The 509,112-nt window shown below is 40.9% G+C and overlaps 2 protein-coding genes across 9 annotated transcripts; one reads left to right on the top strand and one right to left on the bottom strand.

The window, feature by feature from the left end:
• Positions 1-43,776: 43,776 nt before the first annotated feature.
• On the top strand, positions 43,777-147,503 carry KIAA1324L (KIAA1324-like ortholog). Its single transcript, XM_014964196.1, has 22 exons — positions 43,777-44,128; positions 97,449-97,569; positions 112,573-112,768; positions 113,362-113,509; positions 116,064-116,150; positions 118,494-118,599; positions 119,248-119,400; positions 120,751-120,839; positions 124,228-124,408; positions 125,162-125,290; positions 126,258-126,348; positions 127,472-127,574; positions 128,925-129,062; positions 129,330-129,593; positions 130,510-130,683; positions 132,168-132,357; positions 136,298-136,394; positions 137,617-137,718; positions 139,870-139,996; positions 140,763-140,941; positions 141,942-142,107; positions 145,411-147,503. The coding sequence occupies exons 1-22, from the start codon at positions 44,006-44,008 to the stop codon at positions 145,468-145,470; spliced, it is 3,024 nt and encodes a 1,007-aa protein (XP_014819682.1). The 5' UTR covers positions 43,777-44,005; the 3' UTR covers positions 145,471-147,503.
• A 5,619-nt stretch (positions 147,504-153,122) lies between these two features.
• On the bottom strand, positions 153,123-265,573 carry GRM3 (glutamate receptor, metabotropic 3). 8 transcript variants are annotated; one of them, XM_014964035.1, is made up of 8 exons: positions 264,857-265,573; positions 224,048-224,156; positions 220,265-220,324; positions 200,803-201,406; positions 187,479-188,334; positions 165,487-166,553; positions 158,982-159,156; positions 153,123-153,673 (listed from the first exon to the last, which is right to left on the bottom strand). In XM_014964035.1, exons 4-8 carry the CDS (start codon positions 201,298-201,300, stop codon positions 153,600-153,602), a joined length of 2,670 nt encoding a protein of 889 aa, XP_014819521.1. In that variant the 5' UTR covers positions 201,301-201,406; positions 220,265-220,324; positions 224,048-224,156; positions 264,857-265,573; the 3' UTR covers positions 153,123-153,599. The 8 variants fall into 8 exon arrangements, with proteins under 8 accessions (XP_014819521.1, XP_014819520.1, XP_014819524.1 ...); XM_014964034.1 differs by having other exon boundaries at positions 224,058-224,156; XM_014964038.1 differs by lacking the exon at positions 264,857-265,573 and adding an exon at positions 264,002-264,298 and having other exon boundaries at positions 224,058-224,156.
• Positions 265,574-509,112: the final 243,539 nt, after the last annotated feature.

The following is a 509,112-nucleotide window of genomic DNA, read 5'->3' as shown; positions in this document are numbered from 1 at the left end:
GGCGGAGGCGGTGGTGGCGGCGGGGCGCGGCGCGGCGCAGCCCGCCGGAAGGGCCCGCCGCCCGCCTGGGGGCCGTCGCTTCCGCCCCGCCGGCCGCGCCACAAAGCTCACGGAGCCGGGGCCGCCGCGGCGGCGGCGCCACAAAGCGCACGGGTCCTCGGGCGCCGGGGGAAGGCGGGAAGAGCCCCCCTACCCCCTCCCCGCCCCGCTGATCGGCCCTGAGGAGAAAGGCCGCTTTCCAGCCGCGCTCCCTTCGTGCCTCGCTCGTCGTTGCCCTCTTGCCTGACGACCTGAAGGAAAAAAAAAATCAAAAACAAAACAAAACCCCACAAAAAATGGTGTTATTATCAAAAATGAGAATTGAAAACGAGAATAAACAAGCGCCTGCTGGTGTGCCGCTGGTGGTGCTCGCCGCCTCACGGTGTGGGTGCCCTGAGCCCCCTCACAGACACACTGGGTAGATGAGGGCAGGAGGGAGAGCGGAATCCCCTGCCCACGATTTTATGTGTAAAAACCTCATTAAATGTAATGAGTCATAGAATGGTTTAGGTTAAAAGGGACCTTAAAAGCCATCTAGTTCCAACCCCCCTCCCACCAGACCAGGTTGCTCAAAGCCCCATCCAGCCTGGCCTTGAACACCTCCAGGGATGGGGCAGCCACAGCTTCTCTGGGCAACCTGTGCCAGTGTCTCACCACCAAGGAATTTCTTCCTTAAAATCTAATCTGAATCTCCCCTCTTTCTGTTTAAAACCATTACACCTCATCCTGTCACTCCACTCCCCGATAAAGAGTCCCTGCCCATAGAATCATAGAATCGTTCAGATTGGAAGAGACCCTTGGGATCATCGAGTCCAACCCGCCACTCTCCCCTTTCCCTGCCCTCCCAAAGGAGCCGAGGTTTGCTGATTTCCAAGTTTCTCCCTTTATTTTCCCTCTCTCCTTCCCGAATTTCTTCCTGCGCAGCGCTGCCGGCGCCCGGCGGCACCCCGGGGAAGGCGGGGACACAGCGGCCCAGGCCCCGGGGGACAGATCCGACGGCAGGCAGCGGCCCTGCCCCAGCCCCCGGCACTGCCCCCGGAAAAAAAAATCAAAAACAAAACAAAACCCCACAAAAAATGGTGTTATTATCAAAAATGAGAATTGAAAACGAGAATAAACAAGCGCCTGCTGGTGTGCCGCTGGTGGTGCTCGCCGCCTCACGGTGTGGGTGCCCTGAGCCCCCTCACAGACACACTGGGTAGATGAGGGCAGGAGGGAGAGCGGAATCCCCTGCCCACGATTTTATGTGTAAAAACCTCATTAAATGTAATGAGTCATAGAATGGTTTAGGTTAAAAGGGACCTTAAAAGCCATCTAGTTCCAACCCCCCTCCCACCAGACCAGGTTGCTCAAAGCCCCATCCAGCCTGGCCTTGAACACCTCCAGGGATGGGGCAGCCACAGCTTCTCTGGGCAACCTGTGCCAGTGTCTCACCACCAAGGAATTTCTTCCTTAAAATCTAATCTGAATCTCCCCTCTTTCTGTTTAAAACCATTACACCTCATCCTGTCACTCCACTCCCCGATAAAGAGTCCCTGCCCATAGAATCATAGAATCGTTCAGATTGGAAGAGACCCTTGGGATCATCGAGTCCAACCATCTACCCTACTCTACAAAGTCCTCCCCTACACCATATCCCTCAGTACCGCATCTAAACGTCCCTTAAACACATCCAGGAATGGTGACTCAACCACCTCCTATTCCAATGCCCGACCACTCTCTCTGTGAAAAATTCCTTCCTAATGTTCAGTCTAAACCTACCCTGTTGGAGCTTGAATCCGTTCCCTCTCGTTCTGTTGTTAATTACCTGTGAGAAGACACCAGCACCAGCCTCTCTACAGTGTCTTTTCAAGTAGTTGTAGAGAGTGATCTCTACATCTACATCTCTCCTTGTAGGCTCTTTTAGGTACTGGAAGGGGCTCTAAGGTCTCCCTGGAGCCTTCTCCTGGCTGTACAACCCCAACTCTCTCAGTCTGTCTTCATAGGGGTTTTTATCAGAAAGCCCCTTTTTGGCTACTTCCCTTATTGTGGTGGACCTCCATCTGTGTCCTCCCCCACATCTCAAGAGCTTTAAAATGTACCCATGTCCTCTGTAAACAGCTTTTCTGCAAACCTTCCTACAGGCTGTAGGCATCCCAAAGCCTCGGGAGAGTCTTGCAGGATCTGTTTGCCAGGCAGGATTCAGTTATCCTGAACATCTGGTGCCTTTTAATAACTTAAAACCTCAAAAGTGTTGAAGATGTCTGCAAAGGACTAGTCGGCATGACCAGGGGGAGCCTTGTCTGCTTCTGAAACAGCAACTGGAGAGAAGCAAGGCAGGACAGATGCTGCATCTGCTCTAGGATATCTTAAATTGGGCTAAATGGCTATGCTTAGGCGACTGTGTCTTACCCATAAGATTTCAGGCTCCTCTGGTTGCCCTGAGCATGCTACACCTTGGAGATACTGGGGTGAACTGGGTCCCCCCTGCATGACTCTTCCTAGGGAGTTTCTGTGGAAGGGAGTGTAGCAAAGTTCGGTTTTGCCGTCTCTTATTCTGGATTAAAACATAGCGATGAGGTAAAACTGGGCATTGGCACTCGTAAAACAAAGGTTTTCAGCTGGGATGTGGAAGCAGAGGGGCTGAGATGGAAATTGGAGACAAGGCAGGGTGGGGAGGAGACGTTGCACATGAAATGATGGTGGTGAGAGAATGGAGATGAAATGCATGGCTGGGACAAGGAGAAGGCAGCGGGGATAAGGAGCTGGAAGCAGGATCTATAGCATCTGTTTTGTTCGAAGCACACTTAAATTAACTCTAGTGTCTGTGTCTTGGTCTTTCCAGACATCAAACCTTGGGGGATCTCAAATTCCATGTCCAGTAGTTGACTTCCAGGGAAAAATTTAAGTGCCCAGTGTCCTTAGGCACTCCTTGGCCAAAGTAGAAGTACAATTTTTTCAGCAAATGAAGCGGGGACCCTACATTTGCCTTTTTTGAAGTACATCTCTGTTTTGCTTTTTTTTTTTTTTTTTCCCCAGGCAGTTGTGGTTTTGCTTTTAAATAACAGGCTATCACTTAGTTGAGCTGTACCAGAATACATAATCAGGAGCCTGAGTTCAGACTGTACAGGAAGCAATAATTCTGACATTTCATATATATCTTCACCATGTGAAAATTTCTACAAGGACCTCATGTAGTAAGCAGCAAACATGAAGAAGACTCCTTCCACACCGAGCTTGTTTTCTCCATATGTTATCCCCCCAGTTAGGAGCTTCTTTCATGCTGGGTATAAAGTCTTTCTCCTTATTGTCTTTTTATCTTACTTATCCAGATGTACCTTGTAGAAAACAATATTTTTACTGCAAAATCTTGTACCTCCTTTTACATAGTGGTGGTGGTCTGGGATGTGTCATAGCGAGATAGGATGGTGACAATCTGCTGCTGCCAGATCCTGCGACAGCACTTTGTGAACTGGGGCACTGGGAACTGTATGTCACCCTCCTGTGCCTTAGTCACATGTGTGCAGGACTTTGTGCACAGTTTTGCGATTATGACCTCTCTTTGTGCCCGTTCCCCATTTGTATAATGGGAATAACATCACTTTTCTGACAGATCCATGATGTAACTATAATCAGGAACATTTACTTTCTATCAGATTCAAGTTACATGTACAAAAAGCGATGACTGGGATACTCTGTTGTTTTACGAACAGGATGAAATCTTGCTCTGTTAATGGATAATGGACTCTTGTTCTGTGAAGCAAATTATATTCATGGATCCTGAGTTATTAAGGGAACAATTAAATATATATATACCTACTTAACTTGATGAAAGAATCACACACAGAGTTTGCTATGGACCTAACAATCCCTTTTTTTAACGTAGCAGTTAGTTTTTTACCCGTCCATACAGCTTTCTTCCAGAGGACCTATATTCCTGGTAGCCACCAGGTGTCTCTACTGCAATGTGTTTTGGACCCACCAGTTGCATCCCAGAGATGAAACTATTTTCCCTTCGCTGCAATGAAGTTAAAGCTAAATTAGCATTGCTCTGTAGGTACACTGAGTTCACTCCTCGTCAGGCATTAGGGGAAAAGTGAGACTGTGGCACTGCTTGATAAGAAGAAGATGTGAGATGGAGGATCATCAACATGCTGATGACTCACCATAAATCCCGAAGGCAAAGCGTAAACTTAATAATCCTAAATCTGATTAGATGGACGGTGACAGGAAGTGTAGAAGACTGAAAGCATGGTATACATCCTTTTTCTTAATAGAATAAAAAAGTTTCTCCAAGGTTCAAATGAAGAAAAGCAAAAAGTAGAAGTTAGAGAAATCCTTGAATTATACGTATTAAGCACTGGGAGATGGGTAGGGTGGATGATGTACAAGACAACAAGCAGTGTGGCTGGCCTTAGGAGCTGGCTCTTGAACTGACCTGTATGGTGTAAACATGAAGTAGGTGACAGAGAGGACCAGTAGTTGATGTAGGAAACTCTGGAGCAGATTTTGATGCAGCTGGAAGAGAAAATCCTAGATCTTGGTTGTATTATCAAATCCCTGGGCTGGGGTATGACCACATTGCTCACTGCCTTCTGCCTTTTGGCATCACGGGTGACGTGCAGCTGAGGCACCAGGGCAGTAAAGGCTGGTGGAGCAGTTGCAGGGCTGGGCAGGGAGCAGGGATGAACCCACACAGAGATCTCCCTGATGTCAAGTCAGAGCAATTACCAGAGAGGCAGGAGATATTTTGCACGACTCTTTTATTTCTGTCTTTCTCTCTCATGTTAACTGGCTGGGATCAGCATGCCTAAAACCTACATGGATTGCTTTAAACGTTGACGTCCTGCAGCTCCCAGCAGGCAGTCCAAACTGCTACTGCTTCAGCTCAACCTAACCACTTAGGGCACCCCTGACTGGGAAGTCTTTTAGGCTCCTAACTTTAGTTTTCCCAGGGATACGCGAAGTATTTTTGTTCTGAGATGGACAACCACCTCCCATCCTCAGCTCTGCTTGTTGTCTTTGTATCTCCACACTCCCTCCTGACCAAGATGCACTTTCAGACAAGCGTTTGGAGTGGAGCTGCTCCTTTCATTTGGTGTGGAGAGCACCAACATCCCAGTAGGTCAGCCCTCTCCTGTAGTGGACAGGTACAGGACCATTCCCTGGAGATTCAGAGGACCTAGTTGTTGTGGGAAAGAGAGTCTTGAATTTGGAGGAGCTTTTACTTATATTTAATTTATTACCAGTTAGCACCAACTTCTGATCACTGATTTGGGTATCAAAAAACCCCATGAACAATCAAACACTTAATTAAATGCATTTTCTCCCCCTTCTGAGACTCAGCTTCCCTTTGGTGCCTGGTGGGTTTATGCTTAGGCCATCCCAGGACATTTGGTAAAGTCACAGTGCAGCAGGCTCTTACTGGGTGTGTAATGGTTTCTTTCTGCTGCTTTTTGCTTCTTAATGATGCTCCTCTGCTCTAGCCTGGGTCACTGATGGGCTGCAAGTGCAGAGTGTCCCTTGGGAGCGCACCCTTTTGGCATGGAGCATCTCCTTCCAGGAGCACATCACCAGCCACACATCTCCTCCACTGTCTCCCCCTTCGCCTGTCTCTTTACATGTCTCTCCTCTTTTTGCCTCTCTGCCTAAAATCTGTCTGAGCAGGGGCTCCCCACTCTCTCCTGACTGAGTGGTGTTTTGGCACACAAAGGCTCATTTTCAGTGGTTTCAGAGCCAGCTGGAGCTCCTGTGAGTGGCCATAGCCTCCTTCCATGGTGGGCACCTGCAGACCCCGGCTGCTCAAACCCTGCCCCGTTGTGCCTCCTGCTTCTGAGACAAGATGGACTTTCCACTCCCTGTGCTGCAGAAAGGATGGGAATTTCAAGGTTTTGGCTTCTGGAAGTTTGTGTTATACATGAAATGATTAAATGCAGAAGGAACTACCAATTTCATTTGACTGGATCTCATCAGGGAGATCTTCGGTTGTATGTTACTGGCAGCAGAAGGAGCCTTGGTGCTTACAGAGGAATAAAAATGGTCCTTCAGCTCTACCTCGGTATGTAAGATGTGCCTTGCTTAGTGCAGTCCTGGTGCATTGGTCCTAGTTCAGACCCTGTACTGGTTTACTTCTCTTGTCTGTGGTTTCATGGAAAGATGCTGTCACAAATTGTGCCTTTGTCGCCAGCTTGTTGCAATCCCCAGTTCTGGAGGTTCTCCTCCTTTGCCTGCATGTATTTACCCGTTGTGCTCCCTCTGTCCCTTTGAGCTGGTAGAGCTGGAACACTGATTTGACCCACCAAAGTCCACTGCTCTAATTCCATCCACTCCCAGTCGCACTGGCGGGGATCAGGGAGCTGAGCAGCAGTTCGGGGTTTGCATTCCAAAAACACATCTTCATGTCAGTCATAATAACTTTGCTCCAAGAAAAATGCAAGTCTGCAGAGGAGAGCTGGACTGTCTCCTGCGGATTATCCCCTGGCTAAGCCTTTGTACGTGCATTTTTCCATCCTTTCCCCAGGAACTGTATCTTGCTGTTGCAGGCACGGAGATGTTACTCTCTAGGGCAGGGAATTCCGGAGTGGAGGTAGCAGTTGGCACAACCTGGAGGGAACAAACCCCGAGGGAAAGACACCTCTCCTCACTGCACCACCCTGCAAACAGTCTGATTCCTGTTTGTTTATGGGATTATTCATATTTACATAGATTGCTATCTGTATAGATATGTGTCTAATTACATATGGGTATAGCAAATGTATTCACGTATTTATAGAAAAATATATTTTTATGTATATAAAAAAAATCTAGTATTTATATAACACTTGTTCATTCATATGCTCACAGTTTGGTAGGTGCTGGCTCTGGAGGATTGCTCAGGCTCTGAAGAGCTGCCATGAAAGAGGGAGGTGCCAGAGAAGGAGTAACAGCACAGTGTGAGCTTGTGTGGCTTCTCCACTGCAGAGTGAATCTCCTGTAAGAAAAATTATTGCCCTTGGGGGTTGGCCTCAGAAAAATCCCATGGAGAGGTGGTGGAGTCTCCATGTCTGGAGACGTTCAAAACATGTGCCTGTGCAACCTGCTCTAGGTGGACCTGCTCTGGCAGGGGGATTGGACTAAATGATCTCTGAAGGTCCCTTCCAACCCCATATCATTCTGTGATTCGGTCAGTGGTCACTCATTTTGAGACCTTGTCTTTGGTGACAATGTCTCATATATTTCCTCACTTGCACCTGAGTGAGGCTGTGATGGACTGACTCACCTTGAAAGCCTCTAGTGATAGGTTTTGAGCGCTTGTTGTGTTACCCTCTGCCAGAGTCCTGGAAAACAGAGAATGTCAACGTATTCAGGAGCCTCAATACAGTCTGTGGAGCTGAGAAGGAGGGCATTTTCCTTTCTTTTTTTCCCGAAACCTCTACTGAGACACCTAAATTACGATCACAGCCAGTCTAGGCTGCATGGGCAAGCACGCTTACCAGATGGGTTGCCATCTAGAAGCGCCCAGTGCTCCGCACAGACTGGGCCACAGCAGTAGCTGTCCCACTGAGCCTAACCTGAGACTGGCAATGTTTGTGTTGATACAGCTAAACATGAAGAAGAAAAAGGAACAGTGAGAAGAGGATGAGAAGAGGGCAGAGACAGTGAGAAGAGGGCAAGCTGCCATCAAGGTCTACGTGGGTCTGAGCTGCTTGTGGCTTTGGGATGATAGTGAGTACAGCAGGAAAGGAGCTGGGCAATTCACAGGATCCGTAAAGGATTTGGTGGCTGGAGGGGATATCCAGAGGAACGGGAAGGATGGGTGTATGGACAGTAGAAGAGGAGAAGGAAAGAGCCTTTACAGCCTCGCTGGCAGAAGAGAAGGGAGAGAAGAGGACAGAGCAGATGGGAGGAGCAGATGGATCCCGGTTGGGAAGCGGCTTACTGTGTGCCGCCAAAATGGAAGGCGCTGATGGCAGGGGGAGGCATGAGGAGAGGGTGGCAACGTTTAGTTGCTGCCGCAGGAGGGACAGAGAGAAGCGGGCAGGTGGTTCCTGCGTGGCATCACACACGGGTTGCGTGGGCAGGGGCTGTGGGTGGGCAGGGGAGCAGCAGCTGTGCCAGGGAGGAAGAGATAACACAGGGGACAAGAGCTGGTTCCTTGGTCTATGTTACCCATAAGATTCCAGTGATTGGAGCCGTGTGGTCATGGTCTTGAACTCTCCGAGGAGCTGTGGGAGGAGAGGGATGTGTTCCACCTGGGAAAAATGCATCCTGTTTTGGAGCTGCAGGTTGATTTAGCTTTTGTGTAGGTTCAGCGTTTAGGCGGTGTTTGCCAAGTGCTGGTTACCATGAAAGCAATGACAAAGCTCCCGTGCATTTGTAGGGGACAAAGTGTTTTCTTCAGGCAAAATGTACCATTTTTCATGTAATTCTACTCTCTGCTGGCAGGTGGTGCTGCGATATACCCAGGAACTGGGAACCAGCTTCTTCAGCTCAGAGGGGATGTCAGCAAGTGGCATCTACTTTTTGTTTTCATTCTGGTTTGTTCCTAAATTTGTTTTACTACAAAATGAAATTCTTCTCCTCTCCGTTGTTCTGCTTCCAACTTCAGCTATGTAAGCAGGTCGGCCAGTTTTATTTTTGTCTCTTTGGATTAACACAGGGCTGGCAGGCGGAACTCAACTCCAAACCTAAATCTTTCCCTTGGAAGAAAAGCTATTCACAGCATTATTTCTCTCAATGTAGGATTTTCTGGTGTTTAGAAAACCTGCCTTTTGGGCCTATGCTGGTCTTGCAGCCTCCCTTTAATGGTAGCCTGCAGTTTCTGTCAGCAGATACACCAGAGACACAACCTAAATAACCTCGAGGGTCACTTCTGCCCTAGTTTTTAATGATTCTTTTTATTTTATCTCACTTGCTTGATACTGTGGCTCATTGCTGATTGTTTTTCTTGCAATGTACAGTGTGATTAAAAGTTTCTCTCAGTAGTTTCTTTCTGGGAAACAACAAAAAACAACCCCAAACAGTTTTCTATTGAAAAAAAAAAGAATATTTGGTGGAATTAGTGAAAGGTGTGATAAGCCTATTTAATCTCTAAATTTAAAGGTCTAAAAAGCTGCCAAAAGCCAGTGATAGACCTCATCAGCTTTCTAAAACTGCTGTCCAAAAGGTGCTTAAACTCTTCAGATTTGTCTCCTTGCTTTGCTTGAGAGGTCCCTGGAGCTCTGCATCCATATCTTTGGAGAGCAGCTGAAAATGCCAGAGCTGAAGGCCAGAAACACCAAGAAAAGGAAATGCCTATTCCAGCATCCAGCACTCTTGGAGCCAAACAAGGATTTCTGTCACAAGCCTCAGATTTCTCCAGTGAGGGTGTAATGTAAAAGCCTCACACAGTACACAGAGCTGGGTGTGACACCCTTATTTTGTCCTGCCCAGCTGAGCATCAGGATTCCTACCCTGGGCTCTGTGTAAGAACAAGCCTTCACCATCCCTGCCAGAATGCAGCACGATTGAAGTGATCTGGGTTAAGAAAAATGTCCAAAAAATAGGTATTTTTTGTTGTCTTTCTGCTTTGCCCTGGATCTTTTCAGTGACCCCATTTTCATCACAAAGCCACAGAGCTGTTATAAAGCCTCGGGAGAGGGCTGCAGGACGTATAAGCAGAAGTGGTTGCAGGAGGACTACCTTAGAAAGCTCTTTAGATGACTTCACTGTTGAGGAGAACACCCTCGTGGACCTATGCCCCATGTTGGGGAGGAGCCTGGACACAAGCCCACCAACTCCTGGGACAGGGATTGTACCAACAGTTCTCATGCAAAAAGAAGTGAGCACTGGTGCTCCTCTCATGTTCTTCCCGTTTAATAAGAAACCAGTCCGTTAGAGACCTGTTCTGTGGTGATGGCCAGGTGGATGGGTCCTCTTAGGATGTAGGTGCCTAACACTTCCTGTGCGTTCCTCACAATGAAGAAGAGGGGACAGAGGCTAATTTAGACAGACAAGATCATCCTCCAGAAATGTCCAGAGGCACTTTTTCTCTCTCCTCTGACATCTTGATAAATGTCCTTACATCAGAAGGACCAAAGAGAGGCCTCTGAAGTATAAGCATATGTGGTCCTCAGGTAGCAGTTTTCATAGTCAACAATTCATAAGTAACATCAACGACAGTCCAGTCCTGCATGAGCGAGTTCTTCAGATGCATTGATCTGGCTGATTGCAATTCCACCTGAAGTCCCAAAGAATGGAGGATTCTGTGCCTAGGTTTGTACCCAGTGCCCAGTTTCAGTGGTGATTTGAAGTGTCCGTGTCCCTCATCTGGAGTTCCCTCATACGTTCAGAGCAAGGCTCAGCCACGCCAAGAGCTCTGTGGGGTGGAGTTCTGTGCCTGTATGTTGAGTACGAGTGCAAAGAATTCTTCTCCTGGAAAATTCATTGCAGGGTAGGGCTTGAAACCCGAGTCACAATCGATCTCTTTCTTCCTACTAGAGATTTGAAAAAACTGATGAGAATAATCTTCAGAAGCAATCAAAGCAGTTAATCAAATTTGGCAATTTGCAGGGCAGTGGCCGTGATAACACTGCCCATTTCCCAAAGTGACAAAGTGATATGTTTCTGGACATTAGAGAGCCCTGCATTTCCATGCAATTTAGCAGAAATATTTCACATTCTAATCGGATTTCCTAGGCTAGAGAAAAAGTGACTAAATGAGTTGATAATACTGCTTGGCAGCTGTCAAGCGACTTCTCGCCATCCAGAGAGAAAGCGGAAGAACATAAGTTGTGAACTCCTGCAACTTAAATTAGAGGATGAAAGAAATAGAAGGGGTTTAAGTTGGAAATGAGATCATGCATTATGCCCTTTGGACAGCATGTAATCTGGCTAATGGCATCAAGGAGCTATATAAATAACTTCATTAAAATGAACTTGTTTCGAATGAGCTAAATAAATCAGACTCATTTGTCAAAGAGCTGGGATGAAATAATCAGGTTAATTTAAAGCTGCTCGCTGGGGGCACGATTCCTGAATTTGTTCCACCATCAGTAGCTTCAGTCGCCAGTGGGAGCCCTGAGCCCAGCATGGAAATGCAGATGGGGCTTCCACATCTGCATTTTGGGGAGCCCCTCTCTTGAGCCTGTGGCACAGTCTGCAGAGTCCCACAGCAGAAAGTGACAGTGGCAGGCTGAGAGAGCTGGGGTTGTTCAGCCTGGAGAAGAGGAGGCTGAGGGGAGACCTTATTGCTCTCTACAACTACCTGAAAGGAGGGTGTAGAGAGGTGGGGGTCGGTCTCTTCTCTCAAGTCACAGGTGACAGGACAAGAGGAAATGGCCTCAAGTTGCGCCAGGGGAGGTTCAGGCTGGATATTAGGAAAAATTTTTTCACTGAAAGGGTTATCAGGCATTGGAATGGGCTGCCCAGGGAGGTGGTTGAGGCACCATCCCTGGAGGTGTTCAAAAGACGGGTTGATGAAGTGCTGGGAGGTATGGTTTAGTGATGATGCTCCTTGTTTGTTGTGTGGGTGTCTATTTTTAGACGGTCTCTTCCAACCCAAACCATTCTATGATTCTGTGTGTTCCAGGGCATTTAAAGGATGGTTCAAGACCCACCAGGTCTAAGTCCTTCACTGGTTGTTGTGTGTGGTTCAACACCTTAGTCTGCACTCTGCTGTCTGCTTTCAGCCTCTGAATTAAAGGTGAAAAATGAATTTTCTGGAAAACTAATTGGTTTTGGTACCTATCCCTGCTTCGGTGGGAGGGTCTACATGATGCAGCAGGTCTTCTCCCCATGCTTACTTCAATGCTTTGTGTCTATATTTTCCCTGTTTTCATCAATCCCTTTGCTTTAGCAGTTTCAGCAGAAGTCAGAAAGATAAATTCAGTTCTTCAGGCTACAGATGGACTTGCTCCTCTGTGGTCCCAACAACTGTCACCTCTCTAGGCATGAATAATTACCTGCTGTACACCCCACTGCAGTGAAATCAGTTGGGCTGTGCAGATTTAGAACAACTAAGGATGTGACTCTGGAGAGTGAGTGAGTAGGAAAATTGTCCTGGTCCAGATGCAGGATATCTGTCGGTCTGTCTCTTCTGGTTTACTGCAAAGCTCAGTTCTGAGTTGCTTGGATTGTGCTCTGGTGGAGCAGGAACTGCCCGTTATACCATCACCATGCACTGTACAACCTTTACCATATCACCAGTTTTCCTCTGTTGCATTTTGGATGCTTTTCTTCTACATAGCGGAGGGAAAGGATGAGGACATTTAGTGGAAAATGAGTTTACAATCAGCACTTACAGACAGCCACATTTCAAAAAGGAGCGAGAAATTGATTCTTCACGTTTGTATCTGCCAGGATCAGAGTTGGGGGTACAGCACATTGTGCTTTTATGCGGCGAATCTGCTCTGAAGTGTTTGTAGCCGACAGCTATGGATTTATCAAATGAGAAACTGGACCATGAATTCAACTTTCAGCAGTAAAAAGCCTTTCAGCTGTTTATTACATCTTGGTCCTGCCCTTTGGTTGTGCTCCAGCAGTAATCCCCCAGCTCCGGTAAAGGCTTGTGCAAATGACTCCAGCCCACAAGAGAAGTTTGCTGAACATGAGCCAGCAGTGTGCCCAGGTGGCCAAGAAAGCCAACAGCATCCTGGCCTGTATCAGGAACAGCGTGGCGAGTAGGGCCCGAGAGGTGATTGTCCCCCTGTACTCGGCACTGGTGAGGCCTCACCTCGAGTACTGTGTCCAGTTTTGGGCCCCCTACCATAGAAAAGACATTGAGGTGCTGGAGCGGGTCCAGAGAAGGGCGACAAAGATGGTGAGGGGTCTGGAGAATAAGTCTTATGAGGAGAGGCTGAGGGAACTGGGGTTATTCAGCCTGGAGAAGAGGAGGCTGAGGGGAGACCTTATTGCTCTCTACAACTACCTGAAAGGAGGGTGTAGAGAGGTGGGGGTCGGTCTCTTTTCTCAAGTCACAGGCGACAGGACAAGAGGAAATGGCCTCAAGTTGTGCCAGGGGAGGTTCAGGCTGGATATTAGGAAAAATTTTTTCACTGAAAGGGTTATCAGGCATTGGAATGGGCTGCCCAGGGAGGTGGTTGAGGCACCATCCCTGGAGGTGTTCAAAAGACGGGTTGATGAAGTGCTGGGAGGTATGGTTTAGTGATGATGCTCCTTGTTTGTTGTGTGGGTGTCTATTTTTGTCAGTTAGGTTGACGGTTGGACAAGATGATCTTTAAGGTCCCTTCCAACCTAGAAGATTCTGTGATTCTGTGATTCTGTGATTCTTGTTCCCAGGGAGCTGATTTATCCAGCTTGGCTGCTGAGAGCAACCTCTAGCCGTGGAGATGAAACCAACTTTAGGGATCTGTTCACCAAAGATATGGTGGATACTCCAACTTCACTCCTTCCTTCTGTCTCGATCAGCTGGGTGATGTACTGCCCGAGGACTGTCCTCATCACGGGTTATCCTCCAGCTCCCAGCCCAGTCTGTACCTGTAGATGTGCTTCCCTGTGGGGCACGCTGACTCCATAGGGTTTGGGTTGGTTTTTAAGCTTAGTGTTGTGTGTTTTTAGTCATTTGGGAACTCCTGTGGTTATGGTGAAAGGTGTGCAGTCACCACCCACCTCTTGGTGGGGTCAGCTTACAAACAAGTGCTGGGCAGAAGCTAAAATGCCTTCCCAGGGTCATGGCAAGGACTCACAGCTCCTAATCTGAGAGGCTGCAGGATTCAGCTCACAACCAGCCCCAAAAGGGATCAAACTAGCAGATCCTAGTCTTTTTTATCAGGATTTTTTCACTGGCTGAGATTCCCTTTCCCCTCCCAAGTCCCAGATACAGGGCAGCTTTCTCTGGGAGGCAGTAATAAACACGTAGGCTCACCTAGGGCAGACTCAGCTGCAGCCCTCCTGCAAGTCACATTGATATCAAATGGCAGCCATATGTGTGGGGCCAGAGGCTACGCCGCTGCGGCACGTTTGATGTGATGCAGAATGATGTGCTAATCCGTTAGTAAATGTCAGCACGCTGTCTGCAGTGGAAATCGAATCACATCCGAGCAGAAAACTTCGCTTCAACTATGAAAATGATTTGGGTTATTATGAGTTTCTTCATTGCGATAATTTTGATAGTGGCAGTTTCTCTCTATAGGACCGAAACACATTTTTCTCTCACTTTTACGAGCAGAAAGGAGTGATCCTCTTAGGGATTTCAATGCATCTGGAAGATCTTTTCATTATATGACTGTGGGGTTTTTTTTTTCATGCCAGGTGGGTCATATCCTCCTGATTTATACTGCAGTAAATCGGAATTTATCCCACCTGGCTGGCTCTAGTCAGAATCCGTCCAGTATTTTTCAACGTATTTTTGGTTTAAATTGGTTTAACTTGATGGAGTTAGCCAGTAGGACCACTCTTTTAGTAAGAGTGAAGCGAGCAGGATTTACATTTCAGATATCAGGCTCATACCATCAGCTCATTTGTAAAAGCTTTCTAACCATCTTGAGCCAACCAGAATTAAAATAAAGCACAAAATATTACACTTGTGAACATATGGCTGCTTTCCTGTATTGTAGCAGTGACTGCTGTACTGCAACCTGCATCCTGGTACCCATTATAATTTCTCTTTTCATCTGCTCACTTATTTTTGAGGCAAATTTCTTCTCAAATTAAATCAGCACAGATCTTTACCTATGGTGTGTGGCGGCTGGCAGGGCACCTCTCAGTGCAACTCGTTATCGGGAAGGAGCAGGACACAGGAGAAGGAGATGCTGGTGATGGCAGAGGTCACTCGGTGACAATAAGGAATTTGGAAGGGACATTTCAGCTAGAAGCAGAAGCTGTATTTCCATTTCCTTCTCTCACTAAATCAAAAATGTTTCTGAAACTCAGAAACACGGCCTTTTCAAACATTGATAGCAAGGCAAAGCTACCAGCAGAAAATGAATTAAGGCATTGCATCGTTAAAAAAAAACAGTTTTAACCATCAGTCTCACGAACAGAAAAGACACCTGGCCTGCCTCTAACAGAAGAGCCTGAGTTATATGGGTAGGAAATTCTGTTTTATCTCTGCAGCTGATGAGGCATGCCACTGGTGATCAGAAAAATCTATGTTCAGGGGGAAAAAAGGCATCTCTGCTTACAGAAATAGCAGGGAGATAAAATTACAAAATCACTTTTTTTTTCCCCCCTCGAGGGAACAAGGTGCCAATTAAAATATTCTGTCATCAATCAGCTAGTTTGGAAAGAAAGTCTAAAGTCATCAATGTTAAGATCGTAGTCCCAAGATCCACTTCTTGCGTGGTGTTCTCGCGTGAGCATCCGTATGAGCAGGAGGAAACGTGCATTCAACGTCTGCAGGATCAAAGCTACCAGCAGAAAATGAATTAAGGCATTACATCGTTAAAAAAACCCAGTTTTAGCCATCAGTCTCATGAAAGCTACCAGCAGAAAATGAATTAAGGCATTGCATCGTTAAAAAAAAACAGTTTTAACCATCAGTCTCACAGACAGAAAAGACACCTGGCCTGCCTCTAACAGAAGAGCCTGAGTTATATGGGTAGGAAATTCTGTTTTATCTCTGCAGCTGATGAGGCATGCCACTGGTGATCAGAAAAATCTATGTTCAGGGGGAAAAAAGGCATCTCTGCTTACAGAAATAGCAGGGAGATAAAATTACAAAATCACTTTTTTTTTCCCCCCTCGAGGGAACAAGGTGCCAATTAAAATATTCTGTCATCAATCAGCTAGTTTGGAAAGAAAGTCTAAAGTCATCAATGTTAAGATCGTAGTCCCAAGATCCATCCCAAGATCCACTTCTTGCGTGTTCTTCTTGTATGAGCATCCATATGAGCAGGAGGAAACATGCATCCAACGTCTGCAGGATCGTCACCTTATTCAGCACAGTCCTGCTGAGAAATTAAAAACATCAGCCCTCACGATTTCCTGAGTGTAATTACTTAAGTAATTAAGTAATCTTAACTTCAGTCACAACTGGTTCTATGAATTTACATCAGGAACATACAAGTTGGGAGACAACGCTATGTGATTTTTATAATCGCTATTTAGGTATTTAGAGCCTTTTTCAGAATTGCATATGAGCAGGAGGAAACATGCATCCAACGTCTGCAGGATCGTCACCTTATTCAGCACAGTCCTGCTGAGAAATTAAAAACATCAGCCCTCACGATTTCCTGAGTGTAATTACTTAAGTAATTAAGTAATCTTAACTTCAGTCACAACTGGTTCTATGAATTTACATCAGGAACATACAAGTTGGGAAGACAACGCTATGTGATTTTTATAATCGCTATTTAGGTATTTAGAGCCTTTTTCAGAATGGCTGAAATCCAGGGAGTCACGGAATTTAAAAAGCCTGAATCTGAGGTCCTTGCACAAGTGTTGCAAATCCCTTTTTGGACTTTTCTTTTGCTGAAATCCAGGGAGTCACGGAATTTAAAGATCCTGAATCTGAGGTCCTTGCACAAGTCTTGCAAATCCTTTTTAGGCTTTTCTTCATATGGGTAGGAAATTCTGTTTTATCTCTGCAGCTGATGAGGCATGCCACCGGTGATCAGAAAAATCTATGTTCAGGGGGAAAAAAGGCATCTCTGCTTACAGAAATAGCAGGGAGAGAAAATTACAAAATCACTTTTTTTTTTCCCCCTCGAGGGAACAAAGTGCCAATTAAAATATTCTGTCATCAATCAGCTAGTTTGGAAAGAAAGTCTAAAGTCATCAATGTTAAGATCGTAGTCCCAAGATCCATCCCAAGATCCACTTCTTGCGTGTTCTTCTTGTATGAGCATCCATATGAGCAGGAGGAAACATGCATCCAACGTCTGCAGGATCGTCACCTTATTCAGCACAGTCCTGCTGAGAAATTAAAAACATCAGCCCTCACGATTTCCTGAGTGTAATTACTTAAGTAATTAAGTAATCTTAACTTCAGTCACAACTGGTTCTATGAATTTACATCAGGAACATACAAGTTGGGAAGACAACGCTATGTGATTTTTATAATCGCTATTTAGGTATTTAGAGCCTTTTTCAGAATGGCTGAAATCCAGGGAGTCACGGAATTTAAAAAGCCTGAATCTGAGGTCCTTGCACAAGTGTTGCAAATCCCTTTTTGGACTTTTCTTTGCAAATCCCCTGCTGAGAAATATTGTCAGCTTTGGCAAAGAGAAATATTTGCCATGTATAATACCAGAAACACTGACAGCTATGGCAAACAGCCCTATGATTAGAAAGCTCAGCAACTCCTAATTCTTTTGGAAAGAAAAAAACAACAAACAGTTCTGGTTACATATTTGAAAAAATTCTTGATAAATACCCAACCCAAATGCATGGTGGAAAGAATGTCAATTGTAACGCCAGCCGATTCAGGTATTTCATAGCACCTCAGCCCTCTTGAAAAGATAGCTTTTAATAATTCATGTATCCCCAAAGTGTGTATTAGACGTCACACACAGTTGTGAAGAGTAAATGGGAAGACAGGGAAACAGAGCCAGGAGAAGTACATTCCAGTTGACAGCAAATATTGAACTTTCTCATTCAATAAAAGGACAAATACATCCTGTTGATATATATGCAGCGATGTGGCTGAAATCAGTGATTTAATTGTTGTTTGGGTTTTGTTGTTTTGGGGGTTTTTTATTGTTTTTTTTTTCTTTTCTGTGCTGTGCCTTTAATCTGGGAGCTGTTTGTTGCCTGCTGCGGCAGCAGCTGTGAGTCAGGCCAGTTCTGCTTTCAGGTCTGATGCAGGATGCTGCGTACTGACTCCTGGCTTCTTCCTCCCTCTTTCCCTTCCTAATGATGGTTTGACCACAGAAGCCCTCCTAATTGACGTTAGAGAAGATCTAGCCTTTTCTATCCTGCTCTTTCAGGCTGATGGAATTGCCTTAGCTCTAAGGCACTGTTCGTCGGTAGCAAGAAAGTCAGACTCCAGCATTAAAAAGTAGGTTTCAGGTGCAGATTTCCAGTGTGCTTCAAACTCGGCTCTGAATATTTCCTGTATTTGAAGCTGCTCATATTTGAAGTAGCTGAGAGGCAGCAAAGGCCACTTGTAGAGATTATATCCACACGCAGCCTTCTTTCCAGTTTTGGTAGCGCTCAGAGGAAGGGATTTAGATGTGGGCCCCTGTCAAAATTCAGTAGGATAAGTTGTTTGCCCTGAGCACTGTGTGAAATCGTGTGAAATCCCTCTGGCTCTGTGACCTTCATGGAGCGTGCCAGTCAAATTCAGTTTTTTCTACGCAGCTATTTTTTAACCTCGCAGCGTGTATTAGCTCCATGATGTGCACAAAGAGTTGAGAGAGATGTGTGTACAGCGCTTGAAGAAATAACAAAGGCATGATGTATTTTCCCCAGAAATCATTTCTATGCAACCTCATTACATTGGTTATTCTCCAAAAAATTGCAAAGAGAATTAACTCCTTAGCAAATTAACAAAAATATCTATTTTGTGCTTTGGTAATAGGAAAAAGATGAGTCAAGTTTATCACAAGGAGAAAAAAAGCCTGAAAAAACATTTCACCAGCAGCATATATTCTGTTTGCTCATTGCAGGTAATCATTACTTTTTGGTTCAAAGAGCTTTGTGTAAATGCATTTCATCCTGCATCTGTATATAGGAAGTCCCTGACTACTGTAAATATATGGAAGGACACATGGTACAGTGGTAGGGTGACCCACAGAGCAGGGAGCTGGGAGTTCTGTCTCTCACTGAGCTTCTATGGACTTATGCCTTTTCCTGGTCGAAATTTAGAACCACTCAATTTTCAATTCACCGTTTTTTTCCAAAAATTAGGCTTTTTCTCCCTTATGCCTTTTCCTGGTCGAAATTTAGAACTACTCAATTTTCAATTCACCGTTTTTCCAAAAATTAGGGTTTTTCTTTAAAACAGTTGTTGATAAAACCATTATTGGTAACAATATTTGGATTTGATCACCAATAGAAAAGAGGTTTTAAGTTCTATTTTCAATAGGAAAACCTGAACAAAAATATCCTTTAAAAAATATATTACTGTTTTTCTTTCTCTAAAAAGGAAAAGTCTGAGCTGTCCTTTTATAATACATTGGGCTCTGGGGCATCATCTGTAACACAGCTGTTCTCGTGGTGTGACATATCCCAGTTTGGGCTCCTGTACAGGTTTTCACAGTTTCATAACATGGTTATAGCAGAGTTTAGTTCCACTCAAAGGTGCAAGACCAATTTTAAATGCCAATCCAAGCGCTACCACATTCTATTGTGCTTTATCACCTTATTCCCTCTCTCTCTCATCATCATGAGCCTGGCAGGTTTTCCATTTCTGAGTTAAGGAGAACATTATTTACTGTCTCAAAGTGCCATGAAGTATGATTAAGGTTGATAGGATATCCCCAAACTATATAATTGGCGAACATTTGTATTCATTTGTTTCTTGAGTTTGAAATTGTCTCTTTGATTTTGCCTTCTAACACGGACACTTAGGTAGCTGTTGCCAGCTTGAGATCATTTCCAGGGCTCAGTGACAGGTGGGTTACTGTGTGGAGGTTGCTCAGCCATTTGCCCATCACAGTTTGGGAGCCACAGCCCTCATTTGAGCACGGGAAGCTGGAGAAGAGCCTCTTTACCTCCGGCTGCCTTTGCCTCTCAGTTTCAAAAGTAAAATTTCCCTGTGGCAGAGAACACAGGAAAAAAAAATAAATGGAGTAGGTGTGTGAAAGCAGCAGGATTGAATCCTGACCCAGGGTGGTGACCTGGACCTCAGCCTTCCTCCTGAGTCCCCCAGGCACCACGGCTGCTGGCTCCCTGCTGCAATCCTTAGTCTCTCCTCAGAGATCTTTTCCGCTTTGTCTAATCAATTAAATAATCCTTAGGTCAGTCAGAGGATTTCTCTGCCTTGGAAGTTGCCTCTTTCAAGATGGTTTGGACTCAGGGGTGCATTCCCCCAGCCCGAGTGAATGCATTTAATACAAGGTTCTTGCCTATTCCGTTGCTGTTTGTTTTTTTCCTCTACCTTTCCACACATGAGCTTGCTCCATGGTGCAGAAAGCAAACTGACAATAGTCCCCAAATGTCACATGATGGAAAAAATATTTCCTGGCCATCTGTGTTCAGGTTACTGCACTGGCAAAGAAAGAAATGAATAATGGGATAAACTGTTTATAGAGCTATTAGGGCAATTTTGGCATTTTTTTTTTCCTTACGATAAGCATAAAATCTGATTATTATTACTTGCAGCTATCTGAGGGCTAATACTTTTCCTGGGAGCTGAGAGTCTGGATCACTGTTGACATCCGTGTGGCTCAGCATCCTGCCCCCGGCGTGTCTGCACAGCTGCATCCGAAATCTCCCACAACCAGATGGGGAAGGATCCAACTCCAGCAGTGACCTCACCTTCCCTAGATTTTGACCTGCTATGGATGAATGTCCTCGGTATCTGTGTAACTGCCGAGTCTCTTCCCTATTCATCACTGCTTGGATACCAGTGTGAGTTCTGTTTGTTTCCAGGGGCTCTGTATACTTTAGTGATTACAGATGTAATATTTTCTATTACTTTTACAACTGCTTCCCTAGATCCAAAGTGTCAAACCCAAGACCAGAACCCCCTTGTGTCACCCACCACACAAAGAAAGAATAAAACAATGGTTTTGCTCCAAAGAGTTTACAATCTGTTTATCAGCAAAGAGATGGCAGGAGGATGCGAATCAGCAGATTGGGGAATGCTACGAACCAGGAAGTTTGGGCAGGAGGATCAGCAGCAATTTCTGTCTCCCAGGTGTGTTTCCATTGCCAATTTGTTTGGAGGCACCGCTCTTGCAGATGCTGGGATCTGAGGGACTGCTGGGCTGGGAAAGGGTTCATGGAATTGTAGAATCATAGAATGCTTTGGGTTGGAAGGGAACTTAAAGATCATCTAGTTCCAACCCATCAGGCTGCTCAAAGCCCCATCCAGCCTGGCCTTGAACACCTCCAGGGATGGGGCATCCACAGCTTCTCCGGGCAACCTGTGGCACTGTCTCACCACCCTCACAGTAAAGAATTTCTTTCTAGTATCTAATCTAAATCTCCCCTCTTCCAGTTTAAAACTGTTATCTCTTGTCCTTTCACTACGCTTCCTGACAGAGTCCCTCTCTGCATTACTGACAGAGTCAAGCTTGCTTTTTTTTAATGTCCTTTTGAACCAAACCGTGTTGTTAAAAAACCAAGATTTGACCTTTGCTTTCACTTTATTAGCATCCACAGTTCCAGCCTGTTGTTTATGACCATTACCTGAAATTCATATTTGTTGAGCCAGCTGCTGTTTGCTTTGGCTCTTGTTTGCTCTTTTGCTGTTATAGTTGCAGTGGAGGTTTTATCAACTTCCCCTTTCCACAGTGCTCAGGGAGAGGTGCAGAGAGAAAGAATTTCTCAGTTTATGAAGTGGATGTAGGCAAACAAGTCCCCATTAACATACAGTATCCAGTGTGCTGAAAACAACCTTTGCTGGCAGGCTTCGCTCCTGGAGGGGTGAATGCTGTGCTGAGTATCATCTTCTGCTCAATGAGAGTTTACAAATTAGATTTTCAGGCCTCATGTGCCTTTCGTTAGTGATATCATTTGGCATTGGAACCTACTTTCAGCAGTTTCACAAAATTAGGTTTTAGCTACAAGGGTCCATTGTTGCCTCTAACTTAACTCACCTCTTGTGTAGCACAAACCTCCGAATCCCACTTAGTAATTTCTACACAGAGTGAGAAATTCTGTTTCAGCTGGAGCAGACCTTGCAGAATAATATCTGCCCACAATTTAAAGATTTCTGGTAATATACGACCCACACAACCTGACACATGTTGTTCCATGACTCACCTTTCCTGTCACCTTTCTATGCCTTATCTTATTTTTAATTTGAAATTATTTAGCAACAGCTTCCAGCTGGAACTGATTCTCATGATGTCTTTTCTGGGGGAAGAAACCACCTAGAATCCAAAATACATTTCTCATACAGGCTGTGAACAGGGCACCCCTGAACAAAGCACTTTTTAACCTTCTTTGAATAACTGGAGAAAAAGAGGTATCTTTTCCCTCTTGCTGTGACCTGTGCTTTCCAGACTTATTTAGATTAATTACTTGCCTAGTTTTTTTTTCAGTTGCAGATAGGTTGGGGGTCTTAGATGCCTGCATTTTGGTTCCACTATTTCACAACCTCAGGAAGTATCTGTCTATGACTGAGCTGACAGTCTCACCCCATAAATGTTCTGTGGAAAGGTACAAACCATTATATATACATCTTTTATAGCCATGGAGAATCTGGGACACTGCAGCTCCCATGTGTTGAACAGAATTGTTATCATCTTGATTAAGGAAGTAATCTCCATGCTGAATCAGAATTGGCTTGAAGAGCTGTGATTTCAGGAGCTGCAGAAAGCCACTCCTTTTTTGTTAGAGTTCTGTTAATTGTATATGGAGAAGTCATCAGGAATATCCTTGCTGGAGTGTAAATGAACATTTCCATTTTCTTCGACAGGTCTGAAGGGACCTTCAAGGATCTCTTTTTGCACCAAGCAGCCCATGGTTTGACTCAGGAACTTCCTCCAAAATGCAGATTTTCTAGAACATGTTAAGTTAATACATTTGTCAAGTGAATAAATAGTTAATAGCTAAACACTTCAATGTGCTGTCAATGTAGGCTTTCAGAAAAGCATTAGTCAAGAAAAAGAAATGGGAAACAAGCAGCCACAAAGCCTCTTTAGTGCTTTGTTTATACCCTGCTAATTTCTGCCCTGACAGTTTTTCCTGCACAGTTGCCTGTTTCTTTTACCAGTCACAGGGAATCCTGACCCTGCCCAGTCCTACCTGCTGGCTGAAGGACAGTGATCTGGTTCATTTCCAGGACACATATCCAGCAAGGGATTTCCATCAAAAGTACTAAGTCTTTTCTCGTGAATCTGGAGCAAAGATGGTGTTCAGCTCCTGCAAGCTGCCTTTGTGGTAATGCATCATCTTCTTTCAACTTTCAAACTTTTAGGCATTAAAAAATGCTTTCCTGGCCCACAATACCTCTGCTTGCTGATGAGAGTTAATGACATGATTCTGCTCCTCCTCTTCTTTTCTCTTCTCTTCTCTTCTCTTCTCTTCTCTTCTCTTCTCTTCTCTTCTCTTCTCTTCTCTTCTCTTCTCTTCTCTTCTCTTCTCTTCTCTTCTCTTCTCTTCTCTTCTCTTCTCTTCTCGGGAGGTAATTACATGTTTACTCCCTCTTCAGCCTCTGGGATTGATACCCAAACCAGCTCTGCAAAGACAATAAGAGGCATCATAACAGCGTGGAGTTTGAGGAGATTCTCCTGCTGAATCAACGCAACGTGACGTGGCCTGGGCTTGACTTGGCCAAGCCGCGCTGTGGCTGCAAGAGCAGCAGGGCTGGGTTCAGGGGAGGGAGATGGGCTCAGTCCACAGCAGCAAAGGTAGCCAGATTGGCACTCTTATTGCTAGGAGACAAAATAGCTCAATTCCCTGTCAAACCCTCAAGTGAATGCTCGCTTATTGTCCAGGTATTTAGGACAGTATTAGCAATTTAGGAGGAAATAAAGGGATGAAGGAGGGGGAGGGAAGGAAGGGGAAAGGAAAAGGCAGGTTTGTGTTTGAACCTGATCTTTGAGTACAAGGCATCTGGATCCTGCAAAAGCCCTGACATACCCAAAGGGGCAACACTGAATAAATGGAAGAAAACTCTGAGTGGGCTTAAACTACTTGTGTTTAAGTTTCATGGGCGTTTTAATGACATTGGGATGTTTTACAGGGCCAAAATATTAATAAAAACTCAGTATCTAGCCTTCAGAAAATCATGGAGAACCTGAGCTGACATGAAAAGCATCTGTGATACCTCAGCTCTGTAAAAGGATATCTGAGATTTAAAAATCATCCCTAAATAAAAGCACAGGGGCTTGTTTCACCATTGTATTATTTTAATTTTTAATGAGGAAGTTTCCAGTATAATAAATGTAATCACACTTAATTAAGACTACATAAGAACAAGATGGGAACAGGAGAGTTTCTTCGGGACGGTTGCACCAGAGGGTCACTTTCAGCCTTGTGCATCTCCACTACAGGCAACAGGATTGCGGCAGAGCTGCCCTCGAGGAGGCTGCAGGTTGTCTGTGGAGCCAGCCCCCAGCTGCAGATCACATCTGCAAAGGGCTGAATCACCCAGCTCACATCATCAATACTCCCAGAGCAAAGATGGGCATAGAACGGCTTTGTCAACAGATGCTCCCTCTACACACATCAGCTTTGGTACCAAAGAGAAATCCCAAGCCTGGTGTGACGCGATATCAAGCCTCGTGTTCAGCTTTGTGCTTTATTCCCAGAGGAGAATAAGGAAAATAAGAATAATTTCTGGAGCACAAGTCTTATGAGGAGAGGCTGAGGGAACTGGGGCTATTCAGCCTGGAGAAGAGGAGGCTGAGGGGAGACCTTATTGCTCTCTACAACTACCTGAAAGGAGGGTGTAGAGAGGTGGGGGCCGGTCTCTTTTCTCAAGTCACAGGTGACAGGACAAGAGGAAATGGCCTCAAGTTGCGCCAGGGGAGGTTCAGGCTGGATATTAGGAAAAATTTTTTCACTGAAAGGGTTATCAGGCATTGGAATGGGCTGCCCAGGGAGGTGGTTGAGGCACCATCCCTGGAGGTGTTCAAAAGACAGGTGGATGTAGTGCTGGGAGGTATGGTTTAGTGATGGTGATGCTTTTTGTTTGTTGTGTGGTTGTCTATTTTTGTCAGAGTTAGGTTGACGGTTGGACAAGATGATCTTTAAGGTCCCTTCCAACCTAGAAGATTCTGTGATTCTGAGAAAATGGCTTTATTTTGCCAAAGCCGGGGGGAGCTTGCCCAGCCGGGAGTGCCAGAAGGACACCTGAGGAAGCCAGAGATGGGAATTCAGCTCTGCCTACTCCCAAACTCTGATTCCTCTGGACACCCAAAAGGAAAGATAAAAAGAAATGAGGAACTGGAGAGAGAGTTCCCCTCTAACCTTTCCTCTCTCTCCTATCAAAGCTTTCACCTGTGCCTTTCTTAGCAACACGCTCTGCATACTTTGAGTTTCACTACCCGATGGTGCTCTTCTGAATTCCCATAGGCAGTTCCATCGAGTGCCTTAAAGCTGGGCAATCATTAAAATGAAAAAGAAATTGGTTATTTCTGTCCAAACTTTACCAGAAATTTAGCATCCTACAAATTATAATTGCAAACCATCACCATGAATATTCATCTATTTAAAAAAAAAAAAAAAAAAAAAAAGAAAAGAAAAAAGGTGATGTGAATGATTTATTAGATTCCGGGCAGATTTGGAAGCAATTCTGCAGCCGGCGCAAATGAACAGAGTGAGTTTGTCTTCATGAGGCTACAGTCATTTACAGACTGAAATAACCTCAGCAATTTCTGTTTGTTCCCTGAGGCTTTTAGAGGAAGGTGTTTGCTGTTTCGGGAAACCCGAAGGTATATTTCACAGGAATTAAAGATGACATTCTTAAAAATTTCCTCGTGATTACGTCTGATCAGCTTATTTATCTTGGCGAAGGTACAGGCTTTTTCGGTCCAGGCGCCCGGGTTCACTGACACACACACCTCGTGTAATTTTTCATGTACAAACTAGCTGCAAAGTGGGCAATACTGAGAGAGTGCCAAGTGTACAAATTAAATGAGAAATACACAAAGAACTGGAATAAACCTAGTCTGGTCTAATCGGTGATATTTTGATATCTACGTATTAAACGCAGCAGCAGCTGGATGGTTCAGAAAGTGGGATTTTTCGGCTTTTGCTAGCTTATGAGCATCCTATGAGTGACTATGACTGAAAATTCCTGTATTTGGGGTGGAAATGGTACTGGAGAGGAGATCTGAAGGTAGGAGCTGGGCATCTCGTTTCCATTGTGATCTAAAGGAGTGGCCGTTTCTTCCTCATCGCGCACATCCTGCATAGGCAAAGGGGCAGGTCTGCTGATGTCTTCGAGGATTTGAAATGTACTCGTATCCATATGCTTTTAAAAAAGCTCAGTCTGAATAATCTGAAAGTCATCTGATTTCAATTATTGCTTAATATAGGTTAACAAATCCTAGGAAAAACCATATGGCATTTGCTTTTCACTGTAACTCATCTAGAAAATGAATTTAATTTAGCTTTTCCTTAACCAAGTAAAGGGAATAAATTGTATTAACTGCTCTTTCCCTTTAAAAGGTTTATTTGTCCCGGAGTTGTGTAGGCATGAATGTTTGATTTTAACTCCTTATTTTCCAGACAAAACCAGAAAAAAAATTACAGAAAAATATATGAAATCTGAATAATCCCCAGGTTTTGGGAACCTGGTATTTTAGTAACGTGTTTTCTGAAGCCCTTTTGAATGTCAGATAATAAAGACTGATGTAATCAAAATTTACATAATTTACTGAAGAAAAAAACCTGTTTTCAACAATAATAGAAAGGAATTAATTGTTTTTACAGAAAGGGACAGGGACTTTGACAGCTTCTACATTACATTGCACTTTTTGATATGTTTTGATGTATACTGGAAAACACATGAACACGTATAAGTCTTACAGGTTTTACTGAGTGTTTTTCACAGGGCAGAAATGTACCTTGCCAGTAGATTTGAGATAAACAAGTTTACAAAGAATGTGTGCCATGACTTGCTCTGCAATACTTTTTGGTATTTTGCAATTTTTTTTTTAGCTTTTTGGTCCATTGGTCTTTTCTTTTTGGAGTATGAGTAATGGATTTTATCACTGTTTTGTCTCTCGTTTCCATAGGAATCTTAGGGAACAGCAAACATTTTTGCCATAATGCAGACCCTAAGTCAAATCCATCCATACTAAACCACCAGTCTCAACTGCAGTCACTCCTCCAGGAACTGACCACGCTGTCAGAGTTTCTGATGCTCTCCCCTGGATCCTTCACCATCCCTGCCCACGTAAGAACACCCATTGACCACTCTTAGCTACCCCAACCCACCCCATGTTTCACAAGCTTTGAAAGCTTTCTGTGACCTCTGTGACCACCAGAGATGACCATGAAGAACTGACCATGGAATATTTAAATATAAGGAAAATCTGTGGTTTGCCTATGAAAAGGCTATTCCTCCTCACCAGAAAGGTCAAGGCAATCTGCTTGTTTCTATCCCTCTCTCTTTAGACCCAACCTGTACTACTGTGTTCAGCTCTGGCGGTGATGAGAGAGCAGAGGTTGTTTAGTCTAGAAAAGAGAAGACACTGGGGAGACCTTAGAGGAGCCTTCTGGGGGGCTTAGAGGGGGCCTACAGGAAAGATGGGGAAGGACTTTATATCAGACAGTATAGTGATAGGACGAGGGGCAACAGTTCTTAACTGAAAGAGGAGAGATTTAGATTAGATATAAGGGAAAAAATTCTTTATTTTGAGGGTGGTGAGACACTGGAACAGGTTGCCCAGAGAAGCTGTGGATGCCCCATCCCTGGAGGTGTTCAAGGCCAGGCTGGATGGGGCTTTGAGCAACCTGGTCTGGTGGGAGGTGTCCCTGCCCAGGGCAGGGGGGTTGGAACTAGATGGTCTTTAAGGTCCCTTCCAGCCCAAACCATTCTGATTCTATGACTCTGTATGCCTGCCCACACCATATAGAGACTTCCCATCTTGAAGTTCTATAGAAGCTTGGACACCTCCAATAAGACTTCAGTTGTTTTACAGAAGGGCAAGGTTGGGCTGTAACACCAGCCCAAAGGCAATAGCATGTGCTGGTGATGCTCGGGAGGGAAAGCTTCACCCAAAACAAGGTCCTGTTGAGTCTTTACCTAAGGACCGTTTCTTCTTAAAGTGGCTCCTCTTCCCTGGCTTTGCCTTTGCTGGTGTCAGCCCTGACAGTGTGACCCTGCCTTGGCTCCTTCTTGCAGCTCTCTCAGCCCGTTGGTATCTGAAGCTGCCTCACTTCTAATTCAGATCCTTCATGGTGGACTGCCTTACCCTCCTATGTCTGATTGAGTCTTCTTCCAGCTTTTGGAGACAATCCTTAGTGTGTCTGGTGTCCGGACCTGGCTTAAAGCAATGCCAGGTTTTGTTCTCCGTTCCCCATACCAAGTCCTACCACTGCTGAAGAAATCCCTGCAAGGCCACAGCAGTGCCTCTGCAGTCAAGCATAGCCATTTAGTTTGAAATGGATGAAATTGTATATGAGGTTCCTAACCTTTTTTTTTTTTTTTTGGGTTAGAGAGGCATCTTTCTGCCATTTTAACTTTCTACTCAATCTTCATTTTGTGGGGTATTCATTTTGCAATCTTACTATGTTGGACTGTTCACAGTCTATAGGAAGAGACTTTTAAATGCTCCTTAAATAGATGATTCAGAGTAAGAGCTGTTTCGTACAGTCTGACCCAAATCTGATGTTTATAACTGCATGCACTCTGAGTACATGTCAGGGTTTTCTTCTGTGCTTATAACAAACTCATCAAATTTGTGGGGAAGTCTTTTTTTTATTGTTCTCAGAGAGTGAAATATTGTTTTTTCTTTCTCAGTCTCCATGGGAAGGAGCTGAGAAGCAATTTTGGAGCTGACAACATTTTGCAAGGCTGGTCTGGAATACTAATTCAAAACTCTTAAAGTCACATTAAACATCTGATCAAAGTGTTTTGGGTTCCATTATCATGGATTTCTTAAATAGAAACAGATGGTATTTTACGGTGTGAAAGCACTGAGATTTCTTTCCGTTCGGTTTTATCTAGGGGGAATACTATGCATATGAATTCTTATGTAATTCCTAAAGAAAAAAACCCCAAGAAATAAAAACCTAGCTTGATTCACAGAACTCTTCCTAATGAGTCAACTTGCCCATCTCTGTATCACACTTTATTGTACCTCCTAAAACAGAACTTGGAAGCCCCTGATTTCCAGTGATTAAAACACTGGCACGTAAACAGGTTTCATGCGATTTCTATCTTTTGGTTCATCAATATTCCTCTTCCAATAAAATTTGAGCAGGAAATCGTGACTGTCTTTAAGCATCACTATAGACAGGGCTTAGCTAGGAAGCAAATCCCAGTTAGCAGGGTCACACTGAAGTCCTTTCTCTTATAACTTTAATAATAATGAAAATGACATCCAAATGTAAAGCTCTGCCCATGCAATCAGCTGGCTGGGAAGGGCCCTAAGATCAATGTTTCTGTATTTGTCTCCTGAAAACCATAGTCTTTTATCAAACAAATACAAGCAGGACGTTGCTCCCTCCCCATCAGCTTTGCTTCTGCTTTATTTATTCTTTGCCCCAGAATTGCAACTCAATAGCTGGGTGAATCTGTGCGTTTTGCCTCTATTTTATTTTATGAAGAAATGTTGTTACTAAACTCCAGGGTTACGGTGAAGACTAAGAGACTAGTTTGTGCTATTTTCTGTCCCGAGCTGCTCTCTGAGGCAGTCCAGGGCAGTTCTGCATCACAGCAGATCTGAGAGGTGATTCTCCTAATGATGTGATTAAAGGCAGAACTTCTTTAGGTGACAAAAGTGAATTCTCAGGGGATGATTTTATGAATTAAGCAGGTAGGACTGGTTCTGTAAGCCAGGATTTGGCCTGTCTGGTCTAAATCACAATGAATATAGGCTGCCCAGGGAGGGGGTTGAGTCACCATCCCTGGCTGTGTTTAAGAACCGTTTAGATGTGGTGCTGGGGGATATGGTGTAGGGGAGAACTTTAGAGTAGGGTAGATGGTTGGACTCGATGATCCCGAGGGTCTCTTCCAGCCTAGATGATTCTGTGATTCTGTGAAAACTGAATATATATTTTTTTCTTTGCTGCATGGAATAATAAGGACTTCAGGAGTGTCAGACTATTACCATGACTGATGTAAAGTGAATCCTGGCTCTCGGCGCTCTCCCTTTCTATGAATTTTGCATCGAGGTTAAGAAAGATAATGATCTTCATAAAAGCTGCTCCCCGAGTCACCGCACGAGGCCAGGAGTTTCAGTGCCTGGAATGTGGATGAGGTATCTGCTGCCCTGGAGATTGCTTCCAGACCTGTGTTTCTAAGATTAGCAAGGGCTCTGCTTTCGGTTATCCTGCATAATGGTATCACGTCAACGGGGCATGATAGTTCAATATAAATTGTACATGATAGCTTTGCATTTCTGTTCAAAAAACCAGACCCTGCTTCCTGGCCAAAAATCCAAGTGCTGTTAAAACTTGTAAAGCATTTAAAATTCAGTTATATGGTGGGGAAAGATGTAGGTTTTCGTAGTCTTGGAGAATGAGGAATTCCACCTGGAGCTGGACTCGGGGCAGTTCAGCTGCTCCAACATTACCCTGCTGTGACTTGTGAACCCTGGTTTGGGGAAATAACCTCGTGTTTGGACACAATCTTGGTGAAAACAACAGTCTTGATATGGGTTTAGTCATTTAAGTACTTTGTAGGAGCTTTTTAGGGTCACATTTAATCCTTATTGTGACAAGTGGAAATATTCTGAGCAAAATGAGTGATTTTTAATTATCCTCTGAAACTAGCACTAGGTTGGGATGCCCCTGAGCAAGTCTATATCTACAACACAGACACCTGCATTTCAACAAGCTGCCTCGACCATTCTAGCCAGCAGAGAGAAATAGGTATCTATTGGGCATCATTCATCCTATTTTAGTGCAGATGTCTGAAATAAGCCATGTGAATCCAAATGCGCAGCAGATGGCTCTGAAATGTTTGATATTCTGGCTGCTCCACCTTAAAAATCAGAGAGAGCTTTAGCCTATTTTTAGCAAATCAGTGTAACGGGACAAAATCCTTCAATAACTCAATGCATAACAGTCATCCCGCAATCTTTTTCAATCAAAAAACTGCGGTTGGTACAAAACATTCCTATTCTTAGCTCACTTACTAAATACGTGGTGTAAACTCAATGCTACAATTGCATGGGGACCCCACGATCTCTCCCCTCATAGCCTTGGTGAATATTCCAGCAGCTTGGGTTAACACTTGCTGGTGAGAGTCCCTTCTCCATAAACTCAGTTGCCAGCTTCGCAGCAGCTCTGCAGTTGCCAGCTTTGGGGACTCCTGACGACACCGCTTCAGGATGTTTGGCAGAGCAAGCTGGCTTTGTTTTAATATTGCTCTTCCACGGGTGACACTCCGCCAAGAATTTTTTGAATCTCTGAAATGATTAAGGAAGCTTTAAGGTGAGAGTAAAATGAGCATCTCTTACTAAAATGCAAAATAAGAGCTCAGTAATTAGATTTAGAGTGACGTCTCGAAAGATAAATGATAATATACCTTATGGTTACCCCTGCGCTGACAATGGGATGCCTGAAAACCAGGTGGTGATTCTATTACAGATGGAGAAGGTCTGGTCAGGTGGCCTGATCCACACTCGCAGTCTATTAGCACAAAAACTCAAGTGTGTTGGGTGACAAAAAATGGAACCAGACTTCACAGTCCCTGTGAGCTCTCTGTGCTATGTTAAACCTTCGCAATTTGGGGAGGTTTTGACCTCGTTGTACCTCTGCTGCCTCCAGATGACTAGCTTTTGGTCAATATAAGAAGGACATGGACCTGATGGAGAGGGTCCAGAGGAGGGCCACAAGGATGATCAGGGGGATGGAGCACCTCTGCTACAAGGACAGGCTGAGGGAGCTGGGGTTGTTCAGGCTGGAGAAGAGGAGGCTCTGAGGACACCTAATAGCAGCCTTCCAGTACCTGAAGGGGGCCTACAGGAAGGCTGGGGAAAGCATGTTTAGAAAGGTCTGCAGTGACAGGACGAGGGGCAATGGCTTCAAGCTGGAGGGGAACAGATTTAGATTGGAGATTAGGAGAGGGTTCTTTACTGTGAGGGTGGTGGAGCACTGGAACAGGTTGCCCAGGGAGGTGGTTGAGGCCCCATCCCTGAAGATATTCAAGGTGAGGCTCTACGAGGCCCTGGGCAACCCGGTCTAGTTGGGGGTGTCCCTGCTGACTGCGGGGAGGTCGGACTAGATGACCTTTGGAGGTCCCTTCTGGCCTGGGCAATTCTATGATTCTATGATTCTATGATATGATACTTTATTTGTGAAGTCCCAGTCACCTGTGTTTGCTGGAGACACGCAAAGGGGCACCCATGGAGAGTAGCCATTTGGGAAGCTGGATCTTCATGTAGGTGCCCATGTTGAGAGGACAGCTTAAAATAGCCCAGCTGCAACTGGAGCAGGGTGAAGCACCCGATCCATCTTACACAAGTGCCAACAAAACAGGCTGAGAGAGCTGGGGTTGTTCAGCCTGGAGAAGAGAAGGCTCTGGGGAGACGTTACAGTGGCCTTCAATTGTCTGAAAGGGGCTACAGGAAAGATGGGGAGGGACTTTTTACAAGGGCATGTAGTGATAGGACAAGGGGTAATGGCTTCAAACTGGAAGAGGGTAGATTTAGATTAGACACGATGAAGAAATTCTTTCCTGTGAGGGTGGTGAGACACCAGAACAGGTTGCCCAGGGAAGAATCACAGAATCACAGAATTGTGGTGGTTGGAAGGGACCTCAGAGATCATCGAGTCCAACCACAAAAAAACAAACAAACAAACAAAAAAAAAAAAACCCAAAACCAAAAACCACACCACCCACCACCTAAACACACAACAACAACCAAACCAAAAAACCATCACCCACCCACTCAGCAGCCCACGACAAACCAATAATCTTGGGCACTAGAGCATGCCCTGAAGAAACATGTCTACACGTTTCTTAAATACCTCCAGGGATGGTGACTCCACCACCTCCCTGGGCAGCCCATTCCAATGCCTGACAACCCTTTCAGTAAAGAAATGTTTCCTAATATCTAACCTGAACTTCCCCTGGTGTAACTTGAAGCCATTGCCCCTTGTCCTGACATCTGTAACTTGGGAGAAGAGACTGACCCCCGCCTCTCTACAGCTTCCTTTCAGGTGCTTGTACAGAGCTATAAGGTCGCCCCTCAGTCTCCTCTTCCCCAGACTGAACAACCCCAGCTCCCTCAGCCTCTCCTCGTAAGACTTGTGCTCCAGACCCCTCACCAGCTTCGTTGCCCTTCTCTGGACCTGCTCCAGCACCTCAATGTCCCTCTTGTGGTAATGTCCCTCTTGTGGTGAGGGAAGCTGTGCATGTCCCATCCCTGGAGGTGTTCAAGGCCAGGCTGGATGGAGCTTTGAGCAATGGCAGGGGGGTTGAAACTCAATGATTTCTAAGGTCTCTTCCAACCCAAACCATTCTAAGATTCTGTGAAAATGCCTATATTTTACCTCACCATCAGGGACACAAGCATGTGGTTGGTTTTCCTTGTTTTTTTCCAAATGGGGTTGAATTTTTTCCTGTGATTTCCTGGGGAGATGAAAAGTAAAGTACTTGACAGCATAAGCCAGCTGCCCTGGCTAGACAGGGAAGTGTTGTATTATGAAAGAAATTATAGTTTACTCATTTGATATTTTTGACGTACGACTTCTTTGTGGTTTGGCTTCATGAGTTTTTGTCTTTGTTGGCATCATGCTCAGCAAATAAATTAAAGACCTATCGTCATCAGCCTTAGGCATTAATGGATTACCTATAGAACAGCAGCCTGCACATTCAGCTGGCCAGCTCATCTCCTCTGCCCGCTGGTGTAGGGGTGACGTCTGTCTCTGTTCAGCTGCTGGTGACACAGCGGGAAGAGGGCTGAGTCACCTCTGCTGTCCCTGCTGCTTAAAGTGTCTCTGCCTGCCGGGCTGTCTGGAGCATTTTGGGGGTCAGCTGGGTTACCTCTGTTTGGCCGCTTCAGTCACCAGAAATATACATACGTATACGTTATATATTACATATATACACTTTAATTGAATATAAATATAAAATAAATATACGTATATTTCATTAACGCTGAAGTCTAGCTGGGAATATGCTGGGAAATAACAATAATCAGTCTGCAGGTTTTGTCCCCGCATGTGGGAAAATGACAGAGAAGTGAGTTGTCCAGCTATGACAAGAACACCTAGTTATTACGATGGGTGAGCTGAGTACAACCTCTCATCAGCTTTCCAAAAGGCCTGTAGTATTTTCATTACCTTGATAAATATCAAGGGTCACTTTGCGTCTTAAAACAGAGATTGCTTCGACAAGGCTTTTAACTTCAGGCTGACATTTTACCTTACATCCACGGTAAAGCACGCTTTTAGAGATTAATTCAAACACACTATTCTCTTTGCAAGGTTAATTTCAAATTCACTCAGGCTGATCTCTTGCGTGTCTGTGGGTTTGTAATGGCGTTAATGTTTGTATTTTTTAAAGCCAGGGGTACTAAAGGCTCACCTTGCCCTCACCTTCACTATTTCTGGGAAATATCTAGGGATGAGTTAATGCAAAGCCTCACAAAGGGGCTTAAAAAAATCTTTCCAGCACTCAGCAGGTAATGAAATATAGGTAGAATGGAGGCAGAGCTCTGCCATCTTGGAATGGCAATGGAATGGCGATGTGTTGGCTGCTTTGGTCCCATCCTGAGATGCTTGGTCCTCCTCTAGAGCCCTGTGGAGCATGTGCCAGGACCAGGATCCCTGTGGGTCATCCTGTATCTCCCCTTGGGCAGATCTAGGCTGGAATGAGTACCAGTGAACCAAGACCAAGCAGGCAAGTGCTCCAGTATGAGCATCTGTGGTTCTATAGAAGCTTGGATCAAGGAGACTTACACTCCAACTTCTTTTGCTAGATACTACACTTTTTTGGCCATAATCTGCTGGCAGATAAACCCCTCCTGTCCTTTTGTAAGTCCTTCTCATCCAAGCATCTCAAAGGCTGAAAAAATAACCGATTTACAGAGAAAGAATTGAAATAAAGAAGTATAAAGTGGCTTCCCACAGTTGACTCTGGAGAGGAAAACTCATAAAAGCATCGTTCATCTCTTGAGTCTATTGAAATCTCACCTTGTGCCTTTAACTAGAGCCTAAGTAAGGTGTAGTTTCAGGTTGGTGTTCTGCAAAAGGATAAATTTTACCTGGAATGAGTCAGTGGCAGTGATGGGAGAGGAAAACATGTCCCTGAAGTTTTACCCACCAGACACAGCTCTCTTGCAGGGACTCATCCTCAATGTGCTGCTCTACATCTCATATTCAGTGGGGCTGGTACATGAGATGAATCTCTATTGAGAAAGCAGGGTTAAAAATGAACCGGAGTCCCTCACAGACTTCTAATTCAAAATATTTTTTTTTCAAGTCAGTTGTAGGGAAAGGGGGCATTGGGAAAGACGGTGGGGAAGATGCATCTTTGGATGAGGTAATAAACTAAGCAGCAGTTTAAAAAGGGGAGAAAAATCAGACACCAAGAAAAGTGGTAAAGAGGAAAGCAAATCCATAAGGGAGGAATTAATAAAGCATCAAAATTACATTTACAAGTATTTCACTTAGCTTAGTGCCACTTGACCACTAGTATGTTAATATGGTAAGCTATTTATAGTGCAATAGATCACTTCACCCCTTAAATAGCAAATTTACATTTGTGTATTTTGAAGGCTGTGAGGTGTTACCAAATTTAGAGGTGCTGACAGCGCAATCGGTGTTTTGTGGAGCAAATCAAACTGAGACTTTGTGTCAAAACAACATCATCCTGAGGGAGCTGGAGAAGTAAACATGTGCAGCCAAAGGTGTATTCCCCATTTGAGTACTGCCTTATTCCCTGTGAGCATAACAGTTTATACTCCTAAAGACACCATAACACTCTTTAATCTATAGGGCTCAGAGCTTAAGAGATAATTCACCCCAAAACCATGTGTGGAGCATCCAGGGAGGACTCTGAGGCATCTCCTGAAGGGGGGATGGGACTGTTGTTCCCTCCTCCTGCAGAAAACCAGGTGAACCCCAGCAACCCTCCAGATCTGTGCATCCTTTCCCTTGGACGAGTGGTCCTCCCTCTTGGAAAGGGGTGAAAGCCCCCAAGCTGGGGGGCTGCTCCTCTGCTGGGTTTGGCCCCAAACCTCCTTCTTTCCCTGAAAATCAATAGAGGGAGCTGGGTTTAATGAATGAAAAAGCATGGGAGTTTTGGGAGAGGAAGGCTGGAAGTTCAGCAAGACAGACAAAGAGTTTATGCAATCTTTATTTTTGAGCCCGTGGGCATCAGCCTGCGGCACCTGAATGGTGGCAGAAATTGTTGTCAGAAATTAAACATAACTGAGCCCAACTTGCTGGGTAAATACTCTGTGACTCATACAGAGCTGAGCAACAGAAAACCCCAACGGCAACTGTCGCAGTGTTAGGACAAAATAACTTCTCAAATACATGATGCGTGTGACAGTTAGATGTGCTCATCTAATTGCAATAACCAACAGAGAGGAGAAGAAGTCGTTAGGAAGGTTTTGCATTAGTGCACACGTTTGATGGTATTTATTGCTTCCGGGACTGGTGATGATGGAGGTGAAAGCCTCCCAGATGCTGAGAGAGCTTCTAACGGCACTGTGCATTTGAAGCTTTCCCTGTCATAGCTGCCAAACCATCTAACACCACATGCTCTGCTTTAACTTGGGTAGATCCTTGCCTGCAGGAGCATTAAGAGTCGGGTGCAACATGCATGGCTATAGCCTCATTCCAGCTGAAGCTCTACAAACATAGTTGAGACTTTAGGTTGACTTGGAGGTCAGCCTGCCAGGATAGATCAGGCTGCCTGGTCAAGGCATCACCTTGGAGTCACCTTGAAAATACCTATTTCAGTCATGTGCTGGTGTAGGGTCATCACAATTTCACACCCACATACGTGAGATCAGAGTCAGTCTTCTCACATGATAAATTACAACTCTGCCTTCCTCTAGAATGACTTTGTAACAATCTCTGACATTTAGTTGGGTGCTTTTTGTTTGGAAAAACTGGGGTTTGAAAATTTACAAAGGCTCTCCCGGGAGCAGAAAATCAATACTGTTGCTAATACTGAGTTACAATTGTTTGTGGCCATTGTGTGTGTGAACACTATTGGCAGTGTCAGCTCAGTTAATTTTGCTACCAACCATAGCAACCATATGGTAATAAAATACGTTACACCTACAAAAGTTCCTGTTTATCAAACAGGTGGGACTTGCAAAGCGTTTTAATGATGGCTCAATAAGGTTCCTACCAATTTCCCTGGGAGAGTCTGGCATTGCTTTCTTTGAAGCTTTTGAAGAGTGAGATCTTGTCATTGATTCAGGGGAAGCCGAAAGACCTTTGAGAAGACCCTTGAAAATGCAGCCCTTTAATGACAAAAGCCTTCATCAAGATCAAGCTGGTCAATAGAAGATATGAGCCCTTTTTCCTTCCGGGGAACACTATCATAGTCATAGAATGGTTTGGGTTGGAAGGGACCTTTAAAGGTCATCTAGCCCAACTACGCAAAAGCCTTGTGACATTTTGATTTTTATTTTTCTGGAGAAGCAAGATGCTTCTGGTGAGGTGGATGGGAGAGGGAATTATCTGTACCACTCCATGGGATGGTGGCCCTGGACATTTTGGTGATGGTGCGAGGGACAAATGGTGTCTGGAGAAGCTGGGTAATGTGGGGACCCTTTGTGCAGGGATTCAGCACTGTGTGGAGGCTGCTCAGCCTCCTGCTCTTTCCCAGAGGTGAGGATGTGCATCTATAGAGCCCTTGCTAACGTACAGTGAGTGTGATCAGCCTTAATATGCCCGGCATCGCTATAGAAATGAATATAGGATTAACCCAAATAACCTGTCTTTACTGCAGAAAGCTATTTGTTCAGTGTCATTCATCCTAACTCGGCTCACACACCAAACCACACAGCCGGAGCGTATAGATTTTAGCTTTCTAATAGCTTGCACTTAGTGCTCTATTAATAGAGCTCCGTTACTTTTCAGATTGCTCCCCCGGCCTCCCCCAGCCGGCGTGTCCTCTTTGGACGTGCCCATGTCACGATGGGTCCCCGAGAGCCATCTAACGAGGCTGGGTTTTGCACGCCAAGTCAAGAGAGTCATCATTACTCAACACGCTCCTGCTACCCAATACCAGATAAATGGGCCCGCTGGGAAAAGGCATCTGTGGATGAATGGCTAAGGAACTCTAATAACAACAGCAAAAGGCTTCGGATGCGGATCCTGCTGTCTGTCATCACTTATCTTGGAAATATTTACCACTGCTCTTCCTCCTTGCTCAAAACAAACACGCCGATTTTAACGCAGTGATCGCCGCTTTTTATTTTGTATGCACCAGGGGGAAAAAAAATAATCAGCTGGCCTGTACATTTTAAAACTGAAAATGAATATTTTCCTCTTAGTCTGAAAAGCAGAGAAGGGGCTGTGAAATCATGTGGCGATCTCAAAAGTGGAGAAATTCTTCTTTTGTGGATGAATGTCTTGTGATTCAGATTCAAGCAAGGCAGCTTAGCTCTCTGACCCCTTTTCTCCAGGTCCATAGATTGAAACGGTGCAGGAGCGCTTTGGGTCTTGTATGTCTAACCTTTACATTGTATGTATTCAAGGAGCTCCTCCCGTGCCAAACCACGAACAAGATTTACAGGAAAATTCAGCTAAAGTCCCAGTGAGAGAAAGGATGAACAAAGAGATCACAACTGGAAGGCTCGCAGAAGCTTAAAGGGGAACCAAAAGATGAAGTTTGCTAGGAAAGCAAAATACCGGCACTCTAAACATCTCCAGGGAGAAAATACTGCATTCAGAAAGAAGGATATTAAGAAAGGAGGGAAAGGGATAAATGCTGAGCATTACACATAGGAGTGAGAATTGTGAAAAGGCAGTACAAGCTGATCCTGGCTTTTCCCTTTGCCAAGAAGCCTTTTTCTGGAGGTTTGCAGGTGTGGGTTTATATAAGGAGGCTACAGCTACCTAATGAGCCTGTACAACCCAGATCATGTAGCCCAACAAACACTGCCCCAGGTCCGTTTCACTGTCCTGTGCTCTGGTTTGGATGGAAATGGGGCTGTAGAGTGTGGTGTATAGACCAGTCAGACATTCCACTTAATATGCCCCTAAAGCTGGAGGACACAAACCTCGTCTAAAGAGGACACTAGGCAGTAGAAAATTACTTAGGGTGGGCTTCATTTGACCACGTGTGTCTATATCTGAGCTACCTCTGCAGTTAATGGAGAGAAAAGACATTCAGCTCCTCCTAAAATAGGTGATTAAAACATGTCTGGTGAGTGCTACTTTCAGCTCTGGACACTTTGGGGTACCCTTTAAAACATGTATCTGATGTGTTTATAAATTCTTTTTTAGGAGAGGGTGAATGGTACTCCCAAAGTACCCCAAGCTGTGGGTGAGAAAGTTAAGAGAGATGAATCCCAGCATCTGGCTTTTCCGTGGGCTGCAGGAGAAGCTTAGAGAGGATCCCACTGCTTCTCTTTTCTTGTAGTGACTGTGACTGCTTGGCCCCTGCCCTGACACATCAGCTTTCTCAGCATGGTTCTCCAGACTATCCTAGGATAGACTCGTGATGGTCCTTGAATAACTTGAAAATAAAAGCGTTGTCTAAGTAGGTCAGAGCAGAAAGAGAGGCACAGGTACAGAACATTCATTTACTATTTCTACGTATCTCGAATTTCCAAAGAGCTTGAAGAGTCTGGGAATCCAAAAGTAAGAATGTGCGTATGAGCAAGAGCATCTGAAGGCTCTCTGGAACTGCACTTAGCAAAGCACCAGGATGACACAACGTCTTGAAAGAACGTTAATTTTAATCCCAGATAAAGTATACCCTGGTGGAGAGTGCACAGATGACCAGGTTATGTGGGAAAATATATGGTCCATAAGAAAAAGGAGACGCCTGAGCAAAACACACTGTGGTAGAGCCCACAGATGGATGTGTTAGCAAATTAAAAGGACATGTTACCTTCTGTGGGAAAACCAGTTACCCTTGTAGAGGGATCGTGTCATTTAACCACGTGGAGAGTCACTAGTGTTAGAAAACGAGTTCCAGCAAAGAAACTCCATAAAATTGCTTTATATTGATTACCTTTTCCAAAAGGGTCAGTGCAAAGCAGGCAAGGTCTTCCAGGAGTTTTCATCAGGAACAGGCAGAGCGAAAAAGAGTTAATGGTTTTATGTACCCTGTGATGTATTCCCACGCAAGCCAATGTCAGCCTACAGGCCTGACTAATCCCAAGTGTAGTTACTAATTGCTGTCATCCAAACAGTAGCTGGCAGCCATTTAATTCTCCCTTTTGCTTGGTGTCATTAACATTAGCGACATATGGTTGCTTCCCTGCCACGGCTGAACGGCTACTGGAGAAACCTCTGGCTTGAGCTCTGCAAACATGAACGTCCATGATTAACTTCAAACATCTCACAGATGTCGGGAAGAAGCGTTTACAGACCTGGATCCTAAATGCTTGGAAGCTGTTGGGTTTTTCTGGGCACAGCTTACACTTTTAAGGGCATCTTTAACTTAAACCAGATTAATGGAGAGGTGCAATAAAACGCAGGAAATTCTGGAGATGTGGCTTGAGACACATCTCACAGTTGTTGCAGCATAAATTATTACTTACTACTTCGCTGTCTTCCTTTCTTTTTCTTTTGTACTTTAATGTAGCAGAGCAGGGCAATTGCTTTTAAATCAGATTGCATGATTCTTCTGAATTACTTTCCTACCCTCTCACTTGAATCAAAATATTAGGTCAAGATTTCAGATACAGATCTCAAACCTCCCAGAGTAACTGACTGCCATCTGCTTTTACTACATTTAAAAGTCCTTCAACACCACTGCCTTAAATACAGGTGTTACCCCTTTTTTGGTGTGAATTCCATGATGCTTTTCACATCCAGCACTGCTTTTCTTTACCCCATTTGTTCATGTCTATCTAAGCTGATTAATTTTTTAAATGGTACACTTTTTTTTTTTTTTTTTTTTTTCTGCTGGCCTCATGCTTACTATGCACAGCAAAATTTTTGCCGTGCTGCCTTCAGGTAAGATTTGCAGGATTTAGTATCACAGGTATTTCAGATCCTGTTCAAATTGCACAGCAACCAAAGTGACAACGTTGCTATTAAAGCCTGAGAAATTTCTGGACCTTCTGTCATTTGGAAACATAAAGCAAGAGAGAGAAAAAATAAAAATCACAGATCTTAGTGATTTTTCTTGCCAGGATGACAGCAAATCCCACAGAGGACAGTAAATAATTTTTGTTAACATAAAGTGAGGACAATGAGTATCTACCCTTTTAGTTGTAAATTGAGTTCTTCCCATTCTGAGATTTAAAATTAAATAATTTAGTGAGACAAAAGGGTGACAGAGCTGCTGACAGAGCACTGTCTGGTACCCTCTTTTCTGGCGCATCTCTGTGCTGTACAGGAGCTCTGCTCACTTTAACTGACTCCTGCTGTTGCTGTGTTAGTGGCCCCACTGCTTTCTGGAGAGTCCCTGGGAATCAGTAGGACTTTAGGGGCAGAAATCCACCTCTTGCAGAAAGCAGAGCAGCCCCCAGCAGGTCTGCTTCCCACCCTGGATTTTTATTCAAGGCCAACAGCTGCAGCAAGAAGCGCACTTTTCTGGAAGTTGACCTTGTACCCATTTTCCTTGTATGAAAGACGTGCTAAATCCAACCAATATAATTTTTTTTTTCTCCACGTATTTTCAGGGTGAATCCCTTGCTGTGAATCCCTGCAGCTTTGTGTGTTTGATTTTAGCAAATGTAAAGAGAACCGCTGCTCCAGCTGAAATCAGTGTTCCTCAAACATTGGATTTTAGCCCACAGCTAAGGTGAGCAATGAGTCCTTGGGACCGACTTTGTGACCCACCTGGTCCAGGAGCACAAAACATAAAGCAGCATCTCAGTTTCTATCCCGTTCTCTGCTTTTTCTGGAAAAGATTATTTGACTTTTTCTTGTAGCTGTTTACACAAGCTGCTTCATTTGGCACCCTGGTGAGGGATGGGGACCAACGGTGGAAGAACCAAGAACCCATTTTCCTTCCTTCATATAAAAGCAGAGCAAGGAGAACAAAGGGAAATTTCAAATTTGTCCTCCTTTAGCGGGCCATCACAGAGCTCCCTCCAGATTGCTCCAGCAAGGCCCTGAAATGACATAAAAATGAGTGAATTCAACCATTTTTGTGTTAGCGATGACACCAGCTGGGGGACGGCGAGAGGGGTTACGTGATTCGCGCAAAGATCTGACTCTGCCTTCAGATTCCTCATCTCTTTTCAAGAGATGAATAAAGGCTGAGTCAAACCTTTGTCACGGTGAGCAGGAACGGCAGGGAAATTGCCAAAAAAAAATAGTCACTCAACAAATTATAAGTCAAAAAAAAAAGAAAAGGTCTATGTATTGGAGTTTGAAAGGGTAGATCAATAGGGACAGGAACATACTGTGCTGGTGATGAGGAGCACTGTGTCTCTGCTGGGGTTTGCTGGTTAGATAAGAGGAGGCAGAAAGGAGGGAAGAGGCAGGAGGGAGCAGGGAAGTGAGCAGCTTTGGCAGCGATGCCCGGGTGGCAGAGGAGCATCTGATGCCAGGGTGGCAGAGGATCATCCAGTGCCAGGATGACAGAGGACCATCCATGCCTCAGGCAGTAAAACACTTCATTAGGAATAAGCAGCCGGGCATCACTGGGGAAGGGGAGAGGAAAGGGGACTGAAAGGCAACCCCTGAGGGAGGAAACTGCCCAATTCTGGGGATGCATTTGGGTCAGGCCAGGAATAAGCAGCTTTCCCCATCCCCCAGAGGAGGGTGGCTGGCATGTCCTGCGAGGAGGCCAGTGGTCCAAAGCATGTCCCACCTGAATCAGGAACAGTGTGGTGAGTAGGGCCCGAGAGGTGATTGTCCCCCTGTACTCGGCACTGGTGAGGCCTCACCTTGAGTACTGTGTCCAGTTTTGGGCCCCCTACCATAAAAAAGACATTGAGGTGCTGGAGCGGGTCCAGAGAAGGGCGACAAAGCTGGTGAGGGGCCTGGAGAATAAGTCTTATGAGGAGAGGCTGAGGGAGCTGGGGTTATTCAGCCTGGAGAAAAGGAGGCTGAGGGGAGACCTTATTGCTCTCTCCAACTACCTGAAAGGAGGGTGTAGAGAGATGGGGAGCGGTCTCTTTTCTCAAGTCACAGGCGACAGGACGAGAGGAAATGGCCTCAAGTTGCGCCAGGGGAGGTTCAGGCTGGATATTAGGAGAAATTTTTTCACTGAAAGGGTTCTCAGCCATTGGAATGGGCTGCCCAGGGAGGTGGTTGAGGCACCATCCCTGGAGGTGTTCAAAAGACAGGTTGATGTAGTGCTGGGAGGTATGGTTTAGTGATGATGCTCCTTGTTTGTTGTGTGGGTGTCTATTTTTGTCAGTCAGGTTGACAGTTGGACGAGATGATCTTTAAGGTCCCTTCCAACCTAGAAGATTCTGTGATTCTGTGAAGTGGGGACACGGCCATCCTTGGTGCAAGTGGAGCAAGGGAGATCATAGACTCATAGAATGGTTAGAGTTGGAAGGGACCTTAAAGATCATCTAGTTCCACCCCCACTGCCCTGGGCAGGGACACCTCCCACCAGAGCAGGCTGCTCAAAGCCCCATCCAGCCTGGCCATACAAGCCCCCCCACATCGCCTGGCGCTGCCATCCCCCAGGATGGGGGGCTGCGGGGCCGGCAGCCAAGCGGGGGACGAAGGGGGCTGCGGGACGGCGTAGGGGGTGGGCGATTTCACACCTCCCCGGTGCTACTCCCACCCCGGAGCCTTTCGGAACGGCGAGAGCCCGACCTCCCCCAGCAGGGCCGGGACCCCCGGGGGATGCTTGAAGGATTTCACCCCCTGGTGCCTCTCTCCCCCTTTTGGGACCGGGGGTACCCCTGGGAGGGTGCTGCCTTCCTCCCGCTTGCCACGTCGGGGCTGGACGAGCCCTGGCAGCATGCGCCTGCGCTGCCTTCTTCCTCCTCCTTCCTCCTCCTCCTCCTCCCGGCCCCTCCTCCCGGCTTTGGCGGTGCCGGCTGCCGGGAGCAGGCGGCCGGCGGGGCCGCTGCCGTCCGTGCCAGCCCCCGGGGGTTATGCCCGGCTGCAGGGGGGGCGCAGGGCCAGGGGCAGCCCGACCCGGGGAGGTCTCCGGTAGGGACGAGGGACGGTGATCTTACCCCCCTCTCCGTCTCCCCACCGCCCCCCCGGGTGCGGCGCGGGGGGAAAAGGGTTGCGCGGTTGCTCCCGCGGCGGGGGCGGGAGGATGAAGATGATGATGAGGATGCGGAGGAGCGGAGCGGAGCGGGGGTACCGGAGCAGCGCCTGGGTGTGCTGTTGGCTGCTGGGCTGGCAGGCGGCCGCCCTGCAGCTGCCGCCCTGCGAAGAGGTGAGATTTTTTCTCCTCCTTTTGGGTTTTTCCCCCATCCCTTGCGGTGCCGGGGAGCTGGGGGTGGAGGGGGGTGGGATGCACCGGCTCGGTGGAGGGTGGCACCCCGGGAGAGGGGTGTTGTTGGTTGTTGCTGCTCTCCCCCCCCTCTCCCAGGGCTGTTCGTGGGACCGTAGAGGGGTCCGAACCCCCCCACCCCGGCATCACGCGTGGAGCCGTCGGTCGCGACTCCCCCCCCATCCCCTCCCCGCCCCGGTTGTTGCTGTTCCCTCCGGTGCGTGGAAATATCACAGCCCCCCCCTCCATCCTTCCCCCCGCCTCTTTCCAAACGAGAGGGACTCGGCTGGCCTTGCTGCTGTTCTAAATACCGGGTTAAATCAGTGCGAAATCGGGAGAGTGATGGGGGGGGTGGGTGTGTGGAGCTCTCTCGACCACCCCCACCCCCCCAACCCCGTGTCAGCCGAGCGTGTGACACGGGGAGAGAAACTTTCTGCCTCTCTCCTTCTGTAAAAACCCGAAACATGGGTGTCTCGGGAGCGGGGACCGCTCTGCGGGGCTGCGCAGGATGCGGGGGTCCAGGCTGCCCGACAGGGATGCCCAGCCCCAGGTGGCCCAGAAGGAGCCCAGATTGAGGGGACCAAGGCTAAACCTCAGCTCCAGGGTTTCCATCCTCTCTCCTACACGCAGGGAGGTCCTCCCTGCTCATTTTAAAGAGCAAGCGGGTTGTTTGCTGTGTTTTAAATCCGGGTGTGGGGATGAGGAGGCTGGGTGCCCCCTTCCCAAACAGAGCTCGGTGGCTGGGGCACTGCTCTGCCAAGCAGAAACCTGCAAGGGGGTTGACGGCGGTCAGTCCCCTTTCTCCTCCCTCTCCGAGGATGCTCCGGGAGCAGAGCTTCCTCACCTCTCCTGCAGCAGTTGCACTGTTTAGCAAGAAATAATCTGTATATCCTCAGGCTGTGTTGGGGGGTCAGAGCGCTCAGCTGGAGAAGGGTCTCCTGGGGGCTATTGCAGTGTGGGACATCCTTGGCTGGGGGTCCAAAAGCCCATGTCTCCTCCCGCTGGTGAAAGAGGGCATCCCTGGCCTGGGGAATATTCCCTCTTTGCCGATTGAATCTACTTTTTGTCTCCCAGGTAGCAGAGCCTCAAGTGGGAGAGCTTGGTGTTAGTCTAGTGTGGGAAATCTTGCAGTAGGGGGACGTGTGGGATACCCAAATCGGTGGCTGTTCTGGGCATGTTTCTCCTAAATGTTGGTCATCCTCAGAGAGGGGGAATTATGTAGCCACCTGCGTTGAATTACCTGTCTCCCTTTTCAGCCTAGTGAAGGGAAAACAGGCCCTTCTAGAGCTGATCTCATCCTAAAATCGTTGCTTAAAAAAACCAAACCTCTGCAAATGCTTAAAGGTGGCGGCTGAATCTCAGCAGAGGTACCAAAGGCACAGAGCTGGTATTTTGGGCATTGCCTACTGGGCTTTAGTTGTGCAAATTCTGTCCCGAGCCCCACTTCTGTGCCCCTTTGGATCTGGACCTGGGTACTTTTCCTGTGTTTTCAGGAGGATGGATAATGTTGTTTTTCTTTAGTTGGACTTGAATACTCTTTGAGATGGAGAGATCCCTCACTCACATGGTTAAAAAGCTGTACGTAACTTGTGCTGGTGTGTGTGTGCATCCACCCAACCATATGTCCCAGGGAATATAATTACAAACATGTCTGGATAAAGAGGGGGAAAAAAAATAAAGCTTGCAAAGAAACAGGGTAGCAGATCAGTTGATTTACAAAAAGGAAGAACAAAAGTTAATAGGTCATGTGAAACATGGCTAATACCTGGCTGTTACGCGTCGGTCTCAAAACTTTGCCATTTGCCCTAATTAAGCCTATTTGGAGCGATCTGGGTGTATCGCCATCAAAATCTCAACAGCTGCCGTTGTGATTGACTCTGGTTTGGGCAGACTCAGACAGGGCTGAAGCCTCCCAATGAGCCAGCACAGCCCGTTAGAGGGTATTGCAGTCCTTTGAAGACTTGGTAAAGGTCTTATTGTTTTATACCCAAGAGGCTTGAGAAGCACAAGCCTCAATGCACTGACAGGTAGTTCATTTTGAACCTACAGGGGATCTTTCCTTTAGATGCACTTTTTTTTTTTTTTTTTCCCCTCCTCCTTCTTTGACAGCTTGTTTTTCTGTTTCCTCGCTGTTATGAGAAATAGGAATTATCTGCCAGTTTGTGAGATTTCTGTGCTGGTACAGCATTTGGAGCAGTGGGATCTCTGGCTGCGCCTGAGGCTCTGTGGTGCTCTGATTATATAGATAGTGAAAATAATAATGTATAGCAATGTCACTTTGCAGAAACCTTTTTGTCATTGGTTTTTTTTTTTTTTTTTCATCAGGGACTGTAGCAGTTCAGCACGTTGGGTTTAGGAAAGGTGTGTTTGTGCTGCAAGCCAAATGTACAAGGAGCTGGAATAAATGTTCCTGTGAGTTTTTGGAGTAAATTGATACAACCATAAGCTTCTGGCATAATAGTGTTCAGTCCGGGCTGGGATGTCCATTCACATCCTGAGCTTTTGCTGAGCTCTGTGATGCCAGCAGCTTGGGTGAAGGTGAGTCAAGTGCATCTCCAAGAGATGGAAGGAGGCTCAGCTCAGATGGCCAGGGTACCCCAGGGTGCAGAAGCTGGGGAGACCCCCTGCTGTACCCTGTGCTTCTGGTGACTTGGTAGCTCAGGTTAGGGCAGTGGTAGAACAACAGCTGCTCAGTGAACTCTTCCTGCCTGTGCCAATGATGAACAGCATCCTAATGTAAATATTTCACGTGTTGCATAAATGACTTTACATGGAGTTGACGACACCTGTTGTTTTTCACTGGCACTAAACACACATTCAGCTATTATGTTGGAAAAAATGAACGTTCATGCCCATCCCTCTGCCACTGCAGGGAGCATCTTTATTACATCTTCTTTTCCAGTGTTTGGTGCTTTTTCTAAACTTTCCAACTGAATGAGTCTTCTTTGGCTTCCCCTTAGAGATTGGCCCAAATCGGAACAGATTTTGCTTTTAGGACATTTTAACTGATACTCAGCCCAAATGGATCTTCTCTTCATTTCATCATTCCTTTCCCTCTGTTGTTTTTGCAACAAAAATAATACAATATCACTGAGTGACTCTTCTCCTACTTCCCATTCAGCCAAATTGTTGGCAAAGAGAGATACGGAGCATCCGAGCTGCCGGCAAAAATGTTTTCTTACATATACCCTGTTTGACTCTCAGTTACTATGCAGATTGACAGCAAACACGTGTGGTTTTGATATGGATAATAAACGTGATTCTGCTCCATTGGGTGGTTTAGCTGCTGTTTCAGTAGGCAGGTAAACCAAGTATAGAATTATGAAGTGATTAAGTGAATGCAAAGGGTATATAAGGGAAAGAGGGTTTGTACTAGTATGCTGGAATACGTCTGGAAAAGATAAAAATGATACAAAAATTGATTTGGACAACGAAAAAAGTCTTTTATAAAATCTCTGGCAAGACAAAGCCAAGGAAGTCTTAAGGAGGGAGGGGAAGCATGAACTTGAAACTAGGTCAAGTACAGTATAAAGTGTTAAGTATGTTGAAATAATATCAATTTTCATGATGAGAAAAGGTTAAAAAAGTGGGGTGCATCTAATATTGTAAGTATATTAGTGTATTAAATTGAGGTACTAGGTACTAAGCTAGGCAACCTAAGCAAGGCAAAGTCCTGTCTTTCCGTGTAAAGGACGGAGAGGAGATATGTGTCAGTCCTGGGTGGATGTTCTATGACAAAGCTAGATGAAAGTCAGCATGCCTGTCACCAAATATACATGTCAGGAATAACAAGGATGTCTGCCTGTGGGAATCTGAGTCTCTGAAACACTCCTGTGTTGTCAGTGACCTGTACCTGCTTGGGACAAGGACTGGGGTCATTGTAGGTGGCTCTGTGGAGGAGACAGCCCGTAAGCTCATGGTGAAATAAGTTGGGTGGATGTCAGTGACCTGTACCTGCTTGGGACAAGGATTGGGGTCATTGTAGGTGGCTCTTTGGAGGAGACAGCCCATATGCTCATGGTGAAATAAGTTGGGCGGATGATAAGAAAAAAAGAAAAAGGAGGATAAAGGGTGTAAGTGTGTCTTTGTGCCTTATCATTAGTACCCAGGAATGGCGAATGCTGTGTTTTTTCTAGAACTGGTTAACAAGCATACAGCAATCGCAGCAGAGGGTGGTGTGGCCTAAGTAAGAAGGCTGTGTTTTTTCTAGAACTGGTTAACAAGCATAACAGCAATCACAGCAGAGGGTGGTGTGGTCTAAGTAAGAAAGGAATAACTTGAGGGAGGAAGAGAAAGAAGAACATGCATTAATGCACGGGGTAGAGAAAATTAATGAGATGTGGATCTTTAGGATAAGGTAGAAATAAAAAGGCTTTCTGTGCACTTGCAAGGCTAAATGTTATCACTGTTAAAAGGCAATAGGTTTTTATTCTCGTGCAACTGTAAACAAGCTCTGAGAGTTCTTGATCTCAGGGATTCATTTAGTCTCTGCTGGCCTTAAAATCTCTGAAAGGATTAACTCATTGCTAAACATTTAGGAAGGAGTTCTCCTTCTAAGTCTGTTCCCTCTCTCTGTCCCTTATTGGTATCCTTGTCCCTTTCTCTGAAGCATCTTCATTGGCTATTTTGGCAACAAAGCAGGAGCTGTCTGTATCAGCTGCTGGGGTGATCTGGTGTTGCATTCCTCTATTTCTAAACTCCCTGAAAGATCTTAGATTCTTAATTTATGATCAGTTCACAGTCAGCAGAAGAGGCTGTGGCAAGATTCCTAGACAGCTCGTATTATTTTTATCACCTCTTGCTGCACAGGCTTGTGTCTTTGAGGTGAAAAGAGAAATCTACAGCTTCCATTTGCCACAGTGATGGAGGGTCATAAAGATGAGAAAAGAGGAGCAAAATCTGTGCTATAAAACTGCAGACAATAAAGTCGAATGGAGTGGAAACAGGTGCCCAAAAGGTGAGAAGACAGATGCCGAGACACAGGTACCGCAGCAGAAAGCATCACCGCTGCAGCACATAGGCAGACCAAGGCAGGGGGTGGGGGGAAGCACAGGGGAAACCAGTGAGGTGCCAGGATTTCAAACCTGGGCAGGAGGACAGATGCTGGCACAAAAAAAGGGAAAGTGAGCTGTGGTCGTAATGATTCAAGAGCAAGAAAATTAGGCACAGTGGAAAGTGCTGTAACAGACCATAAATCCGAAAGAGTAGTAGACATTAAGCCAACACAAGATTGCATTTCTTCCACCATCAAACACCATTTGATCATGCAGGATGAGTATTTATCATCTATTCAAAAGCCTGTCGTTTTTTTATCTTTTTTTTTTTTTTTTTTTTTTCCCCCCTCTTTGTTCCTTATAGCTTGTGTAGATTTAGAGAGGGTGAGGGAGGACAGGAGCTCTGTGGGGATTCCTCACACAACCCTGCATGGCACAGGTAGGGACCCTCAGCGAGCTGGGTGGTGGGATGGGTGTGCACAGTGATTTGGGTTGTCAGCTGCCTCTTTTGGGCCACGTTTTCCACCGGCTGTTGGTTGGGAAAGCTTTAGCAGGACTGGGCATTGCTCTACCGTGGCCGATGACCTGAAATGCTGGAATAGTTTGAAGGGAAAGCCTCGCTTGTGAGTCTGACCCCGTGCTCAGTGAAGGCATCAACCTGGCTCCCATCGACTGCTGCAATGGTGGGACAGAGCCTGGGGTTATCAGGGCTTGCAGGGCTCTCTCTGTGGGCAACGGGAAGGTGCCATCAGAGCTGGCTTCCCCCAAATCATGTGTGTAAGTCGCTATGGGGACTTGCTGAAGAAGGCAGTAAGTAGAGAAAAATAAATAAACTGGAGAACAGGTGAGGGGTGGTAACAAGAAAGGCAGCCTTGAGCCCCCCGTGCTTGAGAAGGGAAAGAAACAGTGCTCAGAAACAGGTCAGCAAACAGGTCCCATGTATCTCCCAGACACTGTTCAAGGTCTTTCTAGACCTTGCAAAGGTCCTGTGCTGGTATCCAGCACGGCTGTGTCCGTTCTAACTATTACAGCTAGGAAAAGTGTGTCCCTCCCACTCCCCTTGGTAATATTTTAGCTGTTACCCCAGACCTGAGATTCTGTTCAGGTTTTGGTTGCTGATAGTGGAAACATTTTGGCTTTCAGTCTTTTGAAAGAGAAAAATCTCCATCTTTGAAGAAGAGGAATAGTTAAAACCCCTTTTCTTGACAACTTCCTTTAAAAAAAACCAAAACAAACCCAAAACATTTAAATTACAAAACATTAGCCAAATCTAATAATGACCTTATCATTGTGGCACTCACATTTATAAGTAGTGCAAGACAGTAATCGCTGTGCACCTGGGACAAGGGCTCAACAGCTGATTTAGGATGATCTAAGATGACATGTGGAGCCGAGCTGCTGGCTCCCCTGCCTTGGTCCTGATGATCCTGTCACTGTGTGCTGAGTCAGAGCAGATGCTGATTCGGCTGAAAACTAACCTGCCAAAAAGAAAAGAAAAAAAGAAAAAAAAGAGGAAAAAAAAAAAAAAAAAGGAAAAGGGTGAGAGTTTATCTGGGTGGATGACAGAGATGACTCAGTGTTTGGTCTCTGGGGGCTGGAAGTAATGCAGGAGGATTTGGGACTCACCAGGCACAAGGCTGGTCCCCTCTCATTTTAGTTCTAGAACATAAAATTTTGGTTGGATAGAGCTAGCCTGGGTTTACACTGAGATAATGGCAAAAGGGTTGTATTTGCCCATCGTTCTTCCTATGACGTAGGAGGAAGAAACTGAGAGATGTGTTTGTGTGTGTGTTAAAGGTGTGAAATAACTGGATTGTTGCTCTCCATCGTGAAGGTCTGTGCTCTGGCATCAGAGGTGCAAGTGCCCTCTCTGCAAGGAAAAGGGTATTTGCTGGCTGTAAGATATGCTTTCAATGAAAAAAAAAATCAGATGATGGGCTATTCTCAACTTGAAAATTTCTTTGACAGAATATTTACTGCTACAGAGAGGGAAAAATCACTCCTCCCATTTTCCCTTGCTGATATGGCAAAAACCTCTCCTATCTGATAGTTTTTTATGGTCAAGAAACACAACAAGTAACAGAGATGGTTTATGGTGATAGTTGAAGATTATTGGAAAGTACTTACAAAAAATAATAGGAATTCAACTATTCATTGGTAAAATGCTGGCAAGATCAATTTTCGTTTGTTTAGACTTCATTCCACCTTAGAGGTGTGAATATTTTACATGTATAATCCACAGAAAAGTGGCTCAGGGTGTTTGGGATTGGTTAAAAGGATATTCTTATCCTGCTGAGTACAGGAGCATCAGGAGAGGAGATTCATGTAAAGAGAGGAAACCAGTCCAGGATGACACTGGCCAGATCCTTGGCCCTCTTTTAGTTACCAGGGTAGACATAGCCAGAAGAGCTATTTTCTATATAATAATTGCCAATACTGCTAATAGTTAGCAATGCTAATCTTATAATCCAATTTGATGAAAAAACCCTGCTTAGGGCAAAGGGTGAACTTTCCCTCTAAGGTTGGAACTGACCTGAGCAGAAGTATTTTTGATGTAATGAATATGGTCAGAAAATTGAAATGCATCAGATAACTGAGCTAGAGGAAGGAGCAATGGGGAATGCAAAACCTGAAGATGCCATTAACATAATTGCTGCTGGCTTGATGAAGTACAGCATACATGTAATAATAGATAAATCAGTGCCTAAATAGATGAGACTGGCCCAGAAAGCTAAAATGCACTGAGGTGGTGTCTCATAGCCGCAAATTCAAGGGTAAAGGTGATTCAGACCTCAGCTGTTGACTCTTAAAGTGTTAATTTCCTGTAGCATTTCTTGCGGCGTGTGAAATCCTTCTGGTTTTGTACTTACTCTCTGAAGTTTCTCAAAGGAAGATCTTCACACGGGCCAGCCATGTTTTATACACATGTAGGGGTGGTGCCACAGCTTTTGGGAGACGTACATCAGAAATGGATGACTTCTGGCTTTTATGTCCATGGCTCCCTCCTGCTGGCAGGTCAACAGTGCTGATCAAATGCTGCTTGTTGCTGGTTAGCTGCTTTTTATCTCTGGCTCTGTGGTTCCTTAAAGCAAATGAAGAAAAAGAAAGATTTCCCGAGACGCTTCTTTTCTTCTCTCTTTTGTTTGGTCTTATTTAATCCAATTTTTAAAAAATTCAGTCTTCTCTTGAAGGGAAAGAAACAGGGGCTCTGACCAGACTCCTTTACAGCGGGATTTACGCTTGCATGGAGGGAATAGGAGCTGATGTGCATCTTGGGGATGCTGCTCAGTAGAATTGGAGTGGAGAAATGAATCAGCTCTTCACGCCACACCTTTCTTGGCAATCACCTGCCCTGCGGAGCTGCTGATGAGCAGCTTGTCTTGCCCAGTGATGAATGTCAAGTGTCCTGGCTAGTAAGGTAATGGCTGTCTCCCCTAAAGCTGCTCAAGTAACGGCTGAAACCACGCCAACTGTCTCCTCTTCCAGAAGACCAGACAGGATGATTCTGTTAATTAATGCCTGTTCTTCATGCTGAATATAGGATTCACCAGGACTCTAAATTCTCCCTTTTTTTTTTGGCTGGAAGCCCACTGTGCTCTGTGTTAGCCCCCACGTGACAAGAGGCTGGGGTTTCAGGGGCGTTGCTCAATCCTGCACCAGAGCAACACGTGAGTGCCAAAGCATCCTTTTAGGGATGCACGGAGCAGGTATCACAAATAGTTCAGCGCTGGGCCCTGCGCTGCTACTGAAATAGCTGGGATCGATGAGCAGATCCCATTCACCCTGGCTGAGAGGAGCCATAATGTAAAAAAGAATCAATTCCCTTGGCTTTTTGTTTTGCAATATTTTTAACTGCATTTAAAGCCAACCCTACTTAAATGTTTGCTGGCTTCTCTGAAGAGTCATCACTTTTTAGTTCCAGCTTTTAAATTAAAAAAAAGAAAAAAAAGCAAGCTGATTTGCAGCATTGGCCATTGCGATACTGACCTGCTAATCACTTGAACTGCTTTGCTAAACGAGGGAAAAGATTTCCTTAAAGCCTCATCATGTGGTTATTCAGGAGTTGTGGCTTTCACTGAAAAAGCAGGGAAAATAAAAGGTAAGTCAGGTCCTCGGTATTGCAGAGAAGAGTTGGAAAATGTGAGCCTTGAAAAGCCAAAATCTGGAAAGTTAAATGAACTGGAGCTAAAGGTTGCATCGTGTTTTAAGGTCCTGTAGCACTTAAATTTAAGTTGTATGAATTTGATGAGGTGGAAGCAATGATGCCTGACTCGAGGTTTTGGGAGGTTTTATGTGACTCTTACTGAAAGAACAATTTGATTAACAAACTTTGCCGTTATTCAGCTTTAGCATTTACACAGTAAATAGTCTGATGGGGAGACCAGGTGGCACCTCACTGGGCACCACATATTCTGGAAATAAAAGTAACTTATTGGGGTGATATCTTGCTTTCATAGGCAGTCTCTAGCCTGCTAAACGTGACCAGCCTAAAGAGCTCTGGTCCTCAAGCTGTCCAGATCACCCCAAGGTTTTTTAGCATGCTCCCTGGCATTGATTTGCCCATGAAAGCTGGCACGAGATGGGAGATTGTAGCAGAAGCTGTGGATGAACTCCTACGGTAGTCTTCCAGTTAGACAATAAGGATGAGCGGAGGCAGTTTTGTCATGGGATAACTATAACTGGGTACAGTTACCATGTAAGAGGGCGTGTAGCACCCTCATATTTCTTCAGGACAGCAGAATATCAGTATGAATTGAAAACTTGCTCCAGTGGTCCATGCATAGTCCGAGCATGAGGTCCTGGAGTTGTGGAAGTAGCCAAACACAGGGCAGAACCAGCATTTCATACCATGAAAAAGATTTATCTCGCTTTTAACTCTAAAGTGAGGCAGCTGGTCTGACCTAAATGCCTAGTTGTCAAGACAGAGGCAATCACCCTTCGAGACTAATTTTTCCAATCCTGAAAGGATGGTGTGATTTTTCTGCTGATAGTGCTCATCTTTTTCCACCTGCTACAGAGGGCCTCCGGCTTACGTCAGGTAGATGTTCAACTTTTAGTTATCTCAAGCAAAATAAAATGAACCTGGACCCATCGGTGGAATTAATCTCCACTGTAACTTAATTACATTAGCTGTTACACGAGCTATGAGGTTGCTCTGCAGCACTCTGGAAGGGGTGAAGGTGTTCTGATAAGGCAGTGGTGGAGCTAGGTCTCTGCAATGACCTAATTGCACAGGAGAAAGGACCTAAATCTTTGCCTCTGAACTGCTGAATTAAAATGGAAACGCAGCAGGAGCACAGCCTCGGTCCTGAGTTCTGGAGAGCTATTTGTGAGTACAGGGTTTTATTGTTTTGCCTTGTAGCAGCTTCCTACCAAAAGCGCGTTATCACACAGCAGAGTCCCTTCCTATCCGGGGAATAATTAACACTAAGCTCATGCCAATGTAAATTTCTGCCTATGATATATGCAGGATTAAACCTAACATGTAAGCTTGCATGTAATGATCAGCTTGTAATTTATCACAACTGTTTGTCAAATAGGCTAGCCCTTAGAATCATAGAATGGTTTGGGTTGGAAGAGACCTTAAAGACCAACCCCCCTGCCATGGGCAGGGACACCTCCCACCAGACCAGGTTGCTCAAAGCCCCATCCAGCCTGGCCTTGAACCCCTCCAGGGATGGGGCAGCCACAGCTTCTCTGGGCAACCTGTTCCAGTACTTAAATTGAATTAAATTGAATTTCCCCATGCAAAAAAGTGGGTGTTCAATTTATGATTGCCTACAGTGTGCACGATTACAGGCTGAGTGCATTACCCAGGCTGGAAAAACAGCTAAGGGTGCATTTCTTTTCTTCATGTTGTAGACTGGATCATATCTGGTGGGTGCCATCAATAGCAAGGGACAGCTCAGGAACAGGAGCAAAACTCTCATCTCTTCCCTGTCCTGCCTGTCCCCCTCTCCACAGGCTGACGAGTCAGTGCTGATTGATTTGACTGATACAGCCGGTGTGATAATGCATTACCTTGCCCCTTGAAGAGGGTTTAATGGTGCTGCAGCCAAAGCTCTGACTGCTGTCACCCCCGGCTCATACCTCAACCCAGCTGTGGTCCTATGCGAGAGGGAAGTTTGTAGCTCCGGGCACCATCTGGCTGCTAGAAATGCTAACAAATTTGGATTTGTAGCTGCCTGAAAAGTATCCTTAGCCCTATGGGTAAATCTGGGCTTCAGAAGAAGTGTGCACGGAGCAGATCTTGGCTAGACCTTGCCACTGGAGATCATTTTGACTGGTGCTAGGGGTGTGAATACAGCTAAGAGTCTGGGAGCTGAACGCAGCTGATGGACGAGTCAAATCTAAGATGTATTTTCTCCATCATTTGCTTAGCTCAGGCCGCCTTGGGCTGCTAGCTTGTCCTTGGTTTTATTTATTAGTTATTCTTGCAGTGGAAATGGACTCTGTGGGCTTGGAGGCAACCCAAGAGGGCAATATTGGATGAAGCTTCCTCATAAGAATATACAGTTACATATTTTTCTTGTCAGGCTGTGATTTAAGATCGTGCTTTGTTCAGTGACCAGGGTTATTTCAGACACATAACACAGTTAATCACTCACAAAGGGCATGGTCCTATCCTGAGACAAGTGGTTGCAAGTCAGGCAGAAGTTCCTTGGCTAAACCTCACAAATGTGACCTCCCTCCGATGTTACAGGTGTTATCAGTCTCTTTTTAGTCTCTTTTTTTTTTTTTTCCCCTGTAATGGAATATTCACTAAAAAATTCAGCATTCCCAAAGTTGAGTATCGATGAAGACTCAGTTCCAAGTTGTAAAAAAAATGTCTTATTTGCTATGGGTTGCTTTTTTTTCCCCCCTTGTTTGAAAATATTGAGCCATCTGGTAAGCAAACAAATAAAATGCTGTGTGATATTGGCAGCAAAACATACACTGAAAAACAACTAATGGGAAAAGGAAACAGTTCACAGCCTCTCTCTAGTCTGGTGGGTTTTGGTTTTGTATTTTTTTACCCCACTCAGGAAGACTCCTGAGTTCAATTTGTATTTGCAAAAAGTAGAATATTGTCATGATTTTCATATAAATAAAGATTCATTACATTATGTCCTTTCCCAGCTGTACCTAAAACTCAGCCTCTGAGGGTGTCTGGGTCTGAAAGGGAGAAGCTGAGTGCAGAAGTGGGCCAGACCCATCCATCCCCATGGCTTGAGTGAGGAACAAACCAAGAGCATGTGGACCTGGGTCACTGGTGATGAGGAAATGAGGGCTGGGCTCTTCACAGCTCTATCCTGCTCCTTCCCTGTCCGAGCCAAAGAGCTAGTCGAGGATTTTTCATATAGTAACATCTCTCTAGAGAGAAAAGGAAACGCGGAGCAAACGCATTCGGTAGGAAATTGTAGAGGAGGTGACAGGGCAGAAAAATGATACAAGATCAGATGGGCGAGCATCACCCAGACTTCCCTCTAATAACAGGGTTGTTCCTTTCCTAATATTTTTCTGCTGCCTGGTGCTGTATGACAGGCTCACACGCCTAATGGAAACTGATAGCCGACAGCAGAGGGGCAGGAATGGAAGCTCTGCAAAACGCTCCTGCATGTGCCTGGTTTTAAGCACATGAATTATTCCACTGAAGTTTCAAAACCAATGCCTTACTTAAGATGAAGTTCATACTTAAATATTTTTAAGCACATGAATTATTCCACTGAAGTTCGAAAACCAATGCCTTAAGATGAAGTTCATACTTAAATACGGTGCTGGATTAAGGTCAGGGAATTCTGTGGACTGCAGGGTCGATACTGTGATGTAACTGAGATATATTATTGAATTTAAAGCTTTTACTTCCAGAAAACCGAAGATTTTCCTTTAGGTGTAGTTTGAAAAAAAATGCATTGACCGGTGTTCTTTAAAGATATTTAAGTGTTAAGTCAGTTTGCTGCTCATTTCACACTGTCTTTTATGTGTTTTCATAAAAGTTCTTCTTTTGTTCTGTGTGAATTCCGTGGACTTTTTAAGGCTAACTGATGATGTCCTTTTATATGCTTTTTAGATTTTAATTGATGTAGCAGATTGGACAGGATGCTTCTGTGGGACTCTGCTGCTGGAGAGGAAATGCAATGAAATGGGCCACGTTGATTCCTCAGATGATTAGATCTGGCCATAGTTCAGGTCCTCACTGGATTAAAGCGGACAGCTGGTAAAATTGTATTACCCTTATGCTGTTCCACATGAATGTGCCAGGAGCCCTGTGAGGAGGAGATGGGCGGTTTGGTGATAGTTTGTGAACTGGATCCTTGAAGATGTATTTTCTCTATGGATACCGTAATAACTGCAGAAGTTACGTTTGGCTCAGAGCAGTGGCTCGGGGAGGTAGTGGCCTTATGGAAGGAGATGCACAGGCTCTAGGATGCACTTGCACATGCCTGGAAATGTTTATGTAGCGCTTAACGGTTCACTCAGATTGGATGAGCCTCGTAGATAAATATACTATAATATTTACCTTAACGTTTGCTCCATCTGTCTCATATTTTTAAGTACATAGATAAATATACTATAATATTTACCTTAACGCTTGCTCCATCTGTCTCTTTTTTTTTAAAGTACACAGATATATGTTTTCCACTGAAATTATCAGCTCAGTTTCTCATCTGAGGTAAATTATTTTGCCCTCCTCAGCTGTTTCGTAGTTCTAGTTTGTTGACTCTGCACCATCTCAGGAGCACCAGAAGTGAGGTTTTTGCTGTGTCCTTTATTTTGGGAATATAAAAAAGGACCCAAATTTAGCATCTTGTCTTACACTGGCTAAAGAAAGGATGTGACAAGGCATGACAAGAAGTGGGTTTGCTTGGCTGGTGCTTAAGGAACCACTGAAATTGGGCACAGCATTAGTGTAGGGGTTCAGGAGTGCAGGAGATGGAAATAAAAAGGAAAAAGTTGTCTTGGAAGATGGAAAGCTGAGTGCCCAAGGGAATCCTGGGGAAAACTTGTACATCTGTTGAGTGGGGGCAACATGGGGGCCAAGATCTGCTCACCTGCCTTGAAGCAGTTGACTCATCTGGTTGCTGTCCATCTCACATCTGGAAGCTCCTGATGACCTTGACTCTTTCACAAACAAAAACTCAGCAATTTTCCCTGTGGCTTTAATGCATCTGTTGGGATGCTGAAGGTACCTTAGATAATTGCGTTCTTGGGATTTGCTTCTGGGCTATTAAGTAGTTATAACCTGAACTCTTTTGTGCAGATTGCCTTCTGAATAGGCAACAGTCATCAACATCTATACTCAAAAAAATAGAAGCTTCTCTTTTCATTTACGAGTCTTAAGCCTTGAATAGCTGGGAATAAAACATCAAGGTTGAAAAGGAGGAGGAATGAATAAAATCCAAGATATTAAAAGTTATAATTAGAACTCTGATCAACTTGGATACTGTCAGGCCTTCTCAACTGTAATAACTGTGTAGCTCTGAATAAAAAGCCTAACCATATTTGCAGTGAAATCTTGTTCTTGGAGAATGTTTTGGCTTATTACAAAGTGCCAGCGTGTGTGAATTAGAGTATGCTGTACTGAGATCCTGTGGGTGGCTTTAGCTAGTGTCCATATGCACACGATGTTTGCATAAGATGTGCGGTATAGTTGATGTTTGTGAATTAATAGACACTGAAATTTACCCTCCTGAAAACAAAAGCTGGTTTGTGTGTATGGAAGTGACTCCGGGCAAATAGTTCTCTGCCAATCTGTCTGGATGCTGCTCTGTTAGGGTGGTAGAGAGTAGGAGAGGGGCACCAGGCCAGCTGGGGACCCTCTGTCGTGGTGACACCATGGCACATGGGCTGTGCCTGAGCACCTGGTGTCTAGGAGCACTTTGGGGAACATCTTCCACTGCTACCCAGAGCTTTCCTTGCCACAGGGAAGACAGATGACTGTCATCACGTGGGTGGTCTTGGAAAGCCCTTCAGTAGTCATCATGGACATCACCTGCAGCTCTTGGATAGAGTGGGATGTGAAAACTCCTCTTGAATGTGGTGTGGGGAGTCAATGTGTCATCAGCTTCTCTGCAAGGCTGCTTATTTGCTTGGTGCTCTGACTGTTGAACACCAAACAACAAAACATGAGGATTGAGGGAGTTTTCTCCTTTATGGTTTTGTAGGTAGAAATTTATGACAGTGGGAAAGGGAAAATACTATCCAATCAAAAGTGTGAGGCACTATGCCTCTTTTTACCTTTTTTTTAAAAATTCATATAAAACAGTGAATAGAGGGTAGATCCCTAGTAGTTAACAAAGAGAGTACTTAAGCTATGGATAGGATGCTTAAATATTGGTAGTTAAAGAGCTGTAGCCCATCGATTCTACTTTTGATGGGCCTTTATGGGATTGTGAATATTGGTATTAAACCTGACAATTTATCCTGAAGCCTAACATCTCTGTTAAAGCTCCATCTTTCAAGCTCGGTGGCTTCAATATTGCAGGTTTAAGCCATGGGAGCCAACTTCAGAGAGGCATGCAAGGGATTGGTCTTTTTGGATTGAGGTGAAGATGTGCCCACTGCCACTGTGACCTTGTTCTCTGCCACAAACTTGCACATGCAGTGACCTGAAAAACTCTTGTCACAAAGAATAACAAGTGAAAAATTCATTGTTTTGAAATACTGAATATTGAAATCAGGCTTTCTGCTTTGGAATAGATAACCTCAGAAAAAGGCATTATTATTGAAAAGCCTGGAAGCAGTGGTATGTGATAACTCCTGGAAAGGTTGATTATTGCTGTGCAGGAGCAAAGTGATATGAGGCAGTAGGGTAGCGTGAAATAATCACAGACGTGCGGCCACAGGCAGTGAAAGTATCACTGAAGATGTTTAGTGATGTAGCAAGTGGTGTGTTTGTTTATTAAACTTAAAATATTATTTCATCTGCATTGAAATGCTTGTATTGAGTGAGACTCTTAGGAAAAAAAAAACCAAACAACACAAAACCAGCCCTTCGTTCGTGGGTAACCCTTAAATTGTAAGAAATTCTTGTCATGTATAATAAAGAACAGTTGTCATGTATAGATTGGTGGTAATAAAAGTCATTCTTATTTTTACAGCCAAGTAGACATAGTTTGTCAATATAAGAGGAAAATGATAAAACCTCATAGAAAGCTTATTGCAGTTAATGGAAAAATATTCACTTTATGAAACTGGATCAAACCTGTCCATATATTACTGCTTGGTGACTAAAAGACGGGATGACTCAATAACATTAGGACAACAAAGATAAATATATTTATAAACATCCTTTACCACCATGTTCTTCACTTCAGTTTTTTCTTTAATCTGACTGGTTTTGTGAGAAGATTTAGGAGCTCACTGAAAAAAAAAAAAATGGTTTCCTGATCACCCTTGTCTAAATTTTTTTTGAGAAAAAGTAGAGATTTGCAGGTGAATTTGTTAGGTTTTGAGACTGAACAGTTAAAAACCCCTCAACCCAAACCTCAAATCTCTGGGTCCTCCTGAATGCCGGGAGAGCCTGGCAGTCTGGATGGATGCCTGGGTCAAAGGAGGGTTCTCTGTTTCTGTTGACACTTGCCATGATTTAAATCTTAATTTCTGTATTATTAGGCTCTGCTACAGGCTGTGTAGGAAACTGAGCTGTCATAGAAGGGAATTACTGAGGAGCAGGGGATCCTCCCTCCAAAATGTGGAGTCCGACTGGGTGGACATGCCTCGTTGCAGCCCCTGCTTCTGAAGGCTGGGCTCAGGTCTAAACATGAACATAACTTCATGTTCAAGCTTGCCCACTTTCTAGGATTTGTTGTAACTTGCTCTTTGCTCTGTGAAGCTTTATATAGAGCGGTGGTCTTTAGGGTAGTCAGTCTTGTGTTTCATTACCCCGTTCAGCAGTCTCGTGAGAAAGAGACATGATGGCTACAGTACAAGAAAGGGGAGTGATGTGATAACAGGAATCATTAGGATTTTTGCTTTGGTTGTGGAGTTAACTTCAGCCTGCATAAATGACATTGAAGAGGTCCTTGAGAAGAACAGTTGGTCAATTGAGATGAAACCACAACTTTACTGGGTAATTAAGGTGTGAAGAAAGCTTTTAAAGCAGTGTTTGAAAGGGTCAACCACTTCTGCCCATTCACAATGTAATGGTCAGGTTTCCTTTTAAAGAAAACCCCAGTCTGAATTAACATGTGCCAACAGCATGTTGTTTTAGAATCTGAGTTGTTTGGCTTCTTTTACTGTGTGAAATGGATGAGATTCATCTCTCTGAGCAGTGCTTCTCCAGTGGAGAACACTGCCATCTCCAACCTGCATCCCACCCTATCTTGTACTAAGTCCACCCTCCACATAATCTTGTTGACCACACAAGAAGTCCCACCATGTAGATGGCTGAAATTGGATGCGGAGGATCCATCCCTCTTCTGCCAATGTTTGTCCAGCAGTGACGGTGGACAGTGGCAGAGTTAGAGAGCTGGGGAAGGTGTGTCTTGGAGGTGTATGAGGGGTGTGATGGGTGGACACTGTGAATACATTCAAGAGCATGCTTTGACTCCTGGAAAGCCAAAACTGAAACTTGGTGCAGTGTGAATGGACATCAGGCTTGCCCTCTGTCTCTGTCCTCTCTCTGGGTGGTGGAGTTGCCATCCTGTGTTGAAGGATTTAGTATTTGCTTTCCAAGAGCCCTGATGCCAGTGACTTCCACTGACACACTCCTGGGAAGAAAACCCAGAAGTGAGAGGGACTTAGCCTGAGTGAATTCATTTTCATAGAGGTTAATTTTCGAGAGGGAAGGCTCTGAACTCTCCTTTGGGCTCTTTTAATATTTGTAGAGCTTTATGAGGATGAAAGGCTGTGCAAGAGCTCAGTGTTACAGTTCAGAGAGACAGAAGATGACATGCTGCTACCCTGTAGTAAGCCAATGTTCCGCTGACAAGTCTATTATGAGTAAGGTCTGTCTGTGGCTTACTGCATTCAGCATCTTTTTTACACAGGCTAAAGTGTTTTAAATAATTCTGTGGGAGAGCTGTGACAGAATGATCACACCAATTTCTTTGCTTTGCACCAAAGACAATGCTGGTGTCAAAGTAACTGACCTCCTCCAAAGCAGTTGTTATTGAAGGCCAGAAATGATAAAATCTGGCCTTAAAATCAAATCCAATGTGGTGTTTTCACCGCAAAACCCTTTGAGAAAGGCCGTAGGGATCAGAAAAGCAAGACCCCAAGAGGTGTAAGCATTATATCTGGATCAGTGTGTATTAGAAATACATAGGGTTGGTGCTGGGGATCCTGGAGGGCAAAGTGGCTCATAGCAACGTCAGCAAAGGTTAACAAATTATTAGATGTGGCCCAGGGTTTGGAAAGAACAATAATTAAATGCCTTGTGAAACCCTGACAGATGGGAACCTCATATACCTGGCAGGAGCAGGGGCTGCAGAGAACAGGGAAGTGGGGATGGATAATGCTGCCCATCGCAGCATTTGAACTGCTCCCTTCTTCTGGAGAGTGTCTGGCCAGAGGATGGCTGGGCTGGTTTTTGCACCAAAATTATATAAATGTATATTATGAACTAAATTACATTATATAATAGTATATATATTCAATTACCGGGCAGCTCCTTATGTTTTCCTGCTTGTAAATTTTCTCTGTATTCATGCAATGAATACTGTTGCATTATATATTCAATTACCGGGCAGCTCCTTATGCTTTCCTGCTTGTATATTTTCTTTGTATTCATGCAATGAATGCTGTTGCATCCAAGGCACTAGTTATTGTAGATGGGCTTGTGACAAGCTTAGGGCTTGCTGGCTGCAGCTGTACTGGCTGGAAAGGGCATCTCCATCTCTCTGCCAGCCCATGGAATCATAGAATGGTTTGGGTTGGAAGAGACCTTAGAAATCATTGAGTTGCCAACCCCCCTGCCATGGGCAGGGACACCTCCCACCAGACCAGGTTGCTCAAAGCCCCATCCAGCCTGGCCTTGAACCCCTCCAGGGATGGGGCAGCCACAGCTTCTCTGGGCAACCTGTTCCAGTGTCTCACCACCCTCAGAGGGAAGAATTTCTTCCTAATATCTGATCTAAATCTGCCCTCTTTCAGTTTAAAACCATTACCCCTTGTCCTACCGCTATACTCCCTGATAAAGAATCCCTCCCCATCTTTCCTGTAGGCCCTCTTCAGGTACTGGAAGGCTACTATAAGGTCTTCTTGGAGCCTTCTCTTCTCCAGGCTGAGCAACACCAATGCTCTCATCGTGTCCTCACAGCAGAGGTACTCCAGTCTCTGATCATCTTTATGGCCTCTTCTGGACTTGCTTCAACAGCTTCATGTCCTTCTTACACTGGGGGACCCAGAGCTTGGTGGACGCAGTCCTCCAAGTGGGGTCTCACCAGAGCAGAATCACCTCCCACAACCTGCTGGCCACACTGCTGGGGATGCAGTGTCTTGAGTCCTGGGGAGATGGAATGGGAAGGGTTTAACAGAGAATTTGATGCTGGTCTGATTTAGTTTCCATTGAAATGGGTGGACTTTTTGCTGCTGATTGAAATGAGAGTGGACTTAGACTAGTCTCTGGAAGCCTTATCCTTGCTTTTTCATCTGTTGTTTTGGTGTGTCCTTAAGGTTTACCAAAATTGTATCATGAAAGTCTGCACCCAGGTGAGAGCCTGTGTTGGAGCTATAAAACTAGGCCTTAGAGATGGGGTTCTCTGGTGACAATGTGACTGAGCACTGCATTCCCCAGAGTACTGGAGCTGCCTGCACCCAACAAACAGATAGAAGCCAAAAGGTACAGGCAAAGATGGTCAGCTTTTGGCTTGTAGGTCTAAACCAAGCATCTTAGGGCAAGTTTGCATGATTCCTGTTGAAATATTACTGTGTTATTTTTTCATTTGGTCAACCCCCTGAACTTCTATCCTGATCCTGTCAATTTTTAAGACCAATTCTAATTTCTATCAGGTTTTATCTATTTTCAATTCAAATAGATTTTTCATTTTAACCTTCAGAGTAAGGAAAATAAACCCAAATGGAGTTGCTAGGAAAATCCTGAACAACTGAAGCTTCTTCAGAACTTTGGCCTTAGTTACATTTCCCTGTGCAGTTGTTTTTTAGCTCCAGCAGTGGAAGTGTCCCCATGATTAACATTGACCCCAGTGCTGGACCCTGATGGGTGGTGTCTCCTCACAGCTCTCCCCACCATCCTGGACACTGTGCTGTGGTTGTTGCCTGTCTGCGGATGTGTTGTGTCGTGGAGGAGCAGTTTTGTGCCAGCCCCTCTTGATCCCCAAGGCTTAGGCAGCCCCATCACTGTGTGAGGGTGGTTAAACAACGCACATGAGGGTTTGTGTGCTGGAGGCAACCTAAATATTTCGCTTGGATGGAAGATGTTTGGAGTATCTCCTGTAAAATAATCCCAGTGTTCTCTGAGCCCTCCAGCTAAGGGGAGAGGTAGTAACTTTGTACCTCACACCTCCTCATTAGGAGATTAATTAGCCGTGCTTTTAAAGATATGTCTTGAGGCCTTAATGCCTCTAATTATTATGACCTCACTGTTTTATCTTGAATGTTTCACCTCTAGAATCGGGCAGCACTTTGCCGCCTTTGGGCAATTTCAGCGTCAAAACTGTTATTTTCACTCAACGTTATGGCCTGATATAATTTCTTCCTCCAATTCTACAAAAGAGGAAAATTGGCATCTCGGTTTCTCAGCCTCCTACGCAGGGTAGCACAGTATTTGCCTTTTATTCCCAGAGTAGCAGAGTGAGTTAGCAGTGGTAAAATCTGGTCCTGTTCTCTGTTCACGGAGAAGTAATAAAAACAAATGATAGAGGAAATTGTTTCCTCATTTGTTGTTATTTTGCCTTTAGGATAAAATGATGTGCTACTGAAACTGGAGACTTAACAGTGGCTCGTTCTCTCTCCATTATTAGATGTTGCCTTTTGAATCAATCTCTAGGTCTTTGAGGTAATTATTTGGAGGAGGTATGAAGGTACATACGTGTTCCCTCCCTTCCCCAATGCTAGCATAGCCTGTGAGGAGGGAAAGGACTTACACAAAGTCCACTATAAATGCTGACCCTGTCTGAGTAAGTTAAGAAGGAGCTGGAATTACTGATAGGAGTTTTGGACTCCGTAATCCGAACAAGAATGAACATTCAGATAAGAAGTGCTTTGGATGCTTAGTGAATCCATTCACTATGAATCCATAGTGAAATTTTAATTATGCCCTTTTGTCACTAAGCCTAAATTGCTACCTTAACAACTTTCCGATCAGTAAGGCTAGATGAAATGGTGTTAAATAATGTTAACAGTTTATTACCAACATTTCGTAGGAACAAGGCTGCTCCCTCTTAATTTCCCGACAGAAGCACACTGTCATTTTCTGCTTTGCTCCATCTCCCACTGATGCCACTGGGAAGGTGCTCACCCACCGGAGCAGGGAACCGTGGGCAGGTGGCTGCAGCCACAGTGGGCACCTGAGCCGCTGTCGTGATTTCCAGAGCAGCAGGGCTATTTCAGACCATCAAATGTCCAACTCCCAACACTATCAGGAGAGTTGGGCTCTGCATCTCAATTTTTTTTTTTTTTTAATTATAGGTGCATGGTTTAGGTTTGGCAGCTATTCCCTGACTGTATTGGGTAATGGATGAGGGTGAAACCTGCATTACTGGCTGGAAGTTAAGCAGCTTATAAATAATTGTGCCTTCCTTCGGAGTTATCCATGTTTCCAACAGCGAGGCACAGCACAGTATGCTGCAGCCCTTAACCGCGGGCATATCAGGATATTAACAAAGATATGTGTGTGTATAGACTTGTATCTTGTAATACCTGTGTCCTGTGAAAAAGGGTGTTAAAAGGGTATGGTTTTAAGGTATTAGAGATGCAGAGATTTACGTGGGAGGCCCAGTGGTTCTCTCAAAGCCACACAACAGCTCAAGCTGGTGGCAGGAGGAGGCTCAGGAGCTGTAAGCCATGTTCCTAGTGTTTGCTCTAAACACTAAAAAACATGCCTTTTCCTAACGCAAAGCCAAAGCCTAGTCTGTGTTGTGAAATCTCCAGGAGAGTGAAACTCAGGTTGTTTATAAGCCAGTTACCCTCAACCCTCCCAGACATTTAATAGAGAGTCACCGTCCTGACTCGCTCTTCTATACCATTATGAGTAATCAAGCTGATGAAATGATGGAAATATCTCTGATTACTTATAGCAGTTTCCTGTGTTCAGGGAAAAACATACAACTAATGTGCAACTTCAGGTGATTACCAAAACAACCTACAGCCTGAAGAGTAACAGCATTCATTCTTAGATGTATGAATACATCATACTTACTCATCACAGGACTCCTCAGGAAGAAAAAGAAAAGCATACAATTAGGTGGGATATTGGAGAAAAGTGGGTGGAAAATGAGTCAATGACTCTAGTTGTTATGGTACCCAGATGTGCATGTTGTGGACAGGTCTAGTACTTTCATTTGGATACACACTCATGAGTAATTCCTTATTCTCTTCTGCCATGCAGAAAAGAGCATCTGCGCTCTCATTTATTATTTATCTATGAGCAACGTTTTTCATTTAACTAGAAATGTCAAGGTAAAATGATCTTTTCTGGGAATAGAAATGGCTCTTGTATGTAAAGGGTAATGTGTACTTGGAAAAAGTTAATACATTTTAATTAGTGAAAATAATGTTAAAACCAGCGTGCTGAACCAAACTTTGAAGAAATTGTATTTTGGAGGAGATGATAAAATTTGATAAAAATCCCCATTTTTTTTGGTCAACCTAAGTGGTCATTTATTGGTAATTGAAGAGCATTCTTTTTATGTGGTGTGGTATCGTATCATCCCTGTGTGTTATAAAGTGCTTTAATTGTGGATGCATATGAAGTTTAATGTGTAGAAAGAGATGTGCTGCTACATCATGTTTATGCTTTGCACTTGCCCCTGTCTCACATTTGATTTTATCCCAGTTTGCTGCATTGATGACTATTCATAATTAAATTTTCAGCAGCAAATTAAATTTCTGAATGGATGAGGGGTGGAGCATGTTCTGCCTGCTTCTTCTTGGTGGTATTGCAGAGAGAAGCAAGGCAGTGGGCAAAAAATGTCAAATGTCTCTAGTAGGAGTCATTGAGGAGGGAAACATGGAGTGGGTAAGGATTAGTCTTGCCAGTCCAACAGACCTTAAGAAAAACACTCCCGAATTCATGGAAAAGGTGTCTGTCTCTTTGTCCATTCCCTTTCTCCAGGCAGCATGGCTCTGGGAGTGTGGATGCTGAATATTTAGTTCCATGACAGAAGTACTGGAGCAGGGCACTAACAACAGGGATGCAGCTTTTAGAGCTGAACGTCATTTGGGGACTGTATCACTTGAGGAAGGATCTGCCCACTCATATTAATCTGGGGATGCTCAAACCCACTTGTGCCAGAGAGAGACCTTACCACAGGGCTTCCCATTTTTTTTACATGGCCAAAGGGCAGTCCACAGCTTTGAGGTTGTCAATCTTTGCTAGAGAACTCAGTTTCACCATCGGTAAATCTTTTAACAATTTAAAAAAGGGAGCAGCTGTAGTAAGATTAATATGTTTGAAAGCATCAGTTGATGAGAAATGATGTTTTTCAGCAACTCTGGCTCACATGGGTGATTTCTCTGAAGTCAGTGGGATGACTTGCTTGAGCAGAGGCCATTAGTCATTGTGTCTGGCTCTGCACGTCCTTAATGAAGCACGTGTTGCTAAAGGAAAGCTGCTGCTTCTAAGAGGAAGGCACAGATTCAGAGTCACTCTGTAGATGGTGTTGTGGGCAATCATAACTGCTCAGTAGTTTCATCATTTTAGAAAACATGACTCAAGAAATTGTTTCTATCAAAAACTCCCGTTATATTTTTATTTGGATTAGGTCAGATGCTATTGGGTCAGCAGGGAGAGTCTCCATTAGCCTAGAAGCTATGTGCATTCTTGCTGTGAATAATAATCTCTGCTGCATTCATTTGTAAAGCCGGTGGATTTGATAGTCTAACTCCTCTGATTTCAGTAGTCATAATTTCTTTGGCAGGTTAAAATAAAGCAGGCAGACTGGGATATAGTGAAACTGTTACCTACAGGTGTCTAAAAGGCACCTTTCTTAGCCTAGGGCTAAGAAAGCCACCCAGTTCAAGAAATATTAATGTTTCCAAATTTCCCCAGACAGCTGCTAATGAATTTTCTTCAAGTTGCAATGCATTTTCCATGGTGAAGTATAGGGTGGGAATGGCTGGAAAAGAGTCTGGAACCTGAGTTGTGCCACTTTTATAATTTAGTATTTTTTCTCTGGTGATCTAATTCAATGACCTTTTTGTTATGGGGTGTTGCAATGTGCGGTTGATAGCACTGGAAGGATGCTTTCCTACCAGCAAGACTTGGAAATTGCTCTTAAAAAACCCCCAATCATTGACCAGAGCAAAACTGGACTGCAGAACCTGATCCGCTGGTGATCCTGGTCATGATTGTGGTGGTATCTGAGCACGTTTGGAGTCCTCTAATGGGCTCTACAGCATAACTGTGCTCTTACTGGGACTGGAAATACCTGGGAGCAGCTGAAATAATCCAGTGATAGTAAAGGATGCATGGGTTTTTTTCACATGTTATGGACCAGATAACTAGAAAAAGAAATAAAAGCAATGGTATTATCAAAACAGCAGGGATAAAAATATCTGCACTGAGAAAAGTAAACAACCAGATGAAGATATAAAGAGACATCTCTGACTAATACTGGAAAAATAGCAAACAAAAATGAGGAATCATATATATTACATAAAATAGGTGCTGTTGGCTGGTGGTGGTGGCCAAAATATACCAAGGAAATGGAGAGAGCTTTTAGACTCCTAGAGAAGTGAGAAAATGTTTACTTTACACTAACTCCATTACGGATAATGTCATAAGTATTTTATGATGAAGGGATACTCAGCTGTGAAATACCTTTACGGAAAATAATTAGAAAGTGGTGAAGAGCTTGTACGATAATTGGAAGGATAATTCAAATCTGAAAAACAAGGATTCAATGAATGTATATGAAGAGTTTGGTATGGTAATGAGTAATGGAAAATTCTGAGAAATGGAAAAAAATAGCGCTGCGCTGTTTGTCAAAAAACGTCAGTCTTGGCTGTTACTGGCCCATCAGCCTGACTAAAATAGTGTAACAAATTATGGCGGAGAGAAAATCGTTATCTAGCAAATAGCAAAATCATGGATTTCACTGGAACAAATTATGTCAGACAAATTTCATTGCTTTTTCTGATAGAGACAAATCAGGAGATGAGGGTGACTACAGCTCATGTTATTTATGCCTGTCCTGTGATAAAGCACTGCTATCGTATTGCATTGAAACCTGCTCATAAAACAAATTCAGCCTGTGCTTTGAATCCTGTCGCATGGATTGATAAGTGGCCAAGGAGCTATAAACAACTCAATGACATGTCCAGGCAGAGATTCGTAGCAGGGTAACTAGTTCACAGAACAAAAAGCTTCTCTATTTAACATTTCCTTTTGTTAAGGGTAAGTTTCAACTACCCTCACAAACCGTGTAGATGGTACTAAACTGGTAGGTAGAGGAAACGTTGAGGAAAAAGGAGTAATTCATGGCATGGAGATATTTGTTATGTATATGTCTCTTAGTGACAAAGCATCCAATAAATTATTCTTACATTCTTAGTGTTTGCTTTATTTTTTGTTTAGTATTTTAGGTGTACACAAAGAAAAAATGACATGAAGTTCTTCCTTGTTTCTGTGCAAGAGAAGGGTTGGCCATAAGCAGTGGATGTGTCTTAACAGCAGAATTGCATTGCTTTACTCAGAAGGAGACTGCGCCAATGTTGGTCAGATTTGCAATGGAAATCCATTTGTTTCTTACATCCCTTTCAAAGGCTGTTCCTGGACATTTATGCAGCTTTTTTTCCACATCCATCTTTGGTAATTTTAATTTAAAAAATTCCATCTTTCCTGTAAAGGATCCGGTGCAACACGTACCAGGGCAGGCAACTGGTAAGAGAGTATACAGATCCATCACCCCCCTACAGATACATGCTTAGATCTGAGGCTGGGCTGGATCCTAGAAGAATATTCTATATTTTGTATTTAAAGGGGTAATGAATTGCTGTACTGTGTAACTGCAAGCAAGAATGCTCCCCAAATGACTCGGTTCCTGCATGCTAGTTAATGCCTACCAGCGATAAAAAAATGACTTTCTAATGACTTGTTGGAGAAGGGAGGATTATATTAACTAGAAAAAAATTGACTTCCAGTGAATAATTCAAGTACCTGTAGTAAAAATAATCTAAAAGACATGTTCAGTGGAAAGCAGAAGTCTAGTCAAATGGAATGGCTAAAGAGATCCAGGGATACAGGGTGACAACATAACAGACTACATTTGTCAAGTAGCATAGTGAAAAAGATCAGTTTGGTGACAGAAAGTGCCAGTCTGTCTCTTTGTGGCTTTTCCTGAAGAAATAATAAAAGATACCAGTGATGAAGGGTGTAAATAAATAGCTTAGGGGAAAAAAAATCAATTAAAATTCAAATTTGATTTAAACTCAATTCAAATTAAATTCAAAAATTCAATTCAGATTCAAATAGATTGTGAGTGGTTGTAATGCAGGGGGAAAATACGACATCAGTTTTATTCTGCTGGTTGTGGCCCCCTGAGCGCTGAGATGAAGCTGAGTCGCCTGAAATACGAAATCTGGGGACATCTCACTGCTAATGGTGACCCATTTGAAATGACCAGGCTGACTGGGACTGGTTCCTGGACTCCTGAGTCCATCCCTGCATCCTGTGGTAGCAGCAATGGAAGCTTTCCAAGGCTCTTCTTGTCCCATGGGGAGAAAAGGTTGTGGCATAAAAATACTTTCCTGGGAAGCTGCGGTGGATTTAAACTTTCTAAATCAAATACAAGTGTCCCGAGGGACAGTGCTGGTGGAGATGGTGCCTTTTTAAAATCCCTTGTGAATAAAGGTAAGACAAGTACTGAAACAAACCATTAGCAAAACAATCTTGACACGTCTTTTAACTCTTTTTCACGTTGCCTTATCAAAGGCTGGTGGAGATGGTGCCTTTTTAAAATCCTTTGTGAATAAAGGTAAGAGAAATACTGAAACAAACAATTAGCAAAACAATCTTGACACAGCTTTTAACTCTTTTTCACATTGCCTTATCAAAGCACATGCACATGCCGTGGTGGATCCAAGGATCCAGCAGCCTGTCCTGGCCAACACGAAGTGCATGTCCCTTTAGGTCCAGCCATCACACCACCCGGTGTTGCTGAGGCTGCTTGAGGGCTGAAGGCTTTGTCCCCTCCTGATACACAGCTGTCTGCAGCCAGAAAGATTTTAATGAGTCTGCCTCTCACAATAGTGGAGACGAAGGTCCAATTATAAGCGGTGTTTAGGTTTCAGGATCATTAAATTCATCAGGAAAATGCATCCTTAGTTCCACTGAGGATGTTGTGTTTTGCAGCCAAAGAGCCTGTTCTACCTGCTGCCTCTGCCCACTGCCCAGCAGCAGTGAGAAAAGCTAAAACAAGAAAAAAAAAATCCTCTTAAAGGAAAAAACAGTTCAGTGTAAAATGCAGTATTGTAAGATGAAGCCAACCATAAATGTGAGCTGTTCTGTTGACTGCATATAACCAAGCTGCAATATTATCTGCCTGTGTCTAGTTTACTCCGTGAATGTACAATATGATAGCTCATGTATTTCTGCTTCTTTCTAATGTATTCCTTACAGTTAAAACAGCCCTCTACCTCCTCTTTGGCAGTGAGGACCTTACCTTCTGCCTCCATCTTAGTTCTTATTTCTTCTTTCTCCTTCTAATCCTTCCATTTATCTCCTTTCTCTATTAGCCTTGTGTTTCCTCCTCTGCTATAGCACGGTCAGGCTCAGAAATGATTTCATGAACTGAACTGTACAGAGATAAAGAGCCAGCTCCTGCAAGTCATCTGTACATAAAAGACCAATTAACCTTGAGAATCAATCCTGAAGGAAGCTGGGGAAGATTTCTGCTATTCATAAGCCTATGGTGTGGTTTTTTTTTTTTTTCTCCTCTTTTCTTTGCAATGTGCCATTGGATCAAGCTGCAAGGAAACTCCATTGACTGCACTGGTGCAAAGAAAATTGCATTTTGATTCTGAGTTTGACTCGGTAGTTTCCTTTGAACAATGTATGTTCTAGGACAAAAGCACTGTGACAAGTTGTAGCTTCGGTATAGATGTAGCAGGGTGACTTTGGACCAAAGAAATTTCTTTTAATCAAGAGAGCTGCAGAAATCTTTTTGATTTAACATTTTTCACTGCTTGCGCTTTGGAGCAGAAATTTAGTTTTGTGAAGTCAGATGTAAATGCACCAGGGGTCATTTTACAGACAGTTACTGTAGATAGGAGCTATCAAAATAGAGCAAGTCGTTTGTTTAAAGAACAAGAACACAGGCAACAAAGATAGAGAAAGACAAATATTGGCAACCAGATTCTGTTCTGTTGAAGGATAACTTGGTGATAATAGCAAGGATTTAAATGAAAAGTGATTTCTAGATTTGGGGTGAAAGCTTCACAGTTATACTCAAGCTTTGATACAGATTGGAAGCTCTCATTGCTTGCTTAAAGTATTACATTTACAGAGCATTTACATTTTTTTAATGTAGAAATGTGCTATATATAGATACCCTTGGTTTCAGTAAACAACTGACTCTTGTTTTAGAGAGCACTTTCACGAGTTTAAATAAGATCTCAAGTCTGACATGCTACAAGTTGGGAATTGTATTGAATTTATAATTTGACCTCTCTTTCACTTTTACAAGACTTTTTAAAGTCTGGCTAAAGGAAGAGAATTATCATTTGCGTATTGAATCATACTTTGGAGTTTTTTAAAAAAATCACATTAGGGAAATCCAAGGAAGGAAACTCTTACTACTAACAGGAAACTGATAAGAAACCGCAAGTGAAGCCAAGTTGGAGTAGGAGCCTGGAAATTCATAGATATTTGCAAATTGCAGTGTGGCAATCCTGAAAAGCATTGAAGTTGTCCTTGAAGTCGGTAAGAAATGAGAAAGCTGCTCTCCTCAGCTGAACTCCAGGACAGTTTTGAGCTCTGAAGCAAACATTTTTAGGTTTTTATTTAAAAAAAGTCTGAAATGCAAATCACCCTCAACTTATCCTGCAGGAGGATGTGTGCTGAAGGCAGGGAGAAATTTTTCCACTGAATTGAGGGGTTCCTGGAACTGCTTTGTGTCCTCCCCACCCTCCATCTCTCACTTACAGCCCGTGCTCTCATTTCTGTAGCTGTGTTGTAGCTTCTTCACCATGAAAACACAGAGCTGCTCTTTTTAGAGCTGGCTTTGCCACAGTGTCATAAGATGCTGTAAGACCAAAATACATTAATGTTATGAGGATGTGTGAGCCGTTCCAGGCTATAATAAACCTCATCTTCAGTCTGTCCTTATATGTCTAGTCATGCTGTGTATTCCCAGCTAGATAAAGGAGTAGGGGTGGGTGATAGACCTGAAGACTTTTGCAATTTGGATGGCATAAAAATACCATGAAATCAATGAAGGTCATGCTGCTATTAAACCTTTTCACCATGGCATTTCAGGAACAGTGAGTGGGAAAGGAGCTTTCTCTCCTCTTCACCCTTCTTCCCTCGGTTGTGTGATTTCCCCTTGGACCTGTTTCCAGCCCCAGAGGGATCTCTCCTTGTGGGGTGAGGTGGGGAGAAACTGGTCCCACTGGTCCCTTTTCTCTTGCCCTCTGTAATGAGAATCTCTTGGGGCTCACGTTCCTCTTGTCCCTTAGTAATGCCACATACACAAAGTCTTTGGTCCATGTTTCAGTGGGAAGGGGGTTGCTGTAGACTGTGGATTGCTGTGGTGTGACAGGACTGCTGGTTTCTTGGGTGCAGGGCACACTCAGCATCACAAAGAGTTACAAATGATCCAGCCCTTTCCCTTTTGCACCTGAAGATGGTTCCCTGTGGATGGTAGGGCTGGGGCTTGCTATAAATGTTTGGACAACCTTTCTCATGCTTGTCACTTTATAGTTGCTCATTGTTGCAGCTACATCTTGGTCCCCATATGTTCACATAAACTCCTGTTGATGTTAATAGCAATATATGCCAACTGAGGGCCTCATAAGGAATGACATCCTCACGGCCTGTGAGTGGGCACAGCAGGTTTGAGCCCCTCCGATGGTGAGATGCTGTAACTTTTGTCTTCACTCCGTGTTGCTGGGATACAGAGCACCAAAGTGACAGACACAGGCAGCTATTAATTACCAATTTCCCCATCAGCAGACAATGACTGCCGCTTTCCAGGGCAATCTGCTCTGATTTCTTTGTGGTTCCAGCCCTGTCGAAAGCCCAGCTGAAATTTGGGCTGGGTGATTTGTCCTTTTCAGGTCTACTTTTACAGTACTTTTTAACTGTGTGGAGAACTTGTGTTTTAAGAGAGATATTTCCTTCTCTCATTTAATTTCTTTGTCCACACTAGATTTATAGGTTCACAGAGTGGGTTTACTGCTGTCAGCTTTGCTCTGCTCACTTTGGCTTACTTAGAACTTGCAAAATGTGGCAAACACGGTCAGACAGAAAATAGCAAAGCATGGGCTGCTTCTCCAGTGGAATAGAGGACTCTTCCAGCCACTTCAGAAAGAGATATCACAGGCTTTACTAAACACTGTTTGTCTGTTGAGAGACCATATTACCCTTTTTTTTTGCTAATTGATGGGCCTGCCAAATCCCCACTGGCAGGCGGACCCGTGCATCAAAGCCCAGACGCCTTTTCAGAGCTTCACCCTTTAAAGGGTGCTGCTTTCTTACACCATGGAAGTGAAGAGAGTTTGGTGCGTTGCATGGTTTGGTCCTGAATGAGATATTGTTTTTGTTGGCCTGCTTGAAATTGGTTAAAAAGATTGTTACTAGCTTAGCAGATTTGGATGGTGACCCTTTTCTGGGCTAGTCAAAAGCTGAATTTCTCTGGAGACAGCCGTTTCCCTACTCAGCAAAAGCACTGGAAACTCAGCAGAAGCACTCTCCAATTCATTATGGAAGTTGAGCTTAATTTTTTAACTAAGAAGTGAAAAAGAGATCTGGAGAAGACAACACTTTAAGATGTTTAGAGTTTGTTCTCTTGGAGATTAAAGTACCATTTGAGTGAAAAAGTGGATAATCTGTATATAAAATGACTAATGAGGGCATGTGGACAATACTGATTTTCTAAAATGGTTCAGTTTGCGAAGTTGACCAAAATGTGGTCATTTCCTAAAAATATCTCAGGGAACTGATGTTTTTTTCCAAACAGCCATTCTTCATTCAGAAACTCCTGTCCATATGTACTGATCTTCCCGAGCCAGAACTTCTGCTGTGGTGTAAGGCCAGATGAGGAGGAGGAGAATCTTGCCCTGCTGTGCTCTGGAGCATCTTGGCAACAGCAGGAGCCCTGGGGGCTGCTGGGGCCCTTGGAGAACATGTTCCCAAGCCCTGCCATCACTGTATTCCCTGTTTTGGCAGGAGGACAGGAGAGGGCCTGTGCGTCCTGGGATGTATTTATGGAGTAAGATGTTCTTTGCAGGGTGATCATTGTTTCTGGTAAATACTAAGCACCTCCTCTTATAAGTTTTAAACCAGTTATTTTTCCTGTAGTTCTCCCCCTGCTCCTGTTCCCAGAACAATTTATTTTCTGCCTTCTCATGTGTAGCCTCTTAGCATTAATCTTACAAATGTGCTGTGTTTGTGCTGAATATAATCTATTTAATAGAAAATTATTGCCTGAGGCTGCAGCTCTTAACCAAGCGTTAGGCAGACCTGACTCAGTCACATTGCCTGTTGGCCTGCAAAAGCCAGTTATTTGGGGTTCTTTGGGGTTTTGGTGGGTTTCCTTTTGGTTTTGTTTTTCCTGGCTGCTAAAATCTTCAGCGGATCCTTAGTCATGTGTTAAAGCTTGTTTGGCCTGAGGAGTTAATCCTTTCTAAGACAAGTCTTTTCTCTCTCACATGCATCGGTATTCATGAAAGCACAGTCTAAATCCAGGAGGGCTTTCTTCAGAAACCCATGGTTTTCTGCTAAAGAATAGACATTATTCCCTTAAAGAAGAGACCACCAAAGTTGCTGTCTTTAACATCTTCCTTATATGTCATAACCTTAATTTAGACCCGTCCCTGTCTTTGCTTTGGAAAATCAATTTGTTTAACTTCTGGAGATGTGATTCTCTCAGAAACAGGGAGCACAGACTCCCCTGCCTAATCTTCTTGCATCTACCCCACCCCCGACCTGAGCTCCAGCGGTTAAGAATTATTATGCGTTCCCTGACTTTTAGTAGAGCTTCATATGCCAGTAAATCTGTGCTTCTCTCTCTTTCTTGCCTAAATTTCTGCTCATGAAAAGTGATTTTTGGGCTTACAGTCATTTCCATGAGTTCACCCTGGTTCATCAGGACTTCAGGGGAAGGCTGGTTAAATGTGACTGAATGTGCTTATAAAAGAGCACTTTTTTCTCCTTGGGATGAAAGGATTATGGTTATGTGAACTGCAATATTGAATAATGAGACCATTTGTAACAGGAGGAATTATATGTTAGATCCTTCTAGGTAAAAGGACAAACTTTGCTTGCATGCAAGTACTAGAAAACCTTTGTACTTTTATGATTACCCAATTAGATCAGAAATTTTCCTCTCTGAGCCACCCAGTTAGGGCTGTGTTAAGTCCGTGAGCTCCAGACACAAGTAACTACATGGCAAACAACCCAATTGCAAGAGAAAATGTGTGTGCACCCTTCCCCTAATGAGCCTGTATACCCCTCCAGTCCTTTTTCTTACCCCAAATACAGCTCTGTGGGCAACTTCTTCCCCTTCAGCTCTGCATACAGACTCATGGTTCACCTTCCCCAGTCCCACGTGTGCCTGCCTCCAAACCTTCAAACCACCCTACCCCCTACACTGAGGCACAGCCCAAAGCATCAGTTCTGTCTGATTTTCCCAAGCATGTTGCTCTCTGCTTGTTGCAGAGATTTAGGTGTTCAGCTGCTGAGTGAAGAATTCAAGGCCAGGTTGGATGGGACTTTGAGCAACCTGGTCTGGTGGGAGGTGTCCCTGCCCATGGCAGGGGGTGTTGGAACAAGGTGATCTTTAAGGTCCCTCCCAACCCAAACCGTTCTATGATTCTGTGATAATTTACATTCTGCACTACATGGGGTATCTTTGGATGGTTTAGCCCTGTGGGAGCCCTGTTACAGCTACAGGCCAGAGCCCAGGTGGGTAAAGTAAAGTATCTATGAGTGGGAATATCTTAAATCAGCTGGGCAGTTGGCTCTGCTGCACATGCTGTGGGTTTCCCACTGCTGACCTGAAGGCAGGACCTTGTGCTACGTGCTGAGTTTCCTATGGATGAAGAAAGCCACCAAAAATTGCTTTCTGCTTCTGTCTACCATCATCTAACATGATATGGCTTCTGATTTGTGTAGCATGTGGTTAGAGGAGAAAAAAAAAAATCATTAGAACTTGATTTTGCACCTGGTAGCATCATTCACACCATTTTCCCTTCCTTAAAAACCATGCTGAGCGTGTAAGTGCAATGGCCCTGTACGAACAGCTGTTAGTCAGCTATATTATTGCTGTTACAAAATACAGAGTCCTGTTCTCTGTGCAGGATGCGGGAATGGCATTTAATGGTCCAGTTATACCCACCTCTGCCTACAAAATGTAGGTCCTGGCTCTTCAGAGTGTTTCTTCATTTGGGATGGCTTATTGTGGGAGCTGGCTTGTGTATGTGTGGCTCCTGGTAGCCAAGGGGCTGCGGGCAGGACTGAGCCACTGGTGCTTATAAATTGGTTGTGGGCAGAGGATTAAGAGGATGGGAATTAGCTGTCTGTCCACGGCATGCTGGGTCTTGTTGCATAGCCATGGTGAGGGGGGGAGAAGAAGAGTGGTCAGGATGTCCACCATTATCCTCCAGTGTGCACTTGTCACCACCCTCCTGCAATGAAGAACATTTATTCTGTGAGTGGGACGAGGACATCTCCCACTCCATTGCAATGGTGAGGTTTGATGAGGCACCTCCCAATCCCACAAGAATGGTGGTTTTGATTGCACCTCCACGATGTGCACTGTCAGAACGTCCCGCTTTACCAGGTACTTCTGCAAAGCACTTCCCTGCTTTAAAGTCAAAGATAATCCTGGGATTACACCTTCTTCCTCCAGTCTGCAGAGCAACCATCACCCACCATTGCTATCACATGGCCTGGTGGTCTTCATGAGGAGCATGTGGCCCTTGCTATGGACAGGAGCGGAGTGTTTCCAGGGGATGCTCATGCCTTACCATGCCTGAACCCATCTCCATCCCCCAGCAACTCTGCTCCCTGGCCATGGTTTTCATGCCAAGCAAACAGCTGTGTTACTCTGCCAGCGTGGAGAAAATATCTTAACACATGGCCTGGTGGTCTTCATGAGGAGCATGTGGCCCTTGCTATGGACAGGAGCGGAGTGTTTCCAGGGGATGCTCATGCCTTACCATGCCTGAACCCATCTCCATCCCCCAGCAACTCTGCTCCCTGGCCATGGTTTTCATGCCAAGCAAACAGCTGTGTTACTCTGCCAGCGTGGAGAAAATATCTTAACTCCTCTGCTCTCCGCTGGCCTGACTTCTGCACTGCCGCTGCTTGCTGATGGCCCTGCCATTCCTCATATGCGTTTTTATCCATAAGGGTCAATTAAATCACTAATGCCATCATCTGTCTGCCTGGGATGACTCCCAAGCACCTAACATTTTGCTGCGTAATAACGCAGAGGCACTTATTTCTTTGAGGCTGTCTCTGTGAATCACTGTAATGTATTTGTACAGCGAAAGGGATTTGGAATTAATGCATCCCAAATCACAGCTATTGATTTAGCCCTCCTTTCTGTTTGACACTGTTTATGTTTTTTATCGAGGGCACGTCAGCCGCTCCGTTCATATTGCGCTGAATCATCGTTCATAAATCACCAGGTCAGGTTGTTTTTTTATTTTAATCTCCCTGTCCAGCGGAGTGGGGATAGTGGTGCTCCGGCAGCAGCTCAGCCCCAAAGGGATCAGTCACTCCTGGGTTTAATTTCATCATGATTTACTGCAGCATCACACAGTAAAAAGGAAAAAAAAAATAATAAAAAAGCAAAGCAAACCCCCAAGCTCGGGCAGATGGCCTGTGCTGGTAATCCTTCATCGTAATGGCTCCTGACAGAGCAGCTGTGGTTCACTGCTAATCAGGGTTTTCCATCAGAGACAACAGTTTTCCTGGGATATGAAACTTGACTGTAGCAGTTTGCTTCACTTCCAGCATCTCTCATACAAAAGAACAACGCAGAAGAGGGAATTACTCTTTTGGAAAGGGAAACAACCTCATTCCCATCGAAAGACTCTGCCGGCAGGTGACTTTTGCTCTCTGCTTGTGCTTAGGTAGTTTTAAAAAAGTGTCTCAGACTTTAAATTGTGGTGTTGGAAAACTTTTGTAGAAGCCGGAGGTGAAAGTCTACAAAAGCAAAACTGCTTCACAGGGTCACAGATCTTTATAAGAGACCAACGCAGAGGCAATAGTGAATTAGGAAGTGTGGGGTTGCTAATGGAGGATTTGATTTAGCGCTTTATTCCTTCTATCTATGAATCTCATGGATATAAAGCTATTTTTTCTGCAGAAAATCCCCAGGAGCTTTGCTGACTTTGTCATCTCTTGTGTTGGATTTTCCAGTCCTGCCTGAGGTGTCTGGCAGGTAGAAAGGCTGTAATTGAGGTTTGATGCATTCGGTTCTATGCCTGTGCGTGTGTGTGCAAAATACTCAGCTAGTGGTGGAGAATTCATAATTATTTCTCTATCTCTGTGCCTAACGGTGCGTAGTTGTATATTGATTTGCTGTAGTCAAGATGAGCAGACTAATTACAACGTTTCATTATGAACACTGAACTATGGCATTAGGCAGACAGTTGTTTGGCGTGTGACAATTTGTGAATAAATAGGACAGGACGTTGCACAGAGAAAGGCACGTGGAAGGTGGCAGGTTGGAAAGGCACGGAGTGGCTTTGGCTGCCTTGGCAGTCCCTGGAGTCTCCCTGAGTGCTGCAGGAGACCCTTAAGTCATGTTGATTTGGGTTATCTCTGCACTGGGTGTTAGGATGAATTAGTACTGATGGTGTCTCCATCAGACCCAACAAAGCTTTGGCTGGTTTCTCTCCAGCTCATGTGGAAGTGGAACTGCCATATGGATTGTGCTGTGGTTATATTCTAAGTCCTGACAAATTTTTAAGTCTGCAGTATTTTAAATGAGTGAAATGAGAGAAAATGTCCACTGGGTTGGTTTTGTGTGGGTTGTCTTTTTTTTTTTTCTTAGAAGAAAATGTTTTGGTGGTGGGTTTGAAGGCTTCTACATTAAAAGGAATGTTTTCTAATGCATTTTGACAGGCATGCAGTGTGCTTTTAGCTGGAAAGCAAGCCATCTCCTGCTGAAATGATATTTCAGAATGAAATATCCTTTGCTTTTCAACTGAGAAAACCCCACGACTCAGTCCTCCCTCCTCTCTTCCCTCCTCTCCTCCCTCCTTCCAGCCTTCAGAGTGAATGACTCTGACATCCCGAGTGGTTTCATCTTAAAGACCCTCAGGTGGCAGAGACTCCTCTGAGATGACATGTACAATCCTCTGGAGGCCCTCCCTCTCTCCTTGGATGGTGAAGGGAGACACTTAGACTCATTTAAATGAAGACAGCGAACTTCCAGACTCACAGCTCAGGGCAGACTTGATACTATTTAAATAGTTTGTGGAGAAAAATAGAAATATGATCATGCTATGTCTGTGCTTAATTCTGATTTTCAGAGCCAATTAAGGATGCATTTGGCTGCCCACTGCAAGGTGCACACATATCATGCCCATATGACAACTCTTAAATTCCACTTGTCCCTCCTTAAATGTTGAGCCTTGCGTAAAACTTCAGTGCTTGGGAAGTGCACTGTGGCCAGTGGTGGGAAGATGCTGTGGACCCTCCCCCATGCCAACGTTAGCCTCGGAAATACGGAGTTAACAGTATTTGGAAATTTATATGCATGTGGCCTTTAGGTGTATTTATTTATTTTTTTTTTTTTTATTTTTACACCTAGACCACATTAACCTTGTGCTGGCTCCGTCACGCTGGCTGACATAAGATGGATGATGTTGGTGGCCGGGCATAGTGGTCCGCATGCCAAGTGCCTTTGGATGGCACCCTGCTGCCTTCAAAGGGGGAAGCCTGTTTGCTCAATAAAAGCATGTTTAGCAGCGCTATCTGCCTACTTGGCTGGAGAAGCTCATGGCCCTGATTTTAGGTGATGAGCTCTCCTTGGCAAGAAAACAGGTGGATTATCAGGAAGGCTTTGCAGAATGCCAGAAATGGGGCCAAATGTTCCTAATTTGCTGCTTCTTGGAGATCTGCTGAACTGCTGGTTGGAATTGCCATGGTGGATGCTGCTACAAGGAGATCTCCTCCTGCTGTGAAAGCACCTCACTTCCACCAGTCCCTCAGGCAGGATTGACACTATTAAGGGAGAGATTGATCCAGTCTTTAGACCTCCAGGAGACCTGCATTTGATTTTCTCCTGTGCCGCTTTGTCACAGCTCTTAGGGCATACCGCAAAGCTAGTCAGAAGACCAGCTGCTGTGGCAAAAAGGTGCTTGGACAGGAGCAAGGTTCTTAAATATGGACCTAAATATCCTGGTCATGAACTCTTGTGCAGGTTGAATTGGGGATAATGACAGTCCTCTTCCATAAGAAGGTGCTATGAGGATAAGCACACCAGACCACCCAAGGTGGGCTTTGATAGTCTTTCTTAAAGAAACAGATGTAAGCTGAACACTGAATTACATGAGAAGGTGCTATGAGGATAAGCACACCAGACGACCCAAGGGGAGCTTTGATAGTCTGTCTTAAGGAAGCAGATGTAAGCTGAACACTGAATTACACGATTTTTCAATTTTTCATATGCTCTCATTTCATATCTCAGATCTAGAAGTTGAGAAGAGCAGTACAGGGCAGGTATTGGCATCAGAGCTGTTCTCACCTGTTTCAAATTTTGGGGCACGGTACCACTGCTACCTCAGAATTTCTTATTTTCCAGTGCAAACATAATGTTCGTGTTTGTGGGAACACAAACCCCTGCAGACAGATCCTGCTTTGGACAGGAATCTGCAGCCAACAATTGTGAACATCAACGTGTGTGTTGTAACCTGGTCGAGAGCTCCAATGCTGAATTTCCATCACGCTCAGAAAACCTTTGCTTTAATAGAGACTGGTTTCAACAGGTCCTGCGGTCTTTCCTCCTACCCGTGCCTCAGGTGATGCTCCAGCTTTGGGGAGAGGCATAGATTTGCTCTGCTCTTATAACTTCAGACTTGCTTTGAATTTAGAAGAGCAACGAAGCTGGTGAGGGGTCTGGAGCATAAGTCTTATGAAGAGAGGCTGAGGGAGCTGGGGTTGTTCAGCCTGGAGGAAAGGAGGCTGAGGGGAGACCTTATTGGTCTCTACAACTCTCTGAAAGGAGGGTGTAGAGAGGTAGGGGTCAGTCTCTTCTCCCAGGTCACAGGCGGTAGGACAAGAGGAAACGGCTTCAAGTTGCACCAGGGGAGGTTCAGGTTGGATATTGGGAAAATTTTTTACACTGACCTTTTACATAGGTCAAGCGTTGGAACAGGTTGCCCAGGGAAGTGGTTGAAGCACCATCCCTGGAGGTATTCAAAAGATGAGTTGACATGGTGCTGGGGCACATGGTTTAGTGATTTTTTTCTTTTTTTTTTTTTTGTCAGAGTTAGGTTGATGGTTGGACTAGACGATCTTGAAGGGTCCCTTCCAACCTAGATGATTCTAGGATTCTATGTTTTAGTCTTATCTACAACTCCCTCCCCAGCTGCATGACGAAGATGCAGAGCCTGACTGTGTGTCCCTGGTGCCCATGGAGCAGCGCAGCGAGCCTGAGCCTTCAGCTCTATAAATGCCTGTTTGTCGAGGAGCTTCTTCTGCTTTTTTTTTTTTTTTTGGCTGAGAATTAATAATTCTCATTTACTTCTTTACGCCTGGTAAACTCAGAGGGAGTCGTATGCAAATTCTGCAGCCCCAGAAACAAGTATTGCGCCTCTTTTGAGCTCTGGATGCAATCAAGCCCGTGCAACCCTCTCTGTGCTTTGCTGTGACACTCAGCACGGTCTTGTTTCTATTTCGAGCCTCGACTGATTGAACTTTTGTTTGCTGGGTTTTGGCTCCGTTGCTCCGTGCTACCTGAGGAGGAACTGAGGGAGCAGACACCTTTCCTGAGCTATTGTTACCGCAGATCCGAGCAGCTCGGCCGCCCCACACAGGCACGAGCAGCGATCAGGAGGGGTGGCCAAGGGGACAGGGACAAGATGGGGACTCTGGCATCAGGTCTTTGATGCTGGTCTGGCTTGGCAAGGACACAAGGCTAGCAAAATTCTCATTGGCATCTCCAAGTGTTGAGAGAGAGAGAGAGGGAAGAGAGTTGTCACCGCCCCAGGAAAAAGGTTGTAAATTGTTTTTTCTGCTCCGCTGGCTGAAGACTATCTCTGTCCAAATCTTTCGCGATCTTTTCCCATGAGAGTTTTGCATAGAAATAGGAAACAGAAATAATGAAAGGGGGAAAAGCGATTAAGTGGAACTTGCGGGGAAGCGTTACTGCAGCTGTTTGAGCTGGAGCTTTAGGTCACAGTCATTAAAGGAAAGGGAAGAGCCTTTGTTTGCTTCTTGCTTCCTTCACTCCTGACATACCATGTGGGACTGAATGCCTTTCTGCTTTGTTCTGAATTATATTCCTGCCCTACTGTATTTTTGGGGCACCTGTAATCCCTCCAAAAGTCTGCATTTGTCTCAGGCCAGGTTAAGGTGTCGTTCTGCTGGCAGCTGCCTGAATTCAGGGCAGCACAGGCTTCACTAGGAGCCTGATTTTTATCTTACTGGAGTCACAGGTTCCTCTGCATGTAGCTGACGTGAAGCCCTCGCTGAAGCACTCAAGCTGCTCTGAACGGGCAGTTGCATTGCCCCTGTGATGTATTTCCCTCTCAGTGTCCATCAGGATATTTTCTATCCCGCTCTACAGACCTTAGGAGCCCAGATTCGTGTTTCCCTGCTGTTGATAATCCCTGTCAGGCTGATCTGAATCCCTGCACAGAGGTAATTGGAGTGAAATTTGTGTATGTGCATATTTGTTGGGGTGCCACAGAGACAGGCTGCAGGAGAAAGCCCAAGGCTGGGGTAGTGCAGGAGGAAGAGAAGAGATTTGTAATCGACAGGAAGGAACAGATGGCTTTGGTTTGTAATGCCTTTAGTTATATTTAATGTTAATATTCCTCCTGGAGCAACAGCACTTCAGTGATAAGCAACACAGGATAAAAGCATGTGAGGAGAGAGGGGATGAGGGAAATGGGTTTGTCGGATCCCAGGAGGAAATCCAGCCATGGACTTTGTTGTGGGGTTTCAGTGGGTGTGAGCATGCAGAAAAGGCAAGGGTTAGCTACAACCCTCCTTTGGAGCATTGGGGCATCGTCTTGACATCCTGGCTGCATAGGGAAGAGTGTGGCCAGTAGGTCGAGGGAGGACATTCTCCCCCTCTACTCTGCACTGGTGAGGTCACAACTGGAATACTGCGTCCAGTTCTGGGCTCCCCAGTTCAAGAGAGATAGGGAACTACTGGAGAGAGTCCAATGTAGGGCAACTAAGGTGATTAAGGGATTGGAGTATCTCCCTTATGAGGAAAGGCTCAAAGAGATGGGGCTCTTTAGCCTGGAGAAGAGAAGAATGAGGGGAGACCTTATCAATGTTTACAAGTATCTAAAGGGTGGGTTGAAGGATGATGGAGATGGACCCTTTTCAGTGCTTTCCAGTGACAGGACGAGAGGCAACGGGCACAATCTGTAACACGGGAAGTTCCATTCAAATACGAGGAAGAACTTCTTTACAGTGAGGGTGCCAGAGCCCTGGAACAGGCTGCCCAGGGAGGTTGTGGAGTCCCCTTCTCTGGAGATCTTCAAGACCCACCTTGATGCAGTCCTAAGTAGTGTGCTGTAGGCAATCCTGCTGTAGCAGGGGAGTTGGACCAGAAGATCTCTAGAGGTCCCTTCCAACTCTGACAATTCCATGATTCCGTGACATGCTCCTGCCCCAGACCCTGTGGAACCGCCATGGGACCCTGGAAGGGAGCAACATTTGTGCCCAGTTTGTGCCCAGTGCGCCTACTGCAGGGAGATGTTGCATCGTGAAAAGAGCACTTTCTCATCAACCTCCTGCCCAGTCATCCTTACTGTCCATGTCCTGGCGAGGCCAATCAAGTCCTATCTATCTATCTGGCTCCTTATAGAGTCTCCTCACGCTGGTCCATGGTGGGGTTTACTGGCGTGTTTGGAATTGCTTTCTCACTCGTTCTGTGAAGGCAATTAGTCACCACCGGCACACAGGTGGAAGATGAAAGTTAATTCTACGGCATGTAATTAGCTGTCATTGCTGGAAGGGTTTGAAAGCAGAGACAAAAAGTTGCAGTTCTGACTGGGGGTGGTCTCACGGAGCAGCGCTGAGATACACCAAATTTCACCTGAGAGCTATGTGTTACCTTTAATGACCTTTTGTCTTTCTGTTAAAAGATAAACAAGAAGCTTGAGTCTCTGTGGGTGTAAATCAGTGTCGCTCTGCTGGAGACAGTGGAGTTCTACCAAATTTTATCAGCTGAGGAGAGATGGAGCCTGTGGGTTAAACGATGGCGGAATTATCCTTGCGTGAGCTTTTGCTTGAGCATGTGAAAATGCACATGCAGGTGCATATACGTGCCCACACACTGGTTAAAAGTGATGGCTTTTTTTATTTGTTTATGTTTAGTGCACCTTGGAGGTCTTACCTAGACAACAGTCATAAATGAAATTTCATCAGATCGTTAACATGTCCTTGGCTTGTTAACAAAATAATCGCATGATTTGTAGTTAAAAAAAGCCAATCGAAAGACTCTCTGAGTAATATTCCTTCCAGTCCCCTGACACGTGCATATATTAGAAATCCATCTGATACAAACCATGGGACAAAAATGATCGATAGCAGGTTACAGTGCTCTTTATTACAATGAATTAATTGATCACGTCTAGCAGATTTTCCTCCCAGCGGAAGCTCTGGGTATCGAACGTGTCTCTCTCATTTCTCTTCTATCCTCGCTGTTGGAAACATGCCAGACAGTTTCATACCGTCATTTAAATTTATTTGTGACCTGAGACAGTTGTGTCACCCTTGAGACAGTTAACTTTCAACTAAAAAGTTTGGTGACATTGCATGAGATACGGGGATGGATATTATAAAAAGTTTTCTGATGAGAAGGCGGAACTCCTCAATCCAGTCAGCAGGTCCCACCTGAGAGCTGTTTTGAAACGTTCTTCCTCATCCTTGAACTACTCTTATTTGACTGGCATCCTATTAAAAAAACAACACACTCCACAGGTATTAACCAGCACCATTTTTCATAGTCCTGGGCAGTGGAACCCAAAAGCGAATGTTTGCAGGGAGCATCTCTTCAACCTAGAGAGGAGACTTCTTGTATCTAGTGATGACAGGGATGTGTTGGGGGAGAATTGTCTGCTGCTTTCTGTGCCGTACTATTTGACAGCTTATGCCCTCTGTCTGGTGGGTGCTTTGGTGGCTCTAACTCGTGGACTGACCCACCAGAGACACAGTGACAGGTTAGTGACCTGCTATTTTTACAAGTTCTATCCCGACAGAGGTGTCTTCTTTGAGACTCCTGTAACTGACGTAGTACAGAGACTTAAATGTAAAGAGAAGAAGTACTCTAAGTCTTTAATTCTTCTGAAGCTATGCCATGGTGGGTGAAATGCTGTGGAAGTACATTAGTTAATTGAGGTCTGTTTTGTGGTTTTGCCCTTTGTAGAGTAAGAAATACTATCTGTTTAAGAACTCAGCTTCTGGATTCCCCTTCTGACTTGTCTTGTAATTTGACTTTAAAACACTAAAAAATGGTTTGGGTCCCAAAACAATCTGGAGAGTAGTGTGCCATCTCCAGGTATGCAATATGAGATTATACTTGTTGGGCAAATGAGTGAAGACTTCATTGAGACTCCACAGCAAGCCAGCAGTTGACCAAGGAGCAGGACTTGTGCCTCTGGTCCAAGCTAAAGCTGCCTATGCCCTAATCCTACTGTTTGCTGAGGGATTTGGGATCTTCTTTTTTATAGGGTGCCATTTACTCTTTCTGTCTCACGTGCTTTATCTGAGATGTGTCTACAGTCCTCACACCTGCATCTTCAGATTACCCAAGTCAATCTATGGGAAGGCAATGAAGCAGGATGGGAAGCTTTAACTCCTGCTTTCTCCTTTAGGAAAAAAAGTATTTTAGGGCTTCACATACAATGATAGCACGTATCATGGTGTTTGAACTTCTTGCTGATGGCTTTCCTTCAAGTTGCTTTGTATTAAGTGAGGCGGGGAGGAAGTATTAGGAGTCAGCATATCACCAAAGATGCAGTTAAAAACACAAAGTTTACTCTTTAACTCTCTATTTTTATGGCTTGATTGGCATTAAAATGTCTCTCCTTGGTGAAGATTTGTAAGGTTTTGTTGCTATGAACCAGAATATGCATTTGGAAATTCTGTTGAGTGGCAGTAGAAACGTGCATCTCTAGAGACCGTTTTAATTTCCATCTTCATTAAATTGTTTTGTGGTGCTTGAGAGACACCCAAAAGCCTCAGATAACACAGCTGAGAAAGCTGGGAGAGGAGACATCAGGATCGAGGTGCACATTCAGCATCACTTTAACCTAGTATAAGTCTGCACAGCCACTAAATCAGACCTGTTCCCTGCTCTTCTTCCTCTCTCCACCTTTCCACCTTGGCCACTCGTTGCTACTTTCTCCACTGTGTCAGCAGCAGGGATTACACAGCATGCGATGAACTGGATCAGGAAGCTGTTCTGGCTGAAAACTAGTGAAAAAACCTAACTTTCTGATTGATCGTGTTGTCTAAGCTGCAGTGCTGACACAAAGGAAGAAGAAAAATGGGGGTCAGGGCAGGTAAACTGCTCAATATCCCTTATAATCTCATTAAGCCATCACTGGACATGCCTCAAGACATATAGTTTGTATGGCTGAAAATAATTTTGCACCATCCTGTAGAATTCTGTATTTGGTATCTCCACCCATGAAATTCAATGGGATGATATTAAAAGGCAGAAATGTCTTTGCTTTTTCTAGTTTTGCTTGCAAGGATGGCAATGCCCATTGCCTATTATTTAACACTTAGGGTGATGAGTACGTGAGCTGGTTGACTGTGGCTCACCCTGTTGTCCTTTGAAGTCAATGGATATCTTTTATTGACTTAGCTGGGCAACAGATGAGGCCCTGGATGAAAGAGCCACTGTTTTACTAAAGACTACTTCTCTCTGTAGGTTGCAAAAATAAATAATCCTGGACGCTTTCAAAGATGGCTGGGCTAAGGCTGCACACAGCTTGTTTGTGAAGTTTTATTTAAAAGAAAAATAAATTTCTCCCAGTGAAAGGGTTGCTGGCTGACCTGACCTTTTCAGACTGAAAATGGTCATTGAAGGGATAAATAAGATAATGATAATAAAAACTCTCCTAGTCATTACCGGACTGCTGCTGAAAGGGATTTGGCAAAGGCTGAAGAAATGTCAGAGTGAAAAAGCACACCATCTCTGCTGAAAGATGATTGTGTCTGACCCCATCCGGTGCCCAGTGAGGCTGGTGAAATCTCCACTGATTTCAGCCAGAGTGAGGGTGGCTGAAGGCCAAGAGAAGACACTGCCCAGAGCACAGCCCTGAAGTTTCATGCAGGTGATGTTGTGTTAGATGGAATTGCACTGTCCTTAACAGACCATATAGTAAATGTATCATATAGTAAAAGCAGTTTCTTGGAAGGAGACAGCCAGCCTTTGATGCCAGCCTGCTCTCTGGATCTGGTTATGTGTTGAAATGGGCTGCGCTCTTTGACAAATCAACCCTTCACCCCCATGTGTTTCTCCTAGCTCTTGTGCTCAGCTTCCTTGATGATGATAACTGCTTCATTAGCTGCCTGATGAATGGCCCATGCACATTAACGTCATTTTATATAGCTGATAACTATGAGCTTTGCCTTGGGAAGCTTTGGAACATCCATCACTAGAGGTTTTCTAAGAGGTTAAACAAATATCTATCAGGAATGGTTTGAGTATGGGGACAAGAAGATGGACTAAAGGGCTTCTGAAGTGCCCTCCTAGCCCTGCTATTTTTACTTTAAAGCTCTGCCAGGGTGTCATGGTTTAACCCCGGCCAGCAACCAAACACCATGCAGCTGCTCACTCACAGTCCCTGGTGGGATGGGGGAGAGAATCAGAAGAGTAAAAGTGAGAAAATTCAGGGGATGAGATAAAGACAGATTAACAGGTAGAGCAAAAGCCTCACAGGCAAAAAAGCAAGACAAGGAATTCATTCACTGCTTCCCATGGGCAGGCAGCCACCCGCAGAAAAGCAGGGCCCCATCCCGTGTAATGGTTACTTGGGAAGACAAACACCATCTCTCTGAACGTCCCCTCCGTCCTCCTTCTTCCCCCAGCTTTATCTTCTGAGCATGATGTCATATGCTATGAAATATCCCTGTGGCCAGTTGGGGTCAGCTGTCCCGGCTGTGTCTCCTCCCAACTTCTTGTGCACCCCCAGCCTGCTCATCTGGCAACAACAAACACCAGTGCGCTATCAACATCATGCCTATCCCAAATCCAAAACATAGCGCTATCCCACATGAAACTGTGACATGGAGTAATAACATGTTATTTCTATGACAGGCTTCTCTGGGAGGCTCAGTTGAGAGGTGAGTGCCTCTTGGACTAGGAGCTGTTTGGAGGCTGCCCCAATGCCTTCCGAACTGAAATGGCAGCCCACCATGTCACAGCTGGATGAAGAGGTACACAAGGAAGGACTTGTCCCACCTAACTTCAGATGCTTGCATGGAAACACGTGTCCAAGCTAGGCTAGTTAGCTCCTCCAGCTCCGGAGGGAGAAACAGGTACAGTTCACGTGCCCTGCTCTGGATGTCTGAGATGTGCTGGGAACACCCCCTCTGACCATCATCCCAGGCTGCAATATGCTGACCAAGGGCAAATGAAGTCCTTTGACCTGGTTGCTATGAGAGCTCTGTACCTTTCTCATTTCCACTGGGACACAATATTCATCCAAACACTTTTCTATCAGCAGTTTGTTTCTAAACATTGATAAGGGGTGTCTCTGTCCTTCTCTTGCTGATGGAACTGCTCCTGGTTCTCTGAACTTACTCCATTTTTCTGCAGAGATCTGTCCACTGCAGGTCACTCCATGACTTGACATTTATTTTAACATATTTGGGTTAGAATCCTGGGAATCATGTTTAAGCAGGTTATATAAAAACTTACCTAAAATTTCGTTTATTCTGATTCCTCACAAATATTGATGATATATTTTTGCTGAATTTTGGCTTTCATTCAGTAAACCTCTTCGGTTCGTCTTTAATTTGCAGATGGCTTTGGCAGTGTTTCAACCTCAGCTTCTGCTGGTTGAAACCTGGTGTGTGAATTAGGCTCAAGATGAAAATAGCCTGATTTTGAGAAAGTCTGAATATATGCAGCTGCTTTGTGGGATTCGAAGTAATGCAATTAGGGCTGGGTTTCTCAGTGCCAAAAAAGCCACAAATGCATTAGGAGTCTGGAAAGAAAAATGTGACAGAATACACATAAATGTCTTCAGGAATTTGGGCATTTAGGAATAAGGATGAAAATAATTGAAGGCCTGGCTGAAGTTTTCAGCTGAAAAGCACTAGTATAAGTAGTTTCAAAGGAGATTAGAGAGGAACGTGTTCATGTTCAGGAGAAGCCTAGAGCTGGTCATTCAGTCTGAAGGAGTGATGCGACAGAGCCCTGCTGATGGATGGGTGTGCTGCTCACTCATGGGCTGGGGGTGACAGGAGCACAGAGGGGAAGCAGGAGTCTCTACTGATGCCAGGGGATATAATTAGAAACAATGAATGCAGTAAAAGAGGAGGATGGGCTAGAAGCCCAAAGCTAATAAGAAATGGGAACTTGCATCTCCTTTTACAAAGCCTGAATTAGGAGAAGTGACTGATAAGCAGCCCTTGGAAGCATGGGAGTAGTCTCAAAGTGTTGAAAACACAATCCCTGAGTGTGCTAATGCTACAGGGACCAGACATGGGGAAGCACAGCCGCACAGAGAGACTGCCGTGTTTCTGTGTCTGCTGTCTCTTGGGGTATCACGTCTCGATGTACCAGGGAAGTGAAAGAGTTGTCTCCTTTTCACTGTGATTAGTCTGGAGGGATCCCAAGAGTGCTTAGTGGCATTGGACTCCCTTCTTATCTGCTCCTGTATTCCTTCTTTCCTTATAGAGGCTTTTATTTGTGTGTGTGGTCTTTTTTTTTTCTTTTCCTAAATCAGTACACAGCTAATCCCTGTTGCACATGTAAATATAGATAGCACAGGAGTCTGTAAAGATTATGGATGCCCCTTTTGGCAAACAATATCTTTTAATAGCATTGTGTGCAGTTAATCGGGTTAGGCAAAAGTATCAGTGGAACAAGCAGTGCAAGTGCAGGGAAGGAGTCAGTGACAAACCTCTTGAGAGCTGTTTAGTAATATTATAGCAGGTAGGGTACAAGCTTTTTTTTTCTTTCTTCCTTGGTTTTTTTTTTTGGCTCAGCAGTGTCGGTGGTTGAAAAGCAACATGAGCAGAGCAAGCTGCTAAATTGCAAGAGACTCTTGCTATTGTATTTCATAACAGATATGGTAAGTGTTTATTGCTGCTGGGTTTCATCCATCATTTTCTGCCCAGATCAAGTGTTCAGTGCATTGGGAACTGGTTGTAAGGCCTTGTGACATCTCTGCCCTTCTAGTTCTAGTTAAGTGGGAAGGGCTGCAGGGCGTCTCCCATCTCCATGAAAGGAGGGAATGAAGAGATTGGTGCAGAGAATAGGAAGGGCGTTTAAGTGGGTGTTGCTCTTTGTCATGGAGAATGCTCAGTTCTACAAGGGTTTGCAGGGGAGAAAGCTCTCCGTCAATGGAGGAGAAACCGATACTTCTAGAGTTTCAGAAATGCCCTGAAATAGGCATTTACTTTAAGATGAGAGGAGCTGTGCCCTGGAAATGCCTGTGTCTGTCAACTGTTGTAAAGAACCATGAGATGATTAGCTCAGTACATCGATGTCTGCACTGGAGACATCTAACACTACATACACTGGGGTTGGGGACCTCGGCAAGGAAGTGCCACTTGAAGTCAAGCCAAGGACTGTGTGAGAAGAGGGGCAGTGGATCTGCAGGACACCCTTGGGGGGACATGCCTCACTGAAGTGTTGATCAATCAGCTCATGGTGAGGCAAAGCAGGAGGTGCAGGTGCCCCCACAGAGCGAGGAGATGTCTGCTGGAGTGTTTCCCAGGGCATGTGCAAGGGTAGCAGTTCCACACCATTGATCCCATATCGATGCTTTGTGAACACAGGATGTGGGACAAATTCTGCCATTTTTTTGTGCCCCTGGCAGAGCTGTGACCAATGCATCATCTCTTTGACGTCATGTGCACACATGAGGGCATCTTTTTTGTACATGATGTCCTTCAAAGAGTCAAAGAGAGAGTACGTACGTCAGAGAGTTTCTTACAACAGCTTTGCATGGTGGTGTAGATGTGATTTCGCTCATTCTCCAGAAAAATAAAGCAAAATTCAACATAAGGTAAAACAAACGCACTTGCCTATTTTTGGCAGCATTTTTCAGGTTACTATTAACCTTTCATTTGAAATTTAATGCTGAGGGCTACACATTGATTCTGAGCAGCTTCTTGGAACAGCATCAATTTTCCATTTAGAAAATTGCTTTTTTTTTAAGCTTAACCCTATATGGGGTGTTGTTCCTTTTTTTTCCTGAGAGACACTTTCCTATGGAAACCTACTCTTTGGGTCTGAAATTCAAACCAATTTTGCCAAAGCCTAGGAATTATGAGCAATAAAATAGGAAAAGTTATAGGAAATAACAGCTGAACTGGGGGAGGGACATGTTTAGAACATTAATGCCAAGCCCAGAAAAGTCATAAAACAGAGTCAGAATTATAGTTAAAATTAAAACAGGCCCATAGCCAAATTTAAAGATACTATATGTCTGGATGATAGTGGGGAAAAAACATTGAAAGCAAAAACAGAGTAATAGCTGGCAACAGATAACATCTGGCAATGGGGTTGCCATCAAATTCATTTCAGAGAACTGGTGGGTGAAGAAATTTCTCCATCAGGGAGGAGAAGAAATCCCAGCATGGCAGAACGGCGTTTTTCAGTGAGGTGAGAAGGTGTTGTAAGCATCCCATGGTGCTGAGGAGGCTCCTCTGTCAGCCTTCTATATTTGGAAGTTCAAGTTGCTGAGGCAGATTAGGAGTGCTGAGCCCAGTAATTAAGCCAGCGTTAATGGGCGATTTCCAGTGCTGGCATACATCACGTGTGCGCCGAGGGTGTCGGTGCTGCAGTCAGGGCGGGTTTACAGCTCCTAGGGATGGACCTGAGCTACACCGGTTGCTGGGGACAGCATCACCACGGCTGCTAAATCAGCTTGAGGTGCTGGATCGTTTATCTGAGCCAGGGGTCCGGTGCAGTTATATTCACCCGCTGCAAGTAGCCAAGCTGGTTAATTTAAAGCTGGCCAGTGGTGCAGCCAGAGTTGTGAGCTGCTGTCATGCCTGTGATGGAGTGCAGATACATTCTGTTTTTCAAAGAGTGATACAACTGGACCCTCAGTGATTGTTTCTTGGTAAAACTATAGTATAGGGAGAAGATGGTAGTGATGGTGGCTGGAGAAGAATTTGGAGCTATGTGTGTGTGACCAAGGGCAGAAATTATCATGGAATCATGGAATTGTCAGAGTTGGAAGCGACCTCTAGAGATCATCTAGTCCAACTCCCCTGCTAAAGCAGGAACGCCTAGAGCACATTACCCAGGACTGCATCCAGGCGGGTCTTGAAGATTTCCAGAGAAGGGGACTCCACGACCCAGGGGCAGCCTGTTCCAGTGCTCCGTCACCCTCACTGTAAAGAAATTTTTTCTCATATTTTAATGGAACTTTCTATGTTTCAGCTTGAGCCCGTTGTTCCAGCTTGAGCCCGTATTATTGTGCAGGGTCTTCATTACAGTCAATTACCAGAGGAACAACCAAGTCTGTGAAGTGGTTTTCAGATATAAAGTTGAGTTGAAAAAGTCAGATAGAAAACAAAACAAAATGAAAAATCCACCTCTTTTATAAGGCAACTGATCACAGTAGGGGAAAAAGTAATGGGAAGAGATCATGTAAGAACACAGTTCTGCTGTGCAACCTTCCTGGTGAGTCTTGAGACTCCTTGGTGGACACAGCTAGCTGCACACAGGGGTGGTCAGAGGAAAGGGCATCTTTTGGGTCCATCTCCCCTGGAAACCTCATCTGGCTGGTTAAAGCTGGAGAGATTTCCATGAGGGGATGGAAGAGGCGAGGTGGACACCTGACTCTTCTGCCTGAATTTGGAAGGAGAGCGGAAACTCTTTTTTCTTTATAATTTTAGTTACTCTCCTGAGTTTTAATCTCCGGGAATGGTTGACAGTCAGACACCATTAAAGGGGATGTTTCTGCACTGCATTGTGTGTCCCTCCCACCTGCACCACTTCTGAGACCCCCTCTGGCTCCTTCTTGGCTGCAGAGGAATTGCTGGTTAGGAGTCCCTGAAGTTTATTTTGAGAAGGTGGCTATGAGAACAACTCAGATTGTTGACACCAAACTGCTCTCTATAATTTTTTTGACCAGATATGAAATGGAAAAAAGATCTGAACATCAGTCAGATTCATAGGGTTTCAATATCCTTTTCTTTGCTTCACTCCAGTCTTGCATATTTAATTTAATAAGTCATTTTTTAATTATATGATATGAACTATGAGATGGATCTATTACAGATATGTTATTTATATATTCTGGTTGCCTCATAGGCAGATTTCATACCAAGATGATTAGGGACTGGGTTTTTTTCTGTTCCTTGAAGATTGTATAATGAGATGAAAGGGGGAAAATGCATATTTGAATTGAGTATATTCGTAGAGTTGAGAGTGTAGTATATCATATTTCATGTGTAGCTCTGTGTTTGATAGTATCTTCTTATGCTTTGATTTATTTTTGAGATAAACGGTTTTCTTTTCCTCTGTGCTGTTAGTTAGGTTTCTAAACCATAGGCTGAGCCACAAAGACATTTATTGAACCATGAAAATACTAATTCCAGAGAAATCAGAATATTATTTGCACTTGGATGCAACTACCGAAGGCTTTAATGATGTTTAGGTAGAACTTTATTAACATTTGAATATCTCTGGAGAGCTATAGTAACAGTAGGAAAAGTATTAAACACAGTATTGTTTGCTCTTCTATAAGTAAATGAGGAGAATTGCAAGTCTTCTCCTTGTGAATCAGCTGAATGTTTGCAGTGATTAACTAATCTATACTAGAGCCAGCATGGACCAACCCTTACCCACCTGATTCTCTGTTCTGCTCCATCATGTGGATTGTCAGCAGTGCAAGGGGTCATAGAAGGAGAAGAAAAGATTGCCTCCAAATAATTCTTTTGTGCACAGAGTACCTCCACCTTGGGTGGCATAGCTTAAGGACTGATGTCTGCAGTCATGGTGACACAGATCTTTAGGAAGACAGATTTATGCTGCCTCATAGGTGGCTTTTGCTGTAATGAGAGTGAGCTATGCCAGCTAAGGAGCTCTTCTGCTTGTGCCTTGGGCTGCAGACATGACCATTGCCTTTCCTTTCTTTGATTCGTGGTCAGTCCTGCCAGGAGAAACCATCTAAATTGAAAGGAACCAAAAAATTTTATGGATCCCCCACACCAGTCTATCCTAAAGCTGCATAAACCTTGAGCCTGTGGCTAAAGCTCTGATCCCATTTTCCTCAGTCCCATAATTTTGCGTGTAATTTTTATGGGCAACGCAGGGCCATGAAGTGTTAGAGGTGGGATTTCCCTGAAGAAATGGAGAAGTCTCCATCCAAACCAAGTGGCTGGTCTCTATATGTAGCCAAGGGAGAGGAAGAGGCATTTCTAGGATGCGTGTTATCTCCTCATCCCCTCTGTAGCAGGTGTCTAAAATAGGAATGTGGCCAACACTTTCCTTCTGTTGACTGTAAAGGGACCTGGAGGTGGCCTTGCCCATGAGGAGACATCTCATGGAGCTTGCTAGTATGTGTTGTTTTAATATAGGCTTGTTCCCTCTGAAGAAAGGCATGCACTAGTTCTGCCAGCTTCACCCAAGCTCTCTTGATACCAGACCAATTCAAGAATAATATGTTGCTGAGGTTTATTTCAATAGTAAAATTCCGGGCTATGAATTTGGAAACAAAGCCAAAAATGACAAAACTAAAAATGTGACTAGATGTGCATACTGCTGTGCAGTATTTTTTCCCCCTTCATAAATACATTATCCCAGAGGTGCTACCACCATTGCTAATGGGCTTGGCCTTGGCCAGCAGTGAGTCTGTCTTGGGGCCGACCAGCATAGGCTCTACCGCACATGCAGGAATATTCTAGCAGCTTCTCTCAGAAGCCACCCCTGTAGCCCTCCCATTACTAAAACCTTGCCACGCAAACCTTATATGACTACTCGGGGCTTATCTCAGTCACAGAGACCATGGGGATGGTCTTCCCCCCCATTCCCTCACGACTCTGCCATGATGTAGTCCTCAGAGCTGACCTTGGTTGGCATTTTCAGAGGTATCCCAATACTGGGTTTATCTCCCCTAGTTTGTCTGGGCTTCCTCTGAAATTGATGTAGAATGAGACGCCCACAGAAGATGATTCATCCTATCCATCTCAGACAGCCTAACATGGGATGACTTTTGCTTTGTGTATGGCTTGCTCCACTGACCAAAGAGGAAACCTTTTTGGCTACTGTAGATCACATACCATGAAGTTTGGGATCAATCCCGCTCTAAGAAACTGCGAAAAAAATTCTAGTAACATCTGTGTCCCGTCTCTCAAGTGCTTTTGCAAATCCCACCCTCTGCCTTAACATTTGTGCTGCACAGCATCCGATGTGCTTTGTGCTGGCTCTGTGATGATACACGGTGATCATCAAAGCAGCGAGAGTGCTGCACAGTATGTTCCACGCCAGCTACTTCCTTTCTGGTTTAATTATAACTGAGTTTGCTAATCCCAGTCTTGATTAATGAGCTTAATATGCAAATGTTATGATGAAACTGAAACTCTTTGTAATTGCTTGCAGACAGATTACCACTTCGAGTACACAGAATGCGACAGCAGTGGCTCCAGATGGAGGGTGGCTGTCCCGAATCCGTCGGTGGAGTGCTCTGGACTACCTGACCCGGTGAAAGGAAAGGAATGCAGTATGTGGGCACTTTTCATTTTACAGACCCCTAGATTTTCACAGACTAGCTGTCTGTGCTACTTTCCCATGTGTGGCTCTGTCATTCACGTCCTGAGTGTCCCTGAGCTAGTCCTTCCCCTCCCATCCTTCTTCTTGTCTCTTGGAGCTGTGGAGCAGGGATTGCCTTTGCAGCACGGTTGTATAACTCAGTATCTGCTACAGGTACCCCTGTATGCTAATTCACAGACAAGCCACATCTATTACAACACCCCTCGAAGAGATGTGGTTGCTGGTCTTGAGCTGCCATACCCTTAATTTTTGCAGTTCTCCAGTTCATTTATAGCTGTATTGGCCCAAATAGTGACCTGGAGTGGCCAAATTATATTTGCATAGTGTCCCCATTCCCATTACCTGCGTTACTTAGCTAATTAATAAGCTGAATGCATAAGTAATGGTAAATGTCTTATTTGCCTGAGTTATTTTCATGATGAAGCTTTTCCATTTTATTTATTTATGTATTTATTTTTAACAACTTGGAGCGTTCTCATATCACTTGGTCCTGCATTGTTTTAATGTTAAAACACCTCTGTATCTGGGGACAGAAGCCAACTGCTGCTCTGCAAGCACATTTGAACTATTCCCTCACTCTTCTGTAGCTTCCTAAGCTGAATTCTCTTTCCCATCACCCTTCCTGCTGTAACAATTCTCTTCACAAAAGATCCCAGCAGTGCTTTACTTTCTCATTAATTTGTACCACAGGGTATAAATTATTGTATCTGACAAGCGGGGTGAACAATGGCAACGTCCTTTCAGCTCTTAGTGTAGGAGAGGTGAGATTTTATTTGCTTCTGACTCTTCTCCTGTAAAGGTTTATTGTTCATTCTTTTGCAGCATATGTTCCAGTGTAAGGCACATAAATGTTTTCTGTAGCAGTATTGACCACTGGAAAATTTTTGACTGCTTTCAAGAGTCATTTCAGAAGCTGCCTGTGTCATTCCTGGTATTTGGGTTAAGTTTCTGAGGTTTTAGATGTGGAATCGCTGTATATCCTTGGGATGTGTTTTTCAATTACAGAAATACAGAGCTGGGAAGCACCTCAGGTGATCCCATAATTCATCCCCCAGCCCAAATACCAATAGTAGCAATGACTTTGTCATTTATGGCTGGTGTTTGGCTGGACTGTTTTCAGGGATCTCTGGTGATGAAGAGCCCACAAGCTCCCCGGATATTTGCTCATCTATTTTCTTCTATTAATTTTCCCTCCTGTTACAGCTTTTTCTGGTCTTGAATCTCCCTTGTTGGACTTGAAGCCCATTACTTTTTGCTGTCTGCACTTTGAAGGAGCAGATCGTGCTGCACAACCACTTTTGGTGTACTCTGGAGTACACAGATATAACTAATTTTTTTCTGATAGATACTATTTCTTCTTCAACCTCATGATAAATGGTTTTAGGTCCAGCAACATTACACTGTCCTTGACTTTCTGCTACAGATTTCTGAAAATGGTGCACTTACCTCTTCATCTCCTCTTATTTGTTTGTCTTTCTGGTCTTAAAGCAGTTCCAATGAAAATTCAACTGTTTTATAACAATAGATGAGGCTCTGGCTTCTCTGTATCTGGCCTTCTGCTAGACAAGGGGAAAACTGCCCAGCAGATTGGCTGTGATATTATACCTCAAAGTACAGGATTCTGTTAAATACACTGGAAAACTCATCTCAGTTGATGCCTCTTCTCCTTGTTGTGTTGCTGTATAGTCCCATGGCAATTCAGCTGGTTTGAGAAACAATTGAATATTTGACTTCTTTTACTGAACCCTTCGGATCTCATCTCTCTGAGCTCTTGGGAGTGCAGCGGTGTTAATGTAGTTCTGTCTTTTTTCTGTCTGTAGTAGATTATCTGGCTTCAAGATATGTCTGGCTATATTCTCATGACAAAAGTCATTTCAGGTTTCTCATCTCTTAGTCTTTCACCTTTTTCTTTAAGAACAACCAATCTTTCAGGCTGAAAACATGAGTCTGTCAACAGCAGTCAATCACTGCTGGAATGTGTAGGGAACACCCCTCCATTCTGCTTGGCTAATGTGGTGGTTTTTACTGGAATATATTTGAATCAGCATAGAGTTTGGCTGACAGTCCATTCTTCAATGGGTAGGATATACTGGGAAAAGCAGCTTTTGAAAATTATGTGCCCTACAGCTCTTCAGAGTTTGCACATGGGGGTCTGTAGTGGATGATGAGTTGAACTGAAAATGTTGACAGATAAGACACCTCCTCACTGACTTGTTGTGCTCTCTGAGCTGGTGGCTTCTGTCTCATCTGACAACACAGAAGTTGAACTAAGGATGTCTTATCCTACAAGCACAAGTTGCTATGGCCCTAGGAAAATGAAAGGTTCTTTATCTGGGGCTGCTACAACCCATATTCTCAGTGGATCACTTACAGAGTTAGATTTGTCCTAAAGACTTGGCCAGGGATTGCATACACATCTCACCAAGTACTTAATGACTGCATGGGATGCCTTCCTTTTCTTATAGGTCTAGAGTTATTTTATCTTGAGGCCTATCAAGAAATACTCTAAGTATGATGTATCCTTTGAGATGTGTCTTTCTGCTCATTCTACAAACTTAGATTCTGCTACATCCTGTAGATCCTACCCTACGCCAGAGCATCCTGACACTGGGGCTCATCCTGACATTTGATGGAAACCTGGAGTTCCTTAGGTATCTCTCTTGGTCCTTCAAGCTGCAGAGCTGGGGACCATAGTACAATCAGAACAAGCAGGATGATTTCCAGCTTTGAAGATCTGTTATCTTCACAAGTTTTCGTTGGTATCTACTAGTCCTGAGACACAGCTGAGCCAACTATGTCTCTGCTCTTAAAAAAGTGTTTCAGTTGTATAGCAGCTTTTAGGGCTTTTTTTGTCTCCTTGAGGTTGGCAGAGCCCTCAGTGGTCCTTGGTGGCAGTTAGGACACTGGATATGGAGGAATCTGGGTGAGAATGCGGGTTTTTTTGGAGCATATCTGCCACTGCAGCTGACTTCATGATTTACTGTTTGCAGTTGTTTTCATCTATTCAGAAGTGCCTGCTGCTTGAGAATATCTGCTATTGATCTTCACTGCACCCTGAAAACAGAATTGACTTGCAGGCAGTCATTAATTTTGGATCCTGAGAATACTGCACCAATCTCTCCCACTTCCAAATGCTCAGCAGTCATTCTCTTTAAATTGTCCCTGAACTAGGAATTCGAAATACGGTGTAACAATATGTTAAATGTCTCCAATCATCTCTGTAAATACGTCTAGACTGCGGTCTCCAGCGGAGTGGAAAGACACTTGTGACTGCTAAAAATATATTAGCTCAGGTGCTTCACATATCTGGAGCAATCTGACTGTGGCACTGGAGCTCAGTCGGTGTCTCGAGATGTCCTCATTTTCAGGGTGCTGTGTTTTACTGTTTTTCATTCGAATGAACCCATTTAAAATTGGGTTGAGTGTCTCTGTGCTCTGCTGCATTTCGAAGCACAGGCTGACCTGCAAAGCACGGCTGAGAGTGACCCGCTGAGAGTAACTGCCAGCATTCTCTGGAACGTCTGTTTCTCTGAAACATGCCAGGATTTGTCCCTTTTGGGTCTTCAAAAACTTAATCAGCAAAGTTTACCTGCAGACGGGGTCCTCTGAGAATTAGTCATGGGGTTCGGGGTAGGAAGGACTGTCAAATTTTGACTGCTCTATGACCTGGTACTAGGTGAAGGTTGTTTCTTTTTTTTTTTTACTTTGTCTTGCCCTGAGCACAGAGCATCATGATGGTACCACCTTTCCCTCCTGCAAGTCTCCCTACAACATCTTTACCATCCAGGCAGGCAGTAGGAAGACAGAAGGAACATCCCATGGTAGTTATTTGTGATGCTGTAGGAGGTCCTGCGATGCAGTGACCTCAGATGTGGGAGGGAAGGTGCAGGAGCAGTTGTGCAGCACAGTAGCTCACTTGCAATGCACTGGGATGACATATTCCTTTATTTCTGTATTTCACTCTCCTTTTCTTCTGACCTGCTTGCAATGTGAGGCTGTGGCCACTTTCAGAGCCCACATCAGGGCGTCAGCCTGCATTTTGTCGTTGGGTGCAATGTGGGACCTCAAGGCTGCCTCTGTGCAGGCCATGGCATGGGTATTCCCCACAGCTTGGCCACCTCTCTCATGCTTGTGTTTGTTCGGAGACGAGTCCTATTTTTGATACTGGCACATCCCAGTTGCAAGGGATCCTGCAAAGAGAGACATTAAAAGTGGAGCAAGGCTCTTGGCTAGGAAAAAGGCAAATATTTATTACTCCTAAAGCTACTCTGTGTGGGTCTCCTCTGCTTGGTGTTTGAGATGTCCCCTCCAGGCACCTTCTCTGCATGGTTTTGGAGGCAGGGAGCGTGGCGCTGGGGGGGTGGCACACAGCGCAATCCAGACCTTGGAATCACCCCATTGCGACTTGAATGTGCTTAACTAATTTGGTCTCGTTCATTTTTAATTACCACGGATTTCTCTCTCATCTCCTCATGAGTCTGGTAGCAGGAAGGGAATTTAGCTGATAAGGATCACTGCCATCAGGGCAGCCTGCTTGGCTTTTTCAAGGGAAAATGTTTAAGGCAGGCAGTGGGAGCAGTCTGCTTTTGGGGCTGAGCCCTTGCCTTAGCCCCCATATGGCTGGTATTTCTGAAAACCTCTCTCTTGAGTGTGGGGGCTGTTTGTGGTCTCTAACGGGGACCTCTCGGGGCCTGGTGGTGGGAGCAGGACTTGGTGTCGCGCTCCCGCTGACGCTAGGCTGCAGTCTGCTTCGGTGGCCACCGCCAGGCTTTTCTGCCAGCCTGACCATATGCTGCATGTTTTACGCTCAAATTAAAAGTCTGAATTTGGAGCCTGCCTTCCTTCCATGTCTCCTCTTCTTCCTCTCCTCTTCCTCTCCCTTCCCTCAAGCACGACCCAAATATCTGGCTCAGAGTGTGCCCTTCCTGTGCCCAGGTGCCCTGATACGCTCCTCGCAGCAAAGTTTGTGACCAAAAAGGGCTTTAAGGGTTCACATTTTTAACTCAAATTCTTTTTTAATGTTAACTCTCTTATTCCACTGAGTTATTTTTTGCCATCCTAAACAAGAACAGGTTGCACCTTGTCTCATAAATATCTGTTAATTTTAGTGGTGCTATGTGCATTTATCAGGGAGTGGAGCCATAGGACGAGGGGTAATGGTTTAAACAGAAAGAGGGGAGATTTAGATTACATATTAGGAAGAAACTCCTTACTGTGAGGGTGGTGAGACACTGGCACAGGTTGCCCAGAGAAGCTGTGGATGCCCCATCCCTGGAGGGGTTCAAGGCCAGGCTGGATGTGGCCTTGAGCAACCTGGTCTGGTGGGAGGTGTCCCTGCCCAGAGCAGGGGGGCTGGAACTCGATGATCTTTGAGGTCCCTTCCAACCCAAACTATAGTGAGAGTAACAGAGTAATTTCAAAAGGAGTTGAACTTTCTGTGTTCAAGGGGAAAAAGTGCCGGTGGGGTGGCTCTTTACTGTCAGCATCCAAATGCGGGTTATAATTACCAAGATTTCTTAAGAAAGGAGATACAAAAGGTATTGATAATATGGAATAACTCAATCAAATGTGGTACCGTGGGGTTATTGATGGCTCTGCTTAGCAAACTCCACTTTTACCTGGTGCCACTAAGGCGAGAGCAGCTTCTTTGAAATCAGAAATGCGCTTTGGGTCTGTGAGCCTGTGCCAAAAGGTAGGCGTGCGAAAAGCTCCGCTGGCTTCGGAGAATAGACTGTCCTTAATTGCAGTGGATTTTACTGGGGCAATGGACTTTACTGAGAGGAAAATTTGTCCTGATTTATTGCTACTGAGCTGTGTTTGTTGAGTCTATTCTAACTTGTGTAATCTGCTCCTAGGATACCACAGGAGGAGATATGGATCTTCCTGCTAATTGCAGTGCATTTTAGACACAATTAGGGCAAATGACCTTTTTAAGGCTTGTAGGTTTTATAAGCGTTAGGGCAATTTAAGTAATCTGCAGGAGTTTTAACGTTCTGCTTTCATAACATAAAACTTAAATAGAAGGTTTTGAGTTTGATGTTCTCTCAGTCTCAGGTAAGATTGGGTATCCCAGCGGGTAAGAAGTGGGTCTGCTTCTAATTCCCCTGAAGTCAGTATGCATCTGCAAATTTTATAACATATGGTGTATGCACATACGTGTCTGTGTAGGTGGATAATATAAAATGAATGTTATACATCTGGCAAAACCTGTGTGCTTGTGTTACATCTTTCTGACATAAAGTTTACATCTGTTCATTGTCAACTAGATCCATATTCCAGCAAATTCTGTATAGTCTTTGTACTAAAGAATTGTTTCTTCCAGAGTTTTACTCAGAAATTTGAAATTTGGCTGGTGAAGACTTGAAAATAGCAATGATAAATTTTAGTAGTTTCTTTAATGTTTCCATTATTGCACATGTGGATGTGACTGTAAATACTCCCATGATTATGGCAGTCTTTATTACACAGACACATCTATTTATGTTATCTAAAAATAGTTTGATATGTAATAAAAAAAATTATTATCACCACAGTGTCGTTTTCTTCATATATGAATGTGTGTAAGAACTAATTTTCATAGGGCTTAGATAGGTCCAGAGTTATGGCCTCTTGAAGCAAATGTGAATCCTAACAAATTATCAGAGAGGCTTTTCCCCATTTTTTATTTGACATTCACTGAGGTTTATTTTCTGGTCTTATTAATGGGCTTTGAAAGGATTGGGATTTCTTTGTTTCAACTAAAGGGAGGAAGTACATTGAATCAGCATAGCTCTGAGGATGGAAGGGCAATGAAGCTGGTGAGGGGTCTGGAGAATAAGTCCTATGAGGAGAGGCTGAGGGAGCTGGGGGTGTTCAGTCTAGAGAAGAGGCTGAGGGGAGACCACTCTCTACAACTCCCTGAAAGGAGGTTGTAGAGAGGTGGGGGTCAGTCCCTTCTCACAAGTCACAGGTGACAGGACAAGATGAAATGGCCTCAAGTTGCACCAGGGAAGGTTCAGGTTGGATACCGGGAAAAATTTTTACACTGAAAGGGTTATCAAGCCTTGGAATGGGCTGCCCAGGGAAGTGGTTGAGGCACCATCCCTGGAGATATTCAAAAGACGAATTGACATGGTACTCGGGAATATGGTTTAGTGTTGGTGTGTGTGTTTTGTTTGGTTCTTTTGTGTGGGTTGGTGGTTTTTTTTTGTTTGTTTGTTTGGTTGGTTTTTTTTAAATGGTTGGACTAGATGATCTTAAAGGTCCCTTCCAACCTGGGCGATTCTGTGATTATGACTAGACATGTATCCATTCTCATTTTTTCTCATGGCTTGAAAGCCCTGGATCTTGTCTTCATCAACGTTGATGTACTTATACGTTTTTCATTTTTAATGTCATTCACATACTGCTTCTTTGGGTATTCACATTGAAAGAAACAATGAGGTCAAGCTATTAATGGCTGCTGGTGTTTAACCATGTCATTTAGATCTGTCATATGCCCATAGATATGCTTACATAAGGTGACAGATGCTGTTGGGTATCCTGAGCTGTAGAAAAGTGCTATTTTGTTCAAAAACTGTATTCAGAAGATCTCCCCTTTCATTCCTACGTTCCTGAGATTGCTCACTTGAATGGTATATGTTGATCTCCTCCCTCGTTTTGACTAACACCTTCCCTTCTCCCCTCTCTTTTGAGCAGTCGTGTGGCTCCCATGAAGCTGCCAATCAACATGTGAGAGTCCCATATGGAAGGCTAGTCTCTCAAACCTAAGTACCAAAAAAGTGAATTCTTAGTGGGCATGAAATCCAGGGAATCTGAAAATTTCTTGATGTGCTACAGATTTGGCCCTTGGCCTGTCATGTATTACCTAGCAATTAAGGATTCTGACAAAGAAAAGCATAATATAACCGCTCCTGGAGTCATCTCTGGCTTGAACAGCAAGATGTGCAAGAAGTAGATTTCAAGGTCATGATCTTTAGAGGGGCACTTTTGTGTGTATGGCCTGCAGGACTGGGCAACTCAATTTTACCTGAGCCTCTTTTGTATCTCCAGAAAATCGTGTATGTCTTTTCTGAAAGGAAAAGGAGAGGCTTTCCCACTAGAGCACACTGGAGAGGGGACTAGCACACAGCAGCAGAGGCTGCTCTGAGGAACACTGTGAAGCTAAAGAATTAATGCAAGTCTGTCATCTAGCAAAGGTGTTTAGCCAGCGTTGGTGTGCATGGCACAGTTTGAGAGTCACTACAAAAAGGCTGGGATTTAGTAAAGCGCTATGGTAGATGTTTATTCCTATTCCTTTTAGAACATGCCTGCTAACTCGTGTTCCTAGCTCAAGTCAGGTAGGTGAGACCTATTGATGGCATTCGATTTCTCATCTGAACTTGAGGCTCGAGGCTACATTTTGCCATGGCATTTCCATCTGGATCTTTTCCTGATGCTTATTGTTACCCTGAGAGATACCCCAGTGTTATAAGTAATTTTTCCAGATTTTTTCCCCGATGCATGAGCAATACACTGTCTTTGCAGAAAAAAGTCCCATTGCTGGCTTTTTGAAGCACAGAATCTTTTAGGTAAATAGTTAAAAAAGCAGAAGAGTTTGCACTGAACCCACAGGGTTTAATTCTTGGAGAAGAGTTACTGGGAGCTACATGTTGATGTGTGTATTGAGGCTTCCAAGGGAAAGATTGGCCTTAGCATCTTTCGTGGTTTCTTCACCCTATTTGTGTACATGGTGTAATTGCATAAGTTAAACACACCTTTCTCTAAATCACTGGTTTCTATTGCAACAGGAAAGCAGCTGGCAAGACCTTGAGATGTGCTATGGCTTCGTAGAGGGATGAGAGGCAAGCACTCTGTGTGTGTGAGTGCAGGGGACATTTCAAATGGCACTAGAAACCATTTGCACCAACCACTTTTGTTGGTGAGCAATCAAAATAAACTTGATGGATGGAGTGGGGCCTGGGGAGCTACTTACTCCCCTCGAGGTATGTTCCCTGCCATCTCCAGTGCTGAGCCACTTTGTTGTAACCCTGGCAGCAAATGTGCTTGCTAACCTCTTGGTGGTGACTGCCTTCCTTCACTCTACGCCACAATTTCATGAGTTTATTGAGTATTCCCATTCCAAAACCATACCTTTCAGTGTCCAAACGAAAAAAAAAGTGATGATAAAAAAATGATAGTATGTGCCAGGCCAGCCTAAACAGCTGGAGAAAATGATACAGTTCCAGATGAACTGGAAAAAACATTGCACTATTTTGTAATTTCTTGGATAAAAGGAAAAATTATTTACTCTTAAGAAAAGGAAGGGTCTCTTCCACAGAAAGTAATCTTCCCCAAGTTACATCAGCTTTCAGTGTGATCACGTTGCAAGCCTAAACAGGCTTGACAGACTTTTTTTCTTAAATTAAGATTCAGTCTAGTTCCTGGTAACACATTGGGATATAATGACTGAAGAAAACGAGCATCAATTATTCACAGTCTATTGGAGAAGCCTCGTATAAATTATTCACGGAAGACATTCTGAAGCTGGCTGAGATTATAGGAAATATTAATAATGAAGCAATGATTTCCTCTTGTCCTTTGGCTTTTTTTTTTTTATTATTTTAGTCCTCATCTCGTATTTTGGTTGGTCCTTGCTTCCATGCTGTGTGGACCCTCATGTCCCAGGGTATCACTGAACAGATGCCTCTATGTGCTTGTCCTTGGCTACATCTTCTCCTCCAGTTTAGTGGCATGTGTCTGCTGAACCCAGCAGCTGTTCAGAGGGACAACTGCGGGATGCTGCCAACCTCATATTTCCTTTCTGGGCCACCTCTACCCACAGGAGGCTGAGATAATTCAGCCCAGACTCTGCCTGGAGGAGATGGCAGCATCTCACCTGAATCCCAAGCAGTGGGGTTTTGGATGAACAACATAGGGATGGAGGAGGGAGAAGCAGAAAGCCAATGACTGAGATTATTTTTCCTGTGTATTTTCTCTGGCTTGGGTAGAATTGCTCCACTGCCACCCCCTCCTAATGTTGTTATAATCTGGCAAAATCCAGTCCTTTGTTGCTTTTTTTAAAATTGTAATGTATTGAGAAACAGGGTGACACAGAAGGATGCACATGAACTTGTACATGCTCAGTGGCAACAGAATAAACAGAAGAGCTGAAATAGGTTTAGGTATCATAAGTAAGAAATGTTTGGAGAAAAATGTCTGCTGAGAAGAGGTTTCAAGTAGTAGGCCCAAGAAGTAGAGGGTCCAAGTGGAGTGGGATGGAAAGGTAGCTGAGGGAAAGGGTAAGACTGAGTGGCAGGACTGCATAACAGAGGAAAGAAATTGAATATATTGTAGGTTTGGTGCTGGAGGATGCAGGGCATTGAGGCAGCTTTGATTCTTCTTCTGGTGAAATCACAAATATTCTGATCCCTGTCACAGCATAGCAATATCTGGGAGATATTTGACATGAAAAAACACTCCAGAGGAAGGCTTCAGACCTCAGAAGAAGTTGTGTAGTCATACCTCCCCTGACCCCCAGCATCAGAAAATTAAGCAACGTGAGATTGTTAGGGTCAGTTACTAGAGGAGAAATGTGCCAACTAACATTGATCCTAGTCCACCAAAACCACTGGGAGGGCCACAGCTGTACTAGAAGGCAGACTGTGATCCTAGAGACTTACAGTCAAAGGGCAAATGAGGCAAGCCTGTATATGGTCTGTTTTGCTCTCTGGGGAGCCGTTTCCATGTCTGCAAAGTGATTGTAAAGTGCTATCAGATCTGCAAAGTAATGTATTGCAAGTGCTCCTTGGAAGTGGTTACACAGTGGGCAGGTCTCCTCCTTCAGGATGCTTCATGTTGGTGGTGTGTCCCAGGAGGGGGATCAGATACCATTGCTCTAAACTCAAAGAGTTTAAGAGTAGAAGGATTAATTAGATTCTCTGTTTTGACCTTGCAGACCATTAAAATGCATCCAGTTGGCCTGGTGCTGAGGCTGATAATTTGTATTTGGCGTGAGCTTTTCTTCCATATGGTGTCCAGTTATGGTACGAAGCACTTGAGAGATAAAAGACCCATCACATGCCATGACGGATTGTTGCAGCAATCAGTCATTCTTCCAGTTAAAAATGTGTGTGTTATTTCCAATTGGAAGTTGTCTGGGCTCACCTTCCAGAAGGCAGTTCTTATGCAGTTCTCTGCTTGATTAAAGAGTCTGGTGAGATCCTGTGTTTTCTCCCCCTGGAGATGCTTGACTCTCAATCTTCTTTTGATAAACTAAATAGACTAAGCACTTCAGATCTCTCAGTGCAAGATGTTATCCCTAATTTTAAAAACATTTAAAGTCCTTTTGTTTTGCACTGACCTCTTAAAAATGCCAAATAACAACTATATTGAGTATTAGAACGATCTTGCCTGTAATACACTTGCTTCATGCTACACATCTCTACCTCCACCTCTAAATATATCCACAGATCTCACTGGTGCTTTTTTGCACGTCTTGACAGTGGAAGCTCTTGATGGATGGTGGGTCCACTCAGGCTTGCTGCTCTCCGGGATACATTTCTGCCTTCTGCAGATTTTGAGCAGGCTCAGGGTTGCCAACAGAGTCGCTTGTGTTACTTCAGGGTTTATCACTCTGTCAGTCTCTCACCCACCAATTTTAATATCATTCCTTTTCTTTGCCTGCAGATCATTAATAACAATGTGGACAGCCATCAGACTCAGTCCCAGGGCAGGCAGAGCTGCCCCCTTCCTCCCTGCTCAGCGATGGTTTCCCATTGATATCCTTCTCTGAGATCTGTTTCTCAGGCAGTTCTTAATCCATTTAAGATGTGCCTTGCTGGTATCGTGTTGTTCTGCCTTCTTCATCAGAATGACATGCAAAACTAAGTTAACTGTATTAGAAACCCTGAGTATATTACACCCTCTCGGTCACCTTTATCAAGCTACTCATAATCCTTTTAAAGAATCAAATGAGGTCTGTTTGACAAGACTTATGCAATGGTTTCGGTGAGTATTAGTACTGTAGCTCTTGTTAATTTTCTGTGAAGTGAATCTGGTGTCAGATTTATGGTGTGCACATATGATTGTGTGTGGCTGCCTGCCTGGCGTCTATCTAACAGTACTTTACAGCATCTTTTGTGACCAAGGCTGGTCTCCTGTACAAACCACAACATTTTTTTTTTTTTTTAATTCTGTATTTATTTTAAGAAAGTTGCGGCTGCAAATCACCCATAATTGCATCGGCTTCACTGTGGCAACCGAAGGCATCAGTGTATCCAGCAGCGCTGTATGTCATGCTGTTCCTAACTGCCTCTGAAAATGTTCTCCTGGTTTTAAAAATGCCCATGATGGGGCATGGAATCTTTTGATGCGTTTCACAGATTTTTTTCACAGAAAGAAAGAAGATCGAATTCAGTCTTCACAATGTGTGTTGCTCTGTGTAAGTTGGTGTGTAGCACCCAACCTGGTATTTGAAAGGTGAAATAGGAAAATCTGCAGTTGTGAGGGAGAGGAATAGTGATGTCCAAACAGGGTCAATAATGTTGATTCTGGAAAAGATTTTCAGAGTTGCCTAAGTCGTGATGCTGTCCTTCCCGTTGACAGCATCTTGTGTGTGTCACCCCCTCAAACACAGTGGTGGTGCTACAGTAACGTCAACTGCTTCTGTGGACAAGTGGTCATGGATCAGGATCTGGATCTGAGGTCCCAGGATTGGATCTGTGCTCAGCTGCATCTTAGTGAGATGGGACAGCCACAAGCAAGGCAGAGCGCCAATGCCCTGGGATGGATCATCTGTCTGTGCCCTGTCTCCACCTTTGGCAAGTGCCTTCTGGCCCATGGTGGAGGACATCTGCTCCACAGGGTCCCTCTGGGCACAGCCACTGCCTGCTCATCTCCAGCTGGGATGGACTCCTGAGTTGCTGCTGCTTCAGTTAAAGAGAATTTGGCCTGGCTTTTGGTATCCCCCCTTGCTGGAATAGCAAGTTGTGTAACACGAGGAGAGGAGACCATCTCCGTGCTGGGTTTCCCCCCCGTCCCTCTCCAGCCACTCCTGATCGCCTGGAATGAGACCAAACGGTGCATCTGTTCCAGTGTCGAAAGTGGTTTGTGTTGCCATTAGCCACGTCCAGCCCCAAATTGAACCTGGCAAGCAGCTGGCATGCTCAGAGCTAGTTTGCTTGCAGATGTATGTGTTTTGACGGGAAATGTTGCTGCCTTTGAAATATGATTCTTAGAAAAGGGAAAGAAGGTGATTCCCCCCATAAATAAAATTCCCCAAATTCCCCACCTTCTCCTGGAAGGTAAGCGTGGGTGGAGGTGTCCCGCCTGGCAGCCTGCTTGGTGTCTTATACCCTTTTTCTTCCTTTAAAACGATCAGGTTGCAAGGAGTTAAAAGATACTATCTTGGTTAAAGCAATAATCTCCGCTCAACCTCACTGCAATGGAAGAGGAGGCTCTGCTGCCTTCTGTGTCTTCGTTATGGCAGCGAATCGCTTGCAGTTACTGACTCAGTTACAGTTATTTGAAATTCACAATTCTGGAACGCATGGTTAAGCAGCACTCTACATTTCTTGCTATTTAACTTTCTTTAAAAAAAAAAAAAAAAAAAAAAAAAAAAAAAAAAAAAAGGTTGAAACTGTTAAAGCATTCAAATACATCATGAGAGAGCTCACCTTTTTACTTTCCTTCCTGATGGCTTCTCTCTGCACCCTTCAAAAGAAAAAAGAAAAATAAAGCAGGGCTAATTAATAGGTGGATTTTTTGCCTGTCTGTCAATTTTTCACAGAAATCCATTGTGGCAGGATTTACTTGTATATACCCACCCCAGCACCCACCCCTGCTTGGCTCCTGCTTGCTTTCCTTCTTGGTCCATTACCAGCGAGGACTGGCACAGTTAAGTTTAACAATTTGCAAGCAACATAGGGAATATTGTGTTCTACAGAAAGCGCTCATTTGTTTTCCGTCCAGGATGTCCAGTCTCAGAGAGGACAAGGTGCAGCCTGGGGCTGGGGAAAAGTGGGATGTTCTGCTGTTGAACTGAGTGTCTGGGCAGGAGTTATGATTCCCAGCACAGACAAGGGGTTCTGTGGGCATCCAGGACTTCAGCTGCTGTCCAGGTTTCCTCTGTAAAATGAGATTATTCTTTCCTTAGAGATGTGATCAGACTGGAACAAAGGATATATAGTTACTTGGAGTAGGCAATTTTAGAGACATCAGTGGAAAAAGCTCTTTGCGAACATTTATTTTAAATTATGCTTCCCCTAGTTAGATATGTTCAATTACTGCCTTTGCTGTGCTGGCAACCAGTGTTTATTTCTCAGCATGCTAATACCACCCCCTGTCAAAGATCCTCATTTACAAGACACAGGCCCACTGGTGATGTTTTCCAAGACCACCTGGTCTATCAGGCAAGATGTTCAAGGCTTTGTGGGCAGCCCATGTGAGGAGAAATGTGAAAAGACCCCTGGATTAGGTCTACAACTCTCAGCCGACATTTGTAGTGTTATATTACTATCAGGGTGCTGCTGTGCACTCTTCTTAGCTACCATACAGGGGGGTGATACGAGTCTGCTCTGGCTCTCAGGTGCTGGTGATTGTAATTGAGTTCACAGTGTAACAGGTGGGTGAGCAAGGGTGAGGAGAACTGCATCACAAGTCCTCATTTTCACAAATTGCTTTTGGACACAGTCCGTGGGTAGAGATTTCATTTCTAACTCTTGTTTTGTCAACGGAGACAAACTGCGAATCAGGACCCGTCATAGGAGATTTGGTTTCAGCGCTGCAACGTTGGTGAAAAAACAGACGCTGGTGAACATCTCAATTTTGGAGACAATGTTGGGAATTCAGCTCTTGAGTTCCTGGGGCTGGGACATTCCCACCTGGATCCTTTTAGTGACAGTTCACTCTAAATTAATTAAGCGGAAAGAAAATTAATGTAAATTAATTAGAGTTAATTTCTCCATTCATATGGTGGAAATGTTTGTCTCCCCAGCTTTCTCCTGTGCCTCTGGTGAGTACCTGGAGATGAAGAACCAGGTATGCAGCAAATGTGCAGAGGGGACCTACTCGCTGGGCAGTGGGATCAAGTTTGACGAGTGGGATGAGCTGCCAGCAGGATTCTCCAACGTGGCGACTTTCATGGACACGGCGGTTGGCTCGGCTGAGAATAAGGCTGACAGCTGCAACAAGTAAGGAGTTCTGTTTGCATCTGGATTACGGAGCCATGGGTGAACCTGAGACAGGCTCATCAGCACAAAGCCACCTTAATGACTCAGCTATGCTCTCCAGAGGGTATCCAGCTCTACTAATGGAAAACAAGAGAGGCTGGGAAGTGAAATCATGGTCTCATTGGGCTCTTCAGCAGCCTGGAGCTGCTCTTATTTGTACCAGGGTCATGGTATAGTAAATGTGTCTCAAAGGTACTTTCACAGCCTGTTTAGAGACCCATGGTGGTTGCAGAAGGCTGTTTCTGAGTATAATCAAAAGTATGTTGGACCTATGGATAATAAATTCTCCTATGTAGGCTGGGTCCTAAATTTCTAGTTCCATATATTTAAATTTCTAGTAGCGTATCTTTTTCCATGCACCGTGTTAATGATAAGTATTATTTTTATATAAAAAATAACTGGGAATCCAGTAATAAAGTTTTAAATTCACTGCATTCAGCTATTGCGGGATTCTGGCTTCCTTATTGAGTAACATGTTTCTGTATAGCAGTGTAAGAAAAGTCTCCTCAGTGTCTGTGATGTCATCTGAGGCTTGTTTTGTTTGTGTTCAACAGCTCTTCGTGGACACCTCGAGGGAATTACATAGAGTCGAACAGGGATGATTGTACAGTTTCTCTCATCTATGCTGTGCACCTGAAGAAATCCGGTTCTGTCTTCTTTGAATACCAGTATATTGACAACAACATCTTCTTTGAATTTTTTGTAAGGCCTTTTTATATGATGAGTCCAACCTTATGCTGTAAAAATTCAATCCAGATAAAGACCATCAGAACAGCTTTTTACTCGCTTTACATCCCTCATACATCCATGGCTTATTACTGTTGAACAAGATAAAAAAAATATCTTTTTTTCTGCCACTTATGCTGCCTTTTAGCAATTAATTTCAGCTTCAGAACTCAGGCTAAACTGATCCTATCTACCATGCACTGGGATTTTTCCATTAGGGGTCATGACCACCCCTGTTATTCCAGCCTTTTACATGACAACTCTTGGTGGTGGATGCTTCAGGTTGGGGGTGTTTGACTTGAGATGTCTTTGAAGGGGTTTGAAATTTAAAAAGACTTCTTCCAAGGCAGGCATCTAGAACCTGAAGTGCTCTAAGCCCTTAGTATGTGGAAACCTTAGCTTTAGTTTTTGGTCAATTTGGGTCATAGCCATTGAGATGAAAAGAAAATCAGGAGAAAATCTTTAAAAAGGATCAATCTTTAAAAAAAATTTGGGTCATAGCCATTGAGATGAAAAGAAAAGCAGGAGAAAATCTTTAAAAAGAACCAATCTTTAAAAAAAAAAATCCAGAAACAACAGTTCTCCAAAGAGATTTAGGAGTAGAAATGCAGGTGACTTCCAGTAGGAATTAGACTCTGAGGACATGTCCGCACTGTGAAACGGAGGGGTCATTACCTCTGAAATGGGAGCAACCTGGCTGGACTTGCACTGTGCCGTACCCAAATTACTAAAACAATCTGATCAGCAGTGACCAGGATGGGGGAGGGAAAGGAAAACTCTGCTCTGCCCACCCGGAAGGACTGGTTGGGGTCCAGGGAGCTGGAGGGTTCCCAGCTGTTGGTGTTGGTTAATGTTTCTTGAAGCTTGGGAGAAAAGTGCAAAGTAGCCTTCTCCTTAGCAGAGATGGGAAAGGAAGATGAAAATAACGCATTGGTGGCACCGTCTTGCTATCAGTGCTGTCACACTTTGATAACAGGCAGTGCAGGCAGCATTATTTAGCCATTTCAGTTTTATATCAGACTATTCTGCCTTCTTCCTGGGGTGAAAGCAGAAAATATGCTTTCTGCTGTCAGATGAATGTGCCAGGATTATGAATCCTAGCTCCAGTTGCTTGACTGACTGACTGATCTGCTCCTGAAATGGAGCAAATAAATTGTTTCTCTGAGCATTGGCTTTGAAAATGGCTTTTTAGTTCTTACTTTTATGCATATCCCACTCATTCACCTCCTTAAATTTATCATTCCCTTTTTAAGAAGCAGTGAGTGGTGCAGTCCTTTATACAAATGCCTGTCTAAATAATTCCTAGTCAACCTCAGTATTTCAGGGAAACCATATTTAACACACCTCTAAAAGTCCACTTTTTTTTTTCTCTCCAGCATGTCTTTGTGCTTAAATATACTTAACAATGACACTTAAGCTCTGGACAGTGACATTTCAGTGGTAGTGGCTTGCAGGTTGCCAGAAATTGTGAAGTTTTTGGGCTCTCCAGGCGCAGGTGCCCATCTGAGGGTAAGCGAGGAGATGTCCTCAAACATGGGAAGCAAGTGTGGTTGATTCTTGCTAGATACCCAATGCTGCTGCAGCCTGCCCTTCCCAGGCTCTTTTTACATATTGAAGTCCTTTACACCTTGTGAGAAGAGACTATATATTCTTACCTCTTTTTTACAGGTGGGAACTGAAGCACAAAGATGCTGTAGCTCAGATTGTGCAAGATAATTAGGGATCTACGTTCTAATTAGATGCTTCTTCTCACCTCTTTTCCTCGATGCTGTTGATCTAGGTGGGAATTAAGTGCAGAGATGCTTTGGAGGATGTGGGGTTATGGGACTTATTTCAAACTTGACATGGAGCAACTTAGAGGAGGACACTTGACCCCAGGTCCTCTGAAAGTGTTCAACTGGCCTTTCTTCCTGGTGGAATAAAAGCTGAGTAATTGAACTAATGCCTCAAAGGGACTTGATACTGTTTTCTTCAGAGAAAGACCTGGACAAGGGACAATCATCCTCACCCCTCTGCCAGGGCAGACTCTCCATGGTGTATTGCCTATCCTTGATAGCGTTACTCTCACCCCTAGTGAGGTCAGGTGGCAGGGAGCCAAAGACATAGCAGACATTGGCTGCAGAGAAAGCAGTTTGTCTTCTGCCTGTCTTCTCCTACCTCCCCTCTGACTTAGAAGCCTTTGGATTTCAAACAACTGGATCATGGTGGGCATGGGAGAAGGAGGAGGCAACCAAGACAAGATGCCCAGCATCCAACTCTGACCAGATAGTGAGAGGACAAGGCTGAGGTCTTTTCCCTCTGCTCTTTTTTTTCCCCATCTGCATCAGAGGTGGTCATTGGAGGCACTGTTAGGCTGCTAGCAGGTTTTGAAAGTTGGGTGGTGGTTTTTTGCCACAAGTAAGGCAGCTGCTGTTCTAAATATGTAGACAACAGGAACAAAGCTGTATCTTATCATTCCCTGCCAGCAGTCATTATGCTGACAGAGAGATGCATCTGATTGTGGGCACTGATCTTGTGTTTTTATTAACAGATACAAAATGACCAGTGCAAAGAGATGGAGTCCACGGCAGACAAGTGGGTGAAGCTAACAGACAATGGGGAATGGGGCTCTCATTCCGTAAGTGTGAAAAAAATTCCTTCCTGAAGCTTTTTTTTCCATCTATAAACGTCTGTGATTTCCTGTGAGCAGACAGCAAACAAGGGCCAGATCCTGTGAATGCATTTGAAGAAGCTCACTCAGCTTTCCTAGCACTGAGAGCAAAGCCACCGAGGTCTCTGAGGGGGTGATCCCGAAGCAAATGATATAGATGCGAGGCTTTGTATTGATTTCCCTGGGCTTTGAAGCAAGTGCTTCATGAGGTTAAATAGATTTACGCAAATCCTCATGCCCCAGACACTCTGCATGGCTGTAATTGAAATCTGCAACAGTTGTTTGCTCGTGAGAGCAGGAGATTATTCCTTGTTGCTTGGTGGAGTGGAAGGAGCGTGGTGTGTATGTGGGGGCTGGAAGGACGGCCAGTTTATGCTCAATTGTGTGCAGAAGAGCTGGACTGCACCCAGCTTGTGCTCTTCAGTGACTTACCCGGTTGAAAAGCCAGCTGGCAGCACCAGGGTGCCTCCTGCAGTGCTGATACGAGCATGTCCATGTTGGGAACAGTAGCCCTTTGGATGGCCTGTGACCCAGCTGGATGAGTTCTCGGTGAACAGACCACATGTAGACCAACTCATTAGCTTATGGAGATGCCTGGCTTCCACTATGCCATCATACCATAATTCCTAGAGCCATATCAGCAAAGGTCCAGCATAGGTGACGTTATGCCAGAAGAAAAAAGAGTTTTAATTGGCATAGGCAGCAGCCCACTCTCTGTTTTCCATGGTCTGCTTATCCTCCTGGAGGAGAAACTGTCTTCCCGAGCCAGCTCTGGTTGGCAGTGTCTCTTAGCTCTGGTGCAAGCCCCATGCTAGTCATGTCAAGTGGCAGGTGAGCTGGGTGAGGAGGGTGAGTGGCTTGAGCTGGGAGGTAGATCCAATGCCAGGGCATCGACTCAGGTGAGCTGAGAGATGTAGCAGTGTCTGCAGGGGAGATGGTGGCATCTGAGCTCATTGTCCAGGGTGTGCAAGTGTCTACTGACTATGGAGGTTGTTTGGATGCCTGGTTGAAGTGTAGACATGCCAGGTAGGTGAGACAACTGTTCTGGCTCTCCTCAAGGCTTTTGTCTGCATTGCAAATCCTGTCATGTTGGCTTCTTTGAGCCTAGTTTTCCAGTTGCTGCAGTCTCTGCTTTCAGTGTGCTCGTCGTACTGCACCAGAGCTGATGTTAGGTATCGTTTCACCACACAACATGATGTTTAATTCAATAATTCTACTGTTTATTCCCAGTTCTGCTGTTACCTACAGTAACACAGCTGTCCTTTGGCCTCTGGACAGTAGGTGTTTTGGGAATGGGAGATATTCTATATCTCCACTTTGCAGATTTTTTGTACTCTATCCTGGCTGAACAAAAACTGTGGTCCATCCATGCACTGCTGTAAATCTCATTATCCTGGACACTTATGCTGGTAGAGATTATCCCTATTTTTTTTGTGTGAAAATGTAGCACCTTCAGGCCATTATCACTGGGTTGGCAGTAGGCGTCTGGTACTGGGCTAGTATATATGATACACCTTTGCAGGCTCAGTAAACCTGTTGCTTTTAGTAATTAGAGTGATAATGTAGCTACACAGATGAGTTGAAAGAAGTGGTCCTGCCTTCCTCCTCCCCTGCCATGGTGCCACCAACCCACCACCCTTCCTGTGCCAGCACACGGGCTGTGCAGCCGCTTGCTCAACCATGTTATGAAGTCAAGTAGGTCAAAGCATCTGGAAACTGGGTTGTTTTCTGCATCTCATCTGCTGTTCAGGGTCAGGAATGAGCAGGAGGGATGAGACTGCTGCTGGGGATGTTCATGGTTTGGCTTACCGATTATGAAGCTGCACCATTAGATGCAGGCAGAGCTTGATTTTTAAAGCCTATAAACAAAACGTGCCTGTGAGCCTGACATTTTGAACTCTGGGTCATGTCACGTTTCTGTATAAAAGTGGATCTCAAGGCTTTAAAAACAAACCGATTGGCTATGTCTGAACATAGAGCTAGAGATAAAAGCTCCTGAGTGTCAGAGGTAGCTGGATAAAGGCAGGAACAGCTTTTTCCCAGTTCTGCTTACAAGGTCAGAAACAGCTCTCGGTGTTTTTCCATAAAACGGGGTGTTGAGAAGCTCTTTTATAAAGCACGCTTTGGCACTCCTCAGAGATGTCTTCACAGCATCTGCCTAGTTGTCTCTCCATTATTCCTGACTCACTAAGCAGCTTAAGAAAAGCCAGGATTTCTGCTAGGATGCAAAAAATCTGAGTAATGGAAGTAAGAAATATAACAATTTATTGGTGAGGGGATGTCTGCTAACTGTCGTGTGTGTTGTTGCAGGTAACTCTGAAATCAGGTAGCAATATATTATACTGGAGAACAACAGGAATTCTCATGGGGTCCAAAGTAGTTAAACCAGTTCTGGTGAAAAACATCACAATTGAAGGTAAGTGATATTTACTTTTAGGTCTAGTCTCACTCTTTTGTCACAGTGTTTGCCAGGTGCCATTTCTACCGGTGTGCCTACAGCACCGAAGTGCCTTTTTTTAGCCTCCTTAGTCCCCTGTCTCTACTTCTGAAGTGGAGAAACAGAACAGCAAAACTTCTCACTGTCAGGGAAAGGCTGAAAAAATAATTAAGCTGGTAAATGATGCCGTCTACTGGAGAAGACTGGCTTAGCAAATAAAAAGAGAGAAAAAGGAATAAACAGGTTTTCTTTAATGTAATATAGAAAGATCGTGCTTATTGGTAAGCCTCTCAACAGTGATAAATGGAGATACATACATCATAGCAGTGACAGTTAAATTAATATTTAAATAATTTAATTAATCTGGGATTGTTCTTTTGGTCCTGGTCTAAGGGTAATCAAACTTGGAGTGTCATATAAGGTTCGTACATCGGTCAGATTTGCGTTGAGAAACAAAGATTAAAGGCCTAAATTATGAGTCAGCAAAGCCAAAGTGTATAAAGTGAGTGGTGAAAATCTGTGATTTTTAAGCTGTGTTACGCAGCTTTTCCCCCATAAGCAGGTAGGCAGTAGTTATGGAGCATACCTCTCTGTGTTTCAGTGCTCTACTTGTAACTTGTCTTACAGGGGTTGCGTATACGTCTGAATGCTTCGCGTGCAAACCTGGTACCTTCAGTGACAAACCAGGGTCATCTGGGTGCCAGGTGTGTCCAAGAAATACTTACTCTGAGAAAGGAGCTAAAGAGTGCACCAAGTGTAAAGAAGAGATGTATTATGCAGGTACATAAATCAAAACGGGATAAGCAAAACCAGAAACATCTGAGTATGTAAGGTCATAATCTGTTTCTGCGTGCAGAAGTGAGAATGGTTTTATCCAACAGTTAAGTTCAGTCTCCAGTTGATATGTGAAGGGAGAATGAAGATAGGGCTTCCCAAAAGCTGCAGAGGGCACTTATAGACATAATGGGCCACACGATCTTGGTTAGGTTCACCTACTCTAACACGAAGGGATGGAGATCTTTTGAGACCTCGAAGGAAAGCTCATCTGAAGAATAAAAACAGTCGTGCTGTGCCCTCTCGTGGTAGTTTGTGTTATCGGTTGGCGGCGACCTAAGTTGGCTTCATCACTGCCTTCAGACTTGCCATTCTTCGAGGAATCTCCTTTCCAAATCCTCTCCTGGCCCCCCCTGCCTTCCCGGTGGTTGGAAGATGTGGTGATACAGTTGAAAACCCTAGTCCTCGACGTCCTCTGCATTCCCAGCTGGCTTTAGCTGGTGATCATCAAATAACACAGGCAAAATCCATTCGTCACGGTCAAAATGTCTTCAGTTTTCTGACTTTTAATTGTTTTATAGGAAATTTTTTGAAGAATCAATTATCAGGCATAAAATCTGCTGTTACAGATTGTAGCAAATGCTTGGGGAGCTGTGCTTGTGCTCATGATGGGAATGGGAATTTTGCAAAAATATCTGGGGAGAGAAAAAATTGGGACAGTGTTGTAAGCAAGTTTCTAGTGGGTTAGAGTGTTTTTGTTCCTTATCAAGTGAGAAGATATTTCCATGCTTGGCAAACTACACAAATTACTGCTTGAAGTTGAAGGGGTAAGGAGAGGGTTTGGGTGACTCCCTGGTTATACTGAATCAATGAATTTCAGTGTGACAGTACAGCATAGCTGGCATTTTCCCTATTCCCTTGCTTCAGTTCAGGGGAAAGTTCATGTAGACTCCATTAAGAGTTTGATTTTTCGTTCTTGTTTTAAGTGTTGTAAGCAAGTTTCTAGTGGGTTAGAGTGTTTTTGTTCCTTATCAAGTGAGAAGATATTTCCATGCTTGGCAAACTACACAAATTACTGCTTGAAGTTGAAGGGGTAAGGAGAGGGTTTGGGTGACTCCCTGGTTATACTGAATCAATGAATTTCAGTGTGACAGTACAGCATAGCTGGCATTTTCCCTATTCCCTTGCTTTCGTTCAGGGGAAAGTTCATGTAGATTCCATTAAGAGTTTGATTTTTCATTCTTGTTTTGTATTTTTTCGCTGACTCACTTTAATCTCCAGATTTTAAGCTTGTTGTGGTTGTTTCCAGGGACCATTTGATAGTTGAACATCCTGTTCCTCACTCTTTCTTTTTAGATGAGGGATCCAGTGCGTGTATAGAGCGTCCTCCATGCACAAACAAAGACTTTTTCCAGATCCACACCCCATGTGATAAGGAAGGAAAAGTAAGTTAAAGGCACGATATTATTTTTAAGCTCATTGATCTTACTGTGATCAACCCTACAAAGGCAGGGTGTCTAGAAATCTCTTTCCCAATTACTTTCCCAATTTACTCCCAGCACTGAATCTCTCTGAGGCTTTGGGCTTGTCCTTTAGCTGCCTTGTCTCCAGCATTTATCCACCTGTAAGAATCTGCCTGTCATGGACCTGCTTAAGGGATCTGCTGTTGTGAAATGCTAAGCTCCTTGCACTTGTGATTAGTCTGACTGAGTCACTGGTGCTACCTCAATGCTCATAAGAAAAAAAAACAAACAGGTTTGGGGCACAGGGTGAAGTACTGTCCCAGAATAAACATTATGGTTTAGTTGTTCGCAGTCTTCCCTGGCATAATTTTGGCTTGAGGCAACTTGCTCCATCCCAGCAATGCCCAGGCATAGTCCAGGTGCTACCATGGCACAGGAGCATTGAATGTGACCATGCCCATTTCAGGTGGAAGAGTGGCTGCATAGGTATGATGTGTATCATGTCGCTTAGTTTTAACATCAAAGAAGAGCCAGCGATCTGTTGAAATAACGGTACACACATAGCCTGGGAGTATTCATGTGCAGCAGTAGAGTTTAGCTGCTCATTACATGCTTGCCTTATGGAAAGCCTTGGAAACACCTGGACTCTCAGTAGATTGTTTCACCCAGAGATCTTAGATCTTCTGGGTCTCACATAGAGAGACCATCTAGTGGAGCAGCCTGGCTTTGGAGATCTCCTGCCCTTTTTCCCAGCAGTCAGGTGAAGATTTTGGTGGGATTTGGAGAAGAAACTCTGATTTACTGGAATATGGAGCCTGACATGTGGTCAGGCCTATTTTGTTTCTTTTCTTCCCTTTCCCACCTTTCTTAGATCAGGATGGGATGGCAAGTAGTCAAAGTCCATAGCACCTGTAGATTGCTGGCCTAACGTTTGCTGGAAGGATGGAGTATTTTGGAGCCCCCCTGGTCAGGCAGTTCCAAAATGCAGCTGTGTGCTTTAATAATGAAGCTTCAGTGAATTTAGCCCCAGAGGTGGCAGGCTCTACAACCTGGTATCGACTCACTGATTCTTGCTGTGTTAACTCTGTTAACTAATGAGTCGAGGAATTAGCAGCAGTGTTCACTGCTACACCCCCAGGTACTGCTTTAATTGCAGCCTCCTGTGGATTACCCTGTCACTGCTCTGGGAAATTCAAGGCTCCCTGTCATTGAATAGGCTCCTACTGTTGACCCTCTTTCTGCCTCCTTGATGGCCTTTCCCTTCACTGATGGACATCATCAGAAGATAAAGTGGGTCTTTCTGCAGACACCCTTCATCAGCATGTGTCGTAGATGTGCAGATGCTAGCTGGGTTTTCAGGGCTGCTTTCATCATTTAGTTCTCTGTACCTCTGGAAGTCAGTCAAAGTTTGCCGTAGTCCCCAGCCATCCCTCCCCTGACTCTCCAGCCCATCTTCAGGTGAACATTGGCTCTAAAGCACCAGCCTAAAGGCCTGTTGAACCATGGCTTACTAAAATCAGCCAGATTTTACACTGGACATTAGATTATTGTCTCCCTCCCTGCTCCATGTGTAGAAGGGGCCTCAGGAGATTTAGGCACTTGACTCTTACTGTCTTTTCACCTCTCTACTGCCTTAAAAATCCCAGGCTGATTGCTTCAGCCCCAGTCTTGGGAACCCTCACCTTCCTGGATATGGGCACTCTCTCACAGTTTTCTCTCTGCTCAGATGCAGTAGATTTCCTTCATTTTGCCCAGTGTGGGCTCTGGGCAACCACACAGGTGCTTCTGACCCTTGTAATTTTGAATGCTGCTGAAGCATTTCTGGAGCGATACTCCAGAGAATTCTCTAGGTCTCCAGGAGCAGCAAGGGCAGGCTGATCCGTGAGGGTCAGATGCCACTCTGACATCAGGAGTAGTCCCACAGTGCCTGAGCAAAGCAGCAAAGCAGACCCAGCGACAGCGGCCAAAATCCTAGAATTGTCTAGGTTAGAAGGGACCCTTCAGATCATCGAGTCCAACCGTTAACCTGACAGTGCCAAAACCACCATTAAACCATGTCCCTCAGTGCCACGTCTACCTATCTTTTGAACACCTCCAGGGATGGTGATTCCACCACTTCCCTGGGCAGCCTGTTCCAATGCTTGATAACCCTTTTGGTGAGGAAATTTTTCCTAATATCCACGCTAAACCTCCCCTGGCTCAGCTTGAGGCCATTTCCTCTTGTCTTATCGCTATTCAGCCAAGGCGCCAGATGAGTCCATAGTGATGAGGCACGACCAAAGTCAAGTTGGGATGTCAAACCCATGGGTCAGTCAAGGTACATGACCTGGCACAGGCATGGCTGCCCCACAGCTTAGGCAGGGGCAAAGGGTCAGAACCTCAGGTTAATTGCATCTCCCAGGAGCTGAGGCCTGAGCATGCACAGAGGCTTCTTCCAGCTTCTTTTTCAAACTAGTTCAAAGCTGGTCAATACTTCTTGAACAGCTCTGTGTTATGAGGACTAACCTTGAGTGCAAGCAGTTCAATGCCCAGGAAGGCAGGGGCATGTGCTCAGGGCCCTGAACAAAATTCATAAGGTGAAATCTCCCCTGTCAATCTCTGTACCGCGTCTCTGGCCTCAAGAATCCCTGATTGCACTTCTATGACCAAAGGGTGGAAGTACCCAGAGGAGGAGCTGTGGCCAGGTTAAAGTCTTGCCAGTTGGGTTTCTAGGGTCTGGAACTCAACTAATTTTTGTCTTGAGATATTAAATCCTTTCAGGGATAGACCCAAAGACAGATGAAATTTGAAACCCATCACCACGGATGATGCATCTCACCCAAGCCTCTTCCTGAAGTCAGAAAACTTGTGTCGTCTTGTAGAGAGGTGACATCAGAGAGGTGATGCCATTGCAAATGGTAACACCAAGGACTGACTCTTGTTAGTGTTCAAAGACTGCTCCTATGTAATGTGGAGGGACTGGTGAGGGACTGGAAGAGTCCCTGTGTGGTTTTGGCGTTTGCTCAGTAGGTGAAAATGGCTGGAGAGAAAGTGAGGACTTTCCAAAGAACAGGCCAGTATGGAGAAAATGCAGAACTCGTGATGTTCTCTGCTAACGGATGCCTTCCTGATAAAGGGATTTTGTAATGCAGAAGTTATATTTTGGGTTACTATGGTTAAAAGGCAGCGATCGGTTATGCAGTTGTTAGAATTATTTATCTGATGTTGCTTCTTTTGCCCTTCTCTGCCCTTCCCTTTATTTTCCTGGATGTGCAAAGTGTGTTTTTGACCTAAAACACTGGGAATACCCTAGTTTCATTTACAAAGGGGACCTTGGTTGGTGCATCTAGTCCTAAAGCTTCATAATGAGCTTAGTGTCTTCTCCTTCCAGACTCAGATCATGTACAAATGGATTGAACCTAAGATCTGCAGAGAGGATCTCCCCGATGCATTGACCCTGCCTCCTTCTGGAGAGAGGAAGGATTGTCCACCCTGCAATCCTGGCTTTTACAACAATGCCTCATCTTCCTGTACTCCTTGCCCACCAGGCACATTTTCAGATGGGACACAGGGTAGGAGTCTACAAAAAAATTGCTGGTGTCCCCAGAAGCAGTCATCTGCTTCCATGTGAATTAACTTAATGACACATCATCATAAGCCAGAGTTCATTTTGCATAAAATACTGAATGAATAATATTGGAGAGAAGGAGTTGGATGTCTGTTTTCTCTCTGAAGTCCTTTCCTATCAGGAATTACTGTTCTAAGTTGACCTGCTGTGCTCTGGATGCATCTCTTGACTCATATAAACATCCTGAGGATTATTTTGAGGGATTCTGAGAAGGGAATCAGAACTTCCACAGTCAGTAATTCCTCCTCAGCCATTTTCCTGACCATGCCAAGTTCTTCCCTGTAAAAATTGCATTTTAAGCACTGACAGATGAGTACCCCACCAACATTGTCTAGCCTAAACTCTGTCTTGTTGATTCTGAAATGTGTTGGTCCAGCGGTCACCTACAGCATTTTGTGGGAACTCACATTTACCAGTATGATCAAAACTTCAGCTTCCTTCAGGAAGGAAGGGGGATTGGGGAATGTGTTGCAGACTACTGACCATAAGGTTATGATCTGCAGTTTATAAAATGCCGGTGTTGTTTCCACTCTTCTGCTCCTAATAAGTCTTTGGCAGTTACATTATAAGGAAATACATTATTTTATTTGCTCATTACTTGCCCCAGAGCATAAAAAAGTAGTATCTATGTCTTTAAAACAGTGTTTGAGATGCGTTTTGGCCATGTGATTTCTTTTCCTGCCTTCTTTCCCTGTAGAGTGCAAAGCCTGCCCTGCTGGGACTGAACCAGCTCTTGGGTTTGAGTACAAGTGGTGGAACATCCTGCCAAGCAACATGAAAACGTCTTGCTTTAATGTTGGCAACTCAAAGTGCGACGGGATGAACGGTGAGCCAAACTCCCTGTGCTGTTCCGTCCTTGTCTTTCGTCTGCGCTGGTCACTGTTACAATGGAGCACCCATCAAAATGAGTATGCTCCTTACTGTGGGAGTCACACAACAGAGTTTTCCTCCTCCTCTTTAATTGCATCAGGCTTGAAAATTCCTGTAGGAGACAGTATCACTATACATTAAAAAAAAACAAAACAAAACAACCCTCCTGTATACCAGAAGAGGGCAGGAGCTGCAGCCTGTGTGAAGTCCTTTCAGCCAAGGACCTGTTCCACTGTAGACTTTGATGCATCTGAATATCTGCATTGAATTTGGCTTGTATCCAGTTTATCTCTTTTCATGTTATGTGATAACTTTGCCCTTTGAGGTCACACATTATTCTTTTGAGAAACTTAATTAAAGTCTGTGATCTTTGTTCATTTGGCACTCAGAGCTTTCTCCTTGCACATGTGCTGAGATTGCAGCAGAGAGCAGTCACAGCTCACTGGTGAAAATGATCCCATTCAGGATTTCTCCTGCCTCTAGGCTTCTCTGAGAGATTTTCCTCAGCCCGCTCAGCCCTGTCAGAAAGATGTTAACTCAAGCTTTCACTTATACGTGTTGAGCAGAGGGGCACAGAAGTATATGCTTACCTTTTAATGCATAGATTCATTGATCCATCTGTTTTAAGGCTGGAAGAGATCAGGTGGATCATTCCCCTTGAACTGCACAGCACAGGTCAGGGAATTTCAATTGCTTTGGTGCTTTCAAGGTGTCATTTGGCTATAAAATCAGCAGTTAATGTGATTACTAAAATTTTTCCTTCAGAAGCATTATTATACTGCTCTAGAGTTTATACTAGACATCTTTAAAGTGTACTAAAGTATTGAGTTGCTTAAGAAAGTATGGTTACATAGAAATCTTTTTCCATATGACCCAGAAACCATCCATTTCTTGAAATTTATTTTCTTTTTTGTCCTGTGAAGGCTGGGAGGTGGCTGGTGATCACATCCAGAGTGGGGCAGGAGGCTCTGACAATGACTATCTTATCTTGAACCTGCACATCCCAGGATTTAAGTAAGGAACGGGATTTTTTTTCCCTATTTCTCATTTATCTCTGCCTCATACACCTATTTCACATTATCCCTGGAATGAACAGAGTTTTCCTTTCTGAAGTGCAATGATGTAATGGATAAGAGGCAAAAGGAAACTTGGATTTTATCCCTGTATCCTCAGTCAGCCTGTTGCAGCAGATGATTCTGTAAGACCTTGGGTTTCAGCAGTGTTTGCTTTAGTCTGAGAAGCTGGCTGTCTGGAAACTGAGAAAAGATATTCTTATCCTTCTGTTTCTAAATTGTCCCAAAGTAACCAGCTAAACCTGCCATGGGGTGGATATTGGTGCCTGCCCTGAAGGTGTTTTACAGAAACCCACATTACTTTGTGCTGTGGCTTTGGCCAGGATGCACAGTCTCTGCTTCCCCCAGAGCCAGTGGAGAAATGCAGGCACCACAGGAGAACAGGAAATCCCACCTCTCCTGGACCCTCAGGCAGGATGGAACTTTGTTAAAAGAGTGAGCTTCTACTCCGAGCTTAGATCAGCTGCCAAATATTTAGGCAAAATGAATCTCACCCTCCCATTGCTATATCTCAGCTGAAGGGGGTTGCGACTTCTTATACCCAATGAGCAAACCCTGTTTTTTATTTTATGGTGTGGGCAAACAGCAATTAAAAGAAAGGAGAAGCAAGGAACATATCTGTGGAAAAGCTCAGCGTGTCCCAGTTCACTGTTTACAGCTTAATACTTTGCAGGGGAGCCCCCTGAATACTTCTGGTTTGCATGGAACTCCTGAAAGCTTCTCCCACTGGTGGAGGGTAAATGCAATTAAATCAGGGTAAATCACTTAAACCACGTAATGCATTTAAACACTAAGATTCTCTACCAATACGGTCAAGTTTGGGTGTTGATTATAAGGAGGGAACTGTACCATAAAGAAGTCAGACACTTAAAAACTAACCCTGCTGTGCCCGATAGCCAGCGCAGAGCCACTGTGCAAACCTGGCCTCCACAGTTCTGCAAGGGCAGGTTTTATACGACAGGACTTTGATGGTTTCCCCGCTGTAGGAAAAGCAATTTGAAGGATTGACTGCTGCCTGTCTGGAGAGCATCTTGTAAATGTTTTGTTCCTTCTCTGTTAAACAGACCTCCGACGTCGGTGACAGGAGCAACCGGGTCAGAACTAGGACGGATTACTTTTATTTTTGAGACCATCTGTTCAGCAGATTGTGTGCTGTACTTTATGGCGGTAAGTGAGACCTCTCTCTCCATGACTGAGGACTGAGCCTGATACTCCACATGTCACTTTAATACCTCTACATAGGCATGATTAGTTGCACTTTCTTTATTATGACTAAGATTAAGTATGACATTAGTTTAATATCTGAGGTGCCCTTGCAGGAAGGATTTAATGAATTACCCAGCAAAATTCCTCCTCCACGTGAGCTGTGAACCACTCCCGGTTATCTGTTTATTTCAAAAGAAAGCATTGGACACCAAAGAGCCAAATTTGCCCCTGTTATACTGATTGATAAAGTTCTCAGTGTCTCTAATGCAGTCAACTTGACCTCTGGAAGTTTAATAGAGTCGCAAATCAAGATGTGGGACAGAGAGAAAATTTGGAAATTCAGTCTTGGTCCCATCAGTGACCTTGGGAATCAGTAGGGCAGCAGACAGACATTCGTTTGTGAAAACAAGAAGTGCCATGTTTTTTACTTTCCTCATCTTACTGAAAGTCCATCAGCTGAGGCATGTAACTGAATCTGGAATGCTTCCCTTGGCCCTGCCATTGCAAAGGCAAGCAGTTCCTTTTTTATATTATTATTTAGTGGTGCTTTACAGGAAGCTGCCCTTAATTTAAAGGGAATTAAGTCAAAATTAGGTGGTAATTTGATGGAATCTATCTCTAGTGGTAATTTAAAGGAAAAACATCTTTCACTAGGACATTTACAGTTGATGGACAATAAGAAACATGAACATAGATTGCACGGCTTTTTCTCGTGTAAAGTTTGACACTGTCTTATTGGCCTCAGTTCTGTTTCACTAGAGACACTGACAAATTGGGTATCCGAAGATGTGAGAAACTACATTTTTTCTTTGAATTTTGGCCTTCCCCCTTCCATACTCTGGTACCCACATGTTTTATACATAAACAAGATTTCAGATCTGAAAGAACCACTGTGCTGAATCTGTCCTCATAAGGTTTATAACATGCTATAGGACTTTGAACTTAACTGTTGTGTGAAGTAGAGCATCTTTTGGAAGGCACCCATTCTCAATTGAAAAAATTTCCAGTGGTGGAAAACTTAATAAATGTGTTTACTCTCCTTTATTAAATGTTAAATGCAATTTTAAAGTCCTATAAGGACTATAAGTCCTATAAGGACTTATAGCGCTTTGAACAACCTGCTCTAGTGGGAGGTGTCCCTGCCCACGGCAGGGGGGTTGGAACTAGATGATCTTTTAAGGTCTCTTCCAACCCAAACCATTCGATGATTCTATGTATTCTATATATATTAATCTCTGTTATAAAACACTAGTGTTTGGTGTAATATGACACGCTTTCTGTTTTTTTTAAAAAAATATGTCAATTTTATAGGATGTTAATCGAAAAAATACCAATGTGGTGGAATCATGGGAGAGAAGTAAAGAGAAACAGTCCTACACTCACATCATCTCCAAAAATGCTTCCTTCACATTCACCTGGGCCTTTCAGAGAATAAACGAGGGCCAAGATGTAAGTACTTCTTTACGTACAGGGCTTTACAGCACAGCTTTCCTTGGACACTCACCACCATCAAAGCTCACAGGCTTCTTCTAAGGGGTGAGTGGCTCTCACCATATAGTGGCCCTTGGGAGGCAGCTGTGGATAAACCATATGTTGAAAGGCAGACACATGCCTAAGTCAATCCTTGACTTGTTGCACTGGTGCACAGAGCTGTGGTTAGTGTCCCAATGCAGTGGCATGATGAAACCAGGCTGGTTTCCTTGGTTCTCGTTCCAGAGCAGAAAGTTCATCAATGACATGGCAAAGATCTACTCCATCACGGTGACCAATGCGGTGGATGGAGTTGCCTCATCCTGCCGGGCCTGTGCGCTGGGCTCAGAGCAGTCAGGCTCGTCCTGTGTGCCCTGCCCTGCGGGACACTACATTGAGAAGGAGACCAGCCTGTGCAAGGAGTGTCCGGCCAACACCTTCCTGTCCATCCACCAGGTCTACGGCATGGAGGCCTGCATTCCCTGTGGGCCTGGCAGCAAGAGCACCAAGGTACAGAAACCAAGTGTCTCTGAGTGGTGGTCAGAGAGGTTTTATTGGGATATAAGCACTCAAAGGGCCAGTTTTAGTGCTTTTCTACAGGTATATGCCTTGTGAGCATAAACTTGTGAGTATAATTTTAACCAAGGATCCCATCCTTCCAAATATGTCCCTAGTCTAATTTCTGTTTGTGTATATGCAATAAGAAGATAAAGTTGATCATACTGGCTCAAAAAAAGGGTTAATTTCAAGAAGCTGTGCTGGAGACAGTGTAAGAACAGGGCAAACATATACGTTACTTCCAACTAAAACTTCCCAAACTGCTGCTGTTTTAAACTCAGGGACTTCCTCAGCTGGATAATGTTTCTGTGCCTTTAGAAACTTGTAACAAGTTCTTCTTACATGAAATTGCCCTTAAGGGTAGATAAACACGTATCATGTGCAGCATCCTTTGGCAAGGAACAGCACGGGGACTTGAAGAACTGCTCCAATTTGTTTGTCTTCTGCCTGTTTACATCTGGGTTCCTATCCTGTCCCTGTTTCTTGAGCTGTTTCTTGTGTTTCCTTTGCAAGATGCAAGTGTAACTGAGGCCATGTTCCAGTCTATCCATAGGGCTTGAAGCTGGGACATTGGTTCCTAAAAGCACCCACAACAAAACAAAGCAAGAACTCTAACCCTGCATTTTCTTGGCTAATGCAGCTGACAGCAGAAAGGCTAGGTTTAGGGAACATTAAAGTCTTGATATGTAATTGCAAGGGACTGAAATGGGAAATCTCCCAAGGGAAAGGTGAATTACAGGAATAGGACAAAGCTTCCCTCCATCCTTAACAAGGAAAGCTGTCTGCACCTGCTTGCTTTAACTCCCAGGTGAATGGTTTGTTGCTGGTCCATAGCTGCTCTTTAATGGATGCCTCTCCTTCTCTGAAGGACCACTCTGCCTGCTACAGTGACTGCCTGGTGTCGTACATCAAGGATAACCAGAGCCTGAATTACGATTTCAGCAACCTCAGCCAGGTGGGCTCGTTGATGAGCGGACCCAGCTTCACCTCCCGAGGGACGAAGTTCTTCCACTTCTTTAACATCAGCCTGTGTGGGAATGAGGTGAGCTCAGCTGGTGGTGAGGGCTGGGAGGATTAACCAGTTTGCTGCCCGAGTTAATGCTCTGTGGGATCACACTGAGACAGGACGAGGACTCTGCTATGGCTGAGCTGTCACTGGTACCGTGCAAACACTTCCCTCTGGATCTTGCTCGGCAGTGCAAGAGGACTTTCGAGCAGCCAAGCGATTTTCCAGAGCAGAGATGACAGAGTTTTAGGCATAAATAATGCTCAGAAGAAAAAACCTGTCACATCCCTACCTTTTCTTAGTTCTGGTGCTCTCAAGTCACTTGGGTCATAACCCTGACCTTTTTGTGTTGCCACCAAGGAACTCAAGTGAAGAGTTGGAGTCTTTCACTTGCCAACTTCTTTCCATATGTTGCCCTCATGACTTGGCTGGAGATGTTGCTGTCAGCAGAGCCCTTGGTCACCCTGCTCTCTGCCAGTGTCCGAGGCGCCTGTTGCTGACTTTTATTGCAGCCTTTTAAAGTGGTGTAAAAATGTGTTTAGTCCATGAGTGCAAACAGGCTCTGCCCCAGGGTAAAGATTTTTGTATCCAGGGCTTGGACTGTACCAGAGCATGTTGTCACATACATACATTGACGTTTCAGGGCAGTACCAGTGATCTGTATTGTCCCATGAAACCAAATCCATGTAGTTTATAGTAATGCTCAGCCCTGTAGAGTTCTGAAGCCTCTTTTCCATGTACCAAAGGGTCTGCATGACTTGGCGCAAACAAGTAGTCACATTTCCTTACAGTGTTTTGCATAATTTTAGGCTTAAATGTGTGTTTAGGTACCACCTGGATTAGAGCTGCTGACAACTAGATCCACAAAGGTACAGATATGCTCACTCCCTTGTGGATATGGTTTTCATTTTCCCAAACTCCTACTATGATACACAGTTCTACCAACCATATGATTGTGTTGTGAGTGCCTGGCATTTTGTCAGGACAACTGTTTCTGGTGATTCTGATTTTCATTGCTGTTGCTCTAAGATTCTAGCACTGGTCTTGATGTGTGACATTAATGCAGCCTTGAGGGCTATGTATCTGTTTAGGAATTTCATGTATTTGTGCTTTGAAAATATTTTCTCTGGATTAAATCTCGAACAAAAAGGTATTCTACAGTATTTAAAGACAAGGGAAATATGGTTTTCCTTTGCAAGCCATTTATTATGCTTTGCAAGTAAACACTGTGCTGTCAAGATAAGCAAAGAGTGCTTCATAGTACAGGTTTCTGATAAGACACATACCAGAGGTGACATCGTGTTTCTGGGTCTGTACAAGACTTTAATAGGAGCTTTCACAATGGCACAGTTTGTTTGTTGCAATCTGTCCCTCTCATGATAGAAACATCAAGTTGTTTCTAAGGTGCAGTAATGAAACCCAGTTTGCAGCCAGGAAGTTTGCAGTCTCTCCTTTCCCAAACTTTTTCATGTCTTATCAACAACCAACGGCTTCCCCATTTTTTTTCTGATTGTCCACAGGGGAAGAAGATGGCTATTTGCACTGACAATATCACAGACGTTACTTTGAAGGACATGGTTGCAGAATCAGAAGATTTTTCCAATTTTGTGGGAGCTTTTGTCTGTCAGTCCACCATCATCCCATCGGACAGCAAGGGTTTCCGAACAGCTCTGGCTCTGCAGTCCAACAGCCTTGCCGACAGGTTCTTAGGTACTTGGTTTGTCTTCTGGTTATTGTTACCATGGATGTACTCTCATGTGTTTAGGGCTGCAGAGTAAGTCCTTCTCAGCTCAGCGGTGCCGTGTTACCCTGGGTGAAGAGAGAAGAGACAGCCCAAAATTCAGTCCCACTTTGCTCCTGAGCTGTGAACCATCTCTGGATGGATGCCATTGCTTTTTGCTGCTGCAAAAAGTAAGAGTAAGGGCTGGCCCCATTCTTTGTTTTCCATGCCCGTATGACTCACTCTTCCCCGTGTTTGGTCTTGTAGGCTCCCATGGTGCATAGAATTTCAGCGCAAAAATCTGGAGAATGTAATTAAAAAGCACTGGTTTTCTTTCATGTTTCCTGCCCACCTCGTGCAGGGCAAGACTCTAGTAGTCGCATTAGTCCAAGTGTTTCTGCTCATGCCAAGTCCCCACTCGGACAATTTCAGAAGAAGAAGCTGGGACATAATTAGGTGGGGAAGGAGGAGGTTTAGGGCAGCATGGGGCCATGCACATCGTTAAGTCTCTCATTGCTCCGGCTTGCAAGTTCCCAGAGTCTGTGGCCAGATTAGACAATGAAGTCATTTTGTCTGCTCACCTATCCATTACAGGCACTGAGTGTGTTTGTACTTTCTCCCTGGCACTGAGCCCAGAAACTCATGTATGACAAAAGCGCATCTTTGGAAGAGCATTCAACCTGGATTTTTTAGGTTGCCAGAAATAAAAGCTTTGCCACAGTCATTGGTATTTTTTTCCATTGGCCAAACACCATTTCTGTATTTCGCTTTTAGTCAGACTTGTTTCCTGTTTGAATTTGCCTGGCTTCAGTTTTCAGCTCTTGCTTCTTGTTATTCTGTCTCCATTTCAAACTTACATTTTCCTCCTTGGAGAAATATTTTGTGTGCTGGAATCATCACATCCTCCCCAGACTGCTCTCCTTGATAAATCAAGTAGACCAAGTTCTTCTAAGGCTCTTGCTATCATTTATTTCTCTCAAGCATCTGAATAATTTTTGAGGCTCTTTCTGCAGTGTCTGCAACTTCTTATTATATTTTCTTAAGGCACGGACATGAGAATGAAATAGTATCCAGTATTTAGTTAACTATAATGGCAATGAAATTCACTTCCATATTTGTATTTACATGCAAGGATGGAATCCCTGAGTCCTCCTTTCTCCAGATTCATGATGGCTTTTTGGATCTGATGTCCACTCTAGATCTTTTTTCAGTTACACTTTCCAAGGGAAAAATCTCTCTTTGTTAGGACTGCTCTTCATCACTTGCTGCCCTCATCTGCACTAAAATATGTTTAATGTGACTGGGACCAGTTTACCAAGTGAACCAAGTTCCTCCACATTTTATTCCTATTTCTTTTAATCTTTGTCTCATCTACACACTTTACCAACAGTGATTATACAGATACTTTCAGATCCCTGATGATAATCTCGCATTTTGGGACTCCAATATCAATGCCTAGAGAAGCCTGGAGACTTACCACATTTGATCACAATTTCCCATGGCCAGATAATTTTATAATTAGTTAGTTAAATAATTTTTAATCCAGAGTGAGCACTTAATTGATATTGCACTAATTAGAATCTCATGTGGTAATTAGTGAAATACTTGATAAATTTACATAATTTTCTGTAGCAACCAAATTCATCAACACTCAAAGAATGAAATCAGATTTGTTCAACAAGAGCTGTTCTCCATAAATTCATGTTGGCTGTCACTCATTATGTATCTATCCATTTAGTGAAACCCATTTCCACTTTCCATTCCTTTTATTTTGCCTCATCGTGTTAGCCACGTTGTAATTTGGCTCACCATATCCCCTCTCCATCAGTCTCTTGATATTTCACTATTATTAAAGGCCACTCTTAGGTATGGTTTTGCTAGTTTATTAGCATGCATGCCAAGTAGATGCCAATATCCTCTCCTACCACTGAAAGAATGAGATGTTTGGTCATTGTCTCGGAAAGTGAGAAGATAGTCCTGATATTTTCCAAATTCAGGGAAAACACATCAGGCTCTTCTGGTGCCTTTCCTTTATCCCAAATGTTACATTTTAAAATGCATCAAATTTGCCTTTTCTGTCCATAAGATGTACTTTTATTTCTAAAAAAACTCTAAATGTATATTTTTTCTAGTACTGCCAAACACAGGCTTTTCCCTGAAGTCTTTAGCGTACATTATCATTTTTCTGTAACTCATAAGTATTGATTTTATTTGATTCTCTATTCCTTCTCCATTAAGCTTTTTCCTATGTTTTTATTTTAATTGTTCTTTTACCACTGTTCTGAGCCAAGGTGGACTCTTAGTCAGAACTATTGTCATTCTTGAGAGAGTCAATGTGCCTTTTTGGCCATATAATTAATACCCTCTGAAGAATGACATACCTATTTTTCACACTTGATTTTGCTTCTAGTGTTTTTATTTTTGAGAAACTGCACTTTGAGATGCTATCTCTACAGTACTGCATATTAGGTGGGAATATTCTCTCACTGCCTCTGTTGAATATAATAAGGTCCCTAGGAGCTATCAGTCTAGTGGATAACTAATCTAGCCAGTCTAGTGAATAACTAAGCTCTGTCCATTATGTTGCAATACAAATTTTAGTTACCCTTTGTTCAATGCTATGTCTTTGATGAGATGAAATGATCATCCTTGCTGATGTCAACATATGTTCTCAGAATGGAGGCCCCTCCACAATAACCTGACATCCTTCTGCAAGTGCTCCTGATGGTTGCTGCAGTACAACTCATTTTGCTCTGTCTGTTGATGTGATGCTCCGTGGCTGTCCCTCACCTGCAAGCCCTCCTGAGCAATGTTACTGAGCACGTTGATCCATGTGCTTTCACAGTCCCAGGCTCTGACTTGTCCTAAGCCAGGCAGTAGTGTCTAGTGCAAATTGTCGCCTTTGTTATCTACCATATTTACCTAAAAGGGTTATAACCAGATATGAATTTTTCCTGCTGTGTGAATTGTCCTCACAGATGTAATGCCAGTGAAGTCAAAGTCAAGTAAAAGTGCGAAGAATTCAGCTATGGTGTCTGCACTGTGGCAAGAATAAGTGGAAAACTTCTCTTCTACAGTTTTTCCCATTTTCCCACCCGTTACTGGCTGCTCCCACTTTTTCTTGTTCTAGCAATTCTTCACCTCACTAGAAGGATGCAGCCTGCCCCATTTGCACAGCTTGCTCTTCTTCTGAAATGTTGCAGTGCAACACCGGTATTTTCTGTCTTCTTTGGTTCATGGGGCTGGAAGGATCCCTTAGAACTTTGGTTACTTGAATCTTCCCTTTTCTCAGCTCTTCTCCAAAATCTGCGCAGAGTTGTGTAACCTGTGTTGTTCCACACACCAGCCTGGAACATTTGTCCCAAAATGTGCCATCGTGGCTTGCCTACAACTCCATAATCCTTCTGAATCTGGTCATTGCATCTTTCAGTTTCTCTCCCACAGTAGTGCAGGTTGCTCAGGGTGTTACACAGTTATGATGTGTTAACGTTATGCATTGAAGTCATATGCTTTGGGCAGTTGACGCTCAGGGTGTTACACAGTTATGATGTGTTATGTATTGAAGTCATATGCTTTGGGCAGTTGATTGGATCAGTTATCTTCAGCAATCCTTTCCCAACCTAAATTATTATTTCATTTTGTAATATCCTGTGATTGCACTACATTCATGCAAAAGAGTAAAACTTATTTACACTGGTGGTGTTCTATTAATTTTTTTGGTTATGTCTGTAATGAGGAAATCAGACTGTCTGAGGAACACACAAATCTGCAGAGTTTAGTTAGAATAAAATAAAGTGTATAATGTCATTAAATGCTATTAAGTAAGATTCATACCTTTGAGACTGAGAAAATGTTATATGTGACCCCCTGAGAAATCACAGAAATCCATTCTTAGCTTTTCTTTTTTTCTTTTCCTTTCTCATATTTTAGGAGCTACTGTTGAAACAACACTGGAAAATATCAGCATCGATATAGATATGTTTCCTCCCTCTCCAAGCAAAATACCTGATGTGCATTTCTTTTACAAGTACGTAAAAAATACTGTTTATTGGTACATCAAATTTCTGCATTTGTTTAAAGGAAAATAGAACTGTGAGGGGAGATCTTTAATCCACCTTTAATCTTTCTCACTTTTATCACTATCTGGCTGATCTTGGTTGGCAGGTTGAAGAACATCTTATCAAATCAACAAACACTGTTTACTCAAATCTAAGTAACATTTGATCTGTAGAGAGTGATATCAGAGCTTTTATTCACCCAGGTGCCACTTCCAATGTCATGTTCCTTTTCATAATTTCTCATATAGGGCTTTGATATGTCCACTTCCTGTTGCATATTTTCTTTCATGTTCACTTGCATTTACTTTGATGTTACAAAAATCAACTAATTGAAGTTAAAAATAATTGTTCCAACTGTCCAGACAGTTACTAGTGTGGTTTTTCTATTCTTCACTCTCCTCCATAAAAAGAGTACCTCATCTTGGGTAGGAATTAGCTAAAAGATCCCTTCAATTAAGATGTCTACACGCTGGTATCTTCATGTGACAGGATTTCTAAGCTTGGACTCTGGAACCTCTGGGGCTATTCAGCTTATCTTAAGGCACATATGTGTATTTATTCTACTGATTGGCTCTCTAGACTGTATTGCCTTTAGTGATAAATCTTAATTGGCTGTAGCTCTTTGGATATCAACACTTTATGCATATGTGAATACTTCAATTATGTGTCTGATTCTGCAACCCCACATCAGTGACCCTACTTTGAGTATACTATGAACTTGTCTTAAAAGGCTGTCATGTTGGAATAAAGTCCATTTTTTTGAATGCCCTTTGCCTCATGTCTTTTCAGGACAGCATGGTTCTCTGATTACTAGGGGAGGAGAGAGCCATCATAAACTCTCCAGCAGAGTAATACCAACCGCAGCACCTGCAATTCTCTTTTCTGATCATCCTGTTCTGTTTTGTGGGGCAGGTTTATTCCTTGACTCAGCAGAATTCAAACTAGCTAGAAAAACAGAGCAGTCCCCTGAGTGGCATCTCAGAGCACTTTGAGATGTAAATGAAGTGGTGAAACCTACCCTGCTTCTGTTGTTCCTTTTTTTTTTTCTTCCAGCTGACAAAGGCAAAAGTGCTGCAGGAAAGGATATTTCTTTAGTATTGCAGTGGCAGGAATGGACAGACACCTATAAAAGTGCAACATGTATTTGCTGTAGTGGAAATGTATTGCATTTCTCCTCTTGTTTGACATTAGGTCTTCAACTGTGACAACCTCCTGTGAAAATGGCCGTGCAACTGTTGTGACAATGAGATGCAACCCCAACAAACCAGACCAAGGAGAGCTTTCTGTGCCCAGGTATTTAAGTATTTGTATCCTAGTAGTGCCAAAAAGCCTTTTCTCCTTAGTAATCTTTACAAAACTCGTTAGTAATTTTATACTTAACAGCAATGAAGAGTGCTGTCTCTCTCATCAGCCACCCAGGAGGTCTTAGTCATTTCTCCTCAGTGAAGGACAGTATGTCCGTCACCTCCCAGCAGACCAACTGCTCTGTATTTAGGCTGTGTGGTGTGAGAGATTAGAGCTTGGGCAGGTTGTTCCAAGCTTAAAGCCAAACCAAAGTGTAGCGATGTTTTCTTGTCTCCACTTCTCCTTTATTTCGATTCCTTATTTTGATCTTGGTCTGCCTTATTAGAACTGCATAGTTGGGGCTTTGAGAGGTAGTTTTTCTTCCTTGATCTACAGCAGTGGCTGTGGACAAAGTGATTTTTTTGAAAGACAGCAACCTGTCATAGGAACTACAAAATCTGCTACTGGAATGCTTCTGAGAGCCCTGACTCTGTCTAGTTCAAGTTCCATGTGTATTTGTTTATGTGTTTCATCACTCCTGTTTGTATCCTAGACCCCTTGTACCAGTTGTGTTTAATTTGCCTGACTTTTTGTTCCCTTCACTCTGATTCAAGTGACTCCAAAAGCTTCTGTCCTCCAAAGCCCTGTTTATGTTTGCACCTGAAACGTTTCAGGGAAAAACAGGAAAAGAATATTACTTTTTAGCCACTCATCCTTCTTTCCAAAATTTAAGTCCTCTTCCCAAAAACTAACAGCACAAGAAGTGTGGGATCCTCTTTGATCACTGTGCCTTTTGGGACAGGTAAACCGTGCTCACCTGAATGAAGGCAAAGAGGCATCTACAGGTGATGTGGATTAGTGATTTATATTTGAACACCTTTGGAGATGCTTCTCTGCTTCTTAGGGACCTGACATTATAGATTTTGCTGGGCAACAAGCCACTATCTATCAATGTGAAAATCCTTCAAGTGTCCTTCTAGTGTTCCAGATTAAACACAAGGCGAGCTGTGATAACTCATGAGTAGTGAGGGAGGAGTAACCTACCTTGCTTTTAAAAGTGTGACCATGGGCAGAAAAGGCACACAGCTGACAAGGCGTACCTTATCTCAGTTTTTGTTGGCTTCTTCTTTCCTACCCTCCTTTGGTTAGCTCAGCAGTCAGACAGCTCTTTTCAAACAGTGAGATGTCCGATACATGTCAAATAATACTGCTTGTAACTCCCTGATCCTCCAGACACGGTGTTTAGTATCAAATGAAGTTACAGTATAAGATGAAAGAGGCTGAGGACAAATGTCAGTTTTGCCATTGCCATTGAAAAAATGTTCCGTAATCCAGAGGGGACTATTGTCAGTTACTCAAATCAGGAAAATCCAGAACTGGATTTTCCAGTCTTTCAGATGTGGATAACAAATTTCCAGATGATATATAAAAAAAAAAACCACCAACTTTAAATCCATTTTTCTGCATGGATATATTTCACATTTACATGACCTAGCTTCTTGCACGGACTTTTGACCACTGCTGCTGTTAAACCTGATGTAATTGTCAGTAACGAAAGCTGCATGAATGTCCTGCCATTGACAGTACAACTTCCTTCTGCAGGCTGAATACAAAATAGGGTCATTAGTCTTTCTTAGACTAAGAGAAGCTGTTATCTCTTCATTAACTGGTGAACATCCTTCCAGTAATTAACCATGACAGGACAAGTCCATTCCATATGGACGAAATCACCCAGACATCATTAGAACAGCAGCGGGAACCAGATAGCAGCGTTCATGTGGAACAGTCACCCAGTGCAGGAGAGCAGTGATAGAGGTGCGTGCTGGGCTATTCCATGCTGCTGAAACGCTTGAGTAGTTCTGCTGGTCTCCAAGGCTTACTTCTTTCTCTTCTCTTCATCGTAGGTGAGTCAGTAACACTCACTTCCAGGAACTGAACGGTTGTTTTAGACCTTTGGCAGTCCAATATCTGTTTTCACTTGAGAAAACATTTTACAGACCGGGAAAAATTCTTTCCCCAGATTTTACCAACTGCAGACTTGAGGGATGTTTACCTCTTTGTTGTACTTACTCTTACCAGTCTTCAGGAGCAGAATGTGGAGTAAGGATGCAAATCCCTGGGTGTTTCTTGACTGATAACAAAGTTTTTCTCTCCTCCTAGCTCATGCCCCGCAGGCACCTGTGACGGATGCACTTTCTACTTTGTATGGGAAAGTGCAGAAGCTTGTCCTCTCTGCACGGAGCAAGACTACCACGAGATTGAGGGAGCCTGCAAAAAAGGATTTCAGGTATGGGATACATGTCTCCGAGTCAGATGGGTTCATTTGGGTATAACTTGGACTCTGTTGAAATTCAGGGTGCAAATTGGGATGTAAGTGCAGGTAGAGCTGGGAAGTCTCAGTCCAGGCTCTGAGCTGGCTGGGTGCAAGTCTTATTAGTGAAGTGCTGTGTTGAGACTCAGGGATACTGGTGCCAATGGCAGAGTGGTTCCTGGAGGAGAGTTGGCTACAGCTGACCAGCTGTGGTGGGTAGGGACATGAACTCTGTATGGATACCCCAAAGTTATTTGTGAAGGATGGAGCGCCCAGTGGACTTCAGTCCTTTAATAGCCATAAACATCAACGGCAGGCTAGGACAGGATTCAGAATTTCAGTTGGGAAACTCATCCTTCCTTGCTTGCAATTTTTTTGCTGCTGCCTTCTCTCATCAAATATTAGGAAGGTTTGGAACTGTCCTGTTGATGAACAGCTCCAGTGCAGGCACAACACATTCACAATGGCTGTCCAACCCAGATTGTGCCAGCTGAAGAGCAATATGGGAGAGGAAATACTTTTGCCATGTCTGAACCTGAAGGCACAATCAGGGCCACAACTTGTGTAGATGATATGACTCCACCTAGAGTCTGAAAACCTGAAGTACATGTTTTCATTTGCTTTCATTGAAAAGAACATTTTCTAACCTTTCTAGCTAAAAATAGTTTCTTCAACTCTAAATACTTCTCTGTTTTCCTACAAGCAGCTCACTTTTTGGTGTTTTTTGTTTCCCATTTGAAAGGAAACCTTGTATGTATGGAATGAGCCAAAGCATTGCATTAAAGGGGTTCCCTTGCCTGAAAAAAGGACCAGCACTTGTGAAACAGTGGATTTTTGGCTAAAAGTTGGAGCTGGTGTTGGTGCTTTCACAGCTGTTCTGCTCATAGCCTTGACCTGCTATTTTTGGAAGAAGAACCAGAAGTAAGTACTGCAAATTGTGTTCTGTATAAAAGTAAGCCAAAAGCTTGATGCAGTGAACAGAAAGGCATTTTGTGGATCTGATCTTATGACAATGTTGATGAGAAATACCATCTTGGATCAGTCTGTTAATCCATCAAGTTGATGTTTCTTCTCCCAGCGATGGCTATCAAAAATGATAGTGAGAAAAGCATAGAAAATTCATGGTAATTTGTTATGGCATAATTTCCCAACAGAAACAGGCCTCTTTAATGCCCAAAAGTTTGAAGTTGACCTTAGGTCCTGAATTAACACAGCTTTCTAAAAGTCTGAAGACTAAAAGGATATCTAATTAGTCCCTTTCAGCTGGGTTAAAATAAGGTTCTTGACTGTATATTGCTTAGGTCTGTTTTGGCAGGTCATGTCTGGTGCAAACTCAAAAGATCCCTGCTTTTCAGATTGAACATCCTGACTGTTCCCCATCTGCATTGTCCTCCATTTCCCAAATCCCATGCCATAAACTTTCAAAATGTTATTCCAGCTCCATGGGATTTCATCACCCCATACCACATCCAGCTTCACCGAATGTAGACTCCTGTATTATGGTCATGATAACTCATGCTGCCTCCTACCACACGCTGTTACACATCTCTCCTTTCTCCCATAGCCTTCTTGGATAGGACTGTGGCGCAGATTCTGATACAGGCTGAAGTCAGACCTGCTGTTGCCCCAGCCAACACGCAGGTTGCACTTCTTCATGCAGGGAGTCCTCTTGGCCTACTTGTGGTCTTTTGGGAGAACATGGCTCTTTCATAAGGATAGAGGTCTAATCTGGAGAGCAGGAGCTTGATGTATTGTTTATACTATTCTGGTTACATGCTTTTAATGATTGAAAAATATCTAATTTCCAATAAATACCTCAGAGGTAACCATGTGGAAGGACTGTGAATAATCTGAATTACAAAAATCTTGAATAAGGGACATTTGTAAAAAAAACTGTGCCTGTCTGGCTTTACATTTTCAGACTGGAGTATAAATATTCCAAATTAGTGATGACAGCAAACTCAAAAGAGTGTGAGCTGCCAGCTGCTGACAGCTGTGCTATAATGGAAGGAGAAGATAATGAAGAAGAAATAGTATATTCAAATAAGCAGTCGCTGCTGGGGAAGCTCAAGTCCTTGGCAACGAAGGTGAGTAGTAATTACTACTATTAATACTAAAAATAATTATTACCTTTATTTGTTACTGGACCTGATGAGGCTGTGATGCTAATTTGCACAGTGCTTTGTGCAGCCTCCCACGCACACATCACACAGTCCATAGTCAATCTGCTGAAATCCACAGTATGGGTAATGATAGGAAAAGTTGCACAGTATTGAGTAAATGCTCCCTCTTTTGCAATAAGGATTGCTTCAGTAGCATTCCTTATTGTATGGGTGATACCTTAGAAGAGCAGTTAATGGTGTGGAGAACCTCTCTTCCCGGGTTCCTACCAGACATCTCAATTTCTGAGGCAAACACAACTATTATACATGCAACAAATTAACATTGGGAAGATGCTTGCAGCTCACCTGAGCTGGCTTCATGGCTGACTTGAGAATCACAATTTTGAGTACCGTAGGATTCAGTTGAAGAGGAGGCATCAGGGACAGCCTGCTACCCAATACGGAAGCCTCCTCCATTTCAGTGGGAAGCAACAGCAAAAAGCATTTTTTCTGCAGCACATGTGACGTGGGTTGTTGCATGGCTGAATTCACAGCACAAAGGTCTTTGGTGTCCTTTGAACATTTCTGAGAGGAGCAACAGAGGATCCATCATAGTAGATCCCACAAGCACTTTGGTCTTTATTCCAAGTGCCTTGAAGTCTATGGGAAGGGTAGTGTTGTCTTTAAGGGAGTCCAGCTGGGGCATCTATGATCATCAGGATAAAGGTGGATACCATCTTCCCCTTCAAACAGTTTTACCAAAGTGGGTTGTTTCCAAATAGTAAGGTTTCTTAAAAGGTCTTAATAAAAATTTATTTCAAAAAGTCTCTTATTTCTTGTCCAAATAGCATTCTAGAATTTTGAATTTTGAGATATTTTTCCTTGTATTTCTTTTTTTCCTTTCTGTGATTGAGTGCAATATAATTAAAGCCTGTGTGCCTCCTTTATTTTCCCTTATTTTTCTCTTCTCTTTGTTTTTTGACTTTTTTTTTTTTTTTTATTAGACTGCTGTCTTCTTTCCACACTACCTGCTCCCCAGATCTCCCTCCTAGGAGAAGTTACCATTAGACAGCTAATATGCGGAACTTCCCCTCAACCCCAACCTGACTATTTGTCTTGCAAAACCAATATTGTTCCTTGTGGAAAGAGGCAGAAATTCAACATTAATTCTTAATTCAATACTGAGAATATTGAAAATGTAAATAAAATAAAACCACATCAAATTTTATGGCGGTGTTGCAAAAATGGGAGTCGATTCGATTTTGGAATCCTATAGGGACTGCCTTTTAAATACTGATGATGGTTTTTTGTCCGTGAAATGGCCTGGTTGGCGGTGCCTGTGTGCAATGACCAGTGCTGCTGGGGAGGGTTCGTGTTTTGCTGAATGCCTGATAGGTGTAAAAGCTTTGCTGACTCCATTTGCAGCACCAACCACTGGCTCCTTCCTGATTAGAAGCATAGAGACGGGAGCTTGGCAGAAGTGGTTAGTTGTTTTTTTTTTTCTCTGGTTTTTTTTTTTTCTTCTCTTTTTTTTTTTTTTTTAAAGTAAGCTTTAGAACTTCAGTATTCAGACCACTTGAATTGTCTGAATTGGAGACTCTTTGGGCTGTTTGGACTCAAAAAGAGTTTTTTAAAGTTCGTATATCCATTGTAGCAGGCTCCCTGAGTTTTCTCTCCATTTTAAACAAGCCTGTCAGATATTTCTAAGCTGGTTCCTTTTTTTTCTGCTAGATAATCATAGCTGGCAAACTCAGCTTCCAGTACCTCATTAGCTTACTGAAATCTGTGTCCTGTATCCCTGCAGATAACTGGAATTTAATATATATTTCTCCAAAACAAATGTTGTAGGCATCAGTTTACATTTATGCCAAAGATGAGGAAATTCATCTCCTGCTGCATATGCATGTAAAATACGGAGGAAAAAAAATGGAGGAAAACAGGGGAGAAAAAGAGGAGAAATGTAAACTGAGAGATAAAGAAAAATCTGAAGTATTCTAACTACATGTTCAAGCTTCAGGCAATGGCATTTCTATGAAGCAAAACATCTCGTGAAGCTATTAGTGGTTTTGAGTACCCAAGGAATTCAGGGCTAGGCCTGTAATATAGAAAGAAATGACAGTTATTTCTAAAGAGAATATAGAAGTTAAAGCATTATGAAACTGCTTCAGATTGGGGGCTGTTCTCGTTCCATCTGTTGTCTCCAGCATAACAATACCAGGTGCTTCAGAACAAGAAATATGTACTCTACAGCAGGCTGGCATAGGACAGTTTTCTCCCCTGTTCTTTCATACATCTGCACTAGGCTGTTCCGATCTCCAGGGGAGATGGCTTTAAAGATCAGACCATGAGGTTAGATTAACATAGCTTCCAAGACGTTTCTGTACATCAACAAGTGTAAAAGGGAGGTACACAGGGCAAGAAGAAGCATTTTCCAGTGTGTAGTTTTATCAGGGCTCCTTCATTCATTGCTTCTGCACGGACCATTGGGTTGTTCACACACGGCAGTAACACATACGTCCACACTTCTCACCTTGTTGCCTGATGGCCTAGGCTGTCACCCACAAATAACAACAGAAAGAAAACTCAGCCCTCCAGCCCTGATTTTTAAGATGGCAGAGGATTTTTAAGATGGCAGATGGCAGAGGTTGCCCAGAGAAGTTGTGGGTGCCCCATCCCTGGAGGTGTTCAACACCACGTTGGATGGGGCTTTGAACAACCTGGTCTGGTGGGAGGTGTCCCTGCCCATAGCAGGGGGTTTGAAATTAGATGATTTTTACGGTCCCTTCCAGCTCTAACCATTCTATGATTCGCAGACTCTTTTTGTCCTGTGGGTCTCCCAGAGAAGGAGTTGGGATGAGAATCCAGGAGTGAGATAGTGGTGTTCACATTCACAGACTTTGCTCCAAACATTTTATGTATTGTAAGAAATACAGTCATAAGTAATAATAACCATAGATAAAACCATAGATACAATTGCCTTGCAATTCCCCAGCTCTGAACACCTATCCTATACTGTGAGTATGAAATGCAAACTTTCCCTCTATCTTGTTAAGTACCATGAACAGTATATGTGGCATAATTCTATTGATTTTCCAAATTTTTTTACAGAATTAGTAGTGCTATTAAATAATAAAGGATCGAACTGTGCACTTAATGACTGTGGTAGAAATAAAGTGAAGTCTTTGGCAGGGGCTGTTCTGGAGATATTAAGAGAAGAAGTGACTGTAGTAACTGTTGGAATGAATTTGAGCAATCCCAGTTGATGGGAACGTGTCTCTTCTATTGCAGGAAAAAGAAGATAATTTTGAATCTGTCCAGCTGAAGTCTTCAAGATCCCAGAATATATGAAGAACTAATGCTGCCTTCAAAGAAACAAACCTAATTTCTATTTTTACAGGACCATATTTTAAACATAGTCTGGCACACATTGTACTGGTGATCTTGGTGAAAAATGCTTGGCCATTTAGGAGGAAAGAAGACAGGATGCAAACCAGAAAATTGGATTGCCTTACCATGTGATTGAGTACCTTGCCAAAAAAAAGAAAGCAGACGCGTGGATTCCATACTGGGAATGAAATTCAACTCAGGAAGAGATATACATACTGCAAATAACATGAATTTTTTGCATTCACCTGGGCGTTGCTCAGGCATGCCATATGATTTATAGGTACCGTTCATTTCCTATCACTCCTTCTACTCTTATTCATAAGAATTGATTTTCAGAGAGGCCTGAAACCTCCTGCAAAGGTTGTTGTCCTTTAGTAGCATAGCTATGAGTCTCTCTTAAAATCAAAATTGTGAATGGTACTTGGAATGAGCATTGAGTGAGTTCTGAGCTTTGGAGAGTACTTTTGATTTTAATGCTTTGAAGAGCTGGATGGTCTGTGTTGGCCTCTAATACAAGAGGCATGGTGTTGCATCTGTAAGTTGAACCCATTGTGACGCCTAAGTCATGGCTATCATGGTTGGGATAAAACCTGGTGCCATTAAATTTAAATGTGTTAACTGCTGTTGTATGAATTGTAGGTCTGGGCCCATGAGTTTATAGGTAGTAGCCGGCTCAAACTCTACAGAGATGGAAAGTGATACCTACAGGGAAGTTGTACTTGTCTCTCTCTTTGGATTCTTGTCCTTTCAAGAAAGGTCATTGACAGTTTCAGGACCCTCCCTTGGGCTGCCAATATGTCACCTTTCCCTGGGTTACAAACCAATAAAGCCTGAAGTCTGGAGGTAAAGCAAGAATCTTTACTTCTGGAAATCAAGGATCAGCTTTGTCAGTTGGGAGGCTTATTAAAAAATACTCAGCCACCTTTATTCCTGGACCCATGCAAGGAACGAGTACAGATGCCCAGCAGAGCTGAGCATGGATTATGTACTTGCACAGCTCAGCATCTAAATGCTTTCTGCTGGCCATGCAAGTACCTGCTTTAGGAGAAGGGCATAAAATGATGTCTTGAAAACTGGAGCCTAGGTGGACTTTTTCATAAAATCGCCTACATTATAAGCATGTGATCTTCATAATATCCACTGTTATAATTTCCTGAAATTCCCATTGAGGTCGAACTCAAAGGAATCTGAAACTTAGGCAAAAAATATTTGAGTAAAAATATGCAAGACTTGTACAGAGCCAGGAGAAAATGATGAATGATTCTTGTATTGACCTCTGGTCAGAGTCATATTTTCATTGTAGCAAAATTATGTGAATTGTGGAATGCATCAAAACCAGAAAAGACACATGGACAGAAATGGTCTTTTTACTATATGGAATATAGATTTTTGATTTTATATGACTGAGCTAGATCTATCAATAAAAGAGGGCCCACTTTTAACTAAAATTTAAATTAAACTCAATTTTCTGCACTCTAAATATTTTATTATACTATAGATGTGGACAAAAATTTTATGAAGTTTAGATTATTTTTTTTTTGTTAGGAAAAATTCAGCTCGGTTATTTTATATCTCCAGTCAAAGAACACAGGCTTTACTCTTTTGATGGGAGATACTTCAGGCATCTTAACTGAAGTGGTGTACATTTTTTGTTGTTCTTGAAAAGGCACTTCACTTTCCCAACAAAGATTTTTACGGGGTATTGTTGAATGTATATTAAATACACATTCCTTTTTGTATATTTTGTACCATTGCACACTTATTATTGTACATTGTATTTGTTGTCATGATGTCATTTATATATGGTTGTCAAAGACGATATCCTCACGGAGTAAATGGTTATGGCTTTGGGATTTCACTTCTTGGATCTTTTATGAAGAGGGTTTTTATGTTGTTGATTTTTATTCAACTAGTGTGCTGTAGCGTCAAAGATATATATCTGATGGGCATTCATAAAATAAAGTGAAAATATATTTGAAATATTGGACTTCAGATGTTTGGTGGAACTGCAGCCTTTTCTGAACATTGCAGGTCTGCAGTGGTGGCTAGAGTTTTCACTGCCATCAAATTGCATCTGTCTACATCTCCTTTAATTTTTTACCTTCTCTCTATATATGTTTTCCAAGCCATAATTACAGTTCATTCTCCAGAACATAATTTTTTCTTTCATCGCTGGATCCATATCTCTGTAATGTCAAAATGCCTTAATTTTTATGAACTATGTTTAATTTTACTTCATACCACAGAGGATTTGTTTGGTTCCCTTCTCTTTACCTTTATTTTCCAAATAAAGTAGAGTGGAATTTTTTTTTGTCAGCTCTGACAGACTTTGCTATGACCCTTCTCAGCTCTGCTTCCAAATGGTTTGTCATGATATTGTTGAAAATTCTTCCAGGCAGTCTAATAGTGTATTTGATGCAGTGTTAACATAATGTGGTACAAACCAATACTGTAGACTTTATTTACCTTAAAATAAGAAAATTACATTTTCTGACAAATAAGCAAGTTAAAACTTGCATATTTTAGCTGACTTCTGCTATTCTTTTCCTTCTGTTAAAGATATAGTAGAGAAGGGAAGTTTCTATTTTCCCATAAGAGCCAAATTTTGGAAGCTTTCAACACTTCATTAAGAAATCAGCTGTGTGTGACCTCTTCTAGTACTCTGCCAAAATATACTTACAGCAACCCCCCCTCCTTTTCTCCCACATGGAATCACATCAGAAACTGTTATTTGATGCCATAAAACAATGTGAATCAGTCTGTTATGTGTTCACTTGATTAAACGGAATGCATTTTATTGCTGCATTTGCATGCTTTTCTTCGAAATCTGGAGTCAAGCAACTGAATCTCTTTGAGGATTAAGCACATTTTAGTAGTGTCTCTGTATAAATTATTGGCAAATTAGCAGAATGTTATTGTTTCAGCTTTGACAGTGCTTGCTAGGGGGGAAATGTGCAAAGAATGTGTTCTATCTTGGCTCTGATTATGTTGGTTGATGTTTGTAACATATAATGCGATTGATTAAGAGTGTAGGCTTGGAGAAAATTAAGTGTCTTAGAGCCATAATGGGAAGTTACTGAGTAGCTTCAAGGACCTGTCATCTTTGTTTAAAGACAGGATTTCTCTATTTGCTCTTGAAAAAGAGGTTCTGAGATTCATTGTTAGTAAGGGGGGAAAGTTTGCAGGTTTTGGTTTGTCTGTTCTGCTGGAGCCAGTAGTACCCATAAAATTGATATTTAATTATAATCAGACAAGATAGCAGCAGATCTTGCCATTTAGGATCCAGCGGTTGATGACTCATCTCCACCAGTGGCCAACACAAGTGCTTCAATGTAAGAGTAAAAGCATCTACAATTGGTGCTGACACACCAATGGGGATGACTTTTTTCTTCTGAAGCAAGGAATGCTGCTGGTTGGTCTATATCATGAAGTATGGAGGCCTTAAATAGCTATTCTAGGTAGTGTAACAGGGAATGATAACCTCAAGAGAAATCTTGGGAGGTTCTGTGTGTCTTAGATGATGTTCTCTCTTAGTCTTTCCTGTTGTGTTCTTCTTTCACTGAATCCCCTTGTTTTTATTTCTTGCTGCTTTTGAATGCTGTGCTTCTTAGGCAAGGATGTAAGGAGGTAGGAACAGACTTAAAATGAGGTCAGGCTCATCCTAAAACACACAGTGTGTGTCTCAAGGTATGGTGACATCCCCAGTCGCCTGCCTGGATGTGCCCAAACTGAATACGTGCAGCAGGAACGAGGGAGACATGAAAATTGAGTTGATCATAAGCTGCTGCTGTGTTTTGGTTATTTCTCTGGATTTGTTGGACCTCATCAGGAAGAAAACTCTAAGGTCCCATAGACTGTGAGGCTGGTGCTCCAACAGCACTTAACATCCAAAGCAAGGTTGTGTGGATGTGTGTTTGCTTGAATAAAAGACATGCAAGAATGACCTCTGAGAGTTTTGGTGTTACATACACCCCATTCCTGCCCTCGCCTCCTTCCATATTTGAAATGGCAACGTGCTAAAAAGTCCTTATCTGGCTTGTTGTTGTTGCCTCTAAAGGAGGGGTTGGTGTGTGTAGGGAAGTAGCACTTCTGGGGAGAGAGAAGCCCCTTCCTGACCCTGCTGTTACCTCAGAGGCAGAACAAGCGAGAAGATTAACACATCAGGTCACCCCCCTCAGCCTTCGCTTCCTTCCCATCCCCTCCATATTGCAAAACCAGCCCAGCCTGGCCTTGACCTCTTTCCTTCTCACAGCTTGGCCTGTTGGTGAGAAGCTTTGAGGTGGCTCTGGATAAACAGCTTCTCACTTTCTTCCTTCAGACTTCAAGCATAATGAGTAGGCGATGGCATCGTGGACGCCAGACTGCGTTTGGTGATGAGTTACAGGCTTGTTTTGGTCTCCCTTACTCTAAGTGTACTACTCACTTAGAGACACAGTATAGTAATGATGTGGGGGTTTTTTTGTATGGTTTTGTTTCATTTTTTTATCAGAGTTAGGTTGATGGTTGGACTAGCTGATCTTAAATATCCCTTCCAACCTAGGTGATTCTCTGATTCTATTCAGGTGAAGGACTGCAGCTCTTTAACCAGACCTGAGACTTCTGGGTGGAGTCAGGATATTTTGGACATTTTCTGCTGATTTTTGGGTTTTGTTTTGCTCAGGTAGAACATGATATTTTTTAAATAAGTTTTGATCATTTTTCAATTTGAAAGGACAATTGCTTTTGGAACCTCTGGGTGTGATTGAAACCAGTTGTGTTCAATTAGATCAGGAAAAACAATCACTTGAAGACAATTTTTTTATTTTGGTTTTGCTTTCAAACTTCACTCAAGACTTAAAAAAGAAACACCTCTCCTACACAAAAAAACCCAAAAGAACAAAGACCAAAAAAACCCCGAAACCTTGTTTACTTCAGATTGACCTGTGATGATTTTTTGAGTCTTATTTTTTCCACTCATCCAATAAGCAAAAATGACCAGTTTTTCAGAAAACTTTCTGCACTCTTGATTTGTGTCAGAGAGCTAAGGTACCCTGAAGTTATGGCTTCTGAATGACAAATAAACTTTTCTACAGCCTGCAGTAACGTGCCACAGATGCTGGGTTAAGCCTTGCTCTTGGCCCCAACGTCTCCCCTGCTTGGCTGCCTGCAGGGCTCAGAGTGGTGTGACGACTCTTCAGGCTCACAGCCAAGGTACTTGGAGCTTCCCTCCACCAGGCAAGGAACCGTGACAGGACCCACCGTGCTTTGAGGTGAATTACTCAAATCTTTATACATGATGGGAGCAACAAAGAGACCAGAAGAGTTTTATACTCAAAAGCCAAGTTTTACACAAATGGGAACAAAAACTATAAATTGTTCTAAATAGAGAAACTAAAATGATGATGTGAGACAACAGAAAAAAAAAAAATAATCCCTTTCTCAAGAGATTTTTCATGCCAGAATATTGTGCAAAGCCTCTGTCAGACTTTGACATTTTCCTTTTTTTGTTTTGCTGTGTTTTGACACTGGATTACTTAAATCATCAGGCAATACCAGATAATCTGCATCCCTGGACATCTGATGGGAAGTAGTGAAAAGCTTTTGAGACAAGCTCAAGTACAAAAATGTCAGGAACATTCAGTGGGGCTGGAACTTCAGAGCTCCACATGGGTTATTTCTTTCACATGAAAAACCCACATGCAAGTGGCTTTCAAACCACCTAAGTATTCATAATGTCAGTTCAGACACAGACAGTAGGTCATTTTCTCAGTAGTGCTATCAAAATGAATGAAAACTGCAGGACTGTAAGATCCTCACTTGCTATAAATTAGCTTCAGTGACGCCAGTTTAGATTCTAGGGGTGGAATATCATCTGACACAATGCCTTTATTTTCAGTGCAAACTTTGTGATCTGAACAAGCTCTGCTAGGCTTTGTTTGGAGAGATTCATCTCAGCCTGAGGTAGCAGTCTGAGATAAGCCAGGGGAATTGTGCTTACTTCTCTCTACTGAATACAAAGGGAGAAGAGGTTGACAATCTCATATGTAGCTATTTGTACTAATGAATGTCAGCTGAGGGTGGATTTGACCCTGGTTGTTGCTTTCCATAAAAATTGAAAAGAAATTATCATTGGCTTAGGCATTTTTAAGAGCTTCATAAAGGTGATGTAGGTGCAAGGATATCAGCATTATGATCAGATATTCTGACCTTTTGCCATACTGTGAAAAGCCTCTTAATCCACAAAAGAGCACACAAAAGTCAAATGAATGTAGCTGCTGCCCAAGTTTAGATGTTTTAAGGGGTCTTGATTTGGGAAGCAAGACTCCCAACCTGTCAAATCTTGGCCCCCATGGAACCAAGCCCAAAATATCAGTCACTCCAGGGCTTGCGGTGAGAAAGAAGCTGAATGCTGGGTTCTGCTTGTAATGGGGGCTGAGCAATGTCTATTTTGGGGAAAGTCACAGGGATTTTTTTATTAGGCATCTCCATGATGCACAGGCTTAAATAGCTGCATGTATAGCCAGTTGCAGAAACACAGACACCAAGAGATCTGTTCATGTGGATATCCAAGGAAAATAAGCATATATCTATGAGCAGGAATTTCAACAACCTACATCTTTAATTCTTGCATTCAAAAGAACAGTTATTTCCTTTGCCAGTTCAGCCCTAAGGACTTGCACCTTCCCAGAAATGTGTAAAAACTTCTGCAAGCACAGGAGAACTGGGCTCCAGAGAACTTGTACATCCGACAGTGTGTGTCTGTAGTGTCTGCCTTTCAAGCCTCACTGGTGTTGCCTTTGAAGTCACTGAGAATTTTGCTATTGACCTCAGCTGGAATGAGATCAACGGGAACAAGCCCTTAGGTAAATATGCCCAGACACATTAATCAAAGGTGTGTTTGTTTCCTTAATGACTTTCTGGACCTGGCAGAAGGGAGGATTTCAGATCGTTTCAGTAGAGTGAGGGCAGCTTTAAGAGTGCGGTTACAAAAGCCAGACTTTAAAGGTATTTTGCAATTGTCTAAGTAGCTGGTATGTGTGTCTTGAATCCTTTGGTTTGATGCAAAGGTCACCCCAGAGACATGTGTAAATGTCTCCTGGATTTCTCTTTTGTGACTTATTTTGGTCTCTGTTACTGTGGTTGCTGCAGACAGACCGAACCAGCTTTGTTTTGGCTGGAATTATAGAACAATATTAGCTAATTTTCTGACAGCTTTTCTGCCACCTCTTTGCCAACCTAATCTAACATCTCTTTGTTTTTTATATGCCACCAATCTCTTGTGTGCATGGCAGCATTAGGCTGTGCCAAATGAGCGAACCAGTGATCAAACATTTTTTGCTAATATCTCATTGAGATGCAATTAGACACTTTCACTTTTGAAAATCATCCCACATTTTAAGAATGAAATAACACCTGAGACGCTGTAATAATGTCCATTTGTTTTTAAGGAGAGGGAATTTATACTTGACCCTGGCAAAGCATTCACCATAAGCACATATTATGTGATATGGATTTTGCATTCACAGATACGTGTGTGCTCACACTAGTACTGCAGACTTTTTATCCTTTTTACCTCTCCTGGAGTCTAGAGAAATGTAATGACCTTGAGGGAGGAAGAAACATAAATGAAACCATGCTGAAAAACTTTTACCTTTTTATTATTGGTGCCTTTACATTAATACTGCTGTTTTGTGCTGAGAAAACCAACCTGTTACACGTAAGGTAACTGTAATATACAACATAGAAATGCAGTCTAAGTTAATTACAACAAGGGGCTACAAAAAAATTTCGTAGGAAAGAAGTCACCTAACATTGCAACTGTGCTTGCAACAAATCACTCCCTTACTGCAGGACTATGCACGTTGTGAACCATGGTTATTTACATGTCCCTTACAACCGTTAACAACAGAAGGGCTAAAATCAGTCTAAAAAGTTCCAGAACATCACTATATACTGTACAATCCTCAAAAATAATTTATTACACTGTTTCTAAAAAAAGGTACTAGTTTTGTTTTGATTTCTTTTGTTTTCTGGTGTTTTCCGGAGTGCACAACATGTGCAAAATTTTGCCTAACAGTCTAAAAACTCAAGAACTGAACTGCAAGTCACAATCACAGAGATGAAGTGGTGGAGTCCAGAACTTCCCTTCCATTGCAGACGGTCGGTACATACATACTAGCAGATGCTGGAAGAGAAAGAAAGGGGAAAATCAACCAACTTCAAGGCAACAAAAAAATTGCAACACCATGTAGGATTAGAATTTATGTTGATATGGACCATCACACAACCATCTCACCCAATTTAACCACCATGCCCAACGAAAAGTCAGCAGTGAGGCTGATTGAGGTACAGTTTGCACCTCTACCAGATCTGAGGCTGAACCATCCCCTGGAGGAACCTGATATCTCTTTGCTGACCATTGAGAGGGCTTAGGCTGACTAAGCACCAAGAAGTGTCTGAATAAAATAAAATTTAGGACGATTCTGGGTCACTGGGTCTCACTTTATAGCACTTTGCATGCTAGTGTGAATTAATGCAGCTAGAGCGGTGCTAAAATATTCCTGTAGGGAAAAAAAAAAAACCCTAAACTTTTTTTTGGTGTGTGTTTTATTGGGAAGAAATGCTTGGGTCTGATCCTTTAAGCTTTCACTTAATTGGAATGGACATTCTTGAAATAAAATATATGCATTTTTAAATCCAGGAAAGAATCCACCTCTGCATATTGGGACTGTGTACTGATCTACTTTTTAATTAAAAAAAATAATGAGAATTCTAAGTAAATGTTGGATGGAATGAAGAAATTTTTGAATAACTGAATTTGAAAGCAAGATTATTTCTCACCTAATCCCAGAATATTTTCTGGCCATTTAATACCATTCATTTCTAGGAGCTCCAGATCAGGATTCAATATGCATCCAGAGGGTAGGGCCAGATTCTGATACCCTTGTCTACGTTGCCTAATATTTTATACATCAGGTTTTCATTGTTTCAGTGATATGACAATTAAATCTGAGTATCAGAATCTGTTTCTAAATGTATTTGTATTTTGACTGTAGGATATATTACCATTCTGTTAAAGCCTTGTGGATTTTAATTTAAAAGCAAGCTGTTTTGTCCCTCTTTGTTAAAATTATCCATTGGGCATCAGGAATGTGTTTTCAGATATTTTGTGACATCTCTGCTTATGGCACCACAAAGCCATTTTTTGAAAGATACATTAGGTTAATGATAGCAGTGACCCAGAGAAATGTGATGCCTTCATCAAAGAAAACACAGAGCAAGCAATGACTTAGTAAACTCAATCATCCAGTGTAAAAAGCAATTTATGCAGCTGACAAGGGCATGCTCAGTCTTCCAAAACTGGTGCTGGTTACGCTCTCAGTTGCAAACTAATTCTCCAAAGACCCTCGGCACCATTTTCAGAACGGATCATTATTTATTCAAATTAGCTACTATTTCTAATTCTTTCATTGACTGAAAAAATACTTCATGGAAAACAGAACTGCTTTAACAAGAGAAACTTAAAGACACTTATCGGACTAAGCTACTGTTTAGAGGACAGGACATGTTCTTGATAAACAGGAGAGCCAAAAATGAGCCCCTGCTCTGAATTAGGTAGATGGAGTTTGATCTCTCACAACCTGGCTATGTATTGTGCATCGCATAAATGAAAGCAATCATTTGGAGTTAAAAGGGCACAGGACATCCTGTCTATGATTTTGTGAAAATTAACCATCAGGTTTTGCATTCAGTATTTTTAGCTTGGGTATAATACGGCAGCAGGTTGACCTGAAATTTTTATTATTGCTGTTATTTTTATTTCTACTTATTGGTGGCAAATAGGAAAACCAGTACTGCTTCGGAGCCCTGATTGAAATCCCTGTCCTACTGCAGTACGACTACAGGCAAAAGCGTTTCCTTTCTGTGAATATCAGTCACCCATCCAGAACGTTTTTAGCTTCAGGGTTTTTTTGAAGTCCCAACACATGAGCGCGAATAGCTCAAATACGACAATAAGTGGGTCAGGAGGATGTCAGTGTTGGACAGAGAAATATGGTGGTAGGCGAGAAAAAAATGGCCTTGTGTTTTCAGTTCCCAGGCTTCCTCCACAGCACGTACCTCCCTTGTAGTGCTGGGAGGCAGTTATTAACTCTGCCGGGTGGAGTAAATTGTTCACACTGAGTATCCATCTCTCTCTGAGACAGAACAAAAGATCTTACTTCTCCTTACAGACCTCCGCAATGTTAATCCCTGGCCCTGCAGGGTTCTGAGTTTCACGTCGTGTCTTACAGCAGCAGCCAAGGGGTTTCCTGAAATATTGCTGGACCTGCTGGAGACCCTTCACCTCCATTTGGCCTTGTGTTGAGGGCAAGGAAAAACGTGTGACATGACCAGAAGTCTTGATTTGGCTGCAATTCATGCTTTTGATCTCCTCTTTCCTGGCCATCCCTCGTTTTGCTTAGATAATCCAAGGCCGGGACCCAGAGGTAAAATGCAAGAGCCCAGCACTGCTGTGGGCACCTTGCAACATGCCTACGTAGTCAGAAATACGAGGATTCAAACCTGCTGTCTCTCTGCCACTTCCTCCACTCATGCTCACAGCTGGACAACTCTGAGTTGTCACGTATAAAAGCCATATGTCGGCGCTAGTTTGGAGCAAGTGCTGGGAAAATAAATTCAGAGAGAGAAAATTTACCATCCTGGCTATAAACAGTAGCTTCATTTCTTTTTCTGACCCCTTTGGAGGACACCTGGAGGAGCTCAAGTTCATGTGCAGCTCTCCATAACTTGGATGAATGACACCTTCTGGGTGTAAAAGCTCAGCCTGAATCATGTAGGTACTTAAATTAGTCCTGAACTCTCTAAGAAGTTTTCTGAGTACTGACCTCCAACCTTATGGGAAAACCTCTGCCAAGCCCATAAAACAGGCTGCAGGAAAACTGGGGAAGATCCCATTGGAGGAAACACTGCAGGGGAAGCAGAACTTATGCAACACTTTGCCAAAGGTGAATTTTTAGATTCAGATAAATGGCTATATATATAATAATATAATATATAAATTTCAAAACACATCATTTACCTAGGTACACCTATATCCTGCCTCTCTTCAGCTTAAACCTATATTCTTTTGTAGTCCAAACTTCAGATGTCAAAATGATCAAAGCTCGGTGCCTCTAACACAAGTTTCCTTGCTCACCAGTCAATTATTCACCTCTACTTGCTTTTTACAGAGCATGTAGCAAAGAGGAGGAGCTGTATTCAGATGACTGCATGAGGTGCTCAGTTTAGCTCTCATGACCACACTGCAGCTCATGTGGTTGACCATTGACTCGGACCCTCCCTTCAATATTCAGTTTAGGGATGTAATTGCAACAGACATTTAGAGCTAACACCCAAGAGCATCGTGAGTGTCACTTACCTTTTCTCAGTGTTTGGTCAGTTTTCACGGTTCAAGGAACTGTGTTAAAAACTGTCCATGAGTCATTTGCTGGTCATGACCCACTACGATGCTGGCATTAAGGACTGATGGAGTAAAAAGGTGGTGCCAGCCCTGAGGTGCAATGGAAGTGGGAATCCATGGAGACATGAAACACGCTGCCCATTTGAGCCACTCGGGTACTCCTGTCCTCTAAAGCTCTGATAATGAACAAGAAGCAGCTTTTTGGATGTCACTGTTACTAAAATGCCCTGGAGCTAATTTTGATCAGTCTCACATTAGGCAGTTTCTGACTGATGAAAACACCATCAAGACCAAAATAAAAACAAACTGACAGCCCTGGGACTGATGAGAGGAATATTTTAGACAAGGATTAGAATCAATCTGGATGACAACATTTTCAGAGGTTTATAAATGACTAAGCAGTTAAAAAAAATGAAAATTTATTGAAAATTATTTACAAATTAATGGAAGGGAGTAAGGGAAAATTTTACTTCTTAAAAATGTTGGTGCTGTGATAGATAATGAATTCTCTGTGTTATTTGCCCAAATAATTGTCCTGGATGAAAACAACAGGGCTTTTTCCATTGTATGTGATGGACCTTTAGTTCTGCTTCCAGGCTCATTTCTTGCCACAGTCCAAAAAGACCAACAAAGATGAGCAGCCCTGATTTAGCTAAGTGTAAGCAGGAAAAGTAAATGGCTGGGGCCACCTTTCTAAACAATGAAGTAGCAAGAGATTGTAAATCGGGATTTTTATACTTTCCTTAATGTCTCAAAGCTATTCACAAACCTGAAAAAGTAGGCTTTTATTGTAAAGATATGCACTGAAGATGTCTTCAGTTGTAGCATGCTTGTGCACACACATGTATTATCCAGTTCTTATAATAAAAAATCGAATTTCAAAATGCAATCCTATACAAAAGTATCCATGAATCCAAATGTTTTCTGACTAAGCTAATTCCACAGTATGAGAGTATTAAAAAACTTGGAAAGACCACTTATACAAAATTCATAAGAGATGAAAATAATCTCATGGGACTTACTTGCCTTTACTTCCTAATCCCTGCCAATGTGATACACTGTGGGGTCCCAAGTTCCTTCCGTGCTCTGTCTGAAGTGCCAAAAGTTTCTAGCCAATTTTGAAATTTAGGTCATACTCCAAATCCTGAGACCAGGTTAGCGTGAACATGCTGGGAAGCCTTGCTCTGTGTCCCCCCTTTCCTCTATTTTTTTATTCCTTGCCTCTTCCTAGTTGTAGTGTGTTCTTCAATTAGCTTTCCAGGTTAGACATGCTGTCTGCAGAGCTCCATGAGCAACGTGGTGTCTTCTCCCATCCTTGACTAGTCAAGCTAAAAAAACCCAACCCATACAGGTGATTTTTTTTTTTTAATTAAAAAAAACCCAAAACTCTAAGCGAGTTCTTCCTCACCCAGAAGAGGAATGCAAGCTTCAAATCAAAATCACAGATGTGAATTTGCTTGGGAGGAAGAGACTGAAGATGAAGGAAAAGAGGGAGGCAGAGTAGTTGAGCTGTCCTGGAACAGAGCACTGATTGCTTCTCCTGGCTGTGGCACTTACAAAGGGTATTGCTCGCACTCTGAATACAGATACGGTTTATGGCATCCCTTGTATGCATTTGCTGCAGACCGGGAGCCTTTTCTTATCATGCAGGAGATAAGAGCCATTGAGAGCATGCTGCATTGTGGCCCAGGTCCTGTTGGCATGTCATTGTGACAGGAATACTCCAGGGCAATCTGCTCCTGTCGCTGCTGTGAGAGTGACAGCGAGCGATGGGCTCTGCTTGCTTTGTGCAGCAGGATGGAGTCAGAACCCACCAAAAGCCTTCTGCTGACCTCAGTGAGCTTCAGAGCAGGCTCTGAGCTCATTCCCATGGGAGGGAGATGAGCTTTTCTCTCCAGACACAATTGAATTGATGCTTCGAATTCACAGCCCCAGCCTATAAAGGTCTTTCTGTTGCTGGTAAAATGCCCATCTTGTCTTTACCCAAACTCAGCACAACCCCACAGAGAAAGGTCGCAGTTCTTTTACTTACACTGGGAATAAGTGGTCCCGGTCCCACTGACACTGAACCTGTTGAGATGGAGCCTGTGAGTGACCACGTTCTTCTGGGGCTGGAAGAGGATGATGTGCACCTTGGGCGCGAAGAGGCAGCCCAGCACAACAAAGCCGCTCAGACTCACAGAGATGCACATGGTGGTGGTTTGCACCTAGGAGAGAGTGGGTGCAAAGCGTTGTGTTTCAGTATGGAAAACTCTGAAACGCAGAATGTTAGCAGCATTATCACACAACAGCAGGAACCACTGTCCTGGGGGTTTGCCCTGGTACAGATCTTCCGGCTTGGAACATCTGTAGCATCCTTAGCTTTCACAACCCTAGGATCATATGAGTGAGGTGCATGGTGCTGATGGTGCCCTGTGTCTCTGCTTACCAAGGGGAGCTTGACTGTTTGCTCCATCAGTTTAGCACAGAAAGGATAGAGCTGCTCCCTTTCTCTCATCTCTCATGCCCTTGATTTCTAAATCAATCATTAAATCCTCTGGAATGCCTGTCATGCAACAACTGGGCAAAAGGGGAAACCAGCTTGCACATACTGTACTTTATGTGGGTTAACATTTGATACCTCGTGTAGATCATCCATTTGAAAACCAGTTTAGCCTCCAGCTTCAAACCTAGTCACAGAGCTTGAATAATCCCTCGCAGGGCCACAAACATGATTTGGAATAAACTTAAGAGCCGGTGACATTTGTTAGACTGGGCCTGATAGGTGCCCTGACTTTGAGACAGAAGGTTTTGGGCTGAGAAATTAATTGTAAGACTGCAGGATTTTAGAGTAGTTGCCTTAGGGAATTTGTTAGTGCAACTTTACTGGCACTATCTTTCTTCCTTTTTGTTCAGTGGTATAACTAGGTGCCAGTTTGCTGCCTCATTTTCAGTTTATATTATTTTCTTCCAGGCAGATTCCTTAATTAAGATGTTGAATTAAACTGCTTTAAACTCTCCTGCTTAATTTGAATGATTATACATCCAAGGCTCGTTTTTCCTTAGTTACACTCCTGCAGTCCTTGGAGATTAGCCTTCTTCCATGGGAATGCTTCTCATATCTCCTTGTCAGAAATAATTGGTGCAAAATGAAAAATAGAGTAGGTAGTGGACTTTGTTGCTTTATACATATACACAGAGCACCAAGTGCTTTGTCAGCAGTGAGTATAATTAATGTGATCATATAATAATCACTCTTTACCCAAGGTAGATGTGACAAGCACCATGTAAAAGTGCTCAGCTTGCATGGGGTGAGTGAATATGGAAGACCCTACAGGGGCAATATGAGAAAGGGACACCTTGGGTGCACTTTCTCCTTCCCTTCTTTGCATTTCAAACCACAGGGCTCCGCAGATGGTTCTGGGTGGGTCCTGAACTGGCAAAACCGAACTGGCAGTTTTCTTATAAAACAAGAATAAACAAAGGTAGTAATTTCAAGGTAAGTCCTCTTCACTATCCGTGCCCTCCTCCCAACCCTGCTCTGCAAGGGTTTGTGCCTCCTGGAGCAGCTCAGCTGTGCTGACATAATTATGCACTCAATCAATGAAACGATTTGGGTTAAAAACAGCTCCATCCCACAGGGGTCCTTTTAACCCAGGTCACTTCAGTGGTTCGATGTGTAACCCAGCCTCATGGGCATTGGTGTGCTGGCAGAACAGGGTCAGTCCTGGTAGACCAGGCAGGAATGACTGGCAGGGGGGGCAAGATCCTTCAGCCAGAATTATTCCTAAAGAAAATGAAGGGAGAAACTGCCTAAACAGTAGGAACATTGGACACCTGATTTCATTATAGCCAGTTTAACGTCCAGACTTTTCCTTCCTGTGTTATTGCTGCATTTCTTAAGCTTTTGTCTAAGGTGATCAGATTGAAAATTCCCTTAAATGTGCTAGATATTGGGGATGTTGTGGATTTATGTCATATGTGTTTATTTAATCATATCAGATTTCATTGCCTCTTTGATTATGAAATTGATGTAGATTTCTGCATGAAAATCAATGGCAACAGAGAATTCTATCTTTTACAGCAGCTCTTCTTTAAATTTTTTGACAGTTAGCTAACAATGTCAGCCATGAAATGCAGCAGACTGCTTTAGGATCTTCTAGACATTCTGGGAAAGACTTCTGGGAACATTGAAGGACTCTTAAGAACACTTAAAGAATGTCAGAGTGCCTTGCTGCTGTGGGAAAGGATTGCTGCAGGAGGCTGTGACTTCTAGCAATCTCCAGCAGCTCCTAAGGAGCTCTATCAGATGTCCTTGACAAGCTTGGAGCTTTTGTCTGAGCTGACTCTTAGTTAGATACGGTTGGGCACTCTTGTTGCAGGTGTTGGGAAGAGCCCTCTGTAAGTTCTGGACAGCTAAAATGTTCAGGTGCATGCAGAAGCGAGCACAGAAGAGGGCTAGAATCCTTGCTGAAGGCTTTGTTTGTGTGCAGAGCAATGGGGTGCCACAGGGCATGGTCCTCAGTGCCCACAGGGGCAACTATCCCTGGCATATCAGAATTGACCCAGGCTGAGCTCCTGAGGGAGGATACACTTTGGGCTGCAGGGGTACTTGGAGCCTCTCACGGGGGCTGGGAGAGATGTTCTCCTCTGCAGGAGATGCGGAGGATTTCTCTTGCCATGTTAAGGAGCTTCGGGAGGAGGTCAGCAGACTCTGCAGCATCAGACATGATGTGAAGAAGGTGGACTGGATCTTCTCTGACGCTCTGCAGGTACAAGACCCTGGTCTGTACTAGAGAAGAACTAGGCAGCCTATGCTTATTGGGTTGAGAAATGGATTCTACCATGATGAGGAAGGCTGGAAGTCTGTGACTTGTGGCAGCAGGCAGATGGCTCCTGCTCTACTTAGAGATCTGCAATTACAGCATAGGTCAGTGCCCTGGTAGCAGGGCGAGGAGAGGGCTTTGGACTCTGTATGAGAAAGCAGCGGGAGTGAAGGGAGCTCTGCCTGGCAACAGGTCTTGAGACAGTTGATATATTATGGTTCAGGATTAGCAGGCAGGCCAAAGTGGACAACATTGAGGTGGGTGTCTGCTATAGATTGCATAATCAGGAAGAAGCAGATGCTGTCTTTTTCAGACAGTTTCATAAAGTCTCATATTTACAGGCTCTGGTCTTCTTGGGGCAGTTCAACCACTCTGATACCTGCTGGAGAGACAATACAGCAGGGCAGAGGCAACGCAGGAGGTTTTGGAGCACACTGAGGTCAACTCCCTAAAAAGAGTGATTGAGGAACTGATGAAGGAAAACACTCCACATGATCTTGTACTTACAAAGAAGCAAGAGCTTGTCAGGAGTGTGACAGGAAGGGAAAGCTTTGGCTGCTGCAACCAGCAAATGATGGAATTCAGGATCCTTAGAGGAAGCAAGGCAAAAAGTAAGATTACCACCCTGAAGAGCAGGTTGACCTGTTCAGGCACCTTCTATGAAAAATGCCATGGAATATGGTGCTGGAGAGAAGAGGGGTCCAGGAAGGCTGGCTGTTTTTCAAGAATCACCTCATCCAGGCTTCAGAATGGCCCGTCCCAATGGGCAGGAAATTAAGCAAATGTGGCAGGAGGTTTGCATGGATTCACACAGTCAGTGTGGATTTACACAGGGGAAATTACGCTTAACCAACCTGATAGACTTCTACAGTGAAACGTCTGGCTTGATGGGTGATGAGAAAGTAGTTGATATTATTTATTTTGACTTTAGTAAGGCTGTTTAGCACTGGTGAGACATGTGTGGTGCTATGCTCAGCTGTGAGCTCATGAGTACAATGAACATACTGGAGGAGGTGCAGCAAAGGGCCATGGAGCTGATTAAGTGACTGGAACAAATGTCATATGAGGAGGGACTGAGAGAACTGGGACCGTTCAGCCTGAAGAAAAGAAGGCTCAAGGGGATCTTACCAGTGCGTGTAAATACCTGATGAGGGAAGAAAAGAAGCCAGATGAGCCAGACTCATCCTAGTGGTGCTCAGTGACGGGACAAGAGGCCATGGGCACAAACCAAAATACAGGCCATTTTGTTTAAACATAAAAAAACTAAGAAGATGTTTAAACACTCGTACAGGTTCCCCACAGACGTCGTGGAATCTTCATCCTTGGAGATATTCAAAACCTGACTGGATACAGCCCTGAGTGACCTGCTGTAGGTGACCCCACTTTGAGCAGGGGAGGTTGGACAAGACAATCCCCAGAGGTCGCTTCTAACCTTGGTGATTATGTGAAGACATGTTGTGTACGGAAGAATCTTGCAGCTGAGCTCATGACTGAATCATCCTTCCCCCAGAATTCCTTTTGCTGGTAAAAGTTGTCCAATTCAGGTAGAAGAGAGTGATCCTGCCAATATAAGCAAGCTTAATCTAGCAGAAAAAGAAGCCTGTGTGTACAGGAGGCAGAGCTGTACCATAAAACCCTTCTCAGAGCAGGGAAGGCCTTAGTCAAATAGCAGGGTTGTTTGGTCTGTGAATTTGGAAAACACACAGTAACACACCACCCCAGCATATCTAACATGCTGTCTGGCATATGCCATATAGGATTCGTACAGGGACCTTTCTGCTTCAAAGTTGGTAGGGAATGGGTAGGGAATATTATGTTCAACTACAGTTTTTGGGTTGTTTTGTTTTGTTTTGTGTTGTTTTGTTTTTGTTTGGTTGGTTTTGGTTTGGTTTTGTTTTTTAAATACTACACTGAGGTCAACACCAAATCTCTGGATACATTTCCAGGAGCTGTCCTTTTTTTTTTTTTTCAGAAGGTTGAATCCTAAGCCGTGTTTGTGCCTAATAGTAAAATCTCAAGCCAGTCAATGTTTATTTTTTTAATTGTTACTATTCTGTTTCTAAGCTTGTTTATTGGTGATGCCAGTGTTGGTCTACATTAGGATGGCACAAGCTGATTCAGAGTCAACAAGTAACACTGCATGGAAATTAAATATGGGCTTTTCAAAGGAACCCACCCCAGAAGTTTCGGCATCTAATATGGAATTTTCCAAAAGCTCCTGACATGTCATGGAAATGTCAAAAATGGTGTCAAAGCATTTTCTATTGGTTTGGTAGGACTTGAGTTGGCTTATTTGGAAATACTTATTTAAATTAAATGTCTATGGTTGCTTCTGAAAATCCCACTCAGGCTATAAGGCTGAAAAATGCTGCTTGAGCAATCAAGTCATGCTCCTCTTGACCATTAGTGTCTGTGCTGCCCACTCATGTGACTGTCTGCACAGATATTACCCTCCTTCTATGTCTGTCTTCCTGATTACTTTGGGTGTCCGGAGCGGCTCCCCAGTGCCTGTCTTAAACTTTTCCTTCATTAGCTTCAATCCATTACTCGCCATTCTAACTTCTCCTGAGACTGAATGATCCCTTTCCTTCTTTTTGTTGCCTTGAAATTATTTATAGCCTGTGATCACGTCTCCCTGGGTTTACTCTTGTCTAGACTAAATATATTTAGCTCTTTTACTGTCACTCTGCGTATCTTACTGCGTCGTTTGTTATGTATCCTTGTTTTCTTGAGGTTTTCTGTACCTTTCCTTGGCTGAGAAAAATAGTACTAAATATACTGTTCCAGGGTGGTCACACCAAAAGTATGTTAAAGTGACATTATTACCTCCACGGGCTTACATGCTATTTCATGTATATACTACTGGTAATAATACCACACTAAGTTAATCTACCTTTCTTCTGAGCAGAAAGTTGAATTAATTCACTGCAAACTGCTGTAACGTCCAGCTCCAGCAGTCACTTCTCACATCATAATAACTGTGAGATTTCCAGTGGAGCAGATCTGAATCTTTTTCTGAGACAATTTCCTTCTGTCCAAAAATACAATTTTATTGAACTTGAAGCTTTGCAACACTGTGACAATTTAAACAAGTTAATGTTTTTTAAGTTTGTTGGTGAAGGCTGGCCAATGTTTTCTGCTCAGTGAGATATGTGTTTTATCTCCTACAAAGTGCAGAAAGAATAGAAAGTTCTATATTCAAGCAAAACCTTTGTTATGTTCTTTTTTTAAACAATCCTGTTTCATAGGAAATTTTGCATTTCTTCCCTTATCATTTTTCTTTGGAAGAAAATACCATATTTGAATGGCAGATTCTTTTGCAGAAGGAGAATAGTTAGCTCCGTTTTTAATTTAAGGCCCACCTCCACCAAATAACTCATTATGACTCATTCTAACTCATGATCTGCTGGATCTTTCTGTTAGGGCTACGACTTCACATACTGATGTATCAGTATGAATACTTAATCCATACTCTACACCTCTGTCACAATCAGACTGACAGTACTAGTTCCTTCCACCTCTAACTGGACATGTTCAGTTTGAAAGGAGACCATCTTTGTCAGAAATAAGCTAAAATTTCGCAATATGCTTAGGTGGACATTAACATTGAAACAGAGCTTGTTTGTGAGGGATCCGGGGAACAAATGAAGTGAAAGAAGCTTTTAGTGAATGACGACACGGTCCTTTAAATTGATGCACATGATTTATGGAAACAGATATCCAAAGACTTACTCTGTAGTCACTGGATGTCACATAAAATATGGGGAGAAAGGCCAGCCAAATGATGCACGTTGTGTACATTGTGAAACCGATAAACTTGGCTTCGTTGAAGTTCTCTGGACATTTCCTTGTTTTGAAGGCATATACAGTGCATAAGACTACGAGGATTACATCATATGTTAAGGAGATTAACATACTGGAATCTTTGACATTGCATTTCAATATGACAGTCTCTCTCTTCTCAGGAAGAGTGTACCGCCTGGTGCCAGGGGCCTCCAAGATAAGCCACACGGACACCACCACAATCTGTACCAAAATGAGGCTCAGGCAGATGAAGACCTGAGAGCTGGGGCTGATGAACTTAGGCCTTTGAGCACCGTTCTTTACACCATCAAATATTCTGGCTATGCAGTTTGTTTTTGTCAGAAGGGCAGAGTAGCAGACAGCAAAGGAACTTCCTAGTCCCAAGCGACGCAGGGTGCAGATAGCTGGAGAAGGCTTGGCTATGAAGAAGAAAGTCATGCTGTAAGACAGGAAGACCCCAAAGAGCAATATGTAGCACAGTTCACGGCCAGAGGCTTTGACCAGAGGGGTATTGTTGTGCTTGATGAACACTGCAATGACCATAAAAGTACAAATAAAGCCCAGGCATGCAATGGTAACAGGACCTATTGCCCAAGCATCTTCCCACTTGATGTAGTCTTCTGGTAGGTCATAACAGCCAGTCAGGTCAGCCGTGGGCCATTTTCCAGGCCCACAGTCCGCACAGGTAAATTCATCAGCCAGGTACTCATAGGTTTCACAGGGAATACAAATCCAACAGCAGACGTCTCCTGGTTGCATGTTCTTCATCTCATTAGGAGCACAGGGGTCGCTGCACTGGGAGACAGGGACAGAGCTCCTGGACCAGTGGATAGAGTCTACCTCAAGTGACAGGGTTTCTGCCCAGTGACCAACCTTCACATAGGAATATCTGTCTCCGGTGTATTGGAAATTGAACACGTTGTATCGTCCTATCCCATCTCCATAGGCATCAAATTTGACCATACTGTCGGCAGCATTGGGAGGGTTGAATGGAGCTGTGGCAAAAAAAGAAATAGAGAACGTTATTATCAAAAGAGCAGATGTCTTTTTTCATCATTTTGGCAAGTACAGACACCTGACAGCTTATAGAAACCCATTCAAGTGTCAACAGGTAAGTCGAGAGGTCTGTGTTTGTCTCATTTTTGAAATGTTTTTGCCTTGTTTGAGATTGAAAGAAGAAAAGAACACAGACAATAGAACTCTATTTCGCTTTACAGTATGAGAAATATTTGTGAATGTGGAGAATTATGTTAGACTACTAATGTCATTACTTTTTTTGCCCTGGATACAAATGAATTCTCCAATTATTTTCCCCAGTATGTACAACAGCCACCTTGCACATTTTCTCTTAAAAGAAAGAGATCTGCTTTCAACTGAGACTCAGCATTATTTGGTGAAATTTGGCTGTCATGACACAAGGAAATTTAAATGATCAGATCAATAAACATCAGTTTTGAGGCCAAGAGCCTGAAATGAGGCTGAATAGAGGATTCATTTTGAAGATGATGGAGAAGTAACTATGAAGTCCTCAACAACTTCTTACTTAGTCTTTTTCACTTCTCCCTGTGTTGAAGGGAATTTTGAATCCATTCTATTTTGTTTCAATTTTAACAGTTTGTGATATTTCTTGTCTGATCTGAGGTTCCCAGCATGTGCTGCTTTGGTCCTATATCTTGTTTGGGGAAAAGATGAAAAAACCACAAACTGAATCGTGACCTTCTGTAAAATCAATTTTGTAGCACTTCCAACTGGTAAACTCTGGAGAGTTCTTGTTTTTTCCTCCAGCTGAGGCTCATGCAGGGAATGAAGAAATATTAAAAATGTAGAAGGAAATTACATTTACCACGTGATTTATTGGTCGTTTGCTGTAGCATCAAAGGTGAACAGCTTTATAGGCAGGAAGCAAAAGGGTTTTTTTTTTCCATTGATGGGCAATAAGGGTGATTTCATTCCCTAGTGTCTTTGGTTACAGAAGTGGTTCCACTGTCATTGCTGGAATAAATCTTTTCCCCTGCATCTGTGCCCATGCTGTGCTTGAGGATGAGCAATATTGTATAAAGATGTAATATCTTCCTCCACTTCAACCTCCAGATACTTTGGATTTCTTGAAGTAGATTTATTTAGCTTCTATAAAGCACAGAGGCCCAATTCTTTCACCGTTATTTCTGCAGAGTCTTACCCTATTTTGCAGTACCCCCACTAGGGTCAGTAAAAAAGGGACAGTGGTTTTTGGCACAGAATTCCTGATTGGGGGGTTGATGCACAACCTGCTCATCCCAAGGTGCTGGGCTTGTAGTGCATTTTTTTCCCCAACCTTATCTTATGAGAAGGTTGGAAGATAATTTGTGCCCAGCTACAGATTCTTCGGGTTTGAGCCAAGACTCTGCCTGTTCTTAACCCTGCCCTCTCCTGAGCTTTACCACCTAACCTGTGCCAACTACAGTGGTGGAGAGCCTTGGTTTGCAGTGTTACAGACTAGGTCTGGATAACACAGGAATGTGTAAGAGGATTATTTTCTTTTTCTTCACTCTTGGCACCTAGTTTTACCACTGTCCAGCCCGACAAGACCTCTGAGTGCACAGAAATTAAGGGCAGAATAACGCTCCCTCAAATGGCCAGTCCTCCTGGAAATAACATGCTTTAAATTAAACAGGTAGCTAAATTCAAAATATAGGTCAGCAAGAAGAACATTAAGCAGCTTCCCCTCTCTCCCTCCTCCTCCTCGTGCACAGGCGTGCAAGCTCTCTCATCCAGGAGCAGCATTAAAATGAAATCATAATGCAGCACTTAACAGCTCCTCAATAACGTGTTGTCATTGCCAGTGTCTTATTTCATTATTCATAACACCTATACAGATTGTAGAAGCTGTTAACACAGCAGCCCATTTTTAAGAGCCAATTTATTCACTCCGGTTCTATACGGGCCAGCTCCAGAGGTGTGCTGAGAGCTTCTGATGACACCAGCAGAGCTGCAGGTAAGGAAGACAAACTGCAAACCGGTTGCAGTTTGGTTTATCTTCTGCATTTGGCTTATCTTCTGCCAAGTGCATAACTTCAAGCGCAAGAGTACCCCTGTGCAAGTTACGCGAGGGTCAGAAATATTAGCACTTCTCAGGAAAGAGTTCCCCCCGTGTAACATCTTTAACAACTTCTTAGTTCTGATAGAATATTTATCATTTAAATAGCACAAAGTATTTGCCTTGGGCTTTGCAGGGAGGTGCAGAAGGCAAAATAGGTAATCTCATATGTAGTTTAGCTTAAAGCTCATGCGTATGCTGCCTTCCATGGGCTGTTCCCACACTAAAAATACGAAGAAAAGGTTTTTGTAGGATGATATGCTTTAAGTCAACCACAGCTTGTTAGCTTGAAACATTCATTTTCAGTGGCTACTGAAAGAGGAAAATAAATCACACTCCTTCAGATGGAGAAGGTGAAATCATTTAACCAAACAATGATGTATTAAATTATAGTATGGTGAGCCAAAGCCTACAAATGAGCCCACTGGGTGGCAGCAATAAATATATTCACTGATTACACAGAAAATCACTAAGGCATTTTAACTGATATTTATCAACATATTCTAGATCCTGTAGAACCACTTCCCAAAAGTCATGTTTTTGGAAAATATGATCTAATTATGATAATAAAAATAGGATGCTTACAGGCAAGAATGTAATATCATAAGAAAGTAGGACTTTATGTTCTAGAATAAAATGAATAGTTTTTGCATATTGGTAGATGATTTTCCTAGAGATGATGTCAAGCCATGTCATAAGTCACTCTGAGAATTTTTTTGTAGTTAAATTTCAGTTTTGAGAGTAAACATACAATCTTTATTACAGGTATTTATGGCAGACCTTTTTCAGAGTTGTAGCTAGCTCTTTTGGATTTGTCTCTTGGGAGATGAGACAATACTTTCTGGGTCTAACCATGCTGGTAGCTAAGAGGCTGTCTGAATGACAGTACAAACATTGTCTCCTTTGAGCAGTCTCTTTGAATCTTCTTCCCTTGGATGAAGCTGGTGAAGGGTCTGGAGCACAGGTCTTATGAAGAGTGGCTGAGGGAGCTGGGGTTGTTCAGCCTGGAGAAAAGGACGTTGTGGGGAGGCTCCAACCTCTACAACTACCAGAAAGGAGGTTGTAGCAAGGCAGGGATCACTCTCTTTCCCCAAGTAACAGGTGATAAGACAAGAGGAAATGGCCTGCAGTTGCTCCAGAGGAGATTTAGATTGGATATTAAGAAAAATTTTTGCACCAAAAGGGTTGTCAAGCATTGGAACAGATTGCCAGGGACATGGTTGAGTTGCTGGTCCTGGAGATGTATAAAAAGCATGTAGATGTAGTGCTGAGTGACATGGTTTAGTGGTGAACTTGGCAGTGCTAGGTTAGCAGTTAGACTTGATGTCTTAAAGGTCTTTTCCAACCTAAATGATTCTATGATTCATGAAACGAATTATCCTTATGCAAACCAGTTTTCCAAGAGAAATTCTATAGAAGAAATTATCAAGGAAAAGAAAGGATGATTAAAGGTGTCTTAGAGATAAACCAGTGATGCTTTATCCTCCAGCTTGCGGTGGTTCAGCAATGAAGATTCAACAACAGTGACATCTGTAAGAACAGGAGAAACATTCAGGTACACAGAGTACAGAAGAAAGAAACCTGTGCTGGCTCCCCGACTCTGTCAGCTCACTGGAGAAATCCTATTAGAGAAGAAGATGCCGCTGTGTAAGCGGAGGACAAACTCCTTCAGCTTCAAATGAGAGAGGAAAAACTGCATATTTTATGACTCTGTTAGTTGCAGATATGGCTAAGAACAAAAAATGCCATCATTGCTTTTATAGAGTGTATTATGTCATTTTGTTTCCATCTTCCTACAATGGGATAATCTCTTCCAACCATCATAGAAGTTAATAGTATGTATTTATGTGCTGTAAGAAGCAGATGAGCTGCTTTCATTTCAAAATCTTTAGCATTTTTGATGTCAGTGATGTACAGCTCTTGGTGAAGTGAAAGAATTCAGAAAAAGACATTCTGATGAGGGAGATTTATTTTTTTATTGGTCAAAAATATGATTTTAAGAGATTATATGGGAAATCTTTTTTGAAATGTTTCTGATTCTGCACACTGGCTCAGTTGGGTGAAAGTACTCCAGGATTTTTTAACCAGGGATGAGTAGGTGAAGAAAATAAAGCAGTTTTAATCCTAATTAGGCAAAGAGAAACTTAGACAGGGCAGCCTAGGAAAAGATGAACGTCATCTTAACTGGCTTGGAATCAGGCTGAATTTTGTTTGCCAGCAACATCCTTGGGCCAGGAAGGATATTTTGCATACAAAGTCTTGCATGTGTCTGGCACAGAGCTGAGTGTATAGATGCTGTCTTATAGAAAATATCATCAGTAACACTTCCTGGTAGGAACGTTGACAGGTATGCCTACATCTGAGAACATCCTTCATATCCAGTAAAACACGCATCTGTTCTTGGCTTGCAGGGTGTATTATTTCAAAACAAGGTGTAGATCAGAGGCACAGCTCACTAGCTAGGAGGCAATTCATTAATAACAAGGCTTGATGAAAGCTCTGCAGTTTTTCTGCTCGGCAGTTTGCAAAGCTGAGGGATTTCATGCTGTTCAGAAAGAAGCATAAAAAGGACTATTGTGTGCACCAAAGGCAACCTTCTTCAACAGCTTGTTGGCCCCAAAGACTTTCAGCCAATAGACTATAAGGAGATGATGATTAAAAAGGAATGCAAGTATAAAAAAGGAACAGGCTGGAGTTTCTGAATAGTTGAGTAAAGCCTCTTTAGTCACACTAGATGGTGCTGCAAAAACTCTGAACTTCTGATTTAAGACTGAAAAACAAGACATTTATTTATGTAACGGAAAAAATATAGCTTTTTTTAATGCCCCCTACTCCTTCCTGTTACATATCCTGGGCAATGCCTTATGAAAGCACTGTAAGGAAGAGCCTTGATAATAATACAACAACAGGATATGGTGTGTTTGTCCAACAGGCTCATCTGTGTGTACAATGCCTTACCTTGAAAAGTATCACACAAGACCCTGATAATGCATATATCTTTTCGTTTTCTTTTATTTTTAGCTATATATGGTTTGTTGAGGTCAAAGTGACTTATTTCTGGTTGGTTGAACATTCAGACTGGGTAATGAAGACCTGTTGCACCCACTTTTCTTTTTATCACAGCACAACGCAGCTGGTTTCACACCTGTTTGGCAGAAGGGACTCTGAAATTTGGCAGTTTAGAAGTTAGTATAGGGAATGCTCAGAGTGAAGTGTCACTACATTGCACCTCTCCACAATTAATAAATAATGAGTGAGCTTAAAATACCAGCTTTCACAGAGACAAGCAGTCACTTTTAAACTCCTCACCACTGCTTCTGGATGTCTTTGGGTCATATGCAGTGTTACTGCTTCTCATTCAAGAAACATGTGCAAACCTGTCAACACCTTATCCCAAGGCTCAGCTGCACTTGAAAGCAGCTTGGGTAAGATATGATGGGGAGGTCTGGAATGTGTAAATGTGTAGAATCTTGAGTGGTGTGAGGCTATTTTGCGAGAGAGGCGTGAGGTCACACCTCATTACGACCATCCCTGATTAGTCTTCTACAAATGTAATTTTCCTATCTACGTGTACAGGTTTTCCATTCAGCTCTGTGGCTCCTCTCTCAGGTTAGAAACTAGAAACTTGCTGTAGGGAATTTCAACAGGAGTCACAGACCCTCAACAGGGTTTGCAGTAGTCAGAGACAGCAATGTTTCCCCATACCCGGTCACAAAGGTCTGTCACACGGGTATTTGCAGATGAATTAGTTATCCCAAACTGCTGTCCTACAAAATAGACTGGATATTTCTAGGGTTCACCTTAGTAGGTATCTAGGATAGCTCAGCTGAACTGTACCTGTTTCTTTTCTGCTGACCACAACAGCAGTGACTGGCTAAGATCCATCTACAACAGAGGTATCTGAAGTGAGGTGAGATTAATATCACCCAGGTGGCGCGAATAGAAAGGCTCACAGCTGGAGCACCAAGTGACAGCAACTTCTACAAGCACTCTGCAAGGTACCTGTGAAGGGGTTTCTCTTGCAAGCTGTCTGCACAGGCTGCCACGGAGGCTGTCGGAGAGAGCAGTCCAGGAGAAAAGTCATGTGGACACTGGCAAAGTAAGCTAAGAAGGATCCAAAAGACTAGAAGAATTCATCCACCTTGTCATTCTCCTCAGCCTGGCTGAATGCAGAACTCCCCAGATGCTTTTCCTGTGCAACGCTTGCCTGGAGCACAGTGTTTTACCTTTTAAGGTGTGTGTTGTCCCCTTGCTTGTGTGGCCCTTGGGCATATATGTGTGGTCTTTAGGACTCGGGGAGAATGAAATATATGCTGAGGTACATCAGGGAAATATAAAAGGAAATATTTCCTTTCCCTTCATCAAGGAAGTTATGAAATCACTCTTATTTTTTAAAGGAAATTTAAGGAATTAAAAAGGGAATTTATGTTTTCTTAGAGGATTTGGGTTCTGAGACATGGAAGGCAGAAAGCATGTAAATACAGCTGCATGTTTTGCAGTTGTATTTCTCCTTAAAAATACAAAACATATCCCTTGAAATTAAGAAAATTTCTTTAAGTTTTCTGGTTAAGGTTGTATTAGTCCATCTTTAAAATAAATCAAACATTAATGTAAAAACATCCAAGGTGTTTTTCTTTTTTTTAATAAGTCTGCTAGGCTGATAATTGATACGAATGATTTGTGAGATTCCAACATAGCAATGCCTTTCGATTGATAACATTCTTTTAATTTAAGATTATCCACTTTAGGAAATGGCTGACACAAGAGGCAAAATGTATGCAAGGTAATTTATGCTAGCAATCAACTTGCAATTACAAAGGAAATTAAACCATGACTTTAAACTGCCTAACTCCTCCCTCAGGCCAACCAGTTATTTTGTAAACAGAAGCAAGGGGAACCTAATCCCATTATGAGGAATTATGGCCACTGTTAGGGTGACAACATAAAAGCCTGGGAGCCAGAACTGTAAGTTCTGGACTGGCCTTTGGTATCTCTTGAAGTGTTACGGTCTGAGAAAAAAAAGAGTTCTCTAGTGAGCTATCCGCCAGTTGCTGAACATTAAAGAACATTCAGAGCTTGAAATTTTGGTTGTGACTTTCTGCCAGTCCTGGGGTTCTGAGTTTCATTTGTCTGATTTGGACTTCTGGATGAGGGACATTCTCATTTAAGGTCAGCGCTGAGAACTGGGGCTCTGCCTTATCCCTCTCTTCTCGGTGTGCCTGGGGTGCAGCTGAAGGAGGTTGAAGCTGTGTTTTAATCTTGTGGACTTAACTTGTGGACTAGGTTAGTGACTCGGTTATTTCACAAAGGCATGAACCTTTCTCTTTTTGGAGGCACCATTCCATGATGTGTTAATTCCACCCCCAGATTGCATATCGCAGCTGATGGCTAAGGAAGCGTTGAATACCTAATAATATTTTTTGTCCTTCTTTGTCAGCCTGAAGGAAATATGAATAGATGCAGTTATCTAGATATTAAAGGAAGTTGGTTAAAACATTCTTTCCTCTGTGGGGACTTGAGGATTAGAGAGGTGTTTCCAGACAGTGCTCTGAATAATTTAGTTAGATAGCTTGCCCTTAGAGATCAGAACCAAATGAACCTTGAAATAGACCCTCTGGCTGTTATTTCCTAATTGACCTGATAGGAAGACACTCCCAATTCAGGCAGGCTGACATAGATTTAATTACTTATAATGCAATGCTAGTAGTAGTAATACTGTACTTGTTAGGGTCTAAGATTCAAGAACTTTCAAGCTCAAAAGAAAGACAGTATTTTTTTATTATACTAGTCTATGCAAGGAAGGAGTGCACAAGCTTTCAGTCAGAAGGTCACTTCATTAGGTCATCAGAAAAAATCCCCAATAAATTTGACCTTCAATTATTTTGAAGGAACAGCTCTGCTTGTAGTTCAGTATATCAGTTTTTTTTTATTTCCTGCTGGAAACACAATTTCACTTTGCAAACAGCCTCATTATTATCCATTTGCAGAGTGATTGCTGAGAGCTTTTTGTTCATTTCTTTAAAACTATATAGTTTAGGGACACAAGGTCTGATCAAGATGCAAGACAAGATACAATAAAGAGATGTTATGCCAAAAGCTTCTCTTTTTTTTTCCAGATATGTGGGCAGTCTAATAAAGGTATTGCCTCTTCCTACAAATCTTATAACTCTATGCTATTATTTTTGTTACAAAGCTACTGAAAATGCTCAGCAATCATCCTACAAATTGCTAATAATGAGGTAATTTGCAAAATGAAATTGTATTTCCAGTAGGAAAATAAAACCATAAATAGTGAATTCTAAGGAGAGCATCTTTTTGAATTAACTGAAGCTCAAATTTATTTGAACCTTTTGTGGAAAAAAAAAAAGGAGTTGTAGAATGCTTCAGAGCTGGAATAAAGAAACAACTCTATGGTGAAGCACACGGACCAGCTTTTATGCTCAGACGCATTATGCAGCTCAGTTATAGTATTTGGCACACCTAACATAATGTTGGTGGAATTCGGCTGGAGATCTAAATGTTTCAGACATCTTATGGTGTGAGATTCAGTTTTCTCTGTGAATGTAATATGAGAATGAAAAAAATGGCCTACATTTCTTTATCTTAACTTAATTTGGGTCTCTAGATTGGGAGTGTAGTTTTCTTAAAGAGCTCTTGTAGTCAGTGGGGAGAAATAGACCCTCCAAAGGCGGGCTCTGGCTAAAGCAAACTGCTGTCAGGAAGGTGGGTATCTTTCTCCATTGATAGCTCTCCAGTGACTGGACTTCAAAGTGAGTTGTGTCAAAGGGGACATGAAAGGTGGCTGGGTCAAATTTTGGCCACTGATGGAGAAATCATCAAACTAATGCTTTCAGTAAGGCCCACCACATGCATTAAAAGTGACTCGCCCCACTTTGTAGAGGTTTGAACCTGGATTTTCTTTTTGCTTATTTCCATATCATAATGTGGTGGCTACAAATACACTTCTACCAAAATGACAGGTGAAGTCAGTATTTAATAGATTATATCTCATGAATGACAAAATGCTGAGTCAGTTAATTTAAAGGTGGAAGTGGGCTACCCACAACAATGAATTTCAGTAAAAAGATAGTGAGATAAAGAATAAGAACTCCTGGCTTTTTAAGGTTATTCATGTTTGTCACACACCAGCTACAAAGGTAGCACGTCACCTCCCGAAGTCAGTGTTCATTGGTGTGCATTATCCTACAACATGCAAGCTGCATGTCCTATTAACACTTGCAAATTCTTCTGCTCTCAGGAAGAAAAGATAAAGCTGAGAGCACAGAATCATTTTTGCTAATGTTTTGCTCCACTGAATCAGTTCAACAGCAACAGCAATCACTGGACCTCAGGGGAAAATGTAAAAAGAAAATGTTGATTTATTTGCCTGTTTAATGGTGGAAGCAGAGACACATTGATAGGCTTAGCCTGATAAAGTATTTCAGAGATCTAGAAAGGACATTAACAGCACTGCCTCAAAGCTTCATCTGACTTGAGATATTTTCTTCTCTAAAGAGCCTTTAAAGATGGGATTTTTATTCTTTTGGTTACTGGACCATTAACTAGCCATTAGCTATTTATTCAAATAGATGTGCAAATGTAGTTGAAGAAGTTTAACAAAGTTTTTCAGCAGGTTTTTTGTCACTTTCTAACATTAACTTCATATGGTGTCTTGTTTGCCACTGTCTGGTGGAGATATGTCCTACCAAGCTAGCATCAAGATCTTGGAGCAGTAATCAGCTGCTCCATCTGTCAGGGCCATAGATAAATACCACAGGAAAACTCTACTTTCAGGGAAACTATAGGTAAAAATTATCTATAGGGGCACACAATGTACAGTTATTTATGTCAAAGGAATAGACTGGGATGGGACCTCAAAAGCACAACTTTCTGCTGTTACCGGCAACTATGTCATTGCTACTTAGACTAGAAGAGTCCAGCAAACCCATCCCATATACTTCTGCATACGATCAAGCATTGGTTAGTGTTTTGTAGAAAATATAAGACCTACTTTAAAAGTCATAAAGCCACAGAGAAAGTGTTTCCACAGGAAGAGAGTGGGAGAGTCCTGCAGCAGAAGCTCAGGAAGATGCTTGAGGGTCCAGAGGTATCTACAAACAGTCAGCTACTGATCACTACGGAAATTCAACCTTGGCAACAAGGGAAGATTGTTTTTAGGGCACAATCAAAAGAAAGAAGAATATGTATACAGCTTATGCAAAAACTCTGGTGTGTGGTGAGAAGATTATAGAAATAACCTGGCAGGGGTATTGGACTAGATGATCTCCAGAGGTCCCTTCCGACCCTGTATCATTCTATGATTCTGTGATAACAAGAAGCTACAAGGACAGTAATGTACTCTGCAAGAAAAGGATCAAAGGGAAAACTGAGAAGAAGCACTCTGAACTGTCTTCTGGTTATTGATGCTGCAACTCATCAGTGATGTCACCTGAATACCAGGAGGTTCTCCCTCTTTGGCAGAAAAAGATCACCACTTTTTGATTTGCTACTCACATTTTGCAAATGCAAACTCAACAATCATACATCAAGCAATATTTTTTACTGTAGAATTGGAGTAAGTAAATTTGAATTTTCAAGAACAATGAGTGAGTGTTCTTGCGAATGTGTGTGTGTGCAAGTGTGTGTGTGTGTGTGTGCAAGTGTGTGTGTGTGCATGCCTGCGTGTGTGTTTTCTGATCCCAACCTCCCATGTGACAGTGTGGCTGATACCAAGTCATGGAGTCAAAGTGGTGTCAGATGCAGCTGTTAGAAATCACTATTCACCTGAAAGTCCATACTCTTGCAGCTACAGTATCACATGGGATTTCTGTGGCACATACATTCTGTGTGAAGACTTTGTTCAAGGCTGTGCTTTGCTCAGCTTTCTCACACTAATCGCTTCCCTTTTTCTACTAATCATGGTGCAGTTCCTCCCCTGGATAAAAATATGGTGTTTTCTTATCTGAGCCTCATACTTCAGCCTCAGAAGTGGTAAATATTTCATACGTACAAAGGAATTACTTCATTAGCTTATTCTGCTGTCTATCAAATTGTCTGGAATCTGTGTATAGCGACAAATAGAAAAATTTACTTCATGAAACCCATATTGAATTGAGGAGCAATTGCACATACACATTTAGAAAGTGAGTAGTATCTCTCAGCCTTCAGAAGTACTCTTGAATTTCTTCTGTAGGAAAAGTGCTAGATATATATGTGCCATTAGTCTAGGAGGGATGAGATGATTCACATATTGGCAAGTAGAAAGATGGGCTTGTGACAAGCAAAGCAAAACTGTAGGAGATGAAAAGTGGATGAAAGACTGAGGGGGCAGGAGCCTTCAGACTGTGAGGTACATTAACCCCTGCTTTCTATTTACGGGACTTTTTCAACCACCATTCCCGTCACGGCTGCTTTTGGCTCTGGTCTGTTCTTCCTATGTACTAAGAAAATAGTGAGTTTTGGTGTGGAGACCGTACAAGCCACCTTAATGATCTTGGTAATTAGTTTATGATTTACATGTCTCAAATTTAAGGACTTATATATGGAGATATCATTCTGGCTTAGTCCTGAACCCCTTTGCATCCAGATAGTGAGCAGGTGAGTTGATGTTGATTTACTGCTCCACGGCTGGAGCACGGGGTGAGAAAGCAAATCAAAGCATTACTGCTGTGCCTAAGCCATGCCGCAGCTAGGATTCTGTGGACATTTTTGTTAGAAGTTTCTCTGCTTCTGTTACCCTTGACTGTGTGTGTTCTTCCCCCTGCCTTGAAGAACTTTAGTATTCTTTGTATCCACTGGCTATATCATCAGAAAAAAATACACTTTCATGGCAGGAAGAAGGAAACAAAAGGAAATGACTCACCCAGATAACAGCAATGAAATATTTTTTACATTATATTCTGTGTCTGCTAACAAAATAGCCATAAATATTGCAGCAATGCCAAAGCAGGCATTCTCTGAGATGCTTTTAGAGGTGTTTAGAAATGTGGTTCTAACAGATGAGGAAATGAAAGAACACATTTGTCTGCCAGGTTCATCCAGTTTGCAGTTGATGGGAATTGTGTAGAAGGTCAGTTGTAAAGAGTACTCATACATAAAAGGTGTTTCTGATCAATGAAAGTGCAGGAATGGTTGCTTTTTGAATTATCTTTTAGAAGGCAAGTGGGATCTACTGGCCTGAGACATTTTTAGAAGGATAAAAATGCTCACTAACACTTGCATGAATAAGAAAGGTAAATTTGTGGTAGGATCTGCAAATCTTTTCAGCCATTGCTCTGAAACTTTTGCCCTAAGTAGCTCTTTTGATTCCTGAAATTTACAAAAAGGTTGTGACTATCTAGGAAGAGTGTGTGTTTTATTGCAAAAACTTACACAAGGGATGTTTTGAGGTTGGGTTGAGTTCATTTCTCCCTTTGAGACAGAGAAACACTATCCCCCTTTCTGCACTGGGAGTCAGAAATGGGCAGAGACAAGCTTGAAGGGAATAGTTCAGGCTTTGCAGAAAGCTGAAATAGATTCACATGCTCATCTGGGCTGCAGTTTATCAAGTACAAGTACAGCAGTCAGCTTGTGACAGGTTTGCCTGGAAATATGCTGCGTGGGAGTGATGTAGGATTCAGACCAAGATCCATGTCTAGTTTGCAGCACCAGGCTAGGCTGAAGGTTCGTGTCATGTTAATGAGGCTATATTGGTTTGGTACCAGATCCCATTTAGCCAGTGTTAGCCTGGGAATACCTTTCCACTCTGCTCTACTGGGTGAAGCAAATGGCTTCCAGGAGTGTAGTGATATTAAGGTTATTTCAGGAGGAAAGACACTTTTCTACAGATTATGCTTTCAGTTCTGCCTTTCCAGTATAGTTATTATCTGCCAACAAAAGTAGAAGCTTGGTAAAAAACAATGTAGCATTTAGTTATCTTTGGGATTAGACATCTGGGTTTATGACTTTTAGTAGGTTCCTTCATCAACTTTCAAAAACATTGCTTTCTCTGAGACTCACTGGAAGACCAGAGCATGTCTGGATTCCTCAAGAGAGTAATTTATCTTCCCAATATGTCACACAGCCCCAGTGTGCCCCTATGCAATCTCCTCGTCTCCTTGTCCTCATCCTTATAAATGCTGCCGTGGTCATGTTCTGAGCACAGCCTTTGCCTTTTTCAGCCCCTAAAATAGCACCTGAGACTAACTGACATCACTTCTGGAAGTGCTAAAGTGTTCTTCCATAGGAGGCAACAGAGCAGAATCTGGTCCTCCCATTGGCTTTTCAGAGCCAAATTAGATGCTAAAATGTAAGAGGTAGGAATCCTGAATCAAACTATTTTCTCACATATCTTGTTCTTCCAGGTCACAAGGAGAAAGAAGCAGACCTGAAATCTTCTCAGTTATGCGTAGATGCCCCTCACAGGTAAATCTGCATGAAGAATAATAATATAATCCCATGGTATGTCCTGTGTTGTCCTTCCGTTGTAGAGACCAGTGGGACTGGAAAAGTGAGCACGCATGGCTGGGGGACAAAAAGGCTGTATGTCTATTCCCACTCTTCCACGCACTTTGACTGTGCAGACCATGAGTGTTTGGGATTCACAGGACATTTGCCAGTGATACAAAAGACAAGAAACAATAACTATTATAAAACAAGCAGCAAGCAAACACAAAAGTCTGTAATAGAGAAATTAGGTTACTGAGCTTTCTGTCTCTCAAGTATGTGATCTGAAAGAGAATCATTGCTCAGTTTTTCAGTCGTGTTTCTCCGTAAACACAGTGTGTCTAATCTCATCCTCATCTACACACCTGCACAGGCACTGCTCTGTCTAGAGATTTATAAGATGCCTAAAGGCTAAATTATTAATATGATCAAAGCTGCTGATTACAAATTACATACAAGGCACGGACTATATAACTTTATATTTGTTTTTTTTTCATAGTTTAGCTGAAGTGGTGGGTTGAATAAATATTCCAGTGGAAGAAACTGAGATGGAGATCTATTTGCTCTTTTCAGGATGTCAAAGCATCTTCACCCAAATACACTGCTATAGCAATTTTGAGGCCATTGCTGGCCTGCGATTTCTGCAGACTTCCCAGGAATGGCACCCAGCTGGGTAAAGGCTAAGGAGGAAAAGTTGTCCCTGTTCTGTGTCCTGCTAATGCTGCATTTCTCATCTTTTTGTCTATGGGAGCTCAGCACCTGAGTCGGGCAGAAGAGTGGTGACAGTGGACAGTGGTGGCAGCAGGCAAAAGTACCTTGTGCCTGAGTCAGCCAGGAAGCAATGGTCCAGCACACTTTGGCCTCTGCTGCTGGAGCTTATCTCAAGAGGTGAGAACACAATTCAACCTCTGCTCCTGCTCACTCAGGCCAATTACTGTTAATTAGTACCAAATGAAATCACAAGAAGAAGTGTTTTATGATGGTCCCTGGCTAGATAACAGACACCACTAACAGGTAGGTCACTGACCTGCCATCATGGCAATAAAAGTATTAATGAAAATTTATTTGGAAGTTGTGACTTAGAGATGACAGTGCCTGTGTCCTGCTGCCAGCCCAAGTATCCAGCTTGCATGGTGCACTGTGTGACACACCGGGAGCGTCCAGGGTGCAGATCTGATTCTTTGCCATCACAGTACCTTAAACCTAAACTAGGGATGGAAAGGTTCCATAGTATTTTAATTTCAGCCAGTTTACATCTATAAAGCCCTGATTAACTTGGTCTGATCTTGCAGCTGACCCTGCTTTCAGCAGGAGGTTGGACTTGGGACCTCCTGAGGCTCCTTCCAACGTGATTTATTCCTTAACTATATATGTATGAAAATATGCATGTACATAAATATATGACTATACACATATATTAAAAGCTTCAGGAAAGACTAAGCAGAGATTTCTGCCCAGGAACCTCTTAGAGGTGTAACTTCACCCAAAAGAAAGCAACTGCAGATCCACATCAACAGCTAAGTCTGCAAAGAGTCTGGGGAAGGAGAAAGTAAACGGGGGTCATCAGGAAAACCAGGCTGCCAAAATCCCACTACAGCTCTCTGTGCGTATACCAATATAACTTTTATATAGAGAGAGATATGGGAAAATACTGTGCAGGTTCAACTGTTTGTCTGCTCTGAAATAGCAGGTCTCAAGTGTGTTTTCAGAAACTGTCCCTCAGCTACTTTCAAGGTTTTAAATGCTATGACACATTTGTGGTCCCAGCAAAAAAGACAGTAATTTTTCCTATAAATCCTAGACATATTTTTCATGTATATTTTTAATGAACATCTTGGGGAATTCACTCTGTATTTTCTTGGGTTTATTGGCTACAAATCTATTATGAATGACACTTTAAAACTTTTATGATTAACAAGGTGTTAGATTCCTCCTATCCATGAAAATTTTACTTTCAATAGAAAGTGGTGATCTGGTTTATTTTACAAATAAGCATCACAAGGAAGACCTGCAGGACCTTACATCTGACTCTTTGAGTACTGGAGGTGAAGGGAGTGACAGAATAGAAGGGCCATTTGCTGCAGAGCCTGGGATATAATCTCTAGCTTTAGCCTGCACATCTAGTGACAGGAGCTCCCTGGCCTTTGAAGTTCCTGCATCACTCATCTGCCTGTGGTAGTAGATGCATTGTTTTCTAGTCTGTGCTCCATGCATGCCTGGCAGGACACTGAGCTTCAAAGTGGGCTTTTACCAGGAGATATTTATGGCTAAATCACAGAGCAGGGACCATGCAATGCTGCTGTGCTCACAAGTGAGGTGGCATCTGCCTGTTGCAAACCATGACTTTTAAACTCCTTCCTACTTGGGTGGAACAGTTATGATTGAAATGGTCCATTAAAGTATATTCCCACCATGGTAGTCAGCAGTGTTCAAGAGTAAATGAGATGGTGAGTTTCTGTTTCCACTTCATATTATTTGAATGTTGACTGGGGCAGAGTAGGGAGGAAGGAAAAAAAAGAGAATAAACCACACAGAAAGTTAGGGTCAGGCAGGAATAAAAGTTTTGTCATAGAGTCCAGGGGTGGAAGGAGACAAATCAAACCTGGCTTACAACTCTCTTCTCGTTTTGAGTAGTCATTCTGGTTAGCCACAGGAGAGGATTTTGCCCAGTATAAGCTAGGTTTGATGATACAGGCCTTGCTGTAGAAGAGCTGGATTTCTGAACATAATACAGTGAAGAATACGACAGTGACTTTCATAGTTGTGCAGGAAGAAAGGTGTAGGAAAAGGCACTGAGTACTATAAACATATGTGTTGCCTAAAATTTTTAATGATCTGTTTTCCAGGGTTACTCCTTTAGCCAAATTCCACCTATAATTTATTGTGGAGATTCAGGAAACTACACAAGACAGGTTGACATGCATACACCCCTAAAGCCAACCTCCCTCTGCCCATAGGTTCCCATGCCAGACTCATGGCAGTTAGTCCTGCAATACCACCAACCCCACGAACTGTGCGGTGGCAGAAGTTGGAACCCATGCCCTTGGGTGCCAAGGTTGCCATCCTGCACAGCCAGCTCAGCAACCCTGGGCCAGATGGAGTTAATGCTGGTGCTTGAATGTCATTGCTACCCTTCTTCACCCCTGGCCAACCTGGAGCCCAACGCCCTGGAGGAGCAACACCAGGTAGCAACTTGTGAGGCATCGTTGTCCAGGACCCTGCCACTTCATCCCATATGATGGACTTTCACACTTAACTTTCACTCCCTTTCACACTGCCCATGCTAACATTCACTGTCCTGACACAAGTCAAATGTTGTGAGGCATGTAATAGCACTGTGGGCAATAACTCTGCTTTTCTGTGGCTTAAAGGAACTAAAACTCTTCACAGACCTGGTTGCTGCGCTGACCCCTCCATCCCTGTGAGGGAGGGAGGCCTCTGGATATGTGGAGATCTGCTGTGTTGGGCTACATCCTTGGATTCATAGCCCTCCCAAGAGTCCTCTCCACAAAAGGAGTGCACTCTACCAAACAATGGCTGGGTGTTGGTCAAAAGCTCAGTTTACTCTGTGCTCTCTCCTATGGAGCCCTTTACTTTTGTTCTGCTCTTCTTTGTGGTTGGTAATACAAGTTAACAGCCTCTTGAACCAACATCTCTTTATCAGCCAAAGTGCATCACAATTCAGAACATCAAGTGCAGCACTTGTGCCCTCAGGAGGGAACGCAGAGAATGGGAAGATCAAGAAGATGAACCAACCTATATCTCTTTGAAAGGCCAGACAAGCACTGAGATGGAGCGAGTGTGTTTATTTAGAGGCTGGGCTTTGCATTCTCAGATCCTGCTGCTGGATGTGGGAATCAGGCACAGGCGTCTCTTTTCACCCTTTTTGAAAAGATTCAGAATATCACGACATCTGTCATATACATCTTACTGGCTTGCAAGAAAATTATGTGCTTGGTGTATCTCACAGACAATAAGGAATGAAATCTCACCCTGCCTTCGTGCCACACTGCAGTTCTATGGAGTTATTTCAATTTAAAGAAAAAGGAGAAATAAGTAGGACCCCAGAGATGTTAATGAAATACCTGTCACGCAGCATGTCAGCAGCAGTGGCAGCATGAGAGTGCACAAATCCTGCCCAGTCCTCCACTCCAACCCTGCCATTAGCTGGTCCCTGAGTATTTCCCTACAGATCCCATTATTACTGTGCCTGAGAGCCTCACTTCAGGCTTTCAGCTAAATGGCAGGTGAGAATCTTAGTTGTTCTATGCTCCATCTGTAGTCGATAGCAAGGGATGTAGGGCCAAATCATATTTTACCTGAGCTACCTCACGTGGGTTGAACCGTGCTCGGTAAGTGCTGATCCCCTCCATTAACTGTAATCCGAGACTAACCCAAACTAATTCAACTGCGTGGGGTAAATGTCTAAAATTGCACAGTCCCACACCAGTCATATAAATGCACCTTATCATTTACTCAGACTGGTGTGTCTGAAATGCACCATCACCTGTACCTGGAAACTGGGAGAAAACATTCAGGTCCATTTGTCAGATTTTTTTTCACGGCAAACTGGTGATTTATGCATGCAGAGCTCATCTGTTTGTACCCCTGCCTTTCAGCAGAGGAGGCATTGCTTAAATAGCAACATGTTTGTTTGTCTGAATATGATTATCCCTGTTGTTTCTTGCCTTCTTCCTTTTGGTGGGTGTGGAGCCCTACCTAGGTGAAAGAAGAAAGAAAATTCACAACCTGCCTTGGTTGCAGTGTACCTGGTGGGCTGGTAGTTTCCATGCCATCCTCTCTCCCCATCCTGGGGATACATTCTCAGATTTGGAGCTGGAAATGTGACAGCATCACTGATCAAATGTACCCTGCTGCAGGATCCTGACATTGTATTAACAACACACCCAGAGACTTTCTTCAACCAGAAAAGAGCAAAGGTCTTGGTCCCATGGAAATCAATGACGAGACTTGTATGTATTAAAATTTCACACATTTCTGGAAGGAAGAAGGCATGGGAGAATTTCTGATTCTCTCACTACATAAAAATAACTCATCTGCTTAAAAAAATCACTGACATTAAAACATGGATTCACATTGTAATAGAAGAACTGATAAAAAAAGAAACAGGAGACGAGCAGATCATGCTGTAAGCTAGTAACAATGTATACGGAACAAAGCCATTGGAAAAGAACACAACAGTTTTTTAAATGATTCAAATAGGAAATGAAAATTAACTAAAAATAAAGCTCTTCAGAGTTTCAAAGATTTCCATGTTGATTTTAAAACCAATAAATTTGGTACAGAAAAGAGCCTTCTATTTTCAGAATTGCAAAATGATAGGCTTTGAATTGTTTTGTTTTTTTGTTTTTGTTTTTGTTTTTTTCAGCTTGAACAGCTTCAACTTCCAATATATAAAAAGTATAAAAGATGTTTCAATCAAACTGAAAATGATTTTTTCTCTCTGTATGTAAATGAAAATTTTCCTTGAGTTTTGGTCAAAGAAAATGGTAGTTATTTTGACTTCACATCTAAATGCTAAGTGGAAAAATGTTTGGGTACTTAAAAAACTCTTTGCATGATAGAAGAGGGACAGAAGCATGTTGTGCATCACTGCCATCCCTTGTGATCCATCTGCCAGGACCCAGCTTCTGGGAAGTGCTGTGCTCCTAAAACCTTTTGATTTCAACAATTTCAAGATGGTCAGGTGTCTCTAAGGATAAACGTAGGCAAACAAGGAAATAGTTTCTGTGTTTTAAGTACTGTGTGGAGGGGAAGGAGAAATGATGGTTCTTGTTTTTCATAGGTTTAAAGCCTAAAGGTTTATTCATTCTGTCTTGTGTTGTTGTCTGTAACACATGAGATTACTATCTAACTCAAACGCAATTAAAGTGTGACGTCAAAAGTATACATTGCTTATGCATCTGTGTATGTCATGATATGTGACTATTCTTACTGATACAGCAGTATTTAGGTCAGGCATGTTGCTTCAGCAACGTTGCATGCAATGCTCAGATGAAGGTTTTGAAGCTTCTCAACCTTAAAGATCATCGAGTTCCAACCCCCCTGCCATGGGCAGGGACACCTCCCACCAGACCAGGTTGCTCAAAGCCCCATCCAGCCTGGCCTTGAACCCCTCCAGGGATGGGGCACCCACAGCTTCCCTGGGCAACCTGTTCCAGTGTCTCACCATCCTCACAGTAAAGAATTTATTTCTGGTACCTAATCTAAATCTCCCCTCTTCCAATTTAAAATAATTTCCTCTTGTCCTGTCCCTACAGTTCCTGACAAAAGCTCGAGGGATGTAGTCAGTATTTTCTAGAGACAGTCTGAATCAAATGCTGAGAAGGCCTCTGAAGGAGGGAAGAGTTCAAGCTCCAATCTGACAGTTTCAAATAGTTTCCAGTGTTATTCATATTGTACCATTATTGAGGGTGTCTTGGGACTGAGCTTGTTGTATCACACATGTATTTATCCTTCAATTCCTTTTGGAGCTAGTTCTCATACAAAGCACAGCATGATATTTCCTTACTATGAACTCGGTCAGCTGAGAATATAAGTTTAATAATACATAGGAATGCAAGCTCAACCTAGATGCTTGAGAAGAAATTTGGACATGTAACAACAAAAAGACATGATGCCCTACACTTGTTTCCCCTGTAGATCTATTTAGCCTTGCTATGGTGTAATATTAATAACAAACCTAAGCTCAGCCATATGTGATGGCAAAAACAAAGAGATGTCATGTGCTGCGCAGCCAGTGCCCATGAAGTTTGCTTATGTCATTGCCAGATCAGCCACTTTCTCTCCACAAGCCTCCTGCACATGTTTAATCTACCTATTTATACTTTGTCATCAAGCCTAAAGATCTGTAACACAGGTAATGGCATTATCCCACATATTGAAATATTTTATACTGATCTAATTCTATAGCAGGAATTGTTGCTTTGCTATTGCAGGGACATTAACCGTTGACCAGGGTCCAGCTATTATGTAAATTCATAAAAAAACGAGGAAGAGGAGGCCAAGGCTTGGCATAGGCATAGCAGGCAGTTGCCTAGTTTAGCAGGTGGTGAAATGACCTCCAGACATGCTCAGCTGAAGCCAAATGGGCTGTGAATGAAATGGAAGTTGGTGTGTGGAGGTAGGCAATGTTTCCAAGACCAGCTGTTGCCACCTCCACCTCTTCCTTCTGCTGGAAACTGAAGGAGCATCGAGCTTGTTTTTTTAGGGTTCTCAAGACACTCACTGTCCCTCTTTTTCTTTGTCCCCTTCTGTGACAGGAGCGGCCTTACCCGGGCACCCTGGTCTGAACTTTGACAAGAGGCACTACTGGGAAATCATCTGGCTCTCACTGTGACTGATAAACATTTCATTAATTACAGTGACAGTCTTTATGTACAAAAAGAGAAGTTATTACCTGTAAAGTTTACTTTCAGGAGATAATCTTTGTACAGCTTCCTGCCATCCAGATGCTTCATGGCATCACAGAGTTTGGTGGTGTTTGGACACAGAGTCCGCTGCATTTTATGCAAGGCATGGGCCATCGCATACACAGCATTCACAACAAACATGATCTTGGATTCTTGCTCGTAGTTGGAACTGTTGATGCTGAAGTGCTTGTCGCAAGGCTTCTTATGTGGTTTTCGGTTCTGGAGATTACACTGGAATTTTTGCTCCCAGAAGTCCTTGAACCAGGGGTTGCGTCTGTTATTGTAAGGGCTGAGGCTTTGGAAATACTTGTCAAACTCTTTAACTGGATGGGAAGCAAGTTCCAAGGTTATTGCCCCAGAAGCTATGTGCTCATTGCCTTTGACAATACTCTCTTGCGCTCCCCATCCGTCACTGGCAATCCAGGTAAACGAAACGTTGAAGCGGTTGGCAGCTGCAATGAGCTCCCGAGAGTCATCACCTCGCATGAAGAGCACCACCACTCTGGCGTTGGGTTTCTGGAGCAGCTCTCTGATCACGCCATCGTAGGACTTCCTGATGTTGGACCGGCCCACTTTCTCTGAGGTGGCGATGCAGATGTTGCGGAGGCGAGCTTCCTGCTCAAATGCTTCGATCCCCGTCTCCCCGTAGTCTCCTTCTGAAGCTACTGTTGACACGTAAGTCCAGTTGAAGTACCGTAAGATTTCAGCCATGGCTTTCGCTTGGTAGAAGTCCGGGGGCACTGTCCGCGCGAAATAGTCATAGCGGGACTTGTCGCTCAGCTTGGCACTGGTGGAAGCGTAGCTTATCTGGGGGATCTGGAAGAGTCTGAGCAAATTTGCCACCTAGAGAGAAAGGGGACAACACAGATTTTTAAAGGGTGGTATTTATAAAACTGAACAGGAGAATCCAGGGAAAGGCATAGAGGTGTTCTGGCAACCACAGACTAAGGGCAGTGACAGAGGATGTTGATAACATACTCTGTAGAGAACAGTGCACTGTGCATATGGAGAATAGCTGTTCTGCTGCCCAGTTAATTCCCAGGGTCCTACTGGGACTGTAATGGACCTTTTATTTCTGCCAAACTGGGTCTGTTTAAACCAACAGAGAATTTGACACCAATACTTCATTCTCAGACTGTGCTCCTTACCAAGGTCTGGGGACTTACATGCCTTTCCTGTACATAGGGTGATTCAACTTCTCCAAGACTCATTGTAGTTGATAATCAAATGTGACAATAAGGCATAAATTTCTTTTATGCAAATATCACAGATATACTCATACAGGCCTTTCATAGAACTTTCTGGCCCCACTTATTCAAGATGTGATTCCCCACCTCTCCTACTTTTTAATTTTAAACTTTTTTTTTCTGAGCTGTTCTGACTGCAGCCCTCCTGAGATGGCATTTTTGTTGCATGTTAGTACTCCGTGAGCGCTGCACAATGTCATGTTGACCTACAGCTTTTCATAAGTAATAAAAACTTTTAATAATCTCTAATTGCCCTTCTCATGTGATTTATGTTGTTCAAAGTCCTGGGGTTTTGTGTGATTTTTTTTTTTTTATATGTGGCTATGTCCCTTGCCTAAGTATTCCCAAATCTACTCTGTTACTGGAATAATATCTGGAAAGAAATGAAGAAAGGTTATGGCATTTTTGTCCTGTGATTGCTTCTTAAATGACAAAGGGAAGACTTTGGAGTTCTGCTCTTGATGAGTGGAAGTTGTGTCCAGTAAATTAAATTTAAAGCTACTCTTTGAGTGCAGCCTGACAAAACCATCTGAAAAGCAATAGTGTACTTGAGATTTCTAAGGGAAACTTATTAAAAATCGCCCAATCAATTAATTTTTCACATTTTCCCCAAATGTTTCCCTGACCACAGGCTATGTCTGTGAGAGTTCAAAGGCAAAGGACTGTTTTGAAAAAAATGTTATGGAACAAGACAAATTTTAAAGGCTCAGATGTCAATAGCAAACCAGAATTTTATTGCTTTTCAGCAACTCTTATCTCTGGGGATTTTATAGATTTAGATTCTGTCTTTTCTTTAATGTAGACACTGGGCCAGTGTCTGTCTGTAACTTGTCTCCCACTGTAAATCGGTGCAATATCCTCTCTGGGACAGACTGCTGCCTAACCATATGTGCACAACCACCTGGGCCTTCTGAAACAGGGGACTCGAGGAGACCCATGTCCTACTGTCCTTCTGGGGCACCAGGGAAGAACAGGTGGGATGCCTTGGCATCTCAGCTGTATCTGGGAAGCTGAAACACGTCTTCATCAAATAAACCACCCACAGCAGTTTATTTTAGTTTAAATCAAAATAAAGCCACTTCTGCACTGCTTGGAAGGAGTATCCCGACAGGGAGGTTTGGCTAATGTTGTGTTGCCTATGAGTGTGGGTACATGGCTGGGAAGTGCTGTGGCTGAACAAGTTACTGTCCCTCAGGAAACAGCCAGTGCGTCCTTAACCACCATGCTACGTGGTAACATACATTAAACTGCCTTATACTGGAAATGTGGGATTTAATTTCCATTGTGGTGATTTAAATGAACGGCTTTAAAGCAACGAGGTGGGCTGAGAGGCTTGTTTTGTTACCAAGGTGCAACGGATGCTTTGAGCATTGTGGCTTTGTAACTTTTGATTACATGCCCACATACCCACATGGTTTGTTTCACATGTCCTCACTCAAAAACAGCACTTTGATTTGATAATAAGAATGTCCTCCATATAGCTATTCCGGAACATTTCTTGCAGAACGGTGTGGGCTGGAATTGCTATTCTTATCTCAGTTTATTCTAGCAGGAATTATTTTATTTGAGCTAAACCATAATAAAGATTTGCACGTATATAATTCTGCATGCTCCCCGCCCCGCCATTTGGCTAAAAAAGAAGTAAATTTTCTAGCTAAGAAAGTTATTCAATGGAAGGCAAGCCATCAGCTCACAGAAAGATACTCCTAACAAATACAGTAAATTTTCTACTGAGGTTTGTTTTCTTTCTTCTTTTAGTCTAAACAGCAAAAGTGTCCATATACAGAGAAACAGAACTACACTCCCATTTTAGAAGGGGGTCCTGAGCCTTGGAGGTCACTGCACTTCTAGGGTCCCTGCAAACTTCCTGCAATTTTACTCCCTTTGCTACGGGCAGAAGAATGTTTTCCTGTGGTGATGTTGTTTGCTGTTAACACTTTACTGCAAGCCATCCAGATGTCAGTTTTTTCATAGAACAAAAAGTAAAAAATATAAGAAACTCTGATTAATCATAGAGGATAGTGACCTCTAAGAACTGCGACTGATCATGGAGCTCAGTGAAGTTGTATCTGTTATTAATTCAGATCAGGACACTCTTGTGGAATTCTGAAGTTGGGTTTTTTTCTGGAATATTGCAATATCTTGATTTTAGGAACTCATTGTTCAAAAGAGCTCAGGTCTCAGGTATTTATTTGAAACAGCCAGTTTCAGAGCCGGCTTCAGGACTCTTTCCAGCCATTTCCATGCTGATCTGAACATCTGGTTCTGAAAATCAGATCCTGATTAAAGGAGTAACAACATAAGGGCATTGCTGGCAGGTTCCGGAGAGGAGCTGGTATCTAAGGCTATGTCCATTCTGCAGTGTCTCAGTGTACTACAGGACAGAGCAACGTGAACTGGTTGGTGTTATGTGCACTGAGATTGAATCACCTAAGGCACACCTACCCCACAGAATCATAGCATCGCCTAGACTGGAAGGGACCTTTAAGATCAAGTCCAGCCATCAACCTAATACTGATGAAACCACCACTAAACCATGTCCCTCAGCACCACGTCTACCCGTCTTTAAGATACCTCCAGGGATAGTGACTCAATCATTTCCCTGGGCTGCCTGCTCCAGTGCTTGATAACCCTTTTGGTGAAGAAATTTTTCCTAATATCCAATCTAAACTTCCCCTGGCATAACATGGGGCTGTTTCCTCTTGTCCTATCACTAGCTGCCTTGAGATGTGTGCTACAGCTTCAAAATTGCAGTGTAGATCCAGCTTTTGCTAAGTGAAATAATCTATTCTGGCAAAGCTCCAGGCAGCAATTTAATCAAGCCACGGTGCATGCAATTAGAGCCTGAAATCCATATGTTGGCACTTAAGTAGCAGTAGTAGCCTGTTGGGTTTTTTTTTGCTGTCAAAACCAGTGGGTTTTGCAGATGCTTAGCACCTTTGAAAATAGGGCTGGATGTTCCGTTGCTGCAACCCAAAAACAACCACTTTGCACAGCTTGCTGTGAGGAAAGTGTGTCGACACAGTCTGCTTCCAGCATGATGGGAAAACTTTATTTGCCCTCACGCTGCTGGGTTTATCAGTGTAGCCACTGTCCTGTGCTAAAGTGTTTGCTTCCTAAGTGAACCTGGCTCTCACCCAGCTGCTTGGATGGTGGGTGAGCCATAAGGAGATGCCCAACATGAGCACAGCAGAAAGGCCAGTGTGGGCCGTGTCCCTCTGTAGGGACAGACTGCACCAGCAAACCCTGCAAACGGAGTGGCCAAGGCAGAGCCAGCAGAGACTGATGTCCCTCTCACGGTGCTGGAGCCACATCTGTCACTTCTCCTCCTCCTCCGTGCATCAGGGACAGCACAAATGCTTGTGGGAAATTGCCAATCTAGTTTATAACACTAAAAATGGCTTCCTAATACCTTCCTGCAAAGAGCAGTGAATTAGGCACAGCTATCAAACATGTCCATCTGGTTTCTGAGTATATTTCTGGCCATTCAAGAGCCTTGATGATAGATGGGGTCAGGTAGGTAAAACTATATGTGTCACAAACTCATATATGGACTTATTGAACCCCATCCAGCATTTTGCCTGTCTTTGTAGGACTTTCTTTGTTGGCAGCAGGATTTATTCTGATGGTTTTGGTTAAAATTTGCCTTCTTAACAGCCCAGAGACTGTTACACGGGTTGTTTCAATGTGTTCAGGGCTCGGGAGCACAGAAAACGCTTTGGAAAAGAGAAGTCTCAAAAGCGTTAGAACAGATAGGTTTTCTTCAAGGCAATACACAAGAGTGTATCACGCATTTTTTGGGCAGAGGAGGCCCCTTGTAACAGATGACAGGGCTCTCTGCACTTCTAAAATTTTACCACTCGAGAACCACATAGCACTTAACACGGCTTAATGAATCTAATTTCACAGGTCTCCTCTGAGACAGGCAGGAGGTCCTGTGGCTGTTTTGAACAGACCGTAAATTAGGCAGCTGAGCAGAAGGGGACTGAGGAAAAGGAGGTTTGTCTCTATCGAGAAACTGGAGAAATCCCCCTCTCTCTGAACTGCAATCTGTCCTAATGGAGAGTGAGTCGTTGCCTTTGGTCTCCTGAGAAAGTTTTTCTGTTCCTGAGGATAAATTGCGTGTCCAGATTCTCCAGGAGGACCATGTCAAAGCCATGTCCCAAGGATTTCCTTATGTCTAGATCATTGCTATACACATATATACACACAGGAGCTGAGCTCTTGCTTTGAAGACATGTGTGCTGCAGCCAGTGTATGTTGTATCTAGTTCCTTAACAATGGTAATCTACAGTGTGGGCTTTTTTGTTATTATTTGGGCAGTTGCAGGTCAAACTGCAAATAAAGGATCTGTTCCAATAGATAATTTTTATTTTTTGTTTATTTGAATTTTTCTTTTCTCTGAAATCTAAAAAATATTTTACCAAAATTTTGACAGAAAGTGTCAATTTAGAAAGGCAGGAAAGAAACACTGGTTCTGAATGGGGGCTGGAGTGTGGGTGTGTGATAAGTGGTGGGCATAAACCTAATGTAAAGACTAAATGAGGTACTTCTATAGTCTACTGCCTCCACTGACCTGTACACCCTCGCCATGCTCCCAGCTTGTGGATTGCACATTTTATGTCAAGTTAGAACCTCCCTTCTTTCAATTTATAACCTTTTTCTTCTGTCCTCTTGTCATACATCTCAGTAACGACCTTTGCTTTGTTTTCTTGAGAATGGACCCGCACATACTGAAAAGTTGATTTTAGGTTGTCACCAAAGCTTTTCTTCTCCAGGCTAAACACACACCCAGTTCCCTCAATTTCTTCTTGTAGGGTACATGCTCCAGACTCTCCTCCCCACAATCATCTCTGTATTTATTAAATCTTCCTTTTACTGGGGCACCCAAAGCTGGATGTAGTATTCCAGATGTGGTCCAATGACAATAGAATAAATAGAAATAAACAGGATAAATAGAGATAGCCAGTTACATCTATCTACTCGCTATATTTCTGTAGATACACCCCTGGATGCTGTGAGCCTACAGTGCTGCCAGATTGCATCACCGGCAATAAATATGAACAATACTGAAGGCATGGATTTCACAATAACTTTCCCTGTCCTCTTGGGATTCAGTAAGCTCAAAGGCATGGCTCTCACCTTGGGGACGATGTGACTGAGCTTGGGCACTGCTGACATACTCACATAGTTAGGTGTATTTGGGAGGGGGAGACCTCAGTGATGCAAAGGCAGCTGCTCAGCTTGGACCCAAGAAAAAAATTCACTCCAAACTCGGATTTGTTTTCAAAGGGAAATTAGGAGCTTAAGTTCCTTACTGGTTCCAGAATTGGAATACCTTTATCAGTCTGGAATGTCCTCTTTCCATAGCCTGTTTTAAAACTGCGGGTGTCATGACTGGGATGTCATAATGAGTACTATGGAGGACAGTCTCTACACAGGGGCTATGTTACCACCTGCAACAGAAAATGCCCAGATGGCTTCAGCTGGGCTTCAAGCTCTGACCCCAGGAATGCATCAGCAATGCCGACATCCCTGTCTTTTAATTGTTAAAGGTCATTTGCAAGGAACTAAGCCAGAATCGGTGAAGTTATTTAAGAGTGCCAGCCTGGCTTGTACTCCAATGTAATCTTCTGGCACGTTGCAGGACTGAAGCAGGGGTTTCCATCAGCTTTCTCTCTCTTTGGTATTAAGGGGGCTGTTTACTGGTTAGTGAGCTTTGCTCCTTAACAAAATTCCTTCCAAAAGGTAACTCAGGAAAAAACAATTCATTACCAAACAAACAAAAACATCTGGCATTTTTTTGTTAGCAGGAGGAGGGGAGATGACAACATTGTTTTTATCGCTGCTCTTCTCCTGAAAACGTTGGCAATGAAGCTGGGAAAAATACAGCTAAATATTTGCAGCAGACTCAATAGCTGTCACATCCAGAGGAGCAGTGTTTGAACAGTGAAATAATTGCATCTGCGAAAAGAACATCAGAAATAGGGAATACTGTCAGAGTAACTTCTAGGGTTTCTGCAGAGGACCCGGGAGTTTCTTTTTATATGCTTGTCCTGTGTAATAAAAAATAAACCAAGAAGGACATGCAGAAAAATATTGTACTCAGAGAGAAGAACTGTTGGAAATATTTTTTTTTTCTTTTTTCCTGCAGGGGATAGTACAGTGAGATGTCGCATATGCGCTCTGCCTCCATACAGCATGAACCGTTGGAGTGAAGTTAAGAGTCTGCAGACTGAGAAGAGATCTGTGCAGGAGACAGGGCTTTGCACAAGGAGTGCAAGTCTTCCCTGAGACTTGGTAAACCTGCTGTGAGTGACTCATGGCCCATTTCCACATGATGGGAAGAGGGACTGAATCCGGGGTTGATGGTTCTAAAAGCATGAAATAGCTTCTGGAGTTAAAAGAGTTATCATTGATAAATATGGCTATTTGAGACTCATTAACTGATGCCTAAGTCCCAGTCAGAAGGATAAAAATGAGTATGGGTAATGTCAAGATGTCCCTAACTAGTTCCTATTTTTGGCCACTTTCTCTTGTATCTCAGTCCTTTCCCACTTGTAACATGGTAGGGCTCCTTCCTTCTTACCTGTGACCTCACAGGTTACTTACCCATCCCTGTAAAATTGTATCATTTCCCCTTGGCAAAAGGAGAAAATATGCACACTGGAGAAAAAAAAAGAAATAGAAAAAGAAATAAACCCAAACACAAATCAAAAGAATCAGTTACCTTGGGAATTTTAAAGAAGCGAGCCAGAGGGAGGTACTCACACTTCTTTGACATCTCTAGCAAAGACATGTCCAGTGTTGTTTGGGCACTTCTGAACATCTCAACCTAGTGCCTGCTAAGTTTCTGAGTGTGGAATAGAAACAAAGAGAGGAATAAATAACAAGGATCTCGCTGAGAGGTAGTGGAGGGAGAGGAAGAACAGAGGTAAAAGAGGGAATGGGTTTAAAGGAGGCACCAGGAAGTCAGCAAGTGCATTTGTAGCTTAAATGCTAGCGGTAGGTGGTCCCTCTCACAGAACAGATCTTTTAATAAGGATGTGGTTTACTTTTACAAGCACAAAATCACCAGAGGCTGTTGTTGCCCAGTTGATTGCAAAGCTCCCCTATAAGCATGGCTTAAATGCCATACGTGGTCTACAGTCCCTGGTGAACCCCTGCAACCCCCAGCATGTTTCTCTTGCCCATTTTCCTATTGGGTCCACACACAGGGGACTGACCTCCATACACTAAGGGGGATTTTTTCGGATGCATTTCTTCTAGGATTTTGCACTATTCTCAGTGGTTATGGAAGTGACAAACTGTTTTAAGACTCTGGTGAGAAGATGGTTTATTCTTGGAGGAAGGAAATGGAGGTGACTATCTTTCAGGCTCCATGAGCCCTTGGTAGACTTGTGTGGCTAAGGAGAAAAGACAGCCAGGAAAAGATTGCCAGTAAATGAGTACATATTCTGAATTTCATGCCAGATGGTCACTCATGTAGGAGAGAGACTTTAGCTTTTGCGATAGCAGTAATGTATCTTTAAACCTTCTCCAGTGGTTTTGCTACAGTTTACTTGAGACACGGCAAGGAATTCAAATGAAGAGAGTTGAGTACTGGTTTCTATTCTGCCATTTTTTCTGAATGAGGTTCTAACTTGGTTATAACTTTCATGACTGTTTTCTGGAGGTCTTGTGGGTTGGTTCTGTAAAGGAAACTCTACACAGGGCTAAAGCCCTACATCAACATGAATATAATATATATGGAAATGCAAAGTCAAGCCCACCTAAGGGAATGTCTTAATGTTTCTAAAGGCTGACTGCAGGGAATGGACTCCGATCTTCATTTGCAGAGATGGGTCCAGTTTTCAGAAAGAGAGAACAAATCCAGCACTTGAAGAGTCATATTACTGCTTACAAATGCATATTCCTGACACAGCTGACCTAAGTATTTTAAACATGGCATTTGGATTAGCTATGCAGGTGCTTCTCTGTGCAAATGAACACTACTTTTTTCTTATCCTTTTTACAATGTCATTGAACATCTCCAAGGAAAAGAGTATTTTAAGTTTGTGTTGTGAACTAGGAGAGAGTGGATAATCTGGCTCAAATGAAAAGCTATGAACCCAAAATAAAGTCTTCTAAACTTTTGAAAAATCAATTTCTGATCCTAGATTCAGCTCAGATAAGAATTTTATTTCATGAAAGCAGGTTTTTTACATGAGCCCCTCCACTGACTGAGAATTCTGGCTTGGGTTTTGAGGGATCAAAAGCTGTGCAGATTGGGCTCACTGCTAATTTAAACACAACATCCAAAACCTAATTATCCAGATCATCATTAACGATAATAGCCTACTCTGACCAGAAAATAATTAAGCATTCTGCATTCTCTTGTTGTTTTTAGTCTCTGCAAAAAGTGCCTATTGCGCATACTGACTCAGTGGGGAAGGTGTTCATTGCTGATTTACCAGTGAATTCTTTTTTCCTTGGTGGAAGGATAATGAAAGAAGCAGAAATCTGACAGCAGGAGCAACATGAAGTGATTTGGCAGACAGCTGTCCAGACAAAAATCTGGAGAGGGAGAGTGAAAGGAGGGAAAGAGAAAGTATTGAAATACAACAGCAAATTCACAGGAGGAAAAAAAAAAAAAAAAGGCAGAAATAATTTCTTGTCTGAAGAGCTCAGCGTGGTTTATTTTAAAGCTAAGAAACTGCACTGTGGACTTTATGACGTTTACAGCTCTCAGGCAAAAGAGTAATGCTCGACAGGGCTAGACCTATAAGCACGCAGCACTCTAAGCGCTGCGCGGGGAACGGGGGTGCTCAGCCTTGCACACGCGCCTGCTGATGTGGTTTGATGTTCAGGGGTGGTGTGATTCCAGTTGCTAATGGAGCTACTCTGCACGGGTGACTGTCTCTGAAATTTGGTAGTCTCTTCTTCTGGCATGGCACCAAAACATGTGGCTTTAGTGCTTTGAAGTCATTACCCCTTCAGGCTTGAGTCTGCAATGTCTAGTCTTGGAAAAGATTTTGTTTTGAAACAGAAGATATGACTGGCTATCTTAAGATGAGCAGCAGTGAATGGCTTAATTACATCTTTCCTAGATAGTGAAAATCTAGAGGAAAGCTAGAAAAGAGAAACGGAAGGAAGGCCAACACAATCTGTGTCAAGGGAAAGTAATCAACTGAATACTTCTTTTCTAGCCAGAAAATCCTCAATTGAATGAGTTGTGAACCTATATCTTTATTTTTCTGAAGAACTGTGTAAGAGAAATCTTATGTTTGAACAACTATTGGCAACTATAGGGAAGTTATATAGAGTATAGTGGAATATTGGACATAACTATTGTTTCATTAGCACTCATAAGTTTTGGAAACGGGGCTACATACAGATATGCATACAGCTTTTTTCATATGTACTGAATGAGAAATTCTCATATCAGGGCTTCTGATTTCCATCTGACAGCTGCTCCATACACAAGCTTTTGGAATGTGAAGCATCTGTATATACTATGTGTATTCAATGTGCACTGCATTCAGCCTGCTGCCTCAGATAAGGTTTTAGTCTTACAGCAGTGAGCACCAGAGACTGGCTTCAAAGGGACAGATTGACAGATGTTGTGCAAGAGGCCCCAGGCCATTTTAGGAGTTTGGCATGCCTGCCTCGGGGTTTCTGAGAGGGAAGGAAATAACTGTGCTGGTTCCACAGCTATAACTACTTTTATGGATATACGTTTTAGGCTACTTCATATCCTTTGGACACACTTCCATTCAGAGTGGACTGAGAAACAGACTGACCACAAACAACTAGACGAAAGGTAAAGCAAAACTACTACCACCTCTCCACCTGTGACACAGGGCAAGCATATGATGTTTCAGAATATTTTATCATCCCTGAGGTGCTTGCAGCTCTTGGAATGTCGGAGACAGAGGTGGTGTCTGTCCAGAAGTTCCTGATTTTCTCTTGACACTTCCTGACCTCATTTAGTTTTTCCTACAACATTTAGTTTGTCCACCTCATTTAGTTTATCCACAACAACCTGCCATTTGTTGGTTTCACTTGATGTACGCTTTGTCTGATTGGGAGAGACAATGAATCATGATTTCCTTGACTGTGTTACCTACGGTTTTGTAGCTATCATTTCTCCTCTTCACATGTCTCTTTTCCAGCCCTGGAACTTACTTATTCTTTGTGCTCCAAGTGATCAAACCCTTCCTGGTGAAGGATACATCCCTGCCATGCTAGCTGGTCCACAGTGAGACAAAACAACGCCTAGTATGAGAGATGACTGAGGTTCTGGTTTGCAGAAACTATTCTCCTGTGGTATGGGTAACCATTTGCCCATATATTCCCCACTATGATTGCACAGATGAGCCACATACTGGAATACAAAAGGGAATAAAATGTAATTTGTTGAAATGTTTCTGTGCTCATGCACATCTGATGGAAACTGGACTTGCTCCCAAGCTGATGGGATTTAATGACTTGTCAAGAGCAGAAGCCAGTTCCCCAGTGTAATTGTGACTGACATGAACGTTGAATGAACTCTTGGCCTGTTTATGAAACAGGTAAATGGAGCTCCCTCACTGCTGGGATGGTTGGCAGAACAGAAGAACATTTTTCTCCTTAGACACTAATGCAGTTATTAAGGCCTGTATACACTCTGGAAAAAACATATTGCTCACAGTAGTCCAGTGACCTGTTTCAGTTATGTCCAGCACTGTCAAGGCTTGGTGCCTTTGGAAGCCTACAGCTGACCATTAGGAAATACTAGATACAGTGTCTCAGCCTACCTGAACCTGGGCTTAAGATACCAATCACTTGTGCTTATGGGTGATGTGGACTGGCTTATTTAATTTAACCCCCAAAAATGAGATATGTGTACATTTGGTAGCTTCAGTGAAGCTAGGGGGCATTTTTGCTTGTGGATAGTTCACATTGGCAGTGGTGGGGAACTTCAGAATATCTGAGGCTGCACTACCATAGGACTACCTGCTCTGGAGAGGAGAAATACAGAATTTCTGCCAATAAAATAGAGGGCATATATGTTCTTCATGTTTATTTCATCTAAAAAAAAATGCCAAGGACTTAAATTTTTATCATGAATTTATAAAAAAATGGGAAGCCAAGACCAAAAAGAATCAACATTATATATTTATCCATTGGGACTGAAGCCAAGGATGCAATAAAACTATAGTTGGAAGGATATATGGAGGATTTAACCCACCTGCAACTTTACACCTTTGCAAGCCACTAAAAACTCTCCAATACCCTATGGATACCCCATTTAGGACCAATGTTGTAAACTCAAAAGCTGCAGTTACAATGTGCCAGAAGGAGGGAGCAAGATATACTAAGGGCATCTGTCTTCTGTGCTGGACTTCTGACAGTGCTTACACTGCACTCTGCCTGGCAACCTTTCCTGGCAAAAATGGTCTTAGTATGAGCTATATATGGAAATAAAAGGAAAGACAGCAAATTTAGAATACATTCAGAAATAAAACTTGCTCAAATAACTGACTGAAGTCAGCAGAATAATTTTCATTAGCTTCTGTGTGTTTAATTAGACACTAAGACTTGCAATCGTTTGGTCAGGTGTAATTTAAGTTTCTGGCTAGTATGCCATTTTTACTTTATTTCAGCCTGGAAGTAAGACAAGTATTTCTTCTTTCATTTTAAATCTCTGTTGTTCAAATGACAAATGTTATGTACATGCATAAATATATATATATTCAGAAAAATAGGTGACATCATTTATTATTGATGTGAAAGCAGAGGCCTGAACTCAGGATTGTAAAAAATCCATGAAATCCAAAGTTCAAAATAAATGCTAAAACTTCTGGAAACTTCAGGTGCCCTCTGAATACACCATAACTTTAGGGAGTGGGCAGCTGCCAGAGGTTTAAAGTGCAACAAGTGTTTTAAAGAGAAAATCAAACTAATAGAAATTCAGTAAAAATGATATGCTAGATTGTGATTGAGCTAAGACTTGCTTTATTGGCAAACTTATGTAAGCAGTGGTTCTCTCACAGGAATTGCAGATTAATGATTCTCACCCGATGAGGCTCCTGTGACTTACCTGTATGGAGACGCTGCTGTAGGAACCCCCTATGACTCCTGCAATGAGTAATGGCAAATTCTCTTGAATAGCATATGAGCCATCGGGGCACATATACTCTGTTTCATCCACTTTAGTCAAAGATGCCCTGACAAACTCCAAAGACTGTTCTAAGGCATATGTATCCCTGGAACATGTGTCCAAGATATGAACTCCGAGCTTAATTCCAGGCAGCAGGTAGTTGTCTTTGTTGATCTCATCAATGGCAAACAACATGGCCTCCAAGCGCTGGATGCCTCGGTCTTCATTGATTCTTCCACATTCTTCTATCCCAGTGCCTTTTTCATTGACTGGGAATAAGCCACCTAAGACCAGGTCTCCTTCTATCTTAATTTCCTTCCTTACAAAACTGTGGTCACTTAGGGAAAGGAAAACTCCTTTGGAAAACAAAGCTAGCGCAAGGACTTGGAGTCTGGTGAACATCTTCATTGGTCCTGTTTTAGCAGCTCTAAGGAACATTGGTGGGAACAAAAGTGCTCTTCAGTCCTTCTGATCCATTGCCAAATTTGAAGTGCTGTCCCACAAGCCAGTGAAGAACAAGCCAGCAAGTCTTTCCACTGGACCTCTAAAGAAGAGATGGAAGGCATTAGAAAAGGCAAAGGACATGTGAGTGGTTATGAAATTTTCATCAATAAAATATTCAAGAACAATGTTAAGAGATTGCTGGATAGCTCAGAAAGCAAGAAATACATTTGTCATGTGTTCTCATGGAGCACCTTATTCCATTTGCTTCACAACTGATTACAGGTTAAGCACCTACTATGACAGCTATCCACAAAGACATATGGGGCAATATGTCTGATGTTGACCACTTCTCAATGATGTTTTACATTTTGCAAGGACAGAGACCACTTCTGACATTTTTCTCATACCATCCTCTCTTATTCTACCCTCTCTTTTCTGGATTCAGTCTCTTATGTATTCTTATTCACTGTGTCTCCAGCTGCTTCCAGCCTTCCCTTAATACATTTTTCTTTCTTTTTTGTTTTGTTTATTGCAATATACTTACTATTCCTTCACCTACAGCACCGTCAGTGTTATCTCCCTGCTGCTAATTTTTGCTGAACTCTGCATTTGTCTTCCAGATGCAAAGTCTCTTGCCGAAGTCCACCTGCCCTGCCTTCTTTTACTAGCCTGATCACCTGGTGCAGGCAATGAGAGGATGGGAGAAACCTCTTGGGGCTTTACCTCTATTTTCAGGTTGTGAGAAATGTTTGAAGCATGGGAGAAGTCCTGTTATACCAGGTGGGAACTGAAGGCTGTGTTTATAATAGAAAAGCAATCAAGTCCGTGTCACACCACTTAGCTGTTAACATGCTCCCTGGGACAGTTTTGACTCGGCTCAAGTAGTGCTCTACTGAACAGTGCCTAGCCATGGTTCACAGACAAGCAGAGACCAGACATTATTCCCAATGACCAGTTTTGATGTGGTCACAGTATTTTCAGCCATTTCATGCTGGTTGGCATCACAAAAAGAGAATGGTCCATCGTCCATTTAGTTCTTAGTGCTGCAGTTCTGCAAGGCACTTTACTAAGTGACCGACCAAGGCTAGTTATTATGTAGAAGTCCTGGAAATTGAACCTGACTCTCCATCAAATGCCTTAATCACAAAACCTTCTCTCCTTAAGGCACAAAAGATTCTCTTGCAAGCAAATTAAGTTAAAAAAAAAAAGAGAGACCAAAGGGAAAAAGAAGAGACATGACAAGGAGGATCCTTGTACTTGATTCTTTCTTAGGACATGAAAATGCTTACGGCTGAACTTGCTGTCTTTAATGTTAATCACACTTCAGTGCTCAGATCACGGGGAGAAGAGAGCACTGATGTATGCACTTAGGATATGATTTTACTCTCACTAAGATCAATACAGTTTGCCAATGACCTTAAATAGAGAAAAATCAAGCCTTAGAGTGAAGATAGTGTTGTAGCAATTTTGTAAGTAAATATGTATGCACAAACTCTATTCATGCAGTATAGATGCATGATTTGTCCATAGACTCCTTGTCAATATCTCTCAAATATGACAGTGGCTGCCTTGATCTCCAAATCACCAGATAAATCAAATGTGGTAGTATTTAACCAGATTGCTTTAATAATTTATTTCTATATTTACCTTTTTCCTTAACAGAGTGTATATTATTATTAGAGTTGCAGGGTTACTTGTAAGTTAGAAACACAACCAAAGAAATTGCAATAAGCAACAATTAGTATTTAACACTGCAAGATGGATGAGCACACTTATTACAAGGCAGTTGTTTATCCCAGAACAATTTCAATGTTGCTGTACCAAATTGTGTGAAAGGATAGCATTTTATTCATATTTAGTGCAACATTGTTCTCTCATAAATCAGTAATCTGTCAGATGCACTGTTAAAGGTCTTTCTCTGCAATCCTAGTAACATGTAGTCTGAGCTTCAGGCTGTCTCAGCAGAATTTTCCACTCAGAAATAAGTGATATGTCAATGGAAAACAAGCTTCATCCCCTCTCAGTGATCTATAAGTGAACTAGGCTGCTGACCACGTGTGGTTTATTAAGCACGTCCTCAAGATCTATTTTCTGGTAATGTTAGGAGAAGTAATGAAGGAACTGTAACATTCAGTAGCAGTACTTGCTGTATCAGACTTAATACTACAATTTACCAAATATTATTCAAGCATATACAGGGCATATAAAATGGTGATACCATCCCATTGTGAATAATTATCAGACAAAAAGGTTACATTTGTGACTGAAATGGTTGTGTGGTTGTGTGGTTAATAATTCAGGTGGACCGACCCTGCTGTTCTCATCACTAGTCTGCCTTTCGGATTAAAACAGGACTTGGGATTTTTTTTTTTCTTTAATGCAATATCTATCCAATTTACTTATTCAGCTTCTGTCACCACTGTATCTCAGCAAATCTTCATACATTTATCCTTACAACACTGGTAAAATACTTATTTTCCCTGTTTTATACTTGGGGAAAAAGAGGCACAGAAAGATGAAATGAGATTCTCAGAAGAGTCTAAGTTCAGATTTTGATTTGCTCGGCCCTCACAATTACTATCAAACTTTGAAAAGGTCTCTGCTTCCCTTTAGGAATTGAAGAACATGCTTTCAACCGTGCCCTGCATCCCCTGGTTCCCACTGGGACACTGGCTCTGAAAAACTTCCTAGGCGAGCTGGTCTCTCTTCCAAGCCTGATCCTGAATGGCTTAGCTAAGGTCATCAGCACAGCCAAGAATCAAACTTTGATCTTTTCCAGTTCTCCTCTGATACCTTAACAATAAACCTCCTGTGTTTCCCATTGCTCCTTCTACCTTTTATGTGAGTCTTTTATAAGGTCATATTAAAACTAGCCTCTTTTCAACAGCCCTTCAGCACTACCAAAAATAACTAACTTTGCTGAAGAAAAGGCTTGTAATGGGATCGTCCTCTAAAAGGTTTTCTAAAACCTACCCAGGACATACCTAGAGCTGAAGTGGATTTAGCCTGGGCAGCAAGGAGGCTGTTTTCATCCCATGATTCCCTCAAAGCTGTTGGCTTCTGCAAATGGCATCACCCCCCACCTTGCATGACATCCGTATCTCAGGAATCCATGTGTCTCTGATATGTGAGCAATAAAGCCTAGAAAGGCACTGAAAATTATTTTGAAGTTGCACATAACAAGCATATATATAAAATGAATGATGCTATAGAGGGAACTGATTTTTCCCTGCAAGAAATGCAAGGGATTTCTATATTTTATCACTGAAGCTTATTACAGTGGCCCAGCTAATGGAAACCAATATCAGTTATGGTACAGCAGACGGTCAGTCTCAGCAGAATTCCAGGAGCAACTAGAGAAGGTGAGGATTGGGAATACACATGACCATTTCTCAGCTTCTTTCTTGCTGCTTTGTGTTGGGAGTACTGGTCTGAAGACATCCAGGCATATGAAGAGAGGATGGTTGAAACCCCAGCTGGGTTGGTAAAGACTCAGCCCTACATTCCCACTCTATCTGAGGACACACTGCTTGGTAAAGGGTGCCCATGGGTGGGGGCCACCCACCTACACCAACCATCCTAGCCTTCCCAGTTGTCAATTCCTGCGAAGCTCTGAGCTTTTCACAGAGGCTTTGAACCTGTAGGAAGACACCACGCATGCAGGGTTCTGCTTTCCAGGAAAACACTATCATCCTATTTTACATGTTCAAATCCTTTGTTTATAAACAGGATGCCCAAAACACAGCTTCAGGTGTCAAATGTGCTTCTCTCCTTCTGCACCGCTGCCTGTGTGGTGGCATCGCAGTGTCCTGCCAAAGAACAAGGATGCTGTGCACGGGTTGTGAGCAGAAGCCTTAATGTGAAGGCTGGTTTGTCAGAGGAGGTTTCCCCTTCGGGGCTGAGAGGGAGGGATGCTTCCAGGAGCAACCGCCTCTCAGTGGTGGGACTCCTGAAGGAAGCTGCAAGGCAGATTTGGGTGGCCGGTGAGCAGCATCACTATGGTGACACTGAAGAGACAGCTTGATGTGAAGAAGGGAGGTTATTTTAAAGCAGCTTGCAAAGATGGGCTAGCAACTCAATTTCTCTCCTGTTCTCTCTTGCATGCACCTCCACATGCTTTCTCTGCAGCTTGTGTAACTCACTACTATATATAAAAACATTTTTTACCTATTTGAGGCTAATACAGCCCATATTGCACCCCTCAACTGTGGTAAAGATAGCACCCCAGAGTCTAGGTATGCCATTTCCTACCCAAAGTGATTTCACTACACTAACCACACCAATTTAGCTTTGCAGTACCCGCTTCTACTAAAAGCACGTTTCTGGGATGGTTCAGAAAGAAGCACCTGTTGATCAAGCTGCAAATCTTTCGTTTTTCATTTGTATTTAATGTTTTAACTCCAGCTACAGACAGGGTTATATTTTTCTAGGTGTTCTGTTAATATTAAAAATATGTACACTCCATCCCTATAGGCTTTGGATCCCCAGTGGAAATAGATGCAGAGCTAGGTGCAGGAGTGATCCAAATATCAAAATGAAAAATAAACAGAAACAGGAACAAGGAGAGGGGTTTCCATGTTTGGATCAGGAGGCTTCTGCTAGCACTTTCCTATGTGAATTATTCAATGAGGGGGGTGAAACACTGGCCCAAGTTGCCCAGAGAGGTCATAAATGCCCCATCCCTGGAAATATTCAAGGTCAGGTTAGATGTAGCTCTGGATCTAGTTGAAGATGACAGGGTTGGGTTGGGGTTGGAGTAGATGGCCTTTAAAGGGGGGTTGGAGTAGATGGCCTTTAATGGTCCCTTCCAACCCAAACTATTCTATGATTCTATGACTTTTTTGATTCTATGATCCAGCAGCACTTGGCTTGTGAAACACCGTCACTCAGCACTCTAGAGCCCCTTCTCTTTCCATGAGCAAATGTCCACAGGGGAGACATCTGCTCTTGGAGGACACCATCAGCACTTCCCTCAGTAAAAGCAACTCACTCGTGTTAAATGGCAGCTGTGCTGCTCTTGTTGAAAATACCCTTGTCTCTTGATCTGAACAATCAGTTTTAGTGGACTATTTCTATGCCTATAAAAAGTTGATTGCACAAATCCAGTATTTCTTGGTGCAAGTTTGATTATTTACTAAGGATGTGCACATTCTTGATTTTGTGAAAGCAACAAGAACGCGAAAGAGGATGTCTGGGTTTTCCAAGTTCAGTATCCCACTGATACTGTTCTGAAACTAAACCCATCTTTCATGGCTTTCTTCCAGAGCTATATCCACATGACAGCTCTGATCCGCAGGCTTTCTGTCTTCAGCTCACAGAGTAGCTCCCCTTGTGTTATTGGTTCAGAGGTGAATTCTCAATAGGCTAAATCTCTTGTCAGTCTATTTTTCTAGGTGTCAAACTGAAAAGAAGTACAGTTGAATCTTTCATTTAGCCAGGTGACTTATAAATGGAGTATTATTGTTCATACATCAATGACAATTTTGCTGATACCTTCCACCATGTCAGCACCTATGGTTGGCATTAGCAGTCCATCCAACAGCTGTGGACTTTCCAGTTTTCCCTTTATAAGGATGGAATGGGAAACTGTACTGAGAGCTGAGGTATCTTGGATCTCCTAGCTATTTTTCCACACCATTAATTAACAAATGGGACAATCTACATGACCTGGATAAAACCCTGGAAGGTTTTCCCCTCATCCCTGCCCTGTGCTATCCTAGTTCCCCCACATTTGTTCCCCTTTGCAGCACTTTGCAGGGATCACCTCTGTACCCAGCTTCCTGAAAAAGGATGCAACAGGAGCTGACGTGGGTGCTGGAGAAGATTATGTTTAGCTTTATTGTGGGTGGCTCCTGCTTGGCAGTAGTGGATTTTTACTGCATTATTCAGGACTATAATGTGATATTGTGGTGCCTGGAGCTGTATGTCAACTTGGCATCACTTACCACCCTTAGTGAACTTTCTTTGGAGGAGGCCTGTATTTAGTGGAAGGTTTCAGTGGAGGTTCCCCACACTTGTGCTCTTGTGGCACGTTACAACATCAAAGTTAATAGTTCCATCAATATACCAAGCCCTTCCTGTTCCCTAGAAATCTTATGTTAGGGAAACATATTTCTAAAACAGTTCCAATTTTGGCTCAAAATTCTTTCAGGTCTTTCAAGACTGAGATGATAAGTTAAATGCCATGATTTCTTTTTCTCAGAGATCATGGATAACTAGCACAGCAGCCTTGCTCATCCAACACATTTGGCACATTTATATGTGTTCTGCCAGAACTTGACCTTAATGCCTGATGAGAACTGCACTGAAAGATAAGATGTCTCTCTTCATTGGAAAAACATGATGGACAAGCTTGAGTCTCCTCACCAATTATAATTAGGGATGCCGTCACCTCTGGAAGAAAAATGTTTGTAAAGAAACTCAAGCCTCAGGGTGACAGATACATGCCAGGTACACAAATTGCTCACATCTTGATTCTGGCTGGCTGAAATCAGATAGCTTAAATCAGGAACTGAAAAAAAGAGTGAAAATTTGCAAAAAATGTGGCAAGGTAGAGAAAACAAGTAAATTTCCTCCATGGAAATGGATAAATTTCCTTCATGAAATGTTAATCCAGTGCTGACACATATATTTAGTGAAAATGAATCAAAGTGCTTTAAATTTGAATTGCTGGCTGTTGTGTATCAGATTCTTTTTTCTTTCCTTGGGAAAAATGTTAAAAATGCCTTTACAGCTAGGTGATCTTGTGTGCTCCATTTTAACTTGGAAATCCATACACGAAAAACACTAATTAATACAATTACCACTGCCAGTAGCGTGGAAGTAGAAGCCATACAAGATCATCCCATGTATAGCATATTATAGAAGAGTTCAAAAAGCCCTGAAAATTTAGTAGGAACTTCAATATAAAGAATGATATGTAAAGCAAGATAAGCCAGTGTAGAAAGAGACCATTCCTCTTAAAATACAAACTTACTTTAGAATAAGAAAAAAATATCAGAGTACTGCATTACTGTTCATACTGTGTTAGCATCAACAAGTGATGCTTTATGTTTTCTACAATGTCAACATACAACAGATGCCCAGCCCTTTCCTCAGAGATCTGATATAGTCAATCTGTTTCAAAAAGAGAATTTAAAATATTAATCACACAGGAAAAGAGATGTCTCTGACATGATACTCTTGAAGTTTCTAGATATTAAAGGACTCTATAGATCAGAACAAGACCTATTAATTTAGCCCGGTGAGGAGAAAGGAGCACCTGGAGATTACCGGACACTGATGTGGTGTGGAAACATGGGTCTTTGAAACTTGTTATAGCAAATGAGTGTGTTTGGCACTGAGTCCCTCTGTAGTAAGTTTGGTCTCAGGAGAGAGCTGCAATGAGCATACCACCACAGCTAGAGATCTGGGTCAGGCTGTGCAGTCTCCTAACTCATTACAGTTTCTTCCTTACTTTGACAATAAGTATATTCAAGTGTATTGAGAAGTCCAGCCATGAGCCTGAGGCTTTGCACCATCTGGACAATTTGTGGTGTAATGATCTTGATGTAATGCAGGGTTAGACCTTTGAAAGTCCCACCATCTTCCCGTCTGTCTTTTTTGGATTGAGCTGAATCCTACTGCTTTTTATCCATCTGCTTATTTCTTCCAGGCATTCATGACAGCTGAAAGCACACCAGCAGAGACAGCAATGAACAGACAAGTGCTGTCTGCTTATTGAGTGTGTGTTAGTCGACTTTAGTCTCAGTCTCCCTGTGTGATCCCAGAAAGACATGGAATAGGAAAAATGGGAATATAAAGACTTTAGGGACAAAGGAGCAGCTGAATTCTGTGAACTGTGGATGTCACAGCAATTATTCCTGCTAGGTCGTGCAGGGACACCATCGCCAGGCTAAGGTCAGCAATGTCAAGGACTGGGTGAGAGGTAATGGTATAAATATAGAGTTGTCCTGCTCAAAATGAACCATGGCATTTTCAGCATCGCGTCCTGGGATGAAACTTTTAGCTAAGAGGAGCTTTAACATTTGTGCTTAATACAAGTGAAGCTTAGCTAAGTAAAGCTAACATCAACCTAAGTATAGCTTCCCAAAGAGTATGTGTGCATTTGGGTTTTGGACAAGTATTTAGCCTTTCACTCTTACTTGATTCTTATGCATCTATTTTCTTCTGCCCTTGTGGAGCTCATTTCTGCCTTGTGCTCTTAATCATTTCTCTGCAACATCTGCAGGGTGTTTCTTGGGCCCAGATCTCCCTGTGAGTTTCTGTCTGTGCTCCAGCCAAGGTGCTCTGCCTGTGCATTCTTGGTTCCCTCCAAATGGCATCAGCACGAGCTGCCAGATTTCATTCTCATCACTCCTCTGCCAAGACATTTCCCTCACATCGTGGCAACAGGGCCAAAATACGGCTGAGCCTCTGCATGTGCAGAGGGCAGAGAGTTCTTTCTCACTGTTGCTTCTGTTGAGATTCACTTTGGCTGCCAGCACAGTCAGCCTTGGAGTCATACAGACCTTGCAAAGCAGCTAAGTGTGCACCCTTTCTCTTCTCCATCTGTATGTGAGATGACTTGATGATCGCAAGCTGAGTGGCGCATTTGAGGGATGGGATGCCATTCAGAGGGACCTAGACAAGCCCCAGAAGCGGGCCCATGTCAACCTCATGATATTCAATAAGGCTAAGTGCAAGGCCCTGCACCTGAGTCAGGGTAACCTCCAGTACCAATACAGGCTGGGGATGAAGGGATTGAGAGCAGCCCTGCTGAGGATTTAGGGGTAGTGGTGGATGAAAAGCTGGACATGAGCTGGAAATTTGTGCTCACAGCCCAGAAAGCCAAGTGCATCCCGGGCTGCATCAAAAGAATTGTGGCCAGCAGACTGAGGGAGGGGATTCTGCCCCTCTGCTCTCATGAAGCCTCACCTGGAGTACTGTGTCAAGCTCTGGGGACCCCAACTTATGAAGGACATGGAGCAAGTCCAGAGGAGGGCCACGAAGGTGGTCAAACCTGTCCTGGCGCCCTCCACATCAGGGGTTAGGATAGGAGAAACTGGAATAGCAAAGACAATGGACAGCAGCATGCAAAGACCCTCCATGGCTCCTTCTCAGCCTCCACCCCGTAACCTATCCACAAACCGAATAAAAGTCTTACCAGGCTGGTGCTCCCATCCCTGTCTGGTCTGAGCTGGGTCTCCCAGCTTGCCACAGAAGTATGACACACTGAGCTGGGAATTTTCCAAGTGAAGATAGTCCCTATCATTTGTCAAACGAGGCAATATTTCTCTCTCTGACATATGCACTGGAAGCCTTTCAGAGCAGGAGCTGCTGCCTTGCCCATGGCTGTTCAGGGCTGAACTGTGTCTCATCACCACTGACCATATACTGATGAGACTCAATCTGCCTAATTTGCATACTTAACATATGGCAACGTTTTAGGCACCTTTGACCTCCCCTGGGAGAATCTCCTGCCTATTCTGATTTAAGAAAGACACAAGGTGTCTTTGGAGATCCCCAAAGGCACAAAAATCTTGCTAATGAAAACATAGGCATTTGCTTTAGGCAGACTAGTTCACTTAATGGCTACAATATGAGATAAGGCAGGTACCCTGTCACAGGAACAGGGTCTTGCCTGCTGGTCATAGGTTTTGTTGTGCTCTTGATAACAACACAAAACAATAGAAAGGGATCAAACAGGGAAAGGCTGTTCAGGTTTAGGAAGAAAGGAACTAACTGTTTAACGGTAGATTGTAGCTTTTTTCTGCTGAATTTATTGGGTCTTTTTTTTAATATAAAAGGATTAAAAATTTAACAACAGTAGCCTCTCTCAAAATGATCCTGCCTCCCCCACCTCCCAGAGCCCAGACTGGTAACTCTTCCATCACATGAATGTTACCTCCAGGCTACAGCATTCAGTGGAGTGTGAAATCACAATTAACGGAGCAAGTGTTTTGTAAGTGAGCAGAGACGGCTGCAAATTACATCCTGCTATTAGCTGATTTTAGAACAACACTGTTCAACAGCTTCATGATTACTGGGCTGTGGCGTGTGTTAAAAAACCATTAATAAAACATAATTGATTGTGAATTGTGCTTACTGCCTTTATAATTTTAATCACAAATGTCATAGAAGTTTACTGGAAACAAAAGCTGCCCTCAGCTATCTATGGGAACTGGATTGTTCTAAAAATTTTACTGAACTTGATTTGCATCTGTTGTAAATCAGTAAACTGCTGAAGCCTATGTGTTTTGCTGACTTAGAGATCCTCTGCATTTTTCTTTTCCAGTCAGCAAAGAAAGGTGTGAGGCTGCCATGCCTCTGCCAGAAAGTACCACTGGGAACTTGATGGAAACAATATCCTCAATTTCTCAGACCTGCCATTCACTCGGCTTGCCCTTAGAAACAGGTAATGTCACCGACAGGGAACAGGAGCTGGCAGTATGTATTTGCTGAGAAACAAGCAACAATATAGAGCTATACTTAGAAAATACATATATTTCTCTCCTTTGGGCCCACAATTATTTTCAAACCTTCAATCATGTATTCTTACAGGAACCCAGTAATGTTTAATTCTGATCCATGACCCTGCCTGGGCTCATGGACAGACAAGTTATGCCACAGTAAGTTTATGGCTACATTTTTCAAACTTGGATGCCCTGCTATGAATTTATGGACTTTAAAAAGGCCATTCACAATCAGTCTAATTTGGGACTTTGACAGAATTCAGGTCCCAGCCAGTGATGCAAACTGCCTGCTCTTCTGCATCAGTTAGTGCTACTGGGATCTAAATTCACTCGGAGGCTAAGAATTCCCAAAGCACTTACCTTCAGGCACTGCCTGCATTTGCTGATCAAGGTGATACCTAATTCTACTTACTAACCATATTTAATTAGGAAGATGAAACTCTGCCAAAATCCCCAGGAAGATACGCTGAGGTATGTGGGCAGGATCTTGCCCTGGCTGTAGGTATTTAAGCTCATATAGTTTTCTCACCCCACAGAGAGGTGGCATAAAGCTAGGAATAAAACCCAGTAGTTGTGACTCTGTCTTGCTGTGACCACCAGAAATGTTAATGCTAGGAGTACAGAAAGATCTTAGAAGAGGTCCCAAAATAAGGTAACACAATATCTGCATTATTTATTGACTTTTTGGCAGCCTGTGCCCTGGCAAATAAATTAATATAAACAGTGGCACTAGATTGCTGAAAAGCATTTCCTGCTGTAGAGCTAGCAGTAAGGGTTTTTTGCTTTTTAAAAAAAAATAAAATAAAAAAATAAACCCATGAAAGCCATTTTTTCCCATTTCTGCAAAGATGTATCCTACAAAGGCAGTAAGAAACATGCCTTGTCCTGATCAAGGGAGTGACTTCTACTGGTACGAAACCAAATGCGTCAGTCACCACCCAGGCTCATTTGTATTTTAGACCCAGCTCTTTATAGGTGAAGGTGCATCCAGGAACAAACAATTCTGGAACAAACACCTCCAGCCTGCAGCAAGCTGCTCCTTTTTCCATGTCCATCCCTCAGATCTGGTATAAGCTGTTTGCTTGGCTCCTTTCATGCAGCTCCACAGCAGTGCATGTACATGCACATATATATATTTATGTGAAAAGCCAGAACCTTACATCCCCACTGCTCTCGCTGCTTTCTCTCGCTCTAAATGGCCATTGCTATGGCAACAACTGCTTAACTCAAAATTTAGGGAGGCTCTTAGCACAAATTATGAAAGAAGGGATGTGGCAGTGTTCTGTGTAAAGCCACCGTTTGATGGCCCACGGTGGCTCCAGTCGCGAATTGCTCCAGGACACCCCAGGGACCTTGCCACCTCTGGTCTGGCACCTTCTGTTGAGTGTGGTGCAGGAAATAGCTTTCTCTAAGGCTGGCTCTGTCTTTATTCTTCTCTCTGCTGACAGTAAATGTAATTTCAGCCATTTGATCAGCCACAGGACCGAACTCACAGGCTGCCCGGCCTGGTTCTCAATACCTCTGCCAGAATACTTCATGGTCTGATAGCATGAGGGGGAAATTCCTTCCTAATGAAGGAAAGGAAAGACACAGGCCCTATTTAGAGTCTTTTGAACGGTACCACTGTTGTGCATCAGCATGCCTGGTGGCAGAGGAAGGGCCCGGCTGAGTAGTACAACAAAGCACACCACATGTCTGTGACTCCTTGTAAGGAGTCCCTCCATGGAGCCAAATCTCAGACATAATAATAGCATAGAGGAAGAGCCAACATGAATAGTCTCAACAACTCCTAGTGAATTAAGGAGATTCACATCTTTTTAAACCTCTGCAAACTTTGTCCCCTGTTCTGACATATGGCCACACCGTACATAAGGCAAGATGAAGGTATCCCTATTCATACTTTACTCTTTGGACAAAGTGCACTAATTGGTAAAAACTATTCAGAGAAAGACATCTTGGCCACTAAGCTCTTTCTTCATAAAAAGTCCTGGGGAAATTCTTTCCTGAAATTCAATCAGATAACTAGTGCACAATGATGTCAAACCTACTTGGACCTCAAAGTGGCTGGAGGAGTGGGCATTTATGGACAGAAAAAAGGCTCTGTTTGCAACTGAACATCCTGAGAATGGATTTAGTCTTAGGAAGATGGAGGTTATATATGTTTTGGATCCTGTTAATGGTACAAGAAGATGCAATCTGGATATGAACAGAGTAAACCTGCTTCTAAAAGGAAGTTAGTGAGGTTGCTCCCTAATCTGGGGTAAAAACAAGAATGACGAGAGGGCAGGCATGCAGATATGAACCATTCCTTGATGTCTAACAAAAGCTGAAAACTGCTGTGCTGATAATCTCTTTCCATGGTGGACGTGGGCAGGGTGTGGGTGATGGCCATTCACTGCCTCCTCTGCTAGAGGAGGGAGGTAGCACGTGGGTAGGCAGTAGGTTGCATGCTGCCTCCACTGTGGCGAGCAGGAGCTTAGGGTGAAAACAACCCTAACTTCACTACCTCAAAGGCCGAAAGCTAAGGATGATGAATCTAGGTCCTAACTATGTTCCTTTCATCTCTTACTGGGGCCAGCCAGCCAGTTTTGGTCAAGGGAGAGTTAAAACTCTTTTGCATGGCTGTTTGTATAGAGGTTTATTATTTCTTGGAAGGTACAGTCCACATTAGGTGTGTACTCCTCTCTCACTCCAGGAGGAGTTAGATCTGATTTATTTTGGGAGGGCCAGGGCTGAATACTCTTTCTGTGTGGCCTGTGCACCTTGTAATAACAAGCTTTCTTGTTATTACAATTCTCATTGCAATTTAAGATTAATACTTGTCTCCTAAATTTCACTGAGGCCAGCATGAATGAATAATAATCCTATTAAAGAATCCAGGAACCAGCCAAGAGTCACTACTTGTATTTGTTAACAAAGCTGAACGAGAGGTGTGGATTTCATTGCTTTGCTTGCACTTTCTGGCTTTGATCAGGAGGAAGCTTCACGTCTGCCAACAATTCTGCGGACCACAGGAACACCAACTGAACTGCCCATGCAGCAGCAGGCACGCAATGAGTGTTATTCTGTGACAACTGCCCCAAATTCTTCTGTCGAGCAGTGATTGAAAAATGTCAGCTGAGAAACCACAAGACCAGGTGCATGCGAAGAAAGTAGGTTGGGAATCCTACATGCCAGATTGTGATCCAGGCTGCATTCCCCTCAAGGGCGTATGCTTCTAGATCCACAGCTTGTTTCAGGGGGCAGGGAGATGAGGGAGAAGGGTGATCTCTGCAGATCATGTCTTCTTCCCATCGTGCAGATGTACGGGGAGCAAATGAGCAGAGGGAGGCTCGGGCTGCGGTGTGTAGCCCCTCGTGCCACCCCAATGGCTCTAAGAGGAGAAGGACCCTTCATCCCAGGTGATAGACTGCAGAGGTGTCTTCAAGCAAGGAGATAAATTAGGAAGAAAATGGCAGCCCTGGAAGTGGCTCTGCTCCAGCAGCAGATCAGTGGCAAGTCAGGTTGTTGCCTGGAGAAAAATTCCGGGGGTTTCACTAATAGCACCTGGGCAGACGGAATTGTGGAAGGAGAACAAACCCATAAATGGGAAGGAATTCTGAGGGGAAATTTTGCAATTTGTTTTCTGGGGCAGAATGGTAGCTTTGACAAATCCCAGACCTTTAAGCTACACAACGGTTTGCAGGGGATTAGAAATCCAGTTCACAGAGTTTTAAATTAAATGACCTTATGCGTTTTTAGGACTATCACACTCAGTTTGGCAACAAGCAGTGAAATATCCTCCCTTCAGGGCTCAGGCCCAGCTGCCTGGCTATGGAGGGTGCTGGCACATTTCTCACAAAAGCAAGATCAGTGCGGCCAAAATGCTCTGCCTTTTCCTATTACACACAGGAATGAAAAACAGACATGCAGAAGGGTGGAGGCCTGTGAAAGCAGGTGACAATAATTAAAAGGGTAAATCCTATGGTGTCTCTCAAATATAAAAAGAAGACAATAATCAAGAAACAGCCTGCATTTCTTTACAGGCTGCATGTTCTCAGTAAATCCTAGTGGTCTGCAGAACAGACACCTTCATCTGCAACATGTAGGTGTCTCATGCAGAAGCAGCAGGTGTCAGAGACAGTCAGTCATCCTGACTTAAGGATTTCTCACTGGCTTGGATAAGCTATTGAATGCTTTGAGTGTGCCCTACCTGTAGCTTTCCTCTTTAAAACAAGGCTGCAAGGTGTGAAATTCAGAGCCAAAATTCCTCTGATTTCACTCAAATGGAGGCTGCTGCAGACGACACTTGAGTCCAAGCTTGGGTGTTTTCCTTCTGACATTGTATAAGGCCAGGACATTTTATTTTTTCCAAGATAGATGCATTGTCTGGCAGTTTCCAGGTGATGTAGGATAGGTTACAACACTGATACAGCCAATCCGAGCAAAGGACTGTATGGGAAGCCTCTTTTCCTGTGGTTTTCTCCAAGAAGGTTTCTCCAGTGTCTGTTATTGTGTCTGAGCTCACTCCTCAGCCTTTCTTTTTCAGTGGCATTTTAGTCTTGTTCTCCATTTCTTTACTCAGCCACCTTCCTTTCCTTAACAGGAAACCTGTAGCAAATGAATGCCTTTGAGGTCTTTATTTTGCACAATTTTGTTGAAACTGGCTAGCATTCGAGCTTTATTGGAATTGACAGTTAATGTAATTGTATAAGCCCTATTTCCTTAGGAAACCAGCCTTCAAAGGACCAGAGCATGCTCTGAGCACTCCTCTATCCTTGCAACATCCCAAGCTCTAACGTTTAAACCTCTCCTATTGTTATGTAAGCCAATAGCATGGTTTTACTCCTGGAATTAGTCAATTATAGGATGTGATTCATCTAATCTACTTTAGACATTGGAATAGGATGAAATAAATTGCACCCAACCAAGTCTATTTCTCTCTACTGACAGCGAACAGGGCTCGTGGAGCCGGACAATGGAGTTTTCTGCATTGAGTGAGCTCTTTAGACTCCCATTTAGTCAATGAGGTCAGTGTAGCCAAAAGAGGTCAGCATGCAATTCATTTCACCAAGCAGAGACACATCTATTTGAGGCTGAATTACACCCTACACACTATTGACCATGTTGATGAAATCCATGTCAAGTCAGTTAGTCCACATGCAGGAATCTATAAGAAAGATGTCTAGGTAAGATGGATTCCCCTTCATGCACTCTTAGCCTTTTGACATAGCTAAAGACCACTCCCTCTGTCACATTGTTTGTGTGCTATCAGACCTTGGTAGCGTCAGACCTTGTGCCTTAGTACTAAAAAGCCCCACTCTGTGTGCAGGAGCAATACCATATGAAATAGGAAGAACTCGCATTTTGCAAATCCATTCTCCCTATGGGCAGTGTTTCAGTTTCATTCTGGGATCATTGATTTGCTGGCTTCGAGCTGTTTTCTTCATCAAGCCCAGAGGATAAGCTTTTTTTTTTTGCACTGCATCTTTCTCTCTTTTATGGCTTATGCTAGTTTATTCTCCTTCAAATCTTATGTAAAGCTTTTACAGGAGAATACATCTGTGATATGCTTTTCTGCTTGTTTTTTTGAAAAATATGAATAAACCAAAATAAACTGGAAGATTGTCAGTGTCTTTTGCAGATTATCTGTGTTCCAACTCTACTCACAGGAAAATGCAAAGTCAATTAAAACCCACCAAGTGTAATAAATATGGTTTTTGATTCTGTCAGCATGGCTAAAGATGAAAGCTAATGGCAAATCCATAATACAGTCATACAGATCAAATGATCTATCAATCTATAAGCTTGCATGCATGACAGATAAATGCTCTTATTATCTTTACAGCATGCCCCAGTTAGTCCAGCATAGACTTGGTGAGTTAACTTGGTACCCTGCAGTTAAGGTGTTTGCGTGTAGGTTTGCTTTATACAGTAGGATTACAAATGCTAAAAGTTCAATTTCTTCAGTCTGTGAACTGTTCCCTTCATCGATCACTGCTCAGTTCAGTCCCTCAGCAGCTCTCAGGTGTATCCCATTCCTTGTTCCCAGTTGCAGTCTCCTTGTCTTTTTCTTCCAAGCCTTCCTAGCAGTATCTTTTTCCCAAGTTATTTGTATGCTGCTAGACACTTTGGATGCCCTTAATATTTCAGTGACATGGGTTTTTTCCCTCCTTCTACCTGACCGTGTTGACAACGGAGAAGAGACTCTTTGGTGGTCAGCCCTATCATGGCTGGCTGCTGAAAACAGCAATTGCAGTAAAATCCTGGTTTTGCCTCTTCGCTTTTGTCATTCTTTGCATGGATAAGCTGGTCCCAAGCAGACAGAGTGAAGCAAAGCAGCCTCCTTCTCTGTTGTGTGGGATTATTCTGGATGGCACTAGAAGTGCTGAGAGGCTCAAGTGCTTTCAGCATGGACAGGTTCTTTAAAGGCTTCTACTACTGCTCTCTTAAGAAGGTTTTCCTGAGTACGTGTAAAGCTGTGATTATGTCAAAGGGCTGGTAACAGCCCAGTTTCAGGATATTCTCAGAAGTTTAGCAAAAGTCTCTATCAAATAACTCCTGTGCCCACTCTCTGTGTCCTGCTTCAGAGTGTAAGAAACTGCAATTGCTTTTTAAAGAAAAGCTTGCTAATTTTTTTTTTTTTTAAAGTCAAAGCAGCCATCCTTCCACCTCCATTATTGGAAAAACTTTGTGGCTGAAACTTTCTCACCGTGAGGCCACTCTCAGCTCACCTTAAACTGAGCCTCAAGCGGACCACACCCTACATTTCCATTCAAATAGGGCTTGAGAGAGCCATAGGATGGGAAATGTTATGACAATTTTAGCAACAGGCACCACTGAAGGAGTCCCTTACACTGAGAGAAAACTCGTACAATTTTCAAGCTGATATAATTTGTGTCAGTTGCTGAATCAATGTGAGACTTTTGACTGGCTCCATTAGTTCATTGAGTCAGGAGCATGATAGACTTGAACTCTGAGTTCTCTGGTACCAACAGACTGTTTTAGGCTAGGACTGTAATCGAGGGAATAAAACACGGTGCAATGCAATGGTCAAATTAGGTACCAGAGACTCCAAATTAAATACCAGTCAAAGAGACTCCATTTGTGTCATGATAGTTATCATGTTGATGGATCTGACCCATTGTTAACATTAAAATCTTTTTGTTCTCTTGTTCCAGCTATTCAGAATTATTCATTCATCCTGAATGAATATTTTGTGCTTAAACTGAATCTTAGGAGCTTATTTAGAACCACTTAAGATCTTAAATTAAATATGAGTGTTATGTGGGAAGGCATAGAAATGAAAGATCCATAATTTTTCAAGTGGAAAAATTTAATTCCACCTTCCTTCCCTCTCTTATTTGATGGACCCAGTACAAAGTATATGGAATTTGAATAAGTGTAGTAAGAAAGAACGCTTTAATAGCTATCTGCATATGATGTAGAGCTGGGGGTTATCCCCAGGTATATGGACATATTTCATGGACACAATTCACTGTCTGGGGCAGGAGATTACCTGACATATATGCAAGTGAACTAATCAATTTTGTCAGATTTATGCTGGTGCTCCTGAGTGACTGATGCAAATGTGTTTAGGTACTCATTGTAAACATTGAGTATAGGAACAGACAGATCTGTGAAATGAGTACATGGGCTGTATTAACAGAACTATTAGAGATCCGTGTAAATACATCAATTGATTATCGTAATTTCTGATAAAAGGTACAAACTTTCCTCATTGATACTTAAAGGTCAACTTACAAATTTGTTCCTGATTATCCGTTGCGTCTTAGAAGCCACAGAGAAGAAATTAAAAACTCATCAGCTGGCCAGCATGGAGGCTCGGAGCTTTGATTCTTTCAGCTGTTAAGCCTGCTGTTTCACAGAACCCATTTTCAGCTCCTAGATCTGCTGCTCAAATCAATGTGCTGATGTTCGGTTGGAAGCAATACAGTTCCAGACAGGGTTAGCAATTTATAAAATTTCCATCAGCCTAAGAGTAGCAACGAGCATATATTTGTATGCATGCGTGTGGGCTTTCTGGCTGCTTTAAGCATTCAGGAAACAATTACAGGAGAGCATTAGTTGTGCTTCAGTGCATACCATGAGTCTAAAGTAATGGCATGATCTTCACTTGGGGACTGTTAGTACCCCGGATGCCTCAGCAAGGCAACAAGGAAGTAAACCCGCAACACACCTCATTTTCTTTTGGTTACTTCTCTGTTTTGAACACCTAACTCTTCCACTCAGAAATATTTTTTCATGGAATTGTGAAGAACTCTCTTCTTTTTACTATCTGAGCTAATAAACAAGAGTATTTTTTACTTCCTCACCACATACAAATCCTTTTATGACCGGGGTTAAGTGCCATCCCTGTATTTTACCTATGAGAAGCTGTGGAGAAAACAAAGTATGGCATGTATCAATGACAGAAGAAACAAAGATCACCTCTTTCCTAGTGCCAGGATCTAGTGTATAAGAACAATGAGGAGAACAATAAGTTAAAGGCAGTGGGGTATTACCTTCAGTGCAGCCCAGTCCATTCACCAGAAGAAGCGGTTCCTGTTACAGCACTGACATAGCTGCAAAAAGTAGATACCATTCTAGTGGATACCAAAAGACTTTTTCAGGTCTTCATTATCCAAACTTATTTGTTTCTCCCCAAAAACATTAATTGAATTCCCATTGCTCTTTGCAAATGTTGCCCATTTAAACCAGACCACAACGGCCACAGCCCTAACCCTTTACAAAGCTATTTGTCCAGAAAAGTGATGAATTTCAATGGGGAAGTGACTGCATAACCAGTAGCAGAACCAAGAGAAAAGAACTCTACAACATTAGATCAGAACCACTAAAAGTTCCCTGAATATTCATTTTATTATTTATGAGAAGGAGAAAATCCTGGCATTTTCTGTGATGGTGTCCTTCAGCACTTTTAGACTTTATGACAATTTCTAATTTAAAGACTGACTTCCCCTAATCTCTTCTGAAAACTAATGTACACTCAATATTTCCTGCAATCAACTCATTAAAACCTATGAGAATTTTTTTAATGGCTTTGGGCTCACAATAAAATATACAAAATCCACTTCCTTTTGTTGGAAGGGCTCCAGTCTAGTAAGTTAAACAGTGCATTGAAACTTGGTTCCAGTCTTGTCTCTGTCTTTGGCTCATCTCTTTTGTACCTATATAAATAGGGATAATATTACTTTCTGACCTTGTGGTTGCATCCTAAGAATTAATGGTTGCAATGTGCTACACACTGCTTCAGTGAATGGTAGTCTAGTGGGTACACTCTGTTCCTCTTTGCACGGAGGCAAATGAGGTATTCCTCCAGTGGCAGCATAAATTTGGCCCCATTGGACAGCAATATTCACAGAATCACAGAATCTTCTAGGGTGGAAGGGACCTTAACGATCATCTTGTCCAACCGTCAACCTAACTGACAAAAATAGACACCCACACAACAAACAAGGAGCATCATCACTAAACCATACCTCCCAGCACTACATCAACCCATCTTTTGAACACCTCCAGGGATGGTGCCTCAACCACCTCCCTGGGCAGCCCATTCCAATGGCTGACAACCCTTTCAGTGAAAAAATTTTTCCTAATATCCAGCCTGAACCTCCCCTGGCGCAACTTGAGGCCATTTCCTCTTGTCCTGTCGCCTGTGACTTGAGAAAAGAGACCGACCCCCATCTCTCTACACCCTCCTTTCAGGTAGTTGAAGAGAGCAATAAGGTCTCCCCTCAGCCTCCTCTTCTCCAGGCTGAATAACCCCAGTTCCCTCAGCCTCTCCTCATAAGACTTATTCTCCAGACCCCTCACCATCTTTGTCGCCCTTCTCTGGACCCGCTCCAGCACCTCAATGTCTTTTTTATGGTAGGGGGGCCAAAACTGGACACAGTACTCAAGGTGAGGCCTCACCAGTGCCGAGTACAGGGGGACAATCACCTCTCGGGCTCTACTCGCCACGCTGTTCCTGATACAGGCCAGGATGCTGTTGGCTTTCTTGGCCACCTGGGCACACTGCTGGCTCATGTTCAGCCGACAGTCGACCAACACCCCCAGGTCCTTTTCTGCCAGGCAGCTCTCCAGCCACTCTGCCCCCAGCCTGTAGCGCTGCAGGGGGTTGTTGTGACCGAAGTGCAGGACCCGGCACTTGGTCTTGTTGAACCTCATCCCGTTGGTCTCAGCCCATCGATCCAGCATGTCGAGATCTCTCTGCAGAGCCTCTCTACCCCCCAGCAGATCAACACTGCCACCCAGCTTGGTGTCGTCTGTGAACTTACTGAGGGTGCACTCAATCCCCTCGTCCAGAATTAATTCCATCTTCTCCAGGCTTCAGCCAGATTTCATTCAGCTAGCAACATACCTCAGACCTAACTTCAACATTGTGACTTCTCTTCCAAGGAAAGTTTTTTTTTCTCAGTTGTGAGAGAGTATGTTGGTAGGTTGAGTAAGAACTGGAAGCACATACCCTGGTAAAACAGGATCTACTCCCTAGAGCATTATATCTCACACATCTGCTGAATGGATTGATGGAAGAGCAATTAAATGAGGCAGGTGTGGTTGTCTCTGATGCTAGCATGTAAAAAAAGAGTCATAATCTAGTCATTTTTCCTGGGGTCTTCCTTTCTGGAAGGAACCCCCATGCAGGTTCCTTCATAGGATTTTCAGAGCACCTGGGTCTGGCTCCTGCTCCAAAGTGCTTTCTACAGAGCTTTCTAATGACTGTGGGGGAGCGTAGTGTGGTCAGCTGAAATATGAGGGTGTCATTACCTCTACTGAGTTGAGTCAAAATTCCCCTGGGATAGAGCCTCTGGTGTAGATGGACAGCTCGTAGGTAGGCTGAAACTGCTTTCTGAAGCCAGCCTTCATCTTGCAACCTCAAGCAGGATGTCACTGGGAAGTCCTCCTCTCTGTACTGAAAATAGCCAGCCCTTAGCTCAGAGTGAAGCCTGCAATGTGCTGGGGGATCTGCACACTGAGGAAGCCCTCTCCCCAGACAGCCCTTAGTCTATGACCCCATACCATGACAAGTGTCAGCTAAAACCTCAGTACACACCATTCTGTCAAGCAGGAGTTATTATTGATATTAATGATTCATATATTTCCATTTTATTTAATAACTGACTTACATCTATGTTCACATTAATGTCCCCTAATGCCAACACTTACACTTAAAGGGCATACTATAAATACATTTAATACTTCCACAAATGCAAATGCTTTTGTTTGTTTTTTGATGTTTACTTGCTTGACTGGAGCGTTCCACTTGAGCCTCATACCCTAGTTAGTTACAACAGATTGCGAAGTGGGATTCATGCCTGGGTAAAGACAGTTTGCTTGTTTTACAGCACCAAGATAAATGCCCATCTGAAGCACCGTCATGAGGTCAATCAGGTCTAAGATTTTAAACGCCAAAAGATTTACAATTCCATTTTGACAGCCCCCTCCGCTCCTCCTCCCCTTTCCCCCAGCACTAAGAACTCATTTAAAGCTTTGAAATATGGGAAGTAGAAAAGGAGTCATTAATTTTACTTACACAACAGCATTCGCACTTGTGAGGTTTTGACAGCTTCACTAAACCCAAAGGAATTCAGATAGCTAGAGCAAATGAATGCGTACCAATACTCGTATTGAAACGAGGTAGTTTTCAGGGCCGAACACATATTTTCTTCCTGCAGGAAGCTGACAGTGATGAGAGTATGTAGGATGTTTTACTACTGCATTCACGTGATGCTACTTAACGGTTTTTTCCCTCCTGTTCAGCATATTCTCTTTGTGTTTCCAAAATCAATAGAACTGCAGCAAGTCAACAGATCATTTCAGTATTTTTTAGGATGCTCTGCTTCTTACCACCACACTTAGTACCTATTGTTTTTGGAAACACAAATAGACACCTTAAATGTTCTATTTGCTACTTAGAAGTTCAGTTGTTGACTGTGTCTTTTTGGGGATAAGAAATCCAATTGCAGAAAGCTAAACATATATGCATGGAGCTGAAAGATTTTGGAAACAAATACTGTGGGATTTTATATTTTTTATCGCTGTCATGATTTTTGATGGAAAATGGAAAACTTGCAATGAATTCATAATATGCCATTGCATTTCCATCTGAGACAGAAGGAACGTGCTTACTTCTTTAGAAGGGAAGACAGATTAAGGCAGGCAAACTGCAGAATAAAACAAGAATTAAATGGTAGCCACTTGCTGATCATTGTTCTGCTATCTGTCCGTTATCTGTCTGGGTGTAGGTAGTAAATACCACATGAATTTAAATAAAACCCATTACTCACACTCACTTACAGATGTGGTGATAGGAGTTGCTTGACAGATCTTACACTGGAAACTCAGATGTAATTGAGCCTGTTGCCGTGCTGATTCTCCTCCAGCAAAGTCCTCTACCTGTGCAGGAATATTTTAAGACCTCACTAAATTTGAAATGGTGACAGGGTGTTAGGGTTTTTCGCTTATTTGTTTTTTGTATCATTATTGGGTCTCTACAATAACAGATGGTGAAATCTCTCCTGAGTAAGCCAAATGCCAGTGCTTTTTCTTACAGGATGTCATGCGAAAGCACTAACAGCTCGGCTTCTATTAGTACCAGAAACTGATGGGCCTGCTCCAGTGCCTTTTAAAGTTCCTCGGTGTCTTTGGATCAGCTCCTTGACACATCTGAATGAGGCAGGCAATCTGCTTTAAACACTTCCTTATTATTCCCAGAGCTTCTGTTGGACATGCTCTTAAACAAGCTAATAATCTCTCTTTAAACAACACTTTCTTTTTATAATACACAGGTTCCCTTACACATGAGTGCAAGGTCAGGACAGTTTGCAGGTAGGTTTAAAGCACTCATTTGCTTTTCCTTCTTGAAGGAATGACTGCTTGTTTTTTGAGATGGCCAGTGATGGCGGTTTGGGTTTGCTGGCAGCAAACACCTGCAGTGTTACAGTTGACACAGATTAAGTGGGTGACAATCATCTTCAAAAGGCTTGTCTTTCCTTGATCCTTTCCCTTTGCTTCTTGCTGTGCCATATTGAAGAAATATGGCTTAATGGCTATAAAGGGATATTTAGAGCTACTTCATGCTCCTAGAGCTGTCCTAATTGACTCTTTTCTCTCATCATGGTTCACTTATGAACTGATGATCAGGAAATCTCAACTGAATTCACAGTTCAGTGTCAAGTGTGACTGTAGACACATCTCTCCGACCCTGTAAGTCCCATATTTCCTACTGGTGTTATGAGACAAGTTGGAGACTTTTCATCACACTGATGAGCTGTGAGAGTAAGTTCAGGTATATTTATAAAGTCCATAAATTCAGATTTTCTTCTATTTATATATACCTGCATTTGATGTTAAAATTCTTATTTTCAAGCATGCATATCTATTTATGATCACTTGTTTGGTTAGATTTATGGATTAAAATGTTTTAGAAGACACATTGCTTAGAACACAACCGTGAAATGAATGAATTGAGGAGTATATAGATATCTCAAAACTATAAAAATTAGCAGCATTTGGCTGCTAATTGGGATAAACATGTGGATAAACAAAAGTCCTAAGCCACTGGCCCTTGAATCACCTTGCTCAATGCATTGCTGCACGTGCACAGAGCAAAAATCAAGGAGCCCTAGAGGAGAAGCTGGACTGGTGGCATACCGAGCAAGAGATGTCTGCAGCTGGTGGGGAGGGACATGATGACAGCTGGATTAGTCCCAAGACACCTTCCTCAGAGCTGCAGGAAAGTGGATAGAGGTGCTTCTGCACCCTTATAGTCCATGGCATTGGTCCCTCTCTGTATGTGTTCTCTCCTCTCTAAAAAACTTGCACGTTCTTCTCTTGCTTCTTCTCAGACACCATCAGAGCAGAAAGAATTGACGGTGGTCCCCAGGAAAAGAGGGTATTGCATTGTTAGACCTCTAGTCTGAACATGTCCCAACCTGGGGACCAGGTTTGACTCTTTCCTTTGCGCTTAAAGAAAAAGGTAGATAAGTGCTTCTCATCCCCTCCCTGGTTCCTCGGATGAGATACAGAATTTGTGACAAATATTGTAGTTTAAACATTGTGTAAGTATAACTAGAAGTTCTAAGAAGGCAAAACAGTCACTGCGGTAGGCTTTGCACACATGCCAAGAGGGAGTCCTTCCCTTTTTATCTCTGGGACTGTCAGTGTTGGATAACAGCCAATAAGAGGGAGTCCTTCCCTTTTTATCTCTGGGGCTGTCAGTGTTGGATAACAGCTGGCAATGGACAGAGTGACACAGTAGCAATAGGAACTAGATGTCTGAAAACCTGATAAGACCCTAGTTATGTATAGATGTTCATGGTTTGGGACTTTCATTACTCTAGGCCCCTTTGTTTTTTAGAGGGGTAAGCCCTGAATTTATCCACTTTTGGCACTTTCCTTGGTAGAGGAGACAGATATGATTCTATGATAGCAGAGGGAGACAGGAAAGAAGGGGAGCCATATGAAATGGAGGGAGTCCTTCCCTTTTTATCTCTGGGACTGTCAGTGTTGGATAACAGCCAATAGCTGGCAATGGACAGAGTGACACAGTAGCAATAGGAACTAGATGTCTGAAAACCTGATAAGACCCTAGTTATGTATAGATGTTCATGGTTTGGGACTTTCATTACTCTAGGCCCCTTCGTTTTTTAGAAGGGTAAGCCCTGAATTTATCCACTTTTGGCACTTTCCTTGGTAGAGGAGACAGATAGCAGAGGGAGACAAGAAAGAAGGGGATCCATATGAAATATCTTAAAGGAGAGTAAATATCTTTTGACTGCTGCCTGTGGAGTTTTCATATTTACTGGGAAGGAAATCATGCTCAGCAATTGTCATTGCCTCCCAGAGAAGCCCTGCATCCATTTGAAGGTACATATTGTGTCAAAGCTCACTGTGTCTCGGATATGACATGTGACAGCTGAAATCATTTGGGATGTTCCAGTGAAAGGACTTGAGAACCATATTTCCAGGGCCTGTGCCCAGTTTCTGTACATAAAACTCTCTTTGAGTATAAGGGGAACGTTTCAAAAGCATTCAAGATCTCTCTAAGATCTCTTTTACCTGCTCTCATAGAGTTAATTTTACATTCTCTTGATCATAGAATCATAGAATCATAGAATCATCTAGGTTAGAAGGGACCTTATAGATTATCTAGTCCAACCATCAACCTAATTCTGAAAAAAAATAAATAAGAAATAAGCAATAAAAAAAAATAAAAATCACTAAACCATATTCTTGAGGACCATGTCAACCCATTGATAGAATATAATAGCTCTTCTCTGTGTCTCATCCAGTTTGGCTGCAATTATCTTAGCAAACAAGATGGCTCAGGGACCACTCCCTGGTCCAGATATCACCTGACACAGCTGTGCTGTGCACTTACAGGCAAAATCTCAGGCACTCCAGGACTGGGTGGTCACATCCTAAGGGTCTGTTGTGAATGCTACTGGGGCTGAAACAGTCTCCAGCCTCTTCCCAGGAATTGTCTTGGGAGTGCTACCTTGGCCAAAACTCAAGGGCCAGGGACTGTGTTAGGAATTAAGTGATGAGGATGCTCATATTCTGATGTCTGTCACTGCTTAAGAGCTGTAGTTGCAGCCTTCCAGCTTCTTTGTCATGAATATGGATGATCAGAACTCTGCACAGTGCCTCAGACAGGAGCTGTACACAGGTGTCAATAGCTATGTCGAGTCTCATAAATTAGATGTGTGTGGGACTGTTCTAGGCAATGAGATCATTAGGCCCACGGTGGTGCACACCCATGCAGCTGACCTCTCTCAGTCTCTAAAAACAGGCTGCCCACGTTGGAAATGTATATGAGGATTGGTCCCAAGTATGTGCTAAGTCCCAAGCCATGTATAGGAATTGTTTGGGACAGTGTCATGTACCAAAAGAACTTTGTGACTCAGGTCAGAACTATGCCAGAGACCATTCCAGCAATTTCTTAATATGGGTGATCAGATTGTACTGTCTAGGAATTTTCACTGGCACTGTTTATCTTATTAGTAATACACAAAGACAGTCCTCACTATTTTTTTCTAGAGAAATCTTGCTTGATGCATCCTAGCACTGAATTTGCATCAATGTAATACACAAAGACAGTCCTCACTATTTTTGTTAGAGAAATCTTGCCTGATGCATCCTAGCACTGAATATGCATCAACATTTTTCCTGGGCATCCTCTCCTGGATGAGAAAACTTGTGTGTCTCTTCCTAAGAGATCTCCAGCGTAAGCTTCCAGGTGCTAACAGAAATTCCTCATACTTTCCTAAAGCTGAAAGTGTCTTTACTGAAAACAACAGAGGAGGCAGCACCTGATCAGGTGAATACAACTTCCACGGTGGTAAGCTTCCAGGTGCTAACAGAAATTCCTCGTACTTTCCTAAAGCTGAAAGCGCCTTTACTGAAAACAACAGAGGAGGCTGTTGGGTGTATGCAGCACCTGATCAGTGAATACGACTTCCATGGTATAGAGAGAGACAGTATTTTCTGTAGATGCAATGCAGTGCAAGGCATTGCACAGGAAAATAATAATTTAAATAGGAATAGGTGCAGAAATGGACTACTACAACAACCAGGGTACTTAGGAATAGGTGCAGAAATGGACTACTACAATAACCAGGTGAGTTGTTTTAGGGGAGGTGATCAACGTGTATTCACTTATTTAGTTATGTAAAAGAGAAGCTGAACTTTTTGACAGCTATCTGTAAGTACCTCAGGGGGATGAGTACTCAGGAGGGAGGAAGACATGTCTGGCACAAGACCAAATGGGTGTAGCTTAGACCTGGTCCTGAATAAATGGACATTGGAAATATAAAGAAGCTTCTAAACAGCAGGAGAATGAAGTTTTGGAAAAGCCTTCCGACAGCAGAAGTAACAGACAAAAAAGTCAAAATTTAAGAGGGGGCTTAAGAAATCCATGAAAGGGATTATATGACCTGATGGCTCATGACAGCAGGAACTGAACTCAGTGACAAAGACGACCCTTCAAGACCTATCTCTGATAATCTGAAAAGTATCTAAGAAGACCATGTCCTTTTGATGTGAGATGACAGAGAAGGTGGAAACTGAGTCTCAGTCTCTTCAGGGTAAATGCAGGATGATGTCCTTGAGCAACAGTTCTGCCATTCCATATAATAGCAAAAGAGCCCAGGAATAGCTTCAGTGAAGACACGTAGTTATTTGATGTAGCACAGTTGGGAAAGAATGGACTGAAAGAGTTATTTATCCTAACTGTGTTTGCAGTTTCTTTTGTCCTGGGTAGGCTACAAGTATGATAGATAAATAGGCAGATATCTAGATACACATTTTAAATCGAGCAGATCTTAAATTCAAGAGGTTTTATATCCAAATGGCTGTTCCATGCCCTAAATTCTCTGAGCTGTGCTTAATTCTTGCAGCACATAAGGCATGTAAAAACCACCCACCCACTACTTCAGAGCCATTTTTCTTCATCTAAATGAAATTTCTTTAGTTCCATTCATCTTTACAGCTCATTCAACAGGTCCCTCTGCAGCAGTGAAGGGAAGCATGTTTCAATGTGCTAATCCAGATCCGAGATGGATTAATTGACTCACAGACCCCTCTGATCACTAGCCAGATGTCTCTCCCCAGCTGGCAAGGCTTACTAATTTTCTTGTTGTTGTTGTTGTTAATTCTGGGTTTCCAGCCAGCGGGGGCCCTTCTCTACTCAATCAAGGGCAACATGCCCTTTGCCGACATTTTGTATTCTTTGGCCTGCTTTCCCTTGGGCAAAGATATTCAGCTATAAACCTCCTCTCCTGGCTATTTGTCATCTGGCCTGTGGCCCCTGGAGAGAACTCTCCTGGTGCAGTTGCACTTGCACATCTCCCATATTGGTCCACCACGGGGCAGTGCTGTGCATGCTCAGGGTGGGTGATGGAGGGATATGGGGCTTGGAGTGCCAATTTCAAGAAGTTGTCCAAAATTTCCGGTATGTGCATTTAAGTTTTTTTTGGGGGAAAAAAAAAAAGACTCACAAGAGTTAGAAACAGTTTCTTCATTAGGCTGCGCGCTATGAAATGTCATGACAGCAAACTCTCAAGAGGTCTTAGAACAACTGAGCATGAATAGAGCAGTTAGGACACTAAAATGGGAAGTAATGTAACATCAGGGGTGGTCTGAAGATGGAATGTGTGAGTGCTCTGGGTTCCACTCCTGATTCTGTCATTGGCCCTGATGTCTTGAGCAAGACATTTCACTTCTATGGTACTTCTATTTTCTCATGCCTAACAGAGGTTTAATGATAACTTTTTCTTAAAGATAACTGCTAATGAGCAAGATGCTGTGTAAATTAAGTATCACTTGCATCACTGAACATACAGCCATGTATTTTCAGTGTGAAGGATTCCGCAGTGACTTGCAGTGACTTGTTTAAAACTGTGTTGTCACCGAATGGAAAGGTGCCGATTTTGGCCAGACTGTAGAACTTTGATTGCTCTTTCCCAATGTCTTGGGTCATTACTGTGATTGCTTTGAGTAGAAAATTAATCTACAAGAATTCATCCAGACAGCGCAAAGTTTATTCACCTCAGTGTTGACTTCCTCACACAAGTCATGGTGGTAAAGGGTCACTGAGGGAGGACGGCAGAGAGTACTGGCAGCAATAGGAATATTTGAAGACTTGCACTGTTCAACACTAAGATCCTGCGGTTCTGCTATATTTACAGCTGATTCAACCTTATGGTTTCTGAATTACAAAGGTGGAATCCTGTTTTTCTAGTTTCTCACTAATGAGGGTCATTTATAGCAAAATATAAAAAAATGAATTCCTGTATTATATGAATCCTTGCCTTGCCTTGCTTTCCCTTGCCTTGCCTTGCTTTCCCTTGCCTTCCCTTCCCTCTATAATAAGCTGACAGAAAGTTTCCCAGAATAGAAAAACAAAAAAAGAAAACACAAAGCCCAGACAATTCTTGACTGCACAGTTCTGTTTTTTTTTTTTTCATTAGAAAAGAAGTTGCAACGTATTTTTTCTCTACAGGATCAAGAAGAGCACAGCTTGAGGATAGAGAAGTAAGAAGTTCATCTAAGGTGTGAACAGAAGAGTTCAGATGCATTTGCTACAGACCAGACACTTCCCACTCTAACCACAAATGGGGAGGAGGTCATTCCTTCAGCATCCGAGGAGTTGCTTACAATTCACAGGGGTGTAAACAAGAAGAAAACCTCACTCTTGTAATTTAGCATCTTTGGTCCTTTTTAGCTCAGGGTACGTGCATTGTATAAATCTCACCACTAATTTCTTCCCACATTAAGCATAGCCTCAGGGAAGTTGTTTTACAGGGAACTTAAGGCTTCGACCTTTGATCACTGTAACCTGGCTCCTCACAACCCTGAAAACAAGTGCCTAAAAAAATGAAATGTGAACAACATGCACCATCAATATCAATTACTGCGTTGTTGTGTGGTAAATTTTCCCTGCAGGGGGTGAGCAAATTTGCTTGACGTGTCTGGCAAAGGGTCTGATCCTCCTCCCCGCTCACAGTGATGCGATGCTGGCTTCAGTGGGGTGCAGAGAGGAGTAAGGGAGGGCAGAGTCAGACCCCAAGCCTCTGCGAGCACAGAGAAAAGTGGTCTCTGTCAAGAGAGGGTTTATGCAGTCTGAACAGCGAGCTGCAATCTTTGAAGAAAAGACTTCAAAGAAAAGAGGAGAAAAGAAACAATGTCTAATCTTCATACAAATGTGCTCAGGGGTCTCTGAAACTCAGAAGCTTCCAAGATTTAAGAATTAATTATCGCTTGTCAGAAGCAAGCCTTATTCACAGGTAACAGTTACAGCAATCTGAGTCCTTTAGGTGTAAAATTCACAGAATTATATTGAACTGATTAAAGCTCAGTAAATCACCATATTTCCCTTCGGTGTACTTGCACACTTTCCAAATGTTTGATGTTATCCTTCACATTGTTTATGTGGGATATACGACAGCAGCTTCCAAAATTTCACCTTTCACAGGAGATACATGTGAAAATACTTTGGTGCAAGAATTGTGACTTGCAGGTTCACATTAAAACATGCAACAAAGCAGGCCATCTTCTCAGGTTCTGTAGAGCAACACAGCCCTGTTTGCTTCTATTTATTGCAGCAAAAGACAAGACTCTAAATCATTTGTCAGCTCCACAGCTGTATAAATAGTGAGGAGCACTGTGAACGACTGAAAGCAAAGCACTGTAGTTCCAATTCCTCTTAGCAGAATGGTGTGTGTAAGATGTCCCTCAGGCTAGCTGGTATTCAGGATACCTCAACACCTCACAAGCTTTGTTGTGTTTGTCCTTACAATACCCTTCTGAGTGAGCGCTCCTGTTATATCCATTTTACACTCGAAGTTTGAAACCTAAGGGAGGTGATACGACCCATGGTTACAGGGCAAGTTAGTGATGAAATCAGGAATTAAACAGTCTGGAGGACTCAGTTATGTGATGGAGTTACTGTGCTCAAGAAAGTGAATGACTTACTGGGAATATCTGACCAGAGACATACTCAGGCCATAGTAACATGTGTCTCAAATCCTGCATTTACCACAAGCTGAAGGTATGAACCCAGCTGGCAGGTACGGCTCAGCTGCTGCACAGAAACGCATTAAACTGCAATAACTTGATTGTGCATCCCAGCCCTCTATAAAGGACTCTCTCTCTTTCCTCTTTAAGACTTCAGTGAAAACAGTTGCTGCAGAAGCTCACAAGAGAGCTGCACCACTGCAGGGTACTAGTTCCCTGACATGAACAAGGGTCTTCAGATCCAGAGCAGCTATATCTGATATACAATGAAAAAAAATTGCTGCTCTTAAAAATGTCAGTGAGCCAAGGCACCTGTTTAGAAGAGAAGGGGAATGAAAGACAGAGACCAGGTCAAATGCAGCCACTTTGAAAGAATGAATCTCTCTGTCAGGATTGCAATTGCTTCATTTTGTGTTTATAGCCATATAGCTTTTGAGGTTTGATGGAATTTGTCTCAATATTTGCCCACCAGCAGTCAGGAGACATCTGCGACTGCTGTCTCCTTATACATAAGAATACTTTTCAACGCGATAATAAGCAGACCCAACCACTGTGTGCCACAAGCATCACCAAAAAGGTGGCAAACATAGATCTACAGCTGCTTGGGAGTCGCTGGCCATGACAGAGGATCTAAATAACCCAGGGGCATTGCATTATCCTGTGTTAGCATCCAGAAAGATGCAAAGGACAGAGTTTGACCCCGGTGTTGCGTTACAGGCAGGGCTGTGGGTGTTTGTTTTCAAAGGAAATTTTCTTCTGCAAACATTCAGAAAAATCCCAGGCAGTCTCCTCTCGCTGACTGTTGCAGCTCCCAAGACAACAAAACCGAAGGCAACTGGTGCTGCCTCACCCTCCAAACGGGAAATGTTGATATTTCAAGTATTTGTTTAACTGCGGATAGTTGACACAGCTTGTGAGAAATTATTCTGGGAGGAAAGAAAACCTCCCAAACCCCTCCACTTCCTTTGCCCCTGGCTCCTCTCGGCTCCCGCTGGGTGCTTTCCATCACCCTGCCAGGAATGTCCCTGCCCCAGAGCAGGGTCCTCCACCCCTTCCTTGGGGTTGATATTTTCCTTCAGCCACCCCCTCTGCCAGAACCAGGGATCGAGGGGGACACAGTGAGCAGAATCTGGGTGGCTATAAAGGGGTCCAGCTCTCCGGGCATCAGCGGGGACCTGATTTACCCCAGTACTGAATGGGGTAAATCAGGCAGACTCTGGCCCCAAGTGACTCGATACCAAAACAGGCAATCTGGTACTGAGTTATTTTTGCCCAGTGGGGGATATTTGCTGTGTTTGTTGTAAGATTTTTGGTGTCACTTATCACATGCCTGTTATAATGCATTGCCTGAGGCGTAATTAAATTCAAAGGGCATGTCTGTGTTGAAAGGGAGGGTTGCAATTTGTTGGTATTCGGATTTTTCATTAAAAACCAAACGTTTTTTCCGACTGGCAGGAGCAACGGTTACAGAACAAAAATGCTATTAAAAAAAAAAGAGAAGGCAAAGGCTTTTCTTTTCTTTTCTTTTCTTTTCTTTTTTTTTTTTTTTTTTTTAACAACTACCTGCCTGACATTCCCACACTGACTTGGAATAAAGCCCAGCATTTAAAAATAGTGGGTTTATAACAGAAAGACAAGACAAAAAGAAGAAGAGCCTTGATGTTGAGAAAGGTCTGGTAAGTGATAGGTATGGCTTTTATATATATATATGTGTATATGTATACACACACACACAAATATCTATATCTATACATGTGTGTGTATATGTGTTTCATCTCCAGATGAGAAAATTGCCTTTGCTGCTGAAGTTTCCCTGAAAGCTCAGTTAATTAGTTCGCATAACACCCATGGAGGCAGACTTAGTATCATCCTTATCTGCAGATGAGGAGATAGGAAAGAGCCCAGGGAGAAGGAAGCACAGAGAGATTAAGGGATTTCTACTACAGTAAATTCAGTGTAGAGCTGGGAATTCAGTCCAGCAGGCAAAATCCTAGCCCTATTAAAAGCAATGGGAGGCTAGCTTAAGAGATGCCTGGATTTGGCAATTTTGCCTGCTTTGTTCAAACCTCTCTGATCTGTTCACAATTACATGGGTCCTGATGATGCTTTCAGAGGAAAATTACACCTCTGACTGTCTACAGCTCTCGGTCAAATCTCAGCTGAGTTCCTCGGTCTGCAAGCTTCAAAACAGGCTGAATATTTCTTTGAGGGACTCTGTACCATACATTTACATATATCTCGAAAAATAGTCTGGAGTGATAAGTGAAATAATTTAAGATCTTTCTAAATTGAATACTATATTCTCCCAGGCCACCAGGGTCACGGGATCTGAAATTTTATATCCCTTGGTGCTATGTTCCACAGCACAGTACTATCAAGAAATGTCTGGAGGCTTTCAGCTAAACAGATGAGCTACATTTAAAATAGATTGGGCAAAGCCAGCTCATTAAAGAAAAAAAAAAAGTCCTCATTTTATAATGGCTTTCTCGCCTTCTTGCTTATATACTTGTTCCAGGACAGTGTTTTCATGTTATTAGGGTGTTTTCACTCACTCATGAAGCTCACTTCATTAATGTTGGTAGAACACTTTGAAGTAGAAAACGTAAGTGCTAAGTGGCATCACTGACACACTTTCTCGACAATGCTCTTGCCTTCCCAGAGGTCATGTGAAGCAAATGTGTCACACCTGCAAACGTGCATAAATTGCTGCTGGCAGCAGAGGGCCAGGTTTCCCTTGTAAAGGGTTGCAGCAGCTGGATGCAAGTGCCTGGGAGAGTATCCTTCTTTTCAGTGGGGAGCTGGTCTGCTGAGATGGGGTCCACCAGGTGGAGAGTGAGTCCCCTGAGCCGTGCTGTGAGGAACCTTGCAGTGAAGCAGCTGTGGGGCAGGACCCCATCGCCTGGTATTTCTTATCTGCTGGACAAAAATTTCCCCAAACTGATCTGAAGCTCATCCAATGACTTCTCCAGCGTTTGGCACCAAATCTCCAAAGTTTCTTACTACTTATCAAGAGTGTGATGGTCTGAGGAGTGCTGGAAAAGAGTGCAATGCCTACTGGGTTGTGTGGGAGAGGAAAGACTGCCGGGGTGGGCAGCAGATGCCTCTGTTGTAGCCTCGTTGAACATGGGGACTGTTTCACAGGGCTTGTCCACTGCTCCAATGAGTTGAAAACAGGGCTTTACAGCTCCCTTGCCTCCAGCCTGGAGGATCACAGGGCAGAAAACAGGTTACCAACACCTGAGACAAGGGCTTACCCATGGAGGGTGGTGTCTATGGAGTCTTATGGCCTTTTGGAGAAGTCTGCAACATCCAGGTAACTTTTGAAAATCTGCCATTGTAACTGTGTCCCTGCTTCCTGTATCCCTTCCCCATCACCACCCCAGTGTGGGCAGGCAGGTGGGGTGCTGTCTGTTGATCTCAGTGTATAATTTGGATATACAGACTGCCACCCACAGAGAACAAAGTGGGAAGCTGTCATGGCACTGTATGGCAGCCTTCCTGCTAAACTACACCACCACAGCCACCCCACTTGCCCACAGCCGTGATATATCACTTTGTCATATTTCAAAAGATAAAGCACGTTGAGCTTGGTCAGTGCGTAGATGGAATGGCCTCCAAAGAAAACAGAAGAGCTAGAGGAAATGTTCCCTGAGTCAGAGCAGGGGCAGTAATCCAGCATGGTGTTAAAAATGTTGGTTTTGGACTGATTGTAAAATCAATGTATTAGCCACTGGGGGTCTGTAGGAAAGGAATGTAATGCCTAACGTGACTGGCCAGGTATTTCTTTTCCTGCAAGGGTCAGCTCTACAGCAGGTGTAGAGTGGATGAACCGAAGATGATAAATCCACCTGATTGCTTTCTCTGCTGTGTCTTGTTATATGGATTTAGAGGATTGGTTGTTTTTCTTTGTTCTCTTCCTTTGTATGTTACCTAATTCCTTAAATGGTATGGAAGCACACAAAATACAAGAACAGGGAAACATTTAGTGCTTTTTTTTTTTTTTTTTTCCTAATAAAGCTCCCAGCTTCTGGAAATCCACAGCTTAAGAATTCCTTTAAGACTATTTCTGCTTAAGACTGTTGGTTATGTGGACTTGTTTTTTCCCTCGTCATTCCCACACAACTATCTGAAAGCTCAGGCTGCTCACCACTGTTTGCAACATTGGATCCATTACCTACCAGCTTCTTATATAGGGCAGCAGCTCTGTGCCTGACCCTCAAAGAAAACCGGCCATTCAAAGAAAGCTCCTCAAAGAAAACTCTTCCCATTAGCTCTTTGGATTTTGTGGTTTATATCTTGGATTGTGCCTGCTGGAGACCTGAGACAGTGAATACCTCTGAGATGGAGTGTGTGTGCTGATTATTCATTATGTAGTTTGTTTGAAGCAGCATCAGTCAAGGATCACAGACGTTTCATTTCTGTGAAGCAAGCTACATGCATGTAATAAAAGACACGATCCTTTTTGTAATTGCAAAAAGTATATGAAAAGAACACTGATCTGAATTTAAAGAGATAATGAAAGTGAATTATTTCATCCATGCACCAATCTGACACCAATCTGTTTCTAAACAAATACCTTTTCTTCATCTATTCTCCATTTGTAGCACAAAACCCCCACATTTTCCCATGGGACCCTGGAATTCAGATTCAAAAGCTGTGTTTTCATCTCCTTTTTTTTTTGTGTTTCTGGTTTAACAAGCTGCACATTTGAAGTAGGAAAGGTGATAAATAACACCATACTAAACTCTGCAAAGCAATTGGAGCATCTCTACCAACTCTGTTATTTTAGGCTGTCATTTCAAGAATGAACCAACCAGATGCCTTAGAGGATGGCAGGGTGTTTAAGAACCACCGCTGCGAACTCTCTGTGACTGTAGTAATTAACTGTGGCTCTCCGCTGGGAAAGCGAAGCCTTGATAAGCACATTACAAAACCATTGTCGGGAGTACAAGTGCTTTGAAGAGAACACTGAAAGGAATTTTACCGCAGAATATAAGAAAGTATGTAATGTGAGATTTCTCGAAGGAGGAGATTATGCTTTATTTGGGCTTCTCTGTACAGCCTGAGAAGCAGAATGTGAGAGTGCTTCACAACTTATTTAGGAGCACAGACATTTGTAGGCTGGACTGCACCCAAGTCCAATCTAGTCCAGTATTTTATCTCAGAGAGTGGCCAGCACTGAATGCTGCAGGGGAAAGTACAGGAGAATTTGTAGATGTTATGTTTTTACAAGTGTTGGAAACATCTCCCTAATTTCCAGTTATTGTTGTGGCTGCTATTATGTGTGGGCTTAATTTCTATCTACAGTACAAAAATTAAACAGAGGTACCTACTTCAGAGTTTAGCTATCATTGTCCAAAGTGTAAAATGCTTCCTCCCAGTCATACACTGAATGACTATAATCAAGCCAAAAAGCCTGAATTCCACTTGTGCAGTTAATTATTCCAGTGAATGTGTCCAATACAGATTCCCATAATCTGCTTCAGCTCGCTGACATAGAAATGACCACTTTCCTTTGGCCACACGGCAGTCAAGGCAAATGGGAACCTACCCTGTGGTTTTGAGTGAGGTGTGGGGCTTTTTCTGACTGTCACACCAGCAGATCGATAAGGCCCCCAGTCCTTGCAGAGGGGACACAGAGGAGGCGTGGGCCAGGCTGCTAGGAATCCTTACTGATACTGGCTGCCTACAGGCATATTGTTTCCCCTCCCTGTGCTGCTTCTACAGAGGAGAGACACTGACACTTGCCTTCTTTGAAAAGTGGTCTGATTGATAGCTGTGGCTAAAAAAGTAACCGTAGAACATGACAGAAGAGATTGTTTTTTAGGACAATCGGCTGCACCACTGAAATTGCTTGAAACCACCCACAAATCTCTTCCTCAGACAGAGAAGAACACATTCACCTCTATACAAAGCTTCTCCGTATGTTCCTCCTGCGGAATTAAGCTGAGCATTTGACTTTTATTTCTTGACACTAATTTTTTTTTGCTATTATTATTATTATTAAAAAAGCAGAACTTAACTGTGGTCAGATCCCTCATTGAGCTGCAGCAGAGGAAGGGCATTTGCACTGGAAATTAACATGGCTGGCATGTCTGCCTTGGTTTTGAGGATAGTGTTTTCATGTTCTTTCCCTTTCTTCCCCAGCTTTCTTCTCTTTTTGTGTCTGCCTGCCTCTTTCTCATTTCTTTCACAGTCGCTATTTTTGCTCCAAGCAAAGAACTCAGTCATGCTCTCACCCTCTCATGGGCTCTGTGTACACTTGAGGTCAGGCTAGCCAACCTGATTCTCTCAGGAGCCAAACTTTGCATCCTTCCCTTGCCCTTTTCATACCCTCTGCCTCATCACAGTTTTCTCTCTCCTGTTTCCTGGGATTTCCCCTGTCTTGCTGTATTCTGGAGGGCAGAAGTGCCTTGCTGCTAGCACATCTGGCTGGGGCTAACTTGGGTGCTGCCGGTGGCTCTGACACAGAGCTCCTGTTGACAGCTGTGCCAGTCCTCTCTGACGTATTTTATCCCTTTGAACCGCACGATTTTCAGAGGAAGGGACAGTCTGTTACTCTCTGTCGTTACCCACTGTAGCACAACACAGCTCCCCTGTGTTTCAAGGCACCATATGTTTATTTAATGTACGCAGTCATTTTAATGTGCCCTCACATTTCTCCGAACTCACTTCACCCCTCTGTCCCTCCTTCTTCCTCTCTCTACTGTTCTTTTAACACCATTTTCCTTTTCGGCACTCGTCTTTCTTCCTTTCCCCACGCTCCCCTTGCCCTCCTCTGGGGCTGTGCTGCCAAGCTGTCCTGGGTTGGAGATGGGGCCGGGGCCAGGGGCTAACGAGGGTCTGCCAGGAAGGATCAAGCCACTTTGACCCCTCTCCCTTCGGGGGGAGTGGGGATTTCTATGCCTGTCCCTTTGAACCGCACGATTTTCAGAGGAAGGGACAGTCTGTTACTCTCTGTCGTTACCCACTGTAGCACAACACAGCTCCCCTGTGTTTCAAGGCACCATATGTTTATTTAATGTACGCAGTCATTTTAATGTGCCCTCACATTTCTCCGAACTCACTTCACCCCTCTGTCCCTCCTTCTTCCTCTCTCTACTGTTCTTTTAACACCATTTTCCTTTTCGGCACTCGTCTTTCTTCCTTTCCCCACGCTCCCCTTGCCCTCCTCTGGGGCTGTGCTGCCAAGCTGTCCTGGGTTGGAGATGGGGCCGGGGCCAGGGGCTAACGAGGGTCTGCCAGGAAGGATCAAGCCACTTTGACCCCTCTCCCTTCGGGGGGAGTGGGGATTCTAAGTGCACAGAGAAATAAAGAGGAAGAAGAGGCAGAGCTCAGCCGAGGTGACATGGTTTGTAGAAAAGGTTGTGAGAGCAATGGGGAACAAACCTTGCTGGAAGAAGTATTCAACATCTGGCTTGCAAAGCCTCATTCCTTGGAGGTCTACAGTCATTTTATCACTTTCTCTGGCTTCCATTTTTATATTTGCCCTAATCTGTGTGGTTTCTTTTTTACTGTTTTCTCCAGTTCTATTCAACTTTTCTTCCTACCATCCCCGTCAGCGTGGCCTATGGGTTGCTTCACTCCAACCAATGTTCCTAAAATCCCTTGTTTGGGATATTCCGATGAGGCAGCAATTAATTCCAGTATCTATAATTTGTTTATCTTCTTCTATAGAGTCTTATAACAAGCCTCAGGAGAGGGATATAAGTGATGAATGCTGGTTAATAACATGGGAGTCTGTGGAAAATTACATTAAGATGGCACAGCAATAATGGGTATAAAAACAACTGAAGCATGTGGTGAAGCCCCTACTATGTCATAATATTTCCACTGGTAATATACATCGTGGTTTGTGCTAAAATAGCTGAAACTTAAAAGTGATAAAAAATTAATGCCTCCAAACTGCTACTGAGAAGAAAGAAGGTTAGGCAAATTATTCCCAGTTGTTACAATAGGTGAAAAAAAAATAAGCAAAATGGGTGAATTTAATCCTATTTAATTTCAATCATCCAAAGGTCTGGATTCCAGCCATGTATATCAACAGAGCCCCCTCTCTCATCAGTGCAGAGAGGCAGGCAAAGATCTCAAGAGAGACAGATTAATTCCAACCAAAGAAAAAGGCTTAATAAGGAGGGGGCTGACGACCTTGCCTTTCCCTTAACTGGAGAAGACTAATTAAACTAGTCTTACATAGACAGGATATCTAACCCTTCCACCTTGGAGCTTCCTCCTTCTCTGAGACGTTTTTTAAAAATGGCCTAAGGTCACAATGGCTTGTCCAGGATTAGCAGAATTATTTGTGGTTTCTGCTATAATGAAGTGGAGATGACACTATTTCTATTTGATAACACAGAGGCAGCTCATGGATTTTGCTAGATGCACTGTAGAGTCTCTGCCAGATGTGAGGTGTTGGAAGCAGAGCTACACAGTTGTACCAGATGCTCAAGATGCTCAAAGAACTATATATCATCTTTGTAAACATTTTGTGTACCTGCGTGAGCCTAAGGGGAAGTTACCTGTGTGAGCTAATATCACAGAGGGGTTTAAGAATAGCTGCCACAAATCTTCAAACAGGTAAACAAACCCGAGAAGCCTTGCCCTCTCATGAACAGTACATCATTCTGATTTAATAGGTTGAAAAGAACTGAAAGAAGTGATGTAGGAAGTGGTCACACTGATTTGAAAAGGGAGATCTGCTTCATTTTTCCCAGTAACAAACCAACAGAATGAGAGCTGGACACCATTTTGGGGGCATAAAACTGGACAAATACATAGGACATCCCACCCAGCAATCACAAACACCTTATGTGTCAGGACGTAGGCATCGTGGAGGTGCAGCTGCCAGGGTGACAGGAAAATGATGAGCCCTACCGGCTGAACTGAGAACACAGGTAGAGTCTGTCACCATGGTGAGATATGTTTCCAAGAATATATTTCAGCATAAATAGTACTGATGTTGTTTTTAATGATAGCATAAAGGGGAATTGGGTAAAACCTTCAGTTAGGGATGTGTTCCTAGGGAGCAGAGGGTACAAAATCCTACTTCAGTAGGGTAATGTTGAAGAAAATACTGTGGAAAAGCATTTAGGTGAAGAAAACTTAATCTATATTGACTCTGCTCTGCCTTAGCCAGAAATCTGTTGGAAACACTGGTTTTCATTGTGTGATCTGGTAGCCCAGAGAATGATTTTTTGTTTTATTTTTAATGCTGTTTCCCGATAACAGTCAAATTGCAGTTTTTAACCTGTAGTCTTTGAATCCACATGGGACCAAGGACTAATTTGCTTTTCTACTTTTCTGAGAAAAGCAACCCTAATGCCAATACACTTAGAGCAGAATCTGCATCCGCAGGGTGAAATAGGAAGGGTTCAGCAACAAGAAAAAGAGTAAAAACCACTGGTACAAAAGGAACACTTTTAAAGTCAACACAAGGAAAAAGAGATTGAGATTCCTGTGTTCTTTTCTTTAAAATGGAAATACAATGGTTAATGGAGGACCACCTACACTTGTATCAAGAAAGATTGAAAGGCAGAGAAGGTAGATGGTGACAGTCATTGACACTGTCAGAAACAATGACACTGTCATTGCCCAAAGAAAGTAGCACAGAAAGTGCTGAACTGAAGTCACACTTGCTAAATTGATCACTGGGAACTGGAGATTTAGACTATGACCCAAATCTCCAACCTGGTGACTGAGTGACAGTCCTTTGCTCCGAGATATGGGAGACTTGAAATCTTATTGTCACCCTTGATGGCAGGGTAAGGAAGCCGGGGGGCTGGCAAGAGGCTGGTAGGAAGTAGAAAGTACTCATTGCCATTTTTAGGGTTACACAGATGATTAGGGGCCTGGAGCACCTCTCTTACAAGGAAAAAGACTTGGGTCTTTTTACTGTGGAGAAGAGAAGACTGAGGGGGGATCTTATTATTTCTTGTAAATGCTTAAAGGGAAGGTGTCAAGAGAATGGGACCAGTCTTTTTTTCAGTGGTGTCCAGTGACGAGACAAGAGGAAATGGGCACAAACTTTAATATAAGAAGTTCCACCTAAACATGAAGAGGAACTTTGAGAGTGGCAGAGCACTGGAAGAGGCGGCTCTGAGAGGTGGTGGAGTCTCCTTCTCTGGAGACATTCAAAACCCGCCTGGACATGTTCCTGTGCAACCTGCTTTTGGTGGACCTGCTCTGAGTGGGACGTTGCACTAGATGATCTCCAGAGGTCCTTTCCAACCCCATATGATTCTGTGATTCTGTGATTTTTATTGCTACTATCTAAACATAACATGTTTAGTTCTTAGGTGACCGTGGCATCTATTATAGCACAATGTAAATTTTGGGGGTATTTTGTTATACTGGATGACTGGTCTATGGAAGAAGTTCCGCTGGATTTGCCACATCAATCTGCCAGACAACAACATCGCCAGCCAAGTGTTAAAAATATGAACACATTAAAGGTATTGAGAATTCCGATTGATCCAGCGCTCTATGCAGATGAGCCTGCAAAGTGCATTTTCTTTTACCTGACTTGAGTTTACTCGGTGGAATAACAGTCTGTGAGCTAAAAATAGCCCATCAGTGGCGAGCAACAGCCAGCTTTCTCCTCGGCATTTTCTGTATTCCTCACCTGCTGCATGTTGAGCTGCTCGTTTCCATGGTAGGTCTGTACAAGAAATTTATGTTGGACGTCCAATGGAGAATTAGCAGGTGGATTGGAGGTCAAAGGTTGTCTGCTCTGCCTAATATCTGTGACATTTCTCAACTCTCAGAACTGAACCAAGCCAAACCAAAAAATCATCAAGGAAAAAGAATGTTAATTGGCTGGATGAAACCCCTGATCCATGGGAACAATTAGGTAAAATCCACATCTTTGAGTAAATCATGGAGGGGGCATTGAAATGGCAAAGCTCAGACATAGGATACAAGCTACAGATAAAACTTTATGAAATGACAGTCTTTGATGTCATTTTAATACTCTTTAGCTGCTTGTTCATCAGTATTTGTGGAAAACCTGGCCTTAACTCTTTCAATTCATTATGCTCTTCTCTTTCTAAAAAGATCAGTAATGTCGTTAATATTCTCCCAGGGCTGTTTTGCTTGAATATGACATATTTATTTGTCAAAGACAGATGTCCAGTATTATGAAATCTCTAGCCTAATATCACACATTTTTTTTAACACAACGTGACATTGGAACTGAATAATTTTTAGACATAGCTCTGTACCTCTAGTCATCCATTGACAGTTGGGATTTATTTTAAAAATATGTTAAATCTGGACAGTTAAATCTGGTAGTTTAAGAACAGTTTGGACCTCCTAATATATGAGTCATAAGGAGAGATGTTTCCTTGTTCTGTTAGTATTTTTTGACTGATTTAAGCAGTAAATATTCAGCCTGATGAGACATAAACAAAGATTTACAAAACAGCCCCCTTAGTCTATTTATCTACATCTATGACCACAAGAAAGTTAGAGCTGTTGGATTTCTGAATTCAAAGGCTACAAAAGATAACTTGATCTGCTTCCCTGGTGTTTATGGTGCTGTAACTCAAAAATTATTCAGTGAAAATTGGTGGAGATCCTTCAATTTTATGCTGGAGAGACATTTTCAGCTGTAAAGACATTAACAAAAATGGACATTCCTAAACACATCAGGACTATGCTAACAATAAATTCCAACTTTTGTAATGCAGTCCTACAGAAGGAAAAACAAATTATCAAAGACACCAATGTAGCAGCATCATCCTGCAAGGTCAGTACTGGGGACCAGTACTAGCAGGGCAGGGTTATGTGCAATCTCTGTGTAGGTCCAGTGGCTGCCTCTATTGTAATTAGTCCTCTATTGTAATTAGTCCTCTACCACTTTAACAGATACTAATGGAAGGGTGTGTGTGTGATTGATACATGCACAGGACATAAAGTGGTGAAAAGGGGAAAACTTTCCCCAAATTCCTGAATCCAAAAGCATAAATGCAACCCAGGCTATAAGGACAAATACAGGCACAAATACAGGCTGGGTGAAGGATGGATTGAGAACAGCCCCAAGGAGAAGGACTTAGACATGTTGATGGATGAGAAGATCAACATAAGTTGACAACGTGCAGTCAAAGCCCAGAAAGCCAACCGTATCCTGGGTTGCATCCCCAGGAGCCTGGCCAGCAGGGGAAGGGAGGTGATTCTGATCTCTCTGGTGAGACCCTCTGGTGAGACCCTACCTGGAGCACCGTGTCCAGCTCTGGAGCCCCCAGCACAAGGACACAGACCCATTAGAGCGAGTCCAGAGGAGGCCACGAAGATGATCAGAGGGCTGAAGCACCTCTGTTATGAGGACAGGCTGATACAGTTGGGGTTGTTCAGCCTGGAGAAGAGAAGGCTCTGGGGAGACCTTATGGGTACCTAAAAGGGGCCTGCAGGAGAGGTGGGGAGGGACTCTTTATCAGGGAGTAGAGTGATAAGAAAAAGGGCAATGGTTTTAAACTGAAAGAGGGGAGATTTAGATTAGATATTAGAAAGAAATTCTTTACGGTGAGGTTGGTGAGGCAGTGGCAGAGGTTGCCCAGAGAAGCCGTGGATGCCCCGTCCCTGGAAGGTGTTCAAGGCCAGGCTGGATGGGGCTTTGAGGAACCTGGTCTGGTGGGAGTTGTCTCTGCCCATGGCAGGGGGCTTGGAACTAGGTGATCTGGGATGTCCCTTCCAACCCAAACCATTCTATGATTCTATGACTGAATGATGCAGATGGTATATCCTCTTGAGGTTCAGCAGGGGAATGTACTTGTAATTGTTGCTATTACCTGGTTATGCCACTCAAAGTCAGAAGGACCATCTTGGACTAATAAGTAGGACAATTTGAATATGTAAATGAATGAACCATATTAACCCAAATCATACCAGGGAATCAATTCTATTTCTGATTGTGGGGAAGACACCTTTAATGGATGATGGATGTTATAATGGCCTTGTCCTGATCCTGTTAATAGTCTTGTCTTTGGGGGCTTAAAGTCAGTTGACTTGGTTACAGAGGAGAAAATGTAGCAGGTGGGGAAATCTTTGCAAGATTATGTTACATGGGAATCTCCAGGAAGCTTTGACAGCCCCAGGACAGACTTTCCCTATCTCTAATTGAGCCAACCTCAGAATGAGAGACACTGCAAAGTGCAGCAGGGGAGTAGGAATAAAAGGTAGCTTTGAGGAGGAGAAAGAACTACACGAGGGAAATAATGAGAATCCACTCCTGGGGGCTATAAGGCTCAGATTCATGCTGTTTTATGCAGAAGGGGCAAAATCTAGCCTTTTATCAGAGAACTTCAAATGCATGACAGCTTTTAACAGGGAAGACAGCAAAGGCTAAAGAAAGAAAAGAAAGAACTCAACCCACCAGTCACTGAATTTAAACTAAACTAAACTCTGGTGAACCCTGCCAGGGAATCTGTGCTCAAAAAGGAAATCAGGGGACTCAAGGTCTCACGAACTCTTACCTCAAGGAGGAAGAGCAGGTATTTATGATACTGCAAACGCCTCTACGCGAAAACTTCGAGTCTAGCAGAAGTCACTTTCTGACAGCATCACTTGGAAGGAAGTATATTTGCTTTAATTTGTGCAGTGCAACCTCCTCCACACTCAAACCACAGAAGCTCTGAGCCTAATTCAGCTTTAAGAACAGAAAGCTGTGTTTTAGTTGAAGAATGTTAAGTTTTTGGCTTAAGAAATTGTTGGTTGAGTCCTTATTATAACCAAGATGAAAGTTATCACATATGCATGGTATGTAAACTGAGAAGAGTTTGTATATTTGAAAACTTTAATATTGGACCAGGGTGTTGACACTGTGAGATTATTTGAAGAATAACTTAATATTTTCAGAAAAGTCTGAAATGCAAATTTTTTCGAATCAACAAGATCAAGACCAACAGTGAGCTTATGCTTGAATACTTGCCAGGTTTTCTCGTGTTTCTTTGCCTCACTTTAGCACAGTTTTAATTTGGCATCCCTCAAGAATATGAGCAGCTAATTCACAGATCTACTGACTTGAAAAGAATATGGGCCAAAATGACCTTCCAACTTGATGTGTCATGTAAAGCAAGCAAAAGGACTTCCCTGGATTAATTCCCGCTTCAAGTCTAACAGTTTAGTCCTAAGAATTTAAGAACCTTTAACTGGGTTAAAGCAAATGCCTCTGTAGCCCATGTCTGTTAATATTCAGTTTCTCAGAGGTCATCTGTGTGCACTTAGGGAAGCACAGGTATAACAATGCATATATAGAGTAATCCTGTCAGTAACATCCTCCGATGACAAGTTTTTAAAAAACTTGATGTCTCTAAAAGTTTTAAGTGGCAAAGAACCCACGTCCGCTTAAGTAAATTGTTGCTTTTTCTCTGTGGTAAAAAAGTTAAAGCTCAGTGGAAAGGCAAACTCTGAATTCTGGGAGAGAAATTTCCCTTTGCAAGATAAACTTATCTCTAAGTACTAAAGGTGGTACGGTAGGGTCTCAGACACACACACTTTGACTTCCTCTTACTGAGGATCCTGTCTTGCATTAGATTTCCTTTTTGGAAGAGATGGAGAGCAGACTCGTGTGTCTGCTGAATGAAGGAGGACAATCTGGCAAAGACCAGAGAAAAAACAGCAGCACCAGGTTTTCCTCTCTTGCTGACATTTGAGGTCAGCCACAGAGCAGGCTTTGACTAAAACTATGACTAAAATTTCAATCATGCGAGAAACACAGATAAAACTAAGCCTGCTTTTCTGGAGTTCTGCCCTAGGCATTTAGGTGAGATTCTTTTAACCAAACAGCCAGACTATATGTTCCTACATGTGATCTGGTTAGTGAAATGTCCCTTTACAGTTGGTATATAGAAAAAAAACCCAACATTTTTTGGACATGATTGCTCTCTTCTTGTAGTAGAATAGTCTAAAATAGAATAGAAATGTCTAAAATAGGTCTCCTGAATCACTCCTTAAAAGTGTTATTTTTCTTTTTAGCATGAAATACAATTTTCCAAATATGTAGTCCTCCACACTGTGGCTGTCTCTGTCTTCCTGCTTTGTCTGCTGGGATAAATCCCACTCTCAGATGCTTCTTTTCCTTGATTTGAACAAAGGATGTGGAGTAAAATCACCAAAAGAGGTGAAAAGTGCAACAGATCATTACAGACACTGTCGTTTTTCCCCCCACAAAGTCCACAAACTCCTTCTGACCTGGTGAAAAGGATACTATCTTACAGAAGGGGCAGTGGAGAGACACAGCTTGTTCTTCCAGACATCCGAGTGGGAATCAAGGCAGTTTTGGTCTTTATGAGGGATGTGAGACAAATTAAATATTCCCTTCACTGTTATTATTAATTACAAACAGAAGGATTCAAAATAAATAAAAGTATGTAATTTAAAGGGGAAAGGACTACTTGCTTTCTTCAAAAGAGTTTTTATTGCTCTCCACACACTTGGTTGGACTGGAGTCACACATGACCCCAAGGGCACAGAGCACAAGGTTCCCAGTGCTACAGACAGCAGGAGGCTTGTGGGCAAGAGTGAGGAGACAACTGCCTACGTGCCAGGCATAGATCCAGGTCATATTTTACTCTCTATAGGCCCAAAGATCTTCCGGCGTGTTGTAGTTCCACTCCAGAGGAATGTGTCTCAGCTGAGAAAATAAGCTGATTTTGTGATTTCAGGTATTCTTCTCGGCTGTTGCTCTGAAAAGATCAGCGTGGGTGTTAGAAGCTAGAGAGGACCACCTCCTGAAGGTGCAGGAGACTGAAAGGAACTTGGTAGACAGCGTCTCCGTAGTCAGGAAGCTCCTAGAAAATTTCAGGGAAGAAAGTGTCTTGGAGCATCTGAAGGATGTCATTAAGTTGTGTGCCTGCGTTCTGCAGTGAAATAGGACGATGAAACAGAGGAAGAGCTTCAGGCCCTAGAGCTTGGCTGACAGCCAGCAATGAAGACAAGAGCTTTGAAAAGTCTGCACATATCTCTGGCCACCAGACGGTGCAAATGTCCTTTCCTCCCTTTCAGCAGAAGAGAATTGGCCCTGGCATCTGAGCACAGGCCAGAAAATGCTGTAGTGAGTGTCCTCAGTGAAGAAATACCCACCTGCCTGAGGTTTAGCCAAGGCTACTGCCTCCAAGTAGCTTTGCTGGAGAAGACCAAGTCCTGGTGAAGAACAATGAACAAGGAGGATTAAATGTTTCCAGTAACTGTTTACTCAGGAAAGGTTTTGAACTGATTTGTTTTCTTTTCAATAATCAATTTAGGAAGCATGGTTACTCTTAAACCATCTGTGTCAGTCTGGTGGTTTTATTGATCATAGCAGAATAGTCCACTGACAGACAAAAAATTATCAGAGAAAAATATACATTTCTGCTATTCTCAATACCTTTTTCATTAATCCCTTTTCACCAGCAATAACTCTTTCTTTTACTTACACTCTATTTTCTTTTCAAATAAATATTATTTCCTTCACCAAACACTGAGTCTTTTACTCTAATAGAATCTAAATATTTTCTTTAATGAGCATAAGAGATGACAATGAATCATGTTAATCATTATTTGGAACCATTATGCAAAAAGAACTTGGTACCATTTGAAAAACACTTAATGCACAGGCTGAAGATGTCATCTCATTAAGTACCATAAGATTATTTGGTGCTACAACTTAGAAAGGAAAGTTTATCCTATTGATGAGATTGTGCCAAAAACCAGAAAGAGATACTTCCCCTTGGAACACACCACAAACAGTCTAGAGCATGTCTTGGTTTCTATTTATTGTGCTAAGAAATAGCATGTAACAGAATGTCCCTGTAATAGGTGACAACCTAAAGAAAATAAATCTTAGGACTCATATCTTGAGTATCATAGCTTGACGGCCGGTTCACCAGACTGGAAGCCCTCTCAGACCAATAAGTGAAGCGCTTTCAGAAGACAAGAGAAATCATATCCAGACTAGCCTGACACTCACACTTTTCCAGATCACATCAGCATTCTTACGTTCATCACAGACGTGACTGGACCAGATTGCAAGCAAAGCTGCAGCAAGTTCAGCGGGTGAGAAATTAATTGGGATGAAAGGAGAAATTTGGCTGCAGTCATTAGCTCAAACAGAAATGAAAACTCAACAACAAGAATAAATGTTTTGTTGAGATACCAGCAAAAATGTTCTGATCATAAAGATAATGTGGCACTGGGACATGCTGCCTGGGAAAGCTGTGGAGCTTCTACCATCAGAAGTTTTCAAGAAAATTGTAATCAAACTTTTGTCAGAAATGGCACAATAATCCTGACTCTGCTTTGGGGCAGGAGTTAGACCAAATTACCTTCTATTGACTCTTCCAGCCTTACATATGTTGCACAACCCCTGTATTTCCCATATTTACAAACTGTCTCTGTCCTTGGAGCTTGTAAGTGTGCAGTTACACTGATTACTCTACTTGGGGGACTGGGATAACATGTTCATGACTCATGTTCTCATGTCATCAACTCCTCAACAGTGTCCCACTAGTGACAACCAAGCTCAGAGCCAAAGTGCAGTATCCAGTCTCAATTAGCCAGGCTAGTGAGCATGCCTGAAGGTAATACGTTATTGCAAGGCAAGGATTTTACTGCAAAGTCCTCTCTACTGCTTGAGTAAGCGTATGGGAAGCAAGAAGGCTGACATCTGAAAACCTGAAACTGCAGATCTTATTGATCTCTGGAAAGTATTAAATGATTGAAGTGCAGTACCCCTGAAAAATTGGAGAGCATTGCCAGTTGGTGCAACATGGAGTGGCTCTGTTGACTTTGTTGCTAATTTATCATAGTGTAGGATTTGACCCACTGAATCCTGAATTAAATTTTTATATATTCGTGAACTTTTTATACTGCATGACCAATCAATACCTATTTATTGTTCACCTGATTTAGGATGGATAAAAGGAACTTTTCAGTATTCTCTGGGGTCAATACAGGGGCCTTGAATAATGAAAGATGTGGTAGTTTTCCAATGGAAGAAAAATTTCGGAGTAGAAAGGAAAGAGTGTAATTTAAGCTAAATATCTTTTCTATAAATAATATGAATAATACATTTTTTTCACAAAACCACGACAAAACATGATGTCTTTTTAGAAGACAACATATAATTCTTTATCTTTCTTTAAGAAATTTAATTTTGAAAAATCTTTCTGAATTTCGTTGCATTTTGTACAAGCCATAAAACCTCCAAGGAGTTATTTGAATTTCAATACTGTCTCACACTTTTATTAAAATATACTCTAACCCTGCTTCAGTAATTAACATGAAGATAGGGCCCTTATTTCTAAGAACTGAAATCTCTCAGTTATTTGAGATTTTTCTTAAGTTTACTTTTGATTAAATAATTATTGGGTAACGGTATTAACAATTTGTCTATGATAGGGAACATATCATACATTTCCTACTCATATTTCTGCAGTTTATGTTTTTGCCAATATATTTTATGAGTATTTATTAAAGATGACACCTTGAGTTAATAACATAAAATAGCTACTAGTTTCATAATCATCACTGCAGTGCAGAAAGCATTAGAGTTACAGTAGTTCTGCATTGACGACATCAATAGATTTACTGCATTCATTTCCTTATGCAAATATTCAAAAAATACACATTACTTTATAACTTTATATGGCAAATTGCCTGTGCTTGAGGGTATCAAAGCCTATGAACATGCAAAGTAGACGTTAAAGTTGACAGTGCAAGTCGTTCTGTTCCTTCCTTTCTTGTTTCTCTGTTGCCCTAATATTAGAGCTCATTTAATATTGGTTTTTGTAGACACAGGCACTTCTGCATAGTCCCTACAGTAAAAGGTGGGACTGCTAATTGCTTTTACATGACAGACTACTTTGCTGTCTATATTGAAGATGATTCAGCATGCTGCGTCTCCTCGAATAAAGCAGGAACTGAATGGACACTCATAACGAATCTGTGTCTGAATTAAGCAGTGACTTCTCATGTGTTCTCTCCCTGAATACACGCATGCTCTACCTCTGCACAACAGACCTTACCTCTCTCTTGCAACGCAACCTTATTTGCTTCTGAAATTTGTCCATTTTTTTCCCTGTTCCCCAAGAGAAGCATGTTGTTCTCTTGCTGCCTCTGCTTCACCTCCCAGAGTAGAAGCTCTGCTTTGCTGGCAGAAGTCTTTTCTGCCTCCTAGGGAAGTAGATGTTTGCAATGCGGAGTGCTATGCTGTAAGATCCTGGAGTAAGAACCCTGAATGGTGTTCAGGTCACTTAGGAAAGAAGAGGATTGGAAGGGACACTGAAAGATCTTGATTTTTCTTTGCTATCACCCAAATCAGAATCAACTTTACTTGTATCTATCTAACTCATGTCTTGTTTTTAAACACCTTTGGTGACAGGAACTTCCTAGACTCCCCAGCAGTTTATTCTGTTGTTTCACTCTCCTTGCCATTAAAAGCTTTTCCTGAGTTCTAGTCTTCTATGTGACAATTTAAGCCTGTTACTTACCTGTGATAAATTCATTTTTTCAAACCTCTAATTTTTTTTATTATTATTATATTCTCTGGACTCTTGTCTCAGTGATTTATATTTATTCTTAAAACATAACAATCAAAACTGGGCACCATACTATAAATGTGCCCCTAAGAGTATTGAATTTGCATTTCATATCTTGCAGTCAATATTCCTACTTATTAATCCCAGTAGGAAATTTCCCCTTTTCACACCAATACAGTATCGCGGTGTTGAATCATGCTCTGCTTCTGACCTTGTACTAGCCATTTCTGTTGAACTGCTACCTGGCCTGTTGTTCATCTTCCCATACTTGTGGTAATACCTATGTGAATAATTTTATGGCGAGTCTACTTTCCTCCAAGGGTTATTTTGGTAACCAGAATCTGGCAATATTAAAGTTTGGTTGATCTGAAAAAATCATTGTTTTCTGGAACTGGGAAGACATGACAATCAAGTTATCTATCAATAAATCTCTGTCCTCTACTTATCTGGCAAACAATTACGCATCAAAATAATGTAAAAAATTATACATAATAGTAGTCATCAGTCAGCAATCAATTTTAGAACAATTTTTTTGAGTCAGGTACGATCAGGACCACTTTCATGGGACATTACATAGAACTATGCATAATTTTGCAGAATAATATGTCTTAATTAAGCATGGAGAGTATCTATAATCAATACAGATGGAGAATGCATTCATATTAATCTTATTGAAAGAGTTTAAGTTTTATTTTAGGAAAAGAGCAGTACAGAGAGTTCCAGTCACACCTTGAAGTCCTTCTGCTACTGCTAAAAGGGAGGTTTTGTTTGAGGAAGAACTATAGGATTCAGGGTCTGTATTCCAAGTGAATTCCTTTATTAATAAATAAACATAGGTGAATTAATACATGCAGAAGAATTTTGGCAGGGATAATAATGGAAACAAATAGAAAAAATATTAAATGGATTAGCACACTTAATCGGTCTTGGGTTGCCTAATGAACAATTAGCCTAGTGTTTAATCCCCCTTGATCCATTCATTCTTACAGCTCTTACTCTCTAAAGATAAACACCATGATTACAAATGTGCTTTTATTTTTGAAAGTACTCATGTTTTAGTTCTACATTGTAACCATGGACATAGAAACCATGTTAAAAATGGAAATGGACAAAAATGGGACATGCTAGAGCACCTATCACTTGGTGCAAAAAATTTGCAGCACTCTAAAATAAGACTGAGATGACTCCTGTTGATTAAATATAGATGACTTTTAACACAGAAGGTGTTTTTAAGGCCTTGGGAACAGACTGTTGATCATTAATTAAGTAGCATTACAAAGCTGGGCTCTGCTGGCCATGAATCAGACAATGTATCTTAGACACTTACTTGGCATGATCTAGGTTCAAGAGACAACATATCAGGTAAGTATTTGGGATTGCTAAACTCTGAATCCATGTATTGCCAGCGGAGGGAAAAAGCATCAAGCTTCATTCCACTGATTTCCAGAATGTACCCCCTGTGTTTTTGTCTCCCAGACCTTAAAACAGTTCTCTCTTGCATGGAGACCAATCTTCCTCTTCATTCAGTGCATAGAAGTAGTGTTTATTTAGCAGTCCCAGTCTGATCATATTAGACGGAGGGTGGAGGAAAAGGACTACTCCCATGCCTAATGGTGACTTGCACTCTGATAGAGTTGCTCCAGCTAAATCTTCAGAGCAGCTGCTTACCTGTTCACTGGGAATTGAAGGGTTGGAAGTTAATGGTCAGGAACTAATGAGATGGACTGGATGTGTTTTAATTTACTGAAATATATTAAAACATCATGTTGATTAGTTTGAAGGCTAGAGGGATTTTTTTTTTTTTTGTAATGCTAAGGTCCTTCATGAATTACTGCAGATATTTGAGAGAATGCTTTCTATTTTTTTCTTCCTTTCTAAGGCTTTTGGGTTTTTCTTGGTAGTAACTACTGCTCTCATATGCATGAAACTAACAGCTTCAAAGGGTCTTTAAGGAGCCTTTGGGGCAAGTACTTGTGCAGCTCCACCAGGACCCCTCTGCTCTTCTCTGTGCCCTAGCCAGTTTGGGATACGTTCTAGGCTGGCCAGGGAAAAGTTTGAGTCTTAATAACAGAAGAAAAATTAAACAAGAGAGGCAGAAAGTGTGTCTGGGGGGCATGAAGTTCTGGATTCTTTCCTAATGCCACATTCATCAGGCTTAATGTAGATGAAATCTGTGTGGGTTTGCCAGCAGCAAAGTCGAACTTCTCATCTGAGACTTCCTGATGCATTGCTCTGTAGTTACGATCCTGAAAGCATGAGCAGCTTCTGCATTTTCATGGGGCTATGGCTGGAATACCCAAATGAATGATGATCCCCTATTTGTATCCATCACCCAGGTCTGCAATATTCACTGGTGTACTTTATGCTTGGAGTTGGCCTTGAGGCTTCCCCTCTACAAATGCTCACAGGGACATTTTCTCTGACTTGTGAATGATCGAGCTGCTAGCTGAAGTCAGTGATCACGATGGTAACTTCATGCTAAACATGCTAAACATGATACATGCTAGACAATAAAACAGTTAAACATCCCTCTGTTTAGTAATGACTGAAACAACAGAAGCCATTGCCCCTATAGTTCCCTCTGGCAAAGACAAAGTAACAGGTTGCTCAAATGACTTAAGAGTTTTCCTTCTGAAATGTGAACACGGATACAAGGGCTGCAATTGTTTGGTTGGAATCATATGTTTGTGGACTAAAAATGACCAGAAGCACTCAAGTAAAAATGTAGCAAATTGAAGGTGTCAGGACAAGGACACCGCTGCAGTCCTGTGAGGGTTCTGAGGGCTCTTTGGGCAAAATGCTGGTTGGAGTGAGGCTTGGAGAGTATAACAAAGAACTAGCACAAAGGATTTCTTTGGCGAATGTTGTATTCATGACAAGTGAAGTCAAACCATTCATCAGCTATACTTATCTTTTGGGTACGGATCCAAATGGGCAACTGGAGAAGGTCCAAAGGAAAACACCAAGAATAAAAAGATTCTAAAAAAAGCACATATCTAAAAGAAAAGCAGTTATTTCATTGAGTGAAGAGACAATGACTAGGGGAAATGCTACATAAATGAATGTTAAAAAGCCAAAATCCAATCCCTTTGCTATATAAAAGACTGGAATGGAAAGGAAAGTACTGAATTGCTTCTAATTTCCATAGCAGACAGGACAAGAGTGAAAGGCCTGGTTGCAAAAAGTGTGAGTTAGTTAAACTTTTTGGAGACCTTCTGTCTATAAGAACAGTGAAGCACAGGCATGTGCCGTTGCAGGAGGCTGTGAAAACTGTTTTGCATATTTTAAGAGAATCATTCAAATATTAGTTTATAAAGAGTTAGAGGTAGTTTATGCCATCTTTGGAGGCAGAGATGGATAAGATGAAGTTCTTACTGGTGTCATTATCTGTGAAACTAAATATTGCAGGCAGGAAAATGGGACATTGTGTACAATCTTTGAAAATGAAGAAGATTAGCCTCTTTCTATCCTAATGGATACTGCATCCATTCAGGATAAGTTCTAATTGGGACCTTATGCCCTCACCAGGAAATGAGGGACTAAGAGACCCTATTATTCTCCGAAACTGCTCCCTGGACATTGATTTAAGGTATCTATGTCTAAACGGAGCTATTTGTCTGCTTCCTTCCCTAAAATTGGTAAATGTGGAATAGATAGGCAGGCTGAAAGGAGTATGTAGAGACTTGGCTCCACCTTCTTACCTACTGACCAAAATAGCTGGATCAATGACATTTCACGGAGCAGGAACATCTCTAACAAATAAGCAGACAACAGGACATTGTGGGGTTACACCACTCCTTGCTGTTGCATCTGGATGTTTCAATTTCCGTTTCACCCTTTGATCAAGAAACCTAGGCTTCAAGTCATCTCTCAGTTCCCAGGAGCTGGCATTACGTCCAGACTAGAGTCTTCTTTCTTTTCTCATACTGAATAATGCCACTAAGAATATGATTATCTGAGCTTGATAGTCAAGGCATTAACATTAATCCCTAAGCTCTGTCCTGCATATCAGCTTCGGGGAAAAATCTTGGTCAGATTGACTCATATCATTGAGAAATTCATAGTCCTTAGAACCCTTGAAAATGTCAATGAAACAATAAAAAAAAAAAAAATCTTTTCCTACTCATCAGAGGGCTCTAGTGCTGTTGAAGGGCCTGATATTTCCAATAGTCTTTCAAACCGTCTCTGAAGCTGTTAAAATAAAGACACCTTTCCCACATTCTCCTTCTCTGCCTTTCACAAATGATGGTTCTTTTAACCTCCTTCTCCTCTTTGTTTGCTTAGAGGATCAAAGCTTTTTTATTTATTTCTTTTTCTCCCAAACAGTTTCTGGAGTGTTAAAAGGCACCACCAGTATACTGAGTTTACATTACAAACAAGTTAAAATTCCCAGTCTGTCAGAGCTTTTCTCCTAGGATACCAAGGAAAGCAAAGTTCAGCTAAACTGCACAATTAATTGGCGATCACTTCTGAGTGAAGAAGAAAAGGTTGTTTTAAGCAGGGCTAGTCTCTTCTTGGAGATTTAGAGTCCACTTCAGAAAGTAGAATTATTATTCTCTGAAAGTTACCTCACTTTATTTGTATTCCTGGACCTACCCCATTAGGTCATCTTCCCTTTTCACTCATAAAATCATCTTAATGAATCAACTGTGGGACTAGCAATATGTAAATACATCCTTATTGACAGCCACACTGACAAGTGAAAGGATGAAAAAGGGCATGGACTGTATGTTGCTTTTGCTAGAACAGCGGTCGTTTTTGTTCCGCTTTCAAGACCCTGAGGCAGACAGCTTATTTCTTGGTTATGAAAAAAATGGTCTTTTTCAAGGTAAATGTATCCTGTAATAATGGTAAGACAAAGAAATGTGTGCTGGATGGTTTAAGAGTTTTGGGCAGAAACAGACTTTGGTGTCTATCTACCATTCCCACACCGACAATTGTTACTCTTTTCTCAGCTTTTGAGAGCAAAGACTAGCCTGACAACTCAGCCAAGTGCATCAGCCCCAAGTAGGATGGGCTTGCACCTTTCTAAGAAAATGTATTGTCTGTTGATCTCACTGTCTGTTATTGTCAGGGCTCTTCTAAAGCCCTGATGGTTCCAAGGAAGAAAGTGAGCAAACACAATTAAGAGAGCCCAAGGGAATACACCGAAAACAGTTGCAAGGCAGATTTGACAAGTGTACTTTAGTGTGTTCCTATAGTGTTTGGAAAAAATTGGTAGGAAGATTCCTACAAACTTTGTAAATTTTCTAGTAAAATATCACTCTGTGGTAGCATTTTGTGGACAAGTGCTTTGTAATGATTAAACTCCTTATTGCAGCAAATAATGCTACACAGACCAGCATTGTAAGGTATCCTTTCCACACAATTTTGCTAAAGTTTAATCCAATGTTACTGCATTGATTTTACATGTGGGTGTTTTTTTGTCCTGATTTTTACAAGGAAAAGAGTTAAGTATGGGCAAAATACATCTGCTATGAGGTAAAATCAAGATCTTTCATCTGTTATATACTGAAACATCTGGAAGGTTTTACAATGGAACAAAACCTGGTGTGAGTTGACATACAGTGAAGATGTCTTTCTGACTGACTGAATATTAGTAAAATGCCATTTTAAATCTGTCATAAACATCCAGAAAGACTCTGGCCTTACTCTCAACTGGTGATACTCAACATACAATTAAATACACAATCTCACCAAAAATTATAATGAGGCCTTCTGAAAACTCCTTTGTCATGGCAAAACCAATTATATTTTTGCATAAATTATTGATTTGTAAATGGTCTTGCAGATAAAGATAATTTTTGTCATTTCTTAGCCATGTGAGCCTATCCAAACAATCAGACTATGTTAACACTTCACCACTGTACCCTATGTGTCTTATTGCACAATAGCTTTTTCTGTCTCCTTGCCTCCTTCCTTTTGTCTGTTTATCTGTCTTCTCTTCTCACAAAATAATACATGTAAGTGAGAAAAAAAAATAGTTCTCTGAGTTCTGGAAACATCCCCAAGATTTACTTCCTGATTTTTATCAGATCTCTTTGGATATGTGATTCTAACAGCAGGACAGCCAATTTCTGCTAAACATCACAAATGTAATGTAGCATTTTCAAATCCTAGCAGAACAATGTATTCTCATGTTTTTCTAAGAATTTCTTCACTGGATTATGCAACCACTGTTGCATAATAATATCAATATATAAAAATTAGAATTAACACAAAAATTGTTAGGCAGTAAGTACCAGATCAGAGAAGAGCTCGGCCAGAGATGTCCTATAAAACATACATATAGAAATGTTCACTCAAGTACAGCCGTAAGTCTTCCATCAGGAAAGCATGGCATATACAAGCTGGAGCCAGTATGGGGTCTAAGGAGCCTTAATCACAGCATTATATAAAAAAACAAAACTGTGTTGTGAGCTACACATTAAAATGGTCAAGAAATGAAATACATTGCCTACATCAGATAGTCAAGGTAAGCAAGGTCAATAATGTTCTAGGAGCCTCTCAGAGAACAGACTAGCTTTCTATAGAGCGCCATTCCTCACCAAGGAGGAAGAGTGTATTTATCCCCCAGGACCACTATTTCCATAGCAGAGGACTGAGATTGCCTGAAAGCTCCTGCACCACCTCAGCCCTGCTGTTACACGTCAGTGGAGCAGGGAGCTACACCACTGGTGAAACAACATATAGGGATTTTTAGGGATGAAAAGATTTATGAATAAGTTCAGGGATAAATTTTAGGAAATTTGGGATGAAACGATATTCTGTAAGATTTTAAAGCCTGTAAGATTTTAAAGCCTTTTCAAATGGTGTCCTATCCTACACTTCATAAGTAGGTGTATTGGTCATTGGTTTGACCACACAGTGCTCAATGACTGTTGCAAACTACTGATGTTCCATAGTGCTAGATTTGGCATCCAACACGCTAGTTTTGCTGGAAGATGTTTACGGAGTCATAACATACCATCAGGCAGCCCCTTGTTGGCCACTTATCTCAGCCAGCCTCTTTGAGGGGCTAATTCTAGAGAAGAGTTCCAGCACTGCCAGATCTTGGACTCCGTAAATTGCCTGCAGCGTCCTCCCTCACAGACTGCAAATATCCCCGTCAGCCTAACAACCTGTGCTTTTGAGGACCAGCCACCACAAACCAAAGGAGATGAAGCTTTGCAGAGCCCTAGATTATGCATTTATGTTAACCTCTCCAGGTACAACATTTTGGTGACACAAAAATTTTCTCTAATTTGAATGTGGACTCATTAGTGGAGCTTTCCATGGGAATGGAAGCCAATGTATGAATCTTACTATATTTCTCAGCTCAGGATGCACACAGTCGCTACATCCTGCACATTTTATTTTTGCTCTGTTTTCCACCAGTCTGTCATCTTCTAGAAAAAGGTTTTTCACAGTTTTCAGGTTCCTTTCAGCTCCTTCTTCCTGGCGAGCCCAGGCTCTGTCTCCTCCTCTGTACCAGTGGGATGTGACTTCCCCACACCACCCACCCCCTCTGCTCCTCTTTTCTTTCCTTTTTTTTTGGCAGTCCCTGCTTCCAGCCTTTGTCTGTGGTTTTCCTCTGATTTAATCTCAGTCCCAACCCTTTCATTTTCCTTCACTATTTTTTTCCCTTCCTTCCTTATTTTATTCTTCCCTTTGTCCTCTCCTCAAGCACCCTTCATTTTCTCACCTGCATTCTCTACCTCCCCTTCTCAGCGCCTCTCCTCTCAGATGCCCTGTTCCTTAAAGGGTACTCTAATCTAACATATTCATCCTTCTTCCCACAAATACCTTCATTTTAACACACTAATTCTCCTAATACAGTTCTGACCTATGAATTTGCTAACTTTGTGGTCACCCACTGAGCTTTTGACTTAATTCTCCGTTGTTCGCACTCGCTTGGTTTTCTTCTGGAATCTGACAATCTGCTTCTGCCTCCTTTGTTTTTACTGCATTGTCTCTGGATTTTACCAGAAGCCCATACATTACTAAGAGTTTCCTCTCCCTCCTTTTCTCAAGGATATGCTTAATTTGTCGATATGTGCTCACTGTATGCTTATACCTGGTAAGACTTGGTCATAACGGACTTTAAATTTTCTGACATTCCACCTCTCCACCTAGCTTCTTTCTTATTACTTCATATTACCATGGAAAAAATCAGCTCTATGACATTTTCTCTACTTGCTCACCCTACATCTCTGATGCTGTTCCCTTTGTTAGTCAGTATGCCTGAATGCAATCCTCTGTCTGGCCAAATTTTGCATTTATCACTTCCATAACATGTGCAATATTTTTGGCCTGGTAGTTGGATAACAGGAAAACTTCTAATCTCTTTAATGAGAATGCTTTCTTCACCACCTTCACTGGCTTTACAGTCTCTTTATCCCACAACTGACTTATCATTCCATTTACTTTTCTTCCAGATTGAATACTCATTTCAGTGTCGTTACTGCTCTTTCTTTCCTAGCTAGAAGCTACTTTCTTCTCTTTATTTTTTCCCATTTTGTCTCCTACAGATACATTTTCCTCAACTTTTTTATATCTTCACAACTTTTTGTCTTCTCTATTCATTTTTTGAACAGAGTATTTCAAGGTCTCACAGCATCCACCAAAGTCTGATCCAAGTTCCCATTTCATCCATGAAATGTTCATCAACCATTTCCTCTGTACACACCTTGCTTGATGCATATTTGATATAGTTTATCTACTCGGTTGTCATCTTGTCTCCCTTTGGATGTACTGGGAAAGGGACTTTCAAGGTCAAGGTCATCAGTACCATCAAGGTCAAGCCACTTCCTAGACTTTAAAGTGCTCAGTAATTGGGGTTAAGACTATGTTTTTGCATGTGAAAAAAATGGGTCTTAGAAGGTTTGGAAAAGCTGCTACACTGTTACTTAGATTTTTGAGACAACCTATGGATTTACATGAGGAGCCCACATGTTCCTATATAAGTACTACTATTACTAACCACATAAATGCTTCCATAATTTCAGTATAGCTATGAACAATAGCATGATAATAGTTCCAACTACATAATTTGTATTTGAGAGGGTCAATATGAGATAAAAGCAATATAGTTCTACAGCCTCTTTTTTTTGTGTGTGTGTAATTTTCTATAGCTCTAGTAAATTCTCTTATTTTTGACTTCAATAAATTCATAACGATTTACCCCCTATGTTTATTTGCTGCATAGCTTTGGAAAGCCAGATAGAAGAAAGACAGCATACTCCTTGCAGTATTTTTTAAAAGCTGAACGTCCCTTAAATAAAATGTTCAAAAGCCTCATAAGACACTAGATAAATTAGGAAATTCATTTAGATCACACCCTGAATTCAGGGCTTACCTGAAAAAAAGAACCAATTGCACTAATCTGTAATAGTTAAAACACTTCTAACAACGAACTGTGATTTTGTCTCAGTGGAAATTTCTGACAATTGCACTGAGGCTGTTCCCAGACATCATTGTGCCCAGGAGGAATTCCTGGGTTTTTGTCATTTTACTCCTACTACTTAAATAAATTCATGATTTTCAAGCCAATCTGTAGTTTCATAAAATGAAATGTGTCCCAGATTTTTCTGCCAGTTTAGGGCTAGATTATCACAGTGAAAGTTGGCCTTATTAAGTTCATAGCCAGGAACTGTCACAGGCAGAGATCTAGGAAGACGGTACCAGCCAAAGACTATGCTCCTTCCCTGACACCTTTGGAGCCCAGGTCCACTACAGCTGTGCCAGGTGCAGGGACAGGGTAACTCATCATCGCTCTGGTCACCCCTTTTTGCTGGCTGTGGGTATCCCTCTGTTGCAAATACAACACATCCAGGGATCAAAGAACAAACTTCTTTTCCACACTAGCAGAGAGCAAGAAGGCAATCTTCTCTTTGACTCTCTGACCTGGACTAAGTTCTCAATTAAACTTTAAACCAGCTGCCAGTTTTATAGCATCAAGCAGAATTAAAAAAAAACAACAAACCAGTCAATATTACATGGTCGTCTTCTCACGGGCTTATGTAGCTTACTGTAGTTATACATATTCACACAGAAACAGTAATGCTGTCTGATCCCAGAGTGTGTCAAACTTCTCTGTGTTCTGTGGCATCTTAAGACTGATAGTACACCTAGCAATTTTTCAACCAGAAAAATTCATATGAACGGATCAGTAACCATAGTACAACAAGTTAGAAGAGACAAGGTGCAGAAACCCTCATAAACATTTTATAGGGCTTTGGAAACAGCTTTTAAAAACTGAACAGAGAGTGAGGTCCCTTCTGCAGGACGCTGTTGGCAAGTTCAACAGCCTCACAGGTGGTTCTCACACCCTGTAAAAGCTTTAGGCTGGATACCCAAATCACACTGCTAAACCAGACTCTTGGTGGGTGAACACTTCATGTGATCCTAACCGAATTCCCGTAGACCAATAGAGAACGTAGCCCACCAGGTTTAAAAGGTAAAATGTTGCTTATGCCCACCAGCACAAGTGATATTAGCACCAGGTGGCTTAGGTCTTATAGTTTTCTATATGGGACTCTGTGAACTTCGGAATAATTTATGTTCTGTAGGATGCTTCCATGGGAGAGTTGTATTTGCAGAAAACATCCAAATAGCTCTTTCTTTAAATACATCTCCTTACATTTCTTTCATTTCCAAATTCAGGTCCACTTATGTAATGCATACCCTGAACTGAATGATACCTCTATTTGTAACGTATTTCTTTTCTTCTGGCTTTCCAGCCTGATGTAGTACTTTGCTTCGTCACAATTTGATTAAGTATAAAAACATTAAGTGAACCCAGAAAGATACTTTACCCCTGCTTCCTGATTTAGATTCACTCTTTCAATGATAAAATTAGAATCTTACTCTTAGATAAGGTGTCAACATTAGCCTGAAAACTTTATTTGTAGAAGCTTATAAGTAGGTCATCAGCACAAGTAACCCAGACAAACATTCACTGATTAGAAAACTATATCAGCTCTGGAAAAAACTCTTGTTTTAATGTACTTGATACCAATGCCATTTTACTTGTTTTTAAGTTACAGAACAACAAAAAAAAAAAGTGGATTTTCTATTTTGAGGTGTATTTTAGGTTTTATATATAATGCAAGACTCCAGGAATATTGAGAGTAGCAGTGGACCGCATCATTCTTTAAAAGAAAGCAATAATCAAAAAGGCACAGAAACTCAAGTATGAAATATTCTAGCAAATGACAAATTAGTTTGCATTGCTCTTCAAGTAATCAGTTTATTAAAAAGGATTTGCATGGATTTGCATGGGTTACTGATTTCACTCAAAGAGTGAACATTAAAAACACGCAATTTTTCTGTTACCCTAAGTGTGAATAGAAGTAGCTCAATGTGCAATTTTCCCCAAAATAGCTGGGGAAATTACATTTTATTCTAATACTTGCATTTATCAGCATAAACAACAGCAGAAGAAGTCATAATGATTTAGGTGAATTTGAAGAAAATGGAAAAAGTAATCTTCCTAAAAGACGTATTTGATCAGGTGGGCTGTGTGGTTTTTAAATTGTTTTCATGAATATTTAATCAATGTGAGACATATACTTATGCAAGCTGATAAAGGTACCAGTCTGTGTCCCAGGCTGTTCTGTTTCACAGTCTTCCAATGGAAATTTTTTAAAGCTGAATAAATTATTTTAGAAATGAACTAAAATAATCTTCAGCAGGTGGCATAAACTGAGAAAAAGCCAAAGAACTCACAAACTAGCAGCAAATTCTTAGTTCAGTTCACTGCAGTATCGGTAAGATGCCTAGTTTTTCAAAATTGCTTGGATTTTATCGAGGTTGCTGAAATACAGGATACATATGTAAAATGATCCATGGAAACACTACAATAACCTGGGGGGTAAAAGCCCTCGAAATCCAACACACCCCCCCAATTCTACCGACACACTGGCATAGAGATAGACTTTCTCACACCCACATGTGTATCTCAGCAGATGCGTGTGCCTGGCACACACACAGGTGAAAGGTATGTACCCAAACACCTCCAGGTCTACACGGAGTTAAATAAACACTGTCTAGGAATAAAACCACATTCCTGCAAATTTATCCATATAACACATCTAAATGCACCCAAGAAAAGGCAAGCATAGATACACACATACACACCCAGAGACACGGGAACATAGGCAAGGCACATACATAGGCACAAACCACTCTAGAAGCACAGATATATACCTATACAGCTGGATGCATACTCACATGGACAGATAGATATACAGGCATATATGAGGGAGAGTTTACATTGGCTCTATCATCCCTGTTAATTTCTCCTTTCTTTTTGAAGCCTTCCAGTTTTAGGATCCTGGAGTGAGCCAGGTCCCTGCAGGGGAGACACCTCAGGAGGAGCAAAGCACTTCCAGTTCCTTTCACATTCCCTGCCTCTTTCCCCCTCTCTCTCAGCAGCAGCTTCAGGGAGATGAGCTGGGTACCCAGCACGGCTCTCCCAGCTGCTGGCTTGGCACTTTCCACCCAACCTTAAGGAAGGGTATAGAACAGCGAGCTAAAGATCTCCTCTCCTTACCCCCACAGCCTGCCTCTGCGGGAGCAGGAACCTCTGGGTAACATCTGGATGCAGCTTCTTTGCCATGGGCGAACCAGCCCCTTTCTGCCCGCCTCCCCCCTCCTACTCCCCCAGCGGTGGACCACAGGGGTCCTCCTGCAGCTTACCTGTCCTCTGCTGGAGTGACAGCCCTTCCTCCTCTCTCCCCACCTCCCCCCAACTCCATTTCTCCTGACCCCTGACTCCCGTCAGCAAATCTCTTTGCAAACCCCCAGTCTAAACTTTTCCCCTGGCTGCGGAACCCGCAAATCCCCCCGGGCAGCGGCTGCATCTCATCCGGAGGGCAGGATGAGGGGGGGATGTGGAGGGGGGGGTACAGGTTACAGGGACCCAGGATGCAGGGATCAAGGCTGCAGGGTGTGGGATGTGAGGACTGGGATGAGAGGACTGGGATGCAGGATGCAGGGATGTGAGGATCAGGATGCACGGATCTGAGACGTAGGATGCAGAGACTGGGATGTGGGATGCAGGGATACCAGTGCCCAGCTCCTTACCGTGTAATGAAGGTGGGTCCCAGCGAGGGTCTCCAGCTGCTCCTGGGCATCGTGGACCTCCCGATGTGCTCGTTAAACATCCACCGGGGAGTCTCACCACCCAAACTTGTTTGAGCTGCTTTCTCTGGGAACAGTCACACTTTCTCCCCCCACCCACCTTGGATCGGATCCTGATGGAAACTCGTCAAAGGCCTCCTAAGCGGTCAGGGGTAAGGCTGGGAGGGAGGAGAAGGGGGCAACGGGAGGGAGAGACTGCAATCACCAAGCGATCATCCCTTTCCCTTCCCCTCTCCTCTGGAGCACCCGCTTCCCATTCCTCTCAGCAACTTTGCCTCTCCTTGGCCAGGCAGTGCCTGGTGCCCGTGCTGTTAATTGGGGTCCCCTTTCGCAGCAGGGCATCTTTCTAGATTTCCTTTCCTTTCCAGGCAAAGGGGGTTGGTGCAAAGCTTTAAATTAGGAGGCGACCTAGAGTTGGAAAGAGAAGGAGCGAGAGCCGGCTGGCATTTGCAGGCTGCCCCTCCCGGCTCTCGCTCCGCGGCCGGCGCTGCGCGGAGGGGCTGGCTCAGGCTTATTCCTGCCGTTTATTCATTTACAGCGTTTCTACTTCTAACTTTGAAGCCTGGCTGTTTGCTCCTGGCACGGCCGGGAGCAGGGCTGTGGCAGGGAGCCCTGTGTTCCCCCTACCCCCTCCCCGCCCCAACACACTGCGGGGCTGCGCGGCGCGGAGCTCCCCGCGGCTGTTTAACTGCGCCGGCAGCGCGGGCAGGAGCGCAGCCCGGTCCCGGGGGGGAGGACACGGAGGGAGGGAGGGAAAAGGAGGGGGACGGGACACAGGGACGCTGCTGTCGCCTGGCAACCCTGCATCCCTGCCCCGAGCATCCCTCCCCCGGCGCCCTGATTGGACGGGGCCGGTGGGGGGACACGCCTCTCCGAGGATGCTGCGCTCTGGCGCTGCGACTTGTCGCATCCTCAAAAAAGCCTGGAGCGGGCAGGGGGCACTGGGAGCAGACGGGAGAGCCGAGGCAGTTCAGGGGGTATCGCCATCCTCCTGTCTTCTCTCTGCCAGCTGGCTCGATAAATTTGCTTCTGCTCTACATCTGATAGAAAAAGAATGTCTTTGTGTATATATACACACATATATGTATATATCATAGATATAGATATCAAATATACACTTCTATGTATTTATATATAGCTGTATATAAGCAAACATACATATTCTATACATGCTATCTGTATTCTCTATGTTATCTCTCTATATTCCAACTCTCCCATATGGGAAGACAGGAGAAAAAATAGTTACTGAGGAAAGATCACTCCAGCAAAACTGGATGCAAACGGAAAAAGAAAGCCATGTTCTGTATTACCTACATCTGAAAACCAAAGGTTTACATCCCCTGAAGTGCTAACAGGAGGTCGTGGTCCTAAAAAGAGAATTAAACACCACGAGGTGAGCGTGCTGTAGTAGTCAGTGAGGGTGGATGTGTTGACCTCAAGGAGGGTGCGTTTAAGCTGTGCTGCATGGGGCACTGCTGGTGTTACATGTGGCTTCATTGCTCATTCTCTACAGGGGACAGTGAGCAGCTGCTTCCTGCTGTTAGAGCATAGTATGGAGAGGGTGTCCATAAAATTCCAATACCTCCCTTTCCATCACAGCTCTGGTTGGGACACTGAATTTCCCACCTCTGACTCTTCAGCAGCCCAGCTCCTCACTCAAGTACCATCAGTGCTTGGGTAAAGCAAAAGAAAAAGGGACTGCAGCCAGGAGCTGCAATCCAGCAACTCACGTGGGGCCACTATTGTTCCGGCAGCCTGGGTTCCAGTGAGGAATTAAGCCAAAGCAAAATGAAATAAAACAAAAAAATCTGTTTCTGCTCTTTAATATTTTATGTTACATTATTTAACATCTGTTTACTTTTGTGATCCACCCATTACACTGGAGCTACTTGGCTAATTTTATAGTTTTTTTCCTTGGAAGCCAAGGACATTAGCTAACATGTGCATGTTAAACTGTTTCATTAAGGACTTCAAAGTTAAGCAGGGAGCAAAATGAGAGAGCCCAGTTCCTCTCAGGGTTACCCCACTGTAAACTGGATTAAAATGCACATGAGACACTGCAATAACATCAGGGTAAAGTGGAATGAATAGGAAATCAGTCCCATGTCTTTTAAATCATAGCACAATCTGACAAACAGGTCTGGAACACTTTTTTTTTTTTTTTTTCCACAGTCTTAGAGGCTGATTGCCAGGAAAAACTAGTGGAAGGAAGGATCTTATTCTGCATTGCCTTGTACACAGCAATCATGGCTCCAAGCGAGTATGAAAGTAATTTTTTGGTAGGCTAGGATATAAAACCCACTGTGTATGAAATTGGTCACGACAGGCACCAAGTGGAATTTGGCTGAGCTGTATTGTATGATTTGCAGCAGGCCACTTAGGGGCAAGGAGCTGACCTGGTCATTCATGCCTTTGCTTTGAGAAGCATCCCTGGCACTGGTGATTCATTCTTTTCCATGCCTGCTGCTGTGCAATATCTGATAATGGTCCCTAATGCTACTACTTGCATTTACACCTGATTTATGACTACTGAGAAGTAGGGAAATAAACCTGACCAGCTGACCAAGCTGTAGGTGAAGGCACAAGGCTTTCAGTCCCACTTTCTGCCAGTGCTGTTCCTCAGCTGGTTATCCTAGAATAATGGGATCTCATTTTAGCCACAGGAGAAATTACCCCAGTCTTCGCAAAGCAGGATCCTGGAGACCTTATTTCAATGTAAAACTCAGGCAGAACCAACTTTATTTTTGTAGAGGAAAGAACTGTGCCTCAGTTTCCTTTTAGGATAGGATGTGCTACATCCAGAGGGTGCTGTGAAAATACAGTCCCATACTGGGCATCTCTTTTCAGTCAGTCAGATGCTAAGACTTCCAGGCACACACAGTGGTACAATCTAAAGAACTCAGTGAAGCTCTGTGCCAAGCTGTGTTTGGGTGTTATTAGGCAAATTACTCACTTGAGACTAAATTGTGCACCTTATGCTACGCTTGATTGTAGATATACCCATGGTTAGACACAGCAATCAGGCAGTATGAGTTCTGCCAGGGGACAGCTTTGAGAAAACAATCAACAGCACTCCATGTCTTTGACCTGGATCCAAAGAAGGAGTCTTACTATGAAATGTATTTATTTTTCTTCTCTCTCTGACACAAAGCAGCATCAAAAGTTTCTGAAATAGGAATATTTTGCCTTTGTGAATTATCTGTCAATGAAATAATAGATAGAACAAGGTAAAACACAGATTCCTTTCAAACTGAGTTCCCACATCACACCAAATTGAGTTTGTAGAAAGCTTTGATAAGCAGAAGAATTTGTTTTTATAAAATTCACAAATGTGATTAATTAACAGGCTTACCACCACAAATAAACAGATGGGTATCTTTTTCTTACATGGAATTTTAGCATGAGCTTCAAGATAGTAAACGTGGGAACTTTCCAATTTTACATTTGATGGCAAGATACTGTTCTATCAAAACACTTTGCAGGGTTCCCTGACTTCCTGTAAGCAGCTGTTTTGAGACACGCTCAAGTTATTTGCAGATTAAAGCCTAAAGCGAAGCTTTAGAAAAATTGCAAGTGTGCATGTACAGGCAGTGAGTGAGATATGGATTGGGTCCAGCCTACCTGAATAATTCATGAAGCCTATGATCTTTCCTCCTTTCCTGTGGACCTTATAGAAATGGACAGGGAATAGGGCCATGGATCAATGAGATTTTTTCTAGCAAATTGCTCCCTGTCACCTGATTTCCAACAGCTCTGCAGCTGCTGCCTTTGTGTGTGGCTGGGCACGATCCCATTCTGCGGCAGTTGTCCTGAACTAACAGTTGTGTTCATCACCACAAGACCAAGCCTGGTGTATCTCACTGAGTCTGGGGCACACATCAGCAGCACCTAGAGATGATATGTTCTCTCGGGAGTCTGCCAGTCTCAGGGTGCAAAACACTGGTTTGATGGAACAGGAGGGCTACTCTCCCATTTTTGGGTAGGCACAGAGGTCTAGATGTGCCTTCACAAGACTGTGGCCATGGCAGTCTCCATCTTTGGAGATACAAAAGCAAAAAGTTCATAGTGGCTAATGCAGAGTCATGCAAAGCCCCACACTGGCTCATCTCTACCTGCCAACTGTAGGTGACACTGACATATTCCAAAGGAACAGCCCAGTGGCACAGGGCTTTCAGAGGGACATGTGTCCCTGTCTGGTAATTCCTAGGGGAGATCCACAGGTATGAAACATGTAAGGAGTGTCATTCAGTCGTACAAAAGGGCCTCATGAATCACCATGGGAAATTATGTGCTCTACCAAGAAGTGGCAATCTAGTGAGTTCCTCCTGGGACAAGTATGTGCTTTCTTCCCTCGTAACACCGGTGGTTGATTAACTTCATCATGAAGCTCATCATCAAAATCAAGTGTCTTCTTTTCTCATTGTTAAGTGGCTTTGAAGAGATTTTAGGTCAATACACACAGTGCAAAAAGTCATTATGTACATTACTACTAACGACACTTAGTCTCTTAGGGCTGCTTCTTCTGGCACCCATTGGGACTGCAGCAACACTGTTATCTCCTGTCAGATGTCCAGTGAGGACTTTTTTAGTTGACTGAAGGAATATTGGCCTAGCACCAACATGGAGAATATACCATGATGTGCTTACGTCTTGGGCAGCCAGAGCTTTTCTCAGCCACAAGAACAGTGGAAGCTCTGAGTACAAGGTTCAACACAACAAAACCCCGGGTTTCACATGGTAGTATATGGCACATGGAAGGACGACTGCATTCAACACTGTGCACATGCAGCAGCATCCTCCCCTCTGCTTCCACCTCCCATGACCACGAGTGTAACCACCTGTCCCTTCATGTTAGCTCCCCTTTCTCCAGCCAACTTTTCCATTTCCTTCAGTTTCCCTCTGCCTTTCTCACCTTCTTCTTCTTTACTCTTTAGACAGTTGGCTGCCTGCTTATGCCTGTTGGCTGTGTCTCCAGTTAACCCCAAGGTTTCCTTGCCCCTTCTCAGCAAAGAGACCTCATTCCATGGAAAAAAACCAGCAGCTGTTGTTCATCTTCATTGGTTACAGCAGGGGAAAAGGTCTGGCTTCACTGTGGGAACTAGCTGCCCTCTTTCCACCTCTGCTCCCTTCTCAGAAATCAGGTTTTCCAACATACTGCTGGGGACACACATGACAACCAACTGTCGTCCAAGTGGGGCTCCTTCGTAAAAATACACAAACAGGCAAGGGTCTCTCCGGGCTCCTGCCAGATATACAAGTATACACACTCCACTTGCACCCCACAACCTCTCCCTAGACAAAATCCTGCCACAGTTTGTGCAGGTGCAGGGATGAGCATAGCACAGGCTCTGCCTGGTGTAAGCCTGATAGGTGCAGAAGGCTTTAAACCACCTCCAGTTTCCATTGCTCTGGAGCCAAAGTCCACCATCAGTCTGCATCCTCTCACTCCGTTCTCCCCTAAGTCTGTGATATAGGAGGTGATATTTGCCTTCTGAGAGGAGACTAGCCTTTCCCAGCAGGAGCAGGGGTCTTCCTCATAAGGGGACAGGACAGGGCACAGTAGCACATTCCAGTCTCTGACATATTCTTTGAATTAATACATGTAGATGACCCCATTCTACAAAACCCTGACAGTTATCTCTTTTTCCTGCCATGTGAATAATTGGGTACCAGATATTAGAATCATCTACAACATTTCGCTTTTGACTTAAGTCACCTTTAGGATTCTGTGCATCATCATTATCTTTATTAGTATTTCAGCTGCTAGCAATCTGGCTTCTTCAAACTACTCCTTCCTCCCCCCTGAAAATTCCCTAATAACGTTTCTTCGTAAGTACTTTCCCTTCCCCCATCCCTCCTCTCTGTAGGAATTACTGCATTTACATATTTCGTTTAAGGTGCTTAGGAATTATTGACAAGTTTGCTTTTCCCCTGGGGGTTGTGCGACACAGTCAAGCTGTGAGCCACTTAAAGCATTGACTGCCTGATAGAAAGGATTGCTTGTGACTCTGAATTAGGGCACGGGCCAAGAAATGTAGCACAGTGCTGTCAGGGGCTGTGGCACATAGATCCATTTCCTTTATAATCCTATCATATCTATGACCTACCACATACAGAGCAAGGCAAAAGATCTACATTTTCCCATTAGCTCAAGATACGGGCTTCCCGTGAAATAAATTTACTCACAGACCCTGTGCCACTATTTCGCAAGCCTGAAAACCCTGTTTTTATTATGTCAGTGAGCGTATTTCAGCCTTCCTTCACACTGAGAATCCATCTGGATATACTACTCTCAAAATGTCCTGCTGAGATTCTGCTTTGCCACTAGTTAAAAATGAATGGCTAAATTTATAAACAGGAAGTTTATTGTGTTTGTCTGCTGAAAGATATTTTGGATTTTATCTTGGCTGGGATTTTTGTTGGTGTTGGTTTTCTTTTTTTTTTTTTTTAATTTATTATTATTATTGTTATTATTTCTTTTTTCCCAACCATTTAATTTTATTAGCACTCCTGAAAGGAACAGTGAGTCCAGAGTTAGAAAGCTGAAATAAAAGGAACTGAGTTCCTGGAAATAAGACTGGAAAAAAAAATAAAACTAATCCCAAACCAGTCACAAGCTAAGGATCTTGACTTTCCCTTAACAAAGACAAACCATTTTCCAACAAGGTAGACATACCTGTGCCTGGAAAGCTGCTACTAGAACAAAATATAATTGAGCAGATGTAGACAAAAATAACACTTGGGCTGTTTTAAAGCCTTTTATTGAATGGCTTTTTTTTGCTTTTTTTTTTTTTTGTCAGAATGCCGTTGTCCTTTTTAATTTAAGAAAAGAGAGAGGAAATACAAGCAAATTGAAAGCACTGTATGTTTTTCTTCAACTTGTTCTATTTAAATTATACACCAGTAAATGTGGTTAGGAGAATAACTTAAGGTTGCAAAGAAATTAAATTTAGGAAATATGAGAATTAACATTGACAGTGGAATCCTAATTCAGCTCCCTATTTAATTGGTTTAATATTGTCTTTTTTTCTTTTTTAGAGAATCCTGACACATTCAGCACCCTAAAGAAATAGAACTTTTCAATAGTTTGATTTCTCTGCATTGCTCAGTGGCTCTGCCTTTTATACTGTGCACTATTCTTGCCCTGTGTTAGAGAGAGAAAAGTCCATTTCTTCTCCAGCAAAACATCCACTGTTGTGCAAATTATTTTTTTTCCATTTAGTTTTACTGCATTCCTGAAGTAAAGGCTGGTGCTTTGAATTTCCATTCCACAGCTGGAACATAGGCATTACAACCTGAAGGTGTTTGTGGCTTCTGAGTGTCTAATTTTTCAAATGTGGGAAGTCCGTGCTCCCAGTTGGGTTTTATTGGGTTCTAGTTTGGCTGGGAGAACAATATCGTTTTCTTAGACTCATTATTAAGTGACTAAATGTTTTTGTATGAAATTATGCATAAAGACAATCAACATGGATAAGTCCATCCTGACAATTACATTTTTGGCAGAATTGTAAGCCATCATAATCAGAGATTCATGATGGCAAAAGTGCAGCAGTTAGACTACTAACTGGCATTGTTCTTGGAGTTCTAACAGACTCCAGTAACTTGGTATTAAATCGTGAAGATAATTTGGTTTAAAATACTAATTGACATCAGCAGGGTAATGACCATACATTATCCAAAGCTTATTGATACTTTCACCCTGCAAAGCCATTTTCATGACTCATGTTAGATGGCAGGGGGGCAGGTGGCTTGCTCTTTCTTTGGTCTCTGTCTCTTATGGTTTCTTCACCAAATACATATTATTTTCAAACTTCATAAGGGTGTATCTCTGTGGGTCTTTCCTCCCTGCTTTCCAAATAAGGGAATGATGAGATCACCCACAGATAGATGCTAGAGATGGTGGATTTTTCTCAGACTTCCTGGTAGAGGGGTTTGCCAGTCTTGGCTCTTACGTAGCCATAAGACCCCAGCTGTGCACCAGTACTAGACAGTCTGACTGTGGATACATGAGAGTAATTCTGTTTACACATCCTAATTTTCCATGCAAAGGCTTAACAAAGGAAAAAACATCAATTTTCCAAGTAATAAATGGCAACAAACATCAAACTCTCTCACTGTAGTATGACCTTATGTCAACTGACTTAACCTTACAGCATGCTCTAAAAGGTCTGGATTTGGACTATTGTGGAGGAAGGGTTTCAGGAGGGAAAAGAAGAGTGAGAAGATCCCCAAAGTACTGGTCCTAAACGGATTGTGCCTTGGTAGCTTTATTATGGTTTGGAAGAAGCATCTCATGTGGTGACAGTTATCAGAGCCTAGCCTGGGAACAGAAATAGTTTTCTCAGAACAGTATTATGGGATCACACCAAGTGTCCATCCAGGACAGTGTTTTCGGTCTAGTCATGGTCAGTAGCAGATGTTCAGAAAAGCATGGGGAATGGACAGAGCAGATTTTTTTTTCTCTTGATATACCACTTCTGGCTTCCAGTAACCTGTGCTTCAGGGACTTTAATCTTCTTTTGATCCCATTATTCTGTTTGCCTTCACAAAACTCTGTTGCGAGGAATTCCCTCACGAAACTGGGCGTTGTGTGAAAAGCACTTCAATTTTTTGTGTTGTATGCCTCCCTGAGAACCCTGATTTACTGTATTCTGAGAAACCACAAATATTTTTTTCCTTCCTCATCCTTTTCACACTGTTCATAGCTTTAGATTTTTGCCATATCCCTCGTCTGCATGAGAACTGAAAAATTCTAGCCTGCTTAGTTTTCCTTGGCCACAATTTGCTTCTGGCCATATTTTTGCCCTTCTGTATTCTCTTAGCTTCACAGTACCTTTTTTTGAGATCAAAAAAACATCATTTGAAGCCCTCAAAGTATGGGAGAAACATCTATTATTACACTGACATAAAGATCATATTAGTTTTCTTTATTTTTTTTGTGGTTCCTTCCTAATAATTCCTAACATATCTTTGTCATTTTGACAGCTGAGCTGGTATTTTCAGAGAACTATTCTAAGCAGCTGTAGTTAATTTAGAGTCCATTGTACCATACACATAGCTCAGGTTATTTTTTGTCTCATCTGCAGTGTTACACATTCATTGACAATGACTTTCATCTACAGTGTTATTGTCCAATCCGTCAATATTGTGAGATCCTTTTGTGTCTTGTAACTGTTTTACTTTTTACTATTCTTAATATTTCTCTATATGAGTAACAGTCTCATGTCTTATTAGTCAATCATTTTTTGGATCTTTCCAGACCATGTTAAGCAACATAGGACCCAGAACAGACATTCGGGGAACTCACTGGAGGGTCTTCCTTCATACTGAAAATTGAACATGAATCCCTACCCTTTGCTTCCTCATTTTCAGGCATCTTCTATCTATCTCCTTTGGTCTTCACTAAGTTTTCTTCAGAAGCTTTTATGAAGAGATTTTTCAAAAATGCTGCAAATATCCAAAATATAGGTCACTTGTATCTGTTTGCTTATGGACTCCAAAGTGCTCTTGCAGCCATGTGTACCATTGCTTTCTCCATTTCAAGAACATATTCCCAATAGACTTTTCCTCACATGGATTAAAACCATTCCTCACCATCGTTTTCTTAGTGTTTTTCTGATATGAAAAGATTTATTTTTCTGTATTTCACCAAATCACCCCCAAATGCTTTTAAACAACTCCTGACATACTCTATTTCTTTAGTAACAGGGCTGATTTAAGAAGTGGGTTACAGACCACAGGCAGTAGGTCAGCAGTTTCATATCTGAATCCCTTTATCGCTTGGGTCTGGCAATTTTTTATTGTTCATTTTATCATTTTTTTTAATATATCCCTGCTCTTGACAACTAGATTTGAGGCAGTTCCTCAGACTTGTCACCTGTAAAGAAAGGCTATGGTGAACACTGATGCAAAAAAATAATTTGTGTTTTCTGTTATAGCCTTAACATCCTTCAGTGCTTCTTCTATACCTGGACTATTTATTGACCCTTTAACTCTGGCATCTTTCTTCTGATGTAACAAAGAAAAAAAAATGCCATTTGCCTTTATGGGTTTTTTTTGGCACTTTGCACCTCAAAACCTTTTTCAGTTTAATGCATCGCACTGAACATTTTCTATATCATAAAGAAATTGCCTTAATCCTGTATCTAAGACCAATAAGGATCTATTGCTGAAGAAGGAAAAATGTAAATAAGCAATGCTGAGGATGAGCTTCACAACTATGTCTGAAGACAAGGAAATTTGTGACCATTTGGGTGGCATCTGAAGCAAGTCGTACAACTGTGAGGTAGATGCCAGGACTCTTAAGGTCAATTTAGTGGAATCTCAAAGTATGCTTCCACCTACCTCTTCCTCTGGTCCAGCAACACTGGTTTACTTCATCAATTCTTAGCAGGCTGTCAAGGCTTACTTTAGAAAGCCTTGCAGAGAAATAAAAGGGAAATACTTTGCTGACCCTGCTCAAAAGGATGCTTACTCTTTGGACTGGCTATTTCATTTCTGACTCCCTCACCTTTCTGGACATACTTCTAAACATTAAGAGTGTCAGAGATATTACACTAGCAGTAAAAAAGAGCTTTTTTCTTCTGTCTCTATTTCATATTTCCTGAATTACTTTTATGAGAGCAGAAAAGGAGAAAGGGAAGTGAAACGTCTATCATTACAGCAGACTGATCAATATATGTCTTTTTTTTTGCACTACAGCAGAAGGATGAAGTTGGCATAGTTGGTTTCATAGCTTGCAACTAACTTTCTTTACTTTGGGCAAGGTTGACCTGAAGGAAACCCCTGTGTGCTAATGAATAAAAAGGTTTGAGGATGTCTGCAGAGAAAAGGTGCTTCCCTCTGGTTCCAATATAATGGTTCTTGTTGATGTAGCTCAACTGAAGAAAGAGGAAAACTGGCACCGGGTACTTAACAACAGGCAGATTTATTGCAAGCACCGAGTTCCAACTACCTGTATATGACATATAAGCACATATTCCTAAGTACTTGAGATATCTTTATGCCCAGAGGTGACTGTCAGAATAACTCTAACTTTCCTAAATTGCTAATCACAAAGTTATAAAAAGCTAGTCAAACGTATAAACACATAAGAACACAAGGAAACTGAGAAGAGGCACTTCTGAAGCACACACTGATGTTGCCACAGGGGACCACAGTATCTCCACATGCAAATGTATGTCAAAGAGGTCACATTACCTTAGCAGAAAAACGTGTGGAAGGACAAAGCTGGAGTCAGAGCTGCAGCTGATAAAACCTAAGGCTATGACTTATAATAGTTCTCAAACTTATGTTATTCAAGGATTGTTATAACTAGCATAATTAATATGTTATATATGTTACACATAATGCATAAACATGGTACATAGAAGCCTTAGCTGAAATGTGGTGCCACCACAATAAATGTTTTATGTTATACTGGGACTTGTCTTTTCTACGGTTATATTCAGTCAAAACACACAAACACAATATCTTGTACAATGTAGTGGGGTTTGTATTTCAAGTTGGATGGCTCCAAAGACGGACAGGCTGCAAAACATCCGAGTGCAGCTCCATAACTGCTATCACAGCCTCTCAATATATGCTGATGCTGGTTTTTACCCCTACAGTGAGTCTCACTAATCTTCCGCATCCTTTCCAAGGTTCCCTTCTGCTCTTCCTAAAAAGTCCATCACCTCATGAACCTCATGGCAATGCTGAGACCCTCAGCTCTTGGCTTCAGGAGTGATTCTTGCAGACACAAGGAAACAAAATGTGAAAATGGAGGTATGAAATCATGTGTGGCATCTCCCATGTGAGCGGGACTAAGGCAAAGAGAATGGCTGGGGTGCAGCTGCCTCAGGTCGGCGTTGCAGAGACCACAGGTGTGGGAAGCAATCAATCCTTGTCACTGATGAAGCAGATGAGAAAGGCAAAGGAAAAATTTTATTAGCTATAGATTACAATCCAAGCAACTGAGAAAGAGTGAAAAAGGTCTGAAACTCAGCTGACATACCAGGTGTGAATTATAGCACTGAGGATTAGACCTCAAGAGCGTGAAACATCTATGGCACAAATGGAAAGAGTGCACTGGTCACTTTTGCATCACTATATAGTCAATGGAGAGAAACACCACCCTCTTTTTTTGTTTATTTATTTATTTATTTATTTAAGGAATGTAACCTATCTTACCCATTTCAGACATTTCCTTTTAGATGTAGAGCGTTAGATGATTCACGTTCTAAAATTTCCCATTTCCCTCTGCTAATTGTAAAGTGAATATTGGAGCCCAACTTAAATAGAGTTGCATCTTTGACGTTTGACCAGATCAACGCTTCTGTAAGTGCTGTAGTTGATGTCTGTGTCTGACACACAGACAAGTCCTAAGCAAGCCTTGGCAGACGTGGGGATGTACAAGGTGAGGTGGTCAGGGGGGTCTTCAGCCCCCCCCGGCAATTACCATCCTCCCTTCGTGTCACGCAGCAGCAGCCCTGCGATGGCCAGCTCTGCAGCTCACATGGCTGCAGCACGGCCACAAAACCTTCCCTCTCCCTCTTAGTGTCATTGACACTGTCACTCATTGAAACTGAGAGGATTAGAAAAAAATAAATAAAGAAAATCCCTACTGCTTTTTGCCTTGAGGCAGCAGAGGACCACGGTAATGGACACGCCAGGATCACCTTGATTTATAGAGTGGCTTCCTTGTTGGTCTGATGTATTTAATCCTTTTGTGCCAGCAGGAAGTTGAAAAGTCTGGACTGAAAAAAAGTTCAATTACATACTTATAAGGCTAATTAAAAAGGATTAGCAACTAAAAAAAACCAAACCTTTTTAGGATTTGTAATACTTTATCTATTCTAAACCTAAAATTCATTTCCATGTGACTGATAGCATTTCAAGGGGCAATAAAAACTACAGATTGAATGATTTTTAGTTTTCATTTGAGAATGAAATGAAGAGACATCAGAAATTGCAGAGACAGAGCAGCAAATATTTTTCCAACAGATGCGTATACTGTTTTGCTCTGAATGTTGCACCCATGTTGAAATTTTAATGTTGCCAGCAGCTATTCTTTCAGTAAAAACACAGTTTTGGGAACAAACTCTGCTTATCTTATTTTATATATTATAGTGCTAAAACTTCTGCATATAAACCTATATCAAATACATACCTGTGATACAATATGAATGGGATATATTGCAAAGCCATTTGGTGACCGCATATAAAATTAAATTTGAAGTCTTTCATTTCACTCAGACACTAGCACTGTGAACATCTGAAATGCTCCTAATAAAACCATAACAAACACAGCAAAATAAAGCTCAACTCATCTCAAAAGTGGTTTTCATTTAAAGGAGCATTTTTTCACTTTTTTCTCTGTCCCCAGAATTACACTTGTCTGAAACAGAAAAAACAATATCCAACACAAGCTACATTCTAGCCTAGTTATGTTTTTTTTATACACACTCCCGTACCCAAATATTTTTATTTTCATAATTAATGTCTCTTTTTAATGAGGAAGGGATGTTTATACCACAAAAAAGAGACTTACAGCTTTTTGATAAGACTTACCACTTATTTTAGTATAGGAGATTTCTAAGTATGTCAGATTTTAAAGCCTTGGCTTATTCAAAGAGAATTTATCTTAGGTGTTTTGGGGGTTTGAGGACAATATTCGCTAATGGAAATCAAAGGCTTGAAGATATACTAAGGCATTACATAATGCATATTTCCTTGCTATCCATAAAACCTCCATCTCTTTGCACCCAAAAATCTTTCATTTTGGATGGCTCTGCAAGGAACCCATGATTAGGGTTAGGGGATGATTAGGGGGCTAGAACATGTCTCTTATGAGGAAAGGCTGAGAGACTTGGTTCTTTTTAGTCTGGAGAAGAGAAGACAGGGGGGATCTGATCAATGCCTATAAATACTTAAAGGGTTAGATGTCAAGAGGATGGGACCAGTTTTTTTTTCAGTGGTGCCCAGTGACAGAACAAGAGGAAATGGGCACAAACTTGAAAATAGGAATCTCCATCTAAACATGAGGAGGAACTTCTTTACTTTGAGGGTGGCAGAACACTGAAACAGGTTGCACAGGGAGGTGGTGGAGTCTCCTTCTCTGGAGATATTCAAAACCCAGCTGGACATGTTCCTGTGCAACCTGCTCTGGGTGGACCTGCTCTGGGTGGGATGTTGCACTAGATGATCTCCAGAGGTCCCTTCCAACCCCTATCATTCTGTGATTCTGTGATTCTGTAATTCTGTGCTTCTGTGAACTCTGGAATGTGCATTGCTGCAGCTGCTGCACAGTGTGGAGCAACCCAGCATCCACCTTTCACTTAAGTCCCATCGGCACCAATGAAATAATTATGTTTGCTAAGCATTCACAGCCTTTGCTGTGAAGCTCAATCCAAACCTGCTTTGCTTGTGACCTTTCACAAATCCATCTCTCCAGGACCTGTCACACCTAATGTGTGTTACTGGGAGCTTGGGGTGTGCTTCCCTCTGCACCTGTAAACCCTGCAGAGATTGAGAGATGTTCCTGCACTGTTGGTGGGTACAATGCCTGATGTCCCTTTGGGTCTCTGGTTTGGGAGTTTCTGCTTGAGGACACTGACAGAATAGGTGGGATTCATCTGATTAAAGACAGATATTGATAATATTTCTCTCAGTTACTCACTCAGAACCTGCTTTCTGTATGTCTACCTTAGGATAAGGTGAAGTGGGTTCTGAAGGTGTCTTTTCCTCTCTGCTGCCTCTGAAGGCAACCTCAGGCTACCAGCTCAGGTGAAGATGTCTGTCCTGTAGAATTAGGAGAGATGGATCCCACCTGCAATAACAACAGTTTATTCCTCTAAACACTTAAGTATGGGACACGCTGCGGGGCCGCTCACATCTGCAGGGTTACTCATATGCATCAGGACTTACTGTGTTGGAGCAACCTGCAGAGGCAGGCAGAGGGGTCTGCCCCTCTTTCTACAAATTGGCTCACTCATACTGTGTTCAGGGATGTGGCACTTCTGCTTCCTTCTGGAAAATAACTGTTACTTTCCCATCACAGGATATAGAACATATATTAATTTGGGGCAGGGTACACAAAAGGCAGAAAAGCAGGCTGTAGTGATCATTTCAGGCCTTGTCAGACTGGAAATGATAATTTGTCCTAGACAGGTTATACAGAAACAATAATTTAGAAGACTTGCCACATTTTTTAAGCCTTATTCCTTTTCCCTTTCCTCCATCCTTTTACCCCTCCGGTAGGAATTTAATGTTCCCTCAACCTCTGCCTGGTTTCCTGTCCTTTCCACTGACTGCCTTTTCAGGTTCATTGGCTTTTAAGTGCATGAATTTAAAGAGTCTTCAGCCTTCATCCCCAAAATATTTCTTTCCCGGATTTATGTCTCGCTATGCATCAGTCACTTGCCTTTTTTTTTCCCCTTTTTTTTTTTTTTAATATTTCAATTATTTACCCTCACTCTGTGGATTAACTGTATCTTGGTAGCCCTGAGCTGCTTCACCTGGCACGTGTTCATAATCAAATCACAATACATTTCCTGCCACAAAGAACCAGTAGAGAAGTAGTGAAGTGGGTCTTTGCAACTAAGTGCCCTTGCTGTTTGGCTATAAAGCCATCTTCTATAAAGCACCTGTTGTGCCTTCTCCATCTTTGAAACCTCACTTTAGCAATATGACGGAGTATCCCACAGCCTGGGTGTGAAACCTCTGAACTGGGCTGAACCCTGAACGGAGGCATTGCTAAGGGCTGGTCTTGGTCAGGCATGTAACCTGCAGAAAATTATTACCTATTCGTTCACACCCTGACTTGTGGTTTTTTTTGTTTAGTTTTGGTTATTTGGTTGGACTTGGGGTTTTTTGTTGTTTTGGGTTTCCTTTTGTGTGTGTGTGATTGTGTTTTTGGGGGTTTGTTTGTTTGTTTATTTGTTTTTCAATTGGCTAGTCATTCCATTCAGCAAATTAATTCTCTGGATCATTCACAGTCACTTTCCTTGCTGTGAGTGACTGCACAGAAAGCCTAGCTACCCAGTTAGAGTAGCTGCTGAATTTTCAGATGTCATTATAGTTCAGTGCCTGAAGTATAACAAACCTGTCTGCAGATTTGTTATAATAACCTTTTGTTAAATTTCTCTATTCTCTGCTAAAGCCTTACCTCTTCATGCTTCTCCTCTTGCCCAAAGTTCCTTTGTCTCATTTTCAAAGAGACTATTCTATAGCAATTCATTCTGTCCAAGCGTGTGTTTAAATCAACACTCTCCATCTGGGGTACATTTACTTGTAGATAAAAGGATGCAGAAGAACAGGACTTAGTAAAGGATCTCAGAAGGTTGTTTTGATGCTGGGAACAATCACTCTTTCTTAAAAGCTTTTCTCTTCACAGTCTTTTTTCCGTCCCATGCTATTGTTTGGGTGGTGAGATTAGCACCGCAAATACTTAAAAAATAGGAGTGCTCTTAAGGTGACACCTCATTTCCGTTTGATTAATGAGCCAGTGTAATCAATGAATTCTCAGATACCCAATGTCTTGCTTAATGGTATTTGCAAATTCTATACAACTTTTTCTGTTAGTGTTTTAGGGGGTAAAATGAGACCTTCCCCTTCTCATCCTTCCCCCACTGTATAGTAGTATAAATTCATATGCATAAACCAAAATTTACAAGCTGATATGTTTCCAAACAGTTGGGTTTTTTTCCCAGAAAGAAGTGCAACCAGTGTATTTTCTCTGCTGTGCAAGTTCACACTGCTCATCAGGCAGACCACTAATAGGAAGCATAACAAACAGAGCGAAGAACTAGAATTTCTTATTATGTGCATTTTGGTATGGTGTTCAGAAGCCACAGTAAAACAACTCCAGTTGGGTGAGGCATTATAATCCGACCACACAGAAATAATAACCACACAAATACAAGTGCAAATGACAATTACCCTACTGAATTATTTGAGATGAGTTATCATTTCTTGTTTGTCCCAAGATGATTCAACTTAACCTAGAAATTTGGCTTGTGCCTTCAAGCTCTAGTACTTTACAGTTACTCCTTGGATGATGGTGATTCAGTTCCTTGTGGATTGCCTGAGAACACAGTTATCCGGCTTCTGTGTAAGGGAGACAAAAGGTGGAAGAACGATAAAGAAATGGCCCCTTTATATAGACTAGTGGATCAGGCACAGAGATGGATACGTTAAAGTACTTGAATGCCTAATTTCTCCCTCTCTCAGAGGCAATGCAGACATCTAAACATTTGCCTAGATTTTGTCCAGAGGCTAAGCAGAAGACTTCCAAAGTACATGTAACATTTAAGCACCTAGGTATTTTGTAAGTAAATTGTCTTTAGGTGCTGTTGCACTGAAGCAGTCTGACTTTAATTTTCACATGTAAGAAAAGTTCAACTCAGCTTTTTAGACACGACTGTAAATGAAGGTAAATCAGACAAGAAGGCATCCCAAGGATGGGATTACTAAATTGCACAAAACTTTCTAGTATGAAAAGAAAGTGGGAGTATGACCACCAAACCATCCTGGCACTGCAAAGAAAAAGCTCCAAAGCGATCTCTGAAGTTCACGGGTCCCTATATTTGTCTGCAGACAGGGTCTACTGTGCTTAAGTCTAACCAGGCAACTTAAAGATGATATCCCTATATTTGTCTGCAGACAGGGTCTACTGTGCTTAAGTCAAACCAGGCAACTTAAAGATGATAATCAACAAACAAGATACGGAGAGGGTTACTACACAGTCAGCAACATCCCAGGCAGGATGGGTGGGAGCTTACAACACTTACAGCATGGATGGCTACACCTGGCTGTGCCTAACTGTGCAGACTGAGCTAAACTCTTGAATGGCATTCGCCTGACCTTTTGCAGAACTTAACAATGGGAGGACTCATTCCCTAGACTTTATGGACAATTTTGATTTTACCTTTTTGACTAGAACAGGAGATTAGACAACTGTCCTGAATGTAGGGACCTGAGGTACATCAGTCACCTAAATGCAGTCTTGGAGTGTCATTTGAGACACCCTAGGATGTCTGAGCTACCTGCCTGGCTATAAGACACGAGACCTACCTGAGGTTCATACTTTTTTGGAGCAGCAACTAGAAGCCAATCAGAATACTACAGAAATCTCTGTTCAGATAGCTGATTTACACTCCTATACTGCAGACTCCCCCTCATCTTAATCTTAGTCAAAATTCATCCTACCCCACCTCTCTGCAAGATAGCACTGTGATATAAATAATTATGAAAATTATCTTTTGCAGTCCTGTTAGTGATGGAAGGGATGTATGCTTTTTCTTTGTTTCTGAGATATTGGTCAAAAATTCCCAGGTAACCAAACAAGAAAAGATCTTGCCCATCTCCTTCTGTTTAAGGCCTATCTCTTGGCTTCATCTTCAGTTGTATAAACTATTTTGCCTTTGGTAAAAATCAGATGACTTGGTGTGGATACACTCAAAGCTTAACCAGATCACTTAAAATATAGCAAGAAGACAAAGACTACATCTGTATCTTTCAATCTTAAGTTCCCCAACAGCTAAATTAACTAATGCAGTGACTAAGAAAAGATGTGACATTGAAAATGTTTGGCGACAGTTAAAGACCCAACTCATGACCCCAATTCAAAATGGCCTTCCAATTATTTTTGGCTGTAATATGACACTTTCCGTTTTTTCCCCCTCTTAGTCTGTTGTGGAAATTAAAGTTGTAGTGGAGGAATAATGGAGCTTTTGGTGACAGATGCACCCAGTGCAGTCTCAGGGGTGAATTCCCCTCTAACTTTTACTGATGTGAAGTTAGAAGTCACACTTAAGACACTTAATAAAACTACACAAGTGAGTAACTTTTATGTGGGAGTATACCCAGGGCAGAATTACTTCCTAACTCACACCTGGACAGTGTTAATGAGGGCAGAAGAACTTTGTGGTTTTAATGAGGGGGAAGCTGGCTTAATAATTCTTCAATAAAATGTGCGTGGTATGCATGATAGTGGATTCTTTACAGAATCAAAACACACACACAAAAAATCCCTTACTTTGTTCTCAGCAAGGAAAACCATGACACTTAATCTGTATTATTTTAAATGTACCATGTAAACATATTTTTAAAAGCCTTTAAATTTGGAATGTAATTGCTACTAGCTCTTGATTACATAGAGGCTACATAATCTATCATTGAATCAAATAATCACTATTACTGCTGGGAAATAGGGAATTATACAAGAGCCTAAAGGAGAACACTGCATAGCAGGCAAGAAACAAACAAATCAGGGGTGGGTAATCAATCTCTGTACCATAAAATGCTAATGTTGTCCTAATAAATAAGAATTCTCTTCCATTACTTGATATGCTCCCTACCAAGCGTGTCACTTAGCCTGTGGTATGCTTTAGTTTAGTTTAAAGTGGCACTACCGTTAGAGCTTTAGGAAAATAATAATAGTTCCCTTTCATTTTCATAAAAGTAATTAAACTTATCAGTTTTCTTGTTAATGCAACAAGCCAACCAATAAATGGGCAAAAAAAAGTTTAATTCGCGGTATTTTCAAATTAGCATCCTATGCACTAGGGTTTATTCAGATATGAGGTTCTGAATTAATGATTTTTATTAAAAAAAAAGAAGGAGGAAGTAAGAGTGACATTGGAGGAAAACCATTCCTGTCAACTCCTGTGTTGACAAAATGGTATTAATTATAGAATAGCTACTAATACTTCATTGCAAGCTCTCAATTTCTTTAGATAAAATTAACCTGATGACTCCAGAATGACACAGAAATTTGAATTGCACTTAAATAAACTAATACCTTACCATGGTGAGAAGTGAATTGCATGTTGGGATGGAGTTGAACTTTTCAAGGTGGATTAAATCTAGAGGATACACTGAATGGAAAGATGCAGTCTCCTCACGGAATATAAATTAGAGCTTTGAAAGGAATTGTGCCGTAGAATCTACTCAGAGATATAGCAATGAGTTAAGAGGCAAAATAACACTCTTGGAGAATCTATAATTTACATTGACGAAATTTCTATCCCCTCATGAATACAAATATATATTTTAAAACAGGTCCTAACATGTTACTCAGCGACAGGAACAGAAGTCTCTGCTTGATTTATGATGTTAGAGAAGGAAGAAACAAAAAGACAGGTGGTCCCCAAGGCTGTTTTGCCCAGGTAATAAGTTCCCCAGTCAATGTTCAATATGATGAGATTCCCTGTGCCTTTGAAGGTCAGTTATGCTAGAACAAAACTCCAGCAGGGACTTTCTGCTGATTTTCCAGCCATATGCTAATAGGTAAAGGGGGACATCTGCAAACTCAGCTGCCTCACTATATAAGCAAGAAAGGAAAAACAGAGACACGTATGTTAAACTCCATTGATTTCATCTCATCACACCAAGCTGCCAGAAAGGATTGCGGTTTGGATGTGTTATCCCTGCCCCTCAGCTCGCTGATTATGGATGGGGACAAGGAAGCTGTTAGAAGGAAACCTACTGGAGTATTTCTGATCCCCAGAGGCTGACAGCAAGGAAGGCTCGTGTGGGTTTTGCCAAATTTTCAGAGTAGCTTCATTTAGACTTTATGACACAGGAAAGTGATCAGTGAGGATTTGCACTATAATAAGAACTTTATTTCTTTTTTTTTCTTTTCTCCATGACGCTTTCATAACGTCCTGTAACAAAATATTGTGCCTTATAGTCATTGCTTGACAGTCCAAGATGCTTGATGTAACACAGGAGACACATAGTCTTTGTTCTATCACAGACCCAGTCTTGGACTAGATCTTCAAAGCTGTTCAGACCCCTAAAGGTACCTATATGTTCCAGCAAGATTTTTAAGTCTACTAGCTTGAGATATTTCCTCAGTGGTTTCACTCCGGCTAATGTACTTTAGGTGCTTATATATTTGCACAACTGAAAATCTCACAAGATATCTACATTTATCAGCCTGCTTTGCCCTTAGTTTCTCAGTGTAACAGCTGTCTTTAGCTGATCTTAGTCCTTAGAAAGAGTATAAAATATCTTTCTCTTTTTATATAGATATTCATGCAGCACAGCATGAGCAGGCAACAGGGCTTCTGTAATAACAGAACAATGTTTCTGCACTTAATGGGATGAACACAAGATTTCGGAGAAAGAAGATTGTCTCTAATCAACACAATTTCTAAACAAGTGTTTTCAACTGCACTTTCAGCCTTCATAAATTAGAAATGAACAGATTCTTCTCATTTGGAGACTTGTGACCTTAGCGGATACTACAAACAGAGCACATTAGATCCTTAAATTTTGAAGACATTTATAGAGTAGGGTTTTGTTTTGACTCTCTGGCCACATCTGATGACAATCTTGCATTTTTATCAATTTATGTTCTTTAATATGGCCAGGAAGACTCATAACTCTCTCAGAATGTAAACACTTCAGTGGGAATTAACACATGAACAGATTTCAAACACAGTAGTTTTCATCTGATTTACTTCTTTATATGAGAGAGGTCACAGTATTTAGTAAAAGATACTGATTTTCAAGTTCAAAGTTTGTAGCTAACTCTTAAAGGAATCTGTTACCTTATTTTGGAGAGTTACAGGGTGCAATTTAGATTCTCCAAAATTTCTTTAATTGCTCACTATGTTAGGATAGCTGGACCTGTATGACTCAGACAAAGTAACACACAGAGCCAGGAATAAAATATGGATTTTGGTATAGTGTTCTCTATGGCAGGAGTCTTGACTTCTATTAAAACAAACATCTGGGTTTTCCTGCAAGCCTCTGACACCTACCAGGCCAGCAGAAGGGTGGTAACTACTGCCCATACACTAAACCAAAGCAATAGAGTGTGCTGTCAAAACAGCACATTTGTCAAAGAAACATTTGAACATTTTACAATATTTTAAGAGAGTGAAAAAATCTGTTTTCCAACAGCTGAAGTGATTACTCGCCCCACCACAAGTTTTAATGTCTGTTTAAGCGATAATCTCTGCTGCCTTGAAATACACAAAATAATGAACAGCTGCTCTGGCTAATCAAATACAGAAGCAAAGTTGAGGTACTAATCTCTCGTAAAAACAGTTTATTGAATGTGGAATACAAAAGCAATAGGGGGTTATTGTAGATGCAGAACAAACCATAACAACTATAAGAACCAAATAAATGTAGCTTCATCCCTTTCTTTTCTGAAATCTGACTATGCTATCTCTGTAACAGACATTTGGATGATGTGCACATCAACTTGATTCTTGGGAGGAATTATCTGTATTCGCCATCTGGTGCTGTGACTGGCTACAGTGCCTTTACCTTTCTTCATCATTTAGGCTAGTATTTCGTTACTTATTGGTTATGTTTTTGAAATGCAGGTGAATTATGGCTGCTTTTCTTTTTACCCCCATTATTTATTGTTATTCTAACCAAAGCTTCCTAACTTGGAAGGAGAGGAGTGCGCAAAGAACACACAAGGGGATGACCTGAAGAAGAAAGAAGTTTAGAAGCAGCAAAGACTATGAAGTTATCCTGTATGTACTCCAGACTTAAAGGAAGTGTAATAACCCTGGCTTTATTCTGACCTTATCCACACCATTTTTGGATTGGGAGCAATCCCATTTGAAATGATGGAATGAGATCTGAGGAGATATCTTTACCATTAAGGAACAGTAATATTTCATGGGACTGAAGATGAGACATTTGCCAAGGAGGAGGTACTAAGAAGGGAACCTTTTCCCCTTCTGAATATTGACTCCGCAAATCTTGTACGTCTAGTCTGCAATTTTTTCTTTCAGGCTCCTCGTGTAGGAGAAGTCTTAGGAAGAATTACTTTACTGAGAGAGTGGTCAGGCACCGGGACAGCTTGCCCAGGGACATGGTGGAGCCACCATCCCTGGAGGTATTTAAGAAACGTGTAGACATGGCTCTTCAGGGCATGCTCTAGTGCCAGAGATTGTTGGTTTGTGGGTGGGTGTGATGTGGTGGGGTGTTGTGTTTTGTTGTTTTGTTTGTTTGTTTGGGTGTTTTTGTTTGTTTGCTTGTTTATTTGTTTGTTTTTTAAGGTTGGACTCGATGATCTCAGAGGTCCCTTCCAACCATGGTGATTCTGTGATTCTGTGAAGTCCATCCTGATCTATGCTGATAGCTGATTCTTCCCCATTTTTTCTTTTTGGCCTCTTGGGTGAAGAAAGAATCACAGAATCATAGAATCATCTAGGTTGGAAGGGACCTTCAAGATCATCTAGTCCAACTTTCAAAAATCTGCCTCATTTTGGAGACTGCAATTCTCCCACACTCCTATGCAAAGAAAATGGTACTATATATCCCCATAAGACCCAAAGTCTGACCCATCCTCAGCTGGGGCTTGGTCCTGATGCCCTTATTTGAAATAGACTGAAATCCCCCACAGACCAGAGTACTGCTGAGAGAGGAACGGTTAAGACAAACACAAGTTTTGAAATTAACGTACTGGCTCATAAAGCTTGTCAGATATTTCCTTGCCCAAATGCAGGAACAGAGATGGATTCTGATTCTTGCTGACCTACAAGGGCTTCTCACATTATGGCCAGCTTTCAGCTGGCATAGATATAGCAGAGTTGCTTCCTGTCCTCACAGTTTGATGGGAAAGGTGGATGTAAGAGACAGACATGATGCAGATCTTCACCATATGTTTAGCTGGTTTAAGAGTCTGTTGGTGTTTCTTAGTTCATGCTGGCTGAGACCAATCCTCTCAGGCTGAGGGGTTGCGACTCCCCCATGGTGACTTTTCCCCTTTGCTGCACTGAGCAGAAACTGGGTACAGAGAAGACTCTGTCTTTTGGGTACCCAATCAGGGCAGTGGAAGTGAATTGCCAAAGGGTAACTGCCCTTATTTGAGAACTTGAATGATAAGCCTTTCTGTGCTTTATTGTTTTTAAGAAGATAGTTCACACATAAATCTTAGAAAAGTCATGGATGTCCAGTAAATCATCTATGTACATAATGGGTTATATAAAGAAACAGATACTTTTAGACTAAGGTGACAGTTTAATTTAAGAAAACTCTATGTGCATATTTTATACCCTTATGCTTAATGATTTTATTGAAAATAATTGAAACTCTTTAAGAAAAAGAACAAAATAACACCATCGCTTCTTAGAATAGTCATTGAATATATAAGATCAAGCAAACACTGTCACACAACAAATTTTATCCAGGGATTCAAACACATCAGGATATACTATTTACTTAAAGAAGGGTCAGGTGAAACATACTGGTGGCTCAAACAGAAGCAGGGCCGTTGCCAAAGGATGTTCCCAGGGCTGGTGTGTGGCACGTCACTTCCTAGAATCAATTGAAAGTTAAGACCACAGCAAAACAAGCCCATGTAGCATGATGCTAATTGGCTTAAATTGTTGAGCCAGAACAACAGGTGGTGCAAATTTTCTAAGCTCAGTGGAGATTTTCAAAAACAGGGGATCTGGCTATTGTTACTTGAAATTTTTTAATATATGGATGCAAATGACAGAAGTGTTAAAAGTGAAGTGTCTGATTGTCTTCTCACTTATGTCAGTGTGAATCAGGAGTAATTTCACTGAATTTACTTAACAAACTTCTTTCTGCCCTCTGGCTTTCTTGTAGTTAGTCCCAATTAGAATTGTGCAAATAGTTGGCTGTGTGGGTCATTGTCTAAAAAACTAAGATGAAAAAAAAAAGAAATTAGAAAAAATCTTAGATTGAATAGGGAAGTTGGATACCATTTGTTGTGCCAAAAAGGTTTTCTCTTGGCTTGCAAGAGAGAAAACATTTATCTAAGAAGCAGAGACTCAAATTTCTTTGAGGCTTGAGTGGTGTAAACTGAGATCCAGAGAGGTCCTGTCCATACTCCAAGTCCAGTAAGAAGCAGTTTGGATGTGGACTTTCCACATGCTGCAGGATATTCCACTATCTGAGGTCTATGCAAAAACTGTGAAAAAGGCTCCAGTTTTGTTATCAGTACTGTTTTTCTAAATCTTGCCTCCTAGATGATAACATGCTATTGTAAAAATGTCAAAACAAAACTCTTTCGGTGTTCTGAAGAGATATTTTTTTTCTTGTACAAATGAGGGTTTGAATGCCTGAAAACATCTTATGTGTAGGACAAATTTGGTAGTGTTGTGTTTTTCTTTTTCTTTTTTTTTTTTTTTTCCCTCTAGATAATGTTAATTTACATCTGTGTAAACCAGAAAAAAGTCAGACCAATGGGATTATGCTGACAAGTGCCTGCTGTAAGCAGAGGCGAATGGGAGCTGGCGTGTCTGATGGAACCAGACTGTTCCTCTCAGCCCAAGTGAGTAAAGGTCCATTATTCCAGGCTGCAGCACAGCAAAGCAATTAAATTAAAGAATTCTACAGACTTCCCATGTAGTTAAAATGAACGAAAACAGATTGAATTTAGAGCATTACACACCAGGGGAGCAGAATAAGGAGGGTGGGATTAGAAAATGAAAATCCCAGAGTACAAAACAAAGAGAAGTAAAATGCTTAGCTATAGGAAATGTTTATTATGATACTGAAAAAGAAACATTGCTGCTTGCAAGGATTTGGGTACTATTTTATGAACCCTGTTTTGTATTTATGACCTTTTCACATCTCTGTTAAGATAACCGTGCTCAATTCTCCATGTGCCATCAAGTGTTTTATTAGGCCATTCGTGTTTGATTTAATCTGATACTAGTTGTAAGACTGGGGATACGGAAATTTCTAGCTGTTCAATAAATAAATACTGTAAGCGCTGTCTGTGAGGACTGACCAGTATCAGCTTTTCTCTTAGAGCTGTGAAGCTGCAAGCCTTGAAGTTGCATGGGTCCTTCTGGGACTTCTTTGAATCCAAGTAATCTCCTTGAGCAATGGATTCACTTGATGGTTCACAGTATTGCTGCCAAGAAGAGATTTGTCATATCTTTAGAATAAGAAGAGAAATTCTGCAATACTAGCTAACTGCTCTCCACAGGGGAAATCAGCATATTCTGGTTATACTGCAGTCCTATGATCAATATATTTGTTCAAATTTAATGCTACATGTGAAAAACAGCATTCTCATTTTGACAAACAGCTGCAAGCAAATAGTGACCTATATATGGGATTTGTCTCCTTTCCAACTTTATTCTTAACAGAACACATCTGGAATTAATTGTAAATATCTGGATTTGAAGGTGTCTTGATTTTTTGGGGGGAAAGTTGGCATTTAAATTTTACTCTGCCTAGCTAGTCAATAACAATGTTCTTAGCTTCTGAAACTTGGACAGATTTATAGCTTCAGCAAGCGCTTCACACTGCCATTTTTAAATACAGATCGTATATTACACAGAGCTCCTCATCAAAATTTTTAGGCACCACAACACGATTTAGAAGTCTAAAGTATATTTAAACATGATTGAAAAATACAGGAAAACAAACCCCAGTGACTTTCAGAAAGATGTAGACCATCCAGAAGTTAATTTCCAAAATGACATGTATGCCTAATGTAAAACCACTAGATGCTCTGATAACCATGAGCAACGTATTAACCTTAAGATTCCATGTTATTAAACCAGTGAATGACTGAAGTAATTGACAGCCCAAATTCTTACTGGAAGACTTGGTCAAGCCCATATATTTGTGGTACTCAGCATACAAAAAAACAATGAAACACTGACAGTGCTGGGAAGAGCACTGAATCTCATGGCTGAACATCCTCTGGAGTAATGAGCAAAGCACCTACCTCTAATCTAGCCCAGTGTGGCAGCAGTCCTTACACACCCGCAATATCTGGATAAGCAGCAAGAAAGACGTGTTTCTGTTTCCCCAATAACTTGATTTTATTCAAATGAGGTGTAGAAAGGCTGTTCAGATCCAAATGTCACCGAGCTCTGAGAGAGACAAACTTGCATCTGTCCTGTATGAGGAATATATGCAACCACCAGGCTTCCACTTTTGGAGGCAGAGGAGAGAGAAGTTATCAGGAAAGGGATCTCTGAGCTGCTCTTTTGAAAGTTTCTCACTGCACCTGTGACCATTAAAGGATGACTGAGATCAGAATGAAAACTTGGGGAGGAGTCTTTAGCCAGTCATGTAAAGTAGATCTTGACTGAAGCACTGTCCCTACTTGCCTCAGAAGAGATGTTTAAAAATTACTTTGGGGATCAATATCTATTCACAAAGAGATGGAATTTATGTCAAGGTGCCTCTCATCTCTCCATACACTATTTCTAGCCTACCAGGTAAAAGATGACCTCCACAGAGGTTTTATTAAAACCTTCAGTCCCACGGTGGAGTGCTGAAGTCAGTGAAACTCTGCTTTAGAAGTGACTTCTTTCCTTCTTTCACTTTTTTTTTTCTTTCTTCTTATTTAGGACTTCATCTGATGCAGGGTAGAACTAAGCCTACTGCGTGTCTGCCTGATATTTTTGTCAGTTGCACAGCAGTAGTAGGAGCTGCAAAATGATCAAGAACATAAAATTTCATGCAATCAGTGGCTACTCAGGCTTACAGCTCTGGAGAAGGCCTTCAAGGATCCAGGGTGTTGGTCCCGGAAACTCTGAAAATACTTGAATGGAGCCAGGCATTTAGACTGAACTGCAGATGGTCTCAGTTGCTGCAAAGCTCCTGAAACCTGAATTGCCTTTTCTGCTGACTGCTCCAGCCTCTCAGATACTGGGAATCTGTCTCATGGCTTCAAGCCATAAGTCAGCAGTGCAGTCCACCTGGACATTTTAACAAAGCTGGCTGCTTTGAAGTTGCAAACCCTAGGAAGGCTGGCATATTCAGTCCTGTAGGTTTCATCCTAACAGCAGGATGTTTTTGGGCAAAACTTCTATGGCTCAACGAATACTGAAAACCTATTCAGATGCCAGGCCCAAAGGTTTATGGCAAAACCGAACTGCAGGTTGTTATGTTGCAGTGGTATTTAGAAATGTTACTTGATGTCTTTCAAACTTTGCACAGTACTTAGTCCAACGGAGTTATTAAAAAACTATAGACGCAGTTCTGGACAACTGACTGGGTGACTGACTCTGCTTGAGCAGGGCTGGACAGGATGACCTCCCTACGTTCCTTCCAACCTCAGTCATTCTGTGATTCTATAAGTGTCTGCATCAATTGAACTGGCTGATGACTGTTATGTGAAGCTTCAGGATAACTAAATAAAAAACAATGCTTTTGTCATCAGTGCACTGGATTTTATTGAGAACAAGATACCGCAAAAGAAGTGAGATGCTTCATCGTCTAATAACTCAGTTGTCTTCATTTGTGTTGACTGGATTCTGGTCTTATAGTCTCATCTTACACTGGAATAACATCTGCAGTGTTAGTTGATGCAAAGAAGAGAATTCATTCAAATTCAAGGAGAAATATAACAGCTGAAAATGCTCATTTTCATTTAAATCAATTAATTTCAATCATAATTTCAATCTTTAAACAGAAGGTTACTTCAGACTTCATAAACTAGAGAGACTTACGTCAAATAGTTGTTCTCAGAGATTCAAGTTTGAAATAGTTTAATACCATAAAGAATATCAGGTGAGTATCTTTTATTAACGAGCATTTCCCTATTTTGAAAATCTGGTGATTCCCAAATCAGTTTATCCTAAAGGAGACTTTCATTCAGCTGTTGGAAAAGATCAGATGTTAGTATAGGCTGGTGACATTAAAGCTGCATGCAGTAATTTTTGGGCAGCATTTTCCTCTACCAAATACACTCAGAGTGCTAATAAATAAAACTCTCAGTATTACTCAAAGTGAATATCTACACAGATTCCATTTAGATACCTATTACATATCCCACAGTTTTCATGGTGCGAACTTATGTAACTGAGGGTCATCATTCACCTCTAAAATGAGTTAATATTGTAATTCTCCATGATTTCTATACTCAGGTTCTGAGTTTGCTTTTAGTTCCTCCTACGAATTATCAGAGGAAAAAGCCTATTCTTGGTAAGAAAATACCGATCTGAAACTGCTTCATAATATTTTGTGGGGCAGGATAATTTCACTTGGGAATGTTCCAAGAAAACTTGTCCTTGGACAAGTTTCACTTTCCAGGGTGAAAAATCACAGTGCAAATCTGTCTCATCATCTAAAATCTGAAGACCATTTACATAAGGATAATCGGGTAAAGGACAGAGCAATCAGGGTTGTAAATGTCTGAACATAAAGATAAGACCAGATCTGCTGGTATGAGCTTTTTGTGTGGTGCATCTCAGATGATGGAAAGCAGCTGTAAACTGGTATAAGCAGCGTTTGTGATTCTCTGCATCAGTGGAGCAATGCCAAAGAGCTCTGGTGTATCAACAAATCCAGGGCAAGTGGCAGCTGCGCCTTTCTAGACAGATAAAGCTTCTTCTACTGAACATAGTTAGAAGAAAACATTGGCATATATACAGTAGTGTATTTGTTTGCATGTGTGCATGCATGTGTGTTTACACGTACACACGCACAACTCCGCGAGTATGTGGTGGGCCTGGTAGCACCATCTGGTATTAAATTTACCCATCATCTCAGCTGACAAGGGCAGTTGCCTACAGACTTGCTAAATGTTAATCAGAAAGCCTAAGTCTTCCATAGTACCAATAACACTTTTTGGACTCAGGTAAAATAAAGGAGAAAATCAAAAAAACAAAACCTAAGAACTAGTGCATTAAGTCAAAAGATCTGGTGGGACTAGGCATGAAGAGTAGAGACTGGAACTGATTGACTCTAGGTGGATGCTGGGACTGGTATGGTGCATAAAATGGTCAAAGAGCCATGAAGGGATGGAGGTTTGGGTAGTGAGACAGTTTGGAATATGTTGCAAGCCCATTTGTTGGCGTACAACATGGAGGCAGTATAAGAATTTGGAATATGGAACATATTTTGCCCGGATGGCTAAGGGCTACAGATCAAAGGGAATAAGAGTGAACATCAAAGTACAAATAAGGAAGACCTTATGGCACTAGGAGAAGGGTGAAAGATGGCAGTTGTCCAGGAAAAAAGTCTGGCCCAAGAGTCCATGAAGGGGCAAGAAGCGTGGGGGTAGGTCAGTGCTGGACACGTCTGTAGTCTGAGAACTGGCTTGAGCTGGGGCTCAGAGATGTGAGAAGGTAAAAAAAAGGAAAGTCTCCAAGAAGACTGAAGAAGAAACTCTCTGGCCAAAGAGATGGGAACTGTCTGGGGCATACTTGCTTTCTGTGTGGGAAATGTTGGATGGGACACTGATGGGCCATGCTGGGACTGAAGGATGCTGAGGGGGGAGAGAGTACTATTGCTAATTTCAGTTGCTAGGCTCAGAATGATCTCTCTTAGGCATCCATGAATCGAATTCTTTTCCCAAGGCTTGTAATTTGCTAATCTCTTTGTAGATCTCTCTAAGAAAAAAAACATTCCATATGTTTTTTTCTCATATTGAACAACAGCATTCTCAGGAAAGCCTTAGCTGTTTTGATTCAAACAAACTAGTTCTGAGTCTGTCTGGATAGTACCAGCATGGAAAAATTCTTAATTAAAACAATTAGGAAAGTTATGAGCAACTAATAAAAGATCCTAAAACAGGGAGTATCAAGCAACACTAATTACAGGAAATGCTGGAATATTTATAGACACATACACATATAATTGTAGGGCAACCTCTAGGTTTTTAACTTTCCTGGATTAATCTCAGTGGAGGCATCCTTTCAAATAATAACCTAAATATTTTGGTTCAGTATCTTTATAAGCAACCCACGGATTTCCTTGTGACATGGAGTCAGACACATAGTTGGGGTTACGGCTGACTCTATGTCTTATTCAACTAGAGAGTGTTTTTTGCTATAAATGCATTCTTTATATGTTTAGAAATAACGGCATTTTGACTTTATGATTTTTTGAAAGATAAGGCTGAAGCAATTTTTACAGTCATGTTTTATTGTCTGCCAACACTTCAGCTAGTGCGTAATACAACGATTGCTGAATTTATCTTTGGTTCAGAAACAATTTATTTTCTCCTATTACAAACACTTTGGAGAGTTCTTTTGTAGCAGAATTGAGAGAGGACTCACTAGAAGAAAATTAGGCCTGCTCTATGTTTTTGAGTGTTAGAATCTTTCATACTGACCTAAAAAATTTCCAGGATGGCGTATATTGATGAACAAAGTAAAAATACATTCCAAATGGCTGTAGTTTCACATTAAATCATAAACATTGCACCTACAGTTTGGTGTATGGTATGAAAACACAAATCACTAGCCATGGAAAGCCAGTGATATTGTGGTGATACTGGATGGTTATTAATAGAAAAGACTTTTACAAGCCGAGCTCTTATTCACAGAAATTACCTGTATTTTTCCAATTATAATGGAGCTGGAAATCTACAACTCTCCCAAATTGGGAACCTCAGGAGAAATTCATCAGAAATAGTTACAAATAGTAGCAGTAAAAATATTAGACTTTGAAAATATTACAGGTCCCTCACTAGTCTTTAAGTCAAACAAATCTAGGAAAGAAGCAGGCAGTGGTGCTTCTTTTAGTGCTTGCCTGAGCCATAAAGGAAAATGTTTGGGAAGTAACAATATTTAATGACAAATGCTGTAATTTAGAGGGCAAATGATGTTTTATTTATCAGCAGTGAAATAATATAGCTCAACCCTTCCAACTTCTGTACTAATCTGCCATTTTGTTACCTGACGATGGCTTTGGAGTGAATAGCAAAATAAAATATTTTCTTAAAAACACTCAAATTACTTGTTTCAGGGATCATAAACATTTTTTATGAACAACAGTTTGATAACATCTAATTTTAAGTAACACCAGTTGTGCTGTAACTAATCTAGACTATGGATACCGAAGAAAAAATGTTTATAGGGTTTTTATTAGACTGATAAAACTGTAAAATTATATCTGCTTTGGGGCACAGGAACCTTGTGAAGCTTGTCTATTTTTTTCCAAATTGATGTGATGTTACTGTTACACATATTGCTTTGGAAAGCATACAAATGCTGAAGGCAAGCAAAAAGTTCTTGCATCTTTTGAGGCTTGATTCTTATCTTGCTCGTATATGCACTCAGAGGAGTGACCACAGCAGGCTTACCTTCCACCCCTGGGTGCTCTGGATATTCTGGCACCTTGAATATCTGTAAAGCCATTTTATAATCCTTCTTAAAACCGACCTCTGACATGACGCACACAAAAGTTGATGGTAGCTATGTTATTTATGTGCTGTGATAGCATACCATCATACTAAATAATAGGATCTTTTGCTCTCTAGCTATTCTGCATTATCCTGTCCACCTATTGATTCCTGCCTTACACTTATATTGTATGTTTGTAATTATCTGTACAGTACGTATCACACTAAGATCATGGTCCATGACTATGTTACCTACCTCAAAAAACTTAAGAAAGAGACCTAGAATTCGTATCAAAGTTACTGCAGTGGTTTTGGTGACTTACTGTGCTGGAAAGCCTGAAGCAGAGAACTAGTTGTGCTACCCAAGTTTGGTATCCTGTTTATGCTATGGATAGGATTCACCTTATTCTAAGACAGAGATCTAGAGTAGGAAAAATCAATCACTCTCAAAATGTGTTTTTTGATATTTTTTTTTCTCTTCTGAATATGAAAAATATCTAGATGTTTAAAATTAGGGGAGATGTATATTACCTAGATGCCTCTGGTATCTGCTGTGTCTTGTCATAATTTTTTATATAAAAGGCTATATCTGTCAGGTCCAGAAAACAAGCATAAATAAATAAACAAAGAAATTCATTGCTGTTCTCTGAAACATGCTGGAAAGTTTAACTCAGGCACTTATATTAGTGGTTTGAATGCAACTGCTGTGCATTATAGTAACAGAAAGTGTAAGTGATAGCAATAACACTGGAAAGCTTTTATCAAATTAAGTGAGGGGTTTGGATCAGCTCCCAGCAGCTATGGCTTCATTTCTCAGAAACTAGCAACTGGTTATCTGCAGCACCTTTGCTTGCCATTGCAGCAGAGGCCTCATAGCCTGAGTGGTTGGTGGGAACTGCTTCCACAGTATGATCAGTCCTCTAGGTTAAGACAGTCTCACATGGCTGTGCTTGACTAGTGATTAGTCCTTTAACTGAAATATTGTGATTTGGAATAGGAGTTGTTGATGTTGGTTGACAGTATCTTGGCAGAGAGGAGACAGGCAGATTCCTTCTCCTCCCTCAGTAGTTTTTATATCTGCTGTTTTATTAAAACAGCTCATCATATTTATAAGCTTCAATGCACAATTCTTAACATACTCCCACATAAGGAACCATTGAACAACTTGGATTGTCTCAACTACTTTTGAGGATAAACATTTCTCCAGGCATACTCATGAAACTTACAATAGTTAAAATTTCAAAGATAATAAATATCACCTTCTTCAGCCCATTGCAGGAGGCAGTTTCTTTGCTACTTGGGAAGATAATAAAAGTTAGAAGGAATAACATTGGCTTTAAAAACAATGGCAAAAAAGTAGGGTAGCACGCTAGGACCTTGACTCCGGAGTGTGGTAAAAGCTGTGAGTTAGACAAGCTGGAGCTAAATCCATGCTAGAGGAAAAAGAATAATCAGTTACTAATCATACCACTAGCCTTTTAAATAAAGGTATCCCCTTTCTCTGGGCTTCTTAGGTGTTATTTCTTTTCATACTCCTTAAGCAAAAGTAACCCTTATCTAAATCAGACAAGCTGATAGAAGAATTTTCATGGATAATACAGTGAGAATTTACTAAATAAAGATTGTATAAAGATCAATTTCCTGAAGTGGCTTGCTCCCTTAAGCTTGTTCCTACTTTAAAATAGAATTTGGGGGTGACTTAGGCTTAGCCTTGCATCTCTAATAATTTGTAGGACTAAGGCTCCTCCATCCCTTAAAGTCTATTGCATTCCAGCTGCCTCAGGTAGCTCTAAAGTAATTTGCTTGGTTACAAAAAGCAGTATAGTAGGTTTGCATGGCAGTTTGCCCGGACTAATATAGCTACTTCTAGCTGTGTTAATTAGTCACAGTGGAGTTCCACAATAAAGCTTGTTTGTTCAGCACTTGCTCAGGTATCTTCATGCTGCATTGCTTTATGTCATATAGGTATAATCTTGGGTGCTTCTAAAATTGTAACCTCCTGCCTAAGGGAAAATTAATGTAAAAATATCCATGCAGATTCCACATTTTGTAGCTTCTTGTTGATTTCCAGATCAGATGGCCCCAGTCTGGGCCAAACCTCCTCTGCAATACTTCACTTCATCAGCAGGGAAGTTTCAACAGGACTAGGTGTGAACTGAAGTACTTTTTAGCCCCTGCCATGATGTTAAAATGTGACCCATAAACCCCATCCCTGTCCTACATGGCTTTGTTAACTTACTCAAATGAAGCATAATTTAAACGTGTTTAGAAGAAAGGTTGCCTTGAATAAATGATTCTCAGTAGACGTCATAGGGAAAGGACTTACCAGATCCATTATATCAGTGTTATAATTTGAAGAATGTCTGCAGGCTTCCTTCAGGGCTGTATTCACTGTCCAATTTGGAAAAAGAGTTGTAAATACAGTGGGAAGCTGTAGACACCAAACTGCATCCACTTATTCTAGTTTTGGGACGGGACTATTAGGAGTCCAGCTTCTCCTCCACTGGATTTATGGTCAGAGAAGCAATAAGTGACCACACAGTTCACTCCTTTTTGCAGCTTTTTAAAGCCTTTTCTGCTGTCTTTCCCCCATTCATTAGGCTAGGAAGGCTAGGAATGATAACAGGGGAAATTCTTAAGAAGTCTGTATGTTGAGAAAGAGAGGGCATTTTGTATTTGGCCCCTTGTTGGATTAGAATTATAATTCTGTGCTTCTTTTCTCTGTGAATGTAGCACCGCTGAAAGGTGCTAGGCTGACATGCCTGGAGAATGAATATCCCTTTTTATGCACAGTCAGAGTCTAAGCACATCAGAGGTTCTAGACTAGTAAATCTCCCTAATCCCAAGAGGTAAATTCCTGAAAGATGCTGTTGGCAAATGTTAATTATTTTCCCTGAGATGGAGGTGAAAGTCAGAGAGAAAGGAGATGAACAATGCAGACATGCCTGATAATTCTGAACATATCACCAGGAAAGGCCTTTCTGTCAGGCTGATAAGGAAATGTCCTGCTCTCTCACTTTGTTTTGAATGTGACCTACCGATTTCATATCAAATGTCAGAGACTTCGACAACCCTGCAGTTGACCCACACAATGCAAACAAAAAGCTGCAAATTCAAAATTTGCAGCTTCTGGTGATGCATTTTCCTGAAGACAAAACAACTGTGACAGTTTTTCTTAAAATGTGAATTCTCTGCTCATGAAAAGCAGTAGTTATAACTGGCATCTTTGCACACCAGCGCTGAGAGGTCTAAAGGAATCTGCCAATTAATTGACTAGGGAACCTAAAAATGGAAACCTGTCAGATGGATGTGTCTGGACTGTAGATGGGGGGAGAAAGGAAGATGGAGAGCAGTGTGTGTGCTGGCATTTCTACCCAATCATGTAGCTTGGAGTAGGCACTCTGAGCCAGGTGATACTAATGGGGAAGGAGGTATTGCTCCATATCCTCTCTCCCTTGCCAATGTTAAGTGACTCATTGCTTTGGAAATTCTTGGCTAACATATTCATTCATTTCTCACAGAAACTGAGTGTTGCAGCCAGAAATAAAACAGAAGGTGGCTAGTAGCGACATCGCTATGAAGAATTCTTAACGCATGACTTCGCAACTCAGAAACTTCAGAAAAGTTATAATTTATTCCTTTTCCTGCTCCTCAGTATGCCTAATGCTTCTGGTATAAAAACTGCATGACCCAACTGCTTATATTAACAGTGGTATTGAAAAGTGTTTCTCGGTTATGAATCCTTCATTCCAGCATGCACAATACCCAGGACTTTGGACTACCAACTATACACCCGATGGAGGAAGAATGACCCACCCTTGTAACAGCAGGGAATATGAAAACTGATTTTTTTTTTTTTTTTTCATCCATGCCTTTAACATTCCCCATGTGCAGCTCACAGCTCTAACTCATTCCTGATTCCTCTACAGGTTTTCTGGGTAAATAGGATGCTCATGCACTGGCTTTTCAAAATGATGAATGTTGGACGTGAGGGCAGTACCTGTACTGAGCAGCCCTGGCTTCCCTCTCTCACGGGAGGTAAAAAGTTGGCATTTAGGTGCCTTTTGCCACAGTGGTGGAAATACTTTGAGTCTCTTACCTCTCTCTAACCAACTGTTTTCATCAAATATGAACTCTGTCCGTGAAACACTTGTCTTTTGGTAAAATAAAGTTCCTTTTGCATATTAAATTTATAAATTATTTTGAGGAGGTAATATAATGATTTTTTTTTCATGTTAGATACTGGAACAGCCTAATTGCTGATAGATTGTGTTTCTAGCCCTAAAATCTCCAGCAAAACTGGTTTTCCTTGGAAAACTGACTTTTCAACAGAAGCACTTTACAAAATATTTCTATTTTAGATGGAAAAATTTGATATTGCCTCCAAAACAAGCTCCCTGTCAAACCAAGATATTTTGCATGCGAAAATCCTTTATGGCAGTTGTGGTCAATAGCATCTGAATGCAGTGTACCCTTCTTCTTTAGGTCTTCTCTGCTTCAAGCTGACTGCATTGCTGACTGTCAGTTCCCATAATGCACAATCCCCAAGAGAACAGGTTTATGATGCCTCATGGGAGTCAGAGTTTGCTCTAAAGAGACTGTCTGCAGAGGAGAAATGGACCGTGAAGAACCAGGGAGTCACCTCCCATAAGGCATTGCAGAGACATTTCCAAGAAAACATTTTATTTTTGCACTTTAAAAAAGTATTTTGATTTTTGGGAGTAGACCCATTTCTGAAATCCAACCAGCATATTTTTGGAAGCTTTTCTTATGAATTATTCAGTTTTTCCTGTGCATCCTTCTTGCCAATAAAACTCTTAGATTGGAGACAGATATCTGAATGGTCTTGCAAGGACAGTCTGCAGTGACAGCAAAGGGAAGATGATGGAGTCAGCCAACTCAACCAGCTGTCATAGTGCTGAGCTGTCCACAAACACAGGAGCATGCCAGAGATGGAGTTAGGACCGCAAGAGTCTCACAGTCAGCATATTGATTTTGTTTTGAGGAATAATGTATTTGATGCCATATGGTGGAGTTAATCTTGTTTATCAGTGCTTCCCCATACATTTGGTTCTTAGTAGAGATTATCACAAAAATAGCTACTGCTGCTACCTTCTGCAGAACAAGGGACTGGTGTGAGTGGTCTGAAGAGGTCTCAGCAGGAGAGTACCAGTCAGAGACTGAACCAAGACAAGAAAGTTCATGCTTCCTAAGTTACAACAAAATGCCCAACATGTGACACATGAATAACTCAGCTCTGAGAGAGATTTCTAGTAGACCTAGCAAACTGTTTTCTTATTTCAGCTCCAAACTTCTACATTATACTCAAAAGACTATATCACCAAAGGCTTGGCTATAATGAATTTATTGACAAATCCCTACGTATTCATATACAGGGAGTCTAGTCTAATTCCTAAACAATTGCAGGTTTTCTGTTCATGCCTGTGATTCTGTTTTTTCAAGGTTAACACCAAATTAACGTTTATGCTATCTTACTGTACCAATAACCTGCCTTTGCAGCAGGTAATGCTATTTCACTGCCCATCTTGGGCATCTGAGTCTGCATGAATTTGATGCTCACCTCAGCCAAAAGCAGCAGGGGATTATTAACCACTGACCACAGACATTGTCTGTGAAAGGTTCATGCCTTGAACTATTGATTGACAAAGTAAATGCTAGACTGAGTGTGGAAACAAAGAGACCTTTTCTCTTAGACTTGACAAAACTTTGAACACACCCAAAAGGGCCAAATGCTTTTTTGATACAGTCTTGAGTTGGCAGCAGAGTTTCACCCTCTGTAACTTTGCTGGCACCTTTCCATTCTCATGTATTTCAAGAGGTTTATTATTGATTCCAGTGTGAAGTCTGTCTCTGACTCCAATGAAAGCTGACACTTACCTTCTGCCATTCAGTAGCTACTGGAATAACGTGGGAGGGGAACTGCTAGAAGAGGGATGCCAGTTACCAGTAGCCTGTGTCAGCTTTGTTCCAGCAGGAACCAGTGGACATGGCAGCCAGTTCTCTGCTTGAAGTCCTTGATTCTAATGGGTGAACTTGTATAACATCTTCCTTTTCACACACCACCCTGAGTTATGTTAGGAGGACTACAGGGTGCCAGCTTTCTAATGTCTGTGAGAAGCAGAGCAGCGTTCACACTTCCCAATGCATTAGTCATTCAAATCCACCCTCAGTCTTTCTTCTGTCATACATTTGTTTCTGCATGAGCAGGTAAGCTCAGAATAAGTTAGAATCATGTCTTGGAAAGAAGGAGCCATGTAAGATATTTCTGCAGAGGTTTTGTATTAAAAATCTTGCAACTTCACTGATGTGTGTTTCTTTTCTGTCTGTGGCCTCTGTAAATTTATCAAGATTGTAAGATACTTGGAAGCAAAATCTGTTTGCATGCTTGGGAAATGCTTTTGAGACGTTTCCTCCTCATTCTTCTTCTTCTACTACAAGAAAGCAGTTCTCCCAATATTGACAAGAAGGGGGGATAAAGTTCAACCATACAAACCCACCTTCTTCCTTCTGGCCTTCTTGACACCCACTTGTGATTTACTCCTGAAGCTAAATGACATGCTGTGTAATTGCTGCACGCAACACACCAGCTAGAAAAGGGACCCTGAATAGCTGCCGCTATCTTGTGTCAGGAGAGGGTGAGGGTGGGGAAGGAAAAACCAAGAAAAACAAAGTTGGATGAGGGAGAAATTTTTTTCTCATCCTTACAAATTCTGGTTGTCTCATGTCGAATCCCAGAGAGTGAAAACACAGCAGCAAGTTTAGCTCTGTGAGTGCAGTCTGAGAAAGAACAGTATTGTCAAACCTGCCTGCTTTTCGGTCAGTTTCCACCTTCTGCATGTTTTATGTATATGTACATGTGTATATATGTATATGTGTATATATGTATATGTCCTGAGGACAGACCACACATGCAAGAAATGTGCAAAGCATTCAAAGAATAAATCTCATAATATTGTCTGGAATTATATTGTTAAAGAACAATGACTAAAGTGTCTGCATAATCCCCAATTCTAGCACCAGGTTAATTACGAGGAGTAATCTTTTCTCTGTCAGTACAGAAATGCACAGAAAATTAAAGAATGGGGATCATTACCCTGCAGCAAGAGCAAGTGTTCTGCTGCTCAGTCTCTAGTGTTTGGAAGAAAACAAGTTCTAGAAAAAAAGAAATTCATTTTCTCCAAAATTTCTGTTTTTCCAAGCCAGGTGTCCTTCCTCGACTAACAGTAACAAGGTTGTCTGATGGTGGGAAAAGGCAACTCCCAACATCCCGTAACCCTGCAGTCCATGCTGATTGCCAATCTTTTTCCTGCTCTGGATCAGCTGTACCTACAGCTCAAGCTGCGCATCAGCTGTCTCTCACCAGAAAGGCATTACTTTGTTTGACAAAGCACTCAAAAGATGAACAGTTTTGGTCTGCAGCTACTTGTCCCTTTCTCCTGCAGATCTTGGATGTGGCTTTGGTAGAGGTTCTGTTGACACCATGGGTTGAACCAGCTATGAGACACTAAGCTTTCTCCTTTTCCGAGTCTGAGCATGTGCCTACATCTTTGTTTTTTAGTTTGAACCAGGAAAATAATTTTTGAAGATGATCCTCTGCTTTTGCCCACTTATCATGCTTTACTTCACATTGGTGGTCTCAGACCATGCCAATCATGTCCATCTTATACGGATCTAAACCAGAAAATGTGCCAGAGGAATATGCTCAGCGTGCTTCAGCCACTAACAGGTATTCAATCCACAGGAACAAACGGGAACTAATCCCTACCGCACCCCCATAAAATCAGTCTACAGTAATGGAAGGTCTGCAGCATTAAATGTCTCACCTTTCAAACCTTTTCTATAGACTATACTATTTAGCAACGTAGACAGGTGCTTCTGACAGAAGCCTCTGACTTACTGACTTCCTGTCTGCCTTCTTTAAGAGGAAAATGAGGTAAAATTTGTCTTATGAAAGTAGGTCCCTCATAATCCCAGTGCTGTCTCAGAAAAAGCTGGCACCTGACTAACCTGCTGTTCAGAGCCGTCTCCAAAACCACAGTCCATTTCTCCAGGGGTGTATCCTACTCTCTCAGACAGGTGTGATCAACAAAGCAACTCTGAGTTACAAGAGAGGCTGCTGGAAGTGTGAAATTAGGAAATTACACCATTGTAGTTGGAGCAACGTGAATTCAGCCAGACACCATCCACGGGAGAAACATATGACATAAATAAATTTTATTTTTTTGTTTGTTCTGCAAATGTAATGTCAAATTAACTGACAAGGCCAAAACAAACCCACAGAAATAAAATGCAACAAAATATCACAACACTTTTTTTTTTTCAAGTTGCACAAAAGAAATGTTGCTGAAAGCTTTGCTAAAAGCTAGGAATATCACTGCACCACCACCCTGGCCCAGATTTGGAGAAACACTGTAAATCTCAACCAAAAAAAGATTTACAATTAGATCCCATTTTCTGTGATTAAACTTGGGTGCAGATGCTCATTGTAATTTAAAGAAAATTTAGGTTTATTTAGCTTTATAAACCTTAATTCTTTTATGAGTGCCCTTGGTTAGTTCATTCTTCAAACTGCTTCCCACTGAGGACTAAGGATGGTGAAGTTACTTCCTAGTTGTCAAAGACAGTTTTTGTGGGTCATCACCTCAGCCATATCTCCAAGTTTTCAATTACTTATCAGCTAATAAGGGTTTCCTTATAGAAATGAGCTAAAGAGAAAATGCCTGAAACAATGAGCTAAAAAAAGAGCCATACAAAGAGCCTATACTGATGTGTAGATCTAATCTCTGTAGGAGCTATAAATTCTGTTTCTAGAAACCATAAACAAAGGACAAGAATAGTTCTGGTTAAAATGTTTGTGAAAAGCTCACTCCTACAAACCCCACTGAAACTTTCATCTCCATAGATAATGGAATTGTCTGTAGGAAAGGAAAAAAACAGAAATTAAATGTGGGATTCACTAACTTCAGCTGCTTGAAATTTAACTGTCTAAATTAGAGCAGTCCTCTTGGCTCTCTGTATTGACTTGTATTGGTTTTGCATGCACATGCAAGATTTTGGCAGCAGAGGGGCTACAGGGGTGGATTGTGTGAGGAACTTCCCCCATGTCCAACAGGGGCAATGCCAGCTGGCTCCAAGACAGACCCACTGCTGGCCAAGGCTGAGCCCATCAGAGATGGTGGTAGCACCTCTGGGAAAACGTAGTTAAGAAAGAGTAAAAGAAACTGTGAAACTGCAGTAATTGCAACCAAAGAGGAGTGAGAATATGTGAGAGGAACAGCTCTGCAGATACTAAGGTCAGGGAAGAAGGAGGGAAGGAGGTGTTCCACGGGCCAAAGGAGAGATTCCCCAGCAGCCTGTGGTGCAGACCATGCTGAGGCAGGTTGTCCCCCTGCAGCCCATGGAGTTTAACAGTGGAGCAGATATCCACCTGCAGCCCATGTAGGATCCCAGGCTGGAGCAGTCTGTTCCTGAGGGACTGCCCCCCATGGAAAGGACCCACAGTGGAGCAGTTCTTGAGGAACCACAGCCCATGGAAAGGACTCATGCTGCAGGACTGTCTCCCGTGGGAGAGACCCCAGGCTAGAGCAGGAGAAGAATGTGAGGAGTCCTCCCCCTGAGGAGGAAGGAGTGGCAGAGACAACATGTGATGAACTGAACACAACACCCATTTTCTGTCCCCCTTCACTGCTTGAGGGGTGGAAATAGAGAAATCAGGAGTGAAGTTGAGCCTGGAAGGAAGGGAAGGATGAAAAGCAGGTGTTTTAAGATTTAGTTTTATTTCTCATTATATTAATAATAATATTATATTATTATTATTTATTTGATTTGACTGGTAATAAATTAATTTTTTTTTTCCCCCAAGTCAAGTCTGTTTGGCCATGATGGTAATTGCTGAATGATCTCTTCCTCATTACCTTGACACATGAGCTTTTAATGATTTTTTTTCTGTGCCCCTGTCTAGCTGAGGAGGGGGAGTGATAGAGCAGCTTGGGTGGGACCCTGGCTCAATGCCAGGGTCAACCCATCATGTGAGTATAGAGTGGGAGAAATATCTTGAGAGAGTAATTAATTTTCTTTCTTTTATTCATCTGTTTCACATATGTACGAGTTGGCTTCAAGAGGTACGTACATCTCTTCATTAATTGTTGAGCAAATCCAGATAGGCTTAGTAGAACAGTCTTGACCATGAAAGGTCAAGTATGTTCAGTCCCATGGGTGAGAGAATTGGTTGGTTATGCTCAGGGAAGTGAAAGGCAGTGGTTCGTTTTGACTTTGACAATAGCCTAGGACAGGGTCCAACATGTCTGATATTAAAGTGTTCAATAAAAAATACTAAGAAATTGTCTTTTTTCTACTACTGTCCTAGTATATCACATTTTTCTATTTAAAAGACAGTGATATGTTCTCATAAGATAGTTGTCTTATGAATATGTAAAGAGAAATTCTGAAGAATGTAAATACATGGACATTGGGGTTTTTGATTCCCCTTAACTGAGTCACTTCATTATTTACTGCAAGTGGTAAAGCTAAATCCACTGTAGAAATGTTCAATCCTATGATGTGTCATGGATTTCCAGTGGTGAACTATTAGGTGTTTTGCAATTAGCACAGCATGAAAGAACTACCACTCCTATAGATCTACGAGTTCACACTTTGTTCTAATGAGACCTGAGATAAATTGTTCCAGTTTCGCTGTATTGGCTACCAAATTGACCCTGGCCCATAGCTCACTTCAGGCTTCTGTAATTCCAATAATCTTGTACTATGTGCAGATTCACCAACCACAAGAGTCTAAAACTCACTCATGCTACTCCAGGAGCTAAAGCCAGAAGGAAAAACATATATATTCCACTCAGGTTTATACTTTTAGCTCTTTATAGAATCATAGAATCATTTGGGTTGAAAAAGACCCTTGGGATCATTGAGTCCAACCATCAACCCTACTCTACAAAGTTCTCCCCTACACCATATCTCCCAACACAACACCTAAACGACTCTTAAACACGCTCAGGGATGGTGACCCAAGCACCTCCCTGGGCAGCCTATTCCAGTGTCTGACCACTCTTTCTGTGAAAAATTGTTTCCTAATGTCCAGTCTAATACTCTGATGTGGAAAACTGACTTTTACTTTTCCTGTGCATTATCCATCTACACTGGTATTTTCCCCAGAGATGGAACAGGGTAGAACTTGAGCCAGTGTCTTAACCATCGTGTTGAAATTATCCTTATTAACAGATGACACCATTTCTCCTTCTCAAAGTGCAAAATGCAGAGTAAAGAGGGGTGAAGGGAGAGCGATAGCTCTTTGTCCACACCATGTTTAACAAACCTTATCCATAGAGGAGTCTGAAGGTGCACTTTCTATTCTGGGTCCATTTGTATATATTCAGACGAGGCAGCACATGAATGAGGCTGCTGATTGTTGCTGTCAGCATCTGAGGTGGATGCTACAAAAGAATGGATGAGGAGATTTCCCTGCACATCAGCACTTCCCAAAACTCACCTCAGTGACTGCACCCTGCAAAATGTTAGTGCTTATGCTGGGTATGTAGCATAAGGTGCGAAATTCCCTGAGAAGGAATCTTCCTTAATAGGCATGGGATGGGGCTCTGTGAAGTTTGGAAGAGATGGGTCATGATTTTTACAGATCCTATAGAGCAGCCGGGCACTGCTGGATACTGAGCTAATTTTAAAAAAGAGGTAACCCTACCTGAGCTTCTAGTTCTGATGAGGGCATATGAATTGAGTGTCACTCACACATCAAGAGATACGAGCAATGATTGCCGTAGTTGTCTGATTGTGTTCTCCAAGTTGTCTGCTTGTGTATAACACTGGTTAAGGTGCTGAAGAGCTACTTGGACATGAGAATAATCCTGTTGGAGTGACACAGTAGTGTTGTACAAGTGGCTTTTGGTCACATCAGGGAAAAAGCTGGCAAGATGCTGGAGGAAGGGAATGATGGGCGAGTCCACCATTGATCTTTAATGTTTGATGCTCAGTATAATTCCTTTTAGAGCCATCTGTAAGGGTTCTGAGAGCACCCTTGTCCCTTCACGAGGCCAGGCCTGGCTGCTGAGGCTCAGAGACAAACCCTCAACAACCTGTGGGAAGGCTACATCAGGACCTACCCCATTCCAGGGCAGCTCTCACCCTCAGCCTCCACCTGAGCTCCAGCCCTTGCCACATAACAGTAAAATATTGGACTGTATCAGCAGTGCAAATTAAGCAAACAATTAGCAAAAATCTGGCAGAAGGGATACATAACATACAGAATATTTTAAAATTACATAGCAAGTAACTTTTTTTTTTGGTAAAGTCAGATACTTTATTATTCATGGAAGTCTGAAGATTTTTCATGGGAACTATACCCCAAGCAGGACTGCCTCAGGGACTGAAATCTGAAGATCTTTAATCAATCTGCTTGAAAAAAACCCCAAAAGTTTATGCTGTATATTTTCCTGTCTTTGTCTTTATGTTTTAAGGTTATATTCTTTGGCTCTTGAGATGCTCATGTATTCTCTGCCTGGGGTGCACACATGGAGCAGAGGGGCTGGAGATAATGGTCTGATTTGGGATGTAGTGTCCCATCCTCCTCTTCAGGCCTGTGGGCTTCACTCCAGGAAGAAAAAAGATCATTGCAGCAGTAATGCGATTCCTAGCCAATGTGGCAGAAATTACTAGGTTCTCTCCTCTCTGTGAATTGCAATATACTACAATATATTCCCACGTATTCAGGTAGCACTGCTGGATGAAGCAAGGTAGGATTCCTCTGCAAAAGGAAATTAATGGGTTAGGAGCAATACTGCCTCAGTGTGTAGCTTCCTGCTGATTTACAGTGGTATTTGACTTCTGTCAGGCTGTGGGAATTCGTAAAATTTCTGCTCATGCTAATGTTAATTTCTACTTAATGTTCAAACACACCAAACAGAGCTTGGCATTTGCATTTTTAGGATATAACCAATAGGTCATTATCCTTGGCATGGTAACCTCCAACAGAAAGGAAACCAAATCCAATCAAACTGAAGTCTGGATCACAAAAAGTAAGATTTTTTCAAAACTATGAGGGTTAGATGTTTTTTTAATGAAAAAAGGGCTTGTATATCACAGCCCATGATCTCACATTTCATAAATCTTCAAAAAGTAAAGCTGAGAAGGACCTTAGTTGGCCTCTTAATCCCATACACTGCACTGAAAAAGGCAAGCAATGTGTCGTTAGGCCACTTCTAACAGATATTTGCTTTAAGATATCCAGTAAAGGCAATTCTGCAACCCATCTAGGCAGCCTATTCTAGTGTTTCCTTACACCTTTAGTTAGAAAAGTTTTCTTAGTATCTAACCTAAATCTTTGTTGCTGCAAATTAAACCAATTATTTCTTGTTTGACCCTTATTGAACTCTCTGAACAATTGATCACTCTTCTTTACTTCCTTTGTTATTACTGTAAGAACAACTACTTGAAGATTGTTATCATAGCTTCATTTAATCTTTTATAGATTAAATAAATCCAATTATTTTAACTTTTTATTTTAGGAAGTGCTTCCTAAACTTCTTATTCTTCAGTCTCCTTTGGACTTTCTTTAGTTTTTCTCAATTTTTCTTATGGTCTGATGTGTAAGATCTTGACAGTTAAAAAAATCATGTTTGCCTTACATACAAGTCTTCTAATAATACATTTTATGTTGCAATATGTCTGATTAAAAATCATATACATTTTTGCTTCTTAATCTGTTTGTGATTTGCTGTATTCCTTCAGATTTGATACTGTTTTGTGGCAGCATATTTTTGTCTCCACACTAGATATCCTTCTTTCAAATGCAGGACCTTTCATATTTTTTTAATTAAATTTCATTTGCTGATTTCAAAACGAAATCTCTGTTTTTCTGAGATCATTCCGTATTTTTACATCTGAAAATACTATTTCACAGATGAAATACCTTCACATACCTCTGTGAAGCACCACTGACCTGAATAAGACTTCATTTGAAGGACCTTTTTTATTGAGATTCTCAATCAAGCCCAGGTATGAAGTCATTACACAGTCAATTTTATGCCAGTCTGCCACAACAGTGTTTCAAACACATGTACTGGCACTTTCTGTGTGTGGGAAATAGGATGAAGAGGAAGAATTTAAAAATACCTAGACTGACATTTCTACTTTTATATAATAATCTAGAAGAGTTTCTATATTTCCGTTTTTGTTGATATATATATAAACGAACCTGTGCACCCAAAATTAATTCGCCCACACACTGTCTATTTATGTTTTTGCACATTTCTGACATACAACAATACTTCTCCACTAATTGTTCAGGCCTTCTTTTGGCTGCTCCAGTGGTCTCTTAAACATATCTAACATTTTTGCATATTTTGGCCTATTTTCCCCTCTCTGCAATTATTTATTTAGACTAATGGGCACTAGAAAATGAATTATGTTTGAAACCAATGGAGCTCAATTGGAGAGATAACTCAGTATTATGTTAATTCAGCTCTTGGGTCCTATGTTGTCCAGGTTCATTCAGGTTTAAGAGTGAAGAACAGAAGCTTTTTTGTTGCAATGTTTGCATAAGTTTTCCCTTTTTATTCAAGTATAGTGGTTGATATTTATGTTTAATGAAGGCTTAACTGGAGGTGATACCTAATGTTGGCTCCATCAAGCTTGAAATTCTATCCTAGAAACAAATAAATAGCATCCTGTCTAAGGGAGAAATTAAATAAAATACAGTGATGAATTAAGAAAAAACAGGGAGAAAATATCTTTCACATATCACAGGGTTTTCTCCAGATTTACGGTAAGACTGAAAAGCACTTCGAAGACGGCAAATTGCAAATGCAGAAACTGTGTCTTCCTATCTCCAATATGTGTCTCCACATGCTTCAAATGAATGTGACTGATGGAAGTGTTACCAGAAGACTGTGGCCAAGAATCAAAAAAGGGACTGCTGAATTTTTAAACGTGTGATTCCTTTTCATGTCATTAAGGCAAGAAATTTATTTTATTTTTCCTCTTATCTGTCTTTGGCTTTTGAAACTTTTCCACAGATACAGTGCTCTGGAGGCAAGCTTAACCTTTGGTGTGTTTTATCATTCTCAAGCATCTGACTAGGAGAGAAGAGTGATGTGTCTTCGCTCTTTAAATGTCAAAAAGTCATGAGTCGTCACCTCCATGCATCATCTCAGTTTCTGAAGACACAGGGGAGGTTTCTCTCTGAATGTTTTTTCTGGAAAACCTGTGCAAAAATTATTGATTTAAAAGCAATAAGATATATTTACTCTGCTAATGGAAGACAGACAGTTTTGAGAAATTTAACAGCAACAAGTTTGGCAGACAGTTTTGCCTTTTAAAAGTTCCTGCTTTTCAGAAAATCCTGTATCAAAATAAATAAATCCACTTCCAGACAGCTAAAATTAAACATGTAAAGTTGAAGCACTAAAAATCTAAAGATGCATTTGAAGTCTTTCCCTTAGATACCAGATTTCAGTCATACCCCATCTGCTGCCAAGGTCTTAAAGCCCATAGTATCTCTCATCAAAATCACTGCTAATAGGACAAGTTTCCTTTGATGGCATCACTGGTTTCTTATCAGCTGAACAATTTTCCCAAAGAATTAATCAACAGGATGAAATTCAACATAAGCTTCTTGGCAGCCTGAAATGAGGGAAATAACTATCAAATGGGAATTACATCCAAATTTGTATTTAAATTGATAAAATTAATTTTTAAAATTTTGGGTTTTATTTTTTGAGTTATAAATTTCTTATATTTCAATCAATATTCTTTTTATTTATTATTTTAATTATATTTTTATTTATAATTGTATGATGCTAGTGATAGAGCCTAAATTTGCGTCAAATTATGTATCAAATAAGAAAGCCTTATAGTGGAAACACAAATCATTGTTGATTGGCTAATCTCTTTACTATAAAGTAGAAGATAATGCATTCATCTTTGCTGGACTAAATGAAGATAGTTTTTGTTATTTTGAGCAACCCAAGCAATCAAAGAAGCGAATGCAAAAGTTATGAGTAGGAAGCTGCAGACACTAGTCAGCAATGCAAAATAGAATGACACATGTAAATTAAAGTGCATATGGTATTTTTTAAGATCTAAATCAAATTTGTTGGGATAAAAATGGTGAGAAAAAAAAATCAGACGGGCTCAAATCCCATCTTATGAATTGATTTGAGAGTCACAAGGCTTGAATCTCATTTTAAGATATTGAAACTTAAGCAACTGAAGGTCAAAATATAAATCTCATCATCCATGCATCCAAAAAACTTGAAATGGGAAATCTAGGCTCACCTGTGATGTTTTACCATGACTCAGATTAACTTTACTGCTCCCACGGCCATTTTCATGTTACTGCAGAGGGTCTTTACCTTTAATGAGAGTCTGTGGTAAGAGTAGAGCTGATCAATATGAGCTGAAAGAGGGCTGACACAAGGAAGCATGTCAGATACTCCATTCAACTGGAACACCATGCTTTAAACGGGCACCTGGGAAGTGTATGGTAGTAACAGTTGTTTAGACGATCAATTAAAAAAGTCTTGATTTGGCCCTAAGTGGTCATAGCATTCGTTGTAGTCTCTTCAATCACAAAGTTGTCAAATAACTTTAACTCCTATTTTGCTCAATGGTCTGTCCAGTGTTGATTTTGGTGAAAGAATAATAATTAACAATAGTTAAACATATTGGAATTGACTTTGTGGTGGGCTAGTCCTAGTTCTAATATCCAGATGGTTAGTGTTTGTTTTGTTTTGGTCAATAATGAGATCAAAAGTTGCTTAACCAAAGAACTACTGGGATTTTAAAAAGACACTTAAAGAAGACAGTTCTAGACATACCTATTTACCTTGAAGTCTCTTCAGTTTGGCCTTAGCATTGAAAGTATCAGTTACATTTATTTTAAATCACCTTCATAATATCAATCAAATTTCAAATTATTCTTAGCTCTGATGTTTCCCTTGTGCAATAAAAACATAGCAAATTTAATTTACATGTTCAAATGTAACTATTTTGATATAACACTCCTGGAGGCAGTCCTACTCATTATTGCATGTAGGGAAGTTTGTTACCTTTTCTACTGTGAAGTAGACTGGGTTCTGATGATATGATTTTTTTTTTTGGTCTGCGTTGTTTTGCCACCTATTAAATGAAGAGAAGATTTGTCCATTTTTATGTGGTGCAGCAACAGCTTTGGAACCTGCAGGATTGGAATACTCATACTACTTATCTTTACAGTGGATATTTGCTGAATTTCCATGATCATTACATCCTTTCTTTGAACCTCCAGAATCTTGAAAAAGACTTTCCATTGAGGATGTGAATGGATTTCTGTCTGTTGGATTTATTTTAAGAGCACAGCAATTGAGGGAATGACATAAAGCGAAGAAGCAAAGACAAGTAAGGAACAAATTACAGCAGGTTGGAGGAGTGTGCAGAGAGAAAGTTTAAACCACAAAGTGGCAGCAATAATGCATCAGGAGGGGAAAGGAACCTAAGACAAATACCTTGGGTGGGTGGAAGGTGTCTGGAAGCTCTTGTGAATGATGGTAGACGGCATATTGTGTGTGGGTGTCTACTGTGATCTGCTTCCCCCCAGCAACACACGAACTGTACCTAGTCTCAAAGTCATATTTCCTCATAGCTATAGTTCTTCTATGTGCTCTTTATTTTTATGCTCCATGCCCTCCTGAAATGCTACATTTGAAATGGTTTATGGTTTCTCCTGAACATTTTATTCCTAGAAAGATATCAACAAACTAGAGGGAATTTCAAGAGGAGTGAGAAAGAAAAGCTGTAGAGCTGATCTTCAGTGAAAGAAAATAGGCACAATAAATAACAATGGCTAACTGTGATAACTGCAAAAGCTGCCCATTGCCCAGTAGGAATTTCAGCACATGTCCTTAGAAAACACCCTAATCATAGTTATTTTTTAGAAGACCCTCTGATTTGTGTTTGTTATGTTGTATTTAGGTACTTGCCAAGATATGGGAAGGGCACAGAAGAATGTCTTTAGTCTCTGACTGTTAGCGTTTAGAAAGGGAAGAGCAAAAGAGGAAAACTGTTCGTTTTAAATGCTATTCATGATATAAATGATATTCAAGATTCTTCAAAAAGAAAGAAAATATGAGAAAAAATAATTTAATAAAAAAACTTCAGTTTTGAATGTGGAAATGGTGTATGAAATATTACACCCAGATTAATGAAGAAGATCAGCTGGATAAGATAAACTCTGAATTCCAACTCAGCAGCAGAAGTATTTAGAGGTTTTACTCTCTCACTCTCATATATCAGTCAGGCCAATGAATTTGATGGACATTTGCCCTGGTGTCACTGAGATCACATTTTGAGGACAATGGCAGAATTGAAGCCGAGATTAGGTCATGGTTTGGCTAACTGAACTTCTGTTGTCACCGATGTTGTGTCAGAGAGAAAGGCCCACTGTCAGAAACTAAAGTGGTTCTGGGTGAGTAACTGCGAGGGAAAACTTGTTTTCCATTTGTATGATGAAAAAATCAGATCTGCGAGTGAATTATGCTGAGTAGAATACAGCAAATAGCAAAACAACTTTTGTGGATTTACTATTTAGAGTAGGAACTAAAATCCAATACCTAATACAATTTTTATACTTAATAACAATTACCTAATTACCTAAATAGCAATAACAAATGCCTAGTAATTGTTCAGATCTTTATTGTTTAGACGTTTAGTTCCATGCACTTAGAAATCCTTACTGAACTCGTCTGCTTCAATTTCAGACTATTCAAATAGAAACCAAGAAATCTTCATGAAATAAGGAACACCTGATCTCAGAACATTAAGTCACAGCAAGATATTTTGATTTGGGCATTCAAATCTCACTGTGATCATAAAACTCTCCACAGATTTGACAATATGGGCTTTACTCTTACCTAACAGTAGGTTCCCACAGTTATCTTTGTGCTGTTATACTTACAGGGCTACAGTTACACTGCTCCTCAAAATATAGGTGAAGGTGTACTATATTGTAAAACATAATTTACTAACAAAGATTTAGGAAAAAAAAATAGTTTGGATGGATTAACTATTACTTCAAGTGATAAAACAAACTTCGATCTTCTGAATTAATACCTGAAAGTGCCACTAGTTTGCTGAGGATACTTAAGTTGTACATGCAACCACGGAAAGCAACTGACAGTAGGTTTGCTCTACTGATTGTTCTAATCTGTGCTTTCACTATCAGTTTCGAAGCCTTTCTTTTAGTATTTCTTCACATCTTCAGTTCAAGTTCTATTGGTGCCTATCAAAATAAAATGACATTTCTGGGTAAAACTTATTAAAGCAGTCATTTAGCACTGTCGTCATATATTAGAGAATGAATTTTAATTTGTCAGGTAGCAAACCTGCTTAGAAAGATAATAATGCAATGGGTAAGGAAAACAATTTATGATTTGCCTGAACATATGACTATACATATACAGCACTGGCTGTTTTATTCCTTTATAGAGTTTTAACTCCCCAATAGATGCAGCCTGTGGCTTGGCAGGTTGTGCATATCAATGTGTAGGACACTTGGATGTCAAAAACAATTAGCTGTGACAATCAGCCAGTCAGCAATCTTGAACACCTTCCAGCTTTGTTCCATTTATGGTCATCAGTAAATAAAGCAGTGTTCTTAAAGCTATGTTTTCATTTATTTTTTCTGCCAGCTAGTGCCAGGCAACTTAATGGAGCCTCCCAACATCGCTCCCCTATGGAAATTATTTGAATCAACATTGTACTTTTTTTCCTCCAGCATAAAATGTTCCTTCACTGCTTCATACTCCTTTTGCTTCATGAGCAAAACAGCTTCATAGTAAACAAGGAGAGAGCCCTTCTGATTGTTGCTATTGTTTACTTGGATTTGTTTATGCTTCATTTTAAATAAATACTTCTATTAAAGGAGGACGGAGGGAGAAAATCTGATTCTACAGCTGCTGGTCCTCAGTTCATCCCCAGAAGAGAACTAATGGTCTCTAGATAAACATTACAGCTGTTGAACTTTTGAAGTGAAATGTGCTTCAGCCTGGTGCTTGCATCTTGAACTGGGATTTGAGTATAGTCATTTTTCTAATAGCTAATGAATGCTTTTTTTCCGTGTCACTTTTCTTCTTGTTTTACAGCTAGGCTCAGAAAATGTAGAAGATGACTTCACACCCTGCTTCTTTTCTTTCCAATTCTTTCAGGAAAGATTACGTTTTCCATCGATAAGCATGAATGTTTTTCAAAGAGTCTTGACAGCTGTAACCAAAAAAATAACAGCAAGAACAGCAACAACAAAAGCAACAAAAATCCCCCAATGACCTTATGGAAAAAGTGCTGAGATGTAGGAGAGAAATCCTATAGATTGTGTGCTGCCTTTCCATATGTGTTTTCACATGTGACTTCAGGCAAATGACTTGACCTCTCCAGTTCTGTATCTGTATTGGCTTAGTAAACATCTTTTACAATATAGATACACAGCAACTAATATTCTTATCACTGCTGCTCTATTCTGTTACAGTTCAGATGAAACTATCATTATAAGGATTTAACAATGTTTAATATAGAATCGATTTAATATACAAGTTACATTCATTCCAAGAAAACAAATGGAAGGAGAAAATATCTATGAATTTTCAGCTTATCTGGACAAATGCTTTTATTGCCGGTTTCCTTGGTAACTTTTTTGCAGGAAACCTTTAAAGATAATTTGCATTTGGGAGTAGAGAATCTTGAAATAAGACAAAGACTATTGAGAAGTCTTAATACAAAGGCACATGGTTTCCCAAGAAAGCATTCATGCTGTAGCTCTTACGTCTGAATCTCTGAGGAAAAAATACTTGGCAAAGAAAGGCACAGCATGAGAGCAAAGATGGTCAGATGAATTAACACACTAAGATACCAGCATCAAAGCAGCTAGCTCCAGCTTTGTTTTTGTTTAGTGTGGGGTTTTTTTCTGAGATGCCACATGAAGCTCAATAGCACTTCTCCAGCTGGGAGAAGCTGGGGTAAGAGGGAACACTTTGGCTTCCTTCACAGGAGCATTTTCTAAGTAGATTAGATGCGTCATGAGACATGATAAAGGGGTTTTAATAGAAGGAAATGATGTAATTAACAACCACATATAGAAAGCAATCAATAAATATTTCTGTTCCATAATTGGAAACAGGTAAGAGTAACATGCTTATACAATATAAAGATGATGAAGTGCCTTTCAGTCCACATAGTATTTACTAAGGATAAGCAATGAGGAATTTGAGTGGTCTATATAATTGCACATCGCAGTCTAAACTGTTGATGACCATTTTGACAAATCCTGAGGAGAACACAAAGAAAAGTGTCAGCAACCTGTAAGTCTTTAAAAGTGATATTTTTTAACAATATTTCTGTTTTTTCCAGGCCAAAGGAAAAACAATAGAATTTGATTAATGAAAATCAAAGGCTTGGAATTTGAATAATGCCGGTATATTTTATGGTTTAAAAAAAAAAGAAAAAAAAGAAAGAAGTATTTTCCAGCAGATTAGAATTTTGGATGCCAGAAGTACCTGCATCATTCAAGTTATTATTTATTGTTACATTACTTAAACTTTTGTAACGATTTAGAACCTTATGACATTCTAATTAAAAATAACACTGTCCATTACCAAGAAGGAGTAATGGTGTATGGTGTAACTGATATGGTTGTAACTGATGAATGGTGTAACTGATAAATGTTAAGGAGTTATTATTTGTGGACAATTTTCATTCTTTTCTCAGTTTTCATTTTTTTTTGCCATGGAAAACGTACCTGATACTGCTCAAGATTTTTAGCTGTGATCTGATAGTAAATATATCATCACTGTCAATAAAATTTGTGATTGGTGCAAAGACTACAGGAACAGCGAAACATGATGAAGTACAGTAGTCAGATACAACGACCAAGCCTCCCTGGTGAACTGTTTGATTCAATCAAGATGCTTTTTCAGTTCAGATAAATGCAAAGTTTGATCCATGTAAGTATAAGGAATGCAGGTCATTCCTACAAGAGAGGAGTAGGACTCCACAAGATGATGTTATTTGAAAGGTTTAGGGATCATAGCAAAGCAAGAATTAAATGTGAATCCACTTGAGAAATTAACAAAATTGTACTGGATTCTTCTCTCCTGATTTCCTCATACCAGAGGTCTTCTGAGAGGATGCATTTTGGTCACAGACAAACTGTTAACTGCACAAAGGAGTGATGTGATGAATCATCAGAATCAGAGACAGGAAAAAGTTCAGGTTACAGGATGATATAATGGTGCCTGCTATGGAGAGTGATGGTTATGTAAAGGGGAAGCCTCCTGACAAAAAGCCAACATCTTCGGATCAGATCTTGCCTGTGTCAGCTTTCATCTCAGTTTGAATAGCTCTAGGCTTGTGGCAAGATTTAAGTCTGAATAACAGAGTAGTAATTCCCAGTGGCCTATCATTGGTATTAACAACTGATTTCCATATCAATAGGTATAGTGTCATAGATATTATAGAAGTTACGTGTACAGAAATTGTATATTACAAGTTCCTCCCTCCCTACTCATTCCATCAGGCTGGGAGCTGTTGGTAGAAAAGCTTTATAGCTATACCAGCGGATGATTTTCTCTGTAGAGGTACTGGGTTAAATCCCAGCTATATCATCCAGCAGAGCAGCTATCACAACAGCAGCTCCTATGTTGGCAACCAGACAATTTTCTTTACAGCACTCCCGAGTATATATTTTATGTACTACGGCTAAAAATATCAACTTAATTCCTTCTTTAGTAACCTCTTCCAGAGATCATGCATCAAATTACACATCGTATTTCATAAATAATTATCTTACAAGGAAATTTAGCTTGGTGTAAAAATAAAATGTCAATCCAATTTTTCTTCTGCAGAAATGTCTTTATGCCAAGACAAAATGAATCCTTCACCATATGGCCGTAAATGAAACAGAAAATATGTGATCTAATGGTGCTATGTTAGCAAACTATTCTAATTGATTTATTTTTCTTAGCAATTACACTGCTAGAACATATCTATGCTTAAATTGCTACCAGCTTTGCCTAACATCTCCGATTTTAAAAACTGGGCAACGAATATGAAGAATTTGTCATGTTGTCACAACTGATGAATTAGGGGTTTATATTTCTAATACTGCCTGAAAAGATTAAATTTTAAAAAATGTATCTTAATTCTAAAATAAATGTAAATATTTGTTAGAGTCTGGTTATTAACTTAAAAGCCTGACATGATAAAAAACAAAGGCAAAGCACTGCCTTCTTTTTTTTTTCCTCTCCTCCTTTTCCTGAATTTCTGAGTATATACAAAGAAGTTTGATATTGCAGATATTCATACTACTCTTGTTTCAGTGTTGTTTGAGTATTTTTTTGCTGACAGGCCTCACCACAAGGGACTGAAAAGCAGAATATACTGGCAAAAAGGAACACAAAAGAAAAGGAGAACAGAAGAGGGAGAGAGCAGTGAAGTCACTAGGCAGATGTTTTTGCTTTCAAATCACTGAGACAAAATTTGTCAGATAGGTGACCTCCAGCTTTTGTACTACAGCTTGTCCTCAGGAAAGCAGAGAGGAAAATCTCTACATGTTCATGTGAGCACCCATTGTTTGTAAAATCACTGATATTGCTCTTTAAAGTGACAAATGAAATATTAACAAGTTCCATCAGAACAAACACTAACTCAAAATATAATAGATGGTGCAGTTTTATGCCATCCCAGGAGTTAAGGTTAAAATAATTGGGAACTCGAACATTATTCTGCACCCATTACTTCCATGTTTGTGGAGGAGACAGTGTGGAATGTCACTACCTTATCACCTCATCTGACTACTACTGTCTGCTGTAAAAGTGTCTTTAGGATTATGGTCTACAGAGCATAGTGGCCCGCAGAGCTGGAAGGGTAATTAGTCAATAATGTAAATACTAGGCAGTGCCACGGCTTCATCATAAAACGGCTCTCAGGAAATGTGTTGCAAATGTGGATTATGGCAAAAGTTAGCTCTTTGCTGAGTAAAACCATGTTTCAATGCCTATTCAAGTTAGTAACAGTCTCCATGGACTTTGATCAAGCACTTAAACCCCTGTCAATTTTTGCTACAGCTGGATTATGTTTCCCTTATTTCCCATTGTGAGTTTTACTTATTAGAAGGTTAGAAAACTCTTGATGGACTCCTGCTGGAAAGGTTAAATCATATATTCCTGTGTACCTTTTATTGATTATATTCAACGTGGTGAAAACTGATGGAGAATCACCTGTTGGACAATGTTGTCTAATTGTAATGGTTGGAAAGTCTATGGCCTCATTAAGAACTATCTCTTTCCCATAAATTCCCTTTGTGATATCCAGACAGCTGTGTAACATGACAACAGACTCCCACTTATCAGCCAAGGTGTGTAATTCATTATTCAAAGCAACCTGTTTTAGACATCTGGGAAAACTGTTGTTGCTGTAGACAAAGCAGCAGTAGGAAAATGATATTTGAAGTTATTCATGAAAATGACTATAGTAAAAATCAAATGAGAAGAGCAGAGATTAGAAATTAGCCAACTACTTGTTGTGAATTTTCAATATTTATCCTCCTAGAAGCAAGCAATTTAGGAAGGGCATCTTGAAAACTGTGGTCCCAACATCCTGCTCAAAGCAGGGCTAATTGCAAAAGTAGATCAGGTTGTTCAGAACCTTACCCAGCTGACTTGGCACTGTGCCTTGCTATCAAACCTTGAGGAATATCATTCACATCAAGCTGGTTAGCTGGACTTGGAATTGTTGACCACCACCTTTTGAGCCCAACAGTTTAGTTTGCTTTCCAGACAATTTTTGGTCCACCCATCCAGCCTGCATTTCCTCAATTTGGTTACTAGAAATTTATTGGATAACCATGTTTATAGCCTTGCTTAATTTGAGGTGAACAATATGTGCTAATCTCCCTTCATTCACAGAGTGAAACATTTCATTAAAGAAAGTACTCAGGTTGATTAAATGTGACTGATCTTAGTAAATCCATACTAGCAGTTCACAATCATCTTCTTATCTTTCATGTACCTTTCATGAATCATTTTTGTCTCAATGCACTAATATTGGGCCCTTGTTGATTCTCTTCTTTCCATCTCCTAAATTTTTACACTGGTCCAAAATTTGACAAAATCTTGTTGAGAAAAATAACATATTCCACATTATATGTTCAGACCCCGTAAATAATTTTCCTAGTGTTTGTCTTTTACATGCAAGTGTTTTAACATTCATGTAGGACAGAATATAACTATATACTAAACCAAATGACAGTCACTGCAACTCTTTAATTTGGAGATCGAATTGATTAATCCATAAAGAAATACTTTATATTAGGAATCTAGCTTTAGATGTGTTTAAATTATATTTGAACCCTCTGTAAATTTTTTCTCTCTTGAGCATGAAGCGTTTAAGTCATCCTTTCTTTTTCCATTTTTACTGAGACTTGCCAAGATATCATGAGCAATTCAGATATTTAGTCTACATCTTTCAGACTCGGACATCAAAAATTTAGCACCTTGATCCAATGCCACTATTCAGAGAGCAATCTGATTTTCGTGCATTGGGCAGTTCACTTCTGAAAATGTTGTCTTTAATTTGCCTGTCTCTCAGTCAGTTAATTTCCCCCTGATTCAATAGGAAGCAGACTGAAACTAATGGGGGTTTTTGTATAGCCTACTGAAAGAAGGTAGTTATATCTTTGCACCATGAACAATCTAAGCCAGACATTTCATGTGTAACTTAGCAGTGAAAGGCTCCATATTTCATTAGTAATCCCCCACACCATTCGGTGTTCCCTGTGCCTTTAGCAAAATGCAAGAAATTACAAGAATGACATGCAGTGCAAGAGAGAAGAACACTATAAAAGGCAATATTTAGAAATTGAGAAGTGGCAGTGCTCACTGCTAAGTATTTGTATAAAAACTCTTGAAGACGAGAGAAATAGCAGCTTGCATTATTTTTTTCAAATGCATTGGTGTGTTGCACGTTCTAATTGAAACCTGTGGAGCAGAAAGCTGATCTTGCACTAACGTTTGTGGATACAATTATGGAAATCCTTTGAGCATGATTAAATTATACAGTGTCTGGATACGGAAGTAATTTTGATACTTATGTCTGCAGTGGCAAGGCGTGAGGTGGCACCTTCTTGATTAATCTGTTTAGGAAGGATGGAATGTGTAGACGTTTCCCAGTTAGCAAGTTTTATCAGTGGTAAATAGTAGCCATAAACCAGTCACTTCTGTGTGGTCTGTTGGAGAAATTTGAACATGTATGATGCGAGGCCACCCTTGAAAGATTGCTCAGAAGGAATGATCAGCATAAAATGGGTCATGCAATAGAAGAAATGGCATGTCTTCATATTAATTTGAATTTGAGGAGGTTTTAGTCAATCATTCATTGCTAGTTCAGGTCTTTTGGTTACTTTTATATATATGTAGGTTTTGGATCTTGTTACAGTTATTTGTTTCAGATACTCTAGCATAACAAATATGTCCGTTGACTTTGTTCCTGTTTTCATGTCAAAGAGGATTTCGATTTCTTTTGGTAGGTAAAGAGCACTTTAATTTATTAACTATTGTGAGCACCTGGGCAAGTGTGCAAAGGTCCAGAAATTGTTCTTAATAAACAAAACGTGAGAATAGAAGAAGAATGTTTTTTTGCAGAGAAAAAATGAAACTTGTAACTAATATAAAAATATATTTATTTTTTAATAGTGTTTCCTATGAAGAAACCTGGTCTATTCAGAATGTTAAAATGTAAATGCTAAAAGGATTCTGTTTTTATGAAAAATCATATAACTCCAGCACAATGTAGGTTTCTCTGCAATAGTTAAGCTCCTAAAATTCCTAAAAGGATTCTGTTTTTATGAAAAATCATTTAACTCCAGCACAATGTAGGTTTCTCTACAATAGTTAAGCTCCTAAAATTCACCAAAAATCTTCAGACTAAATTCTATTTTCCCGTAGCACAGGTACATTCTAGCTGCTTCCTCAGCAGTAGAGACATGGGGTTTTCTAAGGCTGGTATCAATTTGATCATCTCCATTACTCAGGGTAGATTTTACCCAGAGAGCGCTGCGATCACCCTTACAACTTTCAGTTCATCGCAAACTCATTTGCTTCTCATTTTGAAAGACATGGTTTAAAGACTCTGAATGAAGTCATATGTTCTATATCTATTAGTAAACAGTTCAAACGGTTAAGCATGCTCCTGCTAAGAAATTGCATCTCATTTCCAGTTTGAAGCTTTGGCTCTCAGCCACTGGGTCTTGTTAATATAGATGAAAGAGCCCTCTGATATCAGGCACTGCTCCCTGCGTAGGTGGAATGTTCCCCATGTTGTCTATATTAATCTGATTCATTGCTGCTACTGCATTATCTTTCATCAGTTTTCCTAACTGTCAATTTTCAAAATACGTGCTACTTTCAATACGCCGTCTGTTTTTGTAGCTGAAATGCCATGAAGTAGCTGGAGAAGACTTGAAAGAGATCTTCATCTGGATGAATTATTACTGATGGAAAAAAATATATATCTACATCTTCGAAGGATGTCTTATACTTAGGACTATAATTTTCTGGCAGCTTTCACCACAAAGAACTCATGTTTGGTCTAATAAATACCTAGGAATTTATTCCTCTATGCCTGGCTCCTGAAACAGAAACTGAAACTCCTGAGATTGGCACCTTGGGTCAGGTTTTTTTGGCCTAATTTCCAACAATGTACCCATGATTCTGACTAGCTAGATGTCCTGGCAGTGCGGAGCCATCCAAGAGTAACCCAAGGCAGAGGCGTTTACATGGAATTTAGGAAATTTCCCAGTGCCTGGGAAGTTTTAGCTACTTCAGTGTACTCCATGCAGTAGAGCAGATAACCCTGAGAACTGACTGTAAACAGCTTCATAGAGGACAATATCTGAAATTCCTCCCCTCCTTTGCAGCTTAGACATATGGCTCAGAGCTGATGGAAAATCATAGAATCATCTAGGTTGGAAGGGACCTTCAAGATCATCTAGTCCAACCATCAACCTAGCTCTGACAAAAAAACGTCACTAAACCATATCCCCAGCACCACGTCAACCCTTCTTTTGAAGACCTCCAGGGATGGTGCCTCAACTACTTCCCTGGGGAAGATGGATTCAATATCCAACATCCAGAACATTCTACCATGAAGAAGTCTACAGAAATTTTTTCCAAGAACTCAGAAGAGACTGTAAAAGAGACACTGTTTCCTCTTTTCTCTGAAATGTCTCAGGGGTTTCATGCATTTGCCTAGCAAATGAGAAAAGAAGAGGATCTTCTCATTAAATTCTTATGCGCCACCTCCAGAAGGTTCTGTCAGCACCAGGAGGTAAAAGCAGGGATGAGGTCTTTTTCGTCAAAGGTGTGCAACAACATCCAAGAATATCTCTCACAGACCTCTCAGGTTCCAACTCATTGCTTTTTTTTTCCTAAAAATCCAGCAAATATTGATTTTTATGTACCAGGAAATTGCACAGTCACATTTATTTCCTTTTTTCTTTTTTTTTTTTTTTTTTTAATGTGACTACCTGAGCCATGACAAGTATTTCTTTTTTTAAAAATGTAAGAAGACTTTGTTGGCTTACTCAGAAGGACAGCTTCCTGAAAAATGAAAAACCAAAATAAAAGACAGTATTGCTCTCCTACTTGTATTCAAACTGATCAAATACATGCTATGTCCTTATTTTGGTGACACACCTTTCTGTTTGGGAGAAACATGTTTTTAAAAATAATGGAGAGAAGAGTGAAAAGAGTGGTGTGTCAGAAGCTGTGCTTCCAAGCTCTTAGGAAAGAGGGAAAGGTTTGGCTGGTTGGTTACCCTGAAATTTTTTCACAGAGCTTTTTGCTCAGATGGCAAATAAAAGCTCAATTTGAATGCACTGCTGCTTGGTTGATCTTAGATCATGTGAACTGACAGCCCTTCTGAGGATTTTTGAAAATTTGACTCTAGCTGAAGTTGCTTCACGCTTCCAAATTTGGCTCCAAATGCCAATAAGAGGTATTTAGCAGAACCAAATATTGGATTGGGTTTTCTGAATGCATATCCCTAGGATCATCCTTCTTCCCAGACTGACATTTTACTGATAAAGGATACACTGAAGACATTTTTGGACACTGTGGTTCAAAGTTAGCATCCATTATCCTGTTGTCAAAAAGAAGGGCAGAAAAAATATCAGAGCAAAATAAAAGTATCTAACCTGATAAAATAGGTGGAAAAGGCAAATTAATAGTGAACATGTTTTCCAGCAAAGTGATTTGGGGTAATAGAAGAAATATAAACAAGTAAATATGCACAGCGTTCCTGAAGGAGAAATGAATAGAGATCCTGTTATATTATATCTTATGTTCAGCTTTGAAACTTCACTATAAAAACGGCAGGGAATAGAAATACCCTGCATGCATGCAGAACATCCTTGGACTATTTATGACACTACATGCATGAAATACCCTGAGGTTCCTATAAAATACTTACTATTTAGCAGATCAAGCTGTTTGAACTTAGCTGTGATTTCTGTAGTATTTCCTTCCATTAGAAGAAATGCTATGTTGTTGGTATAGGCTGGAGCGCTAGAGCAGCACGTCCTAATCTGTTTCAGATTGCTAATACATATGCAGGCCAGTTATGGTTCCCAAGTATCTTGAAGTTTTGCCTGTCTCAGAACTTTTCCTGTAACAGCTTGGATTCAACAAGGGTCCATAACCACTAGTTTTGAAACATTTATGTGGATGGTGGAAAATTATTAACATTCTGCATAAACAAAAGATGCTGCAGCCAAGAACTGCTCTAGAATCTCCCTGTTTAGGAGACTTAAAATCATAAAATCATAGAAAGATTTGTGTTGGAAGGGACCTTAAAGACCATCTTGCTCCACCCCCTCCTCACCATGGGCAGGGACACCTCCCACTAGACCAGGTTGCTCAAAGCCCCATCCAGCCCGGTCTTGAACACTTCCAGAGATGGGGCATCCACAACTTCTCTGGGCAACCTGTTCCAGTGTCTCACCACCCTCAGAGTAAAGAATTTCTCCTAAGATCTAATCCAAATCTACCCTCTTTCAGTTTAACACTGTTACCCCTCATCCTATCACTACACTCCCTGATAAAGAGACTTTTGCCATCTTTCCTGTAGGGCCCTTTGGAGTACTGGAAGGATGTAATAAGGTCTCCCCGGCACCTTCTCTTCTCCAGGCTTTACAAGCCCAACTTTCTCATCCTGTCTTCATAGCAGAGGTGGTCCAGCCCTCTGATTGTCTTCATGGGTCTCCTCTGGACTATCTCCAACAGGTCTATGTCCTTATGTTGGGGGGTCCAGAGCTGGACACAGTACTGCAGATGGGGTCTCCCCTCCCTCAACCTGCTGGCCATGATTTTTTTTGGTGCAGCCCAGGATGCAGTTTGCTTTTTTTGGCTGCAAGCACACATTGCCGAGTCATGTTAGTACCTCTGGGTGATGTAGTAGCTCTATTTAAACCTTAAACATCAAAAAATTTGAAATCTGATGTATTATCCTTAGTGAATCTTTCTTCTAATCTGCATGTGATTCTGCCTGACTTGGATAAATTCTTTAGGTAGAACAAGGAACATATACCAAAATTTCAACTTCATTTGCTACTTCATTTCCATGGCTGCATATCTCATGTCACAGATTTAAAATGCATTCATTTACCTAGGCTCTGACATACATACAGAAGTCCAGGGAGATCTCTGGTAATTGCAGGATAGAATATAACACTGAGTAAACTCACAGACTTCCATTAAGCAAAAAGCAAGTTTTTTCTTGTTTTTATTTTTTTATTTAAATTATTTTCAATCTTGAGTACTTCAGTCAGGGAAAATTGTTTAAAGGGACCAAATAGGAAAGGCAAAACAATGATAAAATCTGAACTCTTTGACAAAAGACAAGGAAGTTTTTTATTTGAGGATAGACAAATTGAAAATAATTACATTTCCTGAGGCTACACCTACAATCAAAGTAGGATGCTAAGTCTTGCAAACCTCTGAGTATAGAAAACAGAAGCGCTCCTGGTGACTGGAGTAGGAAGGAAGAAATTCCCCAGAGCATATCAGTAAAAGCTTCAAGGGCATAAAGTCTGCAGCAAGCAGGGCATCCAGAGAAGCTCAGTCCCAAGGATAAATCATGCCAAAGGAGGAGATGAAGGGAGTATGTGAGTGACCTACTACAGTGTGTGCCCCTTCCTCTTCAGTTAAACTATGCTCTTCTGCACTGCTTTGGCAAATCATGTTTTCTTTTGTAGGACTGTCTTCTCTGCTATTAGCCCTATGGGCCAGACTTTGGCACACACAGAGCCCACTGAACCTTCTGTAAAGCTCAATGACTATGAAGCAGCCTGAAGGCTCAGTCACACAAGGGCTGGGTTGGAGGCTCTCACCTTAGAATGGCCAGGTCATGAGCTTTTTGCCTTTAAGGATGTATTCAACAGATTCAATAGCTTAACACTCATGAGAACAGAGCTTATGGGACATTTTATTTCAAGGGAAGTTAGTGATCAGGGTTCTTCTCTCTTTTTATTAGGATATTAAATATTCTCTCAGAGTAAACAATATATTTGATGAATTTCCACTGACTGATACTTAGCTCTGTAAAAGGACAGGCTCATTTTGCCCAAATTGCTTCTGGATTAGGAGGCTGCATACCCCCATTGCTAGGGACATGGCCTACTGCAGAAAACATTAAAATTTAATGATATTGGTGGCTGCAATATTATTTGTGAAATAAAATTGCCTTATTAGGATATTTAGCCTTCTTAGATCTTTAAGGAATCATTAAACAAAGTAATTCCCTATTACCTCAGTGAAAAGGAATTAATGAAAAAGCAAAGTTATCAGAAAGGTCTAAAAGCAAATGATTATGAGTTAATAATGTTTCAGGAATTAAAATGTACAACCCTGCTAACAATCAGAAGAAATAGCTATGCAGGATCAAGCTATCATGCAGAGCCTCCCACAATGATTTATTCATTAAAGATGAGGAAAATTATTTTCCATTACTCCAAAGACTAATCTCACAGTGAAAAATAAATTGGCACTTATAGTACTTCATCTCTAGCAAGGAACAGGAAAGATATCTTTGACTTGAAACAAAAGATTTATTTTTATTAAAAATAATAGAAAAGAAGAAGAGTAGTTCAATTTACTTTCCTGAATGCCCTTTTCTAACATTTTCATACAATTATTCAGGTGTGTGATAGCAAAATGATAATCTAATCATTTAAAGTAATCTAAAACTCTAATAGAAAACTTTGTAATTATTTCAATGTTTTGAATGGTCATTCTCAGTTGCACACAAATTTGACTGAAAGGTCCTGGTAGATAAGTTTGGGTTTAAACCTTCATTTTTGGCAGTGTCTGGTAGCCTGAAACACTGAAGGTAAAGGTATGTTCATTCTTTCCCCAGAAGCTACTGGAAATTCTTGGAAGAATCTCTGCACAGCCTGATCATACCTGAATTATCCCATGGACTAATAATCCTTGGATACTGTAGAACACCTCAAACAACACTCGCCGAATCATAGAATGATTAGAGTTGGAAAGGACCTTAAAGATCACCAAGTTGCAACCCCCCTGCCATGGGCAGGGACACCTCGCACTAGACCAGGGTGCTCAAAGCCCCATCCAGCCTGGGCTTGGACACTTCCATAGATAGGACATCCACAACTTCCCTGGGAAACCTGTTCCAGTGCCTCACCACCATCACAGGAAAGAATTTCTTTCTGGTATCTAATCTAAATCTTCCCCCCATCTCTCCTGTAGGCTCCCTTCAGATAGCGGAAGGCTGCAACAAGGTCTTCCTGGAGCCTTCTCTTCCCCAGGCTGAACAACCCCAGCTCTCTCAGCCTATCTTCACAGGAGAGGTGCTCCATCCCTCTGATCATCTTTGTGGCCCTCCGCTGGACCCGCTCCAACAGGTCCATGTCCTTCCTCTGTTGAGGACTCCAAAGCTGGACACAGTACTCCAGATGGGGTCTCACGAGCGCAGAGTGGAGGGTTGAAATCACCTCCCATGACCTGCTGGACACTTCTCCTGATGCAGCCCAGGATGCGGTTGGCTTTCTGGGCTGCCAGTGCACACTGCTGGCTCATGTTGAGCTTCTCATCCACCAACACGCTGAAGTCCTTCTCCTCAGGGCTGCTTTCTAGCCATTCTCAGCCCAACCTGTATTTGTGCCTGAGACTGCCACGTCCCAGGTGCAGGACCCTGCACTTGGCTCTGTTGAACTTCATGCAATTTGCATAACCCCACCTCTCAAGTGTGTCCAGGTCCTTCTGGATGGCATCCCTTCCCTCCAGCATGTCAACTGCGCCACCGAGCTTAATGTCGTCAGCAAACTTGCTGAGGGTGCGCTCTATCCCTCTGTCCATGTCTCCAACAAAGATGATGAATCCCACTTCTTACATGACAGTTATGTATACATAAAAAAGGAAAGATTCATCAGACTGTGTAGTTCTTCACAGTGTCTTTATGCATGTGAACCTGTCTGTGTGAGTGTGAGAAGGAGTACGCAGAGATACTAGAAAATACTATGCCTGCTTAAATCCGTATTTTGAAAAAAATGTCCTTTAATATTCTTCTGTGCAATCAGTTCTCTGCTATTTGAATCTCTGAGTAGATCAGAACATGGTAGGCATTGTTTTATTTAAAAATCAGAGGGTGAATAAAATGCTTTTGTTAAAACATCAAGGGGTGCTTTGTAGTGAGGATTTAAGACTCTCAAGTTCTGGATCTCATTGAAGAAAAAATGTAAAAATGCTAAATACTATTATTCTAATGTAATTTACTCTAATTATTAAGGAAAGGGGGAAAAAATCTCTCCTTCTAAGGAGATTTCCTCAGAAAAGCTGTGATTGTTCTTCATATCAAATTTTTAATTTGGAACATTGGGAAAAGAGGTGTTTTTAGAAGCTTTCATTTTGAATCAGTTCTCTAGTATGTACAGAAAAGAATCAGAATGCTTTTCAAGCAGTTTGTCTGACTCATAAACCCAAGAGCTATGAATGACTGTGATAATGTTGAACTCTTAATACTAGTGCCCTACCAGAGCTCAACTGCAACTTAAAGCAAATTTGGAAATTATACGGTCTGTGCAGCCAAATCTTTCTTTCCCTTTGGATGATCACCTCTGTGACTGGGTTACTGAGTTGCAACTAATAAATAGTAAAAATTTCTGTGGGTAAAATTCTGCCAACTCTGAGAGATATAAAGGAAGTGTGAGAAGAGAAATATACTTTAGTAGCTGTCTCCTGAAAGATAGCCATTTTTTTTTCCCTGTTGTATAGGTAAAAATGAAAGGCCCATAGGTTCTCTCTTCTGTCAACCGAAGATTGTAATCTAGGGCTTCACTGAGATACCTAAATACAGGCATGTAGTATAATTTGACATGCCTTCATATATCCCTTTTGTTTCTAGCTGCCACTCCAGAAAAACAAAACTTTCTTGTAATTTCTGCATCATCTGTCCACACAGATGTCTTCCTCCAGTGTACCTACCATGTCTCCAGACACACCTGTGTAGGCAACAGAGTTTAGGCATTTAATCTCCACTCACAGTCACAAGAAAGTGGCAAACAACTCCAGGGTGAAGTTCATGACCTTGTGTGGACATCTAAGCTGCTCTGATGCATTGCAGATGTCGTTCATTTCAGTGGCCAGCTCAAACCAAACCAGTTTCTCTCATCATTATAATGGGAATTTTCATTTCCTGTGTTCAAATTTCCCACGTACCCCTATGCACAAAGTTTTTCCATTCCCATTACAACTGCATTTTGAATCTATCTGGGGATCAGACCTGACATATACCACATCTTATCTTTAAGGATCTTGAGGTACCCACACTAGAAGAAAGCTTCTGTGTTTTCCAAAGGGTTTTATGTTGTTGACTATAGCGAGAACGCTGAGAGCCTGACTTTGAATGAATCTGCCATAAAGCACAGACATTTGCCCATAATTGCATACATTTGTGGTAGCTACAGGAGTTAATCCCAAATATTATTAATTCTGTGCCTTTATCACATATTCACATAAATAAAAATTGTTTTCCATTTTGACCTTATCAAAGTAAAAATCTTTCTCTCCTTCACTACCAAATGTTTCTAAATTAACTCAAAGTTCCTTTGGAACAAAATATAGTAAAGAGTTTTATTGATTATTTTCTTAATAGAGAATGCTTCAATGGAAGAATATCACATCAAATATTCCTAACTCTGAGTAGGAAGTGAAAAAAGTTACTAATAGAGAACATCCTCTTTATTATCAAGACAGTGGAGCATCATCTTAAACAGATGTATTTTAATCTTTAAATCCTGTGAATTACAAGACAGCTAATTTAGAATTTGATATGAATGAAATTATGAGAGGTATTGAAAGAAACAACCAATAATTTTAATTTTAATTTTAATATTCACTGGTGAAACTGAAAATGATACACAGTAATTTGGTTTCATTAAAAACGAATATAATTTTGATCCATGATGGAGTTACATTTATAGACTTTTTAAAAAGGGGCAATGAATGAATGTTTAAAAATATACTTTTGAATTAAAAATACCATTTTGAAAATGTCAGAATGAATTATTTAGACTTCTGCTTCTTTTTTTTCTGTCTTTTTTCAATATAAACAGTTCAGAAAAGTGAGACATTCATAATTTTAGCATCATTACAACAACACTTCCCAAAAACTGACACACAAACCTTTTGACAAAAAGGATCACTGAGTTTAACTTTGATCACCTGTAACTCTCAGAAAAAACAATAGACTGTGATCTCAGTTTCTTGAGCTTATCTCAAGCACTTTTATAGTTGCTTACTTTCTAGAGGATCTTTATTTTAGTTGTCCAGACCATGGGAAGGTCTGTATAAGTGAAATGGCTGAATACTTCTGCAACGCACTTTTGTGCAGATCTCTTTCCATTTGTCTGGCATCACTGGTTTAGAACCAGAAGTGTCCATATCCCAGCCGGATATGGGTTTTATGGTTTACTGCAGGATGCTGTTTGTACAGCAGAGTTGTCACTTCTACCTACATAAAAGCTTCTCAGGCACGTTAATAGTGTTTTCCTCTGAGCCTAACTGGCTTTAATAGGTGTGTAAACTGTCATGTGACGACATAGGTTTAGGCACTGCAGATGAAAAATAACTCTTAACTAGTGCATATTGCTCTCCTCTTTAGTGCTCTGGACAAGAGTGTGGCTGCACGATTCACTGATCAAGAATCACAGTGTTGCTTAATGTATACCAACACAAAGGACTGAGGGATATTTCCTCTTGAAGTTCTTCAGGAACAGGTAGTAGCTGCAGCTTCAGGGCTGGCATTGCAATAATAGAGTGAAGCCTTAGCGATGTAGCTGATCAGTTCAGCAGAGATGTTCAGATATGATTCACCATAATTAATTTTTCACCAAAGCCCTACTTTAAAGTGTCATCACTCAGAGTTCATTTGAGAGAGTTTCTGCCTTGCATCCAGCCTAAGAATTTTGTGGAAGATGGTTGCTTGAGAAGAAAATTAAAGGAAATGTCAATATCAAAATTCAACTCCATTTATGTATATATGTATATTAACAGGAGAACACCAAATCACCTTCATCTTAACATAAAAACCTATCCAGCAGGAAAAATGATGGTGGAAAGGATATGACAGATGCAAAGCAGAATGTGGCAAGTAGGATAGACAGCTACAATGACTGCATACAGAGCAGTCACTCCCTTACCCAGTTTCATATGTTTGGGGAATTATCACCCCACCAGGATATTGAAATTGAGGAAATCTTCAGTTAAATTTTGATCAGCTTCAATAGCCACTAAATGTTATTCCAAGATCTGCATATTGAATATGACAAGTGCATTTTTTGTGAAAAAAGCCCCCACCACAATTAACATCTGTGCTGTTAATTGCTGCTTTCGAAAAATGTGCAAAAATTTTCCCTTTTGCCTAGCACAGAGGAGATAGCAACCTTTGCAAGCCACTGCACAACCAACCAAGGAAGGAATTGGCAGCAAACTGAGGAGCTCTGTAGGTACTCCTAGAAGAACTGTGATGTTTCTAGAGTGTAATTTTTTACAGAGGTTGTTGTAATTGTCATTATAGAAGAACATGTATTGCACACATTGCATATCTTTTTATTTTCCTATTGTGCATGGTAAATACCACAATCAGCAGTTACCTACCATAATAATAGTAATTACTATGCAGCTTTGATACTGTGGAGATGGCCAAGAATATTTGTCAACATCAAGGCTGTCCTTCTCACTGTAAACATAGTGATGTGTTCCTGTCCAAACACTGCAGAAGAGAAAACCTTTGTCCAGCTGTACTCCCACGGGGTTCAGAGATTTAGGTCAGATCCCAAACAAACACGAAGCACAAAAATGAGACAATGCTGATGGATCTTAAAGCCTTTACAGACTGGAGTTGCAATGAAATATCAGTCCAAAAGCTAGAGATGAAGAAGATAAATTTTATTATTTAGTTAGTCTTAAAATGAATTTTAGTTTAATATATATAAGCCTGTGGAAATACATATATACATCTATGTATGAATCCACATATGCTTGCACCCACGTCCACCAACAAGTAAAAATGCATGCATATACAGACACAGATAAAAAATTTCTTGCATTACAGACATTTTAAGTTTTCCATTTAAGAATAGTAAGCTTGAATGAAAAATGGCGTTATAAATCCTTGTTTCTGAGCCTACCGCAGTTACTGTATCTTTTCACTGTAGGTCTTCCCTCTCAAATTGTTTTGACACAGATAGGATTATTGCAAACTTGATCAAGAAAGAAAACTAGTCTTTCATTCCTACCCCCAGTGTTAGCGTTACTCATATATGAAATGTCTGTGCTAATTCTGAAGGTAAATATGAGTTTGCTGGCTACACTGTAGCTTCAAAAGATCAGCATCCTGAGAGAAGAACTGAGAGAGTAAAGCCTTGATGCTAATCTTTATTTTTATAGACAGTTGCTAAGCATAAGCACACTCTACCAGCTATGCAGGTCTAATCTAAAGCTGTTTATTGCCAGACCAAAATAAGAAGCGGACTAGAAAGAGTTTGAAAGCAAACCTGGATGTTTCAATGACTGGTGACATTTTGTTGATCAGCTGTTATTTTGAAAAAATATTGATATTTTGAAAAAAAAAAAAAAGGAAGAATCTTAAAAAATGTATAGGAGTAGTTGAAATCGGAGTATTCAGGCATTGCAAGGTCATACATGATAAAGGAGACAGGATAAGCAGATCATATTTTGACAGTAAACAGAACATCAAGACTAAGAGTAGAACAGTAGGAAGAGCTCAGTATAATTCTGCCTTCAAATACGCAATAATGCTACTGCATGGGCTGACTCAGGTAAAAGTATCCCAGGATGACTTCCGTGAGACTGGGCTACAATTTAAAACACTTTTTTGGAAAAGATTTAAAAACTTTTGTTGCTGTTTTTTCTCACTGCCAGCACCTGATCACACTCAGCACCTTTGTGTTCCTGTGGCAAAAGCTGCAGTGTTGTAGTACGTATGTTACAGGAAGGATCCCATAACAACTGGGTGACCACACTTACATTGTATTGACTTTTTGAATTCTGTATCTGAGCTAAAATAAATATAAAATAACTATAGCTGAATATAAATGAAATATTAATCAATCTTTCATAGATTTATTAAAGACATACCAGGTTGCCTTAAGTTGTTTGGAAAAATTTTGAAGCCATTTGAAAGAAGAAAAAATATATTTTAATTCCTTCTCCTGTTGCATAGTTGTCCAGTTATGCAGACTGGACTTTCTCCCATTCAGGCATGAGATCTGGATAGACTAGAGAGCTGGGCAATCACGAACCATACAAAATTTAACAAAAGCAAGTGTTGGATTCTCCACCTGGGACAGGGTAATGCTGGTTGTACATATAAATTGGAGAATTAGAGGCTGGAGAGCAGCCCTATGGAAAGAGATCTGGGCATTTGGGTGGATGGCAACTTGAATAGGAGTCAACAGTGTGCCCTGGCAGCCAAATGGGCCAACTGTGTCCTAGGGTGGATCAACTACAGCATTGTTAGCCAGCCAAGGGAGGGGATTGTCCCACTCGACACTGCACTGGTGAAGCCCCACCTTGAGTACGGTGTGCAGTTTTGGATGCCTCAATATAAGAAGGACATCCAACTATTAGAGTGTGTCCAGAGGCAGGTGACCAAGAGGGTGAAAGGCTTTGAGGGAAAGACCTATAAAGAGTGGTTGAGGTCACTTGTTTTGTTCACCTTGGAGAAGACTGAGGGGTGACCTCATGACAGTCCACAACTTCCTCAAGGAGGGCAGCAGAAAGGGAGGTGCTGATTGCCTCTCCCTGTTGACCAGTGACAGGAGATGAGGAAATGGAATGAAGCTACATCAGGTGAAGTTCAGATTGGATGTTAGGATTCTTCACTGAGAATGTGGTTGGTTGCTGGAACAGGCTCCCCAGGGAAGCGGTCATGGTACCAAGTCTGTCAGACTTCAAGGATGATACTTTTAGTCATATGGTGTAGTTTTAAGAAGTCCTGGAATTGACGATCCTTACGGGTCCCTTACTTGAGATATTCTATGATTCTAAATCAGATGGTACAATCACTATGCTCTTGTTGGGGGGTTTCACTATTACGCTGCTGGTGTTCGTTCCTGCTTGGGCACGCAGCATGGTTGTGTCCAGCACTCACTGGGGAGGAAGGCAAAGTTTCTTTCAGCTTTAGTAGTAAAAGGCCCTTGGGACACTGAGACAGATTCCACTTCAGAACTGATTGGGCTGTTTCAATACTTGGCTTCCTAAATATTTGCAAGATAAATGCGTGCATGCATGTTAAGTTCCCCATAGAACAAGATCTTGGTCTCAGAGATCATGTTTCACATTTTCTTCCTTACTATTTATGTTCTGCTCTGAAAGTAAATGAATACTAAATTGAATCAGCAATTCAGGCTCGCTACATTTCATTGATCTATGACAGATCAGAGCTTGATGCTGAGCTAATGTGGCCCGAGGCATCAACCTTTACCACTAATATGGTTTTAAAATTCTCTACTCAAGTCTATTTATTATGAATGTAACCTGTTTTAGGAAAGCACCTAAATCTCTACTAATGATTCATTCAGATGCATGCAGTGTCCTCATTTAAAATGTCCAGGTCAACCCATCTTTCTCTGATTATTTTAATAGTGCACATTGTTCTGTTTTAACTGGTTTGCTTCCAGTCTCGCTCTGTTACAGATATTTTTTGCCTGACTCCCACTGACGATAGACTGGGCTGATTTATTTCCTTATGCAACACTCTTTGTATTCTAGTTATTTTTTGCCACAGTAACACTTTATTATCTTCCTTTCCCAGCAACTCACTCTCTCAGCCACAAGTAAAAATTACGGAAGTTTTCTGAAATTTCTTATGATCTGGACAGTCAAAATTTTATCCGGGATTCTAGATCTCAGATGATACCCCTTTCTTAACTCAAAAGGAATTAGCTTTGGTCCTTGGTGTTCCTGTAATGACTGTCATCCATCAATACTAATAGGGAAGAGAATGGACTCAGTCTCTGATGTCAGCAGATAAAGTTCAAAAACATTTACATTTGTCACCTGGCTTATCAGCTTTGATAAGTCCCTTTCTTCACTCCCTGTACTTTCCTTATTTGATCTGCTGTATTCCTTTCAATTTCTCCCTACCTTCCTCACATGTGCTTATTGCTTCCGAGCACAATGCAGGGGAATAGATTTTTCAGACTATTTATTAAATCGAAGAGTCATAGAATCATCAAATGGTTTAATTTGGAAGGGACCTTAAAGACCATCTAGTTCCAACTCCCCTGTTGTGGGCAAGGACACTTCTCACTAGACCAAGCTGCTCATAGCCCCATCCAGCTTGGTCTTGAACATTTAAAAATAAACCTATGTGTTCAGCTGGATTAATAACATTTTTTTTCTTCATCTTAAAGGGTAACAAAACACCCTTAAAAATCCCTAAGATAGTTTTGGCCTTATCACTACTTGTCAATCAATTTTGTTCCTGCTTGGGCACGCAGCATGGTTGTGTCCAGCACTCACTGGGGAGGAAGGCAAAGTTTCTTTCAGCTTTAGTAGTAAAAGGCCCTTGGGACACTGAGACAGATTCCACTTCAGAACTGATTGGGCTGTTTCAATACTTGGCTTCCTAAATATTTGCAAGATAAATGCGTGCATGCATGTTAAGTTCCCCATAGAACAAGATCTTGGTCTCAGAGATCATGTTTCACATTTTCTTCCTTACTATTTATGTTCTGCTCTGAAAGTAAATGAATACTAAATTGAATCAGCAATTCAGGCTCGCTACATTTCATTGATCTATGACAGATCAGAGCTTGATGCTGAGCTAATGTGGCCCGAGGCATCAACCTTTACCACTAATATGGTTTTAAAATTCTCTACTCAAGTCTATTTATTATGAATGTAACCTGTTTTAGGAAAGCACCTAAATCTCTACTAATGATTCATTCAGATGCATGCAGTGTCCTCATTTAAAATGTCCAGGTCAACCCATCTTTCTCTGATTATTTTAATAGTGCACATTGTTCTGTTTTAACTGGTTTGCTTCCAGTCTCGCTCTGTTACAGATATTTTTTGCCTGACTCCCACTGACGATAGACTGGGCTGATTTATTTCCTTATGCAACACTCTTTGTATTCTAGTTATTTTTTGCCACAGTAACACTTTATTATCTTCCTTTCCCAGCAACTCACTCTCTCAGCCACAAGTAAAAATTACGGAAGTTTTCTGAAATTTCTTATGATCTGGACAGTCAAAATTTTATCCGGGATTCTAGATCTCAGATGATACCCCTTTCTTAACTCAAAAGGAATTAGCTTTGGTCCTTGGTGTTCCTGTAATGACTGTCATCCATCAATACTAATAGGGAAGAGAATGGACTCAGTCTCTGATGTCAGCAGATAAAGTTCAAAAACATTTACATTTGTCACCTGGCTTATCAGCTTTGATAAGTCCCTTTCTTCACTCCCTGTACTTTCCTTATTTGATCTGCTGTATTCCTTTCAATTTCTCCCTACCTTCCTCACATGTGCTTATTGCTTCCGAGCACAATGCAGGGGAATAGATTTTTCAGACTATTTATTAAATCGAAGAGTCATAGAATCATCAAATGGTTTAATTTGGAAGGGACCTTAAAGACCATCTAGTTCCAACTCCCCTGTTGTGGGCAAGGACACTTCTCACTAGACCAAGCTGCTCATAGCCCCATCCAGCTTGGTCTTGAACATTTAAAAATAAACCTATGTGTTCAGCTGGATTAATAACATTTTTTTTCTTCATCTTAAAGGGTAACAAAACACCCTTAAAAATCCCTAAGATAGTTTTGGCCTTATCACTACTTGTCAATCAATTTCACATGATATCTTTTTGCTTGGGGTTATCTTTTTTTTTTATTATTTATTTTTTTCCCTATAAAGTAGGTAATTTTTCAAGTCAAAACTTAGAACTTTGGAACTTAAAAGAATATTTCCTTTAAAAATTACTATATAATATATTTGAATATTTTGTAATGGAAGTCCTCATTGAATCATATTGGCCACACTTGGTCTGAATCTACTTCTCAGTATAACTTGAATTCATGAAACTGTGGATTTTTCAGTGAATTTACTGTCCACTGAAAATGTGCGGCCAATTCTACACACAAACAATGAGTAACTATATATTTTTACTCATTATTGTTGTATACTTTGCTTAGATTTCATACTTGCTTGATAAAATAAATTAAAAATATATTCTGTTCTCTGTAAATGCCCATGGTGCTTCTGATGCACATTATATGCAATCACCTTTGAAATTTGAGGGCTTTGGGTTTAATAGGGACATCTAGATTAATTCCATGTCAAAATTATCTATGTAACTCATGGAAATATCATCATTCTCTTGAAATTTCTTATCCAAAGCTTATAAAATAAAGTAGATAATCCTGCAAACTTTCTGACATCTTGAATAGTAGAAATATTTCCAGCCTGCTAGCTCTCCTGTGGGTTTGTTTCATGAGAGATTTCAGGCTCAGCTCAAATTTGTCCTTTAACATAAACTTTATTCACCATTTGGTTGTACACCTAGGTTTTATTTATCTGAGGTATGGTTCTGGTAGGGCTGCTCATTGTTTCAGAGGACTTAAAAAAGCACCTGAAAAGTCATGTGCATCACAGTTGTGCATTTCTTCTGGTTGTCAAGGAAACAGCCCTAGGATTCCAAGCAACAGACTTCATCCCAATCTGTAATGGAAACACCACAGGTATTAGCCAGTCAGTCACCTCCCACTGGGTGCTATTTTCAGAACAAGTCAATAGATCAGATTCTCCTCTTCAGGTAGCTCTGAAGCAATGTGAGGCTTTGTCGTGTGCCTTTGTCTCTTTGGGGCTCAGCTCTCCAGGCTGCACACACGGGCAGTTTCTCCAGGCAGCGAGCCATACTACAGGTGAGGCTGGTAGGAGTGCTTGCTGCTAAACATTGCTCTTGAGGTAAAGAAAAACCTTCAAAACGCTGTATTAAAGCTGTCTCTAACTTTCTTAAAGTCTGGAATGAGAACTAAACACTATCAGGAGAAGAGGGTACCCTTGTTTCAGATGGATGTTGTTTCTCTCCATGTGCAAATGCTGCACAAATATGTTTATGTTTACAGCCTTAAAGAAAATAATCACGGTCTACGTATTTGTAGTGGGTACCTATATTTAGTGATTGAATGTCTTGAAGATGTTGACTGAGATCTCCAGTCCTGGGCAGGATAGGATATGGTTGCAGTTCTGAGCTCTTCTGAAAGTGCTATGTGCAAGCACCCAGACTGAGAGCTAGAGAGTGCCTGTTACCAGCCCGTTTCCAAACTGAGTTGGTCCAGAGAGTATCCAGAGTGAAGTGCTTTATTTTCATGAAGAAGAAAGTAAAGCTACATGTGTGATTGGAAATGTTCATAGGAAATGATAGAGCAAGCTGGAAGATTACTAAGGACAAGATGATGGGAAAGAAAGATGAGGGGAGGAGAAGGAAAACTGTCGTATGTACCTGAAATGCTTATGTAAAACACAGGGATTGCAAATCTGTGGTGTGGGGATGAAAGACACTTTACTTCTTATCAAGAAGTGTAATACTGGGGAGAAATGGTAGGCACACAGGAATTCTGTAAGAAGAACCTTTGGTTCATGGTCCGGGACCAAATCTTTTCCTCTGGGAAAATATGAGAGATCATCCTGGGTCTCCAGAGCACAAAATCCCACCGGAAAGGATATTTTAAGGTTAGCAGATCTCCTCTAAGGAGAACTGAGAGTAAAACTGAGTTTTGCTTTAGAGTTTCTGGAAACAATTTAAACATCTTGAGTTTTTTCCCCTTACTGACGCGCACTTTCTCTTGCAGATAATTATTCAGTGAAAATCTTTCACAGTCTATGGAAAAGCATGTTCATGGTAGACTGGAAAAATTTATGGTATGGATTTGAATTGTACACCTACTTGTGCAGTAGCTGGCATGATTAATTTAATCACAAGCCAAAACAATGAGATTCTGAAAAGCCAGAATAGCCTCATGCTGATTTCAGTGGGAATATAGCTTGGTGCCTATGTGCATTGACTTTGGACTTAGATGTTTACACAAGACTAATCAATGTGGAGCCATGCAGAAAAGAGAAGAATGTAAATGATAGAATAAAGCTGGGACATCTGGTGAACTGCTGTAATCAAATGACAAGAGCCTGAGGAAAGAAAACAGAAACTCTGGCATGACTAACAGCAATACCAAGGAAAAGTAAGTTAGTAACTGGGAATTTAGAGTAACTACGATATTGGTATTGTGAGCTTTTTCCTGTGGGATGAAGGGTTGAAAATGCACCACTTCAGTATCAATTTGCAGTTTAAAATACTCACGTGCTATGCAAGGAAGGACCTAACTATATATTAGGTCTCTTGAACATCTTAGTTCCTTAATTCACTCCCCAAAACTTTCTCTCGGGGGAAGGAGTTCAAACAAAGGTCTGCTCAGGCTGCAGTGCTAGTCAGCTTTCCTCCTCCCTGGGGACTGTGCTAGAGAGAAGGAACCCAGTTTGAGAGTTGGAAGAATCTTCTCTCAACTTCTTCCAATCCTGCCCTCCTGTGAAAGCCTGGGCAGGAGCCAAACACTCCCAAGCCCAGGTACCTGGAAGATCTTGGGGAGGTACTGCAAGTCCCAAGGTTTCTTTGTGGCTCCAAAGGAATCCATTCATAAACAAATCCTCTTCCCTCCTCCATTAGCCTGGGAGAAGCTCTCTGTAGCCATATCCAGCCTAGCATTCAGTGATACATCATGCATTCTTTGGTCCTCCAACTGAACGTTTCACTCTGCATGCTGAAAAAGCAGAAAAGTATGGTAGTGGTGAAGGACTTAGATCAAAAGTATTATAGAACGAAACAAAGTTAATGAGGGAATTTTGATTAATCATGGTACTACTTGCAAATCACTGTAAGCAGCTCCACAACCTGGTCAGTTCAATGTTTGGAGGAAATCAATTTCTGGAAGGGAGAGTGAGACATATAATCACGTTCACCTGAAACACAGTCATCAAAATATTAAAAATATAAACCGAATAAGAATAAATAATACCAAATCAAACCTAATTTCCTTCACTGCAGAGCAAAAGTACATCCCATACCTCAACTTCAAGAGTATGTACCTTGATGGTTTTCCACAGAAATTCGTAAAAATAGAGGAAGTAAAAATGGAAGAGATCAATTTAGTGTACAGTAGACAGAAGTCTGTTTGGAAAATGATATTTTTAATGGTTCAGTGTTGAAGCTAAAGGATTAATTTAATGTTCCTGAAGGACCTGTATTGAGTCTGTGGCTGTTCAATATTGTCATTAATGACCTGTTATGAGCTTTGTTATTTTGCAGGTGGCATTGAGTGGAGGGGGCCTGAAGAACTGGAGGCAGGAATCCAAATGAAACTGGGAGTGAGAACTGAAAAAAAAAGCTGAATCCTACATGACTGGGATACAGATACTGTTCTCAGGCAAAAACAGTCAGCTGTCCTAATATAGAATAGTGCAGAAATGGTCATGTTGCAGGTCTGTGGAAAAGTAAGGAAAAAAAAAAAGGAATAAGAAGTTTTTGTTGCTCACAAGTGACCATGAAACACAATGACAGGTTGTGGGGGAGAAAAAAATCCAGCCAAATCAGTTTAAGCAGGAGTGAGCCACATAACACAATCTATCTCTCAATTCTGAACTGGGGAGACCCTAGCTGGAGAACTGGGTCTGGTTTTCTTGAGCAGCCAAAAGTACACTGAACCAACAACCCAACTGGAACAAGGAAAATGTAGTTCCAACTCAAACTTAAGGTACCACAAGCATATTGGACAAAGTGAAAGAATGAAAGAGAAGAGAAAAAGCTGAATCATGCGAAGAGCAATGCAGCATGGGGCAGAAGAAGTGGACATTCTTACTGTTGAAATTTGGTAGAATCATCGCACAAAGACCTAGTGGGCCTTTTTGATTGAAAAGTTAAAATTAGGTGGGAGTTTCTATTTAAGAAGGATAGAACTGCCATAAGAAGAGAGAAAGATGCTTATGTCTATTAATACCAATGTTACTTGTTTTGGAAGTCTTAGAATTTCAATACTACATGGGCTTGAATGCTGGTAGATCTTTTTTCTAACACAACCCAGGAGGAGACATGTTTCAAAGACTCTAAGTCAAATTTGTCTGCAAGAAAGGGACTAAACTGCATGAAACTTCAGTTTGGGAGACACACAGGATCCTCCATACATACCTCTGAAAAAAAATGATATTGAAGCCTTTTAATTTTACATCACAAAAGAAGCAGTACTAGTACAGAGGAAAAATCTGGTTTATTGAATACGGATGAATTGGCTCCCTGATTGGCACTTGGTAGTTACATGGTGAAGCAGTAAGAATGACGTGGTTGTGTATGTTAGGCCAACTTCAATGTTTAAACTTGGTGTTTCAAAATGCTAATTAAAAAACACCTAGAAAATACTATGTGAAGTAATAATTGATAGAGACCAGAAGTAAAAAAATACAGTTAACATGGTGGAAGAAAATAGGACAAGTTTAGAAAGCTTAGCATAAGAAGGAAAGCAATTTTCAGTACTCAAGTAAAAGTCCCTTCTAGTCAAAAAAGGAAGAGAACAACAATTGAGCAACTACTGTTATTAATGGCATTAAGGAAAAGCATTAGAAAATCATGAATAGAGAAACCAGTCCTGTCTTAATGTAACTGAAGACAAGCTTTCCTGTAAATCACTGTCTATTCACCTGTAATATCAAGGATTTCATATGTGTAATCTTCTTTTATAAACCAAAGACATGCATTTACACTCTTTTTTTAGTTACCCCTTCATCAACTCGTTGTTGGCATTTGAAAACCTGAATAACCTCACAGTTTGCTTATTTTCCTCTGCAGATCTGTGTGTTCAGACCCTGATTTTACAGCCCCCTCATTATTATTCCCTCCATCCACATCTTCCTACATGTCTCTTTTGAGAGGAGAAAGTTATGGGAATTTTTCCCAAACACTGGGTTTCACACTAAGAGATGGAGATTTGTTCTTTTAAAAGCTAAACAGAATTTCATGGTTATTAACATGCTGTTTTTCTCAATGCAGCTTCCCTGTGTACTTATTCTAGGCAGGGCTGCAGGCATCAGCTTTTCTTAAGCTTATTCAAAACTTCCCATTGTAGGTCTAGTTTGCTTATAGATTTGAGAAAGCTTTGATTATTTCAACCCAAATTTGTCATGTGCAGCTTGAAGCTGTGATTTTATTTTATTTTTTTAGATGTGAAACACCGTGTCAAATATTACACAGACATAAGAAGAAATATGGGTAAAAAAATAGTAGAGAGAGAAAACAGTTTCATGTGTATGACCTTCAGCTCTGTGGGCCAAGAGGGAAAAAAGTGTGGTCTGAATTTTTTGCAGGGTAAGGGGATGTTTTTAGAATCACTTAAAAAACCCAGGAAAACTGCCTTGCCACTCTCACTCAAAGCAGGAAGGAATGACACAGAGGGTCCTATGTGTCTTCAGGCTTGATGTCCTTTGAAAAGCTGGAGGGGAACCGTTTTGGGTTACTCTCACTCAGGAGAGGCTAGGGTTCCTGAGACACCTCCAGGAGTCCATCTCAGCTATGCCACTGGAGACATTTGATAGACTCTAAGAGTGACTTCACGTGTGTTTCTCTGTCAGAGCTCCAAGACCCTGGGCAAAACATTTAAATTGAATTTTCCATAGTTGACAATAACAGAATTGATGAGAAGAGGAAAGAACAGGCAAAAAAAAAGGATGCAGAGCGGGTAGAAGACATATGGTTTATGTCCCATGTTATAAATATTAATATCATGTTGTTTAGAAGTTTACAGATACTTGTATCTTTAGCTATAGCTGAACACTGATTAATAGAAAAACTGAAAACTCATTAAATTCTTGTCAATTTTAAACTAAACTCATTGAAAAAGAAGAACAGGTTAGGTTCAGTCAAATGGTCTCAAACATAAAGCAGAGAATAAGAGGAGTATATTCACACAGGTTAATGCAAATCAACTGCCACAATAATGCCAAATGAGCCAGATGGCATAAAGGTATGTAGGAACTTCTATACTAAGTTAGAGAATTCTAAATTAATACAATGTGCCCAGCATGGACAGCATCAGTGATATGAGGATTTTTGTATATTATGCAATCTGTTTGATAAAAGGATGAAGTTTTTAATATTCACAGAAATACCTGATCTTTTTTAAATCCTTCCATAAGACTTAGCTCCATTTTACCTTGTGACAATGACTTGCACAGATTAATTACTTGACTAATAAACGACTTTCTTCTCACTATAAAACTTGCCTTAAAACTGTGTGACACATCCCACATTCCCCTCTTCACTATCCATCATGATATCTTTTATTTGCCTTCTATTAAAATGTGAATAGCCATAAATTACACTGCTTTGTACAGATCATTTTCCCATGACTCTAATAATCACAGCTACCATTTTCTTTTCTTTTGTTTTGTTTTGTTTTGGTTTTTTTTGTTGTTTTATTCTTCTATTTCTACCATATTCTAGGGACGCTTGTGTTTACTTTTTTAGAAGAGTAGAAATGGAAACAAACAAGATCCTTAAAAATTCCCGTGAAGCTTAGTGAATCATTGTGTCTGTAAAGGTCTTCTTCAAACCACAGTCAGTCTTTTCTACAGATTGTACAGTGTGAGCAGCTAAAATGTTGCCTTTAGTTTTATTTTCCATCTCTCTTGAGTACTTAAAGTTGACCTGCCTTTCCTTGCAGTTTGCACACTAATGTAATGATAGCTTTATTTTCAGTTTAAAGTTTTTGGTGAAGATTTTTTTTTTTATCTTCTCCTCTTCCAAGAGGCTGAATAATTAAGACCTGTGTCACACTCAATAGCCAAACTTCATGGCCAAACTTAGATCTCTATTTTTTAAATAACTGACAGAGATAGTGACAGATATTTGTACTTAATAGAAAAGTAGCGATAAAAAAATTTACCCCCCCAATAAAGGCTATAACATCATCAGCTGGTATAAAACTGGTTTACAGCTGGTGGGTCCCAAAGCTAGCATATAGTAAATCCCTAGAGTATAGTAAATAAGGACTTCAGAGAAATTGTCTTGCATTCTCCCTAGAGAGAAATAAGGGAGCAAGACCAGAAACTTTCATTAATAATTAAAAACTGATTCTATGTCCAATAGTCCAGTCTTACCTCTCATGTATCACATGCCAAAACATTTTTTCCAGTTATTTGGTAAGTTGTAGTAAATAATTCAGAATTATTTGAATAAAATATCTACATATTTTAATGCCAGCAATGGTATTATATTTGACTAGAGTGACATAAAAAATGTCTAGTCTCTGTTCTCATCTGATTGAGGAAATAAAGTGTAGAGCAGTTGGAAGAATTTCTTTGAAGGTCTGATAGAAAAAAGTACAAAGATTTTTAATGTATATAAAAATCTTTTCTAAATCCAGAGTATTAAGCAGCATCACTCAGAACTTTATTAGATATTAAGGTAAAAAAAATAAGAAACTTTGCTGAACAAAGCAATACCCCTCAAGTATTCTAATTCTCCTTCATAGTATACCGACATGAAGATAAAGTCATTATTTTAATACCTCCTTTTCCAATTAGCCTTATTGTCCATGAAAATTCTCATAAAGACATAGCACTTCATTAGTTTCAAGATGCATTGCTATACAGGCTATAACGGGATGAGACCTGCCCCAAACTATTATAGTCTCCACATGAGTCAGATAGTCCTACAATTTCATTATGTCTTATATTAATGCTTTCTTCAACTAGTGAACTAGTTGAACGTGCATCCCCTTTCTAACCTTCAATGTTTTCTGGATTGAAAAATTAATTAGCATCACCTACTTTCCTTCCTGTCTCCTCAGTGGTTAATTGATACTGTACTGAGCAAAATTTTCAAGTGCTTTTCCCCTTCTATGCAAGTGGAAGACACCACATGATTGACAGAAACTCTCAAGTACTGAGTGCAGTAGGTAAGTTCAATCAGGAACGGTGGCAATGCACCAAAGCAAGGCTAGGAAGTAAGTCAGATCTATAATAGCAGGGCACAATTTTATCCCTGCTTCTGACATGCTATATGAAGGAGCAATAGTAGCCATGTGTTACAGATGGAATAACAGGAGCCCAAAATCAGAAAGTAGGATTTATCTCACTTAACTTTTGGTATTGAAGAGCTAAATGCCTGAGTGAGTTATGCTTTAGAGTTGGTTGCAAGTAGTAGGCAGTTTGAATGAGCAACTGATCTGAGTCATCTTAGATGCTTATTTTGAAGCAGTACAAATTGCATTGGGTGCCTGGGTATTAGGTAAGTCACTTAAATTTATTCACCCAATGGCAGCTGCACTAATGTATTGGAAACATATGCAAAGAGCTGGCAGATACATCAGAGGAGCTGTGGTAGGTATGTCTATCCAGTAGACATCTAAATTTAGGTATCTTCATCCATGAGCTGAATCTCACCCTTAGGTTAGATGAAGTACACACAAAGTGACAACCTAACGTCACTTAGTAGCACAGTTCTGTTTCACCTAATACCTCCCTAAAAGTTAAATATTTAGCACAAAGTCAGTGGAAGAAGAGGGTAGCACAGACAGAGGTTTATCTCCTTTTCTGAAATAGGTAGCCAGGACAAGCGAGACTATCCATAGCTGAGTGGGTGCTTCTTTCTCTCCATTACTTATAGCTGGAACTCTGGTCACATAGTGTTTGCTGCAAAAACATAAATGAGAGGAATCTGGGCCAAGACTGAAACAGCAGAAGGGAGCACGGCAGAAGATGCACAATCCACACAAGTCCCACTTAACCCTCATTCACAGCAGCTTTTGCATAAAACTGCTTCTGCTTAGACAGTCTGGAGCAGGTTAAGAGCTGCTCAATCCCTCAAGTTTGTAATATAAGACTGGCTAGTTTTCTAATGGCAAACCCATGTTGTTTTAGTTGCTCTGTACTGTAGAGAGTGATCTGAGTTTTGCAGGCTCTGAATACGTCATGTACTGTTGAACTTGAAAATCAGTCAAACTGTAATAGCATCAGTAAAGTCTGTCAAATGATGAGGAACCAATATTCAAGAGTCATGTAAATGTCAATGTTCAGACTTGATTTTTTTCCCATTTAGCTTAATAGCTAAAGAGGCACTTCCATTAGAATCCTAGAGAAGGTAGGATAATTCCAGCTTTAGTGGAGGTTTCTTCAGATCTTAGAGGGGCTAATTTATTCTGTAGTGGAGGGTGCTTAGCTTTTCACCTCGAATACTACAGTGAGGCTTCTAATTTAAGTGCCTAAAATTAGGTGGGGTGAATCTAAGAGAATTTTTTTAAGATGATCCATGATGTTTCATACAAAAATTGAAGAAAGCACAATGATCACAAACAGAGACAACACTAGCAGTTTTCTCCTATTTACCAAGAAGAGTGTGGGGCATTGCACTGACATATTGCAGGTACTTCTCTGGATTAGTTCAAGAGAAAATGAACTGTTCCAGCCACTGGCTACAGAAGCTTGGCTCTTTATCTTAAGCTATAGCATTTCACGTTTCCTATTTAATGTAGTCAGCTATAAACTTAACATTATTAAGATTTCTTCACAAGGGGGAGAAGAAAGTAGAGCTCACTACAGTGTCCCTCATTTCTTTAATTTCACAGCTGAATTACCAGAGACTTACTTAAAGAGGGAAAACTATAAGAAAATTCAGAGCTACTAGAAGCATGTATATGTACATATAAATATGTTCAACCCTTTGGGTGTTATTAGAGTGGAAGTAATATCTAGTATATGATAAAGCTCCGTGTAATGAAGAAAAGGGGTCATGCATTTTTAAATAGGAAATGACAGAGGGTATTTCATCACTGGAGAACCACGTAGTTTTACCTAAGTTAAATTTAAAATAGCTAACTTAGCTGCTGGCAGTGGAGAGCTCAGAACACGCTGAGAAAACTGTGAGCATTTACCTTTTTTCTTAAAGTGCAGTGGGAGGGGTGGCAGCTCACAGTGAACTCCTTCTGATTGACATTTGAGCCAGCTAAAGCTGCAGAGTCTACTTGTGACATAACAGGCAATGAAGACATATTGAAAATTTGCAGGTCAAACAAAACATTAGTTGCTTGAAGGCTTAAAACATTTGACCCTTTGACCACAAGTCTGAAGCAGTGATCACTTGCATTTTTCATTTTTTTTTTTTACAGAGAGAGCGTCTTAACAGTTGGGACTGGAAACCTTAAGTATGTGAAAGGAAGTAGTGGGCAATGTTTGGGTGCCAGACAGATCATCCAATACACTTGAAGAAATGGTAGCGATAAAGACAACATTCAGCTTGTTCAAAGTTCGGGAAACTATAAACAGGATTGATTGTAATGAAAGAAATTCACTTAAAGCATTAAAGAATAGGTTGATTCCTATCTGTGCTGTTTTCAAATTCATGGCTAATCTGAGATGATTATCTTCTATCAACTTCAAAGGATGTATTTGCCATGGTTCCTGGGGCTCAGCATTTCTCTGAGGTAATTTGTCCATAAAAGCAGTGAAGACTGGTGGCAAGAATTACCATTCAATTAGCACACACGAGGGCTTATTTCAGTGTAACAGGCAGGGTAACATCCATACCCATGAGATAGTGACAAGAGAGGTGACAGGGGATCTGTCAAGGGCATTACACTGATTACAGCAGCTAGGGAACTTGCAGGTCCCCACCAACCTCCCAAATACACTTGCCATGCTCTCCTTGTATGTTCATCATTCCTGGGTTGTGGGTGATCTTTTTTTTGGCAAGCGTATCACGTATTGTACTCATACAGCTATGTTAGTGTGAGAGGTTATACTGGGGAAAAAAATCAATGATTGCCTCTCAAGGCTGATTTCTAGCATGATATATGCCTCATTACAACATCTGTGATTGCCCTGCAATGAGTTGTGATCCTAGGAAGATCCAGACTCCGCTATGGTTACTGCAGAAGAAGAAAAGGGTATGTCTCCATGAGAGAATTTTGCCAGGTCCTGAAGCACTCCATTGATGCTCCTGAGCCAGCAAAAATGGCCAAAAAGTTGCCTAACCACATCGCTGTGACTCAGCCCAAGCCAGGCTTGCTTGCAGTGCTCACTGCACCCGTAGGGCTTCTGTTGGTCTGGCCACACTGCTTTTGTGTCTGCTCGTGGTAATACTGTGTGACCTACACTTCTTTTCCTGTTTAATGTGTTCATATCTGATTATGTCCTGGTTCTGCCCCTCCTCCTTGCTCTTCAAGTATCTTTACTCCTTAACTAAATCTACATAGCTAGAGTTAAAGGGTCTCATCCTGCCAATAATGTTTTTAATTTTACTCAGGGTGTAGCTTTCTATCTGTATCTGGGTCAGCATTAAGCTTAGCTTGCAGTGTTAATTTTCATGCTAAATATTCTTAATTTGTTCCTCCTTTATAAGCAGCTCCATGATCCAGTAAATCTTCTTGTCCCTCCTACAGTGTCTCTAGTTCTGAATTGTCATGATTCAGTGAATCTGCAGAGAAACTGTTTTAATTATCCTCCCTTCCTTTCTTTCTGTCTTTCGCTAGGATGTCCAAGCCTCCCGTGGAGGGAACATTCCTATCCTCCTTCAGCTCCCCTGAGGCAATCAGACATTTTTCATGTCAAGTTATCTTTTTGTCTCCCAAATCACACTGGATCAGCACTTCTCATTGCTGCGAGGTTGATTTCTGCAGGGAGACTCCAGCTGCAGGGGAAAGAAGACACAAACTCGGGGGAGACTGACAGAGAAAAAGGATATGTAACCTCATTTATATAAGACTTGGCAAAGCCAGAGAGAGGTCTGATCTGCTGCATCGCTCTCTGGACTTCAAGTGCCATGGATTTTAGCTTGATCCAGTGCAAGCAGAAAAATCACATTTGCAAAATTTGTAGCTGGTAGCTTTTTTTTTTTTTTTTTTTTTTATTCTGAACCTCATCATATGTTTGGGCTTAGCGGTGGGCACAGGGAGAGGGATGGAGAATCTCCAGATTCCAGATATGTATTGAATCCAGCCCAAAAACCACAGCTGTCTTTGCTCAATTTCCAATAGCCCTGAAAACAGGTTTCTGGGCATCCTGAGGTCTAGGAAGAAAACATCACAAACTTTGCAAACAATTAGGACTTTGCTTCATGCTCTTACTAACAAGGCAATTGCTTAGATGGCAGTCTGAGTATTAGTGCAGTTAGTTGAAAAAAAATGACAAAAGCCTGGATAAAGTGCTTCCCTCTCAGGCTCAGCACTGTCAGTCATCCATTCAGGCTTCAGAAGTTCCCCAGTGCTCTTTGTTCAGCAAGAGGCTTACTGGAACCACCACATACTGTGTCAAACTACCAGGAAATCCTTTATCAGTACATCCTTTTGAAACTGTCATTGAACTGTATGGACCTAAAGAGTGATAAGCATTAATAATACCGTGTTCTTTTTATCCATGTGTCTCTCCGTTTAGTCTCAGTTGGCTTTATCTTGAACTCGGGATTTTCAGTTTGAGCTAGTCTGCCTCAATTCCACCCCCCCTCCTTGCCCTTTAAAAAATGATGCTTAACCCATCTCATATGGATACATATAGCAGAAAAATACTAACCCAGTTCCAAACTAAGTCAGAGGCCTTTTGTTCATTAATTGGACTTCTTTCAGCAAGTGCATGAGCAACCTGTATACCATGGTCCCCTTGCATAAGCCCCATATACAGTATAGCTAGTCATAGTCTTCAGTTTTCTGTGTTTTGGTGTTGGGTTGGTTTTTTTGGTGGGGGAGGGGGGGTGGGTGGGGTGTTATGCAGCTTTAAATTCATACAACAGGGGCAGGAAAAAAGGATCTGATCTGTTTTTATATCCATGGGCAATTCTGATCTTTGCATCGCCTGACAGAGCCACACCCAGCCATCCAAACAGAAGAGGATCCAGAAGGATCTGCCAAACATCTTAGCATGAAACCCACTCATTGCTCACTCTCCCGTCCAGTTTCACTTCCTAGTGGATTTATCTTCTTTTTTTTGTAGGAAGCCCAAGGAATTAAACCAGCATCCAAATACGTGCATGTGGAAATCACCTTGTAAAGAGAATTCAGTCTGTACACCAAAGGTTTTTTCTTTACATGGTGCAAAGAATTTGTGTATGTTTCAGCTATACATTCCCTGCCACCCACTGAGGATGGCTTTGGGGCAGCTGCCAAGTGCTGATACAGAAAGGGAGATGTAGTTCTTGGTCTTGGTGCTAATAATAGATGATGTATGGGCTAATCTGAAATGTGATTGTAGACTTAGCCAGAATATGCTACTCTAGTGAAATCACTCTGTCAAAGATCTTAGAATTTTTGGTAAGGCAGCTTGGTTAAACCACCAAAAGAACACAAATGTGTAAGTGCAATATTAGGCAACTAAATCCCAAACCTTCAGAGCTTCTTCTCATCTGTCTTCTATATACAGCAACAACTGAAATCTATGGAGCTTAACAACGCCCTGAAATTCAGTAGATACCTTGACAGTCTGAAGCACCTAAGCACCCAAATAAATCCTGCCAGAAGTTGGGCTACCTATAACTGTTCTTCCACTTACGTTACAAAAGGTCTTTATCCAAATGGACATGATGGAGCCTACTGCAGAAAACACTGGGGCTGCAAAACAAAAGTAAACAATGCTGCTGGTATGACCATGACTGTATGGAATAGAATAGAATAGAATAGAATAGAATAGAATAGAATAGAATAGAATAGAATAGGAGAGTAGATCCAGTTGGAAAGGATCTACAACGATCATCTAGTCCAACTGCCTGACCACATCAAGGATCAGAAAAAATTAAAGCAAATTTTTGAGAGCATTTTCCAAATGTCTCTTAAACATTGACATGTATGGGGCATCGATCATCTCTCTAGGAAGCCTGCTCCAGTGTTTGACCACCCTCTCACTAAAGAAAAGTTTCCTAATATCAAGTCTGGACCTCCCCTGATACAGCTTTGAACCATCCTGTGACTGGATACCAGGAATAAGAGAACAGCATCTCCCTCTCCACTTCCCCTCCTCAAGAAGCTGTAGAAAGCAATGAGGCCACCCCTCAGCCTTCTTTTCTCCAAACTAGTGATTTTGGCAATTCAGTGCTTCAAACTAGCGTAGCCTATGAACACTCATCTTGACCTGCCGATGTCTGTCTCATGGGACTCAAAGCTGCATCTTCGAAAAGATTGAACTGAATCTGAGACCAGTCTGGATGGAGGATCATTCTCTCAATCCTTTATGTTTGTACAATGATATCATTACAGTAATCATTTAAGGTGAGCGAAAAAGCAGGCGAACTGAATCTAAAGCTGATGGGTTACAGTACTTGCAAGAGGAGACCTGGTGTCCAATTCCTTGTCCATTAAACATACTCCATGGATTACAGTAAAGAAATAAGCAGTGGCTTCAAATGAGTCAAAAATGTTTTTTGTTTTTTTTTTTTTTTAAGACCTGTTGGCATAACTGAGGGCATTGGGAATCTGCAGTGATTTCACTGCTTGTTTTTTTCTTTTAGGGATAGATTTTCAAGGAGGTGGAATTTATGAACAGAATGAGCACCCCATGGGTCAGCTGAGGGCAAAATATCTGACAGCACAGCCACACAGTCTCCCCCAGCATGTGCTGACATACTTACAGATTATGGCATGCCTAAAGGCTTCTTGTAATTTATTCTGTCTTTCCTACAGTCCCTGAAGCACAAATAATTAGAAAGCTATGAGGCCTTGCTATGCTCCAGCTCTTTTCTTCCCCCTTACTATATTCCCTAAGGTAAGCATAGGAGCAAAGCACAACTTCTGTAGCTCACAGTCGCATAGGAATTGATTTATACAAGGCTTATTATTGGAGACCCCTGTCTGTCCCCTTGAAGAATCCTGGATACTAAGCATCAGAATATATTTCTGTGCAATAATGCTGAAAGAGTACATCAAGGTCAATGAACTAGTTGCATAAATTTTCTCTCCCTGACCAAAAAAAAATATTTAAGAAACAATTCTTTTTTTATGCTGTAAAGATTTGTAAAGATATTATCTATCTGGAAAGATTTTATATGTTTAAAAGAAGCTGCAAATAAAATATTTGCTTTAACCATCACCCAGTTATGGAAAAAGTGAGTCTTTAGTTTTAGCCACAGTAAAGGTGCAGTCCTGGAACAGTAAAAATATACATGGCAGAGGTTAAGAATTAATCAAATTTGGAGGGCTTGTCTCTAACCTACAGTTATGATAATATTGAATCTTATGCCCATCTGCAAAAAGGGCTTCAAAAGAAGCCACCAGGTTCTAAAATAGAGTTCATTCTGAAAAGCCTTAATTTCTGGATCTTGTTTTTGAAACAGAAATAGTATCCCTGTAGTGTTCATGCCTGTGTGTAAAAATTTACTTACACTATCACTAGACAAGCCAACAGTTACTCCATGGTTTGGTATAACATTGATTTGCCACAACTCTACCACAAAAGGGAAACCTTTGGCTCTTCCATTTAGAAAGAAGATTGGTAGCAATAACTCATTATCTTCTCCCACTCTGCTCAGCAGCAGAAGAAACTGAGCAGTACTGTGGAACAGACAGGTCTTCCTTGGTCATGAAGTCTCTGTTTGTGTCTTCAGAGTTGTTCTTTCTACCTGGCCATGGCTGACACCATTGTAGCTCTCACCTAAGTCAGATCTCTTCAGTCAGCTGCTGCTCCATTTCCTTTGTTGAATATCCTGTCCAAGTTCCCCCTACCTATCTTGCTATCTCCTCCCATTACCCTTACCCTGCCCCTCTCTGTTCATCCCACTCCATTTTCTCCTCTCAATTACTGTGTCTGAGCTCTTTCACATTTCCCCTTGGTATTTGTTCCTGGTTTGTTGTTCGTCATCCAGGGTTCCACCTTCCAATGCTTTAGTCCTGTTTTACACAGGGAGGTCCCAGTTAATCAGACTAATTTCTCATTATTCACTTGCTCCTGTTTTCATGATTATATGAATTGTGCTGATATTTTTACTTCATTGATTCCCAGTCCAGATGATCTGTATGTCATTTTCTGATACAATTCCTCAGTCAGACTATAACTCTACTCCACCAACTTTTTGTCACAGTTATTTTGCTTCATACAGCTTCTGTTACTACCCTTCTCTGCACAATCTCCTTGCTTAATGTTATCCTCCTTCTTCAGTTCTCTTCTCTCTTTGCATTCAAATCATTGATCCTGATACATGCAGGGAACCATACTGGTGAGAGAGACTGACTTCATGTTCTCAATAATAGCATGGAAAAAACAGCTTCTTCCTTCCAGTCCTTCATCTGAATGGACAGAATACAGAGGAGTTGGATGTGAACCATCAACAAGGATTTGCTGACTGATATTATTCCTGAGCAAGGTGATCATGGGGACAGTAAAAGGGCTGATATAATAACCCACTTCCTTGTCAAGTCTTTAATTCCTGTGCCACACTGTAAAGACACTGGTTCTCCTCAAAGGTTAGGGGACTTTTAATATGGATAAAAACAACTTTTTTTTTTTCCCTAGTTTCATTCTTGGAAACAGCTGAATAAAGTTGGTTATAATTATAAAAAGCAGCCAGAAGCAGATAGCAGCATAGAAGTGTCATTTTGAACGCTCAAATTTAAAAACATTTCAATTAGTAACTGAAAACATGTGAAATATTCTTACAAGAGGAGGTGTCATCCAAACTTAATTATAGATTATGTTTCCGTTCTTGATGTAATATGATTTAAATTCATTATCCATCTGTAGTGAGAGAAGAGATGTATTTTAATTCGTACGCCACATCTAGCATTGTTGAGTCCAAAAGCTATGATAGATAGTGATGGATTAGAGGAGGTCAGTGTCTCATCACACAGAGGAGTTATTAATTATCAATTTGGTGAAAATAAAACCCCTTCAAAATCTTCAGAGAACTCTCTTTTGTAGGAAAATCTTCAAATAATGTCATTATTTCTTGATATAGACTCTAATTGACTAAATACTCTTACTTCCTCAGCTTTTTTTAAACGACTCTAATTGACTAAATACTCTTACTTCCTGAGCTTTTTTTAAACTAGTAGAGGTGTGTGTGATTGCAATACAACCGTCTAAAGAAATAATGTAAATAGATCCTTAAATTCCCCTAGGGTGATGGTCAGATGTACATTTTTTAAGTATAAGAATGATGTTTGCCAACCTATGGGGTTTAGAAAATTTGGATGCTAAATGCAAGCATGAAGCCTTTCCTGTGGTGTATAAATAGTGTTACATTATTTCTCACTCTCTCACACAGAGAATTTTGAACTGAATAATTTAGTCCAGCTGTTGGAGCCTATTACACTTTCCTTTACAAATTATTTCAGAGATACTTTTAAAACTGGATGAATGCACTAAATGAGACATTGCATTTGCATAAGCTCAAACTATTGTTTACTTTTTCTTTAGCTATTTAAGCTAAGAAGTCTCTTTTCTAGCTCTCCCTCAGTATCAGTTTCATGAGTTGGTTCAAAGCATTAATATGAAAACCAGACTGGACTACAGCAATGCACAGACACCCCTTGGAGATTTTGCAACTTTTGTATGGAATTTGAGTATCAGAATGTGCTACATATAGTCAGTCCTGCCTCACAAATGTATTTCTTTTTCTTTGCAAAACTCTCTTTTATACAGGTACGCAATATTATGCAGTGAAAATACATGCATGAGCACAAACACACATACACACAGATTTTAATTGCTTTTGCACAACATCCTACTAATGTTCTTCATGAAAATCCATAGGGCAGACAGGACAGAAGAACAGATGTAAATTCTGTTGTAGATACACTTATATCAGCAGTACAATAATGATTTGCACTAATTAGGCATCTGACTCAATACTCCAAAGAAAACTTGAATACCCATCTGGAAAAACAACATCAAAAAAACCCACAGTGGTCGGTAGCATCCTTCTTAATATCATGACAGCATCTTAAACCAGTATTTATCTATTTCTGCAAAATAATGTCTTTGGATCTGACCCTTCATTACCTAGTGCAAATAAACCCCTCAGAATTAGTTGCTGTCCAATAATGATCTAGATAAAAACATACAATTAGTTTGACACAGGTTTCCATCAGAAACAATTGTCAGGCCTCAAATGATACCAGACAAGTAAGGACTTGATAAAATAAAGGAGGAATGCAGCCAAGCCCTTGTCAATTTAATCAAGTACAAGATGAGGTGAAAGACGCAATATTAGCTAGTTGCTGTTCAATTACTGTTGAAGTTTTGCTAAATGAGTTGACTGCTATCTTATTTACATAAGAAAATCCCCACTCATGCTTCACTGAGCCTCAGCCAGGCCTTAATTGAGAATTTATGGTTGAGTTCTCATGGGAGGTGAAGAACTTGAACATTAATTCAAAGTGCAGGGGTTGGTCTGAATTCAATCGTATTCATGACACTGATGAGCAGTGTCCATTCACACAAAAATCCTGTAACAAGCAAAGACTTGAACTGAAATTAGGCAAGGAGTTGCCAAAAGTTTGAAGTCAGGCTTCAATGCACTTGGATTGCCCTGTATGTATGTATAAAACAAAATTGCATTTTCCCTGGCTTTTCTCTGGTTTATGTGTGGATGCTTGTAAAGTACAGAAAGTTTCTTCAAATTAAGTCAGTCCTTCTTGCTGGAAACAATCAAGTCAGCCACACTTGCCAAAGAAAGAGGAGATCTTGATTACTGTCTGAGGTGCCACACAGATTGCCCTTCTCTGCTTCTGTGTTTCATATATATTTAGGTTTGGGTTTTTTTCAAAAAATGGTAGAAAGAGGACTATTTATCCCATAGTGGACTGTGATACGCTCAGGAGGTTCTGCCCTCCTGTTGATAGCTGAAGCACAAGCCATTTGGGTTCAGTTCTCTGCTGTGACAATCTTTTCTGGATAGTCTTTGGTAAAATACTTAAGACCCAGCACCATACTTCCCCCCCAAAGCAGATAACTTTGCGGACAAGTACCAAAACAGAAACAAAATCTTTAGGTTTTAATTATGTGTCATAATCTGTTCCCCAAGCAACTCAACGAGACCAAAAGGCAGACTAGAGAATATAACAAGGAGGAGAACAGATTTAGGGTAAAGCTATTGGACTTCCTGAATGTTCCAATTTTTCACTCTGAGATACCATTTTCTTAGCAAACTCACCATATATAGTTATAGATGTTAGTGTTCCTTAGCAGCTGAGACTAACACTGAATCTACAAACTTTTGCTAGTAAGTCTGGTGGGTTATTCGCTAGAATTTAATTCTTTTGATCAGTAGCTTGTACAGCCCTACAAAAAGCACGTCTTACTCCATCTACTCCCCATATCATCTCGCTCCATGCAGCAGTTCATGTTTCTGTGTCAATTACTGAGGCAATCTGTTCTGAGCATACTGGTAGAGATGCTATGGCCCCTCAAAGGCTTAGGTACCACAGGAAAGCTCCAGGCACCTGCAGAGCACAGGTGCTCTCGAAGACGACTATTTGCTCATAACAATCAAAGGGAGCAGAGGGAGGAAGAAATGATGGATGAAAGCTGCCTTTTCTGATTTCAGCAGGTCAGGACTACCTTCTACAATGAATAGCTGATACGTGTCTGGAATAAAGTCACATGTAGAGAGGCAATTAAGTATTGGCTTTTTAGAGCTATTTAATCAAGATTCTCTATTTGCATGTGGCAGATTAAGTGCTATATAATGGGCATGGAAGAAATGTAGAAACAAATAAATACTCCGCTCCCCCCCCCAGCAAACTTTTATTGAAGAAATACACAGATGGAACCTTAATGACTTCCCCAGCCCTGAGGATACATTACATTATCACTGGGGATACCTTAGCCTTGGGATACCTTACTTAGGTATCCACATTACGGACTGGAGCACTTCTCTCAAGTGAGGAAACTGCAATCCCCAAAGGGCTGTACTCCACTTTGCAAGTTCCAGGTCAGAAAAGCGTCCATATTAATTGAAATATCCCTTGTGTAGTGGGAAGCACCTGAGGTTGTGCTTTAATTTTTTGCTTGCATATCCTTGCTGAGCCTTCCATGCCTAGCTATTAGGTATTGCCAGAGTTTAATTCCTCCTAGGAAAATCCCTACACTTATACAGGGACAGGCAGGCTTTCCATATTAAATGTCTTGGTCCTGGCTTTTGAGAGGGGCAATGTTAGAGTTAAGGTTTTGCACTCAGAGCACCTAGCACAGAGTCCCACCTGGCATGACACACATCACCCAATTTGGCACTGTTGGGAATCTCACTGCTGCACTGCATCAAAAGCAGAAAACAGAAATATTAATACCATCACAGCCTTTATGGTGGGCTTCGCTGAATCACATTGATACCTCAGCTTGCATCCAGAAATTATACTTCATCTTTTGTGGGGAATTCCATCCACATGATTATTTGCTCAGGTTTTGTAATCGGTTCACCCATGGCATACACATTCCTGCCAGCAGCTGAACTTCATACAGAGTTTTCAGAGCCAGTTGATGTAGGTCTAAGTGCAGCTGGTCGCTTCAGCAGCACAAAGAATTATGCCTGAACGTCAATGGGTTACCAAACTCAAACCTCTCAGACAACTACCATGTGCCTGAGCATGAGGACCTCCTCTAGAGCTCTCTTTCTTCAGAGCTTCATCAGCATCTACTGCTGGAAGCAGAAATGTCACATTTCAGCTACAAGGTTATAAAAGGCAAGCTGCACCTGGGACTTGTTTCATGGGATGTGGCACGTCAGAAGAAGGACACACACCATGAAGGCACTACCTCTATGCCTTTCTTTTAATTCTAAGATTTCTACTCCAGTAAGACTTAGTTCTGCAATATCAGCTCAGCACTCACCTAGGTATAGACTATGAATCTAACACCATACAACTAACACCCCCATCTTTGATCTTCAAAGGGGTGAAAAACGCTAATACTTTATACCACATTATTTAGGGGCTTCCTAGGGTTCAATATATTAACACAGTTCACTCTATTCAGCAGTGAATATATTTCCTCTTTAGGAAGCTTATATTCAGCTGTGCAGGAGAGAATGTGAGAAATAATCCCAGTCTTGTCAGGCAATTAAAGCAGTATTATTCCCTGCAATTTTAGGTTTTAATTTACTGTATGAATACCTACACTGTTAAGTCAAATATTTTTATGGAAAAAAATCAGTGAGGCATCACACAATAATGTTAAAACCTTCCACCTCCTACGTCTTTTTCAGTATGAGAGCATTATGGCCTGGCACGCAAACAATATACTTCAATATTTAAACTGAAATTTTGGAAATGAGATGTATTGTTCTTAAACTTATAGATGAATTAATCATTTAATGAGGGTTATTTTAATGATAGAATTTGTCAAAGTTAAAGTTAAGGTTAAAATGTGATTTTTTTTTTCTCAGTTTCCCTGCTTTCTATGCCTTTATTTCTAGTCAGTCATTTGCAACATTTTGAAAATTGAATTGTGAGCTGGAATGTTCCAGTCTTATTTACAGCTCAGCAGCAATTCTGGGGAGGAGTGAATGTCTGAGTAAAATTCGTTTAGATGCTTATGACTTCAGACCAAAAAGTAACTACATTCTTCAGCCTGGCTACTGATCAGAAATCTTTTATGGGAATAATTTAAAAACAGCTGAATATGTTTTGTTCTAACTTGGCTTATGATTTCTCGAGTAGGTTCCTTTAATGACTTGCTAGTTTAAGGCTACAGGCATGAAAACATTTTTTCATAGATGCACAGTGTAATTTTCTTCAAGGATTACTTTTAAAAATTGATTTCAAGCTCAGCTTCAACAATGTGCAGAAGTAAATGCAACTGGTGTTTTCTCATTCCATGGTCATACATCAAAAAATACACATTTGTCAAACCAAAGCTTTACGTGAGAACATATCAATTATGACAAATATTATTCTCTCAAAGAATCTTCCTCTTGCACTGGTGAGAATTTTCAGTTTAGGGGAAGAGAAAGGATGTAATTAGCCTCATTAAGCAACATCTTTCCCCAGTGTCTATATCTGAATGTGTGAGCCTCAGCTTTCTCTAGCCAGTAGAGAGAAACACTACTCCTAAGGTATGACTCAGACAATTCAAATGGATGTGTAAAAGCACCAATTTCTCATCATCAGTTAAAAAAGGGGGTCAAGTGCTACTAGCTAAGACGGAGGTTTTTAAATGTGTCTGTGTTGGGTTGGGTACATTTTCCAAAGAGATTGTCTGTCATTGTCTGAAAATCGATTTGAAAAACAGAGCAGCAGCGAGGGTTCAAGTCATTGCTTCAATAAACATTTTATGTACAATGAGGAACAGACTGACTAACCACAAAGCAGCTGGATATGAATAATGCTTAAGTGAGCTAGGGAAGGATGAGGTTAAAACAGAACATGTGTGTGGAGCGGTCTTCAAAGTTTTGAAGGAAAGTGAACTCTCCTGTTTTCCTCGGCCACAAAGCACATTGAGTTTGCATGAGAAGTCATGGAAATCCTCCCTGATCCTTGAAAGAGAGAAGAGGGAAGAATGGGTTTAATATAATATAAATAAACTTGGGTCAGGTGATACAAACATGATTTCCAACTACTAGTGATGTATTGCAAGACACTGGAAAGTGATGTAGACACAGCTTTTCAAGTGCTGGTTTCCCTTTGCGACATTTATGATGAAATTCTGCAGTTTGGTTTCCTGCTGCACATAAAGAAGGAAGACCCACAAAATTGATATGCCTGTCATTTTAACTTTCATAGCTGTGAAGATACTACAACAGATTGCTAAATAATCAGTGGATAAGATACTAGAGGAAAATGCAATGCCTAAAAAATGTCCAGTGTGGATCTATCAAAAGAAAATGTCAAACCTATCTTTCTCTGATGAATGATCTTGCTCAGCAGATGGAGGAGAAGCAGAAAATGTGAATTATTCTGACTTTATTAAGGTTCTTGACATTCTACCTCAGCAAGGTAAGGAATTATAGTCACTGCATGTGGATATATTACTGGATTAAAAAATGGCACTTAGGAAGTACTTTTCAATCCGTTTCCTATCAAACAAGGAGGAAATTTTGAGTAGGACACCCCTGAGATATGCTTTTGCCTCAGTTCCGGTCAATCTTTTTATTCATGGCTTGGATGAGGGAATGAAGCACACATACAAAAGTTCTTGGGTGACAGGCTGAGAAGGGTTGTGTGTACTTCAGAGAAAAGGATCAGAATTCATATCCATCCTGCTAAACTGAAGCAAATGTTTGAACCATGAGGATGAAATTCAATAAAGACAAGTGCCATGAATAATAATGTCTGTTGAGGAAACCTGAAGCGCACAAATACAAATGGGAGAATAACTGGAGGAACAGCAGTACAGTAGGAGAGGTCCAAGGTCATCATGGCTCACAAACTGCATATGAGTCGACAAGATAATGCGGTTGCACAAAAGGCAAATCTCATTCTGGGTTATATTAACAGCGTGACAAAGGAAGTAATTATTCCTCTGTACTAAGCCGTGGTGAGATCTCAGCTGGTGTACTGTCTCCAGTCTGAGAACAAGCATTAAGATAGATGTAAATAAATTGGGCAGTCTCTAAGGGAGAGAAAAAAGACAAGGCGTAGAAAGCACAGTTTATGTTGAAAGGCTGGGAGAATTCTATTTATACAGTAAAAAGAAGATCAAGTGGAAACATGATGATATATGAAATGGAATTAATTAGTTTAAAGAGGGTGATGGCCACTTTTTCTCTACATCCCCTGTGTGTGTTGCAAAATATTCTGACTTAATTAAAAACAAAATATTTCAGGGAGAATTTTCAAAACAAAGTTGTAAAATAAAGATTAGGAAAAATGTCTAATTATTAGATTAGTGAGGCCCTGGAACAGATGCTTGGGTAAACTAGTGGATCTCCTGTGCTGAAAGTTTATAATAAATATTGGATATCCCTCAAATATGATCTAGATTTATATTTTTGTGCTTCCCAGGGAAGAGACAAGTAAGTGACCACTTGACATTTTGTCATTCTTGTGTCTATATAAATATTGCTTTTAAAAATTATTAAAATGTGATATTTAATAAGTCTATATGCTTCAGTCTCCCACCTAAGAATGGAGAATTTATCATAGCACAGAGAAGGTTATTTGAAAATGCTGTAAAATTTGTAATTTGGGATGTCAGAATAGGATTATATTTTAGAAAATGTTAGTGAAAAAAACCAAAACCAAACAAAACCACTGAAGAGTAAATTGTCTTTTCAAGTAGGAATGTCACATTTCCCAACCAGAATTTAATTTTTTTAACAAAAAGTGAAAACTTTTGTACTAACAGAATCAGTGGAGCTGAAAGTACCTTTCTGAAAATTTTCATCCGAAACTGTTTTGAACAGTTGTATTAGTAATTGTGAAGCTATTGGTATTGGTAACCATGGTCCTGTGTGGCAATGATTTTATCCTGTTTCCAACCTTGCTGCCTTTGAATTAACAGAACTTTTTGTTCTTTTCTCTAAGTACTCAAATCCTGAGATTATTTTTGCTTTTATTTCATACTATTCCAAATAATTGTCCTTCTAAATGACAAAGGGAATTTAAAGAAGACAAGTTCAGACAAGAAGATAACAAAAAATTAGGGAGCATACCACAACAGTGTCTTTGTGAAAGCACTCAGAAATCTGTCCTTTGCATCACGAAACGATCCATCGCTGTTGGCAGAAATGATAGCGTTGAGGCAGGCAGCCTTGTGGGGTAATGTATTGATCAGAGGCTGTAACACCCGCTCGCTGCTACAGCTGCTATTGTTATCCGTGTGTTGGCATTTCCATTATACTCCTCCTCGTGCGTGAGTTAGAAACTATTTAACATCGAACTTGAATCTTGTTTGTAATGCATATTCTTTCTGGGTTGACTTTAGCAGCATCCTTTCCAAACTAAGTCTGGGTACAAAATGGACTCTCATTCAGATTAAGACCACTTGTCTGAAAGCCCGGGGTTAAAGGGCACTCCACTAGCACACCTGCACCACACTGACAGCCTCTGAAACCCTCTGAGCACTTTCCCTCCTCCTCCTCCTCCCAATCACTCCATTGAGGCTGTGACATTCTCTCAGAAGTTACGTTAATACATTAAGGATTAAAGTCACAGAAAATCAATGAAAGTAAGCTTAGGAAAGATGGTTGCTAACCAAAGAAGCTCAGCTCCTTCTATGTTTGAGAGTAATTCAGAAACAAAAGAATGGTTGAGGATAACAAAAAAAAAAAATGCCAGGGAAAGGATCAGAGATGTTGTGCCTTGAGTCACAGCGTAATGGAGCCAGAAGACATGAGTTATAGTCTTACTTATAGTGTTAGGATAATTAACTAGCTTTTACATCTTTTACAATCTCACTACTGTCTTTATAATCTCAAATGAATTGCTTCCCTCTTCTACAGTACTTCCACAGTAAATTATTTGCGGTAGAGACCATTTTTCCAATATTTTATGACAGTCCCTGCTATAATGGCTCCAGGCTCATTAAGAGATCTTTTGGTGCTCCTGTAATATGAATAAATATCTTTGAATATATGAATATATTTAAATGTTCATATAAATATATGAATAAACTTCTAGCCCATCAGAGTTGCCCTGGCTTGAAGTGGAGTAATGCATGAGTGACTCAATCGGAGACTTATTGGTAGCTTGTCTTAGCAGCCTCTAATTTGTGCCAGCCCTCTGAGAGCCAGTGTTATTGTTTCCATTTTTCCTGTGTCCTTTGTTACACTTGGAAAACCAAGGAGTATATAGATACTAAGGGAAACCTCTAGGTTCATCAAAATTATTCAAGGCAGAAAAAGCAGTGAGCCCTTAATGCTGTTAGTGTTTTGCGCTGAACCGTCTTTTTCTCTGGCACTGAATTTTCAACGGAGGACAATATGCCGTTGTGGCCAAAAAGGCAAATGGTCTCCTGGGGTGCATTAAAAAGAGTGTGGTCAGCAGGTCCTCAGTTCAAGACAGGCAAGGAACTACTGGAGAGAGTCCAGTGGAGGGCCAGAGAGATGATCAGGGGAGGGTGCATTAAAAAGAGTGTGGTCAGCAGGTCCTCAGTTCAAGACAGGCAAGGAACTACTGGAGAGAGTCCAGTGGAGGGCCAGAGAGATGATCAGGGGAGTGGAACATCTCTCTTATGAGGAAAGGCTGAGAGACCTGGGTTTGTTTTGCCTGAAGAAGACTGAAAGGGGATCTCATCAATTATTATAAATATCTAAAAGGCGGGGGTCAAGAGGATGGAGCCAGACTCTTTTTAGAGGTGCCCGGCAACAGAACAAGGGGCAAAGGGCACAAGCTGGAACATGGGAAATTACATCTCAACATGAGGAAAAACTTCTTTACTTTGAGGATAACAGAACACTGGAAGAGGCTGCCCAGAGAGGTGATGGAGTCTCCTTCTCTGGAGACATTCAAAACCCACCTGGATGCGTTCCTGTCCAGCCTGCTTTGGGAGAATCTGCTTTGGCAGGGAGGTTGGACTAGATGATCTCCAGAGGTCCCTTCCAACCCCATATCATTCTGTGATTCTGTGACAATAGCAGATGTGTCCAGGGAAGTATTGCCCAAATAGGAAATGACCAAATGTATGTTAGTTCAATTCTTCATTTGGACTCTGTCACTGTAGGGACCAAGTTTCTTGTGTGTGATCTACCACTAGCATGTTTTAAGTATTAATGAAAAATAAATAATAATAGTATGATAGAGAAAGGCCTCCTGCAGCCATCAGCAGTTTTCAACTGTGTCTCAGCTATTGTCCAACTAGAAAAAAATAACAAAGTTATCCCAGATGCTGGTAATATTTATTTGTGTAATTATATTTCTCTCTGACCAGCTCCCAAAATGCATGAGGGTATGTCCCAGTTGCTCACCACCTCAAAAGGATTACATCAGCTTTGAGAGTCTACCCTAAAGGACAATCAAATATTTATGCACAGTTCCTATTTACTTTGCATCTAAATATGAAATCTCTCCAGAAAAGGATACCCACTTAAGTCCAGTGTTATTCAGGTAATCTTTTAAAACTTGTTATGCACTTTAAATAGGTGCTTAAGTCTCTTTGATCTCAAAGGAATTTATACAAATGCTCAAATGAAACATGGTGCAAAGGTTTTTGAATAAAGGGAGCTCTTTTGTAAAATAGTCCTGGCTTTAATTTCTATGCTGAGCCTCTGAAGGCAGGTTTTAGCATCAGGTAAATAATGCTGATGTTTGAGCCAAAAGGTCTTGTTCAAGTTTAATTAATTCACAGCAGATTAAGGTTTTATGAAAGCTGTTTCCTGATTTTTGGAAAGGTGAATTACCATTTGGTTTCATGGTAATACTGTCCTGACAATCTGGACATATTTTATGTTTCTGCCATATTTGCATTTCCACATATCTGATACAGGAGAAAATATTAATTCTACTGGTTGAGTGATTAGGAATTTTAAAGCATAGATCTTTTCCATGAAAAGTCAGTCCTGACCGCTGTTCATATTGGTAGACAACAATTTTGTTTTTAAGCCATGGCTGCTACTAGCTGAGAGCATAAATTCTTGTCATTACTGATTTTAATACTTCACAAAAACTGCAGCTACTGAGCAATACTGCAAAAAATTATTCAAAATGTAGTTCTACAGAAAAACAAAGAGCTTTATCTAGGTGAAAAAAACCCATCTGATGGCATTCATTCTGTTTAAATAGCAGTTATTAGGCTTTTAACAGTTTTATGCTTTAAAGAAGGATAAAAATCCTAATAAATTAGTTCTCCTGGACCAGTTTTAATATCATGTATGATTAAGATAATAGATGGCATTTATCACCATAGTAGCTGGTGACAGTAGCTCTTACTGTATTCTGCATTTCCAATATCTATCAAATACTTAGAAAATATGATGAGATAAATAATGTATCATTACACATATTAGAACTTTAGAAAGGTGCTTAACAATGTTATATTTTTCATGTCTCCAACACATGTGACTTATTCTCATGACTCACATTTGATATTTTCTGAAAGCCTGAGTTTTTAGAGATTTGGATTCTAAGACACTGTCATTTTTTATGCCAGAAATTGAACAAGCAGAAAGATAAAGAAAAATCTTAGAAACATTAAATTCATGATAAAAACCAGAAGTAATTAAAAAAATGTGCTATGAATGAATACTAACAAAATATATCATGTCTTTATGGCTTTAACAAAGACTTTAATATCCTTGATTTTGCAATAACATGCAAAAAACAACAAAAAAAATGTTACTGTCTAGCATACCATGAAGTTTCCAGGTAAATATAAGTTAGCCAGTGTGTATATACTGTAAGGTGACTGAAGACACACTGTTCTGCTAAGTGCATTTTTCATCTATTCAGTTTTGGCCAGGTCTTGGGTAAATGCTGCAATGCAGTACACTACCAGGGCTCAAAATCTATAGAATGAAAAGATTGTTTTTAGTATTTCAATCTGTGCTGCTATTTTGGGGTGGGGGAAGATTTTAAAATAGTTTAGAGACTGAGAACAGTGTTTGAGGTGATCAATTGTTCTACTTATTTTTTAATAAAAACTAAAAGCAACTCATAGCAACTGCATCAAAGCTGCTAACAGCTACTTTTAATTTGTTGTCTCAAATCCACCAGACTTCTCCTCCAGAGTTTATTTGCAGTTATCCACTTGATTAAAGAAAACCCAGTACATGTCTCCTGGCACTCAGCAGAATCCTCGCATCATTGTGATTAATGAGAAAGGTCTAGACAATGGCCATTTATTATCATATCTTTTTACATAACGCACTGAAATGAATTCTTCCAGAGTTGGGTTAGGTTGGTACAAGCATATTCTGCAGCTGGTCTCTGAGACAGACACCCTAGTATAGATAACTTTATGCCAGTTTTAACCCAGTTAGCTCTTTAGACAGTAAGCATGATAACCACAGCAGCACAGACATCAGTGCAGCCAGAAGATGCTGCTTAAGGAGCACTGAACATTTTCATGAGGCTGTTCTGTATGCACCCACACACAGACACAGGTGGGTTGCCAAAGACGTGTTTGGGGCATTTTGCCATGTGTTGTTCCTGCAGTATGGAAATGTAAAAATGGAGGCACACACTTGTGCATGATAACACCTGGGTTATCCTACTACTAGTGTCTGACTGGGGAGTCTGACAAGTATCCCAGATACTTCATTATAATTTAAAGTTTAAAACAACAACAGTAAAAACCACCCTAGATTCTTCCTATGCAAGGATTCAGAGGAAGGCAATCAAGTTGAAGGTTATTTCTCAGCAAAGCTGTGGTCTAGGCTGACCAATCTTGTTGATCCCTTTATTCAAGGGTGAGCAAAATTGCCATCATTAACTGATAAATCAACAATCATGCTTCTCTGCAAATAGTATGGCTGTGCTAATGAATGTGGATAAAGAAGTTGCCATGGTCAGAATACTGCTGTGTCCCTGTCCTCTTTGTTGCTTACTGTTGGGGTTGGTTGAGGGGCACCTAAGCCATAGAAGGGCATGCTAGACCCATGATCAGGAGAACAGACAGGTAGTCACAAAACTATGACCACGGAAATGAGCTCTGATGAGTGTCAAAGGCTTAGGTTCAGGATCATACTTGCATGACACACTGCTTTCAGGTCTGAGTTGGGTTCTGATCACGTAGAGGGCCCAGCTGAGGCTGATGCTGATGCTGGGTTTGGGAACTCTGCAGTGTACTCTGCTGTTTGGATTCATGCTTTCTGAGCCCATTCCACCAAGCTTTAGGTTTTGGTCCTTCTGCTTCTCTGAGAGGGAAACCTCATGATGTGTGAGCCGAAGCAGGCAGGACACAGGAACAACCACAAAACCACGGATGAAAGGCAAAGAGCAAATTTAATCTCAGTACCTCATGGATCAGGGAATGTCCGAAGCAGCAGCCGGGCAGAGGCAGGCAATCAGAGAACACAGGCACCATGGAGTGTGAGAGAGTTCATATTAGCAAGAGAGTCCTTGTTAGCAAAGGAGTGAGAGATCGAGAGCTCACACTTGCCTGTATTTCAAGGATTCAGGCGGGCAGTTTTCTGCTGTGCTTTGATCTCTTCAACAGCAGGGCAGGAATCTCAGGCAAGTTCAATAAGGTGCCCCTGAGTCCATCCCAGGCCTATGTTATCTGAGTGCAGATGTTCTACTCGTTGAGCACCCAAAACTAAACAACAATTAGTGTGATAGATGTGTTTTCAACCGCCCCATACGTGATTCACCTGAGCATGTGTACAATCCTCCTTGCCAATCTTCCGTTACTTTCCCCCACATGAGTCTCCCTATCCTGAACTGGAATCAAGGCTTAGATTCCAGTTTCAGTCAGATATAGATACATGGGGCTGCAGTTCTTTGGAAAAAAGCAATCAAGAGCTTTCATTGATAAGCACCTATAACAGAGTATTGACAGAGATTTAAAACTCATAAGAACCACTGAAATCCTTTTTGGTTAAGGAAATTGCAGATTCAGTTCACCAGTAAGCTCTGGATTCCCAGTCTGGTTTTCCCCCTATCTAGGGGAACTGCTCTGGCAGGGACTGGACTAGGTGATCTCCAGAGGTCACTTCCAACCCCATATCATTCTGTGATTCATTCTGTGATTCTGCAATCTCCATCAACTTGAGAGGTTACCTCTGAATTGCCTCCCCTGCATTTCCAAAGAAACCAATTTCCTTTCTTTTTCCTGAAATGTCTTATGGGAAGCAAAAGATAGCTTTTCTTCCTGCACCCACATATCAGGGGACTCAGAAAAGTACATCAAAGACTAAACTAAGTCTTGTGGTAGACAGCTCACTACTTGGATATGCCATACCCTTTTCTGGCATACACACTTTAACAAGCCTGCACAGAAATATTTCAACAAACACATTCAATACCTTTACAATTCTCAGTACAATCACACAGAGAATGAGACTTAAACAAGTTGCTGTGTATGTCCAAGGATATTAAAGTACTTTTATTGCTTTTGAGTCTTATGATTCAGTCAAGAATTTAATCGTCTGCAGCAGGAGAGCAAGCAGTGAAGTTTATTAAGGTGGAAAAAGTAACCTGCTGTTTTAGGGTAAGTCACTGTGTCAAACTGCTGCTTCTCAGAGCAGGCTAACAGCAGAGCCTGTCTGCCTGCCAAGCAGCCCTGTCTGCTAACGGCAGCATATGCTCATGGCAACGGTGCTAATGATGTGACTTATGAGGAACCTGGGAAGAGGTAACTGCCATTAACATCCTGCCCACTCCCTTCCAATGGCTATTGGAGCTATTGACTAGTTTTAGCCTCCTTGAAAGATAGTTTCACCTGCCATCCCCATTCAGACATATAACATGCACTGTGTCTGCCTTAAAAATAAGTTTCTCAAATGTTAATATAAGTGACAATCAGCCTTTTCATTACATTAGCCATATGAGCTTCATTCCTTCCTGTCCCATTTTTCCTTAGGGCAGTGGTTCTTCACCTTTGCCAGATCATGGAAACAAAAAGTTTCTGTTCTTTTTTTCACTATATACCACAAGCATGTTTTTACAAATATAAGGTGGTGAACCTAGAAATACCGACTAATGTATTACCTAGTCTTTCAAGAAAATCAGTGTTTCATAACTTGCCCAGCTGTTCCATGAGCATGTGCAAGTATCAGCTTTTTAAAAATGACGTAGTCTTAGTTTAATGAAAGTCATAGCAAAATTTCAGTGATTCAATACCCATTTCCCCATTGTGTTTTCAACTTTTAAATTGCATCCATTCAAATAAAAACAATATATAATTTGCCTTTCATGACAGCTTCATCTGTTGTCATAATCCTGCCACATCTTCAATTGTCCATATTACATCAAAGGTTGACTTCACAGTTTCCAGTCTGAAAAACATCCTGAAGGAAACACCACCTCACCCTCACATACATCCAAGAAAATATTTCAAGAAGTGACCAATGCTCTTTTCAAATAACAGACTAGGCAAAAACCTATTTCATTTCCCATGGGGCATTGCCTTTGAAACAAAACCTTGGTGTTTTGGGAGAGATTGGGAAACCTCTTCCTTAGGGCCTTTTCTAGTCTTAGAATTCACTCCAGCTTACTTGATTGCGACACATATGCACCTTGTAATGGATAAGATTTCACTACATTAAGTTCTAGATTAGAAGTTGTCCAAAGTGCCATAAATATGACTCACAGTGAGCAAATATTCTGCAGGAATTGGTCTGAATGCAGCTGCTGTAACTACTGTACTCATAATCGGCTGGCAGCCGGCAGCAGAGGTGGCTCTAAAAAGCAGAATAATAACTCATATGGTTAAATTGTATTCTCCTGCCACGACAATTTGAGCTTTTTCATTTAAAGCCAGAACAGATTTGACTACACGAGCTGCAGTCAAAGAAACACAGAAACTTAGATCAGTGTTATTGCTGCTTATGTTCTTTGTGGCATCTCTGACTGAGATCTGATTTCACCAGGTCTTGTCATCTGCACAAATGGGACTCAGAACAAAACATTGTAGACCAGCTGGGCAAAATATTGGTGGTGTCAACTAGCAATGAGTCACATGCCAAAGGACAGCGTGCTCCCTTGGGAGAAAAAGGTGATGCTCTAGAGGAATGTCAGATGAAAGTCAAGTGTGTTGCCTTTCTGGTCTACCAGAGAAACAAAATATTTACCTTTGTGCAGCACAGTAGATATCAAATTCAGGTGGTAGAAGGGAGGGGAGGAGTGTGTGTCAATCTCCTCTTTAACAGAGCTGAATGTGTTTTATAAATGGGTAGGAAAAGCTTCTGGAAAAATCTGTCCTGATTTAACCTCTTTCCTCTCCTCTTCCTCTTTCTCTGGCAGTTTTGTACAATAGGCCAGTTGGGATGGGAACAGAGGGGAGATAATGACTGCAAAAGTTTCTTTTTGTGGGGGAGAGGAAATGGGTAGGCAGGACTAACTGCATTGGGTGGAGGATAAATGGGGGTTGGAGCTGGCATTCTGGAGAAGCTAAAAAATGAGTGGAGAGGAGGATGGAAGCAAAGGTGGGGTGAGGACAGCTGATAGTGCAGGCACTAACTACTTGAGAAAAGAAGGATGACTAAATCTAATTTTTTTTTTATATTATTCAAAGACGGTACATATATTTTGCATTTCCTTTTGTCTTGCACAGTTGCGACATACACACTATGCCAATTTATCTAAAAGAACAGTGTTTATTTGATCACTCTTGCTTTGTTTGTGTGTCTGTCCATCCTGACATTTTTTGAACATTTTGGCTAATTTCTGCTTTAGTTGTGAGAAAGGAAAAAGTCCCAGATATAACCATTATGAAGGTGTATGAGAGGTCATTTTCAGGAGAGACAGAAACCTTCATGGTGTCCTGGAGAGCTCCAGACTGACTTCACCTCAGAGCAACTGCACTGGACATAGCTCAACAAGCAAAGCTTGAACTAATGCTTGTAATCAGCCTCATCCAGCTTATTCAATTCTGCTGCTCTTGGTATTATTTGTTTCCTAGTGGGATAGATTTCCCAACCTAATTTGTGTTATCAGGATTTGTTTTTCCTCCTATTACCTTCCCATTCTTTCCCTCCACACAGTAGGTCCCTTTTGTTTGACAACAAGTGATTCTAATTAATCATTTTGTGCTGCTTTTGAATTGTGCAGCTCTGATTAATTTGGGAGACTGAAATACTGGCTGTAGGGTTGAGCTGAAGTGATAGTGAGCTGTGAACACAGGGTCTATTGTCTGCAACAGCACAAAATGCTTGTGCAAAGTGGTTTGAAAATTTAAGGTTGTTTTTTTTTTATCTGTAATATGCTATGCTTGCTTAAACCTTTCAAAAGAATGTTCCTATTATGTGCAATCAGAGGCTACCCAGAAGTTAAGAAGATTATAATAATGTAGCACATTATAAGTCAGAGGCTAGTCTATCCATTACTTCAGTCTTGTTGAAGATTGGCATTATTATTGTTATTATTACTTATACATAAAAGAAATTTAAGAATTGTATCATATTCAGGGACTGAATGATTTCATAGCTATCATGCTGGGTCTTCTGACTTCCTAGAAAGTTCCTGCTGTTCAGTCCAGCAAAAATTATTTCCCCTTTATGTAGAGCTGCCAGGATAACATATTAACACTTGAACTCATATAAGTCATCTAACTCATCTACTGCTAAAAGCTGACCATCAAATTAAGACGTATGAGCTTTAGCTACTGCCATGAATATCAACTTTACATGTTCTCAATTTAAGCATAAAAATTATCCACTGGCATATTTTTCTCCTGGTAAAATGTCGTTCACTTAGGTGAGCAGCTGAGATGAAGGTAAAGGTGTCAGGCTGACTAGGGATCTAAGTGAACTATGGCAGGGCTGTGAGTCTGATATCAACATAAAAACTTCTGGGATTTTGCTGTCCTGTCAGTTTATAGTACTTACCTGACAAGGTCAGCAGGCTGGGAGTTTGTTTGGAGTCCATGGGCAGAACTGCTGAAAAGAAAAAGGCATCTCTGAAGTCTTACTTTCTTATACTGTTTTTGAAATTATAATTCAGTCTGCAAAGAAAAAACTTCTAAAAAAAACACAAAACAGATAGATAGAAAAATAGCAAGGGACCACAAATATAAAATCTTGAGTCTTCTGTAAAGCTATTAAGCACAAAATCGCAGAATGAGAGATATTTTCTGAGTATCTAAAACCTGGTTTATTTGTTACAAATAATGTGCTGAACACTGTTAGTGTAAGCACACTTGGCTACATTAGGAAATATCTGGAGTGATTTTGTTGGCTTCAATTTTATTACAGGGCTTTACTGTTTCATCAAAAGTAGGCTGCTGAGGAATTTGCAGTGTTGTTATTGCACAATGTTAATGTAATATTATTAATCTAATAGATATATAAACAAATTAAGTATTTTACAACAAAGAAAGTAAAGCCAAAAAGCAACGGTGTACAGGGAATAATAGGATAATGTTGGTTGGAAGGAGCCTTTGGAGGTCATCTGGTCTAACCTTTAGCTCAAAACAAGATTAATTTTGATCATGTTAGAATTGGAACACAAGTGAAACATGTTTAGAGTTGCAAAGCAGGTCTGAAGTGATAGTAGAGGAAAAGACACAGTCGAAATGGTGATCCTATTGCTGTATGTGGCACTGACCTCCCTTTGTGTCTGTGGTCTTGAAGCTATTCTTGGCTTGACTGACCCATGTGCTTATAGGTAAATTGGACAGTTGACAGATGTTAAGTACTATGACTGAATGGCTATTTTTCAATGAAACATTTTTGATCTTTAAAATTCCATTTTTTAAGCTGTTTCAGGACCAGGATACAATTTCTAGTGGAAGTCTGGTTGAATCATGCAGTCCACTTCAACAGCACTGGGGGATAAGAAGAACAAAGAACAATTATCGTTCCTTGTGTCACTTAAGTAATTGAAATGAGTAGATATAGCAAATGTTCAGAGAATGAGATTTGTTGAGTAATAATATTCTGACCTCTTGTAAGTCAAAGGAAAATTTGCCATTGAATACTCTAGGACTCTGCCTCTCCCTCCATTTTATTTGAATAAATACCCATTTCATCCTTAATAAGAATTTAAATTAAACTGTGAATTTGGCAAGAATGCATAAGGTGCAAAATATAGACTCATCTGTTCTGTATTGATGTTATTTGCTTGTCCAAGCAGCAAAGTTATTTTAAAATTACATTTTCCCATCTGTGAAAAGATTATTAGGGTTTTCTAAAAATATGCAAGGACTGTTCATATTTGCTGGTTCAGTGGTGTTAGTTCAGTCCTAGTTTCACTGAATGTTTGACCAGGATTCATCTAAAGATAATTTTATTGGTGTCTTGTGTTTAATGTGCAGGTAAGATGAAAATTTCCAGGCTATTTAAAAGATTTGAATGTCTCAGTCTTGCTAAAATAGATATGAAGTGCGTTTCCAAACTCATGTGGGTGATTTTAATTTTTTTTTAATAGAGGATATTTAGTTATGATTAGGGTGGAATGAAGCAATATGGGTTATAGTGTCTATTGTCTAACAGAGCAGGCAGGAAGCCTGTCCCTGGCAGCACTGGGTAGCCCAATGCAAGCCTGCTCTCTGCTCAACGTTCTCTGCAAAGTCATGCATGGCATTGTCATGCATGGTGTCCATGGGTTATTTTGCAGACAGACACAGACTTCTCAATTCAAAGCGCTAGAGCTCTAAATTGCTCTGTAGAAACGTGCCCCCTCCTCTCCTTGGACTATAGCAGTTATTTAGCATGATTACACTCCTAATTCAGGAACCTCACTTAGCTGTCTAAAGGAAAGTAAATCTTTGAGACTACCTGATGAATGGTTCCAGAAGATGATGGTGATTTTTCTTTCCTTTACAGAGGTGAGAAAACAGTAAAGACAGTTCTCTTGAAGTGGAATTGTATAATGTCTGAAATTAATGAAAATATAACTTTTTATTTTAAAGGTCAAGGAATAGAAATGTAGTTGTTAAAGAGCCATTATGCTGCTTGCTATAACAGTGTGAGAATAATAGACTTTGACAGGGAAAGCAGCATGTAGAATTTTGATAAACACTGTCAAACAGCTTAACTCTAAACAGTACCAATTAATAAAGATAAATAAGCATACTGGTTTCTGGTTGTCAAAAAAACCCAAACAATCAAAAAATCACACAGAGATTATTTTAAATATAGCCCTAAACTGCACTCAAACAAAATGTAGCACTGAAGTGTTGCAAAAGAAAACCTCAGAAAGGTCAGTTCATCTGGAAGGAACCATTTAATCATTGCAGATGAGGGCTTGGGCTTGCTGCTCCTCAGTTTGACTTCCTAAATGAGCATAAACTTCTTTCCATGAAGAAAAAAAAACAGCGAAACAAAAATGGGATCTTCTCTTGTGAGGCAGGATCCAGGTACCCTTAAATAATGAATAGTCCTTGTCAGAACTTGAGATCAGGCAGTCAGGAGGGAAGGGAGAAGAGTGAAAGCAATGGGTATAGTATTGAACAATTAGTTATATTTATGATAAGCAGCAAAGAATAATTTATACAGGATTTAAGTGTAGGAATACAGGTTTAGCAAATGAGCCCAGAGAGACCAGATGAACATAACATGAGACATATGGGCCTGTAAGAAAGAACAAGGTTATAGAATCTCAGTATAAGAAGTGGACAGTAAAGATTTGATCCTTCTACATCTAGATCTGAGACTTCATATAATTTTGGGGGGAAAATTCCAATGTCTTTTATGAAGACGGGAGATTATTTTATAAATGAAATGTTTCCCTGCTGCGTATTTAGATATTCAGAGTGATTTTCCCATTGTCTGAGTTCTCTGAAGTTTCTGGCTTCTGTCTTGCCTCTGACATCTAAATGCTCCAAAGCAGATGATCCAGAGCTCAGCCCTGCCATTTACAATCAATCCTCAGGGAAAATCCCTTTGGCTCACATGGTTTAGCTGCTGCTAAAGCACTGGCAAGCTAACCAACACTTTAGGCAGTAGCTCCTCATCTTTCATTCCAAAAGGTGACATTTGATTGTTCCTTCTTCCAGCCTGGGTGTATGCTGCATTAGTTGCCTGCAATGGATGTCTGCCTTTAACATTGTCCAGAATAACAATAGCCAAATGGATTCCAGTCTGTGGTAACAAATACCTACATAAATTAAAAATAATAAGATAGATTTCAAATATCCAATGGTATGCCAGCTTGACACAGGGTGATCTAAATTTGACGTTCAGTGCAGCTGGTTTGTATCACTGTTGATGGAGGCAGTGACCCTTTTTCCCCTTGGTCCCAGCCACGCATTTTGTCATCCACTTTCCAAATATCAGCACATGGGTTTGGTCAGCCAGGTCAGGAAGCCAGAGTGTGGCTGAAAACAAGCCAACTTTTGTAAGCGTGGTTTTTGATCAGATAACCTTCTGGGAAACCTTGGGAACATGTGGCTAAGAATGTGAGGAAAGGCAGAACCATACCTTTTTCCAAGAGCCTGTCCATAGACTGGGTTAAACAGGTCGTGAAAATGCATCCCAAAAGTGAAAAATCTATTATAAAGATTAGTTAGCGAGCTACTGAGAACTTTATATATAAAGAAGTCAGATTCTTAAACCCTAATGAACTCCCATAGATTTTGATGAGAATTTAATCAAACTATACATCTTGAACCTCTTACTCAAATTTATTATACCATTTATCTTTCCTACAAAGCCTGTTCAGATAGATACATTTTATTACAGAAAATTTGCTTTAATATATCAGTAAGACAGATTAAAAAATGCAGTGATTAAGTTATTTACAGCTCATACAAATAAATCTAAAACAGAGACTAGGACATTTCTAACCTGTGGGGCATGGGGAGCACACTTGATGTAACAATATTCATTCTCTTTCTGGCTCTTCAAGCAGCTACTGAAAACATATAATGTAGTCAAAAGTAACCTTAAATTTGTCAGATTGTCCATTGCAGCAGCTGCAATATAACAAACCAGGCAAATAGAAATAGACCAGCATTTCTGTGTTAGTACCTTTGCTTTGGACTGGCACCTTGAGCACAGAAATAACACACAATCTGATGGTATTACAGTTATACTATCATTCCTGAATGCTGGAATACCATTCAGAAATAAGGACATAAATCAATGTATTCTCTCTTCATGTTACATACTCAAGAAACACTGAAAAGTAAAGCTGGTAACATAGAAGTACAATTGCAAGAACTCTGCTTTGGCTTAATTATAGATTCAGGACAGATATGCAACTTCATTTGAAAATAATTGAAACCAAACAAATACTCCAAGTAGTTCATGGATGTGAGAATAAGATGTGAATGGAGAGTTGTTATTAGTTATATTCCTCCTGGTTTGGTCTGGGAAAGAGACCTGCTGAGTATACTCAACAGAGAATATTCTTCTATCTTGGAATAAGAATTAGGTAAGAAATCTATACCTGGTTGCAAGTTGGAAGCCATTGACCAAGGACCAGATCATCATACAAGGAAAGATTTTTTGACCAGGAAAATACAAAGTATGTACAGTGCGAAGTCCTTGATTTAGAGATTCATAGTATAACTCGTTCTGTAGTGGCTGGGTGGCAAGAAACAAAATTAAATACCCTTAGGATCCCTGTCACTCTTGAGAAAGCTATGAATTATTAAGGCAGTGAGACCATGAAAAGGTATAATAGAAGCAATGGATGTACCAAATTAGGTGGGTTTTTTCACTACAACAAATAATATTTTAAGACCACTACATAAAGCTGAAGAAGGCCTGATGTAGAACCATGTGGGTAGATCAGATATTAAACAGAGACTAAAAATGTCTCTTTGAATGATTTGGGAAACAGTAAATGCACCTTAAGAGATTAATCATCAGAACTTGGCTTGTTTAGTCTGGTGAGAAGGAACAGAGTTACTTCATAGAAGTACATCTTGGCATGAGGAGAAAACATTTAACAGTAGCAATAGAGTAGAAATATTTATATTATAAGATAATTCTGGCAGAAAATCATATAGAAAAACTCCTTATGGATATGTTTACACCAAAAATTAACTGGCATCACCAGCATTGAAATAGTTTCCCAAATCAGACAGATAAGGTAAGAATACTGCATCATTCCAACATGAAGCTTGGTAAGTATATGGGGAGAAATGACAGGAGAGGGATGAACATGGAATGAAAAAATTAAGTCTGTAAGAGGAAGTTATGGATTTTTAATATACTGATATTTCCCAAAATGGAGGCAGCAGGATATGAAAGGAGGTATAACTGCAATCTCTTGTGATATATTTATGCACAATAGATCAAAATTACTGTTGTTTGCCTCCCAGGGCCAGGAATATCTTTTTTGTCTTCTAAATAACTTGACTACCATTATTTTTTCCATTCCTCCTTCATAAAGAAGATGAGTGGCACAGCTGAAGAGAAGATATTGAATGAAGAGTCTTACTCTTTCAAGTGCTAATGAAAAGTGTCTCATGGCCATGGTCAGTGAGATTTCTCACAGTAACCCAGCCATTCAAGTGAATTTTCTCACAATCAGATTGTCTTGAGGGTTTTTTTTGCATTTGTTTTAATGTGTCTCTAGGTTCATCCTATAAATTGCATGCTGTTGCAGGAGTCTAAAATATTGGAAGTAACAACATAGGAGGTAAAGCAAAAGCTTTTTGATAATTTGCCTCTTATAACACCAATGAATGCTTAAAGAACGAGACATGAAATGTTTCCCTAGCTATGTTTAGGAGTTTTCTGAGGAAGGACTTTTATTCTGTAATAGCTTTAAATGGTTACATCCTCCATGCCTTTAAATCAGGAATGCCCTAGATTTCTTAGGCTGTCTTCCAGTGTTGGGATATAGTTTTTTGTATCATTTGATCTTTTGTATAAATGTCTGGTGGCTTTGAAATTCAGAGAGGAGAAGGACTTGGATTAGATGTCTGAGAGGCCCATTGGACTAAACATTGCAAGCACGAGGACTACTGATGATGATTTATGAGTCATACTAATATTTTGTTCCTGCATCATTTAAGCCAGTCACTCTTCAGGCCACCCACATGCCTTTGTTTAACATGGGTTAGTAGAAGAAGTAAATAATTAACATAAAGGAGATGAGTTAAAGAAAAATAGCGACACAGACTACTCCCATATACATGTGGCTCAGATTTAAAACTTGCCCTGTAATTTTTTTTCTATCTATCTGGCCAAAGACATGCTGTATACAAGAAGTATGATTATAAAACCATTAAGTCAGTAGCTGATGCTGTACCTAATAAGAAGTGATGAAGTGTGACAGTAGCATATCTTCTACATTATCATAATAATTTCTAGACACACTGGCTAGAAAAATGTGTTGAGTTATAAGTATGAGTTATATCTCTGAGTGAAGAAAAGAGTTGTAGGAGTGTTTAAGGGTGATTAGGGCACTTAGAAATCAGTGATTTTGCACAGGCTGCTCTTCAGCAGCATGATAGTGGATCTACACCAGTATAAGCAAACTAACAGTTGTCATAACTATTAATTTTTCTTCTTTCTTTCTTTCTGAACAGAAATAAATGTAATTAAATATGTACTTAAAGATTAGTCTCTGCTTAAAATGTACTGCAATTTACATGGTAAAAATTTAGAACATAGCAAAGTAAATAATGATTTGATTATCTTAAACCACAGTTCTTCATTTCACCTGCCTAGCACCCTTTTCCCCCCATGAACCTCAAAGTGCTGAGGAAAGGTAGGAATGTAATATTTACCAACAATTCACTAGAGAAATATTTCACTCTTCACTGTTGCACATTGAATGTCTGTGACTGAAACAAGTCTAATGGAAGGGAAATCTTGGCCACTTGTCATCCCAAACACAGGTCAGGTATGGAAGAGTAAGAGAGCAGTAAGGAAGGCATATTATCCAGCTCTGACTTTTGCTTACAGCTGTTTTTTTTTTCCTTCTTGTTTAGTCTTACATACTGCAGTCTCTCCATTGTGAATGAAGCAGTTTTTAAGCAGTGTTGCCCCAGGTTCTTTTCTCTGTTATGGCTCTGCCATATGTGATACAATAAAGTCTTACCAGGAGTAAATTTAACCAGTAAAGTTTTAACAAAGAGCTTCTGATCTCATTTGTACCCAGGAAGGTCTATGTTGCACATAGTTCTTAGTTCATTTGAAGTCAGCTCCAGGAGCAGCAGCAGCATATGGCTTTTACACCGTTGACGTCAGTGAAGTTACTCTGTGTTTACACTCATGCCAATAAGAGCAGAACTTGCTCTTAGTATTCCAGAAGTGAAAATCCCCAGACATCCTAAATATCATTTCTATACAAGCCCCCTGTACCTCAGAATGCTTCATCTCAATGAAACACAAGAAGAATTTCAATAAATTCCAGGTTATCACATATTATAAGTCTCTAAATAACCAGTTTAGGCCACAGCAGTGCTCGTCTCTTAAGTGGGAGTTTCTTTACTAAATTCAAGTGGGTAGGTTTACTGTAAGTCCTGTTAACTGATTTTGTAACAATATAGGGAACAGATAATAAACCACAGAGCCCTAATTCTCTCTCAGATCTTTCCCATTAAAAGGTTACTTGTGCTGCCGGACAACACCCTAAGAAATTAGCATAGACCTTTAACTGATTCATATGACTTGAAGAGTTTTCATTAAATATATTTACCCAGAAAGCCTATCAACTGGAATACATGCACGAATGAAGCTGAGGATTGCAGGCAGACACAGCAGAGGTGGAAATTTTGTCTTTGCCAGTGCCACAAGGTTACTGTATAATACAAGTCGTATTTTAGATCACCAAATCTAACTCCATTTAAAGGCAAGTGCCTTGCCTAAACTAGTTATCTAGGTTTCTCTATAGCTAACAGAGAAAAGTAGTATCTCTAGTAATGATTTATCTTACCTAGGTGAGGCATCCAAGATACGATGAATCATGTGAGAGGTGCATTTGTCCACTGTGTTCTGTCATAAGGTTACTGAGCTTGCTTAGCCTGAACTCCTAACTTTAAGATGGATGAATTAGAGGAAGTGTATCTCAAGCTTAACTGCATCTTTTTACATCTTTGCACATGTTTCTCACTTCAGTTAGAGACTTTTTTTCATTCTTTTGTGGAAGAGATGAGAATTAACAGCTCACAGCAGCTGGTGTTATAACTGAAGCTGATAAGGCCTATGCTTTGACCATTTAAAATTCATGTAAATCTGGTTCTGTGGGGAAAAAAGTATTTCTAAGTCTTTGGATTCTCTAATATAGATTGCCCCCAACTTTGGAGACTTCTCTTTTTTTTAATGTCACAAATTCTGCTTCTGTTAGTGAATAACATCATTTCATGTATTGGAGGCTGAGTTGAGCTTGGCAGGAGACAAATGGCAGAATCACGCTATTGTCATGAGCTGGGTGGGTCCATCTGTCCTTGGCAACGGCTGTCTCAGAAGAGTATGCTTCCAGGACTCAAACGGTCCTTGGTGTAGACAGTATGTATACAAAGAAGATTAAACAGTTGTCTACCCTGCCTGACCTGTTGGAGTATTCTTCTGCTGTGGGCTTGCTGCATGTTGAAGTACAGCAATTGCTGATTGCTACCATGATGGTGCACCAATGGTGGCATGTCATTAAGTAAGAAATCCCAGTTAGAGCATTCATTATCTGAATCGTGCAATAGCAGACAAAAGTCCCTTAGATCTCTCTCTGAGGTTAATGTCACACTGTACCCTCTCAAGATGTTCTGCATGTGTATAAATTAATGTTTTTAAAGCATTGAATGGTTATTTTTTAAAAAGGGAGGGAGGGAGGGGAGGGGAGGGGAGGAAGGAAGGAAGGAAGGAAGGAAGGAAGGAAGGAAGGAAGGAAGGAAGGAAGGAAGGAAGGAAGGAAGGAAGGAAGGAAGATAGGGAGGGCAAGATGGAAATAGAGACAGAGAAAATTGACTTTATTTGAATGGTATAACTGAAGTTTCACTCCAGAGAAAACAGGAGAGTTGTGGTTTTGACCTCTGTAGATCTAAGGCTGCAGTAGCTATGGCTGAGCATTCAGTTGCAGCAAATAATACTGTGTCTAAATGCCTTAATCATAACACTGTGTAAAGACCTTATTCTGGGCTTGAAATTCTCTTCTTTCTAAAGCAGCTGAACAGATTGTTTCTGACCAGTTCAAATAAATGTCAGATGCCCTGGCTCAGGTTTTTATATCTCCTTTATGTTTAGTGTACATTTGCTTTGTGTCCTTCCCATGTGCATGGCAATACCATCTAGAGAAGTTATTTACATGTTACTGTTAATTGTAACCACAGAATATGTCATCATGAATATAGGTGCCCCACATGTGCATGGCTTAGAGTAGTCTATTACCATTAGTTAAAGATGACAGGCTGAGTCGCAGAAAGGCTAAATGTTTCCTTCAGAGGGATTATGAACACTACGGAGAAAGAAGCTTGTGTCATATGGAAACGTTAGTCTCTGTCTGTGGTAGTAAGAATGAAATGACTGTACCTGCAAAGGAAACCAAGGATGCAAATTGCTTTTACACAGGAAATTATCTCTCTGAATTTCCTCCATTTGTCTGTTTACATTCTCGGTGAATACTCTCTGCTTTTCACTTTATTGTTTTTTTTTTTTTTAATTTTCTACCTAGTAGTCTGAATTAAAGATAATCTGTTGTGAAGATTTGGTGGGTTTCTGCTTCTTTTTTTGTTAACGTATGTTTGCCTGTAGCATCACGCATTGCAGGCACACATGAAGGCTAATACATCATTATCAGCATATTGAGTGAAGAGGCCTTCTTGTGGAATTGTCTGTGATACGCCTGCTTATTTGCATCGTAATAAGCCCTGATGACAAAAAACCCTCCAGGTTACTTTGTCTGAGTCTTTGCAGAATGTTAATATGGCTGTAATGAATTGCAACTTGTACATGGTACAAATGCAGTTGGATGCAAACCATTCAATTACTTCGGCAACCCGTAGAAGCCAAACCCCACATGTGTCCTTTCAGAGGCTTTCAGCAGCTTCGCTGGGCTTTGAATCGGAGATATGTACGATTGGATAACTCTGTTGGAATTTTAAGACTATGTTCATTCAACTAATTGGAATTAATACCAATAAAATTACTAATGCTGGAAATGAACATCATGCTGAGAAATGCAGTGCCGAGATTAATCTCTTTTAACTTTAGATACATAGGTTGTCCACAGACACAGCTGACAGAGTTGTCTGGACTCCCTCTTTTGTCAACTACGTGAGCATCACTCTTCTCATCTTCTCTTGACAGCTAAAATAGGTTCAACAAATTACACTTTAGAAGTGTCTATTTGTGTCCACTGATTGAAAGGAGCCCAGAAAAATAGCTCTGATTTAGGCATATGCATTGAAAACATTTAGAATAAGGTGGGAAGAATCCCACTTCAACAGCTTTTGAAAGCCACAATGAGACTGGCGCCAGAATTTTTGCCCTTCTGTGGTGTATTACCCAGACCATTCACTCTCTACAGTGGATGGGACTCATTTCACCTGACTTTTGACAAGCCTGATATAGACAGCTATGTGTAAATGGATCAACCTAGGCTCCCCTTATCACCTGTTGAGTGAATTAGACACTTCCACTGCAGACATTTGTTCAGTCAGATGAATTCCACCCAAGAAGTCTTTATTTGCCTGTTCTGTCTGTCCTGGAGAACAGAAAGCTAATGGACATCTAATTTCAATTTTCCACAACTTAATTGAAGTTCACAGAAAAGATGAAGGCATGCATTGATGGGAATGATGAAAGGATCAAGAAGAAGTTGTCAAAAGTGGCAGCAAACAGAATCCTGGTTATAAATAAGGAAAAAAAAAATCTTCACTGCTGACATTTATTCTAGTCTGCAAGGCTCACAGAAAATACTTTGTCACTGGGGTCAGATGAAGAAGCAGGTTGCCCAGAGAGGCTGAGAAACCTGTCAAAGACCTGTTTAGACTAGGAAGTGGGACTACCAGCTTGACTTATTCTGTGACTCTGAGGTATAAACTGCTATGAAAAGGGAGGGAAGGGGGAAGATGCTTCAATACTTGAGACATCTCCTCATGGAGTATGCCATTGGTACTTTCAAGTTCTTGAGGACACCTTACACTTGTCACTGAGCTGAGGTGGGATCTGTCTGATTAACTAGAGGAAAAAAGTTAAAAAGCTTCCCTTTGCAGTTAATGAATACGGCAATTAATTCACAGTAAGGACTCTCTTTTCCTAGAGCAGACATCTAAAACTGGTTAGATGGATGCACCTCGGATGCATTCTCTCAATCTTCCTAAGATAAATAAAGCCATTCATAGAGTGTGAATTCTCCCTGGTAAAATGCAGAGGCTCCAGGAGAGGCAATTGTGTTGTGCCTCAGTGAGTTACTGTGGTATCAGTGATGCTCTGCATTGCTGCTGCTTTAATTGGCCTATAGTTGATAGTATGAAAATGAGACGCTTTATTCGGCCTATGGTTGATAATAAGAAAATGAGATGCTCTAAAGCGCATTTATTTCCAGCCTTCCAGTACTTAGATATATTTTCTGTTAGCACTCTGCAGCTGAAGCTGGAGCTGTTTGCTGCTGGCTGCTGGCCCTGGATGGCCCCTCTGAGTACAGAGGGTTACACAAAATGTGAGCTGGGGCATAAGGTTGCCCTTTGCTTTAAGGACCACATGAACTTCCAGCCACAGAGGTTCAAAGCAGCATGAACTACATACAGTGTCAAGAGCTGCTAGCAAGGCAAGGGGAGGGTTATGTGCAGCACGAGCCTTTGTTTTATGACTTTCAGGGTCTGTTATTCATCAGTGGCCCAGGAGACAGCAACCTCTCCTTTATCTTCTGTTCCTGGATGTTGCAGAGGAAGCAAAAAAGGGGATTGGATTTACCTGATGCAGAAAATCTGATTTGTTTATCAGGAGATGTGACAAATGGGGACTGCAATTTGTGCTGTTCATCTAAACATGCTAGTGTGCAAAGGATTTAACTAATAAATTTTCAGACTGCATTTTCAATCTCCTCTTACTAAATATGTATGAACTTTTAAATTCAGATATTTTCTTCTTAAGGGTTACATCTATAATCAGCTGACAGATCATGATATCCCTAAATCACAAGAATGAAATGGGACCTATTCTTGGAGCAAATACTGTTCAATGTATGAGAGGCTACGAGGTGAGGGCTATGTAGGAGAGGCTGAGATGCAGACATTGATAAAAATCTGACATTTCTTTTAAATTTCAAAATAGCATTTGGTGACATTCTGATGGAGAGTGACAGCCTGTTAGCCTCCCTGGCAACACTTCCCCATCCACCTCTGACCCACCAGGAGGGAGAAGTCAGGGCTTTTGTTCCCCTGACTGATTTGTCTGAAACTCTAGAGCCTGAGGGAGGACAACTTTTGCCCTCCTCAGTGCTACATGAAATCCTTGTAGGAAACAGTGAGCAACCTATTGTTTTTCACAGAAGCCTCCCTCCTACATAAACCCCTCAATAATTAACCAGCAGCATCTTCAAAGCAGTAGTGTGTGAGATAAATAAGAAGGAGCAGGAATGACAAAGTGATAATACCCATGTGTTTTGATGCAGAAATGACATGGTAGCAGTCTCAGAACCATTCATCATCCTTTATGATCTTGCTGGCACTTATGCTAGTCTTCAAGCTTCACAGAAGAAACCTTGTCAGATATGCATCTTGTTCACTGCATCTCGCTGTTCCCATCACCACATTCTCCTCTCCCTGCTGCCAGAATTCAGGTGAGGGCGTGGAGGGAGGAGAGGACCCTGTTTTCATTTTTCATTTTCACCCCTATGGGAGACAAACAAAATTGTCTTACTGCCTAGCTTGTCTTCCAGCTTCCTCACTGAGATGAGGAGTGTACCCAAGGAAACTGGTGCTTGGAACACATTTTTCCTCCAAGTTTTGCAAATACATTTTTTTAAAGTTTTACAAAGCAAAAGGAGGTAATATCCAGACATTTGTGCTCACTGCACAAAATCCACTGCTTCTGAAGCTCTATTTCACATCAGATAACTTTGTCAAAATGTTCATAAGAGGATGGACCATGTGCAGCTTCTCTCAGTGGTGCAGGGGAAAAAAAGACATACATTTAGTAAAATAATGCTGCTTAAAATTATTTCCGTGTCTCTGCTATTTACTCGTATTTCTCTGAACAGACCATACAGATGTATCTAGGCCCATATAAACCATATTTATGAATTGTGTACGTACTTAACAAGAGGTTTGACTAGTTTTTTTGACAGCTTCTAGATCAGAAATGCTGAGGGCATGGAGTTCACTGAGTTTTTAAGAGGATATTGTCTCATTTTAATATGTAACAATCTTCACAGGTTGTATCTTCCAAATTCAGCACATTTTCCTGACGTCCCTCATCACTGAAAAACATTGTACTCATAGATCAATGAAATATCTTTCCATATCTTACCTAGTTTACATATTGGGGTATATTTCCAGCTCTCAGCTGGAGGGTTGGAAGCAAAATCCTTTCTGTACCCCTTGAGGGGAGAGGGCAGTCAGATCAATAATCTGTAGCTTCTTGGCAGAAGAAAACCACATACATTCACAAAATTATTTATTCTATTAACCCGTGTTCCACTGTAAACTGACAATAGGTTAGCTCAGTCACATTTTTGCTTTATTTTGTTGAAATCAAATTTAAAATAGATTGCAAGGAGTAAGGACGTATCTCAAGGCACCTCAAGAACTTAAAAATCAAGACTTGTGTTCCTCCAAATCACAAGACTGCCTTAAAAAGATTCTGATATCTAGGATGTAGATAAATGGTGTTCTCTGTGTGTGTGTCCTCTGTTTTGAAACCTTCAGGGTTCGCACCTGAAGTTTTTCACCTTGAGAAGTTTTTCACTGAAACCAATAGAACTAGAAAAGATTAATGGCAGGCCTAAAGCCACACATCAAATGTACACTGGAGTTTGTATATGACTTCCTTCTCTCCAACAAAGTCTGAATCCTCACTCTCTCCTCTGGCTCTCAGGAAATGTTTTCTCCCAAGTGTATGTGCTTCTGCCTTGTCCTTCTGCTCACGCCCTCCCACTTTCTAAGATAAGGTAAAAATATGTTCCCATACAGAAATGCAGTGTGTTGCCTTTTGCCATCACCACTTGTTAGCTTTCATTATTGCTGTGCCTATTCTTTCCCTGCAGCGATATTATTTTAATGTTCTGTTAAAAAAAACCCTTGAAGTCCTCTAGGAAAATAAATGGTCTGAAAGACAACGAAGTGCATGTGTGCATGAGCATGTGGAAGCTTCTTGGCAGCTTCTCTGGCTCTTGCTTTATCTCTGATCATATCAACATTATTTACCCTTCAAGCAAACAAAATGCTTTGAAGTGATGTCTCCCTTGACATCATAAGGCATTGAAAAGCTGTCAAGAGCAGACAATAGAGAAAAAGGTATGCCTGTCATGTTTGAGGGAGCTGGGACAGTGATGTCCCACAACTTTGGCTATCAGCTGAAACTCACAGGGACCATGTATGTGTGTGAAAGACACACACATAATGTTAGTGGGAAGCACTGAACATTTTTAAACGCCACTGGCTGTATAAAAAATAATTAGTTTATATGTGAAGAAAATGAAAGGGCAATCAAATGCCTCATGCATTTGGTTTCTATCTGGTGTATGGAAAGATGAAGTTGACATACAGAGAAAGCAGGGATGGAGATGAGAACAGGCTGCTCCAGCCACAGGACAGGGAAGCTGAGACAGGGAGGACACAAGAAGCCCAGATAGCCTGGCTTGCTGCTCCTGGTCAAATGATTGGAGCTGTAATGGATACTGATGGAAATGGGCATAAGGAGCAACCAACCCACCTTTCCTCTGGCACTAGCAGTTGGACAAGTCTAGTTGTCCAGACATTTGGATAGCTACTGGTGCCATGGCTACTTTACCAGTCTCATTAATCTGATTTCTTCTGTAACTGTCTACTTTCTTTATGCCTAGAACCAGCCTGGGCTCAAAGACAAAGTGGAAAGGATCATCTAAATCACACAGTAATATTCTGTAGTAGAAAATAAGAACAAAATGTACGACTACAAACAAAAGTGCTGTAGGTTTCTTCCAGGGAGGTGGTCAGAAGGACTCCCACTCATGCTGGTGGTGCTGGCTTTTCCCTGGAAATATGAACCAGTGTGAGGACATCAGCCTCTGAATCCTGGCAGATGACCACTGGCCATGTTAACCACAGTGGTTAAAAAGATTATGGTTCTCTTCGCCAGAGGTTACTTCCCTTACGCCTCAGCACCCAGTCTGTCACAGCAGCTTAAACAATTGATAAAGATGTGTTTATGTTAACATGGCTGTGCTGAGACATGGACACATCCCAGCCTGCAGCTTCTGCCTGAAAAGCAGTAATCACTAGTAAGAGGACAGACAGATAATGAGTGGCAGTAAGGTCCTAAGCCCCCGCAGATGTTTGCTTCAGATTAGATGAGTCAGACCTCTTATTGTACATTACTTACTGAGCAGTCATTAGATGGCCAGTTTTTGCCCAGTGTCGTAGCCCCCCTGAAAGTGGTTTTCTTTCTATATGGAGGGTCTATTATATGCTTATTCCCCCCAGGTTTTTTTTGTAGCGTTGCAATGAACAAACCGATCCAGAAGTATTAACATTAAAACATATCCATGCTAGATTTATCTGACTAAAACACAGATGAAAGACTATTGTATTGCAGTCCTTTGTGTTATGCAGTCTCCTTAGTAGATAATTTTTGAGAAACATTATTGGAATAAAAGCTTCCTAGCCCTGTTGCAAAAATCTTTCATTTTGACTGGAAATGGTTATATATAATGGTTATATATCATATATCATACTCTGCAGTGCATGTAGCAGTGTAGCTTAAAACATGTGAAAGGATAGGAAGGAGGCTTCATGGCACTGATGGTTCTGGGTAGGAGTGACGAATGTTAGGCTGCTCAATTTTTAACCCCTTTTCCAGATTGCTGGGAAAATATGTACCATGAACTAATAGTAAAGCAACTGCTTTCCAGGAAACAGCCAGGAGCTGTCAGACAGAACGTACTGAACAACAGGAAAACACTATTTTTTCAGGCTTTGTCTGGAGCTCAGATACAAGAATTTTCAGCACCCATGTCAGATTGATGTCTCCAAGAGGCATGCACTGCCAGATTTGACCCCTCAGTACCAGACTTTCAATGACTTTTTAGTCTCTGTAGTCTAAAAGGTAGATGTTGGCCTTGGAGTTGGAATTTACAGTCAGTACTTTAATCCTAGAATCACGGAATTGCCTAGATTGGAAGGGGCCTTTAAGATCATGTAGCCCAACCACCAACCTAACTCTGATAAAAACCATCACTAAACCGTATCAATAAGCACTATGTGTGCCCATCTTTTAAATACCTCCAGGAATGGTGACTCAACCACTTCCCTGGGCAGCCTGTTCCAATGCTTAGTAATCCTTTCAGAGTAAACATTTTTCCTAATATCCAATCTAAACCTCCCCTGGCACAACTTGAGACCAGTTCCTCTTGTGCTACTGCCTGTTACTCGGGAGAATAGAACGACCTCCACCTCTCTACAACCCCCCTTTTCAGGTAGTTGTAGAGAGCGATAAAGTCTCCCCTCAAATTAATTCCCATGAACAGGGAATTGAGCACACAAGTTTGAGATACGGAAAAAGCCAGGCAGTTCACAAATAGCAAAAAGGGCAGATAGGAAGAAATAATTTTCTCTTAAAACTGATCTAGTGGAGGAGCTGGTGATTCTTATCTATTTCATAGACATGTCACAACTGGAAAGCTTCCTCAGACAGTGGAAGACCTGGATTCTGGGCCAACAGTGACACTAGATAAAAATCACAAAAAAATAGAATTTATCCCTTTATAATTTGTCTTGCATAGAGATTACTGCGTTTTCACTGCCTAATCTGAAATGTTAGGCAACAGTCCTTCTGTGTGCCTCAGATGGCTTCTGCTCATTTCAGAAAAGGTGGTTTGAAATCACCCAGTCATGCTGTAGAAGACTGCACCTCATGTTAAGCGATGGGGCAAAGTGGTGCCACCTCCTTTCATTTCTCCTGTAGGAACTGAGCTACTGCTCATGCTACTGCACAGAAATGAAAGGCTCCCGGGGCAAAAAGGAGGAGAGACCTTTACTCTGCAGTCCCATGTGTTTTATGACTGTAGGGAAAAAAAGGGATAACATCAGATTTCGTCTCTGAATATCCCCTAGCACCACCCCTAACTCTTTCCTTACAGTGAGGTAAATGGGCAGAGGAGAGACTAATCCTGCTGGTCCCCAGGCACTAAGCAGCTTGGAAGTGTCACAGCTTTGAGGATTATTGCATACCCAGCAGCAGCAATGCAGACGCCTGAGACATTTCTGCATCATCACAGAGGTCCCTTTGGGTTTTGCACCAGTGATTTTGAGGTTCTAAATTTTGTACTTTCACAGTCCAAGTGACAGGTAGGCATCGAAGCCTCCTCCAAGGCATTTGTTTCTGTGCACTCCAGTTACTTGTCAGCAGCCCTTTCTTCATCTATTTACAAGAGATGACAGGATCTTTGTGCCAGGGAAAGTCCAGATGATATATGTGACTCAACTTTTCAGAGAAAGAGGCGTGTCAGTTCAGTTGGTACAACAAAAATAGTATAATTCATTAATAGGTCAATTTCAATTACTTACATATACAAAGCTGATTTTCTGGTAACAAGATAAATCCAATTAAAAGATCCTGCCACCTCTCTTTTTTCCAGCAGACATCCATAAATGGGCTTTTTCTGTTATCAGATGTGTGAAGCAACATTACTGTATATTTTCACACCTAGTTGATTACTTAACCATCTGTTCTCTCCAACAGCACAGGATACAAGATGGGAAGAAGAGAAGGGAAGAGAAATAAACAAGAACATTGCTGTGATTGTTTTCTAACCCATCTCTTAATTTTTCATTTGAACCATAAATCACAGGGCATTTTTTATTACAGTGCTATGCATGCTGAAACAAGGCCTATATATAAAACAAACCTCATTCAAATTTTCTTTTTTTTTCCCTTCTCAGAATAATGGAAATGTATCACAACATTCTTCATATCCTCTCTGTATGACTATAAAATGGAGGTGGAGGGAGGAGAATTTTGTAGGTAGAACATTATGTGCATTAGATAAAAATCAGTTACCTAGTAGTTCATATTTAAAAATATTCACACTTAATTTAACTCTCTTCATTCTCTGGGAGGGTTGTGGGTGTGTTAATCTTTTTGGGTTGATAAAATCATTCAACTGGATGGGCAGGTTGGAAACTGACTTCAAATCTTCAGTTAAATTTGTTGTAATGTGTCCTCTTTGGCTTAAATCTAGTTTTCAGATACCATTCAAAATTATAGGTGTGGATAGATTTAATTAAAATATATAATATTCAATTATACATTTTAAATTACAGATTTTGCAATTACTAAAAAAAACCCCATGATAACTTTATGATATTTTTCCCTTGACATTTTCACTTAAACACAAAATTAAACTTCTTTCATTTTGATAGCTATGCCGAGAACAAGTATCTTGCCACCCCCGCTATTTTAATTGTCCATTAAAATTATAGACAGACAGCACATAGAATTTTGGGAAAAAAAAATCAAGATAAGAAATCTAGCAATCTTTCAATACACAGGTGATACATCATTCTTTGACAGAGACATTGTGCACCTCCATGGCCATTGCCAACTTCACGAATAGCCATTAGTGACCATCCAAACCAAAATAAGTCTTGTCTAGACAGATGAGGTAACAAATGAGGTAACTAGCAATTAGTGAAGAAAATATGGAAGTAACAGGCTAGGAACCCCTCCCTTACAGAATAAAAAGAGAGTCTTTTTTTAAAAGATAGGGATTTCTGGGGCTAAGGCAACCCTAAATTAACCCTTTTGTTGACTACAGCAGTCATAGAACATAGGACAGTTTGGGATGGAAGGGAACTTTAAAGGTCATCTAGTCCAACCTCCTCTGCAATGATGAGGGACATCTTCAAGCAGATCAGTTTGCTCAGAGCCCTGTCTAACCTACCGTAAATGTTTCCAGGGAGGGGCATCTTCCACCTTTCTGGGTAACCTGTGACAGTGTTTCACCACCCTCATCGTAAAAAATTTCTTATATCTAAACTAAATCTACCCTCTCCTAGTTTAAAGCCATTACCCCTTGCGCTATTGCAACAGGCCCAACTAGGTCCTTACCTAGCTGATCAGATGCTTAGCTCCTGCAACTTTGGCAGAGTAAATCACCATCAGTCAAAGACGGACAGTAACAAGTGTAAGGAATGCAAATGGTGTCTCTGAATTGAGTGACTGAGCAAGTCACAGCAGAAAAAAAATAGTCCTGTGAGCTGCAGGTGGCTTCGGGATGTTCAGAGCTATATGGACACAGTGAAGGTTAATGTAGACAGAAAGTGCTTACTTTGATACTTTTTTATTCACAGCTGTTTTCTGTCCACATAAGAAGATCCCTTGGGTGGGAGGTTTCTCTTTACCTGACAGGCACTAAGCAAATGAGGGGAGGAAATCCAGGGAGACTTTAGGTCTGACTGCAGGGAAAGGATGGATGGGAATCACAGTGGGGAGCTAGAAAACACAGGAGCTTCCTGAAAACAAGAAATGAGTTACTACACCCCAGGAAGTCATTACATTAACTGAAAACATCAAAGATATGTCTTGGGGAACACAGGTGGGTGGGAGAGGGTTAGTTTCCCCGTTAGTTTCTCATTTTTCTACTTTAGGCACTTTGAGGTTTCTCTGCTTAAAAAGAGAAATATCCTAGTTCTTATGGAGTAAATCCTGTGTTTGGGGGTTTTTTTGAAGGCTCACTGCAGGAGATGGTCTAGGCAAAACCATTTCAAAGTAAATGGTAAATGTGGGGTCTTTCCGTAGACCTTTGGACAAACAAGGCTGAGCGTTGGTGAGTCTGGGTAGACAAATATTTACTAGGGGAGGGAAGCAGCTGTAGCAGCAGCATTGTGGGACCAGGTCTTTGTGCTAAAAAGTGTAGGACGGGGTTCTCTGCTGCACACTCCACAGAAAGGATGAGGAACATACTGGAAATGAATGCATTCTTTTTCAGCTCAAGCCCAATTTTAGTTGCAGCTTTGTGTTTTAGGAGAGGAATTTGGCTAGTGAGCTTACCTACCACCCATGAGTGAAAATGTCTGAGCTTGCCTTGAATTTCTTCTGGTACCATATTTTCTTTAAAAATAATGCTTGCATGAGTAGTAATGCCTGGCTTATGTTTTCCAGAAAAGCCCTACCACAAGTCTGTGGTTTAAAGCTATCAGTTAGGTTTGCAGTCCATCATATTTCAGATCGATACACTACAGAGAGCTGACACAGATCCTGCACAAAGACAGATTGCACTTTCAAGAGAATTTCATGCCATTTAAAAATGGAATTAACCAAGATGGAAATGCTAAAAATACATGAAAGATAAAGTTTAAGTCAGTAATGGAAAATTCTGTGTGTCATTCTGCTTATTAAAAGACAACAAACTGCCACAAAATAAACATTCCCTCCTAATGACCTAATATTTCATCAGCACATTACTCTGTTCTGGAAAAAAAAAAAAAAGAGAGAAAGCTTCTGTTGATCACTTTTTGCTGGTGGCCCTTTAAAAAAGTAGACTGAAAAATAAAATACTCTATATTTAAATTACTCTGGTTTTCTATCCAGTGAAGCAAGAGTGTTCTGTAGTGCTTGTCATCATTTTCTTTATGACCCCAAGCCCTCCATCTCAAAGAATAGGGGAGAAAATGGAGGTCACACTATTTCTTATACATGTTGTCATGCAGATGTGTGCTCTTCATACAGAAGCAGGGTTTCAAATGGCGCGTTTAATTCTAAACCTCAAGGTAACACACTTTTTTTAAAAAACAATCTCTACTGGCTTTTTTTTGCACCCCACAAAAGGGAGTGCTGCTGCTTGTCTGGCTGTTAGGGTACATTGAATATGGAAGGGATCCACCTGCTGAATCCTATGAGACGTTAGCATGCTAATGCTAGGTGGAGTTACCTAGTTTGTGTCTTAGGGCCCTGACTCCATTAGACTTCTGCAGGAGGAGCTTGGTAATGGAAGAGAGAGACCAAAACACCAAAACACACATTCATGAGAAGGAAGAAGAAGATTCTGCCAAAGAACTGGATAAAAAGTAATAAAACCTGGGATGTGGGTAGGTTGAATTTTAAGAAAACACCTTTCTCTTCTGCACCTAGCCTTTTTCCACCTTTTCAGATTTAAAATCAATGTAGCTTTCCAATTAACTTCTCAATAGCCAGAAAAGGTCTAATTTCTTATTTCCAGCTGTGAATGATATATGAAATGGTATTTCAAACTGTGCAAAAAATCACCACCTGGATAAAATTTACCTGACATACTCACTCTGCAGTAGATTTTTTTTTCCAGTGGGCCAAAAGTGCTTTCCTCACTCTCAATGGCTTTTGCACCTCCCGTAGCGTTTCGCCAAGTGTATAAGGGCTCTGGTTTGTTATTTAACCTTTTAATGACACACTAGAGACTAAGTTAGAAATAATTTTTCCCCATTCTAAAGCCCTGCTGCCATATACTACATAGAGTCAGGTATAGAGTGGTCTGCACAAAAAATTATAGATCATCTGCATGTGTTCTTGCCTCAATACTTTCATCATTCTGGATGCTGCCTTTGGGCTGAAATACGGTTCTCTGTGACAGTACAGGACATTTGCTCCCTGCTGCTTCTGTATCTTCTCCTTCCTCCTGGGCAGGCTTCCCTCCTCTGACTGCAGCAAGTCCTTTGAGTTTTTATTTCTTTAAACTAGCATCTGACTCATTTTTGGGCTGGTGCTTTTCCACTCTTCTGTGAACCACTGGAGGATTTGGCATCTTCTGGCTCTAGTCAGCTTCCTTTGAAAACCAATTATTTGATCCAGAGCACAGTTGTTAGGTTTAATGCTTTCCCATTGTATCCAGTCATGGAGAGAGATTATGTTTTGCCTTGTCAGAAAATACTAAATTCAACATGTTCAGAAAGGAGTCTGGTGATACAGCAGTTTTCATAGCAGTGTCTTCTCATTAGCATTTAGATTTCTTTGGTTTCACCTAGAAAAATTCCTGAGACTCCTATACCAGTCAGAGATAAAAAGAGGTTATAGGGTAAAAGGCACAGTGCAATGTATTTGTAATTGGTGGGGAGTTGGGTTCTCATTCCTTCCATGCTCTAGGAGAATAGCTGTACTCTTTAGTAAATCTGACAGTCACTAAGTCTAACCATGTTGAGGTGATAGTAACGAGTAAGGATCAAGGATGTGACAGAGACTGTTCCCTTCAGGCTTGGTTTTGGTGTTTTCAACTGGAGATTGAAGTTTCTTTAAGGAGTAACTGGGCCAAAAATAGAACCACCCGGGCAGGGGAGATCAGTCCTGTTTTCAGGGAGATAATGAGATTGTTTATGACAGAAGAGGTGGGGGACTGAAAGCAGTGGTAGCCATTTCAGGTGCCCTAAGAGAACCTGCCTGGCCTCCAACAATTAATCTAGAAGGCCATGGGCCTCCTACAGGTCTGTTACATCTCTGCTGGGTCTAGCTGAATGTCCTCCACGTGTCTAAAATAGCAATAGATGGATGCTTCTGCTTGCATAACAGAAGCCTATCTTATGTGTCTCCTTCCATAATCTGAAACGTTCCCTAGGCCCCAGTTAGATTTCATTAGCTGGATCTCCATCAACTCTAATGGAGCTTAAATATTTAGTTCATATACTGACAGTTACATATAGACCTTTAAATTCTGTGTCTAACCTTGCGCCAAATCCAACTCCAAATTAGTGATCCCTAGGAGTGAAAGCAAGAAGTCAGCTATGGTCAGGGAAGGGCTGGGCAAAAATTCTTTCAGTCTTTTCTGTTCAATATAACTATTGCATGTTTTTTTTCAATTTGGTAATTATTCTAGCCTTTACTCTAACAGAGCCTGGGTTTTTTAAATTCTAAAAACCGTTCAATCTTTTTTGAGGAGCTCCCTGTAGAAGAGGATGTAGACCATTGACTTCAAAAGCTCGGGACAGTCCTGTCACAAGACATGAGATCCAAAGCACTGTGCAATGGACCTGTGATTCTTGTGTTCTCAGCTTCCCAGGAGTCCGACTTCCACAAGCACATCAGGGCAAAGAGCATTTCAATGAGAACAGGCTGGGATTCAGGCACTTAATGCACACAGACCATGTTTTGCGAGGAGTGGGATCTTTGGTCCTTCTACCTGACATTGTTCTTGGCTCTGTCTTATCTCACTAGCCATAGTTACAGCTATTTAGTCTGATCCCAGTTCTTCCTAGAGCTTGCTAGCCTATGCAGTAGCATGGCTGAGTAAGAGCATAGATTTTATGGAAACAAGGCTTCTCACTGGTGATCTGATATTCTCTAGATAAAAATATTCTTCCATCCTTTAGATTTTCATATAGACCTGGATGTTATATCTCTTTTCTTCCCTTCTCTTCTGTCTACTGACTGAGATTTGCCGTATAATCCTGATTGTAATTGTTCTAGTTTATTTTTCAAGTCCACTTTTTTTTTTTTAATTCATAAGAGGTTGCCTGGTCACAGGCTTTCTACCCCTTTGACAGATGATTATAATCTTCAATATGTCACAGTAATTCATAAGCTGTGTTACCTCTTAAATTAATAAGTCAGTTCAGCAAGACTCCATACTAAGCAGGGTACCACTCAGTGCAAGTAGTGGGGTTAGAATGGGACTCCTCCCATTCTAAAAAACAAGGTGTCAGATAAGATTAAAGACCAACTAATCTACCTAGATGAAATGTGCCCACCTTAGCTTTTAAAAAGGCATAGTTAAATTTCCCTTTCTCAGATGCTGTTATTGTCCACACCTGTATTACCTGATGTTGTGACGAGAACAAGCAGAGAAAGCAGACACAGGTTGTCCAAATCAACATATCACCCAGAGACAGGCTGGAGAGTAGGGACCTACTGAAATTCACCCTATACAAGTAAGGAAGAGTTAGAGCAAGCAGATAGGATTCCTCCCAGCTTGCAGTGCCGCATAATGGTACTCAAAGCCACAGGCATGCTCAAGTCAGATTTCAGAGGATTAATCTCAGCACTTGTGTTGGTGTCAGAGATCAATAACTCTTGTTTTATTTGTGATCTCTTTACTGAAAAGCTCTGTGGCTCAGCTCATGTTGTTCTGATTTCTGTTCTCTTGTCCCTGTGAATTTCAATTTTAAAGCACAGATAGATGTGTTCTAGAAAGGTGACATGCCTTGAGAGCTCAAGATATTCAGACACTGATTCTGAGCACTAGTGTACTGTTGCTTTTTTCCTTTAAAATTTGCTTATTTCATTAGATGCATGGGGAACTGGTCTCCATTACTGGTAAACTAGAATATGTGGGCATGTGTACAAAAAACATTACACGTGTATGCAATGTTTTGTAGCCAAATAAATTCCCTGCAGATCTGAAGTGGTGACAGGCATGCCCCAGGACCAATAATAAGTGGTATGGTGGAAGGAAAAAGAAACATCTTTAGACAGTGCTGTTGATGCACCTTTTGTGTTGTAAACACTTGGTTGCAGAAATTCTTTATTTAGGCACAGTGGTAAATACAGCAGAGATCTAAATATGACTTTTCATAAGTCAAATATACATTCAAAGAGATTGCATTACCTGTTTGCTAACTGGCTAGAAATTGTACTTTTCGATTTGACACACACATACACTAGACAATATCAATATCTGTACTGTTTGTATGTCATTCTTGTCATGTTTGAATCTCTTCTGACTTACAAATAACTTTCTGAACTGGATGTTATAGAGTTTCTGTCCTTAACTTTAGGTTGGGACAGCTGACCTGCAAGCTCCTTGATCTTCTTAATTTCATGGTGCTTTTATTATACAGATCTCTTTAGCGTAACTCATTTAAAGACTAAACTCATTAAAAGTAACCCATGACTCTCCTGTTAGTTATTACATATAGTTTTTATGTTTGCATATTATTTGTAACTGTGCTCCGTATGCTGAAGAAAGGCGACAAGCAATAGTTGCTGAATATGGAATGTGCCCTAAAACCACACAGAAAAAAGTGACTAGCTACTATCCAAAGACATTTGGCATAACAGAGGAGGTTGCTGACAGAGGCTGTAGCAATCCTATTCAACACTTGCATAGGATTGACACTTCACAGAAGCTGCACAATAAGCTCTTGCCTCTGCAAGGTTCTGTACACAAACAGCTACCTGGGCTCAAGGGATTCTCTGTTATCACCATTAGATGATTTTCATCTACTTCAGTGAAGCTATCTGCAAAGGAATTCTTAAAAATATCAGGTTGATAAACAGGATGGCTATTTACAACATACTTACGAAATAGATCATGCACAGTTCTTTTGAATGTCAGTGCAAAGAGGACTTCTGCAAAGTATATCTCATTCTGTGAGCCAAGGTTGTTTACTCATTTATCCAAAAGCAAAGGCAAAATCCAGACTGGGTAAAACATGCAGAACTGACTTTCCATTGATTCCAGTGGAGCAAGCTCTTCATGTAGGGTGGGTGTCCTGCTACAAGGTTTAGATAAAGGAATTGTTGAGGCATTATTGCAGTATCCACTGGATGACAAGTTGGTTGCTCTGGTAACTCATTATTTAATGTTTGAATGGTGATATAAATAGGAACACAGCACATGTTAGTTGTCATGCATTAGCATGATAAGAGAGGTAAGAGATGTCACCCACTTCAGATTTGAGATTTCTACAAAGCACAATACTTTCATATTTGTGTGTGTTAAGAAAGGGCTCAAAGTCTCATATTTTTTTTATAATATAATCTCAATGTAAAGGCTGAATAGAAATCTGATCCCATTCAGGGAACACTTTAAAATTCTATCAGAAGAAGTATCTTTTGTACAAGGCCATGAGAAATTATTTAAAAAAAAAAAAAAAAAGAGAAAAAAAACCCCACAAAAACCAAAAAGCCAAACCTACTTTCCTAAAGTGATTGAAGCTGTTCTTTTAAAGTCGCACAAAAACTCTCTCCAAGTCAATCTGGCTTTCCAGGAAAACAAGCAGTCTAAACGTTTCATTTCAAAACTAAACCACAAAGAATAAAATAGATAAGTAGTACAAATGAGAACCTGAGTTTGTTCACCTCACATGATGGGTACATGCCATGGCAAGTAGTTTCAGTAGGATATCTACAGACTTTTTTGTTTTCCTCAGTAAATCTGTTTTTTTCCAAATAAATCATCAACCACTGAACTGAGCTTCCCAAACTTCTCTGAGTTATTAGAGGTTAGCATGACAAAACCCATAGTCAGTTAACATCAAGACATTAGAAAAAAGTATACAAAGGTAAAGGAGAAATGGCTAGACTAAAATACCCTCAATATATCCTTAGTGTAAATGGATTAAAAATAATTTTGTCACTTAACGGCGAGTTAGCACAGTTAGAGACCATCTTTACTCTGTGCACTCATTCAATACTGTTGGGAGGTAGTAATAGAAGAAGATGATAGATAATTGAAGATATAGGTATTTCACAGTCCACCTCTTTTTCTAACTTGTTGACCCAGGTGTCTGATGTATCTGAGGTAGCTTTTCATAACTCAGATATTGAGATCAGCCTGGAGTCCAGTGATGCCCAGCCAGTCTTGAAATTACCCAACTTGCAAAGTCTGTTTTATAAGGTGTGCTGAGATTTTAGTACCATAATTAGACTCACACAGTTCTCAAAATCAGTTAATTTTAAATTGTGTTCCTTTTATATACATATAAAATATACACAAGGTATTGTCACATAAATAATAGCAGTGTCACTTTTTCTGCAGTGATGTATTTCAAGTAATTTCAGTGACTAAAACAGCCATAGATTTGAAGCTTCTCTGTCTGCTTCAGGGGGAAAAAAAATAATAGCTGTGAGAGGAAAAATGCTTAAATTCACTCTTCTCATTTGTTTTGTGAGGATGGAAAGTAATCACAAATTTAAACAGCTGAGTTTATTCTTTCAGCTGCAAGGGAAGGAATTCTTCAGTTTTGCACATCTGCTCCTTCCCACTGTCTCTTGTGCCTCAAAGTGTTAAAATTAGTAAAAATAAAGGGGATTTAATAGGTTCAATGTTTCATGTTGACTTTTTTACACAGCAAATCTTTCCTATGAGTTTTTTTGTGTGAACGTGGTGTGAAGGAAAGGCAGCACAAAGTTAATTCGCTTAATTAGAGCTGCTTTATTTCCTCTTTTAGCTAGTGACAACCTAGAAAATCAGCATCATGTTTGCAACTACCAGGAAGCAGAGGTAAAGTTTGTCAGCCAATTATAGTTCTATGTTTGCTTTCCCCCCCTCGAGTATAGGGAAATGAGAAGAAGGAAAATATAGAAAAGACAACGAGAAGAGTGGGCGGCTGGCTTCCAAGCCATATTCCAAGAAAGAAAGCAGAAAGACGAATAAAATAGGCAGGAAGCTGAGCATACTCAAAAAGGCACTGAGCCCCATGCAGAATCTGTCCCCTCTGGGCAGCACAGCAGACTGTTATTCAGTTAGTGTGGGCCAGATTCACATTCACAGAAAACCCACTACGCTGCTTTAAAAAGGGACTCCCTACAAATAATTTCTAGGCCCAACAGGTATTTCTTGACAAATTTCAGCACTACTGTTCTTGCTATCCATGTTCTTTCCTAAGAGGGTGGATTGCATTGCTGTTTGAACTCATAGTTCAACACATGAATGGTGTTTTTGGAAATATACACAGGGTTTGCTTGTTACAGAAATTCTTTCTTACTCTTTTCACATAGTAACTTGTATATCCATTAAGTGGTTAGACGTTCCATGGGAAAACTTTGTAATTGTACATATTTAAAGGGTACATCATTTACCTTTATTACAACTCTTGTTGCAGCTGTGGTCTCAAAAATTATCCCAGTGTGTACAACCATGCTGGTGTAATTAGGAGAAACTGGTTCTTTGTCTGTATAATCCTTCTCTGGATGAGAAATAGGAACACCAACAGAGCAGAGAAAACATTGTACTGTTATAACCCCACAAGCCAGCCTGGCCCCATGACAGTTCACGGAAAAGTAAATCAAACTTAGAGAAGTTCGGGAAGGGAAACATAGTTAGAATGTTTGCAGTAAATATAAGAACTGATGCGTGGGTGTTGCAGTCACAGATCCTCTTATATGCTAATACAATTTATGCACATAACTCCCAAACATCGTTATCAGAGTTAACCCCTGTGTACCTGTTGTATTTAAAATTAAAATGAAGTTATCCTATTTGCACTTTCAAAACATTGGATCAGTATTACACACAAACATTTAATATTTTAACTTATTTTTGCTGACTGGGAACATTGTCCCAAACCACACTTCTTTCATTTGAATGATGTTTGACATTCTTCTTGAATTTGATAAACCTTGAATTCAAATGAACTATCTAAATTGTAATTTCATTTTAAAATATGAGTTTTAATGCAGGAGTTCCTTAGCCAGGGAGTGAAAGATACCTTAGGAGACACAGTGTGTTGTATTAAAACCAATGTTTAGCAACAACTTACAACACAATGTTCATTCAGGAATGAATTCTTAGTGAGTGGACATGAGACATCCAAGGAAACCAAGCAAATATGCATCTTCCATTCTAGAGCTCTCTTCAGGGTCATGGTGTTAATGACTGTGTCTATACTGACTTCATACTCTGTTCCAGGATAAATGATATATATTTTCTGGACCTCTTGTTGCAGAACTGTTTGCTCCTGCTCATGGTTAATGAATTGGCTTCACTCTCTTTGCATAGCACTTGGAGCAGTCCTTGATCACTGCCTCAAGACCTTTCTTTACACAATTTATTATTTATACCCAGGCAAATACGTGTGTGCTCCAGTTTCTAGAGGGAAAAACCCAGCTGATCTGCTATAGACAAAAATACTGGCTGGTGAATTTGTGGACAACCACGGGACCAGAGAGTAATCCAACTGCTGGTGTTGACATGCTAATTTTGAACAGTTGTGTTTAGACTTTGTTGTTGCAAAGTGTTCCTACTCTATTATTATTCAATACAATGACTAATTCTATTAATTGGGAACTAACCCTCCTTCCTCCTCCAAACTGCTAGTGTTTGCTGAGAAACCTCCTTTATCGCAAAACTGGAAAAAAATGTGTTTGGTGTTTTAAAGACTGCTGAATTCTGGAATCTAAACTCAGATGCACACAGCCCTGGGAGCAGAAATAATAGAGTTACATGTGCCTTCAGCATGATACTCACTCGAAAAGATTGTACAAGAACAAGTGATGGTCAGGTCTATCTGACCATTTTACTATTTTGACTAGTGAAACAAAACCTATCTTGCATTAAGAAAGCAGATTTTTTCATTTTGAAAATGTCAAAAAAAAAAGTGTCAGGAATTCTGCAAAAAATGTCCCTAAGATTTGTTTGTTTTCCTTGTCTGATTGGAAACAAGATTTCTAAAAACTAGCTCTCTCTGAAAAAGTTTGGGTTTTTTGTTGAGTCAGTATTTTCTAAGGAAAAAAATAAATCAAAATCTTCCCAGGCATCTTGTTAATTCCTTAATTTTTGCCACTCTAATTTCCATAGGTAAGAAAATGTTAAGAAGATAACAGAATTTAAATAGCAAACCTATTGCAAGTATCAGAAAACCAGCAATAGCTCTATTTGCCATAATTTGCTAGTGGCTTCTGGAATTACACATAGATATAAGTATTTTTCTTTGTCATCCTGAACTCAGATCAGATGAAAATTCTTCACCTTCCTGTTGTGAAGGAATTTATTTTGTTCCATTTAACAATTGTTGTTCTTAACTTTGATATAGGTCTTTTGGTGTGAGGAAAGGATTTCTATAGTAACTCTTTGTTAAGCAAGATACATACAAGTTTCTAGAGTTTCCTCTTATTATTATACTCTGTTCAGTTTGAAAACACCCATAGTAATTAGACCTTTATTCCACATTTCTTTCTCGATCAAAATAATGAAAGTGTTCAAAATACTAAATACTCATCTATTGTTGTGCATCAGACAATAGAGATCTCCACCATCTGTATACATCTTGTACCTTTTACAGGACACATTAGAGGAAAACTGTGCTGGATTCCCATTAAAATTGCTTAAATGCAACGTAGCATCTCAGAGAACAGTAAAGGGAAGAGTGTAGTGGATTCACACAGGAGCAGACTATTTTTCCAAGAAAGGCCAAGTTCAACACACCTGACCTTTCTTACATTGGTAACACATGTTGTGGCGTATTCATAACACAACCATCTCCTGTACCCAATACTTTGTGGAAAGTGAAAATATTTATCTTACAATGGTTTCTTGATCAAATTGTGCAAAGCACTCCATGCACAATAGTGTAGTGTATTGGTAGCACCATGCAATGTATCAGTCTTGTTTTAAAAAGGGTAACTACAGAGTGCATAATGGTATCAGCAATATTCAATCTACTTCTCCAGATCCAGTTGCAGTATTAGTAACAAAAGTAATTGACGAAAGCCTTTGAAAGATAAATAAAATAATCTAGAAACCAATTAATGGTTTAATGGCAAATAAACCCATTCCTTACTCCCAAAGATGTCTGAGGATGGTGGAATTAATGACATGGGAAAGATTAACACCAAATATAATTCCAAAAAATAGTACAGCATAAAAATGCAAGATAGTAAGAGGTCAAGCTCAAGGAACATGAAATTCAACATTCAGCCTTAACTTGGCTGGCGGGGAGATATGTGTGAGTTGAAATCTTTACCTCTGACTAATGTATGACAAAGCCTGAAGTTTTAAAATTGAGAATGCTCCTATTTATACAATAAATTAAAAAAAAAAAAAACAACAACATACATACAATATAACCTTTTTTTTTTATAGACAATAATAATCCATGAACACAAAGTGTTACCAGCTTGGACATTAACAGGATTCTAATAAAGATTAGTCCTCCTTAGAAAAAGTAACAGCTATCTTGCAGAGAATGTAAGTTATGAAGCTGTAAAATCACTGCTTCAGGGCATAAACCAACTAAGGACACAGGAAGACACACAAGAACAAACTCCTCCCTGTGAGCACATTATTCTTTAACGATCCACCATGGAGTCATTACAGTAATTAATGAATGATTGGAAGGTTAATTTATCTATTTTCTTTTCTTATCAGAATAATTTGAAGCAGAGAAATCACCAAGAATCAATGCTTAATCTTTTTAAGACCCAGGTGTTAGACTGCTGTCTGTCAATGTTGGAACTAAAATGAATTTGCTCCCCTGGAAGTTATATTAGCCTGTAATAACATGAAATCTGTGAATAACTTAAAACTGTGATACAATGCCAAACTCATGTAAACACATACAGTTTACAACTCCTGAGTATCTTCAGGTTTTGTGGGCTTGTACATGTTTTGAGTAGGAAAACCACAACTGGGTGGAGCCATACTATCTCAGGGAACTAGCACGTGCAGAGCCATTGAGGAGAGTACTAGGAAATATGCCATCAAGTCAGTGATGAAGAAACTCAGAATTACTCTTTTTCTCCAGAAATACACATGGGGGTTGAATATCAAGCAGCAACATTAGCTGCTGTTTCTGTAGGCTCAGAAGGAACTGACTGAAAAATCTGACTACTATTTCCACATATTTGACAGTTGAGCCTATATGGATGATACCGACCTGCAGAAAGAGTTAATATAAAAGAAAACTGGATTAGAGGAAACTGTGCGATATATCTGGATTAAGCCAGAAGAACAGCTCTTCAGGGCTACAAATTGCTTCCACAGAGCAGAATAAGATTGGAATCAACCATAGAGCAACTTCTGAAAATCAAATTAAAAGCTTCTAGCTCTTCACTCTATCAGATGTTGCTATTCTATAGAGAAGGAAAAGAGCAAAGAAAAGATTCCAGAAGGCCACAGGGAAAGATTTGACTCCTGATTAGGATTTCCAAACCATTGGAAGACTCTTAAAAGGGTTTTCAAAACCAATCACTTTGCTTTTACTGAGCTTTCATCACAGAATCAGAAAAAATTAAGGCTCCTAGTCCAGTCTGTTGGAACCGGTGCTAAGGTGCTTCTGGTTCTACCTCTAAGGTCCTGTTCTCCACTAAGACAATTGTCACCAATGAGTGGTAAATTAGTTGTACCTCTTGAGCTGGAGGTGTTGAGTGATACCAGAGATCAGTTTCCTTTCAGAGAAGTTGGGCTTTCCTTCTTCCACTTTCATTACTCAAAGTGAAAGACTTAAATCAGACCATGTCCTCTGGTTTCTTTACTGTCTGTCCCTCTAATGAAAGAAAAGGGGAATCGGAAGAGAGTACCCAGTCAATCCCATGCAATAACAGAAAGCTGAGAGGAAAATTAATATCTCTAGTCTTCTCTAAAGGAGAATGATAGGCTGGAGAAGAGTACTGAAGAAATGGAAAGGGGATGCAGTCAGTCCAGGACTTCCAGAACACATAGCTCTGGTGAGGTTGACCTCAAATGCCCAGGTGTTCAGGGGATAAAACACAGATTCACGGAATTGTCAGAGTTGGAAGGGACCTCTAGAGATCATCTAGTCCAACTCCCCTGCTAAGCAGGATTGCTCAGAGCACATCACTCAGGACTGCATCAAGGCGGGTCTTGAAAATCTCCAGAGAAGGGGAGGATGAGTCTGTCGCAGACAGTTTCAAAATAATCAGTTGCGTGTTGTGTGGGGTTTTTTTTTCCTATTACAAATGCAGAATAGATCAAATAAAACAAAGACATACTTCATGAGGTAGAGCTATCTTTCTCCAAATTGTACTGCAACAACACAAACACCTACCTAGAGTGTACTATATTAATAGGTTATAAATTAAAATATTTCAGAGAAACAACTTGAATCTAGAAAGCTTCTGATGAAGAAGAGGCCAAGACAACTCACCCAGCATGCTGCAAATGAATCCAATTCTGAGCAGTGGGTGCTGTGTCTCACAAGTACAATCTGTCTTCAGGGTTTGGAGAAACAAAACTTTCATGTCTACAACTCCGGGGCCACAATGCAAGCATCTGGCCACTAAAATGATCAGGGGGTTGGAGCACCTCTGCTACGAGGACAGGCTGGAGGGAGCTGGGGTTGTTCAGCCTGTTTACAAAGGGCTGCAGAGACAGGATGAGGGGCAAATGGCTTTAAGTTGGAGAAGAGCAGATTTAGATTGGATATTAGGAAAAAGTACTTCACTATGAGGGTGGTGGAACACTGGAATGGGTTGCCCAGGGAGGTGGTTGAGGCACCTTCCCTGGAGATATTCAAGGTGAGGCTCAATGAGGCCCTGGGCAACCTGGTCTAGTTGGGGGTGTCACTGCTGACTGCAGGGAGGACAGACTAGATGACCTTTGGAGGTCACTTCTGGCCTGGACCATTCTATGATTCTATGATTCTACGATCTGCTTCAGCAGCCTCAGCCTGGAGCCTTCAGAGGGGCAAAACTCTCTGTTAAGAAGTTTGCAAAATATTAGAATCACCTGGGACTGAGCTTCCAGCCACATAGGGGTAGTTTGGATACCCCCAGGACTACCACGGAACTGGTCCAAACTCAGCTTCTGAGTTACGCAGCTCTATCTTGGAGCTCTATCAGTCTTCCAGGGATGATCCAGGTGCTGTGACTGAGCTGGAACTGAGTTTTACTTCCTAGACTTAAATTACATTCTTTACAATTTTTTTACAAAACTTCTTATAGAAGTTATTCATTTGTTGTTGTTTTTTTCCTGTAGAAAATTTGAAATTACTATTTTCTTTTTTTGTTTCTTCCCCTCCCTCCCCCTCCTTCCTCCCACTGAAACAGAACATATTTCCTATTTCGAATTCCCTATAAGATAGAAACTTAAACATTTAAAGAGGTCTACACTTGAGAAATTTAATTCTTACATCACCTCTGGGTTTATTGTTGCTCTCCTTGGCTGTGTTTCATTGTTTGTCTTAGGGTTTTAGGTTTTTTTCCTTTCTTTCTCAGTCACATAAAGGGCTGAGACAGAGGCAGCAGCCACAGTTTGTTGTTTCCTCCAACTTCTATTTTCACGTACATCTGTGAAGCTAAGTGTTTCCATGGCACAAAAGATCACTATTCAATTTTCAACACATTTGCTTATGTATTAGAAAGACTCTGAGGTATCTGGGACACCTTGTCTCTGCAGCAGCAACTGGAGGCCACATGAGATATTCTAAGTTGCCTAAATTGGAGCTGGATATTTAAGTCTAGAAAACTGAATCCTGAAATCAGATCATCTTGCTGCAAAATCAGAGATTTCTCTGACACATACACATGCCATAATCTTCTCAGTTCAACATCACGCATCCAAAGATGGCTCAGTCGTCAGAACTGAGCCCTCTGGTGTTTTATTGGTGAATCCTGATATGTTTCAATGTCTATTCTTGTGGTACCTGAATAAAGCTGGTTTTGGCCTTTGTCACTTTTAGTTCACAGCAGTGATCAAAACAGCATACTGTAAAAACTTTGGATTCTTTCTTCCTATAGTCAAGAAGAGATTTGCCAACAACTTCAGCAGAACCATTTTTGGGTGCCACGTTTAATTAACGCATAATTCAGAGTGTCTAATAGGATTGATGTGTATCTGAATTAAAACTGCAAATAAAATGGTGCTAAGGGATAGAAGCAGAGAATGGACTTTAAATCTCATTTCAGGACTTGAGCGCGAATGTCAGAAAATACCATAGGCTTTGGAGACAGAGAAGAACTTGGCATGAGATAAAAGGCTTAAACCAGGATTCATCCAACTTCCAGTCTTGCTTACAGGATGAAAGCTTCTGAGATTTGTATATTCAGAGTCTGACTTGCCTGCTATGTATGTGGTGAGCCCATATACAAAGCTTTGACTGCCTCTGGAAATTGTTTTTTAGAGGACATGAGAACAATCGACATCAAATGTTGTTGGGTGAGCAGTCTCCAGGAGGCTTCTGTCTGGTCCACCAGGCTTCTGAGCAGTCAGAAGGAAAAGGAAAGGACATCAAACATGCCATATTTAAGACATTTTGGAAGCAAGGATGGTGCTTTTCCAGATTCGCATAATCTCATTTGAAGCTTTCCCTCTGTTAGGATTGAATATGAAACAGACTATCAAGCCATTTCCTCTCATGCTAATCTTCCAATGAATATTGACTCATGGGTTTTGATAAACTGCTGAAAAAATGACAAGTCAATGTACATTAGTCCCTTCCCTGTCTGTCTGCCCAAGTGAGCTGTGCTCTTTTCCCCAGTGGGGCTAGGAGCAGGAAAAAAAAATTAAAATCGAAAACCAAAAAACCCTAAACCAGAAATTCTATACTGCTGTTTAAAGTAAGAAGTTTAGGCGAACGGAAATACTGGCTATTTGTGAGCCCTTAAGAAATCCTATTGGCCATGCTGTTATTGTAACTCTGCTGTCTGGACCCAAGCAGGTGGCTGTTGGACCCTGTCACACATCTATCCCTTCTGTTTTCCCTCATGCCCTAATGTCAGGGTGGGGCATTATGCCCACTCCCATTTTTTATAAATTTAACATTTACATGATAACACAGCCTCTTCTCCCCCCCACCACACCTTCCCTGTGTTTTGGAGCGAAGTGGCTGCATTCAACCTGCCTGTTGTCCCTGTGGAGGTGTTGCGCACAGTGTCACAGGCACCCAGGAGCTCCATGCTGCTGGGTGAAGGAATTGTTTCTGCTTTCGTTGGGGCTGAGAGCCACATTGCCTCATGCAGAGGTAAAATCCTCATGCTAGGAGAAAACAGCTCTGCCACTGCTGGGAAGAGACAAAAGAAACTACCTGTCATAGAACCATGACCTGAGTGAGCAGAAGGACCTCCCAAGGTGGGACCCAGAGAAGCAAAGAGCTGGGATCAACTCAGCCCAGGTGTCTTACCTTTTCTCGGGTCCCAAATTCCTATGAGGATCAAATTCACATTCCCACTTTGTTTCCCCTCCTCCCTTTGGTCTTTGCTCATGTCTTTTTTATTGATGTTGGTATAGGACCTCCACCTGCCCTTTAGCAGATGTTAACTGTCATCTGAAAAATGCAAAACTTTTAGCCTCGGGGATGAAAAATGTCAGTACACTCACAGGACAAGCAGTAAGTGCCTCTTGTCACAGGGTCGTGTTGTGTTGAGGGTCTGAATTTCTTGTATTGTCTCCCTGGTTTCTTGGTTACTCGGGGGGTAGGGGTGGTTGGGGTGGTGGTATCTAGGCTGTCAGTCAATGGTAAGCAAAGAGATATTGATATCTGATACTCTGGCAGAACAAGATCAAAAATCATTACGTGTATTATAAAGAGGTTACTAACTACAAACAACCTTACTGGCAGTCAGCTTTGATTCATACTTACAGTTATTCTCCATGTTAGAACTTCTATATTAATGTCTCCCTCCCATCTTTCTTCTTTCCCTTTTTTCACCTTCTCCTCCCTTTTCTGTACCTCTGATCCCTTTCTCCCCTTTCACCTCCTCTCCTTTCCTTCCTTAGTCCTTGCATCCCTCCCTGCCATTTTCTCCCTCTCTTCTCTCCCTTGGTTTCTCTGTCACTTTCTTTTTCTCTTTTAAAACTGAAGTTATAAAAACCTCTCTCAAATTTTACCTCAGGCACATTGTTCCTTGTAGAAAATATCCTGAGAGAACAGATTTTAGTCAATATGTCATCAGTACTAGTACTGGACAAGACATTAATTTTCCAAGTATAATCACAATTTGTTATTTTGTGTTGGGATGGTTATTACAGGTTGTATATAATTATTCCTGCTTAGTAATTTTATCTAATAATAGGTGCAAAAAAGCAGAAATATTAATTAAGGAGGCAAAGGAAAGTCCAGCAGTAATGATGCCTGAAACAACCACATCTGTTGTATGGGAGGCATAAATCCTAGAGAAGAGTTTTCTTCTTTTCGTCACAAGAAATAAATAAGTATCAGAGAATTGAGATGGGTCAGAGAAGAACCAGTAAGAGCTTAAGGGTGGTGGTTAGTGGTATGACTAATTATGTAGAGAGAAGAAATTAAATAAATAAGACCTTTCTACAGACTGACAAAGATGACAGAAATAGAGCTGTCATTATAGATGCTAATTAACAGGGCTCAGCATTTCTCAGCCTTGGAGTTAATACAGGTGGGAAGCTATGCAACAAGCAGCACAAATTTCATACACCCTGACTTGTCCTGAAGAAATTCCTCACGTCTGCCAGTGGCATAACATTATCACAGACTGCTATTATCATCTTGGAGAAAATACACTTAAGTATTCAAAAACATCTCAGGGAAAAAGCATATCATTAACTTTTCAAACTATCGAGCACATATATGTAAATTACTAATAAGTTTACATGTTGTCTATGTCCACCAGGAACTGATATTAGTAAGGTCAGAACTTAATTACTGCATTCATTTTCCAGTAACAAAGCTCAAGTGGTCAGGATACTAAAGAAAAGTCTCCTTAGGAAGATGTTAAAGAGTAGTTATGAAAGTTTTTTGGCCAGAAAATCCAGGTTCTTGTACCCGGGAGTTTGTTTAGCCAAGAATCTCTCAGCACCATTCATGCTCCATTTTCAATAACTACTGAATAGGAGGATGTTAAAAATATTGTAGGGGCATTAATGTTTTAGCATTGCTTTTAAGGGATAAATGAGATAATAAATTTGCCTTACTGTCAGTCTGATACTGATCTCAGAACGTGAATAGCAAGGATTTAAAGGAGTAAAATAAAACTAATACCAACTAGTATGGAAAACAGATGTTGTTAGACTGACTTTTATATGTTAATAGAGACAGTATTGATGAAGTAGACATAGATATCTGTATTTTTGGCCGAGCACTGCACACCTTTTGGTTAAGAAAACAGGATGGCATAACTTTAGTATGGTACATGTCAAGCAGATTAAACATAGAACAAGTGACAGTCCTCTGAATAAATGTATAAATGGCAAATTAACACTGAACAGGTTTGTTTCTGTGGCACTGTACTGGGATGGGCTATTTGGTCGATATTATTTGTGATATTTATCAGTATTCAGGAACTAAATGCAGTCCCATAGCTGATAAATTTGTTGACTTCAAGGTCAGGAAAGCAGGAAGAAGCAGGATGATGGGTGAAAGATACAGAGTGATCTAGATCACCTGGGAAACCAGGTTCATGTGAATAAGGAGTAATCTGCACTTCTGTGGTCCTCTGAGAGTTTGTGATCAGCGGAGAGCAGTGCACACCTCCAAAGAACGATTTGTCTCATCCTGAGAGGATGATGATGAGAACTATTTGACCTCATTGATAAGAAAAAGAACATAGACGTTTAGCTTAAAAGTACAGCAATTACCAGTATTGAACTGATTAAGGCTCTGAGAGTTATTAAAGGATAGGACTATACGAACTACTGTTCAATCTACTTACTAAGGAGAAGGTAGAGGGATGACTTTGCTATATGTATAAAGAGAAGTGATAGGCTGATGGTTAAATATGTATATTTATATGGAAACAAGGTACTCATTTTTAACAGCAAATGCTATTTATTTCTCAAATACTTTAAGGACACTTGCTCTTGATCTTGCAGAAGGCTTTTGTTTATCTTAAACGAGACTAATCTTTGTTAAAACTATGATCATGCAAAAAGGAAAAAATCCAGTGAAATTCATGATCTGCAAATTATAAGTCCAGCTAGATGTTCAGAGCACACATTTTTCACTCTGTCAACAACTACCTGTATACATACATTTCTCTCTTTAAGCATCAACTATATAATGAGAGACATACAAGAATGGGTTAGGGAGCACTACTGAGCATGATCTCTGTAGCAAGACACACTTGGTTTGTTAGGATTTTACTTCATACCATGAAACCAGCTGTACTTCTTGATCAGCTAGGCAAAATTGGATTTTTAAAAACAATTATTTTTGCATGTACATATTTTCTCCTTGTGTTTCTCAAAGACAAAGAAGCTTGCCTATGAACTCTGATTTTCTGTTCTGACCATGTATCCAAAAATCAGGCTCTTAGCCAAAATTAATATAGCACTCCTAAATTTCATTTAATCAGAATAATTAATGAAGATATAAAAAATCAATCCAATACCAATCCTTGGGGAACTTCAATCCTACCTGTCTCCAGTCCTTTTAGTTCACCCTGTTGACCCCTCCCTTTTAGACAGGCTCCAAATCCCCTCTCACTCATAAATTTTCCTTATGAAGTAGTTATCTCCCACGGGGTACCAATACTGCTGAAATGATCCAAAATAACTTTTTGTGCACATCATATAAAGTCCTGTGATTCCTGGAGAACACATCCCCAGAAGGGTCTAGATGGTGATACAAGCAGGCAGGGAGGCCCATGGCATTCCCCTGCCTCCCACCAGTCTTCAGTGAGCTTACTTTTGTTTCTGCTAGTCTGCTGTGATAGCTACGAGCAGTAGATCTGAGCACTTTTTCTCATTTTCAGGCAAACTTAGAGTTGCAACACAAGTTTGATTTTCTTAGGGTGCATCTGCCTGAGCTAACTCTGGTTGTTCCTTGCCCGGGAGCTAGACTACTGTTCCAGCAGTGATGAGTTTCCTTTGATAGGAAAGTGATTTGCTTCAAAGGCAGAAGCAAATTACTTTAGCATTTACTAATAACCTCTGTTTGTAAGAACCCACAAATTAAAATATTTTATTTATTATGTTCAGCTATTTGTGAGCCAGTACCAAAATAATTTCAAATAAAATAAATATTTTTTACTCTTCAGTTTAGGTCTGGAAACAAATTAGTGCAAAATTAATATTTAAGTGCTGCTGGTTACTTTATATTGGTGAGTGTAAAGAGTATTGAAAAGAAGAAATCAGTGCATATATACAAATGTACAGCTTACATTTCAAAGTTCCTTGAGAAGGCTGGATTAAGGTAAAATATCCTTAGAATTAATTATGCCTATAAGTGAATCAGATGACATTTTCAGAATTGCTTTGGGTCAGATTTTTCAGATATTTTAAATTTTCCTCTGTTAAGTTCTGCCTAAACGATACTGCAGCTGGGCAGAGCTCCAGAAGAGGCTGGTTGTAGCCATTCCTCTGCCAATGTCAGGCATGACCCCTTTGTACATATCACTCAACTACTCTGAGGTATCTCTGAGCTTTTCTATCTGTAAAATGGAATCATAATGCTGATCGTCATAATGTACTCAAAATGTGCCAATAAAATTCCTATGTCTAGACTAGAAAAGATCAGTGAGTGTAGCATTTATCTCTCCCGACATCCATGCTACATCTGTGCTACTCTCTCATAGGATGCATTTCATCTGACCACCTAGAGAATCTGCATCTGAAGTAGTCACTTGAAGTCCCTTTAAAAGCAGTGGTGAGAAATAAGCAATCCTATATCATATTTCATCTGATTTGAATTAGATGTCTACCTTCAGATAGGCTTAACAAAGAAAAAGAGATTCCTGCAATATAGATGTCTAAAGCTAGAAGATGCTAATACCACCCAAAGTGATTTAGCAGTCAGAGTCTGCGGCTCCCAGAGATTTAGATTCCTTTATCCATTTTATATTAAAGAGTTTTATCTGGATAATTTTGCTTCAACCTATGCAGTCAGAAGACAATAATAAAAACCTGGGACCTTGACGTACCCTCATGTCATGTCACTTAAACAATTCAAAGGTTGATTTTCTCATTTTGGGTGAGAAATAACTAAAGAACAAAGATTTCATGAATTCTCATTTGCAAATTGTAATTGCTTCAAAAATAGAAAAACTTAATGTGCATTTCTGATATATATATATGTTTAAAAGAGAAAAAAAATCCCAACTAAAGAACAAAACACTACCCCCCCCAGTAACAAGACTCCAATCTGAGTAACAAATGGAGAGGTTGCATAGTCTAATTTTTTTAGACTCCAGCTTGATACCCAACTAAAATTGTGCAAAAATATGCCATTAAAAATACAACATTGAATCATAATGTAGCTGAAATGCATGCATATTATATAATTTATAATACGATTTACTGGCTGTAATTGCCATGCACTCTTTATGCCTCCAAGAACTACATGAAGCATAAGGATTTACTAACTGTGCTGAATTTTAACTGTGTCAGAACTAGGGCTGTACAAGCATGACAGTGTGTCTTCACGGGGGCTCGTCTAAGAGCTTCTTTCTTCTTGGTGTCAAACCAAAGCCTTCCTTTGTGTCTCATGTTCTTCAGAAGCCTAAATCTCAAGGCTAAACTCAAAGTCACAGTCAGGGTCCCACCTCAGTCCCATTAAAATCCTGTATTTTACCCACAGAGTTCAGAACTTAAGGCTAGGAATAATGTATTGGAAAAATATCTAGTCTCACCTGCAAAGGGCAAGGAGATTCACCTCATCTCACTGGAGTCATGTGAAAGTTGCATGTTTAATTTAACCAAACTATTTAAGCTCTTTTGTTGTGAAAGGAGAGAGAGTGGTATTTCTGAAAAGGCAACTCATCCCATGGTAATGAGATTTCTCCACCTATGTTTCTTAGATAAGCAGGACAAATCATGCTTTGGAGATGCCTGTCTTTGTCAATTGATTAAATTGGGAGCCTAGACAATTAGTTTAGGCTTATCAGCTTTTAAATGGCTCTAGTTAGGTGAGACAAAGGAGATCCAAAGGCTGAAATCTAATGCAGTGTGCAGTCCAAAATTATACTTATGGCAGATGCTTAACTCTTACTTACAGGGGAAGAGAAACTTCAACTTTTATCTGAATTGCACACAAAACTCTGAACAAAGAGCTATATTGTAGTATACTTTTGTGAATATTGTTATCACAGTTGGCACAATGAAAGTTTTGTAATGAGGTTTGTTTTCCCCTCATAACAATTTTTTTGTTATCCTTTTCTAATGGGGAGGAAAAGAATTTGCTTTTCTCATCAAATGACCTGAAAAGAGGAAGAGAGACATCATTGGTGGTGGAGAAAGGAGAAATTCCCAAACTTGGTAGAGTGGGTAGGATAAACTGCAGAAACACATAGAAATGAAAGCAGTAATAGTTCCTTTTAAACTGAAAGTCTGTTGAGAATAAATTCTTTGTTTAGAGCTGGGCTCAGTATAGCCTATATTTGGTTTTGCCTCATGGATAGAAACGTGAAGGCCGTTTAAAGTCAGCATGAAGTTGCAGCAGAGTTAAAAATGACCTAGCACTGAAGAGTAAAACTACAGCCCATTAAAAGCCAAGTTGTAGACTTGTAAAACATTTTATCCACTTCTATTTCACCGGGTCAATATTTACAAATACGTACAAACCTCCCATGTTAACTTAGCCTGCAGGATTTAATTTTTTAGGCTTGGAGGGGAAAGGAAATATATTGAAATTGGCAACTTATTTGAAATCCTGTATGCTCTATAGAGTGCTCTGGAACATAACAATACCCACATAAGATAGTTTGGCTGTGATATCAGATGTCATTTACTTGTTATTCCCAAGGCAGGATAAAGCATGGCTCAGTTTCCTTGCGGATTTTGGTTTTAGGCTAGCCACTAAAACTCCTAAAAACACATATTCTTTTACTGTGATAGAAATAATAGAAACCAAAATGAAATAAAGTCAGTACTGAAAGTTTTTATGAAGAAACTCAGATGATAATAACTTATATTGACTTGATTTTGATCCATTTGAATTTCAGTTATATGTCACTTTGAGAGAAAAGTCATGTCTCTGTCTCAGTTAGAAACATCATTCTGAATCTCATTATTGGACAACTGTAAGATCTGCATGTGAAAAGTATTTATCTGATGCAAATAAACTGATGAAAAGGAATATCATAGAACTGAAGAATATTTCTTCAAAGATGGTTCCTTTGTTTAATTTCCTGGGAACTGAACTTGTGAATTTTCCATGAAATACACTTGAAAATGTTTCTTCATTTGCTTTTTGATTATTTTCTTCGTTTTTCTCTCTTTTTTTTCCTCTCCTGTCCAATGGCACAATGTCCTTTGAAAACAAGCTTTTTTCTTATTTTTGTTAACATACAATTGCATGAAACAAACATTTTCTTCTGATTATACTTTTGAGAAAAGGAGATTGATAGAATAGTCTAAATTATCTTGAATAAATAATAACTTCTTATTTTATTTCATTTTGTTCCTGCTACATGCATGGAGGGAAAAAACAGCAAAACCACCCCTATCCTGGTGTAGATTTGCTCCCTTGTGAGTGTATCACAGACTGAGAAGGATGTGGCAGTGTTTCTAATATCATAAACAGAAACAAAACTGTTTAGTCATAGACATTTTGAATTACTACATTTCCTCCTTCAGGTCTTTGGATTCGATTCAAAGCTTGCTGAAGTCAATGGATGTCGCATCATAAAATCTGAGACTTTTATTCATCAATTTAATTCAGAATTTTGCTTATAACCATTCATGGAATAACAATACTTTTTAGTAAATGTATAATAACAGTCGCTTAACCAAAGGGCATTTGATTAAGCAGGTTTTTCTTAAATAACTTTAATTATCCAATTAATAGATATTCAAAATCAAAATGAATTAAATTGAAGAAACACTCAGAAAATGAATAATACCTTGAATGCACCCTCTAATCACTTTAATAACAAAAGCTCCTGGCATTTCTAGAAGTTTTGTAAGAAATTTTCTTGGCTCTTGTTTCTACTTAACAAGATTTTTGCTATTATGTACATTTTCACATTTCTGGAATACTACTCTTGAAAAAAAAAGGTGAAGTGGAAAGATAAAGATAATAAATTGGACAAGGGAAGAGCTATGAATGTAATCTATTTTGACGTCGTAAGGCCTTTGACGTGTTTCCCCACAACATCCTTCTCTCTAAATTGGAGAGGTATGGAATTGACGAGTGGACTTCTCAGTGGATAAGGAATTGGTTGGATGGTCACATCCAGAGGGCAGTGGTCAAAAACTCAATGGAGATCCGTGACAAGTGGTGTCCCTCATGGGTCCGTACTGGGACTAGTACTGTTTAATATCTTCATCAGTGACACAGAGAGTGGGATCGAGTGCACCCTCAGCAAGTTTGCAAATGATACCAAGCTGGGTGCTACAGTTGACAAGCCTGAGGGATGGGATGCCGTTCATAGGGACCTGGACGAGCTTGAGAAGTGGGCCTGTGTGAACCCCATGAAGTTCAACAAAGCCAAGTGCAAGGTCCTGCATGTGGGTCATGCTACCCCTGGTAGCAATACAGTCCAGGGGAAGAAGGGATTGAGAGCAGCTCTGCTGAGTTGGAACATGGAGGTACTGGTAGATGAAAAGATGGATGTGAGCTGCTAATGAGTGCTCACAGGCCTGAAAGCCAATTGCATTCTGGGCTGCATCAAAAGAAGCGCGGCCAGCAGAGGGAGAGAGGTGATTCTGCCCTTTTGCTCCACTCTGGTGAGACCCCACCGGGAGTACTGCATCCTGCTGTGGGGGCCTTAGCACAGGAAAGACACAGACCTGTTGGAGTGAGTCCAGATCAGAGCCACAAAAATGATCAGGGGGCAGGAGCACCTCTCCTAGGAGAACAGGCTGAAAGAGTTGGAGTTATTCAGCCTGGAGAATTAAAAGCTCTGGGGAAATCTTATGGCAGCCTTTCAATACTTAAAAGGGGCTTATAACCAAGACAGGGCCAGACTTTTTAGTAGGGGTATAGGGATAGGACAAGAGGCAATGGTTTTAAACTAAAAGAGAGTAGATTCAGACTAGATATAAGGAAGATATTTTTTTTTTACAATGAAGGAAAGTAGTGAAACACTGGAACAGTTTACCCAGCGACGTGGCAGATGCCCCATCGCCGGAAACATTCAAGGTCAGGGGCTTGACGGGGCTCTGAGTAATCTGATCTAGTTGGAGATGTCCCTGTTCATTGCAGGGAGGTGGGACTAGATGACGTTTAAAGGTGCCTTCCAACCCAAACCATTCTATGATTTTATGATAGAGAAAAAAATATATAATTTGTTTTAAGGATCCAGTTATGAGTCCTGCACATATATAGTATATAGGTCATGAATTTAGATCCAAGATCTGTATTCAGACCTCCAGATAGTGAGAAGCTGCTCTACATAAAGTGCATAAATCTCTGCCCGCATCTCATATAGAACCCTCTTCATTGAATCATCCTGAAGCAAGTTGCTTCCCATCTCTGGATATACAACTTGTGAAAGCCCACATAAAAATTAGGTTTGTGCCTGATTATGTCTTGAGCATGGTTTGGTGTACCCTTGGCTCCCACTGATTTCAGTGCAATTTGAAATTTCTCAGCACCTTCCAGGGCCCTGCCCTGGAAGGCCCAACAGAGGAGACACTGCAAAGTTCACCGCTTGTGTTTTTCACAGACCACATGCCAGCAATTTGAAGATTTTCACAGTATTCCTTCCAGATGTCTAGCTTCCCATTCACACAGCTGTGCTGAAGGTCAGCACAGGGAATATAACTTCAATTTCCTCTCTTTCAGGAGCTTCCAAACCAACACTGTCTTGTGGATTTGTGTCTCTAATCTCCTCAGGCTGACCTGACCAAAGTTTCGTCTCTCCAGGAGCTCTCCCTTGGGGTTCACCCTAGGTATTCACTGAAAAATCTGCTCCAGGCTGCTTACCTGACTATAAGAGGGGATAAGGGCTACCAATCCAGCTGGGGTCAGGGAAGGAGAACTTGGGTTAGGTCATCCTTCCGTGTAAATACCTGTTGTTTTTTTGACTTCCAGAGTAAATGTCTACGTGGCGATGTACTCAACAAGCATGTTTCAGCCATTAAAAATATACATAGCTGAGGTTTACACACTTGCATTGGAGTGCTCATGAAATTACTTTGATGATTCTTTTTTTTCTTTTTCTTTTTTTTTTCTTTGTCTTGCTACAGCCCTTCCTAAAAACTAATGACCCAGACACTCTCCTCCTGAGCTATACTAAATGAAAGGGAACAAATAAACAGAAAAACTCTGCATATCCCTTAGAGCCAGTGCATCCTGCAGATATCTCCCAGTGGCTGTCATTAGCCCTAATGGAAAGCAGCTGAGCCCCAGCACAGCTACTTTGGTCTTCACTGAGCAGGTACTTGTGCGTGAAAGAGGATGTATTTGCAAATATTCCTTCTGTGTTACAAGTGTAAGATATTTAACCATATAGCCTAACTTTGGTGCCATAAGGATAAGCTAAGCCCAAACTTCACTCCAGAAGGTAAACTTGTCACTGCATGAGGAATTTCTCCTTTCCCCTAAAAAAAGACATATATAATGTAAGCAACCCTGACAGACAGATTTATTTACATCTGGCATCTAGTATAAGCTAGTTATCTAGGACATGTTTAAACATGGGGAAGATACAAAGATAGCTCTACGATAAAACTTACTCCATCCTTACATAGGTAGAAAGACTCATTATATAAGGTGCCTTCGTCTCTCCACTGATGGTAGGAAAACTAAGGACGTGAGTCTTCTGATCTCTATTAGGTGTCACATTAGAGGTGAGAGGATCTCTTCCCCTAAAAATAGCTGTTTCTCCAGTAATGACTATAAAAGAAAAGAAGGGTGATGTTCTCAAAGGTAGATATTCACTTTTAGTTAGATGAACGCCACCCTATTCGCCTACATTCTGTAAGACTGAAATTACATAAAATCAATCTATTTGAGATCATTGCGCACCAAGAATGAATTAAATTCCAATTGTTATGCTGTCAAGCATTGGAACAGGCTGCCCAGGGTATCGGTTGAATCAACATGTCTGGAGGTATTTAAAAGACCTGTAGATGTAGTGCTGAAGGACATGGTTTAGTCGTAACTTGGCAGTGCTAGGTTAACGGTTGGACTTGATCTTAAAGGTCTCTTCCAATCAAAATGATTCTATGAGGTCTCTTCACTTTGTTTCTGGACTATTTTTGGTCTTTGCATGCACACTGCATGCCATATTAGGCCCTTATTCTTCACTGGGGCTTTGAGTTACAATCTCCATACAAAAAACAATAAAGACATCACTATGGTGAAATGTAAGGGTGCAGCTCTGAAGACTTCTTGCTATGGAGACCGTAAAAAGATAAGTATAGTCGCATTGGATCAGATCAACAGTCCATCTCCCGTCTCAAACAGCTGACAAGAGAAGATACATAAGAACTGGGCAAACAGCATTGCCACCAGTTACCCTCCCCAAGGCCAAATACCTTTAGCTTAGACACTTTAAGAGTTGGGTTTTATTTCCAAATAAATTTCAGGCCTTCCTGGAGGTCAGGGTTTAACTTCAAGCTGGATCTCCATTAAAAGCCAGTTCTAGCTGACCAAGATATAAATAGGTATGTATTTACTTTCTGTAAGCAACAGAAAGTGGCTGGATACACAGGTTACCTGATGGCTCCCCGTGTGTCAGAAGGGAGCCTGTGACAGGGAAATGGGAATGAATTAACTGTGCCAACCTGATTGGGTTAGTTATCTGAATTTGGTCAGGTCAGTGTGATGGAGAATCACACAGACCTAAACTTTGTGCTGTATTTTATCTCCAGCACATAAGTGCTTTAAAGCTCAGAAAGTCATTAAACTCCAAACCGACTCGGGGAATGCCTAGTGGGATTAACCTTCAAAAACTAATTACCAAAGAGATCAACAAAAGGCAGCCTGCATCACTACTGTTGTGACAGCATACCAGAGGAGTGAGTGGTGTCAGGAAACGTTGATTAAAAGAATCTGATTCACTGGAGACCCTTTTCCTATGCAGGCACATGTTTCTAAATGTTTACCAAGTAAAGATCAATAAAAGGCAGGTTTCTAATTATAGCTAGGGATCTAGGTACAATTACTATCATGATGATTATTACGTTATCATTTTTCCAGCAGTTTCTAGAAAAGTTATTGAACAAGGTATTGCACTGCCATCTCTAGATGGGAGCTAAAGATCTATGGGATCTTTAGCTCCCATCCTAAAGAAAAGAGATGGGATTGCCTCACCTTTATTTAGACATCTACAGTGGGCAAATCACCCTGAAGTTCCAGTGATAATCAATGAAAAGCTACAGACATTATGAGTATCTGATTTGTCAGAGTCATCGAAATAAGGCAAATAGAACCTCCAAAAAGCATATTGTTTTGCCTTTTTTTCCTTTTTCTTTTTAATTTAAAGGGAGCCTGTGATGGCTGCCTTGAATATACAGTGTGGGTTTTAAATGTAATGAGATGAATTCCAGTTGTATGACAAACAGATAACACAAATAAACGCTGAGTTTATGAAAGATTCAGTAGTCCATCAGATGTCAACCCCAAAACACAATAGACTACTGTAACCTGTGAAATCTGTTAATTACTCCTCAGATTTCACGTCCCTTGGATGAATCTGATCTCAAGTAACGTGATAAAGAGCCAGGCAGCTGTTATATATACACACAAATGTGGACACATAGGTTCTCTGTATACACACGTACTCATGTATAATATGACAGTATATTATAATAAGTATTTAATGTTATTATATTACACTTTATTTTTACATATATATTTGCATGTATGTATGTTTGCATTATATCACCACAAACCTGCTCCAGTTTCAGGACACACAACTTTTAAACTGATCTAAGTTTGACCATTACAATAAAATCATACGTCTGCAAAGAAACAAAGGTGGCTGTTTTTTACCAAATTTCTGCAGACACTATTGGACTAAAAGTCCCTCTAAAACACCAAAGATACTAAATGTATTGGGAAGCAGAAATCCCGAAGTTTACACCAGCCCTGCATCGTCCTACAGGCTGAACACGTTTCCCAAAGCTACTGCATAGCTGATGCTATTATCAGAATTCTGGGAACACACATTATATAAATATTGTTAAATCAATCTGATGATAGCACTAGTACAGACCAGGCCCTGACTTTAAGAGATCATCAGGGAGGACTCAAAAGAAATTAGTGCATTTAATTACCTTTCTGAAGTTCCCAAATAAAATAAATGTCTATTGAATTTCCCCCCTCAGTTTAAGGCTCTTCACAAATGCTATTACACTTTAATTAAAGTAAACTTGTTTTTCCGTTTAGTGGCTATTCTAGCTTGATTTTTTTTTTCATTATTCTTACAATTGAATAAAGATGCTAATTGAGGATTAGCTTGTAATAACAGCTGACAGGCCCTGAGGATCCATTCTGCAAACTAATAGTCTATGGATGCAGAGCAATACATAAGCCAGCATGGGGGAACCAGTCTGTTACCAGAAGTGACCCTCTTCATTCACATTTATAGAATACACACTGCAATGAGTTTTCTTCTGGTGAGATATTCTTCTTACTTTGAACCTGTCCGCTATTGCTCTACAGATATTGCTTGTTTGCTTTGGCCCAGGAAAATTAGGGACAATTTGCCATTTACCTGGTATATTTAGATGACAGCTCATGTTCTGAGCTGTCTGGAGATGGATCAGGTTTTGTAAAGTAACACAGTAGCTTAGTGAACACTGACAGCTTTCAAAATGTTAATGAGGACACGAAACTATGCTAACACAGTTGCAAAATATCTGTATGAAAGCAAATGGTTTTGTCTGTTTAAGGTTATTCAGCTAAGCGTTTCTAACATTAGCAAGATTATGCTCAGTGGTCTCAGCCTATTCATTTGCAAAAAGTCCTTCAATAATTCAATATTGAGAGTAAACACTGTGAAAGGGAATCATATCCTGTCAGAATGGGAAGTTGCTAAAGCTTAAACCACTGAAGATCAGGCAAATCAGAGTACAGATGACCAAAGAAATCTCTTCTGAATCCAAAACAGCAAAGATCCTTAGTTATTATATTAATTCACAATTTTAGTCAGTGTTCTACTAAAGGGACGCAGGTTGATCTCCAGGTCTGCATAAAAATAGAGGTACTACTTGACAATGTTTACTAACATGCTCTAGCTGGAGGAAAATGCATACTTTCAGATAATCTTTGACTTAAATGACATGATATTTATACCATATCCTTTCCTGAAGTGATGAAGCAGTCCCATATCTCCAGGAAGTCTAACAAAATACACAAATTTTGGTTACATTTAAGAAAAAAAAAAACTACCTTTAAGCAGAAAGATGTTTATAGCTTGAACTCACAGATAGACTAATGTATTGTAAGCTTACCTACAAATCTAGAATACAAAATCTCTGCTTCCCAGCTGCCTCTTTATGGGGGGTAATCTTCACTTTTATGAAAATGTGGCAGCCTAAACATGACAGAGGTCTTTGAAGTTTAAATGAGCATAGATGTTTTTCTTAGACTTTAATCGAATCCAGTGGCAAACTCCCCCTACAGTGTGACCCATGTTTTAGAAGAGATTTCTTCAAGTAGAGTAGGATTGGTCCCTAAACTTGTTCTCCCTTCCAAACTCTATCCCTAAAAGGTTCAAAAATTGTACAAATTACAAGGAACTGTCTCTATAGTAGATAATATACTGTGATAATATATTGAAAGGAAGAAAGCAAGAAACATAGAAGAAGAAATTTTTCGTCATTTAATACTTTTTCTTACTCTGAGCATTTGAACAAGATACCTTTCAGTGATAATGAAACTGAGTTAATTTGTATTTTATTCAGCTAGTACGGTGGAGTTTGTTATGCTGACTTTTAAGCAAGATCCAGTGTCAACCGTACAATGTAATGAGTTAATGGAATTCTTCACCCTGAGAAATTTGAAGTCAGTATATTTAGCAAGATAAATTTTTTTGCAAATTGAAGTGGTTTGCCGAAATTTTGTTGATAACCTAATGAGGAAATACCACAAAAAGGTAATGAACTCGATTAAAATACTTTTATATACACGCCAGGCAGCTCCTTGTTCTTAAATTGTCCCATTGATTTCAACTTCACTGCAACAGCACTTGAAATACAGAGCTTGTCTGATACAGCTTAAGGAAGGTAAATGTGCTGAGGAAATGCTGAAGCTGATTCTGTTAAAAAAGGAGTTAAATGGCTTAATCTGGTTGTGCTCTATAGTTCTGTACTGAGGAATGGATTTTCCAAAAAGAGCTAAGCGTACCATTTCTCTGCCTTTGGAGAATGTCATCGCAGCAAGCAATAGCTATGGGAGACAAAAAGATTCAATGTGTATTTTTATGTGGACTAAATCGACTCCTTGCAGAGTCTGGAAACACACAGGAGTGGCTACAATCAGATACTGGTAGAAAGATCTGGAAAGGACCTCTTAGGCGCCCCAGCACCGCACCTGTCATCTGGTAGCACCAGCTACAACAAAATCATTGATAACATATACATGTCTAATTTGGATTTACAAATCTCTAAGGATAGAGATAACACAGCTTGTCAGACAGACTTTTCCAATGTTTAACTGTCTATTCTTATCCCAGCTAAGCAAAGCTTGCTGAGACCAGAAGCATATGACTGTATAACTCAGAAGCGCATGAGTGCCTGGTATACTTTGGAGACGCTCACACTTCCACTTGCAGTGAAGACCCAGACTTGGGAAAACATTCACACTGTCTGTTGTTGGTCCTGAGTTTAGCCTGGGTGACTGCTGTGGCATGGGTGGTGGAGAGGCTGGTGAGTCACTCAGACCGCCTACAATCCAGTGGAGCTGCGAGCTCTATTTCTGCACGCCGTCAACGGATGGAAGAATTCACAAAAGCTAAATTTGGCATTCATTACTGGAAGTCTCAATACAGCCTTCAGTCAATTAAGCAACCCAGTCTTATGAACGAGAATGACTAAGGGCCATTAGCTTATGAGAGCCAAAGAAAGTCAACTTCTTAACCCCAGAGGCACAACAACTCTGTATAGGTTTCAAAATTGGTTTGTCTGAAGTAAGTAATCAAGAAAAGTAAGAAGTGATTTACTGGGGGTTTTAAAATAGAATAGGCTTGCCATCAACAATAGCTTAAGTCTCTAGAGCACATTGCGCCCACATTGTACCCGAGACAAGCTTTGCATAATAGAGTTCACTTCCACATGATTACAGTTATAGACTCCCCAGAGGGAAAAGCAAGAAAGTAGCAAAGAGAACAGGCTTTTCATCATCATTTATAAAGACTTTAGAGGTATATTTAAAATGGTGAAATGCTACTTAACTCCACTGCATAACTCTTTGAGGTATAGAGCTCTGATGAATACACCATTTAGCTGTTTGGGATTATTACTGGTTATAGTCTTTCCATTTAGTAACTTGCCCCATTTCAAAATCCATCATATTTTCCCATTAGCATACTAACTGCAACATTAATTTTTTGATTTCTAACTTCCCCTAATTAAAGTAGCAAAAAGCCATGAATGCAAACATATTTAAAATCAAAGATCACTTTACAAGTAAATTGGAAAAGTACAATGCTGGCTCCTCTATTTAAACAGTAAATTTAAAATGAATATTTATGCAGACTAAATCAACTAATCAAATAATGGGAAAAAAAGATAATTAAGTGGACCTGTCAGAGGAAAATGGGAGCTAAATACAGCAACCCTTGCTCCTGGAGAGTAAATCTCGACTTGTGTGCTTAGTTGCTCTACTTCACTTGGGGAAAGGATTTGTGGCATCACACCCAGAAATTGCTGCTTGACTGAATATTTACATTTCTGCAGCTCTATGATAGATGTAGAAATGCATACATAGGTACCTCTAGAATCAACAGGATCCAAAATTAAAGTTATATATGCTATTCAGTGACCAAATTTAAAACACAGGTTATTTGAATATGGCATTACTTGCCTCTGGCGTGAACTATGACACATTGAATTTCAACATGGAAAGTCTTATTAATTTGCATTGTGCATTGTTTTCTCATTTTATTTTTTGCTTCAGATATATCAGCTGTACTAAAGAGAGTTTCTGCATGCACTCTCTGAACTAGGTGCTGTTCTTTGAGAGACTGTTGCCTGTTACAAGGAGTTCAGAAACATGTAGCACGTTCCAGTTTAAGTCACTGGCCTTATGAAGATCTGTGTGTGATAGTACCATGTAAGTCCATTTGGATTTCACACTGGTAAAGTCAGGTGATCTAGGGTTAAGGAATATGAGGAAATCACACAAGATTTCAACCTGGGTTCCCTCTTCTGTCTTGAAGAATCCATACTGCACTGTCCAGGGGTGGATGTTGATGAGGTTATAACGGCTCCAAAGTTCATTTGACTCCAAGAATTTCTCCATTTAGACATCTAGCCAAAACTAATCCTCTAGGAACCCTCAACAGTCAATGGAGAGAAAAAAGCACCTCTAAGTTATGATTCATTTTACCTATCTCTCACTCTCGGGTTCAGGCAATGTAAAGCATTTCTCTACTGAGGCTAGGTAGAGCCCTTAGGGTCAGTGAAACCCTTAGCTTCCATTAAATGTTAATGGTTTCTTAACCATCAGATGAGATCATTACCCTGGATAGCAACACATCTCAATATCCTCATAGAATTGTAATATAGCGTTCAGACTGGACAAAATTTTTGGATGACTATTTAAAATAGCACCTTATGATATCTCTTGGAAGAGATCAGGAAACTAGAGAAAACACACTGCAAATAGGTAAAGGATTGAAGAGGTCAATCATCTTCTCTGTGTACATTGTGGAGAGTCCACATCCAGTATAAGAATTATTCCTCCCACTTCCCTGAAATTCAATAGGAGAATTATCTAAGTTCAGTAGGAGAATTATCTAAGTTATCTAAAATGAGCCTTTTTTCTAGTAATAATTTTTTTCCAGGAAGGGTAATTTTGCTGGAGGTTTATTTACTAGTATTCACACACCGGAGTTGAAACTTGACTAAAGAAAAGAAGATACAATTTTGCTGGCACTTTAATTCTCTTCTTGTGCCTCTGTAGACTTCTATGGATCTATGTTCATTAATGTTGTCCCTGTGTATGACAAGATACCTGACAAATATCCAATACAGCCCTTGAGGTGCAAATCCAATTATACATACAGAGTTGGATGCAACTACTTACTTCACCAAACCAAATATCAGAAATTTAACCTAAAGTAATTTTTTTTTTTTTTTAATTTTTTTTTTTTTTTAATTTTTTTTTTTTTTTAATTTTTTTTTTTTTTTAATTTTTTTTTTTTTTTAATTTTTTTTTTTTTTTAATTTTTTTTTTTTTTTAATTTTTTTTTTTTTTGGACACAGATCCTCTACAAGCATCTTAGGAGGATGTTTCATGTTGTATCAAGGAGCTAAGCCAGGTTCAAATGGCTTTTTGGAAGCTAGTCCTACTTATTGTCTCTTTCATTGACTCCATAAGTAGACTTAAAAATTAACTTAAATTTGTATATTTTGTGCATTTGAACTAAGACAAAATTAATGCGAACCTTCATGTCACAACAGAAAAGTTATTTCCTTTCTCCCCAAATTAACAATTTAGTTAAACTTGTAGTGTGGGCATAACTAGGCACTCTTGGTGAAAAATAAAAATACCCCATTTTCTTCAGCACTTTCTCAATAGTATAGAAAAATGATCCCTTCTGAGTATTTCACTTGAACTGTATATAATATTGTCCTCTGGGACCTCTCACCCTGTTTTACATATTTGCAGCTACCCTTCCCTTCAGATCTTTTCTCTTCTACAGGTACATGCTTTAATGTTCTCCCACTTGGTGTCTTAGTGCGAACTAATTAACTCCAAGTACTAATTCCTCTATGGTGGGAAGACCCCACTGCATCAGAATTTGTTACACTGAGATAAACAACGTATTGCTTTTAGGGGCATTATGTGAAGTTGAAAACCACTACAGGGCTACTATGTACAAAGAAAAATTCAGCTAAATCCACCGTAACAGCAACATGATTTGAAAGTAGAGATTTGGCATGAGAAGAACTGAGGTTGTCTTTGCTTATTTACAACATTTGCATAGAAGGAACCCAAGCTGTAATCCATGTTGATTAAATTTGTACTTGTGCATTATCAGGTCACCTGGCAATATACAGCTAATCTGAAACAGGAACAATCACACATTTGCATTTCTATCCAAAGTTAGTAGACATCATTATATGGTGCCCATGAGGTCTTCTAGGACAACCTTTATACTGATCATGACAGCACAAGCAAAACTGAATCTTGCTTTAAATCCATCAGTGCAAGTTACCTATTTGTAAACTTGACAAGTGAGGTTGTTTTCATTGTGTCATGTAGGAGAAGCTTTTGAAAGTTTTACCAGATGTCCTAAAACTGAATGAGTCTCCTCAGGAAACCACAGGTTCAGGTCTTGTCCACATATAAGTAAGGTATATCCACTTTAATTAAACTTGTTTCATCAAATCAGCTTAAAACAACAGAGTTTGTACTGTAAGCTATTGCAACTTGTTGCAACTTTGAAGTTAATCCATCTTCAAGCAGGGGTTGGATCAGATGGCCTCCAGACCTTCCATCTTGACTTTACATGTAATTCCATTATCTAAGACATTAAAAACAGAACACCAAGTTTATCCAAATAAATCTGCCTATGCTAGTTTAAGAAAGATTTGCCTTAGCTCAAAGAAATGCCTCACACTACGTTCATATAAGCTACTTCTGAAGAAGCAAGGGAAGGAAAAAAAGTGTGCAACCCAGCAACTCAAGTTTAATTCTTTGCTTCCCTTTACACTTCGTGACCTTAAATACCTCTCTCTGTGTTTCAGAATCCTGCAAATAAAGTAGTAAAAATGATCACTTTGTCCCAGTGTTGATGTAAGGGAAAAAACATAAAAGCTTCTCAGATACCATGGTTGTGGAAACCATGTATTTATGCCATAGATAAAAGCAAAGATACATTGGTGTATCTCTCTGTATAAACACATACCTTTACTTCTAGTGCTGTAAACTTTTGTCCACAGTTGAAAGCTGGAAAGGGATTGCTTCCCCACAGGGCAGATAAAGGCAACTGAAGCACTTTGGAACAAAATGTTCCATGCTGGAGAATACAATATTAGTTTCTGTATCTTATGCAGACCTTTGAAACAACATGTTTATGGAAGCGGAAAGAGTTGCCTCTGACTGGCTCCACTTTGTGCCCAAACTGCAATGAGGTTCTAACCTGCACACCGAAATGAACAGCTGTGAAAGAGTACAATATATTTTTGATACAGCTCTGCCTCCCAAAGTTTTAAAAAGCAATATGAAAGTCTGAGGCAGAACACATTCTCTGCACAGAAAAAGGGCTGACTCAGACTGGGTAAGAAATAACTTTGCTCTAAGAAACCAGATCAGCTACAAAAATTGAATTTAAATAGTTTCTTAGCACCTCTGGTTTCAAGACACAAGTTAACTAAAAGATTTATTGGTATGATAGATGAAGAATTCTACTACCCAGCCAATAATCTGAAACTTGCAGACTCAACTGGAAGGAAACATGAAGCAAAGTATTGCCATAAAACAACAGACCAGATAAGGTTCCACATGGGTTCAAGAGCATCTGTGTGGTAGGTGCAAAACAGCCTTAAAAAAGTCACATGGGTCTATTCCAACCTAAGATCATGCTACCTGCATCAGGAGCTCCCTATATAGGCATAAAAGTTTCTGTTTCAAACTAGTTTTTCATTTTAAAAAGTGCTGAGACCACAGCCCTCATTACCATTGGTAGAAGGTGTTGGTGCTATGTATCTGTGAAAATGAGGCCACTTAATTTAGGTACCTAAATTTAATGGCCCAGGCTTTACTGTGCCACTCTGTTGATGCAAAGCAGCCACATACTTTTCTTAGTTGGTCAATTATGATGAGATACTGGCTTGAAGTAAAAGCAGCACTTGTGAAATTAACTTGCTATAATTTTTTTTCCACTGTGCTATAAAATGCTTGCTAGGTATGGTGGATTTATCACCGAAATGTCTAGAGTTGGGGAAATGATCCAAAGGTCTTAAAGCTTTGGACTGAGATAAGTAGCCTGTCATAACAGATTTAGCAAGTGATCGTGAAAACCATAGGAAAAATACTTACTCTTGCTGCAGAGAAAAAATGTCCTATTTTCAGGAATGCTGTGTTACATGGTTTTGGTGGAATTCAGAAGATTCAATGCCATTGGGGTCCATTAAGTAAGGCCTTTAAGTATAGCTGCATTGCCCACTCTCGCTGCTTTACTAACATTGTAAGGTTATTTGTTGCTTTGTAGAGGTACCTGGGTTTATTTAAGTTCCGGGACTTTTCTTCTTTTTTCAGGAAAAATGCAAACTTCTGGCCAGCACTGTTGCAAAAGAAATCTTGAAAAAATTATCTAAGGCAAAAAATTATCTGATCCAAAAGATTTGTGTGTATATATATACAAATATATATATATATATATATATGCATTTATATACACATATACAAACAATACCAGCAGAAACACGACTCAGGATAGAAGTTTGATTAAGAAGTTTGTTTAAACAGGACAGTATCACTGAATCCAGCCCAACAAGACACAATCAGCAGATCCATCGTGGACACTTGAATGTCCACTACATTAGACGACAAAAAAAGGATTTTTAAAAAAAATTTTGGGGTTTTTTTGGGTGGTGGAAAGGGAGTGATGGGGAGATACTGTAACACTTCTGCCTTGTAATGAACACAAAGGGTTTTTTAGAGAAGGTAGGTGTTGGGGGTGTTCTTCTGGGGAACATTTTTCCTGGGATTTTCAATGAAAGCAAGACCATGGCTTAGTAAGAAAGACTGCATCTGATTTGGCCACAATATGGGTATCCATAGTAAGATGTCTATTTCATTAGAAATAGACATGAATGAATGAAGTGGCATTCTGTGTTTAAGAAGATGTAATATGTTTTTTTGTCATGAAACACATTAAATCTGGCTACAAAACCTATAATTACATCTCCTCCTATTACACAGTTACTTTGTCGCCTACAGGGACTTTGCCATATGTCTTTGTTATGTCAGAAATCTGAAAGTCTTGGCATAAAACAATATTATGTAGAAGATAATTTAAAAGATTTAAAGGCTTCTCATCATAGGTGCCTCAGGTATTTTATTGTAGACCAAAAGCACAGTTCAGCACTATCAACAATACTGACAGAATCCCAAACCAGCCATTTCAGCTATTAATATGTTGTGTATTGTTTCTATGGAAACTTCTCAACAAAACTCTCATTGTGGGATCATCAAACATATCGTTTAAATAATGCCTTTACGATATGAACCTATCAAGTAATAATGAAGCAATAAAAAGATTCTTGTTAGAAGTCATGCTGCCTATGTAAAGCAGTAAGCAAAAGGCAGATTGCTGCTTGCACCAAAACACTTGTACAATGTTTAGTTTGCAAAATGTTATAATGTAGGTTTATAAAGACAATTCAACTGCTTTTCTAAGGGAATAAAAGAAGGATCACTTCAAAATACCTTTTTTCTCATTAAGGGGGCTTGTTCTTAAGGAAGCTGAAGAAAATTCCATTATTCTTATAAATACCAAATAACTAGCGTAAGGCTGTACATAAAGATAGCTCCTGAATTAGCATAGAAATCCAGAGGGATACTAGACAGGTTCTCATATCAAAAGAATCCCTAAAATTCCTAGGTAAAACTGGAGCTGATATCCCAGCGAGAAGTCGATCTCTGAAAGACATGATTTGAGAAGCAGAGTGTTATCAAAGACATTCTTCCCTTCTATGATGCTAACAAATGCCTCTGGTCCACCAGGCCATGGGATGGCTCCATCAGTGACAGCTGAATTATCCAAGGGTCACAGACCCTTTTCATTATTACCTGTCCCTCTCCACAAGGTCAATGTCAGGAACGCTCTGAACTGATATTTTAGACTTTTATATGTTCTACTGTTTGTTGTCAAGAACTCGCTTTGCTTGTTCAGGGTTTGTTTTTTCAGGTTTAAAGTCAATGCAAGTGAAGGAAGCAGCCTGCTTTTAAGTGAAACATTAAATTTAAAATAAAGCAGTGCTGCAAATCAGCAATGGTAGTGACCGCAATTCAAGACAGGGTTGGGAACTTAAGGAAGGCATGATTTCCAGCAGCGCTGTAAATATCATCTTAGGTGGCTGATATCAACATGTACTATATAAAGGGATGGTTTCCCAGCAGATTGCTGGGAAAGAAACAGGTATTGGTCTGGTAACATACACCAGAAGAAACTAATCTCTTTCCTCATACCTGCAATACAACTGGCAGGAATGAAACATGTCTATACTTAGAAATCTCTTCACTGGGAAGATTAAGTGTAGCTCATTTTTTTTTCCTATGATAGCTAAAGTGTCCGCAAAAGCTGAAATATCTACAAGATATTTGATCATTGGTCTTTGTATCATCAAAATGTCTTCAGATTTGAAGACCAGAATAAGAAAGAAAATAAAAAACACTCAAAGGCTTTGAGCTGCTCTGTGTAAGACTGTAGCATCAAAATATCAGCACAAGTATAGTCTCCAGCAAATTAGCAGAAATTCATGGGAAAATTAGCAGGAAAGAATGGGAAAGTGCAAATACTCCCGTGGCTAGGGCATGTAGAAGTCAGGTGATATTCTACACCCACAGAGAGAATGGAGGGGTATTCCAGCTGTTAGGCTACTTTTTCTTAATAAGAAATCGATTCTGCTGTGTCTTCTAATGAGATGTCACTGAATCATTTATATTTGTAAAACTTCATGGTCTGTAGTAAATTCTTTTGAAACTGTAAGATATCTTACTGAATATGTATTTCTTAATTTGTTTTAAATTTGATTGTATTCCATATTCTTGCAATGTGTTGTTGTGCTAATGTACAATATGGATTTTTTAATTGCATTATATTTGTGTTTCATTTTATTAAATTTTTAATAGCTTTGCTATTCAAGACATTGGAGACTATTTTTAGGTTTCTAAATGATGATATTAGAAAGTAATGTAATATTAAAGAGTGTCAGGATAACCCATAAATTAATTAAGAAGCCAGATGGGCAACTGCAACAAACTCTTAAGGGTTTATCATTAGTATGCAGTTCTGTAAACTATCTTCTGTCAGTCACTGGAAAAGACCAACAGAGTTTTCAATTCTAAGTATTGTAGCACAGGCAATTTCCATATTCAGGCAACCAGATTTTCTTATTCTTCTTTCCTTTTGTGTTATCTAGAATTACCTTTCTGATTTTACAGCTCTCTCAACTATGAAGTGAATGAGACACCACATAATTCTTTCTTTTTTTTTTTAATTTCAAAAGATTTCAAATACGCAGCTAGAATTACAAGAGGACTTGACAATGCCACAAAACTAAAAAGGAGGCCATCTTTCCAGCTCTGTCACCCAACATTTTTCATGCTCAGTAACTGATGAGATACTTATTCACCTTGAGGGCAGGAGACTAGTTTTGTATATCAGAGGTTAACAACTCAGGCTACTTTCATATGCTGCTGCAACTTTCTGACCAGAACACCACCTGAGGGTCTTTTGAAGGAAGGATTTTATTGCTTTGATACCTCCGTCCACCAACCTAGTGTTTTTGAGGTAACGGGAAAGAGTATCTACATCTCTACCATTTAAACTTGTGCCCTCAAAGCAGGGCTTATTTTCAGCCATTACTTGTATGACTACTATGGGTAGATAGATTTTACATTCTTGTTTATGTATTCAGTTACAATACAATCTAGGCTATCATGGGGAAAAGGGAATAATAATTAAGGATAACTACATGCTTTATTCTCAATAAATGTTAATAATTATAGGATTCCTTTGTTGTGGAAAACAAGAAAAAGAAAAAGATCCTTTTTTTATTATTATCAGTGTGAACTCATTCACTATTTTGGCCTTTATTTTTGACACATGGTAAGCCTGCAAAACATCATTACTAGGCTGAATTCACTGAGGTAGGTGTAGAAGAGCTTACTCTCCCAAATTGTATGTCTGGTTGGGGTTTTTTTGTTTGTTTGTTTGTTTTGTTGGGGGTTTTTTTGCCTTAAGGTCTGTTTTCCTAAGTCTTATACACCAGACACAGTTAATGTCCTAGGATCACCCATTGCTTTTAATTATGAAGGCACAGTATAGACAAATTAACCAGTTTTGTAGTAGAGGCAGATATACCCTGTCTTGGTATAACATGCACTAATAGTTGTAATGGGTGTGTGTGGAATTTCATTCTGAGCGCTATCTCTGAAAATTCCCATTCACACTTCATATGGGTCTGGATGGAGCATTTTGTGTCCTTCTCTTGGACTGAAATAGATTAAATGAAAATCTGGCCCCTGCTCTGCAGATCATTTTCACATCATCACGGCTATTCGTTCAGCTTCCAATTCTCTCCAAAACGTGTATTTAGTTAGGAAATTGTATATTGATAGCTGCAAAATTGATACTGATAATTCATAGGAGTGAAGAAGTTGAACTGCATTCACTACTCCTATTTCTGGCAATAACACAGTATCAGCTTGAACTCACAAAACCGGGCAAAGGATGGAACATTGTCCAGCCAGGATCAGATCAGCCTCTTCCTCTCTAGTGAGTGCATTGAAAGCCCTTTTAGTACATATAATTCATACATCAGTGTTTTCTCATTTTTCAGCCTTATAGGACACTCCTTGGATGTACCCGTAATGTACTTTTAACACTTATGTTGGGATGAGATGATTAATTTCATAGACAGCTGATTCACTACTATAATCAGTGGCCTTACTAAAAAGGCTTTTAAGCAACTACCTTGGATAAATGTCTTTATTTTGTAGATATTTAAAGTGAGGTAAGAGGCTTGTGTGCCTGCATCAGAAGCTGTGGTTTAACCTCGTGTGTTGACTGCCAGAAACCAATCTCAAAAATGAATGCTGTTCACTGCAAGGAATGATTTCTCCCTAACAAATTGCAGGAAGAATGCAAACAACAAACAGGGTATCCACAGCAACTCGGTGAGCTGCAAACAATTCCTTTGTAAGCCTTCATTTTTAATTGCTTTTGTGTCCCTAGCTCCTCCTCCCTCTCCCTCCATCAGGCCCTAGTTAAAGAAAGATAAATGAGAGGTTAGATTCTTTTATGTTTCTCTGTTTAAAGACCGTCAATGATACACCCTCCCCCGTCCTTACCAGCTCTTGAATGTAAATTCTTTTGCAGTAAGACTGGTTCAGAGTTGCCCCTGAGAGATGTGAACGATTGCCAGGAGGTGATTGCTATGGTAAGTAAAAAGATTTATGTTTGATTGTTCTGTTCTAAACATCAGGAAAAAAAAAAAAAATCTGTTGATCTGGGGGCTTATTGAATGCTATTTGAAATAATGTAATTAAGCCAAAATTGGTAGCCGAATTTAATTACCACCCCAGTCCAACAGAATCAAGGATGGGAATTTTCAACCAAATATCCATTTGCCATAAAGTTTTTCTCTCCCAGTTCTCCAGCAAAAATGTCCTTGACAACACCTTACCATGATGCTCAGACAAAAGCTAGGCCTTAAGCAATCAATACATATCCAAGAAGAGCACTAAGTCATTAAAAATTAAATGGTCAACCATTTCAAAAAAGGAATTTTTTCTGAAAAAAAAGTTTGTAAACAAAAATTCAGTTCATGGAAGAGATTTTCTGGCTAAGTACAGGAAGGCAGCGGTAATTAGAAGGGCAACAAAGCTGCTGAGGGGTCTGAAGCACAAGTCTTAAGAGGAGCAGCTGAGGGAGCTGGGGTTGTTCAGCCTGGAGAAAAGGAGGCTGAGGGGAGACCTTATCGCTCTCTACAACTACCTGAAAGAAGGTTGTAGCAAGAAGGGGGTTGATTTCTCCTCCCAAGTAACAAGTGATAGGAAGAGGAAATTGCCTTAAGTTGCACCAGGGGAGCTTTAGACTGGATATCAGGAGAAATTTTAAGACCAGGCTGGATGGGGCTTTGAGCAATCTGGTCTAGTGGGAAGTGGCGCTGCCCATGGGACGGGGGTTCTAACTAGATCTTTAAGGTCCCTTCCAACTCTAACCATTCTATGATTCTATAAAATTTCTTCACCAAAAGGCTTTTCAAGCATTGAAATAGGCTTCCCAGGGAAGTGGTGGAATCGCCATCCCTGGAGGTATTTCTAAAACAAGTAGATGTAGTGCTTCGGGACATGGTTTAGTGATGGTTTTGACAGTGTTAGGTTGATGGCTGGACCAGGTGATCTGAAAGGTACCTTCCAACCTAGACAATTCTACAATTCTATGAATACCACAAATTGGGGTAATGGAGAGCCTCACACAATCCAAAAGCTATCCTTGTAGGGCTTCTGAACACAGATATAAAATGGGTCTGAACACATGAAACTCACTGATGCTTGTGAATAGTCTGCCTGAGTAAGCCCAGAAGACCACTCATAAGCACAGTCAAGGCTGTCATGGCCTCTCTCTGTGTACCAAGATAAGGAAGGACTTAACAGAGTGATTCCTCTTTGATGATGTCGCCCACCCCATTCTCTCTTACAACAACTGATGTCTCAGCAAAACAGCTCATGAATGATGATAACAGAACCAACATTACCTCAGGGGTCACCTCATACGCATAAATCCATGCTAACCTTTTGTATCCATGCTCTAAACTCCCGTAGTTTTGCAGAGCGGCTGTAATCCCTTCATGATATGCCATGTTGAAATCAACACTACATACAGGGCTGTAGCTTTCAACACGTTTTGTAGACAAACAAAACTAAGCAGCATGATTTAGATGATCAACAGTTCTAGATTGACATATCTCCTGCTTCCTGTTGCCAAAAAATTCACTGTTACCAGTGGTGATTTTTAACAGACAATCTCCTAAACCGCAATCTGTACTAAAAAAAGAAAGGCTTTTTAATCCTTCATAACCTTTCATGGAATAATACCTCTTTTACAACAGTAGGCTCTGGACTCTTCGGTCAACTTAATGCCTGGAATAATAATGCTTGATGAAGTATCTTCTTATCTCAAGAGCAGGCACTTACCTGCACAAATCTCTCATGTAGAGATAAGAAATAGATATATACCCAAATGGGCTTTCCTTGTGAAAGGTCAGCTTTTGAAAGCATTTCCTTAGTCCCCTGGAGCCTCAGCAAAAGATAACATTTCAGAACTTGTCATCTGCTTTCTACTCTATTTAATTAAAGTCTGCTGCTCACTTTGATGAAAATATGTTTCCCTCATGATTAAAAAGCTCTTTTGATTAAATCATTTTGCCTAGACAAGTGGCCTGTAATAATAATAAATTAGAATATTTTTGAAACAACATTCTCATGTGTTAATAAATTGTAATTCGATTCTACATAGTAATTGACTGGTACACGGAATACCTCACCACTAGTTGAATGTATTACTGTCACTGGTCAATCTGGAACTCCTTCAAGATGGATTACAATATTGATCTTATTCTGTAGAGAAAGTGGGAAAATACCAGTCCAAATCAATGCTAAGGGACCTTAGATCTCTCAGCTAATCTTGTAATCTGAAATGCAGGAAAGTGCAGTACAAAGAGAGTTGAACAAGTTTGATGGAAGTCATCTCAACTTTAGAAGCTCAATGGTAGTATAAATAGAATGTTAATCCTGAAAGAATAAATCTTGCTGTACGATTTCTAACCATCTCAGGTCCCTAGTATAATTCTGTCATTTGTGTTGCTCTGAGACTACAATGAACAGAACAAGTTTAGGTCTCTTTTTATTCAGCTTTGATAGGCATGTTCCAAGGTACAAAGAACATCTTTAGTCTTCTTAATAGTACACTAGAAGCTTGCAGAAAAACTGGAAATAAAACATGTCTTTCTCTAGTTTGATTAGACTCTCCTTCCTTATTATTTATTAGGAAGAAAGGAGAATATTTATTCAAAAAATAACCATGTTCATTCTGCACTAGGCTAGAGACACTGATGATCTGGCATCTGGGCTGCTTGTATCATGATGGTCTTTAGGGAGGAAAATATTTCCTTTCTTGTCAAAATTAGGGCCAAAAATGGTTTCACAGTAAAGAGGTATTACACCTCCTTCCTCCTGTACTGCTATCAGAAAGAAGGCTGTAATACTTGCCACAAAAAATATCACGTGGGTGACTAAGTATTGAAATCTTTGGCCTCAAAACCTATTGTTTGTTTTTGCACTAAATTTCACATTCTAAATGTTTTTTGTAAATGGTCATTGATATTTCTGAAAATAACCACAATTTTTTATTTTTTTTTCTGGTCAGTAAGAAGACTGCAGTAAGGAGCTCATTTGCAGTATTAAACCCAAACTCTCTGGCTTAGAGATCTCAGCTCATCTGGAAATTAATGCCTTCCCCTAAGCTTGTTTGATCCTGGTGTTTTTGAAGCAAAGGCTACAATATATATGAGTGACAGACTTTTATCCCCATGAGGCTTAGCTGAAGTCACCAAGCTGTGACCTGTGCTAGATAAGAGTTAGGTCCTTCAGAGGGAACAGATAATGAAATACCGGACCGCTGCACCAGCTGACTTCTCTGTTCATCAGCCCCAGTTAAAGGTCAGATGACAAACCTCAGGTGACAGAAGAGAAAGAAACTCAATCCATTATTTTCCCTGATCACTTCAAATGTGAAAGGAAATAAGCTAAATATTTTGGTGCAAGTAATTATCTAACTGCTGCTGTTATAATTTTTTTTTTTTTTTTTAATTTACACATACCGAGTAATTGCAGAATCTGCACTTAATACATATGTATTTTTGATACCTAATTGAAACAGGGTAATATATCAAAATGCTCCCTGAGCAAGAGCATATTCATAAAATCTCTTTTAGGTACTGATGGCACAGAAAAAGCAGATGGGATTCCAGTAAAAATCCTCAGGTCACAAATAAAAGTGACATGAATCAGAAAGACTCTTTTAGTTGAGAAAAGCACGACTGAAGGAGTTTTAAATTACAGGCATTTCCCAGGAAAAGGATTATTTGGAAATCTCAGTTTCTCTGAACTAGTCATGAAAACTCAGTCTTAAACACGATACTGAGCTACTTCAGTACATCCCATGCCAAAATTGATGAAAATGGAGAATCCTCAGCACTTTTGTAGGTCTGCTCTGTATGGAGCACCAGGGTATCAGAGACTTCAGAGTAACTGAGGTGCTCTCTTGAGACTGAGGGGAGTCGAGTTTTCATCCTGGATCTGCCACCAATCCACTTTGAGCACATGACACCCATCTCTTCTGATTATTTAAATGAAAGAAGTGGTTAGCTGAGATTGTCATGGCACAAGGGATCTGAATAGTCTTGCCAGGACACTGAAACTCCAAAGTGAACCTGACACAATTACCTACCCTCGACCCATCAGAGAGGGCTTCTGGACTGTTCAAAAGTGCAGACTCAGCAATTTGTGCAGGGTCTCTGTGCTGCTGCTTACATGTGATCCTCATTTTACATGTACAGTATTTTTGTATTACTAGAAGCTGGCTGGCTGCACATGCAGCTGACATTTCCCTTCTCTTCACTATTTCAACATGTGCTATCACGTGCAAGGAGGCATAATTATTTTGTTCCCTAAATTAAGAAGATAGGTCTCTTTTGCTTTGAGAGGAATATGCTGGTGGTTGAATATAGTGAAACAGATGAGTAATTCTAAAATTGACTACACATTTTTAAAAATCTAGTTGATTTTTAGTATGCAGTTAACAAAATATTAGTCTTACGAGCCATTTCTATACCTTATTGTATGGAATGCAGATCTACTATCATCCTATATTAGCACTGGTTAAAATGTACAGCACCAAAGAAGTAGGACTATTCATTTCTTTCAGACTCCTCCTATAGTTTATTAATTTTACTTATTTTCCTTCCCTATACAAAAGCTCAGCTTACCTGTTAACTTAAGTAATTGTATTTGCACAGAAGTGTTCTGACTTCAGCATATGGACATCTCTTCTCTAGTCCTTGTGATGCTTATCACAGCACAGAACTGAAGTACCATCTTTGCCTGTGGGAGCAAAAATAAATGTTGATTAGGCTTTTGATTTAAGACCGCAAAAATTCCAGATTCCAATCTACTCTATGAAAACTGTAGTGTGAAAAAAGGCATTACAGCCTGCAGAATGTTCTGATGCAGCAATAATATCACCTACATATCAATACTGAAGTTAGAGGAATCTTCTGGATTTCTCTCAGATACTTGGTGGTGTGGATTATGTGGGGTTGGCCAGTGACAAGATGACAGATGTTCTCCCCCACCTCTCACTCCAAGGAGAGGAATGAGGTAAAGAGAGCTATGAATTTAAGCATTACAGCCTGCAGAATGTTCTGATGCAGCAATAATATCACCTACATATCAATACTGAAGTTAGAGGAATCTTCTGGATTTCTCTCAGATACTTGGTGGTGTGGATTATGTGGGGTTGGCCAGTGACAAGATGACAGATGTTCTCCCCCACCTCTCACTCCAAGGAGAGGAATGAGGTAAAGAGAGCTATGAGTTTAGGAAAAACTAAACTACTTTAGTGGAATGTTAATAATATAGTAAAAATGAAATAATGAAATAGATACAGTACATATAGAAATATATACAAAACCATACCATGCTCCCAGGGAGATATCACCAGCAGGAACTGGGAAAGTTCCACTCTAGACTCAACAATGAATACGAACTGAATTCCAGAACAGTCTGATGGGGATAGAAGGTAGACAAATTCACAGGGATCTCCTCACTGAAGAAAAACCAACCACCAAAGAAGAGCTCCTGAAGAGGAGCCAAACTTGAGTGCTTTGGTCTCTCAGCTTTTATACTGACATGGCAGATGGGATGTAATATCCTATTGGTCAGTTTGAGTTATCTGACCTGTCCACGCCTCCCCATAGGTGCAACCCCTTCCATGGGATGAACAACCAGGTCAGCTGACCTTGGTTGCCATGGCAACAGGTATAAGCAGGAGCCTCTCTCCCTGAACAGGAGGTTGGCTCTGCTCCACCCCAAACCAGGGATCTTGGAAGCAGCTGAGACTCACCTAAAACACGCAACTTACCTTTCAGATGAGTATGTAATTTTCATGAGAAAGTTCAGAGATTTAATTTTGCTTCTTGAACTATCATGCATTCTGGTGACAAAATAGATCTTTCTAGTTTGTAACAACACATACTATGCTTAACTTAACAAAAAAAAGCTATTTAAAATAATGCAGTTATTCTTCTTTTGTTTTCTCATTCCTTTCACTAAGGAATTTATTTAAAATCTTTTCATGGTGAATGCTTTTTACAAAAATTAACTTCATTCAATAATATTACAAGAAAAGAAATAATTTTTGTTTCCATAGTTTTCCAAGAAAGAGAAGCAGAATATGTTTCTGACTATGTTAATAATTAAGTACTTATGGAAATCTATTTCAGGAAATCGCTGTTAAAAGGGGAGTATTGGAAGAGAAAATCTAACCTGTAATGTTCTCTTCTTTCTATCTCTGTCTCCTTGAACAATAAGATTCCCCGTTTTATTACCACTCAAAGAGATCTGTTAGCTTGTCCAAAATAAAAAAAAAAAAAAAAGCATTGACAACAAAATAAAAATTAGGAATTATCTAGTATGCCTTAGTGGAACACAATGTTTCTGAATACCTAGGAAACCTATAAATAGCAAGGGATATAGAAGTGTTGTGACATTAGCTTGTCAAATATTTTAGTATTAAAGTTCTTATTAGAGACTGATCTATAGTGGAGTCCTCCCTCTGTGGAGCTGTTTATAATTTTCTGAAGAACTTCTTTATCTGTAGAAACGTTTGCAGATCCTGAAAATTTCATAATCTTGCAATATAAGGAGTTGGAACGCAGACCAGACAAAAAGCCATGCTTCTGCAGGGAGAGCACCCAGGGGTTTGGAAAGCAGTGCTAGTGTCAGGCTGTTTGCAAATAAACCCATAGGGCCAACTGTATTCTTCAGGTTTTTTGCTTTCCAAAAAACTGCTTTTTGCTGCATCATTTCTTGATAATAAGGACCGTTTTAGCCATATAAATACTGAAAAAAAAATTATATCACTATTTTAATTTATAAAATGTCACTACCATCTAATACAGGTGGAGGCACAATTGCATATATCTCAGTACAGTGAAAAAAAAACCCATGGACATATAATAGTTTGCAGGCTTCCTGTATACTGAAGCTCATTTGCAAAACATATTTGGTTGACACAGGCAAAAATAATTAAATGCCTATATACCATGACCAGAAATAAAAAATGCCGAGGAGCAGAACAGTTTTCACAGCAAATCAAGACATTGTTTGAAGATTATTTCCTTGTTTTCCAAAAGTATTTTATATTCTGTTCTTTAAGGAAAGGAGCCAATCCTATAGAAAGCTATGATCTGGAAAGGAGACAAAGCTTCAAAGGAGCAAAATCAAAGAAACTATTCTACTTCCTGAAGAGTTGGAAGGAATAAGGGCAAGCGTGGATGAAGAGTACCTGAAAAGGCCTATCTTAAACCCTTTTCCCAAAATGGAAATTATTTGGGGAAAAAATCCATCTATTATTTATTTAGCTGCCAATGGAATTCATTGCTGAATTTAAAAAAATCTATAATATGTCTTAAAATATACACCTCAAGTCCATAGATCAACAGTGAGAAATGGTTTTGTGTTAACTAGAAATGTGCTAATAATAGAATTAAACAAAAAAAAAAAAGACAGTGAGAAATGGTTTTGTGTTAACTAGAAATATGCTAATAATAGAATTAAATAACAAAAAAAGAAGACTCCTACCAAGCAAGCTGTTCATCACAATATATGCTATAGAAATGAGTGTGTTCTCAGTATAGCACGACCTTGATGGGTAGAGAGATTTCTATAAAGAGGCTGCCCTTGGTATGCTGAGAGGGATAGGAATGGGTAGACTGTATATAAAAGGGTGTTACAAATTGTAAATTGTTTGTCTGAAGATATCTTCAGGTGGAGGGATTTGCCATTAATAGTAGATGTGTTTGTTTTGTTGGCTTATGGACTAGTGGAGGTGAGAGATCTGAAAATGTATCTGGCAGATACTTACAGCAAACATCTCATTTTAAAGAGATCTAGTCTATGGAAGCTGTCAAATTTGTGTATTTATAGAAGGCTTCATTTTCTCTGTCTGTCTATAACTCAGAGGCACTTAAAAGAGAACCATTTAACATAAAATTTAATAATGTTTGCTTTTTTCCCCCCAGTTAATTGATGGACTAACACTTTCAAGAATGTCATGCACTTTTCTACCACATCTCATCTGCTTTTCTTGTCTGTCTTTATTTGAACACCTCCATGATTCCTTTCATTTAGATAGCTGTTTTTAGTCTTTAACCATAAATTTTTTGTGTAAGAACAATTTTCAGATGCGTGAAATAAAGGTGTTTCTACAGGCAAAACTTCTGAGGAACACTGTCTCTTAGAGCTTTGGGGCTTACATGTGTTAGAGCAGTTCTCTGACCTTAAAAGCTTCTTAGGCAACCAGTAGTTATTAATTTCAGCAGGAGCCTAAGACCTGAATATTTTGGAATGGAGGTTTGACAGACTTTCTTGAGTTCAAAGAGATGTTCAACAGCAGAGCAAAGAACTGACCCTGAATTTCAGAAGGACAGCTGAACAAGAAACTCGTCCCTTTCTTTTCATGTACATGGGTGGAAAAGACAGAGGATACATCTGGGTGATAGGTATTTGAGGTTATCCACTGTTGAGAAGTCTTGCACTGCTGTGTACAAGCAGCTATGAGACTAAGCTTCAGGCTCGATGAGATACTGCCCCTAGTCATGTTAATGCTGGGGGACTCCCAGGGGTGAATTAATGATGGTGCTGGCATGCTGAGAGTAGTTAGCAAGTTAGCAAGACATCAAGGCTCATTTGTCATCTTGGTTCATGAGCCTTGACAGCCAAAGCAATAGTCAGCTTATCTAATTTTAGACATCTATATTATAAACATCTGTATCAGAGTTAATTAGAATATTTTTATAGGCAACTGAGGGAGAAAGGCACTTCTAAAGAATGACACATCTAATGGTTTTAGACATCTGCCTTGAAGCAAGAGTTAATCTATTTTTCTCCGCTAGCTATGAAGAATCTAGACAACTAGCTTATGTTTTGTACTGCTAGATTTTTTCCGGTGAATACTTGCCTACGTGACTACTTCAGATAGGAGGCCTAACCTTCAGACTGCTAACTGCCTGCATTTCACCCTCTGAAAATGGTGTGGCAGTTCCTTCCTGGAGGGAGGTTACACGATTGCCTACGGTCATCCTGAGCGGGGCTGCGATATTCAGCATGCATAAGCAGAGTGTACTTGAACTACATTCAGAGTGGAAAAAAGGTACTTGGTCTGAAGATTCCAGACACTACCCATCTTTTATATTGAAGATATAACTGGAGGATTAGAGTGAACCTTGAGACATCATTGCAATGAACTGTGCATAGCTCATTTGCACAGAAAGCAGACAAGGGTCTGAAAGTCTTAATTTTTTTCAAGCTTTCTTGCATTTCAGGATCATTTATAGCCAAAATATGTTTTAACAAATCATAGAATCACAACTGAATTGATATGGGAAGAGGCCTTTTAAGGTCATAGAATCACAGAGTGGCAGGGGTTGGACAGGACCTCTGGAGATCATCTAGTCCAACCCTCCTGCTAAAGCAGGTTCACCTAGAGCAGATACATGCTGTCCCCTCTTCCAGGTCATTGACTGATATGTTGAACAAGACTGGACTCAGTTCTGACCCCTAGGGAACACCACTAATCACTGGTCTCCACCTAGACTCTGCTTTGCTGATTGTAACCCTCTGAGCTCTGCCATTCAGCCAGTTCTCAATCCAGCTCACTCTCCACTCATCTAACCCACATCATCTAGTCCAATGTCCCCTGCTGAAAGCTAAAGCAGATAGCCCAGGGTTGTGTCCAGTTGGGTTTTGATTTTTTCCAAGGATGGAGACTCAACAACATCTCTGGGCATCCTGTTGCAGTGTTTAGCCATCATCACAATAAAAAGAGGTTTTATGTTTAAATGGATTTTTCTGTATTTCGGTTCATGCTTATTGTCTCTTGTCCTGTCTTTGGTCACCTCTAAGAAGAGTCTGGCTCCCTCTTTACTCACCCTCAAATGATATTTATTTATACAGATTGATAAAATCACCCAAGCCATATTTTTCTAGGCTTAGCAGACCCAGGTCTTTCAGTCTTTCCTTGTATGACAAATGCTCCAGTCCCTTAATCATCTTTGGGGCCTTTTGCTGCACTTGTTCCATGCAGACATCTATGTTTGATGTTTACTGTGGAGCCCAGCACTGGACCCAAAACTCCATCAATGCTAGGCAGAGGGGAAGGATCAACTCCTTTAACCTGCTGGCAACACCACCTAATGCAGCCCAGGAGGCTGTTGGCTTGCTTTGCTGCAAGGCCACATTGCTGGCTGGTAGAAAATCTTTACTGTGAGGGTGGTGAGACACTGGAACAGGTTGCCCAGGGGAGTTGTGGATGCCCCATCCCTGGAAGTGTTCAAGCCCAGGCTGGATCGGGGTTTGAGCAACCTGCTGTAGCGGGATGTTTCCTGCCAATGCCAGGGAGGATAGAACTAGATGATCTTTAAGGTCCCTTCCAACCCTAACCATTCTATGATTCTATGATATTGTCCTCCATGTACATCACACATGTCCATTGTACAATTTTTAATTAGGAGAGGAATGGGGAAGCCACCACATGCAATACACATTAATTACATGCAATGTAATTAACAAATCTCTGGTAATTTCAGAATTAGTGATGGCTTTTCTGTGACATCATAAAGACAACAGTAAGCCTATAACCCTGCAACACTGAGATCCAGCACACACTGAATATTTTCTACAATTTAAGTTATTTTTGCATCAGTGTGGGTCAAGCTGCTGCTGCTGCTGCTGCTTCTTCTTCTTCTTCTTCTTCTTCTTCTTTTATTTATTTTGTGAGAAACAAGCTATTGTTAAGTAATCTTAGTGCTAGAATGCTATTTTAACTTAGAAGAGGGTTGGATTTTTTCTTTGCTTCTGCAGGAAAGTTTCCGTTTATTGACATGACAGATTCCCTGTCCTAGGATTTCCCATGGCAAAATGATGTGTTTTCTCATTCATAAACTTGGTTGGACATGTGAGACTAGGTCAGCAAGTGAGGCAAGAGATGACATAATGCAGAAAGCTCAAAACCCAGGCCAAATACAGGAAAGATATCAGGTATCATTTGCAATACTGAAGACTGCTGCTCTGACAGGATGCTTATATCTTGCTATTTTCTGTTCACAAAAGTCCCTGATGCCCATTAGCACAGATTTCCTCCAGCTAAAATTGAATGTGTTAGTCCAAGTGCTAACATTTCTAGCAGGTATATTGTTTTTTCATAAGATATCTTTGTTAGAGATTGCTCTGTTGAACTTCAGCAGCTGTGCTTAGACAGAAAAATGACCCCAACCCAGAAGGACAGTTCCCTGTGAGCTACCTAACTTATTAGCTTAAAAACAGAAGAAAAATTTTAACCAAGGAGGAAAAATAACCTAACATACACATCAGAACAATCTAAAGCAGGTAGTATTGAAGGGGAGTGCTGACATCAGTTAAAACATGAGACAAATAGGATTCCCAGCATCATTTGTATTTTAGCCATTAAAATTTTACTTAAAGATTTAAGAACAACTAAAGAATGTGAAAAAACTGTAGATGTAGTTATTGCAGTATTTTGGGCCAAAGCTTCTACAAAAAAATCAAAAATTGTGTTTGAAGATGAGGACTTGAATAAACAACAGTGTAATAGTCATACATTATCCCCGAGTTTGCTCAGCCGATAGACATCAAAATAAAAATGCTCATTGTTTTGGTACCAATGGTATAATTTTCAGGTATTCAACTCAAGAGTTTCTGAGTTTGGACAGGAAGTTCTTCAGCTTTGCTGAAGGGGGCTGAGATGCTTATTGCCACTAAAATTCAGATTTAGGTTGAATTTCTGTGGCTTAGATTGACAACATCGGGATCTTAGACTTTTTTTCAAGGTTGGTATAGGTCAAATGCTGTTGTAACACTGAAAGAAATACCCCAAACCCTAACTTCTCTGGACTTGACCACAGAAGAGAGTCTGAGATCTCACAGTGGAAGCTGAGACAAAGACTGAAACTGGAGGGCTGTTGTGCCATCCAGTGTGACCTGGACAGGCTGGAGAGCTGGGCAGAGAAGAACCTAATGAGGTTCAACAAGGGCAAATGTAAGGTCCTGCACCTGGGGAGGAAGAACCCCAGGCACCAATATAGGTTAGGGGTGGATCTTCCGGGAAGTACTACTGAGGAAAAGAATCTGGGAGTCCTGGTGGATGGCAGGCTCTCCATGAGCCAGCAATGAGCCCTTGTCATCAAGTGGGTCAATGGAATCCTGGGCTGCACAGGGAGAAGTGTGGCCAGCAGGTTAAGGGAGGTCATTCTCCCCCTCTACTCTGCACTGGTCAGGCCACAACTGGAATACTGCGTCCAGTTCTGGGCTCCCCAGTTCAAGAGAGACAGAGAACTACTGGAGAGAGTCCAACGTAGGGCAACCAAGATGATTAAGGGATTGGAGCACCTCCCTTATGAGAAAAGGCCCAAAGAGCTGGGGCTCTTTAGCCTTGAGAAGACTGAGGGGAGACCTCATCTATGTTTACAAGTTCCTAAAGGGTGGGTTGAAGGATGATGGAGCTGGACTCTTTTCAGCGATATCTTTCTTTCCAATGATAGAATGAGGGGCAATTGGCACAAGCTGGAACATAGGAAGTTCCACTCAAAAATGAGGAAGAACTTCTTTAAGGTGAGGGTGACAGAGCACTGGAACAGGCTGCCCAGGGAGGTCGTGGAGTCCCCTTCTCTGGAGATTTTCAAGACCTGCCTTGATGCAGTCCTGGGTGATGTGCTCTGGCCAATCTGCATGATCTCTAGAGGTCCCTTCCAGCTCTGTTGAATCTGTGAGTCTGTGGAGCTTTCTATAACTTTCTGTATATGTATTTTTATTTCCGTGCTAAGATCAACATTCTTCAGTCCTCATACATTTTCTCTAATTGGAGAAACTTTTCTACTTGGCCATTTCAGCATGTCATTCCTCCTATTTACAGTGCTGAGGGTCATCAACCAAGCATCAGAAGTGTTTGCTGTCCTTTGCCCATGTGCTGAACAAAATGAGACAGTTTATAATACTTTCTGCATGTGTTCTCTGCTTTTCCCACAATAGGCTTTTATTTTGGGGCATTATCGTGCCAGCAGGAATATGTGAAAGGAGAAGGCTTGTACTGGCTTTGTATTAATGCTTGGCACAAAGAGGATCTTTCCTCAGAGGGACTATATGCGTAATTTTTCAATTATTTTTTTCCCCCAAGCCTCTCTGAAAAGTGTCATTGTCTGGCAGTTCTGCCTTGCCTAGAGCCAAGGTGAATCTGAACCCCGTGCCAGCTACCTACTACCAAAGCAGATGAGCAGCAAGAGACCGAGCATTTTCCAGGTACCTTTTTTCAAGGAATTATTCCCAGCAGAGAGCACTGGGATGCCCATCCATCCTGTGCTTACTGACCTGTGGCTGAGGACGGTTGCCAGCACTGATTCATCTCTAAAATGGATTAACTTTCACAGCTTCTTCATATCACTAGTGCAGGACGGATTGAATGAGGGACGCTGTGAAAGATCAAACACATAAAAGAGGCTTCGAAATGGAGCATTTACCCTTTGCTTTACCCTTCTCATGAAATGGGACTGAGCCAGCTTTAGGAGACAGAGTCATTTCCAGTTCTCTCCAAGGGCTCAGGTTGAAGTGTGCAGGAAGGAAGCACGGGTTCAGCCAGCAGACATAAGGGATGTTGTGTGTAAACTTACTAAGGAAATTAAAATATTGACACCCAGGGAGGCACTGAGTGCCAAAAAGCCCCAGATAGGCACCCAGAAAAATAAAATGCTAGGTTGCCTCACTCACTTCAGTATGCAAACATAAGTGGTTTTTTTAGAAATGGGGTACAGAACCAGATCTTCAGTAAATGTGTTTCAGTTTACTTATATTAACATAGACCAATTTGTACCTGCTGAAGAACATGGAATAATTTGGGTTGGAAGGAACCTTTAGTGGTCAGACTGTGTGCTTTGCTGTATGAGGTGTAAAACCACTACTGTTCCACATCCAGTCCAAGGGCATTAGTCTTTTTCCAGGTGCATTTCCATCAGTGCTCCAGTTCAGCTCAGCAGTGTGGTTAAGAGTATCTTCTTATCATCACCACATAGCACACCGATTCAGATTGCAGGTGGGGCTCCTAACACACAAACTGTAGTCCTTTAGGAACGCATTACTCCAGAATATTATACCATCACTTACTTTTTTCTAATTACTGCCAGGCATTCAACTCACAGCACCAGAGCTAGCCTGAAGCAGAGCTGCTGGAAGGCATATAGCATCGATGTCAAGTGCATAGCATCACTTTGCTCTCATATTGGGCCTCCCAGCTTGCTAATGCAGACCAGCCACTTTTTCTAAAACTAAAACTTCTTCCAAGTCTTGTTTCAGCAACTTTCTCCTCTCCTCCATGGTGATATCTTGCCCACCGTGCACGGTACATTAATTGTTCCCTTGCACTTATGTAAACTTCTGTCATCAAGAGAAGCCAAAATCAAACCAAGATAATAATAATAAAAAGGTGCCTCCAAACCATGCAATAAAATAAGTAAACAGCAAGTGGGAAAGATCAGTGGCAATGCATAAGGGGGTGTGACGAAGCCAAGAGACACAGGGACTGAGCTTCCAGGGACTTGGAAGCTGCTAAGAGAGCAGTTTTACGCTCCAGCCCCAAAGCAAGTACTGTAAAATTCCATTTGAATTTTTTTTTTTAGCTGGAAGCTCAAACACTGCCACATGCTGATAGTGATAAATCCAAAGAGGCACAACCTTTGCAAAGCAATTTTTATCAACACTAAGAGGATGCTGCCTCAGCAGCCTGGAAAAGCAGAAACCGTTGAGCTTCCTGTAACACATATGGTAATTTTTGCTAAATTTTTGATCGAGTGGTGAATTTAGTGCTGTATTGTAGAGCTTTACAGCTACTTATGTTTACTGCTAATTAAGGAGTGATGTTAAAAAGGTCAAAAAAGGTTAATAATATTTAGCCCTTGGGCAGGGTGTTACACTTCTAAAAGGCCTTTCACACGAGTCGTGCAGTGAAGGCTCTGCCACGGAAAATCACTTTTATCAGCTGAGTGAACGACATTGGCAGAGGTCAGCTTGCTATAATGCAATGAAGCCAATAATATTTTAAACTTCTGTGCTGTCTGTTAGACACTGATTTCCATCATTAGGTGCCTAAGCAGGCAGTTTTTCAAAGATACCGATCAACTCCTGAAGTCAGTGGAAACTGGGGCTTCACTGGTCTCTTAAAATGAGACGGCTTTCTATCTGCATCTGGTGCTGTATTTTCTTTCCATCCACAGAGATCTGACCCCACAGCTCTGTGAACTGCTGCAGCTATTTATACTTTGAATAAATGGTGGCTACGAAAATTAAGAAGTCATTCATACGATCAGACACACACAAAAAAACCTATTAAAAAAAATAGCTGAGATGTTGGGCTACAATATGGTTATGTTCAGTCTCTGAATTAGCTGGTACTTTAAAACTACACTTGCCTCAACTCGGGAGCAACCTAGAGTTCTGCTTCTGTATTTAACTCAAAGGATTCTTGCTACCTAAGTTTGAATCCTGGGGGGGCTAATTCTGTATCTGGCTGAGATCCAGAGTTTAGGGTCCCTCTGCCTCTCTCTCTATGACCCTACATCTGGCAAGAGCACACTTTGTTCACACCTATAGGGCAGTTCTGACAGAAAATGCAATGCCATAGGTATTGTTGAGACAGTGTCTACCCACTGTCCTTCTAATTGAAACACTTTCTACATTGTTGAACATTTACACTGAAATTCCCCTATACCAAAAGAACTCGTCAAAGGCCCTTCATCCTTCAAAAAACCCTCTTCCCCAGAAAAAAAGGTGACATTTCCTAGCCCTATTAGTCAAACACAAACCTTTTCACATGCTTCAGACCCAAGTTTTCTTACTTGCTCCTCCAGTCCTTGCTGTCCTTTTAACATATCCCCATGCTAGGAAGCCAAATAGATCCTATCTACCTTCAAACTTCTACTACTTCACACATATTTAAATCAGGATGTGCAACTCGTCCTCCATTCTAAGCCTCTCTTTTGTCATCCACCCTTGCACATGCAGGCTAAGACCTCAGTCCTATAACTCCTGACATCTTCTGTATTCCTGCTGTCCATCCCAGTTTATGAGTTCCTTAACACTGCTGTCTGCATCCTCAGTCATGAGTTCAAGTCCCCAGATGGCAAAGCTGCTGCAAAGTGAGCACCAATTAGTTTTAACTTCACAGTTCATTAAATATTATTGCTTTTTTTTAATTTTTTTTTTTTTATTTTTTTTGTGGATTGAGACACTGAGGTCAAGGATAAGTCACCTGCTAATTTGTAAAATATTTGGCTCACAGGTCAAATTCAGTCCCTCCAAAGAAATAATTGGGTTATCAGTCTGGGTCAGTTGAAGGACTCTTGAGAAAGAAGATGTCAGAGAATGAGCTGAAAAATGGAAGAACTATTCCAGTAAACCAGTCTCTACCACTCTTTTTTCCCAGAACTTTCTGCCCTCCTTCCCTTGGTAATTTAACTAGAAATGTGTCTGTCACTTGACAAGAATATTGATGTCCCTCACAAGAGGTTACTTTCCATGTCCCTCACAAGAGGTTACTTTCCACTTACGTGGTAGGAGCACTCGCTCTGTGCTGGTCCTTACGTCTGGTCCCTAACACATGCTCACACTTTTGCTAATACAATGGGCCAGAAAGCCACAATGCCTGCACCTTGCATACAAATATCTTGTTAGTATTGGTTGAGGACATAAGTATGAAGACTGAAGAATAGCTTGACCAAATGTCTTGACCACCTTACTTCTACCAGAGGGTGTCCTTTTTTCCCCTGTATTTTCTTTCTTTTACTTTTGGGTCTCCATCCTTGAGATAATAGCCATATTATCATATGAAAATATTTGTAATATTGTTTTTGAGTTAATAAAGAGATGAGGAGAGCATGATTACAGATCCTACCTCAAGAGAGAAAATTGTTTTTGAAGGAGAAAACTTACAGGCAAATTTAAAAAATTCTCACCTGAAGGTAATGCTGATGCTTTATAATGTTGCTGACACAGTGTCACCATGGACACACTATCATCTTACAGGGATGTTGGAGATGTAGGCAGCTGACATTCTAGCAGAGTCAGCTCTACATGTCACTGTACCCCTCAGAAACTAACGTCTAGCAAAAAAACAAGAGCTCAACAAGAAGGTAAAGACTTTTCTTTCCAAGTGTGCTTCAGGAAATAAAGAATATCTATGAATGCAGTCAGTTAGGGAGTTCTACTCAAGAGCTACCAGTGAAGAAAATCGGCACTTGCTACAAAGATCCCATTTCCTCAGTTACAAGTTGGTTTTTCCTTTACCCAGTATGAATGGGCAGTGGCATCTGTGTCAATCTGTTGGGCTCTTGACTTCCAACTAGTACTGTGCTCTACTTTTCATGAGGTTTAATTACTGACAAGACAGATACCTTAACATACTATTTATGTCCTTTGTGATAAATTGGACACAGGAGATGACTGCTGCTATGAGATCAGAGCCTGGTGAAAACCACAGGGCATGCAACACAGCCTCAGAGCTCTTGTCTTAAGGTAACCCCCAGCTGAACCCCAGAAAATGCTCAGGAAGGTGAGGGACCTGAAAAGGGATGGTCTGTGTTTCTCTTTTGCGGCCTAGAGATTAAAGGCTAATTGAGCCTTTCACCAAGTGTAGTCAGCTCAGCTTTCCCTACCTCTTGCACCCTTTTCACGAGCAATGAGTAAGATCTTGTGGTGCCAACATGCATTTTTTTTAAACTTATGCTAAACCCATGTTGGAACTAAAGGATTTCCAGAAGTCCTCTCCAACTTCATCAACCCTGTGATAGCAGGCCATATTAGATGACTATAAAGGCACATGAAGATGACAGGTGAGAATATAGTTATGTAAATTCTAGGTGCCTGTGTTAGGGTGGACGGATCCATTAAGAAGTAACCTTTCATTGAGGAATAGATTATGGACTTCCCATTATCAGCACAAAAACTTGGTTACTTTAACATATTGATGCAGCAGGTCAGCGTATACTTGCATATTCAAATCCCTCCCATCATTCTTTGCAATTCTTTGCATTCTTTTTCAAGCATTCACGTTTTGAAGGGCCAAAGTACAGGACTGATGGGGCTCTGAGTCAATCCAAGCTGTCAAACGTACTTGATGCAGTATTTTACTTTTACCCCCACTGAGTCTGGCTGCATTTGATGACCTTTCTGCATAGAAGTTCTATCTTAGCACTATGCAAGAAGAATGTTCATGAGGACAAAGGATAGGGGTCCACACTGTGACCAGGGAGAAAGGAAGCAAAGATCAGGCCATCCAAGGGCTTCAGGGGACAGGGAGGGTCAGTCCACCACTGTCAGGAGCCAGGACCAGTGGGCTGAGATGGAGGGAGGCTGTCAGTCTTAACCTACCACTGATCCCAGAAGCTGATTTCCATCTGCCAGTGCTGACAGTCCATGATGGCTCATTGATTTCAGCTGTCTGGTGAAGCCAATACTTCTTTATGCTTCAGCTCTTGTCCCTTGCAATACATTGTCATTCCCACTGTCCCTATATGAATTAATCCTCATTTTTTTCCCTTGTTTGAGAACAAATTAAACAAAGCAGAACTACAACCTTAATAAAAGGGGTAAAGTTTCTCCTCTGGCTGGCAGCACATCTGATAGGGGCCTTAATTTGTTTTTTTTAGTATTAAAAGACTGCTGTCATCTCCTGCAATTTGTGAGCCCCGCCTGAGCAATGAACAGCTTGGAATTTCCTGAACTTACATTTATTATTATTAAATAGAACTTTGCAATGGCTGAGACTTAACTCTGACACTGAGTTGGGTTTGTGATTTTATTTACTTACTTGATTTTTATTTATGAAGGCTTGGCCAGGTAGTGAAGCTTCTCGGTTCTGAAATAAAGCATCATTAGAATCAAGCAAGGAAGCAAAGTGAAATAAAGGTGATGAGAAGCTGTTCACTTGCTTATTCATTTAAATCGATTTTTCCTTACTGGCTGAGACTATCTATCAAAAGAACAAAGCCAAAAAGAAAAGAGAAAAGTTGAGTTTGGAAGCAGATTACTTGCAAGCCATTAAGAGCTATGTGATCTACAATATCATTGTTTCCATCAATGGTAACGGCAATTTTTTGCCATGGATTTCAGCAGGAGAGAAGAGGATGACAAGCATGAAAAATCAGACCAATAAAACAAATGTCAGCAGTCATAATTAGTGCTTGCCAACTCTCATAATTTCATGAAAGTATAGAAATCACTCATATGCTTAAAGCTCCTGGAATCTCATCATTATGAGCAATTTAGTTTTTTAAAAAAAATATACTCTGCATGACTGCAGAAGAAAGCTTGTATCTGTGAATTCCAACAGATAAAGAAATAAGGCAAGCAGACAAATCTGAAATATATTAATTTTACACTGATATAATGAGTTGGTCATGCATTGTGTTAGTAGTGAAATAATTAACGATCTCTTTTTGCACACCAGGGGCCAGATCTTCACGTGATAGAGATTGATCAAATACCATTGATTGAAGTACAGCAGCTGAACTCAGTTGATTTATGAAAGTTAAAAATATCACTTGTCATTAACTACTGTGACATTTATGTATATTTTAACAAGATAGTTATTCATGCAGTTCTCAAGTATTTTTGCTTTTCATCTCATTTGTTTTCCTGATTTCTACTTTTCTATGATCTAAACAAATATTCTCTTGAGTTAATTTTTTTCATCTTGTATGGGCAGGACATTTGTTTCCCTTATGAAAATATGTTGCCTTTTTTTTTTTTCCCCCCTGCTAAGAATCTTTATTATTTGTTCTCAAAAAATGGTTCAAAAACCTGCAAGCAATGAAATTATCTCCTCTCAGAAACTTGTAGTCTGTAGGCTGAGGGGTCTGAGAAGCTTTCCCTAACCTACCATGGCAGTGTCAGATATTTTGTGCCTTGCCTGTTGCTCTAACTGCTGTTTGTGCCCCGTGTAAGAAAAGCAGAAGGAATGTGTTTCTGTGCCTCAAGCCAGCCAGGTTGCCATCCATCTTATCAATTTAAGTAATTAATGAAACTGAATTTATGCTCATGTTCTGGGTTGCAAATGCTGCTGCTTTAGATGAGGACATGTACTTGTGGGACATGGCACTGACTTAAGCAAATTAGACTTGATGGAGACTTCACTGTTTGGCAGTAGTCTCCATACAGACAGGACTTGGCCAGGGAGTGCAAATGTATCTGCTGGTAAGCCTTAGCCTGAGCTAGCCAGCAGGTTATGACTGATTAATGAGGATTTAGAGGGGGGTGGAATGAAAACCCCTTCATGGTCTGACCTGGTTCCTAATCCTTCACTTAAATTGAGTATTAAAATCTTCTCTTTGGGATTTGGAAGAACGTCTCAGTTAACAGTTACATTCATGCCTTGGCTTATAAGTGTTTTTTAAGTGACTCTAACTTGACTTTGTAGTTGTGCAAAGACACTTGCAATTTTTTTTCCTTTTGGTTAGGCTTCTTTCTCACACTTGATTTTGCTGTTAAAATTTCTTTTGCCTTTTTTAGATCCATTTAATTTTCATCTGTTATTTCCTTTCTTTAGTTCTGTGATTTTCATTCTCCATCCTTCTCCCTCAATGTGTGCATTACCAATGTCGTATGGATTGTGATTCACTAGTGTGATACCGGAGCAAACCAATGTGATGTGAGTTCACTAGGTATAACTTCTCCTGAGGTAATACATTTTGCCTTAATTTTGGAAGATGCCAGTTGGATGTTTCCTGCATAAATCTGCTGTTACTCCTAACTGAGGTAAAGTCTCCTGCACGGGAGCAGAAGTATTACTGCATTAATGTTGAAACACAGATTATATTTGATCTTCCTTTTCTCATTTCACCTACAATCCTCCAACAAGAAGTCCCTGTTGGGCTTGAATTTGGTGTCCTCTGCATGAATGAAAATTACCAACAGATCCATTCTTATTTGGTTTTATGTCCTTCAGTTCTTGGCCATCCATGGACCCTGCCATGGGAATTGACTGGCTTCTCCTTCTAACAAACTTTAGTGCTAAAATGGGTTTTAGACTACTTAAGGACACAACATTAACAGTGGTTTTACCTCCATGGCTAGGAGATCTGTCAGATGCCTTTAGTCGTACTTGTCTCTTGAGTAGTGAAGCACAGCGTGTGTCACAGTGTTTGATTTTAATTCCCACTTGAAGGAAGGTTTGGATAGAGCAGGAGTGATGGCAGAAAGGATATTTCTTGGCATACACACTTGTTCATTCACTTGCAGGTGCCACATATGGAGCTTGAATTTCCAGAATAAAGGTGACATTTTTTTAAGTAGCTCTGGGTTTTGTCAGGTTTTCATTAAAACACTGCAGAAAACATTGTTAAAATCAAATTGGTTTTAATGGGCTTGTACATCTGTAGATTTTAAGAGCTTCCTATAATATCAGAACAGTAAATAGTGTCAAGATACTAGCTACTGAAAAAATAGTCCAACTAAGCTAGCATATAAAGCTATAGATTTACTGGTTTCATAGTGCAACGATATTTTAGTCAGCATAGAAACCATGTTATGTTTTTAATATACTCTTCTGGAGTTGTCTTTATGTCCGTAGCCCAGGAATGACACCAGCTTTCTTTTTTTCCTGCTTCTGCCAGATTATTCTTATTAACATCACTTATAAATCTATAAAAATGAAAGAATGTTGCTCCATAGACTGTCATAAAGCTTGGGAAGTGACAAACAAAGCAGCATTTGCTAAAGAGCAGACTGTCGAGCAGAAGTGACAGACAAGGCCAATTACCATATGTAAATGAGAGAGCAGTCATTATATAATTTTTTTAAAAATCCATATATGTCAAAAGTGATGATATTCAGGACTGATTCTCAAGCTGGATGAACCCTGTGGAGTTTCAGTTTTTATGAGCCCCTGCATCATTTTTTTTTTTTTAGAAAGGTAAAATGTATTTCTGCTCAACTACATTTTTCCTATGGTTTAGCATTTTGCTTTACTATGTTTCTCCATAGGAAAATGTTCAGTGCCTTTAAAAATTGTCTATTAGAATCCAGACTGGTCCATCTACTTTTATTCCTTCCCAGAAAACTGCAGATGCTTCCTCAAGCTGGATGAACCCTGTGGAGTTTCAGTTTTTATGAGCCCCTGCATCATTTTTTTTTTTTTAGAAAGGTAAAATGTATTTCTGCTCAACTACATTTTTCCTATGGTTTAGCATTTTGCTTTACTATGTTTCTCCATAGGAAAATGTTCAGTGCCTTTAAAAATTGTCTATTAGAATCCAGACTGGTCCATCTACTTTTATTCCTTCCCAGAAAACTGCAGATGCTTCAGGGAAGTCAGAGTTAACCCTGCAATATGGTGACTTGTCTCAATTTTTTTTTCTACTTTTCTGGAGTCTTTGTCTGGATGAACTCCAAGGTCATGTCTGACTTGAACACGGCAGTGGCTTTGTTCCCTATCTTCAAAATATTGGCAAGGTTTTAACTCTCATGATAATGGCATTTTTTGGTGACAACACGTCAAGTACACTTGCAATTGGTGTGCATTCAGCAGCGTTCAGTGCAGAGCGGTCATATCAGCCACAGTCATCTTCATTTATGTGGCAGTTGTGAGTATCTCCACCTGCCAGATGTCCACCTGCAGACTGGTTGTTCCATATTACCCTTCCCTACAGTCACATGAATCTAAGTGAATTCATAGTAGAATAACAACATGCAGTGCCCTAGGGCTTGCCTACAGGTGGAAGTTATTAGGAAATGAGTGAGGAGATGAATTTGAAGTTTTGAAGCTATTTCACACTTTATCTGATATAGCAGCTAATATTCTGCACCTCTGAGGGATGTTGAATTAAGCTTCACAGAAGCGCTAGGTACTATTTCAAAATTTCTTCCAACACATCTAGATGGGGCTGGTGTTATATTCCTACCATCTCCCTTGTGATGGCCAAGCAATAAGCCAGATCAGAGAACTGACTTCCATAAAACTAACCCCTAAACACCCAATGGTTTCCTTCCAGCTAGGGCTGTTGTCTTAAGTTTCTGTTTAAGTGTACAAACACCAGGACTCACACAAAGAAAAGGAGGGGACTGGATGGCCAGAGGTGTTAGTGAGGTGGGACAACTGATTTTTGTGGCACTGCCTTCAGCTGAAAATGGCTGTGGAAGCCAGATACAATGTGTACGAAGGTCAGCATCAGGAAGGGGAATGAAGTTATCCGTGTTGTCTGCTCTGGATATACAGCTTTAGGTGTGCAATTTGAAGGTCAGTCAACAGTGGCAGACTCCTCCGTGCGTGTGCAAAGCATTTGCCTGAGGGGCAGAGGCCTGAGTGGCCTCTTAGAGAAGTTCAACTCTGTCCATTGACTATAAAAAGCCTCAGCAGATGAGACTGAAGTATACGGTCAGAAAAGCTGAGATTTTTAGTGCTATTTCCTCCCATACAGAGTACTAATAGCTCTTGCTTAAAAGTTCCTTTTGCCAGTTTGTCTAACATAATTAGCTAATTATCATGGTAATTACCATTCATCATGGCAGTCAAGAGTAAGTCTCAGTTGCTCTAAACCCTATGGAACTGATTAAGAAGATTACTGACCTAAAGAGTTTATGGATTTAAGAAAGTCAGTGAACGGTTTTCCCAGAGAGAAGAAAGGCAGAATTCTGGGAATAAGATCTGCTGCCTGGATTCTTGTGAAAAAAGTGCTAACGCATTCACCTCTTGATCACATTGCTTACAAATGCTCCTGCATTTCTCCGAGCTTTTAGTCCCCAGAGCAGAGTTATGAAAGTTGTACATTCCTGTTTGCGAAGCTGCTGCCAGTACTTTACTAGCAATGCCCCTGCTGAGCATATTTCACTGTGTGCGATGGCTGTATTTAGTAAAAGCAATCATGCTGACAGTCTGCATGATGGACGTCCTAATCTGTGCAGTGTCATGCACTATGCATCACTGCGAGGGAATCTCTAGTGACTCGTTATTAATGAGAAGGAAGCAGTGACATTATTATTATTATTTATGACTTATCCTGCTCCACAGATGTGTGAGGCACTTTAAAAAACAAATAAAGATGGATTCCCTGCTGATAACCGTGCGGAACAAGGCACAGTTGGCATCCTCATGATTTCTGCTGCAAAGTGTCTAAAGGAAGTAGGCTGGGCGGCAGCGAGGACAGCTCCATCTTCCAGTGCTGTCAAAGAGATCTAGGTAAATGGAGAATAGTCAACACTGTAGCCCCTGAATAGACATAAATCTGTTTATTATTTCCATTACATAGTGTTCTAGATTCTCCTTCTCCCATCCTGGATTAGGGCTTCATGCACAAATTCTATGAAGAATTAACTTCCAGGCTCAATTTTGCCACCCTTACAAACTGTGAGGCAAGTGCGTTATTTCCCTACAACACAGAATATAGGAAAGCAAGGAATGTGTTTACTCCGTCTCACTCTCTTTACTTGCCACCACACATTTTAAGGGAAAAGAACACATTATATGGAGCAACAACGGAGGGAGGGCAAAACCACAGAGTGATATGCAGATGCTATTCTAAAAAATGGGTGAAATAAAGAATTATCATTATTAATAAAAAGCATCACCTCTTGATATTTTTTATATTACCATAATTTCCTCTTTTATAGCTTTGTAGTGTCTGAGGGCACTAAGCTGGGTCAGAGGCAGTGATGCTCTGACATGAACTATATGCATTGGATAGGAGCCTTTCACTTCCTGCTAAATTTTGGGGCTTTGGTTTGGTTGGGTTTTGGTTGTTTGTTTTTTGTTTGTTTTGGTTTTTTTGTTTGTTTGTTGTTTTTTTTTAATCTAATCAGCATGCCTAAAGTCTTAATCTCTCCAATTATAGGTCATTTTTTTCACCTTCCTCTCTGCCTAATCAACTGCTTCTACCATCAGCCTCCCTGGTTTGCAGCTACCAGTAAATATCATTATTTCAAAGCAGTATCAGCTCTACAACAAAGTGTACTGAGGCTGAACTGTTACATTCCAAAGTAAAAAGGAGCTCTGAAATTTAAGAGCTGCTTATACATGCCTCGTTTCTTCAGCGCCTTCATGACCAGAGATTGTTATTTGCACCTGGCCAATGTACCAGCTTTGGTCTGAATGAACAGGCCCCCTCTATCACCACTACCAGAAAGTACACACAGAAATGTCTCAAGAGATCAATAAGGTCATAATCAGCACTGGCTAGTGGTCGCCTTGTGAGATGCTTTACTGTGGATCCATCTGTCAGATCAGTGGCTCTTCCAGAAAGGCCTTTGGATGGGAGAAACCTATTGCCTCAAAATGGGAAACTTTATTTCCTAATTTGGTTCAATAGGGGAGAAATTTTGCTAGTGTTTATGGTGTGCTGCAAAATGTGTACATTTATTCAATCACTTCTTAACTGAACGTTCTGCTTCGTCTTAAAAAATCCCTCAAAAATTGGCTTGACTCCACTCAGTTTGCAAGAACACCTTGATTTCTTCACATTACTGTAAATTTTATGAAGCTAACACCCATCTCCATCCCAGTTTTATCTTCTTATAATATATATTGCTATGGTTCTGTCTTTACCTCATTGCTTTTTATGTGATGTTACAGAACAGCTTGCAAAACATCTGGCAGTAAATGGTTTATATTTTGAGGCTATCATTTTGCACAAGGAACTTTCAGAGACATTAGTAAGTTTTGGATAAAAGTTATTCTCAGAGTATAGCTTTTTGCACTATTGTTAAGGCAAGATTAGAGAAATTTCCTTATGAAACCTAAATCTTGACAAAGACAGGGTTGGTTTTCTTTATTTTTCCTTGCCAACACAAATGATGATTTAAACAGAAAATATTGGTTCTAATTTTGCCATAGCTCTAACTTTGCATAAAGTTGTTCTGGTTCTGGATGAAAGAAGGATCCTATTTTCAGCAGCACATACCCACCAAAAGCATCACATCAAATGGTCCAAGGGAGTAAAGTTTTACTGAGCTTGGTAAAGCTCTGCTGATCTATTGCTGTAGCCTAACAACCACTTCTGGGCAATGTAATAAAACTGCATATAGTTAAATCATACTGTAGGTAGTGAAAACAGTGTAACTGTTTCATAAAACCCATGAAAATATGTGATTGCTAAGAATGCTGTGATGCTGCAGCAGAACCATTGGGTTCCTGGAGTCAGGAAAAAGCATGGGCATTACTTTTATGACATTATTAAAGAAAAAAGTGTGGACAAACTATGGGAAGTAAAGTGATTAAATAAAAAGTTTGCATTTATACAGGATAGTTATTTAATAAATGGAAGAGAACTCTTCATATAAATCTTTGAGACCTTCTAGTCTAGCTTGTGCTAAAAGAAACATTATTTGGACAAAATTACTTGTCCAGTTGTATTCATATTCAGAATCATCCCCTCTTCAAGTATGTGAGACAAGACAACATTTATCTAAAGTATTCAAGCTTCAGTGATATGAAATGATATTTCAATCAGTCTAGACCTTACATCTCAAATACAGGTACTGTGACAAATTATAGGATAAATTATTTATCTTTCCTCACAATTAACACATAACAAGAAAAATTTAATTAGATCTAAAGTAATCACACACAGAGGATCAAAGTCACTGGACACACGGCACTGTGAGGATTCATGTCAGCAATCACAAAAAGGTTAATGAGCAGCACAGACATGGCAGATCAAGCACAAGAAGTCACCGTCTCACTCAATGTACAATGAAACAGTTTCAAGTTTAGAAATAAGTATAGTTAAAGTGTAAGATAGCTAAAATGTAACAAAGGAAAATCATCTTTTGTTTAGTCTCTACCTTTTGCTTCTCTTTCAAAGTTACTATAAGATATGCTAAATGCAGGATGAGACAGAAAATCTTCAAATAGAAAGGGCAGAAAATAAGAAAAGAAAGACTCCTTTAAGCTCAATGATATATTTTTTAATGTGCTTTTTCTTTTCTCTTTTCTTTTGACCAGCCTTAGGCTGGTGCTTTGATCTATATTTCAGTCACCAAGGTCCCTTATCAGAGAAAACACAAGAAAAGGATAGTGAGAGATACAGACGGAATGACAAATAGATGCACCCTGAGTCACCACAGAGTGACTTTTCTGCTATTCAGGATAAATTCTATCTGGAAACCATATCTGCAGTGGGAATGTACAGGAGAGGGAAAGAAAGCTTAGCCCTGAGGGCCTTAGCCAACTCCCATTGATTGCAAAAAGCCCTTTTTGATATGTAGAAGACTGTTCACTTGTAAATTCAAGAAGATAAAACAATAACATGCAATGTCCTAATGTTTCTTGGATGCTCCTTCTGCTCCCCTCCCTCCCTGCACTGCAGGTGGCTTCTCTGTCCCTCTCTGTCCTTCTAAATGTCATTTTTCATGTATGCATACACGTCTCTATCTTCTAGGAATGATTTTTACCTGCACAGTGTAAGGCGTATAGATCAAAACTCCACCTAACCCAATACTCCGTCTCTGACAGACCAGGAACAGATGGACGGGGAAAAAGAAGGGCCAGAAAGCAGTGTTTGTCCTTCGCTTCCAACATTTTACAGGTCAGAGACTTCCTGAAACAGGTGGTAGCTCAATATCTAGTCACCCTCAGTCAATTCTCCTTCTAGGAGTATGCAGGCACCTTCATCACAGTGATGATTTTCAGTATCAGTAGCTTCCTTCAGCAATACGTTTCACATGTGTATAATGAGTTACTTCAGTCCTCACCACTTTAAGCTCATGTGCTAGAATTTGATCCCTCTTCACCTCCTCCTTGTCACTTTTGCTCTCTGCCACTTCTTCTCCTGCCTGAAGAGTCCCTGTCTACTTCATTTTTTTTTTTGCACAGATAGCATCTACACGTTTGATCAGCAATTCTGCCCCTGTTCATACCTTTTCCAGTTCTGCTCTGTCAGAAACAGAAAGACCAGAAATGCACAAAGCATTAAAGATGCAAGCATACTGTAGATTTATACACTGGCATAATAACAGTATATATTTGTTGTCTATTCATTTCCAGATAATTCCTAACATTTGATTTGCTTTTTGACTCCTATTGAATATTGAGCTGATGTTTTCATAGAGCTATCTATTATATCCCTAATATCTCTCTCTTGAGTTATAATAATCATCCCAGAGCCCAACATTTTGTAACTAAAGCTTTATTGCTTTTACCTATGTGCATTACTTTACATTTATCCACATTGAATTTCATTTTCCATTTTATTTCTCAGCCACTTAGTCTTGCACAGACTTTTTGCAAATCTTTGCAGTCAGCGCTCACTTTCACTAACCCAAGCAAGTTCATACCATCAACAAAGTTTGTGTCCTCACTCCCTTCACCTTAGAGAATAGTGCATTTTCCAGGCATTTTCAGGCAGCTGATTCTGGGCCATCGTACAAAGCAAAGGGAGACGAACTCGTCTGCCTCAGCCTTCCAACTAGAATTATTTGTCCTTTATGCTTTCAGAGTTTCATAATTAGTTTTGCATAGCTAGCTATAGGCCATCATCTCCCCATCTATTTTAATCTACTTTTTCACTCCTTTTTTCATATTCAGTCTTCTTATAGAGCAATTGCATTATTCATCTCTTTGAACATGCATAGCATTTTGAGGTGGAATTTGGAATAGATCTATTTCATAGTGACAACAAAGCTTTCTCCAAAATAATGTTCAGCTTGAGGGAAGCTAGCAATCTTATGTAATGTTATGTTAAGAAATCACAGAAGTGGCATTGTATGCTTAGCTGCCACATTGGATAAGTGTGGTTAAGGCACATCGGTTTTTGTAGCCAGTGATGCACACTGAGTGACTAGCAACATATCTAGCTGCTTGGCTGACACCTAATGGTCAGGTACATACTTCCACCTGAGTCAAAAGTAGATGACTTCAGAGGAAAGTACAGAATGAACTTCTCATCAAGCTACTTTCCATCATTTATCATCAGCCCTGGCTAACTGGGGAGGTCCCTGAGAGCTGGAAGTTAGTAAATGTGACGCCCATCCACAAGAAGGGTCAAAAGGAGCATCCAGGGAACAACAGGCCTGTCAGTCTGTCTCAGTGCTGGAGAAAGTTATGGAACAGATCATCCTGACTGCTATTATGTGGCACATGCGGGACAAACAGGTAATCTAACCCAGTCAGTATGGGTTTATGAAAGGCAGATACTGCTTGACAAACCTGATCTCCTTCTATGATAAGGTGACCCACTTGGTGGATAAAGGAAAGGCTGTGGATTTTGTTTACCTGGACTTTGACACAGTTTCCCACAGCATTTGCCTAGACAAACTCATGGCTTGGTTGGGCATAAAACTGGCTTTGCTGGGCTAAAAACTGGCTGGGTAGCTGGGCCCAAAGAGTTTTGGTGAATGGAGTTAAATCCAGTTGGCAGCTGGACACAAGTGGTGTTCCCCAGGGGAACTGGTTTTGTTTAATATTTTTATCAACAACCTGGACAAGGAGATCAAGTGCACCCTCAGTAAGTTGGCAGATGACATCAAGTTGGGCAGGACTGTTGACTTGCTTGAGGGTAGGAAGGCTTTACAGGGCAATCTGGACAGGCTGGATAGATGAGCCGAAGCCAATGCTCTGAGGTTCAACAAGGCCGGGTCCTGCACTTGGGTCACAACAACCCCCTGCAGGGCCACAGGCTTGGGGTAGAGTGGCTGGAGAGCTGCCGGGCAGAAAAAGACCTGGGGATGTTGGTTGACAGACGGCTGAATATAAGCCAGCAGTGCGAAATGTGATCTTGTGAACACATATACTGTTGTCCCAAAGGAGGTCAGCAGGCAGGAAATCTGGACAAAGAGTTCAGCCATGCCATTCGTGGGATGAGCTGTGAGTTGCACAGCGCTGCATTTACAATGCCACTTGAGATGATTTTGGGTCCTTAATAATTGTCTCAGCTCTTAACTAAACCCACTAGATTTGCATGTCCAACTAATACAGTTAATTTACTGAGCTCTTCTCTTTTCAGACTGCCTATAAATACGCCATCATGTCCTCTAAACCTTATTTAAACTTCCTGACGCACAGTAACAACAAACTTCCCACCACAGTTAGCAGTAGATTTCAATGGAGTTGCTCATGAGTATGGACTCTGTGATTTGGCATAGACAAAAAACACTGGTGTGTAGGCTACTGCACCACAAACCTCTTTTTACAGTAAGAATAGAACATTATTTCTTTTCCTTTTTCCCTATCTCCCAGTGAGATTTTAATCCATGTGAAGTTTTACCTCTCACTCCATGGTTACCAAGTTTCCCTAAGAGTTTCTTGTAAGGGTCTTTATCAAAAGTCTTTTGAAAGCCTGAATTAATTTTATCCACCATTTCTCCCTTATTCATTATTTTGTTAACTCTGAATGAATGTCGGCAGCTTAGAGAGGTACTGTTTGGCCTTGAGAAGCCTGAGCCTTTAGTCCTACCAAGTCGTATACATTAGATTAATGTGTAACTCTATCTTTCATTATTTTCTTGATTATTTTTCCTGCTGCTGAGGTATGTCCTGCATATCTATAAAACACAATTGTCTCTGGCACTTTATGAAAAATTTAGGCAGTCTTGGCTACAACCCAATTGGCTGTGGTAGCAGGTTTTTATTTCAGATTTTTAACAATGAATTGTGTATCTTCAAACAGCAATTCAGTCGCTTCATTATTTATTCCCTCAGAGCTCCTAGACAGCTAAAATGCAACAGTGATGATTCATTACTGTGTAATGTTGTGTTATTCCAATACTTTTGTTTTCATTTTGATTTTGGGTTCTCAGAGAACACCTCATTCGTACTTCATGTTGAGAATAACACCTATTTAAGCTATTTCTATAAACAAAATTTACACTCAATCACATATGTCAGTGAACATTTTTCTTAGCCACTTCTTGACAGTGTGGTGAAGAATGCATGCAACTGAGTCACGACACGAGGAGCTGAGTGACCAAGCTGAGATAACAAGCAAAACACAGGCACAAAATATGGTCAGTGCACTGACTAAAGGATAGCTCCGAAAAGCCTGAATTATTGAGATTCACTACAAGCAATCCCATTGCCTTGCAACCCATCCTCTGGCAAGTCATTTAACCTCTTCAACATAATTTCCCCAGCTATAATACATGGGTGATAATACTTTCCAACCTCCTGGGCATGTTGTGGGGAATAATTAGGTAAATTCTTGAAATAGTTCTAATTATGTTAATTTTAGAGTATAAAATCATGCTCTGCCCCCAGGAGAGCTAAGCAGAGGGGAAATATGAAAGAAAATAAATACTTCATGCTATAGGAAAGGACAAATTATTCTCTTTGAGACTGGGCCAAATAGTGCCCTGATAAGTAAATTGGGTTTACTTAGAGCCTGATCTACATTTGAAGAAAATTGGTGTAATTTCACTGAGACCAATGAATAAGTCATTTACACCACTTGGAGCTCTGGCTCATTTATTTCAATGAAGTTATTCTGAATCTATGTGGGTGTAAACCGGAATAGCACTTAGTTCCCTCTTAAGGTAGTAACTTCTGTGTTCCTATTCCTATGATGATTCATAGCAAAAATAGTCCGTGAGATGCTGGCATGAATGAAACAGGGAGAGGAGAGGAGAGGAGAGGAGAGGAGAGAGGAGAAAAAAAGCTCTCCATATGCAGAGAAAATTATTTTTGTTGTTTATTTCACCAGTAGCTAGATACTTGACCTCTCCTTCTCATTGTGCCAGGCCCCATAACAAGTGAACAAGGTAGGGGGGGCTGTTGAAGCAGTAACATGTTTAGCTTTTTTGCACTCCCCTTCCTCCTGCACTTCAACTAAACTGCTTACTGAGAACTGGGGCTCCCAGGTTTGTCTGGCTGGGAAGCAGCATACTCCAGCCTAATTCCTTGTACCCCTTTCAGCGTTTGCTTTCTTTGTGCCAAATACAGCTGAATGCAACAGAAAGATAAAGGGAGAGACAATACCTTGCTCAAAGAGCTTCCAGCAGAAGCAGACAACTTCCAGTGAGGGAAATGGAGAGGTAGTTTGCCTGAGCTCTCAGGCCAGACCGCAAATAGGAAGTGAAACAGCAGTTTTTGAGATCCATATGCCTTTACACCATGTGGTTTTTTAGGCAAAAGAGAGCAGGTAATGATACGTTTGTTTGTTGCGTGCTGGAATTTTTGAATACAGCCACCCCAGGATTAATTGCAGCCTTTGGACACGCTTCGTGTTATCTTTCTGTTACAAGTGAGGATGATTTGTTTCTGCTTTGCAAGTTTGGGTTGGTTTATTTGAAATTTTATGAGGGCAAAAGAGTTTTATGGAGGTAAAGAGGAAGAATTATCACTGTATGTTAAAGGAAGAGTTATCACCAGTACTTATAATAGCAATAGGAAGGATTATCACTAGCAAAAGCTCCGGAGGATTACTTGGGATTCAGCAATGTACAGTAAACAATCTTTATCTCTTGCGGAATGCCAGTGCATATTTTACAATATAGTTGGCTTTAGTGCTCCATGAAAAAATCTGTTGCACTTTGATTTTAATCATTCTGAATCTCAGAATTAAATTAATATTCAGTTGTCATGAAACCAGTGGAAAAAAATATGCTTATGAAAGGAACGAGAAAAAGTACTGTAATTTCATTTCAGTCTAATTCCAATTTTACATTTTTGTATCAGCATCCCCTTGGCAAGTTATCAGTAGATACTTAAGAATCAGCGGAGCTGTATGAGCATGAAGATAATCACCTAGCAAACTAGTTTCAAAAGCCTCTGGTTTAAGTTAAACACTTTTTAAAAAGTAAATAATATATTCATGACTTCCCTCAGCTACAGTCATAAGTATCAACTGATTAAATGATGTTCTTGTCTAACAAAAATACAGATCCTTCATACACAGAAGCATAGGCACAGGCATATCCTTTCTGCAGAGATTAAAGTCAACAAAACTAAGGTTAAAAAAAGAGTAACGAAGAAAGTATAAATGAAATCTGTGTGAGGATTTCTTTTGGCAAGAACCAGGAAAGTAACCAGAATAGGGTAACATGTGAGAAAAACATTTATTATTCTGCAGGAAATTACTTGGATATCATGAAGATAGGTAGCATATAATACAGTAAAAGGATTTAAAAGAGTGTGTAAAGACACTGAGCCTGTCTGGAACATGATGGAATTACCTGAATTTATATTAGTTTTGCCCTTGGAAATTTATATTCCCATTTATAGTTATAAATATAAAATCAATTTATAAATCAAAAATACCCTGAGATGAATTCTGTACCGATTCTTGTCTTGTTATTCACTTAACAATGGCAGATAGCAAATCAGCCTCTGCTGAAATTTAGGAATGAGAGAGATGCTCTGTTTTCTTTCATGCATTTTTCTTAGCTTCGAACAGTAGTTGTATGGAGTCATATCATATATATATTTATAGTGACTTTTATATAAATTTATATATGTATACTATGACATAGATATATGAAAACGTGTCTATATACTGGGCTTTAAACAACATTCAAGAGTCTTGGTGTCTCTTATTGGACAGAATTCTTGGTTGTTAGAGAAAAGAAGACCCTCTAGACAAAATAACATGCTAGTTATACACTCCTCCTGTTCTCCCCAGTTAAGAGAGTGCCTGTAGTATGAAGTTTTTTTGAAATCACTGTTTTGCAATACAGTTATGGTAATGGAAATTAGGACTGCAATTACAAAGATGGAAAACTGTGAAAGGTAAAAATTGGGGATGCTCTGGATCATTAAATAGGGTAATTAACATTATTTTGCAAAAATGATGGAAAGTTCATGCAAATTACAGCTTATTTTAAATAAACTCGCTATGCATAAATACATACTAATTTTGAAGAAATGTTTCTAATTTTTAAGAAATAAACTGTTAGGAAATTTGTGCTCTCCTACTGATGCATTTACTATGTTTAGGAAATTTAGATTCTCTTGTTTGAGGTACAGATCAATCATGGACAAAGCTTTCCCAAATGCATCCAGCAATGTATCTTGGGTTTTGCCTCAAGGATCACCTCAAGGATGTAGCAGTGGAGGTAAGTTAATCATAGTGCTTGTTGAACCCTCAAAGTTGGCTGAGTTAATGTGACACATTGCTAGTGGTTGTAAAAATACTTGTGTATGGGGGCAATACTAGTAAACAGGACCAGTCACTGACCTGCTCTTGAAAGCAGAAAGATCTAATTTTCCCCTCATATATTATATCTACAGCAAGAAAATCTACCTATTTAACATGAGGAAGGGAATATACTATATCAGTGGAAGGCAGTTTGCACTCACAGCATTGTATCCACGTAATTCTTCCAATGAATCCATATGAAACTGTTTTTCCTAAAAGACAGCTATACCAACATATGTTGTCAGTCCCAAATACAAGGTCCTGTGCATGTTTTTCAGTGGCAAGAATCTGGTATATTCTGCCTTCATTTACAGGTGGCCCAGAGTTACTTTCCTGAGCTGCAGAAAACTTGCTTTACGTAGAAGTAACACCTCACATGACAAGCCATCTCTTATTTTATTCTTTTGGTAGGTGACTTAGAATGAGCAAAGCTCTTCCCTTCTTCATGTAGTATTTTTCCAGCTTTCAAAGCTAGTCTTTGGAAAAGTCCATTTTCTGTTGTGGCTCGGTGCGTGGCTTCAGCACACAGCAAGAGAAAGAGGACCCTAAGCGAGACACAGCAGGAAGCACATGCTCTGAGAGATCACTTGCATCCTAAGATAGTGCCTGATACAGACCACGTCAACAAGCACGTTTCTTCCTTTTGCTGGGAACTTTATCGAAAATGACCTCTGAAAAACATCTTGGCTTTAACAGTACATAATTTTCTAATACAGTTCCATTTCATTGAAATTGTACCAATTGTTCTTCAGTGGCAGCTTGGCTGGAAGGAGTACATCCTCCAACAGTTTCTAAGCCTTTCTAAGCCTAAGGTGACAATTGCAGTCTATTTCCAGCTTACTATTCTTAAATCTTCTCTTACCATGTAACCTCTTTTCTTTGACCTTGAAGTCAACTAGGATCATATGTCATGACCTAACCATGTGACAGACTTGAGTTTACTTAGCCCAGAATTTTCAAGGTAATGGGATCAACTCTGGTGTCAAACGAGCTCTCTGGCAGCCTTAGCCTGCAAGTCTGCTAAGTGGTGTGAAGATATAATAACGATAATAATAGTACCACTGCTTAATCTCTATTGCACTAAGGTGTTCTGCTACACTTTTGACCCCTGCACACTTATCTACCTCTTCCTGGCTCCTGAAATAATTTTGAAAAGGGTTGGTTGTTGCTGCAGTGTCCTTGATGTGCACTTTTGGAGGCTGAGCCAGCGGGTGCTGCAGTGCTTGACAATCTTTAAATGCTTCAATGCTCTTGAATACCTGATATATTTTGTAGCTGTCTTTCTTTTTGAAGCAGTTTTGAAAATGGGAAGACGTACCCAACAGCAGTTCTCAGACACTTAATGGCCACTGCTTCACATGATGTTGGCAACATCTCTTTGCCAAATGACAAACACAGCCTAGGTCAGATAAGCTCGGCTCTACTTAACAAATCTGGAGGTGAAATGAGGTTTTATTTCCCCTTCTCATAAAGCTGCCATTGTCATTGCTGTGGAAAGCAACGATGTTATTCCAGGGCAGAGCTTTGTCTTGTCAAAGATGGCAATGGTGTTTTCACCTACTACATGTCAAGCTGTCCGAGATCCATTTACTGTTTGGCCTACATCTTTCTCAAAGTGTCTTCCTAGACTAAGAAATTCTTTCTCATGTCTTTGATGACTGCCTTCATCTCTTAAACAAAATGACTCGTGCTTTCTGATGCTGAGCTGGACTAATGAAGCCTTTTTAATGATTGTCATTGTTTTCACACATCTCAGAACCTCTAACTGCACTGTCACAGAATAATTTTTCATCACCTTGGATTTTATAGGCTCATATGGCATTTATAGATACCTTTATCTTTTGCTGTAGTGTCTAAGATTAGCAGATTCATGGTGTAGGGTGGCTGTAGATGAAAGGTTGTTTTGGAGCACTGTAGGGTGTTCTTATTTCATTCCCAACATGTTTCCCCATAAAACTCTGTCTTACATCTTTATCAAGAAATAGATTCAGCATTAAGTAGTCATGGCAAGGAGGGAATTATAGGCCAATACTAATAACAGGCAAATGTAAACTAGACTGTGGTTTGCAGATACACCAAGTAATCATCACAATTTTCTGTCTCCTTGTTACTTGCACATGGAGTTTGGTTTGCAATGTAAGTGTTTATATAATCTTCTCGGATGGAAAGTAATGCACCAGTGCAAGCTTAAATATACAGTACAAACACATACATGTAGAATACAAAAATGCAAAAGTTATGTTATGCATACCATATATTAAACCATATCACATGACACACATTCTGTTTCATGACTGAGACAAAGATTTGTAAGTACTGCCATGATGATTCTATGTTGATGCATATAGAATAAGCACTTATCTGTCTTCAATATACAGAAGCATCAGAAAATCACAGTGTTAGCTTAATGTCTTTGGCACATTAATTTCAACAGTTGTCACTGCTAACCCCATCAATTCCAGCAGATGACATAAAGCATCCATGTTAAAAAAATCTAGTTTAGTTTATTGGAATGGTCTAAGAATATGGACATGATCAATTATTTCAACTCATTTAATAAGCAATAGCTCTCTCAGTCAGCTGCTTATACTTTACAGAAATTTACTTCCTCTATATTTTCATACCTTCACTTTCCACCGTTGCACCTTTGATTTTTTTGCAGAACCATTCAATATCTCTTTTGCTTTCAATATGAACTATTTTTACTAAGCAATTTGAAATATTCAAAATCCATTAAAGAAGATGTTCAAAGAATAGTACTGTAAATGAAAATCTAGTTGAAATTGCAGAAAGAAATATTTGCCAATTAAAAATATAGTGTCACTGAAACCAAAGAATTTATCACTAATGTTACTTTTAACTAAGAAATGGCAGTTCTGAAACTGTAAAATAATTTTCCTTTAATATATTAGTCATATCACATATATTTTATATATTAACATTCATAGAATCATAGAAACGTAGAATGGTTAGAGTTGGAAGGGACCTTAAGGATTTCAAGTTCATTGAAATCAGAAGAAAATTACACTTTTGAAATGACAACTTGAAATTACAGTTTTCCTTTTTTTCAGCTTGAAAACATAAAAGAAACAAAATTTATTTGATTTCTAGTGTAGAGCTTTCAGGATATTTTATTTCCTTATAGACTCAGATTTAGACTAAAAAAGAATTCCAAATTTTTATCAAGACCCATGTGATAAAGCATCAATTTTACTAATAGGTCATGTACAAAATTCTCTATGAAGCACTTGGTATAATAGTATAGTACAGAGGTTCTCAATCAGTGCCTCTTTAATGAATTATGCTAACATTAAAGGGAAAGCACAGTGTGCAGTGGAAGTCAATAAAACTTGCTGGAAGATTGCAGTGTATCAAAAAGGCAACGTTATGGATTTGAGGGTGTCGCACTGAGGTTGCAGAGGTGCAGCTCTACCAATTTGTGCTAGTTTATTGGAGACACAGGGGAATAAGGGGATAAGGGATCAGGAGAAACGTGGGGCAGGAATAGGCAGGTGTGGGTACAGCAAAGGGGGGAGAAAAATAAACAAACTGCAGCACTAAAATCTGTTTTATAGCAGATTGAGGGTCATTGCTTACAGAAGACTAAACCAATTTATAGTAAAGGTCATATCTGCTGTATTGGGATATATATATTTAATGAAAATAGCAGAGCTCATGGATACTTACGAATTAATAACTAGGCATGAAGAACTGAAGTTCTGCTGTAACAAACAGATAATGACCATATTTCACCTTTCTAAACTGTTAATCTTCTAATATGTGTTGTCTGGTATCAATATGCTATACTGTTCCTAACTTCGCAATCATCCACATATAGTCTTAAAAACCACATGGTCAAATAGACATTTTCATGCTAGTGCACCTTTAATTTAGGAAGAATGTTTTTCTCTGTCAGTAATCCTTTTAGTCACAGCTGTTTAGCCTGGTGAAATGAAATAGTTCCCAGTATGCTGAAAGTCTGTCTATGATTAAATGTAATCAGTTTTTAATTAACTGGCATTTTCAATATCTTGCAAGTACTCTTTATGAAGTTTTATTCAAATGAGGCTATGGATTACTTTACTTTCTAAAGTTTGGAGCTCAGAGAAAAGACAACAGAAGAGATAGTACAGATAAAATGAGGCTTAGAAGAAAAAGGACAATGCTTGCATAAAATCTGTTTAAAGGGTATGCAGGGTGTGTACCCAGAAACAGACCTTGAGCAAGACCTTAACTGTGTATTAATCTAACATATACAGCTGTACAACTGTTAATAGATATAAATATATTAATTTTTATGTTGTTATTATTAACTACTATGTTTAGTACTGTAATTGAGTTACTGTGTATAGCAGAGTTTCAGCCTGTTAAAGCAGTGGCACAGAGAGCTCCAAGTGTGACATCTCCCAGGTGGACTGAGTGTCCTCTCCCAGAATGTACCATAGATGCTCTGCTTCAGCAATGCCCTAAAGAAGTCTCTGGGGCATTGTGAGCCAGATAAAAACTTTCAAAGCCTCATGAAGCGAAAAACTGAATTATTACAAATTTATCATCCTGGATCAACGGACAGGCAAATAGAAGATCATTCTAAACCAGAGTAGAAAGCCCACCATTATTTCTTTTGAAAGCAATAAAGTTGCGTGGTTTATATTCAGAAATATATTAACATTTCTTTGCAATAATTTTATTCTACCAAACTGAGAAATCTCAATTATATAAAGAACAAGCCTTTCACTTCAAGCAATCAGTACTATAAAGTAGTGATGTAATATCATATATTAGCTATATAAAAAAAACCAATGCTATAACATCATGTTAAATATAACATTAAATGAAAAATTAAATCACAAATACATTTTATCTCATCAAGAAAAGGGATATTTAAAATATATTTTATAAAAATGAAAGGAAGAAGTTTTAACATCTTGTTTTGGAGCTTTTGTCATAAAACAAGAGTAAAATTGACAGTGTCCCATTAAATATTTTGTTTTCAGTCAAATTTATCTTCTGAATTATCATCTCTGTGTAGCTCTCCTCTTGCAAGCATACAATTTGCTGGGCATGCATGAGGTTCATTTAAATACATTCCTATGGTTTTTGCTGTAATGGTCATTAATTCTATTCTGCCAATGGCTGAAAATCGATTTAAAATGCCAACCACCCACCATTCCCTCTGATGCAAATGCTCAATATGTTGTATAATCAAATGGAGCAGGGAAGTCTCAGTCTAATTCTTGATACAGATAAGATGAGACAGATGTATTTGAAGCGTTGGAAATGTATCTGAGAGAGGCATCTGAACAATAAAAGCCAATTCACTTTGTTCAGGCTCAGGGCCAAGCTTCCTTGATTGCACAGGTCCAGAGGAAAGGGGCACTCCCCGTAGTCAGGTTTTAGGCTCAGATCAGAAGATAAACGCAGTATGGGCAGGCGGGATTACAGGATCCCTTCAACACTCGGTCCCTGATCTGCATGAGCTGGGTGTCAGGTCTCTGGACACAGGGTGGATGTTTCGTCAGGCGAGAGCAACTTTCTCTGTCCTCAGGAGTATGGTTGGAAGGAGGGAAATCATCTGTTTTGCTACTTTTCCCAAGGTTTGAGGGGTGCTTCTGCAGAGAAGCACCTATATCGGGGTGGTACAGTATAGCTCAGGGTAGTTTAGGCATACCAGATGCTCACACATTAAGCATGGAAATACCTCTGTCTCTGGAAATTCAACTTGGCAAACTAGAGGGGTGGTTAAGGATGCCCAACCTGTCTCTATGTCCCCCATTTAAATGATGATGTTTCCTGAGAGAAGATGTTTCTCTGTATCCAGCAACGTGAGTTAGTGAAGAAAAAGCTTTTTATGTTCTTCCCACTGACCTCTAGCAACATGGGCTTTTCCATTAACAGCGTGAGACTATGTGGTGGTCACCGAACAGGACTGCGAGCAGCAAGCATCCGGTTGCAGGAGGTGGGAAGGGGTGGCATTGGAACGAGTAAAAAGCAAAGGAGTTTCCTTCCTTAGGAAGAAAAGCAAATAATTGGCTTGATTTAAAAAGCCCTAGCTTCTAAGCTCTAATTAAATCTTCAAATGAAGGGGAAGGGAAGGATGTGGGGAATGTGATTGTAGAACTTTCTTCTGCAACAACCGTGCAGTCCGGGGGTCCCATTCATCTCCGGGAAGAGATTCAGCTCTCTGCTGTTACAAAACCAGCCCGGCCTGGCACCAGCCTGCACAACCAGTGGCTGCTCATTAAAACCAGGCACAAGCGCTGAAAGAACGTGTGAGCCGGATGAAAGAGGTGCATTGGCAGAGCCTCCTGGGGAAGTAGCTGTCACCCATGGCTGTAGCAGTGCGGGGCTCTCATGAGCAGTAAAGCTGTTTCTCATCTCTCGGATGCTCCCTGCAGCCTCATTCCCAAGATCCCTATTCACACACTGTTGGCTGAAGGCAGGGAGCAGGTTTCCTTCCACAGAAGGGGCTAGGTGGGGAAGCTGTGAGACTGGAGTCTTTTCAAAATGTGTAAGAGATCTGCTTCAGAGTATAGACATTGCCTCTAAGCCCTGGCAGGCTGTATCTTGGAGCGTGGACAAGATCTGAATGCACATCTGCGTAGCCTGGCTGGAGCAGAAATGGTTGTTTACTACAAAGGAATATATAGACAAAATACTGCTCAGAAAGCACCAGGGCAGAGTAAGGGATAGGGTGTATTGCCAATCATGGTGTTATGGAAACCTAATGGAGACAGCGGGTGGGAAGTTAAGCCTTGGAATGGGCTGCCCAGGGAAGTTGTTGAGGCACCATCCCTGGAGGTATTCAAAAGACGGGTTGGCATAGTGCTTAGTGATACAGTTTAGTGATGGGTTTTTTTTATCAGAGTTAGGTTGATGGTTGGTCCCTTGATGGTTGAAGGTCCCTTCCAACCTAGACAATTCTATGGTTCTGTGATTCTAAGTGACAGTCACTGCTGTGGCATAGGAGGTATGCATAAAGGATGTTAAATTTGCCAGGGATATAGGTTAATGCAGGGGAATCCCCAATGCACACTGGATATGCATTTCCATTTTACCCATATTAACCTTTTCGCTTCCCATTTAGGCCTGAAGCCACAAGCTGTGGGTCACCCCCAGTCAGATTGCCTCCAAAACTCATTGCTACATGTAAAGTTTTTTTCCACACTGCTTGCAATAGCAGTCTGAAAGTCAGAGAGAGGTGGCTTGAGCCCTGCTACCTGTGCGGCGTGTGTGAGCCTCCCTCTCTTTTGGGCAGAGCTGCCTGCTTGCGGGCAATACAGGCAATTAAGTGTTTGGGTGAGAGTGTGAGCTCAAGCCTGGAGCTATCTGGAAGCACAGACATAGTCTGAATTTCCTTTCCTCAGAGAGTCTATGCCCTCCCCTGCATAAATATATTGCTACTCTTGCTGCATACATCTCCCAGTGGCCACTGAGAGTATCTATGCATCAATAGGGTTCTGTATTTTTAAATGAATGCTTCATTATATACTGTCACAGCTCTGGTAAGACAGGCTTTTCTCCATTTACATGTTTTTTTAAAAGTTTTTATGCTATTAGAAGAAAAATTACCTCAAAATACTTAAGTTAATAATAATAGTAACAACAACGATAGCAACAATGACAGCAATAACAACAATAACAATATCCTAAGAAGTATTCTTGCTTTTTTTAAAGTGGCAGCTGAAAGCAGTCCTGGAAGACTTTTACTTTCCTTCAGCATCGTCTTGCTCAGACCACGTACCTAGTGGAAGAGAGTGCCTATGGGGAAAAGGAAGAGAGAAAAGACCACAGTCACTAACATACAGTATTTTAAGACAGAATCCAAATGAGTGCTGCAGCCTTTGTTTGGGTAATAAAAGAACAACTGATGTAGTTATAATATACTTTAAAAAATAGCCAATGCCCAGATACAATAACGCCCCCATTGCTATAGGGATTTTTCTGTAGTTATTTAGTTGCGTAAATCATTTATATATATATAAATAAAACCAAGTTCCATGCCAAATGTCCAGGCCATTTTTACAGCCATTAGCAAGGCAAGCATCAAGTGCAGGAAGTTTCTCAACACAGAAATAAAAGAAAAACAGGAAAAAAAAAAATACACACTTAAACTACCCAAACAATGCATCTTCTATCCGTAGGCACACAAGCATACCAGAAGACACAGCCTGTCCTGACGAGCTCACAATAAATCTAGAATCATAGAAATGTCGGGCTTTAAGGGATTCTTTTGTTCAGCGACCTGCACTGAAGCAGCACCAAAAATACATGCAACACTCTGTATATTAGCTGTTCTTGAAAACCTTCAATGAAGGAGTTCCTCAAGCCTGCTTAGGCAAATTGTTCTAGAATTTCATACATGTTGGGAGGGCTATTGTATAATATTCAACTCAAATTGCCACATATCCCATAAAACTTCTTATTCTATCCAAAGGACTTTGGAAAATAGTTAATTACTCTCTTTTTTTAGTATAAATTGCATGTATTGGAAAACTGTTAACGGCATTTATCAGTCTTTTCCAGATTAGCCCAGCTCCTTCAGCTTACTCTTGCTGCTCTTGTCGGGCTCCCTGTTTGCCTTAAACCAACACTAAAGCTGACGTGCAGTCTAGATACAGCCTTGCGATGGACAAGCAGCATTGAAAAATGAAGAACAAAAAAGGAAAAGACTGTTCTGGCAATTCCATCATAAATACCACTGACTAATAGCTGGTTTGTCTTTCTATTGATCAAATACTTTTATAAGGATCAGGCCAATGCCTCCCCTCCACAAGGCTTTACCATCACTGAGTGCACAGACACTGCTACCCTCATGTGCACACTGTCAGAACCTGCCCCACAAATCTCCCTCAGTTGTTTTACATTTCCATTCTGCAGAAGAGAAAGTATTACATATCTTGTAGTAATTAAGCTCTGCATACTGTAAGGTATTCCCTGCAACTTCCAGCCAAGTGCTTTCATTTTTAATAACCCTTTATTTTATTTTTTTTTCCTCTCGCTGCTGCAGAGTGCAGCAACATCAGATTCAGTTGTGCTAGAAGTGGGGAGACTGTAAACTGAATCAATAATGCTTAAAATTTAATTAAGCAGTTGCATCTGAAGAATTCACTCCAAAGAGTACATGTGATCCATCGTGATACAACCAGTGTTGTTTCAACTACAGTAATATAAAAGTGCCAGTCTTTTCATTGTAAGACTTTGGCAACATGATATTCTTCTGCAGAGAGACGCTAAAAAAGAGCAAAATCCAGTCAGGAACTCTCTGCAGTTTACTTTGAAGTGTTCACCACGCTTTGACCTTCATAGCTAAGCATCCCTTCAAGCCCTACAAAGAACACATGGGTTTCTAATCCTTGAGTGTTTGATTTTCCCAAGGTGTTTGGCTGTCCTTGCAGAGAATTATCACTGGAAAGAAGAGCAGGAAGGAATTGTTTGGGGGATAATTGTTGTAGGTCAATGTAAAAGGGAAAAGAAATATTCCAGCTAATAAGAGCCCTTTAAAACCTGAGCAGAGATGGCTTCTTGAGAGTTTACAAACACCTCTAACACTCTGGGAGGGTGCTGGGAGCTAGGAGGACACCAGGACTCCCCTGACACTTCACATAACACTCACACTATCTCAGTGGGCTTTGCAAGCAGATGTCTCAGAGCCTCACACATACATCAAGCTAGAAATTGTAAGGAGGCAGCCCTAGGTTTTTAATATATTCAGTTCTTATATTTTAAAAAGTATCTCTTAAATCCCCCCACAGTTGAAAATTTTACCTGTCTGGGTTTTCATAGTGAGCTTCTTCCATGGGTCTCATTTCATTTCAATTAAGAATAAGAAAGAAAAAGGGAAAAAAAAAAAAAAAAAGATCTTTGTACATAATGTGTGAACTTTTATAGAATTGTAAAATATTAAAATGGAAGCTTAATAGATGGTGTAATGATTATAATAATATTATATTAATATATAGGAAATTTCCTAGAAAGATACTTGAACTCAGAATATTCTTTTGTCACAGCTCTTTCAGTGCTCTATTTTTGTGTGTTCCAAAATTATTATTTTTAAGAGGTTTTGGATTTCTCTACATTTGCTTACTCTGTCTCACCCTGCGGTAATATGGCTGCATTGTATAAGTGCTTGAGAAGAAGAGACAGCTGGTTATGGTATAGTCAGCTGGTGATGTTAACAGGCTCCTTGATGCACTAAAAAGCCAGGGAGAAATGGGTCATGTTGTAAACATTAATGTTAATTCTCACCAGAGGCTGTGGGAATATGTAGGTCACATCACAAGGTGTTTATACAAAATATCCTACGGCAGTAATAACACCTGCTCTTGGGCATGGTGCCTGCTTCTTGCAAGGAATGGTGACAAATAACCCTCCCATCACCTCCCAGTCACTCAGTGATATAGAAACAGGAAATGTCACCCTGAAATGTTTACAAATGGATGAAAACACACGTACTTTTCTTGAGCTCCTACAAAGATAAAGAACAAATCAGAATTTTTTTCCAGAAGTTCATAGAAATATGGCCACAGTTGCAGAAGTTGCCACAGCACCTTAAATGCTGGAAAGGAGCCTTACTGAGATCCATTACTAAGCAACAACTGAGTAGTTTCAAGTAAAGTCAGTATTTTTCAGTTTATAGTTGCATAAATTTCATAAATAGAGTTGTGCTCCAAAAGCATCTCTACTGTAGGTCTGTTTTTCCAATATTATTCATTTTTAGTAGAGTTGATCAGGAACTTTTCATCATATTTTCAAGATTTTAATGTTTTTTCCATCTCACAGAGCATAAAAGCTACCACTGCTCCAAAAATTGCTCATAAACTCACATTTTTATAAAAATACAGGTTACAATGCTGCCATAAAAAGTACTTTTTCTTCTATTTTTAAAGCATTTTTTCCATTGAATTTTAACAAGATAACATTTCTACATGAGTGATTTGAAATGAAAAGTAGATATTTTGACAGTTTTTGTAAGATGCTCTGTGAAGGGCTATCTTTTGGAGGATTTTGGCTTTTTAGTGCAGAGTGGAAAAAAAATCCCAGAAAGCTTCTCTACAAACAATTCTGAAGTAATTTTTTTTTTAGAATGTGTTTGTAGAAGGTGGTGCAGAATGGGTATGGGACAGGACACTAACTGGGCTGGTTTTTTGGACTATGCTTTATATATTCCACTTTCCAGCAACTTCTCTGCGTAAAAGATCCTAATCAGTTGCTCTGTGTGTACCAGTAATTTGGAGTAAAGCAGTGTCCAGTGAACAGTAGGAGTCCTATGCTTACTGTACAAAGACTTAGCAGAGTCTGTTATGACTGTGGGAAGAGAACATTTTAACGCCAGTAAAGCCATGTACGTAGTCAAAATCCCTATAGACATATTCCACAAGATGCTTATTTTGCACCAACTCATTCTCATTGCATTGATTCAATTTTCTCTAAAATTATTGTCAAGTTAACATTTTTCCTGACTTTTATAATTGCCTATTTGTACCATTCAGCAGAGGCTAGATTGGGTATCATCTATCCTCCTACCTCTATCATAATGCTGATACAAAAACATGAAAACAGATTAAAAGTCCTATTGTATATGCCGGCAAATTGATATAAATGACCATGTTTTTTAAGAATCTAACCAGTCCTTGCAGGTAATATATAGATACAGAACTGGTTGTAGAAGCCTTGTATCATCTGGTCTCATTGAAGATTTCTCATGCAGTGAGAAAGGGGGTTGCTCGTTCAAGCCAACACCTCGGTGGTTCTGATTCCAGAGGTACCAAAGGGTGGCGAGTGATCCAACCTCAAAATCTAAATTTTTAAAACCATCTTCTAGGAGTGTTCTCTGGACACTGCCCTTATATCATGTAAGTGGACCTACCCGGGCATCTCCTACTCCCAACACACTGTAGAAAAGAGGAATGGCTTTGTCTAGGAGTAAAACATACAGACCATAGGGATAGGAAGGAATCTGGCTCTTCTCCACACCTGTTGGACTCCTTGATAACCACCAACTTATTGAAGTGTCCTGGTTTCAGCTGGGACAGAGTTAATTTTCTTCTTAGTAGCTTCTGTGTTTTGGACTTCATATGAGAATAATGTTGATAACACACATTGTTTTAGTTGTTGCTAAGTAATGTTTATATTAAGTCAAAGACTTTTTCAGTTTCTCATAGAAGCTGAAAGGAAGCATAGACAGGACCAGTTGGCCAAAGGAATATTCCATATCACTGACACCATGCTCAGTATATTAATGGGAGTTGGCTGGGGGACAGGAATCCGACATCACTGCTTGGGACAGGCTGGGCAATCGATCATCTGGTGATGAGAGCAATTGCATTGCATCACTTATTTTGTATACTATTTTACCATTATTATTATTAATAATAATTATTATTTATTTTGATAATAATAATTATTATTTATTTATCTTTCATTACTGTTCTATTAAACTGTCTTTATCTCAACCCATGAGGGCTTTTTTTCCCTTTTTTCTTCTCCTCCCTACCCTACTGGGGTGGTGGTGGGGAAGGTGAGTAAAGCCCTGTGTGGTCCTAGTTATTGGCTGGGGTTAAACCATGATGTGAAATCACACATTTGTTTCTTTTGTGAAGTAACAAAATTAGCGAGTTATTACTTGTTTGGGGCATAAAGTTTACTATTGTTCCCATGGTTTGTGGCCTTTGGAATATCTAATTCAGAGATTAAATTTCCAGTGCATTTTTCTACTTTATTTCCATACATTTGAAAAATTACAAGTCTTTTCTGATCTGGCTTTTACAGCCTGTTTCACAAATCTACTAACTCAGCTCAGGTTATTTAGCTGTATGTACAAGTAATTTGGATAAGCATGTTGTTTCTTCTACTTCATAAAATACCCATCAAGCTTAGACATGCACTCCTGATCATTTTTTCCCCTGAGGCTTTTTCAGCCTTACTCCATAGTCCCCTTCCTGTCCCCAGTTACTTATTTCCACTCTCCCTGCTGTCTCCAGCTGACACACCATCTATCTTGTAGCCACGGGCTGTTGGCTATTCCCACAGAGCCACAAAACTGTAGCTTTGGGTCTCCCTAGCTGCCAGAGTCACAATCAGTGTTGGACCTGGGTTCAGTGTTACTAATGACACAAAACATAGATAATCAAAATACTCTTGGTAAATGAAGAAACCCCAGAAATGCATCAAAAGCACAGCCTGGGACATTCTGGATGTTCCAGAGACTGCTGGAAATCAATATAAAAGTCTTTAGAAGGCTTTGATGCCAGGGACAAGCAGTTTAGAAACAAAGAGAAAGTATGGTTTTCTTAGAGCTCTGTTTCTGTAAAAAGGAAATACTAAGGCAAAGAAGAAACCAATATCTTGGAAGTTTTCTTTGGTATCAGTGAGAAGGAATTTCTGTGCACCAATAAAAGAGTCAGTACAGGAAGTAATGGGTCATCCTTCTTTCTCTTCTTATCACTGTACCATATTTCAGATCTTTGATACCAGTGGCCTTAGAAGCTTACAAAAAAATGTTCCTGTCTCATGTTATTTGATGTGGGTATTTATGCCTGGAGAAGTGGAAGAACATGGTCAATTAATTCCTTATGTGTCACAGAACATCTGCCAGGTGATGCAAGCTAATATTTGGTCTCTGTTGACCTGGGTGGCAGTTAAATCATCAAGCTGTACATAACAGATATGTTGTTGTCATGCAGCACAAACATTTGCATACTGATAAATATTGTTAATTATCAGGGAATAGAATGCAGCCTGGAAACATTACCCTTACAGCATGTTGACATCAACAAAACCAATTTCATTTTCTGAAAAATAATACCAAAACATTCAACCAAAATTCAACCTTGTGTGGAACTTCACACCCAATCATTCTACCTTGATCTCAACAACTTTATTATATCTTATCCTCTGCCTAAGCCTGTTGAAATACACTGGTGGGCGTGTTTTACAGACTCCTGGTACATTGATTGCAGGCAATATGATTTCTACAACTCCTGGATACATAATTTTGTATCTTTAGCTCAAGCTGTTGCAGCTCACATTTTCAGTTCTGTAAGTCTCCAATTCTATATTTTGTATAAGCCAAAACTGTTGTTGTTTTACACATTTCTCTACTTCCACTGTCAAGAACAAATGCTTTCCAAAGTACCATGCAAAAAATTAAGGAACGGGCTTTTTGGGCAAAATAAGGCAAATCTCAAGCAATGCAGTACTATGCAAAAAGTTACTTATCTAAAAGTACTAGATTTAAAGCATTTCAGTTATCAAGATTCACATTTCTTTCAGAGCGCCTTGCCATTTGTATGCACAGTTTTGCACCCAGAGACATTTATCGTTGTGCATAACTGAAATGTAGGGCTAAATTTACTGCCAGCATAAGCAGATGCAAGCCATTAAAGTAACTGGAAATGTGCTTACTTGTGGTGACTGGTTTCATTCAGTGAGATACTGCTGTCTGCCTTCTACATCCATGGAAACAAAGGCACATTAAACACATAACTCTAACTACTTACACAGTGTGTTCACTTATATGTTAACCATAACTGCTAAAGAAAAAGTTCATCACTAATAATTGTTTGCTGAATCCATAAGTCTGGGAAGAAGTCATACGGTGACTCAAAGGAGGTTGGTTATAAGACTCCTTTGCAGCCCACTGACCCTTTGGTCACTGCAGCAGTTGTACAGCGTAGCAGTGCCTCAAGGTAAGGCAAGCTGCACTTCCACAGAGTTCAAGAACCTGATACACAGGTGTCATTCTGAGTCTATAGTTCTTCTCAGTAGTTAATCTTTGCCCTGGCTAATCTTGAACTCTGTTAAATAAGTGATAAAATTAATACAGACTTAACCTGAATCGGAATTTTGCCCACTGTGTTTGAAAATAGTAAAACTGAGCCTGAGTAAATTTTCCTTTCTTAAAAAAAGAAAAGAAAGTAATAGCAGAACCACACAGAAATCCTCAGAAATATTTTCAAGACTTTGTACGACAGGTGACAAATCAAAACAGACCAATTCCAGCATGTTAGTAGGATATGGACATCAGAGACATTCTGTGAGAAGACAGAAGAGCCATGTAACCTTGCACTTCTAGACTTGTCTGCTTGCAAACCACATTATATTTGATTAATTCAATGAGATTGCATAAGGAATATGAAGCTTCTATCAGATCATCTAGACAAAAAAAAAAAACTCAAAATTTGCCTGGTGCTAGGCTTACCTGTTTATTAATAATGGCCTTGAGAAACTGATTTGAATTCTACTTCAGATGAAAAACAGCATAAGTTTTAGAATCGCAAGATAGCCATTTTAAGGGCATATCTTGGATAGAAGGATATATGAGTAACAAAAAAATGAAACACAAATTTAATCTATGTTGGTTTATGTCCATGACACAACAGATGAGGCAGTATAAAACTGTATTGGTCGGGTAGAAATCTCATTTAAATACATTTGAATAACTTATTTCCTGAAGTCTGGATAAAAATAGGACAGAGTGTGTGTGAGCTATACTAGTGAGATACGTTCCCATTCAAAACAGACATATTTCATCAGTTTTTCCTTTCAATAATCCAATTGTCAGTTTTATAGCCCATAAGAAAATGTGCAGAAGTGATAGAAAATGACTTTCATACATATCCCGACTGCTGAGTTGCTCTGTTTCATTACATTGCCCTGCAGATGACTGACAGCTCTGTAATCATCTTCAGGCTGGATTTAGTGATTCCACGTCCTTTTCTCTCATTAATTATTGAAGGCATTTTTCTCTGCTGAGAACGGCTGCTGCGCACTGGCTCGTCATATTCACGGTGCTTATATTTGCGTCTCTCAAGCAGCAGCAGAGCTGTACGTTGAACTGGGAGTCAGTCATCACACGCACACACAAGAGAAGATGAAGAGGAAGAAAAGTAACATGAAAGAACAGTAGATCTGTTTGCAAGAGGCCTGGAGCAGCTCTGCTGTTACCTGTGAGGTCTCAGCACACCATGTTCAGACAGCCAACCAATCGCTTACAAGAAAGGTTCTTGTTTTGCAAATGCTTTTGGTTTTATTCTAAAATGAGAAATTTTGTTTTTCTTTTTTTTTTTTTTTTACTCTTAACAGTTCTATTTGCCCTTTTGTTGCTGTCTGCTTAATTGGAGAGTGCAGAATAAATGGAAATATTCCTAAGAGATCCCTGCATGTACAAATAGCATAATAGAAAAATGAATGCCCTCTAAATGACATATATACTTAAGTTTATATTTTTTTCTAAAATATTCAGTGAATGCTAAAGAATGCCATAGTCAGATTTCTTTCCTGGAAGACCTGGTGATTGATCAATTAAATAAGCCTATAGAAATAGGTGAGGTACTTGTTATCTCCCCACCCCTTCTCTGGTTCAGGTCTGTGTTGGCGTTACTGCTTAGCTAATAGGTAGCCTTCTTTGTCTTACTTCACATTTCTAGCATTACACTTGTGCAGCTATTTGGACTCGATTATGTGTGTGTAGAAGAGCTGGAACATAAACTGAGAATCCCACATCTACCTACAATTATTTTTGTAAATGTATACTAAATGACCTACTTGCCAGTCTCCCAATTTCTACTCCCAAGAACTCCAGCTGTATCCATCATAAGTATTCACCTGTCTGCATTGACACATTCGTTGTGTGCCAATATCCTGCCTATGAAATGGAAAAAATACCAATTACTGACCTCGTTAACATGTTGCATGAGCAATTGTCCATGCTTAAAAGAGAATAGAAATTCCATTTTGAGGAGAATTCTGAGGTTTCAAAACTGTTATCCTTCTACTAGCGAATAAAGTTTAAAAAACACTGATGAAACAAAACTCCAGGGAAAATGTCTGTTTAAAGGAATTAAGTTTATATACATTGAAAAGTTTGATTATTTTTTTTTTCAAACTAATTACTTTAGAAAATTAAAGAGAACTAAAAATCAAATATGGGCATTTTATGTTGAAATAACAACACTGTCAGACACTCCAATTTTTAGTGTAAAAAATAAAAGAGGAACAACATCAACATAATTCTTTAAAGCATAGCATTGTGATAATTTCTTTTTTTTTAAGTGGATTTTTTTCCAACCAATTTTAATAAATGAATAGAGATATAGTCCAAAATTAATCAGGCCTGATTAATAACTGATGTCTAAACAAATTCAGAACTGATCACATTTTAATGAGTAATACTTGGAAAGAGAAATTATCTATCTCTAGAACATGAAGTAAAAAAATGTTTTAAATAATTGGATTTTTTTTTTTTTTTTCTTTTTATGGTATGTGTGAGTGGCTGAATTTGTGTATAAGCAAATAGTGAAGTGTTTTGAAGGTACTGCTGAATTTGATCTATGATTAGTAAGTTGAATCAGATGAAAAACACTTTCAGCAGCTTCTGGTATTTCTACACAATAAGATAGTGCTATAAGAATACTACTATGTTATAGGGACTAAACTTATGAACCTAAAATTCATTCATGAGTTTAGTCAAAGAAAGAAGGAAATACTACATTTTCACCAGCACTGGAAAGAAGAGGATTTCTTAAAGTATACAAACTGTGGATAAACAACTATTATATGTGAAATCATTTAGATGTCTCCTGTTGTGCACAGCCAATACTGTTGCTAAAAGAAGGGATTGTTTTACATGCAAATATGTTTCTTACCTTAAAAACTTCAAGTAGTGGACTGGAAAACACAGGTCTATATAATTCTTATTCAAAGTGATCTTTCGCCATTACAAATGTTTCTCTTGGAATATGTATGCAATATTTTCTCATACTAGAAACACAAATGTTGAAGGGAATATAAAAATTTTCACTTTCTTTATATTCAGTAAGATGTCAGTAATTGTTAAAAGATGAGGCTAAGAGGGAATAAAATACCAATTTTCTTTCCCTCTCTAAAAGAAACATTCTTACTGGAATGAAATGCTCGTGCTTCCATTTTGAGTTATTTCATCATATAATTACCTTAAAGATTAACTCATACAACTACATGACAGCAGAGAATGAGCATAATAAACAAGAAATTTCTTTGCTAGTCTTTGTCTTCTTGCTGCTTCAATGGTCACATTATAGAAAAAAGAAAAAAAACAAAAAACAAAAAAAAACCCCACCACCTAAAACGTTCTCAGTTACTTTTTTTTTACCTTAAACTAATTAGCACATGTGGTATCTCCATGCCAAAAACCATATTCCCTTCTTGAAAATCTTTACTAATTACTTTCTTAATGGATTTCATGCACATAGGAAAAATAGCCTGTAGACAAAGGAAGGCGGATTCTAATTGTACAGCTCCATGAGGGGAGTCATAAGGATACAGCTGATGTTTGGAGATATGGTTGTTAAGATCTGGATTTTAAAAAAAGAAGAAAGAAACATACGGTGTTTTGTTTCAGAACAATGTCTAGTAGGAGCCATCATTTCGTGTAGATTTTCTGGTCACTAACAGAAAGTCAGAAATTTTCATTGGAGATTTCTGTGACAGCAGGGGGAACCCAGAGATGCTCTCTGGTATCGCCTGTATTACATTGCCTCCAATGTGAAAACTCCATTCATCATGAGAGAAAAAAAAATATTATCGACATATTCACTTTACTTGCATCACTGACAAACTGTAATCTCCCCCATCTTAAAGCTAGTGACTCTGCCAGTCCTTTGTACTAATATTGAGAAACCCATCAAAAATCGTAATAATATTTCTTCTCATTCCCTATTTAAATGTAATTAAGGTCAGATTATACATAATAGCTCCTGTGCTAGTATAATATTTTTAGTTTAAATAATCCTCTTTTTTTCCCCCAGAATTGGGCACTACATTCTCATTGAATGCTCTCTAGGAAGGCTGGAATTGCCTTGTCTGAGGTGTTTCATGATCACACCTATTTAAGGATGCACCACACTGGCAGTCCATAGTCAACTTGTTTCCAGCTGATCCTCTGATTACTTTCGCCCTCACTGTTATTTCCAGTCTATAAACACTCAGTTGAAATCAGCTTTTTGTGTAAGTTTAAATGTGCAACCTTGCACTTGCTCTACTGCAGTTCATCCCATTCCTGGTGTTCAGCTTTCAACATCATCACATTCTCCTTGCATAATATTCTAACAGCTGACCGGTGCCAAGTCTGAGTATCAAAATGCCAGTAATAATTTTGTTATAAAGATTAATTTTTATGATCGAGTGTTGCAAATCACATCGTCAAACCTTAGGACTGATTTTCACCTCCAGAGCAGTAGAAGGTCTATGAGCAGGAGCTTCACACAGCTCCTGCCAGAAAAGCAGGATTCAGGCCTCTTTTTCTCTTTGAAATGGAAAGTTTGTGGAGACCAGATTAAAATTATGAGAATGTTATTCTCCACACAGATTTCCAAAATACATTTATGTCTGAAGCTTACATTCGGAGATTCTTGTCTTACTCTTTTTGGTGAACTCAGAATACTGTGTATATACATATTTCAGGATGCCAGGGATTTTGACATGTGGGTCTTTTGTCACCATCTCTCATTTCGGTGTTTCTACATATAACCCAGACACACTTAGAAGTGGCTGAAGATCATCCAATATTTTTGGACCAGAAATAAATGCTTGTTTTGTCTGTCCTATTCTTATCCAAACCTCATTTCCATAAAGCTGGTACTCCTAGAGTTACAGAGAGAGAGGGAGAATCATTATCCTTTTTGCAAGCGATGTTTATGAGCAGAGGTTAATTCCTACATAGTGACATAGGTAGAAGCACTGGCCTCAATAATGTTCTACTTTTCTACCTGTATGTACAGAGCCTTTAAGGAAATTGCCTATAGTGAGAAGTTGCCAATCTGTTTCATCAACAGGCAATGGCAGTTTTTAAGGTTGAGTCTAACTTAAGCTCTAAATCTTCTTCCAGTAATACTAACAAAGAAAACAACTTTGACTTCACGTAACAAGATGCAGTTGAATAATTTGGTTCTCCAGGTGAATACGGTATAAGACTGGGAATACATCAACAACAGGATTTATATGCTGGCACCTATTTATTTAAGGCATTTTTTTAGCTATAAGGATGAACCGTGGAAAGGAGATCAGAAACGGCAATGAAACAGTTGCTATCTGGAAACTGAAATAGTTGCAAGAAAATTGTAGATGAAACAACACTTGAAACAGAACAAGTTTGCATGACAGGCACAAATATTTCATCTGTCTGTGCAGTCAGAAGCATTTTCTTAATCTCCTAGTGTGCAGAGAGATTCCTGTCAGAATTCCTATCCTTCTGTTGGCTTCTCAAGGAGGACAGTAAGTGAGATGGTGCGTACCAACTTGAGATGGTGGACAGAATTAAGTGAAGTGTCTAGACTTTTTCTTACAGCCTCTGGAGGAAGCCAGACATTTGTACAGCCCAGTTAATCTTCTACTAAAGCAGGTTTCTAAATTGATCAGTTGAATCATGCATTATTTCACATATTTCCTTTTATGGACTACAAAAGGTAGCCGGGGTGATAAACCCAGATATAAACACTGAAGTTGCTGCAGGCTAAAATTAGTGAGCTGAAACATACCCACAAAGACTAACCTGCTCTGAAAGTCCTAGAAATGCCCTGTTTAAAACAAAAACAAAAACAAATCAGTGTTTATTTCCACTCTGCATTTATATTTATGGTATAAAACAAGGATATCCATATCCTTTCAGTGTCCTTGAAGATATACTGTGAGTATAATTAATACTCAGTGGACTAGTGAGTTCACTTTTCCTCTTCAAGTTTCAACAGTTTTCTCACCCTTACCACCCCATGACTTTTCTAGTTATTTTCAAATACCATTGCTTCTATCTTCAAGTATCAAAAAAAACTTGGAAACATAATCTTGAAAGGATCTCAAGAGAACATGTTTTAATCTGTCCCCTAAATATGAGACAAGATGGGTATAACTTAACCATTTCTGTCAGATGCTTTTCTGAAAACATTTTCCTAAAAATTTCAAATAGGGTAGATTTTACAGCTTCCTTGGATAACCTGTTCCAGTGCTTTACTCCCTTGTACTCTGAATATGTTTCTCATTATGTTTTTCCAAGTTAAACTAATTTCTTTTTCCCTTATCCCCTGTGGATGTAGAAAGCAATTAATCATCACCCTTTTTATAACACCATTTTACATATTGAAGATAGCCATCCTGTCTCAGTCTCTGTCTACTCTTCCGTAGACAAAAGGAATCCAATTTTTTCAACCTTTCCCTGTAAGTCATGTCTCATAAACTTTTCTTCTCTCACTGTTTTTCCTTCAAACTTTGGGGCTACATATGTCTTCTACTATAGTACTTAAAATTATACAGTAGCTCACTGGAATGGTAGTAGGTGAACTTTAATCATTATTTCCTATATCTTACCTCTCGCATGGTCTTAATGAATCACAGAATGAGATTCACCAGTTTCGAATTATCATCTCTCTGTTGACTTTCATTCTTCTCAGAATGTACTATCATTTCCAGGTCTCTCTTGGCATATTGCTGCCTTGTGAACTATTCCTCTTTTTGTAGCTGCACATATGATTTCTTCTTCTGGGGAGCAATGCCTTTTACTTCTCATTATTGAATTTAATCTTGTTGGATTTCATCTTATTTCCCCAGTTTCTCAAGATCATTTTGAATTTTGATACTGCCTTGTAGGTTGCTTGCGACCTCCCTCCTGGCCCTGCTTGAATTTATCAGTGCTTCACAGATTAGAAAAGAAACTGATAATATTACTGAGCTAATCAGTGTGTGAAATGGAAAGTTTAAAGCAATAGCAGAGAGTGGAAAACATTGCTAAAATTAGTTGAGAATAAATACTTTGTGGGTAGTTGTCAACTAGGAGATCAACACTTACAGAATGCTTCTTCAGTTGTGTTCTGTTGCAAAATATGCAGTATCTATTTAAGAAAATTATGATGTTGCAAACAAAGCATAATTTTAAACAGTAGCTATTTCCTTAATCTTATGCATGTGTGCTGATAACCTATGTCATCCTTCTATGTCCCGCAGCAATGAGTCTGCCTTGGCTGGGTGATTATCCTGGGATGAGAGGCAACTTGGGATGTCAAGTGAAGTGTAAGCTTCACACAAAGGAAATACCAGTAGCACACTAAAGCAAAGCTATGCAGGCCAGAAAATTATGGAGGTTATCTATTTTAGCAGGGTAACCATTGTATTTGAGAAAATGATAACGTTGGTGATAAGCACATAGACAACATGCCAATGTCTGTAGCCCATCAGAGAATTAGAGAAGATCTACACAAGACATCTGCTATATTGTGTCAAGCATTATACATAGACTTCAAATTTTCCCAGCCACAGCAGTTTAAAATGTGGGACTTGAACTGTAATGCAGCTAGGAACAAAGTTTCCATATACATTTAAGATAAAATAATCAACCAAAAAAAGCATATTGCCTGACTGAAGGTGATAACCAGAAAGAAAAAGAATTTTAGAAGAGATAAAAATGTATTAAATATATGTAAATCTGTAGATTACATCTTTGCATTTTGAAATTGTATTCTGGATTGGCAATAGTAGGTCAGGGCTTGTGAAGCTCCTGAGACCCAGTAGTCAGAAGGTTGGTGTGAGAGAGCAGTCATCGACAGATAGGAAGTGCGGACTCTACAAGGAGCATCTGACAGTTAAATCTAACTAGCTAACTGACTAAATATGTTGTCTATTTCTTTACCTAAGTCATTAAATAAAATACAGAACTGATCAGGAACCACCATACAGGTTTACAGAACACTACTCAAAATAACTTCATAGCCTAACAATGAATTGTTAACTATGGTGTGAGGATACTTTTTATTCAGCTTAATGATGATGCTTTTAGGTACTCTTCCCTTGCTTTGTCAATTGAACATCCAATGCTCCTCATGGACCTTTCTCAATGAACACTGTCAAGGAAGCTCTGCCAGAAACTCTCTGCTATGCAATTACTTCTACACGAAAATCTTCTAGAAGTAACTCTGAAAGATTATTATACATCTGTATATGCCTATACCATTGAGTTTATTTGAGAGAATAGACAAAAGAACCTCTTGTTATTCTGATGTCTTCACCTTTGTTCTCAAAATTTCATAGTTATTTCTAATTGGCCATTGATACCAATATGGATAAGCAGCTTAGAGTAGCACTGAAGTTTTCAAGGTCTTTGCAAGACCTTGAAGGTCATCAAATTCAGATGCTTGGGCATGTCACAGTGATTCTATTTGCAATTAAAATGGTGAGAATAACAAGAAGATTAATTGCTTTCTGTGGAGCTATTACAGATTCATATCAATGTAATTGAGCTCATAATCTGGCCCATTGACAGGTGAGTTCATTTAATAGGAGCAGTTTGATTGTTATTGTTCTTGCCACAGTACTTTCAAAAAAAGAGAAGTCCTCAATTTATTATTCTTGCATTTCAAACCCATTAAAAATATGCATAAAAATAATATGATCCCTGCTAAAATAAATGTTTAATGAATTTCCCTTCATCTCAAATAAAAAAGAGTGCTTCTATCTCCTTCATCTTCCTGTCAATACATGACTAATAGATAGAAATAAGTGTTCTCACAGATGTCAGTACTTGGTAAGTATGGATGAGTGTCTCCTAGCAGAGTAAGTGAACTTGGGCAAACTGCTTGATTTTTGCAGCCAGACTGCTTCTGGTACTGGATCCATTTCAGCTATCAATATCCTGTACCATGAAGACTGTGGAGGAAAAAGTTAAGCTACACAGTGCCAAGGATTTTCAGCTTCTGTGACTTTTTCTGCCTTCCATGTTCAATCCCAGTGAGTAGCAAGCATCATGAGCGCTATTTGTGATCACAGCACGAAACACCATAGTCACACGTGAACCCAATGTTAGATCAAAACCTCCCTTCATTTTGTGGTTATTGGTTTAGCTCTGGCAAACGAAATAGTTAAAAGCCTGTGGTAAATTTTGAATGTATCAACAATACCATAACTCAAAGTCCAGAGAAAACTGGAATCTTGCAAAAGGACATTAAGATTCCTGACCCAGAGTGAAGCATCTTCAAATGAGGTGTTCTGACCTGTGCCCATTCTCAGTCAGGTTGAGCCCAGTGAGGTTCCTCACTGTTGTGTTGCTGCTTAATAATTAAAACAGTTAAACAACTGTAGACTGTGAGATCTTCATGGACTAAGGACAAAAGTTCTGGTATAGATTGGTAGATAAAGTTATATGGACTTGAATTGAGCTATCACTGGAAAAATTCTCTCATTTTCTCACCTAGGTTGCAGCAAAACACATGCATGTGTTGTTGATCTCACAGGACAATAATGCATTATATCAAACAAAAAGAGTGTTACTCCCAGGTGCTGGGGAATCATCTGCCTTAATTACCATCTTTGATGGAAAACACTTAGCGGCACTTCTGATTGCTTTAATTGAAATTTGTGGAAATAACATATATTTGGCAGGAAGAAATGATTGTTTTGCTTTATAACCCTGTTGTGTCTAGAATAACCACAATTATACAATCCATTGGTAAAAGAATGCTTCTTTCAGTGAGTACTAGAGAACAGAGGGTATGCTGTTAAAAAAAAAAAAAAATTGAAATGTAAAAACACTCGTTGTTATGCATAAGGGTTTTTAAAAACTCAGACATATTCTCCTATTCCTCTGCAGAAGCACACTGCTAGGAAATTCACTTCATAAGCAACATAAACCAGAGGTAAGCTATTACATATAAAAACAAATCTCTAACAAACTATAAAAGATATTAGAAGACAGTGATATCAAGACTCAACTATTTGCATGAACTTGGATCTTGGCCGGAAGATAATAAAATCTAACTCCAAGGTCACAAACCTTTCCAATATATTCAAGGGGAAATATGGAGCTTCAAATCTTTCATAAATGAAAGAGTAAATCTCTTTAGCACAACAATTCTGCGGAGGAATTGTATTCTTCTGGCCTTCTGTGCTTAGGAAGTTCATTTGAAGTTTGATTTCCTGTTGTCCCGATTTGGCAAAACATTCCTCTATTCACTGTATTCGGAAAGTTTCTAAATAAGGCTAAATAAGTGTTGCATCTTTTATTTCATTCCTGTAGGAAAATTACCTTACTCTGAATGTTCTAATTTTCTGTTCAAGTCTTAAAAAAAAATCAAGTTAGAATAATTTTATGAAAATTCAATTTTAAGGCAGAATGGGAGAAGACAGAACACTTAGTCGTATAAATGATCGCAGGAAACTGTAATTATGTACAATCAATTGCAATAATACAATGAAGAGTGATAAACTTTACATGACAAAACTTCTTACTTGTATTTGTCATTGCTCTATATGATCTTAATGCTATTGAGGACTTCTAAGCTTTATTGCAAGGACAATATTTAGAGCATATTCTTTAGATAATATTTGGAAAATATACTTTATTAATTTAAAAATCTTCTTTTGTAGATCTGCATAGTCTCTCATACCCAGCTGCAGTCAATTTCTTAAAATCTGAGCTCCTGCATTCTTGCATAACAATTTAGGAGTCCAGAAAAAGATTTGAAGCACAGATATTAATCGCATCTGATTGCCTATGCTATTGATGTGCTGTCTCAAATTGCAAACGTAAACATTTTGTTACATTTAAGGTGTCCTAGGATATGCCTTATAGCTTCTGCTCCAGAAAGGTGTGGTCTTCTATAGATCCTTGTAACATTTTCAAAGCCTGTGAAGATGTCTTGGATACCGTGAGGAGTCTCAGTTTGCACAGGACACCTTTTGGGGTGGCTAATTTCCAGGTTTTAGTTAAAAAAGTCAAGAAGGTTAAGAGAACTACTCAGTATTCTCTAAACTAGATATATTTGTCCAGTTACATTTCTTTACAGGCTCCACTGATCATACTAAGAGATCTTCTTTAACTATAAGACCTTAAGTGCTAAAATCACATTTGGACAACTACAGAGGGACACTGAAATATGGGTGGCTTAATCTGAGTCTCACTTTAAATGTCAGATGCTGAGTTCAGTAAGGTTTCTGATACTTTCTCCCACTAATCTCAAAAGCAAGATAATAATATTTGGTCTACTGTATTTCAGTTTGGGACCAGAAACAATTGCATAGCTCAATATTAATTGTGATGGTCACCTATGATTAAAAATGGAGTTTATGACAGGTAGGAATAGAATTGCTAGAAATGCTATAGAAGTAGTGGTATTCTAGCTCTGACAGTCTTATAACATAGCAGGACAAGGCTTTCTATTTCTTTAGACTTAAATAGCTTCCATGGTTGGAAAAATGGAAGCTTTAGAAGACTTGTTTTTATGTGTTTCTAGATGAAAAGCACTGTGACAATATTATGCAGGATGGTGTGGTTTGGGGTTTTTTGTGTTGTGGTGTGGTTTTTTTTAGCAAAGTTTTGAGTAGACAACTACTTGTGGTGTCTCCAAGGGCCATTTTTTCAATGTTTGCATCATAAATCTAGAGGCCTTGGTGCCCAAGAATGATGTTTTTTTTTTGTTTTATCATCAAACTGTGTTTTGCTATACCACTTGAGGTAATTTAACAACTCATACTTTAAGAACCTAATTTCTGTTTAGGCTTCACTGAGAGCATGTAAATACTGTTTTGGAACTTGCCTTTAGCTCATTATACATTTTAATGCAAATTTGCAATAGAGAAGGCTTTGTTTTTTCTTAATTAGGTTTAGAGAACTTCAGTCCTATCCTAAGATAAATGACATAGCACTCAAGTGATTTAAACCAATGGTTCAGTTCACCATATGAATGCTGTACTCAGATGAACTGCCTACAGGAATTCTACCCTAAGAAGAAGAAGCTCACAGAGATGAAGAAATGGAAAAGCTAAGCTGGAGAACCTTTAATGCATTCCTATTTATACATGCTATTTACATTATCATGGAGTCAGCATTTGCACATTTTATGTAGTGTGATCCCCTGCAGTTTGATAAAGACAGGACCTGCCCTGAAGCCTGCATCCCCAAAGCCTTACCCCTTCTCTGTAGCATGGCTAAAGAAACTTCAGGCTTCTTCACACACAACATCAACCCTCCCAGTAGACCAGCTGTTTTTAACTTTGTGTCCTTCTCTCTTTAGACAAAACTGCTGTTATCCTCATCTGCAGCTGTCTGCATAGCAGCTAAATGAAGTGGTAGTTACTGATATGTTACAGCATCTTCGCTTGCCCATAGCAGCAGACTGTCCTCCTCTCCTCCTTTGCTTACAACCATCTTGCTCATAAATCTTCCTATTACTCTTTTGTATCAAGAGCAATACTTTCCTTCCTACCCTTAAACGCAAGCAAGGCCATACAACCACATCAGTGAAATATTCCTGGTTCTACCAAGGGAAGCCAAGCCTCTGCCATGGGGAAGATGAGGACAAAGGGAACTGGGGATAGGACAGGTAACAGCCAGGTAGGAGTGACAGCAGCAGTGTCCTGGCTTGGGGTGGAGTAGAACCAAATCTCTGTTCATTGAGGGAGACTCTTGCTTATACTTCTTGCTGTGGTCACCAGGTTCAGCTGACCACTAGTTGTTTACCCAGTGGAGGGATTGCACCTGTGGGAGGAGTGGACAGGTCAGGTGACCCAAACTGACCAATAGGTTGTTCCATCCCCATCTGCGATGTCAGTATAAAAGCTGAGGAATCAAAAGGGTCTAGGTGGCTCTTTTTCAAGGGTTATTTTTTGAGGCTGTTCTTTAGACTCTTCCTTAATGAGTGAGAAAGATCCTGTCGGTTTGTCTACCTTTGATCTCTATCAGTGAGTTCTGGAATCCAGTTCCTATTCATCACTGAGACCAGTCTGCTATTTTCCTGGTGCCTGACAGTGACATTTTCCTGAGAACTTGATATAGTTTTGTATATATTTATATATACTGTATCTATTTAATTATTTCCTTTTTATTTTATTTTTAATATTTCATTAATGTAGTTTAGCTTTTTCTGAACTCATAAATCTCTTTATCTCTATTCCATCTCTCATTCCAAGGAGAAGAGGAAGAGAACATCTGTTGTCTTGTCATTGGTCAACCTGGCCCAAACTGTGACAAGTGGTTACTGCTGCTGGCAAGGGTTACTGCTTACCAGTAGAAGCTATCATCTCCCATCAGCTCTGGTAGACTGGCTGTTTCTGGCCAGCTGAAACAGATATGGGGGACAGAAATCATCTATTTGGGCAAAGATTGTTGCTGCAATAGTCATTGTCCTGTGTCTATGAGGGAAAAAGCACTGAGCACCACAGAAACATCTTGTAGGTCAAGTCAACCTGCAGAGTCTTATCTGAATTGCAGTTGCTTTCAGTATTACTTGCCCCAGAGAGCAGTATGAGTTGCTTATCCTCATTTCCTGTCTTGGTTAATATCCAAAGAAAACAGATCTGTACAGACAGAGATGGCAGCGTGTTGGCTGAGTGACAACCACTCCCTGACTTCATGGCAAGGTACTTCAGAAGTGATGTCTGGGCAGTGCACGAAGGCTGACAAGAGCTCTAGAACTGACTGGTGCTTGGTAAAGAAGTGGTCAGTTAGTAAATGTTTTAGGGAAGGAAAAATATATCTTTTCTTCCCCACCCCTAAGAAGGTATTTGCTGTTAGCAGAGATCCCAGATTCTCTTAGACAGGCGTAGTTTAACTCTCTGGGTGTCAAAGAGTGGGACACGTTCATAGAAGGAATGTGTTGTGCTCTTGGGCCTGCATTCTTCCTACAGTCCACCACAGTCATTCTGACTGCATAGCTATTTATATTTTACTGACTTTTTTTTTTTTTACAGATTGGAAATGCTAAGTTGCTGGCTAACGTCTGTGGCCAAACTGGTAGAAAGATGTGTGTGTCTTGACTCCCAATGAAGCTGCCACAGTCTCTTCCTTTTGTTAGTGTTGAAGTGATCCAGGACTGTTTGCTCTGATGCACACTGTCCGGTTGACACCGTGAATTATCATTATCCATAGAAATAAGAGATTGGTATTGATCAAACATGGCTTTGGGGCCTTAAGCTGTAAAATCTGATTTATCACCTTGGCCTTGACAATATCTTACTTAAAACCCCTTGTAAATTTGACATTTAATATTCTTTAAATGAAAGAACATTTAACCTGAAGAAGATGCATTGAACCATGAATCTACAAAAGAGGCCAATCTGGAAATTGCAAGATGTGGGCTTGCTGCCTAATTTCTTACCAGTGTCTGGAGAAATCAATCCTAAATGGACCCCACATGTAAATATTTCTGGCTTGTTTTTTCTAGTTGGGAAAACTGTTACATAGGAGCTCACAAGGCATGTGAAAGAACCGATTAGTTTCCAACCCATATTATCTTTTTTTTTTTTTTCAGGATTGCATTTGAGGAAACCTAGCTTCTGGCTGAGAAGTCATGGGCATGTTATCTCCCATCATGATGTGTGCCCTTAACTTTCTATCCCTCCTGTTATCCCATCTATTCTGGGACATCAGACAGAAAAGATCTTCCCTAGAGGGTTTGGTTCAGTTTATGAGTGTTCATACCAAGACTGCACAGGATTTTGTGATAACATTTATTCTAGTGTCTTGTCTGGGGCTACTATATCTGTGAAGCCTTTCAGAATATCAGAAGCATTGATCTGAAGTAGTGTGATTTCTAATTCACTGTAGCCAAAATGTTTGTTCTTCTTCTCTGTGTTAGTAATTTTATCAGGATTATACTCTAAACCAGAAATCTACCTACATTTGAAGAAAGACCCTCACTTCTAGACAGTGAATTTCACTGAGAGCTATGCCTAATCTGAGTTTTATATGCTAGTGTATTTTATGGTTCCTAAAATATATCTCTTTCTATTTCAGTTGTATAGACTTTTCATTTTAACTTAAGCTTGAACCAACCAAAATAAACTGCGAAGCAGAGCAATTAATTTAATTGAGATCCTTTCCCCAAGTAATAATTAAAATAATTTGTGATTTGCTTAGCACTTTAGGCAAGGAGTTCATTTCTTTGTCTCTGCAGCTGTGCCCAAACCTAATAGCAGTTACCCCCGAAGGGCAGCAACTGTCTTTATTGCAGTCGTTATAACCACCCTCTGCTCTTTTAGAGAGTAGAAGTTTAGCTGAACCTTCCTGGCATGTAATTTGATGTTTTTCTACTGCAGCCATCCATCCTCTTAGGAGTAGTCCAGATGATATTTGTAGCTGAGAAGGACGTTTATTTTTTAGTAAAATACAAATATAGCTGCTTGTCCTGCAGTCTTCACTCCTGAATGTGTAACTAGATTGCTCTAAGCTAAAATGCCCCCATTAAATACATGGGAAACTTATCTCCTGGTCTGAGGGCACAAGTTGACATTAGCTGCCCTGTGCTAATTTATCTGAGACCCATACACCCTCTGTCCATGGCCCAGGAGCAAGGTTCAACCGGTGCCCTCAGCCATTGTCTGAGCCATATTGCACATAGCTCTGAGCCTGGTCTTTGACTTGACTGGATCAATTGCAAACCTGACTTGTAGCTTCGAGTTTTTCTGGTGTTAATTGGGCTGTCCCAGACTTGTTTTTATCACCAGTCCTACTGCAAGACTGTGCCCTCTTAACGAGGAAGCCTGTGAGGTGGGCGCCCACGTCTCCTGGATTGTTTTCGTCTTAGAGGAGTCCTGTTCTTGCTGGTCCTGACACCTGACACGATGCCTGCCCTGACAAGACTCTTTAAATGATTTTATTCTTCAGTTAGTGACCTTTTAGTTGCCCAGAATAAGAGAAATCTTCTTGATTCAATGTCTAGATGATTCTACCTCAAACATGCTTCACTAGTCTGGCTCTGGCAGACATCTCTTTTGTTCAAACACTTTCAGTTAGCAAAAAACCAATCAAACAAAACAACAGAACGCATTCATGTTATTTAGTATGAATGAAAGCAATATGTTATTATTAAATGCGCATTACTCAGATTCATAAAGACTAAAGCAAGTGGAAAAAAGTTTATTTCATGAGGGAATGAAAACAGACAAACCTCTTAAGTGCCACAAACATCAACAGCCTTAAATTGCCAAACTGAAGGGAAAATGTATTTGATGGATGATTGCGGCAAAGAATTTACTTTTCCAGAATTTTGACAGTGCTAGTAAACAAGGCATAGTCCTGCGGGAGATGGATCGTCTGTAAAACATACACAAGGCAAGCCACATAACTTCTACTAATGGAAATTAAGAGAAACAATTGTTCAGGTGTATTTTTCTGGAAGATCTAGAAAAGAGTAATTATAATGAGAACAGGTGAAAGGCATCTGAGCTATTCTATTCTCAAAGGAGGGATGGAATATGAGACTCATGAAGCCATGAATGGGGTGGGGCAGCTGCATAAGGAGTGCAGAGTGATAGTCTGTTTCTCCATAGCTCATAAATGGGGGACAATGGGGGACACCCATTGAAATGACCTGGTAGCAGCCTGTAAAATACATTAGATCCACAATAGGTGAGGTGCTGCTTTTAGGTTTTGCAGACTGCTGGTGGGTTTCACTGAGGCAAGACGTTTGTACTTGTTTTATATTTTTCCTTAAGTTTGTGATATTTTTCACTCCAGACACAAATAACAGGTTAGGGAATCCTTTTATCTACTCTGAAAAAGGCAAAATGCAAAAATATTGAAGATATATGAGAGGAACGGAGAGAATCCTTAAGTAATTATTGTATCAGAATCAGGGAATTAACATGCAGCTGAAGATAGCCAAATGAACATGTGGATCTTTGAATATTATGTCATAGAGGGTTTTAAATGCTTAACAAACTAAGTATAACATCAGTAGTCCCAGGTGTATCAAATTTGATTTTGCTACTTTAAATGCAAGTTCATCCCATCTCCAGATTTTGCCCCATTATTATTCCCTACTACCATTCAAGAAGCAGAAGGGTTCAAACTGTTGACAGAGGAAACCTAATTTTTCAAACCATGTTTATATTCTTCTCACAGTGAACAGCAGGGCCATGAATATCAATGTCAAAAATAACAGGGTTCAAACAAGGACTGGACGCTCATGTAGATAATGAGAATTAAATTACATGGGATGGCCATAAGCCAACCACTGACAGAAAATGTTAGCAAGGAATTTTCCTTGTGGGCTTTCTTTTCTCTGTGTGAAGCACCTGAAATGTGCTACCGGCTGAGAAAAAATATTCAGTTAGCCCACTATGACAATTCCTAAGTTCCTAACAGTCATAAAGCTAACACTTTATGAGAGTTTTATCGACAATGTGTGGCTTGTTTTTCAAGACCTTCCCTTACTTTTATTGTCCCTGACAATGTAGCTATATTTTTTTTTTTTATAAAAGCCAACTGAAAGATGAGAAATTCACACATCTGACATGCTCTTCACACTCTCTCAACTTGATAGCTTCGTCTTTTCTGAAGAATGTCAGTATGAGCATCTTTAGGTGGAAGTTTTCAATGCATGTCCTGATTTCAGTCACTCAGCAGAGGATACAAAACCTACACATATTGGAGATGAACATGAGTATAATTAATGGAAGGAGAACAGGATATTTAAACCTACGCCTCCCTTCCTCATATATTCTCTTTTCTGACAGATCCAAAGCATTATTTTTTTTCCTTTTCTTCCCTTATTTATCTCACTGTAATATAGATTTATGCCCATTTGAGTGTTTAATCCTGATTCTCAATTTTTTAGGTTTACGTGTACCTTTTGCAAACTTTGTTTAAATGGCAGTAACAATGATTTACAACTCATTCTGCACACTAAGCTCATGAGGCCATAGTACAATCCTATCTACTCTGCCATTTCCATGAGTTTCTCCTTGTAAAGCTAATTTCTAAGAATTGGCTTTATGTTAGTCATCTGTTTGACCTCCTTTCATGAGGTTAAATGTGTTCTGCAGGGAATCATTAATTGTGCATCAAACACGTGCATGGCTCTCTTGCTTCCTTAAACCTTTATTCCTTATTGGATGTAACTAAATTCCTTGAAAAGTGGAAAACTCAAAAATTAGCAATAGTTCAAAACAGGCAAGTCTTCTTTGCTTTTAGAGATGTGAAGCACGCTTGGGTGCTTTGCTCAGATAGGAGAAGGAAAGGAGGGCCTGCAGTTCACACAGAGATAACAGGTAAAATAAGCAAGAACAGGAACACAGTCTGAGAGGTTGGCATTTATTTTTTAAGCCATCAAAAGGTTTTGAATTCTGGAAATATTTAGGCTATACCATGTATGCATTAGAACAGCACAAGCTGAATTCACCTTCTGATGTATCACTGGCTCCCAGCAGAGAGATGAGCATAAATTTCTGCTCTGTGATAAGTAGATTGGGAGTCAACACAAGGTGATGCCAGTATGAACTTAAAAGTCAGACTGCGGGCAGAGACTGCCATATGTTATAAGCCAGTGTTGTTTCATAGACAGCAGAATTGTCAGAAAGATAATTGCTAAAAATTATTGATGAATAACTGCTAGGTTATGCCCATTTCTGATGCAGACACTGTTTGCAGTAGAAGATAGTCATGGACTGAAAAACAAAATTCAATATAGTATAAATATATCTTCTTTGATGTGCTGCACCTGCCCAGCCCTTATAATGACAAAGATTCAAACAAATTTAAAGATTGATTTTTAGGGAAATGTAAATAAGCAGTAAAGGTCTTTTCCCTTAGCTTTCTAGTCTCAGTGATTTATTGCTAAAACCTCTTTCCTTTTACAGAGGGCTCTAATTGTTTTCTTCTGATCTGGACTCGGAAATACATTTTTAAAAGTGACTTAAAACTCTCAAGAAACTTGCTCTTCTCTTTCAAATACCAAAATGGAAAGCACAAACTGCAGTGCATGAAGAAAGCAAATAAAGATCAAAAGTAGTGTTATGCCACACAAGCAATGATTTCCTAGAGATGGGGGTGTATCATTTGTTGCGCAGACACAAATTTTGACTTATCTCCTGACAGTCAGTATTTCCGTATCACTGGATTGTGAATGAAGAAATTCATGTCTACAGGTGAGATAAGGAAAATATGATTGCCTTAAATATGCACATACTCAAGTCCTGCAGAAGGTCCTTGAATCATTTGTCTGAGGGCTCTGTGTGAAGGATGCAGTTTGTGTCTGACTGCCCATGCCTGTCTTGATGCAACCTGAGGTGTCACAGCTAAACCTGTGCACGGGCATGCTGTCGTGTGTCTTTGGTATTGATCGGTAGACAACAGGAAACCGCATCATGCAACCAGGAGGAAAAAGGAAATGGTTGAATCATATGTAAGAAGTACATGAAGTTCTAGGCTTTCCTTAGCTGGTAGAAACTCTGCTTCGCTCTATAGTAGGTCTTTAGTCACAGACCTAATTTGGCACACATTAACACAGACAGAATCGATCTAATGCAAAATAGTGCTGCTGGGCATTTTCTGGTTTGGGGCGCTTTTTTTGTTGTTGTTTAATTGTACTGAACATACATCTGCAGCAATAATATTTTTCCTATACCACTGTCTTTTCTTGGCTATCGTTTCTTATAAATTGTGATCATTTTGTTAACAGTGCTTTTTCTGTTCATATTTCTGTATGCAGCTCTGTCCTAACTGCCTGTAATGTTATTCACTTCATTTCTTTGTCTTAATAGAAAAAAAAAATTGATCTTATAAACACTCCAAGCTGTTCCTAAGGACTCAAAGTAATTATACTATTGTGTCCTTGGAACACAGGCACATTTAACAAACACATAGACTGTGAATGTTGTTAATTGAACAGTGAGCTTTAGGGAGCATAGTGAAAATGGTATTGAAAATCATATTTTATAAATATTTTTTTTTAAAATGACAGACTTTCTTTAAAAAAAACCCATTGGCCTTTTTCTGTTTTTATGATTGTTAATGTTTATATTCACCCAGAAATAATTAGACCCCCCTAAATTTCTTTAAATCCTATATCCTTTGCTGGTGGCAGCCCTATAAGAGTAGATTTTGTTTAGTAAGCACATTGGCAAACCTCATTCTGGAGCGTGGCACCTGCATATTTCACGTTGATACAGCTTAAAAATAATAATACCACACACCACCTGCATTAGGAACACAGAAATGAAACACAAAAGAAATTAAGCTTTTAGCACCTGTGGTGAAGGCAACTATGACTTAACTTGTGCTTTTCAGATGTTCATACTCAAACCTGCCTTTTTTTTTTAAATTGCTTAATATTTTTTTAGTGGTAGTGGTGGTGATTTGAACACACAGAGTCCTAAACTTGGTTGTGGTGTAAAAGGCTGCAATTCAGCTGTGAAACTATGTAAAGTATGTCTGGAAGCAGTCTTGACTTCCTGTCTAGACACACACAGAAAGGAAGTATACAGAGGGTGGAAGTAAGGAAGATGATAAGAAAGACAAAGCCCAAATGGAATTGAATCTGGCTGGGGCTATCAAAGATAGGTGACAAAAAGAAGGCTGGGGGAAATGTGGGCCTATTGCCAAAGGAGGTGGAGGAACATGTTACACAGGACATGGAAAAGGCTGTGGTATTGAATACCACCGTTGCTTCTGTCTTTAGTAGCAAGACAGTGACTGGCCTTCAGGAACCCCAGATCCCACAGACCGGAGGGAAAGGTTGGAGCAAGGAAACTGCACCCTTAGTGAGAGAAGATCGGGTCAAGGAACGCTTAAGCAAACTGAACATATGTAGGTCCATGGGCCCTGATGGGATGCACCTATGACTACTGAGGGAGCCAGCTAATGTCATTATGAAGCCACTCTTGATAATCTTTGAGTAATCTTAGAAACTGGGAGAAGTGCCTAAAGACTGGAAAAAAGTGAATGTCACCTCTGTCTTTAAGAAGGGCTAGAAGGAAGGACCAGGGAATTACAGGCCAGACAGCCTCCCCTTGATCCCTGGGAAGGTGATGGAGCAGCTGAGCCTGGAAACCATTTCCAAGCACAGTGAGGATGAGAAAATCATCTTAAGTAGTCAGCATGGCTTTACCAAATGGAAGTCACATTTAAGCGATTTGATAAACTTTTATGATTAAGTGGATCACTTGGTAGATGAAGGAAGAGTAGTGAATATTGTCTATCTGGACTTCAGTAAGGTCTTTAACAATGTCTCCCATAAAATCCTCATAGAGAAGCTGTTGATGTACAGGCTGGATGAGCACACAGTGAGGTGTATTGAAAACTGGCTGAATGGCCAAGCCCAAAGGGTGGAGATCAATGGTAAAATGTCTAGTTGGAGACCAGAGACTAGCTGTTTAACTCAGGGATCAATACTGGGTCCAGCCCTATTTAACATCATTGTTAATGATCTGGATGATGAGCCAGAGTGTATCTCTGCAAGTTTTCTGATAACACTGAAGTGAGAGGAGTGGCTGAGAAGCCAGAGGGTTGTGTTGCCATCCAGAAGGAACTCAACAGTCTGGAGAAATGGGTGAACAGGAACTTCATGAAGTTCAACATGGGGCGGTGCAAATTCCTGCATCTGAGAAGGAGCATTTCCGTGCATGTGTATGCTGGGGGTCACCCACCTGGAAAGAAACTTTGCAGAAAAGCACCTGGAGGTCCTGGTGGACACCAGATTGACCATGAGCCAGCAACATGCCCTTGCTTCAAAGAAAGGAAACGATATCCTGGGCTGCATGTATGGTCCCTGGTATAAGCGAGACATGGAAGTACTGGAGAGAGTTCAATGAAGCACCACAAAGCTGATTAAGGGAGTGCAGACTCTCACATATGAGGAAAGGCTGAGAGTGGGACTGTTTAGCCTAGAGAAGAGAAGGCTTAGGGGAGATTTTATCAATGTATATCAATACCTGAAGAGAGGATGCAAAGAGGATGGAGCCAAGTGCTTTTTGGTGAGACCCAGTGACAAGATCAGTCACTGTGAGGGTGACTGAGCACAGGAACAGGTTGCCCAGAGAGGTCATGGAGTTTTCACCCTTAGATATGTTAAAAATCTGTTTGGATTTGATCCTGGAGATCTGGCTCTAGGATGCCCTGGTCAAGCAGGGAGTTTGACCAGATGACCTCCAGAGGTCCCTTCCAACCTCAACCATCCTGTGATTCCATGATTCTGTCACTTGGGCCATTGTTGATACCAGCCTAAGGTGAGCATCTTGTTTGTTTAGAAGTGATACAGAATAGAAAAATACTAGTATTTTTGTTCCCTTTCTGGTTGCTCTGAATGGCCACAGTTTTCATCGTCTGCTTAAAGCAAAGTTAATTGCCTGAATCTCAGCTTGGGTTGACAGCAGGGATCAGGAGCTGAAGTGATGCCCTTTGCTCTCGCCTGGTCTAACAAAGGCTGTGTTGCAGCCCCAGCTCTGAGCATCAGACACATCCTGGTAAGCCTGAAGGAAGTCTTTACTGGACTGAGAAGGGCAGGGTCAAAGCTACATTTATGAGTTAAATTTGTGTGGTTCTAAAAAGCAAGCTCTGCATGAGAAATGGTTACAGTATAGTGTTTTAGGGGCAATCCTTTTTTAATTGTATAGCTTTTAATTACTTCTGCCTTACATCTTGGGGAAATGCACTGGGGACTGATAAGGAATCTTGTTTCTAAAGAAAATTCAGAGGAGGATAAGCAAAAAAATGTGGTTGGTATCAAATGAAGAGCTCTGCAGAATGCAATTAATTGGTAGATAAGAAACCCATGGCCACTTCCTTCTTAAGCTAAATAGTACCATTTTTTTAAGGGCTTCTTTTGTGTGAATAATCATTTCAATTGTGCAAGCTATCTGTATCCTTTATAAATTCCATTACAACTTCAATACCCACAAATATTTCTCCTTCTCTTCTTCTTGTCTTTGATTATTTGTGTTTGATGTCAGTGATACTGAAATATTTTTCTCATTATTTCATCAATAAAATGTTTCAGAGGCACCGGTAAAGGCCTTTTGCTCTTTAGAGGGCCTTACTTCTGTTTCCAGATGCAGATTTAGCAGAATCTATTATTACTTCCCATCTTTCAAGTTACGTTGGTTTGTAACTAATGAATCTTACAAATTGTACCAGGCTCCTAGGTGGAGTTGTTCTCCTCTCTCACATATATTCTGATCTTTTTTTGTTGTTGGTTTTCTGTTGGGGTTTTGTGTTTTTTTTTCCAGGACTTTGTGTAGCTTAACTTCAAACCGTCCTTTCAGACTGATGCCAAGTTTCATCTATATTCTGTTTCATTGCAAGAGATAAATGGAGGTCTCTGTTCCTGTTTGGTTGCCTCTGATCCACCTCTTCTGTACCTGGTATGGATGCAAGTGGTGCTGGCTTTTATCTTCCAGTCAGTTTCTGCTTCTTGTGGACACCTGCCAGCATCCACTCCTTTCAAAATTTAATGCTTTGGGCAAAATGCTTTATTCTTTCTTCATGTTTGCTTTGACCACATGTCGGTGTTTGGGGATGGAGGATGTTCTTCTGGTTCTCTATCAAATCACAAGCAATGGGCTGGATTCTCTAATGTAGGACAAACTTAACTGAAAATAGGGGTTCCTCTGAAATACAACTATTTAATGTTAGATGTGGGAAGAGATCTCTTATACACCTGAAAAAAAGAGGAAGGACTGTGGAGGTAAGCTAGTCAAGGAATATTCCTTAAGTTCACCTCACAAACTGAAGCTGTTTCTTCTACTTTCAAATGACTCTAGAAATCAGGAAGGACCAGAGCCATAAGCAACATTTACAGGACTTTTACAAAGTCTGCCTAGTACTTGCTTGAGTTTTCTTCCATTTCAGAGGCTTTACTTTTTGATACTGTCTTGCAAAGTAGGTTTGAAACCTGAGGTCAGCCAGGAATCATAAAGCTGTTTTCAATAGACCACGCAGTGATGTCCCAAGAGCAACACAAAATCTTCCTCTGGCTCTATCAGTGCCTCAGTAGCTATTACAGTGGTTGGGAAAAATCAAGTGGCCTTAATTTGTCTCATGAGTTTTCTGGCTTAAGTATTTTGTCACATTCCCATTAGCATTTTACCAATGACATTTCCCTGGAATAGATGAATGGAAGATCACATGAATGTTTCAGCTTAATATTTACGTACATCCTCAGTGTGCATCAAATGACATTTCAGGGACTGTTATTAATATTGTCAGGAAATATAGTTCAGCTCGGAATTTCACTCCCAAGGGTCTGTGTTTTGTATTTAGATCAACAAAAGGAAAACGTCTTTGAAAAGTTGACCTTGGGTATTGGTGCCTGACCACACAAGGTGAAAGAGCCTGGGTTTGAAGAAGACTTACAATATTTCCTAATATGTGAGTGTAATGGCTCACTGGCACCACTGGGCTGCCCTTCAGCATCCTTCCTGGCCTTCAGCAATGCTTGTGGTGGAAAGGAGCCTTGCATCCCACTCGCTTATATTAGCAAACTTTGAATTATGGAAGCATGCACATGCTGAGAAG

Source organism: Calidris pugnax, unplaced genomic scaffold (assembly GCF_001431845.1).
Source record: "Calidris pugnax isolate Ruff unplaced genomic scaffold, ASM143184v1 scaffold44, whole genome shotgun sequence".
Taxonomy (NCBI): domain Eukaryota; kingdom Metazoa; phylum Chordata; class Aves; order Charadriiformes; family Scolopacidae; genus Calidris; species Calidris pugnax.
This window is presented reverse-complemented; position numbering and strand designations above follow the sequence as displayed.

Excerpts from the sequence above, each read along its gene's own strand:
- KIAA1324L (XM_014964196.1), top strand. The coding sequence starts at position 44,006 with ATGAAGATGATGATGAGGATGCGGAGGAGCGGAGCGGAGCGGGGGTAC. Across the intron at positions 120,840-124,227 it reads CATGTGATAAGGAAGGAAAA|ACTCAGATCATGTACAAATG; the intron begins GTAAGTTAAAGG and ends TTCTCCTTCCAG. Across the intron at positions 125,291-126,257 it reads AAAGTGCGACGGGATGAACG|GCTGGGAGGTGGCTGGTGAT; the intron begins GTGAGCCAAACT and ends TGTCCTGTGAAG.
- GRM3 (XM_014964035.1), bottom strand. The coding sequence starts at position 201,300 with ATGTTCCTTAGAGCTGCTAAAACAGGACCAATGAAGATGTTCACCAGA. Across the intron at positions 166,554-187,478 it reads CCTGAAAGTAAACTTTACAG|CTCCATTCAACCCTCCCAAT; the intron begins GTAATAACTTCT and ends TTTTTGCCACAG. Across the intron at positions 153,674-158,981 it reads CGGGACCACTTATTCCCAGT|CATCTGCTAGTATGTATGTA; the intron begins GTAAGTAAAAGA and ends TTTCTCTTCCAG.